Source organism: Microcebus murinus, chromosome 1 (assembly GCF_040939455.1).
Source record: "Microcebus murinus isolate Inina chromosome 1, M.murinus_Inina_mat1.0, whole genome shotgun sequence".
Lineage (NCBI taxonomy): Eukaryota > Metazoa > Chordata > Mammalia > Primates > Cheirogaleidae > Microcebus > Microcebus murinus.
The window spans coordinates 14,069,530-14,646,245 of record NC_134104.1 but is presented as its reverse complement, the minus strand read 5'-3'; the positions used below and the strand labels follow the sequence as shown (position 1 = coordinate 14,646,245).

At 37.7% G+C, this 576,716-nt stretch overlaps 1 protein-coding gene and 1 pseudogene across 6 annotated transcripts; both read right to left on the bottom strand.

Annotated features, from left to right (window-relative positions):
* Positions 1-33,257: 33,257 nt before the first annotated feature.
* On the bottom strand, positions 33,258-33,354 carry LOC142875509 (uncharacterized; annotated as a pseudogene).
* A 135,503-nt stretch (positions 33,355-168,857) lies between these two features.
* On the bottom strand, positions 168,858-552,774 carry GRIK1 (glutamate ionotropic receptor kainate type subunit 1). Of its 6 annotated transcripts, XM_020284806.2 has the most exons (18): positions 552,125-552,774; positions 317,331-317,498; positions 313,679-313,936; positions 296,577-296,758; positions 279,887-279,940; positions 276,303-276,476; positions 267,684-267,827; positions 225,394-225,501; positions 223,046-223,090; positions 217,945-218,058; positions 216,035-216,238; positions 215,046-215,269; positions 208,857-208,975; positions 204,615-204,832; positions 190,982-191,207; positions 185,900-186,150; positions 169,720-169,806; positions 168,858-169,304 (listed from the first exon to the last, which is right to left on the bottom strand). In XM_020284806.2, exons 1-18 carry the CDS (start codon positions 552,240-552,242, stop codon positions 169,149-169,151), a joined length of 2,850 nt encoding a protein of 949 aa, XP_020140395.1. In that variant the 5' UTR covers positions 552,243-552,774; the 3' UTR covers positions 168,858-169,148. The 6 variants fall into 6 exon arrangements, with proteins under 6 accessions (XP_020140395.1, XP_012636395.1, XP_012636400.1 ...); XM_012780941.3 differs by lacking the exon at positions 169,720-169,806; XM_012780946.2 differs by lacking the exon at positions 223,046-223,090.
* Positions 552,775-576,716: the final 23,942 nt, after the last annotated feature.

Here is a 576,716-nt window from a genome sequence, read left to right as displayed (position 1 = left end):
CATGCTTGAGAGGAAGATTTGGGCCAAAGTCTTTTTTTTTTTTTTTTTTTTTTTTTTTTTTTTTTTTTTGAGACACAGTCTCGCTTTGTTGCCCAGGCTAGAGTGAGTGCTATGGCGTCAGCCTAGCTCACAGCAACCTCAAACTCCTGGGCTCAAACAATCCTGCTGCCTCAGCTTCCAGAGTAGCTGGGGCTACAGGCATGCGCCACCATGCCCAGCTATTTTTTTCTATATATATTAGTTGGCCAATTAATTTCTTTCTATTTATAGTAGACATGGGGTCTCAGTCTTGCTCAGGCTGGTTTTGAACTCCTGACCTTGAGCGATTTGCCTGCCACGGCCTCCCAGAGTGCTAGGATTACAGGCGTGAGCCACCACGCCCAGCTGGGCCAAAGTTTTATGTACATGCCATTAACATATGGCCCACTTTGAAGCCATGTGAATGGAAGAGCTTGCTTAGGAAGAGTGTACGGTGAACAGAAAAGATAGCCCGGGACAGACCCCAAAGGAATACTGATGATTAGGGGAAACAAACCCAGGAAGGAGATAAAAAAAAAGCACCATTGGAAAAGGAAAATCAGAAAACAAAAGTAACATGGAAGAGCAGTGTCAGGAAGGAGTGTGTAAGGAGAAAGGCCACCGAGAGGGATTAAGCATCTGCATTGGTGATGAGGTGGTCCTCATTAGCTCACAGCGAGGTGGGATGACATGAGTTCATAAGTGAGAGGTAGAAGAGCAAAGACTGTGTGTAGAGGCACTTGGTCTGCTGTGGCCAATGAACATATGAAAAGACCTTCAAACTCAACTGATAACCAAGGAAATGGAAATAAAACTAGAGTTTTATAGGGAAAGATTTAAAAGATTGTGAAAACCTAACTTCAACAAATGTGTGAAGAAAGAAGACTATCAGTTGAGAAGTAAATTGTACAAACTTCCTGGTGGTGGTTTGACAATATCTAAAGATGATTATTCACAAGGTTGTTTAATATCTTATGGTCTCGTTAAAGGAATATGGCTAACACTGTATTTAATGGTGTTATTATGGTAGAATGATAAAAGGCTTATGTTAGGGGACTCCCTGTGTATTGCAATGGGGTTATTTAAATTTTTTTTATTGTGGAAAATATACATAACATAAAATTTCTCATTTTAACCAGTTTTTGGTGTGTAATTTATTGGCATAAAGTACATTTACAGTGTTGTGCAACCATTACAACTATCCATTTCCAGAACATGTTCATAATCTAAGCTGAAATTCTATATTCATTAAATAATAACTCTTCTTTCTTTCCTTCCCCAAGCCCTGGATAACCACTGATATACTTTTTGTTTCTATGAATTTGACTACTCAAGGTACCTCATATAAGTGGATTCATACAATATTTGTTCTTTTGTGTCCAGTGTATTTCATTTAGCATAATGTTTCCAAGTTTCATCTACGTTGTAACATGTGTCAGAACTTTCTTCCTTTATATGGCTCAGTAATATTCTATTATATGCATATGCCACATTTTGTCCATTCATCTGTTCCAATGTGGTTTTAAAATCATGATAGTTCAAGTATTCATTACTTTAAAAATTACAGGATAGTGTGTTGACTAACACAAGTATCAAGAACAAGCAAAAACAACAGTATGCTTTTAATGGAGAATTATGAATAAAATACAAATTAATTTGGTTTTAGTAGGGTGAATGTGGGATGCAGACAAGTAAATTTAATGAGTATATAAAATTAGTATTGAGTTAAAATAAGGAGAAAAAAATTATGCATGTTTCCCCATTGACTCCTGTATTGCTGTGTATTCTTTTTTAAAATTGACAAATAAAAATTGTATATATTTATGGTGTACATGATGTTTTGATATATACATACATCATGTAGTGGCTAAATCAGGCTAATTAACATAAGTATTATCTCACATAATTACATTATTTTGTGTGATGAGAACACTTAGACTCTATTTTCTTATCAATTTCAAGTGTACAATACATGGTTATTAACTATAGTCACCGTCATGTACAATAGATCTTGCTATGTATTTTTATCTGTTAGCTCCTGCATTCTTTCAGGAGAGGGATTTACATTCATTTTTAGGAACCACAACTGATGCAAATCTAGAGGAGTCTCTGAAGACTGCTGAGCCGATGTACTGCCCATCTCCATGGAAACATTCCTCATAATGAAATAGTGACATTGGAAGAAGGAAGGATGCCGCATGATTCCAGGAAATGAGCATGATGCATATAGGGTTGGGTTTTCCACTTTGGAGAAATGAGGGAGCATGGATATGATTTGGGGAAGTTAATAGAATGTTCACCATCTGCATCATCACAGAAGAAAGCAAATGAAATATGGACACATTGCTCTGATAAAGCAATTAGTTGAAATTTCTAGAAACGTCCCTCTCTAGAGGCTAAGTTGAATATTTGTGAGTTCAAGTAGCAGAGAAACCTGTTGTTGCAGAACAACTGTGTAATGTATGTGTCTAGCATGACTTCCTTTGGGGTTAAGAGTCTGAATCTCTCCCTTTTTGACAGGAACTCCAAGAAGACTAGAAACTTTGGAAACAGACTGCAATCTTTTTGTTTGAAGGGGTCAACATGTTTAAGTCATGGCCCGTTAAAGAATACAGTAGTCTCTTTGGTGAGGAATCTGTGTCCTCTTTAAGATGCTGTGTGAGAAAAATTGCTTTTCAGTAGTAGGAAAGACTTTAGGAAGAGTGAACAACTGCAGCAACTAGTTGTAGTAACTTTGAACTGATTATATTTCCTCCTTTGCTTTCTTTGCTTTGAATCACAGAGAAGGTTTGAGGCCCACTTCCACCTACATAGAACCTTATAGACCAATGGGCTTTAATATTATTTCTGGCTTTATTTTATTTTTCAATTCCTCCTTAGCTTTTGCATGAATTTATCACATATAATAGTTCAATAAAGTGGCTAGATTTAAGATATACAAAATGAGCAGTTTTTCTATTTATCAGCAATTTGTTAGAAAATATCCTGATAAAGATTTCTCATATATAACGATAAGAGCAAAACAGCCATTTCTGGAAATAAGGCTGGTGAGAAATGGCTGGAACTTAATTAAAATAAATTGAAAAACTATTTTTGAGAAATATAAAAGAAAACTTAAAAAAAACCCAGAGAACTCTATTGTATTCCTGAGTAGAAAGAGGGTTAATTAGTCTGTTCTGGCAGCCATAGCAAAATACCACAGACTAGGGGTGCTATGATCTGGATGTTTGTGGCCCTCTAAATTCATATGTTGAAATCCTCACCCACAAGGTCATGGTATTTTGAGGTGGGGCCTTTAGGAGTTGATTAGGTCATTAGTCCCTCAATGGGACTAGTGCTCATATAAAAGAGACTCAGGAGAGCTTTCTTCATCTTCCACCACATGAAGACTCAGTGAGAAGACACTACCTACAAGGAAGCAGCCCTCACCAGACACTAAATTTGTCAGTGCCTTGATCTTGGACTTCCCAGCTTCCAGAACTGTGAGAAATACATTTCTGTTGTTTAAGCAACCTTATCTTACTTTTTTAGTTTGCTATAACAAAATACCAGAGACTGGGTAGCTTATAAATAACAAACATTTATTTCTCACAGTCTGGAGGCTGGGAAGGCTAAGATGGAGGCACTGGTAGGTTTAGCATCTGGTGAGGACTCTCTTCCTGGCTTGCAGGTGGCTGCCTTCTTGCTGTGTCCTCACATGACCTTCCTTTTGTGCAGGTGCAGTGTGGGAGAGCTTTCTGGTATTTCTTCCTCTTCTTATAAGGACACCAGTGCAATGGGATTAGGGCCCCACTCTCTTGACCTCATTTAATCTTAATTATCTCCCTGAAAGGCCGTCTCTCACATTGGGAGTTAGGGCTTCAACATATATATTTGGGGGTCAGGCACAATTTAGTGTCCAACAAAGGGACATCATCAAGGTATTAGCTCTAACCAAATAAATGAATTTCCAATTAAAATTCTAATAAGATATTTTTGTAAGGGATAGGAGATAAAGGATTCATTCACATTACCATCAAAAAATTTTCAGATATGTTATAGTTAAGTGATAAAAAATCAAATTATAGAAAGATAAAATAAAGTAAATCATCACTAAACCTTTGAAGATGCCAGTCATTTTTAAATGTAGAAATAATGGGAATAAAATTATATGAAATATTTTAGTAGATAAAAATAAAAACATTTTGCCTATTTAAAAAGGAGAAATCAAAAATAATCAACCATGGTAGCATATGGGAAAACATGTTGGTTTATAGTTAGGGCTCCCTTTCTGTTGGCTTGATACCATATGTTTACTTCCTTTTTTTCTTTCTGAATTATGTAAGATATATACAGATAAAATTCAAGGGTGTATGTATAGATATGTCATATGTGTTTGTATGTGTAATGTCTGGTGTGCCTGTATGTGTGTTTGAGAGAGAGAGAGAGAGAGTTTGTGTAAGTAGGGTGTTGTGTATGAGTGTGGATGTGCAATTTGCTCTTTAAACAGTCTAACCACATATGTTGTTTTCTCCTGCAAAACTGTTTTGAGGATCTCCATGTCTCATGCAGATTGTGTAACATCGGGCTAGGGAGAGAGGAACCTGGGGTGGGGTGTGTTTTAATTCATTAGGGCTGCTATAACAAAATGCCATAAACTGAATGACTTATAAACAACAGAAATTTGTTTCTCACAATTCTGGAGGGTGGGAAGTCCAAGATCAAGGTGCCAGCAGATTTGGTGTCTGCTGAGGACATACTTTCTGATTCAGAAGACTGAGCCTTCTTCCTGTATCCCTCGTAGTGGAAGGGCCAAAGGGTCTCTCTGGAGCCTCTTTTATAAAGAATACTAATCCTATTCATGGGGGCTCCATCTTCATGACCTAATCACCTCCCAAAGGTCCCACCTCCAAATACCTTCACTTAGGTGAAGAAATACCTTCACTTAATTTTAACATATTAATTCTGGAGAGACATAAACATTCAGACCATAGCAGGGTGTGAGACTGGTTTCCAGAGACCAAGCCTGTTTCCTCTTTCTGGATCCAGTGGACTCGTTTTAATCCTTCTCCTCTCACTCCCATAGCCCCCAGTAGGCCCTTACAGCTTGTCCTGTGGCCCAGCTTTTGCTTTTTCCTGATGCTTCTCTGCTGGATTGACAGATCCAGGGAGATGGGTGGTGCTGTCAGGGGACAGGGAGGGCCTCTGGGGCCAAGTTTCTTCCTCTGCCCTTTCCTTGTTGGGTACAGACAGGAAGGGTGCTTTGGATGTTAGCAATTAAGGGTAAAAGTGAAAACTAATTTGGCCTCATGATTTAAAACAGTCACCCAAACAACAGCTAAAGGCCTAATATCTTTAATATTTAAACATCCGACAACACTCAAGAAGAAAAACAGCAAACTACAAAAGATGAAGGAATAACAGACATGGACTCACAGAATATAAAAGAAAAAACAAGAGTATTCAGCAAGCATAAACTCAAAGACTTTGGAGACAGGTTGTACACATTAAAAATGCTCCTCCACTTGTTACATGCATATCTTTGGGCAAGCTCATTAATCTCTTATAATAATGGGAATATTTCAGTTTTTTCACCTGTAAAATGGGTATAATAACAGCAATAATGATAGCATCTAACTTTCATGATTAAGTACCCAATGAGTTTATACATGTAAAGTTCTTAGACTATCCCTGACATTACACTATTTAAAAGATACATGAGTATTATTATTTTTTTCTCATTAGAAATATAAAAAGTATTAAGTACAAAAACAATTGGAAAATATATAAAATTAGAAAACATGTAAAAAATGAGGGGTAGTCAAATAGGCTTTCTCACACAAGAAAGGTAGTATTTAAAATAGTTTTCAAGCTTTGGGAAAGCAATTTGTTATTTTATTTAAAACTGTTAACTAGCCATAACCTTTAACCCAGTAATTGTACTCCTAGGAATCCATCCTGAAAGATAATCTTCTTTTGTATCAAGATGTTCATCACAGCCTTATTTATCATAGTAAATAGTTGCGAGTAAACTTTTAGAAACGGAACAAAAGCAAATCACTGTATTTCGCATCTACTCAAAGCCAAGATTTGTCGAGGGCTTATCACAGGATAAGCATGGCTTTTTTCATGAATTTTTCACTTAATCCTCACAATAACCTCAAAAGTTCACTACTATTTTTGTCCCCCTTAATGAGTTTTTTCAGCTAACAAAATGTTTATGACAAACACAGAATAATAAGCGAGACAGAGTCTCGCTTTTTTGCCCAGGCTAGAGTGAGTGCCATGGTGTCAGCCTAGCTCACAGCAACCTCAAACTCCTGGGCTCAAGCAATCCTCCTGCCTCAGCCTCCCAGGTAGCTGGGACTACAGGCATGCACCACCATGTCCAGCTAATTTTTTCTATATATGTTAGTTGGCCAATTAATTTCTTTCTATTTATAGTACAGATGGGGTCTCACTCTTGTTCAGGCTGGTTTTGAACTCCTGACATTGGGCGATCCACCCGCCTCGGCCTTCCAGAGTGCTAGGGTTACAGGCGTGAGCCACCGCGCCCAGACTACAGCTGATATCTTGACAGTGGCCTCTGAGGTCTTCTATGAACATCTCCCCTCTTTCTGCCCTCGTCTTCAGCCCCTGTCATCCCTTGGGTCCCCTATTTTCCAGGCCTGCTCCTTCTCAACACTCCAGGTACCATCACTCCATGGGGCCTTGGCCTGAGTGGCCCCTCTTCTCAAAATGCTATCTTTGCAGATACTCCTTGGCCCTGCCAGGTGACATTCGCCCAACTGACACTTTCCCAGTGAGGCTGTTGACTGCCCTAATTAAGGGTGAATTCTTCCTCCTTCTACAGTCCTACCTCGAACCCCCATATCCTGTCCTTTGTTTTCTCTCCCCATAACACCTGCCAACTTCCAACATACTGTAGAATGGGTCATTTATTTTGTCTAGTGTTTACTATCTGTCCCACTCCACTAGAATATAAGCATCTCAAGGGCAGGAGATTTGTTTGGTCCATGCTGCCTCTCTAGAACCTAGGACAATGCCTGGAATGTAGGAGAGTCTCCAAAAATGTTTGTTGAATGTTGCTGAACGTGGAGTCCCAGAGTAGAGAAAAAAGAAAAAAGACTGAAGAATGAAAACAAAATCCTGACATGAATTCTGGGCAAATAATAGCAGTAGCTGACTTGGCAAACAATTATAGTAGACCTTGTGCCATTTAAGTTATCAGTAGTGTGGACCTTTTTGCACCTGCTTCAGCAAGAATAATTGGGTTAAGGCTTTGCAGCTGGGATATTGCACAGCTTGCCTTATCTAGCTTTTATTTTGCTTGTAAATCAATCAATGTCTGACAATGATTTTAACATAGGGAAAAGTCACAGTTGTATACCTTGAAATGTAATTTTTTTTCCTAGCTTTTAAAAAAATGTCTATTTTTTGGCTGTAACTCCTTTCAATAGTTGTGGCTTTGTCAGAACTCCTGCTGCACGGAATCTTTTTTCCTTTCCAGCTATAGATGGCAGCACACCACTGTGTACGATCAGATAAACAGGCTGGGTTTATAAGTCAGAGCTGTTGGTCAGGGAAGAGCAGCTAATGAGTAATCAGTCCAAGCTGAACGGCAAATTAATGTCTTCATTAAGTGAACAAACCAGCATTCTCTATAAACAAGGTCAGTGTATTTATAACCCAGTGCATTGCATAAAGCAAAACCTATCTACACTTATGTAACCTGACTATGGAACTCATGATTTATCTGCCTGAAGCATATGCAAAATCTCACTTATAAACCATCTTTAATAAGGACCAGTGGCATTCTGATGTAATTATTAATAAAGTCACTCTTTATACAAAGCCTTGTTTTTTTTTCACACAAGGTAAATGAGAAGGTGATTACCTTAAACAAAAGCCACTTTTACAGGATGATATTGGGTGGCCTGCTCCGAATTGAGTTCTTTGTAATAAAAATGAAGGTTGACGCTTATTGATCAAGTATATCTGTCACTTAGGTTATAGGAGTCGACAGTTGAACAGTTAGGGTAGGCTGCACAGGTATATATTAATAGTTTAGGCTGGGCGTGGCGGCTCACGTCTGTAATCCTAGCACTCTGGGAGGCTGAGGTGGGTGGATTGCTCAAGGTCAGGAGTTCAAGACCAACCTGAGCAAGAGCGAGACCCCCATCTCTACCAAAAATAGAAAGAAATTAGCTAGACACCTAAGAATTTATATAGAAAAAATTAGCTGGGCATGGTGGCGCATGCCTGTAGTCCCAGCTACTCGGGAGGCTGAGGCAGAAGGATTGCTTGAGCCCAGGAGTTTGAGGTTGCTGTGAGCCAGGCTGACACCATAGCTTGGGCAACAGAGTGAGATTCTGTCTCAAAAAAAATAGTTTAATATTTACCATCTATTATAATATTACCGCATTTTAAGTGAATTGAATGCTTAACTTTTCCATCATTGTCAGAGAACAATGCAAAATGTTCAGAAACTCTTCTCATGAGGTGACCACATGTCAAGGATCTGGTTAATTTCTGGCTCTAGATCGATGTTGTCCAGTAGAAATATAAAGCAAGCCACAAATATGAGTTGCATATAACATTTAAAATTTTCTGGAAACCACATTTTAAAAAGTAAAAAAAAAAGAGCTGAAATTAATATGAATACTGTAATATATTTTATTTAACCTGATATATCCAAAATATTCTTTTAGCAGGTAATCTGTATAAAAATGGTTGAGATATTTTACATTCTTTGTTTTTGTGGAAATCGCGTGGGTATTTTACACTCATAGCACGTCTCAATTTGAATTAGCCACACTGTTAAGTGCTCAATAACCCTATAATGTCCAACTCGGCTCTAAAGACTGACCTGTTAGGAGGTGAATTGTGTCCTCCCAGATTCACATGATGAAATCCTAACCCCAATGCCCTAAAATGTGAGGTTTGAAAATAGGGTTATTACCAAGTAAAAGCAAGTTGATTTTGAGGGGACCCTAATCCAGTATGACTGATATCCTTATAAATCAGGGAAATTTGAAGACAGGCTCACATACAGGGAAAATGCCATGTGACAGTGAAGGCAGAAATTGGAGTGACAACTCCACAAACCAAGGTATGCTAACGATTGCCAGGGAACCCCCAGAAACCACAGGGGAGGCCTGAAACAGCTTCTCCTTCACAGCCTTGGAATCAACCCCGCTGACAACTGGATTTTGGACGTCCGCCTCCAGAATTGTGAGACAATAAATTTCTGTTGTTTAAGCCACCCATTGCGCATTGCTTTGTTACAGCAACCCTAGCAAGCTACTATAGAACGTTTGGTTGGTAGTTGCCGCTTTGTTCCATAAGTCCGGAGCTTTCCTTTCCTTGCTTGAATCTCCTATCCTCCTCCCTCTGTGCCTTCTCCTCTGGGCTCTCGGGTTTCTTGCCCCTTCTTGTAGCCTCTGCCTCTCACAGCGCGAATGAATGTAAGCAGAGTCTGTCCACGGAAGTGAGTGTGAGCTGGCTTCCACCCGAGCAGGGAGACCCCTGACTTGCTCCACGTCTCTGACGGGGATCATAGTGTGCCCCCAGCTGTCCCCCTGGAGCTGCTGTTGTGTAGGACAAGAGCTCACCAGGAAAGGGCTTTGAAACCATCAATAGTGACATAGGTGAGAATGCGTATTTTGTGTATTTTACTTACACATGATAAGCACTCAGAGGTGGATGGAGTATTTCCAAAATTGCTTTGGTTTCCTCTTTCTGTAATAATCTGGGGTCCCCACTTCACAGTAAGGAATGTGTGACAGGGGCTGGGGCCCTGTCATTTCTTGCTGTTTGGCAGTGGTGGGCTGCTATTTGCTGCCTCCTCAGCATGTTTTATACTGTCTCCAGCCAGTGCAGAAACTCCCCCTGCCCCATTCACAAATGTGTGTTATAGGTCAGTGGTCCCAAGACTTTTTGGCACCAGGGACTGGTTTCATGGAAGACAATTTTCCCACAGACCAGGGGTGAGGGGGCTGGTTTGGGGATGATTCAAGTGCATTACATTTTGGGATGATTCAAGTGCATTACATTTATTACATTTGCAGCTGCTCCCCAGCACTGGCATAACCATCTCAGCTCCACCTCAGATAGATATAGGGCATCAGATTCTCATAAGGTGGGGGCAAAAAAAAAAAAAAAAAAAGGCAATAGTGCAGCAGGAGTGTCCTGGGCCCATAGATTCTCCTGAGGAACGCACAACCTAGATCCCTTGAATGCACAGTTTACAGTAGGGTTCACGCTCCTATGAGAATCCAATGCCACCACTGATCTGACAGGAGGCAGAGCTCAGGCACTGATGTGAGTGATGGGGAGCGGCTATAAATACAAATGAAGCTTGGCTAGCTCGCCAGCTACTTACCTCTTTCTGTGCAGCTGGGATACCAACAGGCCACGGACTGGTACTGGTCCACTGCCCAAGGGTTGGGGATCTCAGTTATAAGTGATATAGGTCCCATCTCCCATCTCAAGACATGGGCCCCAAATAGGGCTGCTGTGTCAAATAGCTCCAAGGGGGTACTGCCTGCATTGTAGTAAATGTGAATAGTGAACTTGGAGTTGTGCAGGGTACAACCTGTATAGCTGTACATGATAGCTGCAGTCCTACACAATTAAATCATGTGGGCTACTCTATCTCTCTGGTCATGGTCATAAGTACAGAATGGGCATTTAAACCCCTGAGAGTTAGAGCTGTGGGGAGATATTTTCAAGGGTCCCTGAGATAGATATGTTCTCCCTTTTCCATGGGGCCTCCTGAGAGAGAGCATTCTGAGTGTGATATTAAGGATATAAAGTTTGCAGCTGTGTTCATGAGAGAAGCGCCAGGACCTTCTGAGAAATCACTAGGTGGAGCTTGAGGATAAAGAGAGCAGAGATCTGAGCTAGCAAGGGTTTGTGCTTTTATGCCACTGGATCAAGCCTTGCCTGAAGCACCTGTGTCCTCAGGTACATATACCAATACATTTCCCTTATAGAGATGGTTTGAGTTGGGTTTTCTATCCCTTACTACTTGAAGAATTTTAAATGCTACATTGGAAATGGGAGTAAAGGAAGGGGGAGATAGAAATGTGTTTCTGCTCTATAATGCAAAAACAAACAAGAGCAAACACAAAACTTTTTCAAGCTGCTATAGCAATCTCCACAGCAATTTGGATTTCATTTTCAAATGAAAAACAGGTCAAATGCTGGTTAGCTCTGTTGGCTAACCCACAACAATGTTCTTAAGTCCATAAGTGTAATGAAAATACTGTACATTTGTGATTGTCTGCTATAGACCAGGTGGCATTAAAAACCTAAATTATTTGTACCATTGTATGCCTTTTAATTAGAAGTTTGTGGTCTAGCCTGAAAGCTTAATTTACTATGCATATATTCATTTCTAAAATAGTATGCTTTTTTGAGTTCAACATACCTAAAACCATACTTTTGGTGTACTAGCTATTTGTAAATTGGAACTCGCTATATATAATACCCATTATTCTTATGGATTCATGGCAAGAGGAAACACAATTTTATAGATGTCATAAATGCTTAAAAAGGTGTAAGGCGAGGGAGGAGACCTTTGGCACTTAACCCAATTTCCTACTGCAAATATGAAAAGTTGGATCAACATATGCCCACAGTTATAAAGATGTAACATCGGCTTTAAAGTCTTTAGCGGCAGAATCCTAAAGGGCCCCCAAATTTCATTCTTCGCTTTGCTCTAGCCCCATCCCAGCTGTTCCTACTAAGTACTCAATCATCTGCAGGCTGTTTGCAGTTCATTCTGGGACCAAGGAAAGGCCACTGGGACAATATATCTATGGAACTGTTCTTGCCAAAGAATGAAGTTTGGAAATAGATGTCAGCTGCTTCCTAACGAAAGCGATCAATCCCCGGAATGCCCTTCCTAGGGAAGCCCTGCTATGTAGCTAGCCTCTTTTTGCCTGCCTCTCTTGGGCTTGGGCTTTGCTGTTGTGTGCTTTCCCAAGGCAGGAGATGCCAGCTCCTTCCCCCTGCACACTTCATTCTTGTGGATCCTGTTCTAGTTCTTCCTGCATTGAGCGGGGATAGATTCCCATGGAGCAAACGTCAGAAGCTGCCATCTGATGCTCCAGGATTCTCTGATCTGTTGTTTTCTTTCCTGCCCATCGAAGATCACATCCTGGGGTTGTTCCAAGACACACGGAACCAGAATGGGTGTGACACTCTCCTGTTTGTGCATTCTCTGGATCCTCGATCTGAGCCTACTGTTTTTTTTTTTTTTTCTCCTTTGCCTCACTTTTCTAGCTAGTTTCCTTCTACATCTTCTGCTAGTTCAGTTTGTCTGAGCCATCTGCATTTGGCACCAAATAGTTTATTCTAATCCCTCACCAGGGAGCTGATGCTGGTAACCAGATGGTAATAAGTAGATATTAAAGGCAGCATTTATACCTGTGAATTGAGAGACAATAGTCTTATACTTCCCTAGGAAAATAGTTGGTGTTTTTCCCTCAGCTGGGGTAAAATGATATTTTTAAACATTCTATTTCTTTCTTACTTGGACAGCTGTTAAAATCTGTTTATTAGCAAGTAGACTTTTAAATTTTGTTATCTAAAGAAATATTGCTGCCTCTCAAAGTTTGGGCAAATATTGCTTTTCATTTGTTCTTTTCCTATTTCTTCATTCTCTTTACTTTCTTGTCATACTGTAGATTTAAATTACATGTTGTTTTGTTATTTACTATGTTAACACAAAACTCACTTGTTATGCTAGTTCAAAAAGTTAGATGACTGGAGTATTTTACAGTTGTCTCTTAAAAAAATAAGGGTTTATCACGGAATAAAAAGCTACCATTTTTCTGTGATACCCAGCAACATTTCTCTGTCCTTAAGGTAGCTGGCTGGGGACAGATATAGGCGTTTGACACAACCTGGGCCAGAGTGTTCTTTTCTGAGACTTTTCAAACTAGAGCTGAAAGAGGGAAATCCCCTGTATTAGTCAGCTATGGCTACATAACAAAGAACCAGAAAAATCAAAGTCACTTAAAACAGTAAGCATTTATTTAGCTCATGCACCTGCAGGTCTGCTGGGTGGCTCAGTTGATCTCAGCAGCCTTGCTCATGTGTCTTCAGCCTGGCAATGGGTTCACTGATTTAGACTGTAGCATCCGGGATATCTGCAGTCCACACTGGGTGTTTACACATCTGTTGCACATGTCTCTGCTGTGGTTTGGATATTTGACTGCTCCAAATCTCATGTTGAAATTTGATCCCCAATGTTGGAGGTGGGGCCTGGTGGGAGGTGTTTGAGCTGTGGGAGTAGATCCCTCATGGATGGCCTGGTACCCATATATACTATTGTCCTAGAGCAGAGGCCCTTTACATCAAAGGATGCTTTCCCTGTCCCAGTGCAAAGTGTTTTAGGTTTATTTCTGAGGGGACAAAAATCTTTTCATATTAGAAAAAAAGAAATCACCTGTATTTCATAGGTTGTTAGTTTATTAAATTAAACTGGACCACATAAGTTTAAAATAAAAATGTTACCCAATTTGCAGTAAAAATTATATATAATCAGCATAAATTGGGAAAAACGTATAAAAACAGCACAACGCAACAACATTCATGCTTTTGACCTAGAAATTTGATCCCTGGGAATTTACCTCAATAAAATAATCTAATAGAAGCAAAGATCCGTATGCATGAAATGGTTTGTGACAACCTCATTCATAATATTCAATAAAGGCAAATGTCTAAATTAAGAGAATGCTTTTATAAATTATGTCACTTTTTCAGGAGGGATCATTATGTATTCTTCAACAATATTAATTAAGAAAATTATATATGGCCAGGCGCAGTGGCTCATGTCTGTAATCCTAGTACTCTGGGAGGCTGAGGCAGGTGGATCATTCAAGGTCAGGAGTTTGAAACCAGCCTGAGCAAGAGCGAGACCCCGTCTCTACTAAAAATGGAAACAAATTAATTGGCCAACTAAAAAATATATAGAAAAAAATTAGGTGGGCATGGTCACCCATGCCTGTAGTCCCAGCTACTGGGGAGGCTGAGGCAGAGGATTGCTTTAGCCCAGGAGTTTGAGGTTGCTGTGAGCTAGGCTGATGCCACGGCACTCTAGCCTGGACAACAGAGTGAGAGTTTGTCTCAAAAAAATAAAGTTATATAAAATGACATAGTAAGTGAAAAAGCCGAATACAAAATAGCCCTTACGTAAATATCCCAAGTATGTACATATGCTCACTTGCCATGGATATCCACTTTACACATACAAACGCATGCAACAAACACAAACATTTTCTTTTTGTGTGCACTAAAGAAAAAATAACATTTTAAATCTACCTGTAATTTTCTCTTGTTCAGACAGGAGACACTCTTCATCTTTGAGCAAAATGACTCTTCAAAGGACCCTTTATTTATGCAAAGCCAAAATCCTGTTCTAGAATTAAGAAGCTGGAACCACAGCTCTGAATAAAAGTGTCAGAAGCCACGCGGGTCTGAATAACATTATCAAAGTTGCAGGAATATGATGGTGCTGCCTGTGGGTGGGGACGTGGCGGATAATGTCCCTTTTTCAGTGAGGAAAAGGAGGGTTGAGGAGTGTGCCATGGGGATGGGAGGCTCATGGTAACAGGTGGACCATGGGAGGCCAAGTGGAGAGAAAGCCAGGGAGGGGCACGAGTGATGGAGGCAGCTCCAGGAGCAGAGACAGTTCATACCCAGTGCTCTATTTTTTTTCCCCTCCATTATAATTCTCCTTGCTATTCTCAAGCCTTCAGTAAATCGTCTTAAATGCTCATCCAGGTGTTTGCTGTACTTTTGGGAATTAAAGGAGGAGCCTGCAACTCTCCCTGGATAAAGCAAGAGCTGGCTTGTGTGGAAAAGTGACAAGAAGACGTGCAGTGGTGATCAGTGGTCCTGATGAGAGTTAAGTCGTGGACTCATAAGAATTCCATTGGTATGGTAGACTGTGTTTCTCTTTGACAAATATTTTGTTTGTCTTCCATCTTTTGCTATGGAAGGATTTTACTCTTCTAGTCTGCTAATCTCAAGAGAGACCATTTGACTTGCTATGACCAATAAAATATGGGCAGGAGGAATGTGTCATTGTTGGGAAGCAGTGTATTGCTCTCCATGTCTCTCTTCCCTCACTCTTGTCCTAATAATATTCCAGCTGGATGATCTTCGATCCCGGGCCCTGGAATGAAGGCTGGGTTTGGTAGGGGGCACATCCAAGCCATAGCCGACTTTCATTTGACATGTTATGTAGGTGTGGTGGTTAATTTTGTGTGTTAACTTGACTGGATTGTGGAGTGCCCTGGTATTTGGCTAAGCTTTACTTCTAAATGTGTCTGTGAGGGTGTTTCCCACTGACATGTGCCTTTGAATCAGCAAGCTCAGTAGATTAGATTGTCCTCCTAAATGGATGGCCACTATCCAGTTGATTGAGGGCCTGAGTAGAACAGATGGTGGGGGAAGTAGAATTCACCCCTCTGCCTGATTGTTTGAGCTGGGACATTGTTCTCATGCCCTTAGACTGAAACTTATATCATCAACTCTCCTGGTTCTGAGGCCTTTGGACTCAGACCAGGCTACACCACCTGCCTCTTCCAGGGTGGTTCATGGGATGACTCAGCCTCCATAATCAAGTGAGCTAATTCCTTATAATAAATCTCTCTTTCTGTCTCTCTCTTCTCCTCTTGGTTCTGTTTCTCTGGGAAACCCTGACTAATATAGTGGGAAAGAAGTAAGCCTGTGTGGTTGTAAGCCACTGAGACTTTGGGGTTATTTGTTACTGCAGCATAACCTGGCCTACACTGATTTAAACAATAGAGTTTGTCACAAGCACAAAGGAAGTAGAATATGGAAGACTGCATTTCATTTCGCCATCCAGTAGGAGGAACGTTTCTGTGGTCTGAAGACCTGTGAGCCTTGGGTTGCTGTTTGACTTGTACTTTCACGTGGGCTTTTATATCAATGCCAAACAGTATATCTATTCTCCTCTGAGAAGTCTTTTCCTCCATGGAAATGGTATATATTTTTACTCTCTTACCAGTTCCAATTTCAACTTTTGCTTCTAATTTTTCCCCATAATGTTCAGGGACCTTAGGGATAGCTATCTATGAGCAATGTACCCAGACTAATTCAGAGAGTGGGGTTGATGAACTTTGGTTTGATTCGTACATAATTGTTAAAAACTACATTTGAGAAAACAATTGCATCCTTGGCAAAACCTGAAAGTCTCTAATCTTAACTATTCCCCTAATATTTATAATAGGAGCCCAATAATCTAAGTATTAGGTTTTTAAATGAAAGGATTTGGCTTTAGGCTGATAATTTAATATCAAAAACAATCCCTCCAATTCCACAAGAGCAAGAACCCAGATTAATTAGAGAGGCCTCATTAGTTTCTGAGGGGGCGTTGGTAGGAACAGCCCCCTGACAGTGGAGGAGCCAGTGCAACAGGATGGGCAGCCTGGAGCTTTACTCAGCAGGAAGCCTCCACAGATTAATTTTAATTCTTCTTTAATTCTTCACTTTTCCGTCTAGGTGTCCCTTGGTAAAGGCAAGTAGAACAACCAAAGCAATTACCTAGATAATTAAGGAAAAACAAACCTGTATGTGGCAGGTAACCTGCGTAGTTGCTTCTAATTTTCTAGGCAACCACTTTCATTCTTTTCTTCTCCATTATTGGCAAGAATCTGATCTGGCTCCCGAGACCTACTTTAACAATGATCATACTCTTAGTTGGTAAACACTGCTTCGTAGGAACTCCCCTACTCATCAATCTAGAGTTTGAAATAGCTGTCAGATCTCAGGGCTGCGTCGTTTGCATTGATTCATGGCAAAATCCCAATATAACTGCCGGGATAATGTTTATCTATTTGTGAAACTTCAGAACACAGGTTCTAGCAACTCGTTCTTATCTTGTGATTCTGGGGTAAGATGAGAACTGCACCATCACAGGCTAGGCGAATGAGGGTCCAGCTGTGAGGGGGGCCAGGAAGAGGACTTACATGTGTCAGCCTCTGTATGAGGCATTGGCTGCACCTTCCTCCAGCACATTCCTCTAGGCAGGCCTCACTTCTTTCACTTTACAGGTGAGAAGATGGAATCTCAATGAGGCACACAGCTGGCAAGTGACAAAACTAGAATCCAAACCCAGATCCATTTGATTCCAATGTTCTTGCCACTATTCCAGTGGCTGTGGGGGAAGCCAGAGCACCCAGATTTTTAAAAAAGTTCCGTGGTTGCTTCTAGCATCAACTGGATTGGAAACTGCACCTTAGATGGTGGTTCTCAAACTTTAGCATGCACTAGAATCACCTGTAAGACTTGCAAAGACACAGATTGTGTTTTCAGTAGATCTGGGTTGGGGCCCAAGAATTTGCATTTCTAACAAGTTCCCAAGTGATGTCGATGCTGGGACCTCAGGAATACACCATGAGAACCACCACTGCATTGAGGGGAACTCTGGGAACTGAATTTGACATGAAAATCTACATTACAGGGAGAGAGATCAGGTATCTGCAGTCACCTAAGAGAATGATGGAGAATCAGTCCTGACTAATAATAAAACTGACACATCTAAAGAGAATATGTCCATTGTAGGTGGATGATCAGAACAGAAACCTTAAATAATGGGGCAGAAAAGGCTCTTGATGGAGCCGACATGCCCCATCAAGAAGGAAGAAGTAATGTAAGGGTCAGTTTCTACATTTCCTAAGAATTCCCTGGATACCAAGCAACCATATGAGCATTAGTTTGATTGATTTTTTTCTCAGGTATCTGATATTTCAGATGTATGGGATGGTCAAGTGTGTATTTCAGGACCAATGCTTTGGGTAGCAGTCCCTGCAGAGGCCACTGATACTGAATTCTGTGTGAATGGCGCCCCCTGGTGGACTAGGAAAGAATATCATTCCTTGTCAATGCATGACCCAGCATTGTTACTCACACGTGATTTCAGCGCCTCTTGAACTCAGTCAAAACTGGTAAACCTGAGGACCAGTCCCTGGGACCTATGAGAGCGTGATCTCTCAGAGCCCTGCCCTTGAGAGAGCTCTGATTTTGAGAAAGATTTTCTTCGGTAATACTCTAACTGATCCTAGACCTTAAATTCTTGAAACAAGTGAAAATGGTAGAAGGTGGTTAACAAATCCATATATTAATACTATCGCCCTGTGTATCTCTCCTCCCAGTTTTGTGGGATGAAGTGAGTTCAAAATTTGACTTACAAAGTAGGAATTGTGACTGAAACTTTTGGACAGGTATCGAGACACTTTAATAACTATCCCTCTTGCCTAGAGAACAGGACAGCCAGGAATGTCAGATGCTTTCCAGTCTGTCCGCAACTCTCATACTTAGAAGCAGGAGCCTCCCAAGGGTCTGTCATTCCTCAGGGTCCACGGGAAGCCCAGAGGCTCAACAGACAGATGTGTGTCTTTGTGAGAGAGCAAGAAGTGTCTTGGTTTGAACTCTTTGGTCTAGAGAGAGATTATTCTACCTGTGGCATGAAATTCTAAAGAGTCTTTGCAGAAGACCCACCAGTGCCCTGTATCTCATAACATTCCACGTGCCCACCGTTAGAAAGTCAAACTTATCCTTTGTATCCTTGCTTCTCTACGGTCTGCAAGTTTTCCAAGAACACCTGTGTTCAAAGCGCAGGACTACCACTTAGCAGCTATACAACTTTACTTAACCTTCGTGGGCCTCTGTGTTCTTATTTATCAGATCGTTGTAAGGATTACAGATAGAGAGATATAGATAGAGCTGACAGCAGTGACTGACACATCTTCATATTAGAGAAATGTTACTTGTTATTATTGAGACATGCTTGTTAATAAGGCCCTGGAGACAATTTGTACATGCTGGGTATAGAAGGGCTTGGAAAGTATTTAATTAACTGAGAGAGCACTGAGGAGTCCAATCCACATACAGTGAATAGAACTAGAAAAGTGTTGAGAGTGGGCAGATAAGAGAACCAGGAGAGAGGTAAGAACTCCAGAGGAATAATTCACCTGGGAAGTAGATAGTTGGGAATTAAGGATCCCAGGCTGATGGGAAAGAAGGAACTGTGGATGTGGGAGGCATGTCTCAGAGAGAAGAAACAGCACTGCCCATACCTGTGGAACCCACACTTTCCCCTGCCCCGTAAGGGCCACTTCTCTCTAATGAGAATTGTTTACACTGTTGTTTGTAAACTACTAGGGTCGGGAAATCAGTTTATATAGGTTGTGACCAGCATTAAAAAAAACAGAACAGAATATAAAATATCAGTGTGCATTATACATAATGAGTAAATATTTTATGAAACATTAATCAGTTATGCATGCACATGTGTATAAGGTCACCATGTAAAGTGCATTTTTCCAGTGAGTCTTAGGAGGAGACGGAAAACCGCTGCCCTGGTGCTGCGGTTCCCAACCACTGGGGGTCGCGGACTTGTACCAGTCCATGGCCTAGTAGGAACTGGGCTGTACAGCAGAAGGTGAGCAGTAGTAAACAAACTTCATTCATATTTATGGCCACACTCCATTGCTCACATCACCGCCTCCTGCCAGATCAGTAGGGGCATTAGATTCTCACAGGTGCACGAACCCTACTGTAAATTGCACATGTGAGGGATCTAGGTTGTACTCCTTATGAGAATCTAGTACCTGATGATCTGAGATGGAGCTGAGGTGGTGATACTAGCCCTGGGGAGCAGCTGCAAATATAGATTACCATTAGCAGAGAGGTGTGACTGCACAATAAATGTCATGCCCTTGAATTATCCTGAAACCATCCCCTTCCCCGCCATGCCACCTGCTTCCCCTCCCCTGTCCATGGAAAAATTTTCTTCCGTGAAACCAGTCCCTGGTGCCAAAAAGGTTGGGGACAGCTGTTCTAGTGCATTCACTGAGCCTGGTGGGGGCTCTTGTAAGGTCCTTTTGACCATTTTCCAGACCACCTTTTCCTCACCAGCCTTTCCTGAGTGTCTTAGTTTGGCCTGCTCTAGCAAAGTACCACAGATAGGGTGGCTCACAAACAACAGGAATGTACTTCTCACAGTCCTGGAAGCCTGGTATCAGGGTGCCAACATGGTTGGGTTCTGGTGAGGCTTCTCTTCCAGGTCGCAGGCTGCCGTCTTCTTGTATTCGCATTTAGAAAGAGGAAATGGAGCTCTCAGTTTTTTTTTTTTTTTTTAAATAAGGGCACTAATCCCTGGGAACCCTCATGACCCAGTTACCTCCCAATGCCCCACCTCCTCCAAACACCATCATATTGGGGGTCAGGATTTCAACTTATGATTTTAAGGGGATACAAACGTTCAGTCCACCCGATCGAAGCGGGTACCCAGACCACCCTCTGATACAATGCTGCAGCTCTGCAAAGTCCTGGAGGTGGGGACAGGGTGGGGTGGGGAGGGGAGTTGAACGCAGGTAAGCTTCCCTCTTTCTCTTTTGTGTCTCAGCCTCTCACTCATTTCAAACTTGAAATAAAGCTGTATCAACTTTTATTAAGGTGTTTTGGAAACTAGCAGAAAAAGAATTTAAACCTATCTGCTTAATTCTACTTTTCTTGAAGTCCAGGGAGAGGGAGTCTTGGAATTTAAACCCTTGCAAGGGTCACTTCTGGGTTTAGCAGAAGCATCTCAGGACCACATCCCTTGCTGCAGAAGGACACTTCTTCCAATTTTAGCCCTGCAAATATGTATTCATTTTGGGGGAGGAAATTCTATGTTGTACCCAGGCAGCTCCATAAAATTTTTTATCTACTTCTGAGTATTAAAGAAAGACCAGTCAAGTTTTAAAAAAGATCCATTTGAGATCTAGTATAATCCCCTCTACCTCCTCCTGCGTCTGCCGAGCCCCTGCCATGCTTCTCCATGGGGACTTAGAGTGGGGAAGAGGCTTGGTTGCTCTCTCACCCTTCGTATCCCCTCTCATGAGGTGCTTCCCTCCTGGAGTAGGGAGGAGAGATGGAAAGGGACCGAGCTCTCATTCCTGGTGTGCACCAGCTTTTTCTTGGCTGTTTTGCTTAGGCTCAGGTGGACCAAGTGAGGATGCCCACTGATGGTGGACATCCCAGGCTGGCTCCTTCTTGGGGTACATACATGGGTTCTACTTGGGCCATTCAGGGTCAGAGAAGGGCTCAAATTCTCTAACATGGGAGATCAACTCTAGCTCAATCTCTTTGAATCCCACCACAGCTTTTGCCACCAGTAACACTCTCTGTTGTTTCCTGTTGCTGGGGACTCCCAACACACAGGTGGCCCTCTTGTTTCAGGTATAAGACAGCTCAAGCCCAGCTGCCTTCTGCAGTGTCCACCCGGGCCACTGGAGACTCAGGCTTCCTTGCAACACCAAATGGCAGGAGGACTTGCTTCCTTCTCTCCCCTAAGTTTTTCATCTTCCCTTCCTGTAAGTGATGGTCCAGTGTGGATCCAGATGTCTCTTCTTCCTGACACCCCCAATGTCTGTGAGTGCTCCTCTTTCACTCTTCCTCCATGGACAATGCCAAAGCTCTCCACTGATGACTCATGACAACCAGTCTCTGCTCCCCCTGACTCCTAATCTGCTTGTATGGGGCAGAGGGAATGAGAGAGTGGTCTGTGGAGAGCTGGGAGTGACAGAGCTGGTTAAGTCCAGCCTGTTAAAAATGTCTTGGAGGAGTATATGGCCTCTGGCTGTTGGCTGCTCCCTTTAGAATGGGAGGGTCTTGATGTGTCTTTGGCTTTGGTTTTACTCCGGGTCTTGGTCACTAATTCTGGGATGCTAGAAACAGTACCATCAACACCCATTGCACATGGGACAAGAGATCCATATCATCTACCCTGTACATACTTTGAGGAAGTAAGAAGAACGCCTCTGGAACTGAAGTTTTGAAATGTCTATAAACAAGCCTGAGCACACAGCCAAGGGGTGGTGTGTTAAGGGAAGCCCGTCCAACTGGACAGAGGCCCGTGGCCTTGAGTGTGGACCTGGTCCACATTGCAGCCACAGCAGACATTTTGCAGAGTTAAAAGGAGGTGAAACTAAAAATGCACAAACATAGAATGAGTACTCCCCCTTTCCAGAGCCAGTGAAGATATTTCAGGTTTTAATGCATTTCCATTAAATAGAAGTAACTTGGAAAAAAAATTCATATTGTTTTTACTGTTAGTAAGAGTTTTATTTGTGGAAACTCCAGAATTTATTGGATTCCTAGCATTAGAAAAATATATTTTAAAACTGCCTTTATTTTATTAGGCTGTTTTAGTAAACAATTCATCATGCTTGTGTGACAAATGAACATTTTTTTTTCAAATAGAGTCTGTGAATTTACTATTATAGAAACAGACTTAACTATTGTGAAAAATTCAAATGGTAAAAAAGGTACATAAATGCTTCTTTCAGTTTTCTTTTTTCTTTTTTAACTAGAAGTAGATGTTACCCTGGAAGGGTGCAGGGGCAAGTTGCCATATGAAGTGTAAAGACAGTGCCTCTGTACTGAGCTCTGCCCAGAAATACCCTGAACCTCCCTCACAAGACTCTTTAAAGTTACTCTCGAGTAATCAGTTGGGGATGGCCAGTGTCTTGTTGAAATTACCAGAATTAATGTCCTTTCTTTTCCCCCTTCCTTCCTTCTTTCCTTCTTTCCTCTCTCTCTCTCTCTTTCTCTCTTTCTTGCTCTGTTGCCCAAGCTAGAGTGCTATGGTGTGATCATAGCTCACTGTAACTTTGAACTCCTGGGCTCAAGAGACCCTCCCACTTCAGCCTCCCAAGGCACTAGAATTACAGGCATGTACCACCATGCTTGCCTAATTTGAAAAATTTTTTTGGAGAGACAGGGTCTTACTATGTTGCCCAGGCTGTCTCCACCTTCTGGCCTCCAGCGATCCTCCTGCCTTGGCCCTGGGATTACAAGTGTGAGCCACTGCACCTGGCTGGTGCCCTTCATCTTCTCCATCCTCTGTTCTACATGCTCCCCCCCTTTCCTGAGGCCTCCGGAGCGACTCCAATGGTTGCATTGACGTAATCCCTTTCGTGGCTAAAGGCCCCAATGATTCTCCCTCCATTCTGCTGCAGTGACTAACATGAATGTGTGATTTTGAGATTTGTACCTCCTTTGTGGTTCTTTTTTATCAAGGGAAGAATGCCCCCTTCTCATCAGGGATAACTTCCTCTTTGATTCCTTCTTTGAAGTTCTCATAACTTCTCAACTCAGGGAAAGCTTGACACCAGTTGCTCAGTACATAGCCTGGAAGAAGACATCAGTGCACCTGTACAACTACATCCCAAATCATTTACTCTTAGTGACCACCAATTGGGGGGCACCCTTGTTAGGGGCAGAAAAACAAGTGAGAGGTAATGGAAATCAGAAAAACAGAAAGGAGAAAGCAGTTATAGAAAAACAATAAGGAGGAAACAGTTGCAGAAAAATAAGAAAAGGAACAGTTATTTCAGTCTTCAAGAATGGAGTAATTAGGACATGCAATGCTGACCACCAGGTTATGGAACTTTCCCCATGGTAGGTGTAACATAACCTTTAAGTCATGTCCAAACATAGAAAGGAATTCAGTTCTAATTATAACTAACCTTTACCTAAACATGAAGCATATATAAAGGGAAACATAGAAGTAGCCAGAGTCTTCTCCACTTGTGGAGACAGACCCATTTCCCCTTCAGAAATATACTTTTGCTTTGCATCCTTAAACTTTACTTGCAGTAAATTCTTCACACATACTTGCTGAGTGTCTGTCTCCATTGTACAGGCCAAGGCTTGTGATTCTTCCAAGCCCAAAGCCCAAGAACTGGGGCAACACTGCAAAGTTCAGCCGTGCACAGGACTGTGACACCCTGACTCTCTCTCTTCAGAGTGGGGTGATCCTCAAAATGCATATTTAATGATCAGGTGTCTTGGATAAGTGATCACATCAGTAACTGACCAATCAGTGTGGTCTAACCATTGCCTCCTGTGTGAATATCAGATTGGGCAGGGAGCTTGAACAGGCAGGACTCTGAGCCATATTGCCAGCAGATTAGTTTTGCTTGGTACACAGAATGATTTTGAAATACAGTGTTTGAATGCTTTTCGGCTAACCATGACTTTCTAATTCCCAGTAACCCCTCCTGTCTCTTGTCCTAGAGGTTGTTGTCTTTGTTCATTTATGCTACCCTGGGTTTCTGAAAAGCATCTGCTTGTGTCAGGCAGTTCTCAAACCTTTCTTTGTGGACTGGTCTATGTCCAGCAGCATTAGCTTCAATTTATTTCCTAACATATCCTCTAAGCTTGTCACCACATGTATAGATCTTCATACAAGTGGAATTATATGAAGCCTCCCCTTGTTGTTGGGCTTAACTTTCCGTAGAGGCAGCCTCCCTCTTCTGGGTCTGAATTATATCAACATTTCAGCTGCACATTAAATTACAATTGATTGGGAAATGGACTAAATATATGAACAGATGATGGCCAGACCCTATATAAAAATAGAAATCTGTACCTGTCACTTGCACCAATATGCTCAGAAAAACAACCTCTAATATTCAACAAACAGCCCAGGAACCGGCCTGCTGTGAGTGAGACTTGTAGAAAGTCAAACTGCTCTCTCTGGTGACAGTCGAGAAAGTAACAATATGTCCAGGACTCGATGAATAACTAAAAGCTTCCCTAATTTTTGTCAGTGTTTCCAATTTAGAACCAACCAGAGAAAGCCAACATGCAACAGGATGCCTAGCTTCTAGTTAGGCCACCGACAGCTTACCTCATTCCAGCCACCCACAGTCAGGGCATACCGGGAGCCTTCCCTTTTTCCACTGGAAAGTTTTCCCACGCTTCTGCCTGCCTTTCCCACACTTCTGCCCACCTTTCCCACACTTCTGCCCAGCCAAAATGCAAGTGATGGTAGCCGACTCTCTTGTCATAGCAATCTCTAAATAGACTTTGCTTTTCTCGTATGGTTTGTATTCATTTATTTCCATAGAAATAAATTCAATGATATTTAGATAATCAAAATTATAAGAAAGGCCTTTAGTAAAATGGCAAAACAGTGAGAAAAAAATAAGAATCTTTTGTATTCTGTAAAAGTTTAAGAAGGGGTATTCCCTTTGGGATGTTTTGAATCTCTCCCATGGATCACTTTGCAATTTTTCTTGCCTCTACAGGAATTTATAATAAAACAGCCCATTTTAAAATATTGAACTTTGCTACTTTCAAACTGAAAATTTTTTTGAAGCTTAAGGCAGTTATATCTGCAAAAGATGGCTTCTGGGTTTATTAATTAAAAAGAATGCAGGGAGTATTTGAAATATTATCATCTGGGTGAATTTATTCTAAATTTATAGTCTACATCTCACCATAATTAAAATAACATGAAAAGAGTTTGAAATATGGTGATAGCTTAAAGTGTGAAAATAATTCTTTTTAACATGAATAATTATCCCACCAGTTTTATAACCTAATAAAAATCAAAGTAAAAGATAAACATTGAGTATTTTAATTATAAGAAATCATATGTATTTTGGGAAATTAGAAATGTTACCCACACGTTCATGCTTCAGAATCCTAATTCTAGAAATTCTTTTCTTGGAGATGTTCCAAAGAAGTGGAGCCCATTGGTGCCCTTCTCAAGAGGACTTAGCAAACATGAAGCTCCAGGAGGCATACCTGGCTTTGAATCCAAATTCAGCAATAATTTGCTTTACATTTGAACTGAGATTCAGAACAGACTTTCATAGTCTTTGAGCATATTTTCTTTATTTGCTCCTTTAAAAATATAGACTTTTATTATTTTTTACTCTCAATAGAAAGGCAGAAGAGAAAATACTATAGAAACTGTTATATTTTCTAACCTTTTAGGAATCACTTTAGAGTTTACTATGATATCATTTATACATATGCACATTTCATTACTCATGTTATGATTTTAAAATTGTAAATCATTCAGAGAATTCCCGAAATACTGTCTTTCTAGGTGTCTCCATTGGTTGGTATGTTTTGAAGTAATGGGCATCAAAGGTGTTCGATGAATACTTGTTAGCAAATTGATTAAATGCAAACCAATTTTATATTTAGACACAATTTGGAAAATGAGTGTGCAGAAACAATAACACTTATTTTGTATTATCTGACCTGTTCTTCTCTACTGTTTTCTATGGTTAATTCACATTGACTATACATGTTTTGATTTCTTAATTATTCCTTTTCTCTCCCATGTATAATGAGAATCCATCCTAGGTTTTTATGGATTAAAAGGAGCTGCAATGTTCCCCCAAACCTAGCCTTCCTTTGTAGGCAAGAATCTCTTCTACTATTCACAAACTTTAACATGTATCAGAGTCACGCGGAAAGGTAGTTAAAACTCAGGGTGCTGGGCTCCACTGCCAGAGTTCTGATTCTGTAGATGTGGCAGGGAGCCCAAGAATTTGCATGAATAACAAGTTCCCAGGGTATGCCGATGCCATTGGTCTAAGAACCACACTTTCAGATCGGCCGCTACTGTACCATGTACAAGTCAGTGTGTGTGTGTATGTGTGCAGTGGCAGTGGTGTAGTAGGAGTAGGGGTAGGGTGTGACCAGGGCAGGGACTGGACTTAGAAAAGCTTGCAGGTATAGTTGTGAGAAAGCCACAGATGTCCTTGAATGAGCCCAGGTTCCCAAGGTGTCAGGGAGAGAGGAAAAGAGAAAGAGAAACACTGATGTGTTCCCAATAGCTGATGCTTCTACCATTGAGATTTCTCTGAAATGAAATTCCTAGATGGTTTAAGCACCCTGTGGGGGCTGCTAAATTACCACATCTCAGTCTCACATATAAAGCTTGTATCAGCATTTTATGCTTTCAGACTATATATGAAAACTCTGTGCATTCATAGAGTAAGCTAGGCAAATATTTGTACATTTGACTCTACACAGCTACTACTTGTGTTTCCTTGTTCTTCTGATTTACCTTAAGGAATCTGTGTGAGACAGCTAGTTAAAATGCTAGCTATGAGATAATTGACTAGGAATTTTAGCCCCTTCGTAGTCATCCACCTGCTTGAAGATTGGAGTGTGTGGGCACTTTAGCGGGTCTAGCAAACTGTTTCTTTCTCTGCTAAATTGCAAAGACAAGAAAGCTTTTCACGGGTTGCTGAATGGCGCGAATTACCATAAATTCTGGAATTGACACTGAAAACAGGCAAATGTCAGTCCCACAGAATATCAACACATACCTTGCTAGTTGTATCATTCCTGTGTAATATAAAATTGCAGGTGATTTAAAGATCTGAAAGGGCTTTATAAGCTTTTGGTCTCAAGACTCTTAGATTTTGACGGCATATTGTCTTTTTTCATTTCAATTTTGTTTTATATTTTTTATTAAGGATATTTTCAGAGAGAGTCAGATCTAGAGATAATATAATGAAACTTGATGTACTTCTATCCAGTGCCAATAATTATCAATATTTTGCCAAGTGTCTTTAATCAATCAATCCCCACTACTTGTATTTGTAAATACTTCCATGTGAATCTAACAGATAAGGGCTTTAAAACAATATGACCACAATACTATTATACACCTAAAATGATCATTTTAAATATCATTCCAGTCCATGCTAAAATTTCCTTATCTCAAAAATTGTGTTTAATAATACATTTGTTCAAATCAAGACCTAGGTAAGTTTCTTTGCTGAATTTGGTTGATCTATCTCTCTTAAGCCTCTATTACTGCTTAACGGTTTCTCCTCTCTCTTTTTTAGATTTTGACGGCACAGTTGTCTTTTTAATTTCAACTTTGCTTTACATTTTTTATTAAGGAAAAAAAGTTTTGTCCCTCTCTTTTCTCCAAGCCATTTGTTGAAAAAATGAGTCATTTTTCCTGTTGAATTTCCCATATCTTGGATTTATTTGATCACATCCTCTGGTATTGTTTACCTGGTCTCTCCATGCCCCATATTTCTTGTTAACTCGTAGTAAGTCCAGAAACATAATTAAATTTAGGTTTAGTTTTTGTGGGGGGCAAGAATAGTTCATAGGCAGGGTTGGGTACTAGTTATTGCATCACATTGACAGGCATATGATGTCTGTTGCTCCCACTTTGAGTGACGGTGTGATGGATCTGTGGGTTTAGATGTCATCAGCATGACCCACCCGTTATCAAATTTCCCATCAACCACCATTTATGATTATTACCTTGTCCACTGTTTCACCAGGGTTGCAAAATGACACTTTTCTAATTCAATCATTTTTTCTGAATTGGGTGCAGTTCTTCTATGGAGAAGAACCTTCCTTTACATCTACTTGGTTAACCTAATGCACAGTTCGTAAATGAGAGGGGCAAGATAAATGCTTGATTTTATACATTTATTTATCCAATTTCAGAATAATGAGCCCAGCAACATCCAAATGTGATCAATGTGGTTTCTGTTTTTCAAAATATCATTATGATTTTACAATTTTATATGTCTATATATTTTATATGTTAATATACTAAAATGGGTTTCAATCGAACAACCCATTGCAAAAGATGCTAAATTTGTCTCCGTGTCAATTTCAACAGGATTGCTCTGAAACTCAGTATATAACCATTCACATGCCATTCTGTTGTTTCTTAAAAATATAACTGTACTTAGAACTAAAATATATGTATTGTAGAAAATTTAAAGAATAAAGACTCAAATAAAGATGAAAATGAAAATTACTTATATTCTCCCTGCTCAGATGTATCTCCTTTTACAAATTTTGCTCATATGTATTACTATATCATTAACTACTCCCACGACCCATCATTATAATCACTTTCTCAGGAGTGCTCTCAACCACGCCTCATCCTTAGCCTCGTTACACGATGTGTGGCAAAACCATAACCCTCGTCTACTCTGCACCTGTGTCTGAGCACCTGTTACTAGAGACTAACTGAACTGTTTCCTGATGATTAAAGTCTCCACATGCGCTCACTGTGACCCAGAAACCCTCTTATGTTTCCCAGAACTATTTCATGTGTTCTCCTCAAACCATCCCAATCCTTCCCTCTTTCACCCTGACTCAGCTGTTGACCATGCTTCAGTGAAGTAAAAACCTTCAGACATAACTCTAGAATTCCTAATGCAAATTCTGCCCTCACCTGTAGCTATTGTCACCTCCTTCCCTCTTGGCACAATGTAAGGCATGCTCTTCCTCCTAGCAAATTCCAGTACCTCTCCTTCTTCTCTGCATCCAGTGTACTTTGAAAATTTAAAAGCACTTCACTCTGATTTTCCTCCCTCCCTCCTTTTATCAACTTTTCCTTGTCTTCTACTAGATCGTTTCTGTCACTATACTCTAATTTCCCAACCTCATTTTAAAAACAACAGCAACGACAAACATAATCACTTCCCTGGTTCCATGTCTCCCAGAAGGTACCACGCATTTCTCTAATCTCTGGCCTCACCAAACTTCTCAAGAGTTGTTAATACATTGTTTCTACTTCTTTAACTCTTTTTCTTCAATTTATTCCAGTATAGATTCTCTCTATTCCCATTACTATAGGAAATTTCTTGTCTCTGCCTCCAGAAATGCATGTGGCCACATGTGATGTATACTTCTCTGTCCTTATCTTCCCTTTTCAGCAGCATGTGGAGGAGTTGGCCATTCACTTCTTGAAACACTCTTCTCTTGGGTATCTTCAGGCCATTGTTTCTTTGCTTTCCAAACTCACTGGCTTCTCCCATCAGTTTCCTTTTCCAGCTGGCTCCTATTTCTCCCCTTAGGTGTTGGTATTTCCCTGGTATAAGTCCGGGGTCCTCTGCTTTTCTCCTTTTTCTGTGGGCTATTTTCATTGATTCCCAGCTTTTAAAATTATCATCGTGGCTCAAGATTTCAAAGTTTATACCTTCAACCAGATAATTTTTATGAACACCATATCCAGCTCTGTTTACCTGACAGCTCAACCCTGATGCCTTACAAACATCTCAAATTAGACATGTACAAGGTAGAACTTCTTGTTTTCTGTCCACAACTCAATCCCTCTTCTATTTGTCCTAGCCTGGTAAATGGCACCATTATGCACCAGTTGCTCAATCCAGAAATCTAAGAGTAAGTCCTGATTTTACCTTTGCCATCCATAGCCCCTGTATCTCAAGCATCAGCAACTCCATTTGATTCTACCCCCTAAAATATCTTGACACTGTCAACTTTTCCCTATCTTCATGGCCAACACCCTGGCCATGGCCTGTCCTTTACCTTGACTACGTCAACACCTCCTTGATGGGTCTCTTGATTTCACACTTACTCCTCCCCAATCCATTTCCCATGTTATAAGCAAGAGTGATCATCTTTTAGAACATAAATTAGACCTTACTTTAAAACCTTCAGTGGCTTTTAGTTACACCTGTAATAAATCCAAACTCCGTATAGGGGCAGGATGTCTCTACAAATCCTTATGGTTTGTCTCCTCATATCTCTCCAACCTCAGGCTATGCAACTCCCTCACTACACCAAAGTCATGCTTTTTCAAACACACTCAAATCTTCCTGCCTCTAGCTGTTCGTATATGCTATTTTCTCTACTTATAATGCTTTTCTTTCCACTATTGCCATGTGTGACTTTTATCTATCTATCAGAAATCAGCTTAAATACTGTCATGTTGATGCCTTTTGTGATCAGTGTAACTAAAGTAGGTTTCTTTCTCTTATTTTCTATTTCATCTTCTTGATGGATATGATCATAGCCATTTTCACACTATATAAATATTTATATACAGTCATTTGTAATTTAATGATGGGGATACTTCCTGAGAAATGCATCGTTAGGCTATTCTACCATTGTGCAAACATCATAGACTGTACTTTAGCAAATCTAGATGATATAGCCTACTACACACCTAGGCTATAGGTATCATTTATTGCTCCTAGGCTACAAACCTAAGTGAATAGTGTAGGCAATTGTAACATAATGGCAGTTATTTGTGTATCTAAACATGGAAAAGTTACAGTAAATATACGGTATTAAAATCTTATGGGACTACTGCTGTATATGTGGTCTGTTGTTGACCGGAATGTCATTATGTGGGACATGACTGTATTTGTTTGGGCTTTTTCTATCATCCACACTAAATGTGACCTTCATGAGAGTCAAGAATATCTTGTTCACTTTCGAACTCTAGTGCTTAGCTCAGTATTGGGCACATGGTTGGTACTCAGTGATTATTTGTTGTATGAACAAAAGAATTCCTGTACATCAGTGGTCCCTTTTGGCATCAGGGACTGGTTTTATAGAAGACAATTTTTCCATGGACAGGAGTCTGGGGGGATGAGTAGGTGGAGCTCAGGCAGTGATGTGAGTGATGGGGAGTAGCTGTAAATACAGATGAAGCTTTGCTCATTCACCACCGCTCACTTCCTGCTGTGTGCGCCCCCTTCTTAAGCTTCATGGAAGACAATTTTTTCCACAGATAACGGTGCGGGGTTGGGGGGTGGTGGCAGAGCTCTGACATGGTGCTGGTGTACTCCTGAGGTTGGGGACCGCAGCTCTACATTATTGTTTTTGGTGGGGCACACTACTTTTTGCAAACATTTTCTGAGTTCTTATTGTTTACAGAGCTAAGCAAGATTCTTGTTGTTGAACAAGACAACATGGCCCTGTTTTCAAAGTGCTTATATCTACAAATGTGGTACAAATGTGTATGTAGGCAAATACAAAATGAATAATGCCTTTGTACAATAAGATTCAAAATCATACAATACAATTCATCTTATAGAAGAAGGATAGGGTACTTTTGGATGAAATAAGAGGGATGCCTTTGGAGTCTAGTAAGTTATTTTAATAAACTTCTCTTATTTGACACTTAGGCTATTTCTAATTTTTCACTATTTATACATCTTTATAGGTATATGATATGTATAATCTATACTTATTCCCTATAATGGATTCTTAAGAGACTTGTTGGGTCAATGGTTATTAAATAATTTTGAAATTTTGAATTTTTTGCAGAATTATGTTTTTACCAGTGTTAAGTGGGGTTTGCCATTTCAAAGTATTTTTGCCATCATTGGTATTATGGTATTTGAAAATTTGACATTGATATGAGAAAAACAGTGTCTCATTATTTTGATTTTAACTGCAATGATGATTGGTAATGTAAAAACTTTCCTTGAACCTGAATTTGGCATTTAGTATCTGTTTCTCAGATTACTTCTTTATGCTCTTAACTTTATATTTTATAATCTTTATATTGAAGCATGCATATTTTTCTTTTTGATTTATAACACATTATATATTAAAGAAATAAAGTTATCATATATGGTCTATTTTCCCAGATTTTAATTATTATTATTATTTTTTGAGATAGAGTCTCACTTTGTTGCCCAGGCTAGAGTGAGTGCCATGGCATCAGCCTCGCTCACAGCAACCTCAAACTCCTGGGCTCAAGCAATCCTACTGCCTCGGCCTCCCGAGTAGCTGGGACTACAGGCATGCGCCACCAAGCCTGACTAATTTTTTCTATATTTATTGGTTGGCCAATTAATTTCTTTCTATTTGTAGTAGAGATGGGGTTTTGCTCTTGCTCAGGTTGGTTTCGAACTTCTGACCTCGAGCAATCCACCTGCTTCGGCCTCCCAGAGTGCTAGGATTACAGGTGTGAGTCACTGCACCTGGCCTTTAATTATTTTTGTTAACTTTATGTTTCTGATGTTGAAGGATGCTATGTTTAATTTAGAATTTCTTACAAAGACTCTTTGCCTAAGACTATAAAAGTATTTATTCATCATTTACATCTAGCACTGATCTGTTTTCATGTTTGCATAGCTAAAAATTGATTTTGGTATAAAAAGTGAGGTGGAAATCCAGGTTTTTCCAAATTGTTTTTCTAGTGCTGTTATTTACACACTTTACTCCTGGAATTTATGTACAAAAATCATTTGAATATAGAAATAGCACCCCAATTTTTAGCTGAGCAAAGGCCAGAATGCCCCTCTGAGTGGTCTTTATTTGGTTTCCATGCTCCTTTGTGGGATAAGTTTGGCTTGTGACTAAGTTATAGGTAAGGGAAAAAGGCTGACGTAGTAGGTATGACTTCTGGATAGCATCCTTGGAGGGGCAGGCATCATGCATCTCTTTCCTTTTCCCCTTCTGCTAGCTGGAATCCGGACATGATATTTGGAGCCGGGGCATCTGTATTGGACAAGGACCACACTAGGATAGCGGTGCATAAAACCGTACATATCCCAGGTGCTGGATGATTCTGTGGAACTACTAAGTCTGCCCAGATTTGCCTACGTCTGGATTTCTGGATTTTTTTCCCTTTTTCTTTCTTTTCCCTTTCTTCCCTTCTCCCTGTTTCTTTTTCACATCAGACAGGTAATATGATGTAGCAAGGTCTGAAGGGGGCACATCTCACACATGAGCGTGAAGACCCAATCATCACACTAATGAACCACAAAAGATCTACTTCTATATTTGTTAGATCAGAAAACAAAATCACATGTTTCAAAGCCATTATTAATTTAGTTTATCATAACTAATTCAACGTGTCATGTTATTTTATAATTTTTTATTCTTTACTTCATTTTGCAGTTTCCATTGTCTCATATCTTCTGATCTTTAACCATATTTTCTTTGTTTCAATTTTCTCACTGGTTGGAAGTTACATAATCCTCTTCAGAGTCTTCTAGTGATTGCCCTTGAATTTTAAAGAAATATTTTAAAACACATTTTTCTTTAGTTATCAAGGAGATTGGATCATTTGTCCTCATTTTAAGTAGCATGATAAATTTATTTCACTTTGATACCTGTCTCCTACCATACTTTGCTAATACAATGTATATAATTACCTTTAAATTATTCAGAAAAATTTTACAGTTCTTATTTTTAAGTTTACCTTGTATAATTTGTATTTGTGTTTGTAATAATACTTATTTAGACTAAATTCACCACAGATGATTTTGGTTCTTGATACTCCTTATTTTCTAAGACAACTTTCTCAGGTTTGTAATCTCAATTTTTCTTTTCTTTTGCTTTGTTTAAAGATATCTTTAGTTTAATTTTTTCCAAGAAAGGTATCATAAAACCTTACATAAGAACTTAGATATTAAAAATGTTTTTCCTGTTGCCTGAATTGAAAATTCTTAGGTTCCACATTTTTCTCCTTAAAATTCTGTAAACATTGTTGTGTGTGTGAAATTTAATGTGACATAGAAGTATAAGATCATCTTGACTTTGTTTCTTCATAGTGACCAGGTATTTTCCAGGTGAATGTTTACAAGATGTCTTTTTTTGTCTTTGTAGTTATAAAACAGTTTCAGAATGTTATTGAATTTATATTTTTCTCTATTCATTTTACAGATCACAGGGCGCATGCCCTTTTGTTTATATGCTTAGGGCTTCCTCGACTCAAAAACATATTCTTTGTTCATGATTTTGATAACTGCTTGGCTCCTAATTATCTTGGTATTCTCCTGAGAAAGACATTAAATTATTTAATTGGTTTTCCAAACTCTCCTTCAGAATCATTACCTTATTCATAACTTGCTTCTTTGTCTCTTTCCTTTGTTTAAAGTTTCTGAACATCAGACGTGTTTGATTTGTCATGGTGACATCTGCTTTTCACTTGCTCTTTTTCTCTGCTATTATTAACTTTTTAGTCTCCCTCCTCTAGCCCTTCTTTGTGTATACTGTCTGCCTCCTTGTAGTCATGTGTTATTATGATGACTGTTAAATCTCAGCTTTAGATTTAATTTAATTCATCTTTTCTTGAGCTCACTACTATCTATTTGCTCTCTGTGGCTTTTGGAAGAAGCAAGGTGGTCTTGTGGCTTGTTGAAGGGCCTCAGTTTCCTAGATCTTAATTCTGGTTCTTTCGGTACATAAGTTTCAGAGGTGAAAATTATTTCCGAGTCTATAGTTGTTGTTCCCCTTCCTCTTATTCTAATGTATTGTTTACGAGGTCCCAGGCTCTCGTTTTCTTTCCTCTTTAGCCATAAAGGAGAAACAATCTGGATTTGGCATCTGCTGTAGATAAGGGGAGTGGGTACTTTTTTCCTTCTCAGATGGACAGCTGAAGGCAGGTCTTTATGGGAGCCTTTATCCCAAGTGTCCAGAAAGTTCCCACTGACATGGTGCTGGAATATTGGAGGGGAATATTCTATTCCTTCTGCTTGATTCTCTGGTCTTCTGAGGGTGGGATCTGCTAAAAACTGTAATCTCCAGCATGTGCTGCCACTAGTACCTTAATTTTCTCTGCCCTGCCCTGCAGAGCTTAAAATATTGGAATAATACTGCCCAGTATAGAATCATTTCTACTATTCCCAATGACTCCCTGTTTCTTGGGGGAGTTGCAAGCATTGAAAAAATATAGAAAAATTACAATACAGTAGAAACATTCTGATCACTTCAAAACATAGTACCTGTTCAATAGAGAAGCAACTACTTTTTAAATTTCCTGGGTGTTAGGTAGGGCTGATATGGATATCCAGGTTGCCATATATTTTATTTGGACAAAACTGCACAGACTACAGATTGATTTTCACAATGCCACTCTGCAGAATTTATGGTTGGAAATTCTGACAGCCATTGCCTGTCAATTTTAGATATTGGTGGAAATGGTGTTTGCCTTTATAAAGCGTTTCAGCAATATTTGGGAGGGGGTGTTAATTCCCCATGTTGTCACCTTCTAGGTTAACAGATATGCATATGTAATTAATATGTCTTGAACATTCATGATTTTCCAGGTACTATGCTCACTGCTTGATAAATATTATCTTATTTAATCTTCAAAATGATCCTATGAAGCCAATGTTATATGATCTCCACTTACAGATGAGACACTAGGTTTGGAGACACGAGTAACCTGCCCAAGGTCACTGAACTAGGAGGCCGTGGGGTCTGAATTCTCATGGCTCTAAGCACATGCTCCTGTACAAAAGTTCTCCTCACACCCTGGTGCCTGGTAGATATGAAGAACTTTATAATAACTCTCAATTGCTTATAATTTTGGGGGAATGATGGGTCTTCCTCATTATCGTAATTTAAAAGTATTTGTTACCAGGCAACTTTCCTACTTATAACCTGTCTCTTTTAAGAGAAGCAAAGCGAACTTGCTTTAATTATCTTATTATGAGACAGCTCTTTTGTCTTAAAATTTGCTGCAGCCTGTGACTGGGAAAGAAACAATCCAAATATTAATGTTCACCTTCCTTTATTTCATTTCTGTTCCCTCCACCTGTGAGTGAAGTGATCCGACTCTCTTTCAAATGCCAATTGCTTCTTTTTAATCCTGTCTTTCTAGGAAAACATTTTCTTTCCTTATTAGTGATATAAATCCCAGTGATCCATTCTTGGAAAAAAGCCTATTCAGACATAAAAAAACTGACTTTGATCTGACAGCAGCTTCATAAGAATAGACGAGGATTCAAATTTCAGTCTCCTCTATTTCTTAATTAGCAGACTGATGAGGAATCAAAATGAATGAAATAAAGAGGAGATATGTACAGTTGCTGAATGATAGGACCGCTTAATGGTTATTTTTGAATTTGAGTCAGAGGAACTATGAAGGAGAAGGGCAAACATTCCTTAGATTTCGACTCTGTGTCAGCTGCTAGTCTAGACACTTGACTAGTTGGTCCAACTTCAGAGCGCTGCTAGGCCAGCACCAGGGGCTACTGACTCATAAAATTTTAGAGTTGGAAAGAATCTCGAAGGTCATTTAGTCTGACCCTTACCCATAATGTGATTCCTCCAGCAATATGTTGTCTACTGCTTTCCCAGTCTCCCTGGGAACTCTGTACCCTCCACTGCAGCTCATTCTGTGGTTAGTGATTCTAATTATCAGAAAGTTTTAGTTTTAGTGGTATTTAAATCTGTCTTCGTGTAATTTCCACCCATGATTCCTCTTTAAATCTTCTGTATCCAAACGGGAGTAAGATGAATCTGTCTTCCCCATGACCGTCTTCCAGGTATTGGAAATTGGCCACTAAGTGGCCCACAGGCCAAATGTTATCAAGATGACTTTAGACTTAGGGTCAGTGTCACTCGAGACCCACAGGCCCCATCCAGGCTTCCCATCTCATTTTTCCCTGTGGCTCTGGGCTGAGTGTACATAGTTGAGATTATTTCATGGCCCCTTCCCTCTAAATAAATACTTCTTTAGACATCAGAATGCTTCTATTATTATTGTCCATAAAATCACATTTAAGTGTCCACAAAGTATATATGCTTTATGTAACGATATTACCTTTAATCCTATCATACAAAATCCTTGTATGATAGATATCAGTCAGAACTCCATGAAATAGTCATCTTTTTAAATTTAATTTTATTTATTTTAATTTTAATTTTTTATTTTTTTGAGACAGAGTCTCACTGTGTTGCTCAGGCTAGAGTGTCGTGGTATCAGCCTAGCTCACAGCAACCTCAAGCTCCTGGGCTCAAGAAATCCTTCTGCCTCAGCCTCCCGAGAAGCTGGGACTACAGGCATGTGCCACCGTGCCTGGCTAAGGTTTTCCATATATTTTTAGTTGGCCAATTAATTTCTTTCTATTTTTTAGTAGAGATGGGGTCACACTCTTGCTCAGGCTGGTTTTGAACTCCTGACCTTGAGCGATCCTCCTGCCTCGGCCTCCCAGAGTGCTAGGATTACAGGCGTGAGCCACTGCGCCCGACCTGAAAGTCATCTTTCTAGGTCAAAAATGTTTCTATATTAGCAATTTCAAATGATCTAATTTTTATTAATCTGATTTTATAGATGAGAAAAATAGAGGCATGGGAATGTAATGAATCTCTTTCAACACCACAAAGCCAGCAAGAGCAGCCTGAGGTCTACACCTAGGTCTGTCTGGCTTTGCTACGTGTGCTGCAGATGGAAATCTGCGTCACCTTGCAGTTGCTCATGCCAGGATTCAAAGCAAAGACAAAGAGGTCACAGTCTTTTGTGATGCAACATGGCAGAGTGGAAAGGAAACAGGAATTTGAGACATTAATGTATTTGCTAAATGAATCTTTACCTCCCATTTACTATTTGTGTGACCTTGAGGAAGTTATTGAGTCTCTCTGAGACACAATTAGCTCATCTAAAATTGGGTTATTAATATTTAACTTGTAGTCCTTGTGTGAGGATGCAGTGGATTGATATTCTGTGAAGCTCCCGCCCAGCGCTTCCCTGCTGCTGAAGTACTGTGCTGTATAGCTTAGCCCATTCACTCGCTCACTCTGCTAGGTCAAGGGTTGGCCAACTTTTTATGTAAAGGGCCAGCAATAAATATTGTAGGCTCTGTAGGCCAAAAGGAAATGTCTTCAACTCTTTGAGTACCTGTTTTCTCTGAAAGGCTATAGTCCTTTCCAAATATTGCCTTTATAAATGTAAAAGCTATTCTTAGCACGCAGGCCGTACAGAACAGGTGGGCCAGCCCCTGCACTAGCTGACTGTTATGTAGTTTCTTCTTTCTTCTCAAGACTCCAACAGCTTCTCACTCATGCTCTCTCTCAATATTGCTTCTTCATTTATCAAGAAAATGGCAGTGATCAGCAGAGACTAGCTCCCTGTGCCATGCCACCTGTCAGTGCCCACATTCTCTTGCCTGTTTCTGGTCTCCAGACACAGCCAGCCCCTGTGTGTGTGCAGTCCAGCCCGCTGCCTTCCGCTCATGGGGGAACATCGCTCCCCCCATTTTCCCCATCTCCTTTAAAGCATCAACATTGTTTTTCTGGATCTTCTCTGTCAGGGTGAAAACATGCTGTGATTTCTCCCATCTCAAAATACTCTCCTTTAACCCTATCTTCTTCTCCACTTACCACTTATCCTCTGTTAATATTGTTCTCAGCAAAACTCCATGAATGAATTAATGACAGGGGTTAACTCCAATATCACTCTTTCCCTTCTTTCTTTGCTGTTACCCCATCAAGGTCAGTAGTGACCTCCAGGTGCTCCAACGAGCAGTTCTCAGCCCCTATCTGCTGAGCTATGAGCAGAATTTGCCACGGGGATTGTTCCTTCTTCTGGAAGCCCTTGCTTCTCTTGCCTTCTGGGATGCCAGGCTCTGTTGCTTTTCCTCCTTAATCACTGCTTCTCCTTCTCAGATTCTCTGCTGATTCCTCATCTTCACTACCTTTTAATGTTGGAGAGTTTCAGGAATTAGTCCTTGGATCTCTTCTGTTGTTTAGCTATAGTCACTCCTGTAATGATCTTGCACAGTGTCATGACTTTAAGTAACATCCACGTGTTTGTGATTCCCACATATTTATCTCCAGCATGGCCCATTTCCTAAACTCCAGATTTATATTCCTGAATGCTCACTCAACATTTTTAATTTGATGCCTAATAGACATCTCAAAATTATTAACAGCATGTCCAGAGTGGAGCTCCTGATATTTCACCACCAACAAAATTGGCTCCTCTCACAATCGTTCTCGTCTCTGATAATTACAACTCTATTCTTCCAGTCACTCAGGCTAAAAATCCTGGCTTTATCCTTTTTAAAATTTTAAAAATCAACTTTATGAAACATGATTTATGTTCAGTAAACTGTATCCATGTAAAGCGTACAATTCAATGAGTTTTGACAGATGTACATACCCATAAATCCACTGTCACAATTAATCTATAGAACATTTCTATCTCCCTTTGTCACCCATCCCTCCCTCTACATCTGTCCCCAGGAGACCACTGATTGGCTTTTTATCCCTATAGGACTAGTTTATATTTTCTAGAATTTTATGTGGATGGAATCATACAGTGTGTACTCTTTTGTGTGTATGCCTTTTATTTAGAATAAATATTTTGATATGCATTCATGTTGTGTGTAACAGTAGTTTACTTCTTTTTGTTGTAAATAATATTCCATTATATGGATGGAAATTGTGATTTGTTTATGCATTCACCATGTGATGGACATTTGTGTTGCTCCCAGTTTTTGGCTATTATGAAGAAAGCTACTATGAACATTCGGTAGAGATCTTTTTGGAGACATTTGATATCGTTTCTCTTGAGTAAATCATGGAGGGAATGGAATGTCTGGGTGGTATGGTAGGTGTATTGTGTAACTCTTAAAGAATCTTTCAGTTTTTCCAGGTGGCTGTACCATTTTGCATTTCCAGTGGCAGTGGGTTACAGTTCTAGTTCTTTCATATCTTCACTTGGCTGCATCTTTGTTCTCTTTTTCTTACATCCAATATCCCATGCATCAGCACATCTAATTGCCCAAACTTTCAAAATATACTTGGAATCTTACTCTTTCTTATCCTACTACTGCTATCATTTTTGTCCAAGATACACCCATCTCCCATTGGATTTTTGCAATATTTTCCTGCTCATGTCTTGTTTTGCTTCAATGTATTTTTGACACAGCAATTGAAATAAACCTGTTTAAATGTAAGCAGTTTCTATCCCTCCCCTGTTTAAAACCCTCAGTGGCTCACTATCTCAGAGCAAATGCCAGTGTCACCCAGTGGTACATCTGGCCCTCCCTGCTCTGGCCACCCCTTGCCCTCCTTGTCTTTCCACCCTCATACTTCTCTTCCCTTTCTTTCCTGCTGTCCATGTTGTTCCTTGAAGCCACCAAGTATGCTCCCACCTCAGGGCCTTTGCTCAGGCTGTTCTAAGGCATCCTTCTTCCCCAGGTATGTGTACATCCCATTTCCCTCAGGTCTGCACTCCAATGACAGCTTCTCTAGGAGGATTTCCATGATTCTTCCATTTAAGATTATACCACACTCCCTATTTAATTTTTCTACTTTATTATTATTATTATTATTTTGCCATTGTGTGCCATTACCTTCACTTGGTAATCAATATGTATTCGTTGACCCTCTACTATGTGCCAAGACCCATTATGGGCACTTGGGATGCAGCATTAAATGAAACAGCCAGAAATCTCCACCATCATGGAATTTATACGTATTTTATCAATTTATCTTGCTTCTCAATCATTTCCCATCTATTAGAATACATGCTCCATAATAATTGGGACCTTTTCTGTTTTATTTTGTGCCATATTGCTAGTGCTTAGAAGAATGCCTGGCAAAATAGTTGTCTTTCAAAAATATCAGATGTCTTCTTTTTCTTTTTTCCAAATAAAGAAGCAATCCTTGCTCTGAGTTTCATTAGCGTGGAATAGATTCCTGCAGTGTCATACTTTGGGCCTTGAGGGAAACGGCAGCCTGTGAAAACTAAAGACGCAATTGAATTGCTAATTAACAATTGGAACCAGTTCAATTCTATGATTCTCTAAGGAAGGGATTTTAAATGGTGAAGTAGTATTAATCGAACTTTCTAGAGTGCTTATCAAGTGGCTGAGCAGAGTTCTCTACAGATAGTCTCTTCCAAGACCGTTGGGTTGGGGGCAACCACCTGAGAGCTGAATGTAGAGGCAACCTGCTCCACCAGTTGCCCCGCCCCTGGGGGACACGTCTTTTAACACTTCTGCCCAGATTAGTGGTCCCCAAAGTGTGGTCTCTTGACCACCTGCATTAGCATCTATCCACCTGAATCACTGAGTGAGAATCTCTGGAGGTACAGTTCTGAAGTCTTCATTCTTCACGAACTCCTGAGGCGGTTGGTTAGAATTCTCAGTTTGCAATTATTTGTTTAAAAATCAGAGTTAGTACATCTGGATCCAAGAGGATTTCATTATTGTACTTGAAGATAGTATGGCAAGAATCTTCAGGGGGTGGATTGAGACGCCCAGAGAGGGTTAGATGCTTTGATTAAAGCCCAGGGTTAGTATTTTTGACTATGCCCTTGTTATAAGTTGAATTTTGACCTTCCTGGAAAATGAAGTTTCAACCCACAAGACCTCGGAATGTGACTAGAAATAGGCACATGGCATATGTAATGAGTTGAGATGATGTCATATTGGAGTAGGGTGGGCCCTAATCCAATGTGACTTGTACCCTTTTAAAAAGAACTCCAGGTGAAGAGAAGAGACAAGGGGAGAATGCCATGTGAAGATAAAGGATTGGAGTGATGCATCTACAAGCCAAGGAACACCAGAGGTGGCCAGTGAATTCCCAGAAGCAAGTAAGAGGCAAGGGAGTAGTCTTTGCAGATTTCAAAGGGAGCTCAGCCCTGCTGATACCTTGATTTTGCACCTCCAGCTTCCAGAACAGCAAGACAAGAAATTACTGTACTTTTATGTCACTTAATCTGTGAAACTTTGCTATGGCAGCCCTAGGAAACTAACAGGAAACCTTTCCCTTTAGGTTTCACAAACAACCAGAATGACATTGTGGATATGGGACTATAGTTGAAAGAAAAGGCAATAATGATAACTTGCAGAGATTTCTAGAATTCAGGAAATTTTAAGTGCAGGATTGAAATTTCCTTGGAGAATAGACCAATGGAAGAATAAGGAACCTAGAAAAATGTTTACACCTTCATGAAAGCTGATGTATGACCAACATGGCATTGTTAGGTCAGTGAGAAAGAGATGGACTAGGTAATACATAGGAGTGGGAAAATTGTCTATCGACATGCAAATATAAAATTAGATCCTGTATAATAATAGTAATAATCCTTTCCATTGCACTTGATCAGTGCTGTTCTAAAAGGTTTTACATATTCTAATTGCAACTTTACTCTTACCTATGAGTAGGTACTATTATTATTATTATGCCCATTTTCCAGATTAAGAAACTGAAGAACATAGAAGTTAAATGACAGGCTAAAAAGGGGAAGAGCTGAGAAATGAAGCCAGGTAGTCTGGTTCCAGATTCCATCCTCTAAGTCACTGTGCCACTCTGCTTCACACCTCACATGGGCGTGAGCTCAAGGTTGCTTCAACACTTGACTGTGGAAATAAAAACTCTAAAAATTTGGAAGAAAATAAAGGGGAATATATTCAAAACTTTAGGGTAGGAAATAAATAAAACAAAACCCCCACAAATCATAGAAGGAAATATTGATGGCCTATACTACATTAAAATTTTTTGTTTATCAAAGGATACCATAATAAGAGTAGAAAAGAGATAGATATTTGCAGCATGTGTAATCAACAGAGGATTAATATCCAGTCTATGTAAGAAATTCTGCACATCAATAAGGAAAGGACAAACAACATCATCAAAAATCAGGCAAAAAAGAGAACATGGAACTTCACAAATGAGAAATCATAAATTACTTATAATCATTTGAAAAGATGATTAAATTCACTAGTATTTGGGATAATGGAAAATGAAATCACAGTGAGATAAAATTTAACACTAAACATACTGGCAGAAATTAAAAAATCTGACAATATTGAATAGTGACAAGGACATAAAGCAATACCAAGTCTTATGCACAGCAGGGGGGAATGTAAATAAGTGTAGCCACTGTGGTGATCAAGTTTGCAATACTCAGTAAAGTTAAAGATTGACTTGCTCTGTGACTTCGCAGTTCACTCCTAGAAATATGTCCTGTGACATTTTGCCCATATACTCCAGGAGATAGAGCCAAATGGTTTATAGAAAAAAAAAAACAACCCAAAACCTAGAAACCACTTCAGTACCTTTTAACAGAAAAGTGGATTAACCCATGGTGATTTATTCATATAACGGAGTACTATATAGCACCCCAAATTAATGAACTAGAGCCAAACATATTCATGCAAGAACCTCATAGACATAATGTTGCTTGAAAAAGCAAGTTGCGGAAGAATATATAACAATTAAAAACATACAAAAGAAAACTATTTAAAGGTTAAAAAATAGAAGAACATATAAAGGGTAAAAACATACAACAATCATGCAATAATTAGTGCTACATATATATTGAGTAAAAGTACAAAGAAATGCTCGGGAAAGGCAAACCGTAAATTCAAGACAATGGTTGCCTTTGGGAGTGAAGCAGAGGATATAATTGGGAATGGGTAAACAGATATAATGGGTTAGGGATATTTTATTTCTTAAGTGGTGGATATATAGGTACTTGCATCATTCTCATTTCCTTTCCTTTTTTTTTTTCCTAACCCAAATAGATTCACAGCACTTATTTGCTTTTCTATGTCTCAGATATTGCAAAATAATTTTTTTTTAAAAGGAAAGAGATTGTCTGGCAGCCACTGAATTTGGTGGAGAAAGTGATTCTCTTGAACGTCAAATGTTGGGGCTACTGGTTAGAAGACAAGGCAGGAAGTGGCCATAGTGTTTGCCGCTTTTGACTTCCCTTCACGCCCCTTTTCCTATTCCAGAACAATGCTGGGAAAAGAGACGTGCTATAAGAATCTCTTCTTCTTTCTGTTCTATGATCTGGGATCTTTACATTTCTGTCCTATAGTTTACTCTTCCTCCCGGTTGCAATAGGCTACTGTGCGAGCAGTTGAGTTCTTTTTCAGAGTGAGTACTTGTTTTTGTAGAGTCACAGTGGTTTCCAACCTTTTATGTTTGCCACGCTATTTTTGATTCAATGTTTTCTAGTATCCTTTTTATTAACCTGTTCATAGTGCACAAATTCTCTCACAAATGAAGTATGACTGACGTACAGCTGATATTCCCCCTCCACATGACCAAACGGTCTTCTAGACAAGCAATAAAGAAGAATCAATGAGCTTGGTGTCTGGTGACTCCAGAGTGGCATGTAGGATATCTCTGGGAATCTGTCTGGTCTCAACCAGAAAGAACAGCTGAAAAGAGGGAGGTGTTTTCTGCCCAAGTTAATAAACAATCTTGCGATTGCTTATGCTCTTACACACAGAAAATATCATTTTGGTTGTGGATGTTGTCATTTAATACTTTGCTGCAGTGAGTGTTGCCCATAGTACAGTGTATGGAGTAAATCTGAGTGCAGAATGGTTATTCTTTTTGTGTTATTTCCATGATTCTGCCTTCTTACCAGCATCCTATGTGGCGGACTCATTAATTTGTAAAGAAGGACCACAGCAGGGAATGCAAAGAAACCTACCACTCCTTTGCTAATGAAAATGTAGAAGGATCCAACCTAGAAAACTCTCTCAAAAATGAAAAGCATACTTTTTTTCCCCTTGAAAATCTGCATTTTATAAAAATCATTATTTTGGTTATAGCGATGCATTTTCAGGAATTTAGTATTTTTTAATTGTTGTGGGTTTTTTTCAGTGTGTTTATATTTACAGATGTCTGTCCTTTAAATCTGGTTCCTCTAAAAAAAATTGAATTTGGATGCTGAAGAATTGAAATATTTTAATATTAATAATATTCTTAAAATAAAAAGCTTTTTAGAGTGGTAATAGGAAGGAGGTATGACCTGGATATGGTAGGATTTGGATCAAGGGAAAAAGTACAATATGAGTAACTGTTCTTGTTGTCCAGGGATATTTCAGTATAAAAGTCACATATAGGATGGGGCAAGGTGGGGGCGTGGGCGACTTGGCTCTGGAGTCCTGTTTATTGTGCATAAAAAGATTCATCAGGCATTATTCAAAGCCTTCATCTGGTCATTAAAATCCTGTGATGCTGGAATGATGCATTTTATCACCTGGTTATCAATCTCCTAACAGGATCCAAACATTTTACCAGCTGCATGAAGAATTTCTTCAGCAAACAATGTGCCCCTTTCAGTCATCTGAAACAGAAAAAATTTTCTATAGTGTTATTTACTCCTTACAAGCATATTTATGTTCCTGGATCACGTGCATTTGCTTACTTAGCAAGGGAAGGGTGAAAAAGTCCTTCTTAGTGGTGATATAGCACATCTTATATTTTCCTGGTTAGAGCTGGAACCCATACTACTAAGTGAAGTTTCCCAAGAATGGGAAAACAAGCACCAGATATATTCTCCAGCAAACTGGTATTAACTGAGCAGCACCTAAGTGGACACATAGGTGCTACAGTAATAGGGTATTGGGCAGGTGGGAGGGGGGAGGGAGGCGGGTATATACATACATAATGAGTGAGATGCGCACCATCTGGGGGATGGTCATGATGGAGACTCAGACTTTTGGGGGAGGGGGGAAATGGGCATTTATTGAAACCTTAAAATCTGTACCCCCATAATATGCCGAAAAAAAAAGAAAAAAGTCCTTCTTAGATTCTAAAATGCAGTCTGTGAAAATAGACATGTGGGTCTCGTTCATGCTCTGTATTAATATGTAAAACATTGCCAGCCACATAAGAGATGCCCATTAACCACTGACAGAAAGTATTAATGAATGAATAGATGCAAGATTGAACATCAACATTAACTGTTACGTTCTTCATTTTCATTCTCCTAAAAAATCAGGATGCCATCTTTCTGTAACTGGGATGACTGGGCGGTATGAATAACCTGGAAGATAGAAAAAAAGGAAACAGCTGGAAGCACAGGTAGGTCAGGGGCCTCTGATCATCTTTCATTTTATATACACGAGATTAAAGATTCCCTCTGAGTTTTGATTAAGGATGCGCCGTTATAAGATTAAATACTGGTGAGCGAAATTAGAAAAGGTTTAACTCCAATCTCAGGATTCATCAAAGCCCTTCCTGCCATCCCTCCCTCATATTAAGCTGTCTTTACAACATGGGATTAGAGAAAACTATCTAAGACTTCATGTCCCCAGGCTCTTTGTCACCTTTGCTATACTGCTGTCCTCATTCAGATCACAAGCAATTCTCTTGTCGAGAATCAAAGCTCATTTCCCCTTGAAGTTTCTGTTTATACTCATAACTGAATTCATTCCGGCACCTCTGCATATATTTATTTATTTTGGCGACCTGCAAGGTCCTGTATCAGATACAACATGCATTCTTGTCTTATGCGTTGTCATGAAACATATTAAAACTTAGTACACTTGTCTGTTTTAGAAAACGCCACCTTAATCATTCCCGTAATTATGCAAACACTCCTACAGGGCCAACTACAAACATGTCCTTCCTTTCCTGGGAAGCCTTCTCACTCTGTCTGCCTAGAAGCCACACCAAAAGGATGCAGGCAGAACATGTGCAATTAATAACCTGACTGAGGAGAGGTTAATATGGTCATCAGGCATCTGAGAAATAAAACTGTCATGGCTTTATTAAAGGCTGTAATTCAGGCACAAGCTTGCATGGTAATGATAAAACAATTTTAAAGAAATAAATGAAAGGACCAGGAAAAAAAAAAAAGTTCATCTTAACTATGGACTGGATTCTGGATTCTGCAAATGTGTTCTCTGATTGATAAAGGATGAGATCCACTGCCCTTTAAATATGTTATTTGTTGCAAGAATATGTAAAAGTCCAAGGAAACTCTTATAGAGACTTGGCTACTTGAGGTTTGATAACTTGCCTGAGTTTCCTAAGCACATTTAATTTTTCAGGGTTTCTATTTTACTTGGCCCCATCTCTTTAGCATTAAAAGGATCAAGTTTAATCATTTAGGCTTCCCTATCCCCTCTGTGGGATGGGGGCCAGGGGTTTGAGAAACTCAGGGTCATATAAAAAGGCCTACATTACCTTCTATTCTTGGCCTCATTTAGTACCAAAGAAGACTAAGAGAAATGCAAAGAGCTAGAATTTGGATTCCTACATAAGGTCCACATATATGACAGAAAATCATGATCAGGCCCTGAAGAAAAACCTCATAATATGGGAAACGTCAAATATAAAGGTGGTGGGACACTACTTAGTGGTAAGATGGACTCTTCAAGAAAGCTGGGACATAGGAGAGCCACAGAGTGCTCACACATGGCACTCAACGCTTCCTATTTATAGAAAAGTGAGAGGGTGGATGCCTTTGGGTTCTCTGATCTGTAATCTGTATTTCAAAACCTCCCAGGGCATGATGAAAGAATCCCTGGGAAACTAATGAGGTAGCCTTTCCAAACCCTAAGATTAAAATGTGGTTTTCCCCATCAGACTAACAGTAGACTTCTCAACAGAAATCTTACAAGCCAGAAAGGAATGGGGCCCTATCTTTAGTCTCCTTAAACAGAATAACTGCCAGCCAAGAATTTTGTCTCCTACAAAACTAAGTTTCATAAATGAAGGAGAAAGAAAATAAAATTAAATAGAGACTTTCCAAGACAAGCAAACACTAAGGGAATTCGTCACCACTAGACTTGCCCTATAAGAAATGCTTAAAAGTGTTCTATACATGGAGCAGAATAATTAATAGCTATCTGTGTAAAAACACCCAAAAGTTAAAACTCAGAGCTCTTAATAAAAGAGGAACATAAGGGAGAGAACAAAGCATCTAGGTAACAATGAAAATGATGACTAGAACAGTATGCCACATATCAATGCTAACAGTCCTAATGTCCCCCTTAAAAGATGTAGATTGACTGAATGGATTAAAAAACAGACCCAAATATATGATTTCTCCAAGAAACCCATTTAAGTTGCAAAGACTCAAGATAAAAGGGGTGGAAAAAATATTTCATGCCAATGGAAACCAAAAGTGAGCAGAAGTAGCTATTCTCACATCAGATAAAAAAGACTTTAAATCAATAATGATAAAAAAGGACAAAGATGTTATTATATAATGATAAAGGGATAAATTCAACAAGAAGACATAGCAATTTTAAATATATATGCATCTAACACAGGAGCTCCCACTAAATCTAAAGAAAGAAGTAAACGACAACATCATAATACCTAGGAACTTCAACACTCCAATGATCTAGACAGATCACTGAGGCAGAAGATCACCAAAGAAACACTAGACTTAAATGGGATTCTAGAATAAATGGACCTAACAGACATTTACAGAACAATCGACCTCCAAACTGCAGAATATACACTCTTCTCATCAGCACATGGGACATTTTCCAAGATAGATCATATGTTAGGCCACAAAACAAGTCTCAGAAAATTTAGAAAAGTTGAAATCATATCATGCATCTTCTCAGACCACAGTGACATAAAACTATAAATCAATTCCAAGAGGAACACTCAAAACTACACAAATACATAGAAATTAAACAACCTTCTGCTGAAGGATCCTTGAAATTGAGATAGAAAGAAATATTTTTTTTTTGAACTGAACAACAAAGGCAACACAAGCTTCCAAAATATATGGAATACAATAAAGCAGTACTAAAGGGAAAGTTCACAGCCTTAAATGCTTACATATAAAAGACAGAAAGATTATAAATTAGCAACCTAATTTCACACCTCAAAGAACTAGAAAAAGAACATACCAAGACCAAACCCAGCAGAAGGAAAGAAGTAAGAAAGCTCAGAGCAGAACTAAAAGTAATGGGGACCAAAAAACCATACAAAGCATCAACAAAATAAAACATTGGTTCTTTGAAAAGATAAACAAAATCTATATACCACTAGATAGATTAACCAGAAATAGAAGAGAAAGTACTCAAATGAGGTCAATTGGAAATGAAAAAGGAGACATTACAGCTGATACCACAGAAACACAAAATATTGTCAATGAGTACTATGAAAATCTCTATGTACACAAACTATTAAATAGAAAACCTAGAGGAAATGGATAAATTCTTGGAAACACACAGTCTCCCAACCCTGAATCAGAAAGAAATAGAAATTCTGAACAGATCAATAACAAGTAGCTAGATTGAAACAGTAATAAAAAATCTTCCAACAACAACAACAACAACACAAAAGCCCCATCACAAATAGATCCACAGCCAAATTCTACCAGACCTACAAAAAAGAACCAGCATCCATTCTACTGAAACTGTTTTATAACATTGAGGAAGGAGCCCTCCCTAACTCATTCTATGAAGCCAGTATCACCTTGATGCCAAAGCCAGGAAAGGACACAACAAAAAAGGAAAACTACAGACCAGTATCCCTTATGAACATAGATCTAAAAATCCTCTACAAAATACTAGCAAACTGAATTCAATAACACATCAAAAAGATCAATAATTTGTACCTGAGAACATGATGTGCTGTTGGTTTGTTGAGTGAGCACCTGCTGATATAGGGTGTTAGCTGATCAAACCAGGTAATATATGTAGAGCTTTTAGCCAAGTGTCTGATACATGAATAAAGGCCCATGAAATATTAGTAACCATGGGGATGATAATGCTAATGCAAAGGAATTTAGCTCTTTCTGTGTGGGTCCAGAAGGTGGAGACAGAACAGGTGTTTGGGGTGAGTACAGCTACCTGGGAATGAGATAGTTCCTACACAGTGGATCCTCAGAAGAGCTGGGTGATCACTTCTCTCTCTTAGCTAGAATAGTAGAAGGGATTCAAGAGAAGAGTGGTAAAAGAGGAAACTTATGGCCACCAGCCCCAGGGGCTACCACTGCACTCCAGGGATGGTGAGAGGTATTTGGTGAGGGGAGATAATGGATCAGCAATTTGAAAAATTCAGAACATTCAGGTGAGCTCTGACAGCAATGGTGCAGTACTGGCCTGAGTGGAACCAAGAACCTGGGTATTTCTAGGCTGGAACATAGCAGTGCTGACTTAAGAGAGGCTCCAAGGGGGGTAAGGGGCTGTAACCTGAAACCTAGAGAGTTCCTGGTCTGGCCCTGAACTTGATCATTGCTCAACTATGAGTTCTTGGGAAGCAGGATTTGAGTCTGTGCTTGTCTGTCTTTTTTCACTATACCACACTGCCTACATCTACGCGTATATTTGTTGTGTCCTTCCAACTAAGATACTTACATTTATGTCTGTTACTGTTTCTGATGCAACAACGGGCAGCATTTTCTTTAGAATGTCAACTGGATTAAGAGAATTTTTCTTGTTTTGGACTTATGTGTGTATTTTTTTCTCATTTGCATTCCTGTTATTCGAGCTTTTTAAAAAATGAGATGAAACATTTGATTTTCAACTCAGTGCTATATTCCTTTTGATTGGGAGCCTATCTTGAAATCACAATTTGGATGGCATTTGTCTTATGAGTTAAAATAATTCAGGATTATTTTAGGCAAAAAATATGAAATCAATGCCTTTTTTGATGAATAGAGGCTTTATATTTGAATAATAAGTAGGCTGTTCTTTGTTTTCCTAAATAGCCAGAGAAAAATCATAAACCCCAGTTATCTCCTGTCATTAAATTCATCCTGGAGATGTGTGGAGTCTCCTTTAGAAATACTTAAAAAAATAAGTTCACAAATGTAAATTATGCAAAGAGAAAACATTAAGTGTTAAATGTAGAGAGTATGAATAATTTATTTGTTTATGTATGAACACCAACAAAGCTCACAGAGGAAGCATGTAAAGGAGCACAGCTTCATGGTAATTACTCCATATAAAACACTTCAATAAAGACCTGAACATTAATGTTTACCTCGGGTTAATTTGTCAGATATATGGTTGATCTTGCTCTAGTGGTCATAATGGATGATTTATATTAAACATAATGAGTAGCACATGCTTTCTGATTGTTACCTTGTTGAAGTCAGAAAATATACCCCAAGTAAATCAACATCATTGCTTTAATAGCTATAAAATTAGTCTATGTGATTTAAATGGTATAGTCATGGTATTTGGTTAGTCTTATTAATTTGGGATCTATAATTAGCTAAAAAACAAATGACCTCACACAAGTAGAACCCTTATAATCAAAGTAAGATTTTGCTTGGTTTTTATATGGGGAACTAGTTGATCCTCTTGGGGAATTACTTTCATATCTGCAGTTTCTTTTCAGAAACAAGTTCTAGCTCACTAATTTTAGCAGAACATACACAACTTGCCTTTTTTTTTTTTAAAGGATTGCCTTCTGGTGGATCACACGGAAACAGAATTTTGGGATCTGATTATAAAATTAATATGTGCCCATAGTAGAAGCTATGTAAAGTACAGATAAGAAACAAAATTTAAATTCTGCTTCCTAGGCACAATCAGTACCATATCACTAGGGGTGTTTTTTTTCCTTTTCAGCCACTATTTGGTGATTGCATGTAAATATGAATAGTTTTCCTGCATGTATAGTCAGTACCCTGCTTATAACATGAGCATTTTCTAATGTTATTAAATATTTTGTTAAAACTTTTTTATATTTGAAAAAATTATTTATTCACAAATAGTAGAGAGAAGTTCCATGTTTCTGCCATTGGTAGTGTCTTATATAGCTATAGTACACTATCGCCCAGTTTCTCCCAATGGTAACATCTTATATAACTATAGTACATATCAAAGCTAGGAAATTGACATCAGTAAAATTGGTGTATTATTTCATTATGTATATAGATCTGTGTAACCATCATCATAGTTAGGATATAGAACTATTCCATCACAATAAAGGTCTCATATTATCGCATTATAACTATACTGTCACTCTGTCCCCTGCAATTTCTCACCCTTGGCAAATACTAATTTGTTCTCCATCTCTATAATATTATCTTGACAATGTTATATAAATACTGTTGTGCAATATGTGACATTTTGAGATTGGATTTTTCACTCAGCATAATATCCTGAGAGCTATCCAAGCTGCTGTGTGTCTATAGTTCAACCCCTTTTATTGCTGAGTAGTATTCCATTGTACACACCACAGTTTGATTAACCTTTCACTCATTGAAGGACATGTGAGTATTTCTGGATCTTTGCTATTACAAAAAAAAATTGTTATGAACATTGTGTACAGGTTTTTCTGTGGATTGAAGTTTTCATTTCTCTGGCATGAATTCACAGGAATGTGATTGTTGGATCATAGGTAAAATATGTTCAACCTTTTTTTTTTTTTTTAAGAAACTGCAAAGTTATTTTTAAGAAATTGACAAATCTAAGCAACTACCCTGTTACGTGGTATAAGAGTGGCTGTGCGATTTTGCGTTCTGCCAGCATGGTATGAGAAATCCAGTTTCTCTGCATCTTCACCAGCATTTGATATTGTCACTATTTTTTATTTTTGCTGTTCTGATGGGGAGTATTGAGGTCTCATATGGTCCTATAAATATTTTCTTTAAATATGATTTTTAAGAGCTGGTGCTATCTTCCACCAGAATCTGAGACCTACATAGGTGATTTTTTTCTTCTCTATCACCATAATCAATAACTCTTATTAGCTGTTGAATGACCTTTCTTCACCAATTCCATTTTCACTCTACTCATTTATTTGAGCTATTAACTGGCAAGGGAAATAGCCTATAGATAGTATCTTTCTTTATTTTAAACAAATCATTCATATTTTGTCTTTGTCTTATTCATTCTCTCATAGGCTTGCAGGGAGGAAGAAAGGGAGAGACAGAGACACACAGAGAGAGACAGAGCAGTTAGTTCTGATTTAAAATGAGCACATCTAATGCTGTTGCTTAGAGACCCAGGCTGTGAGTGAGGGGGCTGTGTTAATTTTTGCCCAGTATGCATCATCTGGAGGCATGTGAAAGCCCAGAAACTGTATCAACATAGGTGTTTTTCATTACTTTGCACAATGAATTCTCATAATCCTTCTTCAGAGGCTGAATGAGGAGCCCACCTGTGCCCTTCAAGAAGCCACAGCTCATTGTCTACACTTCCTTTCATTGCCAATGAAGGAGGGCTTCAGAGGGGAGGAACACAAGCTGAGTGATGTGTGAGGAGGTTGGTTTACGTGGGTGATTAATGCAGCCACATAAAAAGAGTTTCTCTAAGAGAACAAAGTGCTACTCCATTTGTGGGAAGACAAGATTGAAGAAGAAGAGCTCTCCTTTATGCACTAGGCAAGAGCAGGTCGATAGATATATTTGCAAAACTCCCTTCCTAGGAAGAAGCAAGGCCCCCCAAACCTAAAAGCTAATGGCATGGCAGTCAATTTAAAAATGGACATTAGGCCTGAAGAAAATGTGAAACCCATTAAACTGTAGGGGTTGCAAAAGAGGGGCACATAATTAGAGCATAAGTCTGCCGGCTGCGACAGCATGAGGTCTCGGGAAGATGGATTCACCAGTCTGCTGCTGAACTCTGCAGCTGGGCAGAGCAGGTTCACCTCCTGTTGCTGTCACCACAGGTAATCCTCCTGGGAGACGGGGGCTTAATGTATGCCTCCACCAAGACTACATCCAGGACTTAATAACCCCATAAATCCTTGGGAGACATTCTCTCTAATTGACTACTTAGTAACAGCATTTATTGATGATGAACTCAATTTTTGGAGATCAATCGCTAATCAGTGACACAGCCAAGATAATGATATCAACAATGCCCAGGTTGCCAGAAAAGCTACAAATAAAACTAAAAGCTCCCAGATTTAAAAACAAAACAAAACAAAACAAAACAAAACAAAAACAACACCCAAAACTAAACTAACAGGCAAATAAGGCCTGAATGAAAAGCAAATCAGCTATAGGAAAACTCCTTAGGAGGGAAAGTAGGAGGCCTAGAATCTAGTTTGAATGCCATTATGAGCTGTGTGAGCTAGCTGTCCTTACCTTTTCCATGTTAAAAGTTTCCTTAGACAAAACCAAGTGACCTAAGAGAGTCTGATGGGTGTGCATTCATTTTTAAACAATTAATAGACTTTACTTTTTAGAGCTGTTTTAGGTTTACAGAAAATTGAGCATATAGTATGGAGTTCCCATGTGCCCCCCTATCCCTGTCTCAGTTTCCCCTGTTATTAGCATCTTGCTTAGGTGTGCTACATTTGTTACAATTGATGAACCAATATTGACACAATGTTATTAACTAAAACCTATAATTTACATTAGGGTTCACTCATTCTTTGTGTTGTTGTTACCATTCCATGGGTTTTTGTCAAATGTATAATGATATGCATCTACCATACAGTATCATACAGAATAGTCTCATTGCACTAAAAATCCCCTATGTTCCACCTACACTTCCCTCCCTCCCTCTCCCCAAGTTCCTGGCAACCACTGATCTTTTTACTACCACCATAGTTTTGGAGGTATGTCATATAGTTGGAATCATACAGTATGTAGCCTTTTTGGACTGGGTTCTTTCACCTAGGAAAATGCATTTAAAGTTTCTTTGATGCCTTAATAGCTAAATTTTTATAATTAATTTATTCAATCCTTAGTTATTAAATGCATTGCATCAAGTCCTGGCCAGGCTGAGAGATACAAAGGCAAATAAGAAACAGCTTTGCTTGCATGAAGTTCACATGGGAAATAGCAGAGAGAGGGATGATGGAACAGTGCCCTGTGGGTAAGAAGAAAATGGGAGTAAGAGGTAAAGATAGCAAGTGGTGTTAGGTTATGTCTCAGGAAAGCAGACGGAAGGTTCTAGTAGTGTACAGGAAGAGGAAAACTTTGCACTAGACCAGTTTCCCATTTTGCAAGCTAGGAAGGAGAAAGTATGAAAAAAAAAAAAACCATTGCATCAGTGTAGAAATTAATACATTAGAGAAGAGTTGAGAAAATAAGACAGAAAAAAATAAGGAGAGAGGTAATTTTTAGTTGTGCTGGTTCTGAATGAACATCTGGTATGAGAGTTTTATATTATTTCCTCTCTGAAGACAGAAGAATCTTTCTTAGTGTCTGAAACAAAATTAATTTCTTTCCCCCAAATAACCTGAGTTTAGATATGGGTCTTTTTCTGCCGAGAATCAGAGCATTTTACAACTTGAAAGAACTTTAATGGAAATTTAGCCTAACTCATTTATTTTACAGATGAGGAGAATAATGACTAAAAATTAAATGTTTTTTTTCCAGTTATTTAGGAAACAAAATGTGGGGCTGGAAAGTAGGCCTCTTTACTCTGATTCCAGTGGTCCTACTCTTACAGACTTTTTAAAATGCGCAGAACAAAGGAGCAATGAAACTGCCCAACAGCAGGTTCTAAAGCATGAATACAAAGCAGAGAGAATGACAGCTGAAGCTGTTCTTACCCAAAATAAGGGGTAAGTCCAGACAGTTTGAATATCCAAAATATAGCTGACCCAAGGAACTGTGAATAAAAAGGGAAGATAAGAACAGTTGAGGTGAGGAGGGAAGAAAGGAATGGAACTAATATAAGAAAACAGCAGAGGGGAGGAGAGGAGAGAAAGATCTAAGGACACTCACAGTATTTGATCTTTCACTTTAAAGGCAATGTTGCCAAGTCTATGGGGTCAAAAAAAAAAAAAAATGAGTGCTGGACAACTTGGAAATTCCAGACAGCCTGAAGGTGTCTAGAAATAACATCGATTCAAGGAGGTCAATCAAATTTGTGTTGTCAGCTTCTGAGAAAAATCTCAAGTATGAGGTCAACACACTCTCACAAATTTTCCCAATTTGGTCCTTGTTTCTCCAGTTTTCCATGTTCCTCTTCCATGTTGTTCTAGGGTATTTAAATATTTTATTGAAGAGTTGCTGGCAAGCTCACCTGCTTTTGCTGGGCCTGTTCTGTATCCTGAGGATGGCTCTCCAGGAGGCTGAGTGTGACCCTAAACAAGGGCTGTAGTGGGGGTTGAGATCTGTCCCTTCACTTCTTTTCTCTCCCACTCCATTCCTGCCCTCCTCTGCTCTCTTTCTGTTTTTTTAACTGTGCAATATAATTGTCTGCACCCTTCCCAAATTGTCTCATATGATTAAAACTCGCTGTTTTGTGGAATAATAGTTTAAATTGCTTTGCATGTTTCTTCCTCCCTGCCGGATAGAGAATTTTTTCTGTGTCTACCGTATGGATGGGGAATGGTGGGGTGTGGGTGATGGTAACAGGGAAAATAAACTGTGTTTAAAATTAAAAGCTAAAATGAGACCCCATAGTTCTCTGTGTAGGTTGTGATGACACAAATGGAACACGGTTCATGGACTCTTGCTGCTCAGCAGCCAGAACGAGGAGCGGTATTAATATGATGGGGCAGGTGGATGGAGAATAACAACAATTCTTCACTATATCATCCCAATGTATATACATTATTCTTAATTTCTAAATAAAAGGGTAACTGCCTTCAGGGCTGAACTTCACACTATTTTCCAAATACCTTGCCGATTCTGATTTTTTCCAGAGGCTGGAAATTTATGTAAATAATTTTCTATTGAATTTACCATGTGCTCAAGTCTGTTAGTTTGAAAGTATTGAAATAATCTCCTTTTCTTGACCTTCAACTCTGTGTTCTAAATGGTTACCTTTGTTAGAAACTCTCGTGTAGTCTGGTGGAATGACATGGCACAAGACTGGAGGCAGAGGCAGAATTTGAAGGAAAGAGGAGCTGATGTGATCTCCCGATTGGTGTGATGAGAGTGAAAAGGGTCAGCTGCCGCAGACCTAAGGGTTATGGAGGGCTTCCTGGAGGAGATGACATTTAAAAGGAACTAGGCAAGATGAATAGAAGTGGCGTGATCTGGTGGCATGCTGAGGAAGGATAACTATATCTGTAGTCTGTGCAGCATGTGGGAATCAAGGCAATTTATGGATGGCTCTTAGTAGGTTTGGCTTAGGGTAGCTGACTGGCTTATGAGGTTTCTTCTTTCTCTGGAACAAAAGGCTTTGACCCATGGATGAAATGTTTTCATGCTTGCCTTCCCACTCTGTGACCCTGCCTGGCTAATGGGGTGAACCTCAGACTTAGGCTGAGCCTTTCTAGTCCAGAATACCTGGATTTTCTTAGTTTGAACTGAGATGTAGTAACTTTCAGGAGGTGGGAGCTGAGTTGCCAGAGACTGTGCTCTGGAAGGAAGTTTCACAAACACTGGGACTGGAACCAGGGCTGCCTATTCACCTACATCCAAAGGTGTTAAATTTGCTTAGTTGGTGGTAGATGTCAGTGCTCTCCCAATAAATCATTTTTGAAAGAGCAATTTCTAGTTGGTTTGTCTTAAACCTTAACTAATTAATTCCCCACAAATTTGCCATTCAAAAATAGTCCATGTGTTCCCAGGACTGTGTTCTCTTTTTCTTAGATTAAGGAAGTGACAGATGATATCAGACTGCCCTGGAAGTTTATTAAAACATAGATTACTGGGAACATTCTCCCTCCACCCCACCCCAGAGATTCTGATTCAGCAGGTCTGGAGAGGGTCCTAGAATTTAAATTTCTGTCTTGAACAAGTTTTCAAATGATGCTTACACAGCTGGTCAGGGAACCACAATGTCAGAAGCACTGATTTATGAAGCAATAACTTTGAAAGAGTTCTATAAAAATAAAAATACATCCTCAGATTCATGTCTGTATGGCATACATAGCCAATGTCTAGATATCTAACACGTTAGCATAAATGGGATAATGTTCATTTTTTAATGGGAAGATAAATTGGTTTGGATGCAGTTGTGGTGACCATACACCCTGAATTATCCTGGATATACCAATTTCAAGTCATTTTATTCCTTTCAATAAATGTGGGCCATCATGTGCATAATTAAACAGAATTTGATATTCATACTGTGATAAGATCATTCATTTAAACAAGTTCAGAGAAGAATAAAAAAAAATCTATTGTTAGACCACAGGTCCTGGATTTTTGTTCAAGAAACACCATCACTGTGGCATACAAGTAAAACCTGAGTCAAGGAGGAGAGAAAGGGAAGCCCAGAGCAGAGGCCACCAGAGCGACAGTCCCAGTGGGCACAGGTGTGGGACAGTATGTGGGCATATCACCTAGCACTCAACCAGAGAAGCAGGTGCAGAAGGAAGGGATGGTCTCCTCAGCAAAGGCCAAAATTGTCATCCACAGGTGGAACTCTGTGTTCTCCCAGGGAAGTCTCAGGTCTGCATTTTAAGGCTTTCCAACTGATTAAGCCAGGCTCACCCAGGTTATCCAGGATAATCTCAAAGGCAATTTAGGTAACCAAAGCATTTGCACCCTTGAAATTACTCTGAAATTAAAAAAAAAAGAGACCTTAAAAAAAAAGACTAGACCTCAGGAATTCTAGCTCCTAGTTCAGTGCTCTCTCCAGATAATATGTGGGTTAACCTACTAAGGTATCCAAAAGCTTTGAAATTGGCAAAGGCACCATTCTTTGTCATTATAACTGCTTTTATTTTATTGTGATTTCTTAAAGGAAAAAATAAAGCTTCTTCATCAAATACAAAAATAAATAAAGTCAACTGAGTAGAGACGTTAATTAAATATGAAAAAATCCTTTCATAGCAACACCTAGATTAGCATTTGATTGAATAACTGGGGACTATAGCTTAATAAAGTTGACACTAAAAAATCTATTACAGAGGGTATAGACTATACTGAGAAGAAAGGTGCCAGGAAGGGTTAAATGGTGGTTCTGAGGGCCTGGAGCACAAATCTTCCCCCATTTTCAGTTTTGGGTATGCTCTGACAATTTAGCAATTGTCTCTTACCAGACTTGGAGAGAGAGAGAGAAAAAAATTCCTAATAATGGTTTCTGCAAATGTGTGAAAGCTGAATGTGAAAAGAAAAAGTTGTTTTCAGGAACTAGGAGCTGGTTCACCTTTAAAAAGAAAATCAGCTGCCTCTAGCAAAGTGGAATTGCAGTATTGCCCTGGATGGTAATTTGCACTGGTAAATTTATCACCAACCTGACAGAGGAGATGCTGAAGACAAAAGCTTTTATCTCTCAGTGAGTCAGTAACGTGGCCTCAGTTGAGAAGCGTGAGCCTGGATGGCAAAGTCGCCTGCCCTTTGGTCTCCGAGCGGGTGATGAGAATTGGGCAGGTGGATCACAGTTTATTTTAGTATATCATAAAAACGACTCCAGGTCTGAGGGGGGTTAGGTGGGCTATTAATTAAAGATCCAGCCTTAATTTAAAATTCTATAATTGCCAGGAAATCAATCACTTGGCAACGTCAGGTAAACTCCTGAGAACTTAGAGCACAATTTAATTTTTATCTCAGCGAGTCAGAAATTAATGCAGCATTCATGGCAGCCAGAGTGGATAATTGTGTGTTCAGTGAGAGTCCACCTTAAGAGCCCACTATGCGCTGAGTGGTTAGCAGATAAATGCTATTATTGAAGGACAGGAGAAATGCTACTTATATCAAGTACACCTTTCAGAGGCAAACTACCTGAGAAGGGGTGGAGTCCACATGAAAACCTCAAATTAGAGCACACATGGAAGAAAATAATCCAGCAGGGCTAGAGTAACGGGAAGAGTTAAGCCCTGGCTCAGCTCCTCTTTCAAAGCCTTTGCCTCTTAGTCACTTATATTATAGCGTCTTAACACCATTTTGATGCCCTCTGGAGAACCAAAGGTCTCTCTCAGTCTTACCTCTCAGGTTTTTGGTCTGCTGTTGATCCTTTCCTTGCCCATTTTCTTCTTTTAAAACTTACCTCTCCTGAGACTAATCCTCTCCTGGGAAATCTATTTCCAATACTCTTGACTTCTGAGAGATGCTCTGATACCAATATCAGTACTGACTTCACTCACTAGTGGTAGATCATAGAGTATAGTATCAAGTTCCTCCAGGTTTGATATGGAAATTTAGCTGTCTCCTTCTCCCACCCCTCCCGCAGAGGAAGGTTGGAATACAGATACTTCTTTCCATTTCTTGGGAAAGAGAACTGATTTTCTGGCTGCTTGTGATACAGTTTGAGAATGGATGGATGCACAGTTGTTGATGGTTTTTTGGGTATGTGCATGTGTGTTTGTGCGTGTTTTCTTTTTTCATACCTGAGTTTCATTTCTATTATGCTTATAACTGGGAGGTAGCTTAAAGGTCTGCTTTCCAAAATTTGAAAAAATGTTGCTGAAACCAAGTCTCAAAAAAGTTATGTGAGTTCCCCAAGATCACATAACTTTGAGGGTTTTAATATATACTACTTAGAAGTATGAGAACTTAATCCATGGAAACAAATAGCTCTGTCTGTGCTTCCAGGCAGTGGGGTATGTGATTGGTGATTGTAACAGCTGGGGGCCTTTTCTGTTATACCTTAAATCACATAAACATGCAACCACCTATCTGTGCCTTAATTGACTTGCTCTTTTGGTCATTACAAACAGGCATTACACTAATGCAGGAATAGAAAAATAGAACGCATTTTCTCCAACGTGCAGTGCCTTTCAACTTTATTACCTTTTGAATTCACCAAGTGCTAAATGTTTAATTGCCTAGGTCAATGGAATTCTACTGAAGTGTATGATTTGGGATAAGTCATTTAATTTCTCTGAGTGCTGGGTTACTTATAAAATGGATTAGTTAAATTAGAATAGTTTTCAACACTAAGGTTCAATGATGATCTTCCAGTTCATCATGGTTCAAGATATTACATCTATGGGAAATAATATCTAAATTGTATGGTTTGTCTTTGCTGGGGAAATACTAAACCAACAATGATTCTGATGGAATATTAGCATTCTTGAAAGATCAACTATGTCAAGACTTATTTATGTGCAACCAAAGGACTGTTTAGTCACTCTGGACAAGTATGGTCGTTATCTTCAAGTGGTGTTATCACAGAAAGAACTGCATCAGCTTTTGGTCTTTTCTAAGATATTTAACTCATTTTAGTGGGGCTTATAATTCCACATCAGATCATGACTAATCGATAAAATTTAGACATTCAAAAATTACTGTAAGAGCAGAGAAAGGAATCTGTAGCAAATCCACAGGATAATGAGATGCCTGATGCCGTAGTGTGTCTAAGAAAAACTATTCCTGTGAATGAAGCTGATCCTGAGTTTCAGAGGAATGGTGAGGGTCTTGATGCTTTCCTGCTGGCTAATTGACCAGAGAACTAGTTTTTCCATCCCACGGATATTTGGTTCTACTTCTTTCTTTTCCAACTATGGTTGTTTACATTCAATTGCCCAGCTCTCTCCCTAGACTCCTCCTATGTGTATATTTTCCTTAACTTCTCCCTGCCCTGCTATAGTTGAGGCAAGTCTAACAACTCTCTTTCATTGTTATTTGTTTACATTGCTAAGAACTATGGGAAAACATGTGTGGATTGACAAAACAGATCTCAGAGAAGAATCTCAAAATATACTAAGGTGATTCTCCCTAGAATTCTCTAAACTGTAAACAGGGCTACATTTACACTCTGGTAGCCTCCTTCGCAGACTTCTTCCATGAATATTCCCTGCTTGTTTTGTTAGTGTTTTTTTTTTTTATTATTTATTACTTACTATTTATTTATTACTTACTATTTTTTTTAGTCCTGTCTATGTTGGGGACTAGCCCAGCATGCTCAGAAGTCGGTGTAAAGTCCAGTAGATCTGGCACTGCTGGTCTCGCCTTCCTGCTTTTATTTCTAGCATTTCTTTGCTAACCTTTAGGCTAACATTTTTAGTGACCTTTCGTCTAAATGGCATGCCCAAAGGTGAAGTGGACTTTATAATATTATATGCTTGGGTTAATCTTTAGTTGGTTATTATTTCTTCTCTTAGCCTTGATTCTTGGGGATGACAAGTTCTTTTATTTGCTGGTTCCTGGTCCCAACCCTTGGTTCAGGTTAAAACTTCTCTGCAGGTCATCTGAACTTTAGATAACAGTTTCTTTCCTGTTATGTGTTGGTAAATGTTTAGCAACCAGCTCATAGAAGAAGAAAAATCTGATTTGTAGCATTTGCCCATTTCCATAGTGTAAATACTACCACGATGACTGATTTCCAACCTGCAATATGATGCCACTGAACTTGGAATTGGAAAGAGATGCATATAACTTGGCGTCTCACTAGGTGGCTCTAGCACCCCATTAACCAGTTCTCTCTCTAAATCATTTATGGAATATACTAGTATGGCGTGCTACATTTGTCATTTTTTTCCTCTCCCTTCCCTAGAAGAAATCCCAGGCAGATCCTATGGCTTTTCTTATAATTTTTAGTATTAAAATATCCACTCAAGTCTAATACAATTGCTCATTCAAGTTATAACTTCTTTATTCCAGTTTGGGCTTGCCCAAGTCCTGTAAACCTACTGTGGAGAACACCATGCGCCAGTTACCAGTGCCAGGGGAGGACTCCAACTACTTGGAGGACAGCAAAGACCATCACGTTGGGTAGAAGGAATAGAAGTCCAAACACTTCTACCCCATGCATCTTGGTATTGGACTTGTCAAGGAAAACACAACTCAGTCCAACACTGGATGGAGCAATGCTTTTACTCACATGGAGAAGAGACAGCAAGATCAGCTCCAACAATGTGTGCAGGTCCCCCTTGTCTAGTGGGTCCCCCTGGCAGCTGACACAGGGCAAGTGGCCTTCACATATCCCTTTTGTTCTGCAGTAGAAGGACCCTGTCCCTGACCCTGTCCTTGCCCCTGTCCCTGTGGGGTCTGAAATACTGAAAGCTGGGAGCATGGCTGAGGGCCATCGACATACATGTTTAAGGCTAACAGAGGAGACTACACTGACCTTGGAACTTGGTGAGGAAGTGTTCAAGCCCAAGGCCCAGTCTTATGGGGCTGAGCACTGGGGCTGCCTTTCAGCACTATTTCCTTATCTTGCTCTTTCACTCCCCCCACGCCGCCAACCCCCCATGCTGTTCTGGTTTTTTCAGTGTCAAAGACTGTAGTGGTGGAGGGTGTGGTGAGTGGGAGAGAAGGTCTTATTTCCTGCTAGAGCTGGTGGGGATAGTGATGGCAGATGTCCCCAGCTGCCTCTTTCTCTTGTAGGACCCTTTCATGGCATCCTCAGACATCCTTCCCTTTATGGCATCCTCAGACATAGGACCCTTTCATGGCATCCTCAGACATCCATCTTCAGACATTGGACTGGATTTCCAGTCCAATTTTCTGGCGACGAGATTGCACTTGCAGCTGTCTGTTTCCCATTCTCCCTCAGATCCTAGATCTGGCTGTCCATGTCTGGCCTCTCTATTTACTTCTGTCTTGTTCAACTCTAGACATACATCTGCCTACCAGTAAGATGCTGCCTTCTGGCTCTGCCTCCTGGCAAGATAGCCTCTCTCCTTTGGATTTTCTGTGCACGAGGCTGGTAGCATGCCTGAGTTTAAGGGACACTTGTCCTCTGACTGGTCCCCTTAAAGCCATCTTCCCTGCACTCCAGGTGGGGACGGGAAGTTCTACAACACTGAACAGCTGAAGTAATCCTCGGATGCCAGTATCTTCAACCTCCTCATGAGGATGCCCTTTCAAATATTTCTTCCCTTTGACTAATGATTCCATTCCTGGGCATCATCCTAAGGAACTAAGCCCAGATAATGAAAAAAAGCTTTCTGCTCAAAGATATTCTTTTTCTTCTCCTTTCAGCTTTCACTAATGTACTCTGACGGCAGGGTTGACTGGCACAAGCAGTTAGAACTAGTTTTAGCCATGCCAAGGGACCTTGGGATGGAAAGTCCCCACTTAGGGTCTCCAGCGACGACGTGGGACAGGAAGAGTTACATTTTAATATCCTGCCACATATCCTTTCCTGGATCCCACCAAAGACCTCTTTATTAAGTCTGTACTCCCCACATTCTTCTCTCCGGCTAGATTAATTCCCTACGGTGACCTTTTGTATCTTTACAATTATTTTCTAGTGGCAGCTTTCTGCAGCACTTCAAATGTTTACCATGTATACCAGCTTTCTGGCTTATCTAAACTTGTTTTTCCTCCTGCCTCCCTTTTTTATTTTTTTTTCATTTTTTGCCCATTTCCTGGGTTTGCCAGAATATTTTCTTTTCTTTTTGTAAATAAATTAGATTTGATCTCAAGATTCATAAAATTAATTTTGACATAATGTTATCACCCTGTATGTTTTGTGTGTTATAATTCATCATAAAGTGGCAGTATTTTTTTCACAGGCTCCCACCTGCTGCAGATTTTCATAATCTAACACATAGTAAGGATGGCAACCAGTTAGAATCAGCTGAAGTGCTCAAAGAAGTCTTTAAAACTATACTTTTGAATGTAAAAAATTCATTTATGATTCCAGTAAATGGCATTTTACATGTACTATCACAAATGGGTTTCATGTTAAACACTGTATCTATGGGACTTGTGAATTACAAAAGCATCTCTTACTTCACACCAGGTTACTTCACATATTATGGAAAGTTATTATTGATTTTATTTGAAATAACTTGCTTTTTGAGAACACTAACAAGTTCAGTTCCCATTAAATTTATTATATTGTAAACTCAAGATTCTCTATCTACCAATCTAGAATGTCCAGTCAATACATAGGGTTTATAAATACATGAAGGGATACAGCAAGTGATAATATTGGAAACTTAAATATATTAGGATTATTATATTAATGTATTTTATGATATGTTTACTTATATATGGGGATTCTGTTGTAATGTATCATCTTATTAGAAACCATAAATATACTCAAATGGAAAACTATTAAATTTTAAAAAGAGTAAATAAAGATATTGAATATGAGTTAAACATGAAGATATTTGCTTGGGTTTTCTTGACAACTGTATAACTACTTAGGTTACAAAGTGTAATAAAATAGAAAGTCTATGAGCATGAACAACACAAATCTGATATTATTAGAAATAATTTGAATAACAAAGAAGCAGGACTCACATAAGGAAAAAACTATAAAAGATTACCAGATGACTTCAAATAAAATTTTAGCCAATGAAAGACATGCTATTTTATTGGTTAGTAGGGTTAAATATTATAAAATTCTTAACTTGCCTCAAATTAATTTGACATTTTAATATAATTATTCAATGTCCTGAGGGAATTTTTTTGAGAGAAACTTTGTAAAAAATAATAAAACTTTGTAAAAAGAATTTTAAAATTCTCATTATTTATGTTTTTTTAAAGAGACTAATGTAAAAGTCATATAATTTAAAAAATGTAAAAGAAAATGATCAAATTTCTGGATAGGGGAATACTTACTAAACTTAAAGGGCAAAGAAAGTGTTAATACTATAAAAATAAAAATGTATGCCTATGAAAAAATCAAAGGGCAAATACTTTGGAAATTTTTTTACATCAACTATGAATCAAGTTCATTTTATTTATTATAAAAAAGCCACAGAAATCAATAATAGAAACTTTAAAGCCATGATAGATAACATATAAAAATAATTACCAGAAAATCATAAAATATGAACAACTAAATGAACATATGGAAACATTTTCAATGCCTTAGTAATCAAAGGCTTGCAAATTAAGATGACAATAAAGTATTATTTCTTCCCAGAAAATTCACAAAGATGATTTGTTTTTAATGAGACTACTGACTGCTAGTAAGGTAAGGGCACAAGAGAATGGGCTTGTGCATACATTGCAAAGGAGAGTGCAAATTGTTGCAAGTCTTTTGGGAAAATATTTGGTAACATATATCAAAAACTTTCAAATATTTCTTCTCTTTAAAATAATAACTATTCCTGGGAATCAATCCTAAGAAACTAAGCCAAACTAATGAAAAAGCTTTCTGTTAGAGATATTCCTTTTTAGCTTAATGTAACAGTAAAAATTAGAAACCATTTTAACATGCCATCTAGTAAAATAGTTAAATAAGGTCAGGTAACACCACTCAGTGAGATGTGTTATGTAATTGTTTCAAAATGCTTTTGTAAAAATTTATAACAGGAGAAATGTTCACGCCATAAATTAAGAAAGCAAGATACTTTCATTATATATATAATGAGTTCCACATACAGAATGATCGCAATTATGTAAAAATAAAAAGTAAAAAAGAATAAAACAAAATCCTAAATTCCATTTAGAAAAATGAATAAAGAAAATTAATTCACTAAATGTTAACACTGACATTGTTTTGGTTAGTGGGGGTATGGTTGACTTTTTTTCTTTCTTTTTCTGTTATTTTCCATAATGAGCATATATTTTAGAATGGGTAAAACTAGAAAGTTTTGAAAAGTAGTATACCCTCACATAATGGTTTCCTTCTATTGATTTACATGAATGTGTGTTTTATTAAGCAGAAATCCATTAGCACAAAAATCCACTTCCTATTACAGTTTGTCACTTCAGGCAGTTATTAAGAATCCTTCCCACCTTAAAGAATATAAGCCTATTTCTTTAGTTCTGCAGCCTAAGTTAAAAGGTGCAGTAAGTGCTAACATTTTTTTTTAGAGAAAGAACATCAATTTCAGTGCCTACTCTCTACCTAGCACTGAAAATGTCACTGGGAAATTGTAGTCCTTAACCTAAAAGCTTAAAATCTCAATTATATGGATGAATCAGTTTAGACTCATGAATAATATGAAAAGGTCTTTTAATCGTAAAGAGGCCTGGACAATAAAATGAATCACTTTGAGGTTGGCTATTTCTGTAGAAGATGAGATTTTTTTTTCTCCCAGAAATATTTGAAAGAGTGAATATTGCAGCTGGAAATCATTCCAACAGTGTGGGGGAAAAAACATAGACCTATAAATAAAATGAAGAAACAAGTGAGCAATTAGGAAATGGAGGAACAAACTGGAGGCAACAATAGAAGCCGAAAAAACATCAGCAGTGGATTCAAAACTGGAATCTGTAAATGTTCTCTAAAGGCCTGGATAAGCAGAGAGAAAAGGGACAGTCGATATTGTATGGACCCAGATGATTTTCAGACATCTGGTTTCATGTACTATAAAAGAAGATTAAAAGTTAGGGCCTTTGGAAATAGATAATCTCTTGCTACCATTTCAAAAATCATAGCATGAATAATTATTGGCAGTAAGAATTATCAATCTTATAATTCTCAGATTCTAATTTTCACTCTGAAAAATATGATTTTCACAACTGGTACTGAATACTTATATATTGTTAGACGCTACATATTATTAGACATTAAAACTAGCAAAGGAGTGATACTTTTAAGGAGTTCACCAAAAAACATTGATAAGAGGAAAAACAAACCCAAACAGTCTAATAGTCTAATAAGAATACCTGGAATTGTCTTGTTCTTTAGTTTTTAAAAAGAACTTTTACATGCAACCTCTACACATTTTGACTCATTCTACAACTTTGACGTACAGAGGAAAATAATTATTTTTTCACTAATCCATCTTCTTCCTCTGGAGAATTTATCTTTTGGTTAGTGAGAGGAAACATGCAGGCCAGTTTAAAGCTTAAGCAAGCCTGATGAATTAGATAGCCCTTCTAAGCAGCATATAGACCTGTTATGTCATAATTTTTGGTGTTTTAAGAGAGACTTCTCTCCCTAGCTAGAGTGCAGGCATATGCAAGATTTACCTCTTTCTTTGGGTCCCTTTGGATTCTGTCTTCCTCAGATAGCTAAGTTTGTAGCTGGAGAAATCCCAATCCCTTTTGATGGTTAGTGTTATAGGAATGGCTTGTCATTTTCCCCTCTGTTCTCAATGGCATGAGGCTTTGGTTGATTAAATTATTTCCTTAAATAAGTTTTCATGTGTTTATGTATGTGTGTATATGTGTTCATGTTTGTGTGTGTGTGTTTTGTGGGGATAAGCAATATAGGAATAAAAAACATAGGTAGAATAATTTATTTAGTGTCTATAACATCGTAGGCATTTATAGGCATCATTATCATATTCAATCTTCACAGAAATCTTAGTGGGAGTTATTATTGTCACCTTTTAATCAATGAGGAAAGTGAAACAAATGTGATATCAGAATGCAGCCCATGTTTATTCGACCTCGAAGCTTATGCTAATTCCATTATCTCTTGGGAGTGATAAAACTGGAAAAATATAGTTTTTATGACCCTTGGTATTCATTTTGTAATATTGCTATCCATATCAGTTGTACCATTTGGCAGTGTTGCAAATCGTGCAGAAAATTTCCAGTGTGATAAAATTTTCATTAAATTTGTGTGCTATTACCAAAAATGTTTTCTAGTTTATAGGTGTATGCCAGTATATCCTATTTGCTTCAATGTGTAATCTTTGATATTTAGTGAGAATGTGAACATATTTTCATATGTTTAAATGAATTTATGTTCTTTCTTGTATAAATTGTTATCTATCTTCAATTTGAATGCTAGGGTATTATTGCCATTTTTGATAAATTTAAAAAAGACATTACATGTTATACAAACTAATATTTGGCATATTTGATATCAAAATTATTAATAATCTTTTGGTTCCCTTTTCAATTGAGTTTTAAAAATAAATGTTTAAAATTTTACTTAATATAAATTTATTAATTTTTGCTCTGTGATTTTACTTGGTACTTTAAGCTTGAGAAAGTTATCATTCCTCTATAGCTATAACAGATATTTTAACTATTCTAATTTTTATGAATTTGTTAAAAATAATTCTTTAATGGACCTTGAATTTATTTTAGTGGATGATATAAGGTAAAGATCTAAATAAATTTTTTAAAAATTGCTATTCTTTATCAACATAATTTATTGATAATCTTTCCTTTGACCACAGTTTTTCAAAATTTGCTTTATTGATAATGTTTCCATAGAAAGCTGATGCAATTTTTGATTTTTCTATTCTATTTTATTTATCCATTTAAATTGTTTTTTACAATAGAACTAAACTACTTTTACAGTTGTTTTATACTATGTTTTAATGCATAATGTGCTTTAATTATCCTCAAGTAATATATTGCTTTTCCTATATTTTAAAAACCTGTGATGATTTTTCAAAATTTCTATAATATTCCAATTATTCTAAATATTTTTCCAAATTTGGTTTTCAAAACATTTGATCTTTCCACCCTTCCCTATTGGGAATATGAATGAAATGCTATTACCTCTACATATTAACTTCAAGAAAATATTAATATCTTCATCAAGGTCTAAATTATAACTCTTCATGTATTAAAGTTTTCCTTTTATTTCCTATGTAATATTTTTCATTATAAAATTCTGTGTAGCTTTTCATTAAGCTGTTTCGTGAATATTTTCTAAATTTATTATTATTGAGAATATTCTCTTGTTATCATGCTTTAGCTATCTCTTATAGAATTTAAGACTTCTCTGAACTTTTTGGATGTTCCATCTTTTCATTTCACAATTATTTCATTATTTCTACTTGGTAATTTATCTCTAATAGCAGATTCATTTGGCTCTTTTAGTAATGTAGTTATCCTAATTGCACATAATGATTTCTCAATTTCCAATATTCTTTTTATCTTATAAGAATCTTAATATTTATTATTATATTAGAAAAACAACTTTAGATGAGACATCAATTAATTTGCCTGTTTAGTCTAACCTCCCTTCCTAACTGTTCTGCTTGCTAGCTAAGCACCATGTGAACATTGACCAGTCATGGTTGATTGGGTAAAAAATGGGCACGTAACTTAGGGAGAGCTAACGCACTGGCCAGCCAGTGATCAGCAAAGCCTGGGAGTCAGAAATTGTTAGACCAGAGCTATAAGGTCAGGTACTGTAGAGCTGCAGTCCCTAATCCCCGGGCTGGGGATTGGTACTAGTGAGTGGCCTGTTAGGAACCAGGCTGCACAGCAGGTGAGCAGCGGGCAAAGGAGGGAAGCATCATCTGTATTACCAGCGGCTCCCATCACTTATTATCACTTCCTGAGCTCCACCTCCTGTTAGATCAATAGCAGCATTAGATTCGATATTATGATGAGTTGCATAACTATTTCATTATATATTACAATGTAATAATAATAGAAATAAAGTGGACAATAAGTGGAATTTACTTGGATTTTCCTAAAACTATCCCTCCTGGTCTGCTAAAAAATCGTCTTTCATGAAACCAGTCCCTGACGCCAAAAAGGTTGGGGACCACTGCTGTACAGGCTGAGTTCACATACATACATACACGCACACACACAGGCTCTATCATCTTTGTCCTCCATATAATTTAGTACCACTCTAATTGTTTGAATGTCTTTTTTAAGAAAACATTGATACATAATATTAGTATATATTTATGGGGTACCTGTGATATTTTATTACATATATAGCCTGTGTAATGATCAAGTCAGGGTGTTTGGTGTGTCCATCCCCTTGAGTATTTATCATTTCTATGTGTTGGGAACATTTCAAGCCCTTTTTTTCTGGCCATTAGAAATATACAATACATTGTTTTTAACTTTAGTCACCCTACTCTGTTATCAAACACTAGAACTTATTCTTTCTATGTAACTGTGTCTGTACCCATTAACCAACCTCATTGCATTCCCCCACCTCCCACCCACACACCCTCCCCAGCCTTTGCTATCTGTCAATCTACTCTACCTCCATGAGATCAACCTTTTTCTGAGGTCTGAGAACATGCAATGTTTGTCTTTTTGTGCCTGGCTTATTTCACTTAACAGAATGACCTACAGTTCCATTTGTGTTGCTACAAATGACATGATTTCATTCTTTTTTGTGGCCAGGTACAGTTGGCCCGACATTAGGCCACCAAGGAGGAGTGCTCAGGTGCCACTGATAATTGAATTGGGGAATGGGAAACCTGCAGCCTCGAGGCCACATGTGGCCTTCTGGATCCTTCAGTGTGGCCTTTTAGTAAAGGGGTTTGTTCTGTGAAGTTTGGATTCAGTCCGAGGGCCACGCTTGAGCGTCTGGAGGTCCACATGTGGCCTTGAGGCTGCAGGTTCCTCACCTCCTTGAGGATGGAGCTAGACCAGGTGGATCTGTCCTGGTGGTGGGGGTGGGGCCCTCACTGGTGCGCAGGTGCAGGCTGCGGTAGGCAGGGGCAGGGTAATCTCCATGCCCAAGATGGAGTCCTTGCTGGTGGACCTGGCAGCTCTGCTACTGGGGAGGGCGGGGCTGTTTTCAGTACAGCAGCCAGATGCAGGCAGCTGGGAAGTGTGCACTTGGCGCTTGCTTTGGTCCTGGCTGCTGTGTGGGCTGGGGTGGCTGCCCTCAGGAAGTGTCCTTGGGGCGGGTAAAATGAGTGATGGCTTCATTGCTGGGGGCAGCAGGTTTGGCAGCAGCCTAGTAGCCAGCCGTGGCGTTGGCTGTGGGAGGGGAATGTGGATGGGGCTCCAGAGATGTGGAGATGCAGGGGCTGTTGAGACCCGAATCATGACACAGTTTGGTGGGGGCTGGGCTCTCAGTGAGGTGACTTGCTGTAGCTGTTTAGAAATGGGGATGGGACCCAGCGTGAGCTCCTTCTCTGGAGCAATCAGTGCCTTCTTGGTGGTCTCTAGGCAGCTCCCTATGTTAGTCTTTGGGCCTGCAAGAGTCTAGGGGCTTTCCCACAGCTAAGACACAGGACTCTAGCCCTGTGACCCACTGGGGGGAGTCACTCACTCGCCTGTTTCCTGCTTTGGGGAGCCCCTCCTGACTCCCAGGTGATCTGGTAAGTGCCCCATTTCCCTCATCTCTCTTGCTCTAGGCGTTTCCTGTTACTTCTCTGTTGAATTCCAGTGTTCTCTCTCCATGATGTATTTGAGGTGTGACCATCTCCTCACAATTTTGGCTCTTCTTTGCAGACATGCATCCCAGATGCCTCTTGAAGCCCCTCCCCTCAAATGTTTTTCTCATTTTTTATCTGTATCCACTGTCTTTTATTTTCAACTGTCCACGTGTCAATAGTTCACTCTTTAGCCATGTCTATTCAGTTCCTTGCTAGTTCTAATACATTTTTAAATTTAGAAATGATGTTGATTTGAGCATCTATTTATTGCCTCAGCCATGCAACCTCTCTTTTCATCTCATTCTATCCTTTTATCATCTCACTGTATCTATTTAATAATTAAGTTGTATAACATGACACAATTTTAGAGCAGTTTCCATCTGCTCATGGAATAATTTTTCCTTCTGGGTTTGTTGTATTTTTGATATTCAGCTCCTTTTACTGCTCCCACCTTTTCGCTGACTCATGTTCCAATAGTTGCCATGTTTTTTTCATCTTGCTCATGACTTGGCAGTTCCGTGCTGACATTCTGTTTGATCTGCCAGGTAACTTCTTAATCCTCTTCCTGTCATATATGAGAGGAGTTTGTTTTCCTCTCCAGGCTACAGTTTGAAAGCCAAGTTTTTTTTTTGTTTGTTTGTTTTTTTGTCTTCTACCCATTTTTAAGTGGTCTAAGGAGAAAGTAGAGAATAAGAAGAAAGATCAGCTGAGGATTCTTAAGATCTGCTGTGCCTTCAGGGTTTTATGTAACAAACGTGTTCAATACACCTGGTTAGGAATCGTGTATTTGCAGAGGGAAGTAGGGAGAGGCCTTGGGCTTCAGCTTGTTATTCAATACAGGATGTAGCTCTGGAACTTTAGTTTTCAACAGAGAGTTAATGTACATTGTCTGCTCTCTCCATTTAACCTGCTGCACCCCAGGAACCATTCCACCACTCTTCTGTTAAAAGAGGGAAAAAAGATATGACGTATGTATTCAGTTTGCTTCTGTTCAGGTTTGGGAGTGTTCATGAAGAACCCTAGGACTTTGCAAACTCAATGGCACTCCTTCTGGGATAGAGTGGGATCCAGTAGCAGGGGAATGATTAGGAATTAAACTGGGGTACAGCACTGTCTTCCACTCCAGAATGCCCCATCCCTTGTAACTTTCCTTCTATTATTTTAAAAAATGTGCATCCCTAGTTAATTACTTTTCCTTCTGTTGTTTGTTGTAGCTCTTTTTTGCTCACTTGCTAGACGTCAGGAGAGGAAACCTCTGTGATGCAGTTTAAATTTGTTATGTTAATCCAGAAACCTGCTAAATATGTTAATAACGACTCTGTGAGGAGGGCGTTTGCATACCCATGCTTGCGGAGGGACAGACAAGGCCCAAGGTGGTTAAGTAATATGCTTATGGACACAGGAATTAATACGTGGGAGGGCCATAAAGCAAGCCCATTTCTTTCCATTCCACACCACTGCTTTTTATATTAGAGAGCCCTAAACACAAGTTCATTAATTAAACAAATATACATATATGTATACGTAGTATATTATATATATAAACATTATATATACATATGTATTATATATTGTCTATATAGATATATGTGTGTGTTATTTTACTGTATTTAACATATTTTGAAAATTACAAGATGAAAGATCCTTTGAAAAGAACCACAAGCTTACCTCTGTTTGCTCAATAGACACATTCACAAACCAGTATGTGTAAAATTAAGTCTTCTAGATAAAATAATACTTAAAATGCACATTCGTGTTCACTATTAAAATAACCCTGTATAAGATACCCTAAAAATTAAATTTTAGTAATTTGATTTTTTAAAACAGATACTTTATTTGTTTGTTTATTTGTTTTTTAGAGTGAAACATATCCATGTTAGAAGTTATTAAGAGGTTTTGTAAAACCTCCCTTGGAGGGATTTAAACTGGAGTGAAATTTCACCTTACTAGAATGGTTTATGGGATGCTGAAGACCAGGGAAATGGACTTGATCATATTGATATGTTCTAGGTTTATAATTCCTTTAGAAAACACGTTTCTCAAGCTTTTGGATTTTCATTTCTCAAGGTGGCACTGCTTTTCTTTTCACGTTTATTCACTTACAAGGATTCTGGCTCAAAAGCTCTGCAAAGAAAAGCAGTCTTCCACATACAGGGCACTTGACCAGCAGAGGACTGTGCCTTGTGCTGATGGAGTACCTGCTGCTCACACAGTGGAACACCACACATGGTGCAGTTCTTTTACTGTTGACAGCCCCTGGTGATCATTCTGCATTATGGATTTATTCCTACTTCCCCAATGTCATTTTCTATAGACATTTATGTGTTTGTCTCCCACTTTTACTGGGCACTGGGTAATTTATTCACAGGAATGTGACAGGACTATTTGCATTTTTTGCCAAAGCTGGGAACCTTTGTTTGTTTCTTCTCTTGATCTGCATGCACTTGGCTGTTCCCGGTTGTGATAGGCAGAGGGTTCTGTGGTAGGGCCTGAATCTTATTTGTACGCTCATCACTTCAACACATTGACTGCCACACTAGAAAATAAATATTTCCCTGGGGTCATGGTGTTTTATTAAAACAAAACAACAATCCTTTCTAATTCATTATTTTTCATTCTTTTATATGTGAGTTATATGCAACACAATCCACGCTTTTAGAATTATATTGTCAATATTAATGGTAACAATAAGAACATCAACAAATAAGATTTTTCACAAACCACTGCAGGGTTTTGCTTCATGAGGCCCCCGGGGTGAAAACTGGTTTGAGTTAAATACAACTCACATGGTAGTCAATGTGTTAATCTTCTAATTTGGTGGTTCTTATATTATACTTTGCACAAATATTGCCTAGGATGCTTGTTAACATATAGCAGGGATCCAGTATTAGAAATTCTGGTTCAAAAGTACTGAGTTAAGGCTCAGGAATCTGCATTTTTACAAGCTCCCCAGCTAATTCTAGGGAAGGTAGTCCGTCGACCCCATATTTAGAAAAACAGCTTTAGATCTTGTAATAGTTGGGATTTGGTTGATCAAATGGCACTTCCCCAGTCTGGTTATCAGAGATGTAAGAATTTTTCATGTTTCATAATAACCCTAATGGATAGAGCTCCTGATATATTAATAAAACGATGCTCTAAGTCATATAAAAGTAGAATGTGGAGTTAAAGATAGTAACATTAGAGGTAGACATTTGAATGAATAATCTTATCTAATTAACTTTTAGTTTGGCTAGCTTGTGCTAGAAAATGTGCAAAGGCAAATATTAGAATCTCATGTCTATCTTATTGAAAAGAACAGCTTTTCATCATTTTTATCTATTCTATGTGGGCCCACCCACACTGATGAGGACAATCTTCTTTACTCAGTCTACTGATTCAAATGCTAATCTCTTCCAGAAACACCTTCATGGATACTCCCAGAAATAGGGTCTTACCAACTATTTGGGCATCCCTGAGCTCAGTCAAGTTGACACATAAAATGAATCATCACTCAGTAGGCCATTTAAAAGTTTTTGTGTGGCTCAGTTATGATAATTCATGAATAAACTTTTTGAAAAACATACATTATGACATATTTGAAGAGTTTAATCACCACTGATGCTCCCTGCCATGAATGAAGCGATATAAAATAATTTTGCTTTACCAAGCACTCAGTGATTGGTAATTTGGTGTTCCTTATGGTAGTTTTACTTGTAATCTTTAACCTTGTACCTACATCTCTTTTTTCCTCTCCTTTTTCTCTTAAATTCAGTAAACTTGAGGCTGCTTTGCATTTCTATGCCCTGACTTATTTATCAGCAAGGTCTGCAAAGAATAACTCACCTCTCTCTTCTCTTCGGGGAAATATCATCAGCCCTTATCCTCTGGAGCTTGCATTTGCTCATTTATTATTTCCATGTGTAGGTCCCACATAATGGGAACCACATCTTTTTCTGTAGTTTCAGCTAAAGGTAATTTGGCAATTTTCTAGAGAAATTTATCACTAGAAATTTATTCTAAAGGAAGCCTCCCCCCCCCCCCCTTTTTTTTCTTACTCTGTTGGTTGCTTTGACCTCTGTTTTAACTTCCAGAGCTTGACTTATTAATGCTACTTGGAAGAACTGAGAAGCATCATTCTGCATATTTATGAGACGATTCATACACACATCCCCACAATTCAGTGTATAGGGCTTCTCTGTTTTGGACTTAACCTGAATGATTTTAATGACTGGCCATATTGGCTTGGCTTCTGATTTATAGACAAATCATGCATCATTGTGTCTGTGCTACAGAGGGTTGGCCATCTTTTTACTTCTGCCTATCTTGAGTGGAAATGAATATTAAGGTGATCATAAAGAAGGAAGGAAAGTGTGTTAGCATTTTTTCCCTAAGTCTGTCACTAAAGCCCCTTTGGATTGGGATTTAGATTGTCAAGACATTTGAATAACCTATATTTATTAATCTATGGAGATAAATGGGAAACTAGGAAAGGAGGAACATATAATCAACTTAAGGCAATTTGGGGACCTAACAACATAGATGAAATTATGTTCATCAGGAGGGGGCTGCTATTTAATTCACAGGCCCAGATGCCCACATTCGTCTGTGACACTGAATCAGTTTTCTAATGAGTGCTGTCTTCCCTGAGGTTCCTTCCTGTTACTCTTTTCTGTTTGCTAAAATTTCAGAGTAATCATCCATAGTTCTGGGAAAGGTGATGTTTCACTTGCTTCACTCTATACAAGTAGAGTGAAGGCAGGTATTAGTTACGGTTCCAAATGTCTAGTGCTGGTATTATATCCTTTATCAAGTAAGCATGGAAGAAAGCGTAATGGTTTCGCTTTACTTCACAGCCATCGGATACATTAAATCCCCTGAGTCTTGGTAAATTATTAAGCAATTATTGATTTTCTTGTGGTGAACATCAAGATATATTGACTTTTACCCCAGTCAATAGTTTCCAAAGGCATAATAAATCTTGATGTTTACCGAAACATGCATGCTAATCTCAGTGTGTGGATGTGTGTGTGTATATATATATATATACACACATACACACATCTCAATTCTTAGATAGTTATTTTATACTCCTGAACATCTTTGTAAAAAACTATTTCCCCCCCCCCAAAGATCCTATTATTTTTTTGGCTCATTTACTCATCAGTTCTTCCTTTACTCTTAAAATTTTTAATCTCATTTGTTCTTCCCCTGCTTGATAATGAAAAGGAAAACTAAAGGCTTCCGGAAAAATCTATTTGCCTTTAATGAACCAGTTGGGGGTTAGTCTTCCTGATGAGCTTGTGATTAATTGCATAGTGAGTGTTACTTCTTGCCTCCATGTCTGTCAGCTTCAAGGGAACGATAAGAAAGTCTCAGACTTTTGTTGTACAAACCCATCCAAGAGTGCTTTAATTTTAGCATCTACCAGACCGACATTAAATTAGAGACTACATCTGATATGCCACTCCCTTTAGCGCCAGTATTTTTTACAATTATGTGATACAGATAGACAAACAGAATGTCAGACTTGCATTTAGACAAAGTTAAACTATCAACTACATGATGCAATTTAATGGGTACAGAAACAAAAAACCTCTTATTGTTTCCCATAATAGCTTAAATTCTACCAGTAGGAATTCATTATAAGTATCCTCTCAGAAAGTTCAAATCGCTCCTTGATAAATTATAATATCAATTAGCTAACCGGTAACTAGTTATGGAACATTTACTAGATGTCTGGTTCTTTGCTATCCTCTCGGGTTGACCCTTTACTTGGTTAATTTTGCAGTCCTTCATTGCTTACCTGTAGTCTGTGTTTATTCATGCTAGTTGATGTTCATCATATGTTAGTTGGCTCTTGTGACCAGTGGGACAAATGAGATAGTGTCCATTTCAACAGTAGGGTTTTCCCTTTCTGCTAGAAAAGTGCATTTCATCTAGGAAATGGGTGCTTTGATGGCATGTGAGGAAGATGAGAAGGATGGCATAAATTTAAAGTAGAGTAAATTGCCATCCTGTGTATGCATATGTTTGTGCCCTCTTGTCTATGTGTATCCGAGGCTAGGTGGAAAGTGATAATTTGTCATACAGCAGTTTGGTAGGGCTGAAGTTCCCAGGGGAATTTCCAGCCAGTTATAGACTCTGAATAACAGCTCAGCATTCTGATTCCTAGGGGAGAATGTGGTCATCAGAAAAGAGAAAGATACTGCAAACATGACAAAATCAAGCTTTCTCATTAAAACAATTGCCCTGATTGACCAGTGCTCCAGAGCGTTCCATATAGTGGAGTGGAAAAGGTGCAAGGCAGAAAAAATTGTTTCTTGCAAAAGAGAGAAAGATCTGATGTGACAGTGACAGGATGACAATAACCAAGACCACTTTTCAGGAATAGTGAGCCCCAAATACTTTGCACAGTGCTAAAGGCAGAAGTGGAGAAAATAACAGCTCCCACCCTGTTGATATATATTTAAAGCCAAGAACTTAAAAAAACATGAGATTTTGTGTTTAAATTGTTTCTGTTGCTCTACTTTGAGCCAGTGTGATTCCTTATAAAATGCGTCAACATGATTTTCAAACATTACATGAAAATAAAAGAAAAGCCATTCTGAACTTAAATATATAGATTTTCATGAAGCTTGTATAGTCAAGGTAGCCTTTATACTTTCAACTTCTAATATAAAAAGGAATTATGTTTAAAGCACTTCAGGTGGAAGCAAAGTATTGTTCCCACAGAATACAGGAATAAATGGAAAATTTGTAGATGGCTCCTTTTTTTCCTTTCTTTTTTGCTATGTAAAAATTTGGATTATAAAGCATATCTTTACAAGGACCATTTTTTTTTTTTCATTCTGAAAATCAACAGGGATTAGGAGGACATGTAACATCGAAATGTTTTGCTGTCTCTCCTGCAGGGGCCCCATGGGGACCATTTTCTTCTTGGCAATAGATCGAGCTTGACTTGGATCTGGAATGACATTGGTGTTTAGTGAAAGGAGCACAGCAGGTCATGCCTTTCACGTGTCCTGCTCATCATTCATCAAGCAGCTCATGGTGGAGCTGCACTCCGTTCCTAGCTGTGATGTCCCAGTAAGTGTTTCTGTCGGCTCTTGGCAAATTGTGAGGAAAGCCAAGTTTGATTTTGATACTCAAAGCACCTACTGTGTACCATTTCATTCCCTATCTTAACAACCTCTTCTTCTTCTTCTTCTTTTTTTTTTTTTGAGACAGAGTCTCACTTTGTTGCCCAGGCTAGAGTGAGTGCCGTGGCGTCAGCCTGGCTCACAGCAACCTCAAACTCCTGGGCTCAGCAATCCTACTGCCTCAGCCTCCCGAGTAGCTGGGACTACAGGCATGTGCCACCACCATGCCCGGCTAATTTTTTGTATATATATATTTTTAGTTGGCCAATTAATTTCTTTCTATTTTTGGTAGAGATGGGGTCTCGCTCAGGCTGGTTTCGAACTCCTGACCTTGAGCAATCCGCCCGTCTCGGCCTCCCAAAGTGCTAGGATTACAGGCGTGAGCCACCACCGCACCTGGCCAGCAACCTCTTCTTAAGGCTCATGCTCTTATGTTCCTATTTATTAAGCAAATATTATGATGAATGTACTTTACCTTATGTTCTCTTTTACTGAAAGTAAGGTTTTGATATGAGTAAGATAAATATAAGCCAGCACATGGTTTTAATAATTAAAACAATGTTACTTGTATGTTTTATTATGCAATGCAAAATTGTTCCTTATTTTTTTTTTCAAAATTGTTCCTTATATGAAAAGAATTTCAGGGATGGCAGCAGGCAGGGAGATATACTGGGACTTTGATAGCGACACTGAAGTAACTGGTTTCAGCAGCTGCTTTGGCCTGTACGACTTAGCCTTGAGACCTTTAGAAATGATAGAGGTGCCTATCTCTGGATTTTTTTTTCATATGTACCTGATAAGAACTTTATGCATCAGGAAGTGTAGTATGGAACAGTCCAAGCAGCATTGCATGGTGGATAGAACACAGAGCTGGTTGTCAAAAGATTTGGGTTCTGGCTCACTAGAGACATTGGTTGCCAGGTCGTCTCAGAAAGAAGACAAAGTTTTAGATGAAAAAAAACCAAAGTTCAAGTGTAATCCTGAGGGAAAAGTGCCAAAACTTACAGGAGATTCCACAGGAAGTTGTCGCGTAGAATAAGAAAGAGCAACGTTTTGGTGGAGATCAATTCCCAAGAAACATGGAGCCCTGTGGAAAGGGTAGGTTGGGGTTTTGTTTCTCCTCCCCTCACACTTCTGGCAGACCACAGGCTTCCAAGCTGCTGGAGAGATTCTCCACCCTCATGAGCCCAAAAGCTGTTGCTGCCAGTGAACTAGGAGCTTCTTGAGAATCAAACACCAGGCTGCCAGACCCCTTAGGGTTGGTCCCTGTCACCACAGACCTGAGCCAAGGCAGCAGGTACCCCATACTACTTCTCTACCCATTGTGTGCCTCTGTGCTCCCTAGGGAGCTTCAGCCCTTCAGTTTTTATGTCACTGGTCCCCATACAAAGATCTTCCAACTAATGCCCAGACTGCAGTGTGGCCACAGGGGGCCAGTGAGTCTCAGGGGAATGGTATGATCCCAGAATTTGGATGTTCTAGGTGGGTTGCCTTCCAAGGGGAGGGACAAAAGAGATCAGAATGATAGTTCTCTTCCACTAGACTTTTTTTTTTCTCTTCTCCTCCCCAATCTACTGCTGCCAATGCAGCCATGGTAGTTCCCATGTGAGTTGGCATGGGTGTCCCAAGGAATGATTAAGTTGGGCTCTCTGGAATGTCTGCTCCTCCTCTGTTGGTATGCCCACCACACCAAGATTTCCACAGAGAGTGAGGCTCATGCTTTTCCTCTCAAAGATCTGCAGTGGACCAAGGGAAGCTTGGACTGTGAGCTCCCTGCCTGCTGGTTCTCCCCAGTGCTGCTCATGGGGGTTCTCTGGCAGAGCAGGGCATACCCTGAAGTGTAGGGACATTAATCCTGCTTGAGCACTCCATGGGCAAATTAGGACCAGCACACTTCTCCCTGGCACAGTCATGGATTGAACTTGGGGGCCCAGAGGACAGGCTCTCAGGCCAGATCTTATATCTTCAGGACTCTCTTGTATTGCTTGGGGGCTTAGAGGAAAGAGTTGTGAACTAATTTTGGAAGGGAAGGGAGCCTGACTTGGCAAGAACTGAAAGGAGAGTGCAGTGTGGGGCTGAGCCACTGCATACTCCAGGAACACCCCTCCCCCCACAGCAAGGCTATACTCTCAGCCCAGGGTGGGATTCTGGACAGGGATGCTCCCATCTGCAATGCCATTGCTGAGGAGCTCAGATAATTTGGGTTGCTGCTTGCAGCAAGATGCCAGAAGGAGACTGCAGAACAGAAGAGTGAAATCCACTCCTGATAGCTTGTCTGTCAATCCCAAACAGCCCCTCCCCCACAAGCAGACCTTCTGACTTGGTGGGGCTGCTTCAGCCCCTCCCTGGTGTCTTTCCCCATCTGTCTGGGAGCAGACCCTTAAGCCCTGCCAAGATAGCTCTTATGCTCACCTTCGTGAAGCCTGAACAAAGGCTCACCTGACCCAGTCCCACTCAGCCCTGCCCAACCTAACTCACATACTTGCCTCTCTTGTGGTAGAGAATAAGAAGTTCCCTGGGAGCTCCAGGGCTCCACCCACTGTCTGAGTCATTCAAGTGCTTCTCCAGAGGGACTAGAGCTGGTCACAGGTCCTACAAAACACTGCAAGTGGTTATTTCTGGCAAGTGCCACCTACTGGCATCGAGGACAACTTGTACAGCCCTTTACAGCATTTACTGACTGAATCATACAGGGCATGGCTGACTCTTAGCCACAAGTACCACCTACTGTCTCAGAGATTAGATGGGGTGTGCCATTACAATTCATGCTGTTAAGAAGACCACAGGGCTGCGGAAAGAGAAAGTATTTAAAAGACCTCATCCTCCCTCATCAACAGGAGACAGAGAATCTGCCCACACATATAGTTCACCACCACTTCAGCCTACAAATAACTAGCAATTGAGAAAACCACCACACTAAGGATGTCTGTAACCAAGGTATCCATCCAGAGCCTAGATCCCCATCAAAGGACCCACAAGCCAAGCCAAAGGTCCTTACCCAACATATGCTACAGACCCTTAAGACTAAGTAGGAAAATAAACCTGTCTAAAGAAAAGAAAATCCCAGAATAAGAAGCAACAGCTGCTCCAGATGAGAAGGAATCAGTGCAAGAACTCTGGAAATTTGAAAAATCAGAGGGAAAGGACACCCTCAAAGGAGTGCACCAGCTCTCTAGCTATGGATCCCAACCAAAATGAGAATACTGAAATGATAGATAAAAAATATGGATTGTAAGGAAGCTCAATGAGATCCAAGAAAAAATGGAAAACCAACTCAAAGAAATCAGAAAAACAATTCAAGAAATGAATGAAAAGTGTACTAAAGACATAGATATATATTTTAAAAGAAACCAAATGACCTTCTAGAAATGAAAACGACCTTCTAGAAATTTTATTTAGGGAAATATAAAACACAGTGGAAAAATCTAAGAATACATTAGATCAAGCAGAAAAATAATTTCAGAGCTTGAAAGAAGCTCTTTAAAATTAATCTAGTCAGTCAAAAATAAAGAACAAAGAATCAAGAGGAATCAACAAAGTTTATGAGAAATATGGGATTATATAAAATGAACAAATAAAAAAAAATAAGCATCCATGAAGATGAAGGAGAAAAAGCAAAAGTCCTGGAAAACCTATCTGAGCTAATAATTGAGAAAAACTTACCTGGTCTTGCTAGAGATTTAGACATCTAGAAACAAGAAACTTAGTGAACACCTGGAAGATTCATTGCAAAAGGGCATCACCAAGGCTTTAAAAAATAAAACCTAAATATTTACTGTCTCCAAGAAACATATCTAAACCACAAGAACTCATACAAATTCAAGATAATGGAATGGAAAAAATATTCCACAAAAGTAGAAACTGAAAGCAAGTGTCTCTTCCTAGAGACAGTCTCATGTCAGATACATAGACTTTAAATCAACAGTAGTAAAAAACCCACAAAGATGGTCATTATATAATGGTAAAGAAAGCAATTCAACAAGAAGACATAATGATCCTCAATGTCTATTCACCTTACATAGGAGCTCCATTTTTCATAAATCAAATTGTTCTAGATCTAAGCAAAGAAATAAACACTAGCATATTAATTATTAGGGACTTTAATACTCCACTGACAGAACTGAACAGATCATCAAAGTACAAAATGAATAAAGAAACACTGGAGGACTTAAACGGGACTCTAGAACAAATGGACTTAGCAGACATTTACAGAACATTCTAACCAAAAACTACTGAATATATATTTTTCTCATCAGCACATGGGACATTGCACATTAAAACTACCATGAGATACAACATTACCCCTATCAGAATGGAAATTAATAACAAGTAAAGAAACAATAGATGCTGGCATGAATGCAGAGAGAAAATATTACTTATATACCATTAGTGGGACTGAAAATTAGTACAACTTTGATGGAAAAGAATATGGAGATTCCTCAAGAAACTAAAAGTAGACCTATCATTTGATCCAGCAATGCCACTACTGGGAATCTACCCAAAGTAAATAAAGCCATTTTATCTAAAAGACATATGCACTCAAATGTTTATTACAGCACAATTTATAATCACAAATATGTGGAATCAACCTTTGTGTCCATCAATTCATGAGTGTATAAAGAAAATGTGGCATATATAGACTATGGAGTACTACTTTGCCATAAAAAGGAATGAAATAGTGTCATTTGTGGCAATGTGGATGGAACAGGAGTCCATTATCCTATGTGAAATATCTCAGGAATGGAAAACCAAGCACCATATGTCCTCACTAATATGAGGGAGCTAACAGATGGGTACACATGGGCACAAAGTAATAGAAAGGACATAAGAAACCAAGGGGGGAGGGTGGAAGGAAATGTGTGATAAAAACTTACCTAATGGCTACAATGAACAGTATTCTGCTGGCAGGCACTCCAAAAGCCCTGACTTATGCATTATACAAGGTATCCGTGTAACAAAAACACTAGTACCCTCTTTGAAATTAAAAAAAAATCTTCTGTGTGCTTAATGCTAGTTGTATGAATTGAACAAATCACATCATTGCTTTCTACATCTGTAACATGATGATTAGGATTGCAATAATGACAACAATGATGATGATGGAAACTGACACTTATTGAGCACTTGTGTATGCCAGGTAGTGTTTTAAGTGCTTAGCAACAATGAACTCATTTAATCTTTATGACATCTTAATGAAATGGATACTGTTTTTCTCCTTTTGCAGATGAGAAAACTAAGGCATAAAAAAGTTAAATATATTTCTTAAGGTCACACAGAAAAGATAGGGTTAGAATCATACCTCCTGGCTCCAGGGCTGTTTCTCTTCCTCTCAGCAGTGGCTGAAGTTTCTTTAAAGTCTAGGATTCTATTTTAAAGGAAGCTTGAATCTGTGAAGAAATGTTTCAGGTAGGGTCGCAGGGAGAAATACAGTTCTGGAACAGCATATTACAGTGGATTTAAGGGTCATTTAATAGTTACCACCATAGCTTAACAGTTTGTATTTCAGAAATACATACCTCTATTTCTTGATCTATCTAGTAATCATCTCTTTTAAATGGAAACCCAGAAATCAATCTGTTCAAGCTGCTCTCAAAATTCTAATACTTATGTGATGGCTCTTAATAGAAATGAATAATTATAGCCTATTGCTAGCCACTACTGAGAGATATTCTATTTAACCATTTTCTCTCTAATGCCTATTGGTGTCACAAACAGAATTTTTATCTCAGGAGAGACAGAGTAAACAACAACAACAACATCAAAAGAATGACAGGGCAGTCAACTTATTAAAACATTGATTATATGTAATAATATCACAGTTTTGGAACTGTCTGTGAGAAACTCTAAGTGTTTTATAGATTTGACCTTGTTCAGGCTTATGTTATCATATTATTTATAGATTAGTTATAGACTTGATCTTGTTTGTTCTAATGTTACCTATGTTTTAGGGCTTATCATCGTGTAACCTGGTAATAAGTTGTATGGGATCTGTTCACTAAAAGTTTCAGCCTTCTTTTCATGCTTTGGGTATAGATATGGTAAAATCACCCATTGAAACAATTGATTTTCTGTTAGTGTTCCTAGAAGCATCTGTAGGAGTTCCTTGAAAAAGAGTGGGACTAGAGCTAAATGCCTTACATCAATTGTCACCCCATCCAGAAGTTGATAAGTTAGGAACTTGAAATTTGGCAATTTCACACTTACAATGATGTAAATGTATATGTTTCAATTACATAATAGAAATTAAATCCAGGGACTAAAGGAATCTTTGTTATTTTGTCTAGAAAGAGGGCCCAGGGGAAAAAAGGGGGTGAGTTTATCCAAAAATTTGCCAAGTGATCTAGCAGGCTAGCAGGGCATCCCATGGTTAGGAGCAATTCTTTGAAATTATACAGGCAGCATCTCTTGGTCCTGTTTCATAACATCTCAAACCAATACCAGAGAGAAAAACCCTTCTAACTTATTCCATTGAAATATAATTGATGGCTATAAGCCCACAGAAACTTGCTAGATCCTTTTTTGGGGGAACAAGGAGTAAGTATGGCAACAGGCCAAGACTAAGCTTGATACCAACAGAACTCGCATCTGTCCAGACAGGAAGATAGGCCAGGACCTGTGTCCAACAGTGTGTAGAGTTGTGCTGTTCAATATGGTAACCACAAGTCACATCTGGCTATTTAAAATTTCAATTAATCAAAATGATAAATAATTTTAAAATGAGTTTCTTCCTCAAAGCAGCCACAGTTCAATTGGTCAGTAGCCACATGTGACACCATAAGACACCTTATTTGAGAGTGTAGATGTGGAAAATTGCTATCATCACAGAAAGTTCTTTTGGATAGAACTGGCTTAGAGTCAGAGCTTTAACTGTTACAAAGTGAGCAATAGCTAACCGATTAAATAGTAAGGGGTCATCTGGGGCATTGGCTTGTTAGATTGAAGGATAATAAATGCAATTTGGCTAGGTGTTACAAGAAGTGCAACCAGAATATATTCTGGAGTATTGCTCTTTTCCTGCATAATTGCTAACCGAAAGCTGGCAGAAAGTGACCTTTTTGGAGGGAAAGAGGATGGGAGCTTTGACTGGCTTCTCTTTCACTTTCATATGGAACCCCCTCTTGACTCCAATGTGAAGTTTAAAGGTTTGATTCCTTCCTTGGTTTTCTGCATTCAGTTTTAACATGCTACCACTCATACTAGAAATTCCCGTAACTGGATTTTATGAAGATGGGTCAGGTGCCACACACCTCACCAGAAACCTTAATGCTCTATGCCTCAGGCTTTCTTGCCTGAAAAGTATCCTTTGTGGGACCTTCTGTCTGTCCATAGCTAAGTGTCATGCCTCAACTAAGTATCTCCCTGAAGATGGAAGTCTTCAGGGAGATGGCAGGGTGGAAGCCCTTCCAGATTAGGGGGCCCAGAATTATCCTTACAGTATAAAATGCCACACAGTGGTTATGATATGAACATAATAAAAGACCTAGAAGAGATAAAGGGGCTGAAAATATACACTGAGTTGCTTGAATAAAAACCAAGGTAAGAGAGGTGGGTTTAAAGTATAGAAAGGAAGATGTGAGGTAGAAAATGTAAATGGCTTGTAAGATTTTTCCCTTAGAAGTTTTTAATCAGAAAAGTTGCAAACTTGTTGAACATCCCTTACCTGGTCCATTGCAACCACCTTCCAAAGACTCCTTGTCTTTAGTGTTGCCTATGGCCCCCCAACCCTGAAAAAGTTATGTCCAAATCCCAATCCCTGGAACCTATGAATGTGGCCTTATTTAGAAAAAGAGTCTTTGCAGATATAAGTCAGTTAAGGATCTTGAGATGAGATCACCCTAAATTACTCAAGTGGAACTTAAATCCAATGACAAGTGTCCCTATGAGAAACGGAAGAGGAGAAGAAACACACAGGAGAAAAGGTGTTACAAAGATGAAGGCAGAAATTGGCTTGATATGGCATGGGCCAAGGAGGCTGGGGACCACCAGAAGCTGGAAGAGGCAAAGGATGGATTCTCCCCTAGAGACTCCAGAGGGGTGTGGCCCTGCAAACATCTGGACTTCAGACTTCTGGCTTCCATAATGGTGAGAAAAATAAATTTCTGTTGTTATAAGCCACCAAGTTTGTAACAATTTGCTATGGCAGCCAAAGGAAATTAACACAGACCCCCTCTGAAATATCCTCCATGACATTTTTAAAAGGATTAATTTAAGACATCAACATTATACAAAGTATAAAGTCCGAGTTCTTTAGAAGAACTTCCAAGGAGCCCTTGATCTGGTCTCTGCCTACCTTTTTCTCTGCAGAGCTCTCTGGTATCCCCATTACATTTAGTAAGACCAGACTCCTTTATCCCATAGATGTACTGTCTGCCTTATCCCACTGTGTCTTTGAACTTGCAGTTCTCACTATCTGTGATGTCCTTGTGAGGTTTGTCCATCCCTTGTGACTCTTGATCATGTTTCAAAATCCTGCCCATGTCCCTGTCCTATAAAGACAGGTTAGCTGACAGCACATTCTTACTTTCTTCCTCCCCATGTCACCTCTGTATCTTGAATATATGTTTGTTATGACAGTGCTTTCTTACATCCATCCATCTCACAATCTAAAAAAATTAAGTTAATTTTAATAGGTAATACATTTATATGTTTCAAACATACAAATGATAAAAAAGGCATTCATGGAGAAGTCTTTGTCCCTTTCTTATCTCTATCCATCTTGTTTCTCCCTTTTCCCTACAGCTGACCATTTAAAATTAGTTTTTTAAAAAAATTCCATTATTTCTTTATGTAAATACATAATTTTTTCTTAAAGGCAGCACACCACATATATTGTTTTGAACTTTAGTTGTTTTTACTTAGTAATATATTGTAGAGATTTTTTTCTGTATCGTTATGTACAGATCTTCATCATTCCTTAGTTTTATGAGTAGACAGTTCCTTCCACACTGAAGGGGAGAGGATTATAGAGTGTCTAACACTAGGGGATGGAGGTTATGGAGCATCATAAAATTCTGTCCATCTCTGTGAGAAATGTAGCCTTAATTTGCATTCTTTTATTATATTTCATTGCCATTTGTATCTTTTTCTTTGTGAGCTCTCTTTGCTTATATTTCTATTAAGCTTTTGCTATTTTACTTCTGAATTTCTAAGAGCTCTTTATATATTAGTACATGTGATTTTTTGTGACACGAGTTGCAGATATATTCCTCCAGTTTGTCCTTATGCTGTTTTTGAATGCAAAGTTCATGTATTTTATGTGGTTGAACTTATCAATCTTTTGACTTCTCATTTCTGAGTTATAGCTATAAAGATCCCTTTCCTTCTAAGTTTATAAAGACATTAAATCATGTTATGATTTTTTTTAACATTTAAACCCTAGATCCATTTAGAATATTTCTTTGAATATGGTATGATGTATGAATCCCATAGTATGGTTTTCCAGATGGCTATTTAGTTGACCCAGCATTATATAGAGAAGTTCATCTTTACCATCACAGATTTGAATGCCACCTTTATCATATACTAAGTTTCCATATAAATTGGAGTCTATTTCTGGAATTTATTTTCTCTCTTTTAATGTATTATATATTTCCAAATACAATACTGTTTTATCTATTGAAGTTTTGTAATGTGCTTATTGGCTTATAAGACTTTTCTATTTCAGAGATTTCCTGGTTATTATCAGTTTATTTTTCAATGTGAACTTTAGAATGAGCTTATCTAGTTCTAGGACAAAATTTCATTGTTGGTATTATTATTGCGACTGTTAAGCTTATGAATTAGCTTAGGGAGAATTGACAACTTGACCACCTTTAATTTTATCTACAAACTTGGTGTGCCTTTCCATTTATCCAGTTCTTCCTTGTCTTTCAGAAATATATCCATTTATTTCTCATGTTGTTTTTGCATATTCCTTGTTAGGTTTATTCCTAGATATTCTGTCCTTTTTTAGAATTATAATCATAGCCATTATAAATGGGTCTTTTCTGTTACATTTTTTAAGTGGTGGTGTTTGTATACATGAAAACTATTGCTTTCTACACATTCTATGTATGCATACATTACCATTTAGAGAATATTTATTGGGCGCCTATCATATGATGAGCTTCTGTTGTAGTAGCACTGAGCTTGCTTTGCACAAAACAGTCATGGTCCTTGCCCTACGTGAGCTAATGGCCCAGTAGAGGAGGCAGAAAATAAATATGTAAGCAAACAAATTAATGTATAATTACTATTTGTAAAAAAATGTTATGAAGACAATGAAGAATGTTTGGTCCGACAGAATAATTATTTAATTGTATCTTATCCTCTTACTTACAGAGTTATTGAGAGTTTGTTTCATACCTTATTCATCTCTAGGTTCCCAGAGCCTAGCACAATGCCCAGGAAACAAAGGCACCAAATATTTACTGAACAGAACAGAACTGAATTTGCTCCGAGCTTACGGCCAATGCTTTAAGTACTTTATCCACAATGACAACACAGTTCAAATTTTTAGCCAATTTCATATTGTAAATAATTTATTTCTATAAATATGTCATACCAGTATTGGCCTAAGAATTTGTTTGGAAAATGACCACCATAGTTATAACTTTCACCCAAAGTGCCCTTATGTGTCTCAGGTCAGTGAGCAGAGTGGGGCGTTCAGTCCTCAGCATGTGTGTTTTGAAGATAGGTTAGCCAAAAGGGATGCTCCATGAGTAAGCCTTTGATATAAGCGTGGAGTGTTGAGCCTAGTTGGAGCTTACATGTTCTTCCAGTCCAAGGTGTTAAGATTTACATCTTTAGTAACAGTAGGAAAGTGACAGAATACTATAATGGAGAAAATTCTATTTCTACGTATAGACTTTCATTGTTGTTTCATTTTCCCTCTCCAAATGTTAATAAAAATAATACATGAGTGGATTAATAAAATGTGGTATATGTATACCATGGAGTATTATTCAGCTCTAAGAAACGATGGTAATATAGCACCTCTTGCATTTTCCTGAATAGAGCCGGAACCCATTCTATTAAGTGAAGTATCCCAAGAATGGAAAAATAAGCACCACATATACTCAGCAGCAAATTGGTATTAACTGATCAACACCTAAGTGGACATATAGGAATAACATTTATTGGGTGTCGGGCAGGTGGGGGGGATGGGTATAAATGAGTGTGATGTGCACCAACTAGGGGATGCACATGCTTGAAGCTCTGACTCGACGGGGCAGGGCAAGGGCAATGTACATAACCCTAGCATTTGTACCCCCATAATATGCTGAAATAAATAAATACATAAATAAAATAATTAAAGGTTTAATCTGTTAATTTTTATTTTATTTAAAGCCTATGCAGCTCTGGGAATAATTTAGATCAGCTTACAGGAATGTGTAAAATGCAGCAAAGTTAAATAACATGTGAGAAGAGGATGAGAAGGGATTGGGCACAACACAAGGAGATGAAACATGGAGACATGGGATAGACTTGCTGTGAGTGGGCTCAAGTTTTGGCTCTTATCTGTTAGAAAACATGTTGAGCATTAACACAATTTACAGTTCAATTAAGATTTAAAAAAATTACGAATAATGACAAAAATGTATTTGGTGCTTACTCCATTCTAGGCATCACTTTAAGCTTTTTAAATGAATTCATTTAATCTTTGTAACAACCTGATGAGATGGGTACTAATATTATTTTATTTTACAAGAGAAAAATAACTATTGCTAATATGGAGATAAGTAGGCAAATTATTCAGAGGATTTTTATAAGGATTATATTATGCAATAGAATGAGCAGCAATCTCCACAGTATCTGTATGATGGATATTGCAGTAAACTTCCTGTGTCTATTTTTATATTATGTGACACAATCATGAAAGTGTCACCCCATCTTTTTTGCCACACACCATAACCTCATCAAGAGAATGACCTCTGTCACTGTTGCCATATTCTATTGGCGAGAAGCAAGTCGAAGTCCCAGCCACACTCAAGGAGAGGGGATTATATAGAACCTCACACCAGGGGGTGGCATCTCTTGATCTAATGGCCTCTTGCTGAGCTCAGAATGATTCTACACGGTGGCCAGTGCAGCAAACACAGCTTTGCTGGTGCAGCTTCATACAGGGGTAGATTCCAGAGTATCTAGAAGAGTGCACTGTTTGAATATCCTTTAGGCAATTCTTCTATTTAAGTGATAGGTAGCAATAAGAAGTGGTGACTTGGAGATCATTTCAAAATTTGAATTAGAAACTATGGATGAGATGCTAATATCTAAGTCAGGTGGCTCTTGACCTGTAAGCACAACTAGCAACCTTCCTTTTCCTTTTAATGACTGTTCCAGATGGGTGAATTAATTAAGTTATGCCATACTATGTTGTGGTAACAAATAAGTCTCTGAAGCACACTGAATTTGCATGAAAAAATTGCTCATTTCATCCTCATGTGAGGTCTGCTTTTTTTCTAATAGCTCACCTCCCTCTTGTAGTCATGCCACCTGGAGCAAATGGCCTCTAAAGTCAATGCGGCAAGGGAAAAGAACAGTCTTGGAGAAGGAACACGCACTCTCACCTTCCTCAGATGGGGACTGGCATTGTTTCTGCCCATGTTTCATTGACAATAAGTAGTCACATGACACCACTCCGATGCACAGGGCTGGGGAACCTGGAGATGCACATGGGTAGTTAGTGAGCACTGACCACCTGTGCCACGTGAGGACTAAGCTCTTTTTTCTTATTTCTACTGGAAATTTCTCTCTTCCTACCTTTTCTCTTGCTTTATACCTCTTCAGACCTCTTGTTTCATGAGACCATACCCTCATGATCACAGACTCCCCTTCTTCAAACAGCTCAGTCTTGGCTAGAGGAACTATCTCTGAGGGTAAAGAGACAAAAATGTAGGAAGGGGAGGGAAAAAGGAAGGAATGGCCCCTCAACTGTCTTCTCATTTCTCTATGCTTGTTCCTTCTCCATTCCTTACAGTCCAACTCGGGATGATGGCTGCAAAGGGGAAGAGATTAAGGAGCAGAGAGAATCCATCCTGCTGCCCCTAAGGGATGGACCTCTGCCATTTCTCCTCCTTTGATTTCCTTTCCTTGCCCTTTATTTAATAAACACTTATCCCATAAAGACATTTTAGCATGCTCTGTAAGCCAGTCATGAGTAGGCTTAAGGTATCCAGAAATGTACAATGTATGGCATCTGTGCTCCAGGGACACTTGGCTACTGGTGAACACCAAGAACTATAAAGTGATAGAGAAGAAAGGAATAGCTGAGCGACTTCTTGCTTGACTGGCTAGAATCCTCAGGGCTCCCACCTGTGTGAAGAGAGGTCCATGAGAGTGGAGGTTGCCTTCTCAGGGGCGTACTGAGTCGGAAGGCAAGGTGAGGCCAGAGACATGCAGAAGTTACAAGTCTCATTGCTCTCACATCATCTCCAGTCTCCCTCACCTCTTTACTAGCCCTTTGTCCGTTTCTCTCCTGCTCTACAACACAAACCCTGATCCTCACAACGCTTCCCTAGCTTCTTTCCTCAGCCCTCTGCTGCCCACACATAGGGTAGAGATGAGGAATGTTCCCACTTGGGCTTTGGAGCTGCAGAAGATGTGTCTATGTAGCCGTCACACCAAATTGCGACTATGATCTGATCTGATTTTTTTCATAGAAATATTATGATACAAAGTGGGAAAATGCTATAATACTTGTGTTCAGTACATGCTAGATACTTCGTAATGTAAACACAATTTTTTAATGTAACCTGGAGACTTAATTGCCTGTTATAACATTATTTTCCTGGCAGGGATGATGTAAGAGGTCATTAAATTCCAGAGCATTGGTTGACCTAAATGATCTTTGAGACACTTTCTAACCCATAGATTCTATAATTATGTGGGAATGTGTACTCTAAATTTTAAAGAAGTGGTTTCAAAATGAGCCTTTGGAACATAGGTTTATCACTAAGAGAAAGAGTGCCTGCAATATGGCAAATTCTAATTCCTTCGATCTCTCTTCATTCTTAAGTTTTAGCTATAATTTATTCCATATTTTTTTCTACCACCTCTGCATATTTACAGAGGATTATTCCTTAATCCCAAATTGCTGCTTTTTTGATTATAAGCAGCTCTGAATCTTTTTTGGATATTTCATTAGGTTAAATAAATACATCTCCAACAAAGTAGAATGTACTTCTTGACAGATGAGAAGGGAATATATTTGTTAATTTGCTTCTAAGTCATTGCAATCATATACGTTAAAATGTTTAACTGATTCTTTTCCTCTAATTAAATGAGAAATGATTGTTCATTTTTCATCACTCCCCTAAATAAACTGTACCATTCCTAATGAATGTACAACTGGAATTAATTTCAAACAGAAATCATTAGCGACACACAAAGAGGATTATGTGAGTTTCTCATAGCACTTTACCAAGAGGTATATTTTCATGAAGACAGTTTACATTTGCATTCAGTTGCTTTTGTGTTCTCTGCCACGCATTTTGATTCTTAAAACAAAGCAAAACGAAACTCCACAAACCCCACCAACTTGTATACCACTGGGGCATAATAGTATTGGATAGAATGAGGCTTACAGAGGTCATTAAAATCATCCCCTGCTTCCTTTCAGGCAATGAGAATTCATCTTGTAGTTTCATCCACTCAAGAGCATGGGCTCTATTGTCTCCTTAGGTAACTAATTTTAATATATAACAATACTTTCTGTCAGGAGTCTTTCCTCTCAAAAACTGTGGAACTGAAATGTCTCTCGTCATGTTTTTGCTTTTTCAAACCTTAAGGAAAAAGGTAAATAACTGGTTACAATTCTTCATAAAATCTTGAAATATTTGAGTCTGTTATTAAACTCTTCAAAATAAGGTTGCCTTTTGTTCATTTCTTGTCACTTTCTTTGAAATGATGCTTCATCATTTCTTCAAGTTTCTTAGGGCCAAGTTTATTGTTTCATACATTTAGGAAAGATGCTCTTCAAAGAGATGAATGTAGAACTTTGAGAGCAGGCGTTTTTAAAACAGAGTCTTGGTGAAGGGAATTTCTGTGGGACTAGGTTGAGGAAAGAGACCATTAATGGATAATATTTATGGCTGCTATTAAAAGAAGGAGGGTGAGTAATTGTTCCAGGGAAGAGATAAGTAAAGAGGTAAATGGACTGAAGGGGCTTAAGTGAAACAATCAAACATATTTCAAGTTCAAAGTCATTTAAAAGGGGAAGTGTATGGGACGTGGACTTTGTACAAAAATGAAAGCCATTCTGACCCTTGTGAGAAGAGAGGAGAGTGTGCAGGCAGAGGCAGAACTGCAGGCAGCCCACAGATAAATGGCCCGTCTCCGGGATGAGAAAAGGGGAAAGGCGGGTGAGAGTGGGTGCTAACAAGAACCCCCTAATGAGCTGAATTTATGGTGGTGTGCAAGGATGAGGACATTTATTAGTAAATAACACGGATAGTGTGGTAATGACCCGATCACTGGTTCATAATCAATCAGAGGTTGATCTCTGCGTGAAATTCTCTTGGGGGATTGTTAGAAGAACACTGCTAAGGCCAGACACTGACTCATTGGGGGCCCATTAGTTGCTTATGGGGGACAGATATCCTATTTCTGTACATGTAGAAGTTCTGTTTAATAGGGAAGCAGGGAGAAATGACTGAAAGACTCTGGGTCTTTCTCTTGTGGTCTGGTTTCTAACTATAGCACGTATCTGAGTGAAACCTAGTTTAACTGCAACAATTTGGGCGAGGCTAATGAGATGGTATATTATTCTTTTATCAACAGTTTTGATAAGCACAATGCATAATATAAGCATCTACTACTTAAGTACATAATGTATACATAAATATGTGTATGGAAATCAATGTATAGAGACAGAACAATAAATTTGCATGTTATGAGTGGCTGGATGGTGTAGCTTATTTGCCAGTGCATTAAAAATATAAAATCACGATTTTTTCCTAGCCCTTTAGCCTCAGTGTTCAATATATTTCTACAATAGTATATTGTAAATAATATTTCATTGTTTTATACGCAAAATTAAGAACACTATTAGCTGATCTGTCTCCAATAAGGGACAGATGGAGACTAAATATATGCTACCTTCTTCACATGAAGTGAGTCTTATCTTTGGTTCAGCAAACTTTGAATTGACTCAACCTGTGCTTTTTGTCTTTAGTGTTAGCCTTTTGCTTTATGTTTTCTATTAAATTAAATTAAATTAATTAATTAATTTATTTTGAGACAGAATCTCTCTCTGCCACCTGGGCTAGAGTGCTATGGCATCAGCCTAACTCACAGCAGCCTCTAACTCCTGGGCTCAAGTGATCCTCCTGCCTCAGCCTTTCAAGTAGCTGGGACTACAGGCACGTGCCACCATGCCCGGCTAGTTTTTCGATTTTTAGTAGAGATGGGGTCTCCCCCTTGCTGAGGTTGGTCTCGAATTCCTGACTTCAAGCTATTCTCTCGCCTTGGCCTCCCAGAGTGCCAGGATTACAGATGTGAGCCACCACGCCTGGCCATTTTCTATTTAATTTTAATGTAACACATGTAATAAAATAGTATTCAAGATATTTTGACAAACTAGGTAGTATTGATCAAGGTAGTATATTGGTAGAACTGCCTTGTTAGTGGACAGGCACGATGCCAGGTTATCCCTGATCAGCAGAGGTAGTAGAGTCCCTATTTGTCACTTAAAAGCTGCTTTAGGGGGATCAATACACAATGCATGAAAGTGAAGGTTAAGAAAAGGTACAATGCATAAAAGTCAGGAACTGCTAATATGTACGAATTCTCATATTTTTAGGAGTATGAAACTCCTACGTACTCTTTTTTTAAACCTTGGGGATTTTGCACCAAAGCTAGTAGTGTTTTCTTCATCATTATTATTAGTGTTATTATTTGGCATTTTTCTACACCTTTTTGTTCTTTCTTTCTCATATCTAAATACCAGCAGGTACGTTACGAGGTGCAAGTGATAACTTAGCACCTCTTTTCTGTCAGGTGGAAACATCTGTATTCAAGGTTATTTGAAGATGAAGTATCTATTAAGTTGTCTACTGTGTTTTTCCATCAGGAGTTGAGGTGGAATGGGGGAGGGCAACAAAAGTGACCACTTGTTCCACCAGACAGTGGTGCCTGTCTGTGCTTTCTCTGTTTAGCTTCCTGCAAGATGGGGCTTGGAGGTACTCAGTGGCTTATTTTTGTTGCATGTACAGCATTGCTAGTCCTTTCCAACGTGTACAAGAATATATTTCCCTGCATGTAACCAAAAATATTATTAATAAGGATCTGTTGTTATCTCCCATAACAATTAATCTAGACATAGCTGCTTCCAAGTGGAGGGCTGCAGCTCAGTGATATCAGTAAGGACAGAGACCGTTTTCATCCCTCTAGTTCACCATCCTTGGTCTATCGGCTTTTAGACTGACTGCTCATTTGTTGCAAGATGCCTACTGAACTCCTGTAGTATTCTAGGCATCAAGATGATACTTGAAGATAAGAAGGAGAAGAAGAAGAGAGAGAAATCCTCCAGTGGTTCTCTATTCTTCCATCAGGAAGAAACATCTCTCTGAAAGGACTTCCATGTGCATTTCAATGGCTAAAATGATGTGACTTGGCCATCACTTCTGAAAAACTACAAAAGAGACTGGAAAAAGGAGTATGTGAGCAAAGGCAGCAAGATAGCCATGGCCAGCCTAACCAATTGCCCTGGATTCTGCATATACCATGTCTCTACACCTGCCATGCTTCTGGCCAGACCATCTTGCATGCTCTTGCCCATGTGAACCTATGCTACTGCCAAGGGACTGGCCACATGGCTGCACCCATCCATTGTGTTGTCCCAGACACACCTGGACAGCATGTGTCTCAGGCCTTGGGACTTCCCTGATGCCATTGGGGTGAGAGGTTTTATAGGACCAACACTTGGGGTTCTGGATATATAACTTGGAAAGTGTGGGAGCAGAGGTTAACTCATGGGGTAGACTTTGCCTAATAGGAAATGAGAACTCAGGAAGAGCTTCTCCTTCCTTTCTATTTCGAGACTGCCCAGGGAGCAGTGATTTATCAGGCATCGCCAAAGACACCAGTGAGATCCAGCAACCAGCAATATTAGCTCCTACACAATAACCAGACTGAATGCATCCTCTGTATTTGCTGCATTTCTTCCCTTTCTTTACCTGCTTTGTTGGTTCCTTTATTCCTACTTTCTGGAACTGTACTCCTCAGTAAAACAGTAGCACATAAACCCTTGCCTCAGGTCATGTTAATAAAGAGTCTGATTCCATTTTTGATGTTTGACTACTGATATCCTTCGAGCCTTCCCATCCCTCTGTCTATGAGCAGAAGCCCTCATCCCAGCCCCAACCACATCTGCCATAAAAAACCCACACCAGTTCCCTTTTTGGGCTCTCGTAAGCCATTTTCAAACTGGCCTGGAGGCTTCCCTATTCTCCCCAGAAAGCCTCATTGTGTGAATAATAAACACTTTCATATCTTCTTGGTATGTGTCATGGTGTCAGCATTCTCCACATTAGGACCAAGTTTTGAGTGGTGTCCATTCTGCTTCTGCAGAGTGACTTTGACACTGTGACACCAGCCATCATTTATTCCATGGGACCATGCACATTGCCACCTGCATAACAAGCTGAGTCTACTAGGTGAGGAAGTGTTGGAGGAACAGACATTGCATAGGTGACAGACCACAATTTACAGAGTAGGTGGCCAAAATGCAGGAGATGACACTTAGACCTCTTACCCACCTGGAGGTTACAGAAGGGTCTGGAAGAATGTATGGGGGGAAATGCTTCTTTGGAGAGAGTTGGTTTTGAGTCCCACCTCAGCTGGGAGAAGTGGTGGGGGTGCTTTTTCCTCACCTAGAACCAATGAGAAGGGTCTCAAGAAGATTCCCAGAGAAGGGCTTTAGAAGAAGATTTTGGGGGACAGCTGTTGGTTCATGATAAGCTTGAGGGATGTTTCCTCTCTTATCCCCAAGTTGCCAGAGAGGGGGCCTTAGTCAGGCTTCTCCAGAGAAACAGAAACAATAGAATATAGACACACACACACACACACAAAAAAAAAAAAGATGGGAAGGGGGAAATTTATTTTAAGGAATTGGCTCACACAATTGTAGAGGTTGGCAAGTCCAAAATCTGCAGAGTAGAGAGTAGGCTGGAAATCCAGCTCAAATCCAAAGGCTGTTGGCAGAATTCTCTTTTCTCTCGAGGATGTCGCCCTTTTTCTATTAAGACCTTTGATTTATTAGATGTGGCCTAGCCACATTATGGAGGATTTATTTGCTTTCCTTAACAGCTACTGATTTAAATGTTAATCTCAACTAAAAATTGCCTTCACAGAACATCTAGACTAAGTTTTGACCAAATGTCTGGGTATTGTGGTGTAGCCAAGTTGACAGATGAAATTAACCGTCATATGGGGCTTTACTGGGAGGCCTTACTATGTGTCCCTGGAATTTTGGTGGGGTCACAGTAGATTATCTGGATTACATAGATTAAGTTAAAAAGGTGAAAGGCAGGTTGGCCAGTTACTCTTAGGGTAGAAGTAAAATGAAATTACAGTTGCTTTAGAGTTGGCCTCTAGACCTTTTTGTTAGGACAAAGAATGAAGGAGTGTTTCTCATACACCAGCTGTGGACTATGTCAGCAAAAGATGGCGTGAAATTCTCTTAGGGTCTCATCCAAGGAGGCTGCCTAGAGAGGTGAAAAGATCTCAGCAAAGAGAAGCTGCAAGCATCAATGCATTCCTGGGGCTGGAAAGGGAGTATGATACCCACAGCCAGAACAAAGACACACTCACCCAGTGTCTTAGTTTGCTTGGGCTACCATAATAAAATTTCACAGACTGGGTGGCTTTAACAACAGAAATTTATTTTCTCACAGTTCTGGAGCTGGAAGTCTGAGATCAGAGTGCCACTATGATCGGCTTCTGGTAGGGACTCTCCTCTTGACTCGTAGATGGTCACCTTCTCACTGCGTCCTCATATGGCCTTTCTTTGGTATGCGTACCTGTATGGAGAGGGAGACTAAGCAAGGTCTTTGGTATCTTCTTGTAAGGTACTAATCCTATCATGAACATCCACCCTCATGACCACATCTATCCCTAATTACTTCCCACAGGTCCCATCTCCAAATACACTGTGGGTCAGCGATTCTACATGGGAATTTTGGAAGGACACAATTCAGTCCATAGCCCTCAGTCTGAGAATATAGAAGGGAGAGGTTCTCTGGTGGCAAAATCTCTCAAGGTGCACAAAAATACCCAGGAGAGAGGCTAGTTATTAAGTTAAAAGTTTCCTATTCCCTCCTTCCTTTTGGAGCCTAAACCTTGGAGGAGCCAGAAACAGAAGCTAGCAGAATAGAAAAAGGACTAGAAATGTTAAGCTAGGGAAGAGAGAACACTTTCCTCCTTTCCCCTACAGCCAGTTCCCTCCTGGATTCTGGCCCAAGCTGGGGTCCACTCACCTTTTAACACCAACTTGAAGTTCTGCCCAGTACACAATACCAAGTGCTTTAGTAATTAATTTGTGACAATGTTTTACATAACCAGAATAGTATTGGGATGCCTGAATTTTCATCCTGGAGCAGGGGAACGACCAGCTCAACTGAATAAATTTTAAAGGACCACGAGGGAACAAAAATGAATTTACATTTTATGAGATACACCCATTCGATTTAACTATTAGCTCTAATTTGCTTTCTGATACAATTTTCAGAGGAGGGACTTTAATTTGTCAGAACGATTGTTTGAGAGGTAGAGTAATAAAAAATCCCAGGACATGACTTCCAGGTTTGAGAATTTTCATTCACCCTGGGGGAGCTATTGGAATTTAAACATTTGAAGTGAATGTAATACCTGCAGTGGTCGCTTGGTGGCAGCCGTCCACGAATCCTGCTTTCCTGCCGGCTGCCCTTCCGGACTGGGTGGTTAAGCGTGAGGAGCATTTTTTGTGCATCCTCCCAGAGCGGTGACTACTTACTTCTCTGCCTTTGGTGGCAGCCCTGTTTTCCCTGACAATGTTTGTTTTGCTGTGGAGCCCTCCTTGGCTCCATGAGGCCAACTTTTGTGACGCCTTCTGAATATTATATATTCTCGTTCTGTTTATGCCAAAGCAGTTTGGAATCTCTGTTGGTTTGGAGGGGTTTTTCTTTCTTTCTTTCTTTTTGTTTAATTCAAACACTGATTGACGTGTTGAGAATGAAGAGCTGTTGTTACTTTTCCTTGGGAAAGTTTTCTCAAATCCTGCAGACTCTCAAAATCCTTACACACCTCAGCAAGAGAACACTGTTTTTCTGCCACTCTTGAGTTCTCATTATTTATGTTTGCACATGTCATTAGCACAGTGAGTTTTCTCTTGATTTGTACCAGATGGTGTCATTTTTTTAAAAAAAATTTTTGGAGAGGGAGTAGAAATTTGCTTCTTTAAAATCCACCAAAATGTATCTTTTTAAAATAGGTTCATTATTTTAATAATAAAATTTCATTTAGGGGGACCCAGTAGCACCCAAATTTTGATTTTGCAAACCAATTACTTTTCTATGATTTTTTAAAGATGAAAGTCAACTATTGTTCGGGTGGGGGTGGTTTTGTGGGGACTTAAGAAAACCATGGGATTTGAGCTCCTTGGTTTCTAATGCTGGACCTGATATTTGTGGCTGCACTTGCTGTATGTCCTCAGGCACAACAACAATTAGGTTTGTTGTGAATTTTAGATGAAATCATTCGTTCAGGCAATAGATACTGCATATGGGGTAGGCTCTTTGCAGGGCTGGCTGGGTGACATGATCAGGGGAACCAGGCTTGGTTCCTGAACTCACGGCACATATGTCAGGTGGCTAGAACAAGCACGACTTCAAACACAACACCCAAAGAGTGTATGTGTAATCATAGACTGAGGGAAGGTCTCAGAAGGAAAAGGACATATTGTAGAAATGCAGCAAACAACTACAGATCACATCCAGCTAGATGGTAAAGCCAGGACTCCCTAAGAAGTTAGACTTAAGGCGAAATTTGAGAGATGAGTTGACAATAAATGAGGAAAGGGCAGTGGGGTGGGGAGAGATGGGAGAGTGTTGGTGTAAAAGAGTGAGCACATGCCTAGGAGTGGAGGTGGGAATGAGCATGCTGTGTCTGAGGAATGCAAAGAAGGTTCCGGAGGTTGTAGCACAGATGTTCAGTGGGAGAGAGATGTGCAGTGAGGCCAGAGAGGACAGGCTGATCCCCAAAGACCATGGCAGAGCTGGGGAGCTGTTGGTGATACAGGTGGCCGTGATGGGCGTAGATGTTGAAAATAACCATCTGGTTGCAACCATGGAGCACAGAGGTGAAGGACACAAGAGCAAAAGGACAGCAATTCTAATACTGGCACGAGAGAGGGAAGCTCAGATGAGAGGACAAGGACATAGAGACAAGGGGCTGGATTCAAGACACAGGTGGCACCTAAAATGGATGGAACTTTGAGGGAAATTGGGTGGGGTGGGGTGGTCAAGGGAAGAGAACATCGTGGGCCATTCTGGCTTGGGAAAACAATGTTTAGTGACCTCTTTACCAAGGGAGGGGACACAGGCTGAAGATAGATTTAAGGTTAACACGTGACCTGGCTGCCTAAATGCAGGACAAAGATTAAAGTCTCACCAAATAGATACAATGGAAAGAGAGAAAGATAAGGGTTTGGGATATAAGTAAATCATACAAATGAAATGTTCCTAAAATGATGCCTTGTACACAATTAAGAGTTTAATTATAGTTATTTCCCCTCTCTTCCCTGTTTTCTTTCTCAACTCTTCCTTTCTTCTTTCTTCTTCCTTTTTTCCTTCACAGAATTTTATATAAACTTGCTCAAGTTTAATCACAAAAAGTCTCAACTTTTTCTACCTTATGAATATCTATAATCTTTTCCAGAGTTTTTTCAAAGAGTTTATACTTTTATATTTTATGTATATATATTAATATTATATATTATAATATATTAATACACAGGTAAAATTGAGTAATTTTCCTGAAAGACACACTACCTGGACCAGGTAGTAATTTATCACCATTTCCCATTATTTTAGTGCATATTTCACTCTATGTTTTTGTATTTTGATACATCTTTCAACTGTACATAATTTATAGTGTGATTTTGGGTGATTTACTTAACCTCCCTTTGCTTTACTTTTCTAATTTGAAAAAAATTGTTCATAATCTGATAATATAATCATCATCATTTTCTAATGGGTTATTTTGTGGATAAAGTATGTGAAACATTTCCATTATAAGCCCTCAGATGTTAGTACTACTGGCTATTATTATGGGATGGGAAAGAATAATAGATTGTGAGACCCTCAGAGCTAGAACTTAAGCAACGGAGGTTACAACTAAGGTTAAGTTGCTCATGAAATGAAGCCAGTGTTTTTTGGAGTTTATCATGCAGTTTGCATCATACTCTTACACAGGAAGTTTTTCTGGAGTGGAGAGTAGGGACTGGGTATTCATGCTTGTATGGCAAGGTGGATGGATACACTTGGGTTGACACCCTCTGTTTCTGTTTGGATGAGCCTTCTTTGAGTGCAGCAAGGAATGCAGGCAGCTCGGTATCACAGTAATAAGAACTGATGTTGAGTAGGAGGAAGTTGGCACTTGCCAGTCCTTTGTACGCTTTGTCTTGTTGAAACCTATAAGAGTCCTATTGGGTCGAGTCTATTCTCCTGTTCATTTTAGCAATGCCCAAACTGAGATTACATAACTTGCTTAAGATCATGCTGGCCATTAAGTAGTGAATCTGAGATTGGAATCCAGACATTCTAACTTCAAAGAACAACCTTCACTAACAACTTCTATTTCCCTAGTCACATTTCCACTCCTAAATTTTCTCTAACTCCAAGTTTTTGCACTATTAAGAAGGAAGCAACACGCAGACTTCGTTTTCTTAACCTGCAAAGAGAAGAGTTTAGCCAGTGAAGGCTCGTATTGGTTGAAAGGACATTTAAGGACACACCTAATCCTAAGTTTTCATAATTTTATGAGTGAGGAGATGGATGGATTCAAAGAAGTTGACAACAATGGAGATGATAAAGATAGTTGTATAATCAAATCACTGTCTCCAATGGCTGGTTACCAGCAGTAGGAAAGACATCTAAGTGAAGGAAGACAGAACAGTCAGATTTTGAAATCTATTTATTTGTTCAATATAAACTTATTAAGCACCTACTATGGTCCAGGCACTGTGCTGTGTTGTCATACCAGAATCTCTGTGTTCAAGATGTTTACAGCTTCATGGAGGAGGAATGTAGGAAAAAAAATAACTTGCTACAGTACACTGATAACCGAGTGTTTTTATAGAAAAATATAAAAAGTGTTGTGAGAACAGAGAGAGTTCATGCTTGGTGAAGTCTGGTTAGTATCCAAATGAACGAGTCAACAGTGAGGGGAACATTAGAAGGCACCGGTGGATTTGGGGGCAAACAAAGGATAAACAGTAAGAATAGAAGAACCGGTCTCTGGCTGAGAAGAATGGAGAGAAGAAAAATTTTGAGGGAAGAGGAAGAGTGGAGCTTAGTGACAGCCCTCACTTCACTGGATTAGAGTTTGATGCTGCAATTTCCTCTCTCTCTTGGGTCTCTTAAGACACAGCAGATGTGGAATCATGGTGAAAACCCTGTAACCAAACCTAACACATAAGACCAAGGTACAATTACAGACAAGAGTAATCAGGGGATAGACACAAAGGATAGAAGGTCATGTATTTTTCACTCCCTCAGGCAGTGTTCTGTTGACAATTTCTAACTCTATTTTGATTCTGTGATGACAACTTCTTCCCCTTTTATTTGCCCTTTTTATAATTGCAGTGCTCCACGGGGAAGTGTTTCTATGGGGAAGAATATCCCAAAATGGGCAATTTCAGGGGAGGTTGTTAGGAACATAGCAGCCTCAGATTAGTCAAGAAGAAATAACTTACATACATTTCATTCTCAAATAAAAGAACAAAAATGTTGCCAAAGTCTACCACTGTTTTCTTCACTGAGTTGTTCTTTAATTTACTATGTTCCTTTGGCTGTATGGGCTGTATGTTTCACTGTTTTCTACATAAAACTCAAGACTTTGTCTTTCATCCATCAACATTTCTAAACATGGGTGTGTTGGTGAGCAATGTTTAGGTTTTCTTGCCCTGACCTGGTTTCAGAGATGAATCTTTGGAGTCAGTTCATGTGGGCTGTATATAAGGAACTTGCTTGATAATGAGACAACTGTCCTAATTAACTAAGCCTTAAGAAGTAATTATCTCAGCCCACAGAGTGGGCTACCTTTGCCCTCTTTCAAAAGACCCGGCAGATGGCGGGTTCTGGGAGGTTTGAGGATAATTTTCTTTAGAGTTTCAAACAGAAGGCTTGTTGAAGTAAAACGTTAGCTTTGGTGTGTTTATCCTTGCACTTACCAACTGGTGGCCTTCAGAGGTCATTCAGAGAAACGACGCAGCCCAAGGCAGAAGTGCTGTGTTTAAGGGGTAGACACACTCTTTGGTTACTTGGTTTATAGACTCACTTGACCATTTGATGTTGCTGAGGTTCATTCCCAGTTCCACTCCTTTGCCCTTGGAGGAAATGAGTATTTTCCTTAAGTGGATTGATGCTCACTGGTCTCTTCTGTGCTCCTGTCACTTCTGGGGCAATTTCTTCTACTCTCAGGTGGTCCTTGATCTATTCATTGTTGGATGCCATTGTTTTGTGATACTCAGAGAAAGATCCCGTGCAGAATGCAAGGTCTAGTACTCTAGATGGAATGGTATTTTCCAGACTCATGACCATTCCGGCAAAAGTTAAATTAAAAAAAAAAAAAAAAGCAAGCACTTTTGCTGATGATCCTTCTAATGTGATATCTGTTTAATACACCCTTATAGATTAGTACACAAACAGATAAAATAAGCTGACCTGCTTTTCAGGCAGGAGTTTGGGCAATTGTAAAATATATACAATCAAACAGCTTTAATAATCTTCTGGAATAAATTGATTTTCTTTCCCCTTGACAACTAGTTGTGTGTAGCTGCCTACGTACGGAATTGGTGGGTCATTGACTGAGAGGGCCAGTGTTTTCGTCTCTGAAAGCCCTTTTCTTGAACAGACATATAAGAAGGAAAATGTAATAGAAGCTTCAAAGCTAGTATAATGAGGGTGACCTAGTTGGGAAAAGTGCTAAAGTATCTCCAGTGTAAAAACCTTTTCAATTCTCACCAACGGTAAGACAAATCATTTGGAGTTCTGAGTATTTCCAATTAGCAAGTGAGAGATTCTGATTAAAAAATCAGGCACACTGCATAGCAGAGTGTGCTTTGGCTCTTTATTTTGATAAGTGGTTTTAAGTATTTATTATAATAATCCAGTCTTCGGACTAATGGCCTGTAGTACGTCTTTTAACTGCGATAAAGTCCTGAGAAAACGAAACCTCATTGTAAGCACTCGCAGTTAAATCTTGGTTGGGAAGTAAAATGAGGCCACTTTTTTGATCACAATGATCATGGTTTCTGATTAATGAAGTGAAAAATAGATCATTTTACTATATGGAAATTACAATACTCCGTACATACTACTACAAACAAAAGACATTAATTGCTATTAATGGTCTTGATGTCTATCCTGAAGCGGCACATATAATTGCTTTCTTCAGTTGCTTTATTCAATTATTTGGATTTTTCTTTCATTATGAAAGAACAACTCCCCTAATTTTATGGCTAGGTCTTCTAACGTCAGAAGCGGCAGTTCAATTTCCAATGCTGCTTCTGTCTTACATTGTAACGTTGGAATCTCGTCCACTACTTTCTCCTCTTCTGTGCTTTTCCTCAGAGATGCAAAGTGGCTGGATGTTGAGGCTGGTGGGATGACGTGCTAGTGTGTTCGTGGCTTTGGACCAATCGTTATCACCTCTACTCATTTTACTTAACCTATCACTTTGGCATTGACTCAGGATACCTTGTGGATGAAGGTGCCTCAGTGAAAGGCATTGAAGAACTCCTCAGCAGATGGTAACAATCTGTTAATGACCTTCTTAATTTGTAGATCCAACCTGAATAAACATGAAAGCAAATCTCTTGGCCGTGATGTGTTCACTCAGGCTGTACAGGAGCCTTTGTAATTAATGTTACTAATTCCTTGTTCAAGACATCAGTGCAGTTAAACTATATCTGCCTCTCAGAAGCTGACCTTTAGCAGTGTGAGGCCATTCGTGATGTATCAAGTTCCTAAATGACATTCTTCTATTTTCCTTAGCTATCAAGATCCTTACCAGAATTGTTTGTGTTTCCATAAATTACCATGGGCTCTGCAAGCACTGGAGGACTGTTTTTTTTTTTTTTAACAGACTTTAATGGAGTGTTTCTGGCAGTAGTGATGCTGTTTTTAGCAGCCTCCTTGGATTTAGGTCCCCAATATCCCCCAAGCTCTTTTTTTTTTATTTTAAAATATTAAGGGGGTACAAATGTTTTTGTTACATGGGTTGAGTCAGGGTTATAAACGTGGCCAACACCCGAATAGCGTTCATTGTACCCATTAGGTACGTTTTTGCCCCTCTCCTCCATTCCCCTCCCCCCTGCTTGACATCTAATGACTTATATCCCTCTGTGCTCTTGTATGACCACTAATTAGTTCCAGTTTTTTAGAGGTGCTTGTTTTTCCATTCTTGAGATACTTCATTTAGGATAATGGACTCTAATTCCTTCCAAATTGCTGAAAAAGGCCTTAATTCATCCTTTTTATGATTGAGTAGTACTCCATGGCATACATACACTACATTTTGTTAATCTGTTCATGAACTGATTATGTGTTCAGTTCCATGAAGTGTTGGGCACTTGGGTTAATTCCACATTTTTGCAATTGTGAATTGTGTTGCAATAAACACTCTAGTGCAGGTGTCTTTTTTTTTAATAAAATTACTTCTTTTCCTTTGGGTTTATACCCAGTAGTGAGATAGCTGGATTGAATGGTTTGAATGGTAGGTCTACTTTTAGTTCTTTGAGAAATCTCCATACTTGTTTACCATAGAGGTTTTATTAATTTGCAGTCACACTATCAGTATCCCTTCCTTTCTGCATCTGCTCCAGCATCTATTGTTTTTGGACTTTTTAATTAAAGCCATCCTAACAAGAATAAGCTGATATCTCATTGTAGTTTTAATTTTCATTTGACTGATGATTAGTGATGTTAAGCATTTTTTCATATGTTCTTTGGTCATTTGTCTGTCTTCTTTTGAAACACTTCTGCTCATGTCTTTTGCCTACTTTTTAATAGGGCCGTTTGCTTTTCCTTGTTGATTTATTTGAGCTCTTTTTAGATTCTGGATATTATCCATTTGTGGGACCCATTATTCTGTGGCTTTATTTGCTCTGCTGATTGTTTCCTTAGCTGTGAAGAAGGTTTTTAATTTAATCAAGTCCCATTTATTTTTGTTGTTGTTGCTGTAATTGCCATTGTGTTCTTGGTCATAAATCATTTGACAGATATCTAGAAAATTTTCCCCTACAATTTCTTCTAGAATTCTTATGGTTTCATGCCTTCTATGTAAGTCTTTTATCCATCTTAAATTAATTTTAGTGAATTGTGAGATTTCGGGTTCTTGTTTCATTCTTCTGCATGTGGCTGTACAATTTTTGCAGCACCATTTATTGAATAGGGCATCTGTTACCCAGCGTATGTTGCTGTCTCCTTTGTTAAAGATCAATTGGCTGTAGGTAGATAGTTTTATATCTGGGTTCTCTATTCTGTTCCATTGGTCAATGTCTCTATTTTTGTACCAATTCCATGTTGTTTTGGTTACAGTAGCCTTGTAGTATAGTTTGAAGTCTAGTAATGTGATGCCTTCAACTTTTTTCTTAGGAATGCTTTGGCTATTCAGACTCTTTTCTGGTTCAAAACGAAGTGTAGAATTATGTTTTATACATACGGTAAATACACCATTGGGGTTTTGATGGGGATTGCATTGAATCTGTAAATCACTTTGAGTAGTATGAGAATTTTCACAATGTTGATCCTACCAATCCGTGAACATGATATGATTTTCCATTTGTTTGTGTCCCCTGCAATTTCTTTTCTCAGTATTTCATAGTTCTCCTTGTAGAGATCTTTCAACTCCTTGGTTAAGTATATTCTTAGCTATTTTGTTTTCTTTGTAGCTACTGTGAATATTTTTGAGTCTTTGATTTGACACTCAGCTTGACTGTTATTGATTTATAGAGATGTTACTTATTTTTGTACATTGGTTTTGGAACCTGAGACTTTGCTGAATTTATTTATCAATTCCAGGAGTTTCTTGCTGGAGTCTTTGGAGTTTTCTAGATATAAGATGATATTGTCAGCCAAAATCAATAGTTTGGCCTCCTCTTTCCTGATTTGGGTATCCTTTATTTCTTTCTCTTGCCTGATTACTGTGGCTTGAACTTCCAACACTATGTTGAATAGATGTGGTGAAAATGGACACCCTTGTCTTGTTCCAGTTTTTAGTGAGAATGCTTTCAACTTTTCCCCATTCCGTATGATCTTGGCTGTGGTTTTGTCATATATGGCTGTTATAATTTTGATGCATGTTCCCTCTATGCCTAGTTTGTTGAGGGTTTTTATCATGAAAGGGTGCTAGATTTTGTCAAATGCTTTTTTTTGCATCTATTGAGACAATCATTTGGTCTTCTTTTGCTTCTGTTTATGTGGTGAATCACATTTATTGATTCACATATGTTGAACCATTCTTGCATCTCTGGAATGAGGCCTGTTTAGTCATGGTGGATTATTTTTTTGGATGTGATGTTGAATTCAGTTTGCTTTCATTTTATTGGAGATTTTTGCATCTATATTCATAAGGGATATTGGTCTATAGTTTTCTTTTTTTATTTGTCCCTTCCTGGCTTTTGTATCAAGGTGATACTGGCTTTGTAGAATGAGTTGTGGAGGATTCCCTTCTTCTCACTATTATGGAATAATTTCTGCAGTATGGGAATCAGTTCTTCTTTGTAGGTCTTGCAGAATTCAGGTATGAATCTGCCTAGTCCAAGGCTATTTTTTTGTTGTTGGAAGACTTTTTATTATTGTTTTAAACTTGCTACTCATTATTGGTCTATTCTGGAGTTTTATTTCTTCCTGTCAGTCTTGGAAAGCTGTGTGTTTCCAGGAATTTGTACATTTCATCTACTTTTTCTAGTTTATATGAGTAGAGATTTTTATAGTATTCACAAGTGATATTTTGTATTTCTGTGCTATCAGTTGTAATATCTCCTTTTTCATTTCTGATTGAGCTTATTTGGATCCTTTCCTCCTCTATTCATAGTTAATCTAGCAAGAGATCTATCAATTTTGTATATCTTTTTCAAGGAGCAAGTTTTTGTTTCTTTAATCTTTTGGATATTTTTTCCTTTTTATTTAGTTCTGCTTTGATGTTTATTTGTTTTCTTCTGCTGGCTTTGTATTTGGTTTGCTCTTCCTTTTCTAGTTGCTTCAGATATGATACTAGATTGTTAATTTGTGATCTTTCTGACTTTTTGATGTGGGCATTTAAGGCTATGAATTTTCCTGCTAGAAATGCTTTTTCTGAATCCCATAGTTTTGTTTTTTTTTCTGGAGACACAGTCTCACTGTGTTTCCCTGGGTAGAGTACAGTGGCATCATTGTAGGTCATTGAAACATCAAACTCCTGGGCTCAGGTGATCCTCCTGTCTCAGCATCCTGAATAGCTGGGATTACAGGTGCACATCATAACACCTGGCTAATTTTTCTATTTTTAGTAGAGATGGTGTTTTGCTCTTGCTCAGGTTGGTCTTGAACTCCTGAGCTCAAGCAATCCTCCCACCTAAGCCTCCCAGAATGCTAGGATTACAAATGTGAGCCACATGCCCAGCCTGAATCCCATAGATTTTTATAGCTTGTGTCTCCTTTCTCATTCAGTTCAAGGAATCTTTTGAATTCATCTTAATTTCATTATTGACCTAATAAACTGTTCAGCACCAGATTGTTTAATTTACATGACTCTGTGTAGATTTGAGTATTTCTTCTCTTGGAATTGATTTCTACTTTTATTACACTATAGTCTGAGAGGATACATGTTATGATTTCAAGTTTCTAAAATTTGTTGAGACATGTTTTATGGTCTAAGACATGATCAACCTTGGAGAATATTTCATATGCTGATGAGAAGAATGTATATTCACTAGTTTTGGGGTACAATATTCTGTAAATGTCTGTTAGGTCCCATTTAAGTCCAGTATTTATTTATTTTCTGCTTTGTTGATTTGTCCAGCTCTGACAGTTGAGTGTTAAAGTTCCAACAATTACAATGCTACTATTTATTCCCTTGCTTAGCTCTAGTAGAATTTATTTTAGTATCTGGGAGTACCTGTGTTAGTTGAATATCTATTTAGGATTGTTATGCCTTTTTGTTAAATTGCTCCAGTTACCATTATATAATCACCATCTTTGTCTTTCTTCACCATTGATGATTTAAAGTCAGTTTTATATGATATGAGAATGGCTATACTTATTCTCTTTAGGTTTTCATTTGTGTGGAATATTTTTTTCCATACTTTCACATTTAGCCTGTGTGCATCCCTGTGGTTTAGTTGTGTCTCCTGGAGACAACAGATAGTTGTGTTGTGTTTTTTTCATCCATTCAGCCAGCCTATATCTTTTGAGTGGCACATTTAAACTGTTAACGTTGAGAGATAGAATTTGTATGTGGGTTGTTGATGTGTTTATCATGTTAGGTAGTACCTCATTGCTTTGTTTTCTCTCCTGTGCCATTGTTTTATAAGAGTGGTGAGGTTTAGCTTTTTTGAGTGATTTTACACTGGTGGGTATTTATTGTGTTGATTTGTGTATAATGCAGTTCTGAGTATTTCCTGCAGGGCAGGTTTGGTCATGAAAAATTCTCTCAGTGTTGCTTGTCTGGAAAAACTTGATTTCTCCATCAGTTGTGAAACTTAGTTTTGAAGGAGATAAAATTCTAGGCTAGGATTGTTCTTTTTAATAAGATTGAAGATGGGGCTCCACTCTCTTCTGGTTGTAAGGTTGCTGCTGAGAAGCATGCTGTTAACCTGATGGGTTTTCCTTTGTAGGTCAGTTGTTGGTTTTGTCTTTCTCCTTGTAGAATTTTCTCTTTCATTTTGACTTTGGCCAGGTTGATTACCATGTGTCTTGGAGATGTCCTATTTGCTATGAATATTCTTGGTTTTTGATGACCATCTTGTATCTGGATGTCTGGATCTCTGGTGATACTGCGGAAGTTTCCCTCAATAATTACCTTGAATAGATTTTCTATACTTTTAGCTCTTTCTTCTTCACCCTTGGGAATACCTATAATTTGTATGTTAGTTCACTTCACATAGCCCATACCTCTCTAATTGATTCCTCTACCTTTTTTATTCTCTTCTCTCCCTCTTTAAATGACTGGCATAGCTCAAGAGCCTTGTCTTTGAGCTCTGAGATTCTTTCTTCTGCTTGGTTTAGTCTGTTGCTGAAGCCTTCTAGTGTGCTTTGAAATTTCCTAAATGACTCTTTCATTTCTTTAAGTCCTATTATATCCTTCCTATGTCGTCTAGCTCTTCAGTGACTTTTTCATTAATTTCCTGAAACATTTTTTTTTTACTTCTTTTCATTGGTTTTCAATTATCTCTTCAATTCCATTTATCTTATTTGCTATCAATATTCTGAATTCCATTTCTGTCATTTTGGCAATTTCCTTGTCTTTGGAGTTCACTACTGTAGCTCCACTGTGATCTGTTGGGGATGTCAACAGATGATTTGTTTTTTCATGTTGCCAGAATTCTTTTTCCTGGTTGCTTCTCATCTGAAACCTCTTTTGTTAACTCAGGGCTAATAAGTTTGCAGAGCACCTGTTCTTTGCTGGGAACTCTCCTGCTTAAGTAGTAAAATAGTTGTTTCATAGATGGTGATTTTTTACTACTCTGGAGTGTTGATGTGGCAGGGGAGAGGTGTGTACACTAGAAGCCTGTAATTCAGCTGTTCTGATTTGTCCTGTTCACCTGTGATTGCCACTGTTTAAGCCTGTGCTAGATGATTTTTGCACTGGGTGTTGGGTTGTTCCCCAGATAGTTGTAGGAAGTTCAAGTTAGGAGTTGGGCGAGACCCTCTCCATGGAGACTGTCTTTGTGTGGACTGCTCACCTGGGGCCTCCCTGCAGAGGTGACAGTGGTAGTTGAGTGAGGCTATCTAGACAGTCAGTGGTCATTGGTTCCCACAAATGCTGTGGGCATTTGCTAAAATCAGTTCCCGGTGTACTGGTGGTTTGAGGCTGGGGGCGGGCAGGGGGGTCTCTGGTGGGCCACTGGGCCTAGAAGCAGTTCTGCCAATGCTATGACAGTAGTGGAGGTTCAGTGGTGGAGTCTGGCTTCCAGGTGCAGTGTTGGAATCTGGGGGGTGGTGTACTGGGTCTGGTGGGAGCTCTTGAGCCATATAAGCAGAGCCTTGGGCTCTAGAGTAAAAGCCTCAGAGCCAGGACTGGCAAGGATCCAGAAGTAGGGCTTCCAAGCAGGGCCTCAGAGCCAGAAGCAGGGCTTTGCAGCCAGTGAGGCTAATCTGATCTGGAGGGCAGGGTCAGTACCCAGCTGGAGGCAGGCTATTAGGAGGCCTGGAGGCCTGAGCAGTTGGCAGGCTGTTCTGCAGTCTTGGGGACCACACGGATGACACATCACATGGGCAGAGGTCAGTTCCAATGGCTCAAGTACCACAGATTTCTCCCTGTACCCCTAGGACTTGCTCAAACAGTCACCCAAAGCCTCCCAAGTCACAGCCTGCAGGGTCCCAGTCAGCTCCTGTGTTCAGATCCCGTTGCACTGTAGGGGCACTTGGCTTCCAGTCTTAGGGTACAGCTAAGAGGAGCCCCCAGTTAATCTGCTCCCTCTCCAGTCTGGGGAGCACAATGGGAAGGCCACTGCTGCAAAGCTGAGTCTCATGCCAACCTGGTGCCGTGTACTTGAGAGCACAGGACAACTTCCAGCTGCAGAAACCTGGGATTGGCTATCACTCGATCCCCATCATACCTGTTTTCTGGTTCAATGACTCCATACAGACTCCAGGCAAGTCCCTGGTCCGTCCACACAGAGACCTGTGGTGGTGGAGGGAATCCTCTCCCAACTGGGCCACAGTGCCTATCGGGTAAATGTGGTGCCCCAGTTCTCTATCCAACCTATTCTTCCCTGATGTAGATGACTCCCCACAGATCACCTTGATCTGTCAAATGTATCAGTGTATTGTCCTGTCACTTTCTTTTTCACACTGAGTGCTCCGAGTTGCTTCTCTGTGATTTCACAGTGTTCCTTCTGGGAAGAGTTATCTATAGGTAGGCATCTGCCTGTAATTTATACTTCTTTTCTTGAGAGAGGCATGCTCATTTGTTGCTTCTATTCCAACTACCCTCACCCCCACCCACAACCTCTTTTTGATTTGGTGGATCTTTTGGAAAAATTTCTTTGGCATGCCATGCTCATCTCAGGTTCTCATAGCCCTTCATCTTTGAAGATCTCACTAGAGATAATGCAGTTGCCTATGGTCTCCAGACTTCCAGGGTGAGACTCATGTCCCTTGACACATCCGCAGGATGTTAGTGGCATCATACCAAACATAGCTCGCTTTCTCCTTGCTTCTTCTCTGCCGGCCTCCCATCTTGTCCTATAGATATTCTAGGGTTCTAGAGCCATTAGATCTAAGGGACAGTATTTGTTCCTGGCTGTGATTTCTTCCCCAGATCCCTCTCATGTTCCTCCCTAGTAAACTTGACCATGCACAAGCACAAACCATCTCCCTACGATCTGATCTTATACCTTGAAGCCCAGACTGAGTCCAGCCTGAGACTTTCTCCTCTTCCACCTGGGTCTCTTTGCTCCTCCTGAGCTGAGGACTTTATAATCTGAAAATCCAACCAACCTACATTCTAAAACTCCAGAGGGCAATGACTCAAGCAAGACTTTGAGAATGCCTTTTATTCTTCTTTTAGACCCAAATCCATGACATTTTCATCTGGTGGTTTTTTGTTGTTGTTGTTGTTGTTACCAAACCTGTAGTTTAGTTATTTAAGTTATACTTTACACATTGAATTAACATATTTGCAAAGGAAAAGTGTTACCCGCCCAAATATACTTTCTAACTTACTTTCAGTAGGTCTTGTAATTCGATCTTTTCTCTTTCCATCATGTGGAAGGTTTTTACTGTTTGATAGTTTCTTGCCTGCTCTGTCTTGGGACTCACTGTCTGCCTTTAGAACTTGGCTAATCAGAAATTAGAGTGCCATTCCTGGCCATGTAGCAGAGCTGGAGAAGTCCTGACCTTGGCCTCATTAGAACAGAACTCTAATCAGTTGAGCCCACCAGCTATAGGATAAATAAATAAATAAATCCATATATAGTCTATAGAATTATATACATGAATATATATATTCTATAGAAATATACACATGAATATATATATATATGATTTTAATAGTGTGTGTATACACTGAAGTTTGTAAGAAAGTAGAATAAAAAAGCAAATGCATATGCCAATTAGTGAAACCAGAATTTTAAGTGGCTCCTCATTATGTATTTGCTGAAGACACACATTATGTATTTGTGGAAGACACACAATTTTCCTTTCTGGAGTAGAGTGTGTAAAACTCTGGGAAGGAAAAAAAATTGTGAATTATTATTTTCCTTCTAATCTACATAAATAACAGATTCCAAAACTGTGCTTTTATCAGTTTATTATGCAAATGGTCACCAGGGAAAGAACTGTTATAGATCTAGAATATTTACTTAATAGCAGTTGCTGTAGGACCATGCTTTTTCAGTTCAAGGGACTAGACTTTCCTCACCCTTACCACCCCTTCCCTTTTAAGGTTTATTTCTTAGAGTAGCCTACCGTCTGCCTGGGAATCATGTAAAAGGATTTATAAGAAATTTCAAATCTCTTTCCTGCTCCTTTGAGGAGCTCCTTAGAAAGTTTAAAATACTCCATCTGGGCTAGTGATAATAGCTATAAATTTATGCATTGTAATCTGGACATCTTTTCATTTTTTTCCCATAGTAATATCAGCGGTTTAGAGCTACCTTTTTTTTTTTTTGATAAAAATGTATTTAGCAGGCCCTTATTTTGCTTTTGGTGGAGAATTTTAACTTTGTTATTATAGGACCTTATTTCCCAAATAAAGGCACAAATAAAGAGAAAAAAAGCTTTAATAGTTTTCCTTATCACTAGGCTCATCCCCCCTCCCACTAACAGCACCTAGCTGGAGCGCTGTCTATCTCATTCAATGACCTTTCCTTATGTTAGTTCTCTGATACAGGACAATGTGTTGACATGCTAATAGACAATTCACTTTTTGTTTACAAAAACAATTCAGTTGCCTAACACAGACCTGTGTTGTAGCTGTGGTGATTAGCAGGCAGGATGGATAAAGCTTAGAACATTATTCAGAGCCTAAATGAAGGTCACATTCCCTGGCTGGTTTTTAGTGTGCATGCAAATGATGGCAATCACGTTGTTCCTTCACTCTTACACAAAAAGGCTTTGTTAAATATGGTAATTAGTCAGCTAGCTGGGAAGGTAAAAGTTTCCTGCAAATAATATTGAAACATTTTAAATATGCATTGTTATGAAAAAAAGAGTCCAGTATCATTCAGTCAAGTAGTATTTAACTGGAGACAAAATAAAAATGATTGTAAAAACTGATGCAAATAGAAATTGAGTTGAAACTCTTGATTATTAATACTAATAATGAAGGACCCATTTATTGAACTATCTAATTTACCCAAAGAACAGCTTTGAGGTTTTCAATAGCAAAAGAAAAAAAGTTAAGAAATTAGATTTATGGCAATGTATTTATTTTTGTAAAAGAATGTTCTAATAGGAGGGAAATGTAAGGTGGGGAAGAAGTGGGAGAAGTGGTTGAAATTTTAACAACCGGCATTGTTGCTTTATTTAATCACAATAATGAATCTCTCCCTTTGTCAACATATGGCTAGTCATCCTCAAGTTATCTTAATGATATCAGGCAGAGTGTGCAGTTGTTGCATGCTTGAAAAGTAAAAACAGTTGAACAATCAAACTGATTTAATCCTGAATGTCATTAGTGACAAGAGGGAACAATTTTGTGACAGAAAACTGGGTGGTTTTTATATCATGCAAAATGCTGAAATAATGCTTTATGTTCATATTATCTCTCATATCAGTTACATTTTAAAAGTTTAATAAAGTGAGTTGTATTTAAGTTAATCCACTGGAGTGTGTTCCTATTAACTCTATTAAAAAGTGTAGGAACTTCTGGAAGAGAGTTATTTGTACTTTATTTATGCACTGACAAAAGTGAAGTAAATTCCTGCACAATATCTCACACATCTCCAGAGTAACGAACACACAAACACCTAAAGAACACCAACCAAAGTCCAGAGAACCAAAACCAACTCCAAAAATGTTGTATACATAACATATCTGAATTTTCAGGAGATATGTTTTAAAGATTTGTCAAGAGCCGAGCATGAGACTGTTTAGGAAGTTGTAGACAGAGAACTTTATTCTTCCCATCTCATATTTTCACAGCCTAGTAGAATACCTTTCTTAAGATAGGCATGTTAAAGGAATACATGAATGATTCTATGCATGTATGAGTGAAGCCACTTCAGGAAGATTCTAGGGTTGAAGACACATCTTTGCAGGAAATCTTGGCATTTTTATGTGGGTGGGATGTGATTTGAAGAAACATCAAATGCTTTCTCTACAGTGGAGCTAATAATAGCAGCTCTTTCACAGGGTTTTGTGAAGAATGTATATAAAGTGGGCATATACATTCCTGACACATAGTAAAAACTATGTTAAGTATTGGTTATTATTATTTTATTGTGTTGAAAGGGAAAAAATAACTCAATTGTAACTGGCAGCCTAAAGGGGCTTAGAAAGGGAGATCGTGCAGTTATCACTGAGTCAGGGAGACAGTATCTGCCAAATTCTGACTTTTCTGGGCTCCAAGTGGAGACTTTTGCCTTGGAGAGCTCCTTCTTCCATAAAAATAAATACATTAATGAGTATTATATTTCATGATTGTGTTGGTATAAAGATAAACAAAATTTAGGCTTGATTCATTATCATATATTTATTGTTACCATATTAATATTTTTCTTCTGACTCAAAATAAATAAAACATTTTCGTGGATCCCTAAAAGTTTTGTCTACTTACCTAATGAATAATTGGGCCTTGGGGTTTGGTTGGGGCTGGGAGTGAGGTTGCTAGAAAGACAGAGGTAGACCAGGAAGATAGTCCTGGTTACATGTAGTTAGTTGCTCAGAACTTAGGCTCTGGGTTCAATCCCAGGCTCTGCCACTTACTGACTTTGTGACCTTGGATAATCTATTTAACCTCTCTAAACTTTAATTTTCTCATCTATAAAATGGGGCAAAATAATAATATATACTCATAGGGCTATTTGTAAGGATTAAAGTGAGAATATTTATATTAAGCACTTAGCATAGTTGCTGGTATGCAGAAAACACACAATAACTGTGACCTTTATTATTTTTAGTTTCATGTGTTTCTGAGCTTTAAGCATCAGGGTCTCCTACCCACTCTATTCCCATTGCACCCTTTTTGGAATAACTTCCAGCCTTCAGTGGATTTGTGGTCACAGCCCAGGTTTTTCATACCTTTGCAATGATTCTTGCCATTCTCCCAGAGTTTGTGAAGGTTCAAAGAGACTGATGGTTTGATCACAGAGCTCAAAGTGTTTATACATCTTTCTGGGGCCTTGCCCTACCCTTCAAACTTTATATATCTTTATATTATCTGCAGAATCCTGCTGCCATCATCATTCCTTCTCTTTCATCCCACATCCAAACACCACTGGGCTGTTGGCTCTGTCTTCTTGACATCTCTGCCATTCATCCACTTGTCTTTGGCCCTACAGCCAGAATATGATTCCACGCTGCTAACTGTTTCTTTCTCAGATGACTTGCAATTGGACTCATGGTAAACGTTTTTGCACTTCACTTCTGTAAAGGATACCATGCAGAAGCAGAGTGATTATTTTTTTTTTTTCAAAACTCAATTCCAATCACATGCTCTCCTGCTCACATCACCTCCTTTTCCCATGTGTCCTGGCATGGTTGTCTTCTGCGGCAGTTGGCAGCATGGGACACCCAGTAGTCCTGCCTCTACCAAATTGTCTGCCTTCATCACATGTTCTTCTCTTCTTGGTTCACTTGATAGAGCCATCAAGTCATTGTTAGGTTTCCTGAACATGTTATGTTGTCTTGCAAGAAAACAGGAGTCCTCCCCGTTTGTCAACTGACATGTGAAGGTCATCCTTCACATCTCAACTTACAGGTGACTTTCCTGGTAGGACTTTTTGAACTCCCTTTGCTTACTCCCTGTAGCACCTTGTATTTTCCCACTTGGTGGAATTGTAATCGGGATTGTAATTATTTGTTTAATGTAGGGTCCATGAGGACAGGATGACTTTTATACCCTGAACTTAGAACCAGGTCAGGCATGTAGTAGTGGCTCAGTAAATTTGTGAAATGAAAGAATAAATAAATATATAAGGGGTGAGTTTTAGGAAAGGCAGTGGAGCATTCTGTATTTAGATATAAGGCCATGTATGTCTTTATATATTTCTTCAGTTGAATGGATGCCAAAATAACAGTTTCAATTGTATGACAAAATAATTATTGCAAGTCAGTAAGGTCTAGTGGAAAGTATCTAGTTGTTAGGAGACTTGGGTCCCACTGCCACTAACTAGCAGTGCTCTTGATTAAGTCACAGAACTATTTTGTATGCCTTGGTGCCCTAAATTTGAGAGGGAAATAAAATAGTTACCACTTTAGTATCTGAAATAAAATTATAGTTATAATAGTAATTTAGAAATATAAAGGCCCTATAATAATAAAATGATCCTGGGGAAAGTCTATCTCAACTCACAATGACTGTTTGCATTCTCTGTTGTACAGGAAAGTGAAAGCTGTCAGTCTTGCTCTTAGGCCAGGGTTTTGCAAAGTGTGGCTGTGGACCACCTCTCCCTTTGGGTGTGTTGGGGGTAACTTGTTAGAAATTCAGACTTCTAGAGCTCCCTGAAGACTTTCTGAATTAGAATCCCTGGCAGTAGATCCAAATGAAATCTATCTATCTATCTATACATCCATCAATCATCTATCTATCCATCTATCTTCTACATAAAAGCTCCCAAAGAAATACTTAGGCATATGAATATTTGAGAATTACTGTTTGCCTTCTGTCCTGCTGTTGTGGAAGTCCTACGTCTGTCCCCTGGGTACCCATAGGCTTCACCTTTTTCAAGATGCATCTTATGTTACCCACTTTGTCTTGAAGCTTTTCCAGATTACTCCAGAAGTTCTCACAGAACTTCCTTTTGGTGATATTTTAAGGCACTTAAAATTCACTAAATTTTGCACTTAACTCGCATGTTTTGAGAACTAATTGTTCCTGTGTTAGTCCTACTTCTTCAAATAGATTCTAAGTTCCCTGAAGTGCAGAAACCTGGCTCATCACATTTCCATATGCCCCCAGTTTCTGACACATGTCGAGTTCAAAGCAGTGCACAAAAATTGGGGGAGTGGTCTGGAAGGATCGGACTTTTCAGGAGATGGAGAATCTGCAAAACTCTCTTCTGCATTCTCCTCTCTGATGTTGTCCTTGTTTTCACTGGCATTTATTTCATTAGACATCCTCACTATATTTAAAACTCTCTGCTTAGCTCTTTTAAATCCAACAAAACACTGAAGAGCACATAAATTTAGCTCCTGGTGGAGGGTCTGCAAATGCAGATGTACAGCATGTAGGAAGATTTGCAGGAGCGTTAGCAGAAGGCACCACATGTTGGGCATGAAGTTTTGTAGGCTGATTATAAAAGTCATTTTCTGGTTGTGATTTTTGTCATCTTCCTTTCAGGTGAACCACAGTCATTGCTGACAGCCTGGTCCATGCACAACCGTCACATCATGGTGCCTTTCTTCATCCATCCTGATTTATTTTTTCTTGGCTTTGATTTTTTTTAAAAAAAACATTGAAAGAAAAGGTAAAATGGAATTTATACTAGCTTGAGAAATAGATAAAAGAATACTTTCAAAAATCTATTCAGAAGGGATTATAAGAAGACGACAAAAAGTCTTCCCTTTCCCTGTTGTAAAGATACTAAAATCCACTGAGGTATTCTGTTTAGGGCTGCTCTTGTAGGACAGAAAAATACCCAGGGACACCTGTAAAATGTGCAGGTGCGTGTCTGTGCATGTGTTTGTGCTGAAAGTGTTTTAGGGAAACAGGACCTGGAACAGGGAAGCCTGGGGATCAGTAGAATGCAGCTGCCATTGCCGTTTGTTATTTTGCTGTTGAGAAAACTCCTACCAGTAATAAGATGGTTATTAAAATTTTAATTATAAAATTTTTGTACACCTGAGGGCCAGGTGACAGAGTTTGCAGCCCAAGTATGTAGTTCCCATATAAATTACTTTAATTAAAAATTATAATGGCAGTGCTACTTTCAATTTCTGAGATCTTGATCAGAGTTTTGGTTTTTGGATCTCATTTTGATTTTAATCCTCATAGCAACCCCAGGAAGCAAGTAGGCAGGAACTACTTTCTTCAGGAACCATAATCCATTCTATCTTTCAAAATTTTTCCTAGGTGATTCATTCTGCAGTGTATCCTGAGTTCCATCTCCTCTTTTCTATGTCTTCCTAGAAGTATCAAGAATGTGTATAAAATTGCACATTTCTTTAATAGCATTGTTATATTTGAATGTTTGACTAATATAAAAAATGTATTTTGTACACATCAAGCACAGCTGGAGGTCTCTTTTGCCAGTCTGGGGGCAAGTTATGTGTTTTAGTGTTGCCTGACATCCATCTATGAAACGCAAAGGGCCTTCTTGAGATCTGACTCAAGATTACCTTCTGTTCCTGTTCCCATAAAGAGATGCTGAAACTGCTTTGCTAAAGAAGAAAAGATAATGTCATATAGGGCACCCAATTACACCAATGTCATAACTGTGGACTGTACGTGGACATTGTCCTAGATGCAGGAAGTAAGCAATCTCTGGGGACCTACTGTGTCTCTGGCACTGCTAATCAGAGTTCTGGGTAGTTGTGCTGTGATGTAAGAGGGATGTAGAAGCCACAGGTAGGGCCTGTATCAGTGGCTGCTCAGTCAGCTTCTGTTGACTCCTCAGCCTAGAGCTAGAAGTTCCTTCATGTGTTTCCTTTGACACCAAATTTTTCTCTCCTTACCCTTCTCCTGTGCTGTACAGACTCATTTCTAGTCCACTTTTGTCCTCTAAAGTCCTTTCTGCCCACTGAGCTCTCCAACCTCCTCATTTCATTATATTCTTGTACCATAACTCTGTGACTCTCCCTTCATCATTGAGGAAGAAGCAAGAGCTAGAGAGAGTAGCTGGTTCAATTATGCAGCTGGGGCTTCATGTGGGTCTGTCTAAAGCCAAAACTGATGCTTTTAACCACAGCTCCCCAAAGATTCTTTCTCTTTTAAGAAGATTGTCTCTTAAACATGGAGGAGAGAGTGACAGCCAGGGGAGGGACATGGTGAAGGGAAAGTATGTCACTATTGTTTGGTTTTCCAGGTTGGAAAGAATTCAAATATGTTTTTGCTGCAGAGAGGAGGCTGAGAATAGAGGGTTCGTGTCAATTACAATGCTGAGTGAGACAGTCGGGACAGACCTCATAATCCTTCCCTGGGACATTGAGATACAAACTATAAGAACTGTGGTTCTTGTACTTCTTAACTTATGGACAACTTGTTTTGCTTGGTGGGCAGGGGAGGGTGAGCTGAATTGCAAAATGAGGGGTAAAGTAAAAGTCTATTAATTATAACTATTAATATAATCGCATGTTGTTTAGTGCCTGGAAGATTAGCAGTCAGAACCCTAAGAAATATAGTGTTTAAATTTAACACACAGCCTGCCACACTAGAAAAAAAATTTTTTTCCTTTGGGCCACAGTGTTTTATTATGAAATAAAAAGTTGCTCTAAGTTTATCAGAATAAAAACTTCAAAAACAAAATGATACTTTCTAATTTATTGACCTCTATTCATTTAGTCTACATATTTAGAATTAATTTGTCAATGTTAATTGTAACAGTAAGAACATCAACAAGTAAGATTTTCATGAACCAACTGCAGGGTTTTGCCCATGTTTTGCTTCACGAGGCCCCGGGATGAAAAATAGTGTGGGTTAAACACAACTCACAGGGCAGTTAATGTGTGAAGGAATGTCAACAGATGGTCTTCAAGAAAAAGACATCAGGTGAACAGTGGAGTCTGCTCAGCTAGGGCTCAGCCATTTGTGGCTAGCGGGGTTAGAGGATATCTTTCCCCCCAGTTTCTATTTGCCTGAGCTTTTACTTTTTTGGATGAAATAAGTGGAAGGACAAATTGAGGATTCAGGAGTGAATGGGGACTATATCAGTTTCCAAGGGCTGCCACATATTACCGTAAACTTGATGGCTTAAAACATCAGACATGTATTCTCTCATGGCTCTGGAAGCCAGAATCTGTAAATCAAGATTCTTGAGGGCCACACTTGCTCTGAGAGCTTGAGGGAAGGATCCTTCCTTGCCTCTCCCAGCTTGTGATGCTCCTGGTGTCTCTTGCTTGTGGAAGCATCACTCTAATTCCTGTCTTCATCTTCCTGGGAACTTCTCTCTTGTGTCTAAAATCCTTTTCTCCTTTCTTTTGTAAGAACCCTGGTCATTGGGTTTAAGGTATGACCGAAACATAGGATGATCTCATTCTAAGATCCTTCACTAAATTCTATCTGTAAACACCCACAAAAGACCTGTTTCCAGATAAGGTCGCATTCATGAGTACTGGAGGTTAGGAGTTGGATATATCTTTTTAGGGGACATTTCATCTCATCCTGGGGGAAAAGGCATTTGGAGAGAAGGGAAATAAGAGAATAAATAGGAGTATGCAAGGGATGGGTGGCATATGTGTCCAGCCCCCTTTCTAGAGGGTGACAGAGCCCAATTTTGACCCTAACATGGGAATAGGTTAAGCCAGAAGCTTCAGGACGTTTTTGTGAATCTGAGCATGAGCCAAAGCAACTTCGGGGTCCAAGTGGGAAAGGTAACTGAGGCCATCATCCTGGTATCATGGAGGCAGCCTGGGAGGACTACCAGGTGAGAAGCGTGGTGCCCGGAGTTAGGGCGGGAAGGGCCATGACCACTGACAGCCATGGAGCAATCCTTCCTCCAGATGCATTTTTCAGTACAGGCCGTGGACAGCAGGTGAGGCTGAAATAGAAGCCCAGGAGCAGATTTTTCCTTGCTGTCACTCGAGGCGTTCCTAGAATGCCTGAAATAACTGAGGCGGCTTTGAGGGCTCCCTTTGGTGCTGCCATTATGCAGGTGGGAACTAAGAGCTATTGCAATTCAGGTATTAATTTTAATAAAACCATATTTGTTCTCCCACACTGTGCAAGCCTGGGAGGGCCTGCTTATAAAGATGTAAGAAAGATCCAAAGCACGTCTGTATAATGCGTGGAGAAGCATGCATCGAGTTGCTCCCGGTTGTGAGCTTAAAGCCTCCTTTTGTCTTGTTTGAATAATCAGGAGGAAACAGCCTCTGAAACCTGGGCTGAGAGGTGGACCCAAGCATAAAGGTCAGGAGCCCTGGAAGAATTTGGACGGTGAGAGAATTTGAGCCATGGATTAAGGGAAAAGGGGAAAATAGTGAAAGAATGAAAAGTAGAAAATAATTTTACAAATAGCAATATTCCATGGTCTAAAAGGACCACAAATTCTTGCAAAGCAATAGGCTAGTCAATTGACAAGGAATGCAGGAATTGGGGACTAATTCCCTACAGGTGCTCAGGGCTCTCTTTGAAGGCTGCCCTGTTCCAGCCCACAATACCCACCCTCCTGCTTGGATTGCTTATTCTTTTTGTTTCAAGCAGAAAATAGACAAAGATATCATTGGCTTGTTCAGTGGGAACCACTACCAATACAGCATTCTTTTTTAAAAAATTAAACCCCCACTATCACTTTTTAGAAGAGATAAACAAAAGAATTGTGGGCCTTAAGAGAAGATGCTAGGGGAGTCCAGAAAGATAACTTCCTGTGAGAACAGATGAACTCAGCTTGGTGGCTTGTCAATGATGCTCCGCTCATACCCCGGGCAGAAATCAGCATGCATGGCTGGTTCAGTGAGCCACGTGGGGTCCCGGCAGATCCTGTTTCAGGGTCACAGTCTCTGCTTCCCTTCTGTGGCAGTTGGTTGAGTTGAGGAATTACTTTTTTGGTGGTTGAGGATGAGGTGCTGTCAGGTCCAAGAAAAACTTGGAAAAACCTGTGGCTACAGGAAATGTGTAATTTAATCTATAAAATATATTTGTAAAGGCCCCCCCAAAAGAAATTTTTATTATATACAAGAATATTTGTGGCATTACTATTATTTATTTATTTATTTATTTTATTTATTTATTTTGAGACAGAGTCTCACTTTGTTGCCCAGGCTAGAGTGAGTGCCATGGCATCAGCCTAGCTCACAGCAACCTCAATCTCCTGGGCTCAAGCAATCTTCTTGTCTTAGCCTCTGGAGTAGCTGGGACTACAGGCATGCACCACCATGCCCGGCTAATTTCTTGTATATATATTTTTAGTTGGTCAATTAATTTCTTTCTATTTTTAGTAGACACGGGGTCTCGCTCAGGCTGGTTTCGAACTCCTGACCTCGAGCAATCCGCCTGCCTTAGCCTCCCAGAGTATAGGATTACAGGCGTGAGCCACCACACCCGGCCGTTTATTATTATTATTATTATTATTTCGGAGACTCTTGTCACCCTGGCATGAGTGCAGTGTTGTCATCATAGCTCACTGCAACCTCAAACTCCTGGGCTCAAGTGATCCTCCTGTCTCAGCCTTTCAAGTAGCTGGGACTATAGGCATGCACCACAATGCCCGGCTATTTTTTTCTATTTTTAGTAGAGATAGGGTCTTGCTTTTGCTTAGGTTGGTCTCAAACTCCTGACTTCGAGCGATCCTCCTTCCTCAGCCTCCCAGAGTGCTAGTGAGTGAGCAAGCACACTTAGCCATACAGCAGCATTTCCAATAGTAAAAAAAAAAAAAAAAATTTCCCTGGGAATAAATGATTCCATTTTCCACGTACCCTGCAGAGGGCAGCAGAGAGCAGGTAGCAGGCAGGGCTACCTGGGCTGAGGCCGGCCATTGCATTTCCCATCCTTCCTCCAGATGGAGGGAGCCTGGCCACCCTCCAAAAGAGGACAGCAGAGAGCAAAGCTGAGAGGTCCCTATGGCAGAGAGAAGAAGTTTGGATAAACCTCCGACCCCTCTGACTTTGCAAACGTTGTAGCTGCCTCTGCTGTTTTCTAGAGGCTCTGTAGGTGGTGCCTACAGCCCTCATCTCCACAAGCACCCCACACATTGTTGCTCAGTAAACTTGTCTCCTCCACCCAATGGTGAGCTACCCAAGGGCACTGCCTTATTCCTCAGCTTTATATCTCCAGCCCCAAACACAATTCCAGGCACAAAAGAAGTGCTCAATAAATATCTGTGGAATGAAAAAGGGATGGATGAATGTGTAGCCCATTTGAGGTTTCACAATATTTCTCCATCATTTGTGATCAGAAATTCTTTCAAATATCCAGGGTATGTCATGGTTAAGTTGGATAGAAGGATTAAAAATGACCAACCTAGATAGCTTGCCAAAGGGGTGAGTTAGATTGGAGTATTTTCATGCCTTTTTACAGATAGGCAACCAGGCAGTGGTATCATATTCTGGCTCTCGAGGTACTATTTTTTTTTTTTTTTTTTTTTGAGACAGAGTCTCGCTTTGTTGTCCAGGCTAGACTGAGTGCCATGGCGTCAGCCTAGCTCACAGCAACCTCAAACTCCTGGGCTTGAGTGATCCTTCTGCCTCAGCCTCCCGAGTAGCTGGGACTACAGGCATGCGCCACCATGCCCGGCTAATTTTTTATATATATATCAGTTGGCCAATTAATTTCTTTCTATTTATAGTAGAGACGGGGTCTCGCTCTTGCTCAGGCTGGTTTTGAACTCCTGACCTTGAGCAATCCGCCCGCCTCGGCCTCCCAAGAGCTAGGATTACAGGCGTGAGCCACAGCGCCCGGCCTCGAGGTACTATTGAACAGAGAAGACTCTGTGTGGTAAATGGGGAGAAGATATGATAGCAATAATTCATATAATTGGTCAAATTCTGCCCATATTACATGTAAGGCACCCAGTATATTCTATCTTAAAGGGGTGCCAATGGCATCTTTCCTCATGGAGAGGAATGGAAGATGTCATGGTGGATGGAATGATATTGATCCATTATAGATTTTAACATATGAGGAGAGATCATAGGAAAAGATGATAAAAGATTCTTTTGCAGGGAGGCTTGAAAGTGGATATAGCAAAGGCTTGCTTGGGGAAGAACAATAAGAAATTATCAACTGCACCACAGGCTGAAATTCGTGTTCTTTCCAGCAGCCATGAGCCTTCTATCAAGTGCACTTCTCACGTTACCCCATGCAGGATGGACACTAGCTGTGTATGTTGAAGAGAAAGTGGGAGAAGGTTGCTTGAAATATTATGTACATCCAGAATAACATTTATTTGGCATCCTATTTTTTGGCACTATTTTTATTTTATTATCAATATTTCTCTCATAAAAACAAGTTATTTAATTCTTCATTGTGCATAAAAAAGATGTGGCTCTTTGTTTTAAACTTTTCTTATTTTTCTTTCTTTCTCTGGAAAGATTCTGTTGACACAGAAATATTTTCTGTCACACTTGTCATTTGCAATCCTTCCCCCCTGTCCCCACACATATCTGCCTCATTAGCTCCACATTTCTTTCGAGGACTCAGCTTGAGATTATTTCTTCCCTTGCATAACACCAGTTCATTTTTCTGTGATCACTGTTATTATTTGTCTAACCTAGAGTCATATTTTTAGATGCATCTTGTAAGGAAGATACTGGACTGGATAAAAACATGTAAAACCATATTCAAAAATCACAGAGAAATAACTCTTTAGGTAATGAGTGAAAATGGAATGCTCCTGACTTAATGTGCTCAGAGTAGGAAAACAATGGGTATGTCATACAATGCATTTTTATTAAGCAAATGATGAAAGCAAAATTAGACATAATGCTCTTAATAGTCTTTCTAACAATGCCGAAGAGGAGAGACTTGGGCATTTCCCAAGCTGTTGACGTATCTTGCCTTTAGGCTTTCTTCATTAGTCATTTATAATGTCTATTTATACATATCTTTTATTTTATTTTTGCTTTGTAAGTCAACAACCAGAACCACCAAAGATTCTGTTCTTCAGAACACCAGCTGGGTTTCTTTTCTACTAAATGGGCATAGTGTTCTGGGAGATAAAGCCTCTAGCATGTAAATGTTCTTTCTTTCTTTGTGGAAACTGTCTAAATTTGAAAGTAACTTTTTTCAAGTAGCAATTTATCATAGCAGGGGCAAAGGCTCGCCCTCACTGATGGAGGGTTGGGAGCAGGAAAAATGTGGGGTGTTATTTTCTGAAGAAACCGGAAGACGGTAAACTTTCCCAAAGATGCTCTTTCTTGCTTTTTTTTTATTTTCAAGGGAAGAAGGCAATTTTGTTTAGTGGATAAAGAACCATAATGGTGTCCCTCTTGACACTAGGCATGTCCCACACTGCCTCTCTGAGACTTTTTAGTGATCATTTCTCACTTTCTGCTCCTCAGTGAAAAAACCTGAGGCATGCAGAGACTGAGAACTACTTTTCTCTGGACTTGGTAGGGCTATCCTCCTCAGAAGCAAATCCACACTGACAATATTCTACTGTGGCACAGAATTATGAAACCAGTGATAACACAATGAATACACAGCCCAATGGCATAACACCCCTTCTTCCATCCCAGGCAGAAACAACTGCATTGTACAGATTAAGAAAAAGTAAACACCACAGTGGTGTGTCCAAGAAGAAGGAATATCGTTTCTGAAAATTTAAATGGAGAACTGCCTTTTTAGGGTGGAAGTTGCTTGCAATTTTTGCTCCTGGAGATAATAACCTATAATTCCTTAGAGTTGAATGTCTTTTTTGGGGGAGCACCATAGGATGGGTCATTTAGTTCCGTAAATGGAAGGCTAGTAGTCATCTATAATTCTTGGAGAAAACCTTGATGTGTCTACTTGTTGCTATCCAGATTCTACTATTTGCTCATGTAAATTGAATATTTTTTACCTAGTCTATATTATAAAGGAGACTTTTAGTAGTAGTCTCCCCCCTCCCAATTAACTTAGTTATTTTCTCTCACATGGGAATATGGATGATTGAACAGCCTCCACACTTTTTTTTTTTTTGAGCAGCTCAAACAATTAAGTTGTAGTACTGAAAATAAAAAAGTATTATATATTTCGTGAAACGGTGAATCTAGGGGCCAACATTGAGCCATTCCTTATAAGGGAGGTAGTACACTGGAGATTCCTGAGTCTGTCTTTTTGGACCTTTTCCTGATCTTCTGAAGACCTAAGAGGGAGAACTATATCCAAGCTTGGAGTAAACTAGCATGGAAGATTTGGTTCTGGGCTCAATGTGTGGTGCAGCTCAAAGCTGGTGTGCCACAGCACCAGAGGGAAAAGGTATTGACTCTGAAATGCACAGAGTCTGGGTGAAATTTGAGGGCATGTGGGGGTGTGGTATGCACTTGCATATGTGTGTGTGTGTGTGTGTGTGTGTGTTTGGAAGGAAGAGTTATGGGTCAAAATTGGCAGGAGTGAACAGAGACTTGGGAAATTGACCAGACCTCCTCACAGTATTAATCCAAAAGGACCCGTTGGATTAGATCAGCCAATGTGAGTGCTCCTTGGAACTATCTGGGGAGGAGCAACTTTCCACATGCCACTGAATAGTAACCTGGGATCAAAACTCGCTGATAGCTAGGGCCATGGTTATAGCCATGCTATATCACTGTGTACATGCAAGAGTAAGAATTAAACCAATTATAGATGGTTTTGGCTACACAAGGAAACTGTGACGAGTTTGAAAATGACAGGCTCTCACAATCTGTGGCTCTAAATCCCTGGCAGGGAGAGTGTAGTTGGAAAAATATTTGGGGTGTGATAGCAAGTTTTGTTTGTTTATTTTTTTCTGCATTTATATTTCATTTTTTACTTTCCACTGCCTATAATTTAATCAGATCACTGGCTCTGGGCTTATTGCCTAAGGGGAGAGAAGAAGAGGTAAGTGTTTCAAAAGTCTAATGCCTTAGGGGAATTCAGAGAATTTGAGGTGAAGCAAAAATGTTATGAAAAACATTCTCAGTTAGCTTGTGCTGCATGACAGACTGCTCCAAAACTTAGTGACTAACACCAACACCATGTACTGTTGCCCTAGTTCTGCTGATCTGAGCCAGCCTCAGCTGATGGTAGCTGGGCTGGCTTGTGGGTCTGCAATCAACTCTCAGTGGATGGCCTCCCTCCCATGTCTAGTGATTGGCTTATAGTCCGCTGGGCTGATGGGAACAGTTGTCCCTGCATCTCCATCACCCAGCAGGCTACCCTTGGCTTCTTCATGTGGTGGCAGTAGGTTTCCAGCATAGAGGCTGATGTGTGCAACACTTCCTCAGGCCTGCATCAGAACTGGCATCAGTTATGCCACATTCTATTGGCCAAAGAAAGTTGCAAGGGCAGCCCAGATTCAAGGAGTGGAGACAAAGCCCCCACTCTTGATGAAAGGAGCCATGAAGTCACATTGTAAAGGTGCCGCCTTTAGAAAGGGGAGGAGAATTGCAGCCACCTTTGCAATTTTCCACACATCTCACGTAGGAATGAGGAACATGGAAACTGAGAACAAGACAGCACCTTCCTCTGCAGCTGCTCACATGTCACAATACTGGCCTTACCTTTCCCATTCTGGGAAGAGTAAGAAGCCAGAGGGTAAGTGATGATGGTCATGCTTAGACCAACGCTTTGGGGACAGAGTTCTAGGAAATCAGCAAAACCCCACATGGATTTGTGGGACCAGAGAAAGAGAGGTTCCCTGAGGAAGCAAAAGCTCCTGGAGAGGGGATGGCTGAAGTGTGAGGCCAGGCTGGTAGCACACAGGTAGGTAACAGAAATTCCTAGTTCCCAGCTAGCCACAGAAAGCAGTGGAGTGAGTCCTGCACCTGTAGATGTGGCAGGGAACCAGCGCTGGCAGCCTGAGTGATCAAGACCGAATGGGGCCATGTAGACAGGAGAGGAAGCCCTCTTGGAAGCTCTTGGATGGACTGACCGCTAAGAACAGAGAGACCTCCCCTGACCTTGTCACCCCAACACTTTGTCACCAAGTAGGTCATACCCCTCCCCCAACATAAACATATCCATAGGAGTGGGAGGTAAGGGAGAAGAGACAGTGTAAGATTATGCTTTTCCCATCCCAGAATAATAAGAGCTCACACAAGAAAAGTAAGATGAAATATAAAAAAAATTTTTTTTAAAAACTTATGTATCTTTTCAATGGGTGAATTTAGTGGCTCCAATTCAGCTCATTTCCTATAGAGGAGGTAAAGGAATGCATATGCAACTTGCTAAGAGTTTTTAATGACTCCATTACTCCCATTAAGACATTTAAAAAGGGCAAGATGTTGAAAGTCCCTTATGAGGGGCTCTAGAGCAATAGGAGTGGACAGTCTGACATGACCAAATTCCTTGGGCATAACACTAGCTTCCTGGCCCCAAGTCTGATAATCCTACTGTAGGTCAGTATACTGTGACCAGATTCATTCTAGGGTAGAAATAATGAAGTATCCAACACAGAGAGTTCTAGGCACTGTTGTTCCATCCTTGGAAAGAGGTCTTTGAACCACAGCCCAGGCTGACTGTGGGGAGCACCACAGGGAAGTGGAGAGGCTTGTGACCAAGTGTCTTAGAAGTGCCAGGTTGTATTATTGTCAAGGTGAACAATGCTCCTGACACTGCGGCCAAGTATTTATAGAATGTGGAGCTATCACTGGGAATGTCAGGGTTTTCTTGCTATTCCTCACTGAGGGAAAGCCAAAGAGTCTGTGTTTGTATTTAAGGCTAAAGTCACTGCTGCTGAATTTGGGAGAAAGTTGAGTGGTAGATCAAGGAAACATGGATTAGCCTCTGCTACAGCAAGTGATACGTGGGCATGTGCTGAGGGAAACACTCTGATGGCTCCTAAGTTTCCTACATCTTTCCAGTTATTAGTCTGACAAAGGGAGGTTTGAATTAATGAAAAAGGGTTACTGGAATGAAAACAAGGTATTTTAGCCTTAGTGTAAAATAAGAGTTTGGTGAAAAATTGAAGCCCTTTAACACAGCCCTGCAGGAATTGACAAAAAAAGCCAGACCCTCAGGCAAAAGGGCTGTTTGGGAAAAAGGCCAAAAGTAGCATTCTTATAGCTGGGTGGTGAATGAGCTCACGGGAAGGGGAGGTAGACACAGAGAAAAATCAGCTTTAATGTTTCCTTCTGTAGCTGTGAATTATTTAACCTCTTCACGTCTAGCTTTCATCATCTGTAAAATGGGGGTAATAATATTAACAGTACCAACCTCCAGAGTCTTGGTTTCATGTAAAGTACTTAATATTGCACTGAGCACTCAACATTGCACTAAGCACTCAATAAGTGTTATCTCTTGTTGCTATTACTTGCCACACTGAATAATATCAGAAATCATGAAAAAATGTTGAGGATTCAAGTTATCTTTCCTCTGTCCTCATCATGGCCTCAGTTGGAATGCCTATAACTAAGTTTAAGAATCCAGCCCCTAGGATAGGTGAGTCATGGTATAGAGAAAGTGAACAGAAGGGACTTGGCACTCCGTGGTGCTAGCCAAAGAATTAAGCTCTCCACTATAAAAATGGAATACACTGGGGTGGGCTTATTTGGTTAGAGAAGTTTGTTCTTATCTCTGTAATTGTAAGGCTGGATTTCTTGAACAGCCTGGTAGAAGTCTTGGCAAAAGTGGGCAGTAGTACTAAGAATAGCTAAAATTTGTTGAAGTACTTGTTGTGTGCCGGGTGCTGTTCTAAGGATGGTGTTCACTATGGGTTATGATAAGGTGAGTAATGCACAACATGAAAGGGGGTGCCCGAAATTCAGTCTTCAAGGTAAATATTATTCTGATGCAATATTTTTAAAAAACCAAAATTAATACAAGAAGTCCATGATGAACAAAATTGCAAAATTTTAGGAGAAGACAGGATCACTAAAAGTGGCCATGCTGAGCCCTGTTGGAGTCTGAGGATAAAAGAACAATCAGTAATTCTGATCCTGGTTTTATTTATAATTTTGATATTTTGTTCACTAGAATTTTTTTGCATTAATTGTGATTTAAAAAAAAAATATTTTACTCTATTATTTTTCTTGGTTCTTGAGTTTTCAGCATCTGCTTACATTTTATGCACAAGGAGAGTGCCTCCTTTGCCTTTCCCTAGTCCTCCTACTTCTATATATAAAAATTTATTTAATCTCTTTTCCATGTAGCATGTCCTAGTTTTTACATGTGAAATTTTTACATGTGAAGAAACCTGAGGCATAGGGAGAGTATGTATTAGTTTATTATGTCTGCTATAACAAAATTGCCAGGAATTTGTGGCTTAAAGCAACATACAGGCATGAGCACAGTGGCTCACGCCTGTAATCCTAGCTCTCTGGGAGGCCGAGGCTGGCGGATTGCTGGAGGTCAGGAATTCAAAACCAACCTGAGCAAGAGCAAGATCCCGTCTCTACTATAAATAGAAAGAAATTAATTGGCCAACTAATATATATAGAAAAAATTGGCTGGGCATGGTGGCGCGTGCCTGTAGTCCCAGCTACTTGGGAGGCTGAGGCAGGAGGATCGCTTGAGCCCAGGAGTTTGAGGTTGCTGTGAGCTAGGCTGATGCCACGGCACTCACTCTAGCCTGGGCAGCAAAGTGAGACTCTGTCTCAAAAAAAAAAAAAAAAAAAAGCAACATACACTTATTTTCTTACAGTTTTGGAGATCAGGTGGGGCAGGACAGTGTTCCCTCCCAAGCGAGCCTCTGGGTAGAAAGCCTCTTCTAGCTTCTAGAACTGCATTCTTTGCATTTCTTGGCTCTTGGCCCCTTCTTTTAGCTTCAAAGCCAGTGGTGAAGCATCTTGCCTTAGTTGTCAGGTTGCCTTCTTCTGGTTATAATCATATCTCCCTCCACCTCCCTTGTATGACACTTGTGATTACATGTAGAAACCACCCAGATAATGCAGGATAATCTTCTCCATCTCAGGGTATGTCTCCTTATTCATATCTGTAAGGTCCCTTTTGTCCTGTGTAACATTCACAGAGTCCTGGGGGCCATTAATCAGGCTTCCATCAGCTGGATAGTAAGTGGCAATAATGAGATCAGATAGAGTAAGACTGGATTCTGCCCCGTTTTGCTGAGGGCCACTGATGTGTACTCAGGCCCAGGAAGTGTGCAAGGAGGAGGCTGCATCAAGGAATATCAGCTTTAGTCTCCTTAAGGTGCCTGAGCAGTTCTTCAGTCAGCACCAGGGGCAAAATAGCAGGGTGCCCTCCTCAGTCTGGAGACAAACCAAAGTCTGAAAGAATGCACAGTCAGATGGCAAGGAAAATGCGAACATGCTTGGGCTGCTTCATACACTGGCAAATTAATAGCACCATTGTCTTCTGATTACAAAGCTCTACTTTCAAACAACTACTCTTGTTGATGAAAGATTCCCAGTCCACTGAAAAGGAAAAGTCTCAGAATCCTTAAAATAACTTTCCTATTATTTGGAAAATATTTTCCTGAGATACTGAGTCCTCTCATCAGCAAAGAAAGGATTTATTCAGCAGTGTGAAAGGATTTAGAATTTCTCGAGTGATCCCTTTCATTGTGTTTGAGATATATCTTTGAAGAATTGCTGTCTTGTAGGTTGTCGTGGGGGTGGTTAGCAGAATGTAAGAGCAGTTGCTACAGTATTGAGGGACTCAGAGGTCATCAAAATTTAGTTTGTATGAATGTGACAATAGGACATGTACACATAACATTGTACTGATGTTAGGCCAAAGATATCAATGAACAATTTAAAAATTCAGCTTCTGTGCTACGGGCAGTCACCCTGCTGTGTGAGCAGTAGTGCATGAGGGCCAGGAAATTAAAAAGCTTAACCACACGCCCAAAACCATCCAAGCTACTTTATTGTTCAAGTGAAGTGAAATACAAACACAAATAGCCAGGAGGGTGAAATTTAAATTAAACTTCAAAATCATTTTGTGTTTTAACCATCTACAGTGTTCTTAGCACTGTAGATAGGGCAGATTTCATTGGAAGCCTGGAAAAATAACTCTCTTGGCTCTACATTCTCCCTCTACATGTTCGCTCTGTGCATGTTCACTCTCAACAAAAGTTTGATCAGAATCCAAAGAAATGTGACGTAATTGCATAGGAGTTTCTAAGCCATCATGACCATTGCTAACGGCCTTCTTCAAAATGAGGATCCAGTTTGTGGCAGGATTTCAAGCCAAGATTGTTATGCCTTTCCCTGTCAGGTGGCTGCATTTAGAAATGCCTTTCAAAGGAGACACCTGCACGGGATTTCTAATAATGGATTAGGAATCCTCTTCACCACTTGCTGGCTTTGTGTGTTGGATAAGCATTTCTAGGCATAGTTGGCCTATTGTCCTCCAATCAGGAGATGGATCTGAATGAGCAGGCTATTTCTCTGAACAGCTGAGCTTTTATTTTTTGAGTCACAGACCACCTGAAAAAATTCCCCTTTACAGAGGTAGGTTGGGATCCACACTGGGGATTGGCAAGAGGCTCGATGGATTGGTAATTCCATGCTTTCTCTCTGAGGCCAAAAATCCTTCTAAGAGGTTTGGGGTCATTCCAAAAAGAAAGTTTAATTTCTAAAAGTCTGATATTAAGGCAGCAAGCTATATGTAAAATGCTGAATGGAACAAGTTAAAAATAAATTTCTCATAAGGGGAAATAGCAAAATGTCATAAATGTCATGGCCTGTCACGTGGAGAAACAAGTATTTTTTTGCAAAGACATTTATCAGGTTTGCTATGTAGATATTGTGTCTTTAAGGTTTAAAAAATGTGTTCATATAAAATTCTATGTGCAAGATAGGAAATAGTAGGAAAAAAAACAGAAAAAAGGCAATAAGGGAGTCTAGTCACTTTTAAGAACAGATGCAGTTCCTCTGGGCAAATTTGGAGAAAGGGACCAGGGTGGCTTCAGGCCCTCCTGGGAGCAGTGGGGTCTCCTGACTATTTCCCCCACAGCAGGCAGAAATACCAAGTTCTCAAATAAAGCTTCTCCTCAGGCCAAGAGAAGTTTCTGTGTTAGAGCCAGGACTTTGCATTTTTTGCCTTGATTAAAGAATTCTCTGTGTTTATTTCTTTTGACTTGAAAGTGCTTTTTCCTTAGGTTGAGGCAAAAGGAAAAAATTCTTATTAGTAGTCAAGAGAGACAGGGTGAACTTTTCCTGTTACTTTGTGGCTGAATATGGATCACTGTCTGTGAAGGCTTAGATGTGCCCCCTATCATGAAGTGGTATCTATGAACCAATCCTCTGAATGTGGGCAGCCAGCCTTCATGATTGGCTTGACAAATGGAATGGAAGAGAATTATGCTTGTGACCTCCTAAGCTTTGGTTAGATAATGTCATGTGGCTGCTTTGGTTTCTCTCGCGATACTTGTTCTGGGAGTCTTCAGCCACCATATTTGAAGTTTGGTTACCCTTAGACAAGGTGGAGAGACATTTTTCTATAAAGGATTAACTCTATGGGTCTAGGTTGTTCAAACTCTGTGCATTCCAAAAAAAGGTTTGGTGTTGTTTTCAGTTCTTGGAAGGTAACATTTAAGCCCTTGGAGTATCTTTTTTTTTTTTTTTTTGAGACAGATTCTCACTTTCTTTTTTATTTCAGAATATCATGGGGGTATAAATGTTTTTGTTACATGATTTGCTTTTGTGCAGTTTAAGTCAAAGTTCTATGTGTGCTCATCATCAAGATAGTGTGCATCGTATCAAATAGGTATGAATTTACCTGTCCTCCCCTCCCTCCTCCCACATAGTTCGTTTCCATTGAGTTTTACTACTGTATTTGCATATGGGTGTTGATAGATTAGTTCCAATTTAATAATGAGTACATGTGGTATTTGTTTTTCCATTCTTGTGAAGAATTCTCTTAGAAGAATGGCTTCCAGTTCCAGGCAGGTTGTTATAGCCTTTTTTTTCCCCTGTGGCTGAGTTGTAATCCACAGTACATATCTAACACATTTTATTAATCCACTCATGTATTGATGGGCACTTAGGTTGATTCCACATTTTTGCAATTGTGAATTGTGCTGCAATAAACATTTGAATGCATATGCCTCTTTGATAAAATGTTTTTTTCCCCTTTGGATAAATACCCAATAGAGGAATTGCTAGATCAAAAGGTGGATCTACTTTTAGTGCTTTGAGTTATCTCCATATGATTTTCCATGGAGGTTATACTAGCCTGCAGTCTCACCAACAGTATATAAGTGTTTGTTCTCTCTACATCCACTCCAGCATCTGTTGTTTTCAGACTTTTTGTTATAAACCATTCTCACTGGGGTTAGGTGATATATCATTGTGGTTTTGACTTGCATTTCCCTGATGATTAGAGACTTTGAGCATTTTTCACATTTATTAGCCATTAGTCTATCTTCTTTTGAAAAGCTTCTGTTCATGTCTTTTGCCTACTTTTTTATGGGGTTATTTTATTTTTTCTTTCTGATTTGTCTGAGTTCTTTGTAGATTCTGGTTATCAGCCTTTTATTGGATGTATAGCATGCAAATATTTTCTCCCATTCTGTAGTTTGTCTATTCACTGTATTGATTGTGTCTTTGGCTGTATAGAAACTTTTCAACTTGATCAAGTCCCATTTGCTGTTAAATGATTTTTATTGTTACTGTGATTGCCTTTGGGATCTTCTTCATACATTCTTTGCTTAGGCCAATATCTAAAAGAGTTTTTCCAATATTTTCTCCTAGAATTCTTATAGTTTCATGCCTTAGTTTTAAGTCTGTTATTCACCATGAGTTGATTTTTGTGAAAGGTGAGAGGTGCAGATCCTGTTTCAGTTTTCTACACATGGCTATTAAATTTTCCCAACTCCATTTATTGAATAGGGGATTCTTTTCTCCAGTGTATGTTTTTCTCTGCTTTGTCAAAGATCAGTTGACAATATGAAGATGTTTTTGTATGTGGGTTCTCTATTCTGATTCATAGGCCTATGTTTCTGTTTTTGTTCCAGTACCAAGCTATTTTGATTACTACATCCTTGTAGTATAACTTGAAGTCTGGTAAATTGATGCCTCCTGATTTGTTATTATTGCTTAAGGTTCTTTGGCTATTCAGGGTCATTTTTGGTTCCATATGAAGTGAAGAACTATTTTTCCTAGATTTGTGAAAAATGACATTGGTATTTTAATGGCAATTGCATTGAATCTGTAGATCACTTTGGGTAAAATAGACATTTTAACAATGTTGATTCTGTTGATTCATGCACATGATATGTTTTTCCATCTGTTAATGTCCTCTGCTATTTCCTTAGTGTTTCATAGTTCTCTCTGTAGAGGTCTTTCACCTCCTTAGTTAAATATATTCCTAGGTATTTGTTTTCTTTGTTGCTATTATGAAGGATATTGACTCTTTGATTTGATTCTCAGCATGACTGTTGTTGATACACATAAATGTTACTGATTTGTTTACTTTGATCTTATAACATGAAACTTTGCTGAATTTATTTATCAGTTCCAGGAGTCTCTTTACAGAATCTTTTCTAGATATAAGATCATGTTGTCCACAAAGAGTGATAGTTTGAACTTTTCTGTCCCCATCTGGGTACACTTGATTTCCTTCTCTTGTCTTGTTGCTCTGGCTAGGACTTCTAGTACTATGTTGAATAGAAGTGGTAATAGTGGGCAACCTTGTCTGGTTCCAGTTCTAAGCAGGAATGGTTTCAACTTTTCCCCATTCTATATGATGTTGGCTGTGGGTTTGTCATATATGGCTTTTATAATTTTGAAATAAGTATCATCTATGCCTATTTTTTAAAGATTTCTTATAATAAAAGGGTGCTGAGGTTTTGTCAAATGCCTTTTCTGTGTCAGTGAGAATATTGTGTGGTCTTTGTTTTGGCTTTTATTGATATGGTGAATCATATTTATAGACTTGCATATATTGAACAATCCTTGCATCTCTTTAAAAAGCCTACTTGGTCATGGTTCATTATTTTTTTGATGTGTAGCTAAATGCAGTTTGCTAGTATTTTATTAAGAATTTTTGTATCTATATTCATAAGGGATATTGGTCTGTAATTTTCTTTTTTTGTTGTGTCCTTTCCTGGCTTTGATATGAAGATAATATTAGCTTTATAAAATGAGTTGGGGAGATTCCTTCCTTCTAGATGTTATGAAATAATTTCTGCAGTATAGGTACCAATTATTTGAAGTTCTGGTAAAATTCAGCTGTGAAACCATCTGGTCAGAGACTTTTTCTGTTGGAAGATGTTTTCTTACTGCTTCAATTTTGATGCATGGTATTTTTCTCTTCATGAATTATACTTCTTCCTGATTGTGCCTAGGGAGACTGCGTGCTTCCAAGAATTTGTCCATTTCCTCCATATTTTCAATTTATGTACATAAAGATTTTTATAGTATTCTAAGATGATATTTTGTATTTCTGTGGTATGAATTGTGATTTATCCTTTTTCATTTCTGATTGAACTTATTAGAGTCCTTTCTTTTCTGCTCTGGTTAACTACCAAGAGGCCTGTCAATTTTGTTTATCTTTTTGAAGAACCAAGTTTATATTTCATTGATCTTCTGTATAATTCTTTTGTTACCGATTTCATTTAGCTCTGCTCTGATCTTGGTTATTTCTTTTCTTCTGCTGGATTTGGTATTGGTTTGCTCTTCCTTTTCCAGTTCCTTGAGAAGATTCATTAAATTGTTGATTTGTGATATTTTTGTCTTTGCATGTACGCATTTAGGGATGTGAATTTTCCTCTCAGGACTGCTTTAGCTGTGTCCCACAGATTTTGATAACTTATGTCCCTTTTATCATTTAGTTCTAAGAATCTTTTGATTTCCATCTTAATTTCCTCCTTGATCCAATCATCATTTAGCAGTTTAGTTTCTATGAATTTGTGTGTACATGAGTGTTTCTGTTGGAATTGATTTCTAATTTTATGGTCTAATTTCTAATTTTATGGTCTGAGAAGATACATGGTATAAATTCTATTTTTTAAAAAAAATTTGTTGAGACATGTTTTGTGGCCTAGGATGTGATCAATCTTGGAGAATATTCCATGAGTTCATGAGAAAAATGTATAGAGAAGAATGGTTTTAGGGTGGAATGTTCTATAGATATCTGTTAGGCTCCTTTGTCCTACAGTTCTGTTCAAGTCCATTGTTTCTTTGTTTATTTTTTGTTTGGAGGATTTGTCTTGTTCTATCAGTGGAGTGTTGAAGTCCCTGACTATTACAGTGCTGCTATTTATTATTTTGTTTAGATCAAGTAGGATTTGCTTTATGAATCTGGGAGCTCCTGTGTTAGGTGTGAATATTTGGAATTGTTATGTCTTCTTAATGAATGGTTTCCTTAACCATTCAATAATGACCATCTTTGTCTTTTATTACTTTTGTTGGTTTGAAATCTATGTTACCTGATATGCAGATGGACATACCAGCTTTCTATTGGTTTTCATTTGCATGGAACATTGCTTTCCATCCCTTCACTTTGAGTCTGAATGAGTCCTTGTGGGTGAGATGTGTTTCCTGGAAACAACAGATATTTGGCTTGTATTTTTTTTTATCCAATCAGCCAACCTATGTCTCTTGGTTGGTGATTCCAAGCCATTCAATTTATTGAAAGAATTGATAAATGGGGTGGATTTCTGTTCATCCTGTTGAATAGAACTTTATTGCTCTCTTTTACCTCTAAAGCCATTGTGGTATCTGAGCTCTGACGTTTATCTGTTGGGTGATTTTACACTGGGGGGTGTCTATTGTATTGATCCACGTAGTTCTTAGTTCTTCTTGCAGGGAAGATCTGGTATTAACAAATTCCCTCAGTGTTTGCTTGTCTGAGAAGGTTTTTATTCCCTCTAACACAAGAAACTTGTTTTATAGGCTATAAAATTCTAGGCTGGACATTATTCTGTTTGAGAAGAAACGAGAATGGGACCTTAATTCCTTCTGGCTCATAAGTTTTTAGTTGAGAAATCTGAAGCTAGTCTGATAGGTTTTCCTTTGTTAGTTGCCTGATGTTTTTTCCCTTACTGCTCATAGGAGTACCTCTTTTGTGTTTACTTCGGCAGGTCTAATGACTATATTTGTTGTGATGATTGACTCTTTGCCATGAATCTCCAAGGAGTCCTTTAAATTTCTTGCATATGGATATCTAGATTTCTAACAAAGCCAGGGAAATTTTCCCTGATTATTCTTTTAAATTGATTTTCCAACCTTTGTATATATATTTTTCACTCTTACGGATGCCTATAATTCTTATATTTGGTGTCTTTATGTAATCCTACATTTCTTGTAGGCTTTGTTTGCTCTTCTTATTTCTCTGTTCTTTCTCTTCAATTGACTTATTTTCCTCCTTGTTATCTTCAAGCTCTGAGATTTTTTTTCTTCTGCCTGATCTAGCCTATTCTTAAGGGTTTCCACTGTGTTTTGTAAACCCTTGAATTACTTTTTCATTTCCAGAAGTTCTGCTTGGGTTTTCTTTAAAAATCAATTTCTTTAGGAAATTTTTCATTCATTTCTTGCATTGTTTTTGTGACTTCTGTGGATTAAGATTCTATTTTATCTTGTATTTTATTGAGTTTTCTTATAATTCATATTTGAAATTCTTCATCTGTCATTTTAATCCTTTCATTTAGTTTGCCTTCCATTGGTAAGGAGTTACTTTATCTTGGGCATGTCCTTTTGTACTGACTTTGAATATTTCTGAGGTCTTTCACTGGTCCTTCTCATTAGGCCTCTCAATTGGGAGCTGAGGATGCTAGGGCTGGGTTATGGACTGTCTATGAGTCCCCAAAGATTGCTCTCACCATGATAGGAAGGTAGTGCTGCTCCTAAGTTGCCTTTGGGGTGCTTTAGCAGGTTTGATGAACCTCTTGGGTTATGCTGCTGTGGTAGTTCCACGTTCAGTGGCATGCTTGGCCAGGAATGCCCTGCCACCACAGAGAAATAGGTTTCTCAGCACACAGCACCCTTGTAGTTGCTGAGGGGAGGGGCTGTGGTCTCTCTGTACCACTTTCATGACCCAAAGGCACCAGGTCCTGCCCACCTATCTAAGCCACCAGCAGGAAATTCTGTGAAACACTTCTATGGCTGCTCTGCTGTCAGTGGCAAGCTCAGCTGGGAACACACCCCCTACACAGAGAAACAGCCTTCTCAGCACTGAGGACTCTCATGGTTGCTACTGGGGCAAGGGGCCACAACTATGGGCCAGCTTGAGCTAAAATTATTTTCTATAATGCCAGGAATGGAGGAGGAACAAAGGAGGAAATGTCTAGGTGTAAGAATGCTGGCTCTCTGGTCTCTCATGGCATTCTCCCTGGGGGTGAAAGTTTTGTGTGCCACTGCTCGTTTGAGTCACCCTTGTGGGGGAGGGATGCCCCCCTACCCTTTCACTGGGCTGCAGGCCTCTCTGTATTTGGTCTATGCTGCTGTCCTCTCTTCTTTCTCTCCCTCTTTCTTAGCTTTGCAGCCTGTCTTGGTGGGGTCCTGTGGTGGGGTCCTATGATGACTCCACTGCACATAGCTCAGGCAATGATAGCCTGAATTATTAGAACCAGGATGGCTGACTAGAGATATAGCTTGTTGGACTGTCATAGCTGAAGGGTAGAAGGTTGGACTGAGGAGAGCAAAGAACAATTGCAGTTCAGGGTGCTCTGTGCTGAGAAACCTATTTCTCTGTGGTGGCAGGGCATTCCTGGCCAAGCATGCCACTGAAGATGGAACTACCACAGCAGCATAACCCAAGAGGTTCATCAAACCTGCTAAAGCACCCCAAAGGCAACTTAGGAGCAGCACTACCTTCCTATCATGGTGAGAGCAATCTTTGGGGACTCATAGACAGTCCATAACCCAGCCCACCAAGAGACAGCTTCTGCTGTCTCTTCCTGTGATTCACACCTGAACTGCAATTGTTCTTTGCTCTCCTCAGTCCAACCTTCTACCCTTCAGCTGTGACAGTCCAACAAGCTATATCTCTAGTCAGCCATCCTGGTTCTAATAATTCAGGCTATCATTTTGTTGCCTGAGCTATGTGCAATGGAGTTATCATAGCTCCTGCAACCTCACACTCCTGAGCTCAGGTGATCCTTCTGCCTCGGCCTACTGAGTAGCTGGGACTACAGGTATGTGCCATCATGCCCAGCTAATTTTTAAACTTTTTGTAGAGATGGAGTCTCACTGTGTTGCTAAGGTTGGTCTAGAAATCTTGGCCTCAAAGGATACTTTTGCCTCAGCCTCTCAAAGTGCTAGGATAATAGGCGTCAACTACTGTGCCTGGCCCCTTGGAATATCTTGCCTGTTAAGAGTGTTTTTGTTTACCTGAAGTCTTGGACCATGCCAGATAATTAATGATAATAATGTGATTTATGGCAGAGGACCTGGAGCTATGGTATCAACTTAACCTCTGGAGAGTCTGGAGAGCTGAGGTCAGCTATGTGGATGGTCAACCCTTACTGTGTCATTGACCCTCAATAAAAACACTGGTCATCAATGTTTAAGTGAGCTTCCCTGGTTGGCAACACTTTGTGTATATTGGCACACATAATTGCTTGGAAAATTAAGTGATTTCCACATATCTCCATTGCAAGAGGACAACTAGAAGCTTTCACTGGGCTCTTTCCTATACATATTTTTCCACTGATGATTTTAATCTATATATTTTTTGTTGTACTATTCATAACTGTGTGTATAAAAGCTTTGCTGAATTTTGTGAGTCCTTCTAGGAGATCATTGCACCTGAGAATGGGTTTGGGGATCCTTGAACAAAAATAGAGAGTAAAGAAGAGAAAGAAAAGAGAGAGAGAGAGAGAGAGTTGGTTTTCTCTAAAGACCTCCAGCTGTTCCTGTCTGAGTCTTCCCAGTATTAGTTCCAGATATATGAGTCAAAAAACCTTGAAAATGAGTTCATCCCCAGCCACTGTATGATTTCAACCATATGAGAAGTCCTGAATGAGAACTCCATACCTGAACTTAGTCAATTCCCAGATTTGTGAGCAAAATAAATAATTGCTATTATTTTTAGCCACTGTTTTGGCATAATTTTTTACTTAGTAATAAATAACCAGAACAGGTTTTGGTACCAGAAGTAGGATGTTATAATAGCACCCAGGAAGAGACTATTAGCACAAGCTTGATGGCACTCAAGGAGGGTTTTGATGATGGCTTAAAATAGTGGTACCCAACCTTCTTGGCACCAGGGACTGGTTTCATGGAAGACAAATTTTCCATGAGGGTCAGAGGAGTAAGGGCAGTGATGTGAGTAATGGGGAGAGGAGCAGCTGTAAATACAGATGAAGCTTCACTCATTCACCTGACGCTCACCTCTTGCTGTGCATCCCCCTGTTCCTAAGTTTCACGGAAGACAATTTTTTCATGGATGGTGGACAGGGAGAAAGGGCTCAGGCGGTGATGTGTCACCATGGATCAGTACCAGGTCAAAACTGTGGGGGTTGGGGACCACAGGCTTAAAGATACTGAGAAAAATATTGTTGGAAGCTGGAGAAAAGGAGATCCTTATAGAATGGTGAAAAGTTTAGAAACACATTTTCCAGTGAAATGATAGATTTGGCTAAGTACATTTTAAGGTGGAATATTAAAAGTGACAACTTTGTTTCTTTTGGCTATGTGTAATAAAAGGAGGATAAAAGGAAATGAGTTAGAGATAGAGATGTTTAATTTTCAATCAAAGTTTAGAGGACAAATAAAAAGTTAGGATTTACAGATTTGAAAATAAAACCATTTCTTATCCTCTTCAAATTGCAAAGGATTCTAAAATTAAGACACAACTTGAGAGCAAAGATTATTTCTATGATGGAACTTTAAATTCCTTCTAAGGCAGTGCATCATTTCAGACAGACAAAAAGTTACTAAGGATCTTAAGGAAGTGCCTATTAGATATTCTCTACTAAGAAAGTAGAGTTTCTAAGAATCTTAAGGGCATTGTCTCACAATAGTCTTATAGGTGACCTGAGGTAGAAAAAGACCAATCTTGAAGAGATGTGTGTTTGTGACTTTTGCCGAATGGTGTGGATGGTAACAAGATCAAAGACTACCCATAGAGTTTTTAAAGAGAGCTTTAATGGTAGAAACATCAGCAACATGGACTAGAAGGAACATAAACAGTAAGAAATAGAGAGAGGCCTTTGCACACCCAAATTACAATGAACAGAAAGCAGACTGAGGAAACTCCTCAATTGGAAATCCCAGCAATTTCTTATGAAAGGGACAAATGAGCCAGCAGGAAGAACCAATAACAAAAAAGGCAGAGCAAAGAGCAGTGATAATGATTCTATGGCAACAGGATTGAATTCTACCAAGAAATTGCCAATGGGCATCCGACTGGATTTTACAATTGCTGTGGACCAGCATTTACTGTGTATGTTGCATTTTCCCTCTTTTGCATGTGTCTATTGGGATATCCTATGCACGTGTCACCCTTGTATGTTGAATATGGGGCAAGGGAGTGGAGGATTTGTCTCTTTAGTTCACAGATACCCATACTAAGAGAAACAGCCCTCAGTGTGGTGTTCCTGAGGAGACCTGGCTAAAAGGATGGGATCCTAAACCTTGAGCCTGGGCCTGATGCTGTAATAGGTGAGAATTTTGAGAATGTTTGAGGTTTTAGGCATGGGTGAGTGTATTTTTCACCTGGGAAGAATGTAAACCAACTTGTTTCTGTTAGCTGTGCATGATAAGATGAAGATAAAGAGAGATGAGTTGCAGGTGGAGATGTTTAATTTTAAGTCAAAATTTAGAGGACAAATAAAAGAATTAGGACTTATGGATTTGAATTTAAAATAAAACTCTTTAAGGAATAAAATAATTGTCTGCCTCTCCAGATGGCAAAGAATTCTAACATAAAGATACAACCTCAGAGCAAAGATGATTTGTAGAACCCCTGCTTCATGCTCACACACTAAAACTGGAAGTGTAGGGGAGTATTGCCTGGTCAAAGAGACCATTGACCTTTGGGAGGGAACTAGTAGATAACTTCTTCTCTTTTCCTTGACCATTACCAAGAACTACCCTGAGATGCAGATGCAGGGTTTAGAATGGCTTTCAGGTGCAACCCCAGCACAGTGTGCATCCAGTCACACTTAGTGACAGTTGTCTCAGTCAACATCTCCTGTTGACACTGCTCTATCGCTTCCTTCATTCTCCTTTCTTATGCCTTACTCCCTTTTCTGAGCTTCGATAACATTACAGCACATCTATTCTCTGCTTCAAGCTTTATTTCCTAATGACCCCAGCTAAGAAGGAGACCATTTGTAGAGAGTTTGGTTGACTGACAGTGGAGACAGTTCATTCCCTCCCACAGTACCACACTGTTCCTCATGTTCTGAACTATAGAAATTTGTGGGCATGCTCCATGGTTCTATCAGGACAGATATTGATTAGTTAGTTATTGCAGAAAAATTGCTTGTGTCTGTTGGTGTTTTGGAGGCATAGGCATCAATCTATAAATCTTTTGGGAGAAGTATAAAGATAAGAGGATTGTTAGAGCTACAGTGACACATACAGTGGAGAAAACTATCAAGTATTCAGGTTCCCTGAAAAACACACTATAAAATAAACAGTAGTGGGCAGTTTTTCAGGGAGCATTCTTGGGATCAACTCTTGTGGAGGGGAAGAGAAGAAAGCAGCATTGAGCAAAGAGAGAAGCTAGCTGTGATACAGTTTGAGCAAAGCCCTCAATAGATGTCCTCAGGAGCTCTGAAGCTAGGATGGCTCTTCAAAGTTGTCAGGAGTCAGGCAAGTGGGGTGGTATTTTGTACCCACTTTGATTGGTCATGGGATGCAGGCTGCCCAGGGGGACCACAGACAAAGCATCTATCTTCACTTAAGGTGATTCTTGAAGAATTCCTGAGAGCTGAAGGCCAGTAGAGCCTAAAGAGGAGTTATAGACAGTCAGCCAGAGAGATTATTTCCCAAATCAGGATACAAAAAAGTACAGGAAGTTCCTATAGAGGGAGGTCTAAAGAATTTATGAGATAATTGTGGGGATTATAATTAAGATGGCAGACGAGAAACACCACCAGACAGAGTGTCTCTGCAGAAAAGACAGATTCTAGCAGAAAATAGAAGAAAGAAGCAAGAAGATGAGCCTACATTGGACGAGTGTCAGAAGGAGGGGTACCTGAGACCATGGGAGACGCCACAGGAGGAGGTTGCAGAGGAGAACTGGAAGGAGAGACCTCTGGAGCAGCCTGGAGACCAGCGGCAAGGGTAGGTGAAGCGGATAACTTTCCCCTCCCTTGCATCTGGACTGCTGGTGGGCTCCCCAGTGGGTGGAGAGATCTGTGGACAACAGCCCAGAGATGGCCACCACCAGTGAGTGGTAAGCCTTTAGTGGATGCAGCACCAGGCTCCCAACTCCCACAGGGCACTCCCCTGTGCATAGACCCGAGCCGCGCGGCAGGCTCCATATTGTCTCATTCTCCCCTCCCCTGACCCTATCCAAGGCTGCTGAGAGAGACAGTATAGCCACCAGCCAGAGGCACCTCCAGGGAATGGGATCTTCCCTTTTGGGGCCCTACAGCTGACTGAGGGGAACTCAGACGGTGAGCTCCCTATCTGCCAGCCCTCCCAGGTGCTGCTGGCACGTTGATCCCAGGGGAATGGGGAAGATCCTGAGGCTAAGAAACATAGATCCAGCCTGGGCTCCCCATGGGTGAATTGGGACTAGAACTCCTCTCCCTGGTGGGGATATAGTTTGAACTCTGGGGCCCAGAGGTCAGACCTGCAGACCCAGGTTTCACATTGCCCAGGGCACAGAAGGGATATATGTGAACAGCCTACTGAGGTGTGTGTGCCTTAAGGGGCAGATCAGCATCCTAGGGAGGCCGTGCACCCAGCCCAGGTGGCATTCCTGTGCAGGGAAACTCCCTGCCGGCATCACAGTCAGGGGAGGCCCAGTGGTGTGAGGTCTGGCCTGCTGGCAGAGGCCCAGGAGTAGCTGTGGAGTTGGGGAGGGTGGAAAGAAGCAAGGCCTGCTTCAGACTGCAGGTCTCAGACAGCCCCACACCACACATAGACTTTCTGACTGGGTAGGGCCATTCCAGTCCCTCCCTGACAGCTTTTCCTGGAAGCAGTGAACAGAACTTTGACCCCTGCTAACGGCATTGGTGGTGCCTGAGGGGAGGCTTACCCAACCCAGCTCTGCCCAGACTGACTTCTAGACTAGCCCTCACTGAGAGAGAGAAAAAGACACACCTGGAAATCCCAGGGCCCCACCCACCACCTGAGGCACTAGAGTGCCTCTCTAGAGGAACAAGAACTGGTCACAGGTCACAAAAACAACAGCGTAGCCTGTCCAAGCAAGTGCCACATACTGACAGGGAGGACATCCTGCACACCCTTTTCATGGTACCTACTGACTCATCATACAGGGAGTGGTCGAATCTCACCCACAGACACCACCTACTGGCTCAGAAACTAAACAAGGTGTGTGAATACCCAAACAAAAACCTAAAGGAAAGAAGCAACAACTGATTGACATGAGAAGAAATCAGCGAAGAAACTCTGGAAATATGAAGAAACAAATGGAAACCACACCCCCAAAGAGGAGCACGAGCCCCTTAGAAATGGACACCAACTAAAATCAGACAACCAAAATGACAGAAGAGGAATTTCGAATGTGGATCATAAGAAAATTCAACGACCTGCAAGAACAACTAGATAACCAACACAAAGAAACCACAAAAAGCCTCCAGGACCTGGAACAAAAAATTCACTAAAGAAATCAATACAATGAAGAAAAGTTTAACTGAACTCCTGGGAAATGAAGAATCAATTCAGGGAACTACAAAATACAGTGGAAAGCCTCAAGAATAGGGTAGATCAAACAGAAGAAAGAATCTCAGAGATTGAAGAAAACACCTTCCAGTTAAATAAATCACTCACAGAGAGAGAGCAGAGAAACAAGAGAAAACAGCAAAGCCTACAAAGGATGTGGGATTATGTGAAAATACCTAATGTGAGGGTCATAGGGTTACCAGAAGGGGAAGAAGAAAACACTCCAGAGTTGGACAAGCTATTCGAGGATATAATAGAGGAAAATTTACAGGCCTTGCTAAAAATCTTGATATACAAGTTCAAAAAGCTCAGAGGACCCCTGGGAGATTCAATGCAAACAGGAAGATGTCATGACATGCAGTCATCAGACTGACCAAAATATCAACTAAAGAGGCATTTCTAAGAGCTATAAGATGAAAGAAGCAAGTAACATACAAGGGAAAGCCAATTCGAATAACAGCAGACTTCTCTAATGAGACTTTACAAGCAAGGAGAGACTGGGGCCCTATTCTCACTCTTCTGAAACAAAACAATGCCCAGCCTAGAATCTTATTCCCTGCAAAACTAAGTTTTGTATATGAAGGAGAAATCAAGACATTCTCAGATAAGCAAAGACTGAGAGAATTCACCAAGACAAGACCAGCCTTCAAGAAGTACTCAAAACAGCGTTACACATGGATCAGCACAATATACACTCACAAATGTTAATCTACTCAGAGCTAAAGATCAAAGCCCAGACACTACAATGGCTCAAGAGAGAAAACAAAGCAGCAAAGTTCAACCCAACATAATGAACAGAAATCTGCCCCACCTATCAGTTATCTCAATAAATGTGAATGGCTTGAACTCCCCACTCAAGAGACATAGGCTGGCTGAATGGATAAAAAAACACAAGCCGATTATATGCTGCCTTCAAGAAACACATCTGACCTGCAAGGATGCAATTAGGTAAGGGGTGGAGAACAATATTTCAAGCAAATGGAAGCCAAAAGAAAGCTGGCATGGCAGTGCTGATTACAGATAACTTAATTTTTAAATCAACAAAAGTAATAAAAGACAAAGAAGGTCATTATATAATAGTGAAGGGTACAGTTCAATAAGAAGACATAACAATTCTGATTATATATGTACCCAACCTAGGTGCACCCAGATTCATAAAACAAAGTCTACTGGATCTAAACAAATGGATAAACAACAACACCATAATAGTTGGAGACTTTAACACCCCACGGACAGCTCCTCCACATAGAAAATCAACAAAGAAATAATGGATTTAAACAGAACCCTAGAATAAATGGGCCTGACTGACACTTACAGGACATTCTACCCCTAAACCACTGCACATATGTTCTTTTCATCAGCTCATGGGTCATTCTCTAAGATTGACCATATCGTAGGACACAAAGCATGTCTCAAACAATTTTAAAAAATAGAAATTATACCATGTATCTTTTCAGACCACAATGGAATAAATGTAGAAATCAATCCTAACAGCAGTCTTCATTTCTACACAAAGTCATGGAAACTAAACAACCTTCTGCTGAATGATCACTTCATAAACAAGGAAATCCGGATGGAAATCAAAAGATTCTTTGAACTAAACGACAAAGGTGACACAAGTTACCAAAACTTGTGGGACACAGCTAAAGCAGTCCTGAGAGTAAAGTTTATTTCCATAAATGCCTATATCCAAAAGTTGAAAAGATCACAATTAGACAACCTAATGAATTGTCTCAAAGAGCTGGAAAATAACAGACCAACCCCAAACCCAGCAGAAGAAGTGAAATCATTAAGATCAAATCAGAACTAAACAAAATTGACAACAGGGAAACTATAAGGAAGATTAATAAAACAAAAAGTTGGTTCTTTGAAAAAATAAACCAAATTGACACACCATTGGCTAGACTAACAAAAAGCAGAAAAGAAAAATCTCTAATAAGCTCCATCAGGAAAATAAAGGAGAAATTACAACTGATGCCATGGAGATATAAGATATAATTTATGAACAGTACAAAAACCTCTATGCACACAAACTGGAAAACGTGGAGGAAATGGACAATTTCTTAGAAACACACAGCCTCCCTTGGCTCAACCAAGAAGAAATAGAATTCCTGAACAGACCAATATCAAGTACTGAAATTGAAACAGCAATAAAAAACCTTCCTAAAAAGATAAGTCCTGGATCAGATGGTCTCACACGTGAATTTTACCACACCTACAAAGAAGAACTGGTGTCCATCCTGCAGAAATTATTCCACAACATTGAGAAGGATTGAATTCTCCCCAACACATTTTATGAAGCAAACATAACCCTGATACCCAAACCAGAAAAGGATGCAACAAAAAAAGAAAACTACAGACCAATATCCCTTATGAATATAGATGCCAACATTCTCAACAAAATCCTAGCCAATCGAATCCAGGTGCTTGTCAAGAAAATAATTCATCACAACCAAGTGGGCTTCATCCCAGGGATGCAGGGATGGTTCAACATATTCAAATCTATAAATGTAATTCACCATATAAACAGAAGCAAAAACAAAGACCATATGATCCTCTCAATAGACGCAGAGAAAGCATTTGACAAAATTCAACACCCTTTTATGATAAGAACATTAAAAAAAATAGGCATAGATAGGGCTTACCTAAAAATAATACAAGCCATATATGACAAACCCACAGCCAATGTCATATTGAATGGGGAAAAATTGAAAGCATTGCCACTTAGAACTGGAATAAGACAAGGTTGCCCACTATCTCCATTTCTATTCAACATAGTGCTGGAAGTCCTCGCTACAGCAATCAGGCAGTGGAATCAGGAGAGTGGAATTAAGGGAATCCAAATGGGAGCAGAAGAGATCAAACTCTCACTCTTCGCTGATGACATGATATTACACCTAGAAAACCCCAAGGATTCAACCATGAGACTCCTTGATCTGATAAATGAATTTGGTAAAGTCTCAGGATACAAAATCAATACATAGAAATTAGAGGTATTCATACACATCAACAACAGTAAAAGTGAGGAGCAAATTAAATACTCAATTCCTTTCAAAATAGCAACAAAGAAAATAAAGTACCTTGGAATATATTTAACTAAGGAGGTAAAAGAACTCTACAGGGAGAACTATGAAACACTGAAGAAGGATGTAAACAGCAGAAGGACGTAAACAGATAGAAGAATATACGATGCTCATGTGTTGGCAGAATCAACATTGTTAAAATATTTATATTACCCAAAGTGATCTACAGAGTCAATGCAATCCCTATTAAAATACCATCATCATTTTTCACAGATATAGAGAAAATAACTTTATGCTTCGTATGGAACCAGAGAAGACCCTGTATAGCAAAATCAATCCTAGGCAATAAAAACAAAATAGAAGGTATCAATTTACCAGATTTCAAACTATACTACAAGGCTATGGTAATTAAAATAGCTTGGCACTGGCACAAGAAGAGGGCCATTGACCAGTGGAACAGAACAGAGAACCCAGATATAAAACCATCCTCATATAGCCAACTAATCTTCAACAAAGCAGACAAAAACATACACTGGGGAAAAGAATCCTTATTCAATAAATGATACTGGGAAAACTGGATAGCCACATGTAGAAGACTGAAACAAGACCCATACCTTTTAGCTCTCACAAAAATCAACTCATGCTGGGTAACAGACTTGAACCTTAGGTGTGAAACTATTAGAATTCTAGAGGAAAACATTGGAAATACTCTTCTAGACATTGGCCGAGGCAAAGAATTTATGAGGAAGACCCCAAAGGCAATCACAGCAGCAACAAAAATAAATAAATGGGACCTGATCAAATTAAAAACCTTCTGCACAGCCAAATAAACTGTCAAGAGAGCAAACAGACAACCCACAGAATGGGAGAAAATTTTTGCAAGCTACACAAAGGGCTGATAACTAGGATCTATTTAGAACTCAGGAAAATCAGGAAGAAAAAAAATCAAACAACCCTATCAAAAATGAGCAAAAGACATGAACAGAAGCTTCTCAAAAGAAGACAGAATAATGGCCAACGAACATATGAAAAAATGCTCAACATCTCTAATCATCAGGGAAATGCAAATCAAAACCACAATGAGATATCACTTAACTCCAGTGACAATGGCCTTTATCAAAAAGTCCCCAAACAACAAATGCTGACATGGATGCGGAGAGAGAGGAACACTCCTACACTGCTGGTGGGACTGCCAACTAGTTCAACCTCTGTGGAAAGCAATATGGAGATACCTCAAAGCAATACAAGTAGATCTCTACAATTTGATCCAGCAATTCCACTACTGTGCATCTACCCAAAAGATCAAAAGTCACTTTATGAAAAAGACACCTGCACTCGAATGTTTATAGCAGCACAATTCACAATTGCAAAGCTATGGAAACAACCCAAGTGCCCATCAATTCATGAGTGGATTAATAAAATGTGGTATATGTATACCATGGAATACTACTCAGCTTTAAGAAACAATGGTGATGTAGCGCCTCTTGTATATTCTTGGATACAGCTAGAACCCATTCTACTAAGTGAAGTAACTAAAGAATGGAAAAACCAGCACCACATGTACTCACCAGTAAATTGGTATTAACGGATCAACACCTAAGTGGACATATAGGAGTAACATTTATTGGGTGTCGGGAGGGTGGGAGGGGGGAGGAGGAGATGGGTATATACAACCACAACGAGTAAGATGTGCAACATTTGGGGGATGGACATGCTTGAAGCTCTTACTCGAGGTGGGAGAGGGGCATAGGCAATATATGTAACTTTAACATTTGTATCTCCATAATACGCCAAAAAAATGAAAAAAGGAAAAAAAAAACTTATGAAAATTTCCTCCTGGAAAAAGTCAGTCTTTGGGCATCTGTTTACAAGTGAACACCCGTGTCTTATAAGAGCAGCTCCTGTCAAGAAAGACTTTTGGCCCCTTATCTGTCTATTGCTGCCTCTCTCTTGTGTATTGCACTTGGGGTCTCCAGAAGCAGCATGGTGAATGGGGAAGAAATGAGACAGCACGGCAGTCACAGGATAGGACTGTCGCTGGGCAGAATCTGGAGCCCCAGCTGGGGAAGGGGTAAAGTTCTAATTGGATAAGAGACAAATGTTGCTTTAGATTGGGCTGCATGTGAAAATGAGTTGTTCTAATACCCATACATCACCTGAACAACTCTGGGACCTGCCTAAGTTATCATTCAGCGGTAGGAAACAGAACAAATAGCACTTTTTCATTTAGTGGTAAGAAAGAATAGAGTCAGTTTGTGCTTCTACTCTATTGAATACAGTATTATCGAAGTCAGTTCTACTTACATGACTGAACTGAATCTTCACAAAACTCTGTGGACTAGTTACAAATGTTCTTATCTGATAGATAACAGACAAATTTGGGGAGCCTCTGAAATGGGCCTTACTCTTTATGTGTGTTCCTTCACATAGTTGTCCCAGCCCTAAGAGCTGGTTTTTAAAAGGGAAAGGAGAACCGCAGTTCAAGTGACTTGTTTAGGTCCCATAACTAGTGAATGTGAGAGTGAACAATTCAACTCCCCAAGCTTTGTTCTTCCCTCTGTGGTTGGCTTCTCCCTCCAGGATGTGAAGGCTGGCCCTTACCTCTGAAATTATTTGTTCTGAACATCTCCCAGGGAACTGACTGAAGTCCCATAATACATTTTGCAGATAAGGGAGGTGAGACTTGAAGAGGTTAGGTGCCAGTTTCAAAGTCATACTAGTTACCATGTGCTCATAGGACTGTATGTAAACCTCTCCAGCAAGGTCTATATAACAGTTTTCTGAGGGAGCATTTATGAGGTTTACAATTTCATTTGACACTGTGCTCCAGTGATTTGGCCAGCAACAAAGTCAAATATGTTTTCATTTCAGGTTTTCAGTGCAGCTTTGGGGCATTTCCTCTCATTTTGTGGCTTTGTGATGTCAGTGAGTATAATGGTAATGTGCTTTAACTTTATATGTCCTGCCTTGATGGTCAGGCATGCTAATCATTCATTCATTCTTCATGCATTTATTTATTCAAGTTTGTTGCGAAGTACACTGTAAAATTTTTAAAAGTTACAAAAGACTATATGTGTCCCAACCTGGACAGTGTGGCCACTCTTTTCCTCTATGTTCCTCTGTCTGCTGATGACCAGTCAAAGGGTTTGTCCTACAAAGAGATGACTGTGATGTTCCATACAGTTCTTGCTATAATGGCAGTCATGGTTCCACAAGGAATAATTCACATTTTGCTTACGAGGTTTAGAACTACTTTGGCTACTGAGTGCCTCTGCTCATGAGAGATGGGGGAAGGTTTGTTGTTGGAGGGATAAATGCACAGGGAGACATTTTAGAAGCTGGCAATTTTCCCCAACAACTCCCTTTCCCTTTCTAGATAATACAAATTCTCCCATATAAATTAGAGATCTAATCAAAATGGTGTGCTCCACTCAACTGGGATGGACTTAATTGGGAAATTCGCTTAATCAGGACATCTCCCAGGGAACTGATTTCAGCCCTATGATACCTAATGGCTATGATCGCAGCTTTAAAGGGGGTGGTAATTCTCCTTAACTGAGACACTTTTAGGTAATCCAGTGTTGCTTGAGACTAGGTATGTGTGAGTGTGTATGTGCTTGTGGCTTCCCTGATTTCATTTTCTTCTATGGCAGGATCGATTCACACAACAGCATACATCAGCTCAGTGGTGCCCCTGGTACACAATCCCATTCGCAGGACAAGCGGCTTAGGCCCTTTGGGAAAGGACTGCCATGCTCCTTTCCAGTACCTAGGAACAGGTACTTCAGCTAATTTCAGAATGCAATTGAAGCTGAGTTAGCACTTCCTTTGTAATGGGTTTCAGAGGAGTTTATTCAGGCAGCAAAGGCATCTCCTTTCTGCTCTTTGCTCTTTGATTCTTGCTCCTTCCTGGCTCCTTCATGGCCTTCCTGCTGGGACCTTATACTAAATCCTTTAGGCTGACCTAAATTCTGCAGGGTTGAGCAGCATTTGAGAAGAATCAATTGCAGGGCAATGGTAAAAATATCAAATTCTTTTATTGAGACATACATCTAAATGAGAGATGGAAAATCAGAGTGTGGAAACTGGGGATGGTTGTTGTTATCAACATTGATTGTGCTTTTATTTAACCTTTTTTTATCCTTTTAGGAACTGGGCATGCAATCGATCACAGTCCTCATTTCATGTTATGCTATTACTATTGGTCTATGCATGCCACTATCTAAATTTATTCATTTAGTCACATATTTATCAATTTATCTTTATGCCATACCCACTGTTATTCTTCTCTTCTTTCTCCCCTTATTGGTTAACATTCTATCATGTTTTATGTGTAACCTTTTATTGTATGTCTTCCTGAAAAAAAATGTGTATTGTTTTATGTGCAGGTATTTTTAAGAAACAAGATAGTTTATTTTTCTCTTATATAAAAAAAGTCCAAATGTGGCCTGGTGACTCCATCATGTCATCATCAGGATGTGTGCTACCACCTCCAGCCCTTCAACTTCTTAAAGTTCAAGACAGCAGCTTAAACCCCAGGCTTCACATTTGCATTCCAAATAGCATGAAGGAGAAACAGGAAAGAACAGGCTGGTATGCATTTATTTTTAAATTAATATACACAATATTGTTTCTCACTTTTCTTGCTAAGCACTATGTATTTAAGATCCATCCATGATGCTAAATATATATGTAATTTGCTGGCTTTAATTGCTTTATAATACTCCATGTTCATCCACCACCTTTTACCTATTATTTTAGTTGAGGTAATAGTAGACATGTAGTTGGTAAAAATTTTTAAATTTCAGAGGCTTGTCAAACCATCAGATTAGTTAATTAATTTGAAACTAAATTAATAGTGCAGAACATGGAGTTCCCTTCCAAGCTGTAATTTAGGGACCCAGGCTCCTTCCATCTTGTGGTTCCACAGTCTGCATCACAGGGATTCCAAGGCTGTTCCAGGACTTATCTCCATTCCAGACAGCTGGCAGGAGGAAGGAGCAGGAGCAGGGAAATTCATTCATTCACACTGGGGAGTTTTTTTTTTTTTTTTTTTTTAGCCAGATCTGTGATCAACTGCATTCCAGCCAAATGTTCCCTTTCCTGGAATCCAGATTTACACCTAATCTCAAGGGAATGCTGAGAAATGTGCTTTTTTGTGTATTTTGAAGGAAGAGAAAAAAGGCTGGTGATGAACCAACAGTTTCTTGCACACATATGTCCTTTCTTAGGAACTGACAGCCAGATTGCCTCCAGTTCCCCCATCAACAATAATGCTGCAGTGAACATCCCCTTTCTTGTACTCTGTAGACCCACATGATGATGGCTTTAGTTTATAAGCCCAGGGATGGAATTGCTGGGTCATAAGATATGCACAGACTCATTTTGACCAAGTAGTGTTAGTTGCACTCTAGACTGACAGCAGCAGTCTGCTCTTACTGTCAACGCATGAGGATACCTCTATCCCTATGCTTCATGCTTCAGCTTTCCTTTTTGATAGACTAAAATGTAAAAAGAAATAATCTTTGTTGTTATATTTTTCCTAATAGCTATTGATTTGGAACATCTCTTCACAATCTTGTTAATACTTAGGTTTTCACTTCTTTAACCTGCCTAGCAATATTCTTTGCTCATTTTTTCACTGCGGTTCTTTTCCTTTCCTCGATTTGAAGAATATTGTTGAAATGGAATTTAACTATTTATGCTCTTTTAAACAATGCTTATTAAAATCTCTTCCTGATCCATGGGTCACACCTTTCCCATGGAGAGTTTATTCTTGAAGAGTTATTGGGTAGGGAGTCACTTTTATTTTCTCCATATAATAAATCACTTTTCACCACATCATCTATTTTTTTGTTGTTTTTTAATTTTTAAAAAAAACTGGCAGATAATATTGTATGTATTTATTGTGTACAACATGATGTTTTGAAATGACATACATTGTATATACAATGTATATAACATGTGGAATGCCTAAGTTTAGCTAATTAACATATGCATTACCTCACAAAATTACTAATATCATTTTTGTGGTGAGAACATTTATGACCATGCCATCTATTGAAAAATCTGTCCTTTTCTCATAAACTATGGTTCCAGCCTTATCATGTATTAACTTACTATATATATGTACCTTTGAGCTCTATTCTTCCCTATTGGTCAATTTCTCTGGGTTTTTTTCCTTTCTGTGGCTCTGAGGTATGTCAATAGCAGGTACATTAGTTTTCCTCTTTCTTTTCTTTTAAGGTTGGTGATATGGTTTGCGTGGTTTGCCCCCACCAAAACTCATGTTGAGGCTTGGTCCTCAATGTGGCAGTGTTGGGAGGTGGGGCCTAGTGGGCCGTATTTAAATCATGGGGGTGGATCACTCATGAATAGATTAATGCCATCTCTCAGGAGTGAGTTCTCCTTTTGGCTCTTGCAGGAATGGATTGGTTCTGAGAGAGCTGGTTAGTCATAGAGTGAGGCTGCTCCTTGTGTTGGGTCCCTTGCACATGCCTGCTTGCCTTTCCACTTGATGCAGCTCGTATCCCTCCCCAGAAGCCAATGCCAGATGCCAGCGCCATGCCCTTGGACATTCCAGCCACCAGAATTGTGAGCCGAATAAACCTCTTTTATTTACAAATTACTCAGTCTCAAATATTCTGTTATAGTAACACTGAATAGGTCAAGATGGTTGGTTTAACTTGGGCTTTTATGCTATAATTACTAGAGTATATTGATCCTGTTCTTCAAAGAAATCCCCCTATGATTTTGATTGGGTGGCTATCAGATTTGTAGATTAACTTGGAGGCCATTACATCATTTTGGTATTGTCAGTCCACCCTGGAGCCCAGACTGTTTATTTTGTCAACTCACTTTCTATGTCTTTAGTTAACATTTTAAAATGTAACTACTGTGTTTTTGTGAATTTTTGGTTAACTTGGTTTTAAGAGACTTTACAATTTTTACTGTTACTATAAATAAGATCCTGCTTATTATATAGTCTTAGTAGTTGTTGCTGGTATACAGCAATGCTATTGATTTTTGTAGTTTGATTGGCTACATATCTGGTAGCTATGACAAACTCTTATTAGTTTTAATAGTTAGGCTGCTGAGGCTGTTGGTTTTGCTAGGCAGATGATTATAAAATCTACAAATAATAACATTTATCTTTCTCCATGATCCTCATACTCACTTTCTTTTTTCCAAATAAATTTCTGCTCTCTAGTACTAGATTAAATAGTAGCTCTATTAGTGAACATCCTTGTTTTTTTCTGCTTACAGGAAATACAGCTAAAGTTTCTCATAAGCATAATGTTTAACCTTTACTATGTTAGAGTTTCTTTCTATTTTTATCACATAAGAGTCTTTCAGAATATCATAATAGAATTTTATTCAGTGCTTTTATTTTGCTTGAGATAACAGTAGATCTTTTTTCTTGAGTCTACATAGTGTTATACCTGTCTATTTTACATTTAAAAATCCCTTGCATTCCTAAGATAAGCAAAGCTTGTTCATGATATAATATAACCCTTGAGGTAACGCAAATGTTGCTACTGGATGCAAGGCCAGTGAAAATCAGGCCTATGAAAGAAGGCCCTTAGTTAATTTGCTTTATCCTCCATCTCTCTCCATAAAAAGTTACGTTTTTCTATCTAGGCACTTACATAAACTTCTTTTGCCATGTTTTTTGAAGCCCCAGGATTCCATTATTTTTACTTTATTTTTCCACTCTTAAATATTGGAAGTTTTGGAAATTTAGAGAAGTAGGAAGAGAAAATAAAATCACTTAATCTAATGTTATGGAAAGACAACCCTATTAACATTTTAACTCAGCTAGGTAAAGCAATGAGATGCTTTTCTAGAAGAACTACATTCACTTACAAGGGGGACTGAATAGGGAAAAAAAAGCCAGAGCCCAACACTGGCTACACTAATGGACCCTCTGCTGTCAGTGCTGCCCAAAAGGGACTGTTTGCTGAAGTGCTACAAAAGCCACGGATATTACTTTTGTATCTATTGCATGACAGAAGCATTGAATAGTACTTCCAGTTATGGTGCCAAGTGGCTAAAGAGGATTTGGGCTCATCTTCAAGTCATATATCTCTCAATTACATTAGTAGGGAATAAAAAAGACATGGACCAGCTGGTAAGGCTCTCAAATGGGCATTGAAGCCTGGCCCAGAATATTTTGAACTATCTGCTAAAGAGGCAGAACATTATAAAGTCCTTTCTGCTGTTTGGCAAAGTGGTTCAACCAGCTCTATTAAAACATGTTGGACATCTTTCATTCCTTGGTGTTCTGTTAAGAATGGGCAATAATTCCCTGGGTCGAAATGTGGCTTACATCATTTTATTATGGATAATTTTGCATGTGGTCTTAGTTTTAATTGGATTTCACAGAGATCGTGCTGGTTGTTCTCTATAACCCCTGCTGATCCATTCTGTGTACTTCCCTGCCTTGCTCTGGCTGACCTCTCAGACTATTGCACTCACTCAGGTTCCCTGGCCCTGTGGGGCACATTCATCCAGTGTGAAGCCTCGTTGCATAATACTCCACAGTAATCCCACTCCCCTTCTCACAGTGGTGTAAATAGAGGCTGTGTTCCCCGACTATAGCCACAACTCCTATTGAGTGGTTTCTATTCTACAGCTAAAGTCTTCACTGGTTTCTGGTAATATCATTTGTTGCAGCTGCTTCTTCTGGCTTATGGATATTAATGCCAGCCCTATTGGTTTTCCTCAACCTTACCTTCACCTCTGTAAGCAGTCTTTTCAATAACAGTCTTTCATTAATTCTTCAGTGTGTCTTTTGTTTCATGCCAGGACCCTGGCTGAGAAATTTGCCCAAACTATCAGCCATGTCCCACATACTGGTGTATTTTGGGGCTTTGGTTATGTTTTAAGTATAGGACATGATCTTCCTGCTCATTAGAGCCAGGTTACAGCTCACTTGGCTTTGATCTACCCCAGAAAGAAGTATTGCAATTTAAAGATGGCAATGAACATGAGAAGTGTCTGTGACAACTTGGAGGAGCACCAATTTGTGGTTCTGGAGGTGTGCATGTCCACTGGCCACCAAATGCTACAGTTTAAATGTGAACTACACATGTCAACCTCACAGATACCCACTGTGTTTCTCTATGATTTTATTCTGAAACCAGCTAGAGACTCCCTAGTGGGGTTTCTTTCCCTTCATCTTAACTTCAGACTTAATAATAATCATCATAATAATAATACTTGTGTCAGGCATGACATATGTACTATTAATAGTTTCATGGTGACATAGGAAACTGAGGTCCAGAGCAAAGTAAAGTGACTTACTCAAGCTCACATACATAGTAAGCTGCTAGCAGAAACACCCCAGTTTTACCTAACTGCAAGTTTTGAGCCTTGAGAATAGTTTCTTTTCTTTCTACTTCTAGAATTCCCTTTATTGATTTTGCTTCACTCTTTTTTCTCTCTCCCAAAACAAATTATAACATCAGGGACTCCACGTGAGTTAAAGTAGATTTCAGAAGACTTATTGTATTTCACTTTGATGATATTCTAGCTTCGGATGGTATTTATTACATTCGGATCCACATAAATCCTAAGATAGAAGAAAATATTATGTTAGATATTCTCTGTTTGCACCTCCACAAATATTTTCCAATTTGTTCCAGGAGAATGACCATTAGAGTCAGAATCACTGGACTCTCTTGGCCAGTAGTCAAACATGGGTTCTGGTTGGGTTGAGCCAACATGAGTCATGACAAGAGATCAGAGCTTTGAAAAAGAGTGAAATCCATGTTCTACTGACTCCATCCTCACCTGGACCTCATGTTCATCATGAGCACATTTCTCTACTTGAGGATGCGATTCCTGTTGGATGGCCCTCTCCTAAGGAAGCCTGAGGATTCTAGTATTTTCTCTTTCACTTCACTCCTTCAACCTTAGGGTTGGCAACAGTTCCCCATAGTTGCTACCCTTGGCATTACTTACTACTCAAGAAATAAGCCTTCATAAAGCTGCCTTCATTGCCCAAAGTGACTGTGACACTGGGTTCTTATGATGACCCTTAGGTGAGAAAATTTTATAATTTGCCTAAGGGTAAAAAAAATGAATAAATGAAAGAATAAAATCTAGATTCAAGAATCATTTTTGGCTCTTGAAAGGAAAGCTGGAGGGGGTCTAACAAACCTTCAAGAAAAAAATCTCATTGAGAGAAATAAAGCCAAAAATCCCACCCGAGAACGAACAACCTTTCTGTGGTGTCTCAGCCAGCTTCAGAAACACCTTCTGTCCAGATCATTAAAAGACTCAGAGAGCCACCAGATTAAGCTGAGCCAATGATGGATATCTTTTAGATAGTTACCTATAAAATTGACACAAAATCTTACCTGTAGGACAACAGAGTTTTAATGCTATTTTGATCATAAATTGATCTCCCCTGTTCTCACTAAACTCTCTAGTGTTCTAGTTATACTCTCAGTAAAAATAATCTAAATTTATCTAAATTTATCTTTGACTTAGCAAAATTACCACCATGTTGTGATTCATAGATGCATAAATAATTTTAACTATAAAAGTAATGTGATTTGTATTGAAGATTTTAGGGCATAGCTTGAGAGTGAAAACCCCATTGTCTTATGGCTGCACTCTTGTCCTTGGAACACATGTGAGGCAGAAAATGCCATTGTGGCTTCTACTGCTGCTGTGATTAAAAGTAATAATGTATCATTTGAAAGATCTGAAGTGAAGAATAATGCTGTCTTAAAAGTGATGGTTTGAGAGAAGATACTCAGATGAGCTCCAGCTGTTTCCAGCTGATTAAGCTGTTCATCCTGTGCACATAACAAAACTGCAGCCTCCCACTTCACCTGCTCAGATGGGCATGGTGTGACCTCAGCTAGCCTCCTGCATAAGTATCCAATGGAGGAATAAAAACGATAGTCCTTCCAGCCTGAAGGACTCCCATGCTCTCAGACAGATTTACGTGGAGCCCCTTTCATGTGATTGGTGATGGTGGTCTGGAGCACATCATTCCTGCCTACATAGGGAAGAGGCACCAGTATCCAGCAGGTGGATAATCTGGAAAGCCTCTCATGCTTTGCGCTTGGTAGACTTATGCTTTCATGGGTTGGGGAGTAGGAAAGGGTAGTGAACACATGGCTTCAAAGATGGTAGACCCGAAAAGGGTATCTGATTGTGTGTTTTGTGGCACTTTTTAGAAAGTAGGGTACTTGATACTACCTAGCAATAAAAATGGCTGGGTGTTTGGTATATCTCACAGCCCATCTTTCTACTTCAAAGAAGCACAATATCTAAACCATCTCAGACAAATTAGAACCCCTGGAATCCTTTCAAAGAGCTAGCATTGGTATCCTTTGATAATTGATGTTAGAATTTTATCATTGTTATCAGGAGTGTCCACCTCAATTATAATCTGTCTCCTTCAGGTTACAACATAAGCCTCTTCTCAGTGGAGGAATAAAACTACCCATCCCTACATCCCAGCCTGTCAATCGTATAAATGTGGAGCTAGCTGCTTTTGAACTGATTCTGGGAGCCCACCCTGCCTCCATTCCTCCAAAACCTTCCTTCCTTTAATCTTTTAGTTTATTAGTCCTAAATTTTTGAGTAAATGCATTTCATGAGTGTGTAGCTACTATCTTTGTTGTGCTAACATGTTCTATAATTTTAGGATCCGGGTTAGATTGTGTCTTTTATTTCATGAATGACTTCTGAGATTTCCAAAGTCAAATACAAACACTTTCACCTGAAAAGACTCTCCTCAGACATGGATCCTTGCTTGAAAGATCTAATGTGCTTTGTGAGTTTCTGGGAACTTGCAAGGGGTTGTTATTTATTTGTAGAGAAAAATAAGATTTGTAAATATAAAGAGGGAGGTAGAGAGGGAAAATACAAATCCAAGTTCTCTTCAGGAGAGTTTCAGAATAGAAGAGGAGATGGGGAAAATTTTATATTTTGGCGGAGGGGCAGGGGATGGTACTCTAATGACCTTGTTTGGATTCATTTACTTATTTAACAGGTATAACACCCTGCACTGTGTGAGCCTATCACTGGGAGTTGTGGTGGAGAGGCTGGTTTAGACGTGAAAGAAATTGCTCATACAAGTTACCAGCATGAGCCACATAACTTTAGGATCAAACTGTCTGTGGTCAAACAAGTTCATTGGAAAGAGATGGGAAGAAATAAAGAAAAGTTTCATATAATCAGTGGCATTTGACCTTAAATCTTTGAGTCAAGTTTGGATATGGAGAGATTGAGGTAAGACGAGAGAGTAGGAGAGAAAAAGGTCCTACATAAATGGAAAAATATGAGCCAGGAACATGTGTAGATACTGGTTGGCTCTGCTTTGATGAAATTAACCTGGTATGTGGCCTCTAAAAGCCTTATTTTCAGGAGGAAGTTAGAAAGAAATCATCCAGGAAATGTGTATGATGAGATCATTAAGCATTTCAGTGAAAGATACCCTTGCAATTAATTTCCTTTGCAACATGCATGCTTATGAATCGTTAGATTTGTTGGGATGTTGTGAAAAGGTCAAAACTAATTATATATTTGTTATGATTAGCTGAAAATTCTAGCTGTCATTTGTTCTCTTGGTTCCCTTGAGACAATGTAGACTCAATTCTGTCCGTACATTGAAGTTCTGAGTGTCATTTCCTTAAAGTTTTAATGAAAATGTTTCTTTCATCACTGTAATTTGGTTTATTATCCTTAAATGCTACCAAATTGCTTTTAAATCTTGGCATGGCTTTATTAAAAATGGTCTCATTTTAATTTGCTTTTCTGGGTACAAAATTTTTCATGAAGATAAGTAAAAGTAGCCTGTCTCTTTAGAGATGTTCTGGAAGCAGCTTAATGACAGATCCACAAGTACTGAAGACATTATGAATGCATTAAAATTTTTCTCTGATGTCAGATACTTGAAAATTTTTATCTTATGTGTGTGAGTGTGCTTTCTTTTCCCGAACTTGCTCTACTAGTTTCTTCCTGGAGAATTTACCAGTATGTGTTCCTGTTGGCAGATGGAGATGCAAATCTGAGGAAAATTCAGTGGCATTCACAGTTTTGGTCTATAAAACATCAAGTGTCTCAGCAGAATTTCACCTTTGAAATTCGACCTATTCAATTCTAATATTCTCAAAGGCAAAGTCTGTCTTTTCCTCAAAATCTGTGGCAGGTGTCTATGAGGCATGCACCCAAGACGTCTATTTATTTTTCAGTAAGTCTTTGTTTATTAAACCAACATAGGCATGCAGCTGAACAACTTATGTAGAGCGATTGGAATATAAACTTCTCCCTAGAAGTTTATAATGAGCTGGCAGCTTACAATGTAATGTCCTATAGTGTCCTATGAGACTGCTGGAAACACAATAAAGCCTGAGTCTCACAGGAAATAGCACATCATGGCATCCATATGTTTTAAGTATGACTTGCATGGCTTGCTTTAGGAATGAGAAGCATTCAAAGAGTAATTTCAAACCAGTGATATAACTAGTCTGCAGACTAGTTAGTGGAGAATTCATTTTATTAAATATTAAAGGTTAGAAACGATATTTTCCTATTTAAGTGCCTTGGCAATGCTTAACTATTGCATGCAGGAAACCTCAGTAGCCATCTCTTCATCTATTCTATTAAATGATGGTGGGAGATGACTATTTACCCCATGGATAGTTCTTTAAAAATCGAATCAAAATTTTGCATTAAAACAAAAAGATAAGGTTTTAAAGCACCTTGGTTAAGAGTCCATGTTCTGGACTCTGACAGATTGAAGTTAGAATCTCAATTCTTTAACCACTAGGCAGCCCGACGTCAGGATAGCTACTAAACTCTTTTCTTGTGGTTTCCTTTTCTTTAGTGCAGATGATAATGCAGAGTGCCAACCTCATAAGTTGAAGCTCAGAGGATGTTTGAGATATGTTTGCCCAGGATTGACCCTAGGTTTGGTCAATGGTACTTGATCTCTAAGAGTTAGGAGGGAGCAGGGTGTGGCTGTGATAACATGGGAGGGGTAGTGCTGCACCATTTGCCAATTTATAGGTAAGGGACCTTGGGTAAGCTATCTAACCTCTCTGGACCTCAGATTTAAAAAAAATAATATTTACCTTAGGGTTGCTATGGATATCATATAAGCAAATGTTGTCAAGTACACACGAAGCACCTGGATTTAGCACATTCTTGTTAAAGGGTAACTGAAATTATAATTGCTAATATTATCTGACGATGTGACCTGATGATTTAATGAGAGCAGAGCTCAGATGAGACACTAAGGGAATGAGATTATTTATGCATCTATCCATGTATCTATTTATCTATTTTTCTTTCTTTCAATATATAGAAGATATCTGTATCTATATGTAATCTATTTCTCATAATGTCCAAATGAAATGTCAAGGTCAGTCTAACTTTCCTGGGTCACTCTGGATCACTTTGATGGAGGGTGGGGATCCCTTGACTTCCACTGGCTCCTTTGGGTGGGGCTCCTATTTTATCATCAGTAGAGGTTTCAACTGTATTAGCAGAACTCTGTGGTTGCCAAATAGAGAAAGCTAGAGGACCAATGCGTAAAATATCCTGTGATTTATTGACCCAAACAGAACACTTTTGTGAGGGAAAGGGCGTGCTTCATCTATAGCACTTTATGATTTCAGGCTTAGTGAAGAACCGTTCAGGGCAAAGCAGGCTTGTCAGGTCACTCTGCCAATGAAGAGAAAGGGATGGGCAAAGAGGAAAAGGAGGGAAGAAGCATTTGATTGTAAACAAACAAACCAAACAAAAAAATACATGCTCGCAAGTCCATTTCGGAGTCTCTGCTAACTGAGTAGGCTGTCTAAAATTGAAGAAACTTTTCTAACTGGACATTTTGTGGGCAAAGCTTAAGAGCAGGTATCTCTGATGCACCCATGGCATGACCAGGAGCACAGCATACTCATTTGCAAAGCCCACCAGCCTGCATGCTTCTGGATTTCTAGACATTCATATGTCAGGATGGTTAAATGCTGGTCGTTGACTCCTAAGGCTTTTGGGACTTTGAGTTACTACTTGTAAACATAGGATGCATGTCTTCAGTCTGGTGGATTTACTGTTCTTATTTCCTCCTGTTTCTTCTCTCCACACTGCCACTGTTCTAGAAATACAGTATAACTGGAAAAACTTTCCCTTCCTATACAAGACCAGACCTGAACAAAGCTGAGAACTGAATGTACCTTTGAGGTCCCAGACTCCCCTTTTACGACCCCTTCCCCCCCCCCCACAGGCACCTCCCCCAATTACCTTGGTTGCTCTCGCCCCGTACTCTTTGGACACTCTTTTCCTCTGAACTTCCTCAACCAGTGAATGCCTGTCCTCCTCTCATTCCTCTATGTGGGACGTGTCAACTAATAAATGACTTGAGCAAGTAGACTGTCACTCGGGCATCTTTTAACCAATGCTCCAGTTTGTTACCCAAACATGACCCCTCTCAAGTTGAGGAGTGTATGGTGGGCCATACATTTTGGGACTGGTAGACTTAACACTTCTTTAAAAATCACACTGCATGGGTAGCTCCTAGAGATGCCTTTCCCTGAGCAGAAACTGTTATCACTTACATTATTTCTCCTTTGAGACAACAAGCACAGGAGCATCTCGATTAAGAGCCCATTTAGTCCTTTCAGGTAAGGCAAAGAGTTCAATTAAAACTGTAGCTGCTGAGACAGAGGGGAAAAAAATGCTGGCCAATATTTTATCTTCATCTAGTTTTCTTTAGCCTACTTACTTCCATATTTGTGTCTCCCCCAAGCTTCTCTTAGTCTAAGAACAAAAATCTCTAAGCCCCTACATGTGCCTCCAACTCAGTGGGGTCAATGTAAGTAGTGTATTGTATCCCTTCCATTTTTGTCTACAATAAAGATGAGGTCCAGATTTGAAACTTGAAAGGAAAATAAATCATCGTGAACGTCATGTTTCAATCAACACTGACGTCTGTCTCTTTTCCTGAACATCTCACCTGAGCAATCTTTTTCTTTTAGCATCAAGAAATTGCTGAGGAAAGAAATGTTAGATTTAGTTTTTAATTAACTTTTTCATTGATTTCTACATAACTTTATGTGAGTCACTGTTCTTTAGTGAATGGGATTAATCTCAAAGATTAATGATTGTTCCCAGGGATTTTTTTCTGGACTGGGTTCCAGATACTCTACACTTCATTCTTCTTGTTTCTGAACTCATTAGTTTACTCTGTTCTTCACCTTAAAGCACACAGACACAGAAACCCAAGCACATGCACATGTACCAAATGTACTTTCAGAAAGAAAATATCGAGGAGAAAGGAAGAAGATTATGCACTATATTTAGTAGTTGACATAAAAAAGTCCTGATCTGCAATTTTGCCTGGTTCAATACATTTTTTTTAACAAAAATTGTTCATAGCAAGCATTAAATGCCTTTGAATGAGAATTCAGTTATGTGTAAGGGAAAAGGAAAGAAGTCAGTGGACCTTAAAATATCTATAAACCAGATTGACACACAATATATTTTATAAGATATTAGAAGCTGATATACTCCTTTTCTCACAAATTACTGTAATAGTGTGTGAAAAGGTAGAATAATATTTTCGAAAATGAGAGAAAAATTTAAAAATGAAAGAAAAATATTGAAAAATGTAAAACAAAATGCCTTGGGTACAATTTTTATCAAAATGCCTAAACTTTGCATCTCCTCCCTCTAATACATTATCATTCTAAACTATCTTGAGCTAGTTGAATTCATCATATTTCTACCTGTCAGTTTTTAATGTAAGCATCTTAATGCAATTTTATGAGCCATTTTCTTCTATTTGTTGTCAATAAAAATTATGATTGTTCTGAAATCTGAATATTGATTACAATCAAGCAGAATATCTGTCCACTATGTTACTGCCATTTTAAAGATCATTCTTTTTTTTTTTTCATGTCTGAAAATATTTTTGTACTTAAACACTAGGGAGTAGGCTAAAAGTTTCTTGGAATGATAGAATAATCCTAAAGAAACCAGGGGGATTTAATTATATGAAATATTGATTGATGCCTATTTCTTTCATTTGTTTCTGAACACAATGAGTGGCATCTGAATTCCCCAGTTAAGCCATCCCCTTCCCCAAACCCTCGACTCTGCTCTTCCTTCGTGACCACTTTCTGAGTCCCTGGTGGTCTCTCTGCCTCTGCTCTGGGTCAGGCTACAATATCTGTGTATGTGACCTTCCTCTCTTTTTCCTCCTGGTCTTCTTTCCTTCAATTCTTTTTCTACCCTCAGCAAGAGCAACTGCTACCTGTCAGGCCCATCGCACCAAACTCCCTTTTCCTCTATATGGCTCTATCCTCTCTCATTTTGATGTCTTTGAATATGCTGCTTCCTCAGCCTGGGATGCTTTTCTTCCCCATCTTATGCACCTCCCCTTACCTGCTTATGTCTGAGTCGTCTTGCAGATCCCACCTTAGCTGCTCTTTCCTGAAGGGATCTTTTCTTGACTCAGTCCCAGGTTAAATACTTCTGTGTGTTTTTCAGCTTCTAATTTCCTCCCAGGACATTCTAATCATGCTTTGATTAATAGACTGTTTTTCTTCTTTCTTTTCCAATAAACTATGTGAGAACAGGGACCCTATCTGTTTTCCTCATCATGGGATCCCCAGAACCTAGAATGGTTCCCAGAAAGGGTGAAACTTACCTTTCAAATGGACTTTTGCTTTTCAGCATCCTTTTATGATATACCCCAATAATGTTCTGAGTACCATTTAAACTCTTTATAAAATTAGATTTTAGAACACAAAGATCAATGGTTTCACTCTGCTATAATAATTAGGTACTTGATATAAACTAAAAGTCATTTTTTTAAAAAAAACTCAGCCCCACATGACTCTGCCTGTCTAAACTAAACTAGTAAGAAGATTCTTCAAAGCAGTAAACACGCAACTGACAACATTTCACAACCCCACACCTAGTCAACAGGAGTAAGTCATGGGGAAGAAATCAAGACTCAAACTTGTTCTGGAAAAAAGAAAACCCTGTTGTTTTATTATTACTTAGAAAGCACACACAGCAATTTATTGGGGCAAAAGAGAAAATGCAAAATAAGTGAGCATACAAATTCATGTCAAAGGAACTGGTGTCACTTCCCGTGTAATATCTATGTGAGCTTTTTAAACTTTTGCATTTCTTATATCTGTATACATAATCAGAGTTATGGATATAGATATATGGAAACACATCACGCATTCATCAGCATTCCTTTCTCCAAAAATCTCTAGTGAGCATATCCTTTTTCTTTCTACAGGTGTTTTCTTGGATCACGCCACAGTCTCTTTTCTCTGAGTCCGTCTCTGATGACAAGTAAGGATACTTGTGAAAGAAGATTTCCCCTTAGTTCTTGACTTTTTCTTTATTTTTTTCTGATTCTTGAGTGAGATGCCCAATTCTTCCATGATGGCATTGAAAGAGAGACACTAGGGAACATGAAATAACAGAGCATCAGCTTAATCGAATCTTTCTCCATCTACCATTGACCTGCCTCTTGCCTAGATTTTTATGAACACAAGTTATAGGTCGGAAGTCAGCTCTGCTACAACTGGCCAGTTCCCCTCACCTCCTCCTCCACCCACTGGCCCACCCACCTTTTCTACTTAGGGAAACTGAGGCAGCAAGTTAGCTGAGAAAACTTTGGGGTTTCATTCACAAATGCAGTAGTATAAAACGACCCAGTTAGAGAAAACTCAAGGCTCTCAAAATAGACAACTTACCTTTGCTGAGACACCAAAATAGAGTTAAATTAAGTCATTTCCCCCATTGAGATGATCCAAACATTGATAGGTTTATCAAGGCATACGGACACTTCAGTAATGCTATAGAAAATGAACAAACCTTCTCTACACCAAGGCTTTGTTTTTTTCTCCCATGAAACCTTACTTTGTTCCTAAAATAAAATCTAATTCTTGATGACTTTCCTTTCTGATAAAAAAAAAGAAAAAAAACAATTTTAAATTGTATATTTTCTCCAAAAAACAGAGAGTCTGGCAGCAGCAATGATGCAGCTGTGGTTGAAATGAAAAATAATATGGCATTGAACTGCACAACAAAAATGATGGCATAATACAAAAGAAAATGGAATTATGATTATAAAACGTTATACATATACAGACAATATATATAATCTCCATTACGATTACATTATATCTATTCACATGCACAGTATATAAATGGTCAAATAAAACACAATTTACTGTCATTTTTCTAGCCAAGATAAGATCTTTGAGTGATAAATTCCTGCTTATAGAAATTTCTGTAAAGTAGTTTCTTTTCGATGAGGTGACTCCTAAACATCCTTTAATGAGATAAACCATCACAGAACAGGAAAGACTGCATGATTCCACTTACATGAGGTACCTAAAATAGTCAGTGTTATGAAAACAGAGCGTAGAATGGTGGTTGTCAGGGGTTGAGAGGAGAGAAAACGGGAGCAGTTGCTGTTCAAGGGGTACAAAGTTTCATTTATGAAAGATGCATACATTCTAGAGATCTGCTGTATAACATTGTGCCTATAGTTAACAATATCATATTGAGCACTTATACTTTTATAAGGTAGTAGATATCAAGCTAAATGTTCTTACCACAATAAAAAGAAATCCTCTGAAAAACAAAAGGCTTTTGTTAAGGTTGTGGATATACAAGCACACTCCTTTATCAGTAGCACACAAAATGGATATGGTTGAAAATCAAATGACAACATGCCACCAGATGATTTGTCTTGGTTGCAAGTGCCATATAGGAAGAAACTGGTGCCCTATGCTTAAAAAATACTAGATGGCTAGAATGGAACATGCATATCAATGTGCAACATGTATATTTGAAAGTTTATGCTCCTTTTTTTGTTCCAAAAAGGACTTGATGTAGTTTAGCTAAGCAGTAATTTTAAATTTTTTTCTACTTGATTTGAAAACCAGGTGTATAAATATAGGTTCTAGATGTAAAATATTGGCCTATTAGAAATTCACCTCCTAAAAAACTAGTTTTTTGCATAAGACTTTTTTGTCTCTTTTAAGCATAAGTGTTTGTAACATTTGAATTTCATTTCAATTTATGTTCTAAAAATATTCATTTCATATATGTTAATTTTCTTTCAAACAGTAAGTTGTGGCTTCAGTGAATTGAGAGAGATGTCAGGCCACACTAACAAAAAAATCAAAAATGTTTTTATGAATTATTCTTTAAAAAATATAGCAAGTACAGATGCTCCTTGACTTACAATGAGGTTATGTCTCAATAAACCCATTCTAAATTAAAAATATCATTAAGTCAAAAATGTATTTAATGCACCTAACTTACAAAACATCATAGCTTTAGCCTAGCCTACCTTAAACCTGCTCAGAACACTTACATTAGCCTGCAGTTGGTCAAAATCATCTAACAAAAAATGTATTTTAGAATAAGGTATTGAATATCTTATATAATTTATTTATTGACTACGAGACTGAAGAAAAACAGAATGGTTGCATGTGTACTTGAAGTGTAGTTTCTACTGAATGCATGTCACTTTCCAATTGGAATGCATGTCTATTCAAATGACACTAGAAAATATTCATTTAATCTTAGTAGCAACACATAAACTTCACATGGCATAATGTTAAAAATTATTATATTTCATTTGAATAGATATTATCATATTAAGGTTTGGAAAACTTTGCTGAGAAATTTATTTCAATGGAAGGTTTCTTGGCACAGGGCATTTATGGTTTAAGGAAGACCATGCAAGTGGAACCAAGGAAGGGAGGAAAGAAAAAGTATCAAGGAATTTATAAACATTATTACATATTATACCCATTATAGATGGGGAAATTTACAACTGGAGATATTAAGTAACTTACCTAAGAGGGAAAGCCTGCATTTGAACTCAGCCCATCTGGACTGTCTAAACCCAATTGCTTTCACTGGAAATCATCTAAACACTGATACTTAATTCTTTTTTTTAACACTATGGGTAGCTTTTGTGAATTCTCCCATAAAATATGTTAAGAAATCCCAATATTTCTGTATTATCTGAACTCTCACCATTTCATTTTGTTTTACATTGAAACAGCCAAAATGAGTCTCCAAGTGTGACTTACTTAAGGGACACAATGAAGAAAGGACTCATTGAAATCTCCCTTTCCTATTTTGGGTAGGAGGTGGTCACAGATCTTATCCTGATGATATGTTTCAATTAAGTTTTTTTTTTTTTAAAGAAATCCTCCCACAAATTTTAGACTACCTTAAAGTACAACAAACATCTTTATTCTTTTGATTAACTCCAAGTATTTATTTATTGCTGCTTGTGTGAGAATGAATATAAATACAGTTTTATCAGTGGTCTCGTTTCTGTCTTTGGTCACAATGATTTCTTTTTGATTCTCACTTAAGCCTCTGACTGTCAAAAAGAAAATGGCAAGATATTGGGGCTGACCTTTCTGCTTCCAAGTTTTTGCTGTAGTCACAAGGAAAGATGACCTTTAAGGCCCCTACCTGCCACTAGCTGAAGCTAACCATATCCATGGGAAATGAAACTGTGAAGGTCATCTCAGCACAGAGTGGCATGGGAGGGGCTCATATTCATTCATTAATTTGCCTTTTATAATCTCAGAATTAAAGATACATATAATATGACTATATAAAGATTGAGCTTCTGAATTGCTATCAATATGACAGTAGTTTTCTAAAGCATCTGTTTCTAGGCTTGGTTCTTTTGGTATTCATAGAGCCATGGAAACTTTATTTTAAAGCATGAAAATTTAAATTCCTAAACTATAATATCATCAGAAAGTATCAAAAATAATGCCATTCAGTTAGCTGTCTTACTCCAGAGGCAATGCAACTAGAGGCAGGATATCCCAGTAGTATCCTCTGGTGCTTTATAGACTGGAAATTTCCCTACTAGCTTGGATTCTAAGCCCTCTTATTTATAGCTGGTGGATGGAGTTCACATTTTTAAAGGAACTACATGAGGCCATTAATTATAGTTTGGAATTCATCCAAATTGAATTTGGATGAATTGACTCGGCATCAGAATGCTAGAGTTTTAATTTCAGGCATGTTGCTTAGTACCTGGGGTACAGTAGGCAAGGTGTTTATTTTCTCTTTGACTCAGTTTTCTTACCTAACAAATGGGACAATAATGGAATCCTTTTCATATTACTATTATGAGAATTCAATGAGCTGGTATATGTGAAACACTTAGTCTAATGCCTGGCACTTTGTCAGTATGCTCTTTCTTTAAAATAAAATTTTCTACACTGCAGTGAAAATAATTTAACTCTATGGCACTCACTGACTTTGTTGCTGTTGATGATGGGGGAGATAAAATGAAAAAGGTGATGCTTCTTTATTGTGAGCCATCGTATGTCCCTCTATGCAGCAATTCCTTTGAGTTGTTTATACTAGTGTCTTAATTAAAATAGATCCTATGCATGCTTAAAACAAATTTTCAGGGCTTTTTAGTATTTGTTTTGTCCAGTCCATAACATGTTTCCATGTTTATGTAGTAACAGGCAGTATGACAGTTTGTGTTGTGCTCTATGAAGGTTACCTGGTAGTCAAACATCAGAAGGAAATGAAAGCTAACAGCAGTCACTTGCCATTAAAAAAAAATAACATCTCTGCACTTATAAACTCCTTTATGATGAATCCCTGTGATGCTAAGTCTGAGAGGAAAATTCACTTACAGATAAATTTATAGTAATAAAGTATGTTATTGCCATTTATGCAGTTCCTGGCTCTATCCAAACATAACGTGGGGTGTGTTGGTGTGCACGTGTGGGTGTTTCCTCTTTTTTAGAGGAAAGGAAACTGAGAAACCGACATTAATCTTCAACTAGAACTGTAGCTTGCCTGGTTTTAGAAGGAGGATTTGCTTGTTTCGGTTTTGCAGAAAGTCATTCTGCTTCTCTGATTCTTGAGTGCCTGCGGTGTGTCCATCAGAAAGAAAAGTCCGCCACACTTTCCTTCCCTTCTCCTGTCTTCTTTTACTTTCCTTTTCTTTCCCCTTTGGTTTGTTTCTTGATTGTAAATTGCTGACCGCATAGTGCCTCCTTTGAATGAACCCCAAATATTTGATTTCTTGGTGCTAGTGTGAGTCTGAATAGAAATTATATCTTCTCTTTACACCTTTATCCTTCCTTTGTTGCAAATGTTGTCGTGGAAAGGGTGGGAGGGACTAATACAGTTCTTTTTGTTTTGTGTCTAAAATACACTGCCTCAGGAAAAATGGTCCAGGGGAAGAGAACAACATTTATTATTTTTTTTTAAGTTATAGGAAAAGCTCTATGCTAGAATTTTACTTGAGTTTACAGTATTAAAAAACCTAGGCTGTCTGGAATTGACTTTCATGCTGGTTGAAAAGTTGGCATCAGACTGTGAATGTCAGATTGATTTCTCCTTGCAGATTTAGCATTTATACATTCAAGTTTTTTTATTAATTGTTAGGTTTGGGTGAACATTTAAGAGACCCACTTTAGATGCTCATACCTTTAAGGAATTTTCTGACGAGCTATTTTTAAGAAGCTCTGGACTAGCCAATAATATAATACAAATTTTATATTTTGTATAGGTTTCTCCCTTTCAATAAGCCCCTTATTCAAAGATACTTGAAGAGCTCTGTGACATTGTCTAATAAATGTTTATATTACACATGGAAGAAAAGGATGTAGGTAATACTATTGTCATTTTATAGATGTAAAACCTTTCATTTTATGTAAAGACTTGCTATAACTTGAACACAAACTATGATTTGAAGTCTTTTTGTAAATATCATTTTCAATAAAATATAGAATATTAAGGGCATAGATTCCTGAGAAATAATGAAATTATTATTACTGTTATTATTTCTTTGGATTGATCAGACCCCTGTCATAGTTCCATGGAGTCACTGTCTCAACAAATTTTTTTTTTTAAAGAAGGACTAAGCACTCACATCCTTAACTTTTTTTGACTTTGAAGTCTAGCATAGGAGCAAACCTAGGATGTTTTGGGGATTAGAGTCAGGAAGCATTTTAAGGAATAGGGACAGGGTATACTATTCAGCGGTTTGCTACATAGAGACTTGGAAAGTCTGGTCATTTATCTGTCCACAGGTTTCAATTTTTCACAGGAGAATTGATGCCCTAAGAGCAGAGTCCAGACTTCAATCATTCCCCGTTAATAATGTGAAGATAGGTAGAGGGATATTCTTGGAGCAGCTGTGTGTGTACCATCTTTGGGGAAGTTCTTATATACCAGGAATGAGGATTTGGGTATCATTTCCTATGGTTTGATCTGTTTTTCTGGGCTCATTTGGAATCCCCAAGCCATCTCTCATGCACTCATCCTTGGAACTGTTAAAACACGGATCAGGGAGGTTGAGTGTCCGATCACTATATTAGCTTCCAGAATAGGAGTTATGTTGATTTGTGCCAGAGAACTAATGAGGAAGCTGAGTCTTTATCTCCTGGATCTGTGCCAAGAATATTGGGGTGAAGGAAATCTAGACATTAAAATAAAACTTCATCTAGGTTTAAAATTGAGTTCCAAGAAAAGGGAAAAATGAAATAAAAGTTCAAAGTGTGGTCACCCACCCTAATCCCCACCAGTGACCCAGCAGCCACTACTTGCCCAGCTAATTTCCCTGCACTTTAAATGCTTTTAACTGGCTCCCCATAGGTAATAACTCCCAAAAGCCCCTGTCTTCCCTTGCTTTGGCTATAGCAAGGAGACTCCACAAACTCACTTTTTCTAGCTCCTTTAGTGTCATGTTTTTGCTTCCTCTATGTCCTCTGTTCTCCCCTATTTCATCTTTGCTCCCATACCTGGGACCTGCTGCCAACATCTTTGCCTTCTCAGATCCTAGATTTAAGCTTCTCTGTTTGCAGGAATGCATGCCCTAGAATTCCTTATTCACCTATCTGAGCTCCTTAAACCATAAAAATATACTTATAAGGGACACAAGGTTATTGGAATCATGGGGATCTTCTTTCTGGTATTCTTCCTTATGTAAAGATTTCATTTAGAAAACTTATTTTCCCATTGAAGTAAATATAAATATATTGCAAAATGGCATACACAGCCATATGAATTTTTATTTATTTTTAAATGATTCTTAAAGAAATTTTGCACACGGGGTGGCTGCCCAGGGCTATGCAGTGCAAACTCCTGGAAGGTAGGGGTGTGACAGTTATGTCTCCTTTAACATTGGAGATAATTTCATGGAAAATTTTGAGAAGTGGTGTTAACACTGAGGCAATGTAATATGTTGATATTAATCCATGTGTTTTCTTTCAATTCACCTGAATCCCAATCCTTTTTCTCAGTTTTCAAGTTGTAGCAAGAGCTTTTTATATGCATTACCCTCACAGTAAGGATGATATAGGAAAAAAAAAAAAAAAAAAAAACAAGAGTCAAATTTGTAGCTTTGAGCTCTTAAATGGACTTCTGTGGCTGTGTAGAAGACACGGCAGTCTTTCAAGCTGCAAGAGACTTGCTCCCTGTTCTCTGTCTCAGGGTCTCAGAGAAGGCAGTCACTGGAGTGGAGAAATGTCAGCAGAAGCTACTTTCAAAACAGCCTGAGACCACCTTATGAATCTCCCATAGCCCCTAAGGGTGCTCAAGAACAGCTGAAACTTTTCCCTGCCCCAGAAAGGACACACAAATGGATGATGGTATAAAGAGAATGAAAATTGGTCCATTTAAGCCTTGTGACAGAGAGCAGAGAGATGTTTCTGCAGTGAGGATAACCGTCAGGTGGGTCTCCTATATCTTAAGTAAGCAGCTCTCCTTGCTGAAAGTGGCAGAAAGTGTGTTTGCATTCAATCCAAACCACACACGGTGACTTTTCTCCTTCCTGGAGTCACTGTCAGAGGCCGTGTGGCTTCGGTCCCTGGCGCTCTGCCTTCTCTCTGGCTTCCCATACTGAAGGCCTGAGATAATTCTGTAGAGATTGGCTTTCCTTCGCCTCATAAAGAAGGCTTGTTTCTTTTAACATGTCAGAGGCTGAGTTAGATCCATAAAAGTAAACTTCCAAGAAATTCTTTGTATGCTCCTTCTCCTACAGGGGATGGCCCTGCCCTTGAGCTAAATTGCCCCTGATGTAGGGTGGTTAGTTGTCCACAGTTCCTGTGTGCACTATATGTAGAGTCTTTGGGGTACGAGCTTATGTATACTGCAGTAAGTATGCATTTTTCTTAAGCTATGAACTTGGATGTGCAAAAAAATTTCTGACATTATTATTATTCCCTTTAAAACAACAGAACTCACCTCTTAGAGGTTCCCTATCAGCTAGTGGATCTAGTCAACTCAAGGTAATTCAGTTTTAGTTTAAAAATACTTCTTTTTGGTTAATGGCTCAGTTAATGCAGTCCTCTCCCCACCTCCATTCTCCTTCTCTTCTTTCTAAGGCCTGTACTTGAATCATATAGGATTGGGAGAGGTGTCTAGGGGCCAGGGAGCAGCTGGTCCATGGCCACCTTCTGTCATTTTGGCTTCCCTGAGGTGTGACATCCTACTAGGTCATGGATGCTGGTTTCTGTCTCCGCTGTGACTCCACCATGGTGTGTCAGGTCTGAATACTCTGTGCTTTTTCTGCTCCAACCTCAAGGCTTCTAGTCCACGGGTTCTCTCAGCCCAGGGCTCTTGGGTGGGAAGAGCCATGGATTTTGGGGTGTTTTCCCAGGCATTCTCTGGGATTGAGGAAGACTCTATAAAGCATTCCATGGTCTCACTGCCCAAGATGCTGCTATTCTGCCATTCAGGAGACAGTTAGCTGTAAAATATCTCTACATACATTTTACCACCTACTGGGCTATAACCAGAGAAGGTGACAATGGCATATTCTGTTCAGAATTCCCTTTGAACTTTTCTGGGGTTTCTATTTTCCTGTCCCCCCAAGTTTGGACTTGGCCCAGGGATGCTCACTGGCTGAGTGATGGCCTCCTGTCAGAGATTCTGGTAGTATCCAGGTCTTTGTGACATCCCTACAATTCTCCCTTTCCTAGTGATCAAAATCCAGTCTGGGGTAGGAAAATGAGGTAGGGAAACATAATCATCTGTGTGTCACCAACCTTAGCCTTCTGGGTTTGGCTCTTGCTAAATGTAGATAAACATTTTTTTAACTCAAACAACTAATTTATTCAATAAAACATCTGGATCTAACAATTGAAAGCTATGGTTTTCAAGATTTTTTTTTTCTGTGCTACAAATTTGCAAAGACTACTTACAACTCAAAAGCTAAAAGGTTGACTTATCTCTAGCTTGGGAGCAATTTGTATAAAAACCCTGATGCTTGATGGTGGGAAGAAGGGTAGGGATAAAAAACAATGAAAAACAAACACACGCTGTTATTTTCCTTTGTTTTTCTTGTCTCTCTTTAGAAGAAATACTAAGTTCCACTTACAGAATAGGAAGCATCCAACACTATTTATCTTCCCCTTTCTTGAATTATGAGTATGTAATCAATTCTACGGCTCTGAATAGCTTCCCAGGAACATACCTCATTTTATTTTTTTATTGCCTAGTCTGTAGGCTCATCAAAATCAAGAACAATTCTACTTCTGTAACCTTCACTGAGTTTGTAATGATTTGCTTATGAATGATTGGATGGGAACCTCTTGCTTCTTGATGCTGTGAAGGGAGTTGGGCCATTTTCTTTATATCCAGGGCAGACTTTTCTACCTTGAAGTACTGGCTGGGCAAAGTGATTCTTGCTGCAATAAGAATTTAATGCATTCAAGACAGATACAAAACCATATTAAAAAATATATCAACAACAAAAACATTTTATCACTGCTTCTGTATTTTTATTTTTCCTTCCCACTTTTCTAATAGATTTTTTAAAATATACCATGATTGGAAGAGAACTTCAGATTTTATCTCCTCTTTCCACAGATTAGGAAACTGAGGTTGGGGGAAGGAAATGACTTGCCCAAAGATACATAGCCATTTAGCAGCAGTATGGAGACCTGCATTCTTGGCTTGTGGTTTCCAAGTCACCTGTCTTTTGGGCCACATATCTCTTTCAGAGTTTGTTTGATTTATAAAACAACGTTAACTTGTGCACCAGAAAAGTTATTTCCAAATGGATGTTAATTGCTTCCTGGCTTCTCTGATAATTAATGAATGTTTAGTTTCTAGGCAAACGAAAGCCTCTTTGCACAATTACAAAAATAACTTGATTAAAGAGACTTCTGCAAATCACTTGCTAAATAAGGTGATGAGACTGTAGAAGAAATACAGCTGAAGATACTTGGAAGCATCTGAAAATGTGCCAAGAGACATCGAGGAAAGATGAATACCAAGTTTGAGTGGGTTATCTACGGAGAGTTGTTTCTTAGTCCTTACGGTTGGTAAAGACTAAGTGATCAGGGCAGACTTCTTGCTTGAAGTGGAAAAAAGAATATTTGAATATTTTAATTCTAAACATGCCATTCGGTTGAAAAATTGGGCAGAAAGACAATCCTGGTCAAGTTGAATTAAAAATTTTTAATTGCCAGGGAGAAATACAGTAACTTCGTGCCATCCTTTAGGTCTTTCTCATTATTTGTGTCTATCTGGATGTGTATATTGTGACATGAAGTCACCTTGCTGTGTAGTTTAGGCCATTGGCTAATGGCCTTTGATCTGAAAACACCAACACTTAAATTCTGCAGGGTGTGAAACCACATTTGCGATGTTGACTTTCTAGCACAAGAATGACCCTATCTTTGCAAATAGAAATTCTTCAAAAATTTAAAGACTCCCATTCTCCACAATATCAGTCTCTGTGGAGAGGATTTTGAAAGCAAAAATGATTTTAATATGCTTGTGCATCTGGACATAGAATTTCCTAACTGTGAGAAGCATAATGAGATGGTTCCTAAGCAGAAATTTTTCATTATCTGTAAGAGTTAATTAATAATGCCATTTGGCACAGTTAGATGTGCAGAAAATAGTACAATAAGTAAGAATGTTTCACTTTTCTTTTGCCTTTAAAGGCTGTTCGGACTACTTTTAAATTGCTTACTAGGAAATAGACCTTGCACGATAAGGGTCATGTGCTTGGAAACTAATTGGGATTCATTGTAGTCTTGCATTGCTGCAGATGGTTCAGATAGAACATAACATAATGCTAGTCAAATGCAGTGAGGTATTTGGAAATAATTTTCCTTGGGTAGGTTTATCATTACATGATCCAACTGATTTTCCTAATGGCAAGATCCCTACCCACCAAACATTCCTTAGGTAGTTCCCATTTTTCTGGAGAAACTCTAAAATGATTCAATTTATAATTTTAGCCTAAAGCAAAATAAAATAAGGCCTTTTTTCACCCTTATTGCATTAGGTTAGACAGACATATTAGGAGACAAATTAGACAATATTATGTGATGCACTTTAATCTTTTAATACCTCCCTGATTTCTCCTAATCTTAAACATTATTTCTCAAAGCATAATCCACAGATAACCTGCTATCATTTAATAGAAACTCATGTTCAACCAGCTGATTTGAAGTAAAACTAGCAAAACTGCTATATTCAAGCTTGTTTTAATGAAAACTCATGTTTACCAATTACTTTTAAGTGAAGCAACTATATTTAGGATTGTTGGAAAAAACCACATGTGAAAAAAGTTATTTAAAAAAAACCTCTCAGATTAGAAATATTAATACGTTTAAGGAAGATTCATATATATGACCTAGTTTTGGAGAAAACTCCTATATTCAAACTAATTTTTATGACAACTAATATGTATAACAAGTTTTAAGCATTCCCTTTCAAGCTTTATTAAAAATATAGATTCCTAGACTTTTCCTACTGAGGAACCATGTCTGGAAGTAGAGCCTGTAAACTGTAGTTTAAGTAAGTTTCCCAAGTGATTATGATTTACATCGATGTGTCTGAGAACTAGTGATGTAAACACAGTTTGAAAGTTTTTCTTTCAAGTTCACATTTTCATTTTGAATTTCACTTGAAATGCCTTTCTCCCTGGTGGGGTCATGGTGGCCTTAGTATTCATTTATGGCAAGAACTGGTTGTCTGAAAGCCAGTATAAACTGAGAAAGAGGAGCGTGTAAGGAACTTACGTTCCTGAAATGAATGGAGTTTCTCTAGGAAAAGGAACGGCAGAGAGAGAGAGCAATGAACTGTTGACGTGGTAATTCTGAGTAGTGCTAGTTCTATGTTTTACAACTAAACATGAAGATTATCAATTTAATACCATGAAATTTATGTCTCAAAGATGTGTGGTTTCTTTGTGAATTCTCAGTAGAAAGGGTCTATTGAATATTGAGTGCTAAATATGGGTTTTATATATTGCTTGGAACTAGTGCCTCTATCTCTGGAATCAATCAATTAATAAACAACAACAATTTATTGAATTCCATTTATATATGTAAATTTATGCTTTAGCTTATGGTTCTTAGCCCTTCCTGCACATTAGAATCAACTGAGCATCTGAATAAACTATTATTGTGATGCCCCAACTCCGTATTAATTAAATTAGAATTTCTAGAGATGAGATTCATGACTTTCACAATAGATGCTCATGTATTGCCAGTTTAGGGGGTCCTTCTCTCATGTGCATTGACCTTTGCTATTGATCTGTAATGCTTATGCAAGAAAAATTAGTCTTAGAGACAGAGTTTCAGCTTCTAAATTAGAAAATATGTTTTCTAAACCAGGCTCTGTTTAAGATGCTTGGCACTGTCCATGTGATCAGATAGTAATACTTAGTTTCTCAGATAGTAATTCAGAGTTGTAATTCAGAGTAATATCAGATAGTAATTCTTAGTTGGTTCTGAAGGAACCAACATTTGTTAACTGCTATTTATTAACAGGATCGTTACAAGTAATTTCATTTTCTATGCCATGATTTTATTTAATTATCAAAAATAAATGTATAAAGTCAATAATATTATCTTAATTTTACAAATGGGAAATTGAGGCTCATATATTTACTCTAACTCATAAGTAATTGTTTATTGAGTGGCCACTATTGCCAGATACAAGGAAAGATATTTTGCACATTATCTTGGAATGAGATACATATTGCTATACTAGTGTTCCCTAGAGTATGATCTATGAAAACTGATATGTCAAGATGCTTTGGGGAAAAAAAAAATCTGTGATTGAATAGGTTTGGGAAATGCTGAATACTTTTTCGCCTTGTTGAAAATTCTCAATGCAAGACAACATATTAAACTCACTGAAATATACTGTACTAAAGGAACTTGTAGGGTGACACTCCATGTGTTATTTAACCATGAAAATCTTATTTGAGGAACACTTGCCAATGGAACCCATTTTGAAAAACACTCCTTCAAAATTTTATGTTCTAGACATTTTGTCCCAGTATTACATATTAAGAAACTAAGACTCTTGGAAATTTGGTAACTTGCCTATAGTCATTCAGCATGTGGCTCTACTAGAAATTGAACCTAAGTTTAGTTGATTTAGAAAATTCTCTTTTAATTCTAAAATCTATGACTCCAGGCAACTGAATCTGATATCTACTTCTCTGATAGTAAGGATATATAGTAAAAGTGTTGAAAAGATCAAATGTAATGTGAAAACATTTTGCTGTAAGTGAAAACATTTTGAAAATTATAAAATAGTATATAAATATCAGATTTAGGGTAGTATACAGTCTAAAGTAGTATATGAATATTAATTTTAGAAGGGGATCATTTCTTTATCCAAATCTCTGAATTATACTTTGAAAGGATGATCTCTGTAGAAAGGCAAGTTTTGTTAGTTTCTGTTAACCCGGATTGTCTATATTTCATCAGTTACCCTTGAACTTTTTGGTAGCACTTTTGTTTTATTAAATAGTCTCTGGGAAAGTAAACTTATATAATTTGTAGTTTCTACATAGCAAATCAAGAAAATATGAAACTAAGAATAATGTGATATTTATCCTGACATCTGATATGTTACCTCTGACCTGGGACAAATAGCATGTTGCTTCTATCTTAATAACAGTAAAAGTTGTTAGTGCAATTTATAGATATTCTCTTAAGAGTACATTTATTTAAATAAGGAAGCAAGGCTGAGAAACAATCAGGGCAAGAGTCAACTTTCCTAAACACACTTTATTGGTGAAATATAGAGTTGATTGAAGAGACTTGTGATTAAAGACTGGGGCCCATTTAAAGCTAAGAAGAGAGAAGCCAGAGCACTACATGACTACACGGATGGCATATCTGTACTCCTGAGGAAATGTGTCTTAGGGGATCACTTGATATGTCAAAAGGTAATCTCCTTAAGGAGAACAAAGACTAACTGATCCCATATTGAGGGAAGATAAAATGCATCCTCAATTCCCCTATTCACTGTGAAGGGGAAACAGGCTCAGAGGAACCAGCAGATATTCTCTGGCACAACAAATTAAGTATGCCGATGGCTTTCTATGTCACCAAGTTGAGTTAGAGAGGGAATTATTTACAGCACTTTGAAAGCAGGTGGAAAATAAATCTACAGAGATCTGTAACTAGTAAGTATGGAAATTCTTTATTTTTTTTTTCCTTCTTGCTCTTCTCCCCAACATACTTAGAATGAAATTAATAATGGTGATGGGCCCGGAGAAATGAGTGTGAATGTGGCAATGTTCAGAAAAGATTGCTCTAAGACCAACCACTCTATCCTGGGTGAGTGGGGAGGAAATGCAATAACATCTCATGGAAAGATGTTCATCAACGCAATGACAGTGGGCGAATGAGTGCTACATAGAAAACGCTAAAAATTAATTCATAGGTTAGGACTTTGCCTGGATCTTCAAAGAAATATAGCTTGAAAAAAATCATAGCATTTAGAGACTCTAAACCTACAGAGGATTGTTAAATTCTCGAAGTAAATGTTACCTGGGAGTTTGATGTTAATGCATTTCTGCCCAAGAATCATTCTTGATTGTGTTCTGTGTCCATGAGTGATGTTCAACCTAGCTAATGCTTTCCTGTGACACCAGAGATTGCAAGTTTAATTTTCTTTCTCTGGATCATAGTTTTTGAATCTTTAAAATCTAGGGTACCTTTGAGTCTTTGTGCAAATAATACATTTTGTGTAGTAGAATCAATTTGAATTAAAATTAACATTGTTATGGAGTTATTATGTACTTACTGAAAACATAAGGGTTTCAGGTAGAATGAAAATGTCTAAACCTACACAACGTATGAGACAGGGAGAAAGAAAGAGGAGGGGGAAAAGTTCACCGGGATGAAAAGAAGCCTATGAAATTAGCATTTTGTTGTCATGCTTTTCACTGCTGGAAGTCTGAATCTCCTTTTTCAAGAGGAAAGAGTTACTTATTTTTAATGCATGAAGATATAACAAAGATGACTATTTGGGCCAGAGAAGATTTCTATAAATACACATATATGGAGTCTATATGCCCCTAAATGCCCTGCTTCAACAAACAGTGCACATCCTTTTCTAGATCATTGAAGTCAATGTCTTGAGTATGTAAATTTTGATATTCTAAAGGAATAGGGAATTATGGCAATTAATGCTTAGAGGATATAGATATCATCAACAATATCAATTAGCAGAAACAGTTTCTACTGGGCACACTTTTTTTTAAAAAAATCTGATTACACAGTATGAACTGAGGACTGTGTCCGAATCCCTCTCTCCTCGCGAATTAATTTGCCACATTCTAAATCCGTAGATAAAGTAGTTCCAGAAGTGGAGTTGGTTGGATGGGTTTGCTTACACTGCAGTCCATAAAAGAAACAAAATGCCTTGCATGCAAAAGAAATGAGAAAAAAATATAGAAAAATGAATAAATCAGAAGCAAGAATGAATGTTTAAATGAAAATTTAAATCACATGAAGGTGGCAACTATGAGAAGCACATTAAAGCATAACATATACAAGCTTTTATTTTTCAAATTGGTTGCATAAAACAAGACACCTCGAGGGCAAATTGAAAGTTAAAACAAAGCAGATCAGTCCATTCTCCCTTTTCATTAAAGACAGTTTTCTACAACAAAGTCTACGAAAGGGGTACTGCACTGGTCTAATAATGGCTTTGTGATTCTGGGGAAGATTTTCATGTAAAACCAGGTTATAATAAATCATCCCCAGTTTTGGGTACTTAAGGAGGACTTCCATTTAAAGGAAGTAGATCTAACATCAGATTATTAATCAGAACCAGCCACAAAATTTGCAGTGCACAGTGTAAAATGAAAATGTGGGATCCTTTATTTAAAAAAAAAAAATTCAAATTTCAAGATGACATCAGAGCATTAAATTGGCTCTGTTATTAATAGTCCAGAGTGTCAAAAATTCTAATATATTTAAATTGAATGGGTAGCCTAAGGTACTGCAATGGCCGTGAGCTTTGCACTTTGTTTATTCTAGTATAGTTATAAAGGGATCATCTTAAATAACAATCAGCTTTTTTGAAAGAGTGTAAGTTCTTGGTGTGATTTCTTTCAAAAATAAAAACAATAGACAAAAATAGTCAACTGTTGAAATTACCCTATAATTTTAAATATAGTTTTGAAAAATAAAGTCTCAAATATATTTTATTGTCATTTTGTATTGTTTATCATATTGCTAGTGAAAAATATTTGAAGTGAATTACACTTTTACAAATTATACTTTGGTAAAAGTAAATGCTCAATTTCATAATACTACTTTTATATCATTATAGAAATTGTTTTGCATTAGTATATGTGCTCAGAGTGTATACTTAAGGGCTGGTGACATTTCTCTCAAATACTTTTTTATACCTTTTCCAATTTTGGATTTATTTCCTCCTTGCTCCATTTAGGGTTTCTATCTTAAGAGCAAATAACTGTTCGAGAAATTAACTGAGTTTGGAATTTCTGCACTGTCATTCCAAATAGTGCTAATTGGATTTAGTGTATAGGCTCTTCCTTATCATTAATAAATGATGGAGCTGCAGTGCCCACAGCACCTGGCAGGGATTCAATAGCTCTTTGCTCTAACTCAAAAATGGCTCCTCTGGGCATCTAATTCAATAGACCGTTAAAAAAAAAAGTCCTTAAAACCTCCAAATTTAAAATAGATGATGCAAACTAAAAACTACCCAGTCCTAGAAAGAGATGACTCACCTGTTCAATATCATTGTTCTTCCGTGATTTGTATATAAATTCTCCAATAGCTACAAATACAGAAAGGACCAGTCCAGCAGCCAGAACAATGAAGATGCCCCCAATATTTTCTACTCCCAGAGCACTGGCCTCTTTGTTGTCTTCCTCAGGGCAGCCATTCCCACGCCACCACTTCTCTTTCATCATGTGCAACTTGCCTTCTTCTTGCAGTTGAAGAATAGCAATCGTAATTTTATCCCGGTAAGGAGAGCCTGAGAGTGAAGTCATTGGTCATGAAAACGTTAAAGAAGGCATCAGAAAGTATTTTTGTCTTAGCGGTAACCACTTTAGGGTTTTTATGAAACCCCAATCCACAAATCAAGTAGCAAAGGGCAGGAAAGTTCAATTGTATGTTTTGAAGGCTCTGAATAATTAGAAAAAGCATACTTTACATATTGAGATTAACCCAGACAGTTGGCTTCTTTTAAATAAGGAAAACTAAATCAGGAGTTCTGTGACATAGCTCTGTTTCTGCTGAATTTGTCAGGAGTCTTTTCCTACGTCAAAAAATTTGTTTATATTCTACTTTTTCTAGGACTTTGGTTGTCTCATAGTGTGACTGAGCATGGCTAGATGATCAACAGTGCCATCTCCTCTACTTCCTAGGGGATTAACTAGACATTTTCCGCTCCCCTTAGAGTTCAGTGTGGTCACATGATTGAATTCTAGCCAATGGGAGCTAAGGAGATTTTTGACATTTCCAGTCTTATGCCATAAATCTTCCCATCTTGATCTTCTGCTCTTTCTCTTTCTCTTTGCCAAAATACACAGCAAGAGAAAAATGATTTCAAGTCCCTAGGGTTGGTGGAACTACAAGATAGAAGAAACGAGAGACCCAAGATGACTGCATGAAGCAGAGACTCTCTTTAAATCCACACCGGACTATGACAAGATCAGCATTTACTATGTAAAATGACTGAAAATGTGTAGAACTTGGTTATAGCTATTAATCCACACTGATTCATGCATCTATTAAGATGAACTTAAGAGTAGGTTTTGAATAATTCAAAGGTCCTACAAAGTTCAGTTAGGTTTGGAAAATTTGCAAGGACTTTATTGATATTATGTATACTCTATCTTCTAGTAATGTTATTGAACTTTTAATTATGTAAGGGTTGGAGAGTGCCAAAATCTATTTGGAGGCATAGCTTCTCAATTCTGGATTCCTGTTAATCAATGCAAGGGAAGAGACAAAGTAAGATTCTTTTATTCAATTTCTCCGTACATGCTAAGAATTTTTGTTAGCACTTCTTATGCTTAGTAGGAAAGTAGTACACTCTGGCTCTTTGTATTTGCAAACTTTAAAGTCTTTTTTGGTGGAGGCAAATTGATAAATGAGATATTTTAGGACTAGACGAAATATTAGAAATGATATAGTCCAGTCCACTTGTTTTAGAATTGAAAAATTTAGGACCTGAAACTATGAGTGAAGCTAATAGTTACTGACAGAGATAAGAGTCAATCTCAATTCTCCTAATTTCTTAGTTCTCAGTGTTATTTTCATGAACATGTTTCCATACCACCTCTCCCATTCCCACATGTGCCTTTTGTCTCATGGCACAGTTTAAGTTAGAAAATCAAAGAGTTAACATTTATGACACCAGTCATTTATTTTCCTCCTAAAACTTTCTAAAATCATTGTCAGCACTTAAAATCAAGTTAACAGAGAAACATAACACTTCGGAGTGAGATCACAGCTTGTTAGTTAAGAGTATGGATTTTTGATGAAAAAAAAATGGGTCTTGAAAAACAAAATGGGTCTTGTAAGATAAATTAAAAGATATTGGCTATTTGCTTAAACATCCCCTGAATAATGGCTAGTGTCAAAATTAGCACTGTTAATATACCCATAGCAGGTGAGCAATTAAGTAAACCAGGAGCACTTTGCTTTAATGTACATGCAAGTGCTTTGAAGAGTATAGAATGATTCTTATGTTAGTGGTTGCAGTAGTAATCATAGCAGTATACACAGTGGGCACTCTATAAATGCTGACTGACACTCTCCCTCTGCCTTCAGGCTGCACAATACCTAAAACACTTCAGACAGATGGGACTCTGATCTCTGTTTAAAGTTGGTCTCTAGGAAAGGTAATTTCCAGCCTCCTGGTAACCTGTTTAAATCTTAATTGCTCTCATTCTCTTGGAGTTTTATTTTAAGTCCCTCAGGAGGTACATTTCCAGAACTTCTGTCCTGAGTGTCTCTAAGAAGGAATGTCTTTAACTTTGTGTTGTGACTGATCCAACTTTGCCAATCTTTGACCATGGAACAGAGTGTGAAGCCTTAAGGCATTCAGTCAGGGCAAGACTAGAACCGTGCAGAGAATTTGAAATATCTGGATGTATTTTAGCTTCAATTTTTGTTGTTGTTGCTTAAATGGACCGAATAACATCAGAAGTGATTTATTATGTCACTTGAAAAAATATACATGTATATCCACAGATCTTCCTAAATAGCAACTGATCTTTCTTAAAGAGTCAATTCATCATAGAGGAAACATCTCACAATTTTTTCCAACAGCTGTATTCCCAATGGATGTATTCTCTCTGAGGTCTGCCATCTGTTTCAATTATTCCTTCATTGTTTTTGGTATAAAAGCATGACAGGTTTATAACCACTATGAAAAATCCCTGAAATGTATTTCTTTTCATCTAGGAGGTGGGGGAAAGGCTCTTTAACTTTGGAACTTGGGTGAGGTTGGCAAAAAAGAATGAACACGAACATTCAGATATCTTTCTATCCTCTCTATAAAATGTAGTGACACTAGACAGTAGGTCAACCTCATTCACATGCAGCAGGCAGTGATTTTCAAAGTGCTGCGCTCATTTAGGAGAGTTGCAGAAAGAAGTCCATTGTCCTCCATTGTCCTCCATTGTCCTCTCCTGCGCTTCAACTCTAGGTTCCTCACCATGCTCTCAGAAATTTTAACTTTTGAGTTATATTCCATTCTGCAGAAGGAATGCCAATTCAAAGTCTCACGTTAAAGTGGGAATGTTTTCAGGAAAATTGGCATGCATTGTTATTTTCTATCATGATTACTAGACAAGAACTTTGGTGGTAAAAATTGTGTTGAAAAGTGGTGGGGGGTAGGGATGGTAGATGGAACAGTAAAAGGAGAGTTTTTTACTTTGTAATTTAGTTAAGAGATGGTTCTATTAAGAAAACAAGGCTGTTCCTCTAAGGAGATGCAGACTGTATTACAGTCATTCTTAGGGTCTTGATTCTGCAAAAATTTAGGCAAAGGGACCCACTCCTGGTGTTCTTGTCTGACTTAGGGTCCATTTCACTAAAATCAGCAGTGATGAGATATAAAACTATCATCTGTCTAACTTCCCCCTACTATATAATAATGAGGTGGCAAAACATGGTTAGGGAGATGGGACATTGTTTTTAAAGTAAAAAAGGGTCATGATGTTCTTTTAGTTAGTGCTTAACTGTCCCACTCGGCCCCCTGCAGAACACGTTGATTAAATTATAAGAGAGTTTACCACTTGGAGGAAAATGTGCACTTTATTAATAATATTAGTTTTTCCATTAGGAAAAGTTATTGGAAATAAAGGAGCAAAAGGTAGTTATAGCTCCCCTAGCCCAGTCATTCTACAGAAGATGTATTTAGATGTACATGATAACAATAATAATAAAGTTAATTTCCCTATAATGTGTATTTCTAACACCAGATAGATAGGGAATCAGATTGGTTGTGTATTCACAGTAAATGTTGAAGACAGTTGAACTTTACCCGATGAATTCAATTAGTATTAATCAAAAGTTGAATATAGGATATATAGTCTCTTTTTCTTAATTATTTTGCTGCCAAATAAAAGCATCAGGACAGTTTGCCAATAATCTGGATTTGTTTTTTTCATTTTCCTTGAAAATTGGAATATCTGACAATCTTGTGCTTCAAATTCCCACATGTCTGCAACTGTCTGACCTGAAATGCAGCTGCCTCTTTTAGATAAGTCATATGGTCTCTAGCTACCACCATTCCCTCCTGCCTCCTGGTGCAGACATGCTTTACTCACTTTTGATACCTGCTTTGCCTCTGTAAACATTTCATTTTATGATTCCTGCCTGATATTGATGGTCAAACTGGATAATCCCTTTTAAACAACAAAAATAATAATACAAAAAAGCAAATCCTATCTACCTTGAGCCCTTAATCTCATGGCTTTACTGTAATTATTTCTGGACTAGCCCAGTGACCTGGATGATCCCTGGCTCCTATCTATTGGAATGTTTATCAGGTTACCAACAACTCACTGGAGAAGAGCTGGTTGCCACTATACCAGAGTCTTATACACACAGTTTTCTGTAGAGAGGGAAATGGTAGAGAGGGAGTTTTCTATTGAGAAGGAATCAGTAATTGCCCTTGAACATAGAATATTCTATTCATGTCTATTACAAACATGCAAGAAGACATTGCTGTATGGGTGTGGATACCTACAAGGCAATCAGATACCTCGAGAGAGGAGTGGACAAGAATTAAGGAATATTTGGTGATTTTTAGCTAGTTGTAGTTGATTGAATCTAACATATTGCCTGAACAAATTATAATTATAATGTAATCTTTATCTTTTTTCTTTTGCCTTTTCATCTATTGATATGGAACATTAGTCCTTTAACTTTTGCACTTACCTTCAGAGTCAATTTTCTTCTATTCTAATATAATTCAATGCAGAAAAAATACATAAGCACATAGATATTGAAGAAAATGATGTAAAGAGGATTAATGAGAAAGATATTCCCTTTAAGATATTTCTTTGAGATAAAATGAAAAACATCTATATGCTCTTAAACAGTTATGTATTGGTAAAACTTGAAAGAAAGAAATACTGGCTAAAAGTACATTAAGTTAAATATCAGAAAACCTTCAAGTCAGACTATGCCTCTGATCTATATGGAATTATCTCTTATTTTTAGTCCACAAAAGGTATCACAGGCTACTAAGAATTTGGAATACAGAACTCTGACCCATTTCCCTTCCATGCTTGTAACTGACATCATTCACCGTCTCAGTCTTGGCTGATGTATGCCCCTCTTACCAATTGGCGTTCCCACTCCATAACCTTTGGAGTCAATGAGGCCCCCAATCTGAGTGAGGTTGCAGTTTCTCTGCGTCACATACTCAATGCTGGTGGACTCCATCAGCAGGGCATAGTCGGTGGTGAGCACCCGTTGGATGCCCTCGTCACTGTTTTTTATCAGTGCAGTCTGCTGCCTGCTACTCATGAAAGCCCACATCTTCTCGTAGGTGGATATCTTTGATTTCTGCAGGGAAAGAAAGCACAGCCACCAGCAGAAGAGTGCTGAAAAAAATATGGCCTAAAGCTGTCCTAAATCCCAGTGGTTCAAATAATATAGGGACATTTTTCCTCTGCAGGTAGAGAACTGAGATGGATGACCCCTGGGCTTCAGTTTAGTAGCTGAGAAGGGCCCAATTCACTACAGGAAAACACTTGGAGGTACTGAGGCAGCCACTGAGGAAAAGGAGACCTTGACTGATCCATGTAAGACATTAGCTCAAGGCCTTTTTGTTGCTTTCAGTGGAGGAAGAAAGAACATTGGTACCAATAATTGCACTTGCCTAACGAACTGTGGCCACTTAAGACCAAGCCATCATGGCCTACTGGGCCACCAGGTGACTAGCTCACTCCAGGACTCTATTCATTACTCCATTTCCTTCCAAGCATTGTTTACTGTTTGCAGGTATGTGGTTTTCAATCCTCGATCCAGCATTCCTTTGCTGGGAAAAGCCCTGGGTTAAATCACTGTCTTTCTCTGCTTTATTTGTAAACAAAAATTGCCATTTACTCTTTTCTAAATAACCTAGAATGTAAATGCTCTTTTAAAATTAAAATTCATACCAGAAAACTCCTCATACTTTATTTATATTTTTACATATACAATTTTAGTTGTGATCATATTAAAATACAGCAATGAGAACTGCATATCCCATTTCAAAGTGTTCTATAAGTTTGCCTTTTCCCATATTCTTCAGTTTTCTGATAGGTTAAATAATAAACTACATGTATGTTATGTAATATATGCATTCATACATACATCTACCCATCTATGCATAAATATACTACCTTATTATCTTACTTTTTGATTATTAGAATATACTGCCTATATGTTCATATTGCTTAGATATGAATTTTTTATTCTTTTAAATAGTGATTTATGATTAGACATTGTGCATTTTACTTGGCAATTTTCATATATTTCCAATTTTTTTCTGAATTTGTCTTCATTTGCATCAAACTCCTCTCCACTTATTTCAAAGATGAAAGACGTTATGGGAATTACTGATATTTTTAAGCTAACCCCAATTCTCATGCATGTACATTGTGCTCACATACGTTAGACAGATTCCTTGGCAGGCATAAGATGTATCATCTCATGAGTGCAAAGAAGCTTAAAACATGATTTTGGGCCATAAGCAATAAATGGAATACCTGTGGAGTCAACTCTATCATGGATATTCATGCTCAAGTGTTCCTGGGGGCTCACTCAATTCCTAACTCTATTTAAGATCTGGGTTAATACTGTATGGCTTTATGAGTTAGGGGAGGACAGATGGCTTTATCTTGGATTGTTAGGCATTTGAAAAGCCCCCTGAGAAAGGTCTTGTGAGACAAATAACAGCTCAATAAACAGTACCTTATAGATATTGGTATTTTATGGGACCCATTCTGTCATGATGAAGCCCCTGTGAGTTACTCCTCAACCCCAGAGACGTCTGCAAATTAGAGCTCATGTCTCCATGACAAAGGTATGTTTTGGGGGTCAGGGTTAGTGCCTCATTTGTTGTATGATTTCAGCCTTGCCAAGTCTGATAATGCGAAACTTATAACTTATAAAAAGCTACTCATACAAGGGCAGGAAGGTCAGTCTGTCTTCTGGCAGTAAATGCACCATTGGGGAAATTATTCCTCCATCAGGAAACTACCTTAAGGGAAAATAATTTTCTTTGAAGTATAAAATTTTAAAGTTGTTAGAGACTTTAGAGAGCAGCTGATTCACACTGCTGTTTTCACAGAGGAGAAGGTTTTGGTCTGGAAGTTTTGGTGACTTAAAAAAATCATGAAGCAAATTAATATCAGAGCTCATCCTAGACTCCAGAAACCCCCAATTTCTAATTCAATGCTCTTTCCACTGTCCTATGCTGATTTGGGGGGGGGGTGGATGTCTATGTTGCCTAAATTCTTTTGAGGATGATTTTAAACTTATTTGATCAACGATATAAAAATACAGCTTATATTCAAGGACTCATATTATTCTCTGAGGCAGTTTGCTATTAATAGTCTCATGTCAATACAAAATAGTAATCAGCCTCCATATAACAAAATTTCATGAAACATTTATTTTTTTCACCATATTTAAATTTTATTAAAATGAATGCTGTAAATAGAAGACTGGATTTTTGGTTTATGAAAATCATGAACCAACCAAAGTAATTGGCCAGTTTAACCTTGGCAAATGGACAAAGTACAGGGAGTCCTTTAAGGCAGGGCTCCCCAACCTTTTTGGCACCAGGGCCAGTTTTCATGGAAGTCAATTTTTCCATGAACCGGGGAGGGGTGGATGGTTTCAGGATGATTCAAGCACATTACATTTATTGTGCACTTTATTTCTATTATTATTACATTGTAATATATAATGTACACAACTCACCATAGGTTGGGGACCCCTGCTTTAAGGCATCCAGGGAATTGAAGGGCCTGGAAGGGGATAGAAAGATTCTACTCTAAATCTATGCAGCTGTTATGCAGTTCCTACCAGGTGTGGTTCTCAAATTATCTGAAATCTATGAAATGTTCAATCCATGGCCGACCTTGCCACAGTCCTACTGTGCATGACTAGAATGCAGGTCAGACCACACGTGACCCACCGTGTGAGCACTCAACAGTGCTCACAGGAGAAGAGAGATCAAGAGCTCAGTGCCACCATAATATTCAACAGCTGCAACATTTCTGAACTCTTACTCTCAGTTTTTTTCCTTATCTTGTCACAGCTTGGTAACAAAATGTTTCCTAAGCCAGCATGTTCTTTATACTACACTTTAAGGAATACTGCTCTATGGAGTGGAGGAGGTTATTTATTTAAATCCAATAAATTCCACTTCTTCCATCTTGGAGTAAAGGTTGCTCTAGGCCTTACCTCCCCAAGGAACTACATGAGAAATCTAGTTGGTATGGACACCTTTGAAACGGGGAGGCTAGAACCTTCTCTCTGTAAGAAAACTGTTACTCAGTTAGGGACTTGGTCAAATTGAAGGTCTAGGAACCATTGTAAAGTCTTTTGACCTCTTGCTCTGCTTGCCCCAGCCTAACAATGGTAAATGTAATGGGTCAAAGAAGAGCACCCCTCTGGCTTTCATTTTAAGTTCTTGTTCATCATTTATAATGTTTGCTGTAGTGGGGCTGTGTTTGTATTCCACATTTAGAGTTGTAGGTTACTTGGCATGCTAAGGACCTTAGATTTCACAGGAAGACCAAAAGTATGCTAAGGAATAATTTTTTTTTAATAGTTAGAAATATTTGTAGACAACTCGAGCACCTTAGAATACAGTGAGTTTTCCGCCACTGGACACTTAGAGAGAGAACTTCATGCTTAAAAGAGTTTCTTTTAAGGATCCTTCAACCCTCAAGTTCTACTCTCTAGACCAACCTCTTAGTGACACAGAGAAGGTCACAGTTGTTTAATGAAAGGACCAGTAAAGAATCGAGGGCTGTTTGCTCCTGTCTCCTGAGTTCCATCCACTGTCAGGCCATGCCCAGTAATGTTGATTTTTTTTTGGTGGATCAAAAAGTAGCATTTTGGGAGTAGTTAAATTACATGTATTCTTTTTCAACAGAATTTTTCACATTTATGACACACATTTTAATAATTCTTAAAAATAGGATTATACTTCATGGAAAATTATCATAAATTTTAAAAGACCGAGCAGACTATGTGAATGACAGTCTGAGTGTTTTTGCATTTCTAGATCATGCCATCTCAGCTAGCCTGCTAAATCACTCTAAATAATATATATTTTAAAGCAGAAATAGCAATTGCTTCTCATTTCACTGGATATGTCAAAAGTTAATTAGAATATTTGGAATGTCTCTGAGCTTCTTAGCAAAAGTTGCTAAAACTGAAAAAAACCTCATTATTAAATCTGAAAAATTTATTTAACTTTTTTTTTAAATTCTGAGAGGCATCTGGTTTAGATAAATTCGTTTTGTCGGTTTAAACTGGATTATGTGTCTCTCCTGATGCTGATGAGACATTGTTGGCAAAGAATAAGCATTTTTCATCTGAAATCTGTTACAGGGAGTATTATTGTATCAATTTTTGATTACCGTTATTTATTTCTCTCTCATTTTCCCCTATAATGCATGCAGCTCAAACACTCACTGGGAAATAGTTTATAATGTATTTGTCAGAAGTTAAAAATTGCTTATTGAAAATAGTAATAACAACCAGCACATGCATTGTCTACTGTGTACCAAGGACTATTTTTAAGCACTTTGTGTGTATTAATTAATTTATTTTTCACGATAATCACAGGACAGAGGTAGCATTATTATTTCTCTTTTACAGATGAGGAAATAGAAGAAGTCATGAAGATATGATGAAGCCAGGATTTGATTCCAGCAATCTGGTTCCAGGGCTTGTGTTCTTAACCAGTGAGGAATTAACTACTTGTTTTAATACACAGATCATCAGACTCATGGCTTGACCAATGTTTCAATGTGAATAACAACTTTTCTGAAGAAATAATTGAAGTAAGTAGCATGACAGCTTTCTATATCATAGCCAGAGCTGTTGCAACTCTGCTGCTCATCATATAACGTACACAAACTGTTTACATGACTTTTACCAGCTTACATGTGTTTAGACAAAAATGTAGACAGTGTTTTGGAAAGCGCAACAGTTGGAACCTGAACAAAATGTGGATATCATTGATAATATTTTCTTTCCTTTAACAGTATTTTGCCTTCCATATAGTTTCACTGTCTTTAGTTGCAGGCTTTCTGCTCTAGGATGTAAAGTGTGTGCAGATTCTAGGTTGTTGTATGTCCTCAAGACAGATAGAACACTCATTTTATTGAAATATCCATCTACTGTTTCATTTTTATTTATATAAACATAATTTATAACATTATTTTTTCAACCAAGTTATAAGGCTTCTACAGTGGGATGTATAATACTATTATCCAGTAGAATCAATAATCACACCATTCTACTTCACCTTAATATGTCTGAAGGTTTTATTTATAGATCTGGGTTTATGTATGTTTATTTTTACATCTGTCCATGACACCACACACTTATATACAAATTGGGAATAAATTATTGATATTTTATCTTTGTTACCTTATTAAAGGTGATCTTATAAATGTGGTGAATAAGTGCATACTAAACAGATGAAATGCTACAACAATTACATTTTAAAATCTCCAATTTCCTTTTACTTTATGTAAATCCTGATCTAAGAAAAACCTTAGAAATCAACCAAAGACATAGAAATCATGTATCTAAAAATTCACATTTGTGAAACAGGTACACCAGAGGTGAATAGTTGCTTTAAAAACAATAATTTCTTTTAACACATGATTAATATATTATTTCATTAATTAATAAATTCTCATGCTATTTTAAAATATGATTTAATTTACAAAGTCACTTGAAGGAAGACTATCAGAAGAAAATATTTACAGAGAAGTGAGGATCCTCTTTCAAATGTGTATAAAAGAATATTGCAGTCAATTATGCTCTTATCTGGAGTTAATAGAAAGCTATGGCACTTGATAATTCTCCCAGGTTTTAAAAATTCATGTATTCCTTTTAGAAAATCCCCTCAGTGGGATTTAAACACCTTTCCTAAAATATTTTTCATGTTTTTCTTCTGTCTGGTGTTAAAGATAGGTCCATTACAGGCAACACATCAGCCTTTGAAAAAGGTTAACTTAAATTGACCTCATGGATTTCTTCCCAAACAAATACATTTTTAACCTACAGAGATCTAACATTTCTGACGTTGATGATAAAATTAGCTGTATTTTTCAAACACAAGCTAGTAACTCCTATGTGAAGAGTGCCTTCCTATGCAGAGTACTTTGAGAAATGTCTTTCATCTTGTGCTTCCTGAAATGGTTATTTCTGTCTGAAATCTGCCTCCCCACAATGGCTCACTGCTTCAGTTCCACTGCTGCAGTGCTCAGTAACTTCCTTGAAATGTCTTTTGGGCTGATGACAGCACCTAACCACTCCCTGGAAGATTATAAAGGTCAGAGAGTCCCTTATTCCCACAGCTGGTCCAAAGTCCCTAGACCATGAAAGCCAGAAATGACAAGTCCGTTATGATGTTTTAAAACCTATTTTATCCAAGTCATTTTAGACTGAATCATGATATAATCTATGTAATCCTCTGGCTTGAGTCTTCGAGGATGGTGATTTGTTACAAGGCAAACGTCCACTGAGAAGTATTTCTTACATGAGTATTTCATAGCCAATTTGACTCACAAGGAATGCTTTTGAAGCCACCATGCCATCACTTCCTGCCTGCACAATGCATGATGCCTAGCTACATGTTGCATTGTATTTAACAGGTATTCATGCATCTTATCTCTCTGTTGGTGTTCAGATAGTCAAGCCTTGCACATGATTTTATAACTTGTCCCCTCCTATCTCTTAAAAGCGATGACCTCAGTGCTATCCAATTGGGATTCTGGGAAATATATAAATTAAGCTGTATTAAACTGAACTGCCTCACTCTGCTCCTTGGCTGAATTCTAAGGGCAGCCTCACCATCTGTTGCCTACCTACCTTCTGGGAAGTGGTTCTTCTGCAAATGCAGTATATGTGCTCATGAAGGGCTCCCAAAGCCCAGGGTCTTTGTCTGGCTAGGTCTCCAAAAGTCTATGAGATCTTGGGCACTAACACTTCCTCTGGACATTTCTGACTTTCAGCAGAAGACACACATTGCAGAGATTACAGACAGCAAGGAAGCTTAACAAAGATCAAACAATTTTTAAATATTAAAAAAATCAACAAGAAAAAAATCAAACAATCCCATCAATAAATGGCAAAGGAAATGAGCAGAAACTTTTCAAAAGAAGACAGAATAATGGCCAGCAAACATATAAAAAAATGCTCAACATCTCTAATCATTAGAGAAATGCAAATCAAAAACCACAATGAGATATCACCTAACACCCACCTGACCCCTATGTCAAAAAATCCCAAAACAACAAATGCTGGCAAGGATGTGGAGAGACAGATATACTCTTACACTGCTGATGGGAATGCAAATTGGTGCAACCTCTGTGGAAAAGAATTTGGGGATACCTCAAAGAGCTAAAAATAGAAATACCATTCAATCCAGCAATAGCACTATTAGGCATTTACCCCAAAGAGCAAAAGATATTCTGTAATAAAGACATCTGCACCCGAATGTTTATGGCAGCACAATTCACTATTGCAAGGATGTGGAAATAACCCAAGTGCCTGTCAATGCATGAGTGGATTAATAAAATATGGTATATGTATACAATTGAATACTACTTAATTATTAAAAACAATGGTGATCTAGTACCATTTATATTTTCCTGGATAGATCTTGAGCCCATTATCCGAAGTGAAGTATCACAAGAACAGAATAGGCTCCACATGTACTCACCATCAGATTGGCACTAACTGATCAGCACTATGGTGCTCACATAGTAGTAATATTCTCCAGGGATTAGGGGGTTGGTGTGGGTAAACTCACAACTAATGGACATGGTGAGCATTATAGAGGGGAAAGGCATGCCTCTAACCCCCTTGGGTGAGGTAAAGTCATAAAATGTAACCAAAATGTTCGTACCCTCATAATATCCTGAAATAAAAATAAATAATAAAATAAAATAAAAGAATTGAAAAATTGGACTAATAGCTAGAGACAAGGGTTACATGATAACGGTGATGATGTTGGTGAGAGTTATATATCTAACTTTTTATTGCTTACAATTTACCAAGTAGTAGTGTAAGCATATTACCTATATTAAGTCATTAAATTCTTAAAGAAATCTTATGAGTTAGAGATTTTCCTCAATTTATAGACTGGAAAATCAAGGTACAGAGAGTTTAGGTAACTTGCCAAGGTCTACACAGCTAATGAGCAGTAGAGTCATTACTTAAACCCAGGCTGTCTGGTTCCAGACCCTGCCATGTGAAGCACTTCACTGTAGGTTTTAATTTTTAATTTGTATGACAGCATTTGATGTTAGTCATATCTCCTGAAAAGTTTGGCTGGTATTCCTAATCTCTGAACCATGGGCTAAAATCACTATCTTCCTAGGTGTTGGCTCACAAGGGGCATTGAGAAATCCTTCCTTTCAGGCCTCAAATGGTTCTAAGACATTTTCATGATGATCTTTTCTTCATCTAGGAGAAAAATGTGACTGACTACACTGTCACTGTGAGACCAAAGTTTGGACTATCTCATAATTCCATAAAGTAATTAATAGAATTACAGCAAAGAGAAAGAACAGAGTTTTTGTACATTTTTTACTTTCTATGAGAGAGAGAGAAAAAAACAGTATGTTAGTACCCCGTTTATGAAAGGAAAAGTAATTGGGTGTCATGCTTTCAGTTTTCTTGGGTAGAAAAGAGGGAAATAGATGATCTAGGCCTTAGAGAAGCTGTATTTGAGTTGTATCCACAGAGCTTGGCCATGAACCAGCTGATCTCTTTTTTACCTCCTCAAATGCTGGAGATGGTCCCAGGGAGTTGGGAGGGCAGGGAAAGCCTTTACTGTTCAGACTTTTGAAATAATTGAAAGGACCAACTAATTCATCAACATAAAACAGAGAAACCCAATATAGTTAATATTGGATTATTAATTAGCATTATCCCAAGTAAAAACAAAAGGGATTTTGTTGAAAAATTCTCATAAATAGAGCCTTTTGCAGTTCTAAATTATTAATACATTGACTTATAAACACAGCCCATTAATTGATTAAAGGCCAAATCCCTGATATTCAGGGAAGAATTTCCTGAAATATCTCCAACAGGACCTGGGAAGTTGATGAAAAGTTCTGCTTCACTTTGACCTTGTCCAGCTAATTGGCCTGGTGGTGACTAACACACACACCCTTTGACCAACAGGCTATTATATTTTCCATAGTGTTTAAGGCTGTTAGGCTCAGATGACTGATGACCTTGTGAAAATGCAACATTTAATAAGCATCATTAGCTTAGAGACCTTGGCCACAAGACTTAGTGTTGTTCTTTTCTTTACGGACAAATTCAGCTAGAATCTCTGGATACCCACCTCAAGCTTCATTAAAGTATGTGGAATTACATTTATGATTCAATCCTATTCTCTTGTGTAAATATAGTCCTTGATCATCAATGTTGTTCCACACATACATGATGCAATGAAGGAAAGCTGTTACAGCCTCCCCCGTCTCAGACATGTATGACCTTAACCTAACACTTGCTTTAAAAATCTCAATTTATTCCTCCAGCCCTACCTGAATTCAGATGGTGAACCTGGAACCTCACCTGGGATATCTTAAAAAACATAAATTTTGTATTTTTCATATTGAGAATTGAATACCCCCAATCTGAAATCTAAGGTGTTAAGTTGACTGCAAGAATAGCAAGGGCTAGGAGAAAAAGTCAGTGAGTTTTGATTGAAATTTTAGCGAACAGCTTCTGGCTACATTTTTCAAGGGGAAATTTCACTAAGAACATCCCTTGCTTGTGGTCCAGAGACCAAATGTGAGGGATTAGTATATTTTGTTTGATCATGGATTTTGGTAATGTCTCTAGCCCTTTCCTCCTTGCCACTGGCCATTCTTTGTAAAATGTTCAAGTCGACTGGACTCAATTGAAAGTAAAAAGACAGGTTTCTACCATTTCAGTCCTGCCAGAGGGATAGTGTTTTTCTGGGAACAAAAACACTTTAAGTTACTCTGTGTGTGATGAGAAAACATTTCTCATTAGAAGTTTGTTTTTGATTGAGTGGACATGGGACCAATCTGAGCCAACAACAGATCAGAATGTGCTGGGTTAGATTCGGCGAATGGAGGTTTCCTTCTTCATCCTACAGCCCACGAGAAATGGTTATTGTCTTTCATTAAGAGAGAAAGGGAAGGAGAAGCGCATGGCACAGCAGAGGTGAAATATTAACATGAAGCCTGGTCAGGACTGAATCCTTGTGACCGTAACTGCTGTCACTTAGTGACTCGGGGTGGAACTACCCCGAGAGCTAAAAGGCTGAAGCTTTTTTTTTTTTTCCCCTTGTAGAATAATCCCCGCTTAAGAACCCTGAGTGTGCATATCCCTCTGAAGATTTCTGACAGCTTGCCTGCCTCGAGGGGAAGACAAAATCGGATTTAGTTCTTGTTCTCTTTTTGCAAATAAATTCCTTCTTGATAAATATGGTTGCCAGGCCACAAGCTAACGTGTAACGTGAAGATCAAATGTCTCTCCCATGTGGGTCTCTATGTATCCATCCACCTCTCTCTTCCTCCCTTGCTCCTGCCCTCCTTCCTTCCCTCCCTCCTTCACCCTCTCCCTTTCTCTCTGATAGAATTGCCTCTCTCAGATAGAATCCCCTCCTGCATTTGTTCACTCATTGACAACTTAGTTTTTTGAGTGCCTACTATGTGCCATGCACTGTTCTAGGTTCTGGTGATGTAATGGCAAACAAAACAAAACAGACCATATCTCTAACCTCAAGGAGCTTACATTCTAGAACTCTCTGAAGTTTGATTGAACCTTGGCTCTTCCTTTGCTAGCTTTGTAACTTTGGGGCAAGTTACTCACCCTCTCTGTTCCTCATTTTCCTCACCCACAGGGATAATATTAGTACTTGTCGCAATTTAATCCTTTTTAAGGATAAAATGAGGTCATATATGCAAAGTGTGGCTCAGGGTTAGTGCACAGTGCAGGGAGTGATTTTCACCGATGCTGTTTGTATTATCACATTCTTTCTTTCTGAGGTGCTTATTGCCTCATTGTTTGGTGACCTGAAAGAACGATTTCCTTGGTGCCTATTTTCGCGACCAGGGAGCAAGTAAGAGCCCTCTTAAAAAATGCCCAGGGAGCAGCGGTGGTGAGAGCAGCACACGCCTGCCTGGAAGCGCATCATCCAAGCATGTCTTAGTGCAGTCACCCCAGGTGCCTTCCAGGAAAAAATGAGAGTGAGTACTCTGTATGTTTAAAGAGGTGTATGAGCAAAAACAAATCAAAATGAGTTTGGGACACACTTTGTAAATACAGGTTGAGTATCCCTAATCTGAAAATCCCAAATCTGAAACCTTGTGAGCATTGACATGATGCCACATGTAGAAAGTTCCATACCTAACCTCATGGGATGGGTCACAGTCAAAATGCAGTGAAAACTTTGTTTCAGGCACAAAATTTTTAAAAAATTTGTATAAAATTACCTTCAGATTATGGGTATAAAGAGCATATGAAATATAAGTGAATTTTGTGTTTTGACTTGGGACCCCAAATATGTCAGTCATTATGTATATGCAAATATTTCAAAATCTGAGAAAGTCCAAAATCCCAAACATATCTGGTCCTAAGCATTTCAGATAAGAAATACTTAATCTGTACATAGACCCTTTGCATAGTAGCAAAATCAGATATACTGCTTTTTCAAAGGGAAGTCCAGCCTTTTTCTCTTCTACATTTATAATGTATATCTAGAAGGAAGTAGAATCTCCTCTGCTTTCTAGTAGCCTATTTCCCAGTACCTTAACTCTTTTTATTTTGAGACTGAGTCTTTCTCTGTTGCCAGGGCTAGAGTGCAATGGCATCATGTTAGCTCACTGCAGCCTCCAACTCCTGGGCTCATGAGATCCTCCTGCCTCAGCCTCCTGAGAAGCTGGGACTACAGATGCCATGATACCAAGGCTAACTTTTTAATGTTTTTGTAGAGATGGGGTCTTAGTGTTGCCCAGTCTGGTCTCAAACTCCTGGGCTCAAGCAATCCTCCTTCCTTGGCCTCCCAAAGTGCTAGGATTACAGGTGTGAGCCATGGCACTTGGCCTAAATCTTTGATATTAGCGAATGAGGTAAATCATTTCTGATATTTTTTTCAGATATACCAAATTCTACTTTTGGTAGTGTCCTTCTGCCCTATGTGCCTTGCAAATGGCTTTCCTGGTTTCTGCTAAGAACAATCGTGAATCACTAGCTTGGGGTAACTTGTGTCTCTTAACACTATTAATTTTAGGAAAATATTTTCAGAAGCTTGGAAAGCCATATATTTAATGTCGTTTGTCTTTAAAACATCACTGTCCAAGGAAGAAACAATCACCATGCTTTATACATTCATTAAATCAATGACATAGTTTCTAAAATGAAAAGAATGTTTTAAAACCTTTCTTTTTAGCCTAGAGGAAAAGTAAATTCAACCTTTTACATTACTCTGCTTTTTAATAAAACTCTAGGTATAGTTTATTCTTAATACAAGTAAGTCTTTTTATTTGTTATTATTAATTATTAAAATTTGCTGCATAATTAAGGTCTATTTTTTGAACCAGTAAATATTGTTGTACAAAGAAGTGTCCATTTTTTTCTTACCCTTAGTTTTTGCTTCTAAATTCGTATTCTTCATAAGTCAAAACAGTCCACTCAATCCTGGGGTGACAACTTCATTTTTGGTATTCTGAGTGTGAAACCTTGACAAAGGTGTTTTTAGATTTTATTTTGGTTACAACTCTTGTTTTCCTTTTATTCACATGCACTTTGACCTCCATCAGTATTTCTTTAAAAGAGGCTTTAGCCCCTTCACTGTTTACAGACCAGGTATGCGACTTTGAGCAGGTAATTTAGCTTCTGAAGGTCTTGTTCTCTTCACAAGCAAAGTAAAGGGCTGAACTTCATGATCTTTAAACCTATTGAATCTATTCAAATCCATTTCTTTTTCATGATAACTAGAGTATGTGAGACTTGGTAATAAAGGTACTAAGGCTTACTCTGTAACCAAAGTAGAAATAAGTTTCATTACTCTGAGTAATTAAAAAGACCTGAACAATGAAATGCCCTTGACACTGAGATTAAACCCACACCAGCCTAATTTTGCCTTTGGTATCTTGGAAGACATTCCAGGTTACTGGAAAACTTCAGGCATGGATGGGAACGTTGTCCTTCATTGGTACAGACCACAATATTAGACAAGAATCCTCTAGGCTTTTTTGTTTTTAATTCTCCAACCAAATTCCAATATCAACACATGTTCTTGTGATCTGTTTCTATCTCATCAAGTATAGAAAAAAAAGAATTAAATGATATTCAAGTGTTCTGGTTATCAGAGTTTCAGATTAAGAATCTTTATTTTGTGGATTCTATAAATGAATGATTAATTAATGGGTAGTTAAATCATATTCAGAAAGGAGCATTTTTTTTTCTCATGTAAAGGCAAGAGAGGATATTGCATATACTGATCCAAGTGTACTAAATTGAGGATAGAGGGAATGACTGCTGGTTGGGGACCAAAGAAATTGCTTTATGTTGACTGCAAAGAGCACAGGGGTCCTTTATAATAAGATTATGTCCTTATAAATTTTATATCATTTTTTTGGATTGGCTCTATTATTCTGTACCCCCAGTATAAGGTAACCTATTGTTCTGTACCCCCAGTATAAGTGAACTGCTGAGAATACTTTGTCAGGCTCTTACCTTGAAGAAGGTCATCGTTGATCCATCTCTGACTGCCCCATATTCTATCTTGGTTTGCTTTGCCAGATCATCTGCTGAATCTATGGGGGATTCCATTCTCTCTACTGTCAAGAAGGCAGCCAGATTGGCAGTGTAGGATGAAATGATGATTAGGGTGAAAAACCACCATATCCCTCCAACTATTCTGGTCGATAGAGCTTTGGGCATCAGCTCTGATCCTGTGATGGTATCATCAGAGTAAGGGTGTTAAACACAGTCAGAAGGAAAGGGAAGACTTATAGTTAAACACTATTGTAGGAAGATAAGCCCATTAAAGACTTACTATCCTGTATGTAGATAATATAAATGCATTTTCTAGGAAATGGAGAAAAATCTAAATGATCCTCTTTCAAATCACGAATGATTACTACTGGTTAAAATGTAATTTGTCAACAGTTGACAGTATTAAAATGGTTTTAATGCTGAGATATTCTACACCTAAAATTTAGTTTTTAGTTGCTGAAAATTGAAAAGTCAATTCCAAGGCTTTTGGCCCTTTATTATTGCCTAAATGCCTCTTGTAATATGAAGTAAATGTTCTACATCTTTGTATAACTATGAAAAGCTTTGAAATGCTAACATTTCTATTTAAGTTTAAGGAATGGGAGAAACTTTCAAAAGATTTACATATTATGCCATTTGTCACATGTGCTTTAATAAAACGTTGGAATCTTACAAGTAAAATGAAGATACAGCCATCCTTGACAATGGATGAATCGTTTTTTATAGTTTTATGTTACTTTTACAGTTATAATTATTTTTTCTAATGTAGATTCTTATTTGGCTAAAAGAATACATTCCCTGAAAAGCATAATTTTGTCCTTAAAGAAAATACTATTTCTTATTTATACTTGAAAGACTGGCTGTTTCTGGTGGGAAGAAGACCTTCCTGGTAAGATTATACATTTTAGATGTCATTCAGATGGTTACTAATTATTTCTTAAAAATAACATAGAGGCACTTAATGTATTTACCAATAAAAACCTTCCTCTCTAAAAGAAATGGCTCATGGGCTAAGTTTACTTACACAAAAGACAAACATCTTAAAATGACTTATCTCAATTTTGGTCAAACTGAGCTGTAGAAGTCTATAAATCCAGCAGCAGAATTAAAAGGGATGAGAAGTCCAATTAGAGTTCACTGCAATTGTACTGATCTGTGAATGGATTTTGGCTAGTCCACTTGCCTGAAATTCACAATCAGTCTGTACTTAGCATTTCCTCCACAAACCTGAAGTTATGACGGAGTTTATGTGACCAGTTAAAAAGTAGAAGAAAAACATTCTGAATTTGAAATCCCAAAGAGTGAAGTACAGCAGCTCAAATATCTGGTCTACAGTATCTTTTAGCTATACTGATAAGGTGTTTCAAAGTTTTACAGTTTATAATGGTTTAAGATGGAAAGGAAAATTGAAGTTCACCAATCTACCAATAAATGAGCTTATGCTCAGTTTTAATCTATAAACAGATGCACGTATGGCTCATGAATCAAAGCCAGCTCAAGGCTAGTGATAAGCAGATCAAGGTTAGTAGAGTTTCTGGGCTTTGAATTAACAGATCTATTCTCCTAATGCTGTTAGGTATCTTTGTGCTTTATTTCTTTTTAATGAAGTAAATGGTTTGAGTGCAGTTTGTATTTCCTTCTGTTGTTTGTTTGAATTTGGGTGTGTAATATTACACAGATTCATAATGGTTCCCATTAAATTGCCTCCAAGGATTTAGTGGAATAGTTTGCTGCTGTTGTTTTAATACTGTGGTTTAATGGGATTTATATGCCTGTGGGTGTGTGTTTAATGCCCAAGGTTGTTTCATATCTTTGTACTTAATTGATCTAGCAGCCTTGTGGCAATGTGATATTATTTTGGCTCTTTAGTTGGTTATCATTAAAATGACGTTTATTTCATAAAATAGCCATGGGAAATAAATAACACAGTTAATAGATATATTTTTCTCAGCTTGTAGGTACAGAATTTCTACTATAAATTTATTCTTATGTTATTTGGTTTCATTTATGAAAAGATAAGGTTTTAGCTTATTTATACATTTGCATAATTGCGTTTTAATAGTATATGACAGTAAAACTGGACAGGAAGATGAACAACCAACTGTTGATATGTAATAATATAAATTCCCATCTTTCATACTTTAAAATGCATGTTTATATTTTTGGATGAAGTTACCTAAAATGTAATAAAAATATTAATAGAAACCTACTGAGATTACATTTTAAACCCTTGGTAGATGGTAACAGTTATTAATAAATTTCTCAATGTTTCTTAATGTTTTCAATTTCCACACAATTGTGTGAATTTCATGACTCTCAGTGTTAACTGATTTACTTAGAAATGGCTTCATTCACGTAGAGATGATATGTGTAAGTTTGGTACTCTAGAGGATGAAGTTATGAAAGCAATAAAGGTAGAGTAAAACATCATTAGAAAATATTCAGGATGAGAGACAATACTTGCTGAAGTCTCTTTAGTGCCTTTTACGGCAGACATGACAGCCAATCCTGATCCAGACTTTGCTCACGCTCTGCAGAAAAGAGAAAGTCTGAGCATCACATTAAAAAAAATTAAACAAAATAGTTTCCAATTGAGCACAGTGACAAGCTTCTGCTAACAAGAGAGGATAGCATGTTCAAGGCCACATGCTAGAGACAGATGCACCAACAGTCACAAGCACCACAAGTTTGTTCATGGAAACATTTGTTGCACCTGACAAATATTTGTAAACTTCTTGGAAGACAAGCAGAGTCTGGTTGGGGCTGACTGTCATGTACCCAAGGTAGTGGTAACTAACAGACACTGCATCCCACAGTTTGCTGTGGGTGATGGTAAACTCCAAACAGGCAGAAGATGAAAGAGAAGTTTTGGGGGTGGGTGTCCTCACACGACAGAAGGCAGTCACAGTCATATACCTGCACAGACCTGCGGCAGGCTTTGTGAAACTTAAATGTATATATTTTTCCTATTCTAAAAACTGGAGATGGCAAGATATAGGGATGGGTGTCTCCTTTACTCTGAAAGTAATTTTTCTCAAGATAAATATTCTAAAATTTAAATGCACTGGTAAAATAGCATATGGCTTCTAATGGGGTTTATTGCAGGATTTATAACTCTGTGATATATTTTATGCAAGTGATTTCTAGTAAATCAGGTGATGTCTGTGCCTAGTTAGTAGTGCCCACACAAACTGTGTTTAATTGTATAACAGATGATTTGCTCACTTTCCTCAACTATCTGATATTTCCACACTAGAGACTCTCTCTCTAATCTGAAGACCCACAATATAAACATTTCAAGTAGTATGGTAACAACTCTCTAATGAGAAACCTCAGGGTCCACCCCCAAATAGCAAATGTGTTTAATGTATATCCCAGTTGAATTTTCCTTTGCCAATGTGTTTTGCAGCTTGCAGTCAAATGAGTAGATACTCTAAACACAACAGCATCTGTGACTTATGATTTTCTTAAATTAATGCATTTAATCTTAGAAGTTTTTCTATACCATATGCCTGGAATCAAAGCTGAAGAAAAATCCACAAAAGAGATGGATTTTTTCCAAAGTTTAAAACAATTTCTTTCTTCCCCCCAACCAGAGTAAAATCCCCCAAATCATAGAAAACATATAAAAGAGATCACATTTCTATGGTTGAATTTTAGTTTCCCAGCCCCTACAGTTTATTGTTGCTATGGTTACCCATTGAGGGAGAGTGTGAAATGGCACTGGGGGGGCTACGATGAATCTCAGTAGGGTTTGTCAGAGTGGTCATTAGGTGGAAGTTCTAGGTACTGTCAGTAATTGGAAGAATATAAGTGAACTTAATCTTCAAAGGATTTAAATTCCACTCCTTTTAAACCTCTGGCTTATGGAGTTATGGCCAAAAAGGAAAGGACTGACATCTCCATCTATGCAAGTTTGTAAACAATTTCTAAGGCACTTTATCCTTTGCTACCCAGGGGAAAATTTGTATTCATTGCTTGATAAAAGTGTTTTAGATATGCAGCAAGGGAGTTCCATTTAGGTTATATTTTTTGCTTTTTCTTTGTCTCCAGAACTGGCTAGAAAGTCAAGTTTCTATTTTTTTAAATTGCTGAGATGGTGTTTGAGCCTACCCTCTAGCTTCACGGTGGAGTTTACCAGCACGAAAGCCTGTCAGCAGACTGTGGGATGCGTGCGACAAACATGGGCAACCGGGGTACCTTGCTGCATGAGAGCTCCAACTCCAAACCAGAAACTGTTTAGTAAAGTAAAATTGTTTTCCACCACATCTGAGTCAGGGTTGCACGGGTGGGGGTTATACCACTCATAGGGTGTAAACCTGTGGTAGTTAACAGAAACAGTCTGTCAATATCAGATAAACGCATGGGGGCACCGACGAAACCTGCTGAGCAGAGCAGAAACCTCAACAGTTAATGATGAATGCTTCACACCAAAAGAGGAAAGGCCGTATTCATAAACTTACAGGTTTGGCAGACAAAATGCAAAAAAAGAGCCTTGAGGAACTGGTATTTACCAGACTTCTTATTTCTAGGCAAAGCCCATTGGTCAGCTGGAATTGTTCTCCTCAGATCTAGGTCTACGGAATTCTTCTGAGTTCTCATTCATTTCCAGTTTACTAACCAACTAGATGAGCTGTAAAGAAAGGTTCACTCATCCCAAGTATTCACCCCACCAAGTAGCTATAAGCATGACAGACACACACTTGTTGCATAGGAACTACAGTGTCAAGATACCGTGTTGCTAGGTCCTTGGGGAGACACAAAGAAGAGGGATGACTTGCCTTCAAGGGGTTTCTATGGATAGATGCTGAGCGGCAACCTAGGTGGTCTAGGAAATTTGAAGTGTATCAAAGGGACTGGCTGCAAGGCTACAAAATATTAGGGAACTAAAAGAAGAACTGGATTTGTGATGTATTGGATATTTTTAGGATAATATGTGGGAAAATATCATAATCCTTAAATGATAAAACGAAGTTTGAGTTTGGAAGTATTATGACCCAGGCCTACTGGTACCTTAGTATTAACTCCATAGCATGCCTCACTGGAGAATTTTAAGTTCATAATTTGCTATTGATTTGTCTTTAATATAATTATTTTCAGAACTATGGCCTGTGGTCACTTAATCACCAACACTGCTTCGGTAAGTAACATATTTTCTACAGCATTATCTTAGGTCTACCTACCAAGTGGTGAGCCACTGGCAGCAACATTTTCTGGAAAAACAACTGTAGTCTAGGAAGTTGACCTTGAGCAATTTACTCAACCTCTCTGGCCTCAATTTCCTTATTTGAAAAGAGAAGGGAATCCAGGTATCTTTGGGGGTGGGAGGCAGTGGTGGTACTTAAAATGAAAATCTGTGGAACTGAATACATTTTTGGTTCTTTTCCTATTTTCTAAACATCTATCTGACCTATGTAGCCCAAAGAATATCCCTGCTCTGTGGTTATTTTGGGGAGCTATCTTGCCAAGCAGTGCTTATTTTTCCAAAGAGGCGTTGGCATATACTCAGCAAAGTGATCTGGAAATGATTTCAAATGCAGTCATTCTTAGCACTGGAAGCTTTGCCATTTGCCATTGGGTTCTTTGAATGCAAGCAGGAGTGTTAGAGTAGCGTTAAAACACCGTAAAGCCAATGAGAACATATGGAACCCTTTCCAGCCATAAGGTTTCAGCAGTAAACAATAACAGGTTGCTGGTCCAATGGGGAGAACTGGGCTTGAGGTGAATACATTATCTAAAGCGATGAGCAGGGCACACTGTGAATTATGCAGAAGGAACTGGGCAGACAGTTCATCTTAATGAAAAACCATTCTCCAAACCCCTGGACACCTTCTGGAAAATGTACAGTGCCTCCTTATTGAGTCTTAGGGGAACTGGGAAAACAGCCTTGTGGTTTATTCCACTGTAATGGGATAAACCCGACTCATTACTGTGGCTTCTCCTCAGCTGCAGGGTGCACCGTGCAGGTTCCTACAAAGCTTATGAATAGAGCTTTAATTGACAATGCCATGCCAATGCATTTCAATTAATGTTTAAACAATATAATTAAGTTTTGAATTTATACACTCTTATAACCATAGTAGTTTGCTGAGCTGAAGAAATGAATACCAGTATTAATGAACCTACTAATTGAAACAGTATGCAGAGTAAAGATGCTGTTGCTTAAACAATATCATTGTCACTCATACAATAATTTAAAAATATTAATTACAACAAATTAGGAGGCTTATGCATTCGAGAGAAGGTTTTTTTTTTTTTTCCAAATAGACCATAAAACCTGGCAACCACCAGCCCCCTGATATTCTGGCATTTTCCCCCTAGATATGCTCCCATTAATGAGCTCACTACTTCCCTCCTTGGAATGCTACTTTTAACTTCATCTTGTTTCCATATTTCATACTTTGCACTTATAAGTGAGCAATTAATCTAATTTTTTTTTTGTGGCAAAAAGAAAAGCTGTCTAAATACCAATGTGATTCTGCCTGCTCTGCAGAGATATTTTAGGTTCTTTCTCTTCGGGATTCTGAGTGACTTGGGGAGCGTGAGGACTGGTGAATATTAAATGATGACATGATGTTGTGCTGTAAGACATTGGCTTTTTATAATGCAATAGACCTACCTGTGCCTGGATGTAGATATTTCAGCTTGGAATTCCTAACACCTGCTTAAATAGCCAGTGTGACAGCAATGTCAGCATCAGGCAGTCTGGGGAAAGATTAATATATTACCTACACATCTAATAATCTGAAACTGCTATCCCCAAATGACTCTCAAGAAATTGATACTGGTCTTTAGTAAAATGTTACAGAAAGGGACAAATGTGTTTAGAAACTATGTCATTTGGAGTTTATGTTTATATATGCCAGGTTTATAATGGAATGGAAGACATAAAATGATCCTCAAACTGAAGTTTTCTAATTAAACCTTTTATGGCTGAGAGTGGACATTGGGTTGAATTGAGGAGGGGGAAATCATTCAAAAGAAATGCTCTATCTGAACTTGTAATGCAGTGACTGGGTTTGTACCATAACCTTAGAATTTGCTTTCTAGAGTATCTTTGCTTGTTATTTATTTATTGTTTTGCCAAATGACAACTTAAAAAATGTCCATTTTAAGAAGATAAACATAAATCATAAAATGTAAGCAGGCATTCTATCAGGACATTTGGTCTATTTAAATTGTATTTATGATGGACATAATTCCTTAGTGCTAGATATTTTTCAAAAAGTAGGAAAAAATGTCAACTACAAAGCTAAAACCCAACATATACACTTATTAAAAGTCATAGTAATTAATTTTTTATATTATTTTCCTTAATATGACTCATTAATATCTATAACTTTATAAATTTAATTCACGTTAGTGAATGGTTTTTAAGCTTAGATGCAATGATGGAGCTTTATTTTTCCCCTTTAAGAGAACATAAAAGGATACTTCAAAACATAAATGCAAAAGCCTCTCTAGAGCTAAAGATGATTATGCAATTAACTGTTTTTTTATTTCTATGTCACTAGCTTTGACTACAGACTACTAAGATGCTAACCAAAAATCATTTTACATCTTAGCTTACAGGTGCAGAGAGATTGAGTTCAGGGTCTCAAACCGTCACAGTGGGAAGTAGAAATGAATTGGCACACCTATTCAGCTAGAATTTTGTTTTGGGGAATCACTTCTGAAATACACTTCATGGCTTTATAAAGTAGAAGCAGGGATGGATTCCAATGTGTAGAGAAAGTGAATGCAGTTGAGAGTACAGTCTCCGTGACAGTGCACCTGTGAACTCCAGAGTTATTGTCTATATTTTTATATTTTGTGTATTTTATCATCATGCTGTTTGCAAGTCTGCATTAATCACCTCCCAACCAAGACCCAGTGCAAGAAGACAATGGAAGGGGAGATGAGGAGAATGAGCTAAATAAGGAAGGGCTGGTTTATAGATGGTACTGTCAGTGAATAGGGAATACTGAGTGGACTGCATTGATGTGTGTGTATGTTGGAGGGTGCTGCTATTTTAGTGCAAATAGAATGTGTAAAGTCAGAAAGTGTAGAGGTCTGGGTCACCAAGAGCTTATGGTATAAGAGACAAACAAAGAGAGGAAAACCACTGAATGTTACACTATTCTGACATATTCTCATGACAAAATTAAAGTGATTTAAGGGTACCTTAAAAGGTCAAGTGTAAAAGGGCACTTTTACTTTGTAAAAGGGTACTCAGCCTATGTGCTGGTGAAACTTTCAGATGCTGCTGCTATGTTTCTTCTCCCACTTACTTTGGTCAAGTCACTATAATAAATAACGTATTTGCTCATCAACATTGTCTTTCCTGTTCTAATCATCAGCACCACTGCCTAGACAGAGCCACAGACTGGCATGTATGGAAACTCACGTCTCTGCTTGGATTGTTCTACTGGTCCTAATATCACCCAACAGGTGTTGGCCTCTAGGCAGAGCATACAACAACAAATTAACACAAGATTGCTTGTTAGAGGGTACTTCACCTTAGGGTAGTCATTCCAGGGCAACATTACCTTTACTTAGAAGCCAATAATGAGAAACATACCTCCAAAGGTGAATGATTTATTTTTTCTTAATTTGATTTCCAAAGCAATATTTTCTTTGATTGTTTCTAGCATAGTTTCTCAATCTTGGCACTATTGACATTTTGTAGTGGGTAATTCTTCATTGTGTGTGTGTGGGGGGGGCACTATCTTGAACATTTTTAGATGTTTAGCAGCATCCCTGTACTTTATCCACTTGATAACAATAGCACTCACCACTCCTAGTCGTGACAACCAAAGAAAAATGTTTGCAGACATTGCCACATGTTCCCCAGGGACAAAATCTCTCCCAGTTGAGAACCACTGATCTACAGCAGGCATACTCAAACTACGGCCCGTGGGCCACATGCGGCCCGCTGGGGACATTTATCTGGACTGCCGGGTATTTTTGCCTCTGCTACTTGTCCTGCTTAGCAGCTGACTTGTCCCGGGCCCACAGTGTGCATGTGTGGAATGTGCACCGCACTCTCCAAGGGCCCTCCAACAGTCTGAGGGACAGGGAACTGGCCACTGTTTAAAAAGTTTGAGGACCCCTGATCTAGAGTATTAAAGTATCAGAGGATAATATCACTATACATACTCTCAATATTTTATTTTCTGAAATAAGACATATGGCAAGACAGCTTTGGTCCCTATTTAAAGTATGAAATCTGGGATTTAGTAATGTTACATTTTATAAGGTGTAGAGAATTTCAAAACATTCCTTTCATGTTGAATATATAAATATCCACATGTGAGAGCACAATTTATTCAGGTTGGTTATGTCTGCCTTGTGAATCTTTAAGACCTTTCCAGCCTTGGTTATTTTTCCAAGCTTCTTTATAATTACACCAGGGAAAGAGTTACCTGGCATTAATCAAAACCAGACAGTGGACAATGACAAAGAGCTAGCATGAAGAAATATTTCTCTTAGAAATTCCTAGAGGGAAAACAAAAATTGATTAGGGAAAAAGTTCACTGAGTTTTGTTGAAAGGTGAAAAGATTGAAAACAAGTAGGAAACATACAGAAGCAATTATTTTTTTATGCGGTTTATCTAGGGATAGCAAATGTTTAAGCCAACAGAAAGATAAAATAGCTGTTTCAAATTCAACATAAAAGGTATTTAGAAAATATGATCTACTAAGAGGTATGAAAATCTCTTAAGGAATTGTATAGAGCAGAGTGGTTAAACATAGAGTTAAATCTCAAAAAATTAAACCTCAACTGAATCATCATAATGGTAGCATAAACATTTCATGCCTCCAGGCTATATCCATAAGCAGTCTTTCCTTTCAGCTTTATTTCTAGCATTGTTAACTCTGTAATGTTCATGAAAATAAATTTCATAGAATTTTCAAAGTATTTTACTTTATTCCTGAGGATTTCACAAACTTTTTATTCCAATGTCTTTTATTTGATATGACAATGCCTAGCTAACTTTTTTCTTGCTTTGCATATCCAAATGTTCCAGGGGTTAAATATCTTGAATATTTTATTATTCCTATTAAAACATTTTAGATGGCTTGTTAGGTAAGCCATGGCTTTCGTTGTAATAAAACTCAGAGAAAATGGATAAAGAACCATTTTATTTTGCTCGGAATATGGATAAAATTAAACTAATCCTAAATATTTTTTCCTTACTCTCTTTTAAAAGTAACTGTACAAATAATTATTAATAGAAGACATTCATTTACTGAGTGGCTTTTATGTGAAAACCTTGAGAGGATAAAACATTAGGCAAAACTAAAAGTGCACTTCAAAGTTCTTAATTTTTGTCTACTTCTAGAACATACAGAAATCTGAGGCCAACCTACACCTGTTGCTACGAATTCAGTAGTTCTTGAACTTACCTTGCGATCACAAAGAGTACACAACTGACTCCCAAGCAGGCTAAGAGCACATACATCCAAATATCTGGAGACAGGGGGTTGAGGAAGGAGAAGACGCCTGGGTTGGTTCCATTGGGTTTCCGGTAGAGAATGCTGATGCCCAGGGTCATAAACGGTTTGGAGAAGTCGATGACTTTCTCCCGCACGTAGGTGATGGTTAGAGGAGCCACTGCCAAGTCAGCTTTCTGCAACACAAGTCCAAAACACAAGTCAGGTTAGTTTAGCTTTTTAGCAAAAGTCTGGATTGTTCCTGAGCACCTCTGATTCCTATTCTCAACTCCAAATGCTTCTCACACAAGCAGCTTCTGTGGTGATTGGCTCTCATACAAAAACAGTCCATTTACACAGTTATGCTTATGAAATAGTATTTATCAGCAAAGAGAAACCAAAAGTATAAAACACACACACACAGGCATATATTCATCATTCTGGAACTAAATGAAGAAAAAAAATGCAGAAGGATGTCTTTATAAAAGGCATGTGAGAAAAAGAAGGAACAAACAACTCAGTCATAATAGTTGACAACATGAGATTTTTCTCTGAGCTGAAGACTTTAGTATTGTTAATTTAAGAATCACTCAGGTTTATTCTTCAGTATAAAGGATGGAACCATAAATTTTTATTGTCAATTTTTACCCTTACTTGCTTTTCTAAGTAAGCAAACTCCATTTTTAGGTTGTTTTCTAATTTTTTTTTGAATTTTTTTTTATTTCAGCATATTATGGGGGGTACAGATTTTAACGTTTCAATAAATGCCCTATACCCTCTCCCCCCACAAGTCTGAGTCTCCAGCATGACCATCTCCCAGATGGTGCACATCTCTAATTTTTTTTAAACCATTTTTATGATTCAAAAAAGAAAACATTTCTTCTGACACCATTTTTTTCTCTTTTCATTTACTTCCTCTTATTATGCAATTTAAAAGACACATTAAATGTTTTTCTGCTTACATGATCAATGAGTTCTTTAACCATCCCATTCCACTCTCCTTTGTCATTTTGGGCTCCATATTTGCCATCAGGGACTAGTTTAACATCATAAATAAAACCCAGGATGTTTGACAATTCTTTCAACAGATCCAGGCAATATCCTTCAAATCTGTCATTTCCATACAGGGGCTTATCCGATTTCCTATACATCACATAGGGCTCTTCCTAAATAAAACAAACCAAATATGAAAACCCTGTTATAATGAAAGGAAGAACTTACTCCATCGGCAGCCTGAAGGTATAAAATATTTTAAAACGATTTTGACAAGTTGAGAGTACTGAAGTCAGTCACCCACTTTCCTGCCTACATCCTCTACAAATACAGAACACTTCACATATTATTTTTTCTTTTCCTCCTGCTTCTTTGGATGAGAGCTTTTCCATCCCCTGCTGGGTGTGGAGCTGGGAGTGAACGGTGTGATAGAGACACAGCCACATTCAGACATGGGTCTGAGAAGAGAGCAAAGCTCAGGGGGCCATGGGGCCCAGATGCCTGGCCTCCCCGCTGTGCCTATACCCAAGCATCCTTCCCATGAACCTTCCTCCTTCCTGGCTGTTGTCTAAGAGCCTCACCTTAAAAAAGAGAAATCTAAATCACCAAATAATATCTCCTCTTATTCTTCAAACTTTCCTATCTACTGACTATTCTCATTTCCTCATCTAAATTCCATCTCATTTTCACTATTTGCTTACTGTCTATTTATTTTGGTTGACTTTCTTCAGGGTAACCTATTCCAAAGGTCATTTGTATATCTTTTATCATCAGTGGTTCCATTTCTTATATGAAATCACCTCAAATTTCACATGTGGACACTCTTTGCTTATGTGCTTACATAATAAATGCTCATCCTATAAATAATGGACTTCTACTATCATGGATCTATAACCTTACTAATTCTCATTTGATTGAATGAAAGTTCATTTTGTTTTATAAAATTATAATAGTTATTTTACTGTTGACATGTGCTGTATAGGTAGGTTTACCTTCAAACTGATAGTTGAGTCATGCCAATACAATAGAAAACTCTATATTTCCATAATACAGCTGCAAAGAAAGTAATTACCAGAAGAACAAGCGTTTTCATTTTAGATGAACAATTCCTTATAAGTTAATGATTTCAAAAATAAATTGATTGGACTTTATGAACTGAAATAAGGCAGACATATCTGCAAGTGAAGATTTCAGAGAGTTCTGCCCCTTTCCCACCACCCTTGGGAAAGGAAAAGGAGGAAGAAACAACCGACAGGTGTCCAGTGGCTGGATGGTGTATGATCAGTGTTCCAACAGGAGGCAGGGCTTTTGAAGAGCAGTTAATTAAAGGGCTATTTGCCAGAGGTGTTGGCAGAGCAAAGGGAGCCAAGGGAGGTGGGGTGAGATTTTGGGGCAAGGTATAAGCATAGAGGGAACAGCCTCATCAGGAAGCCCACACTGCCCAGGGCCGAGGTGAGAGTTCTCCAGAGCTTCTGGGCCCCAGAAGCGAGGCCATTGACAGAGCAGGGGCTACTGTGGAAGGCCAGAGGCTCTGACAAAACCACTGGGTGGCAGTTGGGAGGGGACTGGCATAGACTTCTTCTACTTCTCTTCTCGTATTCATCTGGTCTTTTTGTCAGAGTCTCCTTGTGGTTGAAGCCAAGCAGCAGCTAGAAAGCAAGGAAGACCAGCTGGGTGGGGACACAGACCAGGGTATGGCTTGAAGGTGGGTATCTCTGGACAATGTTGGAAGCTTGAAATTCAGTTCTATTATAAGTATAGGCTTTTAGTGCCCCATATAAAAATAGACAGAACTGTGGGTATGAAAAAGACAGTAGAAAAATCAATCAGAATCTAGGGTAAGAGATAAGACAGCCAGAATTCCACAAAGTCCACTTACCAGAATGGTGGTGACAATGAGTGTTCGGTTGGCCAGTGAATCGGTGATATTGTTGGACCTGTCTTTGTTGCCGTCTGTCATGTTAAGCCCACTGTTGGAATTCCAAATCCCAATCTACACAGAACACAGTACATCAGAGGCTGCTGGCTGCCAGTGATGGCATTTACACTACACCAGGAATGGGCACGAAAGCTCACAGTTTGGGATATGAGGGACTCACAGTAGAAGCTACTCAATGAGGGAAAATGAAACAATGGAGGAATAAATGTGTAGGTGAAATAGGAGAAATCTGTGCTATCAGGGGCATGGTGGAAGGGTCTCTTTGTGTTTTATTTATTAAGCTCATTATTCTTTTTTAAATTAAAAATGTTTAAGAATTCTTAAATGAATGTCAGATTTTTCTCCCAATATATATTTGTTGAGCATCTACATATGAATCAGGCACTATTCTAGGCATTGGAAGACATAGCAATGAATAAAACAGATGAGAATTCCTGCTTTTGTGGAGCTTGCATTCTACTGGTACAAACCTTCTGATGCCAAAGTGGGATCATCAGTATCTTTAAAATTTATGAATAACAGCATGGAAGGAGCAAGGTGGATGATAGAAAGATGGGGTATCAAAAAGAGAAAGATAAATGGAAGAAAACATGGATGAGAAGTAGACTACGTTCTAGGCCTCTCTTCATTGAGGAGCTGATGCTAGGCAGGGTATGCCTCTCCCAGACCCTAGTAGGGCTGTATTCATACCTCTGTCAGACCCTGCCTCTTCTGCTATTACCGTCTGTTTACCTGTCTTCTCTGTACACTTGGCCATGAACTTCTTCAGTGATAGTACTCACTTTTATTGTTCATTGTTCTTTCTATCGCAGAATGAACCATGGCTATTGGTATTCAATAAAGCCTATTACTCTTTTTGAAAGTAACAACCCACATTTTTCTCCAGTGGCTGAGTCACTCTTGGGTTATTAGGGCCCTGCAGAAGTATATTAATTTGTTTAGTATCTGGGGGATCCCAGGAGAAGAGCCTTAGGGAAATGAGCTATTTGAATCCTTCTGTAGGCATTTAGTGCCGGCCTCATGCAGAGCCATGCAAGGGTGATTCAGAGCTCTGTGTCCTTGAACAAGATGCTATCCTTTCTGAGCTTCGGTTCTCTAAGTATGAAGTATTTTATAGACATAATGAGAAGATCAAATGAGATGATGTATGTGGAAGTGTTGGTGTGTGTTAAGAGTTGCACATATGATATTAACAATAATAAAAGACATTCAAATGACTGCCCCAGTAATTTCTTCAAGCTTGCCCTGTTGTGAAAGAATTTGGTATCTTTTTTTAAATCCATAAGCTAATAAAGTAAAAGATTTATGAAAAAGAGGGGCAGTTTGGAAATGAACATTAACACTTGAACATACTTTGAGATGGACAGGGTGGATCTATGCTTGATTCCTAAATAGATTCCTCCAATGGGAAGGCAAGCAGGAATGTTAGGCTCTGTCCTTCTTTGATTTTCTATTTCTTTGCTTTGATTCACCGCCTAAATTCACCAAGTGGAAATTCATTTAGCTGGACAAGTGTTTTTTAGAGACATAAATGCTTTGAGGAAGTTTCAAGGACTATACCACATTCACACAATAGTGTAAACTACTTCAATTTCACTGTTTTTTTCTATACTCAGTTAGGGTTAGTTGACTGGAGAAATAAAGAGGTCTAGATAAATGGGGGTATGGAGGTAATTTTCGCACTTGAAAATATTATTATCTTGCCTGAAAAGAGATACTTATTGGGTTATTGGCTGGCACCTTTAATAACCATTCAGTATTTCCATATCTAATGTGATGACTGTCACCTAGAATGTGCATTATATATCTGTTGATTGAGGATGATTCAGTTTTCTTTGGCTGGCCTTAAATCTAGGAAAGGGGGCAACATTTTCTTCCCTTTCTTCTCAATTTCTACCCCTTCTTCCACTATTTTGAGGCAGGGGATTCTTGCTTCTAGGAAACATAATTCAGGCTAAATACATCTGACTATTGGTTTTCATCCAAAGCTGTGCTTTAGGTTGTGGCTCCTAACTCCATGAAGACTGTGTATAAGCTGGGCCCTGGCAATACTTCTAATTAAGCCTTGACTTAGGCACTGAGAAGAATGGAATCTAATTTTTAATTAGATAAGTATTGAAGGGTAGATAAAATAACTGTTTTTAGCCACTTTCTTAAGTAATAGAATGTGTTTTCTTTAACTTATTTTAATTAATGTCAAAGATATGTGTGTTTAAAGGAACTATACTAATATTTGAAAACGACAGTGTTGAATGGCCCAGAAACACCATTCTCTTCTAAAATAAAACTTGAACTTGTAGACAAATACACCCCACTGCTTGGTTTCTTTTTTCATCTCCACTGAAAGTGTAAAAGGTAAGAAATCATTGCTGCTGCTGATCCAATCAACTAAGTCTCCGAGTCCCATTCAGGGTGAACTTGCTTCCTTAAAATGAGAAAAAGGTGGCTATTTTTTTCCATTCGATCTGTATAATAGACCAGGGGTCCTCAAACTTTTTAAACAGGGGCCAGTTGACTGTCCCTCAGACCATTGGAGGGCTGGACTATAGTTTAAAAAAAACTATGAACAAATTCCTATGCACACTGCACATATCTTATTTTGAAGTAAAAAAAAACAAACAGGCAAAATCACCCACATGTGGCCCGTGGGCCATAGTTTGAGGACGCCTGTAATGGATGATCCTACAAATGTAAACTAGAAGACTGTAAAACTAATAAAGCTCAAGCTACTCCTGGGAAGTGGACCAGATGCATATGCAATTTGAATGACTTCAATCTTCTGTTTCCAAACGTGTAATCAGCAAAACAGAAAAAAAGCACATGTGTTTGTGTGTGTGTCTGCCTGTCTGTTTGTTTTCTAAACCTAAGTGGTCAAGTGGCTTTATCTGTTCATTGAAGTAAATGAATATATTGTAGCAAATGAGTGTCTCTCTCTGAAGAAGTCAGATCTCACGATTCATGTGTGCTGGGGGGAGGGATACAGTTAACCAGATGCCTGGACATTTGGCACTTCAGTTCTCTCCTGTGACTTTGGAGGAGTGCCTCCAGGAAGCAGAACCTCAATTTTCAAACTGTATAGTGAAAGCAGACAGCAGTAATTTACCAGTGAGAAGTAGTGGAGGGTGGATCAATTACTTGTGGGGAGGAACACTCAAAAGCTAAATTGTCTGGCCCTGACTTCTTTCACTTTGTAAGCTGACATGAGAGGGCAGCCATTTGTCATCTAGGACAACTGAGCAAAGCGTTTCAAAATGAGTGCCCAAATGACATTAAGCAAACTTTAAAAAAAAAAAAAAAAGGATGCAATGAAAGGGCATTCAGAGAGTGACCAGAATCTATCTTCAAACCTAGAGAGTAAATGATTCACATAATCAAATATGTACGGAGGAGAGATAAAGGTGTATCTGTTTCCCGTATTATGAGCCTTATTTTAGTGAGAGGTGTTGCAAAGATTGCTACATCCCTCTTTTGGGAAGAATTTCAAGTAAACTATTTGATACTCAAAAGAAGTCGAAGCGCTGAGGAGAGCTTTTGGAATTTAAATAAGATGAAGGTGAATCCTTCTCTTTTAAGATAGAGTCTTCTTGGGAAAGTTCAGTGTGTTTGTTGGGTCTGAATGGGCCCTCTGTGCTAGAACTCAGGTTACTGTGAGTTGTCGATGAACAGTCATAACACAAAGCAGTTCACCACGGCGGATGCAGCTTGCGGTGTGGGCCAGGAAGAAAGAAACATAAAGGCATGAAGGATCAAGGCCCAAGTGTTACTTCCCCGGGAAGTGGACATGAACAAATATTCAGCAACAAATAAAAGGCATTCTGCCTCCCTTGCATATAATTTCTGAGCTTGGATTTCATTCTCTAGAATATTTGATTGAATTAATTCAAAGTGCTCAGAATCCCAAACTGGATTGGTGCAATAGGTTTCTTTCGGGGTGACAATTAGGTTCAACTATTTACTAGCAGCAAAGAAAGCTGGATTGCCTTCTATGTGCCTTTAGTAGCCTGGTTCATTGAAAATTAAAACAAAGTTATTAAACCTGTGTTTTTTTTTTAAACTTTAAAGGAGGAAATTTTTAAGTTCATCAACCAAGTACCACTAAGAGGGAGACAAGCTTTTTGGCTACCGGGAGAAACTGTGTACACGTTCTGTGACTTAGCTGACAATTTGAAAGAGGAAAGTAAGTCTGACAAAACTGGTCAAGTTGAACAACCTGCAATAATTTAAGGACTATCCATCAACCCACACATCTTTTAGCAAGTAGTTTGAGAAATAAAGGGAAACAGAGAGAGCAGGAAAGACAATGTTTGCCTATCACTGGGATCTTTTCCAATCCAAATGTTTATAATGTCTAGCATTTGCTTATATAAATCCATGCATGTTTCATTGGCAACATGATACTGTAAAATAAACTATAAAATAGTGGGTGTTATAATTTACAGGATAATTTCATTTCTCTTCCAAGGTCTCTAATCTTTTTATTCTCTGGAAACAGTGGTTCCGAAACAAATTGCAAGGCAGTGTGCTCTGATGAAGATACCGTGCAAAACAAAGATAGCTCATAAGAAAAGGGAATTTCTGAAAGTGGCTCATATTTTGTGGTGGTGAAATTGAAGGAGGAGTCCTAGCCTTCTGAGGGAGAAGCCGATATGACTAGCCTAATAGATCATATGTATTGTTGTTTTCATGCCCTTTAGGGAGAATATTTAGTGATTTGAGAAGGAGCATAAATGGGCCAGTGTCTGCTTCTATTGCAGTTACCTGCTTTCAATCCTAACAGGGACTGACCCTGCCTGGGGGAAACAAAAATAATCTAGGGGGAAATATTTAATCTATCGCAAGCCTGTTTTCAATTCACAAGTAATGTTGAGAGAGAACATATTCAATCACCCTCCCCCCACCTCCCTTTACGTAGGATAGAATATCATCTCTAAACTGCAATTGGAGATCTATTGGTCTGGCAAAATTAGAAGAATGCAAGTTTTTCCAATGACATTCCCCACCACACCCCCAGGTTTCCTGCAGTTGTTGTCAGAGTACAAACCTTCTTCCACACTTTATACAAGTGTTTAGACACTTCGCCAGCAGCCTTGGTTTTCAGAGGGAAAAATAAAAATAGCACTTAATTAAAATGGAGCATGGAACTCAAAAGGTATCAGGGTGTGTGAGTGCTGAGAGTGTTTCATTCCCCACCCATTGTATGGAATTTTGCACCTTAATTCAATATAAAGCCTGCAAATACATACAGTAAAGAGCTGCATCAAGACTTGGGTATCACAGAAGTTACTTGGTGGTCAGACTTGATTTTTACTTTTCCTTTTACACACCAAAAAATGACTTAAAGTGCTCTTGAATATATATATATATATATGTATATGTATATGTATATATATATATATATATATATCAATGCTGAAGTGTTGGGGTCTTCCTCATTACTTAAGAAACCCTGGTTTAGGCATTTGTAACTAAAATCAATCAGCTAACCAGTCGATCCACACACACAGCCACATGCACGCATACACGCACATTAATACTGAGCAAAAATTGATGCATGCTTGATGACTTATTGTTTGATTATGGGCTTCCAGGAACTAGAAACCAGAGTGAAAGTGAGAAATGGGCTTTTTCTAATAGTTTCCCTGTTGACCCTGAGAGAGAGGCTGATGTGAAAAGATTGGGCATTTCCTCCCTTGGCTCCTGAGAGAGATCTGTTGGCTTCCCCTATTGCCTGAAGGCCCAATCAGCCTTCTCAGGAAGTGAGCCCAAGTCACCTGGAGAGAGAAAAGTTATTGCAAACAATAAAGAGAGAAGAAACAAACAGAAAACACTTTCATCTAATTCGATTTTGCCTTTGATGGAAAAACACCAATGGAGTGTGCATAATATTGCAGTGTATAAATAGCTGTGGAAGCATAACAATAGCTCCATCTATTTCATCATCCATCTGAGCCAAAAAGATGTTTCTTTAACAGCTTTTCTTCCCCCTTCAGTGCTATACATTAAGAGGAGAAGGGAGGGGGAGAAAGACGTTTGCTTCAAGGAGCAGACATTTTCTTTAAAAAAAAAAAATTATAAGCTTTTAGACCACAAGAAGTATTCCTTTCTTTTCTTCCCTCCAGCCCAAATTTCACATCCCATTATGGAGGCTGGGTGGATGCCTCGTGCTCTGTCAGAGCTGTCAGGTTGTTAAACCAACAGAGGAGCAAATCAGAGTGAAGAAGCAGCCAGAGAGAGAGAGAGGGAGAGAGGGGGGGGGGCATTTTCAAAATGGGAACCCTGCAGGTAGAATGTGTACTCTCAAAGCTGCAAAATAATTATTTCCCACAAACATTTCACACCAGTGGTCACCTTCTATTACATTCGGCCTAATTAATCTTTGTTTCAATTAATGCTTTTTGGGGGGAAGGGCAGTTAGGATCTACAAAAAATAATGTGTCCCAGTTAACAGAAGCAACAAAATAGAAATGAAAACCTTACCTCATTTTAAAAATCAGTCCTACTATTTCTAATTAAGTAAGCAATCGATTGTTCCCAAAGCCATTCTTACATTAGCACCCTGTCTTGTTCACTACAGTGGAAACAAATGTTGGATTATAGAATTTTGGTGCATAGCTGATTGTTTAGGGGGTTTCGAATTTTTTCTTCTTGAAGGTTCTAAAGGGCAAAATCTTCACACTGTAAGTATTAATTAATTCCAATGTATTGTCATGAATACTAAAATTGGTATAATAAAATATACCGAGAATCCAAATTCCTTTATCATTATTATTTAACTAAATAGTTTACATTTGTGTTACTCTGAATAGTAACTAAAATAGAATCTTAAACTTTGAGAGATTGAAAATTACAACTAAAATAATCCTGAAATGAGAATCCAACATTAAAGTATATTTTTTGGCATTTCTCCTAAAATTAAGAATGCAAAGTTAATTTACTCCAGTAAGCCTCCTCTATCCTACTTTAGTCTATCCCTCTGTCACCAATCTCAAAATGGAGTGCAATGTGCAATTACAATTAATTTCCGAGTAACCCTTGGATGCCATTCCATAGAGAAACTGTTGACAGCTTCTGATTTTCTAAGTCTAAACTCAATTTTTTAAAACCTTGATATATGGACTTAATGACATCCAATCATAAGGTTACATATGTAATAATTTATGCACATTTATTATAGAAACCAAGCACTATTTAAGCATTAGTTAGCATTGCTATTAATAACACAATTTAAGAATCTAGCATGTCAACATCTATCTGCAGATGAGGGAGACAGTCAGAAAACTGGATGCAAATGAATATACTGAAAGAATCACTTTATCATTCTCTCACTTGTCTGTTCAATTCACCAAAAATGTTTGAGCAATGCTATTTATTTGTCACTGAGGAGGTTACCTTTTCAGTTCCTTCTTCCTTGAGACTAATAATGTCCAGATCAAAATCCTTCCGCAAGCCATTGGTTTTATTGAAGGTGATACGCCCAGTCAAGCCATCCCACCGAGCCTGTGGACAAAAAGGAATGGGCTGTTGTTACTGTTGAACACTTACCATGATCCTAAAACCATCAAAATTGTAATACCTCGAATTCATCACAGTATCCAATTATTCGGTTTCGTCACGCTGTTATAAACCATTGCATTGGTTCAGTGATTCAACAGCAAAATACTCCTCCATTTTATTAGTACTCATTTATTTTGTCAGTTCTAAAATCTTAACACCAGTCAAACCTGTAATAGTGGCGACCTAAATGGACGATACAGAAAGAATTACTGGAAAATCGTCTGCACAGGGAGTAAACAAAGCCTGGGAAGCTCATCATGCTCTGTTTTTCAAGGTCAATCCACATTTTCTTCAAGGCATTGCTGAGGGGAATTGTACCCCTCCATTGTGTTTTTCCATGAAGAGGATATAGTCCAATGATGTGTTATCAAATATTTAGTGTGTTTATGATTTAGGCCTTCTAATGTCATTTGGGTGTTGTGATTTCCTAAGGCTGCTGTAGCAGGTAATCCACAAACTTGGTGGTTTATAACAACAGAAATCTATTCTCTCACAGTCCTGGAGGCCAGAATCCAAAATCAGGATCACTGGGTGAAATCAAAGTGGCTGCAGGGCCGCCATGCTCTCTCTGGAGGGTCTAGGAGAGACTCTGTTCTTTGTCACTTTCTGTGTCTGGTGGCCTTCAGCACTCCTGCTCCTTGTCTTGTGGTTGCATCACTCTAATCTCTGCCTCTGTGGTGACACTGCCTCTTCCTCTTCTGTCTGTATGAAATTGCCCTCTGTTTTTCTCTCATGAGGAACTTACGATTCCATTGAGAGCTCACCTGGCTAAACCAGGATAATCTCCCCATCACAAAAATCATTAATTTAATCAGACATCAAAGTCCTTTTTGCCATATAAGGTAACACTTAGAGCAGGCATCCTCAAACTACGGCCCAAGGGTCACATGCAGGCTGCCTAGCACATTTATCTGGCCCTCCGGGTGTTTTTGCCACCGCTGCCTGTCCTGCTTAGCAGCCGACTTGTCCGGGCCCACAGTGTGCACTCTCCAATGGTTTGAGGGACAGTGAACTGGCCCCCTGTTTAAAAAGTTTGAGGACCCCTGATTTAGAGGTTCCAGGGATTAGGACAGGGATCTCTTTTCAGGGGGTTATTGTTCTGCCTACCACATACATCAATATCATTTAAAAAAAAATAAAAATCACAGTAGTTAGCTCTTTGCAGAACTCATATTGGATATCTTTGGTGGATTTTATTAAATAAAAAATAATGTCCCTTGAGGGTGTTAAGCTTCAATCGTGAGGTGGTTTTTGGTAACCTTGTTTATTTGAGTTTCACTTACAAAGAAGATAAAGGAGAACTCAGATCTTTGCATATGCTCAGCGGTTTCTCTCCCTCCTGACTTTATCAAATTTGTCATACATCTATAAAATGTGAAGATTCTAAAGAATTATACTATATTTGCAGTTATTTGTACCACATGCATCCATTGAGTGGGTACATTTGGCCAGGAGGCAGAGAAATGCAGTGGCAAGAGCACCGAGTTTTCCATAGAGCTGAGTTTGATTGTCTGAAGTGTGACTTCAGGCAAGACACTTAACCTGAGCCTGGGCCATCTCAGATTTCAGTGTTTGCTCCATGCAGAATATTTCTGAGAATTAAATGGCACTTAATTCTTAACACATAGAAAGCATTTTAACTTTTAACAATCATTATTTTTACAAATCTTACTTTCTTTCTCCAGTTTTGTAAGTCTAGAGTTTGAATGTTAGTACCTTACACATCAGTACCCAGGTGTCTACTTCTTACTGGCCTATACTGCATTTCATTTTACAACTCACTGTCAGATTGATGGTCTCAAAATACAATTTTCACATTCATGCAATTTCTCCCAGCACATAAAGTACATAATGGATTCACGCAAATTAGTGTAAAAGTCTAGTTACACATTATTTTTGGGTGCATCTGTGAGGGTGTTTTCAGAAGAGGTTAGCATTTAAGTTGGCAGGATGAGTAAAGTGGATGGCCCTTTCCAATGTGGGTTAGCATCATCTAATCCATTGAGCTTGAACAGAATAAAAAGGCAGAGAAAGGACAAATTTGCTCTCTGCCCGACTGTTGGAGCTGAAACATCAGTCTCCTAGTCTCGACCTGAGATTTACATCATTGGTGCTCATGGCTTTCAGGCCTCTGAACTCAGACTAGAAGTACACCACCAGCTTGCAGATGGAAGATTGCAAGGTCTCCAGCTTGCGGATGGAAGATTGTGGGGACTTCTCAGCTTCCATGATTGTGAGCCAATTTCTCATAGTAAATCTCTTTGTATATATTTCCTACTGCTCTGTTTCTCTGGAGAATATCAAATAATGCAGAAGTCTTTCAAAATTTTGCCTAATCTACTTCTCCAGAATTATCCACTACTGCTTTTCTATGCACAGCCCCAACTGGAACATTCCTGGGCTCTCTAGCCTCTGTGCACTTGTTCATCACATCCTGCATCCTCCACACAGCCTTCCCATCCCCATCCATCCTTTAAGATTTGATTATTGTGCTATTTTGGTCCAGGGTCACAGTCCTCCCCTTTGATGCACAGGGCTCTCAGCCTATACGCTGCTCTGACCAGTATTGCTTTGTGTTTTCACGTGTAGTTTTATAATCATTACCAGTTATCTTTACACTTTTCAGTTTTGAATTGCTAATATCCTCAAATGGATTGGAAGCTTGACAATCAAACCCTATTCTCTTACTAAATTGTATTCTCTTTAGTACCTAACAAGATGACATAGCCCTTAGGCACTTTTAATTTTTTCTTGCTTTAATTTGTTCCAAAACAAAAATTCTATTAATTTATATATTTCATTTTTATGTGTTTTTTCAATGATCTCTCTCTCTCTCTTTTTTTTTTTTTTGAGACAGAGTCTCGCTTTGTTGCCCAGGCTAGAGTGAGTGCCGTGGCATCAGCCTAGCTCACAGCAACCTCAAACTCCTGGGCTCAGGCGATCCTCCTGCCTCAGCCTCCAAAGTAGCTGGGACTACAGGCATGCGTCACCATGCCCAGCTAATTTTTTCTATATATATTAGTTGGCCAATTAATTTGTTTCTATTTATAGTAGAGACAGGGTCTTGCTCTTGCTCAGGCTGGTTTGGAACTCCTGACTTCGAGCAATCCGCCCGCCTCAGCCTCCCAGAGTGCTAGGATTACAGGCGTGAGCCACCGCACCCGGCCTCTTTCTTTTTTTTAACTTGCAATTCTTCAACTCATAATCTCACGCATATGGTGAAAATATCCTTGATTGGGAGTCACGAAACTGAGTTTAGTCTTTAAGCTACTATCAAGTTGTGTGGCTTTTGTTGAGTAAGTTTGCTCTTTTTTCAGGCCAGAGAAGAGAGTATATTAAGTGAGAGTTTTGTATAAAATGAGTTTTAATTCTGGAATTCTGCTACCACAGGAGAGATACCAAAAAGGGGTTTCATGTTGATAGTCATTTGTTAAATACCTATGATCTGCAAGCGAGACTATATAAAGCATAAAACATAGTTGCCATCCTCAGGTTTTAAGGTAAAACATATTGCTATCTGGCTGGGGAGAAAAGACTACAGAGTTTTGTTCATTTATTTCTTTCACTATCAATTCACTTAGAAAAAAAAAATCACTTAATGAGTATCTTTCTGTGCAAGAAGCTATGCTGGAAATACCGCACCTAGCAGTTTGCAATTTAGTAGGAACAAACACATTGATGCATTTCAATAAAGTACTGTAGGGGTGAGGATGAAGATTTGCACAAAGTAATGAAGAAAGAATGGAGAAGAAGTTCCAGGGAAAGAAGGACTCATCAAAACATTTCTGAAGGCAAGAATGTGTAAACTCTCAAAGGATGAGAAGTTGGCCAGCAAAGATTCACAGCCTGGGTAAAAGCACAAAATAAAGAATAAATTGTCAGTTTGCCATGGGTTTGTAATACAAGGTAAGAGATAATGAGAAATGACCCTGGGAAGGAAAAGTTGATAGGTGCCTGTTTATAAAGGTGTCATGAATCATGCTAGTTTGCTTGCCCATTGCTCTGTAGATGTTTGGGAATCATAGAAGTGTTTTAAGCATAGGAATGTCATGGTCAGATGTACATTACAGGGAGGTCGTTTTAGCAGAATTGGGGAAGATGACTTGGAGAAAGTCAAGGTTGTAAGCAGGGCTTTGGTTAGCAGGTAGTTCACATAGAACAAAATGTATGGAATCATATTCATATGCCCACATATGAACATAGGGATGGCCCAATTCCTTCATCTCCCTGTCCTACCAACTTGCACACCTTTGAATATTAATGGAAATTGTGCAGTGACATCATCACTGCAATCTCAAACTCCTGGGCTCAAGCCGTCCTCCTGCCTCAGCCTCCTGAGTAGCTGGGGCTACAGGCGTGGGCCATCACACTCAGCTAATTTTTCTAATTTTTATAGAGATAGCATCTTGCTGTGTTCCTCAGGCTGGTCTCAAACTCCCGGCCTCAAGCAACTGCTGGCCTCAGCTTCCCAAAGTGCTAAGATTACAGGTATGAGCCACTGCATTTGGCCTAGAAGTACATTTTATCACTTGATAATGGCTAGTAGTAAAATTAATGTCAGGAAATGAAATGCAGACAGGAAAAGGCTCTAACTCTCTCTTCTAAGCATTCTACATGGCAAAGTAGATGGGAGTTGCTCAAGTACTATAGCACATAATAGAAAATGCTTCTTCAGATCCTTGGACCTAGTCTCCAGAGTTTATTGTCAAGGGAGATCATAGCACCAAACACTAGCACTAGCTTTAAAAATGAGACGGGATATAATTATGGTCAATAGTAACACTGATTTTACACTGGCTAAGATATAGGTAATCATGTCTCTGCAACAAGACAAAAATAATCAGCAAAGAACGAAAGCAGAGAGCGTCCTCTTGTGTATGCGCCTCCCAGCATTGCATTCTCCTTTTCCTCCCCATCACTTCTCAGTTCTACTTTTTGGACTCTGGTCACCCCTTCTCACTTTGCAAGCCAAAGGCTGACTGTGGATTGATGGGTTAAATGAGAGCCATGAAATAAGCTGCTGTGTTAGGGTTGTAGCCTCCGCCTGAAAGCTGAGAACAATTTGTCAAAGGCTTTGGTTCAGTGGAAATCACTACTGTGTTAGAGGTTTGGATTAAGTTAGTTTTCAGGCCCCTTCTTCATGCTTCCAAACAATGTGCAGTTCTAACCCTCCTCCAGATCTGTTTGGAACGAGGTAGTTATCTTCATTAAATTCTACAGGATTTTCAGAAAGCTTTTTTCTAAAGGCAACTTTTTCTTTATGGGGGTCATGTTGTGAGTCAATTAGGTACACTGTGCAGAGTTTATGGGACTCTCTGAAAATGTACAGAATTGGTAGCATTTATCTCTTAATGTAGCATGTAGCTCATAGCAGGGTCTTAAAACCCAGTTCAGAAATCCAATTTCATTTCCTAAGTGTGTCTATTGTGTCCCTTTGTTTGGATTTTGTTGCATTGGTTTTATTCTTGAACTTAGTGTTCCAATCACTGGTGCAGAGTAATTCCCACTTCTAAGCTTTTTTTCCTGCCTATCCAAGTGGCAAAAAAAGTTCCCTTTTCATGCTTTAACAATGCTTCCTTCCCTGCCTTGAATATCTACAAAGACTCCCTGCCTGGTTCTTCACTGAACTGAAATATCTTTTGACCTTCAAAGTCAAGTTTTCCTCACTGCCACAATTACCCATATCTTCCTGCCTCTCCTCCTTACATGTGTTGCATTTCTGTGTATGTTCTTTGTTTTTTTGCAGAATTATTGTTGATAAGCATTTATTAATCACCAACTGCACTATTAATTAAGGTGAATATACAATGACTAATTCCTGGATATTTTGAATAAGTTCCATAAGGAATCCATTTTCTGGGAGAAGGTTGAAGCATATACAATTTAGATAATGATATATAATTATATTATTCATAATTACAACGTGCTTGCCTTATGTAGAAACAGTTACAGAGGGAACAATTACAATATACTTAACTGAAAACAATACTTAAACTATTGTCCTTATTTTAAGATATAGCTTTAATTTCTACCCCGTATTAGATAGACTTTCTTGACAACAACTGCTTCATCACAGATAAATCATACGTTGTGACTTTTTTTCTTTCAGACACATTATCTTATGGTCACGAGACAGGATTCAACAGGTAGAAAGAGAAAACTAAAAGGGTTCATTAATGTTTTATTCGTATGTTCTTTCTCAAGATGAAATTTATTGTCCAAATAAAAGACATTCATTTTAGCATTGGGGAAGTAAGTGGCAGCTCTTGTAATAGTCAACTGTTAATGTTTGTTAGTTAAAATGATTGCTTTTATTCATTTTCTTTCCCAAAGGGAATTGAAGTATGTAAAAGAACATAGATCCTCATTTCCTAGATTTCCTTGACACAGCCAATCTCATTTGCCATAGGGAATAAATTGTTTTCTATTGCAAGACAGAGACTTCTATTCTGAGAGTGGAAAAAATGTGATTTTCTAGTAGACATGGTAGACATGATCTTTTAAGAGCAATCATTTCTAACATGTCTTCATTTATGTGTTAGAGACTATGCTTTCTTTTAAGAACATTGTGAGTAGAAGGCTCATGGCAAATCCAAATATTAGCTTCCCTTGTTAGATCAAGGTGAGGGAAAGAAATCCTTTTTAAATGACTATTATATGTGTTAATAAAGCTTTTAAAAACTTGAAAATAAAATGAAAAAAATATTGCATAGCTGTTCTTTGTCATGGAGGCCATTGTTCAACAGGCTCACTCAAGGGTGACTTGATTCTCTAAAGAAATGTATCTATTTTTTAAAATTTACTATTGTTTAGGGTCCAGATTCTGTATAATTACATGTTAATTCATAGGTTTTGTATATGGAAGAGAGGTGAATGATTTCTATCTAGAAGAAAAGGTAACCAACAAAGTTATGATTCTATTGTCCTATGACAATGGCCAGTTTTTCCTTCATGGTGGCTTCTAGAAATAGTTCCTCTGACCACCTTGCAATGAGCTTTATCATCCTGCTGGTTGATAATATCTGTTACATACATCTTCCATACTTGTTTTCTTTATATTTATTTGTATTAAAGTCACATATATAATAACCGTTTTAAAATTGTACTTTGTTTTGGAGATTGTCCTACCAAAGTGCGGAAATTATACTCATCTGCCAGAGCCAACTTTGTGAGTTAAGTGCAAAAACATCTTTTCTTTTCCTCTAGTCCCAGAGCAAACTCCAAAGAGTATTAAAATTTACTTTTTCTGTCTCTGTCTCTGTTGTTTCTTTCTTTTCTTTTCCCTTCTGATTATGCATTTTGATTCTGATTTTTAGCCAAGTCTGTCAGTCCAAAGTGTCTAGCCTAACTTGTGGTTCAACTCATGTCTTCTCCACAGCTGGGTGCAGGGACCTATGTGTGGTCTCAGATCCCACTGCCTAGTCAAGAGAGCACTTTATGTCTCCTGGTTTGGGCCACAACCAAGTAGGGAAACTAGTAGGTATTTGACTGCTAGGCGAGTCTCAAGAACATAGTCCTGGGGGCACCCGGTACATATGGAAATCTGATCTGCACATGGCTAATAAGTGACTCTCTGTTGGTGGCAACAATGACTAGGAATTCGGCATTTTGTTCTCTTTGTGTGGTGATCTATCATGTAGATGCTGGGAATTTAATTCTTTGTAGGGTGAGAGAGGACTGAAAATCTGGTTTGTGAGCTTTTTTTCTTTTGTCTGAGCAAGATCATATTTCAGGTTCCCGGGAAAGGAGAACCACTCTCTCTTTCCCCCTGAGTTTTTGTGTTCAATGTTTACTTTCACACCATGGCTAAGGCTGCAGAACTGAGCTGCAGCCCCCTCAGTGACTGTGCCTATGTGTGCAAATGCAAAATGTCTTTCACCTCATGGTATGAGTGTGAAATATGGTCCTACCTTCTGAAGGCATGCATGAATTAGATATGAAACCTTACAAAGTAAAGGTTCTTTGTTTTTATTTATACCTTTCATTGCTTAAATCCATATTCCCAGAATTCTCATGGGGAAAACTGAAGTTTTAATATTGTATTGCTACCCTTAAAAAAAAAAACAACTCAGAAATTACTGACTCAGAAGCATTTTCTATAATAATACCTGAGTTCATGCAATCTCAGTGCATTTTTGCCCACATTTAGTTGATTTAAAAAAATAGCTACAAAATTACATGTCTTTTCCATAATTGAAGTTCAAATGCACTTTAAAAAAATAAATTTGGTTTCTTGTTTCCTGATAAAGAGGCTGGTTAATCTATACTTCTTAACCTTCTTATATTGGTTTACTGATTGGATAAATATGTACTATCTGGGGAATGGGCATGCCTGTAGCTTTCACTTGGGTATTGCAAAGGTAATTTATGTGATCAAAGCATTTGTACCCCAATAATATTCTGGGGGGAAAAAGCCAGTTAGAAGCTACATCTTGCCAAAGGAAAAAAAATAGCATTTTCACATCATGTTTAAAATTAAGATGTAAAATTACATGTAATTATACTGAATTAGAATTCGGACAAAATTTTTATACCAACTGTGTTTATGCTTTGTGATGTATCAGTTCCAATATAATTGTCAAGTTTCTATTAAGACTTTGAGCTAATGTTAAAATAAGTTAATTTATGGAAAATCTTTAGATATCTGGATAGTTTCTTAATAAGAGATAATGCTGATATGTTGGTTACCATGTGTGTATGTATATCTATATATATCTACATGTACATTAATATTTCTATATGTTATAGAGAAACTATAACGTTGAGTCATGTTAATGAACATGTTTGTTTTTGTGACATTGAAGATGATATTTAAAGGATGTATGTGCTATAGGCGGTTGTACTGTGCATGCTCAGGTATATTAGGTAATGAACTATACTTCTGTTTACAAGGTGAAAAGAAAATATATTCCAAATTATAAAAAAGTATAATGAATAGAAAAGGATGAATACATATGGCATAGAAGGTTTGAGGATGCTGAGTTTTATTTGCCTTTGAATGTAAGATCTGCACAGGATAAATGTGAATAAAAACAGAAATGTGTTAGAATTTTGGCAAAGTTTGCCCAGTTTTAATGGATTTATTAATAGGATATATATTTTAAGTTTTATGAATCCTTTTATGCCAAATTCTACATTAATGTAAAACTAGAGTTTTGTTTTCGCTCTTTTAAAATGACAATTGGTCTTGGAGTATTTGCTCTTAACGAGAAGATATAGACGTTATCATTTACATTCTGTGTAATCTACTCAGACAGATTTTCATTCCTATCATCGACGAGTGGTTTCTGCTGTACCCTTCTGTTTGTCTGAAGGCTTTGCTGTAAGTTACTGTCTGGAAACTGACTGACTCTTGTCAAAACATGGCAATCTCAGAGCATCCCAGAAAGACAGTGCCAGATACTCTACTGGGACTTTAAACAGAGTCATTGGTACAGACTTGGAGATTAAAGTGACATCGCTCAGACAACTGTGACTGCACCAGAGGACTGAATCAGGGTGTCCAGTACTCTTTTTAATAGGACCAGAAGCAGAATACCTTGTGAAAGCATAGTGTTGACCCAACATCCACTTGTTATAAGTCATAAGCAGGATTAAATGAACTGCTAAGGGAAAACTCACTGTGGTTATTTGGCTTTAATATTGCTGATATGGTTTAAAATACTTTATTAAGAGAATGAAAAATACTTTCTCTTCTTAGTCTATCTTTACCCCTCAATTTAGTAACCTATAAATGACACATTCTTTCTAAGGCATCCTATTCTCTCTGATGCCTTAGAATTCAGAGATAACTTACTAGTTTGTATAGCAATGTGGTTATTTGCAAAAAATCAATAAAATCTGTCTTCTTTATAAGCAGCATACAGTTGGATAAAGTATTTGCATAAATAAGGTCACACCAGGTATAATGGTTAATTTTTTGTGTCAGTTTTACTGAGCCACAGGGGCCCAGATCAAACATTTTTTCTGGGTGTGCCTGCTTTCCAGATGAAATAAGAATTTAAATCAGTGGCCTCAGTAAAATAGATTGCCCTCTGCACTGTGGCTGGGCATCATCTAATCCAGCCTATCAAGGGCCTGAAGAGAACAAGAGGTGGAGGGAAAAAGGATTTGCTCCCCCACTTTCTGCCTTATTATTGAGCTAGGACATCTCATCTCATCTTCTACTACCCTCATATGGGGAGTTACATCATCAGTTCTCTTGGTTTTCAGGCCTTTGTACTCAGACTGAATCACACCACCTGCTTTCCTGGGGCAGTTTAGGAATGAACACTAGCATTTGGACATGAGCCAATTCCTCATAATAAATCATATACTCTATCTATCTCTCATTGGTTCTGTTTCTATGGAGAACCCTGACTAATATACCAGAATTGCATCTGGTGTATTACAAATGAACAAATCACATTTACTCAGGTATAGCAAACCCACCATTAAGGAAGAAGTGCTGTATTTCAAATGTGGAACCAACGAAGTGGAATGGAAAAAGTCCTCTTAGAAAACTAGTCCATTATTTGTTTTATGATTTACAGGATCTCAGACTTGTAGGTAAAAAGGAAGGTAATTTCCTGGCAGACCAGGAAATCTATCTGATGTTGGACACCTTAAAGAGAAATTCACCAAATGTGCAGTTAATATGGGACTAGTGCACAGATGTACTCCTTGAATTGAGTTTCTTATCCCTGTGTAATAGAGTGAATAATGTCACTCCTGCCCCAATGCCCATGTTCCAACACCTGGAACCTAGAATGTGGCAAAAAGGGACTATGTAGTTGAGATCAGGTTAAGAATCTTAAAATGGGAAGAACATCCTGGGTTATCTGGATGGGTCCAATATAATCACAAAGGTCCTTATAAAAGGGACTCAGGAGGGGTCAGACAGACAAGAGGCGATATGATAACAGAAGCAGAAGACAGAGAGAAAGAGACTGAAGGACTGAAAGATGCTACGTTGCTGGCTTTGAAGGTAGAGGAAAGGCTCCACAAGTCAAGGACTACAGGAGGCCTCTAGAAGGTGGGAAAGGCAAGGAAACTGTCCCCTAGAGCCTCCAGAAGAAATCAGCCTTGTGCACACCTTGTCTTTAGCCCAGTGAGACTGGTGTCAGATTTCTGACCTCCAGAACTGCAAGAGAATACATTCCTGTGGTTTTAAAGCACCATGTTTGTGGTAATTCATTTACACAGCAATGGGAAATTAATACACATTAGAATAAAATAGCCAATATAAGCAACAAAACCATTTTTGGAAAAAGGCTTTTGAAATGCAATCGAGATTCCTTTGGAAATTTCCTTATAGAAGTTAATTTGCTGGCCTTAGTAGCTGCTTGAAACGGTAGTTCTGAATTTGCCGTCCATACTCAGAGGATGATGAGCACAGTTTACTGTCCTCATGCAAACTAATCAGGTTCAAATACAATGACCCAGTTTCTTTGTAATATGAATAATCTTCAGAGATTATTTATGGTATAAGTGGGGACTATTGAGAAAATTATCTAAAACTTGGAAATAAAAGAATAACAGTATATTGTTTCAAAGGCACAATGGAATCATTGTCTAATAGCTCCACTCAAGGATGAGTAGTTCTCTAGAGGATTGTACTTTTATTCATTTTACTATTTTCTGTTGCTTAGGGTCAGAACTATGAAATTACTTGTTAATTTATAAAATTTGTCCAGTAAAGATGCAAATAATTCATGTCTAATACAAAAGATGACCTCAAAGGTTATGGTTTTATTGCATGTAGGAATAATAATCAGTTTTATGTCTAACTCAACCTACTTATTACAATTAGGTTCTCTTGACGGACTACATAACCACGGTTCCTTTAATAATTCTTTGAACTGGATTCACTTTTAGATGGTTCCTTTCATTAAGGAGTTAAATGTATTTTTGGCACATGCTTACTTTGTATTTGCACGAGAGTCATGTTGGTAACTTTATAAAAATTATGCATTGGCAAAAGCAAAGTGGTACACATGTATTATCTCATTTTTGTCCTTACAGCATCCAGATAAGGTAAGTACGGTTGTCCCCAGTTTAATTGAGAAAGAAAGAGATTATATAGTTAGTAAGATGCACCAGAGGGGTTCAGAACCAGATCTGTCTCATGTTCTTACTCCTTCAACACACTGCATTCTGTGGATAAAGTCATGAGAAAAAAATGAAGAGGTATGGGCTCATTTCTCCATTTTACATCCTAACTCTGGACTTTGCATGAGTCATTAGGGAAAAACATTCTCAAGCCAAAACTACAAGGAGAAATAAATGAAGATTTTTGAATTCTCACTAAAACCCCGACTTCCCACTAACTCAGGGGCATGTTTGAAGCCTGAGTTGCCCAAATTGACTCATCTTGGATCTGCTGGGTTCAATTAGAAAGACAAAAGGCTTCCATTCTGGCTTTTGGTATACTACGTCTCAGTTTTTCTGCTTCATCTAGCATAGAGCAGGCTCCCTTGAAAGTCAATGTCACAGGCTGGAAAGCCCTGTCTGTAGAAGTAGAAATGAGTCTTCAGCTTTTTTTGTATAGTCTTACCTGCACCCCATTAGGACAAATTCCAGGGACAACTGGAATTTACAAGCAGTATTTTAATGGCCACTAGGTTTCAGAGTAAAAGGAATTTCTAGAAAGTGTTTGAACTCTGGACTTTTTGCATGGGAGAAACACCTCTAATTTTCCTGCTAGCACTGCCTTTCACTCCATCACCCCATTCTGTTTGCTAACTGCTGGATTAAATGGGGTCCCAGGATGGTCTTACTCTCTAGAGTTTCTGTTTCGGATTATTTGTATATCACCACTCATAACCATTTTACCATAAATGTTAGTGACTTTTGCTGACTTAAAATTTGACTGCGAGCTGGGCATGATGGTGCATGCCTCTAGTCCCAGGTACTTGGAGGTTGAAGCCAGAGGATTCCTTGAGCCCAGGAGTTCAATTTCAGCCTGAACAATATAGTGAGACCTCATCTATATAAATAAATAAGTACATACATACATACATACATAAATACTTAAAAAATTAATTGTGAGACTGTAAAACATGTTTTAAAGTGCTTTATCTCCAGTCATGCATCTCCTCTCATTGAAACTCCCTGGATATACCCCAGATTTTTTTCCTTTCAATACATTGTCTTCCTCTCATTTTTCACAAAGTTCAAAATATCTCTTTTTCTGGTACTCTGAGATATCAATGATGCCTTGATTTTTACTAGGCATATCGCATGACAATATATGACAGAATCATGTTGTGGTTTAAAAAAACTATAGAAAATGGAAAGGTTTTAGGTAAAGCAGAAGGGTTTAATAAAACAGTAAATCGTGTGCTTTTATTAGTCTAACCTCCACAAAATTACTTTGCATTTGAAAGTTTAAAATACTGCTAACAGGCAATCCATTTTCACATATTGTTCACAAACAAATTTCAGTCATAAACCTGGCACAGTAAACAAGATGCCTTTCAACATAATGACAAGCAATTTTCATTGTCACCAAATTTTAAAAAGTCTGAGCATAATGTATTAAGAGAGTCTGACTTTGGAATCAGATGACCCAGGTTTGGATTTTGGCTCTATCTTTGATTAGCTGGCTGACTCTGGGAAAGTTACTTAACTTCTTCAAGCTCCATTTGCTAAAATTAATAGTCTTCACCTGGTCGTAGTAAAGATGAAATGAGATAATGCTTCAAAGCATCTAACACAGTACTGTCAAAGTGAAAACTCCATAAAAATCCAGTCCCTTATTATCTTCACCTGCTTAAGATTCCCTCAACTCTCCTTGCAGATACATGATTCCTCATAGACCAGTTTGCAGTGCACCTTGCTGTGTCTGAGAGCTTTCTTTTATGCGGTTTGTCGGTGAAAAACTACTGCCCTTGTATGTCATCAATTACATAATGCAGTGGTGCTCACATTTTAAATGAGCACAGAATCACTGGGACATTTGTTTGATGTGGGAGTCAAGATCTGCATTTTTAAAATAATCACTTAAGTTAGTTTTGAAGAAGTTACTACATTCTAAGAAATACTGAAAAAGGGCTCAAAGACTGTCAACTCCATAGACCCTGTGTTTATCACCTGCATTTTGCTGAACCATCCTAGCAAACAATTATCAGTCAGCTATTAAGCTTGGAGTCTGATTCCAGTTCTGAAGAAGTTCACACTCTGATGATTAAGGTATCTACCTATTTGTGTAAATAGTTAAGAAATAATAGTAGTAAATAGTAGCACTGGCAAAAGCATTAAAGAACCGCGAAAGTGAGCTGTGCCTGGTATGATCAGTGTAGTTTTTAGGAGAAGGTGGAGACAGAGCTAGCAATTGAAGACAAGCAGGATTTGACAATCTACATATTCTTAAGTCTCTCAGTATTAGGCCAGCGAAACAATGTCATCGTGTGGTTGGGCATATACTCATTGGATCCTATACTCCTGTGATCCAGGGAATTTTCAGAAATTAAACAGACCACTCTGGGAGAATGGTTTTTGGTATATTAACAGGCATGAGAAATCTACTGAGTCTTTTCAAAGGCTCTGCTTTCCCTGAAAAAATAGGTTTGCCTCCAAAGATCTTAATTGTTATACTTATTTTTGAGATCACCAAAACCTCATAGGTTCTCCTCTGGGAATCTAGGTAACAACCCCTAGCATGACCCCAAACCAAGCTTTTTTCTTCGAGTTCCTTCAACGACACACTAGTCTGGCGATAGATTCCATGGCATGACCATAGTAGTCCAAAGCTCAGACATAAGTATGGATCTGAAAGACTCCTGGAAGTATCGGGGCTATGCCCATGGCCTAGGGAAACCTCGCATCCTGCCAGTCCTAGAGGCATTTACCCTGATCTCCAGGTATTTCCCAGCACGGCTGCAAGACAACAATCATAGTGGTTCCACCACCCTCTAGTGCCACACTCTACCCCAGTAACTACTACACATGAGCTTTGTGTTCCAACTATGTGGATGCCTCCAGACTCTATGCACTTTTATTGTTCATGAATTTGTTTTTGCTACTCTTCTACCTGAAATCCCCTCCCCCAAACATGTTGTTAGAAATCTCGCTTGCTGGTAGAATGCAAGCCTCACAAGGGGAGATTTGGGTATCTGTTTGGTCCACAGATACATCCTATCCAATGAGGATAGTGCCTGGCACCTAGCAAGTAAGTACTCACTAAAGACTTATTGAATAATCCAAGGAATCAATCAAGGTCAATTCAAATGTCAGGTCTTCTCTGAGGATGTTTCAAGTCCTATTAGTCAGAATGTGTAATTATTTCTCTGGGCTTTAATAATATTTTGTTTCTACCCTGTTAGAGCCCACATCATAGCAGTCTTGTGTTACAGTTAGTGGTGTGAATTTCCCTCCAGATAGTGGCTTCTCTAAGGGCAGGGTGGTGTGTAGTCATCATTTACCTTCACAGTATCTATGTATATATTTATCATCATTCCTCTTGCACCTAACATTGCATAGATTATACTTAGTAAATGCTATTTAATTGGTTTTCTGAGTAAGAGCTTCTAAAAAGACATATTTACTACTTCTATAACTTCAGAAGATGCAAAAATGGCATACATTGATCAGAAATTATTTTGAAGCAACACGAGCCCTTCTCTGTGAAACCTTCCAACGTCAGAGACTTTTGTGTTTCTACTTGGATCAAAATATGACAGCATTTTGCTCAACCTCAGTCCCCTATAACTTTGAATTTTCTGCAAGTGGCAAGGCTTCTACGACCCTGGAAAAATCACTTTACTCCACTGGGTTTCCAAGTTTTCTTCTATAAGATGAAGGTGTCAAATAGAATAATTTTACTAAGAGTTCACCATTCTGTTCCTTCCTCTATCTGTTTTGGAAATTTGCCCAAATTTCCAGAAAGTGATTACACAAGTGTCCGCTGCTTGTGCCCAGTGCCCAGTAGTCTTAGAAACCCATCCTGGACCTTTTTGAAAGCTAACACTGCACTTTTTTTTTTTTCAGACAATGTTTTCTTCTGTTGCCCAGGCTAGAGTGCAATGGTACAATCACAGCTCACTGCAGCCTTGAACTCCTGGGCTCAGGAAATCCTCTTGCCTCAGGGTCTTGAGTAGCTGGGAATAAAGGCATGTGCCACCACACCCAGCTAATTTTTCTGTTGGTTTTTTTTGTTTTTTTTTTGTTTTTTGTTTTTTAAATAAAGATGGGTTTTGCTATGTTGCTCAGGTTGGTCTTGAACTCCTGAGCTCCAGCAATCCTCCCACCTCAGCTTCCCAAAGTGCTAGGATTATAAGCGTGAGCCATTGTGCCTGGCCTAACACTGAACTTTTGAAAGATAAACCAGAATAATGGCCAGTATAAAGAAGAATGTCCAGTTCTCCAATGAACCAATCAGATTATAATGCTTAGAGCCCCTTCTAACATGGAACTAAGTCCCCTCTTTCAAGCACAGGAGACTTGCTGAACTTGTTTCTGGAGGTACATAGCACTCCCTTGTCCACCAAGCAAATAAATTTAGTTTTTAAACATTATTTTTTTCTTTTAGCTCTAGGGATATTTTATTATTCTTTGGTGGGCACTTATGGCTTACATCCTAAGTGCTCAGTTATCTACAACTTCTTAACTAACCCATTAGCAGCTGTGTCCATTTGAGCACAAAGAGAAGATTGGGACTTGCCTAAGCAATATTGTGATATTTTGGCAGAACTCCTGAGCAAGCCCTTAAGTTTTGTTTTTCTAACATCACATTAAATAATACTATTTCAACCCAAATACTTTTCAGCATTTATTTCCTCAGGATGAGGAATCTGGAGTTTAAATTCATACAGCCTCTTAAAAACTTTTAGTCAAGTAAAGAGTCCAATAAATCCCATGGCATTTCATGAAATCACCTCAAATCTACAAAACACTTAATTAGATGATGGTTATTTGACTTAATGATGTTTTAAAACAATATTCACAAGTTGCGGTGAGGAAAAAATTCACTTAGTGCCATACTTCAAAGATGTCACTTTCAAAATTGCTTGAAGCGGGAAGCAACATACATTCCTCTGCCCATTGTAGAATAATTAAGTTGAAATGGTAAAAGTCAATTGTTTCAATACCATTACAATTCAATTGAATCATGTTAATTAGAATAGGTTGGGCTTGTCCTCATTTAGATCCAGCTTAGTTCCTCTCTCTCTCTCTCTCTCTCTCTCTCTCTGTCTCTTGCTCCCCCCATCTCAGTGTGGACAAAATTTACTATCAGCCAACATTGAATATAACCTTTTAAAATAAGTAAAAACCAATTATAAAAGATGGGCTTTGCAGATCTCTAATTAACAAACTACCTTGAAAGTATATTAATGAAAATACACATACTTTAATTCTGAATAGTGTTATTACTTAAAAAAATAAAAAATAAAACAGCCCCCAGAAAACGAAACACACATCCTAGGAGCAAGATAAGTGTCTCTGCCGCTCAGCATGGAGAATGCAGCGAGTGTGCTCGTTTTACAGTGGTAAGCCTCATCCTTCAATAATACAGTTGCAGAACACCCTTTTCTTTTTTCTTACGTTTTGATACCAATATCAGTGTCCTTTAAGATCTTGCCATGGATTGTATGCCTGCACGAGTTTAAGCAACTAGTACTGAATTTGAATGATTTTGGAAGTGGTGTGTAGTAAGAGCTACACAATTAAGAAATTAATAAAAAGACGCTCTTGAAAGATGCATGCCATGTACTGATGGTGTCACCTATAACAGGACTTCTACTCGACCACCAGATATCTCACAGTTACCCTGGGCCTGTGGCCTTGCAAATACTCTGGGACAGTGTTAGCTTTGCAAAAGGGTCAGACTCTAATTGTTAGGGCAGACTGCTTATTTCCATTTAATGGAACATTCATTGAGCATAGGGAATAAAGATCATCTGACATCTGTCATCAGTAATATTAGTTTTTTGAAAATTCCATATTGACAGGAGACTGGAAGATATTTACCTCTGCATCCTTAATGCATTTCAGGCCAAAGTGCATGCAGAGGAGCCTTCTGGGCTGGAACTGTATGGGCTAGTGTTTGAGAACTTGCAGCAACTTATGTGTTTTAGAATATGTTTATTCAAAGTCTGTTTATTCTTTATTGCTTCATGCTCATTTGCATTTGCATTTCCTTTTCATGGAATTCACTATGGCATTTGGCTTGATTCCACATGTACTCCTTAACCTCTCCATTCCCGTTTATCATATTTACCCTGACTAGAAGGTGTGGGATAACCTAGAGTCCCCTACTGTCATCTCAATAATCTCTAATTACCCTTCAGATTTCATCTTTGATGTTCCTTCATCTAAGAAGCCTTACCTAAACCTCAGAAATTGGGGGTCAGTATTCTTCCAAGGACTCCCATAGTTCCTGCAATTATCCCTATTACTGTGTGCATGACTCTGTATGGGACTGATTGCTTACTTGTCTGCCCTCCTACTTGACTATTGATTCATTGAGGGCAGGACACTAGTGCTTCATAAAACTTGTCCTCAGTGTTTGTATTGTGCCACTTGTTGGGCCTCTCGGTTAAACACACTGAATAGAAATTTCTTTAATGGATGCAGGGGGATAGAACAGAAGCAGCTTGGAAATTTGGTTTCTAAAGGATCCAGATTCAAATCTTCCCTGCATCTTTATCTTTGAACAGGTTGATCAAACTAACCAAGTTCCATTTTCATCAGTTGTCAAGTGGGAATATAAAAATCTATCTTGCAGGAGTGTTGTGAGGATAACAGCTAAAATATTCTTCTTATCTAAGCATCAAAGGGTGACCAAAGATGGTCACTGTTCTTTTTACTACTGAGAGATTTCCATTAAGTGCAGGGATTGGATTATATCTCTAGCCTTAAAGATGCTGTGTTATCTGTAAAGATTAGCTCCTTGGCATGATATGTGTGTATGAAGATAGTGCAATGGATGTGATTTTAAGAAGGTATTGGCCAACTAATTTAGGATGTGTTCATCTACATCCATTCTAGCTTGAATGTTGATAGGGACCCAGGCAATATGTAATAAGCTAGCAGGTAAGAGAAAGCATCAATTCTGTAGCTTTCAAATGTTGTATATTAACTGAAATGTAGCAGGTATTTCTGTTCTGAGTGGACTTTTTCTTGCAGCAAATCACTAGGTGATTTCATGCAAGGTTTATTGCAGTCTTAATGGGATGAGGACATTTCACGTGAAAGGGTTACACAGCAGGAATAAAATCAGAATTGGAAGCCAATCAAGCAATTTGTTGGAAGAAATGTCTTGTTTCCACCATGGCCTTTCTTTAAACTCCCTTTAAATAGAGGACATGCTCTACCCTTTGAGGACAAGCACTTTGTTACACTTGCATCCAAAGAAAGTGTCTATTTTCATTCTTTTGGGGATAATCTGTACTTTTCTGCAGTGAAATCTCACTCGTGCTTTATCTGAGTCTAAGATGACAGCAGTGGCTGCCTTGGACCAGAAAAAATTTGTGAAAGGTACCAGGTTGAGGCCAGAATTTGGCAATGTTCTGGGGAAAGACATCGAGATTGAAATAAAATCAGGAAGTGTTTTACCTCCATTTTAGTCTAAGTATAGTTGCTTAAATGGTATGAAAGAGAGAGTGTATGTATGTATGTGTGTGTGTGCTCTAGCAAACCATTTAAAATCCTAAGTAGTCTTTCTTGGCATTACATGACTGTAAGCTTTAGGGTACACTGACTAAATCCAATTATAAATTAATTTAGCCATCAATGTGCCTTCCTAAATTTTAAAAAGTAGAAAAGCAGCTTTCAAATCGAGAAAAGAAAAAATTCCCAGTCCCCTAATCACCAGAAACAGAAAGTAACAGTAATAAATTCAAAATCACTTCTGAAGCAAGGTAAATCTTTGCTTAGATACCTGCTGAGAGAAACCAGGGATGATGCATAGAAAATGGTAAGAAATTTCAGTCTCTTCCTAAGACCCATCAAGAATGGCACCTGGCAGAAATCCTGCCATGTAATTAGAAACTTTATGCAAAAAACTTTGCAAGGATTGGGTATGGGGTTGGGTGTGGGGTGGCAAAGAGGTTCTAAAAGCTAATACTCTTTGTTTCATTCTCAATTCAAAATGCATAAAGACAAATTATGTGTCTATATAATTCAAAATTAAAGAACCAAATTCGCTAATTTCTGAATTTATAGGTATAGTGAATATTTTTGCTAAAATTCCATGCATGAGGATCAGGTAGTTCTGATTTGCCCAGGACTGTCTGGGTTTTAAAACTGTAAGTCTCATATCCAGGGGAGACACTCCTAAGTCCAAGCAAAACAGGTCGGTTTATTACCCTAATTCCAGGACTATTTTAGCATCTAATGGTCCTTTTTCCCAGTAAGTAGCCTCAAGGTATCAGTCAATGTGTTCTAATTTTAGAATCAGTAAAATAGAGTGCCATGCAATATAGACACAACATTCCTTCTGCACTGGGTGGCTTCCCAGAACCATAATGTTGATGAAGATTCCAGTTCCTAAAATGTGTAGGCAAATCAAAAATTTGTGAATCAAATTCAGTGTGAGGTGTTCTAAGAATACTTCCCATTCAAAGAATCCTACAGTAAACCTTTCTTAACAGTATGTAATTGTTCTTGCATTTGGTTCTGAAAAACTGAATTGCTCTACTGGTCTTGTCTGAACTGGCAGCACCGTATGCTGGAGTACACACCTCAGAATAAAATCTGTGTGGTAGAAATCAGTCTTTCTCCTCCGACGTGTGGCAGTTACTGTTGGTTCCCCCCTCCCCGACCAGCTTGGCATAACTCGTGCCCCAGCTCAGGGAGTGTGGGCTGCCCTTGTCCTCCAGGAGCCTGCTGACTCTGAACGCCCAGAACTTTCAGGGTGGTTGGTAGCCAATAACCAATACTAGGGGTGTGTGAGGCTTCCAGGGGTACCATGCATGTTTGGGTGAAATTTTATGTTCTAAAGGTCCCCTGTGGAACAAGAGGACTAAAATGCTAAATTTATCCTAGTTTTTTCCTCTATCTAATTCATCTTCTCTCCCTCATTGCTGGTTTTTCCTGAGAGCACTCCCCCAGTAAAATCACTTATGCAAGATTCCCCATCTTAGGCTGTACTTCTAGGGAAACTGACCTCTATTATATATTATGATTATGAATCCATAATTTACTAAAATTTTATTTGAAATTTTACTGGTAGCAAACTGGCAAGTTTGCTACTATTTATTTGGCCACTCATATTAATAGTTATGATATCTTCAAGACAAGATGGAAACTTTCCACAAAGTCAGAAAGGAGAAGAAAGATGTGAGTAACATATTGACTGCCTATCATCTCAGTTATCCATGACCAGAACCCTGCAAGAAAGGTATTTTTTATCTCCTTTTTTCTTATCAGTAGGAAACTGAGCATCAGATAGGTCAAGACAGAGTCAAGAGTTAATGAGAAATCCAAGCTTGACTTAGGTTGTCTCATTGCAAAGACTTTATTTTTGGTGTAGGTTTGTTTTTATTTTATGGTTTTGTCTTCTTTCACTTCTTCTCCTTTTTATCTTCAATTCTTCAAGGCATCATACCAGTTTTAAAGTGACAAAAAAAAAATCCTTATTTAACCAATAAATTCATCAGTTGTCAAAATGAAAATTGTGGAACTTGAGTTTTTCATAAGCTGTAATTAATTTTAAAAATTCATATCTGAAATAATTAAAATAGGATGTATAAAAAACACATAATTTAGTCAGTAAGTTTGACCCTATGTTGGAGTCAATGTGTTAGGCACTGAAGTCTGAAGTGTGAATTGCACCAAGCTAAACGTTGGAGAGTAACTGCCCAAGGCTGCAGTCACCTATTACAGAAAGAATTTCACTCATTGTCTTTTTATTTTTGAAAAGTTTTGTTGGCAAATCCTGTGGATAAAATGCGAGGGCTGTGTGGGTAATTGCAATCCTTGGCTAGATGCGCTTTTTTGTGTAATGATGTTCTGATTTTATTTCTAATAATAGCATGATGAAAAGAAAAGGTGAAGCTTGTTGAATAGAGCAAACTTCGTAGAGGTTCAAAATTAGGTCAGCAGTTTGTCCCACTTTAAAATCTTTGTTATTTCTTTAAAGCTAGATCCCTTGCAATTGTTAAAATTGTCTTCTAAAATATTTGGCAGTGACTACACTCATAACATATATTGATTCAGAAAAGTGTTTGTTTTTCACTTCCTCAGTCAAAATAATTTAAACTGCAAATACCGTCATTCATTTATAAGATCCTTTTTTTGTGTTACAGTCATGACTAGATTACTTGAGTAGGTCTAGATTATTAGGGTAATTATTAATAGATAATGTGAGTACCAGCCTGTTTGCCACTGGTTCCGAATATTTATCTTTAAATTGCGTAGGATAATAAAAAGAAAGGGGAAAGAGACTCCCTTAAAAGGCATTGCCTTGGCCGGGCGCGGTGGCTCACGCCTGTAATCCTAGCACTCTGGGAGGCCGAGGCGGGCGGATTGCTCAAGGTCAGGAGTTCAAAACCAGCCTGAGCAAGAGCGAGACCCCGTCTCTACTATAAATAGAAAGAAATTAATTGGCCAACTGATATATATATATATATAAAATTAGCCGGGCATAGTGGCGCATGCCTGTAGTCCCAGCTACTCGGGAGGCTGAGGCAGAAGGATCACTCTAGCCCAGGAGTTTGAGGTTGCTGTGAGCTAGGCTGACGCCACGGCACTCACTCTAGCCTGGACAACAAAGCGAGACTCTGTCTCAAAAAAAAAAGGCATTGCCTTTACTCTTATTTATCAAGCTATGTCAACTTTAAAGCTGAATTTACCATGGAATCAATAAGAAAAGGAGGAGTAGAAAATATCAAACATTTATAGCCAAAAGGTTAGCTTAAATTGTTAGTATCAAAACCTGAATTTCCAAGGCAACTCTTAGAATTATCTATTCACGTAAAAGCTGATAATGAACGTTTTCATCTGCTTTTTTGCATGTTCCCCCTTATGCTGCACCTACAGGGAGTTGGTACTCAAATACTACTTTCAAGTTGTAATTAGCTTGAAGTTTAAATCGCTAGTTTGCAATTTCAATAACATAGATAACTAAAGCCCTGGCTGTGGGCTGAGCTGGTTGTGTTTGGCCCCTGGAGGGCCAAGAAGGAAAGATGCCAGGGTAGTGGCGAGAGCTTGCCCTCCTCCTCAGCAGTGCCTACTCCACTCTCCTGCTGATAGCCCAACTCTCCTGCTGTTCTGGAAATTAGGGAGAAAGAATTGTTGGATCCAGGCCATTCTTATTCCCTTCTGACTACTTCCTATTCCCCAGCATGAGTCTGTAGCTGCTCTGTGCCGCCATATTAGATCTTCATGTCACCTGACATCTTTAGGGTGTGAAGCCATGCCTGTTTTGGCTTAGCTCTATTGATGTCTCTTTTAGTATCTTCTGTATCGTGGATCCTTATGAAACTTTACTTGTGAATAGCAATGCAATAAAAAAAACATTGATGTCCCTCACATCATTGGTTATGAATGAATTATGCAGGGACTTAGAGGATGAGCAACATAATTTACATTAATCTTGATGCATAAAATACAATCTTCCTCAATCTGGAATAAGAATAATCTAAGACTCTAGGGATTGAATGTGAGAGGTAATTGGTTTTTAAGAGATTTTTTTCAGATGATATTAGAGCACACTAAATTGTAAGAAGCTCTGGCCTATAGAAGTGCTTCAGATCCTTGGTACAGTACAGAAGGCACTTTATAATCTGGCCTCTGCTGATCATATATCATTTTATCTCTTACCATCACTTATTCAGCCATCAACCAGGCCCAAGGTGTGGAGCACTCTTCCCTACCAATCTTCAACTCATGCTCCAAAGCTGAGGCCAACTCTCTCATGTCCTCTGAGATTTTTAAAGCAAGTCAGGCTCTCAGCAAGAAGAACACTATTTCCCTGATGACATTCTCCACACCTGCTACAAAGCAGCCAGAGTAAGGCACACATTTGCTCTCACGTCTCTCTTCATATTGGACTCTGCTCTCCTTGAAGTCAGGGAGCATGTGTCACTTGTCTTGTGAGTACGGCTCCTGCCAAAATCTCCAGCGCATAGTATACCTTGCTCAATATTGATTGCAGAATGGATGTTTCAGAGCCATCTTGGCAAATGATATGTGTGACTACTTGTCCCTTCATTAAATGGTCCTATTCTGGAAGAGTTTTTTGAATATGGATGAAGTTATGGACTGAATTGTGTTCCCCCAACTGCATGAGTTGAAATTCTAACCTCCTAGTACCTTAGAATATACTATATTGGAGGTAAGGCCTTTAAAGAGGTAATTAAGATTAAATGAAGTCATAATAGTATATCCCTAATCCTTTGTCTTAGTCCATTTATGTTGCTGAAACAGGATACCACAAACTGGGGAATTTATAAAGAAAAGAAATGTACTTTTCATAGTTCTGGAGGCTGGGAAGTCCATTATGAAGTTGCCACCATCTGGTGAGGCCCTTCTTGCTGCATCCCAAGGTGGAAGGGCAAGAGAGCATGAGAAAATGAATGCATGACAAAGAAAGTGACACAAAACTCATCCTTTTATCAAGAACCCACTCCTGAGATTATAGCCCTCACGACCTAATGATCTCTTAAAGGTCCCATTTCTCCATGCTGTTGCATTGAGGATTAAGTTTTCAACACATGAACTTTGGAAGACACATTCAAACCACAGCATCCAACATGACTGGTGTCTTTTTCTATAAGAAAAAGAGGAGATGCCAGGAGCACACACAGAGAGAAAAGGCCCTGTGAACACACAGCAATAAGGTAGCCATCTCAAGTCAAGGAGAGAGATCTCAGGAGAAACCAAATCTACCAGCACTTTGGTGCTGGATGTCTAATCCCCTAGAACTATGAGAAAATAAATTTTTGTTCTTTAAACTGCCCAGTCTATGATATTTTGTTATGGTAGCCCGAACAGACTAATATAGGTGATGTGACACCCATTCTCCTACTTTTTTCCTTCCTATAAGGAATCCTGACCGTGTTCATCTTAACTCCCAGCTAATGATCCTGCTTTCTATCTTACCGAGAAAGTAGAAGCAAAAAGTTTCCACTATAACATCCATTGACCTAATTAGCAGCATCCATGCTTGTATTCCCTGGCTTCTCCCCTGTTTCTAGGAATAAACTGTGCATGCTCCTGGCCCCGGGTGTGCCATGCTTCTGCTCTCCCACCTCCACAGGATGTTGCTCCAGCGATTTCTCTCTCTCTTGCATTATCAACTTGTCCCTCTCTGATTGGATCATTCCAACCAGCATACAGACATGATATATACAATACATGTCATCTTTGGAAAACATTCTCTCAATCCCATGTCAAATATACTGGGAATTTTAACAAAAGCAATTTCTTTTTATTTTCACAACTGTGTGAAGTAGGAATAATCAGCCTTGTCTTGTGAGATGAGAATGTGAGGTACACAGAGCTAACAAGGAACAAGGAATGAATTCGGACCCAGTATTTCCTTACTCTAGAGACAGTGCTCAACTGAGAATGTGACTGAGTGTATTAAAGTAATATGCAAAGAAGAACACACACCCTGTGCATGAGCATGCAAAAATTCTCTCTCATCTGTTTTTGGTGTCCCAGAAATTATTATGCCTACTTCTTGATCTCAGTTTCTCCAACTGCAACACAAGGAAATTGGAGAATTTGTCACCTTCTCATTAAACTTTAACTTTCCACCATTCTGTGATGCCATTTAGGGAGTAAACAGTAACTGCCAGATAGGAGAAGTTGCCGAATTAATGACCTTCAGAGAAGTCATGACTTACTATATTTTTAGTCTAAAGCGTTTACATTATTTTAATATTCCATAAGTGCAAATGAAAGTAATAGAAAGTATAGAAAACATAGTCATATTTTCCATTAAGGAAGTCTGAATGGTCACTGGCCAGAGAGACCCAGATGCAGTAAAAGCCTTGATTATTTCATTCTTTAGGGCAGAGCTTATCTCTGGGCCAAAGGCTCCTGTGCTCTTTCAGGCAGTCATGGGATAAGCAGCACAGCTGTGCTACAGAGAACTCAAGGGAAATTTGCTGAATATTTTGAATTTTGCTAGAATATTAGAAATATTTTTTAAATAAATAAAAACACATACATAAATAAAGAGGTACAGTCAAATGTTTTGGGGCATGCTAGTCATTAGGGTGGGCATCCAACATATCTGGTGTCCTTTAAAAAGTTAACGCGTGGAGATGGACACATGCACAGGGAGAATGCTGTATGAAAATGAAGATGGGGCTGTGCTTCTACAAGTCCAGGAATGCCAGAGACTGCTTGCAAACTACCAGGAGCTGGGGAGGAGACATGGAAAAGATTCTTCCTCACAGGCCTCCAGAAGAATCAGTCTTCCCAACATCTTGATCTCATATTTACGACCTCTAGAATTGTGAGGCTATAAATTTCTGTTGTTTATGACTACAAATTCCTGTGGCTCTTTGTTCCTGGAGCTCTAGGAAAGGAGCACAGTAGGATTCGTTTAAGCAGAACTTAAAACATTGCACATTCCTAATTATTCTTGTCCAGTAGTTACTATTTTCCTGTTAAGCTTCCTAATACTATCCAGTGCTTGTCTCTAATGACCCCATCTTAACTGAATTACCTCTATAAAAGACTGCACCTTCAAATACAGCCACCTTGTGATATCCTGGGAATTAGGGCTTTAACATATGCATTTGGGGAAGACACATTTCAGTTCATAACAAGGGCTTCATCTGCATCTGCCTACTTTATCCTTACAATAGCCTGTGAATGTTGTCTCCGTTTTACATGAGGATGCTGAGGCTTAGCGAGGCTGGGTAACTGGTCCAAGGTTACAAGCTAGAACATGATCCAGCAAGAACTCTTACGCTGCAAAGCCAGTGCTTTTACACTGATACAAGGATCCTACCCCCTCCTCTTTTTCAGATTTCCTTTCAACTGCATGTCTGTGATTTTTTTTTCTTCCTGAGAACTATAATTTAACACAGTTTTTGGGTGGACAGAGAGGTCCCAGTGTCATTGACTTCATATCCTTAAAGACATCCTTGCCTTGCCTGCATCCCAGACACCTGTGAAACATTCAAGGTGATCCTTTCATCCTGTGTTCTTGCTGGTGGCAGTCAGAGTTACTTTTGCAGGCCCCCCCCCAACAAGGCAAGCACATGAAACCATGCTGCTCATAGATCAGAGCAAATTTCTACCTTGTTCTCCGAAATGTGACCTGAACAAATAGGGCAAGTCTTGCAACTCTGTGGGTGAATTCTTGGAGGTAAATCTGACCATCAAGCTTATATAGACCTTATTTCAGGGGACCCCACATAGGTGTGAGAACTTATTTCTCTCTATTTTGTTTCTGGGTTGTCTGCCATGGGGTACAGAGGAAGGTCCCAGGGAATTGGTGAGATAATTAGGGTGGAAACCTGCTTCATCAGTCTCCCTTCCACTTGTTAGAACATTTACCATAAGGACACATCAGAGATAGGACCAAGATGAGATTGGATGGTTCCTTGACTCCCAAGACCCAGGTGGAGTATTGTGTATGTAAATGTGTGTGTGGGTACATGTGCATGTAGGAGAAGCACAGTGCCTTAACAAATCATGAGAAGTAATTTATTAGAAGTTGTTATCCATTTATACCAATGAACACAAGTAAGCTTTCCTTCTTTAAGTGGGTTGATCTTGCCCTAGGTCATGGAAGGCATTGAATTGCTGAGCCAGACACACGAATCTAACAAAGTAAAACAGCACTCATAGCTTCTGATTATGTGAAAATCTGGCTTTAAATTTTATTGTCAGAAACTTCTAGCTTCAAACCAGCTTTAGACTGGGTGTTGAGTTGGAGGTGTCAATACTCAACAGACCTGAACACCATTGGAAAGCTTCACCTCTCCTCCTGTTTGTATTTCAAATCGGATTTTTATTAGTAGGGCACTGTTTGACAATTCTCTCTCTAGTTTTTGCTAATTGATTAATATGCTCTGGTCATAATTTTATTGGTTGATATCAATGTTTAGCACCATTAATTTTTTATGTGTTGGTAGGCACACTATTTCTATTCTGAAAATTGAGAAGAATAATTAATTACAGTAAATGAATCACCCAGCACATTTTCAATATGAACCTTTGGCAGGGAGTCTCCGTTTTTGCCCTGAATGCCTGAAGAATGGGTTCCATTAGCAATGCAGTGTTTGAAAACAGATGCTGCATGTCTTTTCAACATGCTATCGAATCATATTTCAGGAATTTTGCACTTCTAAGAGGGCCTATTCCAAAACTTACTGCTCAAATTCAAGGGGTAAAAAATTGGAGTTATATGATGACAATATTTTAAGAGGGGAAAATATAGTTTAAAGGAACCCTCTATGTTCTTGTGGGGGGCTACTTGTTAACTCTCTAGCATACTTCACCATGTCTTGTATTATGTTAACTATAGTAGCTGTTATCTTAACTATTTATTGTGTATTATGTTAATTATTCATATGAGCAATCTCTTTCCCAATTGACCGTTAATTTTTTGATGGCAAGAAATATTTCACTTATCTTTAAATAATTTCATTACTTGCATTTGGTGGCTATCTAAAATATATTTGGAAGGTATAATTAAATAAAGTAGCACCTCCAAAAATTACACACTTAAGTCATGAGAGAAAAAGAGAAGGAAGATACCAAAACCTAGGAAATTAGACTCTGCTTCCTACTGGCCATCATACCTAGGAAAGGCTACAGAATGATGAGCAGAAGAAAAAAACTGCATTACCCATCCTATTACTCTGTCCCCTTTCCTCTCCTGGGAAGATTTGGACAGGAACACTACAACTTACAGGTCAAAGAGGTGAGATCATGTGACCCACTTAAGGTCATGGTACCTATATGGTGGTGGGATTGGAGGTGCAGTCAATTTGATTCACCTGCATCTCAAAATCAGTTCTTACACCTAAATCCAACTCTAAAGAGATTTTTCTTGGAATTGTGAAGGCTTTCCAAGTTTAGGAGTTCCCTATCGGCCTGTGAATGTACATGAGAGGCATGATACCTTTAAACATTTATTGACTCATTAATTAATATAGCCATTCATTCAATTAACAAACTTTCATTTTGCTAACACTTTAACATAGAATTGCTGAGAGTAAGATCAAGAGGCCAAGGTGACCTTGGACAATAGGATACAGTGGAAAGACAATAAGGAAAGATTTCTATGGATTTCAAAATTTGTTTACACTTGGTCCTGACTTCTGAATAGAAGACTTAACAGGTGCAATTCATTGTGGTGTTATTTCATTTATTTTTAATTAAAGGAGGCTCACCCTGTGTCTATTGTATAAACACAGCCCTGATGGACTAACTGCACAATTACTGTCTTACTCGGGTCCCCAGAGTACAATACAATGACAAATATCTGAAATTCACCCTCCGTCTAAGCAATGTAATCTATGTCCAGTCCCCCACAATTTTAAGCTAGTTCTCAGAAAAGCTATTTAAAAACAAATCAGAAGTATACATAATAATGGTGATGAAAATAAACATTAAGCAAAGGAAGAAATGATAAACATAACCTTTAGACCACATAACTTCCTAGGATGTCAGCTATTTCAGGAACTGAAGTGATGCATTTATCATATTCTCATCTGTTCAATATATAATTATTTTAACTATTATGTGTGCTGTTTATAACCCATTATCTTGCAATAACAGCTTGCATGGATCACTGCATAATTTAAAAATATAATGGCTTTTCTTGCCAATATTTGATTTCCAACTTTAAATCTGCTGACTTTAACTATATCTATGCCATGCACTCTTGGTAAACTGTTCTTTATTTTTTAAGGATTTATCTTAGAATATGCACCTGGATTTTCTTTAACATAAACTAGCTTCCTTTGGCTCTGGTTCATGTGGTGGCTTGTTTACTGAAATGAAGAAAATTGGCTTCTGTACCTATAAATCAACTAAATGTGCAGGCCCACAAACATGAGATATTCATGTATTAATAGATGAAGGGGATGGAAATACAGCATGTGTCTAATTATCTAGATAATGTGGTCAATAAAACCCAGAAATCAGCAGTCTTTAATTACTCAAATTACTTCAATCATATTAACCAGATAATTGTCTTTGTTGCATAGATGCTTATTACACTACCTAACCAATATGCTATTTATGGATGATTTATTTATGAATATAAACATATGGATCTCACATAGGTTAAATTCTTTTTTCATAAGCATTTTATTTTATTTGTTTTTTATTTCAGAATATTATGGGGGTACAGATGTTTAGTTACATGAATTAGTTCTGTACAGCTTCAGTCAAAATTATAAGTGTATCCATCACCCAGATAGTGTGCATTGTACTCTTTAGGTGTGAAGTTATCCCCTCCTCCCCCCTTCCACCTGCTTGCTTTCTGTTGAATTTTACTACTATCTGTATTCATGAGTGTTGAATTCTTATATTGCTCTAGTTATCCTGGTTGGGTGAGATATTGTATTTAAAGAAACATTTATTTATTTAATCACTAAGGTTTATTGAGCACCTATTGTATACAGGAAGAGAGCTAGACACTGGATTAATAAAATGAATTTGGCAGCTCTTATTTCCAAGAAATGCAGGTAGATACATAGGAATGTATTTATAGTACAGAGATATAAATGCAATGGTAAAGATACAGACAGAGAATTTTTGGAGAACTGAGGGAATAGAGGGAGTGGCAGAAAGGGCATTCCCAGTAGAGGGGATAAGATAGGCAGTAGCCCAGAGAAACACTGAGGAAAAGGCATAAGGCATCATCCTATGATTTTGCAGAAAGAGAATGAGTGTGGAAGGAGTTTTCTAATGGGTTGTTAGAAATTGAAGTTGGTCACACCTGCTAGATTAGATTTTCTCAAATAATCTGGAGGTGAGCTGAGAATGAGGGCAGTGGAGGCTGAATTGCAGCTTAGTGAAATGATCACTTGCAGAGGAGAATAGAAGAGATAAGCAGACACGGGTAAGTAAAAGGATCAAGAGGTGCCCTAAGAGCCTAGCTACGGCCTGACACCAGGGACTTGCCATGAGGTCGAAATGCAAGGATATATGATTTTCCTAGCTCCATCTTTGCCACCTGCGCATAGCGGACGAGAAGACAGATTATAGTATGGATCTAGCATTGGAATTTTCTTAGGTGTATATAGCACAAAAATGAGGTGAAAAGAAAAGAAAGAGCAGTAAGATGATGAACAATGAGGTCTAAATGGTTTTGAAAAGGAAGAGAAGCCAAGAGGAGGTGGACAGTCTGGAATAAAATAGAGGAACATGTGACTGGGGGTCTCCATGAAGCAACAGAAAAATATAGTGTGGGACAATTTGACCTACCCACTAATGTGGTAGGCACGATTTTAACATTCACCATAGTAACCTATACCCTTTATAATTTCCTCCCCTTGTGTGTGAGTGGGACCTGAGAATACGGTAGGTGTCATTCTATGGACTATGGCAAAAGTGAAGGGATTTTTGCAAATGAAGTTAAGAATCTCTGATCAGTTGACTTTGACTTAATAAAAAGTAACATCTTCCTTGGGAGGAGGGGTCGATGTAATCAAAAAAGCTTTTTAAACAATTTTTTTATTATTATTTTTTAGAGATGGTGTCTCTCTCTATTGCCCAGGATAGAGTGCAGTGGCATGATCACAGCTCCCTTTAAAAGGAAGTTTAGAAGTCAGAGATTTGTTCTCTTCTGGTCCTAAAGAATGAAGCTGCCATGAATTCTACAGCTGCGAGAAATGAATTCTTCCAACCATGTGAGCTTGGAAGAGGACCTTGAGCCTTGGATGAGACTGAAGCAGCCCTAGCAAACAGCTTTTTCAGTTTTGTGAGACCCCAAACAAAGGACACAGCTAAGGCTTGCCATGCATTCTGATCTACAGAAACTGAGATGATGAATGGATGTGGTTTTAAGCTCCCTAGTTTATGGTAAATTTTATGCAAGCATAGGAAGCTCTTACACTGGTAAAGCAGAAAACATGCATGAGCTAGCAATTCTACTTCTAGGTGTATAATAATGTAAAGCTGGGGTGTTAATGGACTAAATATTTGTGTCCCCCAGAATTGATATGTTGAAGCCATAGTACCCAATGTAATGGTATTAGGAGATGAGGCCTTTGAGAAGAAATCAGGCTTAGATGAGGCCATGAGGTGGATCCCCTATGATGGGATTAGTGTTCTTATAAGAAGAGGAAGAGACACTAGAGCTGCTTTTTTCTATCACGTGAAGATACAGTGAGAAGACAAACCATCTGCAAGCCAGGAAGAAGTCCCTCACCAGAACTCAAACAGAGTGGCACCTTGATCTTGGACTTCTAGCTTCTAGAATTATGAGAAATAAGTGCTTATTGTTTAAGCCACTCAATCTATAGTATTTTGTTATAGCCGCCCAAGTTAAGACAACTCTCCAATATGGTGTTGAGCACTTTAAATGTAGCTAGTCAGAACTGGGATGTGCTGTAACTTTAAAATACACACTTGAATTAAAAGACTCATGAAAAATAATAAAATAGCTCATGAATAATTTTTATATTGATTGTATGTTGAAATTCTAATATTTTGGTTATATTGGGTTAAGTAGAATATATTACTAAAATTTAACTACGTATTATTTTATATATTATTAAATCTACCTATTTTTACTTTTTAATATGGCTACTAAAAATCTAATATATGTGTGACTCATTATATTTTTATTTGGACAGTGTGGTAGTGCTGTTATAGTGCAAATCTTGCATTTGTGGCTAAGAGACTATTACTTAGATGCTTATACCAGCATTGTTTGGACATACAAATAAAAAGGGAGACAGCCAAAAATATCCACTCATAGGGGATTAGATAAGTACACTGAAGTAAATCCAATTCACTAGTTTTTCCCTCTATTTGGATCCTTTACCCTCTTAATATTTGCATGGCCTGCTTCCTCTTTTCTCTCAGGGATTTAGTCAAGTTGCATGTTTTTTTTTTTTTTTTGTAAGATGTTTTATAATGATCCTGTTTAATATAGCAATGTACATTTCTCTCTTCACAGGCTCCTGTATGCACTACTCTCTTCTGAGCTCTGCTTTTTCAATGATCCTTGTCATCATCTGAAATACTATATTTTCTTCTATATACATCTGATTATTATGGCTAGAGTATACATTTTATCAGAATGAGGACTTTGTTTTTCTCACTGTTGCATTCTCAGTGTCTAGAATAGGGTCTGCCACATATTAGATGTTCAGTAAATATTTATTGAACAAATTATTGAATTACAAAATACTAGATTTCAATGAAGATAAACTAGATTATAATATATAACAACTTAGATAAATTTCAAAGACTTGAGATTAATTGGAAAAGCAAATTGCTAAGTGGAATATGTAGCCACACAAATATATATATATATATATATATACACACAAACACACATAAATACATATAGACACAAATATATATACACACACACACCCTCACAAAACATACACACCTACACATCCCTCCATATACATGCATGTATATGTATATATGTAAAATTACATTCACCTAACAAATTGAATGTGTGTGCATGTGCATATATATAATACACACACACACCAGATTGTTACAGAAAGCAAATTCTTTAATTGGTATGGGGTAGCACCAGGACATGAGTGGCTGAAAGGAAGGATGAGGATAATTGACATGAGACCCTGGTGATATCTTATGAATACAAATGTTATTCAGAAAATCATATAAACTAAGAAAAGTTTGGTAGAACCTCCTATCCTAGGCCAAAACCCACTTTCAACATTTCTTACAGGTGATTGTTCACCTGACTATTGATTGAATATTTCAGGGACAGGAATTTTAATGCATTATTGTTAGGGTTTGAATGTTTGTGTCCCCTCCAAAGTTCCTGTTGAAACTCAATCTCCAATGTGATAGTATTAAGAGGGGAGATGATTAGGAGGTGATTAAGTCATAGGGTGGGGACTTCATCAACGGGATTAGGAACTTGTTAAAAGGGTCAGAGGCCCTTTTGCATGTCTGCCCTGTCAGGTCACGGCAAGAAAGCCCTCAGTAGACACTGAATTCTAGCACCTTGAACTTGGACTTCCCAGCCTCCAGAACTGAAAGAAATAAATTTCTGTCCTTTATAAATTACCCAGTCTCAGGTTATGTTGCTACAGCAATATAAACAAATTAAGACAGTTATATTTAAGACCATGTATATAATTGGTAAAAACAATAAGCTATGAAAGTTTAGAAACTAGTCTCTTCTCTCTGTTCAGAGTTGCATAGGAAATTAAAGGAAGGACCTGAAAAATCCACTCTTCTTTTAGGTCAAAATGTCCTACATTTGAGACTGTGCTAAGATATATGGTTTTCTTTTCCACAGTGCAGACTAGGTGGGGATGCTGAAGAATTAGGAGTCAGAATGCAGGTATTTTTCAAGAGATGCATAATGAGATATATAAATGGAAGTTTTTCCAAGGAGTAGAAATTTGACTGAGTTTGCTGCTGGATCCAATGTCATCTAATTAATTCAAGAAACAGCTTGTCCTGGCAATCAAAATCAAATGGCATACAATAATGGGAAGTATTGCTCTGTGGAGTCACAGTAGGATAAGAACATGTCAGAGCTTAGGTTTCTCTAGGGACTTTAATTTTTTTTAATACTGTAATTTTTCACCCAGATCTCATAACCAAACCAACCAACCAAACATACAAAGAAGCCCCACCCAATACTGACCTGCTAAGTAAAAATGCAAATAAGTATTAAGCATATATAGGCACCTTGGTAAAGAATTTTATCTTTTACTCTTTGACTTTTGAGCTTAAATATTAGGTTTATATATTCATATTTATACCCTTCATTTTATCAAAATAGAACCAATAAATTACATTTTAATAGCTAAGCAGTGGCAGAAAGCTGCCATATTTTATATAGCTCTCAGTGACATCCCATATACATTGGCATTTGGAAATAGTTTTTCATTCCTCCGCAGCAAATTTATTTTGGAAAAGATCAATTGAGAATTATTTAAATAGTTTAAAAAATTAAATATTAGTTCAGCAAAATTTATTAAGAGTTTGCTAGATTTTTGACTTCCTGGGTTCAGTTCAATAAGCAGCTTTTAAATCCCTGCCATGTATAGGCACATGGTTCTGTGCTCTGAGGGCACAAAGATAAACTGACTTTGTCCCTGGCCCAGGAAAAGATCTTGGTGTCTGAATGAAGCATGTTAAATTCTAACATAGAGAGGTACTGGAGCTATGGATTTATGGAGGACCCATCCTAATTAGAGGTTCAAGAGATGCTTGTTAGAGACAATGAATTCTGAGTGAGAGTTAGCCTGTGTGAAAAATGGAAGTCAGAGCTTTGTGGGCTGAAAGGAATATGATAGAATGGGTGTTATCATGCAGGTTTTAGTGAATAAAAATGAAACAGTTCTATTGCCACTGTATCTGGAACAGTATGGCGGATATATGAAGCTACATTGTCTTTGGAATGACCATTCCTAACCCCCTACCTGGTGAGCAGAGCTTCCGGGGGCCACTCAGAGAAATATGAAATAGGTTCGCTGCAGTGGAAGATGCAGAAGATCAATGGCTGATCGAAATGTGAGAGAGCCAAGGTGGACCATGAACTGTGGTGTGACTTCCAAGTGACAAAAGAGAGATGGATAAGAGTTGACCGATGGATCTGCTGGCTGACCGGGTGAAGTCTGTTGCATCATAATTAGAGGCAATCCTAGAATTGCCAGGGAAGGGATGAATGGGTGTTTCCTGTGAATGAGATTTGAATCCAGAGCATGTTGCTGGGATTGTCCTGGATGATAGTCGATGGGACTGCCTAGATGGGTCAGGGCTCAGGAAGCATCAGCAGAAAAAGCACAAGATTTACTGCTGATGTCAAGTGACAGAGGAAGCAGTGCAAGTGTCCACCGAAATAGGGATTCACTGGACTGGATCAAAGAAACTTTGGGACAGATGGCCCAACAGGAACTCAAAGAGTCAAAAGAAGTACTTCAAGAAAAAGATTGAACTTCAAAAATCTCCCAGGCCCACTCAAGTCATAGGTGCCAAGCCCAAGTGAGACCTGCTGTATTTCTTTCTGAGCCCAGTAGAAGGTACAACAGCCAAGGGAGTGGAAAGAAAGTCAGCAGGGAAAGGAGAGGATGAGCCACTCATCCTGGCCCCCAACATTGTCAATAGAATCTTCCAGCAGGCTTAAGCTCAGAGAGGGGAAAATTTTGATGCTAAATCAAGTTGGACTTTTGATTAATAAGACCTTAGACTAGATACTCTGATCATGAAGTTAAGGCTGTGCTTCAACATAAAATGACTCTAGGTAATGACTGTCATTACTTTAAGTCAACAAAAAGGTCATGGAATATGTCCAGATTATTTCACTGAATAATTTTAAATGGGAGGGAAGAGCAAACATGAATTGGTTTTGCTGTCTCAGTAGTTGTATGTGTATTGAAATAACTTGACAGTGGGCCTATTTTAGCAATAATAGATTTAATAAATAAAACAATATATTATGTTGGGGAATTTGTTGATAAGGAGGTGACGGTAGAACATCCCTAAGTGAACATTTCCAGGAGAGAGATGACCGGATTAATTTAAAACTAAGGGAGAAGGTAACGTTGTGCTCAAAGAAACACTTGCATATTCCCTTGAACAAATCCCCTTCCCTTTCAGGTCTTTAAGTGTGATGATCACTTGTAAACCAAGATGTCCACAATTCTTTCCTCAATAATCTGTGTGGCTTTATCTGTTTCAATCAAACCTATACTTAGCTACTAAGATAAACTATCTGAAACATCATTTTGTCTCTGCCTCAAGAATAGTGGTTTCCTATCAATGATCCATGAAACTTGAATTTCGGCAGAGAATTTCCAATTGCCTTTCCATATTTACTTAAGCATATTTCTCACCACTTCTACGTGGGGCCACTCTCCATCTGGGCCCAACAGGATTCCTTATGCTTCATTTGAACTTTTGCTGTTTATTCTACTGGAATGCTCTTTCAACCGAATTCTACCTTAAAACTCAATTTAGGCTCTTTTATTGTGGATTCTAGGGAACCTAAGGTTGTTTGTAAGGCCCCCAAGATTGCAGACACATTTGTATGGATTTCTGAGGATCTATGGTTTAAGTCAGTTTTAACAGAGGGTCTGTGACCCAGAAAATAACTACTCACTTAACCTAAAATCTCTGATTTCCTGCTCTGTATCCTGTTCACTGCTTTTCCCAGCATGTCTGATTAGAGACCCTCTTCTTCTGATGCCTCAGCGCTTGCTGCCACCACAGTTGCTTCTGCTGATTGCCCCATGGCAAGCTGGAACTTAATCTGGACCCAGAGTAACTGTCACCACCGCTAGGAAATATTTTGGCTTCCTCAGACCCCACATTCAGCTACCAATTCCCAGACTGACCCAAGAAGTACTTTTTCCAGGGTTTTCTGATAGCTTATGCTATGGTCTGAATGTTTATGTACCCCCAAAATTCATGTGTTGAAGTTTTAACCCCCAAGGTGATGGTATTAGGAGGTGGGGTCTTTGGGAGATGAATGAATGGCATTAGTGCCCTTCTCAAAAGGTCCTCAAGAGACACCTTCCCTCTTCCACCATGTGAGGACAAAGTGAAAAGACAGCCGTCTACGAACTAGGAAGTAGACACTCATCAGACACTGAATCTGCTGGTGCCTCAAACTTGGACCTCCCAGCCTGCAGAACTGTGAACGATAAATTTACCTGGGTAGTTTATATGCCACCGAGGTTATGGTATACTGTCACAGCAGCCTGAACAAACTAAGACTCTCAGCCTGGTTGATTTTATCACCTAATGCCCTTTCACCCTTCCTGTGCAATCATGTGTGTGGTCTATGATTGAAATTTCCCTTGTTCCCTGGCATCACTGAAGTTGGCCTCCTGTATCCTGTCTGTCTCCACAAAACTCCTGAGTTCCCACTGCTGGGTCCTGTCCTCCTTTTTGCAAACAACTGCTACTTCATCCTAGACTACAACAATAATGATGATGACACCAATAATAATTATAGCAAGCATGCAGTGATTAAAATATGCTTGCCAATATACTTAATGTTTTCCATACTTTGCCTCATTTCTCTTGACAACTGCCAAGATAGAATTGGGATTTTCAATAGAACCTTCCATCTGATAGTAAGTATCCTTCATTGAGCAACCACTATATGGCAAACATTTTGCTAAGCTGTACATGTAATATATGCTATCCCCACAAACATAGAGAGTGGGCATTTTTATCCCCATGTTATGAAAGAAAGGACTGAGAAACAAAGAAGCTAAACGACTTGCCTAAGTTCACACAAATAGTAAACTACGATAAAATCTTAGGATCTGTGTGCCAGAGTTAAATACACTGGTCTTTGGCCGGGCGTGGTGGCTCACTCCTATAATCCTAGCACTTCGGGAAGCCAAGGTGGGAGGATCGCTTGAGGCCAGGAGTTTGAGACCAACCTGAGCAAGAGCAAGGCCCTGTCTCTACAAAACATAGAAAAGTTACCTAGGCATGGTAGCATGCACCTGTAGTCCCAGCTACTCAGGAGGCTAAGGCAGGAGGATTGTTTGAGCCCAGGAGTTTGAGGTTGCAGTGAGCTATCATGATGCCACTGCACTCTTGCCTGGGCAGCTGAGTGAAATCTTGTTTTACAAAAAATAGGTTGGTCTTTTCCTAAAACCCTTGCCTCATTCTCCCATCAAAACCAATGGCCCTCTCTAGCCTGAGCAACAAAGCGAGAAACTCTGTCTCAAAAAACAAAAACAAAAACAAAACCAATGGCCCTGGTGGACAGGCCTAGTCCAGGCCCAGACTCTGTCTCACTGAGTTGTTTCTGGACATGATATTTATGTACTGAGTGTATTCTGTAGCACTTGTATCTGCTTGTAGGTTTTAAGTATGTGTTCTTCAGTTCCTTTCCTTGTTTATTTATTCATCCATTCATGCATGCATTTATTTGCTCATCATCTATCTATTAGATGCTTATTCTGTGCCCAGCATTCTGCAAAAATTAGGGAATTGAGACTGGGAAAGTGCAGCTTGGAGGCAGATGTGGTAGCAAATACAGCAGTGATGGAGGTGAGGAGCTGGCATTTGTGAGTCACAGCCAGCAGATGGGATCTAAAGCTGGAGTTGAGACATGAAGGGTCACCCAGAGGAGGACAGCATTTCAATCAGAGATGAAATAATTTGGTAGGAGCATGTGGCACGTTCAGGGAGCCACAGTGGGTTCGGCAAGTGCTGGGGATGGGGCAATTGATGGTGCAGGGGATCAGGAAGATCACTAGCCTCCCTGCATATCCTATCAAAGAGTGTAGGTTTTATACTGAGGCATAGGAAAGCTTCAAATTAAGCCTGTCATTCCTCTGCCACATAGAACTTGCATTAGTAGGGAGTAGAAACCACATTTTTTATTTTTTCAGAGGTTACCCCTTATGGTACTAGGTTTATATTACTTTTGTAAGTGGAGTTCCAGTAATGCTTGTTGAGTGGGAATTTATAATTTAATGTGCATTCGTTCAGCCAATGCCTAGAGAGCTAACACTATAACATACTCTATCATGTTTCGAATATTCTTTGGCTCTTTCCCTTTCTCTAGTCAGCCCTAAACACTGAAAGGTAGTCAGAGATATGTCTGAAAGGCTTACTAATTCTTACTAATATGTGGGGTTGTCAGAGATTAGTGCACTCACAACTACCTCTGCTTGGGAAGTTCACCTCCTGTGATAAATTTGGTCTTTACCCCATAAATTCAATCTGATGACTGGCTCCTTTACATTATTCCCAATTCTAGGTTTGGAGCTCCTTCAGAAAGTGAGAATTACTAAAAAGAATTACTAAAGAGGCAGGGAATATTTTAGGGCCATGTGACTTAATTCATGTTTCCTAGTAAAACTTGACACCTGTAAAATTTTGTTAAGTTATGAACTCATCCAAGGAAACATCTGCATCTTCTTTTTTACATGTTTTAGTCTGTCTCAGTGCCAATCCTCCAACAGGCTGGGGCATCGATCCTGGTTACCCCCAGCCCTTCTTCTCTGCAGGGACCTATCCCCTGCCAAATGTAGCATATGGCATCATGACTCAGAAGACAAAAGAGAGAATGAGCACAATAGTGACAAAAGTTTCTGATGAGTTTCCCCCTTCCTCGTTTCACCCCTAATTGTGGAGCCTAAGAAGGGGGAATTTGATTTTTGGAGTGAATGAATATAAAATGCTTTCTTGCTTTCAATGTGGTCCCTCATCTTGTAGCTCATTATTTCTTTAAACATGCCTAAGTGTGGCTTGGGAATTTCACCTTCTTATGCAACTTAAGTACAAGTAAAAAGGTGCTTTGGGTGCGCTGAGTGTTTGATCCAAAGCTTTCATGTGGCTTTCGCCTCTCCTTGCACTGGTGTGAGATAAAAGGAAACTGGCTGTTTTCTTGTTAAAGATCAAGGTAATCAGGAAGGCAATTCAGGACATAACCATGATCGCTGCAGGGAGAGGAGGCCCGAGTGATGTTTTTCTATTAGACCCAGTATGTCAGATTTATGTAGCTGTCAGAAAGTGTATTTCATTTCATGCCTATTTGTGATTTCTTTGTTGTTGTTGTTGTTGCTGCTGCTGCCAGTCTTAAATTCCTGGCTTCATCCTTAGTAAACTGATGAAGCTGTTGTTAGTGGTGCATTCCAATGGTAAGAGAAGACTGAATATTTTAGGTTCATACTATGTTCCCACACTATTCTTCACGAATATTAGCCTTACTCTTTACTCACAGTAGTGCTACAAGGTGGATGATATTATCCCCATTTTACAGATTAAAAATAAAACAACAAAAAAACAGACCCTGGGAGTTTAAGTAACTTGCTCAGGTTATATTGCTCGTGTTAGTGGAGCTGTGATTGAAACCCAAGCAATCACCACCAGGACTAGGATGAAGTAAGAGAGGTGCCCAGGGCACAAAATTTAAGGAACAACTCTCTCTCTATTTTGTGTAAGTTCAAGGTTTGCACCCCAGAGTCAGTGCTTTCTTAAATCCTTCCTAAGTCCCAGCCTTGCAAGCAGCCTTAATTTGGAATCTGGGTACTTAATTCTTGTACATCCTTCCAGTCTTGTCCTCATCCTTGTGGATCAGAGTCAGGCTTCAGTGGGGAAGTAGACTGAACAGCCTGAGAGAGTATATGCAGGTGCTGAAGAGATCAGCAGAGCTTAAAGCAGATATTTTTCTTTAGGAGGTCTCCCTTGCCCTTGGCTGGGCATTCTTCTCTTGTACTATGTTTCCTCCCAGTTTTGCTTATGGCTCTGTCTCACTCCCTCCTTCTCCAGTACAGAGAAGAAAAAAGACATTTTTAACTTGGGGAGTAAATCTCTGCATCCCATAGAGAAAATGTGAGAGCAGCATCACAGGATATGGGGCTTAGTCCAGGCTGGCTGCTTCCAAGAGCATCATTTCATAGCGTCAAGTCCAGACACACTCTGAGCCGCATGTTGGGCTCAACAATAATCCATGGCTACATATCTATAAGGAGTCTCGGGAACTCAGAAAAGAGTCTTGTGAAGGGAAGTCAAACTTCCTCAGAGAAAAGGAAAAGGTAGGAGATAGTCCAGTATCCCAGGACATCAGTGAAGAACTCCCCTCCCCTTAATATCTTTTACTCTTGAAAATCCTTAAAATAATCACTATATCATTAAGACAAAGAGGTCCTCCTGTTCAGTCCTGTACAGGTGAGCCTTAGGAAGCCACTTGGATTATAGGCTGACATTGCTAGAACAATCTCTGGTACACTTCAGTGATGGACCAACCCTCCGCTTGACTCACGGACCATGGAATAAGCAACCGTAGCACTCATGAGCGTGGGTGGAGAGCCAGCAGCAGCTGGTGCCATGGCTGAAATGAAAGAGGGTGAGTGTTATGATCTGGTAGCTTCTTTAAACTTCTCAGCATCACATTGGAAAACTCCTAGCTGTTCTTCCAGGCAAACTTTTGACCCTGGAATCTGAGCAGTCTGGTTGATGATGGCTCCTCCTCCCTTGCAGGCTCCATGCCAACAGAACCCTGTGAGGAGGACCATGCCAAATGGACACGTAGTGCCAACCTAAGGCACACTGAGCTGTGAGAGAAAATCACTTGCCTCTTTGATCAGGTTCATAAATCTGGGTCCAAGGCGCCATGGTTTGTGTCGATGGCACTGTAGGGAGCTGACGGTCAGTTGGGATGCCCGGTGGGAGGCGATGGCCACCATGTACACAGCATCGTACATCAAAGCTGCTTCAGTCTGTAGGGGAAAACATACCACACCTTCAGTTCCACCTTCCTTCACCTTCCTGCACCTGTGCAATCCCTCTCCCTGCTTCCACAGCTCCTGTCTGACCTCAAGTGTCATTTATTCTTCAGCTGAATAGTTTCCACTCTCCAATACCTATTTTTCTCCAAAATAATACCTCACAGTCCAGAGTAAATTGGAATCATAACTCTGCTTTGTTTTGAGTTCTTAAAAAAAAACCACACACACACACATGAAGAAAAGCAACTCAGGTCAGCCACAAAAGACTTGATTCAGGGAACAAATAATTTGTAGGGTGTCTTCTGTTAAACACAGTGTTACAATCCACTACATTGAGCTAGAAGCTTTCAAAGCTCACTATTTCAGCATCAGATTTTGCTTCCCAACATTTATCTAAATCTATTAATATATCTACTTACTGGTTTATATTTGGTAGAAAGAAACTGCTGCAAGTAAAACCAACAGATGATTTCCAGATAAGGATATGTATGTCGGTCACTTCCATTTACAAGAGTTGAAAAGGTTGTAGTCATGAAATAAAATTCTACAGCAAGTTTGGGGAGACCCTCTGAAGAATGGATGTGTGTAACTTGCTCAGAATGTACCTGCTCTTGCTAGCATGTGCTTTTCTGATGGAGACTGGAAGCAGTCATCCCTTTCTGGGGCTGGGCATCTCATTCTTCCCTTCCTCATGAAATTTTTCTCATTCGCAGAATTTTACACAATACTTACAGCATTTTATAAAATATACTTCCCTGTGGTTTTCTTAAGAGATAAAATCTTATAATACTCTCACATCTGACTTGAGGGTTTTCATTGCAATTTCGAATATATTAGCTCATTTGAAATTATCAAGTAGTCCCCCAAATAAGCAAAACAGATAGATAAAGCTATTTATTATGTGGGAAAACTGACCTCCAGGCAAAATGTTGATTTGTGGAGGGATGTCTATCTATCTATCTATCTATCTATCTATCTATCTATCTATCTATCTAAAATAATTGGTGAAGTTAAACTTAGAATCCAGGTCATAGAATGAAGGTTATAGTGTGGGTTTCCAAAATTAGTTGATTCATTCAACATTCACTATGCATTGATTGATCATGTCCTGATGGAGGTGGAAAGAGAGGATAGGGATTACTACATCTTGCATTCTATCAGTCTTTGAGGCCATGCCATACCTCTACTTTGAATCCTTATTATTCTGTGCAATCTCTATCATTGCATTTTCCATATATTTATTGTCATTTATATTTAGATCTGTGTCTTGGTAAGAATATGGGTTTCTTGAAGGAAGAAAGTGCTCGAATTCAACTTTTGGTGGCTATTCAACTTTTTCTGGCACATAAAAGTTGTTGAATAAATTGTTCTCTGAAGGAATTCATATTATTTTATGCCTTAAAATAAAAGGTATTTTTGTGAGAACTGTATGATTACAAGGATTTAAGATGTAATTTTAAGGTAAATAATTTCACTCATACCAATATACTTGACATACAGAAGTTAGACTGGTGGTGGTGGTGGTGGTGATTGCTAAAGCTTAAAAATGTTTCAATCATTCAGTTTAAGATTGATACAATTCCTTTTATAGATGAGAAAACTGAGAGTTATGGAAATTAAGTGACTGATACAAATCTACTTTGTAATCAGTTGCATGGCCCAGGTTTGAACACACATATGATTCTAGTGCCCATGTTCTTTACCATTCTGCTATACTGATTTGGTTTAATTGAAGGGAGAGTAAGCTGTTGACAGACTGAGACTTTTACAATGAAATCAACAATAATAGCTGATGTTTATTGAGCACTTAATAGGTCATGTGCTGTTCTAAATCCTTTGCAAACATTGAATTTTCATCACAACCTTTACTCCTTTATGGATAAAGAAATAAAGAGATTAAATTGTCTCCAAATTAGTGATGAGAAAGCCAATATCCAAACCTGTGAAGTTGCTGCTGTAGTTTATGCTCTTAATCATAAAGCTGCGCTACTTCTAAACCAAGTTACCAGTCTGATGATTTGATAGTCAGAGTAATAGCTCAGTAATGGTTAATATTCATTGACAATTTACTACATGCTAGGCACTACAAAGCATTTTACATATATTATCTCCTATAATTATTGAAATTAAACTTTTGAAATAGATCTTGTCCTCATTTTACAGATGCAGAAGTTGAGGCTTATAGAGTTAGAATAACTTGCCTAAAGTTATGCAGCCAGTAATGAAAGAATCAAGAATTCCAACTCAGAATGCGAACTCAGATTTCAGAGCTCAACATCCACAGCTACTATGTTATGGCAACTTGGAACTTTTTATCAGTAGAATATACTTTTTTGCAAATTTGTATGTATATTCATTAATTCAGTGAATGACTGATTTGATAGAAAGGTGTAAGGAATGAAATTCCAATGGTCTGACTTTCCATAAACTTAGTTTAGAAAGAATTTGACTTTCTTTCTCAAGGCAGACTCCGTATAGAGACGTGAAATAAATGATTCAAAACTATCAGTCTGGCCAGTGCTTTTAAAGTTCAAAGAAGCAAACTATTTTATTCCAAAAAATATGTTACCATATGCTTGCCATAAAATGTTTTCTTAGGTGGGGAGAACATTTACTTATAACTATTTTACAGTGCTAATAAATTACCACTGAATTTCTCCCCCTTTTCAGTTTTGTGCTGGAGAGCTGCTTACTAGAACAGCAATTCTCAAATCATTTTAGGTAATAGATAATGTAGTCGAATTGGCCTATGTTTCCAATTTTCTTCTTCCAAATGTGTTTATGCTCACATTTTATATATATCTAAAGGCTGGATGAAATCACATTGCTCAATGTCTCTAGGAAAACATTTTTTTTTTTTTTACCACAACCTGGATCATGAAATAAGCATATTGAAAGCAGGCTTCTCCTTAATACACAATGTTTTGGTTCTTACCACTATTTGCAGTAAAGGGTTAACTCAGTGGCCTTGGGGTGCTCAAACCCTGCACATTCTAAAGAAAGGGCTAGCCCTTGGCTGGATCCTGGGAAACAACCTTTAAGCCCTTGGCATATCCTGATAAGAGTGTCTTTGTTTTCCTTGGATCTCGGGAAATGTCAGATAGTTGATGTTAAAAATGTGACTTGTGGTCAATGCCTACTTTGTTGGCCTTGGGCTTTGGGCCATGCTGTACTGATTTGACTTCTGGAGGGGCTAGATACTGAGTAACTCAGGTCAGCTATCTGGGTGCTCTATGCCTATGTGATTGACCCCAGTAAAAACCGTGGACATGAAGTCTCAGGCGGGCGGCCCTGGTTGGCAATGCTTCATGCATGTTGTCACATATCATTGCTGAGAATTAAGGGTTGTTCGTGCAATTCCACTGGGAGAAGATATCTGGAAGCCCACACCTGATTTCTCCTAGACTCTTCATGTCTTTTTCCTTTGCCAATTTTACTGTCTCCTTTTGCTGTAATAAACTATTGCTGTGAGTACAATTGGTTTTCGGAGTTCTTTGAGTCCTAGCAAATCATCAAACCTGGGGATGGTCTTGGGAACTCCCAACACCAACCAACGAGATATTACCTCACCACAGGAACAAACACTAAACCACTATATGACCGTGTAGGGTCCACATACTTTGCCGCCTACCTGTTATGTAACTGTTGTAAAAAGCTGGAGGAGATCAGAGTGCTGAAGAGAGACCTATTTTTTGGAAAGCAAATGAACAAAAAGCATAGATTGCTCATTTTATCTCCAAATTTGGAAACATTTACTAACCTGGTATAGAGATACAAGTCAGTTTTCTAGGAGAGAAGCACTCCCTCAAAATACCACTTTGCCCTAATTTCCTGAACTACCTTTCTAGCATGGTGTTGATAAGTTGCTCAACTAAACTTCAAATGTCATATCCATGGCACAGAGATAACAGGAATTTGCCACTAAATATGAACTGGCTGGTTTTCCTCTTTTTTGAGACTTGTCTCATTGAAGTAGCGAGGATTTTGGTAAGGGTGGGAGGTCTAGTGCTTTGCCTGTTGGAGCCTCGCCAGAAAGCACAAGCTTGTGGGGGTGGTTGCTACTGAGGAAGCCGAAGAGGTAGAGGAGGAATCAGCATCTTGCACACCTGAGCACCTGGGAGGTAGAGAAGAACCACTTACAGTGAAATGGGATTTGGAAATGGGTTGGTGGAGGTAGCAAAGATATCACCACAATCTAGAAATTCACTAATTAGGGTAGCAACCCCAGCAGGTCCTGGTAGAGAGGCCTGGTAGAGAGGCTGGCAAATTGTCTCAATGAATCTTTACCACCTTTTGAGAAGTGCAATGAGGAATAGATAAAAAGGATTATATGTAGGAATGAAAAAAATACACCAGTATGATTTTACTGGTCATACAAGATCACAAAAGGCCCAGGTAAGAGCCCCCTTGGGCTACCTGTGCAAACCAAAGAATGTATTTCTTGCAAATAAATAGATTTCTGCCCTGGTATTTCAGAATGTCTTTTTTTTTCTTTTGTTAAATACAAATTGTCAAAACATCAGGTATCATCAAATAAATTCAATTCTATGTCCTAAAGCCTTCATGTGTGTTTCCTAACTTAATCCATAGAGTAACACTGCAAAATATTATTATACAGATTTACAGATGAGCAAATAGGCTCAGAGAAGCTAAATAACTTGCTTAGGTCACTTAGTTAGGAGACATAGCCAGGACTTAAATCTAGGTTTTCCTTATCTGGAAAGATCTTGCCAGCTGCATGTTATCTTTCAGCACAGGTATAGCAGTGGACACTCAAAGATGGCTTCCCTGTGGAGCAGAGTGTAGGAAATGTTCACATGTAAGAGATCAGGAGAAGGCTCCTGACTTAGCTTCGCATTGTGAATGCACTGGAAGAACTGGAAGGCAGGTGACAGATCAATGTTTTGTTGTTTTCATGACTCCTGAGCAGTATTGAGTTATATACAGTTTTGGTCCCCAGAAAAGAATCTTATCTAAGAATGGACCATTCTGTTATCCCAGTCTATACAAAAGCCAATAGACGGAATCATCCCAAATGCTGAGAAAAATTTAAATATTTTTAAAATATTTTAAAAATAAAATAAAAGGGAACTAAGTAAAAGGGAACTTTTACTTAGTAAAATAAGTAAAAGGGAACTAAGTACATTTTAGAAATACTCTTTTTTTTTTTTTCTATTCTTAAGATGTATTTTAATAATGAGTTTCACTGTTTTTGAACTTTATTGACTCAGTAACAGTTTTCTTAATAACTCAACTTTAACCCTATGTTTAAAGTTAATATTTTTTTCTGTAATTATACCTTCTCTTTATTGTTCTCATTATTCTTAAGTCTGTTTCCAAGATTTTTAAACTTGGGCATGACTGACTCCTCTATTTTCAGATTTGAATGTTTTGACATATATAATAATATCCTTTAAAGATTTTTTAGTGAATGAAATTCCAAGAAATTCTTAATAGTTAAAAATATTAAAGAGGAAAACAGATAATTAGGTAGGAAGTCAAAGCACATGAATTTTCAGGGAAATTTACTTTAAATAGTGGTATAATACATATCATTTCAGAGGATGCAATTCTATTATAGTAAAAACATTATTTAAATATTAATAATGGGTAGTCCATGGTTAATTTTTTAAAAATATTGTTCACTTTAAAATAGTCTCTAATTTTACTAATCACACATATTTCTTATTTATAGGAACTCTCTTTACACTTCCATAAGAATATTTCAGGGCTAACTGAACATTTTCATTTAACATCTTGAGTTTCAGTACAAGCTTATTCATACTTACTTAGTGTATTCATTCCTTTATTCAATACATATTTGTTGAGGGTGTACTTTGTGTCAGGCCTTTTCTAGTGCTAAGGATAAAGCATAATAAAAAAAGACAAAGTCTCTGTCCTCGTACAGTTTATATTCTTGTAGGAGTAGATTTATTTTTATTCTCCCCTTCCCCTGAGGAGTAGATATTGAACAAACAAATCAAAATGTAACATATCTGGTCAAAAGGTCTGTGAAGAAAAGGAAAGCAGGTGAGGAAAGAGAAAATAGGGAGGGGCTGCTGTATTCCTCGGTGCTTCACAGAAGCCCCCTCCAGTGAAGTGGCATTTGAACAGCCTGGATGGTGGATGGTTTTAGGCAGGGGGAGCAACAAGTGCTTGACATGCAAGAATTAGTGAAGTACAGGATCTGCAGTATAGACCCAGGGGAATTGAAACCAAAGGACTTTTTATCTTTTACCCTTAAGGTAGAGGAGAAAGAGTTTGGAAAGAGGCAACTTGAGAGCAAAGATGTGTTAGTATTGGGCCTGGACTTGGGTACATGGGATGTGTTCTCTTGACTCAGTGGTTTGTCCATTGGACATCCCTTGATATGCCCTTTCACCTCTTCATGACTCAGTCTCCACATCCCCAAATCAACCACATCCAGGAGAAACAGAAAGGAGACAGTGGAATGCAAAGCAAATGACCCGTTGGATAAATAAAGCTCAATATTGTGCTCCAGCTAATTAATATCAAAGCTATTATCTGCATGACTATTGGATCAAATTTCTAGTGGGTGCTGCACTCTACTACCCCCTTTTTTTGTTCTTTAACTAGTATTGGCATGACCTGGCATAGTTACTTCCCTCACTTTTACAGCACCCTGGTGAGCCAGCCTCTTCTTGTCTGGTAAATCCTCCCTTTCCTTTTGTTAGTTAATAATAACAGTAAGATCACAACCTAAAAAACCCTCTCTTAGTTGGAATGACAGTAAAAACTTTAGGGAGAACAGGTTCTCTTCCATCCACAGGGACTCAGCTGTGTCAGGCTTCCTGCCCATGGGACTGCCATCAGCCCAGGTCCCCCGGCAGCCCCCTGGGGTAGTACCATCGCCTCGTGCTCAGCCTGATTCTGCGTGAATTGTGAGGCTCTGTCACTGTTGTCAGTGATCTTCCTCATCTCAGTCAATATGTACAAACTGCTTTGTCAGCTCAGTATAATTGAACACACAGACACTTTTCTTTGGTCAATTAAGCCATACTTGTGATGAATATTCAATATTTGGCATGCATCCATAATCTGTGTTAACATAGCTTCAAACTGTAACTCTTTTAGCAGTACAAATTAAATTCAGGGAAAAAATTATTTGAGATCTCATCCTGTGATAGAAATCTCACTGGAAGGCAGGGAGGTGGGCAGCGGATTTTGAACTGTGTTTGAACTCACTGGAATTTGAAATCCAAGAGGAAGAAGAGAAAAACTGACATATTAGCATCTCTCTCTCTCTCTCTCTCTCTCTCTCTCTCTCTCTCTCTCTCTCTCTCTCTCTCTCAGAAGTCTAGCATTTCCCTGGGTATTCTCTACTTGTTCTTATTCAAAGCAATGTTTCCAATCACCCCAAAGCTCATTTGTACCAAGATGTTTTCCACCATTACTTTCCAGCTCACTTTGTATATTTTAAAAGTTATTTCAGGTTTGAAAAACAGGGAGACTGAACATGGACTCATCCAGAACCGCTTCATTCATTCGTTTCATTTTTTTTTCATGTGTTCCTCATAATAAAAGAAACAAAGAAATCCCAAGTTCATTTCTCTGAGAGATGATACCTTTCAGTTATCAGTAAATCGCATCTTAAAAGCAAGAGTGCTTCTCCTGATAATGGGAACAGGGAATAAAATACTATGCCAATTTAAAATGCTATTTCCTGTCCATATTCCCGATATCTTTTTCCTTAGATGCCACGGTTCCTACACAGAAAGCATTTTTTCTTATTATTTTCTGCTATTTTCTTCATCACCCAGGGAGCTTCATTAGAGAAATAAGGCGAAGGTAGGTGCATTTGACAACTAGAGAAAGATGGTGTTAGCAAGGAGCTCTGTGATGAGACAGTTCACGATTTATCTGCTCAGCAGAGAGCCTGCCTTGTCAGGAGGCGGACGTGGCATCTGCTTTAGGAGCAGCATATGGCTGGTGCTAAGCGCTGTCAGTGTCTGCAAAGGTGTGCCTGTACGCATCTAGGACAGGGAGACTGGGAATGCATGACTGTATGTAAATCCAGCAGTTTCCCACATCTCCTGAGCTGGCTGAGAAGGGCAGAAGGGGGTAAAATGCAAACTGGTTCTGCAAACACCATAGGCAGGTTGTTCCTCCTCCCTCTCCAAGGCCACAGTGCCAGAGGTAAAGCTCTCTTGGCTTGCCCTTGCTTTGCTTCCTGCTTTGTCTTCATTTGGTCGGTGGTGGTGGCTACTCTTGTCAACCTCTTTGTCTGAGGCAGGTACAGTTAGGAAGCTAAAAAGTAGCAGTTTTTATAGTAGCCAGTCACAGCCTTTCGAAATACCTAAAAAGCTCAATCCATCGTCTCTCGCACAAGTCAAGGCACACGTTATAACACATTCCCTGCACATTTTAAAGGCATATGAGATTCTTAACCTAACCCCTAAGGCAGTCAAGCATTCTCTCAATGTGTTATGTTTTAAGACTACTTACTGTCATCATGCCATCCAAGAGGCCAGTCTCGGGCCTGGGCGGGGCCTGCAGCCTCTCCATGGACCACTTCTCAATGATGGAGGACACGTGAGGGTTGTCGATGTTAAGCAGCCGGAACCCAGTCATGTTTACACCGCTGTACCTGTAGAGTTCCAGATCTAAAGCAAATAAGTCCTGTGCAGTATTAAAAAAAATGATAAAAGCAGAAAAGAATTAGCGCTTTCGATGTTCCTTAAGCAAAAGAGAATTAATGAGTGTAGAGGCAACAAATACAGTAGCTCCTCCCACCCCGTCTTTGGTTTTGTGATCCGTGGTTTGCGCCACCCGAGGTCAACCATGGTTGGAAAATATTAAATAAAAAATTCCAAAACTAAACGATTCAAAATGTTTAAATTGCCCACCCTTCTGAGTAATGTGAGGAAGGCTTGCACTGTCCCACTCCGTTCTGCCTGTGACATGAATCCTTCCTTTGTCCAGCATTTCCACGCCCTAGATGCCACCCACCCATTAGTCACGTAAGAGGTGTCTCAGATCAATTCTTGTGGTATGGCACTGCTTGGGTTCAAGGCACCCGTATTATATTTCATAATGGCTCCAAACCTCAAGAGTACTGTGCCGAATTTATAAAATAAACTTTATCCTAAGTATGCATGTATAGGAAAACATAACCTATAGAGAGTTTGGCATGATGCTAGGCTTCAGGCATCTTCTGGGGGCCTTGAAATGTATCCCTCTAGGACAAGAGGGACCGCAATAGATTAAAACAAAAATGCAGGCATATCATACCATTTCAATAAAATAACATATCCTGTGGTTTTTCATTCACATGCTGCCTAAGAAACTCTAAGGCAGTGAGCAGTTTTCATTTTCATCTATTTTTTGCAATATTGTTAGAGTTCGGATAAGCCAAGAAGAGGAGTTTGGCTGTTGATAATTAGTATGCCCTTGGGCACAGGATACGACTTTCTGAAAAGCTAAGAATTCTGTTCCTAGGATATAGTCTTTCTTTGGGGAGTTGGAAGCGATATTTATGTCCATTTGGTTCAATGCTTTTATTTTACAGATGAAGAAACTGAGGTTCTGGGTAGTGATGACCAGGCCAAGAATGAATCACTGCTCAGCGGCAGTACCACTCTGCTTCTTCACCTCTTGCTGCGTTAGGCTGTTCTGGGTCTTGCCACAGAGGTGCAATTTGAAAATTGCATTTGCATCTGACAGGAAGATCACTCCTGGTAGAAATAAAGCATCTCCTGGATAACTTGAAAAGAACTCGTATCTCATACAATGAGGACATGAAGGATGCTTGCTGGACATCTGCTCAGAATGAGAATCACAGAGTTCTCTTCAGAGAATACACTGGAGCATATGCTTGCACGGGTGTGAGAACATCTTAACAATAGAACTCATTCCCTTTCAGAAAATGTTTCAGGAAAAAAAAAATTCGTATTTTCTATTACAGATGAGGCCGTGTGTAAACCAGAAGTTTCTAAGTTGATTCATATTTAAAACAGACATGTGATAATTTCAACTTTTTTCTTATGTAAAAAGACTAAATGCAAAAAAGTATCACATTTAAGAAGAAACAAAACTTTCAAAATTACATTTAACAAAAAAACCCAAAAACCCTTCCATAAAAATTTCCTAACAATGTAACTGCTTTCTGAAAGTGCAATCAATACAAGACAGTACATTATCAGTGATGATAGTGGTTACTCAAGTGCAGCAGCTTCGGAAACACTGTCATTTGCATTTGCAGAAGATGCATACAAATTTATTCTTTTGACAAGCTCTTCTCTTTTCCAAAAGATCTTCAGACTAGGCAGTAGAACTGTGAGAGCACAGCGCTGTGCTCCTGAGTATCAGAAAAGGTGTCCAGTACTAATTTTTTTCTTTAACTTTTATTAATAGTCATGGACAAGAATAGTAAGAATATAAAATCCAAGCAGGGCAGAATGCAGAAAAAAAAATCAAAGGAAAAGAATAAAAGAAGCAAATTTAAAGAATAAAGCCCAAGAGAGAATGATTCCTTTAACATACTCAATGAATAGAGAAAAAGTTATTCTAGCTACAGGAGATCAGACAGAAACTTCCAGAATACATATTGAATCCGTCAGGGATCTAATAGTAAATAAATTCAATATGTTAAAATGAAATACATTAAACATATGCAAAATTAGGTTGAATTTGGAGTTTTCTATGCAATACAGAATTGGAAAGTCTAAGTTCTGATCCGTGATACCCCCTTGTGAGGGCAGGATGAGGACTGCAGAAATGTGAGGGGTGAACAAGAACAAGAAGTGCACAACTGGTGCATCCTCAAGGGTCTCCACTGAGGACCAGGCTTCTTAGTTTCCATTGTTCATACTCTTTTTCCAATTCCTCCAATGCCAGCTCTTTAGGGTGTGTACAGCTGGGGCTGGTAGAAAGTTCCAAGGCAGATGGCCATGTCACCTTGAGTAATCCCCGGGCGTTCACAGTGACAGGGGAAGAACCATGTTTGTGAGCAGAGCAGGATAGTTTGCAGTGTCCAAGGTTCTGAAAGAGGATGTGACCAGGATGCTGGAAGATTGGGTGGGGAGACCATGGAAACCTTAATTCAGGAACTCCGGCCATGCACCCCACGCTAAGTAGCAGTAATGATTTTGACAGCTATCCCAAAGCAGTTGTCTCATAATGTCCTCTCCACCCCTTTATTCTCTCAGAGACTCTTGAGTCACAAACAAAATTTGCTTCTTCTGTGAATGGTATAACAGCTCATTGGTTCATATTGCAAATTCTCTGAATCCCCTATTCTCTGGCTTGTCAGTTTTATTTGCTAAAATGGTAGTCAGTAATTACTGAGTCCCTCAGAACCTGGGTAGATTTTAGTTGACACATTCCTAAAAAATAGAAAAAAAGGTCAATTCTGTGTTTTCCTCTCATGTGAGCAAGTGAAATGTGTGAGGTGTGTGTGTGGGGGGGGGAGGTGGGACAGGCTGTCGCCGATTTCCGAAATTGGCTGAATGAAAGATATCATAATACTTTGAGGTGTCAAATGCCCCAAATTATTCTCTCTTGATCAGATGATCTATCCAAATTTAAGATGTCTTAGAGTTTCTTTTGGATTTCTAAAGTTTAAAACCATGATTTCCCTTAATAGTGCAGAACAATAAATGTGCAGAGCTTCTCCCAAATTCCTCTTCTTGAAGGTTTTCCAAACATGACAGGCGACCCCTTGCTAACTCAGTTATCTACTGGACACAGGCAGGGAAGCCACATCAAATCAAGGAATGCCAAGATACCCTTGGATCCACCTTCTAATGTACACAGAAATTGTAAATGATGCTTCTTATGAATAGTTTGTACTTTGGTAGTTTCTATTTAATGCAATTTTCATTTTAAGCCTTTTCTGAATGCATACACATTGATGCTAGTCAAAAAAAGAAAAGAAGAAAACTACATTACTGGATTTAGAGGATTCTTAGAAAAGTAAGGCAAATCTCCATGGCAATATCCTGCCTTTGACACCAGCGGTGCTAACTTCAAAATAGCTGTGTAAAGATGTTTTCCATCATGTGGAATACACTTCTGCCAGATGCACTTACCAGGGTTGTGAAAAAGTAGTGATAATACTCAGTCATCATGCCCATGAACAGAATCTGCAAAAGAGAAACAAGGAGAAGGAATCAGGAACAGAATTCTAATAAGAAATGGATAATTACTAGGGTGACTACGAAAGCTTGGGGACATAGAACAGGAAGAGGCTTTGGAAATGCACAGACTCAGCAGATCAGAAACCTGAGGCCAATTAGTGGCTGGTGTGGATTGAGGCCACTGACCTCCAGCCAATACCCGTTTTCATTACACACTGCTTTGACTCACATCAAAGTTATCGGTCTGATGTTCGAATTTAAAAATAGTTTATGCTGAACAAATTTTATCTGTGGAGTTGTCTGTAATGGCACAGGGCTTTGTTTTTCCTACTGCCTGGGCTTCTGAGTGATCTCATACTTAGAAATATATATTTTATTGACCTCCATAGTCTTAGTACTTAGCACAAGCCTTCACTCAGAGTGGAATTCATTAAATGTTGAATTATGGCAATGCTGTTATGTAGATACGTGTAAGTGAGGATTTATAAATGAGTATATCTCTGAAACCTTTCTCTCTATCTCTTTTCCATGTTATCCCACAGAACGAGTAGGGGAAGAGACAATTAGTTTATAGATGGAAGGATGGGGACTATTCTTATACAAATTTCACACTGTCTCTTAATTCTGACTCTCAATTACCTGTTTGGGATCTTCATAGTTCTAGACATTCTGTGAGTGTGCATATTGTTCTTACTTTGTGGGAGAGGTGAGAGAGAAGAGGTGAATAAAAAGGACAGGGGTTCTAGGTAAAGGTAGGTCATTAAACTGTGATCTTATTTTAGGATTCCCGGAAATGGTGTCAACTGAGAAGTCACAAATGGTTTGGAGATAAGCTCTTCTTTCTCAGTCTTCTTAATAAGGATGTCACCTTACATGGGGCATGTTAACAGAAAGGACTATTTGGGTGCTACTTTTTGGTCTTTGTATAGAAATAAATAGAGATGATTCAGAAATCACATTTCCAAGTTAGTTTTCCCCAACTCTGGTCAATTCAAGATGCAAGTGAGAATAACCTCTGGGAGTTTTAAAATCAGAGTCTTAGGCTCCATCGCAGAGACATCCTACATTAGAATTTCTGAGAGGGTAGCCTGGGTTTCTGTATTCCACATCTGTGATTGAGAATCACTCCTCTATGGAAAACATGTCCATTTGCATTAAAGAACAAAGACTTTCAGATGTTCGATTGAAGAGATGGATTGAAAAGGTCTGGAAAAAGGCAGCACAAGTTACCAGAGGTCCTAGAAGGTACCTAAGATATGTAAACTAGAATGATTTTACATGAAAGGGAATAAAGAATAAAGAGGGTATTTGGTGGCAGCACATAACATAGCGCGAACACCAATCTGACACTTCTTAACACTGTTTCCACTAATGTGGAAACCAGAGGAATATTTAGTGAAATTGTAATGTCATGAAGATAAGACAAATGACAGGAAACTCTCTCCATGAATCATGAGCCTACAGCATGTAAGTCACTCCTATGATGATAACAAGACCAGGCGCACAAAAGGATTTTTAAAAGGGTAGACTTGCTTTAAGGCCATCAATAACATTTAAAGCCATGCATGGTGAGGTCTTGTTAACTGGTCTCTTATATCATTCGAGCATAAAGAGCTGGCCTGCCAGGGTCAGTCAGGAATCCAATTTTTCACTTTGGTCATTAGATCGCGTAATTGCAGCCGAGACTACCTCTTGAAAGGGAACTGGACAAGTTTTATGTTTAGATATACAGCCAGATACAAAGGTTTTAAATATTGTTTCTGAAACTGAAAATAAAATACAAAGGCATCTGAATCTACCACTTTTCACTTAGGCAAAATTTTCTTTCTTTCTTTTTTATTTTGGCATATTATGGGGGTACAGATTTTAAGGTTTCAATAAATGCCCTTTCCCCCCTCCCCCCACAAGTCTGAGTCTCCAGCATGACCATCCCCCAGATGGTGCACATCTCACTCATTATGTATGTATTTACCCATCCCCCTCCCCCCTGCCCAATACCTTATTACTGTAGTACCTATGTTTTCTTTTTTAAACTGATTATGGAAGCTTTTGATCCCCTGTTGAGAGCATTTTTTAACAACCATTTAACTAATTATTTTTTTATTATTTTTAAAATAATTTCTGGAGGCAAAAATGTATTTGATATGGCTCTTATTCAGTGTTAGGAAAGGGATGAAAATGCAATGAATAAACAGCCAAAAGGTCCACTTTTATTGCAGAAGAACCCCTGGGTCCTCCAGGTATAATTTTTATTTGCTGTACTAGAAAAAATCTCTGTTTCCTTTCCTAGCTAGCTGTTTGGATCAGTGCCTCCTGGTTCTTCTCTTGAATTTACTAGAAATGGAAATTTAGAAAGCAGTATGGTCATTGATCATTGGCTTGTCAACTTTGTGAACACTCTAGGATTCAGGTGAATGAAAAACTTCTAGGTCAGAACACCCAAGGCAATGGTACCAAAGGTGGTGCTTTTAAAACAATTGCTATTATAATAGTCTGTAGACTGCTTGGAACCAGAATCCCTGTTGTCTCATAGTAGCATACTTCATAAATGTAACTATTGCATTCACATTGTGATTTTCTCTCTGGATGTTGGTATTTCAACTAGAAGTCATTAAGGGATTAAGGAAAGGTCACATCAAGATAAATGTCAGTTTTAAAAATAAAAACTATAATCATGATATGGGGAGTTTTCTAATAGTTCTTTGCAGAACTGATTTTTTCCTAAGAAAGACTACCTTCTTTGGATTTTGGTACTGTACCTGTCTGCTGAACTGACAAAGTGGTGCTGATCTTGGCAGTATATATACTATACCAAGGGAGTATTGCTAGAAACTAGTTCTGGGACTATTTAAATCATTTTTATTGACACAAAACACATTATATCATACATACTAATATGGAATAAATGTGGCTATCAATACTGATCATATTTATAGCATATTTTGCCTAATTGCGTCCACTAATATGTTCTAATAATGCTTGTTTCCTAATGGAATTAGGCTTATTAAATAACTTTTGACATCTTGTCATTCATTGTCTTTTGATGACACTATGTGTCTAAAATAGGCAGGGTGTTGAATATCTGTTACCCCTCTTGATTTTAGAAGATGCCTTGTGTGGACATCATCACCACTGTTTGCCAATTTTCCAATTCAAAGGGCACAAACTAGAGTTGCATTTCCTGGTCCCTGTGCTTCGGTAGGGCTATGTGCTGGTTCTGGCCACCCAGGTGGGAACAATACCGACATGTGTCACCCTCCAGAGATCTCACTCCTCCAACACATGACTAGCATTGTTATCAGTGCCAGAACAAGCTGTCTTTTTTGAATACATTTATCTATTTCATAAAAACCACGAGTCATGTAAATGATCTTGTTTACAACTTTGTTTTGATTGCTAGGAAGTTTAGGGTCAAAATTGTGAGTCCTTCATTAGCAACTGGTCAGGGCCATAGGGTAATATATTCTACGTGTGCTAATGTCATCCAGCTGTATGTTTTTCTTACCTAGTTTCCCCCGTTGTGCCAAATCTCTACTCCTTACAAAGATATTTATGACTTTGTTTCAAATTTTTTTTTCTGAGCTGCTCTAATTCTTTGTAGATTAAAGATATTAAAAATAAATAAAAAAATCATGATTGGGACAAGCACAAATAATTTTTTCCCATGAAAAGAGGTGAACTCTTCAGATCTGATGTGCTGGCTTAGGTTAGAGTAACAAAAAAGAAGGCCGCCCACAAAATAGTGTTTTCTTTCCTCCCCTTGCTCCAGGGCTCACCATTCATAGTTAATCATACTTGATACTGCTGCAGAATTAATTATAAGAACTTAAAAGAGACCAATACCAAAAGACTTAAAGGCTTGCAGACTTACGACATTCCATCTTATCTAGATAACATAATCCTTAAACCAGCAAGGGAAAGGGTGGCTTGTAAGTATTGTAATGTTTCCTCTGTATTATGCTACTAAGGATGAAAATACCACAAGACTATATCATTGTTTCAGTTGTTATAAAATAACTATTATTTTCTTTTCATTTGTAGTTAAACTTGTTCATCAGAAGGCAGAAACTCAATGCCAGTTGGCTCTTGAAAGGATAATTCGAATGGTCCCACTCTTATCAATACACCCTTGGACACAGTCATTGCTCATTAACAATAGTGATCCCACATTGGTCCAGCTGCTTTTTGGAAGTTTTTTTGATGGAACCTTCATGCCTTGTTCACAGTAGCATTGACCCTCCTTGCTCTAGCCTTGTTCTTGGCAAAGATGAGCTCTTAGATTTTGATGGGTGAAGTGTTCAAGTACAGACAGCCTGAGCAGCAGCAAGACCATAATTTAGTTTGTCTTGCAAGTCCTCACTGAAGTCTAGATGAAGATGTTGAAGAAATAGTTTGTAGGGGGTCTAATGCCTGTACTTGGTGACAGAGTCATCCTATGAGAAACCCAGAATGTCTTTGGATCAAACTTTTCCAACAAAAGTTTTGTGTATCCTATGAAGCTTGTACCATATTTCAATCTGATCATTTCCTAGATGGCAATGCAGTGCTGTGGAGACAGCAACAAAAGCAAAATCTCTTCCCCACAAATTCTCAGCATCCATCACTAAAGGCAATCCATATGTCACAAATAATTGGCATTATGCTGCTGTTGTAGCAGAAACTTAAAATGCAACCTGGAGTGATCCTAAGCAATTTTGAGGCATTCTTGTAATACTTATACTTTTTTTTTTCTTTTTACTGCTTTCTTCCATTGAAAAATAGGCATGTTGGAAGTTTATATTGACTAACCTGAAGTATATTTCTCCTTTTATAGCCTTCAGAATATCAGGATGAATTCTAAACCACCAGACATGGTTTGTAGTCAATAATTTCAAGTAAATAACTTGTGAACATGCAATGTGGCTAAAGTAATAGCTTTTCCTCAAGATAGAAATAAGTTTTTCAGCATTGACATCTTCAGGAAACCAGTTGAATAGTATCAAGTCTCAGAGCAGCAATTTTAAGATGAAAGTTTGTGCCCCAGGGGGTAGCTCTTTTTCATTTGCTAACGGCTATACTTTAGGCTATATCTATATTGTCTTCTGAGCTGGATGTTCTTTTGGCCACTCAATTTTTAATGTTGGTAATCCATAGAACAAGCTAGGTATAATTATGTCTTTACAAAATTAGTCTTTAATTGTTGCAAAAAAATACATTCATGCCACATTGAATGATTATAGCTCATATTTATAAAAGTAACAGTAGGATGTATAGAAAATAGCATTAGACCGACCCCAGAAAATCCTGACATACAAAAAAAATACCCATTTCCTTATGAAGCAGGCCAAATAATGGTTCCTTAAAGATGTCCACATCTTAATTCCAGAACCTTTTAATATGTGACTTTACACAGAGGAGGATTTTACAGACATGATTGAATGAAGGATTTTGAGATGAAGAGATTTCTCTGAATTTTCTGAGTGGGCCCAATGTAGTAACAAGGGCCCTTATAAGATGGAAGCAGAAGGGCCATGAGACAGAGAAGATGTAAATGGAAATGTGGAAATGGAAGCAGAAGGAGAGAGGTGATGTGAGGTGGAGCCACAAGCCAAGGAATGAGGACAGCATCTAGAAGATGGAAAAGGCAGGGAATTCTCCCCTGAAGCCTCCAGAAAGAGAGAAGCCCTTCTTGATTTTGAATTTCTGACCACCATAACTGTAAAAGAATAGATTTTTATTGTTTTAAGCCACTGAGTTTGTGATAATTTGTTACAGCAGCAATTGAAAACCAATACACCTCATTTTCCCATCTTTCTGTGATCACCGTGTGTGTTATTGACACCTTCGTTACATTAACAGCAGATGCATGTATCAAAAGGAAAAATGACTTTTTTTGTTTGAGATTTACAACTTTCTAAATTTCTCTACTTCCCCCATTCACATACACATGCTAACCACATGCATGTTACACAGATACATGCTAAGCACAGAGTCTAGAATGTTTTCTTCCATTTGAAGACACTGCTATACCATTTACAAATTTGGACAACTTTCCTCCTGCCACCAGGAGTTAGTGAATAGAATAACTGTACTATTTGGAAGTGTCTCTCAGTCTTAACTCCTTTATAAGCTTCTTTCTCCAGAGGTATGGTCTAGGGGAGAAAGGAAGCTGGCATTCCCATGGCAGAATTGTTAGGTAGGGATAAGGAGGAAGGGAGAGGAACAGATGTTTTGTCTATGATAAGAGGATGTAAGAACTGACCAACCAGAATGAAGTAGAGAAACTGCAAGTTGGAGATATGGCTAAGGCCACAAACCAGGTAAACTGGAGCATGTGTATTAGGAGGGTTTAATTGTCCCCAACTGATCATCTAATTGCCATCTAATTAGCATTGTGGTTTTGACAGCCCAGCCCCCTGCCATGGACTTTCTTGAGGGATTCTGGGAGTACGCAAGTGCACAGACTAAGGAATTTATGTAAGGAAATCTGTCAATCACCCGGGGCGGGGAAATGGAAACTCTACCTAAAGAGAGAAGGGGTAATACATTTATCATATAAAAATGTGTGTATTAGAAACTCAGGGTCATCTCCATTTGCTGAGATAGACCCACCCCCTCTCTAGAACATCCTGTGCTTGATAAATCTTGGTGCTGGGCTTGCTTGCATCTGTTTGGCCTGCTCATTTGTGCCATCGACTCAGTTTCAATACCGAGATAAGAACCAGGAAATGCACGAACCTGACCAGAATGAAATAGGCAATCTGGCAAATAGGAGAAAGCAGAGCTTTTGGAGGATTACATGAAGCTCAGAAATAAACTCTCTGAAACATCCATAAGAAAGTGGTAGAAAGATGGTGTGCAAGAAAAAAACATGCTGAAAGAAAAAGTTTTAACAGCAAAGTATTGAACAAATTCTAGCAGGTGGACAGTTAACAGAGAATTTATTGAATAATTCAGTGTAATATTTTTGCAATAAGCATCTTTTATTAATATAGTAGTGATAATAAAAACTATACCTCCAATTTTGTCTGAGGGTAACCTTTCAAAAGAGAGATAGGGATGAATTAAGTGGTAGTCTTGCTGGTCTCATGAGATATCTATATCCCAATATAGTTATCATGAGTCTGGGGTCTGATCCTCATTTCTTTGGGTGACTTTACTTTGCTAATTTATCTGAAATTATTAGGCTTAGAAAACAATTATTTATATCAGTGTTTCTCAGTGGATTAGAATCACTAAGAAACAAAAAAATCAATGCCTGAGCCCCATCCCTAAATATTCTGATTTATTTTGTCTAGAATATGTTTGAGGCATTGATATTTATTAAAAGCTCTCCAGGTGATACTTTATGTGAAGCCAGTGGAGAGAACCACTGATTTATATTAATCAAACTCATAGTTTTAGGTCATAACAATAATAAACACAGCTACTGCCTGCTGAGAGCTATGACATGACCACTATAATCTTTACATGCAATTGGAGAGAAAGTGTTATTCTCAATTTATAGGTTTGAGAGGTAAAGCATAGTTATAGTATTTGAACCAAGGTTTGATTTCAATCCTAGGCTCTTAGTACTACATTAATTTATCAATTGATTACAGGAGGCATAGGTGGTGGGAAAATCACTGATTTTCATAAAGTCCTTCGGGACTTTGAGAACCCAAATAAAAGCATATGGTTGTTGGGTGAGAGCAAAGTTAGAACCGCAGGACTTGTAGCTTTATCTTAAGTAGAATGTCTCCATCATGCCAAGAGCATGTGGAATGTTCTATAAATCAATACAAGGCTTAATACCTTATATTTAATCCATTGTCTCACTTAACTTTTCTCAAAATTATGTGACATATGTACAAATGCGTTCCCTTTTTACAGAAGTGGAAAATAATGAATCACCAGGTCTTCCACTCAACAATGATCTCATTGAATAATTTATTAATTGAAAACATTAGCGAGTTTTTATATTGTATTCCTCTTTTGTTCCAGAACAGTCTTTGGCATACAGAAAACACCCTCAAAATGTTGGCTGAGTAAATGGTGACAGTTACATCTCATAGGATTACCCTCAGGACAGAGAAGATTCGACTAACAGTCATGGGCAAAGTAAGGAAGGAAGGTCATTTTGGTTAAAACTTGCATTTATGAAGGGTTCAAGAAGTGGATGTAGTTAATCTAGAGAAGTGATTTTTAGCCTGCTTTAGTCCGCAGGCTTCTTTAGAGAATCTGATGAACACTATGAACACTTTTTCTCAAAAAAGGCACATTCAGGGGCATATACACCCCCACAATTTTGAATAAAGCTGGAGTTCACTGATCCTTAAGATGTACCCCAATATACACATCCCCAAATTCTTTTCATGATTTCTTCTAAAGCACCCCTACTTCCACTGCCAAGAAAATTTTTCTTATCTACTACTACAGTCAAATTTTGGTATAGTTGAAATTAGGCATTACATCATATTTGAGGCATATACACATATGGGTTTTGTTGCTTCCCAATTCAGGTTGAGGCAAATCTAATCCTTTCTAAATATACTTTTTAGAAGCTTTTGAGAATCCTCAAATGGATAACCTAGACAATAGAAATATGGACAAATAGCATACATGTACAGTAACTTTTAGGTTATCTATAGAGATCAATTAATCTATACACATACACACACACTAAATATATATATATATATACACACACATGAATATATATATATATATATTTAGTAACACACTCACATCTATGAACTGCTCCTTTCAACTAAAACTAACTATATGCTCAGAGAATGTAAATAGATTTTAACATCAGCCTAAGAGAAACATAATTAGGATGAGAATGTACTGCCCAAATAATTATATAATATACTGGAAATTGCCATCCAATTAGTACAAATTGAGGTTCACCATTATAACGTTGTCAGGATTTATCCAAAGTAATGAACTTATCAATTAGCTTTTTCAAAGGCTATCAAAGGACTTGAGGAACTTTAAAAAAGAATGAACTGCTTAATTAATTTCCCATTTCTTTGAGAGCCTACTAAGTACAAGGCAATGAGCAAGCTCTTTATCTCTAGACTCTAGGAAGAGGATCCTTGAGCACACATATGCAGAAGAGAATTGTAGCAAGACTGGAATCCAATAATCTTCTTTATAGAGGAGGTTACCCAGTTGAAGAAAAATCAACAGATTTGCTCAAAGTAGCATATTTAGAGGGTGTGAGCAACTGAGGTGATGTGTGCATCAAACCCTGATCTGGAATCCAGCCCTGCCATTGAGTATATAACTTGAAGACTCCTTTTTCTCATCTGTAACATGGAGTATTTTGAGAGGATAAAAGGAGATTATTCCAGTCAAACACATAGCATATTCTGGCATATAGTAAGTACCAAATAAACAGTAGTTATTTCATTCTATTAGGGAAAGAGCAGAATTTGTAACTGGGTCTCCCAACTTTGCAACTGAGATTCTAGTTTCAGTACCTTACTGCTTTAGAAAGTAACTTCCTGGCTCAAGCCAGTGTGCAGGCATTGGATGGCTATACTCTTGTTACATTCGTTTTTGAGGTCTCTTTTCACCTTAAGGGGCAGAGATTGGGGTTTTTTATTATTGTTATTGTTGCTTTCACTGTTGTATCTCGATCACCTTCAATCAGTGTCCAACAAATAAGTATTGAACGAAAGAAAAAACTTCTGTACTGTGTCCCTACCACACTCTCTTCTTAGCCATTAGACATTTGATACAATCAGCATTTCTTGGGGAATTGTATAAAGCTAGAAAGGGTTGGATGTTTGAGAAGAAATGATGAAACAAGTGCATTCAAGAAGTACAAGGCTTAACTAAAATGTGTTCCAGATTTCATCACTACGAGAATCAACTGACATCTTGTTGTACATAATGGTTGCAGGATAGGTTATTTTCTTTTCCTTTTAAATGCTGAGATAAGTTTCAAATCCCAGCCCCGCTACCTGCTGGCTTTGAGAGTTTGGGCAAATTATAAAATCTCTCTGACCTTTGTCAGTTTCTTGTATACAGAAGTTTTTCATAAAAATTAAATGAGTGATGCATTTAATCTGTTTAGCGCTGCACCTGGCATACAGTAAGTATTAAGTATAAAGTAGCCCCTAAGGTCTTTGGCCTATTCAATATGTTTATGATGAAAAATAATAGATTTGTAGATCTGACTTAGCAGGCGAAGGTTTATAACCTCTTAGCATGGTGTGAATCTGCTTGACTTGATGTTTTCTATTGTGGGAGTTGAAAGTGGATGGTTGTTTCTGTCTTATGTAAACAATGAATGGGACCCATATAATCCTGTGTTTGCCCTCATGATAGCCACTGGGTATGACATCGACACAAAATTATTTGATTAATCAGCATTGCCATTGTACTTCCTAGCCAGAGGAAGCCAGGCATTAAAAAAATACATTTCTATGTGGCCTTGTTTTTATGTTAATTGAAAGAGAAGAAAAGAAAAGAAAAAAAAAGCAAGAGCATGCACATGTTGACAGGAGAAAATGTTATATAGTTCTACAAAATATTTTGGTACTAAATGTTTTATGGAGACTAATGGCTCGATTATAGCTTCACACTCATTGCCACAAGGGTTGTGGAGAAAAATAAAAACCCTTCTCTGGCTTGTTCATATAAAGGAGTGAGCAGCTTTCCCGAGCTGGAAACAGTGTGTTCATGCTCATAAACTGGACACTCTCCAGCTCAGGAAATTGTCCCAGCCCTCACACAACTTCCCTTGGATAGAACATCTCAGTGCCCCCTCACTCTTCATCAGAGAACCATTAGGATTCAGGCTACTATTCTTGAAATAGTCACTTGCTTGCTCAATCTTACTACAGAATTTAAAAGTAACCATGTAGTTCTCCAAAGAGCCAAATTTATTTTCAGGAAGTGGAATCATGGGCTCAAATGAATTAAAATTTCTTAATAACATAGAATTTCAGAGTTGAAAGAAGCTTTCCTTTCAAGGAAACTGAGGCACAGGGAAGCAACTTGCCCAAATGTGGTTGGCAGAGTTGAGAGTACAGCATACTGAGTGGGGTAGAAGGAAGATGATTTTGGAGATTACTTATCGAAAGCATCTAGTAGAGTTCTTGGCTCATTCATTCATTCAGTTCATTTACTCATTCAAGAGTATGGTACTGAGCATTCATTATATGTCAAATAACATAATAGGTACTGGGAGTTTGGGTGAACAAGACAAAGAAGCACATGTGCAAATATCTTAATTAACTAGAGATTTCTATTGTGGTCACAGAGCAAATTATGTAGGGTGCAGGGATGTAAGGAATGAGAAATGAGCTCCTTCTATTTTATCTCTCAAGGAATCATCAAAAAGGCTTAGGTGAGGCCAACTTTAGGATGGAATTTTCCAGGCTTTGGCAACTGCAAATGCCAAGGCTATAACATGGGAAAAGAAGTCCTATCCTGTGACAAGGCAGTATTCCTCTGAAATGGATCATTGGATACCAGAGACCAGCAAGAAGGCTGGAGAGAGCAATATGGTCAAGTCATTCAGGCCACAGGGTTTTGTGTTAAGAGTATGCCCAGTACCTAGTAGATAAAACTATTTATCATCTCAGCTTCAATCTTCAATGCAAATGAGCAATATTATCAATTATATTGTGCCAATTAAAAGAGGTGATGGTCGCTTAACACCTGGCACCATGCCAGGCACCAGTTGGATGTTTCATGTGTAGAACCTTCTTACGCTTTTCTTCAGTTCTTTAAATTCACCTCCCATCAGTCACTCCCTCAAGTAAAATCATGCTCAGTATGAATGAGGGTACATGTGTGGTGGGCAGTGAAGAGTCAGCAGGAGAATATGGAACTTGGGGAAGTGGAAATGAGGAGGAGGTGAATTTACACACTGAAGGCAGGTTAAGGACAGAGCAGCACCTTAGCAAAGCATCAAGACCCCTGTTGGGAGGTGGTGGCTAGAGAAGGGAGAAGGAAGACACATGCGACCTGCTGGCTGATGAAGGAACTCTCCGACTTGTAGAAATTCATGGACAGAGTTTGTTCCTACGAAAGCCCTACTCTTCTGTAGCTTGATCAAGTCTCGACATTTGAATTTCAAACTAATTTTGGGAAAATAACTTTTTGGATTCTCATCATATAGTACTTGTTCACATGAATAGAAATAATTACTTTGCTGGAGTGATTAGCATGCCCAAGAATAACTATAGACTTTCCCCATTTTTTTACTTTCACATAAATGTCAAATATCTTCTTTAAAGTGCATTTGATTTCTTTTCTTCTGAAGTATCATTAAAAAGTGGAAAATATGATGAAACTGCAGGGAAGTGCAGGGCAATGATGGAAAATGCACATGAGGAGAAAGCCATGTTGACCTGGCAGAGAAAATGTTCTCAGCAGTGATGTTGGTCACAAAGAAACTAAAAGCATCAGACAGTATGGAATGTCTGATTTCCTTAAGTACTAAGTTTAACAGTTGACAAGGTCTCTGGCATTTCACTTTGACACTTCTTGTTTGTGTTTTGTTCTTTTTTTGGTGGTACATCCTCATTCTTTCAAATGCACATTTTGGCTTGTGATTATCTTTCAATTTCTTTTTAGAGCAATTTTTGTGAAACCATGGGTAAGTAAAAAATTCGTGTTATTTTTTAATATGAGTTCTGTCATAGAACCAATTCAGTGAAGACAGTTCAAAAATATCAACAAAGTGTTTGGGAAGGATGTGGCTAATGGACACACAGTAGATCGATCATTTGAGAAGTTCCATTCTGGTGATTCTAATATTGAAAATGAGCCATGTGGGTGACCTGAGACCAGGGTGGATAATGAGCTGAATGCTGTAGTGGAATTGAATCCGCCTCAACCTATTCATGAATTAACAGCAAGGTTTGACGTTACTATTTTAACAATATTGAACCATTTGAAGCAAATGGGCAAGGTAAAGAAGATTGATAAATGGGTAACACATGAATTAAATGAGCATCAGAAGAGAAATTGTCTGGAAGCTTGCCTTTCTTTGCTGTCACAACATAAAAGCGAACCATTTCTGCACCATATTGTTACATGTGATGAAAAATAGATTCTTTTTGACAATTGCAAGCATTAGGCACAATGGTTGGATAAAGATGAAGTGTCAAAACACAGTCCAAAAGCCAAATATGCATCCAAAAAAAGCTAATGGTGTCTATTTGGTTGTCCAGGGCTGGTATTATTATCTACTACATTGGATAATACCATGAAACCTGGTCAGTCAATTACAGTGGATGTCTACTGCAAGTAATTGGATGAAATGATGAGGATGTTTGCAATTAAGCAGCCGAGATTGGTCAATAGAGACAGGCCAATCCTCTTGCAAGACCGCATATTGTGAAAAACAACACTGCTTAAACTATAGAAGTTGGACATGGAGACTCTCTGTCCTCTACCATATTCACCAGATCTTGCACCAACTGACTACCATTTCTTCCAGGCTTTGGACCGCTTCTTGCAAGGAAAAACATTCAATTCTCAACAAGCTGTGGAAAATGCCTTTCATAATTTCACCACTACTCGCTCTCCAGGCTTCTTCACTGCTGGTATAAGCAAGCTAACGTTGAGATAGCACAACTGTGTGGATAGTTTAGGCTCATACTTTGATTAATTATACTGCTTCTTGTTTGAGATATAATAAACTACACTTTTCATTCAAAATCAGATATTTCGTATTTTATGACCTAATACTACTAGTCTCATCTAAAGGAGACCAGCAGCATGTGGTTGTGTTTTCCCCAGCATTTCTGAAAGCCTACTTCAGAATCATCATCCATTCTGATTGGGGGCCCTTCACAGTAAAGTGAACTCTGAGATCAGGCAGTCTGGAGACCTTATGGCAGTCCAGCTACTCAAAGAGTGACCCTACATGGGCCACCTAACCTATCTGCGCTTCAGTTTCCTCACCTGTGAAGTGAGGAAGGCCAGACTTACCTCAGGGGATTGTTTGAGATCGCATGCCCTGGTTAGGTAGGATGCTAGGCACCTTCATTGGCAGCACCTGATAGGACCCTCAGTGAAAGAGATAAGTCTCCTCACTTTCTTTCCTTTTCTCAGGTAGAAAGATTGATTGAATGGCAAGAATAAGGACACAGAACTTCTGAGTCAGCCTCCATAGGGAATCACTGACAGCTCTGCAGGCAAGGTCCCTGCTTTTGTTTCTACAGGTTATTGCCCCGGGCTAATGGAGCAAGTTAAGTTGATCACATAGAGTGCTTGGGTTTCATTTTGACCAGAGCAGAAAGTGCTGAGGTCATTTCAAGCACAACAGCCACTGGAGGTCCAAATGATCCCCATTAAGCTAACTTGGGTTCTCTGCTGTGATTCCAAAAAGAGCAATTATACTTTACCATGCAATATGGTAGGGATTTCATACTGGGACCTTTTAACAAGTGTTCTTCCCTCCAAAATCTTTGCAGATCATTAGTCTAGAACAAAACCTGGGTGAGCAATCTATTTTGTTCCTTGTTCCAAGCCTCCCAGCCAATATTACCACTAAAATAATTAGAAAAAGTAAACACAGGACAAAACATCATAAGACAGAGAATGAAAAGTGTCTGTGTACATGGCTGGCCCAAACCTGAACTAATCCCACTCCCCTTTTCTCCACCAGACATTTCTTGGGCATGCTGCTGTTAGATATTTTGTGTTTGCTTTTAATTGTCCTTTGAATGATGTAATCCCTAGGCTACCAGGAAAGAGCCACTTCTGTCAAAGAAAGTTTAGGTGCACATTTATTGAAATAGAGGAGAAAGTCTAGCAGCCCTTTCCCACGCCCACTATGCACTTCCCTTGCCTATTCCAGGCCTGCCTTTTGAGAAAGATGTGGCCAGTTATGTGAGCCAGTTGGGTTTCTAGCAAAGAGAAATCTCATCAACAAATCATGCTCTCAAATGTAACATAAGTGCTCAGCCTCTGTTACAACAGGCTCCTGGGAAGAGATGCTTCTTTGCATTTATCCTGCACATAAAATCTGGGTGTTTTTCTCAGTTCTAACCTACACTCCATTACACACTTTAATGAACTATATTAAAATTCTCAAGCAAAGCCTTAAGATAAAGGGCTCCTGATTGCATTTATTCACCTTTAAAATTCTTTAGTTGTTGACATCACTGAGACATGTTTGCTTCCTTTACTGAGGGATAATTTTAACATCTAAAGATTTGTTACTGCAACCACAGTCTAGAAGTAAGCAACAGACACTCTTCTGCCTAACTGGAGGGGCAGCATCTCATGGTGGGGAAAGCACTGAATGTGTGCCTCTGGCAAAGTCATTTCACCTCTTGCAAAGTGTGATGATTAGATATGGAGACGCCTGTGATTGCTTTCCACTGCAACTTTAAATACGTTTTATGATTCTAAATAGATTTTTTTTTTTTTTTAGTGCGATCATCCAGTGGATAATAGAGACATCTGGTTGACTTTTTTGATTGTCTACTTTCAGTGCAATTAAAAACTTAATTCTGAGCTCAATGGCTGCAGAGAGATGCTCTGCAAGTATGAGATAGAACTCTGGAGAGTCAAGTGAGATGACTATTTAAACGGAGCTCTTTCCAGGGATCCAAGAATCCACAGTTCTGTATCCTATTTATGAAATTACTGCCCATTATCAATCAACAAGATAGCCACCCCAGACCTTTTAAATGAAGGAGTGCAATAACAGCTTGTGTTATTTTAGATAAAAACATTGCTTTATCCACAATAACCACTTAGATAGAAAGAGATGCCTGGTAGGCCACACAAATATGATCTGGCTACTGTTTCTGACTATACCTCAAATTCAATCTGCTTGACCTTTTATTAATACTTCTATTTTAAACATCTGGTTAGTCTTCCCAGATGTTTAAAGTATCCCTGGCCACCACCCATTAGTTGCTCATGACTGCCCCTATCTCAAATATGATACCCCAAAATGTCTCCAGACATTGCCACATGTCCCTGCGGGCAAAATCACTGAGGATTGAGAGCCACTAGTCTATGCTTTATCTTTTCCTAATTCTAAATTTTCTTTCTTAAGCATAAGACCAAGTGCTCAGAAATTATTACTCTATTGTTGTTGTTATTCTTCTGAAGATTGCTAACATCTTTCATTTAGGTAGGATTTCACAATTTTCCAAGTGTTTCCACCCACATTATCTGTGGAGATTAATGCATAACAGCTCTTTGTCTATAATAAATTGGAAGAGAGAAGCATTTTTTTCCTGTGAAAAGTCCCCGTTCACCTTTTTGCTGTGTTTGGAGTCTTGCATGTTTGACAAAAGAGGTCTTGCCATGAGAAAGATGGATTTAGGACAAGTCAGGCATGATGTAAATGAAAACTGGCCCAGTCTTTTCAAGAGACATTAAAAAAAGACAGATTTAATCACCTTGAAATGATGTCCTTTTCCTCCCATATTCTGCTGGCAGGATCTATATACCACCCAATACACACATAGAAATACACATCTACAGATAAACACCGACAGAAGGCCTCAGTAAAGCCACATGAACTCCCTGAACCCTTGGCTCTTTAAAAGGTGTCTGAAAACTGTAATTGTTAGCCTAAACTGGACTGCTGCAGTTTTGTCGTGCTGCACAAAGTAAAAACTAGAAGGCATTTTTGAGAAAGAGAAAATAACATTTCCCCCACACTTCCACCTCCTCCCAGCCCTCTTACCTGCTTAAGGATTTCAGCGGCTGTTTCATGGGAACAATCAAATATCACATAGAACTCCTTGCCCTTCTTCATCTCCTTGAGTAAAGGCTTGGCATCTTTATTCCCAGAGGGCAGCTGGCGGATTTTGATTTTAATGTTATATCTGGAGGGAGCTTTGATGAGCTCTTGCAGACGAATTAGACCTAGAAAATGACATCCAATCATGCAACAGATACCGTTCTGTCGAAAGAGTATTGTTTATTGCCATTTACAGTCAAACTCATATTATCCCCAAAATGTATCAAGTGGCCACATTCTTAAAGGTTACAATATTGACTTCCCATTTGTCATTCCTCTTTCTGTGGTGGATTATACTATTTTCCCTCTGTGGGTATATGTGGATTGGAAGCACAATTTTCCCAAGAGAATGTTACGTTTATTTAGAATGCAATCATTCTCTCCAGCTTTCAGCCAGCACCTCCAATCTTTTACAAATCAAATCTGCAACTGTAAAACTTTTGTGAATAAAAAGTTCCTTGAAGTTTCCAAAAGTATCCAGTGAAATAGACAACAGTTGCTCACTTTAAAAGCTGATAGAATACAAAGTTTTCTTGGGGGCTATAAAATCTCTGTAAGCCTTTCATCAAATATTTATAAATAATATACTGTGTACTGGCTAATTAGTTGGGCTGCTTCATATAATCGTTCAGTTCCTGCCATCTAAACTATTTGTAAATGGCTCATTATGTTCTATTGCTAATATATTTGAATGTTGAATTGGAAAATCCTTATTTGATTAAAAGAATCGTAAAATTTTTAAAGATTAGAATAATAAAAGCAGAAACAAATTTCCTTAAAAATTCACCATTGGTAATTGTAGCAAAGCATATACAACTGACTAGCTTGGCAGAGAAAGTTTGATTTACCACAGGTATGGATCCACTGAGCTGTGCCATTCTCTAATAGAAGTATTTTACTAGATCAAAGTAGACAGCCATATAAAGTCTGCATCTTATTTCCTCTAACATTGACTGGTGCTTGCTACACTACATGACTCAAGGACTTCCATCACACCGAAAAACTGACTTTTTAAAAAGTATGTAGTTCTGTGCTTTCAAGATTTGTTAGCTTTAAGTAATCAGTAGAGAAATTAAGCTTTATGTGTATTCAAGCAGAAATCGTGGTATGCACTGTATAAGATATATAGCATGTGTTCCAGCTACCTGCAGACTTGAGGCATTTTTCTTTCTCCTGTTTTATTTATGTAGGGGTTTTTTTGTTTGTTTTGTTTTGGTTTTTTGTTTACTAGAAGTAACAATTATGTGCTCAAGTGAGGAAAATTGTCTCTACCACCATAGTTAGGCTTGACTCTGATATACAGTAAATTTATAATGGTACTGCTCTTCAGAGTCAAATGGGTGGGGCTGATGGGAGTGATTGCTGTAGAACCTTATCAAGATTTAGTGCTCATTATCCTTTTTGCTTTTTACACAAAAATTGAAATTGTTAGAATAATAGCCTTCTTGGACTCTTGTTCCTTTTCAAATCAACCAACGTGGTTGGCATGTCTCAAGTACTAATAATGAGCCTCTTCTCTTTTCAATTCAGAAGCAAGTGTTCTGAACCACTGAGGAGCATAAAAATGGAAGAAAATTGAGACTTGGACTCATGCATGTGTTATGTGTCATATTTCTTAATCCTTGCAATAATGCTGTGATGCAAGCATTATTATCATTATTATTTCAAATGAGGCAAAACCACAGCCCGGAGCAAAGAAGTAACTCACTCGGGGTTACAGAGATAGCTAAGAGGAGCCATTAATTAAAACTGTTGTTTGTGACTCCAACACACAATCTTTCCACTTCACCATCTTGCCTTATAAACACAAGTTGTTGGTCCTGAGGGAACAGATACAGCTGAGGATTTTTTTGATGAAATGAAGAAAATATAGAATCTAGGACCTATTCTCCTTTCTTCTTTTCTCCAGGGTGCCTGAGTCTTCTCTCCTGTTTTCCCCTAACACCCTTCTGCTTTGCAATCACATACATTTTTTTTTTTTTTACTTGAGCATGACCACAAGGGATAGCTCAGTGTGGTACAATGAGATGCAGTGAAATGCAAAAAAAATCTTACAAGTGCATTTCATTTGCTGCAATGAACTACTTTCTTGTCCTTTGCTGAATAGAATGTCAATCCAGAAGCACATCTTCCTATCGTGAAGACTTACACAGTCATTTATGGAATTTAAAGCTGACATACACATTCTCACTTCATTCATTCGTGTTTTTGGGAAAACATTTTCTGGACGCTCATTGGATGCCAAGCCCCGTGATAGCCCTGAGTGTGCACGACACACATCCTGCTTCAGGCTACTTCAGAGCCCGTGGGAGAATTTTATCTCATCTACTCTCTGGAGGCAGATGAGGCATCAATTACCAACTGCTTTTATAGAAGGTAAGCTGCGGCTGCTGAAGACTGGAGTGACTTGCACAAGATTACACAGCTAGTAAGTGGCAAATCCAGGGTTTAAAGCCAAGTCTACCTTCTGTACCAAATCGAAGGTTCTTTCCTCCAAATGTTGGCCCTTCCTGACTTGTGGCTTTCAGATCAACTAACTGAATGACTAACTAACTGACTGATTAACTATGTAAAAAAAAAAAAAACTGTATAAGTAAACAAAAAAAGAAACTTTAGACCAACATAGAGCATTATTTGGCACCTGAGGCCATTAATACACACGTCTCCCTAAAAAAAGTGACCATATTTTAATATCAATACAAGAAAAGGAGAACAACTCAACACAAAAAAGACCAGTTTCTAACTGGAGCAAATTTATCTTTACCAAAAATTAACTACTAAGCCTCAGGTTTTCTCATTTTGCCAATATACAGGTGAATTGGCTGCAGAAACTGGTGGAGCAGGGAGGGGGATGGGCAGATTTAAAGATTACAGACCCAAATTAGGGGAAGAATAATAAGCAAGGAATAGTGAGGTTTACATTTCTCTTCTCTTCTCAAAGCAGCAATTGTTTGCTTAAGAAAAGCCTTTTTGTCTTCATTAGCAAATGATGTAGAATTTACAATTCAAAAAGCACAGGAGACAAAATTTAGAGGAAGCTTTCCCTTATATTTGCATTTTGCAGCGATCCATCAATCATTTACATTTCATTGTAATGAATAGTTAAAAATTATTTGCTAAACAAATAATTACTTCAGGTAAAGGAAATTGATTTAGGCACAACACCTAGTTGTGCTCCTGTGTTCAGATGCTACCCCTGATGGAGTGACCCACCCTGCCAGGACTCCAGTTGCAGAGAATGGTGACAGTGCCTAAAAAGTTGCTTATGTTAGTATATTTTTCAGCCCACTAAGCCAGAGGGACTTTAAAAATAAAATGTAGACAAGAGACACTCAGACAAACCACTGGGGCTCAGAAAACAATACCCCAAAACAAAGGTCTCAGAAGTAGCCTCAAAAGCAAAATTTCTTCTCTGATCTCTTGCCCTCTTATTTCTCAGTCACATTCTCCCCTGAGGCTAGCCATAGAAACTAGAATCCCTCTTCCCCAAGACAGGTCATAGAAATCAGATCCCCTTTGTTCCTAAGTCAGCCATAAAACCTAAAACTACTGCTCTAACTTTCCCTCTGCCTTTTTGTATAAAAACTGGCCATAAAAATTTATCAAGCCTATCTTATTTGACTCTAGGTGGTAAGATCCCCATTCCAGAAAGCTTCCTGCCCCAGACCCAGAAGGAAGGAATGCATGTGCAGAGAGGCCAAGAAGAATCTAGACAGACAGGACTTGCTGGGTTTCCCCATTCAGTTCACAAGCAGTAGATCATACCTTTTTTGTTCAATCCTATGTCTACATGGCTATCTATACTTTGTTGAGCCTAAGCATAAAAATGGACAATTTCCCCTATATCTTTGGGTTTTCATTCTGAAGCCTCCTTTGTGTACCCATTAAATAAATTTAAATGCCTTTTACAAATCAATTTTTCAGGGAAATTTCAGAGGGAGGAGAACTTTTTCCCTTGGCTCCTGCAAAACCCAATTGAGGGATAGTCTACAGTAAAACTCACCTGGACTCTTCAAGAATGTCAATGTCATGAATGACAAAGGATGGCTGAACTGTTCTGAATCAAAGGAGGCCACAGGAATTTTCCAACTAAATATGATACAATGATCCTGGTACAATTAGCAAAACTGTAATAATATATATACGTTTCATATGTTTAGACAACAATAGTATATCACTGTTAAGTTTCCAGTACTTGATCGTTGTGTATGGTTATAACAAGGAAGGTCCTTATTCTTAGGAAATTCACACTAACATATTTATGGATAAAAAGGTCAAGATGTTTCCAACTTACCTTCAAACGGTTCAACAGTGCTACTACTTAGTACTATTATTATTGTTGTTGTAGTCGTTTTTATATTGAGAGAACGACAGAGCACGAAAGCAAATGTGGCCTCGTGATAACAACTGAGGACTCTAGATGAAGAATGTACAGGTGTTCCTAGCAACTTTTCTCTAAGTTCAAATCTTTCCAAATAAAAAGGCAAAGCCTGCAGATACAAAATAACATAATGAGAGCTTCCTTTCTTCTCCAACCCCAGGAATCCAATCGGGAATGTGCGTTTGGTTTGAAAAGTGTTTTAGTAAAAGAAGCCTGTTTATTTCATATGAGTTTGAACTGGACTCTGCACATGCAGACAGCATTCAAAAATGTCCAAATAGCCAATTCTAAACACTTGCTCTGGCTGCCTTTCTACTAATTGCACTCAGATATGACACAGAAAAATACTGATTTGCATGCACATAAAGTGACTCGTGCAACAGGTAAAGCATATGGAGGAGGAGAATAAAAAAAAAATCCTGCTCTTTCTAGTGAGTGTTTAAAATTTTCCATGACTTCTCCTTAAATAATAATAAACTTTGCTATTTAGATTGCCCCTGTTTATGAAGTATGCTACATGCCTTATAAATAGCTCGATAAACCTTAGAATATACCTCTGAGGTGAATGGGTGTCAATGCTATCTTACAGTGAGGAAAGTGAGGCACAGTGAGGTTAATTGTTTGGATCAGCCCTGAAAATGGGTCACAAATGCCAGAAATTGGAAGAGACCTTAAGGTCAAACCCCTACTTGATGCATGAATCTCTTCTACTCAGCCGCTCTTGAACACCTCTCAGTGTGAGAAATTCTTTACCTTACATTGCAGTCCAAATCCATTTCTGGATATATTTAATGAGTCTCAGTGCAAAAGAAAAGTACCTAGGCTTTTTGAGTCTTAATCCAATTTCCTGTTTGTTAAACCACATCAGTGGGTTTGATACCAGAAAAATGAATGTAATAATCTATTGGGACCCAAAGATCAGGTTGTACATTTTAAATGTTAATTTATTCTTCATTTGAAATTGGAAACATGTAGAATGGCATTTCACTGATGTGTTGGTATATTAATATACCTAAATCTAATAGGATTCTTAAAGGGATCTGTGCATAAAGCGTGCATCCTTCAGAGGAGAGGAAAAATCAGAAGTGAGAAATAGAAATCGGTGAGTAAATTTCCTGGGGGAATACAGTGCTTTTAAGTCATACCTTCATACATTTGATTTTTCAAAAGTGCAACAAAATGACTTGTTGGAATCTTCCCAAAAGAAAAACTGTGTCCCTTGATCTCAAAGGACTTCATAGAAGAATCTAGTCAAAATATTTGAGATCAACTGTGTTGCACTCAGCTCACCCAGTGTATTTTGGTCCTGAATTCTGGTTAATATCAATGGCAGTAAAGACGTCAAAATAACTAAAAGGGTGGAATTGGGATGCTCATAACACAAAGAAATGTTAAATGCCTGAGGTGATGGATATCCCAATTACCCTGATTTGATTAATTCACATTGTATGACTGTATCAAAACATCACATGTACCCTATAAAGATATACAACTATTATGTATCCATACTAATTAAAACTTTAAAAAGAAAAAAATAATAGACCTGTCATGCAATATCTGAAGAGTGGTTTCCAAAGGAGAATTCTGAAAATTTGTGTATGGTTCGGGTCAGGGGATTAGTGAGGGGGAGAATTTGAAAGGTAAAAATGTGTAAGAATAGAAGGGGGGGGAAGGAACTATAATTTATTGTTTTATTGGTGTAGAGAGCCAAGGACTTTCCATCCCTTGGCTTTTTCAGGTGGAACTGTGGGAAGGCATGCGGCAGAAGTGTTTCAGCTAGCACAGTGTTTGTAATAACATAGCCGGGTGAGTGGTGATTGGGGACAGTGAAAAGATTCACTTATTCTTTTATGCGGCACTGACTGTGTACAGAATATGTTTCATTTTGGCTTGGTTACCCATGCCAAAATGTCAATTTTCTCTAAGTTCAAATTCTTTGTTTCTGTCAAGATTTTTGGTTCTGGACAATATATTCTTTCTGTTTTCTTTGGGAAGATGGAAGGAAACACTGGATATTAAAAAAATTGTCAATATTACTATTTAAATATAACCACAAGAGCAACTACTTACTTAGTCATGGGATGGTTGAACATGTTAAGTAAGTTAACCATTTAAAGTATTTAGAACAGTGTAAGGCACACAGCACACAAGAATTTAGTTACTATTATTCTTGTGGTTTTCATTTCAAGTGTGTTTTCTCCCAGGGTTTGTTGTTTTTTTTTCAATGACAAACATTTTTAAGCATGTTAATCTCATTTCAAATTAATCTTCATCATAAAACTTTGAGACTATGTTTGGAGTGAATGCTAATAAATCTTTATTGTAGACTGAGTTTTGGAAATTTTGTGGATGTGATGTGTTTAGAAAAATGATTTAAGGTAAACATAGATAAACAAACAAATGAAGTTCCCAAGGGCCATGTGCTATAAATCCAGGGCTAGACACATCGATCTGTTACTCATTTCCTTGATGTAAGTATCCGATCCCATCAGTACTCTAAGACCCTCAAATTTGTACATTTAGCCTGGACCACTTCCCTGAACTCCAGACCCTTTTATCTTCATTTAGATGTCTAACATATATCTGAAACTCAAGCCAAACACATTCATGACTGAAATCCTGATATCATTCTCATTCTCCCAAACTAGTTCCACCTACAACCACCTTCATTCTAGGTGACACCAACTCCGTCCTTTGGCTCAAGACAAAAAGTTTAGAGTCATCTCTGACTCATCTCTTCTTTTCTTCTCTCCCAATCTCTACTCCCTTGAGATGTTATTCCTATTATTCTTATTATAATTATTTGGGGTTTATTTTTTATTCTTTAATCTGATGGTATAAATTAAACTATAACCTGCCTCACTTATGCCATGGCATCAATATTTTCTCAAACTGGAACATGGTCTTCCTGTTCTTATTCACCATTTAAAAACAAACTTAATATATAGCACTTGTCTTATGCCTAAGGAACATGATGTATTTTTCTTGATATATGACTTAATTGAAACAGTGGGCAGAACTTTGATATTTCAGAGGAGTTTGCAGTAGGAGGGAATATATTTGCTATCTTCCCTATTAAACAAGCTAATCTCTTGAGGCAAATTTCTAGACCATGAGAAGTTCTAAGTTTCTCAGATAATTGTGTTCCCTAAATCAAAATATTTGTCATACAGACCCAAGGGTAGTGCTGGTAATAAAACATGGTAAGAGAGTAGTCAAACTAATAAATAAAATGCATGCAGTTGAAATCATCCATGATGACATTTGTACAGTTTTCTCAAAGATGCTACAATGCTTGACTAATTATTCAAACCCACTCCAAGGTCACCATACAAATGGAGACAAAGGAGAGAGGACCATGGACACATAGTAACAGCTTGCAAGCAGGCGACAAGCTCAGGAAACTATGCAGCTCTACATTCAAATGTTTCCGGAACCTGACTATGTCTTACTTCTCTGCTGTATCACCTCTGTCTCTTACTGTGCCTAATTTATAAACTAAACTTTATCATAGGTATGAGTACATAGGAAAGAACCAAAGTATATATAAGGCTCCATGCTATCCTAGCTTTCCACTGGAGGTCTTGGATCATACCCACCTTGGATGAAGAGGGACTATTGCAGAACCCATATCTGATCCTGTCACCTCTCTGCTCCAAACTCTCTAATGTCTTCCCACTGCAGGCAGAGAAGAAGCCCTTCCAGTGGTCTACAAAGCCTTCCATGATCTACAAGGTCCTTCTCTGACTTCCTTTTCTGCCTCCCTTCCCCTCACACTCTGCTCCATACTGGCCTCCTTGCTGTTTCTCCGATGTACCAGGCGTACTCTTGTCTTAGATATTAGCTGTTGTCTCTGTCTAGAATCTTCTCCCAGGTGCCATGTGGCTCACTTCCTCAGCTCCTTCAAGTCTGAGCTCAAACCTCATCTGTGCAATGTGACATGACCTTTAACTCTGCAAACCACACGCATCTGCCTTCCAGATTCTCCTCATCCTGCTCTGTTTTTTCTTTTTACCATAGCACTTATCTCCTTCAAAAATATAATTTCTTTTCTACGGAATGAAAATATGGTTTATTATTTATTCCCATAGAACCTACCTTTTTTGAACTCAGAGGCTTCTGTCTGTTTTATTCATTAATGTATTTCAAGTGCTTAGAACAATGCCTGGTACATGGTGAGCACTCAGTAAATATTTGTAGAATGACAGAATCTGACAGCATTAGTGAAGGTCAAGAAACGTTTGGTCCATGAGGGTGGCATCAAAATGGAACAGTGAAAAGGTAGTTTGGGGTTTAGAAAACCAAGTTATGAGCAATATTGGACAAATGGGATCCACATCAAGCTAAAACGCTTCTGCACAGCAAAGGAAATAATCAACAAAGTGAAGAGACAACCTGAAGAATGGGAGAAAATATTCACAAACAACCTATCTGAAAAGGGATTAATACCTAGAATATATAAAAAGCTCAAACAACTCAACAGAAAAAAAATAATCCAAATAAAAAGTGGGCAAAGGATCTGAATAGATGTTTTTCAAAAGAAGACATACAAATGGTCAACAGGTATATGAAAAAATGCTCAACATCATTAGTCATTATAGAAATGCAAATCAAAACTGCGATGAGTTATCATCTCACCCCAGGTAAAATGGCTTTTATCAAAAGACAGGCAATAGCAAATGCTGACAAGGATATGGAAAAAGAATAACTCTCGTACACTGTTGGTGGCAATGTAAATTAGTGCAACCACTATAGAGTACAGTATGGAGGTTCCTCAAAATCTAAAAATATCATAGGTCTTTCCTAAGAATACTAGACAAATAAATAAATAAAAATGAAAATAGAACTACCATATAACCTAGCAATTTCACTGCTTAGGTATATATCCAAAAGAAGGAAATTCAGTATATCAAAAAGATATCTGCACTCCTGTGTTTCTTGCAGCTCTATTCACAACAGCCAAGATTTGGAATCATCCTAAGTTGTCCATAGATGGATCAATAGATAAAGAAATTGTGATACATACACACAATGGAATATTAGATAGCTGTAAAGAATGGAAATCCTGCCAACATGGATGGAATTAGAGAACATTATGTTGAGTTAAATAAACCATGCACAGAAAGACAAAACTTACATGCTCTCACTCATATGTTGGAGCTAAATATTAACAATAATGGATCTCGTGGAGATAGAGAATGGAATGATGGTTAACAGAGGCTGGGGAGGGTAGCAGGGAGAGGGCATAAAGCGAGGATGGTTAATGGGGGCAAAAATATAGTTAGATAGAATGGACAATATTTGATAGCACAACAAAGTGACTATAATCAGCAGTGAGTGAAGGTATACTTTAAATAACTAAAAGAGTGGACTTGGAAAGTTCCTAACACAAATAAATGATAAATACCTGGGGTGATGGGTAGATTAATTCACACTGTATGCCTGTATCAAAACATCACATGTACCCTATAAAGATATACAACTATTATGTAACTATAATAATTAAAAATTTAAAATTAAAAAATAAAAAATAACCCCACAATTTATCCTGAGAATTATAAACCACTTTAGGCGCCATCCAGGACAAACTCTTAGGCACTGCAGGCATCCTCATCAGTTCAATCCTGGGCTTGAACTCTTCCAGGGTCCGGAAGCTAAATCCTTTGGGAAGAAACACATCCCATCCCCTGAGTGCTCCAGCGGTTGGAAGTTCATCCTTTCAATGATGCAAAGCTGCTTCCCTCCATCCCCCTCCCGTTGTTGTCCATGAAGGCCCAGGGGACTTGGCCAAAGCTGCTTCCACTTTAGGGCCCTTCAGACATTTCGGTGACAGTAGCCATCTACCTTCAAAGTCTTTATTTTTTTTTCCTTTGCAGCCTGAACATTTTAGTTGTTTCAGGCTTACTCAGGTATTCTGTGTATGAATGTTCTCAGTGTCCACATATCTACAATGAAGTAAGGACAGTTGTGGTTGTGGATTTGGGGGAGGCAGGCCTGTCCACAGGGAAACTGTGGAATAGGAAAATTCTTATTTGTGGCACCCTCTTTCTTTTGTTTATATGTACATTTTTTGCCTAAATATTTAGCTTAAGGGGATCTATCATAATGATTCAAGAGACTGTCCTTTTAGCTATTTACACATAGAAATATTTCAAGATATGAAAGACTTTTCATGGTGGGGTTCAGCACAGTCCTCCAGGAGAGGGTTATTTTGCCTCAGGGCCTTTGCACTGGCTGTTCCCTCTGCCTGATGTCTGAAACGCTCTCCCCCAGGGATCTACGTGGTTTAATCTCTATGCTTTTTAAATTTCTACTCAACTGTCATTTTCTAGTGAGGGCTTCCCTGGTATAGTTACTTAAAATTGCAGATGCCATCCCCACCCCAGGTACTCAAATGCCATTTGCTGCTTTATTTTTCTTCATAACATGTATTACCATCTATTATACTAAATATTTACTTTTGTGTTTTGTTCATTAGATAATACATAGTGGGTTCCATGAGGTCAGAGATATTTTTGTGTGTGGTTTATCCACAGTGCTTAGAATAATGTCTGACAGTAAATGTTAATAAAATAAGGGAATCTATCTATCATCTATCAATCTATTGTCTATCTGATCTATCACCTATTACCCATCATCTGTCATTTATCTATCATCTATCTATCTATCTATCTATCCATCTATTTATCTATCTGTCTGTTTATTTAATTTCCAGAAGAATGAATATCCACCAAGATTTTAGTTGTGATTGTTTTCTTGGATGTTTTTATTTATGCTCTTACACTTTTCTTCATTTTAACATTTTCTAAAGAAAGCACTCTTCTTTTTATAACTATAGAGAAATGAAACGTTTAAAAAAACACATTCAGAAAAAAGCCATTTAGATAATGCAGACTATGTAAAGAGTACGAAGGTAAATTCTACTTTTAGCTCTTTGAGATACCTCCATATTACTTTCCACAGAGGTTGCACTAGTTTGCAGTCCCACCAGCAGTGTATGAGTGTTCCTATCTCTCTGCATCCATGCCAGCATTTGTTGTTTGGGGAGGGGATGAGGATATTCACACCTAATGGGTGCAGTGTGTACTGTCTGCAGAATGGACATGCTTGTAGCTCTGACTCGGGCCGGGCAAAGGCAATATATGTAACCTAAACATTTGTACCCCTGTAATATTCTGAAATTGAAACATATATATTTAAAAAAATAAAAAGAAAAAAAAGGGGGTATGCAGGTATGTGCTATCTTAGATCTTTTCACCAGTATCAAAAAATATCACATGAACCAACTGAATATGAACTTTGGGTGAATTTAATTAAGGACAAGTTAAATGGAGTGGAAAAGAGGGACAGGCAAAAGTATAAAGTGGATTTTTCTTAGTTATTCACAAAATAAGAGCTTGACAGAAGAGGTGTATATTTTTTCATGTTTTGCCAATGAAATTTGGATTAGCACTTGCTCATTTGGACCCGGCTCTCTCTGCTGACTGTGAAGGTAATTGCCTAACCGACTATAACCAAACACTGAAATCCCACTCTCCCTGGCATGCAATGTTCAATGCTTTCATCACCTTCTAAGAAAGTCAATCTTAAAATATGCTGTGATCAGTTTAGAGTAAGCAGCAACATTTTAAGTCATTGTTGCCTATTAACACTGTTGGGGGTCAGAACATGATACCCCAAAGTATTGAACACAGGCATGCTGAGTACTTTGAACCAAAGGAGATTGGAAGGCCTCAGAACCAAGGTCTTTCTGATCTTCTCCCCTTCTTCTAAATCCCCTGATTTGATTCATGGAAACTAGAACTCCCCTCCCCAGAAGCAAGCCATAAAACCTAGAAAGGTCACTCTCCCTCTTCTCTCTTCTCTCTTGAAGACCTTAATTCTGAGAGGTCCTGTCCCATACCTGTGAGAGAATAATGCCACACAGAGGGGCCAACAGTCTGAACAGACAGGCCTTGCTGGTTTCCCCCTCAGTGTGTTACCATTAGATTGTATACTTTTTGTCCAAATTTCTAAATGCCTGTTCTTTCTTCATCAAACCTAAGCATAAAAAATAGACAGTTTTCCCTGAGTCTTTGCATCTTCATTTCTGAAGACTCTAGTGTAATGCAAAACATTGATTAAATAAACTTGTTTTGTTTTTCTCGTACTGATCTGTCTTCTGTTATAGGAGTGTCAGCTGTGACCCTTATGATGGGTGAGGAAAGGCACTGCCCCTGTAGGGGACTGACATATATTTTCCTAGTTTAAGAATTAAAGTTAGTGAGTAATGTACATGTTCTGCCCAGAGTATTTGAAAGTAATCTGTTCCAGACAAGGTCCTTGTGATAAACAAGGCTGTTGCCTAGAGGCATAACAAAGAACCTGAGCTGCAAGTAAGCAAGCTGAGCTACCCTGTCCCATGGCATTGGGGGTCTGGAGGCCACACGATAAACACCCCATAAGATGGTTGGTTAGTCAATGATGGGTAAGACCCCTCAAGGGAGGGGCGACCTAAGCCAGGCACAGCCGCCGGGGTTCAGCTGAAGATCTTAGGGAATCACTCTAAGAAAAGCTGGGGATGAGAAATGCCCCCCCCCCCTTGGCTCACCTTGCCCATCCTTGCTAAACTCGGTCCTTTATCTATGCCTAGTGGCTAGAGCAACCACCTTGAAATTCTGAGTCAGGGGATATCTGCTTCCCTAAGGCTACACATTCCGGAATTTATGGCTAATGCTGCCAAGCCTGGGTGGTTATGTACAAGGAACTAACTTTAATCTTTTAGAGTATAAAAATAAAACTGACCCAGTGTATTAGTACTCGAGTCAACCGTTTGTATGTGTGTCTGCATTTTTCTTTGTGTTCTGTGTTTGTGTTTTATATTCTGTGTTCATCCTCCATCCTGTAAACAGGCCATGATACTGTCCCACAATGCCTCTGTGTCTCAGATGAGCCAGGATGTCACCTGGAAGAGCCCAGAGAGGATGGGACAAAGGACTAACATTATTTGATGAGGAAGCCAGGAAAGACAGGTGAGGTGAGGAGAAAAGCATGAGAACCCAGGTGCCCAAACAAAGGGGGAGTTATGAGTATGAACCAAATCTGCTTCACATGTGTGCAAAGTTATGATCTTAGCTCTTAGCTAAGTTTTCTTTTCTTTTCTTTTTAAGGCTTTATGCCAGAGCCAAATCTGGCCCGGCATATGTTTTTGTAAATGAAGTTTTATTGGAACACACCAGGCCCCTTCATTTACCTAACATCTGTGACTACTTTCTTGTTATTTCAGCAGAATGAAGTTTGTGACCAAGACCATGTGGCCTCAAAGCCTGAGCTGTATGCTGATTGGCTCTTTATAGAAAACAAGTTTGCTGGCCCTAGAAATGGCTGTGGCTACATTTTGCTGAGATTGGCCTTGAAAATGCAGACACTGCTGAATGTGCCCCACACTGCATCTGGCGTTCAGCTTCTTGACTCTCTTTGATGTGTGTAAAAATACAGAAGCTGGGCCTCCACCAAGGGTCTAATGAAGCAGAGGGAATGTCCCATGGGCAGCAATTTCTCACTGCCTAGGGTCACCTCCAAGTATGGGTATCAGAGACTAGTCGGTGACTAATGGAAAGAGAGAGAAAAGGGATGAGGCCAGATGAAACTTTACTCCTCCTAAGAGTTCTCTAGAGTCTTTCTACATTTGTACTTCTGGAGGACAGAATTCTGCCTGCCAGTATTTAGCGAATTGAATTTTGTCCTTAGAGAGGTGCACACTGCTCCCATTGACTTCTATGGGAGTAATGGGCCATTTGGTCCCACGACATCTGTGCTGGCTTCAGGCTATTTAACAAACTCCTAAACAAATCCCAATAAAGTGCTCTTTAATGGGTACTTAATTCTGATGTGGGGGTGGGTGCTGAGCACACCTAAGTCCTTTCTTTTCCTTCAGGTTTACTAAGTTTCCTTCTTTTTATGGTGTGATAATTACTGCAGCCAAGAGCCCTGAGTCAAGTAGTATTAAACCCATGCAAAGTCACAAGACGTCTCCTCTTATTGATCTCAGTTGACCTGTTTACTCTCTGGGTTCCAATTTAATGGCTCAATTGATTATTCATTTACATTTTTAATGTCTTTGTGGGCAAAATCATTTTAAGATGAATCGTCTCTAACTTAATGGGCGACACACACGATCATTTTGGATTTCCATTTTCAACAAGTACTCACTGAGCTCGGGTGAATTTAACAGGGATGAAAAGGACATTTGAGCTTCTGGTAAAGGGTGATAGAAATGATAGTTTGATTTGTCTGCTTTGTAAATGGCCATCACAGATGTGTGGCTCATCTGATGTCAGAGGGTGGTTAGGATATCAACTTTTCTGTTACCTACTTACTAATTATAATTTGTCTAAGTACAATTTGAAATCTATAAGGCCCACATCTTTAGTTGAACCATTTCTTAAATTAAATCCAGAAGTTTCAATACTATTCATTGATTTGTTTTTCTTTTATATGATCCTGCTTTACTGGCGATGGTAGAAACAGTGAGAGATTATAACATAGAGGAGCACAATATGATGAGAAATAGCGTGATTTTATTAGCTCACAAAAATTTCCATTTAACGAAGATAGGCAACATGCAAGATCTAACTACACATATATTTACAATACAATATTCTACCTCAAGGTTCTTTAAATGTGCTTGTGGAGTTCTATTGATAATGTTCTGTTCCTTCACAGCCAGCAGGCAAAGCCCTAAAAATATGACTGCCTATGGCTTATCCTTCCCAGTAAGACTGTTTTGAATATATTTATAAATTATGTACCCAATCACCTACCACCTTCACTTCTTTCTAAAATGAGATGTGGCATAAGAAAATATGTAAATGAGTATTTCCAACCACACTAGTCACTTTTATCTGACAGTATAAAATAGAACCAGAGAAGGTGCAGTATTAATCCTCCAGGGAATAGAAAGTGCTGGTGCTTCGTGAAAGGGACAGTGAGAAATGAAATAGTATCACAAAGTTTGAAAGTGCCTCACCTTACTAATTTTTACTGGTCATTTTCTTAGTCCTATTACCAAATGTGTAATTAAAGAAAGGAGCTAATTTCAATTCTTGGAGAAAAAATTTCAGACTGTCAATAGTGTTCTTCCTTCCACATAGTATTTACTAAGCACTTTCCTATATGCCATGCCTCTGATAGCAGATTATAAGCATAAATAAGACAATATTCCAATTCTTAGAAGTTCCCAGTGTCACAGACAAATGAACAGATAGGAGAAATAGAACATGTGATGGAATGTTTCTGTTTACAGCTAGTGAATCCTCTATGGATTTCAGGGAGCTTTAAGGAGGAGGCCAAGCTAGAGTGTGGTCGTGAAGAATGGAGGAGTTCACCACCACTATAAGGATTGTGGGGACGATCATTCAAAGTGAGGGGCCAGCCTCAAATAAGAGGAGTCAGGAAGAATTTGGGGTATTTAAGAAACAATGGACTCTTCATCGTAGCTCATGCCAGAGTGTAGGCAGTTTGGAGGGGAGCTAGTTCCTGGGTTAGTAAAGATGAAAATGGATGAAATGGATGGACGGTGAGGAGCTTTGAGTTAGAAGGATTTGAACTTTATTTTGTGAACAATGAAGAGTCACTGGCTGACTTTAAATCAAATGAAAAGGGGCCTGAACTCTAACAAATGCTGAAATGTTAAGTAGAAGGCAGAGGGGGAGGTGCCAGCTAAAAGAACTTCAAATGGGGAGGCCCAGACAAAGCACCAGGCAGGAAGCAGCCACATTTCCACCCTGTACCCTAAACCAGGCAGGCAGAGGAATGCAAGCTTTGTTAAGCACTCATCATCAGGGGTTCATAGTCCCATGCCCACAAAATGGTCCATTTTATTTTTACTGCCTTTGCTTGATTTCCTCTTTGTTAACCACTTTAGGAATTTTCTAGACATTTGCTTAGCTACTTATCAAGTTAGAATTGTATCCCACAGTCATTTTCAATTGTGGTCACACTCTTAATAGAATTGGAAAAAGTAAAGTTACATCTTCAATATTCTGATTGGATTACAACATATATCAATAACGTAATCTTTCTTTTAACAAATCCCCCTTAATTTGGATGATAAAAGAATCATTAAAAAAGGATCAACAAGGCCGGGCGCGGTGGCTCACGCCTGTAATCCTAGCACTCTGGGAGGCCGAGGCGGGCGGATTGCTCGAGGTTGGGAGTTCGGAACCATCCTGAGCGAGACCCCGTCTCTACTAAAAATAGAAAGAAATTAATTGACCAACTAAAAATCTATATACAAAAAATTAGCCGGGCATGGTGGCACATGCCTGTAGTCCCAGCTACTTGGGAGGCTGAGGCAGGAGGATCGCTTGAGCCCAGGAGTTTGAGGTTGCTGTGAGCTAGGCTGACGCCATGGCACTCACTCTAGCCTGGGCAACAAAAAGTGAGACTCTGTCTCAAAAAAAAAAAAAAAAAAAAAAAAAAAAAAAAAAAAAAAGGATCAACAAGCCAAAAGAAATGTGAATTAGATACACATGGCATTCCTAAATTACTTTAGAATGCTCAGCTTTATATAAGAGAGCATTTTTCCCACACTGCGTCTGACGAGTTTAATGCCTATTGAACACTTGAGTGCCCTTTGTTCAGAGCAGACATGACCAGGTGAGCTCTTGCGTGAGTCCCATACCTGTGCTGTCTTCATACACCACGGTCACTGTCTTCCAGTTGTAATAGAGGACCAGGTCCAGGATCGCCCTGCTGATAGCTGTGTAATCTGGATAGAGGTTGATGTAAAATAAGTCTTTGTTGTCCACCGAGGGGTGTTTCCAGCGGGTCTGTATGTGCGGAACTTCAAGAGCATTGCAGATGGACTGCACAGCACTGACGGAGGAGCTGTGGGACGGGCCGAAGAGAGCAGCCACACCTAGAGCCAGCTGGTCACATGCTGATGTCCAGAGCAAGGAGGGGATGGAGAGGGAGTCCAGGGGGAGAGAAAGAGAGAGTTCTATGAATTTAATTTTTTCTTTCTTGATTCATCTGTGTGATTTAACCATTGGAAAATCCCCTACACGCCCCATCTGTATCTGGAGGAAAGATGCTTGGTCCCACTTCCAATGTTCTTGAGATGCTAAGGTACTAATAGATGGAAATGTAGAGCTGATTATCAGTACATGACAGGGCAAACTCGTGCAAATAAAAATGAGTTGCTGGTCTCACTTCATTACCTTTAATCAGATGGAGCCTAAATGCCTTGCTTGGTGTGGCATTACCCGGGAGCATACCTAGCTAACCAAAAAGCCATTTGCCAAATGAATGTCATTTTATTTAAGTTCTGTCGCATGGCAGGGTGGCAATAAAGATATTAATGTGGTTACAGAATTCAGAAGAAAGATCCTCTGGGTGATTAAAAAGTACCATAGCTCCTGTCTTTCCAAAACTCAGAGAGGAGTTCCAGGTTATTAAAATACTGCAAAAGAATGTTCGTAAGCAGTGCTGATACATAATTAAATATGGAATAATTGACTGGCATAGCTTGAAGGGATCTTAGAAGACATTTGGTCCAACCCACTCATTTCATAGACAGTAAAGCAAGTCATAGCCACTTTGCAGTGGCAGGAGGTCAGTCACAGCTCAGGGGCCCCTGCTTAAAGTCAAGCCTCTGTCCACCTCAGTATTAGCCAACTGGTAGCCTAATGAAAGCAAGTCAATATGTATTTAAAAATGTATTTATAACATAAATTTATTTTTCTCATTTTAAGAGTAAATATACTTATAGAGAATTTATAATACTCAAAATATAAGGAAGAAGAAAAGGCCCTGTCATTAGTCCCATTGTCTTGGAATAATATCTATTAATATTTTGGAAAATCAGAATCAGTATATAACAACATTTTGATATGTTGCTTTCTTCACTTAACATTATAGCATGCCTTTTCCCCAAGTCATTACAAATTCTTCAAAAGTATATGTTTAGTGTCTGTAAAATAGCCATTCCATGGGTTTCTCATAATTTGTTTAACCATTCCTATAATATTAAACATGTAAACTGCTCCTAATTTGGGGCTATTATAAGTAATCTTATATTACTTATCTTAGTTCTCATATTTTTTTCTGCATCTTAGGTTAATTTCTTAGAATAGATTTCCGAAGGTTGGGTTAGCAGCTATAATTAAAGGGTATTAATATTTTTAAGTTATTTGATACATGATAATATTGACCAAATTCCCTTCCAGAAAGGTTGGGGCAGTTCATTCACATAAAATAGTGCCTATTAATCTTATGCTGATAGGCATTAAGTATTAATGTAAGTTTAAACACATTTTCATATTTATATTTTATTTCTATTTTAAAGGAATTTAGAACTTCCAAGAGAAAATAATTGAATTTCAGAAATAAACAATAGCTAAATGTATACATGAAATGGTGATTTTTATAATAATATCATTCTACAAATAAAAATAAGTAGAAAAACTATAATGGCTCTGTAAAATTATCTGACTTGATATAGAAAGAATAGCTGATAAAATTTCCATAGACATATTGCAGATATCTAAGGGCCAGCAACAGTTCATAGTCATTTACAAGGAAAACTTTCTGATACTGTGCTCCTTAGCACTGAATTACTACATCAACTATGAAGATGTATCATTTTCTGCATTAAGTGCTGCAAGTGCAAATTGTCATTGCCTTCTGCAGCTTGTTTTCTGGATATGTTTTTATTAGTTAGCCATATAAATAAGAACGTGAGAGTAGCTGAATTGTTCTGTCATGTGCATGAGCAATGGATTGAGATTCTTGCTAATATTTAGCTCTGGGATGCTAATATTACTTGACAGAAAATCAATCCTTTTGATATTTGTTTGCCAGAAAATTACCAGTTTTAAGTAGCTTTGGGGGTGTTTAATTTACAAGTATGGCAGGTACTTCAGATCACAAGAAAGCTTTCAATTTTTATGTGGGTTGGAGTTTCATAGCTAAATGTGGTTGGTTTTCTACAGTATTTACTCAACAATATGTATGTGTCTTTGTGTGTGTGCGTGTGTGTGCATGTGAGAGAGAAAGAGAGACAGAGAGAGAGACAGAGACAGAGAGAAAGAGAGAGAGAGAACTGATAGATTTATTTCTACATTATAGTAATAATTTATGTGAAGATGCCTTATAACTTTAAAATGCTGTATAAATATAAGATTTTATTATTTGTTCACAGATGACTTTAACCTATGTGGTATCTCTATCTCTAGCCATCTTGAAAAACAAAATATTCTTATGCTAAAGTTATGACATATATATATTATTTTAAAAGATAGTTATATCATTTTTTTATCTGTGCTCCTAAGGAAAGAAGTTTGATATCCTGTTTGTAAAGAACACTAGAATTCTTACAGAAGACTGTATTAGGCAGACACATCCTATGATCTAACTAGGTTGATTTTATGTGGAAGCAACCAGTATTTAGTTATACGGAAATCAGCATAAACATGGTGTTCATTGCATTCCATTTATTTGTGTATTTTTATTAATAATAAGGAATTTCTCTATGAGGAAAAGAATCCCTTCTACTCTGAGATGATGAGTAGCCTTTGTTTCCACACAAACACTTTTACGTAGTGACTAGATAGTTCCTTGTTAGGGGCCAACCGTCATGTATATGGAATGCGATCTTATCTCAATGAGTCATTCTAAAAGTGTCTGGGGATGTTCAAACAAGCCCCATGATTCCAAACGAATCTTTCTATGACAGAAACCTTGCAGCCTCCTTACAAATTAGATTGCTTTCTAGGCATTTGTCTTCTATTCAGAAGAAAAAGAGAATCAAAGGCTGACATTGTTCTCACAGGTTTAATCCTCATATATCTATGATTTTGTGGAAAGGGGTTTTAAAAAAAAAGTTGAGGAGATACTAGGTAAACCCAATAGTTTACAACCTGTTAAAATTCAGGGTGTGAGTTATGTGTGTCTTGGGCTTTTCCACATGCTCACTGGATGTGACCTTCCACAGTGTTTTATTTGACTGCACTGCACAATTTCATGGTGGTATCTCAGCTTCAGGAAGGAAAAACAGATCAAGCCTGACATTTTCCATTCGCAGCTGAACCGGTTAATCATAGAGTGGAGGGCACTGAAGGGTAAGCTAATCAGAAAGGCCCAGAAAACAGTGCTCGGCGGCATCTATTAGGTTAGTTCAGATTGCATTGATCGGTGACATCAAAGACCGAGATTTCCTACAACCCGTTTGCACAAAGATGTCCACTTTGAAAAAGGGCAGGTGGTGGAAAGAAGGTGACTTGTAGGGCAGAAATATCACCCAAAGGAGCTCTTAAAAGTGGGAAAATGCTTACCTCTCCGTGAGGCTTCAAAACTATCAAAAAGGTTAATTCTCTGGATGTCATAGGTTAATGTGGTGTTAGGCATCAGGGTTCGGTTTCTGTTAATGCTGGTGACTGCAAACTTGAACGCTAATTCTTCGACATTAACAGGTTCATTTTCCACAGTTTCAAAAATCCCTCCTGCAGAAGCAAAAGAGATGCATGAGAAGCGTTGGTCACATGATTCGCACGTAATTTTAAAAAAAGAGGAATGTAAACTATACAAACAAAAGACCCCAAATGGAGGTCTTAGATGGAGGCATATTTGGAACAAATCCCAAATGAGTGCTAAAAGTTAAGTTTATTAGCATGTGTCACATGCAAACAAAGAGGTATAACTGCATGTGTATGCTTAAGATTTTAAATCCAATGCTGTACTGTATATTATCTCTCTGATGGCATAGGTATTATACCAAATACTTAGTAGCAAGAAAGTATAACTGATAATATGGTAAAGAGTGATTTTCTGTGGGCTGGACAAGAATCACACTGTGCTTGACCTAAACATAATTTAAGCTGTATCTTGGTAGGATCATCCTTCTTCAGAACAAAGATCTTTCTATTCAGAAGCAGACATTCTGAACTCTGAATGGATCATGCAAGAGTAGAGTATGGTCAAAATGGGACATATGTACTCATAGATTTTTCAGAATAAAAACATCTTTTTAGTGCTTTGTGTGGCTCAGAATTCTAGGGTCATATTCTAATACTTTCTAAAGTGCATGGGAAGGTTCAAAGAACTCTTCTTTTCTTTTCTTTTCTTTTCTTTTCTTTTCTTTTCTTTTCTTTTCTTTTCTTTTCTTTTCTTTTCTTTTCTTTTCTTTTCTTTTTCTTTTTATAGAGAAACTGTTTGGGCCTACCCAAAAACAAACCTGCATCCCATTTCTGGAGACAAAATGTTTCTCCACTGAACAAGTATACATGTATGAGGCTCAGATATCTTAAACATGAGGATCTCACTACAAGCAACCATACAAAATATTAGTGCTTAAAGCCTCATCAGAGAATTCAGCTCTGATTTTTCTTGAGACATTGATCTTTGATACAGATAATGTACATATTGTTAACTATGCATTCTTAATGTTTTTTGGGAGACGTCCTGGAATTATCAGTAGACGTAGGGCATGTAGTACAAGCTCTCTTAACTCATGTCCACTTAATTTACTCCTTAATTGACCAATATTCCTCATTTCCCTTGGAACTACGTGTCACCTGATGGCCATAGAATGCAGAATGCTTGTAACTTGCAAGCTGCTATTTATCTACTTGCACCTGTGAGTGATTCCTTACCAAAAATCAGCTGTAGAGTTTTTTTTTTCCCTCCCCGAACTTGTCTATGCTAGATTGATTTGAAAGTGCTTTGAGTTCTCTCTCCGCTCAGGAAAGAAAAAAGAAGAATATAAAAGGAAAAATGAAAATCAAAGGAAGCATCATGGGTATCATTTACATACATTCTTTGTTAGAAGGGGGCAGACTTTAATTCAAAGAAATTACCTTGATCCTACTTTGAAAGAATAATAATCAAATTCATATCTATAATTTTCCTGCTAGCCTATCTCTATTAAATAACTAAATCCAGTGTCAGATTGTGAAAGCTAAGAAAGGTTAGATAGAACTATTTTGGCTCATTTTGCAAATATTTCTGCTTTTCCTAGACAGTTGATCTGAGGTATTCATGTATAGTTCATTTCCCTGTGTTCTGAGGAAACATAGCTGAAAACCATATGACATTGTTATGTGATCATGTTAACCCTGGCCTAAGGATCAATATTGGATATTTATTCTGAAATAAATGCTAGGAAAACTGTTGCTCTTCATATGAATGTGTGTTTTTCTTTTGGGGTGGATTTTTAATTTCTTTCAGAACTGTTAGTGGATACTCCACAGTGAGGTGGGAAGCTCGCACACTAGACACCTGGTCATGACAGAACAGATGTAGGGTAGGCTGACTGCCACGGTCTAGGTGACCCACACAGAAGGCTGTTCAGTGTTAGAGCTTCCACCATAATTATTAGCAATTATTTCATTTTTTGTCTATTTCCCCATCTCTACAGGGAAAGCCCTCATGTAGAGAGACTGTCTTGTTCAGAACCACCATTTACATGGAGACCACAACATCTTAAGACATTCAGGCTGCAACTGTTTAGGGAGAAAGTCATTTACTGTCTTGGATGTGAACATCGTCAATCTGTATAGTGTAGGCTGGTAGGAGGGAACAAACACCTAAATAAGAAGCAGATGTTCTGAATTTTGGACCTTGTTTGACCTACTTCATCTCTAACAAGGATTTTTAAGCATCGGAAGGAACGTTATTATGAAACAGCTCTTTTACATATATTTCATTTACACCTTGTAACATTCAAAGTAGGAGGCATTTTGCCTGTTTTTATAACTGAAAAAGTAGATGGGGAGATTACACATTTTACCCAGCTTATTCAAAGACACAAAGCCTTGCCTGTGACAAACTCAGATGTCGGATTTTCCAAACAATCTATATGTTTTCACTTTGTTATTTCTATTGTTCTTCATCTCTTCCTTGTTTACCTTGGAGGATTATTCTGTAAAGCCTATAATGCAAAGTGCCCTAGAAACTCAATCGTCCCCCAGAAATAGGTTGGTATTATTACACATGGAGAGAGGAAATAAAAAGAGAAATTGGCACCAACGGTAGAACTTCCCACTCTTCTCAAAATTGTTCCTTGGGTATAAAGCTGTCTCTTACATGAAGCTGAATGTACCTGGGTTTTAGAGAATTATAAGTGTTTTTATTATGCGCTTAGCTAGTGTGTAGGTGAAGTAATCTGTGTAGTCTGTGTTGTCATTTTGGGAGCAATTTTCCTTCATTCCTTCATGACACAGGCATTACAAATGACATCATTATCTCCACGCCCCACCACACTCTCCTTCTCTCTTAGAGAGGGTTGCTGATAAGTATCAAAAACCGACGGTGATGTGAGGTATATAGAGAGCTGAAGAAGTACCATGAAAGTGAGAACCAGTAGAAACAGGAGTCATTTATTGACAGAGGCCAGACCAATACTTTACATGTGGGCAGACTGTTTTAAGGATTGGCCACTTGCTCTCTCCTTCTCCTGCCCGTGGCTTCAGATTTGCTAGAACTGGGATGTGGACTCTTTGGTAAGAGGAGGAAAGAGACACATATCTAGGGACACTTGCATGCTTCATTCATACATTCATTCCTCTACTTCTTTCTTCCTCTTTTTTTTTCTCTCTTTGTTTCTTTCCTTTTTTTTCTCTTTCTTTTTTTGAGATTTGTGAGTATGGATTGTTAATGAAACATTTTAAACCTTTGGGTGTCTTCATGCAGTGGACTTCTGGCTTCAGCCATTTGGATGCCCAGGGACCCGCTGATTCAGGAGGAGGGATCCCTACCTTGTTCATCCTTCTGTCCTTCCTCCTGCTTGCTCTTGCACATCCTCTTTCTCCCCTTCTTTCCCTGCTTCTCCTGAGGTCAATGCACCTCTCTGTCTTTCTCCATCTCTCTCCCCTCTGATTTGAGCTGAGCTGAGCATGACTTCTACTCCTAAAAATGCAGTGGGCCATGGAAGTATTAAGAAATGCAAAACTGAAAAAACTAGTTTAGAATGAAAGGACAGAGGAAAAGCTTCTCCTCCCTTTATTTTTTTCTAAATTTCCTGGTCCAGGGCTGTGTGTGAAGGAAGAAGGCAAGACTTTGAGAGTTCAGGATGAAGAATAAGTTTTTTCTTTCTGCTGTAACTCTTGAGAAGGAGAACATGATGCATGCAACACAGGAGGGTGAGAAACCTCAAAATGTGCAGGCCTTGGGTTTCCATGTTCTCTTTGTCACTTAGAGTCACACCTCACATACACCTGAAGCATGAAAAGTATTGATAAACTATGTTTTATCTTTTCTACGCTGTGGATCAGGTTGAGTGAGTACAGATCATCCACCAGTCCTTTTAAGACTGGAAATGGTTGGGCTACCATCCTCTGCCTTGTCTCCATTAGGGAGCTTGAACGAGGGTCAAAGGGCATCCTTAATATACACCTCCCCTGCCTCCTCTTCTCCACCTCACCCACCATTGTCCAAGTAAATGGTCAGAAAGTGGAAGAAATTGTCGTGTTTTTTTTTTTTTTTGAATCACACTCTGACTTCCTATGTGAATATTTGTGCCATTTAAAATGATAAAAGTAAAACCATGTTTCCTGTAAACATGAAAATAAATATGAGTTCTGAAAAATAGATGCTTTTTTTTTTCCTTACTAAAAGTGCACATTTAAACCATTTAGGCTTTACTTTCGAGGGCCTGTGGGTTTCTTGTTTTGGTTTTACCCACTGTACTTTGCTGGGAAGGGCAGATGGTATAAATAAGGCTAATGCTAAAAGGATCTGTCCTTTATACTCTGTGTTCCTTCACCTGAGAAATGGCACCACACAGTCACTAAACAAAGGGTAAGACACAGTAAGGTGTGTGCCCTTACTATGGGGTAGTTTTGAAACTCAAAAGTAGCTTTGTTTTGTGAGTCATTGTTGTGGGCTGAGTTGTGTGCCCTCACACTTACATGTGGTAGGCCCGGTCCCTGATTCTATAGAATGTGACCATATTTGGAAATAGGGCCTTTAAAGCAGTATGACGTCAAAGGAGGCTGTTAGAGTGGGCCCTAATCCAATCTGACTGGTGCCCCTGTAAGAATAGGAAATTTGTACACAAAGGTACATGAGGAATATGCATCCACAGAGGAAAGATCATGTGAGACCATCTGCAAGCTGAGGAGAGAAGCCTCAGGAGAAACCAAACCTGCTGGTACCTTGATTTTGGACTTCCAGCCTCAAGAACTATGAGAAAACAAACCACCCAGTCTGTGGTATTTTATTATGGCAGCCCTAGTAGACTAACACATTCATCATTTCTTTTTCTTTTTTACTCCAATGGCTTTGAAATTGAAAATGGGACACTTTTAATGGAAATCACATCTAAGCAAGTAATATTCTCTTCTAACAAGATTCTGACTTTATGGCACAATAATTTTAGATAAGCAGAGAGGAACTCATTTGAAGTCTCAGTTTAGGCAGCGTTTCTTTCTCTCGGTTGAGTCCTGTACCAGTGAGGCCAAGCAAGGACACAGGTAGCTGGCACATGGACACAGATGGAAGCCATGGCTGGCAATATCCTGTATATGTAGGAGGTTATCTTCAAGTGGGGAGGGTGGGTGGGATGAGGATTGGTCATTAAGGGCTTTTGGTTTGCACCACATATTTCTGTCTAGACTCACAGAGGAATCATTTGTAATCACAAATCTTGCAACTCATGTTCAACAACATGATCATCATAGGCAAGAGGTAGCACTTAGAGGATGCTAATCCTAAATTCTGTGCTTTTTATGAGTATACCTAAAATAAACCCAAAGCAATGCTTTAAAAGCTTTTCTTAAGCCCAACACCACATGTACATGATTATAATCCATAATGTCCAGGCATGGGGCTAAGCAATCTGCATGTGAAAAGGACCCAGGCCCTAGGTTCCACTGATTTATTCATTTATGTTTTCAGATTCCAAGGATACTTGATTTCCTGCTTCCTGAGCTGCTTTCCAATCACTCTGTCTATGGAAGAGGGAGTTGTCTCAAAGTCAGTATTTCATGGTGGAAATTGAGGGCCAGGTTATGGGCATGCACCTTACAGAGAAGCAATTCTGTTGCCAACTGGTTCCATCTCAGCTCTGTCTAGATGGAGCCTGTGCTGGGAGGTGAGTGGAACTATGATAATTGCCCCCTTCCTTCCAAAAGGAAGTTAAGAAAAGCAATGTTTCATTGTGCCAGGGAATCCATCCCATTTAATGATGAAAACATACACATACACGCAAACGAAAATAATGGCATTTAACCTTCATCCTGGCAAAGGAATATATTGCTGACTTGACTTACCTTGTAATAGTGAATATATTCCAACAATAAGCATTTCAGAAATGCAATAGAATTACACCCCACCCACATTTCGTTTGGGTTCTTTTTCCAACTTCAACTCATGGTTACATATGTCATGTTCATGATTCTGTGGAAGAACTCATACATTCATTCAATGGTTCATTCACTCATAGTCACTTATTTATAAAATGTCCTGCTTGCTGTGAATTGGGTAATGTACAAGGCACTGGGGATGCACCAGTGACAGAGAGACAAAAAATCTGAAGTTTGGAACTTTTATTCTAGAAGGAGAAGTGATCACGAACAGGAAGAGGGGCATTGACATGTCAAGGCAAGAGGCTGGGTAGGTCCTCCCTGGGAGGACAACGTTTGAGCAAAAACCTGAAGCAAGAGAAGAAACTTCTCTGAAGATATTGGAAGAAGAGCATTGCAGCCAGAGGAAACAAATTGTCTAAGGATGGAACTGCCTAGTGTTATTCTTGAGAAACAATGAGGCTGAGGTTGGGTGAGCCAGGCTGGGGCTGGTAGAAGATGAGCTCAGGGAAGTGATGGGGATGGACTGGAGCTATTTGTATAGGACCTCTGGGGCCACAACAGGACTGTGGGTTTTATTTTGAGTGAGATGGGAAGCCACAGGTGGGCTTTGAGCAGAGTAGTGAAATGATATGACCTATTTCAAGAGAATCATGCTGTCTTCTGTATTAAGAATGGACTGAAAGGAGAAGAGGAGCAAGAACAAAATACAAGGAGCTCTACCCTTGAAGCTTTTGCAATAACAGGCCATTACAATAAGAGGCTATTTTATAATCCAATCCAGAGATGATGGTGGTTTGTGGTGCTGGTGTGTGAGGGAAAAGTGATTGAACTCTAGAAAAAAATCTGAATGCGAATCTGGAAGGATTTCCTGATGAACTACAAGGGATAGCAAAAGAGGAAAGGATAATATTAGGTTTGGGGCCTGAAACTGCCATTGATCAAGATGAGGAATGGTGCAGAAGGTGCTTGATTTGGGACATGATTATGTTGTGATGCCTAGTAGAAATTCAAGTGGAGGGGCCAACTGTGACATTAGATATGCTTATCTGAATTTTGTGGAAGAAGTTTGGGCCTAGACATAGAAATCTGGGAGTCCTCACCATAGAGGTAGGCATGTCCAGCCATGAGACTGGACATCACCCAGGAGTAAGTGTAGATTGCAAGAGGCAGAGATTAGAGTGATGCAGCTCCAAGTTTAAGAATTGTTAGAGCCCCCAGAAGCTGGAGGAAGCAAGGACCTGAATTTCCTCTGGAGCCCTAAGAGGATGCAGGACCTGCCAAACTTTTGATTTCAGACTTCTAGAACTGTGAGAGAATACATTTGTATTGTTTTATGCCACTGATTTTGTGGTAACTTGTGATGGTAGCCATAGAAAACTAGCACAGTATCCCAGTTGTCTCAAACTTTCAATATCGGCCACTTTTAATTACTGTCCTCTTAATTAATTTCTTTCCTCTTTGTAAAGTGTTACTTTATTCAGTACTTCAAATAGCAATTTTTACCTAATATGATTTTGCAAATACTGCATGAAGCTGTACTGTACAACACATTGGTTCTTTTGTTTATTACATTTTTCTATTTTATTCTGAAGATGATAGGGTCAAGATATTACTATATATATTCTAATTAACCCTGCTAATTTCCTTAATTAACTGTTGTGTGGCCATTGTGACAAATCGTGAGGTCACCCAGGAGGAAAGGGTAAAACCATTAGCTGACAATCAAGACACGGAGAGTTTTAGTAGTGCTGGCTCCTGTTTTGCATTCCTGTGGAATAAAAACCATTCCAGCAGCTATCAACAGAAAACAAGATGGCAATTTGATCTATTCCTTTGCTGATAGCTGCTCCTTAAATATACAATATTCTATTGCCTCTCTTTATTGCCGCATCCATAATTCTAGTTTATTACATCATAAGCAATTTACTATAGGCCTGTATTTACTGCACCTTTAATTTCAAGGCTACACATTTAAACTCTAGGATCCCCTTAGATAAATGTTCTCTTCCTCAATCAGCTTCCCTCTACTTATTTTACTTTTGGAAACCATCACAGCCTTTGTGAAGATCTCATGCTGGATGAATATGGATGGAAAGCAGGCATTGCCTGACCTGACAGAAAGTGAATGGACAGGAGGTGCCTGGAGTTTTGCCTTTCAAAAAGTCCTGGCCAAGGACAGAGCTGTGGGTAATGACAAAGACAGCCTCAGTAAGACAGTCGTGTAACCCAATCTGCTACAAGTGTCTTCTGATATCTCTCTTTGAAGAGGGAGAATGAGGTTTGATGTCACCCCTGAGACAGTAACCACATCCAAGCGTTCTCCTTGATGCCTCAAAGACATGTAAATGAATTCGGTAGGAATGGCCTTCAAAGAGAAACAAAACATGTCTATGGAGCAAGGAATTACTGATGTGCTTCAGAGGGTAGCCTGTAAGGGAAAGCGTATGGGTTATGGACAGTTTAGCAGACACTACCAGTAATTTTTCTTAATAAATTTGAGTTGCACATTTAAAAAAATCTAACGCCAGAGTTACATTTATTCCAGTGTTATTCAACACTCAATTTAATTCATGAAACATCATTGGCCCTCTATTAATGTCTAGAACCATGGTAGCAGCAGTAGAGTATACAAAGATAAAAAACACTCGGTTCTGTCCTCAGCAGAGCCACCAGTGCATTGGGGTAGGTTATGAAAAAGGATACTATGTACAGCAGTTAATTATTTCATCAATGAAGCAAGAAGCCCACTGTTGCTTCTCCTGTAGAGAATCTTTCCAAAGACCTCCAGCCATAGGAGAACTCTTCTTCTCTTTTGGTGACATAAAATCTACTGCATATTTGGGGGAATTTATTTTGTTGTAAAACTAGAAGCCTAGAGCCTGTCTATTCTTTGAGGATAGGGTCAGCGTTTATAGAACGGTGCCCCACTCCTTCAGAACTAAATGCAGTGATTTGGACGTGGTACATTGTCCCCAGTAAACAGTCCTTCAATGGAATTGATTCTCTTCCTTGTGCCTTTACGCTCCACAAAGTAGTTTGTTCTGTGAAAACAAAGAAGCCTGTGAGAGGTAGGAAAGAAGGAGAGCGGTTGTCAAGGTCTGTAAGTGAGACTGCCTGACTTTCTCCATTGCTGCCTTTCTAACAGCCATCGTTCACTTTCTCCCAACTATTACGGCCCATTGTCCCCAGGCACCATCAAAGCTCTGAGCGCTAGCTTTTCATCAGGTTGTCAGGACATCAAGATCACGGAGGAACGGCTCATCTCCTATTAAACTGAAGATTTCAGGCAAGTAAGAATAACGCCAAAGAATTCATGCCGAACTTTTATTCTTATAGAAGTCTGTGATTCACTTAACATCTCTTGAGAGAAGTTTCAGTTTTGGCTTCTAACATCTCATTTAAATGAGACATATTCATGCTGAGGGGCTCACAATTTCACGTATCTACTTATTAATTAAAGGAATGAAATATGGCAAGTTCACAACATGTAGTTTCAGGGAAGCCATGTTAGGTGTTTTGTCCCAACTTTCTAGTTTTCTTTCCCTCAATTTCTGCTATTTCTCAAGCTGATTTTTTTTTTCTCACTGAGAAGGAAATATTGCTGTTAAAGATGAGAACTATTCCTGAAGCCAGAACAAATGGAAACTCACAGCTCCAACAGAGCAGTATCTACCTGTGTGTGTGGATGGATGTTGCCCATGAGATGCTGTCTACACACAGTTTAGTGGTCAAATATATTTGGGAAGCACCACCTGGTATCATCCCTTTTGGAAATTTACATTACACAATAACTTATAAAAGTCTTTCAGAAGTCCTGCAGCAAAGAAAGCAATTTGACTCTGTTTAACTCAGTGTTCCTCAAATTCATTTGATTATAGGACACTTTTCCTTGTAACTGTGACATGCAGTAGGATTGCTGTCCTGAGAAGCACATTTTGAAAAATTGGGTGCAGAGAGCTGCTCTCTTTGGGACTGACTAAAGTAATTTGTATTCTTAAATATTGTTCTTGTGCTCATTTTAATGAAAAGTTAGACATTAAGTTCTTTTTTTCTTTTCTTTTCTTTTTTTTTTTTTTGAGACAGAGTCTCGCTTTGTTGCCCAGGCTAGAGTGAGTGCCATGGCATCAGCCTAGCTCACAGCAACCTCAAACTCCTGGGCTCAAGTGATCCTCCTGCCTCAGCCTCCTGAGTAGCTGGAACTATAGGCATGCGCCACCATGCCCAGCTAATTTTTTCTATATATATTAGTTGGTCAATTAATTTCTTTCTATTTATAGTAGAGATTGGATCTTGCTCTTGCTCAGGCTGGTTTCGAACTCCTGACCCCCAGCAATCCACCCACCTTGGCCTCCCAGAGTGCTAGGATTACAGCGTGAGCCACCGTGTCCAGCCAGACATTAGGTTCTTGATCAGAAATATAAACACTATAACTATGACATGACTTTTTGTCGATTTAATGAATATTAGATTTATACCATCAATTTTTACCTCCTTTTCTTGTTTACAAAAATAGCCTAAACATGAATGTGGTCTGTAGCTATATGAAAAAAAGCATCTTTTAATCAATTGTATCTCAAAGATATGTTGCAGGAAGGGTACACACCCTTGGCATTTAATGAAAAATATTGAAAAAAATAAAGTCCTTTGCTATATTATCTTTTAATTCTTCTTTCTTAATATTTTTCATTTGGCATTTTAAACATCTCTGTATAATTTCTAAGTATTCCAGTATTTGATAACTAAAAAAAATCTTTGAAATGCATTTTTTCATTCATTGATTTAAACAATTTTGCAAAATAATATACTAGGTAACAGTAGTGATTTAGAACATCTAAGAATGTTACAGAATCTCAGATGTAAACATTTACCATGACACCCTTTCTTTAAAGTCTCTTATTGAAACTCTGTGTTTATTACTGTTCAAGTTACCCCAGAGTCCAGAGGGTATTTCAGTTGAGGATACTCTCCTAAATTACTCACAGTTACATTCTAATATCCACCGCTAAAAATAAACTGGGAGTTTACATTGACATGAATAATGAATAAGTTCCATGGAAATTATTTCTCAGAGAAAATCTCTTTGTGAAATTGTTAGGTCCCAGATGAAAAGAGATAAGCTTGACTAATACACATATTCAGGAAAGCTACAAGTTGATCAAAAATAAAGCACAGTTAAACATCATGTCACAGAGGAATCTGTGTTCAGAATGCTGAAAATAGGAACTTTTGGAATATACACCATTTGTTTAAAAAAGTGCTGAAATCTGAAAGTCCAATTTACTGCTCATTCGCATATATTTTAAAATATGATGCACTTTATGAACTCCCATAATGGACACTACTCTCTTACGTGTGTGCAAATATTTTTTTATTCTAAATGATTTCATTTTAAAAACACACATACACATGTAAATTGAGTAAAAAGTTGAAAGAAAGGGGGGAAAACAACAAGATACAACCATACCACTATAAAACAATCACTATTAACAGTTGGTGAATTTCCTTCCATTCTTTTCCTACACATACCTGAATTTTCTTTGAAATAGTTACGATGATATATTCTGTTTTTTTCCTGTCATTTCTACATATCACTATCCCATAGGCATCTCTCCCTGAAAACAACCCATGTCTTTAAAGGTTGCCTGATGTTTCATTGTCTGGATATATCATGGTTTACTTAATCCATCCCACATTTTTGGGTAAGTTGTTTTCACTTCTTAAATGTTATAAATCCTATTATGATTGACATTAGGTGCTTTCTGTGATTTCAATTGGAGAAAGTAAAATGCCTTGAAATGTATTAAGTAATAAGATATAAACACTTTAGGCCTTTGTTATGTAATGCTAAATGGACCTGCAAAAACAAGGACTGAGCAGTTCATACTTGCATACATTGCGTAGAAATGCTCGATTGAATTGCAGACTCCCTCAGAATTTTTAATAGTTTTAGGCCAGTTTGTTACAGAAAGCATAGGTCTCCTTCTTTCATTCCTAATTTAAATTGAAATACCTCTACTATTTATATACATATAATTTGGAGATTGGATTGAAATAGTTGTTATATTATTAATTTAATATAATAAATTAAAATAAAAATAAATATTATTTATATTTATACCTCAAACAGTTAAGCATTAAATTTGAATTTGATTTGTTGATATTTGATGCTGCATTTTTTATTTTGACTAATAAATGAGATTGGTATATAAGTTTTCTTTTTGTGTGTATTAGTCTTGTCAGTTTTGTGATTAGAGTTATCTAAGCTTTATAAAATATAAAGGATAACTTTTTTTTTTTTGAGACAGAGTCCCTCTCTGTTGCCTGGGTTAGAGTGCCTTGGTGTCAGCCTAGCTCACAGCAATCTCAAACTCTTGGGTTTAAATGATCCCCCTGCCTCAGCCTCCTGAGTAGGTGGGACTACAGGCATGCACCATCACACCCAAATAATTTTTTTTTATTTTTAGTTATGTTGCTAATTACTTTCTATTTTTAGTAGAGATGGGGTCTCATTTTTGGAGAGGCTGGTCTTGATCTCCTGACCTCAAGCAATCCTCCCAACGTGGCCTCCCAGAGTGCTAGGATTACAGGCGTGAGCCACCACACCTGGCCAAGGATAACTTTCTAAAGATTTCTATGTCCTGGAAAAATTCATAACCAGGTGTGAAAGCTCATGCTTATAATCCTTGTATTGTGGGAGGCCGAGGTGGGAGGACCACTTTAGGCCAGAAGTTCAAGACTAGCCTGGGAAGCATAGCAAGATATGATTTCTAATATAAATTTAAAATATTAATTGGATTTGGTGGCGTGCACCTGTAGTTCTAACTACTTGGGAGGCTGAAGTTAAATTGTTGCTTGAGCCCAGGAGTTCAAGGTTGCAGCAAGCTATGATCTGGTCACTATACTCCAGCCTGTGTGACAAAGTGAAACATGGTCTCTAAAAAAATTAAATAAATATGGAAATTCCTTTAAGCTTAAAAGAACTCACCAGTAAAATGTAGTTCTGAATGCTTCTATAAATAGTTCTTTGATAAAATGTTAAACTTTTTCCTTAGTTATTGGTATTCTTGAGTAGTCTTCAATAATTTATTTTAGACTATCATTTATTTCAACAGGTTTTTTTTTTTTTTTTTTTTTCAGACAGAGTCTCACTTTGTTGCCCAGGCTAGAGTGAGTGCCGTGGCGTCAGCCTGGCTCACAGCAACCTCAATCTCCGGGGCTCAGTGATCCTACTGCCTCAGCCTCCCGAGTAGCTGGGACTACAGGCATGCGCCACCATGCCCGGCTAATTTTTTGTATATATATTTTTAGTTGGTCAATTAATTTATTTCTATTTTTGGTAGAGACGGGGTCTCACTCAGGCTGGTTTCGAACTCCTGACCTCGAGCAATGCGCCCGCCTCGGCCTCCCAAAGTGCTAGGATTACAGGCGTGAGGCACCGCGCCCGGCCTCAACAGGTTTTTAATTATTTTTCATTTGTTAAATTTTAAAGTTTAACCCATTCTTGGATCGATCCTCCTGATCCTACTTTTTAATTCATTTGTTTGGAATTTCTCCTTATTTACTCATATTTAGTACTTCTTGATTCATTTCTAACAACTTGAATTAAATGCTTAAGATATCATATAATTATTTCAGTGTTCTTTTGAGCTCAGAACTTGACTATGAGATAGACTATCAAGCATATTAATGTTCTTATTATAGTCACATACTTCATAATGACATTTCAGTCAATGAAGGACTGACTGTATATATGAAGGTGATCTCATAAGATTATAATATTGCATTTTTACTGTACATTTTTTATGTTTAGATACAGAAATACTTACCATTGTATTCCAACTGCCTACAGTATTCAGTACAGTAACATGTTGTACAGGTGTGTAGCCTAGGAGCAATCAGCCATCCCATACAGCCTAGGTGTGTAGGAAGCATTATCTAGGTTTGTATATATACGCTATACAGTGCTGGCACAGTAATGAAATTACTTACACAGTAATGAAAATACCTTAACAAGGCATTTCTCAGAACGCATCCCCATTGTTAAGCAATGCATGACTGTATTTTGTCAGGCAAAAACATGATAACTATCCCATGTAAGGAAGCAGTAACCCCTTCTTTCATAATAGATGCCAAAAAAATCTGTTTGTTTGTCTAGAAAACAGAATAGTGTGACTTTTTGGGTCTCTCCTTACACACAATCTATATTTCTTGTCATTTTAGATGTTGAGATTTATAAATGTTTCTACACTTTAAAAAATTTATCAAAGCATTGGGATTGCATATTTACTTCTTTATATAGCTTTGGTTATATAATTCATACATTTTGACATGGGTTTTTGCATTTTCTTTATTTTATGTTTTTAATTGTATATGTTATTTCCTCATTGACTCAAAAGTTAGAATAATTTTTCCGTTTCAAAGGTTTGAAGTTTCTTTAAATATTTTTCTAAATTACAAAGAAGCTCACGTACATTACTGAAAATAAAAAGAAAAAAATTTGTGAAATTTTCCTGTATTGAAAATAAAGAAAAAAAGGAGAAAAATAATTATTTAAAATTGTACAACCCAGAAAGTTAACTATATCAATATTTAGGTGTATTTTCTTCCAATCTTTTTTTTTGCTATATGTTGTAGACATGTACTGGAATCATAGCATCTGTAAAATGTAGTGTTGTTTTTTCTTAATGACATTTTCTATGTTACTTAATATTTACTTAAATGTGATATTAGTGTTGTATAATATTCTATCTCAAAAAACAAAAGTTTGTTTACATAACTCTATTGTTAGACTTATTTATTTATTTATTTTTGAGACAGGATATTGCTCGGTTGCCCCAGCTAGCGTGCAGTAATGTGATCATAGCTCACTGCACCCTCAAACTCCTGAGCTCAAGCAATCCTCCTGCCTCAGCCTCCCAAGTAGCTGGGACTACCGGTGCACAGGTGCACACCACCATGCCTGGCTGAGTTTTCTATTATCTTGTAGAGAGGAGCTCTTGCTGTTGCTCAAGCCAGACTTAAACTCCTAGCCTCAGGCAATCCTCCCAGAGTGCTAGGATGACAGGAGTGAGCCACTGTGCCCGGCCTGTTAGACATCTTTATTTCCAGTTCTTTGCTATAAAAACAATGCTTCAACACATATATCCTTTTGAATAAAATGGTATTGGTACATTTCTTTGTTCCCTTAATTCTTTTATACAAAATCAAGCTGAAGAACATGTTCATTTTTAAAGATCTTGATGTGTATTACTTAATTGCCTTCAAGAAAGATTACACCAACTTATATGCCTACCGTGAATATACAAAAATGGACATTTCTCTGAATTTCTAAGTATTGTAAATTAAAAAGAAATCAATTCCTGAGGCAAAGACTTTGCAATGGATAGCTATTTAAATTCACATTTCATTGATTATTAATTAAGCTGAACATGTCCCCACAATGTATTTTCCTATTGTGTTTCATTGTATTTCTTCCTTTGTTAGTTTTTAAGTCCTTGTCTTGCCCATTTTGAGTGGGGTATCCATTATCTCATGCATTTATGCATTAAAGAAAGTGAAGGAAACCAAAATATATCTCCCTCAAATATTGAGGATTGTTAAATTAAAGATACTGAAAAGGCAGGGGCACACTCTGCTTAAGCTTGTTTGCCTGATGGCAGGACAGAAATCCTTCCTTACTGGAGACAGCACTTGCTTAGCAGCCCAGAGAAGGCACCAGCAGGAGCCAAAGAAATCTGAGAACAGATGTTATGCTCTTCCTCCATTTTCCCGCCTTTTAAATGACTGGACCTGCTCTTTCCTTTGTCTTGTCACTATATAGGATTTATGTTTCTGTGTTAAAATACTATTTAAGCAAGGCCCCTAAACCACTGTAGTGAGAGAGAAATACTTTTGAACTGAGGCCTTTCCCATGTGATGGGTACAGCACCTATTGATAAACTTCTCCTTATTTTTTTTTCTGTTTATCTAACTTTTCTTTGTAGGAGAATGTCTCAATGAAGAACATAAAAAGGGAGAAAGAAAAAAGAGAAATTTTGTTTTCTCCCCTACAAGAGAAACAATCTTCCTGTAATAGTTTCGGATATTTTTCTAGTTTGTTATGCCTTTTAAATTTAATTTAACCTTTTTTTTTTTCCTGATCATGAAAGTTTTATGTTTTTATGTAATTTAATGTAGCTTTTTAGAGTGAAGGTATGTACTCCATCACTTTTTGGAAGCTGCTTTTCACGCATGCTTTCACACCACTGTTGAGGTTGAGGTGGGCGTGGCTGCGTTATGTTATGTTGACAGCTGAGTGTTGCAACATGTGCTAGAGTCTCTCTTACTGGACTTTTTTTTTTTTTTTTTTTTTTAACCAGGACCAAGAGAAAGCCCATCTCTCTTCAGGTACCTAAGTCATGAAATTGAAAGGTCAGCAGCTGCCAGCACCCTGCCTCTTATGGTATTGATTGGACAAATGGAGGAAGCTATATTCAGTGATGGGAAGGAAGGAAGGAGGTGCATAGAGAAGAACAGAGAGTTTTTTTAAAAAAAATGTCTTAATGGGATTCAGGTCTCTCCTTTCAGTTATTTCTGGGGTCTAGGCATATCCTTGTCTTTGTAACTTAATATCCATATAATAAATTTCCTTTTTAGCTTAAAGTAATTTTATTTGGATTTCTGTTAAATGTTACCATGTTTCTAACTGATATTTTAGTTTTATGATATTTTCCACTGCTAAAATGTTTATAAAATTCTTCTCCATTCTAAGATTGGAGAAATATTGCCTCATATTTTTTTCTGTTGATTTTTAAATATTTAGTGATGTAATACATTTAGAATTTATTTTGATATACGGTGTGAGTAACCATCTTTAGTTTTTAAAATAGGTAAGAAGTCATAAATACATTAATAAGCATGCTATAATAAAATAAATTCTAATCCTGGTGGAATTTTAGACAAATTGAATAGTAAATCTTGATTAAGGGTTAAAATATACTTCCTAAACTTTTTAAGCTTGACTTATGAAGGATGTGTGGAATTTTGAGATGGCAAAAACTGAGAAAGCACATTCTAAGCAAAGCATTAAAAACGACTTTGAAATTTGAAACAGACTGGCCAATTTGGGACAGATATTTCTGGAAATACAGCTGAACTTTTCCTTTACCTTTTTTTTGCTCCAGGTGTACAGCTGTCAGCATACCACCTCTTAATCTATATTGCACTTATACTAATTTATTTACATTAGTCTGCCTTTCCGAATTATTATCCTGAACTGTCTCAATAACTATACAGTGCATCGCATGTGAGAGGTGCTCAATTAATTTTTATAAAATGGATGAATAAATGAGCATAAGTTTTAACTGGTGAGAAGAAACTGGGAGATAGCCCACAAATTTGTATATAATATTAATGATCCAAGCTGTATTTTAAGCAGGTTGTTCTATGCTTATAATTCCATAATATATAGAGTATCTTTAAGTTTTTACTCTATTATTTTTTGTGGCTGTTTTCAGACAAATGAGGTACAATTTTCTTTTTATACACTTCTTCCCATGATTGTCTTTTGTATACCAAAGGTCTGTCTCTCATCCTAAGTCCAAAGTATTAACTAAGAGCAATGATGGATCTTAATTTCAAAATCTGAAATTAGACAAGTGTAACTTGTGTGAATCACTAAAGAAGTACATCAACCTAGAAGAACAACAAGATAAGAAAATCAGTGTGCATTTGCAATTCGGAGGACATTTCTGATGAACAACTAGGGTGATTTGCCTGGGACTGAGGGGCTTCCTGGAATGCAGGACTTTCAGTGCTGAAACCAGTACAGTAGGTCACACGATAGCCTGACCAACATGAACATCCTTGGCTTCACAGAGGGTAGGTGAGCAGTCCTGTGTGGGCAGGACTGGGTGGTGTCACTCAAGCCACACCAATGCATTGTGATACATTTTATTCTTCTTAAGATGCAAATCGGAGAGCACCTCAGGCAATGTCATTGCAAGGGCTCAGAAAAGGACTCAAAAACTCAGCTGTAAAATTACCTCTAGCTGTAAATACTTTTTATAGCTTTGATTCTAATTTCCCCTGGGATTCTTTATAAATAAATCAATCTCTCTGTCTCTCAATTTTTAAACTTATCAAATGGGGATGATAACACTAAATGATGGCAATCAGAGTTATGATAACACTAAATGATTGAAGCCATTTTCTAAGCATTGTGCCAGTTTTCTTCCAGTGCCTAATTCTCTTCAAGGATGGCATTTAGCTTGATAGTTTATTATTTTCATTAGAATTCAGGGTGGCTCCTCATAAGGCAAGGGACAGTAAATTGTCACTTGATATTGGATGAACTCTGAAATGGTCTGGGGAATTTAAAGATCACTGATCACCTTATTTCTCATGAATGTCCTGTAGGGCTGGGGAGGAGCCCCTTCTTATTGTTACATAATTCAGAGATGTTCAGGAATGTGTGCGTGGGTGAGCACCAAAATTTGAGCTAAAATTTCATTCAATTTCATAGCATAGAAGGCTTCACTAGTGACTGGTGATGGCAAATCTGATGAGTCAGTGATGTCCTCTGGGATTATCAGGATCAATTCTCGCAAGCCAGCTCAACGTGGGAAGGGGTTTACACCACTTTGAATGTACTAACCAGGGGATGGAGGGGACCATGATACTCAAAAGCCAGGGCTGGAACTAGAGTGAAGCAAGTGAAGCATTTACCCTGGACATATAATTGAACGGCATGCCAAAAAATCAGCATTTGAGATAAATAATATTTTAACGTGCTCTTTAAAAATCAAAACTAATGCAAAAATGTCTTATAAGACGTTTAAATTGTGAATAATGTCAGAATCCAGCTCTGCACTTGCATGACTCACATCACTTGTCTCCCCTAACCCTAACCCTGCCCAGAAACAGACTTAAGAGAGTTGTGGGTCACTGTCACATCACAGAGTAGCCTTCTCACCAACGTACGTTGAAGATTTGGTCATCTAGAATGTAGTGTTTCTATTTCCAGGGTGAAGTAGAAAAATTAAAACTGCCTCCCAATGTACCCCCTTTCTACTGAAGAGTAGCTTAGGCAGTAAAATTATTTTTTATAATATAAACTGAGTACTCTCCAAGTGCTGAACACAGTGTTAAGTTGTCTACATATATTACTATCTTATTATAATACTTCCAATTAATTACCTTATGAGATAGATGCTTTAATCCTAATTTTCTAGAAGAGCAAACTGAGCCTCAGGGATGTTAAGCAACTTTCCCTGTGTCACACAGCTGGTCAATGGAAGAGTCTGGATTGGAACCAAGTCAGTATGGTCATAAAACCTTTGCCATGAAAAAGAATGACATTATGTCTTTTGCTGCAACATGGATGTAACTGCAAGTAATTATCTTAAATGAAACAAGAAAAACACATATTGCATGATCTCAGCCATAAATTGGTACCAAAAAATCTATTCGCATGGATGTAGATAGTGGAATGACAGACAGTGGAGACCCAGAAGAATGAGGAGATATGGAGGAGAAGGATGAGAAATTGGTTAAGGGCACAATGTATGTTATTCAGGCTAGGGACACCTTAAAAGACCTAACTTAATCACTATGCAGCATGTAATGAAAATGTACATGTACCTCATAAATTTGTACTAATAAAAAATAAAACAAAAAAAAATAAAAAATACCACTCCTGGTTTCACTTATTATTTATACATCTGGCCCCCCAAAAAGTGTCAAATTAAGTTAAGTAACTAAAAGCCTAATAAATGCCCATATGTGTCTAAAACAGAAACACACACAAACATGGTTTCCTGGGAAAATGTATCCTGAGAATTTATCAAAAGGCAAGAATCAGATGTGCTGTTGCTTTATGCCATTGTTAATAAAGCAATGGTAAAAGACAGGATGAGTAAGGTTCTCAGCTTCATTTTTAGGTTTCAACAGTGATTTAAAGAGACGTTATAGGCCTTGTATCTTCCAAAAAAATTGACTTAAACAATACCTTTATTATGCACAGGACAGAGTTTGGAAAGCGGCAGGTGCTCAGGAGCACTTCATAATAGCAAAGCATAATCATGTGGGTTTATTGGTGGCTACAGAGAGCCAAAGCAGGTGAGTTGTCAGATTCTATTTTGAGAATAAGTAACAAAGCTCGTGTGGATGATCAGAAATGCCTCTGTTACTGGGCATTCTAGTGCTCAGTACCCTTATGCGTCTTAGCTCTTGTCATTCGAAGACACCCTTTAGATTTCTATAGGGAAAAGTTGTGAAGTCTGTTTCTCTAAAAATTATAATACACAAAACCATAGTGACAATTCTATTGCTTTTGCGCTTTGCTCCAACTTCTGTTCTGATCAAAATAGATTTGATTGTGGAGATACAGTCTGTCTATTTATATGGACAGAATTCATGTTCTTGAGTCAACAGTTACAGTAGATAGGTCTATAAAACTCCTACTTTATCTAGATGGAATGTTTTTTCCTAACAATAGTGTGCTTTACAAAGTCTTCCAGTTTTAGCTATATTCACTCGAGACTTGAGTAATCATTTGTGTCAACTGTAAGGGTCGATTGACAGGCAAGATCCTGAAACTTCTGGGATTGTCCACCAATAAAGTAACTTTTCAGCCTTAGAAAGAAGAGGTTGTACCTTTACCTCCATCAATTTTTACATTTCTTTGTGAGAAATATAACTTTGTAAAATTAGGGCCAAATTCATTCAGAGGAACTTAAATATGTGTTTCAAATATTCAACTAAGCCTCAAAGAAGAAAGATAAGAACCTGAGTTCATAGAGATATTTTTTTTTCCCAGCCAGCATGGTCATCATTCTTTGTCAGATATTTTAGCTTTAAAAGCTCTGTAGCCTGTCCATATCTCTTTTGACAACAGCTTCTATACAATATAAAAATCTCATTATGCATATTAAATAATGAGATTTGCTGTTTCCCAGGGGAACCAGTTTGATTTAAACTTTCTAACTGAGAGATATTTCCTGAAGGACCAATTGGCATAATTCATATTTCAAGACTTTTAAGCAATTTGCCCCTCTCCCCTTTTATAAAGGAAAAAAGATTATATTTATTTTGATTCACTTACATAATGTATTACAAAGACCATAGTACATTTTAGAATACAGGTTAAAAGCTAATCATTAAGAAATCATTGCTGAATTTTCTTCTCTTTCATTCAAAATTACTTTTAAGTAGAAAAGAATTACTTTTAAGTAGAAAAGAGAACCAAGCTGCTCACTACTTTATTAAAATTTGAACATTCTAATTTCTAATTAGATTTCTTCTGATCACACATCTACATTTTAAAAGAAGAAAATTATTTATCCAGATATCAAATATAGATCCCGCCACAGCTTCCCAATCCCCAAGCTAAATTAATCACTATTGTTATACCATTAAATATAAATATAGTTTGTGATTTTTGAAACAGTGTGTATGTATTTCCTGGATTATTATTTTACTTTGTTGTTTTACCTCCTGCATAAAATATGATTTCTTTTACTCTGACCTGTTTAGATTGTATGGACATACTTCCTTAATTACAAACTAGTATCAGTTATAGCAAACCAGCCTATCTCTGATTCCGAAAAATCCTATTACTGCTTGGTGCCTGTGCTACTTTATATGTGCTACTTTATATATAGTCAAAGGACTATATATAGAGGTATACACACACACACACACACACACACACACACACACACACACACACACACACACACACGGCAATGGCATACGGAGCTCATCCTACTGAAAATAGACTGAAACTCTCGAGCAGCCTTTGGAGCAGGTGACAGGCTCATGGAACTTCAGCTGAGTACTGTCTGAAGAGTAGACAATAGCTCTATCTACTCCCCCTGCTGGAACACTCCTACTTGGTTCAGCAGTGCTTCCATAAGAGACTGTTGAGTGCTTCCTAAACATATACACAAAACCCTTGAAACAGTGCTAGGATTCACACCCTAATAAAATTACAAGGTTTTATACAAATTGATGTAACTGAAGGAGTTCAGAAAGTGCCACCCCACGATATGCTACTTTGACAGACTCTCCAAAAGAAATGCAGTAGTCATGAATTACCTCCCCAGGAATTACATCAATCAGGGAAAATTAACTCATATCACAGGAGAGGAAGGTGGAGGTTAAACACAGGTAAATACACCTTGTCTCAGGTTATCCCCTGTTCTTCTGAAGGCTCTTTCATCTCCCCCACCTTCGAAATAATTTCTTCTCCTCTCTGTTGCTTACATCCCTCCTCTCCTCTATGAAGAGGGTATATAAGGTGCTACACCTCACTGAGTTGTTCAGTATTCATTTTTCTTTCATGTGATGCCCCTGTGAATGTCATAAATTTGTATAGAATTTTTAGTGTTAATCTGCCTGTTGTCAGTTTATTTCCTAGACTTAATTATTGACATTTACCAGACAGGCCACATGATAAAAGTCAAGGCTTTGGGGAACATTGTTGATGAAAAGGGTAGAGAAAGACCTGTCATTTTCTCTTAAAATGTGAACAGCAGGATGCACCCACACTGGTCCAGGGTGTAGGGGGAGGTCTTTAAGTCCTTCCCTAAGAAGGGTCTTCTGAAGCTGAGTTATCAATGGGCAAGAAGGAAAACAAGCAAGTGACCAAAAAGAAATCCATTCATGGTAGAAAGAATAAATGGGAGCAGCAGGAAAATACATATGAAACAAAAATAAAGGAAGAACAGGTAAAAATGATTCAGATATTATGTCCTTCAAGTTTAAAATATATAAGCAAACAAATAATCAAACAAAAAACTACACTCTGCCTTAGAAGCAGAGTGTCCCAGGCTCAACAACCTGTAAAATCTCTGACTGGAATAAAAAAGAAACTCTGTTTATTCAAGTCTAGAAAAACTGAAATGTTTAAGTCTTGGTTTGTCGCCTCTTCCATCTGCCCTTGAATAGTCCCACGTGCACCCCATTCCCTCCAAATGCTGGTACGTTCCTCCTGACCACCCTTGCTCTGTCCCAAGGAATACAACAGACAAACTCAGGGCTGCGTGACACTCGTGGGCAGAAGGCATTTGCAGCAACAGTTTTTTTCTGTGACAAAATTATTAAAGATATCTTTCCTCACATAAACTTCTCATATTCTAAGAAATTTGGGTTTCTCATAAGGCCCATTGACAATCAGGTTTTATTAAAATAAATATCTGACTTTAGAAGAGCTTGAATGAAGAGCTTAGAAGAAATGACCCCTGACACAAGGACATGCCATGGATGTGCTGCCCTCCTTGTAGTCCTCGTTGATAATGGATGCTCTAATTAAAAGAAAGATACTGATCAAGGCAGAGATGACCTGCAGCAACGTTGTGGCTGCTGCCTTCCTCGTAACCATCTCGTTGGAGCATATTATTGGAAACATAAATCCAGAAAACCAAGACTTTTCCTTTTATATCCATTTTTAGCCATTGTAAACTAAGATTAGGTGGTAAGTGAAACAAAGAGTTAAAGAATGAAAATAGATGTTCTTACATACATTGTATAAGAATTACATGGAGAGCCAGACAACAAAATTAATGTTACTTTCCTCTCTATTACCCACCAAACTATTGTGCTATTTGCTAACATGTTCTTTCCTATATTACAACCACATGAGAATAAAAAATAAAGTTGAATTGAGATTTGTTAAGAAACGAATTAAACAAAGATTCTATGACCAAAAGACATTTAGAAACATTTTCAAAGAAATGTTAACAGTAGTTGATTTTAGGAAATTGAGTTATAGGTGAATTTTGATTTACTCTATATGTCTATTTCAATTTTACATTTTCTTCAAGTTTCATCAAATTACTTGATGATAAGATATTTTTAAATATTTACTAGCTAAGATGCATAATTTGGAAATTTTCCCTTTTAAATGAAGAAATAAATAAATTCTATTCATTTCTTTAACTAGTTTTGGAATTTGGAAATGCTAAGGTATTCTCCAGTAAATAAGTTCAAGTATTGGCTTTAGGAATTTTATCCTTATTATAAAGGCATCTAGTATTGAATCTTAATCATTATACTAATTACAACTATGTTTAAAAACAAATTTTTATTGTTCAATATTTCATTTTGTTTTATAGATTTGGTAAACTATTGGACTTCCTTTACCTTGCCCGTACTTTTAGAGTAATTGTTTCCAAATTCTTTTGATGAGAAGAGTCATTGGGTATGAGAGAAAGGAGAGCTTTTTTAAAAAAAAAACCAAAAAACAGATTTCCACAACCTCCAAGCAAAGGACCTAGACATTTGCTTTTTTCTTTGTTGGTTTTAATGTGCCCCTTATTTTATTCTTATCAGAGAAGTTAGGAAACCCATTTTAGAGTGCTAGTTTCCTAGTATTAGATAATTCTGTAAGCATTATCTTTGTGTGTGTGTGTGTGTGTGTGTGTGTGTGTAGAACAATACAGATAGAATTAATGCGTATATAGCAATGGGCCAGCCTTTATAAATCTTCCTGGTGATGGATAGTGGAATTTTCTTACTGCTGCTATTTTTACTCTTTTCTTTTTTCTAACTCAATATTGTTTTTACTCTGTCCATACTTTCTAAAGCTAATGCAAGCAACTCTATGCAAAGAAATTACTCTTTCTTCCTTAGCATTAAACTCCTAATTTCACTGATGTGTAAATTCAAGTAAACATTTGAAAAAAACTGTCTGATTCATGGGCCTTATCCTGTACTTTCCACTCATGAACCAACATAATCAACAAGAATAACTACCCAGAAATACTTGTATGCCTAATTGGTTTGAAATGTTGTATCTTCTTTTAGAGATGTACATAAGTAATTTTCATAAGATTCAGTTGGGCTATATATGGCATAAGATAGCTTTAATATGAATATAACCTTAACTACAAAATCGATGCTCACAACCAAGCAATTAACTAGTTAACCCCTTTAGCATAAAATCACTCAAAATTGTTGTTTCAGTGTCCCAAATTTTGCAACTGATTCATTTTTACAATGTGGATGATTAGAATGTAGTAATTCTCCATGGGAAAAAAGGCTGCATCACTAATGCTTTCTATGTTGTAGGAGAGAGTTAGGTCAGGTGTCTGAGATTTGATTCTTGTTGGGCAATTATCAATCTGGCAGGATTCATTTCTTCATCCACTGAGGGCTGTTTATATATTTGGAATTCCTCATTCTCAGTCTTCATTAGTGAATTCTAAAGCATTGAGTGAAAACAGCCTGCCAACCCCCTATTTACTGCTTTATGGAAGCATTAAAATATGCAAGAACTGGGAGTCCTAAAGAGGGAAGCCAAAGGGATTCTATAACCAAATATGGGAGAGATGTTTTATGATATTGTTGACTTCTTTTTAAAGAATACATTATATATTTTTAAGAAGGCTTCATTTGCACAGTAATGATTTTTAAATACTTAGCTTACATTGATGAAATAAATACTTTCTCAGTGGTATAGAACAATTCAACAGAAGAGCATATGGGCTCTAATTCCTAGGCATAATCGGGGCTGAATTAAGGGGCTACAGGAGCCCTAAGTAAGTGCTTCTTCTCACGTTCTTGCTTTGTGGAAGCACATAATGTTTTCTTGGTGTATTTTTTTCTCAGTTGGATTTTCTTCCTATTCCATGTCAGTCCTTTAAAGTGGAAATTTGACCCATTAGTATTTAATTCCATTTTCACATTTTTATGTGATTCTTCACTCACTTTAATGGAATTGCTTTACTAAAATACTGAAACCTTGGTCACTTTGCCACCTATAACAAAACTCTTCTGCCACTTGGGATGTTTAAAATTACTAATTACACCTTTTCTGAGCGTCTACTCAATTAACACTCCAGTTGGAAAAACGTGTTCTCATTGAATGCTCAACTGCAGGAGATTTCAAATAGTGTCAGCATTTCCCATGGCCTTTAAATAAGAAAGAAGAAACCAAAAAACACAGTGAGTATCATAAATGCTGTGAAAAATGACCCTTGACACATGCTAACAGATCATTTCTAATATGTAAATACTGGAGAGAAAGCAACAACATACCAATGCTGATCTTTCACATACAGGGAAAGGACGAATGATTCACTTTGCTCTATGTTTTCAAACTTTCAGGTGTCTTACTTGGCAAAAAGAATATGAAATCACCAGGGTGATTTTTCTCATTGATGGTTTTGTGGCTCAGTGAGGCAAAAAGCATGTAAGTTATTTAAATACAAATGGATTGATAAATCCACATGCCGAGGCGAGGCTCAGTGTGAGGCAAGCAGCTGAGGTTTTAAATCCTACCCTCCTCTTCTCAAAGGTTTATAATAGAAAAACTGAGAGACTGCATACCGCCAGGTGTAGCCATAATGTAGTACTATTAGAACCATAGCTTCATTGTCAGAAACTTCATTTAAATGTCCATAAACCATCCTGATACAAAGAATGAACTGTAATAGCTTATAATTATGATAGTGCATAAAGTATGCCTCACAACCTATTACAAAGCCATAATTTTAGCATAAAAACCATAAACCAAGAGAACAAAACTTGAGAACTTCAAAATAAAATTACAGCTTTTGTAATGGCTCAATAGAGCATACCTTTTCTCTTCTCCACAATAAATGATTGTCTCGTCTGCCTCCCACATGCCAAACAAGGGTGGATTTCTGATTTTTCAGACTTTACACATCAGCAGTTTCCCAAAGGTATCTTACAATTGTAGCATTAATATATTTTTAAAAGAGATTTTAATCCCCATTAGAAGGAGATCTGGTTCAGATAGAAGGATGGCTATTATTCACTCTTGTCAAAATGGGGAAATTAGCAGGAAGGGCTTTTGTGCTTGGTCTGCTTAAAAAGCCCCCTCCTGTCACGAGGAAGAGGAAATGCCTGTTTTGATCATTAAACCAATGCAGTTATGACAGAATGAGATTTATCAGTCTTCATCTGACTAGAAGAAAAGTGAACGTTTAAGGACTGTGTTTTATGAAAATAAGCATAGTCTCAATGCTAGAATATCTAACTCTTTGTCAGCATTCTTGATCCATTTTTAACATTTCTTCAAAGTACTCTGATTTTTTCTCATAGATGATGTACAATTCACCCAACATTAATAAGTCAAAGTAACCTTTATACCTAATCATATATTAGGCACACACACGCACACAAGTACATCTTCTAAAATAGAAAGTTGAAATATGCATGCTTCAAAATGCACTTTTAAAATTTGTCATTTGTTATTAGGATTATTGAAATAATATCAAACATAAAAAACAAAACTAAATCCCCTATAATTCTATCACTAAGAGATAATCCTGCTTAATATTTTGGAGTATTTCTTTGGGGTATATGTTTTCAAAACATTGATAAATTATATATATGCTTTATTATTCAAACACAATATATAGCGTGATAATTTTCTTCTTATTAAAAATCTTCTGGCCAGTCACGGTGGCTTACGTCTGTAATCCGAGCATTCTGGGAGGCCGAGGTGGGAGGATTGCTTAAGCTCAGGAGTTCGAGACCAGCCGTGCAAGAGCGAGATCCAGTCTCTACTAAAAATAGAAAAATTAGCCAGACATAGTGGTGCGTGCCTGTAGTCCCAGCTACCCAGGAGGCTGAGGCAGGAGGATCACTTGAGCCCAGGAGTTTGAGGTTGCTGTAAGCTAGGCTGAAGCCATGGCACTCTAGCCCAGGCAAGAGAGTAAGACTCTGTCTCAAAAAAAAAAAAAATTGTAACATACTACTTAATAGTTGCATGAACACTCCATTGTATAAATTGATTATAATTTGTTTAACTCTTTTTATGGGCAAAGATATAGATTATTTATAATTTTCTGATATTAGAATCCATTCCTTTATATAAATACATATATTGAAAGAAAATAAAAATCTCAGGGCCACTCCCCCAAATCCTTATGTAAAAGAGAAGGTAAAGGCCTTGGACACTGATGATGGACCAGCTGCATAGATCCTTCACTGAGGAAATTTCTTTGTGTTATCCCATAAGCAAGCACATGCAAATTGTAACTCGAGGTGTGTGGGCTACATCTAGCTACTCAAACTCAATTCTGTTCAATTCCACACTAATAATGAATTACAAATTTATCTTTAGAGGTGCAGAACAGAGACAAGATCAGATCAGACATTCTTCCACCAACCCACGGACATCTACATAATTGATGCTTCCTGCTCTCTTCTAACATTCACCTTATATCGGGTACAATGTAGATTTTCTGGTTCTCACAAGAATGTAATCATTTTGTCTCACTACTCACCCAACACCTGTCTTATTTTTCCTTTCTATTTGCCCTATTTCCCTTTAAATACTGAAAATTCCAAATTCCCTCTTGGAAAAAGAGCCACAGATCTCTTTGTGGTTTGTGTTTTTCCCAGGTGTGCCCTCAACTTTAGCCTAATAAACCTCTGTTGATTGCTATCTTTGCCTCAGCCATTTATTTTGGGTTGGCATGGTGTACATATATATATACATATATATAAATAAAATATTTATATATGTTGACATATGTATGCATACATATAACCTGGATCTGTCTACAGCATTATTTTGGGATCGATTCTTAGAAATGGAGCAAAGGACAGAAGTTATATTTCTATGGATTCATATAAATTGCTAAACTAAAATGAGAAATTGGGATGGTTTTGTTTATCACATTGGTTTTTTTTTTATCGATGATGATTCAGACATGGGAAATATTATAATAGAATTTTCTCTGACTAAAAATCTTGGTACAATGGCACTAAATGCTGACAATTATTTAGAATCCTCTCCACTCTGTGCTGTCTGCAACAGAAACTACATCCTAATTCTAGTCCCGTGAGTCCCAAATCCAGTACCAGAGGAGAGAACCAGGCAACCCAAGGTGGGAATGAAAACAAGACATCATGGATATGGGGAGAGATAATTTTTTAAGCAAAGGCACATGAAATTTAAGGAAATTCATACTGGAAGTTTCAGTTTCCTCTTGGCCATATGAGATTAGGCTTCTCCTTAAGAAGAGTGAAGGGGGACCCAGGAAAGGCAGGAAGCTTAAAGTGTAAATGTGCCCATGTAGGGGAGGCAAAAACAGGACAAGGAACACATCAATGACAAACGGTATTAGTCAAGCTTCTCCAGAGAAACAGAATCAAAGGGACATAAATAGATATGTAGAAAGAGATTTATTATAAGAGATTGGTTCACACAGTTATGGAGGTTGAGAAGCCCCATGACCAGCCATCTGTAAGCTGGAGGCTCAGAAAAGCTAGTGATGTATTAATAGTTCTAGTTCTAGTCTGAGCCTAAAGATCCAAGAATCAGAAGCACTGATATCCAAAGGCAGGAAAAGATGAATTTCCCAACTCAAGCAGAGAGAAAATTGACCATTCTTCCACCTTTCTGTTTTGTTCAGACCTTCAATGGATTGGATGATGTGGGTGTGCAATCTTTACTCAGTCAACTGATTCTAATGCTAAAACCTTCCAGAGAAACCCTCACAGACAACACCCAGAAATAACAGTTTACCAGCTACCTGGGCATTCCTTAGCCCAGTCAAGTTGACACATGAAGTTAACTATTACATAAACTTTGCCAAGCAACATTGAGGCTGTAACATTGTAATAGCATTCACATCATATTTTCTCTGGTGGTGATTGGCTACTCATGTATAGGAGGGATTCAGTGAGGTGGGTTTGGGAAATTGTAAGGTAAATGTGATAGAAGATCAGGATCAGCAGGATTCAGTGAACTAGAGAGAGGAAATTTGACATGAAGGAGGGCAGGGGCTAGTTTGAATAAGGCAGAAGGTAAGAGCACAATGAACTGTTAACCTGGACATGAGAGAAGGGTCAAAGGATGTGGATAGTTGGACGAGATCCATGAACAAGTGCTGTAGGAGTGAGGAGGTGAGAGGCAGTCCTGTCAATCACATTTCACTGCTATAAATCATTACATCACAGTGTGGATGAAAAGTTGTATCATAGCAGCTCATAAATGGGGAATGTAGTAAGTCAATCAGATCATTCACTCAGTCTGTCAAAAATTATTAGTGAACATTCACCATGTGCCAGGCACTGTTCTAGACCCTGGAGATATGGAGGTGAACAGAACAGATAAATTCCTTGCCTCCATGGAGCTATAATCTAGCAGAACAAGGGGATCTAAACAATAAATAGAATAAATGCATAAAATCTGCATCTGGCATAAAGGATGCCAGATGGTAATAAGAAAGCAAGGAAAAACTAGAAAGCATTAAGTGAGAAGTAGTTTGCAATTTTAAGTAGCATGAACAGGGAAGAATAGGAATAATTGATGTGAAAGAAGAGATGATGTCATGTAAGCAGATGCCAACTTATACATAGATCGATCATTCAACTTTCCAAGTTGTCATCTGGATTTTTGTTTGTTTGTTTGTTTTCTGAGACAGAGTCTTTCTCTGTTGCCTGGGCTAGAGTATCATGTCACATGGTGTCAGCCTAGCTTATAGCAACCTCAAACTCCAGGGTTCAAGTGATCCTCCCGCCTCAGTCTTCCGAGTAGCTGGAACTACAGGCATGTGCCACCATGCCGAGCTAATTCCTCTCTATTTTTAGTAGAGATGGGGTCTTGCTCTTGCTGAGGCTGGTCTTTAATCCTGACCTCAAGTGATCCTCCCACCTCAGCCTCCAAGAGTGCTAGGATTACAGGTGTGAGCCACCATGCCTGGCTTGGATTTTGATTATTTGAAATCCAGAGTTTTTTTTTGTTTGTTTGTTTTTCCCTAGGAAGCAAGATGATTGTAATTGGGGATCTAGTTGATCCTCACCACCCCCTCCCCCAAAACTTCTTTGCCTCACAATGTCTTGGAAATACCACCCTCTACCACCCTGAGCTTCAAGTTCTTTCAAGTTTCTCTGACTCCCCTCCTCCCCCAAGTATAGAGGTTTCTTTCACTGCTGAGGAAAGAAGGGAGTTTCGTGAGTGATGAAGGTTGAACATTTCTCATTATATTACAGTTGGTTAGAAGAAAAGTCAAAAAAGAGAAGGCAAGAGGTGAAAATCTTAGCAGCAGTGGCTCCCTTTGGAAGTATGATATTGATAAGGAGGAATGCCTACCCCAGTTTTACCCCAAAGCCCATGGTTTCTCAGTAAGGAAGAACACAAGCCAGACCATCAATCATGCTGTACCATTCACTACATCCAGTATCATTTACGCAACAAATAATTATTGAATGCCTATAGGCACCTCTTAGGATAAACCGTCAACAGCAGATGAGATCCATGCGATGTGAGTTTACATTCTAGTAGGGAGATAAGGGAATGAATAAGCAACAGAATAAATAAATTATATAGGCTGTCCTGTGAGAACCACAGGTTAGGTAGCAATAACCTTTTAGTGAGAGCCCCAAAACTTCATCTTTGGAATACGGGACCTAGGTTTCTTTGGTGTTTACTACTTGGAGGTATTTTTCATGTTTGTATCTGTAGTAAAGAGAGAGATAAGGTTTCTGGAAGTGTTACCTATGTGTGAGAGGGTGGATCTGTGTATTTTGGGTTGAGTTATCATCACAAGCTTAGGAAATAATTTTGAGTCTAAGAATTCCAGAGAGCAGTTTTGGCTGTTTTTAAATGCTTGTGGATGTCTATGAAAAAAATTAACATGTTTTAATAACCATTTTCAGTCTTTAATCACCCCCCAAATTGAGGGTAAAAACATGAATGCCAAGATGTATGGCTTCAAAGTAATTATACTGAACGTGTATAATAATCACTACATTTTTCCAATAGTTTTATTACTTTGAGTGTGGTCTCCTTTTCAAGGAAAGCAGAATTTGTAAGAGCTATGACAGTATATCCAGTAATTTGTAAACATTGCCTAAATCCCTGGTTAGCCAGTCTATATATGAAGGAGCTGTTCAATTCTACAATGCACATAATTGGGATATAAATTTATTTTTCCACTTTTCACAGCCCAAACGAACCACTTATGATAATTATTGTATTTTTTTTTTTTACCATTGCTCTAAAGGAACTTTTATCATGTTGATTTCCTTTCAGAGAGGTAAGTGTTTTAAAATATGCATGAAGAACAAGATAAGCAGAAAGAATCTATTTTCAATACCACCCAAAATATCTTAGGAATGACACAGGGATTTTTAAAAACTAAAGTATTTGTGAATCTGAATATTGCAAAGAACATTTTTTAATGTAAATGAGATCTTCAAATTTAAAATTTCTTAGAAACTGCACCTAAGATTTCAAATAGCTGATTACATCCACTCAAGAGGAATTTTGTCTGCTCACAGATACATCTTTGAGTTTCTATTTGCAAGATAGAACTTATCTAAACTCTTTGTATATCACTCCCTGCCTGTCTTTTTGAAGAGTCCAGGCTTTGGGAGATGGACATGGAAGGTTGAGGGAAAAGTGCAAAACTCTTACAGCACTCCCAAATGTAGAGGCTGAAAGCAACACTGTTTTTAGTGTCAAATAGATATGACAGATTATCTGCCTTCCATTGCTGCTGTCGATGCTTTCCCCAACCTCTGGAATTAGAAACCTTAATTTGGGGTTCACAATAATGGATCATTAACTGTTGTTCCTCTTCAAGTGATGGGTCCTAAATGGGCAACTTAAGTGAGCGTTAACAATATTTTACTTTGCCAGTGAGTCAACTTTTGAATTGTATTAAGATAGAGAAGTTTTAATTTGTTAAATGTCAAATATCTAAAACATCACCTTTAGAGGGATATACCAGTTGACTTTATCCCATGAATATCAATAATATGTTTAAATAAGAAAAAAGTCCTCAGCAGATTGGGAGAAAATAGCTTCTATCTGTCAGAAAATTATTTATGGATGTGCTAGCAGTCAAATAGACATAGTACATTTTCCTCACTCGGTATTGGATAAAAACAAAATGTACTCTGATTTGCTATAGGATTAATATATTCCTTTGACTACATTCTAGTTCTGTGTGATTGCAAGTCACAGAATATCAAAATGACAACAATTTAATAGGCAATGTCTGTGATTAATTTTCTTTGTGAACAAGACAAGTGTGAAAAATGCCATGGATAATGGCATGATGTTTAATAGTTCCAATTAAGAAATATTTCCCTCTAAATAGCATGTAGCACTGAACTTAATTTATATGGAAAAGGTGAGTGAAACTTATGTTCTACCCCTATAGCAGGCTACATCTGACTGAGGAAGATGCTGTCTCAGTGCTGTTCCTTGGATGCTTGCTACCACTAAGTGAACATTTGCCCCACATTTTGAGATATTTTGGAATTTTGATTTATCATGTAATATTCATGTACTTGATTTTCAAACACTAAATACTAACATAGGAGAGCCTTATCGAGAGGTATATGGATATGTGCTTAACAATCAGCTCTCAAAAAATAGTATGCATGTTTATATGCAAAAGTTTATCATAAATTTTACTGACATTAGACTATATAGCAAAAAGTTTATAAATAATAACATTTATAATATTGTTTATTGGAAATTTTATATAGCCAATTGAATCTTGCTATATTCTAGCTATATGAACAGTTTTGTTGATTTTTGCTAAACTCTTATATCTGTACCCAACCTATAATTGAAATTTAAACATAATTTTATGAATGACTTTACATCCCAACCCATTAATTTGTTTCCAAAAAAATATTGTTGTAATTAAATTTGTGATCTACCATGAAACTATTTCCCACTCTTACACAAGTTATCATTAAACTGAAACCTCTTTTGGCTTTAGCACTTGACATGGTACACTTGTAAGTTAATTCTGAATTATTAACATTTTCTCCATCACTTTCTTAATTAAGTCTATGCAATCAATAAAACAATAAATATATCAACCTCTTTTAGTGTTTATAGATGTAGATTTCATGGGGTAAATATTCCCATCATAGCCAACTTGAGTCTACTCACATGATGCTGCTCAACACAGTTGAAAGAGATGCAGAGAAACACCCCATTGTAGGGTATTTTCACCTTATGGATATAACAGATGTAAGACCTCAAGGCATAGGTAATAGTACTAATAAAATACAATAAAATAATTAGAGTTTTCCTGTTTACTTTGCATTTTTAATATTTATTATTTTTGTTTTCAATATAATATATTTAATTGTAAGTTTGTAAAGTTTAATTTTTTTTCATAATGGCTATGTTTAACAGTAGGCTTGCAGTGTTCCTGAAAGTTTAACAATCTGCTCTTGTGAGCCAATATACACCAGCTCCAGCACATAATTGGCCTAAGATGAAGAGGCTTAACTAGATGAAAGAAAGTGAAATATTCACTTCCAAGCACCTCCATCGCTACCACTCCAGCCAAGCTATAGGCATTCCTTTCCAGGATCACTGGGTAGCCTCCACTCTGTCCTTCCTGCTTCTTTTTGTCACATCAGTCCATTTCCAATACTATAGCCAGAATGACCCTTCTAATGGCCATGTTAGATCAAAGTGCCTCAATGACTTCTCCTCTTACTCAGCATTCTTGCTACCACTGCCTCTGATTTAGCCCTACTGACCTCCATGTCTTGTTTCCTATCAACAACCCACTACTTTGCTCCTGTCTCACTGGCCTCCTTGCAGTTCTTCTTGCACAGCAGAGCTCCTATCTCAGGGCACTGTGCTCTTTGCTTCATTGGCCTGGCATGCAGAGACCTCCAACCTGCACACTTCCTAAATTGCCTGGCTTCCAACCCAGCGTTACCTTCCCAAAGAGACTTCCATGATTGTCTGAATCAGAACATACTCCAAAACCCTAGACTTATTTTCTCTCCCCCCTGCCCTACACTCCATTGCTCTTCATAGCATGGGTCAGAACCTACCCTAGTACATATTCACTTGTTTATTCTTTTATCTCCCCTACAAGAACATGCATTTCATGAAAGAAAGGACTTTGCTTTATTCACTATTGTATCCCAAGAGCCTTCAAAACTATCTGATGCATAATAAGAACTAAGTATTCATTGAATGCATAAGTGAATACTAATTGCAATTAATTTTGAAATGTGTCCACTTTGGGTGAAGTCCACTATTATTTCTGTTCACATAAGGGTTGTTCAATGGCAAGAAGGGGCCACGTTCCATTAGTAAAGTGACGCTGTGTCCATTCAGAGAGGTCCCTGTTTCTCATTCTCACAAATGTACCATATGGGCAGTTGACAGCCCTAATTTCATTCCTTAACAAATTATAATTTTTTTGTCCTTAATACATTTAAATTTTTTTTTCGTAATTAACAATGCTTTTTTTTTTTCTTATTGCACCAAAAACTTTCTTTTTTCTTTTTGAGACAAGAGTCTCGCATTGTTGCCCAGGCTAGAGTGAGTGCCATGGCGTCAGCCTACCTCACAGCAACCTCAAACTCCTGGGCTCAAGCAATCCTTCTGCCTCAGCCTCTTGAGTAGCTGGGACTACAGGCATGTGCCACCATGCCCGGCTAATTTTTTATATATATATTAGTTGGCCAATTAATTTCTTTCTATTTATAGTAGAGATGGGGTCTAGCTCTTGCTCAGGCTGGTTTCGAACTCCTGACCTCGAGCAATCCTCCTGCCTCGGCCTCCCAGAGTGCTAGAATTACAGGTGTGAGCCACCGCCCCCGGCCGCACTCAAAACTCTCTATTGGCTTAGGATGACTTATATTTATTATCTATTTCTCTGAGAAAGAGGAGGATATATGAATATGAGTAAATAACCAGAATATCACAATTTTATTGGGAGTGAGTCTGTGGATAATAAAATGTTGGAAACATCTTTGAAGAGACTGATACATTGTCACTGCCAAAGAAAAGGAAATAAGTGAAAGAAGTGAAAGAAGGTAAGAAATTTAAGGATTATTAATATAAATGAAAAGAAATCAACCCAGATATTTTTCCTTACTGTGATCCAAAAATGATGTTAAATCCAAGGACATAGAAAGCAATTAAAACCCACTGTGGTGATTGTGATCACAGAATATTTATAAGCAGCCTATTCAGATACTGAAAACTCATGCTTTTAGTTTTATCAAAACAAAATTACTGTCAACACGACCTCATGTTTTAACATGACTTTATTTTATCCGTGGGTAGAAAATCAAACAGAAAGAAAAGCGAGAGCAAGGAAAGAGCTATCTTCTTCCCAATTCATTTATACAATAGCAACATGGTTACAATGTCATGGGCTACTTTTATCCTAAGTTTAAACTGTAAATTACTGACTATATATATTTCCTTTAGACCTTCGTTCCTTTACCCATGAAGTGGTCCTTGTAGTCTTTGTCTCCTTAGAGAAAGTTATAAGAATTAGACACTATCTGAAAGCAGGTATTATTAGTCTTAAGGATATGTTTCAGGAATTAGTTAAATATTAATATTTATCAAATGGGCATTTTTATGAAAAGGGAAGTTTTCTTAAGCCTTTAACAATGTTTGTGTTGGTCTCAAAACATACGTTATTACTTAATGAATATTGCTTCATCATCACTTAAGGAAACCTGAGTTCTTCCAAAGAGATACCTCCAGAGGTACTATGCATTTATGTTTTATCCAAAACTATGTAAAAGTCACCTGTGCTTAACAATTTCAAAAGGCAGTTTGATCTTTCCAAGAAGTCCCCTTTTAAACATGGCCTGTAAGACCTCACCCAGGTGGCTTATCTGATGGTCTTGGCAAGACTGTGGCCTGGGCAGTAATTCTGGCTCCGACTTTTCTGCCTGAAGCACAAAGAAACTGAAGACTCATTTCCCTGAGGATGGGGGAAGTTGTAGCTCTAACTGTTTAAAATTGGATTTTATTGGGTAATGCTTCAAAGCGCTCACTTTGCATTTCTGCTAACAAAGCTGAACATTCAGCCAAAATATTGGAAAGGAAATACTCAGGCAGAATGAAACGACAGAGGAGGCTTGGAAAGTGGGGAACCGAGCCAAGAATGACAAAATAGAAGGGGCACATTCCAGAAGGAGACGTGAAAGAGAAAACTGTTTTTAGCACATCACTTAGAGCCTTCCTGTCCCACAGCCATATCCAAATCTTGGAAATAACTAATGCTTTAGTCGGGTTTTAGCTTTTTCTCACATATACTCGCTTCAAATCCTATGCTAATCCATTAAAGAAGACTTTGCTAGCCCTTCTGGGGCAGTCCAAGCCTTTAATACAAATTGGCTTTTAGCATTTCATGGCAGGTGCCGAGGATGGAGGTCACATGAAGGATTTTTACCCTCAACTCTGGAAACCTGAAATAAAATTAAGTTAGTATTCATGCAATGAACAAAGTAGGCGTTCTGAACAAATATTCCTGTCAGATATAATCATCCTCTGAAACACAGGTCTGGGAAGCATTTTAAGTTTCATAACATGACTTTGAGTGTGAGTACCTCTATCTGTTTATCTCCCACTAGGACAACTTTATTTGTACTATATTGATTTTGTTGTGAACTATTTTGCTCCTTGAAAAACTCAGTTTATTTGATTATGGGAAGCCAATCTCCCCCCAAAGAGCCTGAGTGGATTGATCAGAAATGTCCGAGGGCAATCCCAGGGACAGCCAGGAACTTGTCTACAAAGGCAAATCAGAAGACAGGACCGAACTGAACTGAAGTTGGTTGTACTGGACAGAAACAGAGGCTTGAATTAACTGATATCCATGAGATCTTCCACATTGGTGATTTTGTGAACAGTGACTCATTTGTGTTCCTAATTCCCCCACCCTGTGTACTTGTGGATATGTGTGTTCATGAACCCACATGTGTGTATATGCACACATTTCTCTTATGAGGCCATCTTTATTAATTATAACCATATTTCCTTTGAAGATTCCAAACTAAACATTCCAAAGAAGCAAACGTTTTTCTGAGGTGTTATCTCTATCAAACCAAGGCGATGGTGTCAAATCTTCCTGCAGCCACTTAGAGATAGTTTACTTCTTTTGCTAAATGACCCACAGAAATGAAACCTGAGTTGACAAAAAAGCAGAATGTGATGCTTTGTGCTTAGGAGACTAAAGAAAATAAGTTGTGTGGAAACAATGAATGGTAAATTTGAAAAAGAAAATCAATAATTTTTTCTTTTTCTTTGAGATGCGACAACATCTCCAAGTGGTTTCTGTGGAGAAACTATATTTTCAAAAAATAGGATGGTACAAGATAATTATTTTTAATGCATCTATATATCTGGAATATCATAAAGTCATAGAATTTAGACGAGATTGGGCGCGTTCAGGGTGGTGTGGTCGCAGACAAGTCATAGAATTTAAAGGGAACTTCATCACCTACTAAATTTCTTATTCTTTATTTTGCTCCTTTTAGAAACAAAACCATCTGTCATTTGCTAAAATATGTTAAGATAAAGAGACTAGATATTTCTCTTGAAAAAGATCACATGGCCTTTTGTAATGTTTTCAAGTATACATATATTGCAAAATTAAATGATGCTAGGGGTACAAAATCAAATAAGATACTTTCTTGTTCGTGTATACATTCATTGAAAATATTTCTTGAGTGTCTACAATGTGCCAGGGTGATTCTGAGGCATTGGGTACAACAGTGAAAAAGTTAGACCAAGTTGCTGCCTTCATGAAAATTATAGCCCTTTGGAGAAAAAGAGACATTTTTTTTTAAAAGGTAACGTATTGGCAGGCAGTGAAAAGTGCTACGATTACAAATAAAGTAGGATGAGGAGTTTAAGGATGATAGGGACAAAGGTGCTGTTTTAGACAGGAAGGTCCAAGTGGAACTCATTGAGCAGGTGACATTGAAACAGAGACCTGGATGTGTTGAGAATGAGGAATAAGGCATTCTAGGGAGAGGGAACCCAGTAGAAGGGGGTACGTTGAGGGTCGTTCCCAGGCCTGGTGGTTCTATGTTGACTGAGCTTGGAGCTATGAAATTTCAGAAGAGGAGACAGGAAAGGGATATGGAAAAACATTTAAAGGGATTATAAATTGTGCTCGAGTGTTTAAATTTTTCCTAAAGGCAGTATGAAATTAAAGAAGTTTAAGAGGAGGTAAGAAAAAAGCCAGTGCTTTTAGTCAGTTATTCTGGCAGTGTCATGGATATTAGAAAGAATGAAGGCATATGATGCATTCATTTTATATAGTGTAAGCCAGAGATCTTAAAACATTTTTATTACCCCCACCCACCAAAAAGAAGTAATTTTGCAAAATACTTAAGCATATTTTATAAGGAGTTTAAATACTTGCCAAAGGTATGATTTCCAGCATCCTCAAAATATTGGCATTTACAAATAATTATTTCACTCCATTAAAAGTATCCAATAGAACATAAACACCAAAATGACTTGATTCCTCCCATCATTAATTTAAAAATGTGCAATAAGTTGTGTTTCACAGTTTTTACATTATCATCTTTTATCCTTGAACTTTTTTCACAGAATTTGACACTAGAACAATATATCTGTAAGACTTGTAAATTTTTTATGGATAACCCTGTCATATTTTCTACCACCCATCCACCCACCCACACACACACATCAAGTTATTACAATATGTATTAATTTTAGTTTTCTGTGACCAAAATGTTTTAAGTGTTAAAAAATTTCTTCTGGATTAAACAACCAGCACACAATTCATAAACATAAACAAATTATAATATAAGAGCAATAATAGCAACAAGCCCTCATGTAGTACTTATTACATTTCCTTATATTCTTAATTAATTCAAATCTTCCCATCCACTCCATGAGGCAGCTCAGAACTTTTGTCCAGATAAATAAGGAGATGGGAGTGAAGAGACTTTTGTTGTGGCCATGTCTTTGAACCCCTTCAGTGCTACATGCTAAAATCAAATAATGAACTGTTATCAAAGGATGACTTTAACTATTTATTGGCTAACTCAATGAGTTTTTCATTTAATTTCTTGGTGGTAAAATATTTGAAAGCACCTGACCTGGTGAGAAATTTGTTACCTCATCATGAGAGAGAGCCATGGTTACTGGATGATGTGGTGCCTTGACAAGGCACCACAGAGACTGGCTGGTTGGTCAAGAGTTAGCCTTTCTCTTGCTAAGGGAGAGAAGGGCAACCCACCCATGAGATACCTGGACTCTGCTACTTTCTAGCAAAGATCAGTTTTAGGAAAGATCACCAGGGAAGCTGAAGATCTTAGAAACCAACTTCCTTAACACTTTTACGTCTTTTTTTCCCCCTAGGAAAGCCCATCTTACTCCTGGGGCCTCATGCACTCTAATCCTCAGACATGTGGTTAATCCTGGTCCCTCCTATTGCCACTTTGGCAGGGCCCTCTTGGATGGCACACTCGGCGCTCCTCTCAGCTGCCCCTCCAGTTGCTTCTCTTGTCCTTAAGAAACTTCTTGGCCTTTTAAAGCTTTGCTTTTCACAATTTAAGAAAACGACTTCCCTAGGTATTAAATGGCTATCTCTGGCCAGGACTTGAAATGGGAGACCAGATTTTTATTATGTTGATCTGATCTCTTTATGACGTTCAGTCCTTGACAGGTTGATTTATGTTTTATTGGAATATTGATCCATTTTTCGTCACCGTTAAACAGCAACAGTAACATTATAAAATTGTGCAAACTGTGAGTAAAAGTGGGTGATGGTGGGGTGGATTCTGAAATCATTGTGGGTGCAGCTACTATTAAGTATCATATCACCCAAGAAATATATTTTTTAAAAATTGCAATAAGACAAAAAGTCTTTCCTATTTCTATCGATGGAATTCTGGAATGATCTTAAAATCATATAGATAAAAAATAAGCTTTTAAAATTTAAACAGGCTATAGTTCTACGAACAGACACATATTCCTTAAAGGATACAGAAGCCATCTTGATATGTTAACTTTACCTCTAGAAGGTTTCAGAGCTTGCTGGTTGAATGATCTGTTGGAATATGACTGTTTTTGTTAAACAGTCTTATTTTAACTTATCCAACAGTTACTTTCTTAGTGTAGAATCTTGTCAGGGATTTTACATGTTTCCACAGGTAGAGTGGTGGAAAATTGATTGCTGTTGTATTATTATATTTGACAAATTCTTGGATTCTCATACAGTTTCTCACATTTGCCTATCACCAGGAAATGGACTATTATCACTTTCCAGGCCTTTGCTGTGGGAAGGAAGCAGAGTCCTTTTGAAAGCTGTGGGTGATGTTTGTGAATATTTAATCATGGAGGAGGTACAATGGCCTCATTTACGGAGATACATTGAAATTAATTTCATGGTATCATGTCAAGGAAAGAATCTTAACCATATGCCCTCAAATAAAAATAAATGAGTTAGGAAAACTCTGACAAGGAATTTCCCTAATTCTGCAGAATCTTTACATCCAAGGTTTCCTTAAATGAAAATAGAATTATTCATGCAAACATGATTGAGTTCAATTTATTTCTGTTGTTAAAAAGAAATTTTAAAAGTTTTTTTCCCCTTTTGATTGCTTCCAAACTCACACTGAATATCTTTATTTAGGAGTCCCATGTTTTTATCAGAAATACATAAAATACAAAATTAAGTATGAAAAGAGAGGAAGAGTGAAAACCAGTTGGACATACTTAGAAGGTTATTAAATACAGTGAGCAGATTCTCTGAGTAAAACATCCGTTCTTTGGGACCAGGACAAAATTATACATCAGTGAGTTACCCAACTCATGCTCAATGACAATCTCAGAGAAAAAACTTTAGCACTGTCTGGACACATGGCACTTTAGTGGCTACTGAGTAATAAACCTCATTGGTTGGTTCGGTAAACATATGGATTGAAAGTGGTTTTGTGGGTGAATTTTTTACACAAATTTTACTTTTTTGCCATGTGATGTTTTAAAATCTTTTATAGAAATTTATCAGTTTATAGAAATTATACCTGGATTTTCTTATCTTAGTTTATAAAGAAATTTATGCATCGTTTCTTCTAGTACTTACTTATGTGATTTCATATTTTGCACATTTGGAGTTTTTTGTGTATGCTGTGAATCTGCAGTTACCTTTTTCCAAATAGGTATGTGGTTTTCCCCGCACTATTTATTAAAAAGTACATATTACTCATAGCTCTGAGATGTCACCTTAATTGCTTCTACATTTCCATAAATAGATTAAGTCTGTTTCTAGGTATTCTACCCTGTTTCTCTGGTGTGTCTGTCAAGGCATGTTCTAGTACTATGTTGTTTTGATTATAGAGGCTTTATTGTATAATTTAATACCAGGTGGGGCTGGATCCTCCGCCTACCATTCTCTTCTTTTTTAAGGTGTTCTTGGATATTTTTGCATGTTTCCTTAGGAGGATTTAAAGGCAAAGTGTCGGAATTTCTGTAACTAACTCTCAAATGAATGTATGTATATGTGTATATATAGCAAGAAAGAGACAAAGCAAATGTGATAAAAGGCTATCAAGTGATGAATCTCAATGAAGGGCATGTGAGTGCCCATTATAAGATTCTTGCAACTTTTCTTATTGTTTGAAACATGTCAAAATGAAATGTTGGGAGGAAAATCAAAGAAGTAAGTTGGAGGGAAGTTAAAGTAGTTACCATTAATGCTCTGGGGAAGGATAGACAGACGTGGTGGTGGGAAAGTGACTCCTTACTATGTAATTTGAAATAAAATTTTTAAACAACTCTGAACCATCTAAATATATTAGTGACTCAAAACATAAATAAAATCAAAGTTAGCACAATTACCTCTACCTATGGGAGCTATGAATGGATTTCAGGCTAATGTCAACTATCATGAGTGTTAGCACTGGGAAATTCTGGAGGATAGACCAGCCAAGGGAGCCCTCCTGAAGTTCTGGCTTGCTCTGGTCCACCTGCCCATTGCTTGAGAGGAACTGGGAACATGGTGGCCTTTCACTCCCAGAGGAGACATTGCTGCAAACTCAGGTCTTTTAGACTCAGAAATGGGAATTCTAACTCCTCTTCCTAATCGCCTCCTCCTCCTTATTGCTCTCTAGAGGTTTCTGTATTTATTAAGAGCCACTTAACTTCCATTGGCTGGGGTCATTGCAAGGAATCTCCTTGTGTAGGAGTCGATAGTGCACACATACCACACCTTTGCACATTCCTGGGTTCCACCTTTCAAGTAGGAGCCCCGAGGATCAGAAAGAGCAAGAAGTCCTGCACAGTTCTCAAGCTAGCTGGCCCAATTGCTTGGCTGTAGGCCTTTTTGTTCTCCCTGGAATCCCATTGTCTTGTTTCTTATCCTTCATCTGGCTACAATGGTCCTTCATTCAGGCCACAGTATAAACTTCACTTGATCTGAAAAGGTTTTCTTTATTTTTCAATCTCTTGTTTGTTGTTCTTTCCATGTGCTTCCATAGTCCTTGGAACAACCAGAATATAAGATGCTTTGTGGAGGGTTACAACTGCCTAATGATGATTAACATTTATTGAGCACTCACTATATGCTCGGAGTTTAAGTGTACTATTTGATTTTCACATCGATCCCATGAGATAGGAGACATTTTGAGCTCTATTTTAAAGAAGAGGAAAGTAGAGAAATATCATCACTTGCTGAGACAGGTAGAAGTTAAGATTGCCCCCAATTCTCCTCGCCTCCCAGCATTCACAGTCTTGCCTCACCACTTCCCTTAAATGTGGGCCTAGTAACTTGCTTCCGAGAACCAGAATACATGTGGTTTGGTTATAAAAGACTGGGATGTCCATTTTGCTAGCAAATTCTCCCTTTTGCGTTTTCTGCTTGTACCCTTTGAGGAAACAAGATCGTATATTGGGAAGACCCACATACCAGGAAGCTAAGTGTTGGAAGGAAGATTGTATATTGGGAAGACCCACATACCAGGAAGCTGTTGGACTAAGGCCCTTAGTCCAACAACTGTCAAAGAGTTGAATCCCTTCAACAACTGGACGAGTAAACTCTGAAATAGATCCCTCCACTGTTGAAACTGCAGGCGAAACAACAGACTTGTGTACTATTGCAACCTTGTGAGAGATCTTGACAGAGAGGGCCCAGTTAAGGTATGCAAGGATTCTGGACTCACAGAAATTGTAAGATATTAAATTTGTGCTGTAATAAGCTGCTGAGTTTTGGGGTAAAGATGGATAAATTTGGGTAGTTAACTAATAAATAACTTAGCAATAGACAGCGATAGGCAAGTATTATAATATACTTGACTTATGTCCTAATAGGTAGAAAAAGTACAGGGTTAAAGTCCAGGAGTTCTGACTCTCTCTGATGAATTCTTGTGTCATCCTGCCTGGTTACTTACCAACTGTTTTTCTTCATTTAAACATATTTTGACTGTAATTCCTAGCATTTAGCCCTGAGTATGGTATTTTGTGTACCCTTAATAATCAGGGAATGAAGAGCAGGGTCCATGAAAAACAAAATATTGTATGGTAAATTAGCCAATCAAAGCAAAATTTTTCCAACTTTGTATTTCTTAAAATTGAGGAGATACACATAACATAATGCTTTGAACTATTTTTCAAGTCTGCATACTCACTGTTACATTAGAGTTATTTTAACTATACTAGAGTAGAATTGGATAGCTCATGTGAGCACTAATTTGAAATTAATTTCTTTATCAAACATTAAATGCCTTCTAAATTTCTGCCTCTGTGCCAAGCCCTTGGAACAGAAAGTTGAAACAGACAGTGTAGGGGGAAGACAAAATACAAATAATGAGATCATTGCATGGCCTGATAAGTGATTTAGTCAAGATTTGAACAAAGAACTGTGGAACAGAGGATAAATAAAGAGTACAATGGGACAGTCTTCCTTTGGTGGCCTCTGTTTCTTTTCCTCTTGCTCTCTGTTTATACACGAGTACATGTGAGTGGTACACACATATATTAATATAGCTCTGTCTAATCCAGAGCACCAGAAATGTTCACTCAGGAGAGTTAAGACCTTACTCAGTAATTTTAATTGTAAAGCAATTATGAGAAAAAGTTCAAGAGAAACAATTTGGCTGATCTGAAGTAGAGTGCTATTGATTTCAATGAAACATTGAGCAATAGAGGTTAGAGATTTGACATTAAAAGAGATGACACACAAATAAAAAACAGGGAATTGCCAATTGAAGGCGAACAACCAGAGAAGCCATTTAAAGTGTCGTTCTTTTGATGTTCAAAGTAACTTTCAGTGGTTTTTACATACATAGAAAAGAAATCTTTTCCTCTGCATCAAGGTTCTGCCACACAAAGCAAACAAAAAGAAAAAGCATCATTTGCAGTTAGTCATTTTCTACACCCCAATCAGATGATCAAAAATAAGTTCTTCATAGGTTTACTCATAGTGAATTTGCACTGCTGCATCTCAATAAGCTATTTTATAGCGTTACTTTTTGTCAGACTACGTGGGATACCATAAGATATCTCCCAAGAACTTAGAAATAATGAAAATAAAATTGCTCTCACACAGTTTAACTGTAAGCCAAACAAATGAAAAATAAAAATGGAGAATCACAGTTATCTTAAACAGACAAGAGTTCCCAGGACTGTAACACTTGATTGTAACCTGCCAGAATGTATTAGTGTACTAGGGAAGAATATATTTTCAACTGATGTCTGCACAGCCATGAAAGGATAAGGGAAAAGAAAATCCCAGAGCAATATGGGGCATGCCTTTTAAGCATTGTCCTAGCCAATGAGCAAGAACATCCTTTTGAGTAGGATGTATCTAAATCTCCCAAATTTGTGTTGTGTTTCCTTTTCATGATCAGTAAGGAAATCTCCAATTACGTTCTGGCTTCCTGTGTGGGTTAATGTTAGTGAGGCAGACACTGATAAGAGGTGAAGGAAGAAAGACAGTTAGTTATCAGTTAGTTAAAAAAGAATGGAGTGTATGAATAGTGATCACAAAAATAAATTTGAATATTTCAATAGCCCACTGAAACATAGTCCATGAATCAATGCCAGTCTTTTTAACTTCACACTTTTGACCAGTTCTTTTCTCCATTATAATTTGAACATGCTTAAACCTCTCTTATCTTAAAAAATAAGATAAAGTAGACATGCAACCTCCACTTTTCAACACTCCCTTCCTGAGCCCCAGCTAATACTATAAAACAAGCTAAATCTTCCTTAACTCTATTAATTTAATTTTTTTTTTGAGGCAGAGTCTCTATCACCTGGGGCTAGAGTGTAGTGTCCTTGTCAAAGCTCACAGCAACCTCAAACTTTAGGGCTTAAGTGATCCTCCTGCCTCAGCATCCCAAGTAGCTGCAACTACAGGTATGGTGCTACTGGGCCCAGCTCTATAATTAGTAGAGATGGTGTCTCTCTTTCACTCAGACTGGTCTATTCATTTAATTTCTTAAGTTTGTTTATCTATGGTTTCCCCTTGCATTGAGAAAAATATTGTTTGAATTTTCTAGCAGTATTTCGGTTATACTATGGGGATTCAAAAGAAGCATTGTTTGTCTAAGTTTGTCCAAGTCAGTTGCAAGAGGATCAGCCTCTAGACAGCTCATCAAGGAGGAGGCTGAGGTCATTGGTGAAACCTCACAGGAGGGAGAATCAAAGGGGTGGGATCAGCACCAAATATCAGGAAAGTTTCGTTTCTGGGCCACTTTGGCCAGTCAGCACCATTCTTCTCAGTTTTAGAGTTTGGAAAGCTTCCCGAGTAGCTTAAGAAAACATAAGATGCAAAATTCCCAAACTAGAACTAACCCAAGTAGACGGCTTTGTTTATTTCTAAAAATTTGGCCAGAGACATGACAACTTGGGGGATTCCTGTGCATCGTTTTACATTTAATGATTTTTATGACCCAGACTCTGCTAGGAAGAGTTGTATAAGCATTTGTGATCAAGACCAAAGGAATCCACCAGGTATAAAATCCAAATTTCAAAAATTGAGTAAGATTGTGTATTCTGGGTTTACCAAGATAGTTACACATATAAGAATTCAAAATGCTGAAGCAATTGGTAGAAACAATTGCTCTTTTCCTTGTTATGAACATGAAAGTGAGAAGGAGCAAAGAACAATCAACAAGTGAACACTGTTTTCATATTTTTTGTGACAGTTACCTAGAATGGGCAGGGAAGAAAAATGCAGATAAGAAAATTAAAACCACAGGCTCCTGGGGGCCAAAAAACAGCCTTCTGATCCTAATTTGATTTGGAGTTAAGAATGCAGGGAGGTTCTGTAACCGTTTATTCTGCAGAGCAGAGCTCCGACTTTTCTGGCAACAATGTCTCCCTGGAAGCTACACAAAGTCCTCTTTGATTGCCTGTGATCAAAGCCAGGAAAGCTCTTCTGCAACATCTTAGCTTCAGAAAGTCAGGAAAATCAGAATTCTGAGAGCATATTAATAATTCCTAAACACATTTTTAAGGTGAGCAGTACTTCTAACAGACATTCATTATTATTAAAAATGATTTGTTTCTGCCTTTCTTACTGGGGAAAAAGCCTTAACTCAACTTAGTAAGCTGCATGTCAGAGTGAATATTGAACCATATTGTTTTATTCTGAATTTATGCAGCTGATCACATAGAAATAGGATTGGGTAATGAAAAGCTCTATAGAATAGAAATCAGAAGATTTAGTTTTGTCATTGAATAGATATAACATAGTGGATACTTCTAATAGTCTTGGCCTTAGGATCCCTATCTGCGAAATGGGCTAAGGAGCTTGAGCTCTCTGTAACTTCTTTGCAATGTACTAGCTAACAAGGCTCCTATGAGATCCCACACATCCTTGTTTATAGCCATGGCCAACCCTTCACAAGATTGCTGGGTCCCAAGCTCTTTCCTTGGTCTTCTTTGCTTTCTCTTCTATGTCCTTTCTGCCTTGTTAGATGTTTTTATCAGCTAGAGAGGCGCATACATCTTAATATGAATTAGTGTGCAGCATGTGACCAAGAATTATTTGTATTTTTAAAAAATAAGCATGTCTTGGTAAGAAAATTCATGAAATTTGATGTGTGATGTGTGGGAGGAGTATATTTTAAAGTAAGAAAACATGCTTATGTATTTGAACTATGAAATTTATTATCTGTGTGAATTTCATCAGACGATTTAACTTCTCTGAGCCTCAATTCCTTATTTGTGTAATAAAGCCTAGTTTGTAAAGTTACAAGGAAGTAAAAAAGATGGAATGTTTAAGAAAAGTATAAATTTATATTTATTATCCAAAGTATATAATCTAAATGATGCAATCTTTATTATTTTTACAATTTGTTTAAATGTATTTACATATTCATGATTATTGGTAGTAGTTGTAGTAGAGGAGTATTAGTAATAGTAATTATAGTTATAAGAACTACCAAATTATTTTTTTAATGTGACATTTCATAAACAATATGGAATCAGAGTAGAAGAATTAGTTGGGGAAAAAGAAGAGCCTTTCTGGTGCAATTAAAATATGTATTTCCATGTTTAATATAATGTCTCAACTAGTCACCCTGAGTATTTTTTACTTTCTTCCCTTCTTTCTCTTTCCTCTGTCTTTCCTCCCTTCCTTTATTCCTTCCTTCTCCATCTTTCTGTCTTTCACTGTCTTTTTTTGTCTCCATCCTTCTTCCTTTCTTTTTTTCTTCTTTAATATGCACCCAGTCTACATTTGTAAACTACAACTCTTGATGCATTCCAAAGGAAAGGCAAGCCAACCACAGGTAGAAACATTACCCTGATCAATCTGGGTCAACAGTGACTACAGAAGGCATTTGATGAGGATGAAGGAAGTGGTTATTTCACCTGGAATTACAGACTTGAGACTTGGAACCACAGCTGTCATTTGGCAACCTAGCAGGAGTGTACAGGCAAAATGTGGCATCACCTTTGTCTTGAGCTACTGATTGCTGAGGCAGATTTTCTTCTAAAGATTAAGTATCCAGGCAATATGGTCCAAACTCTCCTTGATTTTCTGAACAATGGTCATTACTGAGAGAGCAGCGAGAGGGAGAAGAATGAGAGAAGCCAAAATTGGAGACTATGGGAGAGTCAAGCTCTCTTATAGATCTTCAGTAAGAAAAAGAAAACCTGTGAAACCAACGCAGATTTCAAATAAGATCCATTGGCAAGAAAGCCACCTCCCACCACCCCAGCCCAGCCTTTTGCACTTTCCTGTCCTTAGCCTACTTCCCTCTCATCTGCTAAGTGAACCAGGATGGTGGGACTGGACATTTTTTCCAGCTCATCTTCCTCTAGTTGCCTCTCTTGCTATCACCTTTCCCCGTCAAGGTTGTTCTTGATGCTAAAGGTTTACCGTGACTTTATTTTGACTGGAGTAAGGAGTGAGCATATGTTATTATAAAGCCATTTCTTAGCGACAGTCCCAGGCCCAGGGAAAGCTCTCAACTGCACACTCCATAAGTCCTTCTTTATTTCTTTCAGCCACATGGCAGCTCTGCTGATGCCTCTCAGCCTAACACACCCAGCCAATATGCTGCATGCAAGAGGGCTTTTACTACAATGGGAAGAAATTTGCATACATCCTTGTGGGTACTGGTGCACCTGATTTTTATGTAGGTTTTAAGCAATCTGACCAGTTTATTTAAAGACCTTTTAATGAGCATTTATATTATGATTGTTCCCATTATCTGCCTCTGCAATTCCACATCCAGGGGTTTTCTCTCCAGGAGCTAGCTGCCTTCCCTACCTGCCTGTAACACATTCACAAAGTTAACGAGGACATGTGCACATGGCAGTGGGTGTCACCATTTTATTTGCTTCCAAATATGGCTAGCATATGTTGTCTCAGTATAGAAAATCCAAATTAAAATGCTAAGTCTTTTTCGTACTGGAAAGAGACAATAGTCACTAGAGCTAGGACTGTTCTAAGAAATTCATGATGTCTCCGAGGTCTCCTTAGAGTTCAAGTTTCTCCATAATAGCATCTTGTTATGCAGCCCACATTTGCCCCAACTCAAATTAAGTTATGTTCATATGATATTTCATTCTATTCAAACAGTGATTCTTATTGCCTTTTCAGACCCCATTTCTGAATTTATTTTCCAAAAGAAGTTTTTGTTCTTAACTTTTCATCTTGTGGCTAGATGTCACAATTGGATTTTAATTATCCAGGATCCTGGCCCAGAAATGCTCAGTTATTTCCTAATAAATTAGATAATCTCATTGTAGCAGAACTGTTCTTGCAAGGACATTTAGCTCTATTATCCTCTTGATCTCTTTGAGCTTTTAATGTTTCAGTAAATAGTGATCTGGTAAGTTGCATGAGATAAGGTCTGGGCTAGAGTAGGTTATGACCTTGCTTTCATTAGCACGTGTCTGAACACTTGACCCAGGAACCGTACCCTTTATGGTAGCTTTTCCAGTTTAGTCACTTTCCCCACTAATTTACCTCTTTATAAGAAATGGAACTTAGTTTTGTTGAGGTACGTTATCAGAAAATTATACTTATTCTTTGATTATATGCTGTGAGCATGAAGAATGTGTGAAAATTTTCAAAAAAGAAAGTCTATTCCTTGTTTGCAAGAAGCTTACTATTTCTCAGATGAGATAAAATACCCAGAAAAAAATTTACTTAAAAATATTCTACATCCTGTTTATAATAGCTACAAATAAAATAAAATAAAATACCTAGGAATAAACTTAGTAAAGATCTCTGCAAGGAAAACGATAAAACATTGTTGAAGGATACTGAAGAGGACACTACAAAAATGAAAAGATACTCCATGCTCATGTATTTAAAGAATCAATATTGTTAAAACATCCATACTGTCCAAGATAACCTATAGATTCAATGCAATGCCTATCAAAACACCAATGATATTCTTCACAGACATAGCAAAAATAATCCTGAAATTTATATGGAGCTACAAAAAACCCAGAATAGCCAAAGCCATCTGAGTAAAAAGAACAGAACTAGAGTGATCCCATTGTCTGACTTCAAATTATACTATAGAGCTGTAGTAACCAAGACAGCATGAAACAGACATAAAAACAGACAATTAGACCAATGGAACAGAATAGAGCACTCAGAAATAAATCCATGCATCTGTAGTGAACTTATCTTCAACAAAGCCACCAAGAACATATAATGGGGAAAAGACAGTCTCTTCAATAAATGGTGCTGGGAAACTGGATAGCAGAAAAATGAAATTAGACCCTTATCTCTTGCCATATACAAAAATCAAATCAAGTGCCCATCAATACATGAATGGATTAATAAAATGTGGTGTATGTATACCATAGAGTTCTATTCAGCCACAAAAAACAATGGTGATCTAGCACCTCTTATATTATCCTAGATAGAGCTAGAGCCCATTCCACTGAATGAAGTATCACAAGAATGGAAAAACAAGCACCACATGTACTCACCAGCAAATTGATATTAACTGATCAATACTTAAGTGCACATATAGTAATGACATTCATTGGGTGTCAGGCAGATGGGAGTGGGGGGAAAGGGATTGTGTATATACACACCTAATGAGTGTGGTGCACACCGTCTGGGGGATGGACACGCTTGAAGTTTTGACTTGGGTGGGGTAAAGGCAATATATGTAACTTAAACATTTGTACCCCCATAATATGCTAAAATTAAAAAAAAAGCTACGATGAGACATCTCACCCCAGTTGAAATTGTTTTTATTAAAAAGACAGGCAATAATGAATGCTGGTGAGGATGTAGGGAAAGGGGAACCCTTATGTAACATTGGTGGGAATGTAAATTAGCACAACCACTATAGAGTACAGTATGGAGGTTCTTCAACATACTAAAAGTAGAACTACCATATGACCCAGAAATCCCACTGCTAGGCAAATATCCAAAAAAAGGAAATTCAGTATATCAAAAGGATATCTGCACTCCTGTGTTTATTGCAGCACTATTCACAATAGCCAAGATTTGTAATCAACCTAAGTGTCCAACAATGAATGAATGGACAAAGAAATTGTGGTTCATATGCACAATGGAATATTATATAAAAGAATGAAATCCTGTCATTTGCAACAACGTGCATGAAACTGGAGAACATTATGTTATGTGAGATAAGCCAGGCACAGAAAGACAAATCTCTCATGTTCTCACTCATAGCTGAATATTAAAACCAATTGATCTCAGGGAGACAGAGAGTAGAATAATAATTACCAGAGGTTGGGAAGGGTACCAGGGAGGGGTAATAAAGTGAGGAAGGTCAATGAGTACAAAAATATAGTTAGACAGTTAGATAGAATGAATAATATTTGATAACACAAGAAAGTGAGTATAATGAACAATGTCAGGGTATACTTTAAAATAACTAAAAGAGTGCAATTGGAATGTTCCTAATGCAAAGAAATGGTAAGTGTGTGAGGTGATGGATACCCCAATTATCTTAATTTGATCAATTCACTTTGTATGCCTGTATTGAAATATCACATGTACTCATAATAATTAAAAATTAAAAGCTAAAAAAGTATATTCTACAAAAAAAGGAAAAAGTATGTGTGTGTAATGCATGTGTTGAGCAGTACCAGGAAAGGAGATTACTTGAATAACTGGAGAAGGTGGGAGCAGAGGACTCTACATAGAAATGCCAGAGAAGTTCAGATTTGATATGACAGGCTGCTCTAGTTCCTATTTGGAGAACCTGAAAAATAATGTGCACAACACACTATGTTCTTGTCAGACGTTAAGACGCTGGAGGCAAGAGATCTTTCTCTGGTGAGTGCACATGTGCATGTATTTTATGAGTTTGCAAGCTATCTTATTTTATCTATTCTTACTGGAAAGGAATATTGGCTCAGTGTATGAGCTAATAACAATTTTATAAAACAAACTGTCTAGTGCAACATAAGAAAAGGATACCCTTTTCTTCCCAGATGATAAAATATATAATATTTTGATTAAGAATCAAACAAACCTTTCATCTGGGTTACACAAATAGGTATGAGGTAACTAATGGGAAAATCTTATTTTACTTCCTAGGAAAATAAATCATATACTTGGCTTGCTTGGCTACCTGTCAAGAAAACATCTTAATTCTCCAAGCACTGAAATATCTTAGAGGCAAACTGCATGCTCAGGACATGAAGCCTGCAATGGAATCAAAGTTGGACCCTCCACAGACAGTGGGCCAGCACAGCAAAGGCTTCTCGTATAGATAGATGGGCTTCTTATTACTGTTACTCACCATAAAATTGTCCCTGCAGAACTAGGGAGTATTTTACTAACTCCCCAATAGCTTCAGGGCAAGAAAGAGAAGTGGGAATAAAAAACAGCAAACAAATCACTCGCTCTGTTCTAAAGTATAAAAACATACATTGGCAGGATGATATATTTTAAAAAATGGGAACTTTTAAAAATCACTCCTTTGCTTTATTAAACAAAAATAATCCTCAATTTCACATACAGGTATATAGAATATGAACAGTGCGAAGATCTAGGGGAAAAGTCTATTTTCCTGAAGAAGGGGCAATAGTGTGTGTGATTGGATTATGGATGATCTATGTCCTCATGTATAGAAATGTAGATGTAGTATCATCTGTACTTTCAGCAAAATCTATCTGGATCTGGACATATGTAAATTTATGTGAACCAACAAGAGGTGTTGGGATTCTTCTTGAGGAAAAAAAAGTCCTTCAGAGTCGGGTACCCTTTGCGGAGTAGGCTGACTCATTCCTATAACTACAGTGTGCAGATTGGTCTTACGTGTTCAGGACCAGGCCTTGGCAGGGTGACCACGCCATGTATAAATATTCTACATAGTAAAATATTCTGATCTCTCCTGCACAGTAAACAACTAACCAGCTACACAGACAGATTACAGCTCAAACAAATGGACTTAGTTCATACTAATGAACCAAGGACTTTTTCCATACTAATGAAGTTAAACAGAGAAATACATGTACAAAACAGTGTGAAAGCCCAAAAATAACTGATGCGTGGCTTTGTTTTGTACCTGGAGAGAGACCTTCCAACATATGCATCATGCCTCCTTTTAGGAGTCTGAGGTCCCAGGCAGGCGATCTACAATATGGAAAACAAAGCTAAACTTCCTGTGGAAACTGTATGCAAAACAGGTTTTAGAGCCAAGTAAGCAGGGGTTCAAATCCTGCTTCCTACTATTATATTTAATTAAGTTACACAAAACTTTAAATCACAGAACCATTGTTTTATCATTTATAAAACAGGAGTAATCTCTGCCCTATGGGATTTCTGGGAGGAATAAATACAAGATCTCTTGTGTAATGCAGAGTAGTGTGATGGTCAATGTGATGTGCCAACTTAACTAGGTTATACTACCCAGTTATTCAGTTAAGCACTAACCTGGGTTTTGCTGGAAAGGTATTTTATAGACCTTGTTAGCATCCATAATTGGTTGACTCTTGGTAAAGCAGATATTCTTCTGTAATCTGGGAGGGCCTGATTCAACCAGTTGAAAAGATTTAAGCGTAGAACTGAGATTACCTGAGAAACAAGAAATTCCCCTGTGGACAGCAGCATGAGATTCAGTTTCCACTCCGCCCTTCCTGATAGCCAGCTGTACACATTTCAGACTTGCTTGGCCCCTAAAATCATGTAAGCCAATTCCTTACAATCCATCTATTATCTCTACATCTATCTATCAATCATCTGTTTATGTATCTCAGTGATGTTTTTCTTTTTATGAAACTGATTGACACACATAGGAACCCCAAAATTTACTTTCCTTTTAATCCAAATATGAGGGTACATATTTGCATACACAAACTCTATATTTCTATTACATTGTGGTTGATAAATATTTGTTTTCTGCTCACCTCCCTTGATTAAACTAGAGGAGAAGTGAACTATACCAGAGGTACCCCTCAAGTCTTTTCTTCCTACTGCATTAGGATGGATTCATTGAATTAAGGGGTAGCCATCATACATTTGATAGGATAACCTCAAGGGGATCAGGTGCAGGGCAGGTTGATTTCCCTGGCCCAAGAAGGGGAAGGAGGTTTTGGGAGTGAGAACATCAGCATCAGCATCAACATGGAACACCATTTACCATGTGCCAGATGCAGTTCTTAACAGTTAACTAATGGGCATTCACTTATCTCATCTTCATAGTAACCCTAAGAGGTACCACTATCATTCCCACATTCTAGGTGAGGAATCTGAAGTGTGGGTTTAGGTTGCTTGTCCCGGGATATGGTAGAGGCACCATGGCTGTGGCAAAAGTAGGGCTCCATAGAGCAATGTGGCTATAGAGTCGGAAGCCCTGCTGTGGGTGCCTCTTTACCTGGAAAGATGGAAGACAGGTGGGTCACTTAGGCAGAAGAGTACAAGCCCCTGGAACATGGAGCATCCACAGTAGGCTGCTGTTATGGAAGGAGAACCAGAAGGCAGAAAATGAAAGGATAAGGAGAGCTATGGGGAGGAACCCTAGAAACAGGAGTGTTAGAAATTGTGTCAATGTGTAAACAATGTCTTGGTCTGCCTGCCTCTAGAATGTAGCTCAGTGCCTGGAAAATAGAATATGCTCAAAATACCTGTCATGAATTGAGTAAAAAAGTTAGAATGACATTTTGTCATGAGCTGGCCTAGATGTTATGATTGGAACAGAAATGCAAAGTGTATCTTCATCAGCTGTCTGTCATTGAGGCCTTGGTTATCAAGGTTGTCTGATTTATAAAAAAACCCTTAAAGACTGCAAAGAACACGTTTGAGTTCTTTAAGTGTGTGCCTCAAAAAACATTTAAGGAAACTTTTATTATGAGGGTGAGATATTTAGAAGAAATGAGAAGAAGATTTGATCATATTTGTACCTTTCAGTTTGTCACTTGAAATACAAACCCATGACACAAATGTACATGTCTCATCCAGCGACAGTTCCCACGTACCTTTGAAAAGGGTCGGTGGTCTCAGCGCAATTTCCATCACATAAATTATCCTAAACCAGGAACCCAAAATTCAGGGTGGAAGCTTTCCTTTAACTTCTCATGTTAAGTACTTTGGTGAACAGCATAAATTCTTCTCACACAGTGCTAATGTTATGACGGTTAAAGTTAGGTTTTAAGTGTGCCAATTAACCAAATTACCTTACTTCTGTGAATAAGAGATGTTTGACTTTTCTAAATCTGCCAATTTACCATGTTTCCCCGAAAATAAGACCTACCCATAAAATAAGCCCTAGCAAAATTTCTAAGCATTTGTGCAATATAAGCCCTACCCCCAAAATAAGACCTAGAGATGGGCGTGGCTACGCAGCGCATCTGCACAACCCATGCAGTTTGCTGTGGAGCGGTAAAAAAGATGAGCAGCCATTCTCATCTGCCCCATGAGAGCTCTATTGCTTGATGTGAGAGATTGGGGCCAATGGTTCTAAAGGAAATAGAGTCACAAGAAATTCCAGTTGGAATTCAGGGTTTGGAAAGTTATGATGATGTTCCAGAAGATGACAACTTAACTATATTTGAATAAATGTAGATTGTTGTACCGTACTTAAAAAAAAAAAATAACACATCCCCTGAAAATAAGCCCTAAGGTGTCTTCTTCAGGAAAAATAAATATAAGACCCTGTCTTATTTTGGGGGAAACATGGTAGCATACATTTCTTAAATATAGAAAATTTGAAACATAAAGTGACCACTTCTATGATGCTGAATTTTTTCCCACAATAGATTCTTACTTAAAAGGTTGTGGAAATGCGTGTAGCATTATTATATTTTCTTAAGTTCTTTCCCAAAGGAGAAATTGTTAGTCAACAAGCTCTTATTGAGTATCTACCGGATAAGCTTATCTTTTTTTCCAGAGGATTTTAACCAGGGTTTTTCTTAATCTCAAAATTACTGACATTTTGGGCTGGAAAATTCTTTGTTGTGTGGGACAGTCCTATGTTTTTGGATGTTTAGTAGCATTTCTGGTCTCTACCTAGTAACACCAATACTACCCCCTCTCAGTTGTAACCATAAAAGTTGTAGACATTTTCAGATATTTTCACATATCCCTAAGAGGCCAAACTCTCTTCCAATTGAGAAATGCTGCTTTAAATTCATGAAATCTGTGACAAATATTTCTAATATCTCAGTTGCCTGAGATATTAAAAATTTACTTTCTGCTCATATCAGAGAACAATGAGGGCCGTTATGGTGGGAATTGTGAGCCTGTTCCATGTTAGGGACCCTTTTATCTTCCACCTGCTACAGCCACATTCCACTGCCTGGAATTCAAAAATGTAGGCTCACCTGAATGCAAAGAATGCTGGGAAATATAGTCTAGTTGCATCCCAAGGAGGAAAAGGAAAAAAAGTTTTGTTGAATAATAGCCAGTCTCTGCCACAAGGATAATAATGAAATAAGGGCAAATCATGATAAACGGATTAATTTGATGGCTTTTCAAGGGTCTCCAAAAGAGATTCTCACAAAACATCATTAGAGAGACTTAGTTCCAATCAAGGAAGCCAATACTTGCTTATGAGGTCCTCACGCACTACGTGAAAATATGAATGGGCAATAATCCCCTGCTCAGGTCACTAGGTGCATTTAGTGGGAAACTGGAGCCTCTTCCAATCGACATTCTCTGAGTCTTTTAAGCCTGTCTCAGATCTATTTGGGCTACAGCCCAAGTAGAGCCTCTGATCCACTATCTCTAGATTCAGATGAAGCTCATAAGAAGAACCTGGAAACAGAACAAAGCAAAACCTGTAGCTCTAACTTAGGGATGTAGCTAGGAGAGCAATTCAGCACCAGAATTGAGAAGGAGGTAGAGGATCTTGCTTCAATTTCTGGCTTCAGAAGCTCTTCTCATGAGACCTTTGGGACACTTCTTAACTTAAAAACAACTTCAGTTTCCTTATTTTAAAAGGAGGGTGCTAAGTTTCCACGGTTATTATTAAGATTAGTTAACCTAATATGTGTAAAGCACCTAGTGAGTATGGTGCCTGGCACATGAATATTTATTCATTTACATTTTAAGTCCCTGGAATCATAGAGTAGAGATACTATGCAGGCTGATTGACGGACGTGCAGACATGATCAGAAAGAGAGCAGAAAGAAGAGGTGGAGAGGAAGTCAGAAACTGGAACAAAAGAAGAGAATAGAGACAGACATCCAGAGTTCAGTGCAGTATTAGTAGAGAGTCACAGACTATCGGGTTTAATTTAAGCAGAGTGCATTCCATGAGCTCTGTCTGGTTTGTCTTTGGTTGTCCACTCTGTGATGCCAGCCCCTCTTCCCTCTGCTGTCTACCCCTATCTTTCCTGGAACACAGACAGTGACAGATGTTAAGACTGGTTTGTCCTAGACAATCTTACTAAGCATATTTTCTCTATAGAATGTCCTAATTCTAACCAGCCCCAAACTATAATTTTTAGCAGCTGCTCAAACCACTTCATAATGATAGTGATAAAGAGTACTATCATGTATTGGGTGTCCATAATAATCTTTATTGTGTGTCTGTTTCAGTTCTTATAGCTCCCTTTATGAGAGGAATTTGTTCTGCTGGTTACTGGTGAGGAATCTGAGACCTAAAAGGTTAAGTGATTGGCCTATGGCCAAGATCCTGAGATTTTAATCCAGGTTTTCTGATTCCAAAACCTGCCCTATTCGCTCTCTGACACGTTGTCTGGCTATTTCAGGCACTGGCAGTGTTGCTAATGTCTGACATTATTTAGTGCCTCATCTTCTGTTCACCTCCAACATGTTCTTATTTGTGGCCATGTTGTCAGATTATACTCCCCAGAAAACCATCATTGATGGAGACAACATGGCAGGTGAATAAAGGTGGCAATTGTCCGGGTGGCTTAATTGCACATCAGACATGAGGTGTGACCCAGGCATGTCCCCCAAAGTATAAGCCCAAAGAGAGCCAGGCTTTTAAATAACAAACACTGGGTGCTTTCTGCAACTTAAATACAAGTAAGCTTGGGGGACAGGGAGGGAAATTGTTTTATTTGAGACTAATAGTGTTTTGCAACTTTCTCATTTTACCATTAATGGTGGCATATAATCAAATTATCCTTTAAGAGCAATCAGCGGCTCCATGGGGTGGCACCGTGGTGTACTAAGATTTTAATTCTCTCTAACAGCCTTGCACAATAAAATAGTTACTGAATTTGAAAGTCATTGGGAGTAATTCTAGTAGGTCTTGTTTATACATCTCGCGAAGGCTTCTCAAGAGCTAGTGGCTTTAGATTGAGTCATTTTCTACATTTGAAGCTGTGGATATAAGCACAAACAGAAACGGTCAGTGATTTATGGTTCATACAACCTCAAGATTCACATTTTTCTTGAAAAGACTTTTAGTAATTCAGATGGAGAAACATTCCAGACAGATTCCAAGTGATTATGTTTGGAAACTGTGAAGGAGGAACCTCCACAATTCCATAGGCTTAATTTTTTTTTTTTTTTTTTTTTTTAGTTAAACAACACTCACCCTTCCTATATTGCTCCTTCGTGATATTTGGTGATTACAGGGGCAATGTCCTGTCTTGGGGGATCTCCTGTGGGCTACGTGTTGTGAGGAGCAGTCCCACAATGAGTTGTATGATTTGCTCAGCTTGTCAGAAACTCCCCACTTCCCTGATAAGCACTTTCCCAAGCTGGTGCATGTCCCTTGTGAACCAATGTGGACTTCCAACCCAGAACCCAGGTTCTTGGACTTGTGAGAGCACTCATTATTCCTTGTTATCACAGCTTGACAGAAGATCCAAGTGTGGCCCAAGTGCAGCCCAAGTGAGGCAAGGTTCCAGAAAGAGAAAGTGAATGTAGCAAAATACCCTTTCTCTCTATGGGGTACTAAAAACAGGCCTGCCTTTTAGCTGTACTCGAAATCCAATTAATATGTGGAAGAAATATATTAAAAATTATTGTGTTATATAACTTTAAACAAGAAAACCAATTCTGAAGTGAAAAAAGCAAATATACTATATATTAGGATAAATATACATTTCCAAAAACTCCTTATTTTTCAAGAGGATTCAATGTGTGACATTCAATTAGGTCTTTAAAATAGGATTCCATTTACGCTTTTACAATTATAATTAGAATTTTACAAAAGTTCCTATTATGCAGAAGAAAGTAAAAGTGTGCAGTCCAACATATTTCCACATGGAGATTTTTGAAACATGAAGATTTTTCAGTTGTTCACAGCTTCCTCCATAGGGTGCTCTATTCCAGTCCAGGAGATGTAGTTTCTCTAGTTAACAGATATTCTTTCTTTGGAAATGACTAGTGTAAATGTCAGTCTTGGTACCTTTTCAAGAAGGCATCATCATTGTAAGGTGCCATTGTGAATAACATTCTGAAATCACCTGAAAAGCTAATTAAAAAAAAAAGTCTGACATGTATTAGTGTTGATTTTTAAAGTCACAGCTTTTCTTTATTTTTAAATTATTAATTTATCATAAAAGAAACAATGCGTTCATTTTTCATTCTATAAATTGTTGGGAATTACTTTTGAAAGTAAGTAGTTCGTTTATAAGGTTATCCATCTGCGTCTTCAGTTATTACAGTTATTTAAGTGATAATTGCTATTCTAATTCCACTAGGATTCCAACCAAGATAGGAAAAGGGGTAAATAACTTTCCAGGGGCATGCATTTGTATTTCTTCAATTATATAGGAGAAAAATAAGACAGTGTATTCCGCTTACTTTTGGCAACTTTTGTCTGTGCATTAAGAATTCTATAGCAGTAGCACCAGGAGGACAGGACCACCCTGCATTCAAATCTGGAGCCTCTACAAAGTCACCTTTAGACCACAGAGTCAAGTTTTTCTCATCAAACCAGCCAGCCCTGATTTTCTTTCTGGATCATTTGTTTTCATTTCAAAATGAATAAGTTCCCGTCAACATGTTCAGTGTAGTAGTGAAGTGTAAGCACTTGATGTGTCACACAGAGAGCTGAGATGATCTTTTGAAGTACTAAGAGTCTGATTAATGGGAAAAAAAAATACGAAGCCACACTCTTCTCCCATTCCTCCAGGTTTCTAGCTTGAAAGTTCACTTTTGAAGATAAACCAACTTTCCTCCCCCAAAGTAGTGGAGGTTTCTGTCTGCCGAGGGGACTGAACGTCTTAAAAAGGCATCAAGCCTTCAGAGTATCAGTGCTGTCTGAGGGGCGGTCAGCTCATTTAGGGAGTGGGTGGGCTTGGGGTAAGTATTAGAGCTCACTTTGTGGTTCAGTCCTTGTCCTTAGAGTGTCAGAGCCAGGAGGGTGGGCTGAGTCTGATGATAGAACAAAAACCAAATATCCTCCTGCTGCTCCAGTTAGGAGTGGCCTTTGCATGATTGAGATTCCAAGTCCCCAAACCAAGGCCAGAATAAGAAAACGTGAACAGGAGGTCATGCTAAACTCAAGCCTCCCGTGACAGTTGAATATTGCGTTAGAGTGACTGTTGGTAATACAACTGAGTAAACAGAACTCAATCTTGTGATTACTGTATGCACAATTTGCTCTAATTTTAATTTCTGACAGTTGTTAGGTTTCGATTTGGGACAGTCCCTCATTGTGGAAGCTGCTGATTCAGAAAGAGATGCTCCAGAGCTTATGCATTTCCCAGACACATCGTAGGTACCAAACAAAATACTGGTTAATAAATAAATGAATTATCTTTCCAAGAAAGACACCAATTACTTTTAGATTCTTCTGCTTTCTTAAGCAGATGTGTGCACATTCAGGAGCATAATTGGAAGGAGGACAGAACGAGCCAAACATGGGACTGCTGGGGGCTCAGCCAGGGACTGAAGATGACGCAGAGGCTTGGTCGAGGGGACCATGCTGAGCATTTGGTAACTGGAAGAACAAGGCATTCAGACTTGTTCTTACCTTTTCATGAGTTGGCAGAATGAAGAAAGAAGCATGGATACTGAAAACAGTTTAGGATTAAATGCCACTTTCTAGTTTAATGGCACCACAAAAAACATTTTATTTTTCATGGAAGTTCGAGAACCTTTATTCATTTCCTCCATTCCCTGAGCAGCGTGGGAAGAGTGCAGGGATTTTGTAAGATGACAGCATCATACTAATTTCACACAGCTGCTGGGACTCTCTCTAGTCAGAGTTAATTAATGTTAGTTAACAGCATTAATGTACCCACGTCCATAAAAAAGTAATTTCCCTATTGCAAAGTCATCTAAAATTTTGTGTCAGCTCAGACTTTCCTATTTCCCCTGAATGTCATTCAAAGGGAACACCACCAACAAAGAGCTAATTAACTTCCATAGAAATAATTTTCAAATCCAAAGTTTGATGCCCAAATTCCCCAAGCAAGATCAAAAGGGAAGCCACCCAAACAAGGCTGGTAGCTGTACCCTCAAAAGTAAATAACTGAATCATAAGATCATAAACTTATTGGTTTCTTGATTTGTATCCAGTAGCATAAATGGGGAAAATACTTGCCTTCCACAAAAGCATCAGAATGAAAGACATCATGAACTGACTTTTGACAGCTTGAACATGAAACTCAAATTATTATAAACTTCATTTTATCTGTCTTCAATATGTTAAACATGGGAACCTAGAGATATTAAAATTGTGGATTCAGAAAATTTAGAGTTATCAGTGTTTGATTCTCAAACTATTTTATAAAGTGTGTTCCAAGCCCCTTTAGACATTTCATATATGACTATTGGCTTTAAAATATAAAATATTTTATATATAAATATAAAATATAGGTTGAACTAAGACATTATTTTCACATGAGGAAAGAAGTACTGAAATATAGTCCCCGCTAAAGACCATGATCTCTTTGCACTCCTATCTCCCTTTTAATGACCCCTTCCTCCAGCAAAGGGGTAGAGAAATATGCTGACACAGTGCACAGAAAGGGAAGATCTCCATTTTAAGTTATTTGAGCACCTTGCATGCACCGAACTTGAGTGTGCAGCATTTTTATTTTAAAACAAAATCTAATATGTATCTGTTTTTTGTTGGTTTTTTTTTATTTTTTTTTTATTTTTTTTTATTTTTTTTGCTTTTTGCTTTCTTTTGGGAGTAGAGATCAGACTTTCAGGTAATGAGAAAAATCTCACTTCTTCACTGTGCAATTCCCCCACTTTTATTTTATAATAAAATAGAATAGAATGTATCTTTTTTTTTTTTTTTTTTTTTCCTTGCATTTGGGAGTAGAGATTACACTTTCAGGTAATGGGAAAAATCTCCCCTCTTCACTGTGCAATTTCCTTCTAATCTTTATTTTCTTATTTTCCCACCTCAAGAGGTCTCTTTGCTATCTTACACCCTAATAGATTACTCAGTGCTCCATAGACATGGCTACAAATTTATTTAAGCTCTCCCATTCCTTCTCCCTTCTATCATTCAAATTACAAACTCTGTGAAATTCCTGTCTTTGTAGCCCCAAATTAGTTATTTAAGGTCACTTTTCCCAGGAATCATTGAGGGGCCCTTCAGGAAAAGAGATGCTCTTGGCTGTGCCCTGGACCACTGTCTGCCTGGGGACAGGTAATCCTGCCTGGAATGGGAAACAAAAGGGAGCAGGGGGCACAGAGTAAGAATCCCTCCTGCTTGCAAATTCAGCAAACTGGGTTATCTTGTCCATGTGGGTGAGCTGGGAGCAGAGATTCTCTGCTGTTCTTCAATATTCCTTTACTGCTGTTCTTGTCAGCTTTAAATTTTATCTAAGAAAATGATTCTTTAGACAACTCAGTAGGCTCATGGCATATCCTACACTCAGCCACAGGCCTTCAAACAAAATCCTTCCAAGAAGGAAGCTATTAATATAAAGCAGTAGTTCTGATTCAGGGGCGATTTTTGTCATCTTTCATGTCTACATTTTGGCAAGGTCTGGAGACAGTTTTCATTGTCACAATTGTGTGGGTGCTACTGGCGGCTAGTGGGTGGAGGCCCAGGGTGCTGCTAGACATCCTGCCATGCACAGGACAGCTCCCACCACAAAGAGTGATCTGGTCTTTGTGCTGAGGTTGCAAAAGCCTGACAGAGAGGTCTGACTCCCAGAAATGACATTAAGACGTGGTTGAAAAGCATGCGGCGTTTCCGATCACACCAAGTTTGGGGTTTTATTCCACAGGCAAAATCAAAACTAGTATTTCATCAAGGACTCACTAGCACACACTAGCATTGCTAGAGTCAATAGCTGCTTATTTCTAAACATGCTTTTTCATACACAGAGACAGCTGTCCGTGAACATGGCATGATGTGCTTCATCAGAGGGACTCTTCTGAAAACTTGTCCGTAAAGAGAAAGGAAGAAAATGAAGTTGCTTTTTTCCCCCAAGGGAGGCATGTGCTTCGAAAATAAGCTCTTTTAAAATAGCTCCCCCGTTTCTAAATCTTCGTGAAGCCACGGCACAGAGCATTTTCTTGGAAGTTGCTTCCAACTGTCTCTCTTTATGAATCCCACTCCTCAAATGCATGGAAACTCTATTACTACATCGTTTCCCAAAGACTGGGGATTCTGAAGTTTTAGCTCTTTTAACGGTAAAATACAAGGACATTTTACAAGATATCCCTTCTCATAGCACTCTCCTATGGGTTTACCTAAGTATAGAAATCTGTAAGGTAGCTAGATAGCAACTCTCTCTGCGGGGCTGTGTGACTCTCATACACTTCATCCATAGGGAGGGTAGAATGTGGCCCATGGACAAGGGAGACGTAAAGTTAGAGCATTATGAAGTGAGCCACAAAACCATTGAAGTATTAATGCATTGTTAAAATCAGGGGAAATGTCAAATAAAAGAGTGGGATAGTATGTATTTTTTAAATAGCTTGTAATTTCGAGTCTTTTTCTAAATATATCCCAGCTGTGTATGGATGTCAAGCATATGTGGTAAAACAGGATTATTATCTATACATTATAGTGTCTTAATGGCATCTGCAATGATAATGGAATTCTTTTGAACATTTTCTATAATTAATCTAGATGGCAATTTACTTGTATGTATGTGGCTTTTGGTGCCATTAAGGGGATACGGCCTCCCTGAATTATCCTTCACAGAAAAAAAAAAAAAAAGTTTGTTTAGGAGAAAGATGCAAAAAACAAAAAAACAAACAAAGAACCCAGAAGAACTGCAAGACAAAAATTTTCTATAACATAAAATCTTTTAAATACAGAGCTGTGGACATTGTGGGAGGAAGCACCTCATTAATATATTTATTTCTCTAAAGTAGAGAAGTCTCCAGCGACAATCAAAGAACAATTTTAGAGGTCTCAAAAGTCTCTCATGCTTCAACTTTTAATTGGGTAGTGACAGAAGCAATTCAAGCAGGCTTGCCTTTGAGCCAGATATCTCTACTCTTCTTCCCTTTCATTTTGGTTCAAGTTAATTTCTCCTAGTTGAAATTCTCTTGTGTGTGTGTGTGTGTGTGTGTGTGTGTGTGTGTTTTGTATAATGGAAAGACTCTCAGAGACAGAACATTTGCATTTTACTTCTATGACTTGGTTTTTTTTTTAGCTTCACTTCAGATAAAATTATTCTTAAGCTTTTCTTAGAGAAATTGTTCTGTTGGCCTGGCAGTGGGGTGCTGGCTACCACTCTACAGTATCAGAGGGGATGGTATAGAAGGAGTAGAAAATGTTCTCCCTCATGCAAGGTACTGTAAGGTGTTTATACAGGGAAAATTAATGAGGGTTTTTTGATTAGATGACCTCTTTTATGGGAAAGATATTCTTTAGGAAGCCAAGAGATGTAGGTGCTGATTATGGATATTTCTAAAGCTTCCTGGCTTTGAAAAAGTCACTTATGAATCAAGCGGTTTCATCTCTGGACTGGGATAATAAAATCTGATGCCAATTACCTTAGTCCCTTGAAAACTGAACCTGATGCCAAGGCTTTCATGCAAGTGTTTTATTTGAGATTGTGATTTGGGGGAGGAGGAGGATAGGACAGGAGACTAAAATAGAAGAGGAAAACACAATACAAGGATGTATCACTGAGCTGGCCACCACTATGAGTAACAGGCGCTTGATTCTGCAGGGACCTTCTGAGAACCTTCTGAATAGTATCTCAGAACTGTCCACTCAAGGCATGAAAGAACAAGTGTGGTTTATAGGTTTCCCCCCTCACTGGTTGGGAATGGCACCATGGGTGCTAACGTCTCTCCACCCTTGGGTTGCACAGGCAGGAGTGCAGGAGGGATAACACCTGAGTTCCATGCTGCAGACCTCTGCTTACCTCATAATTGTGCTAGGAGATTAAGTGGTAAAATGCTTGTAAAGCACTTATGACAGCTCAGTCTCGGGAATAGAGGTAGTAATCAATTATTGTTGCTCTTTTAAAATTATCTCATTGATTATTATATCTTTTAGAATAGTAAACGCAACGAGGGCAAAAACTGTGTCTTAACTATTTGAGAGTACCTCACACAGTGCTTGACAGCCCGTAAATGTTTGTTGTAGGTTGAATTGTGTCAACCACAAAAAGGCACGTTGCAGTACCCCCTCACTCCCCGCCCCTGAGAAGATGACCTTTCTGGGAGATAAGTTTTATCTTACTAGCTTTCTAGAGGTAATCAAACTAAAATGAGGTCATTAGGGTGGGCCATAATCCCATATGACAGGCGTTCTTATAAAAAGAGGACATTTTGACAGGGACAGACATAAAGAGAGAAGATGATAAGACAACCCAAGGAATGTCTGAACCTTCCAGAAGCTATGAGAGAGACCTGGAAAAGGCTCTCCTTAAAACAGCCCTCAGCAGTAACCAAGCCCGCCAACATCTTGATTCCAGACTTGTACGCTTCAGAGCTGTTAGATAATGAATTTCTGTTATTCTAAACCATATAGGTTATGGTACTTTGTCTTAACACTGTCTTAGGAAACTAACACAGCATTCAATGAATATTTGAGTTCATTTGAATGAATAGATGAATGACTAAGATGTGAAAATGATTTTGTTTTTATAGTGGTTCATCCTACATGTCTTTTAAGATCCTGGTAAATTCCAACAAGTTTATATTCTATAGTCTTTCCCTGACCTTTTGTACATGGAGAGATCTCTTCTATCAGTAAGTACATAGTCCTTTTTTTCTACTGATACAAACACTGCTTTGTAATTTTCTTGAATGACTAGATAACTTACCTTTTAAACAAATGGTGCAAATATAAATGTAAGTCTTCATCCTGAATTGGAAACATGTTATGTCACCCTTGGTACTTAGCTTTACCTAGCTAAATGTTCCAAATTCCCTGAATGTAAAAAAAAAAAAAAAAATGGTCAAATCTGCTTCTCTGATAGTTGCCTTGTCTAGGGCTGAGGCTCTGCTCCCTACCATGCACGGCCTTGGCCTTTCTAACACCAGTGGTAATAAAGTGACAGGGCCCCAGGGGTGGTAATGACTCTAACAATGACCATTGTGAGCACTTGTGGTATTGGGACAAATGACTGCTAACACTGATATATACTTGTACAAAACATGCACATGTAGCCACCACTGTCTCTAGGCAGGGAGGTAACCACAGGGTTACCTGCGTAGCAGAAAGAGACATGCATTTCTGGAATACCCAAATCCAAATACAACAGGATTTTTAAAAATATGTGACCCATATAAATCTAGTTCATTAGTGCTGTGCAAACAGATAAGTATCTTCATTACTGCCTCTTGTTCCAACTCTCCTCATTAAGAACAACTAATAGACACATCTTAGTTCAGTATTTGTTCATGGTTTATACAAACATTGTCTTTTGAATAGTGGTTTCAAAACGCTTCCATAAGAAATTCATGGAGGCAAAATATTTACGTGCCTAGATCCTCAGTAGTGGTTGATGCAAAACCGAACAATTAGCACCACTTTATTTCAGCATGAAACAAAACAGTGATTTTCTTTTTAATAAGTCTTCTAAATTAGTAAGTGGGATGGGTCAGAAGGGAATTACTGACACCAAAGGGTAAAAATAATGTAATGAGTATGGTTGTATTAGGAAATTTTAATTAAATACAGTTGTATATTATAATTTGTCTTGATATCTTATTAACATGCTTACACATGTAACTCTATCAAAATATGCATATAGTCATGCCAACAATTTTTTTATCATTTGAGGTTTAATAATCCCAATAACTTTGGTGACTCCAGTGCTTAAATTTAAAACAATCCCAACACTTTCTTTTATCTAAATTACTACAGCTACTGTAAAGTATTTTAAAAATCACTAACTCATACTATGTCATTCCCTAAAAAGAGAAATTTATTCAGTTTTCTGCCAAGAATTTTATACATCTATTGGTAGAGCAGGGACTCCTTATTATTCATAAATACAAGGATCCCAATGTTTAGTAGAGTGAAATAAATGAAATAAAAGCTTTGTGGGGAAAATGAATTATTAAGGAATTAATTATAGTCACTTTTTTGTCCATTTGATGATAATTGACTTTTGTTCCAAGATCAACGGGGTGAGTGGTCAACATATTCCTGTATTTAGGACCAGCAGAGGTCTTGGTTGAAGCAGAAGTCATGTTAGCCAGTGAAATGTCACTCCTGGGCTTCGAGATTTCCTTCTGTACTAGTCATGGTTGGTTCCTGGCTCATGGGAAGGGTGTTCATACACTTGATGCTGTACTGATGGGAGACTGTCAATCTGCTGGGCTACACAAACTCAAGCCAGTGTGAGCTGGACATCACTGATGAATCAATGACATCTCCCTGGTGAAAAATCACGTAAGGTTGACATCAACCAGTAAGCACCTTTTGGCTCTACCAGTAGTTAAAATATAGAAAATGATGCAGTAGCAGTGGGTAAAGAGCTGCTGCTTAAAGACCTCGGGAACTCTACCTACCTCCATCATTACTTGACCCCACAGTTCCTCCTGTGGGGTTACCTGTATTCCTCCAGTTCTAGCAAATAAAAGATTAACACTTGGAATGCGGCTCTGGGACAGCCAGACCCACTCTTTTTAGCTGATGTCAAGCCTCCCAGTTTTAAATACTTTGAGTATCACTCCTAGAGTTACGGCAGCAGCCTGATAGGTTATTCCTTGAAACTCGCCTGTCCTCAAAGGATCAGTGCATCTTTTAGAAAACAGAAAAAAAATAATAATAATTCACTTTGGAAGACCTGTTTTTTCTTAACAGGCATATTTCTTTCACTTCCTTGAACCTTTCTAAATGAGAATGTTTAAACCCACTTTGGATATTTTTTATTGAAATGTTTGCCTTGGTCCATAAAGTAAGAAAATCAATCAAAGATGATTTTTGTTCATTATTGAAAAAAGGCATGAGTCATATTTGAGAAGTGTTTGCTGCCCTTTTGCATTTATATTATGATGACTTCAGTTAAAACTAGTTTTTGAAAGTGTATCATTACTAGTCCACACCAGCATTAACACTCTTAGGAACACTCTTAGGAACAACCCTTTGCTGCCATCTTGGAGCTTATTTCTAATTTTCCAATAAGCTTGGGTAAATAACTTCTTACATACTATTTCAACAGAGCCCAAAATCAATGGTGAAATGTTTCAAGCTACAAAAACATAGTCTTCCATGTAACCAAGTATCTTTCATATTATTAATATTTCGTAAGTAACGACTTGTCATTCTCATTTTTTTTTTTTTAGCAAAAGCTAATTGCAGGCCTAAAATTTTCCCCATTAAAAAAGAGCACTACAAGAAAATCAGTGAAACAAAATGTTGGCTTTTTGAAAAGATAAACAAAATTGACACACCTTTAGCCAGACTAACTAAGGAAAAAAAGAGAGAAGACCCAAATAAATAAGATCAGAGATGGAAAAGGAGACATTGCAACTGATACTGCAAAAATCCAAAGGATCATTAGAGACTACTATGAGCAACTATATTCTAATATTGGGACAAATGACTGCTAACGCTGATATATACTTGTACAAAACATGCACATGTAACCACCACTGTCTCTAGGCAGGGAGGTAACCACAGGGTTACCTGCATAGCAGAAAGAGACATGCATTTCTGGAATACCCAAATCCAAATACAACAGGATTTTTAAAAATATGTGACCCATATAAATCTAGTTCATTAGTGCTGTGCAAACAGATAAGTATCTTCATTACTGCCTCTTGTTCCAACTCTCCTCATTAAGAACAACTAATAGACATATCTTATATATGTCTAATATATTCTAATAAATTGGAAAACCTAGGAGGAATGCATAAATTCCTAGATAAATACAACCTATGGAGATTGACCCAAGAAGAAATCCAACATCTCAATAAGCCAATAGCAAGTAACAAGATAACAATAATAGAAAGTCTCCCAACAAAGAAAAGCCCAGGACCCAATGGCTTCACTGCTGAATTCTACCAAGCATTCAAAAAAGAACTAATATAAATCCTACTTAAAATATTACTAAAAATTGAAGATGAGGGGATACTCCTAAACTTATTCTATGAGGCCTGTATCACCCTGATACCAAAGCCAGCCAAAGGATCAACAAAAAAGGAAACTATAGGCCAATATCTCTGATGAACACAGATGCAAAACTTCTTGACAAAATACTAGCAAAATGAACTCAAAAACTGATTCAGTAATCATTCAAAAGATTATTCATCTTGTGATCAAGTGGTATTCATCCAAGGGATGCAAAAATGATTTAACATATGCAAATCAATCAATGTGATACATCTTATCAATGGAACAAAGGACACTCATATGCGGGAACTAAATATTAAAAACAATTGATCTCATGGAGACAGAGAGTAGTATGACAGTTACCATCAGCTGGGAAGGGTAGCAGGGAAGGAGGGATAAAAAAGAGAGGGTTAATAGATAGAATGAACAATAAAGAGAGATGGTCAATAGATAGAGTGAACATTATTTGATAGTAAAACAAAGTGTCTATAATCAACAATAAGTTAGGGTATACTTAAAAAAAACCTAAAAGAGTAGAATTGGAATATTCCTAACACAAAGAAATGTTAAGTGCTTGAAGTAATGGACACCCCAATCACCCTGATTTGATTAATTCACATTGTCTGCCTGTATCAAAATATCATATATATGCTATAAATATGTACGACTACTATGTACCCATAATAATTAAAAATCTTTTAAAAAGCATCAATTAAAACCACGTTGTAAATTTGCATATTTGAAAACCAAGGAAAAGCTCCTTTAAAGGTTCAAGTACTAAAATTGTGCAAAGAGCCATAAACAAATTAGGCAGAAGGAGCTCGCACAGTAGGGGGGCCCATTTGCTTCACCACTGTACAGTTGCGTTGGCTCCGTTAGTTACACATATCATAAATATCATGTTTCAGAATTTTTTAAAGCTTACATTGATTTTGCTTCTATATATTTAATATATTCTGTATCAAGGTTTATGTCCTAGATTTCAATTTCTAATGATTGTATTTCTTGCTCTTTTGTAAAGCTGTGTTTCTCTAATACAGGGGCAATTAACACATGTTGTTACTGATGATGATGGTAGTGATGCTGAGGAGGAGACTGATAAGGAGTCTACATCAAGTATAGATGTGTGTGAGAATTTAAATTCCTCAACAGGAATTCTGGAGAGCAAATGCTTTATGAACTTTTATAAAAATACCTTTCTGCATTAGTTAAAACAGTGCAGTAAGGAATAGGATTGTCATCTGCTGAGCATCAGCTTAAGTTCTGCTTTTGAACATTCTGCATGCAAGAAGACTGGCAAAAGATCAATGCATAAGACACAGAGACCCCTGTTTCCTTTAGGTTTCCCCTCATTTTGGCCTGTGACAGTATAGTCTGGAAATATTTCAAAGTGAGCACTGGCAAATGTTCAGTGACAGAGCTGGCTTTGCTTCTTGACCCGTGTTAGGTTATCAGCATCCGCCCTTGGCATTCCCAAGTTTCCTCCTCGTCTACTGGAGCTGTGTAGGCAATTCTTTTTGACATATGGCTTCCTGTCTTTTGCTGAGGGAGAGTCATGAAATGTTTCCTTCTGCCTTCTTTATCACACTCTACAAAGAGCACAGCCTACTCCATCAAACATAGGCAGTAGCTAGATCACCCCACTCGGGTTCCTATATATCTGCACAAGTCATAGCACCAGTGTTTAACAACCTCTTACACATCGCGCCTCTTCTAGAAAATGATAAAATGTGTACAGTACACAGGGGCAATGAGATAGGGCATTCAAACCCAGCACGTTTGTATTTAGCGGGGCAGGCTTGCACTTGGTGGGGAGTTCTGTCCTAAATTAAAGTCTTTGCACTGCATTCATTCTGCCTGAAAGAAAAGCAACACACCTCCTCGAGTCTAGTCCCATCCCTTTTCTATCTGAAAAAAAATCCTTCATTCTTTCAGTCACTCAATCCAACTTTCATTGTTAGGCTACATACAGCTAGACTATGCCTCTGTGCTAGATTAAGCATACGAAGGTAAGGGTGCAGTATTTTCTGCTACTCAGTGGATTTATGTATTTCTGAATATAAGCTCTACCAGCCAGACATCTATGTTTCTTTCCTACTTTCCCCTCCAATACTTTATTCTTCTGCAGGGAATCATAATATCCTTATATCCACTGGTTTCTTGGCTTATCAATAGAAAGGACTTTTTTCCCCTTGGCATACTAACCTAGCAGGCTGATTTTTTCCCTCAGTATATTATTAATAACACAACCTTAAAATATTATTCAACAACTTAAGCAACTCATACTGTTAGAAAAACGTAACTTTATAAATTCTAGATGCAAATTTGGGATGCAGAACTGGAACAGAAGTTAAAAAAACCAGACACACATTGAGTGCCAGGGTAGAGAATCATGTGCTGTTTCTTGACTTCCCCATTTTTCTAAGCCAGGGGTCCTCAAACTTTTTAAATAGGGGGCCAGTTCACTGTCCCTCAGAACATTGGAGGACCGTTGGAGCACATTCACACATGCGCACTGTGGGCCGGGGACGAGTCATCTGCTAAGCAGGACAGGCAGCAATGGCAAAAACATCTGGCGGGCTGGATAAATGTGCTCGGCCGTGGGCCGTAGTTTGAGGACCCCTTTAAGCTGTAGCCCCTCCTTAGAAATCAGGGCTGGCTTCATGGATGTGAGACCTGTGCAGTCACACAGAGATCACATGCAGAAGGACACTGTGCTTAGTTTTGTGCACCGCTGTTACTGTCTTGAGTTTCTTCATGATTTTTGAACGATGGATCCACGTTTTCACTTTGCACTGGACCTGCGAATTATGTAGCATGTTGTGCCCCTGATATACTGCTATGGGATTATTTCATTTGTTGCCTGTACTGCTGAACAATCCCCTGAAACCCATAGTTGCTTTGACGATAGACAGCCTTAAACCTTTGAGGGACCAAAGAGTTGGGAATTCTGATACTGCAGGACATGTGGACTTGTGGACTTGCAATACTCAAGTACTGAGAGGCAACTGTGCCTGCCTTCTCCCTCCAGTCATCACCTAACTCAGCAGCAGAGAAGGTTAGAACAGCAGCCAGCCTGTTTATCAGCGACTGCCTTCTGTATTCCTGGAGAGGTCCAGCGAGACTCACCTTGCTGGTGGTATTTTCCTGCCAGCTCTCATCTCTTGAACTTCCTTCCTTCCAAATCAGAATAGAAAACAAAAAATGGACAATAGAAAAGGCCAGGTCTTTTGTCTCTCTTCTCTGTGATGAGTCCTGTCCAACTATGGTATTTTACTTCTTAACAGGCCATGAGTTTACTGCTGTTACCATGGTGATCAGTTACTCTCTGCTAAGTCATTTTTTACCTTTCTCTTTCTTCAACAGGAAATTTACATTTTATAACTTCTCCCCAAAGCCTGTTCTTCTTAGCATCCTATCCCTCCAGTATGAACAAAATGTCCTTTTTAGATTTAAAGGAGCTAAACATCCCTTTTTAAACAGTTTTACTCTTAATTTGTATGTAATTAAACTTTTCTCTTTACTTTGTCATACACCTGGATAAGAAACTGTAGCTTAATTTTGATATATTGTAGTTAAATATTCGGGTTCCAGAAGGTGAATATTAACAGAGTTTGTCTCAACAAAACACTGCCCAAGTCATTGGCATATAATTTGAATTGCTATGAAGTTAGGATATACAATGAAAAAAATTATAGGAAATAGTGTTCAAGAATGGGGCTATTTCTCAAATTTTATTCATGCGGTTTAAATTTAAACCTACCCAGCTATGTAACACCCCAATTAAAACAAGAGGGTTGAAAATGGAGAGATAAGAAGAACATTTATTTCCTAGTGTGGAACAGGTGGATGGTATTTTATTAATAGTGACAAAGAGGAGGCTATTTTTAATCTTTTCTCCCCTGTTGATAAAAACAAATGAGTCCAAAGTTTAGAAGAGGTTGTTAGAGATTACTTAAACAAGCAAATGTAGATTTTTTCCAATGAAATACTTTTTTGCAAGAGTGGTCAAGGTGACTTTAGCCACTTTAGTGATCATGAGCCAGGGGTCTTAGGTTAACATCTATTCAACATTCATTTTTTTCAGTGCATTTGAACTGAACAGCTACTGTGTCTGATTCATTGTTCTGGGGCTCTGTCCGAACTGCTCAGACAGTGCCTACCCTTGTAAACTTTGTCTACCATGGATGTCAGACAAGAAAAGAAGAAAATAAAGAGGTTAGATGTGAAGAAAAGGAAGAACAAGACTGGTCCTAGATTAGCCTAAGAAAGAAGATCTCATCCCTGGCTGTACATTAAAATCATGTTGGGGTACTTAAAAACAAAAATAACAGCACAGTCAAATGCTCAGGCCCCACCAAGTAAGTCAGACTCTTTGGAGATGTGCTTGAGGCCTCAGTACTTTCTTAAGTTTTCTTTTAACAATTCAGAAGGATCATTTTTTAAGTGTATTATGGGGATTCGAGTTCACCTACAGGGAAATTGTGTCAAACTTCAACCAGCATCAAAACAGAAGTACTTGTTAAAACACACATTTTGGGCATCACCCCCAGGGATTCTGACTCTATGGAGGTTTGGGGCCCCTAGAGTTCATGCCATTAATAAATTCCCAGGTGTTGCTGACACTATTAGTCAAGGGACTGCATTTTTACAACTACTGCTACATGAAAACTTCCCAAGAATGTAATTTTTTTTCTTCTGTGTTTTCATTTTTTTTAAATTTTAATTTTTTATTATTATGGGTACATAATAGTTGTATGTATTTATAGAGTATATGTGATGTTTTAATATGACATACAGTGTGCATTAATCAAATCAGGGTAATTGGGTTATCCATCACCTCAAACGCTTTATCGTTACTTTGTGTTATTTTGTCCAGGACCAGAAAGATGCGTGGACAAAGAGAACAGATAATTGGGGAGGGTTTTGGGCAGGGAGAGTGGCATTGAACAGGTCCAGATCAAGAAAGAGCATTTGAAAAATTGAAAAGGGTCTAATTATGTTTGGAGCACAGAAATTGATGCTAAGAGTGTGTGGAAATATAGTTGAGGTGGCAAACAGGGAACAGATCTCCAGTGATATTGTAAATCATATTGAGGAGTTGTACCTCATCCTACGATTAATGGCAACCCATTGAAAGACTGTAAGGAGCGTGATAACACAATCTGATCCTCATTTGGGAAAGTTAATGCAGGTGATGGTCAGACCACAGGCTGTTGCAGTAGTCTCGGTGGCAGCGTGAATGGAAAGAAGAAAACACAATAAAATATGGATCCACAGAGCTTTAAGACTATTTGAATGGTAGTGAGTAAAGGTGAGGAAGAAGTCAAGGATGATTCCTCCAGTTTGGATTCGAAGAGCTGGATAGAGGAAGAAGCCATTTACTACGGAGGCAGAGCAAAGAAATTGGGTCAGTGATAACACCAGTTGGGTGAATTTTAGCAGATGATCTTAATTGCACTGAACTTCAAGGTTCCTCGTCAGTAAAAGAGGAATAAACATATCTAAACTGCACAGCAATCATGAGGATTAAAGGAGGTCATGGGTAAAATATTTACTATGGGACCTAGTAAGTAATTCTCCTACCTCCTGTATTCCCAATTTAGTGTCTATTCTTTGTCTCAGCTGAGGAAAAGCATAGATCTCCAATCACATAACTTTGTGTTTTTAATAATGGTCTATAGTAGTGATATTTTCCTCTCTTTAACCCCAAAATATTATATATATATATATATATATATACTCTTAATCTCAGTAAGATGACAGAGAAAACTAAGGGGGTATAACCACCACCCTAGAATCAAAACACAGTGTCAAACCAAATTTGTTGTTTTCTCATTTTGCCAATTTTTGCTAAGTAAAATTTTAAAAGTGGCTTCCAGGAAATATTTGAATCAATGCTCTTGTCCAGTTCTTTGAAGTGACTCATTGCTTCCTAAGAGCAGTTTATTGTTTTGTGTGTACACTGGGACTCTGTTATGAAAGGTATTTGATGGACAGGACTAATGTCTGCTTCATATGCTGACTCTTATCAGAACTTTTCTGTGTGTACTTAAGCTTCAGAGGAAATTATTTGATTTAGGATAGAACGAATCCATCCAATAATCAGCCATGATCTAATAGGGCTTTTCCCTACATATGCTCTAGCAAGAATGCAATTTGTTAACCATTGCTCTGTTTTTTGTTCCTCCCCTCACCCCATACAATAGTGACACACAAGTGTGACAAAAATGGAACTTTAGTTTTCCAGGTCAGTTACTGGAGGGTGAATAAGTTGTTCTGAAACAGATGGAAACGCTTGACTTAGAGTAGCAACTTCAACGAAGCACTTATTGATGTGACCGCTTCTGAGAGCTCCTTGTGTCCTGGCACTTCCTAACGGGATCCTCTAACACCCCTACTTCTTATATCACTAAGCTGCAGGGCTTTTGAAAAATAAAGGAGGGAGGGGAGGATTATACTAAATCAAAATTATTTGGGAAAATATTTTAAAGTGCTCTTCCTTGAGATATTCCATTTCAAATTAGGAGATAATGCCCCCAAGGACATAAGTCTTTCTATTTGGTCTGAGTGTGTGGTGGTCTCACACACAGGCCACCCGACTGAGTGCAGGGCAAGCTAGACTTAAGGATAAGTGTCTGAAAAGAAGAGGAAATGCTCTATTTTCCCAATTCATTGAGAATTACTTTTACAAAGGTGACATATTTGCTTCCAGTCCCCAAAGCAACAATCATTTTTATGACTTATCCTCAGAAAAATATGTCAAATTTTTTTTTGATTCTGCACGAAATGATTGTGATAAATCAGACAGAAAAACCATTTCTTCTTTGCCATGAATAAAATATTTTGGGGGTCAGTGAGTGTGTGTATGTACGTGTGTGTTTTGGAGGCTTGTGTACCTAAGGAAGCTTACGATTTTCAGTGACATCAAGTTTATTTCTGTTATAATTAAGACTATAAGAGTAGCTTCATGTTTTTCCCTTTCATGGTGTGTGTGTCTGTGTTTATTTGTGTGCTTGTGATCCCAAATAAAATGTGTCACTTTTACATAATTATTTCTACCACCCACATGAAGTGGAGTTTAGTCCAATTTAAGAGGTAAGCAAGAAATTATGGAAGAGGAGACTTGATGGCCATAAATATAAAACTTGGGCCCTAATGAATATTCTCTGCTCAATATCTTTCCTTCCAAACAACTTAAGGGCTCAATGGCTGAGCAAAATTAACTGGACTCTGAAAGTTCCACTAATTTACTATGATAATATCTTTTTAAAGATGTGACCTCATAAAAAGCTACATCTTCACAGAATAAGTTTTGCTGGAGGTATCGAGCTGACAAAGTGTCCGTACGGCGATTGGTGAAGGTTAATTACTTATATGGCTGTGACCTGCAAGATGCAAGTGCAAAGAGAAAGGAAAGCTCATGCTTGAGCTTTCTCCTTGGAACACTAAATACCGCACAATAATTGAATTTGAACTTCAGCTTTGGCACTCATTAGCTTTGTGGTCTTGGTCAAGTTATCTAACTTCTATGACCTCAAATTTACTCATCTGTAAAACTAGGCTTAATTATACCTATCTCATAAATAGATATTACCTCCTAATTAGGAGGATTCAATGAGATAGAATATGTAGATACTGCAGTTAATTGGGCACTATCTAGTATCTATTTACTTTGAAATTAGTACAGTATTAGTGGGAATTTCCTGACATTTATTTGTGGGGGACTAGCATTTTGAACCACATCTTTCTTTTCAACCATGTCCATGAGATTATGAGGGACCTCCAAGATTTATGCATTTTGGATTTGAGTTAAATTCACCCATCTTACACATACTCATCCGTTACTTTATAATAACATTATTGGCATATTTACAAACATGGTGACAGAAAATGTCAGAGCATTCGATAATTCGGGAAAACACATGTATTTTGAAAAGAAAGCAGGTGCTATGACTTGAATTATTCATGCTGTCAACTACCCCAGAATTTGCCTAAAACTTCATCCCACTTTGTGAAGGTAAACCACCCCCCTCTGAAGAAATAGAGACTTTGCTTGGGGAGCCCGGCCTGCGACAGTAGGAACAGCAGCCGTTCGATCAAAGCAGGCAGGAGAACAAGCAGCTTTAGGGGAACCAGAGCAAGAGTCCCTTGTGGGCTGGGCAGCATTTTGTCACTTGGCGTCGAGCCAGGAAACTTGTTCCTGATGATTAGATATTGTTTTTAATTACAGAAGAAGCATCCTATGGATTTCCTATCCATCCTAATGGTGTATTTCAATATTTTGTAACTAAATCACTATTGCTTCTGTCACACCTGCCTCACATTTGACACACAGGAGGGTGAGGGAAAATGATTAGAGACCATGTTTATATGACAGTCATGCCAGGAGAGCAGGAGAGAGGATTTGCTGTGCCTAGAAATATTATTTCTTCCTGCAACCCCAAATTATGCCACCCCCTCACCTTGGATTATAGGTATAACACATTCCCATTTGGAATAGCTAAGCAATACAAAAGAAATATTAAAAAAAAATTTAAAAAAAAACATCTAAAATCTCACTCCCAGGGTGATATTGAGGAATATTTTTTGTTGCGAATTTCTTCTGACATTCTTTGTATGTGTAGACATGCACACACAGAGAGACACACAAACACACATGCATACCCTATCACACACATATATACACAAAATTTTATATAAATGGGATCATACTATTTGGTCTTCTTTGTAACATGCCCCTCCTTTTCCATTCTTCCCATCTGCTGTGCATTTCTCCTCTCCTATATCCTATGTGCTCTCCATTCTATTTTATTTTTTATCCAGGAACCGAGAGTTGAGTTAATTATATATCCCTGCCAATGGCATAGTATCATCACTAGGCCATGCAATATCCTTCTTTATAAGTGTGTATGTTTTTGCCATGTTATCCTTATTCCCCACTCCATGACTCTCCAGAGAATCCCCTTGTATTTCTTTTTACTTTGCTTCATTTCATCAATCCTCTAGTGGCATACACTGAGGCTTGGTTTTGGTTTTCTACTCTTGCAAACAACACTGCAATGAATATCCTTATTCGTATAGTAATACCTTTGTATGCCTTTGATCATTTTTCTCCTTGGTATATTAATAAAATCCTATATGTGAAATTGCTTCAGCAAAAGTCATATGCATTTTACTTTTTGATGTGAATTATATTAAATATAATAATATTTCCCTACAAAAAGACTGAACCGTTATACAGCCCCCACACAATATGTGAACATACCCATTTCCTTTCATTCTTAATTAGTGCTGAATTTGTCAATCGCCAAAAATTTGATATTTGATTGTGTTTATATTTATTCTTTGATTTTAGTGAAAATGAATACTTTAAATACACAGTGTTTATTGACCTTCTTCCTGTAAATTTTCTGTTTGTATGCTTTGCAAATATTTTTCTATGAGTGTATTTGTATTATTGTTATTCATAAGATCTCCATGTGGGCAAAGGAGGTTTGTGCTAGTATTGTGGACCTCTATTTCCAATTTTTTAGCTCTTCTTAGCTACTCAATAAATGTTTATTGAATAAATATTAATATTTTGTCTGCCATATATCTTGCAGTTTTCATTGTTTGCTTTTAAATTTTATTATATATATAATATATGTAATATATATAATATGTATATTATATATATATATAATAGCAAATTCAGGAAACTCAGGAACTCAGGAAAATCAGCAAGAAAAAAAATCAAACAACCCCATCAAAAAGTGGGCAAAGAGAATGAATAGAAACTTTTCAAAAGAAGACAAATGGCCAAAAAACATATGAAAAAAATCTCAATATCTCTAATCTAATGAAACACAAATGAAAACCACAATGAGATATCACTTAACTCTGGTGAGAATGGATTTTATCAAAAAATCCCAAAGCAATAAATGTTGGCATTTATTGATAGGAACACTCAAACACTGCTGGTGGGACAGAAAACTAGTACAACCTCTGTGGAAAGTAATATGGAGATGCCTCAAAGAACTAAAAGTAGAACTACCATTTGATCCAGCAATCCCATTACTAGGCATCTACCCAAAGGGAAACAAGATATTCTATAAAAAAGACATCGGCACTAGAATGTTTATAGCAGCAAAATTCACAGTTGAAAAGATGTGTAAACAACCCAAGTGACCATCAATTCATGAGTGGATTAATAAAATATGGTATATGTATACCATGGAGTACTACTCAGCTTTAAGAAACAATGGTGATATAGCACCTCTTGTATTATCCTGGATAGAGCTGAGCCCATTCTACTAAGTGACGTATCACAAGAATGAAAAAACAAGGACCACATGTACTCACCATCAAATTGGTATTAACTGATCAACCCTTATGTGCACATATAGTAGTAACATTCATTGGCTGTTGGGCAGGTGGGGGGGGAAGAGGGAATATTCATAACTAATGGGTATAGTTTGCATGCTTGAAGCTCTGACTCAGGTGAGGCAAAGGCAATATAGGTAACCAAAACATTTGTATCCCCGTAATATGCTGAAATATATATATATATGTATATGTATATATATATATATAATATATATGTATATATATATTGATGTAGTCCCTCTGTCAGACTTTTCTTTATGATTTTTGGTTGTCACATATTTTTAGTCCTATTTACTTCCCAGATCATAAGTATATTTGGCATCTATTTTATTATAGTACTTTTATGGTTTTTTTTTTAGCATTAAATTTTTCCAATCTATGTAGAATGAACTGAGATCAGCAAAATAAAGATTCTGATTTACATTTTACCAACCACTTTTATTGACTGGTCTGTCTTGTACACATAATGTCACATTTATCTTATACTATTTAATAAATTCTTATGTATACTTGGGTCCATTTAAAGAAAAAGAATTCTCTATTCACTTCCACTAATTTATTATTTAGGCTCTCTTTATTTTAATTTTAATTTTATTTACTTTGAATACGTACTATAGGCACATAGTTCAAAATTCAAAAGATTCCAAGGATATATAGGAAAATGTTTTTCTCACTGCTACCCTACCAGTCAACCCTGTGAACAAACTGGCTTCTTGATTGTGCTTTTTAAAACCAGCATAGTACAAGAGTTGTTATGCATCTTGCCTTTTTTAAAGCTTAACAATAAATCATACTATGTCAGTACAAAAGAAGGTTCTTCAGTTGATCCATTGCATAAATGGAAAAATATATTTGAACAGTCTCATATTGATGGATGTTTAGGTTTTTCCCAAACTTCTGCTGCTACAAAAATACTAGGATCAATAACCTTGTACGAACTTCTTTTTGCACATTGAGTATATGTGCAGAATATTTCCTAAAAGTGTGATTACTGGGTCAAAGGGTAAACACATTTATATTTCTTTCAGATACAGGTCTTGACAAATCACCCTCTGTAAAGGTTGTACTAATTTTTATTTCTGCCAAGAATGGATGAGAATATCAACCTCTGTCCCCCATACACATATAGTGTGTGTTATTTGGTGGTATTCAATCTTTTCCTAAGCTATTTTTTAATCCCGTTAAATAGTACTTGCTTCTCCTTCTTTTTGAAAATTTGGAAATTTATGATCTCTGAGACACTTCTATTTAATGAAACATGACAGATACAAGAAATCTCTTTATTTTTTCTTTTAATTTAAATATGTGCTTATTCAAGTATGTGTATTTTGCCTATTTTTAATATTCCATTTTAGTAAATTAAAGTGTAATGCAAATAAATAAATAAATAATGTCATAAATCAAGAAGCTGCCCAGATTGATTTAGAAATGGCTTCCTCCATCCTCCCACCAGTTTTTCTGGTGCATTTTAAAATGTGTGATTATATTTTTAAAAGTTCTTCCGAACAAAATATTGGGAGGATAACTATTTTGTGAAAAGAGGCTTGCCTAAATACTCACTGCTAAGAGATTATTATCAGTCTACTAACAAGATAAATTTTGAGGATTTGTTTTATCTTTTTAAAATCATCTTATTTTTATGTTGTTATATTCTGGTATCCAGAGGATATCATACTCCTGGCAAAGTGCATAAATTGCACTCATGTTCAGTTATGGCTCTGTGTACCCTATGTATAGAGTCCTGTGGCTGCTGTAACAAACAACCACAACCTTAAAATAAGTGGCTTAAAATAACAGAAATTTATTCTCACACAGTTCTGGATGACAGAGTCTAAAATTGAGGCATCACTTCACAGTGCTGTACTCACTCCAAAGGCTCCAGGGGAGAATCCTTCCTTGCCTCTTTCAGTGTGGAGTGGCTCCAGGCATTCCTTGGCTTGTGGCTGCTTCACTCCAATCTCTGCCTCTGACTTCATATGCCCATCTTCCGTTCCCCTCTGTCTCTCTCTTCTGCATTTCTCTTATATGGACACTTGTCACTGCATTTAAAGCCCATTTGGATAATGCTATATGAATCTCATCTCAAGATATTTAATTTAATTATATCTGAAAAGACCTGTTTTCCAAAAAAGGTCATACTCTCGGGTTCTGGGGTGAGGATGTAGACATATCTTTTTGGACCACCTTCAACCCACTATACCCTTATTAAAAAAAAAAATTCTTTTTCTTTTTCTTTTTCTTTTTCTTTTTCTTTTCTTTTCTTTTTTCTTTTCTTTTCTTTTCTTTTCTTTTCTTTTCTTTTCTTTTCTTTTTTTTTTTTTTTGAGACAGGGTCTTGCTCTGTCTCCCGGGCTAGAGTGCAGTGGCATCACCATAGCTCACTGTGACCTCAAACTACTGGGCTTGAGTGACCCTCCCAAGTAGCTGGAACTACATGTGTGTGCCATCACACCCAGCTAATTTTTCTATTTTTTGTAGAGACAATGCCTCACTCTTGCTCAGACTGGTCTCAAACTCCTGGCCTCAAGTGATCTTCCCACTCGGGCCTCCCAAAGTGCTAGAATTATAGGTGTGAGCCACCACACCCCCCCCCCCCGCATTCTAAATTCTATCACCATAGTTATATTGTGCTTGTTCTTGAACTTCAAATAAGTGAAATCATACCTATGTCCTTCTCAGTATCCAGCTTCTTTCATTGTTTTGATTTTTGAAAAGAAATCTTCTCAGAAAACTCTCTGTAGCATTTCCACAGTTAATAAAGTTCCCTGTGAAGCCACAAGGACCTGAGCAAGGCATTGATGACTGCCATACATAAATGATAAAATCAGGCAGCTCCTGCAAAGCACTTGTCAGCCCAGCCTTCCCATATAGGGCACCCTACAGCAAAATCCTACATTTGATTGGGAATTTTAACTTGAGATTCCTCAGGTCTAAGAGACTCTGTGTATAGACATCGAACCCACACCCGCTAAGCCTCAAGATAAGAGTGCCTCTGAAAGAATCCGCTGATGTATAGCCTTTCTTTGAATAACAATATCCTCACACTTCTCACATATATAAGTGTCACTAGACTGTTTCATAGCTCTAGATTTAGTCCTCTTTATTTTACTTGAGATTCATTGGAAATGCATTTGTTTCTTTCTCTTTAATGAACAGATATTGCTTCCCTAAAATTTAAATTTAGTTTCAAATACATATTTATGTTATCATTGTGCTCAAGCAGGAGATTTTAAAATGATCTGTAAGTATAACTAGGCAAATTCACTGCTCAAATGAGTTCTGCCAAGATATTTCTCATTAATCTTGGGAACATTACAGGTGCATTTAGTAATACAGAGGACTTAGTGTTAGAATGCCATGATCCTTTTTGACATATTAAGCCATTTTTAATTTGCTCTTATCATTGAAATCCTCTCCTTTTCAAAGATATTAGATTAACTCTAGGGTGTTAAGAAACAGAATGATTTGGGAGCTTAAGAGAGAGCAAGGAGTTATTAATAAATGCCTACTTAATGCCTTCAAAGGATCCAGGCACCACCCAAAATGGTAAGATCCATGTACCATCTGGGGGAGGGAGAAGAAAGTTAATTTTCTGTTCATTTAATTGATCATCTGTAACTTTCCATTGGCAGGTATAGCTCATTAATGGAATTTTTGCAGAGCAATCATTATTAGAAATGTCACTGTGACATTTGATTAATCTAGTCTATTTAGATTTGGAACACAAGTCATATATTTATTCTAACAACATAATTAATTAATATTTCCTTCTTTTGATTTTTCCAACCTATGGTATTTAGAGACTCCCTCAACGTTTTCATCTTTAGACCATAGATGCCTTATACTTCTCTGCAGGCTAGGTCCATTCCAATGTGATGCTACAGACTGACTGTGTGGGAAAGCACCAGGAATGTGCAGCAATCGTGTTAGTGGTTAAATTTTAATTTTAATAAATTATGCATTTCTTTGGCAAAATTTCTAGTGGTAGAAATAGACAACAGGGTTTTATACCTCTCTATTTTAGTGACCTTCATTTTGGTCCTATTTTCCCCTGGTTTCCTAAAAGAAATCACTTCATAAAGTGATGAAACTTTATGCTAAGTTTCTCAGTCTGAAACAATATAATTAGTTCCATCCATTCCTTTAATCATTTATTTGCTTGTTCAATTATATAACACACAATTGTAGGTCCTAAAGATAAAGATACAGTAATGAATAAAAGAGACAAAATCTGTATCTTTCTAGAGCTTCCATTTTTGGCAAAGAGAGAGAGATCACAAAACAAACCCAAACCTATACAATATGTCAGATTGTCATAAGTGTCACAAAGTGAAATGAAGTAGAATCAAGAGCTTAGAGGGGTGATTCATTATGAGGAAGAGCTGTTGTCTTATTATAGAATGTGGTCACAGTAGGCTTTGTGAAAAGATGATGTTTGGGGAGACACCCAAGGACAATGAGGAAGGAAGTCATGTGGATATCTGGGAGAAGACCATTCCAGGCAAGAGCCCAAGCAAGGCCAGAAGCTGTGGAATGGGAACACACCTAGAGTGGAGCTCAAAGTGTCTAGTAAGCCCAGGTGAGGTGGGATGGAGATGACTCACAGAGTGGGTGGAAGTCAGACTATGTAGTGCCTCACAGACCACTGAACAATAACGGGTCTTACTTGAGTGAACTGAAAAGCCACTGGAAATAACCATGTTAAACTTTTCCTGAGCCTTGTGCTCCTAGAAACCAGCAATGGTGAATGAAATCCCACCACTCTGTGTTCCTGAAAATGGCTTAAGGCCATGAATCACCACCTTCCCCACATGACTTAGGTAAGAGTTGGAGATGACCTCCTTGTTTTCCTAGGGCAAGGCAAGTGCAGACACTCCAAATCCCCATTCTTTGTTTCATAAATAATTAGCTGAACTGTTTGTCTTCACTGGGTAATCAGTACAAAATGTCTGTTAATTTGACTTAACTTTAGTTAAGTTTCACTCTTCACCACAGAATCCTCAACTTGACTCGCCTCTAAGGTTAAGCAAGACTTGGAATCATAATAATCCCTTCTGAAAATTATCTGCAAAGAAAGATGTCTCCTGTCAACTGTCTGATCAAGCCATTTGCTCTTCCCACTCCTCCACACCTGGCTCTAATAGCCTGGCTCGCTCCTCTCTATAAAAGAGATGTCCTGTTCTGCTTCAACTGTGATTTGCTTACTTACTTAAGTCCAGATTTGTTTTTTATTTGTTAGAGGTTTTGAATGGAGCAGGGACATGGACAATGGAGATTTATGAATGGAAGGTTCAGTCCTGGAGTGGAGAAGAGCACGTAGAAACATGTAGAGAAACAAAGGAGCTAGTGGGGAGACTAGTGTTTATTTATGTGTTGGGAACTTTGAAAGGTTATTTGTAAAACAGCTGCAGAGTTTGGTTAAGAGTGGGTCCTGCCCATAGGCTGTGTTTGATCTTTACAAATCACATCTTTGTGAAGCTCAGGATGGATGAAAATTGCTGGATGGGAAATCAAGCCGAGTGACAGGCTCACCTAAATTACCTTTTACCATAATTGAGATATATTTTACCAGCGAGAAGGTCCAATAAAATGTTGATCATGAGAAATGCTCATTTTGGGAGATTCATCTTATTCGCCAATTTATTTACTCAATGAGAGCTTAGCAGGTGCCTCTTTTACAAACACTATTCCAGATTCTAGGATACTACAATGTTTGAAGACCAATGTCTCAAAGGGATTTACAATACAGTTGAGGAATATGGATTCTAAATAACTAATCAATTTAAAAGAGGTGTGTGGTGGGAAGAAAATGGCTTATGGCCCCTGAGCTTGGGGAAGAGAGGGGCCAACTTTGCATTGGATGGTCTGAGGAGCTGACACTCATACTGAGAAGCAGTCAGAACAGAAGTGCAAACGTCTTCAGAAACCAAGACTGGGCACAATCTAGAAGAAGGAAACAGATCACTGTGGCTGTATTTGGAGGAGAGTGTAGTGTGAGGTTTGGTCAAAGAGAGATGCTGGGCCAGAGCCCATAATTCTTTGTAGGACATGGTGAGGAGTTGGAATTTTATCCTCAGTGCAATGCAAAGCCAGAAAAATCTGTGAGATATTGATGCTGGAGACCTGTCTCTCTATGAGAATTTTCCCTTCTTCTACTGCCAAGAGCAGAGGGGGTAAAAGAGGGGAAGAATTTATTGGTACTGAAGCTTGGAGAAAGAACAGTGCTCTATATGCATGCAGTAGTTCCTGTGGTCTAGGACTATGAGTCTATTGAGTTCCAACATAGGCTGACCAGATTCAGCTACACACACACATGAAGGAGAGTGGGAGGGAGAGGGAGCAACTTAAATAGTATAGTTTAGGTAATTCAATGAGCCTAAAACAGCCAATCCATGAAGTTGAACTATATGAAAAACAATTCTCAAGGATTTTAATGGATTCTCAGTTTGGCAAAGAAGGAAAATTCATTCTTCAGATGGGTAGGCAACTGGTTGGTTATGGCTTTGTAATAACCTAGTAAAAGCAGCTGAAAGCCCTGGAGAAATATTGACTAATGGAGAGTTGGAAGGCCTTATAATATGCAGGGGAAAATGAAGATCACTGTAAATCGAAAGAGACGACCTATTGGAATTTTAATATATTTGCTGAAATATTTTAAGCAGAAAATCTAAGTAAATTAATTTCTGAATATGAATATCTCCATAGAACTATATATTCATAATATTATAAATATGATAAATGTTTACGTACATATTAATGGAATGGACTGTATGCAAATAAAAACATGTATGTATTCTGGACTTTCAGGTCATTTTCAGGATTTTCTATTGACTGTAAACAACTTTTGCTTTATAGTCTGATTTAAGAACATAATTTCTGTAAGTTGGAATTGTGAGTTACATAACATTGTTGATAGAAAAAATGGGTTTCATTTAACTAAATAAATAAATAAAATAATTTATATATAAATTTTGGAATTTAACCCATTTGCAAATTGGAAACCAACTATCACGTGTGTGTGTGTGTGTGTGTGTGTATATATAGTATATAAATAGTATATATATGCGCTTATCTGTGAATATATAGGGTGTGTGTTTATATATATACACGCACATACACATATATATATATATATGTCTTGAAATACAACCTTTAAATTTATTGGAATAAGAGTCATTTTCCCTTTGTTCCATCCGTAAAAGGGAAGGATCCCTATGGTTGTCATGATTATACGAAACATGGTAAAATTATAAATTTGGTGTTAGAAAAGTACTCATGACCACCATTATTTGAAATTTCCTGTGGGTGAGGTGAAAACATCACTTCCTGAAGATGCATTTACTCTTTCAGGGCACTGGCTTGCCATTCCCCATCATTATGAAGTAATTTCCTAAAAGGCACAGCCCTTTTAACATGTGAAACCGTAGAGTATCACTAAAAGCAAGTTTTGTCCTAAGTACGCAGTAGGCACTCCATAAATGTATGCTGAATGGATACAATTTGAGCAGCTGGTGGTGATAATTATGATTTAACTACAACCAAAACGTCCATTAAGGTTAATTAAATAGGTCCTCTCTGAAACGTTTCCTTCACTTTGCTCCAGTGCGATGTGATCCATGGACTTCCAAAGGCACCATGCAGGCTGTCTGCTAGGTTATGCTGCAAACTGCAAAGCACACCTATTCCTATTCATGATGTGCTTTCGTATGAAAGTGACAGTACAAATGTAAACAACCTCATTAGCAGCACTTACTAAATTCAAATTTATAGCATAAGGAGTAATTGTTTTACTGGGGAAAGAGAGAACGTGTGCTTTTTTACTTTTAATCAGTTTAATAAGAATATGGAAAGAATAATTTCCACTTTTGTCTCAGTAGCATTTAGTGCAATCAAACCTATATAGATAGTGTCACTGTTTCCTAATACTCTATATAAATTAATGCACCTTTATTGCCTATTAAAATATCTGTTTGTCTCCCTCACACTAAGGGTATAAATGAAAGCTGGGCCATGTAAACAGCTCAGAAAAATGTTACTGAGAAGCAGGGTGGAGGGTAATTCTCCCTGACCCACTGTACTTGGGCCTAGCATGCAACCCAACATAGTGGTCAATGGAATTTAGCCAGAAGGCATGAGTGCACAAGGCTATTGCTTGTGGATATTCCTGATAGGGACTTTTTATGTGTAATGTTTAGGGCCATAGCCTTGGATAACTCCAGGGGCCAACCTCTCACAGTATGGTCCGTAATGAATGGTGTTCCCTAAAGTTCCATAGTATATACCTGCAGCCATAGATGATAGCCCTGCTATGGGTTACAGCTGGTAAGTATATTAAAGAGTATATTCTCTTTCTCTCCCTCTTCCCTTCTCTCCCTCTCCTTCCCTCCCCTCCCCTTCCTTCTTCTTATTCCTTGTTTTTTCCTCTCTTTGTTGGTTAAAGAGAGAAAGACAATTGACAGAGAAATATCCTAATAATGTAGCCCTCATTGGGTGGATAAATAATTCAGGTTAATCAGAAAGGCCTACTGGAAGACCAGAAAATTAGCTGGTCATAAAGTAAGTATTTAAACTATTGTTTTCAAATAAGTACATTGGATAGAGTCAGAAAATTCTGTCTGCAGCTGTCCTAAACAGATTTGTTCTAAAGATTTATTTATAATTCACTTATAATTGTTTGCCTGTAAACCTGGTGCTTTCTCTTCTTCTTCTTCTTTTTTTTTTTTTTTAAGGAAATTGAAGCATTCCAGACACCTTTTTTTAAAACTTCCTCACAGACCTGTTGTCCTCATGGAAGACAAAATGGTCCGTTGAAGCATGGCTTTATTCAAATCATGACAATTACTTGAAATGTAAGTTTATATATAAAACACGAAAAAAGACCTAATGAGAATAGAAGCATAGTGTTTTGTAGTGTGAAAACAAAACAAAAACCTGATTTTACTTCCAAAGAGACCCTCCTTAGTCATTTAATTTTTCCAAACATTAATCTTTTGTTTGGTAAAATGGTGATAACTGCTTTTTCTATAAACATTGCAGAGATTTCATAAGGCTCAAATAAAATGATGTATATGAAAGAGATTTCTTTTTAAAAAGCTTATAAATCTCTAACAGAATTTACTGAAAAGAAATCAGCATTATTAAATTACTAGCACAACACTTATATGTTTCTAAATGTTAATTTAAAAAACCTGACTCAATATCACATTACATTAAAATTCAGATCTGTAAATGTTACTGTGTTGGAGAAGCACTATCTAACTTTTAAAAACCAGCAAATATTTTCACAAACTTGAAATGCTATCTAAGGAAGTTATATTTGGTTTAGTCTCAGCTAATATTATAGTTCCATAATTGTCAAGCTATGAAACATCATCATCACAGTTGAAAGTAAATGGAAGCAAAATGTACCTAGTTCGATGAATTCACTGAGCCTTCTTTCTGAACAGTACCTGGGCAGCTGAATAAAATATATTATACATTAGGCACTGGTTGTTTGCTGTTGTGATTTTTTCAGATATAGGATAATGTGGCTGGGTTTATTGGGCTTTTGGGTTATTATACAATTTGTTTTTCATGGCAAGTAGAAATCTGGAACAAAAGGAAATATGCTTCTAAGTAACCGACTGGTTATTGGTAATAATTCCATCTGAGATTCTGTCCACAGATTATTAGTGAAAGAAGGTTTCCTCTGCATTCACTCTCAAGGAAGGATGACCATATAATTTATCATTCCAAACCACAGCACCTTTGAGTTATTAGTCAAGCAGATGTAAATCTGGGCTGTCTTGGGCAAACCGAATATAAGCATGCTCAACTGTTGCTTAGGAAGCTCCTGAGGTTCCCGATACTTTGTTCCCTTAAACCTGGTTGATTGCCTATGATCTCTGTTTTCCCCTGATCTCTCACCATCAACTCACATCAGTCTCTCTACCCACTTCCCCAATTTCCCAGCAGCTGAAGTTCCTGTTGGCCCACGCCTTCAAGTCTCTCTGTGTAACCTTTGATACATTTGCCAAAGAGGCTCATCTGCTACAAACATTGGGCCAATACTATTATTCCTTTCTTATCTTATTGTCCCAAACCTGAATTGATGTAAATCTTTTTTGTAATTATCTCTCAAATGCTAATAATTTCAACGAAGTCTTCAAAACTCCAGCTAGTAAATTTCACAAACACTCTTCATCCACGCTACTTGACATCTTCCACACAGAAATAACTTTTGGTCATCCTGTGGGCAGGTAGAGTCTCATTACTTTTTAAATTTCTCAAAAATTTATTTCTTATTTTTTTTAAATGTACTAGCAAGATTCTTTGCTTATAAATCTTCTCTTCTGATGGCTAGGTGTCAATGTTTTCCTTCTTTTGCCTCCAATTCTGCCTAAATTTTCTCATATTTAGAGAATAAGCTCCTAATTTTGACCAGAGTCAACAAAATCATCCCTCCTTCAATTAGTCTGCCTATTCCATGTGTATTGGAAATGGCCCTGTTTGTATATTGTCACCCTGAAGGTGGATGTAATTTGCATATGTTTGTAATTCTCAGGTATGTCTCTTGAAATAAGGGACACGATTCAGTTTTTAACTATTCTAATTTTTGTTTCCATTTTGTAATTTCAGTTCTTATATATTAAGGAACTTTATGTAAATGTGTATCCATACATCTATAAGTTTCAGAAATTTGAATTGTATCTGATTCTCTGTGGGCTAAATAGTGTGGAGGAAAACAATAAATGTTGGCATGGATGTGGAGAGATAGGAACACTCCTACATTGCTGGTAGGACTGAAAACTAGTTCAACCTCTGTGGAAAGCAATATGGAGATACCTTAAAGCGATACAAGCAGATCTACCATTTGATTCAGCAATTCCACTACTGGGCATCTACCCAAAAGATCAAAAGCCTCTTTATGAAAAAGACACCTGCACTCTAATGTTTATAGCAGCACAATTCACAATTGCAAAGTTGTGGAAACAAGTGTCCATCAATTCATGAGTGGATTAATAAAATGTGGTATATGTATATACCATGGAGTACTATTCAGCTTTAAGAAACAATGGTGATATAGCACCTCTTGTATTTTCCTGGATAGAGCTGGAACCCATTCTACTCAAGAATGGAAAAACAAGCACCACATGTACTCACCAGCAAATTGGTATTAACAGATCAACACCTCAGTGGACATATAGGAATAACATTTATTGGGTGTCAGGCAAGTGGGAGGGGAGAAGAAGGAATGGGTATATACAAACACAATGAGTGAGATGTGCAATGTTTGGGGGATGGTCACGCTTGAAGTTCTGACTCGAGGGGGAGGGGGACATGGGCAATATATGTAACCTTAACACAAATACCCCCATAATATGCTAAAATAAAAAAATAAATAAATAAATAGTGTGGAGGACTTTAACTCTGAGGTAAGTCACCATTTCTCATTTTTTAGTATTCATTATATCCCCAAGGCTGAGTGTGGTTCTTGGATCTTTGAATCCCCTAGACTATCTAATGAATGGAGACCAAAGTAAAATTTGGAAAAATATTTAGCCTGCTCCAATTAATTGAATGACAATCAATACAGATCAATTACCTTCTTTTAATATTTTATATTTTTAATTTTCATATTTGAGATTATATAATTAAATAACTATTAAATATTTATTCTATTATATATAATACAAACAATTATATAAGCCATTTCATAATTTTAGTCACTCAGCAATTGACCTGATCCCTACTATAATGAGTGCAGCTGTTCTGTTTTTTTGGTTTGCTTTTTTACATACAGTTAAAAAAAGACTACATCCAAGCCAGTATTAAAACAGAACTTAGTTCCTAATGCACTGGTAAACACTTTGATTAGTCAGGGTGGAAGGTGAAACTTTCCTATTCTCGGGAGGTCAGGTAATGACCATCAAGCTGCCAGCAAGACAGTGTCCCTAACTATGAAGAAAGAGGATCGAATGAAGCTCAGAAATATACTGACCTTTTGTGCTGTGTGGGGGAAGACAACAATCATTTTCTTAGGCCTGTGTGAGAAATGTTTCTGGTACACTTTTATGTCTTTGTCCGAGGGAGGAGGGCCTGAGGAAGCCACACCGAAGGCATCAGTGGCCAGAGAGTAATTGCTGGCAATCAAGCCTCTCCCAGCCAGGAATCGGAAACGGAGGGCTTGTCATATGTATAAATGAATTCTGGATGTGACAGACTGCTGTGAGCAGTGACATTTCACCTCTGCCTGACGTTAATTATATTATGAATCTACTCCTGGAGTATAGAGAAGTTGTGACATTGAAGCCATCCATGTACATAAGAAAGCTGTGCACTGTATATACACACTTTCATTTTCTACTCATTGATAAATTTTTACCTGGACAAAATGATTCCTTCATACAGTCTCAGAACTTATTTTTACTTAATCTGTAATATACATGTACCTAGTTGCATTTGTCAATATAATAAGTAGATGGTTGAATTTGCAAGGTGAATAGGCTAAGCTAGTCACTGATTTTTGATCAGTTTGAAAAGGACCATTCCTTTAGATGTTGTGAAATTATAAAAAAAAGAAAAGAAAAGAAAACACTATGCCTAAGCTTGTCCTTTTTCTTTAACAATGCCCTGCCTAGATCTCTATTAGCAAAGAGAGAGAGAGAGAGAGAGAGAGAGAGAGAGAGAGAGAGAGAAACTACAAGGTTTTCTCCCAGCAGATAAAGTTTCCTTTTGCAATGCCCAACCATCCCTTAATTATCATCTCCTCTGAGTAGATATAACATCCTATATTCTTCATGAAATCCAGCTTTCTTCAGTGATGACTTAAAGTCTCTTTTTCAGTTTTTTCTTTTTAGTTCCAATGACTAAAATCTTGTCTTCTTTTGCATCTGTACTCTTGACTCCCCAAAATACGTTTAAAACAAATTAGAGGGGTAGATGGCATCTATTCAACATGATGAGTCCTGAATACAGACTGGAAAAAATGGACTGCATTTATTAAAGATCCTTTCTATCTACTGTCTTTTATAATATACTTGGCTGTCTGTCTTGCATTGATTCAACCTGATAATAAGCTTTATTAGGTCTCTTCTCGAACATGCAGGGATACTGTTAAATGTTCTTAGAAGAATGGGAAAAAAAATGACCCACTAGATTCTCAATTTAGGTTTTCCTGGTGTCTTCACTGAAAATGCTAACAATAGCATTGATAAAATTTAACTCTATTATTTGTGCCAAGGTTATCTTTCATTACTTTAAGTGATATTAAGCAGTTTAGTGTAACTTTAAACAGACTGGTTCTTTTTCTTACAACTGTATAGCTTACAGCCATAAGATGATTTAGATGTTTGGAATTTTTGCTCCTAAAATGATGCAACTTGGATAAATATGAGGACTCCAAGTGAATTCATGTCTGAATATTGTATCACATTAAAATGAAAAAAAAAAGAAAAGAAAAGCAGGACAATAACCACAATACATTTAAAAATCCTCCATTCATTGCTTATGTTCCTGGAAGAACTTTAGAGTGACTTCGATTAATAATTCACAGAAACACTTTCTAAGGCCCACTTTCCTCTCAATTCCAATCCCCTAATACACCCTAAGCATGTCCAAAATCTCTTTGCATGGTTTAAAACAGTACCGATCTTCTCGCAGGTTCTGGAGATTCTATGCATTTATTTGTCTTGGACATTGATAAGTCAAAGATACCTTTGTGTAGTCCAAAGCCATCACCTGACTGTGATTTGCTTTATCTGATGGTTGATTTAGTTAGATGCTGTGTTTGGTAGAGGCAGGAATGAGAATTGGAGAGAAGCTGAGAGAGACTGATGTTAAATCAATTCCATTTCTCTCTACTGATAATCAACAAAAGATTACCTCCAGAGAATACAATCTCAGGGAATTCCTGAGTACCGTGAACCTTGCCTGGAATTGCCATGTTCTAAGAATGCCAGCAATTCCAGCATAAACCTTACCACCTACAATAAAAATTAGCAACCCTTTCCCTGCATCAGTTATATTACATGGAAATAATCCTATTTTCTTCTGTCTTGTCTTGTACATTTCAACTTCTAATTTGCTATCAAAGCATAAGATTTAAAAAATCTTTGTTATATAATTTTATAATTAGAAGAACTTGAAAAAATAGCAAGTGTTTAAAGATATTGAATCGAAAATGGTCACTTACCATATGCAGTACCACATGGCACTATTTTGTGCTATATCTGGAATATCTCATTTAGGGTAGAAAGCAGAATATCTCCCAATTAACAGGTAAAATGAAGAAATGTTTATACACATAGGTGACTTGTCCAGGGTCACAGAGCTAGTAAGGGCCAGTCCCAGATTTGAACCCGACCTTTTTAAAACATAGTTAGTGTTTATAGTCGAGTAGAAATTCCATTTACGAGATTAATAAATGGGTCATTTTAAAGTTAAACAATTATTTGCTCTACAATAGTGTGAATGAGCTTTGTTAAGTGGAAAATAATAAAATTCATTTAATCATAAAAGAGCTCTCCGAACTTCTTCAAATGAGGTCGTTTTGCTAGACAGTCTCCTAGGATCTTATCAGCTTGAAGAGTACATCACTCTCTTATGCCACGGCATGAGAATTCAGACAATTCCTTTTTATGTAGGTACGTGAAACCAAATCCCTTATAAGTTATCTGGGTCACAAAAGTGAAAAACATGATCTGGCTTTTTAAAAATCCTACATAGCCCAAAGCACTGGCTCTTTAGCTGCTCCCTCTAGACTTCCAATAATTCAATACTACCAGTCGCTTTCTTTCTTATGTGTCAGGGTTTATCTCTGAGAACAGTAGAAAGTGATTTTACAAACAGATAGAAAAACAACTTTTTTTCCAGCATGTGGGTACATGCATACACAATCGTCCTCACCCGACCCCCATCTTCCTCACTCTAATTTGAGAGCTTTTAAAAAGAAGGCACCTTTATTAGGCAAGCATTACAAGTCAGTGCTGTTGTGTTCTCACACATACGACAGAATGGGCTGCCTCAAGAGTATGGACTCAGGTCTCGCAACTTGTTCTTGCGAGGGAATGTGTTCTTAACATTTCCCAGTCATCAACTGTTCCTAGATTGTATCTGATGAACTCTTGTTGGAATTTTGGTTGGCTCATTAGACCAAAAGCTCTTTGAATGAAAATAAAGCATCTGTTAATGAAAGGAACCAACTTGTTCATCCATTAGGCTTTTGATGAATACCTGCTGAATGCCTAACACTACAGCGGATTGAGTGCAGAACACAAGAAAATGTAAGATGTTGCCGTCTATGCCACAAAGCTCACGTAGTATATTGGAAGATGAAAACTATCACAAAAATAGTGAAAAAAGATAGATAAGGCACCATATGCAAAGAAGTCAAAGGAGGGGGACAGTACCCGTGGTCTATGCTAAGTGCCTGCTGATGGGTCAGGCAGCTGATGGGAGAGGCCAAAGGACAGAGGTATCCTTTGGTTTTCCCACATCACTACTCTGATGTCAACAACTGGTTTACAAAATGAGGCCGTGATCTCGCTGAAAATAAATATTACAAGAGATCTGGCCATGGAGATCATCACTTTTAACTCTCTCATTTCACAAGTGAAGAAACAGGGACAGGCCAGTGTCAAGGGCCTTACCGAAGATCACATGGCTGACCAGGGACAGAAATGGACTTGGAACCCATGAGTATCGAATCTTTGTGGAATCCTTTTAAGATGACCATTTTCTCCACACTACAATCCCATCTGCTCACGTTATTTTTTAACTTACTCTTCTAAGTGTTACTTATCTCTTTTTTAAATTTAGCTGACACTGTCTGAAGAGTGGAAAAGTCACAGTCGATTCTTTTTATTCAGGCTATTGATCAGGGGCTTCAATCAAGTACCCAAATTGAATTCAGACTTCACTAATTTGCTGAAGCTTGAAATGGGAATAAAAACAAAAACAAAACTTCATGTTTTGTTGGTGACACCTGGATTGTCATTTTGGTTGACTGTTGGTGTGTACTAATTGGCAGTATCTTCAATAACATTGTGATTAAGCATTTTTTATAAGAAGACAGCATGAAGATATAGGAATGCAGAGTTCTGCAATTCTGTGGACATAGTTTTAATTGATTTTCATTTATGCTGATATTTACAACTATACATGTACAAGGACATGAACACATTCAAAAACAGTTCTGAATTCAGAATTTATTGCTTCAAGTAAAGGAATGTTGTTCTTCTACAGATACAAACTGGTGACAATTATAACCTAGGATTCTATTAGACTTTATTTCACAAAGCCATTCTACCACTTGTCTTTTATTTTATTTTTTTAGAGGTAAGCATTCTTCAAGTCTGACAGCAATAAAAAGAGGCCAGGAGATAGAAATTCAAAGGTGCAAGGAATTTCTCATGAATATCTTGGCTTTCATTTCTCCCTGAGGGAAAAATGGATGGAGCCATTGCAGAAGCTGAGTTTTTCTCGGTCACACTGATAATGAGAGGAAACAGCTCCTCTCAGCTGCTAGATGCATGGAAGGAACTAATGGGGAGGTGCCCCAACAGGACCAGAAAGATCTGAAGTTTCAATTGCCTCTCAATCTAAAAATTGCAGAATTAGAACTCTCCCCTTTTCTTCACATCAAAATGTCAAGCTCTGCTGTTAATCTTTTTAGAAAATATCTCTATGACTTTCCTTACTCATTATTTCTCTAACCACCTTAAGGCTTTTTTACCACATGACTTCAATAAGCATCAAGCTTGTTACTTTTGTATGTTGACAATTTACTTGACTTTCTCTCTCTCTCACACACACACACACAGTGGAATGACTTATTTTCATATATATATATATATATATATATATATATATATATATATATATATATTGCTTTTGTTATTTTCCTTCTCAGCAAACTATTGTACCAGTGAAAATCTTTCTGTCCAGCTTTCATCACCCTCCACTCTACCCTCCAACGTGATTTACTGTGTGTCACGCTCTCCAAGCTCCACACAGGCTTCTAAGATCACCTTTGTGGTTTGGTTCCTGCTATTCACACTGCCTGAAATGCAATTTCAACCCTCCATGTCTTTACCAATCACAGAAACAGAGACGACGAAGAATCCCCACTTGCCCATCCATCATCTGAGACCTATTTGAAGCCTTATATCTTCCAAGAAATGTTCCTTGACCAATCTCACCCACATAAACTATATACTGACTTATTTTCTCAATTACAACCTGGAAGTTGATCCCTAATCTTTCTTTAATATTTTTATATGACTCACAATAAGTTGCATGTTCCTCATAGGAGAAATTCTGGGATGCTGAACACACAGCTACAATGTGCTGGACATTCATGGTGTCTGGCACAGTCCTATAGCCATTAAGGTTGCTTATTAATTGATTACTATCAGAGACCTCAAGCAAATAGTACAATTTCCTTATGGAAAATGATAGTTTTATTTAGACTCTAAGGTTAGGTGAGATGTGGATGTTTGTGATCAGGATCCAATGGGTGGATAACCACTCTTAACACAACCTGGTGGTCAGATGGAAAGTAACCACATCTCCATCCTCCCTACTACTCCACAGTCTTCTGGGTGAGATTTGGCCCAGAACTTCAACTTTATTTATTTTTTTTTAAATAATTTTGTGAAATGCAAAAAGGGCATTTTGACAAGTCAGAAAATGCCATAGTTATAGTTTCTGCAGGACTAATTTATTCTTCTTTCACAAGCTAAATGTTAAGGCATACATCTAAGTGCCAAAGTAATCAGCAATTATATGCACCTCCTAAGCACATGAATATCTCACCACCACCATCTTTATATTTCCTGGCTCCTGTCCTCAGGGCAGGATTCAAAAAAGCATCAACAACTGCAAAAGATGCCTTGCGTTGCGTTGAGGGTTTTTTCTGGTGCTGGGCTGCTCTCTGAACCCCAAAGATAATGCTGGGTGTGGGATTGTGCAAAGGAATCTCCCCATTCAGGTGGACATGCCCTCTGCAGAGTTGCAGAGGGTGTGCTAGCTATATTCCCACCCCTGTGAAGATGTGGTTCAGCTTTGCTCAAATCCAGTTAGCTCACTGCTTTGCAGAATTGGTAAGTTGGGAAAAAAACCCTCTTTTATAATATGTTCCACTAACAAGTTTCCGGCAATGATGGCTCTTATTTTTCTTATTTCAACATCTCATCCCCTTCATCCCTTTATCCAAGCAAGAGAGCCCATTCCTGGTCCTAAGGATGTGCACATGACTAAGGCTGGCCCCATAGACTAATTTCTTGGAATTATTCCTGCCTGGAGTTGGTAATGAAGACATCGTTTTCTCTTCCATCAGAAAATATAAGAAGGCAAAGGGCTGATTACAGCCAGGTGTCCAGCATTAGGCAGATAAAGCTGGTCTGAGAAAACAAAGCTGGTGCATGAAGACAAAAGGTTGAAAGATGGACAGAGGCCTATGAAGACATTAGAGTGCGTGGCTCCATCACTTCCATCTTTCCAGAGCCTGCCAGTTCAGCTCTTCTCCTGCATGTGGGATCTACCTCTGTACCTTGATAATAACTCCCACACACATCCATTTTTCCCCAAACCTACTTCTCACTTGTAATCAAAGAAACATCAGCCAAGACCAGGGAGGAATTTTTAAACAAAGTTTTCATCAGAGAAAAGGAGATTCTAAATATTTGCTACTATCCTCCATCAGCTTCTGTAGTTTCCATGCCTGACTTGAAAATTCTTGCACCAAAGTGCATTCTGAGAAAAAAAAATTGGGAGCTCAAAAGAAATATCTTTAATTAGACAATAGAGCATGGTTCATTTTCAGTTCTAATTAGTGAAAATTAAAGACAAGACACAAACTTTTCCTCACTAAGTGTAATATTATTTGAATGGAATGAATATAGAAGCTGAATCTAATTATAAAGTCAGTAAATGATAATATCAGGATGTTAAGGTTAATGTGTTTACTACTATGTGATAGTAGGGTAAATTACTGTCAGTTTACTTGTGAGGCTTTCTCTAAAGAAAGAAATGATACATTCTATGTTATCTGTTGTTACTTATGATAAATTATAAGAATATGAACTGCTAGTAGTTTGGGAACTTTCCCATGTTGTTATGCTAGCATGCAAATTGCAATTTGTATGTGTAAAAATAAATGTATTTGAGGGATATTAATTATATACTAAGGCCATCAAAATAATAATAACATAGAATTGTATAGTATTCATCATATACTATACCAGGTACTATTCTAAACTTTCTATACATATATATATAATTTCATTTTTTTCTCAGAATAGTCTTATGGACTATTATTACCTGCATTTTACAGATTAGAAGATTGAGGTACTGAGATAGAGCAAGCTTAACTTTGCCAAAATTATGCTAATAGTAAGAGAAAGAGACCATGTTCAGATGCAGGGATGCTACCTACAGATGCTGTGCTCCTGACTGCCATGTGATTTTACCTCTCGAAGGCAGGCTCTTATATGATGGCGTAGACACATTTAGTTGCTTACCCACCTCTATTTTCCTCCTTTTTCTTTATCACAAGTTCCCAGATTTTTGTGGAGGTATGCATCCTGTGAACTTCATGGGAAGCTGAGCCTTCTCCAAGCCTGAATGGGAAAATTCAGCTGGCACATACCTTCCCCTGAGCCCCCACCCAGCAACAGCTATCAGTTCAAAAGTGATACTAGGACCCAAGACAGTCATGATGGGCAAAGCTTAGTCTTGTTAGAATGCTAGAGCAGACCCTGCTCTCTCACTCACAAATGGTGTAGTATGTGGCTGTGAAGTGGGTACTGCAGCAGCCACTTTGCCACCATGAGGAAACAGGTTTAGCATGAAGCTGACAGCGTGAAAGGCAGAGAAGAGTGACAGAAGTTACCAAGTCCTCCTGACATCATTGGGCCACTGATCAAACTAGCCCTGAAGTCAGACCTGCTGTGAACTCCCTAAGTGTTGTGAACCAAGGCATCCTCTTTAGGTGTTAATTTATCAGATCAAATGCAGTCTAATTCACCTGCCTTTAATATTTTGAAGACTAAGAAGAAATTAGTCATTTTTTTTCCTAGTGGATTATTCCACTAGAGTGAGCAGAATAAGAATTAGGTACTTTATAAAGCTAAATTGATTCCAGGCAATAGAGCAGTTACTAACATACACTTTTGCTTTTTATGTGTTTGTTAAAGCAGGCAAGAGATGGTAAAAGCACAGGGTGCCAATCTTCCCTGGTCACCTGAAATTCATAGCAGACATCACTAATCAGCCATGACAATGTTCCTACTGAGCCAGCATTTCTTCTCATCATAGTGTTTGAGGTAACCACAGTCAAGAGATCACAGTTTACAAAAGGAACTTGTGATCACTGATGCAGTTACCGATTGTTACTAAAATACAAGCTTGAAAATTTTGTGAAAGCTCTTTATTGTAAATCAAAATTTCGCCACAGAGACACTATTATCCCTAGGCATCGCATTGCCATCTAAGAAATAAAACATACTATGAATCATAAAATAATTAAAAATATGACATGAAAACACAAGTCAACTAGAATTTTACAATAATTTAAATTAAACAATAAAATTGTGTTATGAAACTTATAGAAATGGCCTATATTTACTGTTTTCATTTATTTTATGAGGCATCCCACTATACTATATGTGGTACTTACAGTTTATAAAATTACAATTGTGTTGCATCAAAATTTTACATGAAATGAATCTATAATCTGATATAAATATTAATTGAACCTGTAATTGACATTGATGTTGTAATTTAAATAGGCTTTCTTTGTTTGATTGACTGACCCCTCCAGGTCATTTAAAAACCAACTAATCAGTTGACCAATAACAAACCAATTATCCAATTAAGTTAGAAAGTTTTTTTTTTCTCTATAAAAAGACCCTATTAAAAGTAGACAAATCTAGAATTATTCCTTTACTACTACAAAAATACTTACATTAGTGGGTTTATGATAATGCTTGTGGCATTTTTTCCCATTGAAAATGAAATTAAAATATAATTTTATTTGACCCTCTCCTGTCTCATCAGCTATAGATGTAACTCTTCCATGTCATTCAAATACCAATAATAAGGGGTATCATCCATATTGATCAATCACTAGTTAGGGGCCTTTTAAACCACTTATTTAAGCAATCATCCCATAGTATTCCATTAAATTCTTATGGGAGTCCAGCATTAATTAATTTGTATGTTGAGTACTTACCTTGAGCTGGGCACTGTTTTAGGCATTGGAGACATGTGACAATTCACATAACACACAAGATGTCTGCCCATGGAGGGCTTATCTTTGTGTTTCTTCAAGGGAGCAAAAGTTAACAACAACAACCATTTGTAATTATGCCTATATGTAGTCCAAAGGTTTTTAAAAAAATACTTTGGTAAGTGTTATTGGACATGATCCAAGAAAGGAAGTGTGTATTTTAATATGCTGGACCATGTATCTAGTCCTTGTCTTTTCTCATTACGCATTCCCCCCAGTCCCTTTTCTATACTACTTGGTTAAGATCCAGATCTCCTTCCTCCCAGCCTTCCTGTTCTTAAGGCATTTCAACTTGGCTCGAACACAGCAGAACAACAGCATGTTCACAGTCAGTATGATGTCTTAAGTCTGTCTCAGCAGTTCTTCAGGACATGAATTGAAGCTTCTTTTAAAAGCTGTTGTTCATGACCTGATAATTAACTGTATTTATGGAGAGCCAGTGATGTATGAAGTAGCCTGCCAACAGAGTGTCACTTCCCTGGGGCAACTGTAGAGGGTGAAAAAAGAGGCATGTGAGTGCATGTAGGCATTCCTGGTGGTGCCACAAGTTTGATCTGAGTCTCATGTTCTTCTTAGACAGAGTCTCACTCTGTTGCCTGGGCTAGAGTGCCATGGCGTCAGCCTAGCTCACAGCAACCTCAAAGTCCTGGGCTCAAGCGATCCTTTTGCCTCAGACTCCCGAGTAGCAGGGACTACAGGCATGCGCCACCATGTCCGGCTAATTTTTTCTGTAGATTTTTAGTTGGCCAATTAATTTCTTTCTATTTTTTAGTAGAGATGGGGTCTCGCTCTTGCTCAGGTGGTCTCGAACTCCTGACCTTGAGCGATCCACCCGCCTCGGCCTCCCAGAGTGCTAGGATTACAGACGTGAGCCACCGCGCCCGGCCTCTCATGTTCTTCTAAGCAGCTGTAATTTTGACCATGATGATACCAGGAAAATAAATGAGGAAGGTAATTCTAGAGAAAGCCCTGGAGCTTAAATGCTACATTCTTCCTCTTGCAAATGTTTTTGTAGGGTCAGGTTGTTGTTATCTCTCTGTCTTGATCATGTAATACTCCCTCCCTTCACATAACCAACAGTTTGGTGCAGACAAGCATGGCAACAGTAGGAGCCACACATTGAATGTGACCTGGGTCTTAAAAATTGGCCTTTGGAGGAGAGGCAGATCTCAATGAATATCACCTGCTTTGAACCTCATGCAGCTAGGAAGGAAAAGACTGCATTTGAGCCTTTAAACATTTTGAGATTTGTTTGTTGTAGCAGCTGGCATTATCTGAACTAACACAGTACCTATGCTTATGATCAAAATCAAAAGAATAAAATAGACTGACTTTCATATTGAGAGGTTCCCACTTAAAATTGTTCTTTTAAAAATAGTTTTAAAAATATGTAATTACAAAAATCATAGCAACAAAGCAGGGACTTTGGGAACCAATTTGTTGATATATATTTTTACACAAAATAAGTACTTCTTTTTTAAGCTTTTCAGATGCTTCCTAGAACCAGATCCATCCAATATTTTTCTTCATGAGTTTAGAATAGGGAATTACACTAACAGTTATTTTAATTAATTTCTCAAGCTGAGTCTGGAGTATTAGCACAAATAGTGAATGTCCAGGTTGAGTTTTGGGTTCCCGAGAGCCTTATCTGTGGAATTGGGCTTCCTCCCTCTGAAGGCTCAGCTTCCACAGTGACATGCCCTGGGCACACCTTGGGTCTCCTCACTGAGCGGCTTGGCGAGGTGCAGGCTGATTTTACAAAAAGAATATGCTAAAATGGATGAAGAAAATAATAGGTCCCTGAGCACTCAGATTTGGCCTCTTCTCCAATGGATTTGATGATGGATGGAAAAGGGAAGTCAGAAGAGCCCAGATTATCATTTTCATAGAAATTTCCCGAATATGGAAGGGACGTTTTGTTTTCAAGTCAGGGCTAAAGTGACCGACGAGAATTTGTGTGGCCCCGAAGAAAGCCACAGATGGGTTAATAGCATTCTCCAGCCCTTTCGGTTTTGGCTCTCAGGCAGAGGAGCAGAGCTCATTGGTAAATTCCAATGATCTGCTCCAAAACTGAATGGCTAGAAACAAATCAGAAGCTGGCAAGAGCTTAACTGAGCAGGCTTGCCTCTGGCTCACAAGCCTAATGTGCAGTTTCTGAACACACACTGACTGGCGGCATCAAGAATGGAAACTGTCACTGCGGACCAGCCTTTGTCGGAGATTATTCTACCACCAATCTGATATGCTACCTGTATTAGAGTAATCACTGGGACATTCAAAGAAAGGACCTGTTAACAGAAGATAGGTTGTTTTTATTTTAGCAGATAAATAAGAGGCACATAAAGCAAGGCCCTTTTTTTTTTTGAAGTTCCAGCAGCATTTTTTTTTTTTAATTTTAGTGTATTATGTGGGTACAAGTGTTAAGGTTACATATATTGCCCATGCCCCCTCCCCCCTCAAGTAAGAGCTTCAAACATGTCCATCCCCCAAACGCTGCACATCTTACTCATTGTGGTTGTATACACCCATCCCTTCCTCCCCCCTCTCGCCCTCCCAACACCCGACAAATGTTACTCCTGTATGTCCACTTAGGTGTTGATCCGTTAATACCAATTTGCTGGTGAGTAATGCCAGTGTTCCTCCTTCATGCTTTGGTTCCTTCTGGAGGTGCCAAAGGGAATCATGTGCTTGTAATACAGGCCACTTATCCATAATTCCTTTTGAAAATGTGTCTTTCTGATTTTCAGCTTTCGGAGTTAGCCAGACCCTCTAACGCCCCCTGCCCTTCAAGGTGCAGTTTATAATTTTCCTTAAACCCCTATTCTCTTGCCACTGCAATGTGTTGGGTAAGATCAAGAAATGTGAAAAAGCAATATACTTGAAACATACAAAGAGAGTCAGGGTTCCTTTAAGTTCAAGCAGGCCGATACACCTTTTGGATCTCAAAAGATTGGCTAAAGATTACATTCTCAGTTGTGTTTCCATTTAATAATTGGCATCCTTTTTCTCCCTGTCAGACCATCTTTTCCCTCAACACAAACTTTTCTTACTTATCCTAATTTATCAAAGGTGTGTTTTTTTTTTCTTCATTAAGTATTTCCCTTTCAGTGCACTTTGTATTAACAGAAGTATAATGAAAAGCAGGAAGAAATATGATGAAAGCATTGTAATTTCATCTAATGTTTAAAAGCAATGACTCTGTTACAGGTTAAGACTGTAATCAGGCATAATTAGCTAATATATGCATGCCTCGGAGATATTGTGGGTTCAGTTCCAGACTGCTGCAATAAAGTGAATATTGCAATAAAGCAAATCACATAAGTTTCTTGGTTCCCCATGGCATAGAAAAGTTATATTTACACTATATCATAATCTATTAAGAATGTAGTAGAATTATTTTTTTAAAAAACAATGTACATATTTTAATTAAAAATATTGCTTAAAATGCTAAATATCATCTGAGTTTTCAGCAAGTTGTAATCCTTTTGCAGGTGAGGAGTCTTACCTCAATGCTGAGGTCCTTTCTTGGGATTAGGCTTTGGCTTAAGGGAATGTTGTGGCTGGTTTGAGTTTCACTTTCTTATCACCAGTGTGTTCACTGGAGTAGCACTTTTCATTTCCTCCGATAACTTTTCCTTTGCATTCACAACTTAGCTAACTGTCTGGTGCAAGAGGTCTAGCTTTCAGCCTATCTTGGCTTTTGACATGCCTTCATCACTGTGCTTAATCGTGTCTAGCTTTTGATTTTAAGTGAGAGACATGCGAGTCTTCCTTTCACTTGCCATTGTGGGGTTATTAATTGGCCTAATTTCAATATTGTTGTGTCTCAGGGAATAGGGAGGCCTAAGGAAAAAGAGAGAGATATGAAAACAGCCGGTATCAATGGTGCAGTCAGAACACACAAAACATTTATTGATTAAGTTTTCCAGCTTATATGGGTGACCCAAAATAATTATAATAGTAATATCAAAGATCACTGATCATAGATTATAGATCACTGATCAAAGATCGCCATAACAGACATAATAATAAAAAAGTTCTAAATAGTGTAAGTAAGAATTACCAAGATGTAACACAGAGACATGCAGTGAGCACGAGTTGTTGGGAAAATGGTGCCAAAAAACTTACCAGGTGCAGGGTTGCCACAAACCTTCATTTGTGAAAAATGCAATATCTGTGAAGCCAGATAAAGCAAGCAAATCTCAATAAATAAGTGAAATATGCCTATAAAGTTCCCATTTTCCTTCCTTAAAGTCATGTGATCTTATTTAGCGAGGCATGTCATTCTTTGGGACCACAGTTACCTTATTCTTTTTTTTATTCATAATTTCCCCTTGCATTTATTAAATCCAAGAGAGAGAAGTGCATGAAGTCAGTAATCTCAGCAATTTAACACAGTATCTCTGTACTAGCAAGAGAGTTTAGAGAGAGAATGAAAAGGACAGAGAGGTATTAACCGCTGATTCAAAATTCTGCCACGATGTTGGTTTCAGCCGCACCATCTTGAAGTGTTCATCAAGCATCTATTATCGTTCCTGTGTGCGAGGACAGCCCATATCACCAGAGCTACAGGCTCAGATAACAACAAAGGTGATGTGGCAGCTGGCTTACTCTGGGAGTGGGAACACAACATGCCGCCAAAGTAATAAAATTTCTTATTAAAAGGGAAGATATCTTTAACCAACCCTTCATGTGCCTCCTGAGACTGACAGGCAATTTCAACTGTTTATTTTTACTTAGCTCCAATGAATGCCTCTATTTCATTCAGCTTCATAATAATCTGGTGGTGCACGCTGCTGCTGGCACCAAGTGGAAGTGTAAGTGAAGGGCGTCATTAGAGGCATTCCACAGCATTCTTGGAGAAATTAGATTCTTTGGAAACTAAATCAAGCCTTAGTTTCATGGAGGGGAAGTTGTACAAGAAGGGTGTGATGTGCAATTGGTTGAATTATGCCTTGCTTTCAAGGCATTATACAAGGTCAGAAAACCAAAGTTTAAATTATATTTTTGCTCATGTGTGCACCCCATCCATAATAACTAGTTAATGAACATATTGATATTTATACTATGCCTATTTCCTTTTAGAGATCACATTATCATTAAATTGTACAATTGTGGGGATATACAGATAGTGTGCTATTTGTTGAATTGCTTTATCCTCTTGAACTGTAAGTAGATTTTAAGTACAGCAAATACTAAATGGGGCTAAAGAAAAAATTTATTTCTGTCTATCATGTCCTCCCTTCTATATTTATGTTCCGTGAGGTTTCCTAAAGCAGTGGTTCTCAACCTGTCTCCTCCTTTAGAGCACACATGCTGGAGTCAATTCATAAGTGTGATGCCTTTTTATTATTCCAGCACTAAAATTGTTCATATTGGAACACAGGTATCTTGTGAATCCTCACTCAAAATCCTCCGGTGACTTCCCGTTCTCAGTCAAAATAAAATCAAAAGCTTTAACCTGCATTTTTTATCTTCCACCTTCATCATATTCTAGATGCTTCCTGCTGCTTTCTGTGGAAGCCACACCGGTGTCTGCATGTTTCTCTGGGGTGTCAAGCAAGTTCCTACATCTGGGATTTCCTATTTAAATTTGCCCCTACCTGGAAACCTCTTTTTCTCTATCCTCAGATGGCTTTTTTCTTACTACATCATTTCATCTCTGTTGAAATGTCACCTGCCAGGAGAAGCTTCCTAAACTGCCCCATTTAAAATGGTTCATCAATCCCAAGTCATTCTTTACTTCTCATCTGATTTACTTTCTACAGGTTAGTTATCTTCATGTGAAAACTACATATATATATATATATATATATATATATATATATATACACACACACACACATATATATATATCTAATTTCAATTACTTTTTTATTTTCTAAACTCTATGGGCTTTGCCTGTCTTATTTACTTCAGTAACCTCAGCCCCTGGAATAGCACCAGACATATAGTAGGGTTCTTCATGCATTTGGCAAATCAATGAATGAGTAAGGGAAAAAGAGGCATGGTGCCTCGTGGTGGTAGGAAAGTTAAAATGATGCTTATCAGATTCATAGCCAAATACCTCTAACTCTATCCTTCACCCTCTTATGTGAGAAAGCATTTCAGAACATAAATGAACATCAGTGATAGCAATTGAAGTATACCCTTGAACCTTTTGCCTTTTAGTTAAACGAAAAAAAAAATAAAACATGATCTCAAACTTTATTTTTTAAGTTTCACTGGTAATGATTCACTTCCAATAGTGACAACAGTGTGTTCTAACATCTTTCTTAAAGGCCCCACAGTGTGAATGCAATTGTGCCTGGATCAGGGTGAGAAACATGCTGTCTTCCTCTGTGAACACTTTGGATTTTCCTCTGTGAACCTTTGGATTTTCACAAATAAAATACCAATGTCTAGTATCCCACACTGGCTCGTTTGTGAAGCCGCTAGGAAATACACAGATGAGTGAATATGCTACTGTGATTCCAAAACATGCAGCCAGACTAGGTCAGCTTGGAGGGGATGTTGTCAGTCAGTTCCCCTTGTGTCTCATTAAAGGGTCTGCCCAGATCAGTGTGCTGAAGTTCCCAAAGCCAAGAAACCTGGGGTGATACTTTGGTTGATGGATTTGACATCTCCTTTAAGCATTTCATTCTTTGTGACTGAGTACATGGACATAATGAATAGGGTTTCTAAATTCTACGAGAAAAAAATGTACACAGGGAGGCAAGATATTCTGGGTATAGGAGACATCACAGACTTTTCTGTGCATCTGTGTCAGTGCAGTGAATACAGCAGTGTGGTCATCTGGGACAACCTGGTGTGTAGAGTTTCTCTGGACAGCTTGCTCAGAGCATGCAATGCTTTTTCTTTCCCATGCCTGGCAAATGCACGTAAAAGTTTGCATTATTGAAGGATATACTGCCAAGATTTGGTGACAATAGGTGTTGTGCAATCGCTGATATCACATACCTGAAACATTATAAGTAATGACTTAATCATAATGTGGACCGAGGTGCTACAAAAGAGTAAGTAATGACCCCAAGAATTAATTCTTGTCAAAAGAGGGGGCATTTTGTACTTTATTCAAACTAAAGTGCTAGGTCAGACATATATTTGCACCATCAGAATGTAATTTAAATCACTGCCTAAATAGATGAGCTTTTCTGCTAGCTGTGGAGCAAAAGAGAAAATAGACATTGAGAAATGTCTAGAAAAATCCAGTCATTATTACAGCCTGTGACAATATACTTTGTGCATTTGTCGAGGAACCAAGTTTCATACATATTTTTGTGTCAACATAGGAAATTCAATTTTTAAATCTGGTGTTGCTGAGTATCATGGACATATTATGGGCATCGAGATAAACACGAGTGTGTGTCATTAAACAATATGGAGTATGTCTTAAGCCACTGTGTCTAAATAATGAGACATTCAGTACACTTTATATATTATATTAATATTTTCATGTATATAGCAAGGTAATAATTCCTTCCTTGAGCCCCAGACACATGATTTATATTTTGGTTTTCCTTATAGTGTTTGATTTGATCTCCTCGCGTAATACTATAATGCAAACTAGATTCATGATCACCTTTGATTCCAACAACTGAAGAAACTGAGACCCAGAGAAGTGAAGTGGCTTGTTTTTCCATCACACAACAAACACTCAGGCCACAGGGTAGACCCTAAGAAGCATTCTATTTTCCCATTTGCTTGCAGCTGTTTGTGGGCTCTTTGTGATAAAGGAGAGATGTGCAGATACTTCCCACATTTCCTCCTATTTACTCTGTATAATTTTGTTGTGTAACTTAGAAGCTCCTCCCCTTCTGATTTTGGGATCTTGGGTGCTGGAGGAGCACACGTATGGATGAGAGATGTCCCACTGTGTTCCCATGAGCCGGGAGTGAACAGAGGCAGCTGCACCGTTTACAGCCTAATTGGCAGCCTCGTAGATCACAGGATGCCCAAAGTTCACTAGGAGGAGATAAAGATGTCAGAGAGGACCCCTGCAGAGATACATCAAAAGTGTTTCCCTTCTGCCTCTCTCGATAACGATTCCGACTGTGTATTGCAGGTTGTGAGTTGTTATGGTGACAGGAGGGAAATAACTTTGGAGGCAAAGAGAGAAAATAAGTTGAAATAGGAACTCATCTTTAAAGTCTCTGGATGTGAGATAGGTTGAAATGATAGTAAGTCTGGTGGGCTGTAGGATATAGGGTGATTGTGGGCATTTTGAGATTAAATTTTCCAATTTTTTTTTTGTAAAGGCAAGAATGCATAGAGCCTAGGAGCGCAAACTCTGGCAGCAGAAAGCCTTGCTTCAAAGCTAGCTTCTAACACTTACCCAGCTGTACAATCTTGACCTAGTTACTCAACCTCTCTGGACCTGTAAAATTAGGGATAATGATCACAACCATTTTAGGAGCTTGTTTTGATGATTAAATGAATTAATGCATGGAAATAATAACTCACCCATAATAAGTGGTCAATGCATTTTGGATATCAGGGTTATTTCACATCTCCACAGGAGGTACTAGAGTATGGGCAGCTCTGGAGTCACCTGCCTTGTCCTGCCCTTTCCTAGCAGTATGACTTTGGGCATGTCACTTAACCTCTCCAAGCTTCAACTTTCTCATCTGTATATTGCAATATTTGTGTTGGGTATCTCATAAAGAATTTTTCAAATGAGAAAAATCTCCCTTTAAAATGCTTAGCACAGTGTCTATTACATGGTGTTAAGTGCTCAGTTGATGTGAGCCGTTATAATTATTCAAGGAAATTATGACTGAAGAGGCGATAGGATACTGCAAATGGGGGTGGGTTAGCCCCATAATATGATTCATTGTTCTTCTTGCAGTACTATTTTTCTTCTAGAATTAGAGTTACCACTGATTAAAGAAGAGTAATCTATGAATTTTCTCTTCTCCACTCTTAAAAACTATTATAAAAAGAGTACATGTAAAAAGTATATCTATAAAAAGAATGGTTTTATTATTCTATCAAAGGCAATGTTGAATTATTATGATAAATATTGCTATAAGCACAATTTAAAATGTCCAACAGCTATCACTGGTCAATAAAGAGTGAACATGAGAGATTTAATAGTACAACAAAATGACTATAATCAACAATAAGTTAGGGTATACTCTAAAGTAATTAAAAGAGTAGAATTGGAATGTTTCTAACACAAAGAAATGATAAATGCTTGAGATGATGGATATCTCAATTGCCCTGATTTGATTAATTCACATTGTATGCCTATATCAAAATATCACCTATAGCTCATAAAGATGTATGCCTGCATCAAAATATCACCTGTACCTTATAAAGATATATAACTAGTATATACCTATGATTATTAAAATAATAATAAATAAAATAAAAATAATTATTATAGTGTGAAAATTATGCCATATGTAAAAATCAACCCAGAATGGATTAAAGACTTAAACATAAGATCAGAAACCATAAAGCTACTGGAATAAAACATAGGAGAAACACTCCAGGACATTAGTTTAGGCAAATATTTTATGGCTAAGACTCCAAAAGCACAGGCAACAGAAACAGAAATAGACAAATGACACTATTAAACTGAAAAGCTTCAGCACATCAAAGAAAACAATCAACAGAGCGAAGAGACAACCTGTAGAATTGGAGAAAATATTTCCAAGCTATTCATTTGACAGGGGACTAATATGTGGAATATATAAGGCACTCAACTCAAAAGGAAAAAAAAAAAGGTAAAGGATCTGAATAGACATTTCTCAAAAGAAGACACACAAATGGCCAAGAGGTATATGAAAAAATGTTGAACATCACTAATCACCAGAAAAGTACAAATCAAAACCACAATGAGCTAGCTGCCATTGTTAGAATGGCTATTATCTAAAAGACAAAAAATAGCAAATGTTGGGGAGGATGCAAAGAAAAGGGGAACTCTTATACAGTGTTAGTGGGGTTATAAATGAGCACAGCCACTACGGAAAACAGTTTGGAGGTTTCTCAAAAACTGAAAATAGAGCTACCATGTGATCAAGGAATTCCACTACTAGGTATTTATCCAAAGTAAAGGAAATCTGTATATCAAAGGAATATCTGGACCCCATATTTATTGAAACACTATTCACAATAGCCAAGGTTTGGAATCCACCTAAGTGTCCATCAACAGGTGAATAAATAAAGAAAATGTGAGATATATATATATGTATATATACACACACACACACACACACACGCGCAATGGAATGCTCTTCAGCCATAAAAATAGAATGAAATCCTGTCATTTACAGCAATGGGAATGGAAGTGGAGATCATTATGTTAGTGAGATAAACCAGGCACAGAAAGACAAATATCACATGTTCTTGCTCATATGTGGGAGCTAAGAAAGTCGATCTCTTGGAAGTAGAGAGTAGCACGATGCGTACCAGAGGCTGGGAAGGGTGTGGGAAGGTGATGAAGAGAGGTTTGTTGATGGGTATAAACACACAGTTAGATAAGAGGATTAAGTTCTAGTGTTTGATAACATAGTAGTAGGGTGGCTATAGTTAATGACAGTGTATTTCAAAATAGCTATCAGGGAAGATTCTACAAAGAAACTATAAATGTTCAAGGTGATTTGAATACATTGATTTGATTATTATACATTGTGTGCATGTATCAAAATATTACATTTAACCGATAAATTAATTGTGTATTCCGACACAATTATTGTGTATCCATTAACAAATATATATATATATACACACATATATATATATATATATATATATATATATATATATATATCAGAAATATCTTATGCCAGACTAAAGAAGTGCTCAAAGAAAGGTGGAATTGCATCTAAAAGACACAGGGGCTAACAGGGGCTAACTTAATGAAACTTTATCTGGTCAAATTTGGTACAATTTGTACATCAAGAAGAGTAATGACTGTATTGCAACACATCACATAAATAAAGTCCACAAGTACATAAGGATACTCATAAAAGAAAAAATAATAATTATAGAGTGAAAATTATAGATACTGAAATTGATTAAAGTACACTGTCTCTTAATGCCCAATTACCACCAAAATTTACATTTTATAACTCCATAGTTATCCCTTAATAATAGTAAATTATTAGTATGTATGTTAGGTTATTGTTCCTAGCTATTCATTTCCTGCCAAGAGGCAGAACATGCTTTCTTATTTTGATGAAGCTGGGACTGGCCACGTGACTTTTTAATCAACGACAGGTAGGTGGAAGTGGTGAAATACTGGTTCTGAGTAGACACTTGGGTCATCTTGGGTTTTATCCCTCCCTTGAGTTTCTGCTCTCCACTGTGCCAATAGCATGCTCTAGAGGATGTGCATTCAAAGTAGTCACAGAGAACCCAACTGAGCCAAACCCAACCTGGCAAAAATCACTGTTGACCTGCAGCCATCATGAAATGTGAACAACAAATTAAATGTTTGCTTTTGCAAAAGCCAATGGGATTTAAGTGTTGATTATTGCTGCAGCAAAAGCTGACTGATCAATATAGAATCATTTATACAGGACTTGCTATGTGCCCAATGCTTGGTTGGGTAAGCATTACTCATATTCTCTCATTTTATCTTCTACTTATCCCTGCGGCTTAGGCATTATTATTTCTATTTGGCAGATGAGGAACAGAGTCAAAAATGTTGAATAATTTCATACATAATTCATTAGGGACCAAGTTAGGATTCTACTCAGGACAAAAATCACACTGAATCATATGCAAATGATTTAATTTCTCATGAAGAAAAGACACCAGATTTTTAGGATTCAACTCAGGACCATTTAACTTCCAAGTATAGAGTCTTAAACAACATGGTGACTGCATTCGGAGGATAGAAACTGTTAGGGAAAACCCCATAATTGATGTTAAAGGTGAAACATGGCTGAATTGCAGCCATTCCATACAGTTCAACAACCTGAGAATTCTTAATATGTATTTTAGAAAAAACATGTAAAAGAATGCACATAACATTTTCTGGCCAGATCCAATAGCCAGGAACAACAAAAAATTTCTAAGACCAAATAATTTATGAAACTGAATTTACTTAGTTGACCCAGACACAACAAAAATCACACTGAATAATGCCCAAATGATTTAATTTCTCGTGAAGAAAAGAACCCAGCTTTTTAGTCTAATTCTTCTAGATTTTTAGCATTGTCTCCATGGCCTTTTCTATATAAATTCTGGGATGGGTATAAACATACCTAATGGGTATGGTGTGTACTGTCTGGGGAATGTACATGCTTGAAGCTCTGACTCAGGTGGGGAAAAGGCAATATAGGTAACCTAAACATTTGTACCCCAGTAATATGTCAAAATAAAAAAAAAATTTTAACAAGACAAAAAAAATTTTTTTGGCCTTAAGAAAGGCCCTTGGGCCTTCTTGACTTTCTCTCCCTGGCCCAGCTTTGAGAATTTCTCTCTCATTGGAGAAATGAATAATTCAGAATTAGAAACTATACATGAGTCCCACCACTCTTCTGCCTCCCAACTTGGTCATATCCTCGTTATGGGAAAAGCCATTCCAAAAGGCAAACAGCTTTTCGTAATTGTTATTTAATGGATATTGCCTGCTCCTGGGATTTCTTTCTCAGTATCTGTTTGTAATGCAAAGGTCAGCATAATACCACTGGCATACACAAGGATTCTGAGAGATTTGTTCCTCCTGATTGAAATTCAGATACAGTGATACAGTAGATTCGTTTAGGAGCCTCTTATGTAGCGTGGGTCACAGTTTGGATGAATCTGACCTCATTTTAATTCTGGGTCTTCACCAGTCACTAAGAGAACTGACCCATGAATAGGGAAAATGGTCAGGAGCATTTGTTCACTGCTCTGGTATAAAAGGGAAGTCACCAAGTGCAAAGACTTCGTGCTCTGCTTTGGTCATTATTCCTCTAACTGGCCCTAATATCACCTAAATGGGTTTCTCCTTAAGGTAATTTAAACAGGAAAAGGTGGCTCCAGAGTATAATTTAGGTCTCATGTATGTACATATTTGCAGGATTTATATGGCAAGCTACACTTAAATTAGTAATGGCAGTCTCATTTCAAGATATTATATATTGAAATATTATTCAACAAGGAAGCTATTTTCCAAGTAGGCATGGGTGATGATTATTTATTAGTTTAAAATGCATCCCTTCTTCCCATCTCACCAAACACCACTTCCATTTCAAATGAGCTTGAAGCTCTTGCACACTGCAGTTTATGCATAAAGATTGGCTGCTTAGAAGCACTTGCGTCTTGAGATACAGGGGAGAAAAATACTACCATAAAGTTCACAATATTTATGGTTAGAAGATTGTTTACTTCAAAAACAGAACCAAATTAAAAATCAGAAAGGACAAAATTCTAGGGCTACCAGCTATGGTATGCATGCGTGTGTGTGTGTGTGTGTGTGAGAGAGAGAGAGAGAGAGTTTTCATTTTCTTCTGTTTCTATTTTATAGCATGATATTTGGAGTTCACTATTGAAGTTATTTCCAATCAAATTGCAATTCAACTCTGGAACAATGTATAGCCTGTCCGCATGGCTGCTGGTGGGTTATGGGCCACACATCCTCTAGGTTTAAATGGAGGATATAAAACTAACTTTTATAAGGTCAACATAATTCCTCCTCCACCAGAGAAAATATGACAGCAATTTGAGGATAGAGGTTTAACGGGAGCAGCCAAGAGTACTTGAAATAAAAGCTAAGAGAAGAGTTCAAACTTTCAAATAGGGCGAACAAGGTCAAGGGGTCAAGTTTACATATGAGATCCTGACCCAGATGACAAGGACCACCCTCCAATGCACCCTCCCACCCCTCACTGCACTGTCACCCCATCAAGTTCTCATACTGGTTTGCTGGTCTTTGTTCACATAGTAGCTCACAGATCAAGGCCAGAATGACTCTAAAGCAGAGGCTAGGAGTTTTGTTTCTTAACATTAAATATAAAGACTTTGAACAAAGATATGGTGGAAGAAAGTTGTCTTCTAGAACTTTTAAGAAAGATTAATGTCAACTGCAAACTGCCATACAGCATGCTCACCATAAGGCAGATGCTTATGCGGGACTTTACATATGTCTTCCCAGATAGAGAGAAGAACATTTGGCTATGCAGTAATCAATCCATTGCACACATGTGCAGGTCACTGTAGGACACTTAACATTTATTATTCAATTAATCTTTGGAAAAGTATCTAAAGTCACTGTTTTAAATTATTTTTCCTCCTCTCACTTCCAATCCAGTTATATTTTCACTCCCATCATTTCACTATAACTGCTTTTTTCAAGATCACTAGTGGTATCTATTGTAGTAAATTCATTGGTCATTTCTCAGTATTTATGTTTCTTGACCTATCAGCAGCATTTGATCTACTATTTTTTTTTTTAATGATAATGAAGAATGAAATGGGAACCTGAGAAGTTTCTTGAGAAATTCTAATTAGAATTCCTTTTCTGAGGAAAATGGTAAGATATACTGGGAAATAAAATGGTGGAATGAGAAGAAAAAAAGACATGACCAGAAATTATGAGTATGAGATATCATACGTCTGATTAGGGCTGCAGGAAAATCACTGCAAGTCAGCAATGAACATCATTGTTATTAATACATTACTGTATCCCATTTGCTTGTTGAAAAATTCTGGATTATATGTGCTGTACTTCTCCCTCTGGTGCTAATTAAATTAAAGCCATAAACATTTTTTAGTAGGGAAGAATAATAATTGATATGGTTATTGAATTTTATTATGTGCCAGGCACTGATCTAAGTGAATTGCATCCAATAATTGACTTATTCATAGGCAATGATGATTTGTATCCCAATTTTACAGATGGCAAACTGAGGTCCAGGGAGGTCAAAAACCTTGCCCAAGGTTACCCACGTAGTAAGGGAACGTGCCATGATTTGAACACTAGGAGAATTTTTAAGTCCACAGCATTTGAAATCACCAACTCAGTCACTTAATTGAAACCTCTGAGAAATATCCCATAAAGTCGGGACTCATATCAATATTAGGGGCACAGATCATCTGTGGAGTCAAAAACCCACATATAACTTTTGACTCCTCCAAAACTTAACCACTAATAGCCTCCTGTTGACCAAGAAGCCTCACCCATCCCATAAATAGTTGATTAATACATATTTTGTATATGTATTACATATTGAATTCTTACTATAAAATAAGCCAGAGAAAATAAAATGTTATTAGGAAAATCATAAGGAAAAAAAATACATTTAAAATACTGTAGTATATTTATTGATACTGTAAGTTTGTATGATACATTTACAAGATGGACAGTCTGTTTGATACAGTGGGACAATCACAGCTGTAGACTTCAATCTATGGTATATATCAAGTCATTCAACTTTTTCTTGTAATGTTATGACTTTTCTCTCCTTGGGCACGCTTCCAGTATCACCAGTGGCACTTCATATGGGTTCCATGGTGTTATTCAATGTTTAAGGTATTGCACGAAACAAGATGAAATATATGGGAGAACCATAAGAGATCACATTTTACTGTGATACCCAATTTATTAGACAGATGAACTGCTCATGGAGAGATGATTGGCCTCACATGGTGTTTTAAGTGGATACTTGCAATACTTGAGCTCACCACAATAGCAATAGGAGGTAGCTACACAATTATTACAGTAATATAGGATGCATTATAGTGAATTGTATTCAGTCATGATTTAATGCTGCATCTTTATTTACATTTTTCTTGACTGCAAATAGCATCATGTATGGTCTGTAGCTGTTTGTATAAATTTTGAATTATTTTATCTTTTTATAATAGTTCTGTGTATATTTCATGATAGCAAATTATAAAATAAACAAAGTATCTACATATTTTATGCATTCATAGCATGTGTAACTTTTTCTTAATTTTTCAGTATTTATAGGCCACAGTTCATCTGCAAGTTTTTTCATATTGTCTAATATCTTCCCCAAAGTTTCCAATATATTCATTTAAAAAAAAAAATCTATGTATAAGTAGACTTGCACAATTCAAACTTATGTTTTCCAAGGGTTAACTGTACATGGAATGGGATTCTATTATTTGTTGGGAGGTAAGTTTTTAAATATTGTGCTTATTTAAAAAATTTGAGCACACTGATCTAGACAAGGTATTAGGAAACTTTTTCTGTAAATGGTAATATAATAAATATTCCAGAGTTTGTGGGCCATACATTCTCTAATCCAACTACTCAACTCTGCTGCTGAAGTGCTAAGATGGCCATAGACAATATGTAAACAAATAGACATGACTGTATTTCAATAAAACTTTATTCACAAAAACTGGTGGTAGAATTGATTTGGCCCATAGGCTGTACTTTCCTGTCCCCTGAATATTGTAATGGCATGGATACCATTATGCTAAGTAATATTATGTTTAATGAGAATAGTCCAAACTGTCTCATGATTTTAGCAGAGAATTTTACTTGATTCCAATATACAAATTCTTATTTTCTGTTTTTGCAAATAGAATCCAGATTTTTTTAACTTGACATATGATGGCCCAGAATAGTCATTCCCCTCACTCCCAACCCCTTGTAACAAGCTGTGACTATATGAAAAGTTCTGGCCAAAGGGAAACAAACAAATGCATACACATCTTCTAGGAATTATCTGAAAATGAAGAGATTCTACTCTTCATTGGGAGATAGTACACCGATAGACCATCTAGAATTGTAGCAGCTATCTTGGGGCAGGTTACCTTTGGAATAAAAATCACACACAATACAGCACAAAGATAAAAGAAACCTAAGTTCTTCAAACTGTGAGGCACCAAAGCATCCTATAACTAGACTTCTTTTATATGTGGTATGATGCTAAAATGAAATAAAATATGTGAAAGTGACAGGGTAATATTTACTTAATATTTGGATATATAAATATGTATATAAATATGTCTGTATAATTTTTATGAACATGGAGATATATACACACACAAAGTATACATACACACATACATATATACACACCTATAGAAAGACAAAAACAGCACTAATATATTTGTTACCTTATTTGTTACTTCAGTATGGTGAGAGTGAAGATAGTACCAGAAAGATTTAAAATTTTTCAAAATTTTATCTTTATACACCTATGCACTTATTATGGTAAATTTATTTACAAATTTTAATTGTATATATATATGTATATTATACATAGAATATATAATATAAATCTATGTAAAATAGCTTAGCATAACACTGCACAAGGTGTTGAAACTGAAATTGAAAAGCCACAAGGACCATCAGTTGTAAAGGTAATTTTTCTTTTGGTTCACCAATGGAAGAAAGAACATACAAGAAAGGAAATTTTAGGGAACTTGACCAGGGTTATTCTTCCACGTGAGGCTAATATGAATGTATCCCAACCATGATGTCTGACTTATGATTTCCTGAAGGTGCTAGATGTCTTCAAGTTCTGTGTACATTGCCCTATCCACTTTCTTTAATATGTATGCCATTTCCCACCTCATGAACTTTGGCTTATCTGTAAACTCTTTGCTTTTTGAAGCCTTTTCCAGCTCTTCCAAGAATATGTTCCTTCTTGCAATTCTTCTATACACCATAAACGTATTTATCATACCATCTAATTCCAAACAGAGGCTCCTTAGAAGGGAGCCTCTAAGACATCTTCTATTTATCATTCATTCATTCAAAACATTTTTATGAGTGCTTCCCACACCTCAGGCACTGTTTCACATTCAGGGTTTATCACAGTGTACAAATGGATAAGCATCCTCTTCTTATGAAGCTTACATTTCACTGAGGGAGACAAAAAACAAACAAATAAAGCCGGGTGTGGTGGCTCACGCCTGTAATCCTAGCACTCTGGGAGGCTGAAGCAGAAGGATCGCTCAAGGGCAGGAGTTTGAAACCAGCCTGAGCAAGAGCGAGACCTCGTCTCTTCTAAAAATAGAAAGAAATTAATTGGCCAACTAAAAATATATACAGAAAAAAATTTGCTGGGCATGGTGGTGCATGCCTGTAGTCCCAGCTACTCAGGAGGCTGAGGCAGAAGGATAACTTGAGCCCAGGCGTTTGAGGTTGCTGTGAGCTAGGCTGACACCATGGCACTCTAGCCCAGGCAACAGAGTGAGACCCTGTCTAAAAAACACAAAAGAAATAAAAAGTTAAATATGTAAAATGTCAGATGGTGATAAGGACAGAAAGAAAGATCAGTGTATGGGACATGAACAAGGAGATGATTTTTTACATGGAATGTTCAGAAAAGGCATCTCTGGTCAGATGTCACTTGCATGGAGAACTCACTAAACAAAGGCAGGTGCATGCTGGTCATGCTAAATGAACTTCAAGTAAGCCTAAGAGACTAAAGTGAAAGTGGAGAGAAGTCATTGCATATAAATTCAGAGGGAGAGGGTCAAGATCATGCAGGGACTCCTAGGTCATGGTAAAAATTTGGCCTTTATTTTTAGTATTGGGAAGACTGGAGGGCCATGAGAAAACAAATGACAACGAATCTTCTTTGACCATATCCCACTGACATCTCTTTGGAGAATAAATACACAGAATAAAGGGGGCAAGTTCAGAGGCATAGAATCAGGGAAGACAGTACAGTCACCCTGGTGATGACGATGGTGAGATGTGGTCTGATGTGGGATGTATTTTAGCGACAACTTATATTAGTATCTCCAATTATAAAATAAATATTTAAGATAGGATTGTGGAAAGAATGCGTTATTTTAATAAATGGTTAAAGGTTAGAGCTAGAGAGTCTTATCATTTAAGTGATTATTAAAGAATACTTCAGTTCCTATATGGAGAGTCATCAAAGAACCAAAAAAGATGCTGTGTGTTTCTTGAATCCTTGGTTAAAAAGTTACACATTTTTTACAAAACTCTGAAGTTTGTAGTTATAAGAGCAAAGGATTTATAAAGCAGGGAAGGAAGACTTTGTGCTATATATATAATTTTTAAAACAATAATAAGTTATGATATTGAGAATATAACTAGGGTGATTTAGAAGTTGGTGATAATGTTAAGAAAGCAAAAGTATTTTCCCTTCACACAACCCAAAATATAGCTTCTATAAATAAGAAACAACACATCCAAAATATTTACATGATCTTGATAAGTGTGGTTTTGGAGAGAAAAATATTTTGGGAATTTGCATACTTTTTTAGATGATATAGTATATCTTTGAATAGCATATGAGTAAGTTAATATTACATAAAATGATGACAAATGATGTTTTACTAGCTTTCTGGTTAAAAAGGGTAATGTAGCTAAATTTGATCATGATGGGCTATTTTGCTAGTGGGACTTTTAAATTTCTGTGAATCATTCTAAGAGATCACATAAAAGAAAAATATGACCTATAAGAATGATCAAAATCTCACATTATTTTTAGAGAAAAGGAGTGTTGGTCTAAATAGAAAACTTTATGAAATATGTTTGGGTTTTCTTCCAAGCAACACCCTTTACACAATTTTTAAATCTGTAATGCACATGCAGTCAGAATCTGGATTATGATTGTTTGGATCTGAAAACAGAATTGTTCTGAAATATTTTATTTGAATTCTAGTGAGTGATCCTCTCCCTCCCCACACAAACCTGCTTGATCTTATTTAATAGGAATTTCTGCGCCTTTTAGAACAATTTCAACGAGTAACTTGCAGCCTCCTCTATGACTTCACTTCTCTAGAAGGTGGTAAAATGGGATAGTAAGACTGAGACAGTGTGAGGCATATAGCCTGGGCTTTCCCACACTCTGTGTAGTCTTCTCTCATCCTCATAACAAGATTCTTGGGTGAAGATTTGTACACTGGTCATTAAAGTGGGAATGTTGAGTAATAGGAAGTCCATTTGGTTATTTGTCTAAGCCATGGCCTCTGCTCAAACACCATTACTGCTAGTCTTCATTTGTTTGGTACCTGAGACTATCTCATAGTTGGTTCATGTCTCAGTATGAGTGTGATGGTCAGTTTTATGTATTAACTTGGCTGGGCCTCAATGCCCAGATATGTGGGCAAACATTATACTAAAGTTTCCATGAGGGTGGTTTGGGATGAGATTAGCATTTAAATCAGTAGACCCTGAGTAAAGCAGATTGCTGTCTATAATGTGCATAATGTGGGTGAGCCTCATCCAATCTGTTGAAGGCCTGAATAGAATAAAGACTGACTTCTCCCGAGCAAGAAGGAATTCAGAAGCAAGATGCCCTTCAGACTCGAACTTAAACATTGGCTCTTCCCTGTGTCTCCAACCTGCCAGTCCATCCTGCAGATTTTCAACTTGCCAGCCTCCATAATTGCTGAGCCAATTTCATATATATATGAAATGTATGTATATGTGTGTGTGTGTATATATATGTGTATATATATATATATATATATATATATATATATATATATATGAGAGAGACAGAGAGAGAAAGAGAGAGCGTGAGATTGGTCTGTTTCTCCAGAGACCCCTAACACAGTGGGATAGATGGACTTGACTACTTCTCAATCCTCAAGTCCCAGCAGATAATATTTTCAAAGCGTCAATAGAAGGATCAATTGCTTATATTGTAATATATGCTTAAGAAATAAATCTGAAGTCTTCTACATAGTCCAACATGTTTGAAATTAGGGATATTCTCATAGGAACTCATGACTTCATTTCAAGAACAAATTAAGTAGCCTTTGCCCAAACCATGTTGTTGTGCTAGAGTTGATTCAGCTAGATCAGGAGGCTAAACAATCACTCCTTTTGATAAGCTTTTCAATTTGTTCAAACTCATCTTCAATAAAAATTAACTATATTTACAATTGCCTAACTGGTTAATTAGAATCAGAAAGGCCTGATTTAATAAAGAGATATAGTGAGAATAAAGTGGAAGAGATACACTAAAATTCAACATTTAAAATTCTTACATTTAGGTCTTAACAGTTGCTATTTTAATTCTGAAAACACCACACATTTTAAAGAAGATTGTACTTTGGAATCGAGCTCTAGATGAAAATTATCCTTGGAACTTTAAAGAATACCACAATCTAACAGGATAAGAGATTAATAGATAATGAGGCTTTTCTGAATACAAATATATATCATAACATTTTAAAATGCCCAAACCATGATGAGTCAACAATGAGTCATATAAGCTGAAAACTCATGACAAGTTTTAGACGTTTGCATGTTTATGAAGCTGTAGGATTCTCATAAGCCCATATTTGATATAATGTTCAGCCACTGCAGTAAGTGGGTTGGACATCTCAGGTTTCCTTGAATCCTATTATCTTTTAATTAACATGTATCATAAATGCTGTAAATGACTCAAGAATTGGATTTTAGATCAGCTCATGAAGGATTTTATGGTCTACCAAATGATGATCAGGGAAAGCAGGGCGTATGAGAGGAAATCTAAAAAATGCGTGTGATAAAAGTAGGGAATGAATGGAAGAGAAATAGCCCTGCTTCAGTTATCCATTACTGTTCAAGTAAACACTCCAAAACGTAGTGTCTTTAAACCAACAAATAATAAATTATTTTAATTTGGTCACTATTCCCAACTTGGGTTGGGCTCACCTGGATGGTTCTTCTGCTGGTCTTGCCAGTGATTACTTGCCTCATTGTATTCAGCTGGTGGGTCACCTGGGGGCTTTAATCCGCTGGACCACTGAGTTGTTTGACCTTGTCTCCCTCTGTAATATAGCCTCATGATCTCTCTCTCTCTCTCTCTCTCTCTCTCTCTCTCTCTCTCTCTCTCTCTCTTTCTCTTCCCTCCCCACCCCCAACTTTGGCGAGACACAGGGTGCCTCTAGTGAGATAACTGGATTTCTTACACGGTGGAATGTGGCTTTCAAGACAGCAAAAGCAAAAGCTGCCAAGCCTCTTTAAAGCTTAGTCCTAAAATAGGCACAGTGTCTTTTCTGCCTCCTTTTGTTGATTAGGTAATCTGGGCAGATTCAAGAAGAGGGCACAACACAAGGGCAGGAGGCATGGTTCATTAGAGATCACCAATATAACAGACTGCCACAAGCCCCAAATCATTTATGCCTGGAAACCTTGGTAAGTGATTTGGGTAGAGGTGAGCCCATGGATTAAGTGGACTTAAATACTGCTAAATTAAATTTAGTATTATAAATCAGTACTTTCCTAGGAAACTTGGCATTATTTAACACTTTATAAAAGGCAGGGATGGTGCCAAGTATTTTATGTCATTTATTCTCTTTAGTTCTTATGCCACCTAATGATAGTTTTTAAATATTAACTCCATTTTACAGAGGAGCAATGGTTTTTTTTTTTTATTATTTTGGCATATTATGGGGGTACAGATTTTAAGGTTTCAATAAATGCCCATTTCCCCCCTCCCCCCAAAAGTCTGAGTCTCCATCATGACCATCCCCCAGATGGTGCACATCTCACTCATTATGTATGTATATACCCACCCCCCTCCCCCCTCCCCCCTCCCACCTGCCCAATACCCTATTACTGTAGTACCTATGTGTCCACTTAGGTGCTACTCAGTTAATACCAGTTTGCTGGAGAATATATCTGGTGCTTGTTTTTCCATTCTTGGGATACTTCACTTAGTAGTATGGGTTCCAGCTCTAACCAGGAAAATATAAGATGTGCTATATCACCATTGTTTCTTAGAGCTGAATAGTACTCCATGGTATACATATACCACATTTTATTAATCCATTCTTGGATTGATGGGCACTTGGGCTGTTTCCACAGCCTTGCAATTATGAATTGTGCTGCTATAAACATTCGAGTGCAGGTGTCTTTTTTGTAGAGTGTCACTGGATCATTTGGGTAGATGCCCAGCAATGGGATTGCTGGATCAAATGGTAGATTCAGTTGTATCGCTTTAAGGTATCTCCATATTGCTTTCCACAGAGGTTGAACTAGTTTGCAGTCCCACCAGCAGTGTAGGAGTGTTCCTCTCTCTCCGCAACCACGCCAGCATTTATTGTTTGGAGATTTTTTGATAAAGGCCATTCTCACTGGGGTTAAGTGATATCTCATTGTGGTTTTGATTTGCATTTCCCTGATGATTAGAGATGTTGAGCATTTCTTCATATGTTTGTTGGCCATTCTTCTGTCTTCTTTAGAAAAATTTCTGTTCAAGTCTTTTGCCTACTTTTTAATGGGGTTATTTGATTTTTTCTTCCTAATTTTCGTGAGTTCTAAGTATATTCTAGTTATCAGTCCCTTATCGGATGCATAGGATGCAAAAATTTTCTCTCATTCTGTAGGTTGTCTGTTTGCTTTCATGACTATTTCTTTGGCTGTGCAGAAGCTTTGTAGCTTGATCATGTCCCATTTATTTATTTTTGTTGCTGCTGTGATTGCCTTTGGGGACTTCTTCATAAACTCTTTGCCCAGGCCGATGTCTAGGAGAGTGTTTCCAACTTTTTCCTCTAGAGTTCTAATAGTTTCATATCTTAGGTTTAAGTCTGTTATCCAGCGTGAGTTGGTTTTTGTGAGAGGTGAAAGGTGTGGGTCCTGTTTTAGCCTTCTACAGGTGGCTATCCAGTTTTCCCAGCACCATTTATTGAAGAGAGATTCTTTTCCCCAGCGTATGTTTTTGTCTGCTTTGTCAAAGATGAGATGGCTATATGAGGATGGTTTTATATCAGGATTCTCACATCTGTTCCACTGGTCAATATTCCTGTTTTTGTGCCAATACCATATTGTTTTAATTACTACAGCTTTGTAGTATAGTTTGATATCTGGCATATTAATGCCTCCCATTTTGTTTTTGTTGCCTAGAATTGCTCTTGATATTCGGGGTCTTCTTTGGTTCCATACGAAGCGTAAGATTATTTTTTCTATATCTGTGAAGAATGCTGATGGGATTTTAATAGGTATTGCATTGAATCTGTAGATCAGTTTGGGTAGTAGAGACATTTTGATGATATTGAGTCTGCCGATCCACGAGCATGGTATGGATTTCCATCTGTTTACATCCTCTGCTATTTCCTTCCTCAGTGTTTCATAGTTCTCCCTGTAGAGGTCTTTTACCTCTTTGGTTAAATATATTCCTAGGTACTTTAATTTCTTTGTTGCTATTGTGAAGGGAATTGAGTCTTTGATTTGGTTCTCAATGAGATTGTTGTTGGCGTATATGAATGCCTCTGATTTCTGTGTATTGATTTTGTATCCTGAGACTTTACTAAATTCATTGATCAGTTCCAGGAGTTTCTTGGTTGAATCCTTGGGGTTTTCTACATACAATATCATATCATCAGCAAACAGTGAAAGTTTGATCTCTTCTGCCCCTATTTGGATACCTTTGATTCCATTTTCCTGTCTGATTGCTGTAGCCAAGACTTCCAGCTGGTGTTAAAAATCATGCAAGTTCATACAGCAGAGCCAATATTCAAACCTAACCAGTTTTATTCTAGAGAAAATCCTTTAAACCAGTTCACTTGAATATAAGTTAGTTTTAAAAATCTGGTTTCCAAAATTCTGGGAGTCTATCATCATGAAGTCAATTGATTCACCTTTCTAGGGCTGATTTGAACTAATTTCCAATGTAGCTTAATACAAGAAAGATGAAGAGCCTAAATTAAACTGCACAGCTGTGTTTAAATTTCATAGAAAGTTGTTCCTTAGGTAAAAATAAATGCACATGTTTGTAAATATCTTACCACATGTTGCAATGAACTCACTGAGACTCTGATAAGAGAGAAGTCCTGCTGTTCTATTTATTAATTTTAAGAGGAGCCTGTTTCTCGACCATTATGTGCTGATATATTATCCATATATCATGCTACTCAGGTTCATTGTCTTTTTATGTTTCTTTTTCAAGGCCTTCTTGAAGCAAAGGCAACATATCTCAGCCAACTTGGGGCCTCTTTATAACACGCATCATAGTAGGATGCATTTTATGTGTCTTTACTGATGAAGTCAAGCTCTATGGATCCAGAGACTGGGTTATACTCTATTGGAACCTCCCACAGTGAACACCTCATGGGAACCAAATAGGAGCTCAATGAACATTTGTGAATGAATGCTTGGTAGTGACAGATAGCTACATATTTTTTCTATCTGTGTTAGCAAGCAGTGCCACTGAGTATCATTTCACTCATTTTACATGATCAATTCTGCCACCCAAGCAAAAACACAATGAGTTGATGCAGATGAATGTAAGAAGCCTTTGAGAACTTCTCTGCCATGAAATGTTGCCTGATAGAACTCAATACTGCATGCTGTCAGATATGAATTATTCATTGACACTTCACTCCTACATCATTATACCTTTCATTCTGCTGTGTCTGCACAGATAGGATTGATTCACACATCACACCCAGGAACATTTATAATCAGAAAGACTGGAAACATTTTCACAGAGAAGAAAAACCTGTAAGAATGTACTTAGTATAACCACACTAGTAATTGGTTCTCCAGTTTCCAACTAAGCAAAAGATATGCTGGAAGAGAGAAAAAAAAAAGTGCTGCCTTTTGTCAAAATATTCATTGTTTAAGCAGTAATTCCCAAACAGAAACACCTACTTTCACACAAGGCCTAGGAAATATGAATCATTTTGTGAAATCTGACACTGTATGTTCTAAAATAGGGTATTTTTCTGGCAACGATTGCAAAGCACTGGCTTGGAAAATCTACATATAGAATCATTTCAACCATGGAAATGTATGAATCAAGAACACTGTTCTGAATTAATTATCATTGTGTCTGTGTATGTGTGTGTGTGTGTGTGTGTGTGTGTGTGAGTTTCTGTGTATGTGTGTGTATTTTATTTAGTCTTTCCCATGGTAAATAAAACCCATGACTAGAGCATTAAACACACACACACACACACACACACACACACACACACACACTTTCTTACATTAAACAAAGAACAAATCAAATAAGAAACAAGCCTGGATTTAAAGAAAATTTAGTAGACTCATTCCATCTCTTTTTTAAATTTCTTTCTGTTTATTCAAATAACTCTTTAAGAACAACTATGTGTCATACATATTGTGAGGTACTGAGGATAGAGTGGCGAGCAAGACAGTTACAAGCTCGCTCCATAAAGTTCAGTCTTTGTGGTCACAGACTGTATTTAACCTAGTATATCTCTTCGTAGTCTATTTCCATTGAGTTCTGGGAAGTGCTACAACCTTTACCATAAGTGCAAAGTAAACATCAAATAAATAAAAGAAAATTCAGAGAACTTACTGCTGTAGAAATAGTTTCAGTTCATAAACTTCAGATGTTACAAGCCTATAGAAGAACATGATTATTTATGCTACTGTAGGACATGTCTTATGGTCACATAAATTCCAATAAGGATAGAAATGTAAGAACTCAAGATGGTGAAGTAATGCAACTGAGAAGCAAAGGATTGATGATATTAATTTGAAGCTAAATCACAAAAAAGTTCATCATATTCATTTGGTTGGGAGGGGATATTTTAAACACAAGCAGAAAAGCAGCCTCCCATGGGTCTGTCTATAGGGGGAGTTTTAAAAAATGCTTATGGGGAAAATCTGCTTCTTTAAAGTGTGTACTATAATATTCCATTACCACCATTGATCACAAATGATAAATACATTAGAAAAATGAAGTGGTTACAGATGTCATTGAAACACACAGAATTTACTAGACACAAAAGTTTTGTGTCTAACCCATGCAAATGACGAGTGAGATAAAGGCAGAAATGTTTGACCAGCCTACCTGGTGCTGCCTGGTTGGGCCATACTTTCCTTCTGCAGCTTCCTCACCCACCATCCCTGCCCTTCTGTCCCATTGGCTTCTTTCAGTCCCCTGAATACTCTGTACTCCTGCCCACTGAAGGGCTTTTGCAAATGCTGTGTCTCCAGGCAGAAATATCCCATCTTCCCTCCTACTTTCCACCTAGGTAACTCCCAGATAGCCTTCAGATTTCACATCACACACTTCTGCCCTTGGAAGCCATCCCTTAACTGCTGTGATTGTGGAAAAATCTCCATTATACACTTTCAAAGCATCATGAACTTCTCCATGACATTTATGGCAGTCCTTATTTTATATACATAAGAATTTTATGTATAACATTAATTTATGTAAAATGTTTTGTATGATTTTATACACATACTCATATAGGTCTCTTCCATTACACAGGATTTTCTGCAGAGCTGTCAGAGTAGATTCTCAACATATGTTTACTGAAAAAATAAATGAATGAATCAGAATGAAGAAATGTTAGAGGGATAGAATAGTATTATAAATTTTGATGACCAAGTATTTTTGCATTTTTAATATTTTTTAGAACAACCATTTGACTATTTTTTACTACTCTGGGTTGGGCAACTACATTAATTTCTCCCGAAATCTAATTAGGTACTTGGAAGGAAATTTGTTGTTTTTTTTGAAAATTATTTACCAGAAGTGACAATATTTTAAAGTATATGTGTATAGATAGATAGGTAGGAAGTCATATGGTTATTGAGATAATGGAAGAAGTTATTCTTAGGTAGCATAATCCATTATCACTACTAATGATAAATGAAAATAAGCAACTGGAGAAATTTGTGGTGGATCTGCTTTCCTCACCCCCATTTTGTTCTTCACTCCTTGGCTATTCTGTCTATACTTGGCCCCTCACCTCCTACTTGGGTTTATAAGAGTGGCTACAGTTATTGCTTGGGACTCTGACAGACCAGAGCCTGCATCATGGCTCTATTACATAACTTCTTCACCTCTTCACTACTTAATATATGAAATACGAATAAAAATCCTACTTCATGGATCTTGTGAATATTTAATGAGGATTGTGCATAAATTGCTTAGTGTACTTCTGGCACTAGTTAATATTCAATAAATAGTAGTGGGTTGTTTTTTTTGTTGTTGTTTTTCCCCCAGTATCATTATCATTCTTAGCCTTGTCTTTATTTCCCTTCCTCTGGTCTTGAACACAGGCTTGGCTTTTCTGATTTTCACACTCAGTCTTCCTGTGGGCATAATGTTTCTATGCTCTTTCTAACCACCAATGCTCCAGGTAGCATGCCATGCATGCTGGCATGCTCTGTTTAGGCTACTTTTAGTCCTTGTTTAGTATTGTTACCCTTTCTTCACTTGCCTTGCTTCTAGCTCACTCTACTGTTGCTGTATTTTGTGTGCTTTTGTAGGCCTCCTACAAACCCTTCTGAAATTGGGTGGATACTCACCCAACCTGCCAATCCTCAGCACCTAGAAGCTTCTCACAGTGTTTATTTGCTCATTGATCACACACTGGTGGCTGGATCCCCATCCCAGGACAGGTCAGAGAGGAGGGAAATCACAGAAGTCTTTTAAGAAGAATGGCCCCAAGATGGCTAGCTCTAGGGTAAAATCATGACATAACAGGTTTTGTTGCTTTGTCTCTGCTTGTTTTTCTTTGTTTCTCACATGTATTCATATTGCTCTGAGACTGTCCATCAGATTCACTCATCAAAACCTTGTTGAGAACACAATTATGTTTTGAGAGTTCACTAGAGATTCTGAATCCCACAATCAGAAGATAAGATGAGGATAACACACATCTCCAAACAATTGATCATTTGATGAGGGCATTCTAGGGCATAAAAACAGCCAGTGCATAGAGGAGTTTGGGAGTTTAGGGCCTCTTAGGATCTTTGAATGTACATTTTATATTCCATAAATACATCTGGTCCCAGACATTAAACACAGGTAATATTCCTTTGTCCTGGTGTTCGCTTAGTAAGTCATATTTCAGAATAACTCAATGTGCAAGAATGGTCATTTCCTCTTTCTTTTTATTTCTTGTTTTGTCGTTGTGTTTAAAAAGCTAAATCCAGAGCTCACAATTTTCTGGTGGTTTTGGTCCAGTCTAGTTTTAGATAATTATGACTCAAAGTAACCTGTTCCTCAACAGCAGATTTGTTTTCCCAAACCTCATGAATGTTCATTCCTGTCCACCTTCATGGCAACAGGCACACTTTGGTGAATGAGAGCTGTGGGAGAAACTGTTCCTGTTGAAAGCAATAGCAGGTTGCTCCCTGAACCAAACCTGGCAGGCTACTGCCCACTGGTCTATTACCAGCACACTCATTTCAGTCATTCAGTGTGCGGCCCTTTGTAAAGTAGAAAGTATAAGTTCTTAGAAATAAAAGTGGAAAGAAGAAATCAACCAGCAGGAAATTGAACTGAAGTACTGGGAAATTTAAGAGAAAATGGTGTTATTTCTTCATTTTTTAATACAATAAAAAAACCAATCATGAGAAATAAAAGTTTTGGAGGGCCACGTAGGAAAAGAATAGCTATGTAAAAGTACAATATCATATTCTCAATCGCTAGAAATGCTTATGACATGTGGAGACAGATACACATCCCATGGTTTATTTGCAGATGTTGATTTTAGGTTGTGTCTATGCAGTATAGTTTCTTTTTTTCCTAGCCAATTTATTCAGCTCTCTGAAAAGTCTGCATGTACAGAGGGAATACTATTATGTTACTCATAGTAAAATGTATATTAAATAAAGTTCCTGCTAGATTCAGATTAAAAGTGAAATCAGCTCTGATTTGCCATCATTGCATGAATCATGCTTATAAACATGAAAATTTGATAAGCATATATAAGTAGCTAAACAATGCATATATATGTGTATAATAATGGACAAATATATATCTTTACACAAACACTGTCATAAAGTCACAAATCCCATGATATAAGAAATCAGATAAATGTTATGTTAAACCCTGAATCATGTGTTCATACCTTTTTTATATATTAAAAGACAACAATTTTATTGCTAATGCTGAAGATAAGAAGCTTATTGTCTTGTTCTGAAATTTTCCTAGACAGAGGTGGGGACTAAGGAGAGGAAAGAAGAGGCAACTTATGTTTTTGTCTCAAGGAGCCAAGAAAATTATACTTTCCCAATTGCCCATAGTTTTAGAGATAAAACACAAGCTCTTCCCTTAGCATAGAGTACTTCATGATCCATCACCTTCTTCCTCTCTAGCCACTTGGGCACATGGGATCCTTTGCTGTAGGAATATAGCAAAAGCAATCTTAAGCAAAAAGGACAAATTGGGAGGCATCAATTTACCAGATTTCAAGCTATACTATGAGGCTATAGTAACTAGAACAGCATTGTACAGGAACAGTGACAGACCAATGGAATAGAATTGAGAACCCAGATATAAAACCATCCACATTTAGCCCTCTAATCATTGACAAAGCAGACAAAAATATAGATTGGGAAAAAGAATTCTTATTATTCTTATTCAATAAATGGTGCTGGGAAAATTGGATAGTCACCTTTAGAAGACTGAAACAGGATCTGCACCTCTAACAAAAATCAACTCATGGCAGACAACAGCCTTAACCTAAGGTATGAAACTATAAAAATTCTGGAATAAAATGTTGGAAAAAACTCTTACAGATATTGGCCTAGGTAAAGAATTTATGAAGAAGACTCCAAAGGCAATAACAGCAACAACAAAAAATAAATAAATGGGACCTGATTAAATTAAAAAGCTTCTTCAAAGCTAAGGAAACTATCAAAAGAGCAAACAGATAACCTACAGAATGGGAGAAAATATTCGCATGCTACACATCCAATAAAGGGCTGATAACTATAATCTATATAGAACTCAGGAAAATAAGCAAGAAAAAATCAATCAGCACCATTAAAAAGTAGACAAAGGACATGAACAGAAACTTTTTAAAAGAAGACAGACTAATGGCCAACAAAGATATGAAAAAATGCTCAGTATCTCTCATAATCGGGGAAATGGAAATCAAACATACAATGAGGTATCACTTAACTCCAGTGAGAAAGGCTTTTATCAAAAAGTCCCAGAACAATAAATCTTGGCATGGATGCAGAGAGATAAGAACACTCATACACTGCTGGTGGGACTGAAAACTAGTACAACCTCTGTGGAAAGCAATATGGAGATAACTCAAAAAGCTAAAAGTGGAACTACCATTGTATACAGCAATTCCATTACTGGGCATCTACCCAAAGGAAGAAAAGACATTCTATAAAAAAGACATCTGCACTAGAATGTTTATAGCAGCACAATTTATAATTACAAAGATGTGGAAACAACCCAAGTGCCCATCAATACATGAGTGGATTAATAAAATGTGGTATATGTATACCATGGAGTTCTACTTAGCCACAGAAAACAATGGCCATCCAGCACCTCTTCTATTATCCTGGATAGAGCTGAAGCCCACTCTTCTAAGTGAAGTATCACAAGAATGGAAAAACAAGCACCACATATAATCACTATCAAATTGGTGTTAACTGATCAACACTAATCTGAACATTTAGTAGTAACATTCATCAGTGTCAGGCAGGTGGGAAGGGGAGGATGGGCTGGGTATATTCATACCTAATGGGTGCGGTGCGCATCATCTGGGGGTGAATGCACTTGAAGCTCGGACTTGGGTGGGGCAAAGGTAATATATGTAACCTAAACATTTGTACCTCTGTAATATGTTAAAATAAAAAGAAAGTAAAAAACAAAGACAAAAACAAAATCTGAAATGTTATTTTGTATCTTTTTAACACGTTTTTCTGGAAGGAATAATCTTTCTCCAGTTTATTTTTTTTATGGTTAAACTAGAATTGTAATTCCAAATTAATCTTTCTGATTTTAATATCCCTCATGTGTTCATCTCTGTTATATTTTCTGGTATCTCTCTCTTCCTTACAAGAAGAGAATTCCTAGAGTTCAGGGGTTTGGTGTGCAATGACCTTGTGTTTCCCTTATGTGGCACAGGCTTGGCACCTAGAAAAGGCTCAATAAGTGTTTGTTGAGTGAAGGGATAAATAAGTGATTGACATTGAACTTCTTCACTTCCTTCCCAAAGGCTTTAAACAACATCTGTTGCTTCTTTACATAGATATATCCAAGGAGCAACAACTTCTAAATACATATAACTAGTTGTGAATATAACAATAAATATATGATTATATTCAGTTAAGAGTCACAGGAGGTAGGACTATGAGATCACTCTGAAGCTGAAGAACAAGATGACCAGGCTACCATCAAAGTAAGGGGTGGGGGAGCTGCAGCGAGAAGAGGTCTGGGAAAACAGAGACCTTTCCCATATATGACTTGTCTTTTCTGAAGCCAGCCTTACTTATGAACCTGTATTTCATAGTTAAATCTAAATATTTCAGAATCTATAAGGAAAAAGCAAAAAAGAAATAAATTTGTTTATAATTATGTTAAAGTTAGCACAAAGTATTTTGTGGACAAGATGGAGAAAAAGGCATTTAGGCAAATTATTAGGCAGGTTTAGGCACTATACTTGAAAAGTAAAAACTAATGGTCAACATCACACAATAGGGAGTTTTCTAGTTGTGTTTTGATTCAAAGCTTTGCCCATGCAGTTTCTTAAAATATTGGTAAAACTTGCAGATAACCTGAGATGATAGAAGTAGGATCTAAAATTTTTGGTAGACTATTTTGATGGGCTAGATATAAATGTAATTTCAGTGGTAATTGTGAGATCTTATCCTTGAATTCAAAATGAAGAAGACAGTTACAGAAGGGAAAATGGGAGATTTGTTGGCGGATGTAAGACTTAGGTATTTGAGTTGACAGTAAATTTAGTTTGAATCACTGGTCATGGGGACAAATGCAAAGATCCTACTCCATTATCCAGAAAGCTACTTACTTGTATTTGCTCAGAACATATCTGGAGCAAAGTAATACTAAGTGGGTCCTGCATTTCAAGAAAAAAAATTTTTTATTTCAGCATATTATCGGGGTACAAATTTTAAGATTTTAAATAATGCCCTTGCCCCCCCTTCTCCCCACAAGTCTGAGCTTCAAGCGTGACCATCCCCCAGATGGTGCACATTTCACTCATTATGTATGTATATAAACATGCCCTCTTCCCCCTCCCACCTGCCCAATACCCAATTAACGTAGTTCCTATGTGTCAACTTAGGTGCTAATCAGTTAATACTAATTTGCTGGTGAGTATATGTGGTGCTTGTTTTTCCATTCTTGGGATACTTCACTTAGTAGTATGGGTTCCAGCTCTATTCAGGAAAATACAAGATGTGCTAATCACCATTGTTTCTTAGAGCTGAATAGTACTCCATGGTATACATATACCACATTTTATTAATCCACTCATGAATTGATGGGCACTTGGGTTGTTTCCACAGCTTTGCAATTATGAATTGTGCTGCTATAAACATTCGAGTGCAGGTGTCTTTTTTGTAAAGTGTCATTTGATCTTTTGGGAAGATGCCTAGTAATGGAATTGCTGGATCAAATGGTAGATCTACTTGTATCGCTTTAAGGTATCTCCATATTGCTTTCCATAGAGGTTGAACTAGTTTACAGTCCCACCAGCAGAGTAGGAGTGTTGCTATCTCTCCACATCCATGACAACATCTATTGTTTTGGGACTTTTTGATAAAGGCCATTCTTACTGGAAATAAGTTATAACTCATTGTGGTTTTGCATTTCCCTGATGATTAGAGATGTTGAACATATTTTCATATTTTTGTTAGCCATTATTCTCTCTTCTTTAGAAAAGTTTCTGTTCATGTCCTTTGCCCACTTTTTGATAGGGTTGTTTGATTTTTTCTTGCTGATGTTCGTGAGTTCTATGTATATTCTAGTTGTCAGTCCCTTATCAGATGTGTAAGATGCAAAAATTTTCTCCCATTCTGTAGGTTGTCTGTTTACTTTCATGACTATTTCTTTGGCTGTGCAGAAGCTTTGTAGTTTGATCATGTCCCATTTATTTATTTTTGTTGCTGCTGTGATTGCCTTTGGGGTCTTCTTCATAAATTCTTTGCCTAGGCCAATGTCTAGGAGAGTGTTTCCAACATTTTCCTCTAGAATTCTAATAGTTTCATATCTTAGGTTTAAGTCTCTTATTCAGCGTGAGTTGATTTTTGTGAGAGGTGAAACGTGTGGATCCTGCTTCTGCCTTCTACAAGTGGCTATCCAGTTTTCCCAGCACCATTTATCGAAAAGGGATTCTTTTCCCCAATGTATGTTTTTGTCTGCTTTTTCAAAGATTAGATGGCTATATGAGTATGGTTTTATACTCAGGATTCTCAGATCTGTTCCACTGGTCAATATTCCTATTTTGTGCCAATACCAAATTATTTTAATTACTACAGCTTTGTAGTATAGTTTGATATCTGGCATATTAATACCTCCCATTTTGTTTTTATTGCCTAGAATTGCTTTTGATATGCAGGGTCTTCTCTGGTTCCAAATGAAGAGTAAAATTATTTTTTCTATATCTGTGAAGAATGATGTTGCAATTTTAATAGGTATTGCATTAAATCTATAGATCAGTTTGGGTAGTATAGACATTTTAACAATGTTGAGTCTACCGACCCACAAGCATGGTATGGATTTCCATCTGTTTACATCAGGCATCCTCAAACTATGGCCAGTGGGCCACATGGGGGTGTTTTTGCCCATTGTTCTTTTACTTCAAAATAAGATATGTGTACTATGCATAGGAATTTGTTCATAGTTTTTTTAAACTATAGTCCGGCCCTCCAACGGTCTGAGGAACAGTGAACTTCCCCCTGTTTAAAAAGTTCGAGGACCCCTGGCATCCTCTGTTATTTCATTCCTCAGTGTTTCATAGTTCTCCCTGTAGAGGTCTTTTACCTCCTTAGTTAAGTATATTCCTAGTTACTTTATTTTCTTTGTTGCTATTGTGAAGGGTATTGAGTATTTGATTTGGTTCTCAATTTGATTGTTGTTGGCATATATGAATGCCTCTGATTTTTGTGTATTGATTTTGTATCCTGAGACTTTACTAAATTCATTTATCAATTCCAGGAGTCTCTTGGTTGAATCCTTGGGATTTTCTAAATAGAATATCATATCATCAGCAAACAGTGAAAGTTTCATCTCTTCTGTCCCCATTTGGATACTTTTTATTCTACTTTCATGTCTGATTACTATAGCTGGGACTTCCAGCACTACGTTAAATAGAAGTGGAGATAGTAGGCAACCTTGCCTGGTTCCAGTTCTAAGTGGTAATGCTTTCGATTTTTACCCATTTAGTATGATTTTGGCTATGGATCTGTCATATATGGCTTATATCATTTTTAGGTATGTCCCTTCTATGCCTATTTTATTAAATGTTCTTATCATGAAAGAGTGTGAAATTTTGTCAAAAGCTTTTTCTGCATCTATTGAAAGAATCATATGGTTTTTGTTTTTGCTTCTGTTTATGTGGTGAATTACATTTCTAAATTTACGTATGTTGAACCATCCTTGTGTCTATCCCTAGGATGAAGCCCATTTGGTCGTGATGGATTATTTTCTTGATAAGCATCTAGATTTGGTTAGGTAGGATTTTATTGAAAATTTTTGCATCTATATTCATAAGGGATATTGGTCTGTAGTTTTCTTTTTTTGTTGCATCCTTTCCTGGTTTTGGTATCATGGTTATGTTCACTTCATAAAAGGTGTTGGGGATGATTTCATTCTTCTCAAGGTTGTGGAATCATTTCTGCAAGATAGGCACCAGTTCTTCTTTGTAAGTGTGGTAAAATTCAGGTGTGAAACCATTTGGTCTGGGACTTTTCTTTTCAGGAAGATTTTTAGTTGCTGTTTCTATTTTGGCTCTTGATATTGGTCTTTTCAGGAATTCTATTTCTTCCTAGTTCAGCCTAGGGAGGCTGTGTATTTCTAGAAATTTGTCCATTTCCTCCTCATTTTCCAGTTTGTGTGCATAAAGGTTTTTGTAGTATTTGTAAATTATATCTTGTATTTCCTTGGGATAGGTTGTGATATCTCCCTTTTTTGCTCCTGATGGAGCTTATTAGAGATTTCTCTTTTCTGCTTTTCATTAGCCTATCCAAAGGTGTGTTAATTTTGTTTATGTTTTCTAAGAACCAACTTTTTGTTTTATTAATCTTCTGTATAGCTTCCCTGTTGTCAATTCCATTCAGTTCTGATTTGATCTTGTTAATTTAACTTCTTCTGCTGGGTTTGGGGTTGGTCTGTTCTTTTTCCTGCTCTTTGAGTCGATTCATTAGATTGTCTATTTGTGATCTTTTTGACTTTTGGTTATAGGCATTTATGGAAAGAAACTTTCCTCTCAGTACTACTTTAGCTGTGTCCCAGAGAATTTGAAAACTTGTCTCTCCATTGTCATTAAGTTATAAGAATTTTTTAATTTCTATCTTGATTTCTTCATTTATGAAGTAATCATTTAGTAGTAATTTCCACATTTTTGTGTAGAAATGTGAGTTTCTGTTAGGGTTGATTTCTACTTTTATTCCACTGTGATCTGAGAAGATACATGGTATGATTTCTATGTTTTAAAATTTTTTGAGACTTGCTTTGTGTCCTAGGATATAGTCAATCTTACAGAATGTCCTGTGAGCTGATGAGAAGAACGTATATTCAGTGGATTTTCGGTAGAATGTCCTGTAAATGTCAGTCAGACCCAATTGTTCTACAGTTTTGTTTAAGCCCATTATTTCTTTATTAATTTTCTGTTTTGAGGATCTGTCCTGTGCAGTCGGTGGGGTGTTGAAATCTCCGGTTATTATGGAGTTGTTGTTAATCCATTTGCTTATATCCAGTAAGGTTTGCTTTATGAATCTGGGTGCACCTAAGTTGGGTGCATATATATTTAAAATTGTTATATCGTCTTGTTGAACTGTACCCTTCACCATTATATAATGACCATCTTTGTCTTTCACTACTTTTGCTGGTTTAAAAACTAAATTATCTGAGATCAGAACTGCCACACCAGCCTTCTTTTGGCTTCTATTTGCTTGAAATACTGATCTCCACCCCTTTACTTTTAGTCTATATGCATCCTTGTAGGTTAGATGTGTTTCCTGAAGACAGCAGATACTTGGCTTGTATTTTTTTATCCATTCAGCCAGCCTATGTCTCTTGAGGTGGAGATTTTAAGTTGTTCACATTTATTGAGAGAACTAATAGGTGAGGCAGATTACTGTTCATTCTGTTGGGTTAGACATCGTTGCTTTGTTTTCTCTCTTGAGCCACTGTGATATCTGCCTTTAGTCTTCAGGTTTGGGGTGTTTTTACATTCATGAGTATTTATTGTGCTGTTCCGTGTGTAATATTGTTTTGAGTACTTCTTATAGGGCTGGTCATATCTTGGTGAATTCCCTCAGTCTTTGCTTATCTGAGAATGTCTTAATTTCTCTTTCATATATAAAGCTTAGTTTTGCAGGGTACAACATTTTAGGCTGTGCATTATTTTGTTTCAAAAGAGTGAGAATGGGGCCCCAGTCTCTCCTTGCTTGTAATGTTTCAGTTGAGAAGTCTGGTGTTATTCAGATCGGTTTTCTTTTGTATGTAACTTGCTTATTTCACCTTACATTTTGTAGGAGGGTCTCTTTTGTTGGTATTTTGGTCAGTCTGATGACTACATGTCATGATTTTTCCTGTTTGTATTGTATCTCCCAGGGGTCCTTTGTGCCTCCTGGATTTCTAGTTTAAGTTATTGACCAGACCTGGGAAATTTTCCTCACTTATATCTTCAAATAGCTTATCCAACCCTTGTGTTTTTTCTTCCTTCTTCTCTGGAATCCAGAGGAGATGCATGTTATTTTTCTTTGTATAATCTCATAATTCTTGTAAGCTTTGCTCATGTCTCTTATTTTTCTGCTCTATCTCTGTGATTAACTTATTTGATTTGAAGGTTTTATCTTCAATCTCTGAGATTCTTTCTTCTGTTTGGTCCACCCTATTTTTGAGGCTCTCAACTGTGTTTTGTATTTCCCTGGATAAATTCTTCATTTTCAGGAGATCAGGTTGATTTTTCTTTAAGATCTCTATTTCCTTAGTGAATTTTTCTTCCAAGTCCTGAATTTTCTTTGTGTTGGTTGTCCATTTTTTCTTGCATATTGTTGAGCTTTTTTACAATCCAATTTTGGAATTCTTCTTCTGTCATTTTAGTGTTTTGGGTTTAGTTAGTATCCATTTATTGAGAGCTGGCATATCTCTTTGGGGGAATGTTTTCAGTTTGATTCTTCATAGTTCTAGAATTCTTTCACTGAACCCTCCCCATCAGGGTCAGCAGTGGTTTTTTGTATGGTACACAGGGGTCCTCTCTTCTATGTTTGGTTGATCTGCCACTGGGAGGAGCTCTTCCACCACACTTGGAAGGCTACCCCTGATGGGAGGGGTTACTTGTGGAGCTTATTGTGGCCACTTGTGGGGGATTTGTTCCTTGACTGTGGCCCTGACTGTTGGCCACTGACCAGGGGAGGAGATCCAGCCCCAGCATTTTGATCAACTAGGTGAGCTAAACTATTCTGGGAAGCAAAGTCATTTGACTGCTCTCTTTCGATCTGTGCCCAGGTCCAGAAGATTCACCCTAGATCAGGGGGATAGTGGCTTTTCTTGTCTCACCCCACCTCCAGGGATGGATCATACCACTTTCGGCATGAGAGATGCAGGCTAGGGGGAGGAGGTAGCTCCCCAGTCTTCCCTTCACCCTATGCACCAGTGGCTGTAACTCCCCTTGGTGTTAGTCTTCTCAGTAGCCAGACCTGTCCATTTGATCGCAGATTGTGTAGGGGTGGAATTCGTCAGGAGAATCTCTAGGCTGGGGGAGGGGATCTGCCTGCTGTACCACATCACACCACGGCAGCTGGTCTGTGGACCCCGTCAATGGTGATCATTTGCCCACTCACAGGGTCCCAGCACTGGGGGTGACTATTTAGGAGGTGTCAGATGCCGGGTCGGGGGTCTGGGTCATCAGGACGCCCCCTTGCCTCCTCTATGCCACCCTCCCAGTGACTCCCAGCTGCTCAGCCATAGTTTTTCTTCTTACTGACCTACCCTGTGCAGGCTTATTCACCCAAGGCAGTTCCAGCTTAGAGTCCTCAATTTAGTGAACAGCTCTGTAGGACTGGCCCTGCTTGTTAACAGAGGCAAGATATCTAACTGCCTCCCTTATCATCTCAGTCCGGTCTCCTCCCCTCTTGGTGCCGTCCTAGCACAGGGCTCCGGGAGAGTTCATGGTGCTTTCCACTAATGACCACACTCTCCAGCACCCTCTTCTCCTGCCACAATGTCACATCAACTTCAGACAGGTCCCTGGCTGGGTGGCTGTGGAGGTCAATGGTGAAGCAAAAAATTCTCCTGTGGATCTGATCCCACTTCACCCCCTGGCCCAGCAGGCTGGTGCCTTCCCACGCTCTATGCCCTATTGTTTGTTTTGCACTCTCCAGAGAACTCAATCTTATCTCCTGATCACCTTGTTTTTTCCATTTTTGAGAGTCCCGCTGAACATCTGCTGATTTGCGATGCTGTTCTTGTGGTGGGGAGATCCACTCATGTGTAGGAGACCAAGATCTATATCTCTTTCTCTGGGAGCAGGAATCTGGAGGGTTACCTTTACTCCACCATTTTTCCTCCTCTCAAGAAAAATTTAGAGTAAATTTGTAGAAAGAGCAACCAATATAGAATTCATCATCATATCTTAAAAGGAATGGTTGAAGAAACTGGGAATATTTAGTCAAAAGAAAACTAGTCTTTCTGGCAAGGGAGCAGGTTCTAGTTGGCCATACTTATATGAAATATTATCATGTGGAAAGAAATTATATTGTTCTATACACTCCAAAGGGTTTGAATTAGGACAAATTGTGTAAACTTAAATAAGACAGATTCTGATCTTATTAAGAAATATTTTAATAGTCAGTGATGCTCAAAGGTGGACTTGCCTTCCTTTGAGGTATGGGGTAGACTTCCAGATAGTGTGGAGTGGGGATTGAAGAATAAAAATATAATGTTGGATTTCAAAAGGTTTCTTTTCAACCTTAAAATTAGATGATTCTGTGATTTAGGTGAAAATATTTTCATCCTTGTCCTATTGTTTACTCTAACTTACAGCTTAAGAAAGAAAATAAATTTTAAAAAGATGAGATTGGAAGACATACCTCACCAGCAATTGAAATATTACTTTTAGGAAAGTGGATTTTAAGTCTCAAGTGTTTGGGAATATTAAAACTTTTGTCAGTCAGAGCTTTCTAAAACAAAGTCACCCTTTGCCATTTTACATTCTAACAATGCATCAGAAGGGACAATTTGAGTTTCATGGTCTATAAATAGCCTTGTCATTCATATATGTCACTTTTAATATTACATCATCTTTGAGAATCTTTGGAATTGAGAGGAGGATAAAGCATAACCATAGCCATTTATCCAACTGGAATCCCTGAAATTCGCTTTCTAAGAAGGTCCCCATAGTTGAGTTGAGGAATCACTACCTAATCTATAAAAACTATCATTTCAAAACTCAGGAGATGGTTCAAGTTTGACATAAGCTAACAGCAGTGAGACAATGGTTTCCTTGCAATATAAATTGAGTAATTGTTTTGGTTCATAATACATTTTTTACACTGTGTGTGAACACTTAATGACATTTTTTTCTAGTATTCTCTTGCTGACATATCAAGATAACTCTCAGTGTAGAACAAGAAAGCTTAAGGCTGAATCCAAAAATAATGCACTATAGAAAATAGCTCTCAAACACACAGCCACCTGATAGCAACAATTTTATAAAATACATACAACAGGTGGGGAAAAAAAAACATAGATAGAGATTTAGCTTGGCAAATAAATGGGAATAGAATGTGGTTTAGTAAGTGGGTGATTATAATGGTTGACTGAACTGAACTTTACATCTGGATGGTTTGGCATTGTTTAGCTATGTAGCAAAATCTCATACAACATTTAGCTTTTCTTATTTTTTTTTATTTAGCTGCATAAGAAAATAAGAAAGTTATGTTGACTACATTTTAATTTTTATGACATTGTATAGTAGACATACTACTACAAATTGGACAGTGAGTAATATTTAGCTAGATGATGATAGCATAATAACTTTCCACTATCAATTGAAAATCAATATGTCTTTATTGAATTCAGCAAAAATAAGCCAAGTTAACCAATTGAATACTTCCAAATTTGTAAAATGTGCATCAAAATTATACAAGCTTGTCTATCACTTCTTTCTGTTTGATAAACACTGCAAATTTAGATTTCATGGCAGAGATTTTTGAACACTTGATCATTATTTTAATCTCTGTCTGAGGATGGCAGACTGCTTCTAATTTGAAAATAATGCTTCTGATGTATTCTAAGGAGTAAAGTAGTTTTTCTTCCAGTGGTGATAGTGTGAGCTTCCCTGTTCACTCTTTTGCCCCATCTCCTATGAAATTAGAATCATGATTCTGTCCGTGGCCATAATAGAGCTAACAGGTCCACCTATAGTCAGGACCCACAATGAAATATAAATCATTTACAAATTAAACAAAATAAGTTATTAGTGGATATTTCTGACCTCTGACAAATCAGGCCTCTCTACATGCCGCTCTCAATATGAGAGTCCTGCTATCATTATTACAAAAAGATGGGCAAGGTATACACTGATTGAGATTTTTTAGCAAACTTCCTATTTTTTCTTCAATTGCTTTAATTCATAGCCCTTTTCTCTTGGAAGCTTTTTCTAGAAATAAAGATCAGTGTTTTCTTGGATTGGTTACCTCATCTCAAATGCCTACCTTCACCCCAGTTACAAAATAAGCAATACTCAAGTCTGTATAAATATATTTGACTAATTCTTAGGCTCAACTCTACCTTGATGTAATTGTTGACTGTGTCTTGTATGATCAAGTTTCTATCATTTCTAGGTGAAAAATAATAGGATGTTGTAAACCTCTAGCTGATCTATTTTTCTATATGCTTTGCAAATGCACCAGTCTGATCTGCCAAAAACATGTAATGCATTACAGAGGCAATTACAAATAATCTTGATAAATTCACTCAGGCCATTGTTTGCTTTCCAAAGTGAATATTCAGAAGATTATATATTTTTTGGTTTCGGTTGATAGTCCAAAGAGAACACAACCAGAAATGTAATATGGTTCATTTCCCTATTTCTGTTTATTTTTATGGTGATTTGAAAGTGTGCTGAGAATGGAAAATAAAATATTTGTTGCAAGAGGATACTTAAATATTTCTTCTTAGGAATAGAGAGTGAAGTTAGAAAGGGGGAAACAAAGCAAAGGGAAGACAGAATCAAGAAATGATCATTCTACTAGATGTGGGCCAATGCATTTCAGATTCTGATAGCTTACTAGAAATTTTCAAAAGTTTTTGTCCACATATTTGAGGGTCAATTTAAGATTGTTAACTTCAGAAGAAAGATTTTGTATTCAATACTTATCAGGGCAATCTGTTCTTTTTTTATTTCAGAATATTATGGGGGTACAAACATTTTGGTTACATATATTGCCTTTGCACTGCCCTAGCCAGAGCTACCAGCGTACCCATCCCCTAGAGTCTAGATAGTGTGTTCTGCATCCATTAATTGTGAATTGATCCATTCCCTCCACCCACCTCCCACCTGCCTGGCACCTGATGAATATTACTTCCAGGTGTGCACATAAGTGTTGATCAGTAAGTACCAATTTGATGGTGAGTGCATGTGTTTTTGGTACTTAGAATTGAACATTTGTATTTTCGATCATGATAGAAGAGTCAATTCCAAAGGTAAAAATTAACGTCCTGTCATTCTAATCAAGAGGAGAAGAGCAAAAATCAGGCAGTGATATCTAAAAACCATCAACATTAACTTCTTATATCATTACTCTATTGAAAACTTTAACTTTACAGTTTACTACCTGGAAGGAATCTTAATATTTTTGCATTCATTACAGCTGGAATTCTAACGATTTTTCACACTCTATGAAGAACACTATTCCAATATCATTCACAGTTTAAGATCCATATAGACTTCCTGGATGATTTCAGAGCAGTAGTGCAGGGATAAGGTATAGATAGCAAAGAATATTTAAGAGTATGTTTCCTAGTGTCTATTTCTGACACTGCAATCCAATTATTTGTTTCCCTCTTTTTTCATCTGTATTCTCAGTTCTGGTCTCCTTAGCTTCATCATGAAAGGCACTTGTGGAGCAGGACTCAATAAATACCCACAGAATGTAAGATTGAATACAACTGATTCTTGTAAGTATGCTCACATTGTCAAAATATTATTTTTAAAGCATTTATTGGATTGGTGAATGACTAATACTAACACCCTCAAGAGATCTCGAGTAACGATTGTTGCAACTCAAGCTAGCAACACACAGTCAAAATTTGAATTAGGACGCTTGAGTTCAATCTAATTCTGCTCACATTGTAACTTGATCATCTGAGGATTTAGGATGTTGTTTACTTTGGTTTTTTTGTGTGTGTTTAATTTTATAACCTCAAAAAGTAGAGCTGGCATCTGATCTATAGTGAAGATTAAATGGATGTTTAGAAAAATATGAAACATCATAAAGGTATGACACTTACATAACTTTATTGTGTCAATATTTTGAAATTTGTTGAAAATAAGATTTTTTAAATGTAAATGACATTAAATATTTTTCTTATATGTAGGAGACATGGATCTGATGTTTTAAAAGATTTCTTATTTTAAAATTCTTGTTCCTGTTGAAAGCTTCAGCAAATAGCTAGGAAAAAAAAAATACAAAAAACAACTGCATTTCCATAGGGGAAGAAAATCCCAAGAGAAGATAGATAGATTTTAATTTAGCAAGAATAGACCTACAAATTAATTCATTTGTCAGGGTTGGGGAGGGTGACTAACTAAGGGAGATAATTTGGAACCAGCTCTCTTTTCCTCAGTAATGGAGCTCTGCTTTGCTGCTGATTTAAATTTATACACTTTCTCCTTCTAGAGTGATGATTCTTCCTTTTGACTGGTTCAGTCCCCACAGACTCCTATTTGTAGGGCAGGAAGTGGATTTTGTCACGTCTAAGTTTTCACTCTATGATAGTCAGTGCACTGGGAGTAGAACTGATACAGGAAACTGTCATTTTTTGACAGGAGAGTGACAATGGGAGTTGTATTCATACTCTCATTATGCCATTTTGAAAGGCATGGTGTCTCCAGAGTAAACACTCAATGGTTTAATGGTCTTAATTTGATGTTTGCTCCAATAGATATCTCTGTCATTCCATTTTTTTTCTTTTGTTTTAATTTCGTTTTATTTCCTTATAAATATGGATTTTTTTTTCGTTTTACTTTAAGGATTTAGAACCCTAATTTGTTTGACCTTCGAATGAAATACATACCTTCCCCGCAGTTCTCAGACTATTAGGCCAATGCCACCAAATATCTGACATCAGCAAATACTGTAGCACTAACACCTGAATGTCAAAATTAAGCTCTCATCTGGGGTCTGCATACACTAGTAAGGAAATTCCTCAAGCCTCAAGTTTTGGCTGCTAATTTGGCACATACTCCTCTTCTTCTTCTTTGATAATCTATTAAATTTAGGTGAACTTAAGGAAAGAGATACTGAAGTGAAACTAAAGAAATTATTGTAATGTAAGTATTTCAAGACAAATTAATTAATTATTGTAAATTCCTTTAGATTACAGGAAAATATAACAAAAACATAAGTGTTAGACACTATGGATTTTTATCTATAGATTTTAACTTTAGGCAGTATCTTTTGAATCCTCACTATATGAAAGTGTTCAATGCCCTTATATATCTTCCCACCCCATTTATTTTGCAGCCTTCTTGTTTTGATGAGTTGTGTTACATCATTATTTTTACTTTGTTTACGTTTATAGCATTTATTTAGATATTTTTCATGGTTGATTGATGTTGGCTCTATTATTAAAAGATTCAATGTTCAAAACTAGTCTTTTTAATTTTTTTTTATTTCAGCGTATTATGGGGGTACAATGTTTAGATTTAGGTTACACATATTGCCTTTGCTCCACCCAAGTCAGAGCTTCAAGTGTGTCTGTCCCATGGAAGGTGCACACCTCACTCATTAGGTGTGTATGTACCCATCCCTTCTTCCCCCGCCCATCTGCCAGACACCCAATGAATGTTATTACCGTGTTTCTCCTGAAAATAAGACAGGGCCTTATATTTATTTTTCCTCAAGAAGACACCCTAGGGCTTATTTTCAGGGGATGTGTTATTTTTCCCTCAAAGCCTCAACTTGCAGCACACACAGGATGGCCGGGACCTGACAAGGGGAGCCGACCTTGTTGGTGGGGCTGCCCACACCTTTCCGGTCACCTCTGGAATAATAGCTGTCAAGATGGGGCAGATAAGAAGGGCTGCTCATCTTTACTGCTTCTCCATGAAATGCATGGGTTGTGCAGATACGCTGCGTAACCACGCCCATCACTAGGTCTTATTTACCGGGTAGGGCTTATATTGTGCAAATCCTTAGAAATCCTGCTAGGGCTTATTTTATGAGTAGGTCTTATTTTTTGAGAAAAAACGGTAGTATATGTGCCCTTAAGTGTTGATCAGTTAAAACCAATTTGATGGTGAGTACATGTGGTGCTTGTTTTCCATTCTTGTGATACTTCAATCAGGATAATATAAGAGGTGCTAGATCACCATTATTTTTGTGGCTGAGTAGAACTCCACAGTATACATATACCACATTTTATTAATCCACTCATGTATTGATGGGCACTTGGGTTGTTTCCACATCTTTGCGATTGTGAATTGTGCCGCTGTAAACATTCAAGTGCAGATGTCTTTTTTATAGAATGTCTTTTTTTCCTTTGGGTAGATGCCCAGTAGTGGGATTGCTGGATCAAATGGTAGTTCTACTTGTAGCTCTTTGAGGTATCTCCATATTGCTTTCCACAGAGTTTGTAAGTCTACAGTCCCACCAGCAGTGTATGAGTGCTCCTATCTCTCCACATCCATGCCAATATTCACTGTTTTGGGAACTTTTCATAAAGGCCATTCTCACTGGTCTTTTTACTACAACTTCTTCATTCCCCAGTTCTTTATTTTGACTTGTCTGTTCTTTTTCTGAATATTCTTATCAAGGAATTTTTCCAGGAAGATCTTCTATGTTCCAGAACACCTGCCTATACCTGAAGAGCAATTCAGAAGGCTACAGCATTCTTTCTCTTGCTTTTAAAACTTCCAAGACTGTCCACCATATTCAGACATGAGAGATTAATAGAGAAATCAAAGGACACATGTTATTCCTTCTTGTATGTCCATGTAAAGTATTTTCTTTATCTTTAAATTTGACTACCTTCACTGGAATATGTTTATGCTGATAGGAATGTCACAAATTCTCCAGGGACATAGGGTGTCGATCTGGAATGACTGTTGCTTTATATCAGGAAATACTTTTTTTTTCCTTATATTTTTGGATTTTTTTTTTTCTCGTTCATTCATTCAAGATCTCTTTTTGGGAGTAACAATTAAACAAAAAATATGCTGAGTATCCTTTTCTGTGTCACGTATCCAGCACCATTTTTAGGATCATTTAAAAATCCTCATTGTTTCTAATTTTGTTTTATGAGATTTTTCAAGCCTGTTCCGCCATATTTCTATGACCTTCATTTCTTTTAATTCTGGTTTGGTTACTCAAATTGGCTTTTTTCTCTCAAATATTCATGTTACTCTTTCATTTCTTTGTTAGTCATGTTAGCTCCCTTCCTTGCTTTTTTTCTTATCTCTTATTTGCATGCCTTTATCTCTTTACATCATCTCTGTTTCTTCTCTTAGGAAATTGGCTTTTCTACAGTTTATTTGAGAAACTAAAGGGTTATTTTTCTAAAATCTTTGTTTTTTCTTCTTGGAGTATTTGTTTTTATTTGTCTCTTTCTTATTTTTTATTTTGTCCTGGTTATTTTGTTTGCAGTATCTACACCCATGTTACATGTTGGATCCTTTCTGATTATTTTTCTTTTTCCCATGGGGTTGGTAGTTGGTTGAAGAGTTGGGTGAAAAGGAGCAGCAAAGCAGGGAGTGGTGACAAAGTGCAGTCTTGATTCCAGTTATAGGCTGAACACCTTCTCTTTAAGTCTGTTCTATGCTCTGTGTCAAGGGAACGTCTTGCCTTTGCCTTCTATAATGGTGCATCTCAGAACAAGACCCTTGATTCATAGGCCCTTTAGTTGTACATTTTATGGCCACTACTTTCCTTTTCCTTCTGCAGTCTCCTCATCCCCACTGGCTGAAATACCAAATGGAAGACATGCTTCTTTCTCATGCAGTTGTCCTCTGTTATTCTGCAGAGTTGTACTGAGATTCACTAAGAACATTGCTATTTTGTCTTTCTGCACCTATTTATATATTATTGCTTTCCTCAAACCAACAAATCAAGACTTTCCAGTACTGTGACACACTTTTTAGCCAGGAAATCTGTACCCTGCTTACAGAATAAGTAGACATGTTTTTCTTCTTGTTAGCCTCCTGCATTTGGGCTCAGATTTGACAATATTTGGCAATATTTGGCAAAGAATATTTGGCAAATATTCTTTATATGTTCTGGTTAGGGCTATAATTATTTACTTGTATTTCTTTATTTCCTTCATAATGAAATGTGTTCTCCACCTAGTTTCTGTGTGTGTGTTTGTCTGTTACATCCTTATATATAAATATATATATAACTTATAAGTTATATATATTTTATATATATATGTATCTTGATATGTATATACATTTGAGTAATGATGTGGTATAAAATTGTGACCTTGACCTTGTTTAATCTAAGTCCTACTCTCTCTTTAAATCTTCTTTTTAATTTTACTGGCTTTTCTTCATTCTCCCTTTTTGATACTTTATCTTCTTGATTTCTCTGTTCTTTAATGAATAATTTTCCTCTTCTTTATAATTTTAGGGATTTTTAAAGGTATGATTCTTGGCCTTCTTCTCTTCTCTTAATTCTCATCTTTTTCATTCTTCTTCCCATTGTTTTTATTTTTATTTTTTTCAATTGCTGTCCCTTCTCTCTCCTGCCATCTTCTAGTTCTTTCTGTAAGTTCTCTCTCAGCAGGGTCTTTGTTTCTGCAGCTTCGGCTATTCCTTCCCTGTGTAATACTCTCAAAATTTTTTTCTGGGCTTGATTCCTCTGAAGTTCTATGTCTGCATTGCTGGGGCTCATGGCTGTCTATCATCCCAAGTCAAACATTTTCAAAAACAACTCATCGTCATCTACATTTGTTCTTTAGCTGCACTTGACTTTTCCCACAGTTGCATTGGGATGCTGGATAATGCTTTTAGAGCACATATGATCGTTGCTCAACAGTATTGTCATGCTTGAGCTCTGATTAAGGTGGTGCAAAGGCAATATATGTAACCTAAATATTTATAACACTGTAACATTTTTTAAACCCTGTAATTTTTTTTAAAAATTCTGAAATTGTTTTAAAAAAATAGAAAAAAAATCTTGCCATGATTCTTCCCAATTACTTAGTTTTGTTTATTCAGTTTTTAATATTAATATGTTAGCTCTCTCTGTCTCTCTCTCAGAACTCACCATCTCCCTGCTTAGCCATAATTAACTAGTAGGATCCTTAATATTTTCTCTGTTACCTAGGATTAAACTTGTTTCCTTTGACTTTTTGTTCCATCTCAATCCTCACAACCAATTTGATTTGGAGATTCAAAAACTTTGCCTCTGCAATGTCTTTCTCATCTGTCCCCTGCTTCTCATTCTGCTTCTACCACCCTAAGGCCCTAATGCCTCATTCACAGGCTATCATTGTAGATTTCTAGGCAATCCAGATTCTCCTTCTGCCGTTAGCAAGGTACAACACACACCACTGCCAAATTAGACTTCCTAAACTCGAGTGCCAGTGATACTCCTGCCCAGCAGTAATAATGTCTTTGAGTTCCCTTTATGCCCTTAATGAACCATTAATTTCTCCCTATTCTCCATAACATGTTCCAACCTGTGCTTCTGGCCCAAGAACACACTACTCAACTGCTAATGCACTATTCTCCACTCATACTCCAGTGCTTGTTAGAGTCCGAGTCATTAACAAACTGTGACTTCTGTGCCTAAGCTCATAACAATGATTTTATCCAGAAATGCTGCTTTCTACTATCATGCTTGTCAAAATCTTATTCATCCTTCTCAAAGGGAGACCTTCTTTATGAAGGCTTTTGACTCACTGTGGCTAGATGTGTTCTCTTTCTTTCAGTTCCCAATATTAGCTCCACAGCTCCACATGATCGGGCCTTCGCATACCATTTCTTATATATATTCCAGCTTCCTGGTCTCCTTTGGAGTCCTTAAATAGGCCAAGCAATTTCCTCTTTCATGATCTTCACATTAGCTACTTGGTATACTTAGAATACTCCTTCCCTTATCCTTAGACTATGTTGCTCCTTTTTGAATGTCAGCTCCTGTGAAAGTTCATTTTTCCTACCCTGTTTAAATAGATTTTCAGAACTTCCTCCATGCCAAAGGGTTCTTTCTCATAGCACTCTGTCATTTTTTTCCAAACTGCCTATGAAGGCAAAACAGAACCCAAATCTGTTTTGTTAACCAAAGTCTACCCAACACACATAGCACAGTTCTTGGCTTATAGTAGGTGCCAAATATTTTATTGATAAGTGAATAAATGAGTGATTAGGCACATTGTTCATATCTTTTCTTATCAAGTCCCAGCATTATACTTTGCAATATATCGTCTTACCATTTTTATAAGGTTTTAAGGCCTTTGAAGAAAAAAAGAAAACCTTGTATTGTTCATCTTGAGATTAATAAATGTTTGATGAATTAAATCAATTTGAATTAAACCTTCAGAGCAATATTAAGTTATTGCCAGGACATGACAGATGGTAAATGGCAGTCTCCTCTGCTAATAGCTTCCAACGTTGATGATGAGATAAAATCAGTCAAGCATCCATCAAAATGGGAAAAGCTCCTAAATACTAAATCCTCTGTTTTAAAGTCACTGTGGTGCTGCCTCCTTGGTCATATTAAAGTGCTTTGTTTCATGTGCCCATCCTTCTTCAGAGTATAAGACACTGTTCTTAGGTTCCACCTTGGAAAAGATAGGTATGGGATGATGGTGGGAAGGAAGAAAAGCCATTAAAAGATAAACCATTTGTCTTTGGCAACATTCTTCTTAACCACCAAAGACAATACATTTGTGTGGCATTTGTTCCCTTCTCCCTGCTTACCTCCCTGACTCCACTTTCTCAACCTACCTCTGATGATAATGTGCATTAGATTCAAGATGAGTACCAACAAATGTTCTTTAAAGCCTGTGCATTTCAAGTGCCTACTGAGAAAGCCACCCCTGAATTCTGCAGGTGTTAGTTCTGGTAGAAGCTATCATAAAGATGAAAAGTGTAGAAAGCTTCATGCTCTGGTCTCCATGTATTCTCATACCTTTGGGTGGCTCTAGAGAACTGCTGAACCAAGCAGTGGTTTGCCCCTGTTATTGGACATGTTCTCTCTTACTGTATATTGTGGTGGATTGAGAGAAAAAATGGCCCCAATGAAAACTCGCACTTTTTAGTGTGAAAAAAGTCTCTGTGCATCTTAAAATGGCATATGCCAATGAAGTTTTTGTCTGCCCTTTTTTGGTTCTCATGCACTGACTTTCAGAAGAACCACAATATTTTCCTCACTTCATTAACTTTTGCTGACAGAAAATGCTCAAAATCTGTCTCAAATATTTAAATGATCTATTTCTCCCAATCAAAATAATCTTCTCTTTGTCATAAAGCTGAATATTTATGTGGATCTTGAGCAAGATTTCTTAAACCCCACAGATATGAATATAATTCAATGGATGCAATTTTTTTCTTTAGGGATACAAATTAAGTAGCTTATAGGTTGCTTTCTAAATCTCTATTTTTATTTTTATTTTTAGATGTGTGGCTGTGAGTGCTCTCATTTTGAAAGTATTCAAGGTTAAATATACTGCTGCTATGGCCTTAATGTTCCAATCACACACACACAACCTGCACCCAATCTCAGGAGTCTTCTCCCTGGCCCTTCCATTTCAAAACAACAATGACAACAACATATGAGCAAACAAAATTCAGGAATGGATAAGGTGGTCATAGACACTAGGAGGTTATTGATGAAAGTAATTTGTGAGTTTCTCCTTTTACAGCTTATGTTCTTGCCCCCCATTTATACTCTCCCAGATCTTTGATCTTACCAATGTACCAGACACAAATCCTCTTTATTAAAAATCAGAATTATATACAACTTTATATTTATATAAACTCATGAGTCACATCCTCGGCTCATTTTGAAGTGGGAATCATCAATCTAAAGGGGGGAGTGGTATATATTTCAAGGTAACTAATAAGCAATGATGTTTGTGTAAATGCCAGAGAGTTTCCCAACATGAAATTGACTATTTTAATAGAGCACATTTTTAGAGCCAACTTGTACTTAAGATATCAACACAAACTAATTCAGAAGATGCCAATCATATCATTCGAGACTTTTATAACTGTCAGTCTGTACAAACCCTTAGCTTATTTTAGGATCAATAGAAAGATCCGTCTACATAAAGGAATCAATTACAAATGATTTTCTGAGACATGAGAGCAGCAGGCCTCGAGCCACAGAGCTTGATTACAAAGGTAGTAAGAGATCAACAGGGAACAAATTAACACACACAAACAACATCCTCTTCCCATAAATTGGTGTCGTCATAGATTTTATGGTAGGATTCCACCTTCAGCCTGGTCTTTGTCTTTGCTTTCTCCTTTGACCAAATGATACAATAGAAATGCCAAAGTCACACTGAGCCCTGGTTCAGCCTTCTACCAGCTGTATGAATGTTAATCAACATCCCTAGCACACATTCCCTCTTCTGCAAAACAGGATCTAATAACTAACTTCATGAGCTACCAGGAGACTGTATGTATAGCGCCTCATCTAGAGGTGGCTTCAATTCTCCTAGCTTCTTGAACATACCCCAAAAGAGCATCTTTAGCACTTGGGCAGGGTGTGGTGGCTCACAACTGTAATCCTAGCACTTTGGAAGGCTGAGGAGGGAAGATGGCTTGAGTCCAGGAGTTCAAGGTCACAGTGAGCTATAATCATGCCACTGCACTCCAGCCTGGACAATATATCGAAACCTTGTCTCTACAATTTTTTTTTTTTAATTAGGCAGGCATGATGGCATGTGCCTATGGTCCTAGCTACTTCAGAGGCTGAGCCAGGAGGATCCTTCCAGCCAGGGATTTGGAGGTTGCAATGAGCTGTGATCATGCCACTGTGCTTCAGCCTGGGCCACAAAGTGAGATCCTGTCTCAAAAACAAAACAAAACAAAACAAACAAACAAACAAACAAACAACAACATCAAAAAACAAAGAAGAAGAATATCTTTATCCCTAACCTTTCTTTTGAACTACAGATCTATCTCTAATTGTAACATCAATTTTGATATCTTCACTTGGATGAAATATCCTGTCTTCAATATAGTGTGTTAAAAATCAAACGTACTGTCTGTTTCCCTAAATCTGCACGAATGCCTAATATCCTGGTTTCTCTTAAAGGCACCACCCACCACTTCACTTATTTAGAGGTGGCATATCAGAGCCATGTTTGACTCTTCTCCCTAATTTCCTACTTATATTGAAGAATTTTCAAATTTGGCTATTCCTCTATCCACGAAGTTTTCCGTATCTCTTCTCACCTATTCCCATTGTCAGCATCTAAGTTCAGACTGGGTCACCTCTTTCCTGAGTTCTTTCAAAGGGCGCCCAACTGTTGTCTCTGAATTCAGCCTCTGCTCACATCATCTCACCTATATGTTTCTTTTTAAAGGATTTTCCTTAGTTTGTTTTATGCCACTACTTTTCTTCTTTCTACCTTGATGTCAACAGCTTGACATTCAAATTCTCCAGAAATCTGGCCCTATTTAAAAAGCTAATTCTCCCCGGCAGAGCACTTTTTCACTTATGATGCACTAAAATGCAAATGTGCATTGTTACTAAATTATTCCCATAACTTGGGTACTTCTGTCCATTGAAGCTTTGATCATTCTGTTCTTCCTACAGAAAGGCCCTTTACCAATGAACATTCTATACATTCCTCAAAACTCAGATTGAAATCTATGTACTCTGTGCAGACTTCCTTTATCCTGCCACCCCTAGTCAAACTTCTTTGGCCATTTATCACATCTACTTTGAATGTTAGTTCTCTGTACATATATTTTATCTCTCTTACTAGATTTTAGGATACTTGAGAGCACAACTTATTTTTTTTATAGTAGGCACATGGTAGGCACTAAATTAAATGTGTGGTCTGAAAGTCGAAGTGAATAAAGGAATAACAACATAAATATGCAAGTCACTTAGGAAACTTTACGTGTGTCAAAATGTTTTTCAGCTGATGAATGCTTTATACAAAGTAAAGTGTTATGTCATTTCATTATGATATAGGAGAATATTTTCTTATGTCAGTTTGGGAACTATTTTTTTTCCAATTTTGGCACTTGTGTCAAATTACTATATTTCAACCTTAGATTCAAGATTACAGTAGGGATATATTTTTATTTTAGTGCTTCTTTAACTTATAAAGCTTCTCTGATTAATATACCACATTTATCAATAAACTATGTAGAGTGTCTAGATAAAAACCTTTTGGTAACATAATTCATGCCGATTGTATATCCTAAAACTGCAAGATTTGCATAAAATCAGCATATCTTCCCACTCTTAAAATATTATTTTGTGTCATTCTAAAAGTAGTGAAAATATTTTTTTAATATAAAAGGAATTGTAGCCTCATTGAACAGTTTAGCTAAAGCATTTTAACCCATCCTCTAAAATGCAAAATAGTTTAGATTATTTTTTAAATCCTCATAATTTAAGAAAAATAACTATGAAATTTGTGCCATAATGAATCTTATTCTCAAGTAACTAAAGGCTCAATACATACAAGGAAAGGCTTAACATTTATACAGCAGTACAGGGTTTCTCTACCTCAGCACTATTGATATTTTGGTCTGGATGATTTTTTGTTTTAGGAGATTGTTCAGTGCATTGTAGGATATTTAGCAGCACACCTGGCCTCCACTTCTTAGGTACCAGTAGCACCTCACTCTGTGGCAACCAGAATTACTCCTGATGCTGTCAGATATCTTTTGGGGGCAAAATTGCCTCCAGTTGAGAACCATGGGAGCAATAGAAGTAGTTCCCATTTCTACTTGCTGTATTTCTATAAATTAATCTGCTCAACCCAGCCTTCTAGAGAAAAAAAACAAACAAACCATTTTTTCCCTAGTCAACTATATATGATTCACAGAAATGTCTGATTTTCCACATCTGTTAGCAGGTGGTAGTAAGTATTCAATGAGCGTTTACTCAATAAATATGTACTGAGTATCCACTTTGTACTGTGCTCTTTTCTAGGTGCTGGGAAAATAGACGTAAGAAAATCAGGCAAAAATCTCTGCTGTCATGAAGCTTACATAATAGTGGAAAATGCAAGATAATAAACAAAATATGTAGCATATTTGGGGGAGATAATGTTGAGGCAAAAATTGCAGGAGCAGTTCAAGGAGTAGGCAGTGGGTACCTGGGGGTGGGTTATCATTTTATTTTTACTTGTTTGCTTTTTTAAAAGACCGTGTGTCAGTGGTAGATGAACACTTTAAACAGGGTGCTCAGAATTGGCCTCAGTATGAAGTGACACGTGAGCAAAACCTGGAGGAGGTGAGGGAGTGAGGCTTAGGACGACACCTGGCAGAAGAGCTATCCAGGCAGAGGGAACAGTGAGTGCGGGGCCCTGAAGAGACAGCATGCCAGAAATGACGAGAAGAGTGAACCGGAAGTTCAGTGTGCTTCAGATGGACTGGACGGCAAAGGGATAGGAAATATTCCCAGACAATGGGAAGACACATGAAGAGCACATGAGGCCTTGCAGGTCACTGTGAAGGATGAATAAATGACTGTCAGAAAACGTCATATGTAAAATAGTGGGGAAAATGTTTTCTTTTCTCTTTCTCTTCAGTTGTACTCAGTACCCTGGTCACAATGGTTGAAGGACCCTTGGAGTGATCTCTCTCTGGCTGGCTTTGCCCAGCAAGGCCCACCCACCTGGTCATTCCCTTCACTCTTCTTTGATCAAAATCAAACCATCCAGGGGCTCAATCCTTTAAGATTTTGCCCAGAAACTGGGTTACTGAACTGACGTAGAAGACCAAATGACGATGTTCATTGTCTAGTAATGCTTCAGCCAGGGATATTTGCATCTTAGAGGAAAGCCTCCTAAAAAATGGACTTCTAGAACTGGCATTTGAATCATAAAAGTAAATAATTAGCTGGAGAAGTGAAGTCGTTTCGACAAGCCAAGGGTTGAGCTATTTAGGGCACCGTGGGCCTTTTCAAGACCTGCACTTGGGCTCTGGATCTGACGTCATACACAGCCATCTGGTATTGTCAATTAAACCAACATGTACCGGAATCCCGTGATGTTGTGCCACTCACTGTCCTCGGGGCTGGGGAGGGAGTGGTAAAGAAAAGAAGCTAAACCCCAGCCATCAATGGGCTGTTTTCTTATAGAGCAAAAAAGAAACAAAGTAGTAAAATAAAAACTATTAGTTACGGAAAAACTAAATTGACTATGGAGTCAATTAAAATACAGAATGTACTAGACCAGTGGTCCCCAATCTTTTAGGCAGCAGGGAGCAGTTTCATGGAAGACAATTTTTCCATGGACTGGGGGCGGGGAGGGGATAGGTTCAGGATGATTCAAGTGCATTACATTTATTGTGCAGTGAAACCTCTCTGCTCATGATAATCTGTATTTGCAGCTGTTCCCCAGCACTGGCATCACCACCTCAGCTCCACCTCAGATCCTCAGGCATTAGATTCTCATAAAGACCGTGCAACCTAGATTCCTCACATGTGCAGTTTACAGTAGGGTTTGGGCTCTTGTGAGAATCTAATGCCCCCGCTGATCTGACAGGAGGCAGAGCTTATACAGTGATGCGAGCACTCAGGCACAGCTGTAAATACAGGTGAAGCTTCTCTGACTCACCTGTCACTCACCACCTGCTGTGTAGCTGGGTTCGTAACAGGTGAAGGACAGGTACTGATCTGCAGCCCAAGGGTTGGGAATACAGTACTAGACAGTCTGCCTGCAACTTCCTTCGGATAGCCAACCAAGAAAAGCCTCTCTAAAGAAGTGATGTTTAAGCTGAGATCTGAATGTCAAGAAGGAGCACGAAGAAGTGATTTTCAGCAGAGGGAACCAGAGTAAGACATTAGCTAAAGACATGAGAAAAGCCAATGTTTTAGGCCAGGTAAATCATATGGTCAATGAAGTAGGCAGAGGCCAGGAGTGCCTTGTAGCCCATGATAGGTATTTGAGTTTTATTCCTCTGTGATGAGTAGTCAAAAGAGGATTTTAAGCAGGTAAATGAGATGTTCTAATTTGTGTTCATAAAAGATTAGGGGTGGGGGTTGATGACAGATAGCGTGGGGGAGAAGGATAATGAAGACTTGAAACCCAAGACCAGTTGGGAGGTTATCAAAACAAACAATCCAGATGAGTGTTGATGGTGGTTCTGAAAGTGAAGAAAAGTGAATCGTTGGGTGATAATATTTGGAGACAGAATCAAAAGAATTTTCTGATGGATGAGATGGGAGGGATTAAGAACAGAAAAGAATTAACAGCAGCTCTGAAAGTTTTGGCTTGAGCAATTGGCAGGTCTGAGGTAAATTTAGTGAAGTGTGGAAGACTGGAACTAAAGGCCACACATTTGGAGAGAAAAGCAAAAGTTTAATCTTGGAACGGTTAAGTTTTAGATTCACATGTAAACATCTGAGTAGAGATGCCAAGTTGACCATTAGATAGACGATTCTGGATTTCTTGGGACAAGTTGTGTTCAAATTAGTTGTTGATTGAAAGTCATCCAAGTAGTTGATGTCTAATATCACAGGACTGGGAGAGTCACTCACAGAGACTTTACAGCAGTAGAGAAGAAGACATACCCATGCTCATGCTTGGTTTGGCTTCAGAGATTGCATAGAGGATGATGAGATAGTAAAGAAGACTACAGATAGTGATTTAAGAGGAAAATTATTAGTGTACAGTGTCACAGAAGACACTGAGGAAAGAGAGCTAGGAGGGGAACAGATGATGTAGATCCATGGGAAGGACATTCGATTTTATTAAAGTAAAATTGGAAGTCATTGCATGGGTTTAAGCCTGAAGGCCTAGGTAAGCAAGCTTGTTTCAGTTTCAGAAAGACAACACTAGTGCTGGCATAGATAATGGGTGAGCACCAACTTGGAAGCAGAAAGATCAATACAATGTTGTATTGAGATCAATGCTATTGTAGTGACCCCAGCAAGAAAAGATAGTGGCATGAAATACTGTGCTAGAAATCAGCAAAGTGGCAAATGGCAGAGCTGCGGCTCCCACAGTGGACCTGTCTGACTTTAAATCCTTGTTCTTTCCCACTATTTCATGTGCCTTGCAAGGCCAATGATCCATCACAGATTGGCGATAATTCAGGAGTCAGTTACCAAGAAATTTTTCTTACATGCCAAGTCATCAGGAAATTTTTCTTGTAGTAATATGCAAATGTGACAAACTTGGCTCTGTATAAGGCATTTACATTATTAGCTCTATCTGGGAAATAATAATGAAAACAATGAGTTAAAAGCACAATATGAACAACATAAAGAATTAGGTAGGTATTTAAGAGACCTTTTGGTAGATGTCGGCTATTTCCAGAAACTTCTATCCTGGCAATAACCTGTTTTCGTTATTAATAAAAGGGTAACTTTTACATTGAAAACTTAACAAACAACAAATGTGAATAGTATTAAAATGATAATAAGATATCTCACTCCTAAACTAACACTGAAAATAATCCTACAGTTATTTATTGCAACATATTTTTTTTCCTTTGGATCTAACCTGGCCACTTATGGATTTAAGATCTGAGTTATCGTGTAAAGACTTCACCACCTTCAGTCGCAACCTCAAGTTGTTATAGTCCATCACCCACTAGTGTCCTGCGAAGACAATAATTTTTACATTTTTAGAGAAAACAAAGGTAACAGAATAACAGACCTTCTGCTTTCTCTCAGAGGGAAACAATGGAGAATGGTTCCCTCTCCATCCAGAGAAGCTTACACTCTTCAACATCTTTTGGCCGTGATACTCTACACACTTCCTTCTCTGCCGCATCTCTTCTGCAGTACCGTGTCCCATGTCAGGGGCTCCTAGTATCTCCTTGGAGCCTCTTTATGGTAGCAGCTAGCAGTTGTCCCTTCACCTCTGGTTCCTGCAGAAAGTGACTTCCCAGGAGTTGTTCCTGTAGGAGCCCAGGTATTTCTTATTTCCTCTCAATGCCAGGAAAACACCCCTGCCTCCCAGTGGTAGCTACACTACTCAGTTCTGAAAGACCACAGAAGTTCACAGCATTTGCCTTTTGGAGCAGTTGCTTGAAGGTCTTTAGAGGAATTTGTTTCCGGAGCCCCTGGGCTGTGTGAGAGAAGCAGTCGGCTTCATGATATGCCACCCCCTGCCAAGTCACACCTGCAGCTCTGCTCAGAGGCAGAGTCTGGCCCTTCATTGGTGCAAAGTTTCGTTCTCCTAGGGAGAGATTTCTTAATACTCCTCTACTCCATACTGGCAATACTAGAATTCATGTAATCAAGGGACCAAACCCACACCTGCTTTGCATACCTCCCCACAAGATCAAAGGATCCTAGCCCGGCTTTGACAATTCCAGAGTTCCTCAACAGAGGGATACAAAATAAATTTTAAAAGGGTTCAAGAATCAGTATTGGTTGGAGGAATGCATTTCAAATCTCTGACAGCTCCACTACTCTCTTCTAGCCTCAAGGGATACTAGTATATAGATACGAGAGGTTCATGAAGTGCTTGAATGCCGGGGGTACTCCTGTCCCCTCACACTGGGAAGGTGGGATAGAAGGCCTCCTTCAAGCCCAGCAGGAATATGCTTGGCCAGGTGACATGAAAAGTGAGGCCTCAGACTGTGAAGGGTGGTCTTGGTTTGTCAGCGCTGTGAGAGCACCACCTGAGCTCTGATAAGATCTCTTCTCTGATAAAGCACTGCATTGATTACCTTGCCAGGCCAGACAGTGCTGTTTTGTGATGTTTTGGAATTTGTAGTCAGACAGATCAGAGTTTGAATTCTACCTCTGCTCTTTCCCAACTGGAAGAGCTCAGGTGGGTATTGTAACTTCTGAGGATCTCAGTTCTGTTTTATGTAATGTGGAAATAATGATACCTAGCCCATAGGGTTATCGTGAGAAGTAAGTGAGAGACCATTTATAAAGTTTCCAAGACTCGTCTTGGCACATAGTGGTTATTCAATAAATAGCAGTGATTGTTATGTATTTCATATGTTCCTTCATTCACAAAGGAAGAAAATGAGGGGCGTAGAGAGACCCCACTAGATGTCTTATTAAGGCATGTTGTGGATGGAAGAGTAAGAATCAAGGACTTTCAACATTCACACTCAGCCAGGGTTTGATAAGAGACCAGTAGCATACAAGTGAGATGCTCTGGTGGCTAAATGATACTCCCAGGGGCTGCTGAAAAAATAAGAGGCTGTATCCTCCAGCAGTTCATTGACTGCTGGAGACCTCCCAGCTGCAGCTTGAGAGCAGTGGGCAGAGTTACAGGCTGCTGCTTTTACTGCCAACCTGGGGAAGCAATGGCACAGTTGTACCCCTCTCTTGCTGTCTTTTGACTCAAGGCAAGGGTAGGAAGAATGCCCACCTGCAGGGAAGAATCACAGTCAAGGGACAGAGAGTCCAGCTTTTAGGGAACTCATATGCCCCTCCCATCAGCTCTGCTCCCATATTTGATCCACGAGCCTTTCACCTGAGCTCCACTCCTGAATGACTCAAACCACAAAGGGTAAATTATGCCCACAAATGGGTCAAAGATACTGTGTGTAATACCCGGAGGATACATGATATTTGTGGCCTTTGAATTGCAATTACTTCTTGACAAAACTTTTGATAATTTAATTGCTTTAAATGCAAAGCATGTGGCTGAGACACGAGTGTGATTAAGAGGGGAGGTAGGTAATCGCATCCCTTAAATATTTATATATTTTTAAAAATTAAATTATAAAGTAAGGAAAGTAGTCCAAGAGATCATCTAGATCTATACTCTCTAGTATAGCCATTAGCCTCATGGCTCTCAAATGTTTGAAAGAGCCAGTGGCTGAGCCAGACAGATTGTGGTATATGTGGAATATAGGAATTTTGAAGACAGTATAGACATAGGAAAATACTAATTTTTAACATCATCACACATTGGAAATGACAATATTTTGGATATATGAAGTTAATATATTATAAACTTCATTTCATCTGTTTCTTTTTACTTTTAAGGAGGCTACTAGAAAATTTAAAATTATGTATACGAATCACTTTTGTGGCAGAGTCCTTGGAATCTTCCACAAAGACAATCATGTCATCTGCAAAGAGATGGTTTTATTTCTTCCTTTCTAATATCAATGTCTTCTATTTCTTTTCTTTGCCTTACTGCAGTGGCAAGGACTTCCAGCCACATGTCAAATGATAGTGATGGGAGTGAACATCTTTTCCTTGTTCTCCATCTTAAGGGAAAAGCACCCAGTCTTTCATCATTAGCATGATAGTTATGGGCTTTCTATACTTGCTCTGAATCAAGGTTATTCTTTTCTTTTCCCAACTTGCTGAGAGCTTTTGTGATGAATGAGTATTGGATTTTGTCAAATGCTTTTTCTGCACAAATTTATTGGATTACATGCTTTTTCTTATTTAGTCTGTTGATATGGTGGTTGCATTGATTTCTTTGTGAATATTGAACCAGCCTTGAATACATAGAATATGTCCCACTTAGTCGTTTATATCATTTTTTATATACCTGTTGGATTCAGCTTGCTAATATTTTGTGGAGGATTTTTGCATCAAAATCTTTGAGAGATACTATTCTGTAGTTCTTGTCACTGTTTTTAATTTTCTATTTTGTATTGTCTTTATCTGGTTTTCCTGTCTGGGTAGTATTGGCTCCATAATTATTATCTTTTTTAGTTTTTGTTTTTTGTTTGTTTGTTATTTGAGACAGAGTCTTGCTTTGTTGCCCAGGCTAGAGTGAGTGCCGTGGCGTCAGCCTAGCTCACAGCAACCTCAATCTCCTGGGCTAAGGCGATCCTCCTGCCTCAGCCTCCCAAGTAGCTGGGACTACAGGCATGTACCACCATACCCGGCTAATTTTTTCTATATATATTAGTTGGCTGATTAATTTTCTATTTATAGTAGAGATGGGGTCTCACTCTTTCTCAGGCTGGTTTCGAACTCCTGACCTCGAGTAATCCGTCCGCCTCGGCCTCCCAGAGTGCTAGGATTACAGGTGTGAGCCACTGCGCCCGGCCTAGTCACTGTTTTTAATTTTCTATTTTGTATTGTCTTTATCTGGTTTTCCTGTCTGGGTAATATTGGCTCCATAATTATTATTTTTTTTATATGGAAATATTTCTTCAGCTTTTTTCCCCTACTAAGTTCTTGTTTTAGGTATTTTGTACCCCACATTTTATCATAAAATCTTTTATTTTTAATTTTGGGCTTTTATTTATTTATTTTTGATACAGAATTTCACTGTGTCACCAGGGCTACAGTGCAGTGGTATGATTATAGCTCACTCATTGCAACTTCAAACTCCCGTGTTCAAGTGATCCTCCTTCCTCAGCCTCCCGAGTAGCTAGGACCACAGGCTTACACCACTATGCCAGGTTAATTTATTTTTTAATTTTTTTGTAAAGATGGGGTCTTGCTGTATTGCTCAATCTTGTCTCAAACTCCTGGCCTCAAATGATCTTCCCACCTTGGCCTCCCAAAGTGCTAGGATTAGAGGTGTGAGCCACCGTGTCTGGCCAATTTTAGGCTTTTAAAAGAGATTTAGGCCGGGCGCTGTGGCTCACGCCTGTAATCCTAGCTCTTGGGAGGCCGAGGCGGGCGGATTGCTCAAGGTCAGGAGTTCAAAACCAGCCTGAGCAAGAGCGAGACCCCGTCTCTACTATAAATCGAAAGAAATTAATTGGCCAACTGATATATATATAAAAAATTAGCCGGGCATGGTGGCGCATGCCTGTAGTCCCAGCTACTCGGGAGGCTGAGGCAGAAGGATCACTCGAGCCCAGGAGTTTGAGGTTGCTGTGAGCTAGGCTGACGCCACGGCACTCACTCTGGCCTGGACAATAAAGCGAGATTCTGTCTCAAAAAAAAAAAAAAAAAAAAAAAGAGATTTAAATTTACAAAACATGCTAGCAGTGTTCAGTTTATTATCTAATTTATTGTTCATCATTGAACAGGAAAATAGGATTTATTAGCTCCCTATGCCTCTTTCTCATTTGAAGATCAAAATCCAAGGTATTTAAGGGTTTGCCTCAGCTCCCCAAAGTATAGGTGCCACAGCTAATCCTTCTACAAACTTTCTCTTTTGCCATGACATCCACTGGACTCCAAATCACTGCTTTGTGCAGGTGTAACTCATGTTCTTTTATTTACTGTAAGGAGCAAAAATCACTACAGGAGAAAATGCAATAAGAAATATTCAGTGAACCTAAGTCTTATGCTTTTAATGAACCCCTTGGCTATAAAGACAGATCAGTCAACTGCCCCCTAAGCAGGGTATTTATATTTATGATACAACTATCCGGGGTCTAGGATTGAAGATTTATGTGCTATACTAAACACAGAACGAAAGTAAGTACCCAGCAGGTGAATTTTTTATGACAGCATAGACCTTAACATTTGGTCGCTGGCAGTATTCCAATGATGACGGACAACTATATAAAGAGTTATAAAGATTCTGCTTTCTCTGAGTTTAATGGTTTCACTCCTGACAGTACCTGTATATTTATGCCTGTGTCTGTGTGTGTATGTGTGTGTATGAATCCATATACTGAAATATTCAATAAATTTTGGACCATAAAATTATTTTGATGTTGATCCTGAGACTTTAATAACTGAATGCCATATATAGTGATTTCCACACATAAATTTGGTAAGTATCAATTGGGGAGCTTTTATAAAAATGCTGATTCGTGAGACCCATTGCTAGAAATTCTGATTCAGTAAGTCTAGAGTCAGGCGCTCAAAACCACATATCACATGTGTCGCTAGCACCCTGAAGACTTTTTGTGTGTGGTTGTTCAGAATAGCTTTAATTTGTAATTCAACTTGTGCTCTGTAGAGTTAAAAAAGTAAACATATACTATAAGCTTACTGTACAAAAAAGAAGTTTTTTATTCTACCCTCTAGGCTCCTAGATTCTAATCCCCAGTTTATCTGCTTTTAACTCTTTCAGCTCTTTCATTTGGCCTTTACAGACATTTCTAAAAATTATGTTTAAACTAGTATGTCTTGATTATTTTTCTTTTGAAATTGTCTATTGTAAAAAAGGAGGATTTAGCCGACTTATAAATCACTGACCTATTTTTTCCTATACCCGTGACATTCTGCTGTTGTTGTTTCATCACAATTTTTAAAGAGTCATCAATCAGTATTTTTTTATTATTACAACTATTTAAATATTGCTCACAGCCAAAGCATGCAATGAAGTATTTCATTTCCCGCACAGATCTTTGTTTTTTAAATGCTGGTAATAATTGTTTTCATTTGTTTAGTTTTGTACAGATAGCTACCCCACTTTCTTCTTCTTTCTCTCACAGAATTGCACTCTCTTTCCCAATAAAGCCAAGAACATGAAATAATCTATTAGTTCTACTTTTTCCCTTAGAGTCATCATGTTTATATCTCTTCATCCTCTTCTTCCAGTACGAATTAATTATTCCCTAGGTTTGCTATATCATACTCTCTTAACCATTACTTTGGGGATTATCTGGCTACTTTCTTTTATTTGGATCCTCCCTTATTTTGGTAAAGTTTATTCAACGGATGTTTTCAAAGAGAGGATGCACTGGAGGCACTTATTGAGGTTGCGTATTTGTGATGATGTCTTTCTTTTGCCTTCACATTTGATCGATAACTAGGCTTAATAGAAATGTCTAGTTAAATATCATTTTCTGTCAAAATTTTGAAGATAGGATTCCATTATTTTCTACTTTACTTAGCCATGAAATTATTTCACTTTTCAAGTGTTACATGTAGGAAATTTTTCCTATATTATTTTTTTTGATGATTACCCTACTTTCTCTGAATTTTAACCTCTTAATCAATGCCCAAATCTTACTCTTTTTACTCCATTTTCTCTATTTTCTGTTTACTTGCCTTTTTGTTGCACTTTCTGAGGGAATTCTCGATTTTACATTTTAACCTTTCTATTTTGTTTTATTTCAAACATTATAATTTAATAACCAATTCTTTCTTATTCTCTTATTTTTAATAAGAACCTGTTATTATTTCATTGATGCTATATCTAATCTCTCTGAAGCTATTAATAATAGCATAGTATGAACATAGCTTCTCCTGCTTCTTACATTGCTTCTGTTTTATCTGTTTTCTTTTTCTTTTTTTAAATTTCAGCATATTATGGGAGTACAAATGTTTAGGCATGTATATTGACCTTGCCCCACCTGAGTCAGAGCCTCAAGTGTGTCCTTTACCTGTGAATATACCTGTCCCCTCCTCCCCCCTCCCATCTGCCCAACACCTGATGAATGTTACTATATGTGCACTTAGGTGTTGATCCGTTAATACCAATTTGCTGGGGAGTACATGTGGTGCTTGTTTTTCCATTCTTGGGATACTTCGCTTACTAGAATGGGCTCCAGCTCTATCCAGGATAAATATAAGAGGCGCTTCTTTTGCTCATTTTGCTCTTTGTCTTTAGCATGGAATTTCCATAACTGTCTGTTGATATTTTGTTGTCTATGGCTTCTTTAATATGTAGAACCACAGAACTGAAGCTCTGAGAGCCTGAGAGGGACTCGGCAGACTTTATGGTAGGTCAGCTCTTCTCAACCCAAGGAAATTAGGCCCACAGGGGACATCTAGAAGTGTCTGGAGACATTTTTGATTGTCATGGTTGGGTTGGGGATACTACTGGCCTCTAATGGACAGAGGCCAGGGATGCTGCTAAGCATCCTACAATGTTCAGGACAGTCCTCACAACAAAGAATTTTCCAGCTCTAAATTTCACTGCTGCCACTATTGATAAATCCTAATGTAATGTGATCTGGAGGCAAAGCCTTGTTGCATTCTCCTATGTTGCATTCTCACAACATTCTCCTATGTTAGCACATAGAGAGCTAGTGAATTGTGCTAGTGAATTTTTGCAAAGAAGAATGTTCCAAATGTCTTCCTAACTTAGATGAGTCAAATGATACTTTAGACATGCTATTGTAGTTGTCCAACATTAAAAAGTATGTTATATTCAATTTAAAATTTTATGTACTATAATTTATTTTGACTAAAACTATGATTGTTTAGTGTCGATTTCTCTGCCACTCTCTTCCCCACCATCATCACTCCAAATAACAACAACCTCTCCGGGCCTCTATTCATTTACCATTGTATATTTCCTAAAAAGATATTCATCGATTTATTAAATCTGACTTTTTAAAAATAAAAGCACTTTAATACCACTTTCTTAAATAAACATGTCAAATTCTGGGCTTCAGCTTGAGAGATAATAATAATCAGCCCTGTTATTTCTACCATAGTAAACACAATAAAATGTATAAACACAATAAAATGTGTAAACACAACAAAGAGAAGCAGATTTCAGCAAGGACACTTACTTCTCAAACACTGGGAACCTCAGAAATTGCTTGAAGGAGGGTATGGTTGCATTTGGAACAGATATGTAAGAAAATGTCATTCAGTCATTAACGATAGAGAGCTTTTAATTAATGGCATAAGAAATGTGTCCCAATATTAAGTGAGAAAGATGGAGTAATTCTGAAACAAACCTTGGCAATATTTTTCAAAATAAAATATACATACATCCTTTGACCCAGTTATTCCATTTTTCACAAGTGTGTAGTATGGTATGCCCCCGATATACAAAAATGTTTGTACAAAGATAATATCCTGAATAAATAAAAAATGAAACAATAAACAAAGATTTTCGTCATTGTTTGTGATGATGGCAAAAGCTATAACCATCCTTAATGTGTGTTGGTAAAATGGCTAGATAAACTTCACAAACCATACTTATATGCAGTGCCACACACTGTGGTCATTGGAAAGAACAAGGGAGACTGACATGAACTGAAAAGGGAACAGATCCCACATTTATCATAAGTGCCAGAAAAGTTTTCACATTTTCAATTGCTTTTAATTGCATAGAAATTTCTTGAAAGGATGCACATAAAACTGTACCTGCTGTTATCTCTAAGATGAGGGAATGGGAGAGTTACAGACAAAATTTCTAACTTCAGTTTAGCCCCTTAGGTACTGTTTGACATTTCCACAATGAACATTCTTTTTATTATTAGCAAGAAAAATCACAGTCTGGAAACTTGGCCAAAGCAGTGGTGAGAAAAAGATGGGGGACTTTCGGATCTAAAATTGGGGAGTGAGAACAAAAGAAGTGGGCAAGATACTTCTGATGGACGGAACATTTACAAAGGAATGAAGACATCAAAGATTGTGGCATGTCATTAAAAAGAATGCTAAAATATCAATATGGCACACATAGTTCAAATGGTGTTTTGAAGTATGATGCTTAAGAAAGGAAACAAATTTGAGCTCGGTATTCAAAATCAGTTCTGACATTTCTTATCATAAAAAGTCAAGGTGTATACAGAGTAGAGAAAAACAAATTTCTTCAAACAAAACCCACTTGAATAATGATGTGGACTTTCAAGTCCTACACTCACTTTGGCTCTTTCAAATGTCTAATTCATTCAATACATCAGCCTCGTGTAGTTGTTTGAATCCAGTGGATAGTCAATAGATTTGTATTTTGCCTTTTATGTCATCATTAATAAATTACAAAGCATTTGAGAGCAGAAATCGTAACTGCATTTTTAGCATATGCTCGATAACCTTTTATAAAATACTTCGATTCTCTTGTTTCTGGGTGTAAGAAGTGACTTTTAAATCTGTTAGAATTTAGAAGCATTGGGGACCACTTAGCTTGCCTCTTAGTGTGGAGCTGCTTTAATGAATTAGAATAAAAGATCCTTGGGGACAAAAGCTATAAAGCTGTGTCTCACAGTGAAAGCAAAAGAAGCAATGCATTAAAGATGAATAAGTGAAACATAAACTAAACTTAAAAAATAGGATAAAGTGAGGAAAACTAAAGAAAGGAGAGGGAAGATGAGGAGAGCCAGACTGAAGAGGGACGGGGATGCCAAAGAGAGGAGGAAGGGATGGAAACTACTGGTATACATCTAATTTGTTCTAAAAAGGTGATCCTGTGGCTTCATTCAATCATTACAAAAAGCTAGGTGATGAAGTAGGTGATGAAGGGGAGAGGAAAAAAACCTTCCAGAAAGGAAGAGTGGGGAAAGGAATGCATCAGAAACCTCATTCATATCACATCACATTTTAATAGGCTTCTAGAATTTTACTTAAAACGAGGCCTGAAAAGACAAGAGTTTGTTTGTTTGTTTTTCAGTGCTCATTTCTATGGGCATGAAAAAATAAATTTAAAATATAGTGGCATGGAAAGTAAACCTGTTTTAAGCAAGACAGTCTGGTTTGCAGTTTTCGTCTATGTGGGTAGCAAGTTCTCACAGAAATCACCTTTCAAGGGAAAACTTAGAAACCCACTCGGGGAAAAATTCTGGAAGCTATAAGATACTGTGGAATCTTTGCTTCCAGTTTTGCTGTTTGCAGAGATCTTTTCAGACTCCTGAGTTTATTAAAGTTTCTCTACAAACATATCTTTTTAGTAGTTTTTATTTTTCTTTATCTCTGTTTTTATGGAGCATATATTTCTACTCTGGTATTTGCCAAACCAATCCTGGGAGGTCATTCAGTTATGCAACTGGCACCTAAATATATACCAGGTTAAGCCTGGTGAGAAATGCTATCTAATATTTCTGATTCCATTCTCTCTTTTATTTACTCTTTCTTTTAATAAATACATACTGAAGCTCTACTAAGTGGTGTGAAGAAAAACAGTTTGCTCTAGAATAATGAAATGAGAAGGTGCTGGTATTGATTGTGTAGTGGGAAGAATTGAGATAGAGTAGATGGAGAAGTCCTATCTAATGGGATGATATTTAAACTGAAAACTGAATCATAGTCCTGGTTTTATTCCATAGGAGCTAGGGGTTACTTGAGAAACCTTTGTGTCCGATAGTAAATTGAGAAGCAGTATGTATCCTAGCTTATAGTGCTCCTAAATATGAGCTCTGCCAATGTTAAAAGCAGCATAGAATTATATATGGGCATATAAATATGTCTATACACATTTTTTGCTTATAAAAATAACTCATGCTTGTTACAGAAAACTTAAAAAAAACACTAAAAAATAACCAAACTCCTCTACAACTAATAATCACTGATTTAATTTTGTTGTGTTTTCTTGCAGTCTCTTCTTAAGGCATGATTTTTCCTCCCATAACTGAGTGTACTTTATATATTTTTATCTTACATTTCTAAATAGTGTAAACTGTATTTTTGCAGATTCTTTAAAACTAGGGCTGCCAGACTTAGCAAATGAAAATACAGAACACCCAGATCCATTTGAATTTCAGATACTAAAAAGTAAGTTATTCATGGTTTATCTGAAATTCAAATGCAACCAAGCACCCTGTGTTTTACCTGGCGGGCCTGTTTAAAACACCTGCTAATGTGTTAAATGTCTTAATAGTATTAGATTACATTGATATATCATATTTGTGTACATATCCATTCCCTCACTCAGAAATACATATTTCCAATTTTTTATTCTGATAGATATTGCTGCATTTTACATTGTTTTCCCAAGAGAGATGATTAGAAATGAAATTATTAAACCCAAGGGCAAAGAACAAGGTTTTCAATGAATGATATCTTTTGCCAAATTATATAGCCTCATCTTTTCTTAGCCAACATTATAATTACTTTTTACTATCCTATCCAATTTAGAATGCGAACAATAGCAGTTATTTTACAGTAAATAAAATATGTTTTAATGTAATAATTTTATGTTAAAATATACTATTTCATTATTTACATTTTTAAGGCAATGAACAGATTTCTATTTAGCCACTCAGAACTGTTGGATCTTTTCCAGTCTATGACTTTGTGTTTAACAGACTGCAATTGACCCATTCAGAGCCTCTTCATATCTCACTTAGTTTTTCCCTAAGTCCAGTCTTGCATTCTATCAATTTCCATAATATAACCAGAATTATATTTTCAATACCAATATGGTCATATTTATCTAGGCTTTAAATGCTTTGCTGACCTACTTCCTTCTACCTCACCATCAATGGGCTCATGTTTAAGTGATTTCGATACATATAAAATTTTTGATATCTGGCACATCTAGTTTCCTAGCTCACTTCCTACCCCTCACTTATCAAGTTTCAGCTACATGAACTAACTTGCAGTTCCTTGAGGTCTCCAGGCCATGGCACAGACCCAGGTGCCCTGTAAATATTTCTACCTCTGGTCCATCTTGCAGGGCTTGGCAGGATCTTTGCCTTCCTGTAATCTGTGATCTCTCTCCTGTGTTCTCTCTCCTTGATTAGTGCTGGCCACATGTACCCACCCAGATTACATGAGTTCTCTTCTGCAGCTAACCTTACCAGACACAAGCTTCCAGAGGACAGAGACTTCATCATAGTCATTTGATTTCATAATCTAGTAAAATTCATGGACCATGGTAGGTGACCAATCTATAATAACAATAATAAAACCGGTATTTATAGAGCACTTAAAATCGTGAAATACTCTGCAAAGCCCCCTTTATCTGTGTTAATTAATTTCATTATTACACAAATCCAATGTATCAGGTAGTATTACTTCCACTCACTTTATAGGTGATGAAATTGAGTACAAAACAGACTAATCATCTTATTTGCGAAGTTATTTACTTGTCACTCAAAAGTGGAAGAGCCAGAAACTGATTGTGTTTTGAAGTACAATTTTCACTCTTACGTGGATCAGGAACAGAAAGAAGTCTGGTCTCTGCCAAAAAGGAGCTTTCAGTGAAGATGAGGGAAGAGACATACAGAAGAAGATATCACCAGTGGTCCAAGGCAATGCATGTTGTTGTGAAGGAGAAAAAATAAAATAAAATAAAAGACCCCAGAAATCAGAATTTTGAATTATAGCTCTTGGGGTTTACTCAAGAAAGAACCTTAGAAATGACAGCTTGTTTCTTTTAAAAGACTATTTGGAAACCTAGTTTCATGGAGATGTTAAAAGGTTTTTCATGAGATGCATTTTCTATAGGGAAGTAAGTTGACTGGTTTAAACAAGTCTGTACTTTTGCTTTTCAGAACTTCTGAGGGATTTTACTATGCTAAAATCTCCTGTGACCCCACAGAAAAGGAATAGAGCATCCCTGTCTGGGGTCTTTTTTTCCTTTCTTTCACAACAGCATACGTGTCCTTGGACCACCAGTTGTTTCTCTTGAAGCACTTGGGTTGCAGAGTCTGACATAACAGGTCTCAAATCCCTGCCCTGCTACTTACTAGGGATGTAAACTTGGATATATTCCTTACCTTTGCAAAGTTTTAATTGGTTTTCTTGTCTATACATCAACATGTGGAGCTGTGAGGATTAAATATTTTAAGGTGTATAGTGTTTTTGGTTTCCAGCACAAAGAAAATTCCTAACAAATTTTAGCTATATTGTTCTTAATTTTCTAATTTGATTGATCAAAAGGACTTTTTTTATTGTGAAGCATCTAACAGGACAAAGTTTCTCAGAATATAGATTGGAAAATATTGACCTAGTTTCTTACTGCCTTTGAGAAATGTTGAGTCCAGTTTTGAAGAGACTTGAATGTCAGAATAAGGAGTTCAGATTTTATCCTATAAAAATGGAAATTTCCAATTGACCTGGAGTATAGTATGTTGATATCTGTGTTTTTGGAGCATGTATAGGATGGATTGGATGGGAGAGAATGGAGTGTAGACAACCAATTGGAAGATTATTGCAGTCATTCTCTACATGAAGATCGGACCCAGAACTGGGGTGTGAGAGACTGAACTTGAGAGACAGAATAAAACTACAAATGGGAAGAACATAGTGACTGATTATCCAAGGTTCATAAACCACAACAGGCATGTTGACTTATGATTACATTTTAAAAGCCTGCTATCTGAAAGTTTCAGATGAGATTTCTAAAACTACTGCTTGTTCAGAACAGTTATGGTATGGATTTTGGTATTTTTCTTATCAGAATCCATGTATAATAGCTCCAGTTTTTAAAAGTATGTGTGTGTATAAACATCATTTATTTTGCCAATTTATTCTTCTCATTTCCTTCAAAATAATTAAGCTTGCAAAGACTGGATTTATTTTTATCTCAGTACCACTTTATCAATACTCCTTTCTAATTATAGCCTGTTTGCCTTACACATCTGAGGACAGGGACTGCTGTTTAGTGCCTCTGTAATTGGCCCAAGAAAATGCTTTGAGACTCTGGGGCATCATTTCCACCAGGTTTCCTGGTAGAAATGATTACTGTCTTTCCTTATTCAGTAATGCATTGGCATCAATAATCTCTACACATTTCCTAAATGTCAAATGAGTCTCACCCTAGGAGGTGAGGGAGAGCTGGATTTTGCTCCAAAGTGGTCTCAAATCGAATTTCTTTCTGATGCTCACAAAGGCCCATTTTCTATTAGTTGTCACCACTCTTGGTAAAGCCCAAATACCTTTGCGCTCAGCTGCAATGTCATCTCCCGTGGGCTGCTGCAACCTCAGTGATTTTCACCAGGTCTCATTGGGGGATACTTTCAGATTGGCATCTGGAAGCAATGCCTCTCAGCCATTCCTCCTCCTTTTCCTCTTGTTTTCTTTCTCTTCTTTGTAAAGAACTCATTTTTATTTAGAGCCCATCATGACCCAATTGATTATATTGGAGCCTTCATATAGTTATCTTTGTTTAATCTGCTTCAAACTTTTTGAAGTAGCAAAAATGATGTCCTTTTTGCAGGCAAGAAAACTAAAATCTCAGCAATCTCCATGGGGAATTTGGAGCCTGGCTGACTCTAAAGCTCATACTCTGACTCCTAAAAACAGTGGCGGCAACTCCTCGTAGTGGAGGTTCCCTGTGGTGGCTTGGAAAGCCTTCTTCATGAGGATTTTTGATAGCACCTGCTGGAAAAGCTGGAACATCTGTCTGGTCTACCAGACAGAAATACATATGCATTTCCTGGCTGTTGTTAACTGATAGGTACATGGGCTTTGGACAAACACTTGGACTTAGCTTTTTTATTAATATAAAAATATTGTTAATAATACCTACCTCATAGGATCATTGGGCCATTTCATAACACAGTTTATTGACAGTGCTTAGTGTGAAATCTGGCATGCACTGAGTAATCAGTGTCATGTAATAATCTCTTTCCTTTCCCTTTTTTCTTTACATGAAATACATTATTTCCCAAGAAATTATTGCAATATATTTGTGTCTCATTGTTCCAAGTTCTGAATGCTGTAATTATCTTGTTTCCACAGATGCTTTGGCGATATCAGAATCTACTCCCTACCCATGAACATTTTTCATCAATTTCTTCTTTTTTTTTCATTTTTGCAAATTATTTGCATATTCCACATGCATGCTTTTTATGCTGCTTTTTCTGTACACTTTGCTAGTACTCACATTCATTGCACTGACCATAGAAGGGTTATCTGTTGGGATTACATCAATATTATCCCACTGCTATTAAACCATGTAGTTGTGCTTTTCTGCAGTTTCATCTAATATCTTCTTTGGAATTCATTTTGGATTCAGAGTTAGAAACTCATGTAAGCATGCTTTATTTTTTTTTTTTTAAAGAATCTATAACCTTTTGGAAAATTCTTCACTTTTACCACATACATGAACTGAATAACTAAAATTTGACCATTCCTTTTGCTTTTGGAAGATAATTATGGTTCATAAGCTATGCTTCCTAGTGGAATCACTGAACCCAGAATATGCTGTACATGATAAATTACAATCTATTTAATAGCCTGAAAATTAAGAAGAGTTGGCTTAAAGGAATATAAATAAAACAGGCTTTAAAAAATAGAGCTTTTACACAAAATGAGACCTTCTTAAAAGATACATGGTAAAAGGTATACTTTCAATTATACTTAGAACAAAAATTTGCTAAAATATTCCTGAGGTTTATCTTTTGGAAATCCATATCATCACATATGGAGACAAAGATCAATATTTATTTATACTTTTACAATAAAAGCAGTATTATCTTTCTCTTCTGGAGCCTGTAGTAATAAAATATTTTATAGCTTCTTTATATTTTATAACTTTAAAATTTCACTGATGCTAGCCAAGGAATAGTGCAGAAATGTGTTCTTCTTTGTGAAGGACTTTTAATCCTTAATTAATCATTTATACAAATCTATTGCAGAATGGTCTGTTGAGGATTAATGAGGAAATGTTTCAAAGCATTTTCTCATTAATGTTCAAAATCTTGGATAACAGGCTTTAGAAAAATGAGAAAGATTATACCACTATTGTTCACAAAAAGAAGGCTAGAGTATCAAGTAATTCCTTAACTAAATCTTATTGGATGAAATATATAAATCACTAAGAATTGGATTATTAAGATTAAATGACACCCAGACCACAAAATATTTCATGCTATATTATAGATTGTGAATCAGAATTTTTCATAACTTCACAATGAATCATATTGGAAATATTAATAATTGGTGGTAGGTAAATCTTCCATTATCATTTTATGTGGTCAGTATTATTTAATATGTCAAGATTTTGTTCTTAACATGATTATTAGAGTAAACAGGGTCTAATCCAAGTTAAAGCTTGTTATTTCATGGTTGTGTATAAGTTGAGAATAATTAAATCAAGCTTAAAGTAGTTTAGTTGAACATATAGAACTTTGTACCTAGTATGTATATGGGAGACACTAGAGATGAGAAGAGTACTTTCCGTACCTTCCCCAATCAAGTAAGAACATCAAGCCTGGCAAGAGAATTGAATACAAGACTAACTAAAGACAAAATAAAAGAAGTGGGAATGAATGCTTCTGAATATAGGTGGAATGTAGGAAGACTAATTTTGCCTAGGTTGTATCTGGGAAGGAATTTTGGAAAAACATTTGAATGAGGTCCTTCAGCACAGATAACAGTTCTGAGGAAAGATGTGGAAATAAAGACATTTATCCTTGGAATTAGTAAGAGCAGAGGGGTTGGAAAGTACAATTTAGAGAATGGAGTCAGTAGGAGAATAGGGAAAGCTATCTGACTAGTGATTAAATGACTGTTTGCTTGGATTGTAAGTAAAGAACAACAAGCAAAAGGATCACCTATAGATTCAGCAAGAGCTAATAAGGAAGTGAACTTGAGAAGTGACTGAGAAGGTTAGCTTAGCAAGCATTTATTGAGCACCTCTTGTATGCTAGGAGGTGGGGACAAGAAGGTAAAAAAGGTTACAATGTAATGTGGATAGGGCTATGATGGAAGTAAACCTGTGGTACCACAGGAACCTCCAGGAGGTGAACCTCACCTGAATAGGGATAGAAGGAGCTATCAAAGTAAAATGAAGGAAATCAGAGTAGGGAATGGAGTTAACAGACTTCAAAGGTGAAGCAACTGCTATAGATTGAATGGTTGCTTCACCTTCCACCCCCAAACTCACATGTTGAAATCCAAACTTGCAATGTGATGATATTGAGATATGGGGCCTCTGGGGGGTGATTAGGTCACAGAGGAGGAGCCTTTATGAATGGGATTACTGTTTTTGTAAAAGAGACCCTAAAGAGAGCTCCCTCACCCATTCCATCATGTGAGAACCAGCAAGAAGATGGGGCCAATGAACCATGAAGTGGGCCCTCACCAGACACCAAATCTGCCAGCACCTTGACCTTTGGACTTAACAGCCTCTAGATCTATGAGAAACAAATTTCTGTTGTTTATAAGCCACCCATTTTTTACAGTACTTTGTTATATCAGCTCAAACTAACTCAGAAGGCCACTAAATGGTTGAAAGAGGGTCAGGAAAGAGAAGAGTTAAAGAGAAGAGTTTAAGAGTTAAAGAGAAGAGTTAAAGTTCAGATGTTCTGAACTTCCTGATCAGATACAGGAGGATCTAAGATTGCTAATACCATTAACAGAATTAGGCAGCATAGAGGAAGACGGAGGGCTCAGCTGTTGAACATATTAGGTTTAAAACAATTGAGGGGAACCTATTTTAAAGTTCTCAAAATGCAGTTGGAACTGGTGGTCTGGAGTTCATGGTGAAGTCTGGTATAGAGGTATCTATGTACAAGTAATCAACATAGAGAAAGGGCTGAAATTATGGTAAGCAGGAGAAGCCTAAGAGTAAACCGAGGGCTGCCAAAGAAGAAGAAGAGTTAGTGAAAGCAAATAAAAAGGCATATGCATTACATTAGCTGCCAGATTGTTTAGATACACAAGATACATCATGGGAAATGACTAGATAGCTGGGTATTTGTTTGGATGTACCTAAGTGTACCTGACAACTTTAAGAGAAAGCATTTTTTTTTCTATTTTTCTTTTAATTGGTTGCACTTAAAGTTGGCTTCAAAGTTTTATTCATCTTCTTAAAAGCTGATGATTGTAATGTTGATTCATGGTTTCTCTCCTGTTGCTGTTTTTCCCCCCCCTAAAGTTAAAACTAGTAGAACAATTAGCAGTCCCAATCTTCTATCTAAAGACATTTTAGGAAAAACAGTAGCTCATTAAAGAGTCAGTTTATTAAAAAGAAACAGGATAATAAAGCCAAGCAATTTTCCAATGTCTTCTGCTTATTTCTCTTTCATCTAGAAAGGTAATAACAACTTCTTCACACAGCCTTAGTTCTTTGAATTTTTTTTTTTTAACAAATGCCTAACATCAAACGGGAGATGAAGAAAACCTCAAGCAAACCATCTCAAAGTCCTATTAGCATTGAACCTCTTAATATTTTGTGGAGAAAAGAGTTTACATGTACAATTGTTACAATAATAATTCTCTGACGCCTTTGGGGGCATTCATATTTCAGTGGTGTTACAGATTTTTTAAATATAATTTTTATAATAACCCTAATTAAAAAACAAAATTACTCATGCTTCGCTGTATTTTAAACGTACCACTAACTTACCTCTAATATGATCAAATATTGAGATGTTAAACAAACAAAAAAAAACCTCCCAGTCTATATTATTCACTGTAGCATTAATATCCTTAATTAATCCCTTTCTTATCACTTACAAAAAAGAAATATTTACCTTTTATTTGTCTGCAACCCCCCCACACACACCATTGTTAGAAAAATCTTTACCAAGTCATTTCATATTACTTTGAATCAGAATGATTTTATTTCTCTGCCAAGGAAATGTAACCAACCTCAGATGTGCATTAAGAATAATGGTCTAGCAAGATAGCAAATTCCAATTTCCTATGATCAGAGCATCTTATTACCTTTATCCTCTCCCTTCCTTCCTGTTCACACGGGAAGTTAAAAGATGTTTTTCGTTTTGAATTTGCTTAGCTCTACATTCTCATAAGTGGAAGGTGATGTTCTGGGGACTGGCCAAGCACTAGCTACATCTAAGAAATGCAATTCTAAAGCTCAAGTTTATTTCTGGTTGCTGTTGAATTTTCCCATTTGTGGTTAAATGTGCAGACTGCAAAGTAGCATATTGTTCGTGACAACTTTGCACAATGGTGGCGATCTGCAGATGGTGTGTCTTTTCAAATATGATAAATGCCTAATTTAATGCTGATTTGTGGCAATCAGGACAACGCTGCAGGCTCTTCGGCTCAGGGATGTCTTGATGGTAGATTCAGGGGCAGGGAAGTGGCTCAGGTCTAAGTATGGGCTTATGATGCAACAGCTCTGTCGCCCACGGCAACACTGAAAGCTGGAAGAGACTGTCATCTTATCAAGGAACAGACCAAGTTCCAAGAAGATTAGGTGATAAATAAGGTCAAGACCTTTGGGGCTTGTAGTGTCCCAGGGTGGGACCCACTGAACAAGACCAATGTGACTTGTTTTGAGAAACCCCCAGATGGACAACAATCTCAAAACTGTTAAATAATTTTGCATGGAAACAAATGTGTATGGAAATAAATTTATATGGAAACAAATCTAACCCTGATTTGTCATAACCCAGCATAGATCCTAGCACACCGTGAATGATCAATAAATGTTCAGAGAATGGAAATTAATTAAAATGATTGAAAGTACTCTGAACTACCTGTACCTTTTGCTACTGTTCTTCCCTTTATGCCAGTTTTGCCTCATTCCTCCTCTAATTCAGGTCCAATTTGTTTGCCTTGTCCGAGTGCCGACTATAATAAGAATACTTTTTTACTGGTTGTAAAATGCTATTGAGTGTATGTTTAATTATGCTTATTGAGGATTAATTTAACTAGATTATAAAAATGACTTTTTTTTTTCATAGAAATTCAATCACAAAGTAGAGTGGATGAAAAAAAATGGGCTCCTGAGTTTGGAGATACGCAGATTTTGAGAGGCTGAGTGGTTTGCTCTAGACTGCACTGTATATGGGCATCTCGTTCCGCATGAGAGTTAGATTCATCTAACACGTGTCCGGAACTATGTTGGAAAGGTCTACATACAAAAATCTTGCTTAATCCTTACTAGGCCCCACATTTTATAGATTAGGAAACCAATGTCCAAGAAGGGTTAAGGCACAAGCAGAAGGTTGCCTGGTGATTCCCTGTTCCTTTTCTTTCTACTGCACCATGACTCCTTAGGCTAGAGTGGGAACTCAATCCCCTTATACTAGTTGTAATCATCCCTCGATATAAAAGACTTTAGATATTTGCAATTTTTGGTAGTTCAGTGTTTTTCAACATGGCATTCAAAATATGATATAACTTTCAATTTGGAAAAAAATTTACACTCTTTTATAGGAGGCATATTTCATATTTTCTTCCCATTCATTGATTTACTTTTTCCATTCATTTATTGAGCCACTGCTATAAGCCTCATATACCATGCCAGAAGGCAGAAATTCAAAAATTAATAAGACATAGTTCTTGGCATCATGATTTTCATAGAACAGAAAGGAGAACAGATGGTCATGGTCGAGGTATTTGGGAGAAAGCCTTGAGAGATAAGAACAGAGACAAATTTTGCAAAATAACAACAGTAACAATAAATAGTGAAATCAAAGAGAAGCTGCTACGGGCATATATTATATTGTTAGTTTTAGGAAGAGATGGGGCATTCAGGTGGTCTTACTGTTTTGCAAATGACAAAGTTGTCTTATGTACAATAGATCCTTGGAAGATATTTTGTAAAATATATACAAGAAGGTGGGTTGACTGTCATACAAATTAGGCATAAGTTTCAGCTTTTTGGTTTCATCCCTATCCTCCTCATTGAATTAATTGCATAGCTCCCTGATGACTACTGCATTATTCCCAGGTACCTTTGTGGCTTTTTTAAAAAAAAGTCTGGCCCACTCTTAATGTATGTCTCAACATTCACTAACATAAAACATTTTATTACCTACTTCCTTCTCTGTTTACACCCTCCCCCTCTGTTATTGAGGAAATGGCTCTAGTGATAGAAATATAAATAAGAATTGCTCATTTTGTCTCTCTCCCAATCCTGTTCTCTCACAATGACATGCTAATTTATGGTTTGGGCTCTGAAAGGAGAAGCTCATGATGGGGAAGACTATAAGGAATGCCTTTACCATCCCACTCATAAACTCTCTTTATAAATTAATTCCTAAGCAACTTGTTTACCCACCCCAGAAAGCAATTTTCTACAATCCTCCCTCTCCCTTGCTTAAGTTGTTTGCACGTGTGAAATGCCCTCTGACCATCAAAGTCTTGCACAAGCCTTGAAGGCCCAGGTGAAGTGCCACTCTCTCTAAAAAAGGCTTCCTCTCATTGCTTGTTCTGAGTCAATTATCTTTCACTTTTATCCACAGAATGTGACAAGAATGTATAATTAGTATTCATAATGATATTTCCCAAACTGAAGTGGACTTTAAAGTTCTATTCAAGATATAGAAGAGTTGGCCTGTTCTTATCGATGTCTCTCTCTCTTTTTTTTTTTTTTTTTTTTTTTTTGAGACAGAGTCTCACTTTGTTGCCCAGGCTAGAGTGAGTGCCATGGCGTCAGCCTTGCTCACAGCAACCTCAAACTCCTGGGCTCAAGCGATCCTGCTGCCTCAGCCTCCCGAGTAGCTGGGACTACAGGCATGCGCCACCATGCCCGGCTAATTTTTTCTATATATATTAGTTGGCCAATTAATTTCTTCCTATTTATAGTAGAGATGGGGTCTTGCTCTTGCTCAGGTTAGTTTCAAACTCCTGAACTCAAACGATCCGCCCGCCTCGGCCTCCCAGAGAGCTAGAATTACAGGCGTGGGCCACCCTACCTGGCCCATGTCGCTTAACATATTAATCAAACAAGTATTTAACAAGTACCTATTGTGTGCCAAGGGTTATTCTTAACTCTAATGATAAAGTGATCAAGGATACAGACAAAATTCCTACTATACACAACTTAAGAAAAGTTAAACAAGAACAAACACAATAACAACACATTATAATGTGCTATGAGCAATGCACCAAATAAACAGAAGAATATAATAGAGAGAACACATTTGGTGATGTTGGGGAGAGGATGATTATACACAATGGAGAGGTGAGACTTTTTGAGAGAGAGAGCATTTATAAAATGAAGGTCCCAGCTATGAAAAGAACCAGCTAAAAAGCACTTTAGGCAGTATGGTGCATTACAGATGGCAACAAATTCTTTGTCACTCTTTCCCTTAAAGCTCAGCTTGGCCTGTGATTTGTTTTGAGCCATACAATATGTGAGATGACTCCGTGTAACTTCTAAGGCTAAACTGTGCGAGATCTGCAGCTTCCTTCTTCACATGCTTAGAATACTCGCTCTTGGAACCCAACCCTTATGCTGTGAGAGGTCCAACCCACACAGAGTTGCCACTGTGGGGAGGACTGAGGCAGGCTGCCTGACAGCCTCAGGTGAGTCCAATTGACTGCCAGCCTCTCCACGAGCCTTCTTGCAGACTCCAGCGAATTTTGAGCTGTCAGATGACTACAGTTGCACCTAAACACCACATGAAACAGAAGAGCTACCTAGCTGAGCCCAGCTGACACACGGAATCAAGAGAGGAATGCATGATTGTTGTTTCTTTTAAGCCACTGAGTTATGCATCGGTTTCTTATACAGTAATAAGAGGTAATTGAAAACAGGTAGTTGGAACAGCATGCGAATAGAACTCACAAAGGGGAAGAGACTGTCATGTTCACAGAACAAAAATGAGGCTCCTTGAGGACAGAATTATCTCATAGGCACGTTCCCTGGCCTAGGTCAGTCAATAAGTGCTGGGTAAGTGTGCTCAAGTAGTTGAGTAAACTGGGAAGTTTTTTTTTTTCCATTTTTCCCCCTAAGAAATTCTTATTAATCCTTTAGGTCTTAACTAAGGTTTGGCCTCCTCCACGAAGCATTCTCTATTTGCCGCAATTTATATAGAATTATCCTTTTCTTGTCTATTTTTATACTAACAACCAATGACCCAAATTGCTATGCTTTCTCAATGTCTATTTTTTTCCTTCCCAATCAGCTCCCAAGGTCCTTGAAAAGAGAGGCCCATATTGAACCTCAGTCCTTATCCCTTTTGGCTCTAAAATAGAGCTGGGCTCATGGAATCATGGCTTGTCTGTTGCTAATACCTAAGGGACTCAATTCAAGATTAAGTCTACAATTTCATGCTCACATGGAAGCAATATTCAATATATTTGGTAGATAACAATCCATTTAGTGGTTTTCCAATATTCAAGAGGGTAGAAAAAATTGTATTTGTGTATTCTGGAAGTGTTTCCAGTTATTTAACTTTCAGCAACCATTTACGTTTTCCTCATAAACGCTTGAGGTTCTATGAAAGAGTATGAGAACCTTTAATAAGTGCAATAAAGGCTGGCGAGCCAAATAAAAATAATGACTTCACATTTGACCTTTAGCAAGTAAAGAATTCTCAAGTATATAAATTTGCAATGGTTCTACTTCATTAGGTTACTCAGTGACATATTGACTAATGGTTGTTTCAGGAAAGAAAATCATAACTAACAAGCAGAGAATTCTTAATCCTGGCCTCTGAGAGACCCACAAAGGCAAGTGGTGCACATCTTCCTTTCTAATGGAAAAAAATAAAACATAAAAAGCCCCTTTGACCATCCAAATCAAGATCTTGTTTAGACGCACCCAGGACATGCCAGGAAAGTACTAGCATTAGTACTGGTGTTAGTACAGAGAAATCAGGGTATAATTCTGCAAAAGTCTAAAATAGAATGAGAAAAGTTGGCTCACAATGATTTAAAATGTTTAAAAGTATTTGTGTGTTTCTTCTCAAAGTTCACTTTATCTTTTTCCTCACTGCAAGACACATTTCAAAGGCTCTCGGATTAGGATAGCTGTACTCTGCAGTGAATACTAGGGAAACCACAAAATAATTAGAAAGAAAATACCTAAACCAAATCAAATCAAAATATCCCCTGCAGGGTTCAATAGGTTTCCTTCAGGCCTGGGATATTAAAGTTCTTTTCTTCTCTGATTCTCCCTAAAAAGGAGGGGGGCTTTATACAATCTATTTTTTTTTCTTAGTCACCCAAACAAGTTGGCAATATATGCAATCTATTAATAAGAAATGACATAGACAAAAATCCTAACTACTGTGTACTGCTCCATTTTAGACAGAGAAGCACATTGTCTATTATTAAATAAGATTTTTCCTTTGTAGGATATTTCTATTATCTGTCAATATCACTGCTTTTTAAGCTGATATTAAAAACACATTAAATATAATAAAAGCTGGAAGAACAGACAGATAAAAGAGGTTTTCAACAGGCATGTTCCACAAAGCCATATTCCAACACATGATGCCATCTTTTAAATATATGGGTTTGCCCATTATAAACACTTTCTTTCCTGGGAGATTTTTAAAACAAATATCATTTTACTATCCTATCAAAAAATATTTTGGATTAATCGGAGTCTATGCATCATTTCTCTTAGTAGGGTAGAAAAGGAGGACAGCTTGGGCATTAACTATTTTCCATATGAGAACTCAATTGTGATCCCCTCCCCTACTCTTACTATTGTGGTCAGGGAAGCAGGAGGGGAAGTACTGACAGAGGAAGAGAGAGAGTTACTTGATGGCCATGTTCTCCTCTCAGTCTGTCATTTGATGACATAACAGGTATGAAAACATGAGAGTGAGGGCCAATTTTTCTAACCTAACAGAGAAATTTTCAGACTCCTGAGCCAATCATTAAGAATCTCTGAGCTATGTTGCACTAGTAATAACTGTAAACATAGTATATTGGGTATCAGCTATTGTACTTACATGCTTTACTTAAGTAGTCATTATCCCCAGCTTAAAGATAAGACAACTGAGATTGAGGGATTAAGTAATTTAGCTAGCTAAGACTGACACTAAACACTTAATTTTAACCACTACCCATTGCTATAGGCATAAAATTATGATTACCTATTGCTAGAAGGAAATCTCAAACGCCCAGTTTTCATCCACAGAGCTATGCAGAGAAAGCCTCCAAATCACAGAAAGACCTTGGTTCACTTGGTGACAATATTCCTCAAAACTGTTCCAGAGAAGATGGTAATCCCAACTGCAGAATTTCAATATTATTTACATTTTAGGAAAAGTTTCCATATTCTTGGTCACATTGAGTGAGAATGAGTTGCATTTTCTAAAACAATATTATTTTTTAATTGACATGTCATAATTGTATAGTATGTATGGGGTACAATTTGATGTTTCAATACATATATGCTGTATAATGATCAAATCAAGGTCAAGGTCAAATGTTGTTGACCATGATATGCTTTCATGGATCCCAGCATTTATGTCAGAACTCCATGCCATGGCAAGGTGGCATTGTGTGGTTTAAACAGGTTTCCACTTCTCATTCTAAGCCTGATAGATGGTTTTCTAAACACAGGCATATTTCAAGTTCTTTATAGCACAACCCTGACCAAGCCATAGTTTCTATCTATGGAACAGAACTCAGATGGATTATTTTTTCTCACATAAGAAAGATAACTCCCTTCCTAGAGAACTGTGAAAAATCTTGTGATATAGAATGGATGGCTGGGGGATGGATGGATAGAATTTAACCCTTGATTAAATGCAGCGCTTGTTTTCTATTTATAATTTTAGTAGATAAACATTGTTCTTGGAAAACTTGCTTCAAAGGAATTATTAATGAAAAGATAGAATGAATGACAAATACTGCCAAAATTTCTATCTTGACATCAATGAATACATGAACTGGTGTATTGATGGTGGCCTGCTTTAAATGTCCTGTCACTGTCAGCATCCTCTGTGATGCTGGGAGGGCCACTGTGCTATCTTGTGTCAAGCAATAAAACTTAGGAGGTGAATGACCTGCCGTAACCCATCAAAGCACTCAAAGCTGTTCTCAGTTTGAATGCAGCCAATTATCGAAATTTATAACTGATATAAACAGAGAAACCTGAATTAAACCTTTAAATTGCTGTCTCTCCACCATTTGGTCGTCTTTATCTTTCCCATTAGAACCATTGTTAGTCTAGCCGTCTTAACTAATTCGGACGAAAAGTCAGTGGAAGATCAATGTATGAATCCCTCCTGGCCTAGTTGATGTCAATTGTTCCTTTTATGAAACACTCTTCCTATAGATTTAGAATGTGCTACTGCCACTGTCTCAGACTGACCTGCAAAATGCTCAATAAACAATGCAATTTCCTCCCTGTCCACTCTGCAAATGACAGAAGAGTCAAATGCATACTGGACACTATTTTTTTTTTCTAAACGTTAATTACAACATGAGATTAGCTGAACAGAGGTTGAGTTCAAACAGAAAATGCTTGTGAACTCTAAGAGGTCATAATTAATATCAATGCATTTTGCTTTTATCCAGGGGGGAAAATAATGAACTCTGTGCTCTCTTTTGCTTTACCCCTTTCACCTCTTTCTCAGGTTGACTTTGTTCTGTGTCTTTGCACATATTTTCCATGGATACAAATGCTGGAACAGTTTTGAGGATGGAGAACTGGGCTGACACCCCAGTGTCTTCATTGTGTAGGCTAACCCTGGAAGGCCAATCTGCACACTTCAATCAGGAAGGGAGGCAGTCTGACCTACCTAGTATAAGGACAGAGGAGAGGCCAGGCAATTGTTTTCTTTTGAATGTCTACGACTGTATGTACAAGACACTGTAGGGAACTACAACATAGTATTAAAAATACATCTTTTTGTGTGTATACAAAAACTTTGAGGGTAGGTTCAAAAGAATAAAAACATATGCCTCCCCCCTCCCCTTTTCCTACTTACAATGGATTCTTTCAACCTTGGCTTATCACACCCTCTCTTCAAGTTAACAGAAGTTTAGACAAAGGTTGACAGCCAGATATATAGGAGTATGTTCACCAAATAAATCTCTGGATGTGCACATATACTTAGAAAGAAAGGAAGAATTGTAAGTTATGAGATAAATGATGAGAAATCCTGTTTCAAAGGTAAGTGTATATATCCTCACATAGGTGTAGCTGGGGCAGTTATTGAAGGGAAGAAAAACACCAAATGAAAGTTAAAGAGAGCTACTTTATTAGATTTATTTGGGGGGGATGATTAAGGCAGAGATCATTAAAATTCCTTTGGTCTTTCTCCTCAATTTACTTTTTTCACCATAGGCATGTGAACTTACGTTAATTGTATGGTGGTTTTATAATTATTGGGCAAGATTTTCTGGCTAAACAGCTGAAGTTACTTTGATTCTCAATTGGAGAACTTTGAAGGTTACGTTAACTCTTTCATGACATTAAAAGAGCTGGAGGATTATGATTGCTCAGACTATGAAGTCATTGCTTGCACTCCATTTTTTTGTTGCTTCCAAAAAACTTCAGGCATTTTTTTAATTACTTCACAGGAAATAAATTTCACTAATTTTCTTCTTGGGAAGAATTTTAACTCAATAATCTAGGTCAATTCACATAACTATGACTCCCGTATTCTACTTCATTTTGAGTTATCTAGAACAGACATTGAGCTTCCCTGAGGGACCCATCTAAGTCTTCACTGTCATTAAGTAGTCACCTGGGGACTTTAGATATTGGCAGATCAAGATATTAAACAATCAAATTAACATGGCTTTTTCTACTGTGCCAAGGGTATCAGTCAAGACTGTGCTAGGCTTCTCATAACAAAATGCATAACCAATAGATTAAGCACTGGTGGTAATTTTTTCTCATATAACAAGGAAGTCAGAGGCAAGGGGCTGTTTGCATGGGTTCAACTGCTCTATAATGTCAGCCTGGACCCAAGTTATTAGTTATTATCACAATTTCCTTCTTACTTCCTCAGTGTGTTGACATTTTTCCTTAGATTTGTTATCTCGTGTTACATGATAGCTGCAGTAGTTCCAGACATCACATCTATGGCAGGAGGAGGAAGATGGGGTAGAAATCTCCAGTCTGCTTGCATCTCATTGTCCAGAACATGCAATATGGCTAATTCAAGGAAGACTGGGAAAACGAGTATCTCCCTAGGGGTATGGATAGTGCTTTCCCAAACAAAATCAGGGATCTGTCTGCAGAAAGAAGGAAAGAACAAATATTGGGTTACCAAATAGGAGTGTCAGATGAGCTATGGTTAAAACCAACTTCCCGTGGGCTAGAAGTGAGGGGCTTCCTTGCCCCAACAGCCTCGAAGGATTAGGGCACACATCAATGAAGAACCTTTCCTCCTTGTCTCCGTCCTATAGCTCCTCCCTTTCTAAGGTTTTGTTACAGACTCATCTTCCATTTCTGAAAAGCTGTGGCTCAATCGCTAACAAACACCACAAATATTCCTAAATCAACTAATGGTCAATTATTCAATAATGGACAACTGATGTGTAGCAGTGGAACAGCCTGAAGTATTTATACACACATTTGCAAGCACAACGAAACAGGTTTCAAAGGCCAGGAATCTGCACTCATCAAAGAAATCCACCATCTGGTCACCACTTTGGTGGTGCTTTAGATTAAAGGAATTTTATTTTACCCCAATATCATTTGGAGAACAGGTGGTTGTTCTGACCTTCCATCATAGATAGGTTTCACTTTTTATAAATGGCAAATCAAATTATTCCATCCTATTTTTTGTAACTTTCTCCTGAAGTATTTGTAAAAATGCATCAAATCTGTTCAAGTTTCTGCTTCTCAAAATAGCTGTGAAGAAGTTGACTTCTCAGGGACAGAAATCTTTGCAAGCACCTCTTAGAATTAGGAAACTGGACTTCTGAAATCTTCTCATTTCAAGCTAAAGTAGACAAACTCTTTAAAAAATATAGTAGAAATGTTTGACTACAGAATCCAAAATAAACTTCAGGTAATGATTAAACTGAATAAATATGCATGGATTAGGCAATGAAAATGGAAATGTCAGGATACAATGAGTGTGATATTTTTTCTTTTAAATATTTTTTTCTTAAAGGATGTGTTTATGTGCATTTTTGACATTTTAAAACACTTTTTAAAAGGTGGAGGAAATATTTACCCTTTTTTCCCATTCTTAAAAATCTTTTAAAAGATATAGGAAACCTTTCATTTTAAGTCAAGTATAAATACTTACTCTTACTGTGGTTCAGTTTATCTAAGATAAACCCAGAATCACAACCAAAGTCTAGATCTTTCCAAAGAATTTTCCTTCTTCCTGAACCTTTTGATTTTCCTGTTTCTTCCTCTCTTACTCCTTTTCCTCCCCTTCTTCCTCTTCTTTTTCCTTCTATTCCAATCACTATCCTACTATATAATAGGTATTTCACAGTCATATGGCAAATGACATTGACCCTATAAATCTTTTATTCACGCAACAAAGATTTTGTAACATACAGTGCAGAATCTAAATTAATATCCATAAGGAAAATCACTTCAAATGTTAGAAATCTTCTTCTCCAATTTTCTATGGCTTGTGTTACTCTCCTTCCCCGATTATAATAAATAGTTTGTTATAATTTTATAATAATTATTATAAATAGTTTGTTTCAGCAAAGAACAAATAAGTGACTTAAAGATTAATTTACTTTATATTTTGGTGTCCTGTGTTTTAGGTAATTTCTTGATTCATTTCAGTAAAATTATCACCAAAGAGAAAAGATAAAAGCTCAGTATAAGTTCATAATAAATGCAAGTCTTAATTATAAAAATTAAAAATGCATATTTTGAATAACTGTCCTTTGTAGAGTTTTTTTGAAATATCAACACAAGCCTTATGTCACCTGTGAAAATTCCTATACTCTTAGGGTGATTGAATCCACCCTAAGTTCAATATTTGTTTTTCATTTGACAACTGACCATGTGATATCTTTTGTCTGAATTATGCTTTAATTTTTAATATCATAAATATTTTTATGCATTCTTTATGTCTCCAATTATACTTTGAAATTCACAAAATATTCTGATTTTCCTCAGTGCTCTATACACAGTAGGCTCTACATTGATTACAAAGTATTTTTCTCAGGTGTGGACTTCTTCCTTAAAAATCACAATCCTCTTTAAGTTCATATGGAAATGACCTAATACAGAAAATCCATATGCAAAGTAAATCAATATTTGATTTACTTGGAAATTTCTTAGAGGATTTTCACCATAAACTTCCTTTAAATTCTTGAGTGTTACTTTCTGCTGAGATTTCAAGTTTTTTAATTTTCTGCCTAGAGCTCATTGTGCATTCTCTTCATCAATACTCAAAGAATCAAGGAGCCAGCCAATAATTACTACCCAAACCAGCAGAAATCAGGCCCACATTTCTTGATGTCTGTGTTATTCTAAGTACAGCTGTAGATCTGCATTTCATCTGAAAATATAATAATACTTATTATATGATACCAGTGTAGTTAAAGAACACAATGAAATGTTTCTGAAATGCTCCAGAGTTAAGACTTCCATATTTTAACAGGAAGTTGCCTTGTTTTTGCCAATCTGGTCTTAGTCATCAGGTTCTTCAGAAATTTACAGGTAAGACTGTAATTGTCAAGAACACAATATAAATGACACATACAAAGACACACAGACACACACATGTACACACTTATAAACATGTAAAACTATAAAAAAGATACCCTTGATACACAAAGTTGCAGGAAGAAGTTGGAAATAAACAGACCCCATTTATATAAACAAGTGTCAGGAAAAAAAATAACACAAAAGGAACCGGTTGATCTGTTTCTTTGTGTCATGCACCATCTTCTGTAAAGTACCTATCTGTATCAAGAAGCTATTCACTAATATTGGGGAGACTAGAATTTCTTTAACTGATCTACAGAATTTCTGCTATAACATCTTTCTTGACATTTAATTCAAAAATTAACTACAAGTTCATGCCTCAATGCACTGTGTGATACATTAATAAGTTGTCAGAATGAAACCGATCAGTTTTAGATTAGATCAGTTTTAGATAAGAATCGTCCTTCATACATTCTCTTTGATCACCTCTTTTGTGAAAAAGCCAAAGAAAATGCCAAGCACTTAAATCAGTCATTAAAAAGTGAATTATCTCTAGTAGGAATCAGATCATTCGGTATCATCATTCGGTCTCACACAAATATGGTACATAAAATATTTTCATTTTATGAGTCAAACGTAGAGAAGGGAATGAATCTATACTCTGGGTAGGAAAGTAGCCAAGCACTCTATCGACATCCTTTTAAATTTGGATTTCATTCCATTATAATCACAATGATAGCCTGTGTAGTGTGCACAATGAATCCCACATCTAGAAAATGGTAATGTCTGAAAATTCCATCTCCTCCCCTTTCTGTGATAAAGATTTGTTTTCAACATCATCAATAGCTGAAGCGATGCTCATCTGTGACCATCTGTTCTTATTATAAAACAGTAAATTTTGGCAGAAGTTTCAAGCACTGAGCTTGTCAAAACGTTAGAACACCTGTTTGATCTTTTCCAAATCAGGCCCTTCAGAAGGCTGAGTGTGGGCGGGAGGCTGGGCATAGGGAAAGATGGGTTTCATAATTTCTTTCGAATTGGGAAATATAAAAAAATTTAATTTTTTTCAGTTGATTATTCATCTTCTGCTGTTACTGTACTAAGTGTTAGACAAACTATAATTAATATTGAAACAGCTAGAGTTAAACAGGGAAAGTACACTCTGATTGCCCATGCACACACAAAATTGTTATTATCATCTACTGAATGCACATGTCATTCCTAGAGCAGGGCCCACACATAGTAGGTACTCAATCTGTGTATGTTTAATAAATAAGTTAAAGTTGTTTAATTATCATAATGAATGAAATTTGCATTAACATTCCCATTGTATTGGTGAATGACAGTGAGACTAAAATAATTTGCAGAGCTGCAACTCAGAGTGATTCCTTCTGATTCCTAGTCACATGATTTTCCTTTAGACAACCTGAGTAACGTGATCTCAAATGTATGTCTTCTATTAGTAACCTCTCACTAGAAACTAAGGAGGCTAGAAATACCAAATCCAGGGGTTGTTGGTTTGGAAAAGCTAGCCATAGGAAGTGACTTTCGAATAGTTTTGAAAGCAGAGAGCAACATGTTTGAGAAGCTAAGGGGTAGGGGAAGGAGGTGACATGTGAATTCTTGGAACAAGCATGTTCACTATAACAGCGAGTCAAAAGCAGGCAGTGGGAAGAGATGTTTCTATTTATGCGGAGGGAGGAATAATTGGAGGAGAGATTTGAAACCTATAATTAGGAGCTTGGATTTGATACAAACCAGAATCGGGAAAGTGATTGATGTGATTAAAACAACAGCGGCGATGAATGCTGCTGGGTGAAGAATGGATTGGCAGGCGTGGGGCAGCTGGCTGCCTGGGAGGCTGGCACAGTGGCACCCACCCCAAATCAGTTGCCCATGGCAATAGACCAAGCCAACATGAAAAACATGCTACTGAGACGGGATCCTTAAGCTTGAGCACTGGTCTCTGGGCTCCTCATGGCCTTCAGAGAACCATGATGAATAGCAGGATGACAGAAACTCTTCCTTTTGTCTTTTTCCTTAAAACATCATCTTTTTCATGCCATTCAGTATATTGTATTTTGATATGAACTAAAAGAAAGTATTTTTTTGTTTTCTTTTGTCATTGAAACACCTCCAAAGCAAACAGAACAAAATTCTGAATTTATAAAGTAATGAATTACTTTATCGTAATGTAATTTATAAATAAATTGTTAATAAAATAATACAGTTGTTGGAATCCGATGGAAAATTTAAAAATTTAAATTTAAAGGGGACTTAGAGAGATGAAGTGTTTCCATTCATTCATTCATTCATTTAGCACAAGCTCTGGAATCAGATTTATAAGTTTGAATTCTGGCTTTCTGTTTATTATCTGGGTAACTTTAGAAAGGCCATATGATTTTCTCAGTTTCTTCATCTACAAAATAGAGATAAATATGGTACAGTAGTTATTATAATATGAATAAAACATTCTTTTTCAAGGCACTGCAGTGGTGGTTAATAGTATATTCTCTGGAGCCAGGCTGCTTGGGTTTAATTCTCAACTCCACCACTAAGAAGCAATGAAACTTGGACAAGCTACCTAATCTCTCTGTGGCTCAGTTCCGTCCTTTGTGAAATGAGGTATACATATCTATATTTACATAGCATTAAGTGAGAAAATATTAATATATGTGCATGTATCACCAGACTATACCTTAGGCAAATAGCACTGGATAAATGCTAGCTATAGCTAAGGTTGTTATGTGATCATTCTCATTGCTTTTCGTTAGTCCCGCCCCCCCTGCCCCCCATGTGTTGGGTACTGCAATAGATATGCTGAGAGGAAAGACATAGCTCCTTCTCTCAAGAGCTCAGAGTCTGGGTAAATGACATACAATAAATAGCAACTACAATTCAGTGTGATAAGTACTATGTGAAAGTTTCTCCACCATTCCTAGAGCTCAGAGAGGTCTGGGTGAATTAGGATCAAGTCATAGGGCAAGTCATTTGAGGTGAGACTTGAGGGGCTAGCTAGTAGGCAAAGTAGTTAGCAGATTGCAGAGTAGGGTGGAGGGAGAGTTTGTGTGTGTTGGGAGCTTGTAGAATGGAGAAAAATCAGCGAGACATAAAACAACTGCTTAGGGTTAGAGAAATCCAAGGGCTGGTGGCAGTTTTGTGTGGCTGGAGAGTGAGAAGTGGACCTACATAGTCACAAGGTAGCTTGATGAAGAGGGGTCTTATTAAATACACTGCTAAGTCATGTGCACTCTATCCTAAGGGCAATGAGGTACACTTGAAGGATTCTTGTCAGAGGGATAGCCTGAAGGTTCTCCTTGCCAAAAATTAATGAGTGCCTCCTAGGTCCACTTCTGTCTGTGTATATGGACAATGCCAACACCATCACCTGGTTGACGTGTCTATTTTCCTATCTCCTACCAGATGGTAAACTTTTAGAAGGCAGTCTTTCTATTCCCTGCCTTTTTATTCCCAACATCACTCATGGTGTTCAGAAGTAGGAGCTCAGTAAGTTTAGAGTGAATGAATGAATGGAGATGACTGAAGCAAAAATTCCGTTAAGATGCTTAATCCATGTGCATTCATAAAGATCTAATAATGGTGATGGCAAGGGACACAGAGAAGAGACTGGTTCAAGAGAAATTTAAGCAAGAAAATTGACAAATGTTGGACTTAGAGACTGACATAGAGGCAAGAAGAACTAATCTGGAAAGACCTTGAGATTTCAAGTTTGGTCAACTCAGTGGATAATGGTAATTAACATCCACGGATAGTGAATACCCAGGGATAGGTTCACAGCTGAAAATAACCACTTTACTTCTGGATGTGTCTAGTGTAAGGAAGATCAAATGAAGGGATGTCTAAGGGGCAGGCGGATAGAGAGCTCTTGCCCAAATTATTGAGCATGATGTCTTTTAACTTGCAACCCATTGCAATTTTCCTTATGTAATGCTTTTTCTTAAAAAAAAAAAGGCAAATAAAGAAACAACTATAATAACGTTAAAGCAATTTGTACATGATTTTTTTTAATTGTTACAGAATCAAAGAGGACATTTTTCTTGTCCATCTGTGTGGAATGCCCTTAAACCCATCTGGGTCTCTGGAAAAGGTCCAAGTGGAATACTAACTCCTTCAAGAAGCCTTGCCACACCCTTCCAGATATTAAGAACATGCACAGAGCAGTTGGTTTTACTTTGACTATGGCACTTGTCCCAGCGTATTCAGGTATTCTCGTGTTCATCTTCCTCTAATATATCCAAAACAATATCATCATTAATATCATGAATTTTGGAATCAGACAGATAAGATTTTGAAATCTCAATGTTGTCATTTAGCTGAACGATCTGGGAAAGCAATTTGTCATCTCTCAGCCTCAGTTGTTCTCCTATGTGAAATTCAAAGGGCAGTAGCTACTCCAGAGGCCTGAAACCCACCACTGGCTTTTCATCATACTCAGCATTGCACTCTCATCTCTTCTCATTTCCTTTGCTCCCGCCATACTGACCTCCGGCTGTCCCTGGTATAACCAAAGCATGTTCTTTCTACCTAGAATGCTCTTCTCTCAGCTATCTGCATGGCTAGCTCCATCACTTTTAAAAAATATTTTCATAATGTGATCCTGTCATATGGTTATAATAGAGAGGAAAATGCTGCTAAGTCTAATCTGGAACACCTGCATGCATACTGACAAAGGCTGGAAGGAAATACACTCCAAAGGAAAGTTGTATCAGTGAGGATAATTATGTTTAAACTGTTCCCCTAGTACGTTATTGCTTCTGATGTAGTTTTGATATTTGAAATGCAATTAGAAATTCAGTTTCTCAGTTACGTCTTCTCCAGGTACCCTAGGTACAATTTCAGTTTCACTCTGCAATATTTCCCTTCTCAGCTTCGTTTTCTTTCCTCCTTAGCATTTATCACGATCTAATATGCTACATATTTTATTTATTTTTGTTGTGTACCAAAAGGACAGTAAGCAAAGATGGAGAATTTGGTCTGTCTTATTTATTGCCATATCCCTAGTGCCGAGAACAATGCCTAGAACATAGTAGATGCTCAAAAGTGTATTTTTAATGAATTAATTACATATATAAATTGCTTAGCATGTTATCTGACACATTCCAAGTACCCACAAGGTAGTAGCTTTAATATTGTAAATTTTGCAGATATTTCCCAAGATCACTAGAAGTCATGAAATACACTGTATTTACTATCTCATCACTTCTACTACAGTAGATGGTTACAATATAAATGAATGAATGAACTGGCCAATTAAATGTAAAGGTTAGCTACATTTGGTGATAGCTATTGGTCACTATTGGTGATGTGGTTGCTGCTTCTAAATCAGCACTACAGAGCTGGAGAAAGTCTGGGAAGTATAGTGGACTCAGGAGATGGGCTCTTGAAACTTGAATAACCTCTATCTCACCCCATCCAAACTCCCCTTATTCTAATAAAGAGGTTATTGTCCAGGGCATGTTGCGGCTCTCATAGCCTCTGAATCTGTGGGTTCCAAAAGCTGAGTCAAAAGGTGAAATCTTTCATCTCTTTAACTTTTTTAAAAAATCAACTTTCCTTCACAGTTAATAAAAAATGGATTTAAAAGAATTAGATTGTACAATATTTTTTTTGTTGATATAGACCTGTGTGCACAAACACACACAACATACGTACAATCTTGACCTGATACTTTCTAACCTTGCTTCATTCTTTTGTCTGAGTGATGTGTAGCAAGTATGAAAATATTTCCAAAGTGTTACTAATGACTTAGAAAGTGGGAACTGTGTCTGTCAAAACCAAGCTCAGCTAGTCTGGTGGCAGGTGGTACCAAGAGGCAAAGTGAACTCCAAGTTTAAATTACGAAGAACTATTGATCCTGACAGTATAGCAGGCCTGAAAATGAAATTGACATGGAATGAACCTGACATTGAAACATTATCTTAAAATCTTGAAAAGCATGATAGAAAATTCAATTATGTAACCAAAGGGAATTGGAGAAAATGAAGAAATTGGTAGTGCTCTTTCCTTCAAACTTGTATTTTCCTGTGTAGGTCATACTTATTTTGCACATAATTAGTGACCCTGGTTTCTCACTTCATCACTTAATCATTTTCAACAATGATTTAGCTTTATTATTAGAGAGTTTTACATTCAATTCAAACCTGAAACAAATCAAAAAAGCTGCAGAAGTAATTTGAGTCCAGTTTACAAAAAGCTTTATTCCAGGACTTGGAGGGAATTATTAATGATATGGCATCTTAACAGCTAAGGTTTAGAATCCAGGCCCCGCAATAGGCAGCTGTGAACCATGGGCAAATTATTTAATCTCTGCTTTTTAGGTTCTTTAGGTATAAAACATGAGCATAATGATTCCCACTCCATTATAGTTGTTCTGAAGCATAAGTAAGATTATGTGATTGGGTCAAATACATAAAAGAAGATAGATAAATTCATTTTGACAAATATTTGAATAAAACTGTAATATATCTTATAGAATTGAACAATTATATAAATCCAGGAAGAGAAATGTTTGCACTTATAATTTGTAACTGAGAAGGGTTTTAGTAACTTGCTCCAGTCACCAAGCAACGTTAAAATTCACACCTTCTGATCCTTGGCCTGCTGTTCCTCCAAATTCAACCACACGTGGAAATTCCATTAGTCTATACTTGGGTGAATATCGTAAGGATCCTGGTAGGATTTTTTTCTCTCTTTTCCTAAGACCTAATTATGCTTTAAATTACCTATTTATTCAGCAGATATCTTAGCAGCCACCTCTATGTGCTAGGCACTATTCTACCAGCAGCAAACAGCAGAACAAAAGTCTCTCTGGCCAGGAAGCTAATAAGGTAGTAGAACTCACTAAGCCAATGTTCATAAGTGCTATTATGCCCCAACATGATCTAGGAACTAAACCTATAACAAGTCCTCTCCTGACATTGAGGGTGTGTAAATACACCTGGAATGGTGAATGGAGAGATGGCAGATTAAGAGTTCTGCAAGCACAGGCATGGTAAAGGGCAAGGGGTTAGTTCAACCCTAACTTGCCCAGCAAGTCTTCCCAGAGATGCTGACAATGAGCTTGCACTTAGAGTGTGAGAAAACAATCTAGATACTGAAATCAATGTAGAAGATTCTACCTGGAAAAAGACCTCACTGTTGCTTTAAAAATTAGTAGTTTTATTTTAAAATCTAAAATAAAAAAAAATAGCATAACCTCCTTGGTGATTAAACCATATGAGTTTCCTGCAATAATTGGGCTTCTTAATGAAAAGAAAATTACCTGTACTTTAACACATAGTGTGTTTTTAGTGTATTCAGAAATCATGTTGATAGATTTGTGTGTGGCATACTTTTGTTACTGGATTCTATAAGGAAAAATGCATGTGAAATTGCACATTAACAAGCAAAGGTGTTTTGAATACACAAAGAAGTATTAAAAAGTAGATTTTTATATATTTGAATTAATATAATAGTTTGCAATGAGAAAAATCATTTTTGTAAATAGTAAACATTTATTTTATAACATTTATTCATATAATCTAATGATTTTTACATATTTTTACTGTAATATAACATACCTGGGCTCTAAGTCATTTTATAGCTGATTTTTTAAAAAAATGATTTGCTGAATTACATTTGAAGTCAGCTAAATATATAGAATATTGCTCAAAATGTCCTGAAATTACTCTGAAGGACTGAGCGTTAAAAATATCTAAATTTTTTATTAAGTCTGAGGTAAATCATGGCCTTGTGGGGTTTTTTTTATTATTTTTTAAGACCTACTAAAGTTTAGCTTCGACTAAGTATGTAGTCCTGGAGTGCCTAGGATTTCCTGATACATTTTTGTTCAATAATCCGTTCTAAACCAGATTATTACAGCTGCTTTCTAAACTTGTGCAGGTTTGTCTGACTGACCTAATTTGTGTTTTAAATATAGCCTTCAAAGTTTTCCATGCATCTTTTCATTCTTCACATGCTGTTTTAATATTCAGTCACTTGGAGAAGTTATTTGAGAAAGTATAGTATTCCACAGAGTGATGGGGTACATTGTTTTATGTCTTTTTTTTTTGGTTTGTACATTTTACTTTTATTTAATCAACATGTTTGTATACTATTTCCTGAGCAGCTAAGCCCAGTCCAGTTTTTAATCTCTTAGAACAAAATTTGGAGGACAACTCCAAGGGGACTGATTACAAATATGTGATTCTCAGGTAACCAGGAGGAGGAGGATTTGGGGACATTTTGGCATATGCCACATGTTTCTTGTGCCAGGGCTGTTCCAGTCTGAAGCAGAAGGGGATGACACAGACGGACTTACTCAATTGGGCTGAGGCAGGACAGAAAAGGGCAGGGTATATTAAGAAAGAATTTCCTTCTCTCATGTCTTGGACACATGCCTAATTAAATGCTTATTTTAATAAGCATTGTGCTCAATACAAAAGCACTCAAATTAGTTTACCAAGAAAATATCCCTTAACTACCTACTATGTATTAAGCACTCTGCTGGGTGCAGGGAATACACAATTATTATAATCACACATTTCCTACCTAAGAGAACTGAAAGCATTGTTGACACACCCATTGCAAAAAGAAAAAAGATACAAAGATACAAACAAAAACTTAAGTTTTCTTTTTTTTTTTTTTTACTGAAATTAGAACTATTTTGAGTACATAGTATATGAATGAATACTGTTTGTAAAGTCAGCAAGAGCAGGGACTATCTCTTGCTTACTTTTGTGTTCCTAGTTCAACACAGTCCGACACAAAGTAATGAATGAGTCTTCAATGTTTGTGGAACAAATTGATAGATTGATCGATCCAGGGTGTTCTCTGACTGTTCAGCTCTCATTGATCCACCCTTCTCAGAATTACTACAATCACTTACATGAGGTTGGCATTGTTTTACATGTGCTGTTCTCCTTTTATCAATTAGCTACACCAATTGACTCATATACTTCTTGTGCCAGAACCAGGAAATGCTGACCTGAGCTAGGACACTGATGTATGTAGCTCTGTTGTAACAGACTAACACTTCTTACTGGGGTCTTTTGTGTTAGGACTCCTCCTCTTCACGGTACTTCTCTGGGGAGGGTATCTAAAGATTCCTCCTCCACTTACTCCCATCCACATAGTATTCATGCAGCTACATCCTGGGTCAACTGACATGGAGAGACTCCAGAGTTCCAAAGGGTCACACTGGAACAAGTCCGTTACAATTATCTGGCTGTGCAAGGTCCTTCCTAGCATCCAACAAGTCTCATGATCCCGGGCAGTAAGAAAGATACTGGAAATTTAGAATAAGAGGGTCAGAGTGCCATCGTTTAAACCAACTCATTTCGGACCTGGATCAAAGCCAATGGCTCAGAGCAATTTAGAAACATGATTATTTGCTAACTAAGTGGGGCCAAATTTTGACTAATTTCTTACTTGATCATGACAAAGTATTTGGGATTTCAAACCTGAAATCATCTGTTATCCCACACCTAGCACTCTCACTTGTGGATTAAAGAGCGAGTTAAATTAAGTTATGCTGTTCTCACTCAGGTTCACCAAGGATGAGAAGGACTGGGTACTCACAGGGCTGTAAAAATGGACAGCTAACAAAATGGCTCAAGCAAAGGGGCTTTCATAACTTATTTTTAAGAAACATATCTGTTCTTATGTAGTGGAGTGTGTGTATATGCATTTTCAGGGGATTTTTTGGAACCAAATTCTCTAAGACAGGGGTCCCCAACCCATGGTGAGTTGTCTAATTAATAATAGAAATAAAGTGCACAATAAATGTGATGTGCTTGAATCATCCCCAAACCATCCCCCACCCCTGTCCTGTGGAAAAACTGTCTTCCATGAAAACAGTCCCTAGTGCCAAAAAGATTGGGGGCCACTGCTCTAAGAAACAAATTTAAAGGACTAAAATATGAAAAAAAAAATACTAGATAGGAAATAAAGAAAAATTTTCAAATTCCTTTTCATCAATGTTATAAAGTAACAATATTGGGAAGTTGTTAGAAAGGGGAAATAATTTCAGCTCATTCTGTATATTTTAGTTTCATTGTGTGCTACAATTTATTGCTGAATGTTACAGAATCAGGCTTTGTTCTAATGAAATATAATCCTCAGATGGCTATAAGAAACAGCTGAGAAGGCTATATATTTTATATCGAATACCTGTACAGATCCAATTAAATGTTAGGAAACAACTTTCTAAATTATTTTTAAGGTACAATCTATGAAACTTAGGGTTTCAGAAAAATGCAACATAAGTGATAAAATATTTTATTTCAAAACTATTAAGTTGTTTTGTTTTCTGTCATGTACAGTATTTAATTGTTTTTAAAGTAGATTAACATTTGTTTTTTATCTGTTGACCAGTTATATTCAATTCTTTGTTTACCTTTATTTCATGTTGAATTTAAATTTTACATCCATTCACATAAGCTTTAGTTTACAGGCTGAAGACATTTAAAGAAATGGTTGTAGGTAACAGAAAAAGAAGATGACGAAGATAATTTAAGAGAGTACATAAAATTAAGACTAAATGGTTAAAATAATATTTAGAGATAGTTATATTTTACAAATTGATTTTGGATGTTATATTTGTTAGATTCATGTTCTTCAATTATTTTGAAGACATTCTTTGGTTTTCTCCCAGTTACCCCATTTTAGTAGCTCATATTTCTGATGAAAAAAAATTCTTTAAGGCCATCCAACCACATGTAGGTGTAAAGCTTGATTGCAACATATTCAGTATTACATGTTGCTTGCTGCAGCTAAAATTGAGCAGCAAATGAGATTTTGTGGATTCCTGAAAAGGAACTTACTGCACACCTGAAAATTTTTGCTTCTTCCTTAGAGATGAATCAAGAATAAAAAAGAAAAACCAAAGCAAAACACACAGTAACTAGAGTTTCTGCAAAGCACACAGCATGCATCCTCCAATTCACTTCCTCTAAATTTGCATCAATGAAATACGTAATTTCTGTGATTTTTTTACTACTTTTACATAAAAAAGATTCAATATAATTCATTTGAATGGAAGAATAAGTGTCAAAAATAAAATTCAGTGTTCTCTAAAAGTCACAATGCTTTTGCCTGATATTTTTTATTTTTTTGCTTAATTATGTAAATCTTGAAAACTCAAGTATGTGTCATGCTGAGAAAAAGTCAAGAAAAATTTCTGGATTTCATAACATAAATTATGTTCTAGATTATACAAAAGTACTTGATTCATTGAATAATAATTTATATGCTTAACATACACAAAGTGGTAACAAACAAGCTCCCCAAATCATAGTCTAAGACTATTTCAATGTATTTTATAATGATCATTTTCATTAGTTATGAAAATAAATGAAATATATTGAAAGGGGAAACAATTGAGGAGAATCTCACTTTAGCTCATGCCTTTAAAATCAATTAAGTAGTTATCACAACATTCTAAGTTGTTAAAATTTATTAGTATAGAAAAAAATAGTCCAAATGCATGCTATATGGATGAAAATGATAGCTAAACCTGACAAAGGCAGAAATCTGAAAGAGAAGATACATTTCATATGTAACACAACATGCCAAAGACTCCCATTCTGTCCATAACCTGTTACTAAATTTTAAAATACAGATACAAAAAAGAAGAGCAATTTAGGGTCTAATAGTGGTAACTTTTAAATTCTCACTTTAGTATTAGAAATTCTACCAGTCCATTCTGTGTTAAAAATAAACAACACCAATAAAATATAAATATAACTTATATGGATCTAAAATTATATTTAGGTTTTGTATTTGTTTTAGTGAAAACTGACTTTATTTTTAATTTTTTTTAATTTCAGCATATTACAGGGGTACAAATGTTCAGGTTAGGTTATATTGCCTTTTCCTCACTCAAGTCAGAGCTTCAAGTGTGTCCATCCCCCAGATGCTCACCGCACTCATTAGGTGTGTGTATACCCATCCCCCACTCCCCTCTCCCATCTGCCCAACACCCAATGAATGTTATTACTATATGTGCACTTAAGTGTTGATCAGTTAACGCCAATTTGATGGTGAGTACATGTGGTACTTGTTTTTCATTCTTGTGATACTTCACTGAATAGAATGGGTTCCAGCTCTATCCAGGATAATACAAGAGGTGCTATATCACCATTGATTTTTGTGGCTGAAAAGAACTCCATGGTATACATATGCCACATTTTATTAATCCGCTTATGTATTAATGGGCACTTGGGCTGTTTCCACATCTTGGCAATTGTGAATTGTGCTGCTATCAACATTCTAGTGCAGATGTCTTTTTTATAGAATATTTTTTGTTCTTTTGTGTAGATGCCCAGTAATGGGATTGCTGGATCAAATGGTAGGTCTACATGTACCTCTTAAAGGTATCTCCACATTGCTTTCCACAGAGGTTGAACTAGTTTGCAGTTCCACCAGCAACATGTTAATGTTTCTATCTCTCCACATCCATGCCAACATTTATTGTTCTGGAACTTTTTGATAAAGGCCATTCTCACTGGAGATACGTGATAACTCATTGTGGTTTTGATTTGCATTTCCCTGATGATTAGAGATGTTGAGCATTTTTTCACGTTTGTTGGCTAGTAGTCTGTCCTTGTTTGAAAAGTTTCTGTTTATGTCCTTTGCCCACTGGTCAGTGGGGTTGGTTAATATTTTCTTGCTGATTTTCCTGAGTTCTATATAGATTCTAGTTATCAGCCCTTTATTGGATATGTAACATGTTAATATTCTCTTTCATTCTGTAGGTTGTCTGCTCTTGTGGTAGTTTCCTTGGTTGTGCAGCTTTTCAATTTGATCAGGTCCCACATATTTATTTTTGTTGTTGTTGTGATTGCCTTTGAGGTCTTCATAAATTTTTTGCCTATGCCAATGTCTATAAGAGTTTTTCCAACATTTTCTTCTAGAATTCTTACAGTTGCACACCTTAGGTGTAAGTCTTACGCACCATGAGTTGATTTTTGTGAGAGGTGAAAGGTGGGGATCCTGTTTCAGTCTTTCACATGTGGCTATCCAGTTTTCTCAAAACCACCTATTAAATAAGGATTCAATTTTTAAAAATATCTCTCGGGGATGTCGAATCTTCATCTATAAATTAAACAAGTTTAAGCAAATGATCCCTTTGGCATTGTTAAATATATCAATAGTTAACATTTATTGGACACTTACTGTACATCAGACACCCTTCTGAGGGTTTTTATGTATATTATAAAAGCATTAACGTTTATTCATCAAATTTATATAGCCAGGAATAATGGAGGGAAATAGAACTACTTCTGTTTCATGGGTTCACACAAATTTTACCCTTTTATAATTTTATTTAAATAGAAATGTGTAATCAAAATAATCACTTTTATAATTTCCCTGATTTTCAAATAACTACATTTTGAAGATACCAACCTACTTTTCCACCATCTTCCATTTTCTATTATGACCTATTTTTCCCGCATTCCTCTTCCTCAATTACTATTTTCTTTCTATCTCATTCTGTGTCGTGTTGGCTAACTCTATCTTGGTCCAGTTTCCTGCTTGTGTTCTTCTTAGAGCTCGCCAAGTCTGCAATACTAAGGGAAGGAGACTGAACAGCAGAGGGCAACTTCAGGAATTTTCTCTTTTCTCTTTCTACAGAGGCAAACCCAAAACCAACCATGTATGTTTTTCAAAATAGCCCTCCTAAATGTGTTTTTAAAAATCTCTTGTTACCTCCCTGGTTGAGTAAAGTTGTATCTCCAGCATCTCCATTTTGTGATGGCTGGTCATTGTGATATAAAATTAAACTATAACTTCTAGTATGTCACAAGTAAACAAGTAACTAGTATTATTTACCCATTTATTTAATGGATCCCCATTAAATCATAACTAAAATTCTATTTTTCCATTACTCGAATGATTGTAGAAACTTCAGCAATGAATAAGATCTTTCTCTTAAGGGTGACATTTCTTCTCATTTGACTAATGCAGATGTGGTCCATTTATAAATTATTCAATGAAGTGCTAAAAGCTTTTTCTCTAGAATTTCCTCTATAAAATGACTTTGGTAAATGAATTTTTTCTATATGAATTAACTATATAACTTTCAATTTTGAGTACAGAAAATCTTTATAAGAATATTTTAAAATATCAACTTCTTAAATACACTCCCCTGAATTTGTTACATATTGTATGCCCATATTCAAGGAGCTTTTTCTTTAACAAATAATCCAGCTTTAAAAAGAATTGTTTCTACTCTGTTTAATAAACCAAGCCACCAATTTTTTAAATCACACAATCTCCAAATTGAAAATATAATATTTAGCAGTGACCTTTAAAGACCCTAAAGATAGATATTTAAAGACTTTAAAATAAAAAGAAATCATATTATTGGCTGCTTCATCTCATTTTTTCTTTATCACTCTATAAAATGTTTAATCAAATTATTGGCTCTTCTGTGAGGTTTTATAATGGTTATTGCAAGGGAAACATAAGTAAAATTTCTGACAGGTCTTTATTGTCATTAATATATGGTTATGTTACTAAAATGTGACTTCAAATAAGGCAAAATTATACTCATGAGATTGACATCTTTTTATGTAGTTACCTAAAGTCAACACATTTTAACACATTTAAACTAAAATGGCTTTCATTTAGTTTGTTGAAATCTAAGCTAAGCAGTAATAATTAGGAAAAAAATAAGCTACAGATTACTTTGTTAAAATAGTTGTGGTTTAGTTCTTTAAGCCTGAAAATCCTGAGCAGTTGGTAAAGTGCTGAAGAAATTGCTTTCTGAAAAATCTCACAGGCATTCATTATTTTGTCAAGGGGTCCATAGAGAAGTGGAAATATCCTAAGGGAATGGGAACCAGCAATAAGGAGCCATTCTTTAAAAATCTTTATTGAAAATAATTGGAGATCACAGACCTATTAGCATAACTTTTATCCCTCGAAAGATTCAAGGATGAATCATTAAAAGACATTTAATTTGCAGGCACTTGGAGAAAATAATACTGTCAAGTAGCAGGCTGAACACCTGTCCAAAAACACCCCAAAGAAATATGATGACTTTGAACAGACCTTTTCAATAAAAATGACTTTTCAGACCCACTGCTTAAAAGATTTCCAGATAGATTCCTCAGAATTACAATAAACTTCTGTGACATGTAATAAATTTGGTTTTTACATCTAGTTTTGCCTGAGTAAGTGGGGATCCTTCGTATCTAGCCTTGTTCACACTTACATCTGAGGAAGTCCATCTCCCTAAAGCAAAAATAATCTTAAATTGACTTCTGTCATTTGAGAGGGCAGAAATTATCAATGTGCAAGAGTTTTGCTAACCTGAGAAAGTGTGATGGGCTGATATTTACCCCTCATCAAAGTCACGGCAGCTTTTTCCTTGATCTTATGATACTGTATAATACAGAAAATTGAATTGGGATTATGAGAAATTTATGTCTAAAATATCTAGAAAAGCCATTGATTCAATACTGATAAATATTTAATTTAATATAAATTAACCTTTTTCGTGGCTATTATGTGTAAATGTCTGACATAAAGTAGGTTCTTCGCAACAAATTTTATAAGAAATGTTGTAGTATATCTTATACTGATTTTCACATGACATTTTTCACCTGGTTGTAGTACTTTTACATAGGTCTACTTATACTGAAAGGGCATGGTGATAGTCTGATGCAGAATGCTGCTTTTCTCTTGCCTACTGAGAAAGCATGATTTAAAAAGCCAACTGATTTTCTTTAGAAAAGAGTGACTTCACTGGTTTGAAACAGTGTATCTGAAGTCTACATTGGCAGAACACTATGTGTTCAATACCCTTAATGTAAATGGCTTTTACATTATTCTGATTATCATTTAAAAACTCTACATCAAGTACACTCACCATCAATAACAATAATAATAATATAATAAGCCCATATAGGACTTTCTATGTATTAAGTACTGTGCTTGACATATCCTAACTCACTGAATCCCTCCAAAATCCTGGGTGGTAGTTACTTTTATTATTACAGCTATTTTATGTATGCAAAAAAAACTAAAATATAGACAGATTGAGTAACTTGCCCAAGTTCACAAAGCTAGGGAGTACCGAAGCCAGACAATAGGACAATAGGACTACAGAATCTGTGTCATTAACGACTATTTACTTGTTAATATGGGGTCAAAGTATTTATTACATCTAAATAGAAGAGTAAGCTTCATAAAATATGATTTATACTGTTTGAAATGTTACTGTTATGAAAAATGAAGGTTTAGGAATGGTTTCAGATTGAGGAAGACTAAGAGGCATGGTGACCCTATGCAGTGATGGGTCTTCAATGAGATCCTGGACCATGAAAAACATTGCTATAAAGGATATCATTGGGATATTTGGGATAATAAACATATCTACTTGTTTAAATTCAATTAGCTCATTTAGGTCATGGCTCAACTTGGAAAATTTGAGTAAAGTCTATAAATATGATAATATAATCTCAATATTAAATTATTTGATTGCTATAGACTGAATGTGTCCCTTCAGTTTTTATATGTTGAAATCCTAATCCACAGTGGACAGTATTGGGAAATGGGACCTTTGGGATGTAATATGATTTAGATGAAGTCATGAGGGTAGTAGCTGCATAATGGGATTAGTGCCCTTATAAAAGAGACCCCAGAGAACCCCCTCACCCTTCTACCAAATGAGAACACAACAGAAAGAGGACTGTCTATGAACCAGAAAGCAGGCCCTTATTTGACACCAAATCTACCTAGGCTTCGATTTTGGACTTTCCAGCCTCCAGAACCAAGAGACATAAATTTCTGCTGTTTCTAAGCCTATGGCAATTTGCCATAGCAGCCCAAATAGACTAAGACACTGATTTTTTGTGATTGTATTGTGAATACTTAGATGAATGTCCTTGCTCTTTAATAACACTAAAGTATTTTGGTTAAATATTTGATGTTTTCAGCTTGGACATATACATACTCATACACAAGTACATATACACATACACTGAGAGAGAGAAAAAAAATGATAAAGTGAATGTGGCAAAAGGTTAACAATTGGTGAATTTGAGTGGAAGGTATATGGAAGTTCATAGCACTATTCTTGTGAATTTTTTATAAATTAAGTTATATAGTAGTTATTCTACAGCCCTAGATACAGACAGTGTGATGAATACATTTCAACACATTTTTTACATTACAGACTCATAAGGTAGAGCTGTGCCATGGGTTAGAAACTGGTTGAGAAACTATTAACAAAAAGGAGAGATGTTGATTATGCTTTGTCCTTAAAATAGGATATGTAGAAAGGTCTTCCTCAAAGGTTTTATTTTAGGAAATATCAAGTATTAGACACTAGTCTATACATTTAAAATAGAGCATTTAAAACATATTTAGTTATTTAAGTTCACTTAGCTCATGGCTCAAGTACTAAGAAATAACATTATTCACTTGCATATATTTACAGACATAAATGTTTAATAAGATATTTTTATGCCAGACAGCCACCATGTATGGAGGTTACCTTATGAAAGTGAATTTTTCTATCTTTTCAACTTTGAATTCAAGTCCAAAGCACCTGCGTTGCTCTAGCAGCTTGGCAAGAACATAGATTTGAAGGAAGGACTGGGTGCAAGCCCCAGCTCTGTCAGTGACTAGCTATGTGACTACAGAAGGTGACTTTGAGTTTCTATGACCTCTTCTATGAATTAAAGTAATGCACATCTACTTTGTTTTGGAATTGTGAAAATAAAATGGATAATTCTATAAAGTACTTGGCATATATTAAAAGCACAATATATTTCTGTTCTTAAATTTTTACTTACATGTATTTTAATGGATGTTGGAAGAAAGAAGGGTTTTGATAGAGTATATGGTAGAAAAACTATCCACTGCTTCATGCTTTTGCTAGTTCTATCCCCCTGGGTCTACTAATCATTAATATTTAAATTAAAATAAATTCTCTAAGCTTATGCATGATAGAAGACTATTTTTAAAAGACCTAGAATAGGACACGTGTCCTTACAGCAATGTAGAAAATGTGAGACATGTAGAATGCACAATATCATAAGAAAATAGTAGATTTATATTTAAAAAAACACTCAAATGCTTTTCTTTGGATATTTGGTAGGTCTAATTTCCCTGACTTCTAACCAGGGTATCACTGGATATGATTAAATCTTTAGGCAGTCTGAATATCAGTTATGGTTTTTCCATCATTTTGTTCTTCTTTATTTCTCTATTTTCTTTTTCAAGTTACACATATACATAAAACTTATGATTGATAGCTGTCATTCAAATGAAAATACATATTCAATACTTGAAGCAGACATTATTGATTATACCTCTAGTAGTCATTCCTTCTTTTACTTTTACTAAAAGAACACAAATTTTGTTCTGGCACAGTGTGTCTAGACTCAAGGGATGAATATTATTTGGTTTAAGGCAGGATTATTTTCAACCTTGGTTATTGATACTTTTGGCCAGAAAATTCTTTATTATGGGGGGTTGTTGCCTTGTGTGTTACAGGACACATAACAGCATACCTGGCCTCTACTCATCAGATGCCAATAGCACCTGTCCCTGAGTTGTGGCAACCAAAAATGTCTCCACACATTGCTGAATGTCCCCTGGGAAGTCATGGGTAGTACAAAATCATTCCTAATGGGGAACCACTATTTAAGCCAATTGTGGTAGCTCCGTACCTACATAAGAGGAATTATTATAGAGGGCACTATATGATAAGAGCTGGCCAACAAGACACAAGGAGACATTCTTCTGGGGCTTTTGAGAAAGCTCTAAAAGCAAAACACATGAAGAGAAATTCTTTCTTCCTCACTCTCCATTTCCTTCCTGTAGGGGGCATTGCCATGTGAAAACTTGAGGCTTGGGGCAATGGAAGTCATCATGAAGATATAAAAGAAAGGCCTAGATACTCTCAGAAATGCCAGCTTCATGCCCTGATTTTACTGGGTGCTATTCCAACTTTGGGCTACCAAGCCAGTATTCATTGACCTGTGTCACAGACAGTCCAGGTCTCTTCTTTCTGGGAATAAGAGAGCATTGCATTTTTCTGCTCCATCTCCCTGGAAGTTAGGTATGCTCATGTGAATTGTTTGTTCAGTGCAATGGGTGTTTCAGCCAGAACCTTTCTCTGGCATGTTGAAATAGAGTCTACATCTGTTTGGGTCCTTCAGTCTCCATCCCTGCTAATCTGCATTGAGTGTAGTGTGCGTGCAAAAACTAAACCATTGAGATCTGAGGGTTGTTTGTTACAACAGCATAACTAAACCAGACTGATATAGCTACTTCTAAATTACTTGTCAAATAAATAAAAATCTGCATTTTTAAGTCACTTTTATTTGATTTCTTGTTTGATTTTTTGTTTTAGGGTTCTAAGAGAACCTGAAATGATGCAATATGTTGTTGATTTTTTTTAATTTCTAAAGAAATATAAGTTGAGGACCCCAAAGTGATATCAAAAGATGACTACCAATTAAGTAATGAAGACTTTAGAGCAATACAAAAATTTACATGCATATGTGCTCATTTTCAATCCATCTATTCTGTAAACTTTTTTCTATGCTCTATATATGAATTAAGAAACACACACATACACACAAACATACACCTTTCTCCATGCTGGAAAGGTAGGATAACCATGTGCAACTGTTTCTGTCTAGTGTATATGTAGTTGACAGAATACACTAGGACTTTATTTGTTATATTAAACCAGAGCTCTCTTATGTCAATTCAAATTGGTACTTCAGCTTAGTCTTTGCTTGTAAGCAAATAAGATTCACAGTTATTGTAAATGCATATGAACAAACTAATAATTAAATTTAAACTTTATATAATGAAATCAGTTGTTATTCATTTAATATTTCACCAATTATTTATTGAGTGCCTGCTATGTACTATGCACTGTACTATGCACTTTAGTATATGTTCACATACACTGTCCTTCTAATCTAGGTTTCAATCATCAACTCTTCCCACAAGAAGTGAACATTTTTTCTAGAGTTCATGATGGCTAGTTCAGTGTCAGTATGGCTGTCCTATGACAGTGTTTACTGCTGGAACATCTTGTGATGTAAAATTAGTAACAATAAAAACAAGTGGTACCACCATAGTCTTTGGAGTTCTGTCTGAGTGTAAATTATGGTGCTGTTCCTTATAAGCTTATAAGCAAGTTATTTAACCTTTCTGAATTGCAGTATCATTATCTGTATGAGGTCTGTGACAATTAAATTTGTCATGTTTACAAAGTGCTCAGCCCAAAAACCTAGCACAAAATTAAAGTTCAATCAAGATTCCTTCATCGTTTCTCTGTGAATCCTGAAAGCCATCTTTCAACATCCTAGCATGTCTTACTCTACTCTGGGAGAAAGCACATTGTCATTAAAAGGTCATGATATATTTCATGACCATACCTTGATAGTCTAAACTGTAAAATAATTTTTATAAAGTTGAAAACTATTCTGCAAAAGGCCAATGTGAGATATAAATTGAGTCAATGAAGGCATCCTTAAATCTCATATGTTTATCATTGCCATTGTCTTACAATCAGTTATCCAGTTTCTTCTCCTTGAAATATTAATATGAATGCAGTACATAGGAAACCATACAAAGCATAAAAGCTTGAAAGGGAAATTTACACAGAAAAGGAATGTCCAGGATAGGGAAAAATGTTTCAGAATATTAGTATTCATATTATTGTTATAAGAATTAAGTGAGATTATGCATAGAATGTAGTGTTAAATAATATATTCCCAGGCACATAATGCATTCTAAATCAATAGTAGCTTATTTTTGTTATTTTTGGCATTGCCAACTCAAAGAGAGCGCCAAAGAACAGCCATTTTCTTTAAAAAAAATAAGGGGGGGGTGTGGAGGGAATTAATAAACTAAATTAATGCATCAGGAAACATATGTAACAAGTCTATTAATATCCTTAACTTCTTTTTAAAAATAGAGGTTAAGACCCCCTAGACTTCTATCCATAAACATTTAGCTCTAAGAGAGAGAGGGTGGAGGGAGAAAGAGAAAGAGAATCTAATCTATAAGAAAAGAGTCTATTTAATGAAAAATAATGGAATATCTGCAGCAATCATGTAGGAACACAGCAACAAACAGTTCTTTTGATAGTAATTTATCTCATTGTGACTAAATCTCTTGTAAGAACCCTGTTTGCACGTCATAATAAGAAAGCCAATGTGGACTAAGATTTCAAGCCTTAAATATTACTGAGTTCAATACATGTAAACTCAATGCTCCTGGTTTACAGCCATGTAAAATAACTAGACATAATTGCAGGCACTGGCATAATAAAAGGTGGGTAACAATTTCATATTCACAGAGACTGGTTTACTGATAACATAAAACATATATATGTGTGTGTGTTTTATATAACACTGCAGACATACACCCAAATTTTACAAACTGAGCTGGTATTATACATCACAATTTCAATCTTTCCAGAAAAATTAATGATATTTGTGTGTTTCCTCCAAACCAACATGCTTCTGAGGTTTTCTCATTATGTTCAACCTAATTAAGATTTAAGACATTTTGTTTTCAGTATATTATTTAGGATGCTTTTGTTTGCACACCCAAATACTTTAAAAATGAGGATTGAATTTTAACTTAAGATAGGAAAAGATGTTTTGTTTAATGATTTTGATATTTATTTTTCACAAAAACCAGGCACTCCAAAACAGACACATGAAAACATGTTTTTACCCCAATTTGATGAGGTACTAAGCCTTGTGATTGAGATTGATATAAATGAATGATTAAATACGTTTAACTTATTGGTCAAGTTTGCACATTGATATTTACTGTAATATTTCTGCTGCCATTTTATTATGACATTAGGGAGAAAGAGATGTCAATCTCTGCATCAATGACATTTAAAAAATAGTAATTTATGCTGTGCTTTTATTCTACTCAGCTGTTAGAAGAGTGAGCATGGGAAACAACACAATCCAATCCCATAGTGATTTTCTGTAATCCTACTACGTGTAAAGCATTTACATTGAAACATTGTCTTCATCTACCTAAAACTCTTCAACTGCTTCCCACTGAACTGAGTACAAAAATCCATCTCTCTGTCATTACTAAGGACAGTGTGGTCTTCAAACATTTTTTTCTGACTTAAAAATTTTGAAAGACTAGGCCCTGTCCTCACATATTTTAAGCCAGTATTTAAATTTTTCACTATAAGTTAAAATGGTTTCAAAACACATAACTTAATGATATAGGGTATTTTGTTTATGTGCTTTATATATTTTCATCAAATCATTGGAGGTGAAGAAGTCACCCTTTTTTACTTTTTTTAAAACATATCTTCAATACTACTAATTTTTTAACAACAGTCTTCCCTGTCAAATCATTTAGCAAAAAGAGATTTAATTTTATTTTTAAGAATATGACTTATTTAAAACACACACACACTTTAATATGCCTCCTTAACTAAGAGATAATTTTTGAATACTAACTCTAAAATACATAGAGAATGATGATCCAATAGATGAGTAGATAAATAAATGGATGGATAAATAGGTGATGGATGGATGGATGGATGGATGGACACTTTGTCATAAATGTTTCACTAGATAAAAGAAAACAAAACTGCTTTGGTCTTTGCTTGGGTGTTCCAGGATTCTTCATCAGGGGCACTGCACTGACTTATGCCCTGGGGCACTGCACCAAGGTAAGATTCAGTATGGGCGGCAGGTGGGCTTTCTTTCACTAAATGGGAAACGGACAATTATGGAAGAGTTGGGAAAGGCAAACCAGCAGAGCACAGATGTGTTCTCAGTGGGACTGACTTCAGAAAAGAGTAAATATAGAAGTAGAGATTCTGGAAACAGATTCTCTTGCAAGTATTGGTGCTGACTCACACCCTGGAATGTCTGTGTGGTCCTCCAGACCCACAAGCCCATCAGAAGCCCCTGACCGAGGGGGCTGGTATGAGCCTGCTCCAGCCCATGTCATGCCTCTCCCCTGCCACACTGGCCTTCTTTCAGTTGTTTCAGACATCTCTTTGGCCACATTGTATCAGATCAATTTCTTCCTCTCCCTTTGTAATTAGCTTATCCAGTCTCTGAATTTCATTTGTTTTCTGCATAACATTTAACTCTACTTATATTTATGTGTTTTTCTACTTTGTTTGATCTTGTCTATCAGTAGCATCCTTGCAGGCCATAAGCTCATCTGCCTTTCTACCAGGTAGTCCTCCATGCCTGTTTCAGTGTCTGGACACTGTAAGCTAAATAGATCAATGAAAAGCCCTCAAACCATGCACACACACACACACACATACACACACGCACTCACACACACAAGCAAAAACAGATGGAATTAAGTATTTGTTGTTTTAGAATATGATGCTATCCTGGTCCTGCCATATTTTCATTGCATTGGACAAAAATTTTATACTGTATACTGGGTGTGAAATCATATGAAATAACATAGCCCAGAAATTTAAATATATAACAAACCACATGAGGTTACACATAATCAGCCTTTAACTGTTACCCAGAGCTTACTATGCATAAATATTCACATCCCATCTATTCAAGATATGAGAATGATGCAGTATTGAAAGACTAAGAACTTGATTACCAGGAAAGGAAAAAAAATAAGTAAATGCAGAAGGAACTAAAATGGTCAGATAAGAGAAAACAAAATTAAAAGCAAACAAAAAATAAAACCTCGTCAGGAGGCAACTAAAAATAACCAGATGTTTAAAATCCACATACAGAAATGTTAAAAATATTTTAGTATTTTTAATGTTTCACATGGACATATGAATAGTATACAACTCAGTGAAAATAATCATCAAAAATGGAAAATTAGGAAAAAAGAGGAAGGCAAAAGCCAAGAATAACAAATATGCTCATACGATTTTCAAAGAAATCCTTACTAATATGATGGAATAAATGCCTGAAGTACTAACAATTAGAAAAAGTTATTGAAGTTAGAAACTAATTAATAATGAGAACATTTGTCTGTGGACTTAATTATATTATGCCAGTTATAACAACCTTATAATGTAGGAATTTTTACTATTTCTTGTAAATATGGAAAGTGAGACAAAGTAGTTAATAATTCAAACTAGGATCTTTTATCTATTTCAGATTTCTCATGCTGATCTATGAATGAAACTGCTATATATATTTTAAATTTATAATAATATACTCTCTTATTCTCTTGAAATAGTTTTAGGGATTGATTAGTATCTCCCTAATTTTCTTTAGCTGACTTTAGTCAACATCCCTTTCTGAGAATCTATAGCAGCTGATGTCCTCTGCAGAATATAGGTACAACGTGTATTTCCTGAACATATGAGTGAGGCAGGGCATAAAATAAGAACATAATTCACAATACAAAACTTTCTTTAATGATTAAATAAGTAGTATTTATCCCTGGGCTGGTATTTATTATCCTAATACATCATGTCAGTAGGACTTCCAAATAGCTAGGATTAGACCTTCTTATCCAATGTTATTTTTTTACAAATGGCTTCACAACTACTTTTTCCCTAAATTAGCTTTTGTGAAAATGAAATACCTTATAAAATGGAATTCAAATTTCTGAGCTTTGGAGAACCTCTTTAGGTTATTGAAAGCATAAAGAATGAACTTACAGTACCTAACTTAACCAATGGAATATCTCTGCTATGAATTTAAGACCAATTTCAAATGAAGCGTATCTTTCTTGATGTACATTCACATTTTTAGGCATGACTTTATTGTGTAAAGCAAGGATTTTCTCAAACAGGTTGATTTAATGGAGACGAGTCTGTGTTTTTATATATACATTTTTTATCATAAATTTAGTTATTTCAACACTATAAATAATTTTCTGAGAACTTATAGAATCTATAATATGTACTTTGTAACCTTTTTTTGAGGAATGTAGTATGTTTTAAGACAATATCACCAAAAATGTCTGTGATCTTTGCTTACCACTAACTTGCTATGTGAAACTAGTTATATAATTTCTTGTCTCTCCTCAGTTCTTTCATCTCAAAAATGGGCATAATGCTGACAGTAGCTACTACTTAGAATTGCTAAGATAAAAAGATACAAATTTCTTTATGAACAACACATAATTATGTGCAAATGAAGTAACGGTAACATTAATACTGGCCATTAACATTTTTTAAGTATTAACCATGTCTCCAACACTGTGCTAAACACTTTTCATATATGAACTTGGCTAATCTTTTCATAAGCTCGGGGAAGTAGATACAACCAATCCAATTTTACAGACAATAAAATTCAAGCCAAGAGAAACCATACAATTTTCCCAGTTCCCACACACAGTGAGACATAGAGCTGAGATGTAATTGTACAGAATATTGAATCAGACTTTTGAATCCTTCAGTATTCACCATTATATATTTCTTCTATTTAAGTTAAAAACCTTTGAATGAAAGGACCAAGTTTCATATTTTTCTGGCATCTTTCATAACACATAATAATGTGGAATGTGTGTATCAATATTTATTTATCAAATTTAGTCACCAAAGTGTATATGCCCTTATAACTAACTGAAAAGTAAGCACAAAAATAAATAAATGTCAAGAAACTACATATATTGCATTATTAAAATTGTATATTACAGAAAATCTAGCTGAAATCATTGTGTAGGTGGGAAATGTCTGATATACATATTAGGTTGCACACTTGTGTTATTTTTATGATTTCATTGTTCTGTCAAAAGATGTTTCAGCCCAGTTGCATCAAACTTCTGCCCAGGTTAGTGTCCTGGTGGAAAACAGATGGCATGCACATAGGAGGTGACTGAAAGAGTGTTTAGTGAAGGTGCTCTTTATAATTGCCTGACGAGTGACAGGGAAGGCAAGGGATAGTAAGGTAACTCTTAGGGTTAGCAAGATCTGTAAGCCACCTTCCAGGTATCTATCCAAGGACTAAAGGGGCAAGGGAGGAAAGCACTGAGATACCAAGAGCTTTAGAAAAGCGGCACTCAAAATAAGCTAAGATTTCTGGAGGAAGGGCTCAGCCACCTACAACTCACAAAATATCAGCAGCGAGGGAGTCAAAGAACTCGATTACGAAGCCACATTCTGTTCCTGTCTTCCAATCTGATGGTGCTTTCCATTGGCCAAAAGCAACACAAAGCCAGAAGGCAAGAGAGCTTTTTGATACAGCTCCTAAAGGCCAAAGGAGGTTAGAGGACGGTGGAAAGTGTGTCTGGAGGAGCCAACAGAGAATATCCGCCACAACCACTGGAGAAAAGGGTCTCTTGTTAAAGGAAACATGGTCTCAATGATCTCAGATTAGTATCTATTGCATACAGCGGATATATTCCATGTCTTCTGCAATAAGTATTGCAGCAATCTATAATAGGGTAAATCCAGTGTGGTCCAAAAGTACACACTCAGACAACTTGTTCAGGATGGATTATACTTTCCTGAGCTTGGGAATATGAGGGACATATTCTGGGCCATCTTTTTCTTAATTCTTCATTGAGCAAAGGCAGTACTCCATGAGCAGCTTATAGGAGAGCCAAGAGTTTGCGAGAGCCCAGTGCTTGCTGTCTACCTAGTTACACTGACTAGATTGAATTTTAAAAACTCTCATTTGATTCATTCTTAAACCATATTTATAAGTGGCTTCTGCATTTTTGCAAAGCATGAGTTCAAATAAACCTACATGGTGTTTTGAAAATGTTCAGTGTGCTAAAAACAGTCACCCTTAAACAGGCCCAACATGCTTCAAGATAGTACTTGGTTTGAAAACATATTAAATAGTGAGGACCTCTCTGTGCCTTAGTTTCCCTAATTTTCCTTAAAAAATAATTTTGTGACTCTTTCCTGTATCTGACATTCTTTGATACCCTGTGTACTTTGACCAGGGTTTGGGGGCCATTGGGACTTTACAGACACAAGAGGACTCTCCTAGAAGCAGAATAGGATAAGAAATAACAAAGATTTAGGGAAACAGAAATATTTAAAAAAATCTTTTCCCTGGAAATTCCCTACTCTGCTCTTTTGTTTATAGTTCTTCATGGGATGAAAAGGATGTTCTGTTACATTTCTCTATTTCTGCAAAGAGAAGATTTAAATTTGGGGGAGATAGCTATTGGTTAAATAACTGGTTATAAATTGCAAATTTAACCTATGAAATAGTTTTATTTTTCCCATTACTTAGAAAGGGTTTCTAGAAAGGATATGGCACACACAAGTGCACACACAAACAAAAGGTATTGATCAACGAGCTAAACTGTCAATGAAGACACATACCTTTCCAGGTTTGGATTTCTCCATGTGCTGTTCCTCTACTTGGAATAATCTTCCTTTCAAAAAAATCACCTTCTAGAAAGCACTTCTCATACAGATCTACACTCAAAAATTTCTAACTCTGGGGATGTTTCTTTGACTTTCTTTAACTTTGTAAGACTTTCCCATTAAAGGAACTCATAGCACCATGACCTTCTCAGTAATGATATTTTTCATAGCTTACAATTAAATATTTATTTGTGTGATCATATAACTCATGCCATTATGCCTTTCCTAGAGTGTAAGCTCCATGAAGACAAACTGTTTTCTCTGTCCATTAGAGTGTACCCAGTGTCCTTCATATAGTAGACAGTCAAAAAGATTGGAGAGTCATCAAATGAGGTGCATTTTTCATGCAAGATTTGGTAACCTACCGCCCTATCTGTTTTGTGTTTGAGATGGACATGTTCTCCAAATACGTACCATAGACACTGGACAAGAGAAGTATTATCAAAAACTAAGAGTCTGATTCATGAAAAAACAATACCATGGTAAGTGACCTCTGTCCATATCATCTGAGAATAAGTGCTTGATCATTTTATTTTATTTGTTTTTCTCTGCAGGAATACTTCCAAAGCATCTACACTAAACCTACACTAGGTTTGTGTTCATAATCTGTATGTTAAAGTTCAAGCTCAGTACTGTTGACTTTCTGGACTGGTTAGTTCTCTGTCCACCCTGTGCATTGCCAGATGTTGAGCAGCATTCCTGCCCGCGACCCACCAGATGCTGGTAGCAGCTTCCCCTAACCCTGCAAGTAGAAATGAACAGAAATGTCTCTAGACATTGCCAAATGTCCTCTGGAGGATAAAAATTGCTCCTGGTTGATTATTATTATTCTAGAGGAATAACTCGACAGATTCACATTAATATATAAGTGTAATGGAAAGGTGCTGTTGAAATACTAGTGCAAAGTTTTTCCAATATACTTCACATTAAAAAGGAATAGTTCAGCATGTTAGTCCTCATTGCATGGCCAACAAAGAACATTATTAATTCAAATTGTTGCCATTCTTAATGGTTTTATTTTACAGTTTTGAAAATATCTTAATCTGTAATCATTCCCCTAGGGGTTTTCAAGTAAAAGTTGAGTCTGTATAAATCAAATAAATCAAGAAATAATAAGCTAGCATAGGTCAGACTTCTAATGTCTAAAATTTCACTTATGTTCCCTACGCTTTTAATTAAGTCTTTTGAATCTGATTTTGCATCTCAGGCACATAAGCGCACTTTAATATGGCTATGCAAATGAATGTACACTGAAAGCTTGAAAAATAGAATTAAGCAGAGTTTTAAAAGAAATTTAGTTGTGGTAAGTTGAGAATTTTAATTTAAACTCTACTACTCACAAAACACTTCTTGTGTTTCTTCAGGTACCAGATGGCTCGTTACCTTAAGGTAGACCAAAAAGAATTCTGAAGGTAAATGGATTTACCTTTCCTTTTTTGATGGCACACTAAAATAGTCCTGCTGGGTGACACTATTGTGCTGTAAATAAAACTAGATGAAGGGAAAGGTTGGCAATTATCCGAATCTAGATTAAGCAGGCAATTAAATTGAACAAGGTAGTCACAAAATGCATTTTTTTTGCTTCCAGGTTAAATACAAGATTGCTCCCCATTGATTTTATTTTGTGCATAAAATCCAGCCTCAATGTCCACATCAATGAAGTGGTTCTGTTAGGAATAACTACCTTCTACTTCAGAGTAGCAATGAAGATATGGTATACAAACAGGTGTATCAAATGATCTATGTCCAACAAAAAATATTTGAATTTTAAGGTGAATTGATAAAACCACTAAGATTTTATTTTTGAAATAAGTTTCCTATATATTGTTTACTTCTTCAAAAAATGCCTGTGGAAAAAATAATTTCTGTGGGTGGAATAAAACCGATTCTATAATTACCTTACAATAATTCATATCTTTCTACTTTTCTTCATATCCTTTAATAATTTAACATACAGACAGTTTTTCATTATAGAGAAGTGGTTATGTCTTTAACACTATTGCACGACAGCCTGGGGCAGTGGCTCATGCCTGTAATCCTAACACTCTGGGAGGCCGAGGTGGGAGGAAGGCTCAAGGTCAGGAGTTTGAAACCAGCCTAAGAAAGAGCGAGACCCCATCTCTACTAAAATAGAATGAAATTAATTGGCCAGCTAAAAATAATAGAAAAAAATTAGCCAAGCATGGTGGCACATGCCTATAGTCCCAGCTACTTGGGAGGCTGAGGCAGTAGGATTGCTTGAGCCCAGGAGTTTGAAGTTGCTGTGAGCTAGGCTGATGCCAGGGCACTCTAGCCCAGGCAACAAAGTGAGACCCCGTCTCAAAAAAACAAAACAAACAAACAAACAAAAAAACATTGTTGCATGAATACTATGAATCTCAGAAAAAGCAACCCTAGAAAAAAATCACGATGTATATCAGGAGCAACCCAAATACACTTGTTTTTATTTTCCTTTCCTTTTAACAAATTTTCTTCATGCTTACATGTTAACAATTATATTTACTTAAATTATGCTTTAAAAAATAAATGAAAACAGGTACTTGGTTTAAAAATATGACTAAAGTTCAAACTCATTACCTCTGCTGTTGTGTTTCTCAGTGTTTTTACTTCATTGTCATAATTGGGTCTTGCATTTATATGCCCCTGACAAATCACTTTTATGAGCAGCTTTCCAGGATACTACATAGAGGGGATTGTGCAACTTTTATTTTGGGGGCCTAAAAGGACTTGCACATTTATTGACACAATTCTGGGTGACATGGGTGTGTTCATGTGAATGTGTAAATGGGTCTTTCCACAGGGAATTTCACTGTATTTCTCTTTGACTGAGTATGAATTATGCTATTGATAGATTTATGAAATGTAATCCTCACTTTGATGGTCACAAATTGATTTACAACGTGACATATTCCTTCTTTCAAAAAACCTGAAGTTTTTTTTTTTTTTTTTCCTATTCTGCACATTACTTTTCAGTGGAAATGTCAGTTTCAAGCTTTTCTCAGGGAGTTATAATGGAGAAGTTCTGCTTCTGCATAATTTCTTATGTATTATATTCATAATAATGTTTGAGAGAGGAAACTAGATAAAGATTGTAAAAAATTGCAATGATAATCATATGAAATAGAAGGAATCTATCATTAACACAATTTGTAGCTCACCTTAGTATTTTACAGATATGACAGGAATCTTTAGCTTTATCTAATTATTTTTTAGCTCAAAGTAGAGAGATGTGTTTTTGAAAATGAAATATATCATGAAGTTTTAATGACTGTTTCCTTTCTTTCAGAGAAAAAGCAAGAAATTTTATAAAACTTAAAGCTGTTTTTTTCAGGATCCACAGAGAAAGATCAAAACCTTGAACCAAAACACGCCAATGTTTCAGATTTTGTTCACTTGTTTTAAAATCATAAACCCATTGGGCAAATTTGATGTTCAGGACAGGGACTGACAAACAAAATTTAGTTATTTCCCTTCAGCCTTGTATGATTAATAGTCCTGTTCGATAAAATAGGCTTTTCTTAGAGGAGATAATTGGGATTACAGAGGAGTATCTGAAAGGTTCAGAGAGAATAGGAAAGGTTTAAGCTTTCTTGCTGACCAAGACATGCAAAGTATATTCTAATAAAAAAACAAAAAACAACAAAAAACACAGTTAAGTAAAAAAATACGAAATCTAAGAAAAAAGTATAAAAATAGGAAATTATTATCTGAACTGTAGATATATGATATATGTACAAAATATATAAAAAATATATTTTATATATATATATACACATATATATATATAGTCATGAAGCATTGCCATCATGACATGCATGACAAGTTGTATTTTGTATTTACCGTAAGAAAGAAAGTCTAAGATCAACTGCTGTAAAACCCAATCACCATGGTGGGTAGACTATACTGAACATGTATTGATTTATAGATGATCCTATAGGAGGTCAGTGTACAGTTCTCAATTTACCTCTCTTAGAATTTACTTGGAAGACATGCTATTTAACTTTGATGTCTTAAAGAACTTTTATTTATTCCCTCTCCATTTTTTTTCCTTTTAATGGCTCTGGTCAATATTTGCAGCCTTGTTCTCCAGAGTAGACAAATGACTGTCACCTACTTGAGCATTTAATGTGAGGAATCCACAGGATTTTCTGAGTAAAATCTTGCTTTTAGAAGATACCTGCTTCCAGGTATCTTATCCACTCATATGTGAGGTGGTCTTCTATTCAAGCTTCTCATTTAGGTTTCTTAACTTCACAGGAGAACCTCATCCCTACATTCTGATGTTTACGGATCTTCCCCTAAGCAGAAATGCACCCTCCATCACAAAACCCCCATCCCTCTTTCTGATGCTGTCCTTCCACAAAAGCTCAAACTCAAGGATCAACAATTATGAATGATGATGAAGCAATATGCCTGCCATCCATTCCCCTAGATATTACAAATTTTATTCTTAAGTCAAACAAAACTTGAGAGTTCCATACGACAATGTTTTGTAGAAGTGTTGTTACTGTGTTGTGTCTCACCATAGAGTTTTGCTGAGCACTTTATAAGAAAAAAATTCATGAAACACACTACTGATTTTATCATAGGGATGTTATCTATAACATCACATTATTCCCCCTTATCAAGATCATAGGATATAGTTTTCTTATGCTTTTTAACCTGAAATATCTGTAATTTGTCTTAGCAAGCAGATCCTCTGAAGTCTGGGATTTGTCCTATTTTCCTTCTTTAGCGGCTAGGAAGTGCAGATACAATTTTTTGTCCTCTTTTGCTTCTCTTCAGGGAAGAAGCTCTGCCATAATCTTGTCTCACCTTTGCCACCATTTTCATGGTGGCATTTTATCAGGTTATCATTTATGTATTTCTGTAAGCCTTTAAAATATTTTTGGAATAAGACAAGCTATAAATATAAGAATGAATAAATGAATAAGTAAATGACAGAGAGTGTGTGAATACATAAATTAAAACTTCATCCTCTGAACAGAGAAGAAAAGGTCAAATGTTACTTAGCAAAACTCAGAAGCCAATTTGAAAGATTATTTCACATGAAACAAAAGGCGGTATAAGACTTTAGGAATAGTATAGCAAATTTATTTTAGCATGCTCTCTAGGAATTGTTCACAGATTTAGTTTTTTATAAGTGGCATGTTAATCATATATTCTATCTCACTTTCCTTACATCTGATATAAAATTGGGACTATGAATATCAAAATTCTACACAGGGGGCTGCCTTTCTGGGTTTTTATGACATTCTCCCAAAGTGAGTGATAGATACTACCCTTTAGGCTTCTTCATTTGTATGTACATGTATTTAGCCCTAACTAAAGGATAACACATATTTAAATCTTTCCAATTAAATTAGGGTAATACTAAATATAATGACAATACACTCTAATTATTCTAAGTTGCTGTGCTATATCCTACTCATTTGTAATTGCTCATCTTAATTTTTTTCTAAGAGTTCATTCAGCTATGAAGACATTTCTGCTCACTTAAGTAACTGTAAATTGACCAGAAATACCTAGATGATACAAAGTTCAAACAAAATCCCAAGATGTGTATAGTTTAACATATTTCTGTTAAGATTTCTTGGCTGATACTTTCGCTGGGTGTTAGAATTTCCCTGGATTTGAATCTTTACAATAATGATCCCTCACACCTCACCACCATCTCCCTTGTGCATGCTCTCCTTTAAGACACACCTCAAAACTTTTTAAAAAAAATTTTATTTATTTATTTTTACTTCAGGGTATTATGAAGGTACAAACATTTTGGTTACGTTTTATATCTTTGCCTCTCCCTCAGAACTTAACGTCTGCACAGAAAGCATTCTGATTTAAAGAAACCACACAGGTTGGTCCTGTGCTCTTTGTACTTTGAAATGTTTACATATTTTTATTGGTTGATTCCTATTTCTCATTCATTCAAACATAGATTTTTAATCCTTCTCGAGTCAATCGTATGAGAAAAATGAAGTTGCAAGAAAATAGCATTGAGAAAAAAGTTAAGAATTGTGGCTTGGTTACTGAATATTTCCAGCAGTTTAGTTTTGGGGGCCTTAGTTTTCTCACTTACAAATGAGACAGTTGGATTTTAAGATCTGTGAAGGTTCTGCCTGGCCTTAAGCACTATTATTTTTAATTTATTTTTACATACTTACACTTTTGTATATATGCTATTTTAAAAATTTTTTTATGCCTTCTATAACTTGTTGAATGGGATTTCCGGGTTTGATTTCTCTTTCTTTACCATTTAGTCATAATTATGACTCCGAGAAGAGTATACTGCTTATGTTAAACTAATAATGGACAATTATTTATAACAACTTTGTTGTATTTTCCAGTAAATTATTATTTTTTGTAACGTATTTTATCAGTGATAAAATACGCTCTATTTTCTGACAAATTCCCCACAGATATAGCAAAATATCAACAATCCTTCTCTGTTAATTGGGCTCTGGGTGACGGCATGTGTTCCCTGCTCTTCAGTCTGACCTACAGGGGTATTCTAATGGGCCACAGAACATATATTTCAAAGCAGCTGTAGCCTGAGAACATTTTGGAGACATGAGAAGTCAGCATGGCCTGGGTAGTCCCTATGTCTCCCCATTCTACCTTTCTCTCTGTCTTCATCATCAGCAGTCACCAGAAAGGTGTTTATTCCATTAACTTTGCCTAGTTATTCAAATGCAATAATGGCCTTATGTATGATTACCCCAGGTAGAATAGGTAAAGCAGAGAGAGAAATGCAAATTGGAATCTTAATATATGTGTATGATTTGTATAAGAATATATGTATGTTTTATATTATATGCAGTATTATATAATATGTATAAAAATATAGAAAAATACTTGTATATAATACATATATAGTAAAGAAATACTATGTAAAAAATACACATCTATATATGTATAAACATGTATTTATATGTGAATATATGTGTGTTATATCATATATTATGTATTTGGTATATATTTGGTATTTGGTATTATATATTATATGTTATTATATAATATATATTATATAATAATATATGTAATCAATATACCTAATATGTATATACAATGCTTACAATATATTTACTAATCAAAATAGTGTCTACTAAATACACATATGTATGTTATTTATTATATATTATTACTTTTTATATATATATATATATATATATAGTATATATATATATAGAGAGAGAGAGAGAGAGGGAGAGAAAGTGACAGAGATGCTATTCCTAAAAGCCTAGGCTCTGTGTTATAAAAACCAGAAAAATGAAACTTTAAAAGTTTATTTTTATTGTTGCTTCTTTCATTGTTGCTTTGATTTTAAAAGCTTTGTTTTAAATATCACCCAAGTGTTTACAGCCTGAACCTCAGAGTTGAGAAAAATGTGTGATAATATAAGAATTCAGCTCCACATTTGCCCCCTTACAGGCAGGGGAAACATGTAGTGCAGGTAGCACATCAGAATGCCGCAGACTTGGGAAGAGCCTGTGCACACGTCGGTTGGGTCTCTGGGAATGGAGAACCAGGGTGTCTAATTTGCCACTCAAGGTGCGTCCAGGGGAGCAGAGATGAAGGCAGAGCATACGTGGACAGAAAGGGCCTGAGAGAACAAGTGGGGCTTGAAAGTCATTTGGGGCTGGGTGCTGCTGTGTGGGGCATGGATCCCAGCGTGAGGAGGTGTTGGGTAAACAGCCCAAGTGAGACACCAGATGGAGGATGTGCTGAGCCTCGAGGTGCCAGCCGCAGCAAGTGAGCTCCATGGGGCTCCCCTGACAGGGATGTGAGCAGTGGATGCAACAGTATTAGAGTCCAAGACCCAGAATCAGATTGGACAAACTACATCCCAGTGGATGTCCTGGAGGAATGACAGCCAATACTTCTCCCTTAAAGTCTTTTTATCTTTGCAGGGAGATGGGAGCACAGAGATTCATAAAATTTGCATTTTAAATTGAAAGCGAGGACCTTGATGTGGCCCCAGTGGGAATAGGGGCTTGTGTGCCAAGTTAAGATTAATTACAGGGAAATGAACAAAGTTCCACATACTTGATACTGTGGCTATAAATGTCAAATATAACACAGTTGCACATCTTCATGCAGCATCTCAGTTCATCACAATGAAAATAAAATAAAGCAGACACTGTAGAAAGAATTGCAGATCTGGAGATTAGCTGAAACACCCTTGTTCATCACTAGCTACAGACAAGGGGATAGATTTACTAAAAGGCAATGCAAAATGGCCAAGCTAAGAACCACCAGAGCTGGGAGTACTTTCATTCCAGTGTGTTTTTCACTATGACAATCTGCAGGCTAATGATTGCCTCAGTGATCTAGAATCGACAGAATGGCAACCTTAACTAACCATTTTTAAATCGGAAAAAGATCCTTAATAGGAATTTCACAGAAAATTCCAACACCTTAACAAAACAAATGGATCTCCCCTTTCCACATTCACTAACTAAAAATTCTCATCTATAAGCAAGAATAAATTGTATAAATTCTCAATCCAAAGTACATAAAACCATATACTATAGTCCCTATTATTGTATATACATTTTCCATTTATTTAATCATAGGGATCATATTTAGTGGATGCTTCATTTCTCATGTCAACTCACCAAAGTTAGAATGGCTATTAGCAAAAAGACAAAGAAATAACAAATATTGGCAAGGATTCGGAGAAAAGGGAATTCCTATATACTATTGGTGGGAATGCAAATTCATGCAACCATTATAAAAAACAGTATTGGGGGAGGGTCCTCAAAAACCTAAAAATGGAACTGTCATATGAGATAGAAATCCTATGTCTGTGTATACATCAAATGGAATTGAAGTCAGTAGGTCAAAGAGAGATCTGCACTCATGTTCATTATAACATTTTTCCCAATAGCCAAGATATGGAATTAGCCTAAGTGTCCATCAATGGATGAATGGATAAAGAAAATATAGTGTGTGTGTATATATATATATATATATATATATGTGTGTGTGTGTGTGTGTGTGTGTGTGTACATACACACAGTAGAATTTCATTCAGTCATAAAACAGAATGAAATTCTGTCATTTGCATCAGCATCAACTGTTCATAACTATTTCCTCCTGTTGAACATTTAGATGATTCAGAATCTTCTCTAAAAGTTTCTGCCAATTCGGTGGACATGTATGGAAACAGCCTGAGGGTTCAAACATACCCTGAGAACAAAAGGAACAAAAACTGCCCAGAATTCAAAAGGCAAATATTGCTTTTAGACTTGAAGAATGGCTCTATCTGACTAATCCATTTTTAGGAGATGAAGTACAGTAACATGTTATTCAATATAACAAACATAGCAGCCAGGTCATCAGAATGCAACTTCTATTTATGGATTGCCAAAGTATGTGATCCAACATTTTAGAAGTTTAAAATTTAGAAAAAAAAGAAAAATCCTTAAAATTTGTAAATGAGTCTTCATAAAAAAAGAAAAAACAACGTGATTTTTACCATCCTTTCCCCAATTTGAATTATGAAGTGCTTTATTGGTCCTGGAAATTAAGTATTGATTTTTAAAGTCATACTTAGACAATTTTGCTAAGGAAAGGAATCTGTGAAAATAGTTTGCTATTAGTATTCATTTAAAGACATCAGTACTTTATGCTTCTAACAGTATATTGCAATGCTTGAATCAATAGTCAAAGGTAAATTATATTTAATTAAGTACAAAAAAGCATATAATAGTTGAAAACCAAGATGCTAATGGATAGAAACAGCTAATTCTGATTTTCTATAAACTCATTGCAGAATTCTAAAGAAGATATATAACCAACATATTTTGTCGATAGCAATTTTTACATAAAGTTTATTTCTTTAATGATTTTTTTCAACATTAAAGGTTGTTATCTTTATTTTAATGATACTTTTAGAAAATCTTAGCATAATGTATGGAATAGACAATAGATTTTCATTTTATTTCCATTGATATAATTAGTTACAGATCTTTGTGTACTCCAGAATAGATAGGAACAATAACAGAAGAAACCTTGATATGGCATGAATCTTTTCTTTTAATAAATTTAGAACAGATTTAGAATTATAGAAAAATTGAGAAGATAGTATAGTTTCCATATACTGCACATTTAGTTTCTAATGTATGTACCATAACATTAGTATGGTACATTTGTTAAAATTAATGGACCAATATTAATAAATTATTATTAAGTAAAGTTAATCTTTATTCAAAGTCCTTAGATGTTTTTCTAAGGTCATTTTTTATTTCCAGGATCCTACTCAGGATAACACATCACATTTCATCATCGTGCCGAAATGTCACGTGCTATCAAAATGCAATGCGTAGGCTCCTCTTGGCTGCAACAGTTGTCAGAGTTTGCTTGCTTTTTATGACTTTGACTGTTTTGATGAGTATTGCTCAGCTATTTTGTAAAATGCCCTATTTTATTGGAATTTGTCTGATTTATTTTTCATGATTAGAATGGGGTTGTGGGCCTTGGGGAGGAAGACCAGATAGGTAAAGTCCCATTTGTACTCCATATTATCAAGTGTGAATACTATCAACACAACTTACTGTTGGTAATGGTGACTTTGATCACCTGGCTCTTCTGCTTGAGAGATTTACCTGCTATCCTTATTTATTTACTTAGTCATTTATCTATATCAGTATGGACTCAAGGGAGCACTTCCTACTACTACAAGATACTCCAGAAGCAACTTGTATATCTCTCTCCGGAGTCCTAGGCTCATCTATTTCTCCAAGGAGCCCTGGGTAGCAGAAGCATTCCTTGCTACAGGGATGTCATTGTTTCTAGGACCTTTCAGCGACAAGGCTAGAGATGTGGGTATACTAGTCTGTGTATGGCCTGAGTTTTAATCAATCATCAAGCAAAATAGATGCTTTGCCTTAACATTGTCTGTACTCTTGGACTTGTTCAGTGTAACAAATAATGTAATAAATAATAAAACAATAAATAAATAAAATAAATAAATAATAAAACAAATAATGTTTTAATATTTTCTTTGCAATTTTAAAGGGATATAGTAAGGTGTAATGAATTACTAGTCTCCAAATTGATAACTAATGGCAATAATAATTAATCTTTGGTTTTCTATTAAATAAAAACAAACATACATAATTATGTTATAAAAATCTGCATTGTTTAACTACTCCTGAAACATTACTAAGTAGAAATTTTAAAGACTATTGATAGTCTGGTGTATGTTGTTTTATGTTGTATTTTTGTATTTTTGGTTTTGTATTTTTGGTTTACCCGATCAGGATAACAGTAAACTAATAATTCATCAAAAGATGTAGCATGGGCTAATCTTTCAAATTCAACTAATCTAGTCAACTAATGCACCAATTATATATCAAATAATTTAAAGAGTTAAAGGAAAGTGTTTTCAAGCTGTTGGATGGTGATTCTATGAGATTAATTTGTTGTCAATAGGAGTGTATTTATCTTTTAGGTAATACCATTGCTTCTTAATTTTAATTTGTAACTAATCTCACCTAGGAGTTCATAAATATATTAATATAGCATTATACAAAATTATGTATTTTAAAAATCTCTAAATTTTTAATAAGAACATAAAATCAAATATTGTCCAAATGACCTAGGAAAGTTTTTCTAAAGATGTTTATTGTTTCAGTAGTTCACAAATAACTAAGATTACAAAATCAAATATTTTACCTTTTTACTTTTTAAAAATTTTCATTTCTGAGATTAACCATTTTCCAATTCATTTATTATTATAAATATGATAGTGTTGATGTAATAGGATTGCAACAGTTTTCCAATTCGGTATAATAATTTGATCTCAGTAGTAAATCAAGACAAGAAATTAATTAAGTTGATTTAGTTGGAATGCATCCCTTTTTTTAATTTGAATGTTTTCATTTCTCCATGAAAATTCATCACTGAAATAATCAGATAAGCATTTAAAAATAAATGAATAGATTCAACTTTAAATATAGACTTTTAATTTACCAAAAACTATATTACTGAAAAATATATTATGTCTAATATAAATTTTCATTTTAAAGAAATATCAAAAAGCAAATCTATTTAAAAAAAAAAGAAGAGAGAAACTAGGAAAATGCCCCCAGATCATATTTTAAGCTAATAAAATGATACACCATTAGAATATATAATGGGATTTTAAGAATACTTTCTAAATGAAAGATGAGAAATAGTATGAAACATTTAAATGTACTTTTGAAATTTATTTAAAAGTTCTGAGAAAAAGTGATAGGCTCTGGGTTAAACTGAAGCAGCCACAGGATGTGTGGCCATGTGGGTTTGGATGCATGTATTGAAATTTCAATGGATTTGTTGGCGATGTTTCCTCAAGTATATTCTGTGGCACATGAGTGCAATGAGACATTAATAGTTGTGATTCAAAATAAGGGTCTTCTGATAAATAAAATGTGGGAGATATGCATTAAACAAAATAAATAGGTTTTTTTTTGTTTGTTTGTTTGTTTGGGAGGTTTTTGCTGCAAAATTTGAAAGAGCCTTTGCTATACAAGTGTGCTTCATGAATCTCCAAGCAAGAACATTTTCCCAATTTCACTTGATCAGACAGACAAATTGATGACTTCAGAACACAAAAGTTCTACCCTGTTCATTAACAGAGGTATCTTCATCAAAGTCTACAATATGCCATGCATTTCATACATAATATCACATTTCATCTTTGTAACAAACTATGAATTTGTTATTATCAATTTCTCTTCTATAGATAACAAAACTGAGGATTAAAAAAACAAATAACCTTCTCAGGCTCAGTCAATTTAAAATAAGCAGTTAGAAATATGAATCCCTTTCTACCTAGAGTCCTCCATCACTCTTTCTCCTATCTACATAGCTTTAGAAAAATTTTAGGATATAGATGATATTTTCTATGTTACATGGATAATTATCGGTGAAACAACAAAAGAGTATTAAAAGGCTATGGGAACTTACCACCTTCATTAACTCCATCAATCCTTCCTTTAAACCATCCCAGTTAACTGTACACACTAACTAAAAACAATGTGTTTGCTAGGCATAGGTGGCAAAGTTTTCACTCCAATTTGATAGCATTCCTTGAACCCTTCTATAAGAGAAATTCTGGAGAGTCCACTGACAATAACTTTTCTTTTTGCTAATCATCTCAAATATAAATCACACTCACTTTAAGTTCTTTAGTTACCCAGAATAACTAAGAGCGACAGTTTATTTCTCTTATATTTAACTTCAGTTTAGTATACATAGTTATACAAGTGCATACACAAGTCCATACACAATAGGACATAATTTAATGGCAGGAGCTCAAAACCTGAGGTCAGAATAGCTAGTTTCTGAATGAAAACCGGGTATCACAAACCTTACAGAAAAAGTAACTACAGTTGAGGTCCATGTAGTATTAACGTTAGTCCTGTAATGTCAATCTTAAATAAGGAGGTGAATGATGCAGGTAAAATCATAAGGCAAAAGATCTGTTCATTTGCACAAATTTGTTAACATTAACCAGGCATTCCCTTTTTATCATACTATCAGATGACCTCTCTCTTATTTTTCAAGGGCCAGTTGAAGTTTTCAAGTTCACATTAGGAACAACATGCTTTTCAAAGCACAAGTATTTCTCTTAGGGTGACTCTACTGTGGGCCAAACAGATCTTCCTATAAACAAAGGCAACTCTCCTCTGAGTTTCTCTCCCAGGTTTGGTAGCATGAACCCACTCTGCCCGTACGCTATGCATTTGGAAGCCTGAACGTATTCCAAGTTGACTATGCAATTGATATACTAAACCCACGGCAGAACATTAATTAAAAACTCTCAAAGAATAATACTTAAAAATGTTTAAAAGCATCTATGTTGGAGGTCTAATGAAAAAGTTTAGTGGTAACATAGATTATAAAATCACCAAAATGTAAGCTTCAAGGAGGTAGATGTGTTTGACCTCTTTGTTCACTCTTATATGTGGTGCACCTAAAATTGTGTCTGGCTCTTGGTAGGAGAGTAAAAACTCAATATCTGCTGAATGAAGAATGAACATTAAAATGATAAAAGAATTAAGTGCTTAAAAAATAAAAATCATGAGTTTTTTACACTTGAGCAAAAAGATAAACAAATATAGTCCTTATTGTAACTTTGGTGATCTTTGGGTTAAAATATTCAAAAATGATGCTACAGCCAATGTACTGACATAAAGTAATTTGGGACCTCTCCTAAGGAAATAAAAGCATTGGAATAATTATGTTGTTACTATAACTTTCAAAACCATTCATATACATTTTCACAATATGGTACACTTAATTGCATAATAGTAATATATTTATTTATTGGTTTGTTGGCACATTAAAAAAATCAGTGTATTTGATTCTCCCTTATAAAATAGGAAAGGTAAATATCATTACTACTAGTTCACAGATGAAGAGATTCAGGCTCAAAAATATTAAATGTCTTATAAAGATATACCCCATCAAGTCTTAAGTTCTTGTTCAGGTAGAAAATATTAATAATACTAAAAAAATAACAATAGCAATAATAATGCAACTAATGTATCCAAATATTGTTCAAAGTCCTTTCATATTCTACTCTTAGCAATGACACCGGGAGGTTTGCAGTTATTTTAATTCAATTTCTGAGAAGCAAAAGCAATGACCTGGTAAGACCATATAACTCCCACTAAGAGATACATATATCGAGTAAATCACGGAAGTGGGACTCTAACCTATGCTTTCTGACACCAAAACATGTGTCAGAAAGCCTGGCTACCCACTTACTCACATCTTAATCCTATGGTTTTACCATGACTTCTATGATTGCACATGTTGAAATGATGCACACAAATAGACTACATGAATATATCTTTCTGTTATTATAAATGTGACCTATTTACCCCAGAAATTGCATATTCACATGGAATTGGTTTTGTTTTCCCATTAACGGTGGTAGCCCACCATCTACTAAATTACCTAAGTCCCACTCTAAACTATTAGTTATAAATTGGCTACCCATTTGATTAAGGAGGGTAGTTGTGATTGTGAAGCTCACACTAATTGTGTGTGATAATTCACTTCTCGTTGACATACACTGGTATATACAGAGACGCAGAAATGACCCAGGCAACCCCACAGAATTCCCAGTTGTCTTTCTCTTCTGTGCAAGCTGCTAGGAAACTTCTCAAATGCAGTAGTAATGTTTCGGGCACTGTATCCTACAGATCTCTTTTATGTCTCTTAACCATTCCATAAGGTTGCAAACTTTCCAACAGACATTCACAGTATGTGCTCAAACCCTGTGTATATGCATAATCAGTGACCTCTCACATATTTGATATGCATGAATTTTATTTTAAATTTTATACCTTTTCTCAATAGCTGAGGTTTAAGCAGACAGTCTGGTAAGAAAAGTAGACCAGTAATGAATTCATTCAAGCATTTGAGTGCCTTCTCTCTATAAAGACAGAGTACTAAATGCCTGGTGTTTATGCTGTACTTTACTTCAGGATATTCTAAGTCACTGAAAAACCTGAAAAAGCTAACAATCAAGCACCTCTTTTTTTGGTTGCTTGATTGGTTGGATGGTTGGTGGTTTGTTGGAAAGGCAAAGAAGAGATAAGAGATGATTTTCTCATTTCTTCTCTCTCTCTCTCTCTCTCTCTCTCTCTCTCTCTCTCTCACACACACACACACACACACACACACACACACACACATACACTTTTGCTTAGTCCCCAACCCCTTTGATGTTTTGTATGCAATGTTGGACTGACACAAGAAACTCCCTGTAGAAAGGCAGGTTTCCTCTGAGCTAAAGCTGGTTTCCATGGTGCTGAATTGTCCATTTAAAAGTATGCGTGGGTCCGTAGGTGCATACAGGGCACCAGTGCCCGTGCCAACCACAGGTCATTCAAGGCCAGAAAGAATAAGACATTTGTACTGCACATAAACAGCACAAGGCCATGCAATTTTATTTTATGCATTTTGGCTCCAATTTAGAAAAAGGAAATCTCATTATCTCGTGGCTTATATTTTAAGGTCAGTTAATCATGTAGGTTGTTTTCACTTTGAAAACTACTTTTAAAGGGATGATTTTGTGATTGCTTGGTGCTTGGATAAATACTCAGATCTGTAAACAAATGTATCTCAAAGCATCCTTTTCCATCCCTCTACCTTGGTTTCCTTTAGATTTGGGGACTGTAGGAAAGGAAAATGCTACCCTAAGTTGGTTGTACAGGCAGGAGGATATGTTGGCTGGGATAGCCATTTCTAGTATCCTTAGATTTGTCTCTTTCAAAGAATATACTATGCAAGCAGAACACCAATGAAGTTACGAAGCACTGGAAATTTTAACACACACTCATTTCTTATTTTGTATTGTTCACAGTATTTTTTACCAGGGTGAGTAGAGTTGATTGCATCCCAAAAGCAGGATATTAAGCCTGGAGCACATCTCAGATGAAGGATATTTTAGTTATGAGTAGTATTGACTTTTTTAAGAAGAAATACTTGGAAATGTTTTAGTAGAGTCTAAACTACCTAATAACATGTACATTATCTATAGTCTAGCAAAACATAAGTCTACAGTAAAAGTTAGTATTGGTGATCTTTTCCTTCCCTGAAACCTAGATCCCACATGCCTAGAGAAAATGCAAACGAAAGTAGTAAATTTCTATTTTTTTTTAAAGAAAATGAGTATGTTCAGTGACAAAAACAAAACGAAACAAAACACTAGTTTCTTAAATTTGTAAATGGGCTGGCTAATTGCAGGTGAGACCTAGCATAGTAATTGAGAAATTTCAGCTGCTCAAGAGCATCACTATGGGAGTGCCTTGCAGTGGTCCCTCACATGGTCTGTCAGTTCCTGGAAAGGGTGTGAGTTAAAAGTCCTCAGAGCTCAGGGCTTCACTCTTGCTGCTTTTAAGTGGGAGATGGGAGATGGGAGAAGCTGGGAACCCCATGTAGTGTAGGGACTTCACTTGTGGCTGTGGCTTTCAGAGGTTGGGGAAGATGGGGGCAAGTGAGACTAAGAGAACAGAAGCTGGGTTAAGTTTGAAAGGAAATGAGGTGAAGAGCTTTGTCAACCTCCAAAGCTCAGAAATTCCTCTATGCTCCACAGATCAAATCTTGGTGGTGTGTGCTGGGCATTTAGGTCCAGGAGTTCATGGCCCTTCCTTGCCTTTTGCACTCTTCAGGCTGCCGCACCTAGGATCCCCACATTTAGCCTTGAGTCTCTTTCTATCTCAGCTGAGATCAGGGCTCAGGCTCAGAGTCTCCCAGGGAGTCCCCTGGCCTGGGGATAGATAGGATCATACTGGGTGGCAGGCAGGCGGTCCAAATTTGGGAGCAAGTGGGAAACTTAAGTGCCTGTTGGTGTTGCTAACTGATCCTCCTCCTCACTCCTTGAACTTTCAGCCAGAAGTCAGGTCCGGACTCTGCCCTACTGGAGTGGAAACCTCCAGACTTTGCAGACTCTCCGTGGAAGAACCCAACTTAGGGATGAAAACTTGGAGGCTTTGGGCTAGCAGGCTCTAGGATATCCCCACGTCCCTGGTGGTCCCGGTATTCTACTCGGTATCCCGGCATGCTTGCGAGTACCCAGAGCCCAGGTTGCGAGGCACCGGGGCTGCGGATCTGGACCGCAAGACACCCACCCATGCGTTTTGGAGAGCTTACCTGCGCGCCCAACTCAAGTGGCTGCAGCAGCGCGCGACTCCTCACCCAGAGTAGAGTGCCAGCCCCTATGAACCTGATTCCCTGCACTTTTGCCCGCGTTCCCAGAGCACCAATTGAAAAACCCGCCATCTGTACCTCCCGGGGAAGTCAGAGACCCGCCAAGAGGGGAGCAATGATCTCTCTCTCTCTCTCTCTCTCTCTCTCTCTCTCTCTCTCTCTCTCTCTCTCTCTCTCTCTCTCTCTCTCTCTTTTGTAGAGCCTCCTGTGCGCTCTGACCTCCACTATCCCCCAGCTCCTGCCCTCTCCCCAGCGCGCGCTTCGCCCGCGACCCGCAGCGTTCGCGCCGCCCGCGGGAGCGACCAAGTCCCCGGAGCCCGCAGCCTGGGGCGCTCCTCTGGGCTCACTCACCGATCCTAAGTACTTGCGGGGCGCTCTGGGGGAGGACGTAGCAGAGGAAATAGAGGAGTGTCCAGCTGGTGTCCCTGGTCCAGAGCCCAGGCTGGGCGACGAGTGTGCCGCGCTCCATCTTCCTAGCTTCTTAATTCATGCCGAGACACAGCCGCTGCCGCACGCCCGCAAGTTGCACCCCCCTTGGGCCAGGTCCCCACCTCATCCTCCCTGGATGCTCCGGGTCCGCACTCCGCACGCTGTCCCCAGAGCGAGATCGAGGAAACCCGCGTGGGAACGCGGAGCTGGCTGGCAAGGCTGAGCTCGCTCGGGGCTCCTCGCTTCTGTCGCTAGCCCATCACCGCTCCTCCTCCTCCTCCTCCATCGGCCGCGGACCGCGGAGGATCAGCGCGCTCCTCTTCCCGGAGCCCAGAGACCAGCCGAGGAAAGTTGCTGCCCCAATTTGCGGGAACGTCTCCCGCATTCGTCCTCTGGTCGGATGCAAAAGTCAGGGGCAGGTGGAGGATGCAGACAGAGGAGGCGAAAAGGGGAAAGAAGGCGAACGGAGGAGAGAGGGTACCGGGTGAGTTGGTGCAGGGCTGTGATGAGCTCTAGCAGGTTAACTGGGATCCTGGGATCGGAGCCACGCTCTTGCTTCTCTCAATCCTCGCTTTCCTCCTCCCCTCTCTGGCCCCACCCTTTATTTACTGCCCGCCCCAACCCCACTGATCGAGATACACACACACACACACACGCACGCACGCACGCACACACACACACACACACACACACACGCACGCGCGCGCACACAAACACACGCACCCAGAGGCACGCTCATTCTCTCTCTCCCTCAACTTTGCGCTCTGCTGCCGGAAAGTCAATTGAGTGTTGCATCCTCCAGGCAGATCAAATCTAAACTATTGGTCCGAACAGAGGCAGCCTCTGCTATCTGCTCTGAGTGGCCAGAGGGACCTCCTAGGTAATGTCCCTGTGCTCCTATTAGGGGGTCTTAGAGACGTCCAACTATGGCTGGTCCTATCATTTAATGGAAAATTGTGTTTTTGAGCACCAGTATTTCAGAGACCATCGGTGCTCCCGTTTTAACTCTGACAAGGATGAAGAAGAGAAGGAGGAGGAAAGGAAAGAGAAACCTTCAGTACTCTAAGATTATATAGTGGCTTCTTGGCTATTTGGATTCGAGATAATTTCTTGTAAATTGCTTCTATTTACACGTGCAGAACTGGGAAAGAAGCAGTCTCCAGAGCCGCTGCTTTTCTTGATTTCTTTAGACTGCCACGTTTGAACACTGGAAGATAGGCTATTTTAACAATGTAGGTTTGGAGACCATTTCTTTACAGAAGGACAAGGACACTTCTCTGGGGAAATCAGTATCTGATCATGTTGGTTTAATTTCCTTAGCGTTTTGTAGGGAATGTTCTATACAAATGTTTGCTAGTTCTATGTGAATGCATCATACAGATTTTTTTTTCTAAGTATTGATTTTGGAACACTAATTGAAACTGAGTCAATTCTTATGAAAAACAGGTCCACAGTTACGTGGGCCTAGAATGGGAAACAATTGCAAACGAAATCTAATATATCTTAAAATGAATTTATTCATTTATTCAACAAATAACTACTGAGTATTTTGTATGTGGTGCCAAATACTAAATTTTTCGCTGAAGGCCCAAGGGAGGCTAGAACTTCACTGCCGGAAGGTGGTCATTTCACACATTCAGTAGTATGCCTCATTCTGGGCACTTTGAAATGGCAATTGACAAAATAGAACATAGCTGCAAATAAGAAGAGAGACTGATATGGATTTAGGAATGTCTGTTATACATGGGAAGACTGAGGACACCAAGAAGAATTAGGGGTATATACTGGCTATCTTCAGAAATTTGAAGAGATCTCATGTTAAAAGAAAGTAGTCCCAGTCAGTGTTAGTTAAATGAGAAGAAATTAGAAAAATAAGAATGATGGATGGAAATTGCAGAAGAGTTTATAAATTCCACCTCATTTGGGGGGAGCAATTTCTAAAACCAGAGAGTGTCTAACAATGAATGGCATGACCTGCTTCAGAAGAGTCAAACTCTCCATTCATTCATTTGCTCACTTATTATATTTCATGCACATTTACTGGGAAACTATGATGTGTGAGGCAGTGTGCCAAGCCCTGGAGAAATAGCAAGGATACGGATATTGCCATCCTGAAACTCATAGGCTTTAAATAAGTATGGCCATGAACATGGCCATAGCAAAAAGCAAAAAAGGAATCTAACCTCGTTTGGGAGTTTGGGAAGGACTTGTTGAAGGAGTGATGTTTCAAAACTCAAAGAATGGGTAGTTTATAAGTGATTGGTAAGTATTTCTTAAAGCAAGAATAAATGCAAAAACTGTTAGATGGCTTATTTTTAAACCTAAAGATTTGTGATGAGCCCATTAAGTAGTCATTTTTTTCTTGACACGTCCAAGGCCAATCTATAGTAGATATTGTATGGCTAGAATTTGAGAATCCAAGATCTAGAATGAAGTCAGCTTTTGAACAAACTATGTTTAAATTCTGGTTTTACCAATTTCTAGTTTTTTAGCCTTGGTTAAATTGCTTTTTCTCTCTGTAGTAGGTGACTTGTACTTACCCACATCTAGTTCTCTCCCTCTCTAACATATGAAAGCCTGTACCTTTTTAGTTAGGTGGAATCATGTGACTATTTGCCAATGAAATGTGAGTGGAAGCTCACCACTTCCAACTGAAAAGGAAGGCAATGGATAGATTCTACATGGTCCTGCAGGACTATCTTTCCTTGCCAAAGTACTTCCAAAAGCCACAAGTTCTAGAGGTCAAGAAGAAAGAATCCTGGATCCCTGAGTTACATTTTGCAAGGGGGTTGATCGGAATAGTTGTCAGGCCAGCAACATACTTGTGACAAATCAGTCACAATTCAATGCTATGTTTTAATCCACTAACATGTTGAGTTGTTTGTTACTGCAGCATCACCTACTATTAACTGATAAACTCTCTATGATTTATTATCCTCATTTGTAGGATTAGAATAATAATAGCACTCTAGGGCCATTGGAGGATTATATGAGCTATTGCATATCAAGTGTTTCCCAAAACCCTTGTTACTCAGTATACATTAATTCGTTTGTGGTGATTACTTTTTCTGGTTAAAATCCTTGCATACATTTGTGGTTGTAATATGCCCCAGATTACAGATATTAAAATATTTTGTTTGATGGGAAAGAAGTCAACAATATTGGTCCAACTAATAGTATACTAATCATAATTAGTCCAATACAATTTAAGGAAATTTTGTTACTTTTTAACTGTGTTACCTTTGGACTGTGAGTAAACAGTTCATTTTGGTAGTTAGAGATATTAGAGAGATTGCCATATTCTAGAGCATGTTTCTTAAAGAATAAATGACACACTTAAGTTTCTTTTCTGTATCATCTGTAAAATTCTATAAAGCTTAAAATGGAAATATATTTCCTTGTTAAAATGCTTCCCTCTACTGCTCATGTATACAGGCTCATGGTGTTGAGTTACTCATGAGTGATCTGCAGCTGCTGTTAATTTGTGTTGTGCTTTTTAGAAGGACTGTATTTTGTGCATGTATGCATCCAGTTTTTTGTGGGTTTTTTTGACCAAAATGATTCTGGTAATCACTCTTGATTCACAATTTTTCATTGTGCCCTCTTAAGAATAAAAATGTTCAACTGAATGCATGCTATCTTTTTCCCCTTCCCCAAATCTTAAGCTTAAGTTGATACACTGTGGTTAATAATAAATCAGTACAATAGTGTGCAGCATTGTGCTTTCTATGAGAGCTGGTGGCATTACTTAGATACTAATCCATTGAAAATTACTTAATATTTAGAAGATAACTGGATACAAAGAAAAATTGCTTAAAGTAAGCTAAGGAATACAGATGTTATACTATGTTTTCAAAATGTGGTAAGTATACTTGAGTATACTTATAATGTTACCCAGGTCACTGAAATCAAAAGATCAAGTGGCTTTTAGAGCCTGCTGAGAACTTGTAGCCGATTTAGGATCAAAATCCTGAATTCTGGGCTTCTTTTTTATATTCTTTCTTGCTCGGTGATGCCACATATTTCTATGACATTAAATACTACCTTTAAAGCAAAGATCCCCAAATTTGTCTTTTGCTCAGATCTCGCCTCTGAACTCTGGATTCATGCAGCCAACTCTACCACTTCTAACTGACTCAACATCTCAATGTCTTTTTTCTTAGCTTTAATTTGCATTTCTTTTTCTAATTTCACAATATTATGGGGGTACAAATGTTTAGGTTACATATATTGCCTTTGCCCTGCCTGAGTCAGAGCTTCAAGCATGTCCATTCCCCAGACAGTGCTCACCACACCCATTAGGTGTGAGTATACCTACTCCCTCCCCCACACCTGCCTGACACCTGATGAAAGTTATTACTATATATGCACTTATGTGTTGATCAGTTAATACCAATTTGATGGTGAGTACATGTGGTGCTTGTTTTTCCATTCTTGTGATACCTCATTTAGTAGAATGTGCTCCAGCTCTATACAGGATAATACAAGAGGTGCTAGATCACCATTGTTTTTTGTGGCTGAGTAGAAAACTCCATGGCATACATATATCACATTTTATTAAGCCACTCATGTATTGATGGGTACTTGGATTATTTCCACACCTTTGCAAACTCTTGATTCCATACCATGTCATTGCCCCTATGCCAAGTCCTCTCTCAAATTTTCCCATTTCCATCTGAGCACCACTTTCCATCCCACTATTAAAACTGGAAACTCAGGAAGTCACCTTTGACTTCTTTCTTACTTCTGCTCCTCAATTAATACCCAGTTTATTTTCATACACTAATGGTTTTATCTTCAAAACATGCCTTTAATCTGCTTCTTTGAAGTTCCACCGACATCATACAAGCCTGGGGTTTTTCAACCTCAAGACTTTTGATATGTTGGCATAGAAATTATTTTTTATGCAGGCTGTCCTTTTCATTGTAGAATGTTTAGCAACTTCCTGGGAGTCTGTCCACTAGATGTCAGTAGTACCTTCCTCCCAAGGTGTGACAACCAAAAATGTCTGCAGACATTGTCAAATGTCCTTTGAAGTACAAAAGTACCCCTGGTTGAGAAGCACTGCATGAGCCCAAGTCACCAGGATCTTCCATCTGGTCTATTACGATAGGCCTTCAACAGTCCCTCTCCTTTCATTTGCCTCTTTGTGTCCATTTTGTCTGATCTAAATTAGCTCCTCCCAGTAGCTTCCTTCATGGCACACTGCTTCATTTCCTCGTGTTCATTACCAACTCTGTAATTATTTTATTTTAAATTAAAATAGACTCTTTGCTTTGTTTATGTCAAATCCCAGTGCCTACCACTATGCTGGAGCTTTGGGGGAGCTTGATTACTACTCACTGAATGAGTAAATGGATGAATGAATGACACTCTCATTAGACACACAATCACCTACAATTCATAGCTGCAAATTTGCAAGATTGAGCTGAATTATAAGCCGATTCCTTTTGTGATTTCATTCAAAGGTCCTACATTGATTAGCTTAATATTTATCGTCATACTGAGTACATATCTGGCAAAACCAGAGTACCATCTTGCATGTGCTTCCTCAGATTTCAGCAAAGTGTTATAAGGAGTAGGGGTTTCTCTTAAAATTTCATTTTCAGCAACATGATTATCGTTGTACACACCTTCCCAATTTTACTGTAATTTCCATACTAACACTGGTATATTTGCTAAAGCACCATGGAAAGCAGCTGTAGTAAAATCTTTGAGAAGGAAAAAAAAGTGTCTTATGCATTCATCCCTTTACATCCTATTATAACAACCTGAGTCTGTAAAGAAATTCAGTCATGTAGAAGATCTGAACATAGCAGGTATTTTGCTAGTTCCATACAAGTGGGCTTACCCAAGGGTAAAAAAGAGAGGAACCAGACTGGGCACTTAGGATATTAGGGTACCTGGGCCCCCACCATGGGCTGGCCACTAACTGACTCACTGCTATTAGACCAGTCCCCTCACCTCCTTAGGCTTCAATTGCTTTAACCACAGCATGAAATGGTTGGACTAATATTCTCCATCTCCCCTCCCAGACGTAAGAGTCAATATAAATTATAGAAATTTTATAAAGGAAGAGCTAACATCTCTGTTGTCTTTTGTTTATAAATAGGATAAGCTTTTCCTTAAGATAATGAATATTTATTGTGTGCTTATTATATATGCCAGGCACACTGTTCTTCATGTTTTTACATGTATGAACTTAATACTTACAGCAACCTTGGGAGGTTAGTACCACTATTATGCAAATATCCCAGATGAGGAAACTGAGGCATAGAGAGGTGAAGTAATATGTCAGAAATGACACAGCTAAGTGACAGAGGCAGAATTTGAACTAATTCACTCTGGCTCTAGAGACCCCTTTATTCTTTTTTTTAAAAATTAATTAATTTATTTATTTTTTCAATGTGACCATTTATTTTCTTTTTAATTGAAGTGCAATTCACAAAACAACAATTAATCACTTATAAACATTTTATTTGCATTTTTTACATTTACAGTGTAGCACAACCACAAACTCTAATTGTTTCTAGTGTGGCTGGAAAGTCACGAGTAAGACAGGAGTAGTGATGGTGAAATCAGAGAGAGGCAGTGGGTGTTTAGATCAGCCAAGGACCTGTGGGCTGCTGTCAGGACAGATCTTTCTTCTGGATGAAATGGGGGTGGGGAGAGTCACTGGAGGTTTTGAGTAGAAGAATGACATAATTAGGCTTGTGTTTTGTTTTGTTATGGTTTGTTTCTGGGACTATATTAGGTATTACAGGCCCAGGGAATAGATACCTTTCTTCCCTTCATGAAGCCACAAGTCAAGTAAATAGTTCTGCAAACAAATATGTAATTACAAATTGTGTCAGTGATCCTAATAGCCGAATTTTTTAAACTTTTTCAAGTGTGAAGGTACAAATCCTAAGTGTAGGACTCAAGGGTAAGTTATCACAAAGTGAACACCTTCACGTAATTAATGACCCAGATAGGAACTAGAACACCACCAGTACCTTTGTGGTTCTTCCCAGACACTACCCACACCCCCATCCCATATGTAACCACTATTTTGGCTTTAAATAGCAGAAGTTAGTTTTGCCTGTTTATGAGATTCAGTATAAATATAATGTGTATTCTTTTGTGCATGGCTTCTTTCAAATGATAGCTAATGTTTATCGAGCCCTTAACTATATGTCTGGCACTACTTTTACCGGTTTACATTTCAGAGTCACCACGACCGCTTCTACAGGAGAGGACACTGAGGCACAGAGACAGATATGCAGGTTCCATGAAGGAAAGCTATAGGTGGTGTTAAGAGATTTTTGAAAAGCAGATTTTGGTTTGGATTAGGAGCTTAAGCAAGACTACTCTGAGGATATAGCCTTTATACCTTGCCTCAATGGGTAGTTGGTAGTTATTGCAAGGGGAAGGCAAACACCATTGCAGGCGGAGAGAATGTTGTTGGGAGCTCCCAAACATATAAGTGGCCTCAAATAAGGCCTGTTTTGCTGCTATAAGCTGGAGAGATGGTGGCACCAGATGAAATGAGAGATGTGAGCAGACTCTAGATCCTTAGGGATCCTTACAGACCTTCGTGAGAGTTGGAGAATTAATTATAAAGCCAATGCAAAACCTTGGAATCTGGCCTCATCTTTACTCTGTCTCATCTGTAGTTATTCACCCATCCAGTTATGTGCTTCTTAAGGCAAAGCACCTCCCTAGCCTGGGCCACAACAAATATCAGCTTCTCCTTGCGTTTGTTTCTGGTGTTCCTCCCCACGCGGCCACTTGACCCCAGTGACACTGGTCCTTTTCTGGTCCCCACTCCTGTCGGACTCCTCATGTCCCAGGACAGTTCCTTAAGCTGCTCTCAGCACCTAGTATTCCTTTTCTCACACGTTACCTGGTTAAGGCTTATTCATGCCTCATATCTCATTATTCAGACAGGCTTTCTTGGGGTACACAGTGAAAAATATGTCCACTCATTCTACTCCTCCTTCTGCACCCTATACTTTTCTTCTTCGGCACTTACCCCCAAGTTTAGCTCTTTGTTAATTTGTTTGGTGTTTTTCTCTTTCCTTCTAGATGGTAAGCATCAGGAGAGCAGGGTTTGTTCATATGTTTTGTGGCTCTCTGCACATGCCCAATTCCTGATAAGTAGTAGGAATTCAACTCATGTTGGTAAACTGATAGATTTGAACGTTTGTAATGTGAAGAGGTCCTTAAGGTCTGACAAAGAAATCTCAGTCCAGGAAGGGAGGTGCAAAATGGCGTATCTTGTGCACTTAACAACTATATTCAATGTTTGGATAAAGTTTGCTTTTTTGTGTGCTCGTTTTGGCAGAACCTACACTAAAGTTTGCTTTTGCTCAGTGTTTTAATAATTACTATTTTCAGCAATCTGATATGCTCAAACTATTTCAGTTTTGGACTGATTAAATAAGTGCACAGAAATCTTAAAGAACCTGTATTAGAGAGCTACTAATGGACTTTAAAAAGCTAAAATTGAAGCTCACAACCATTATAAACATTCTAATTTTTATTCAACTCCCACACTCCTATCAGATTTCCAATTTAAGTCTCCTGACAACAAAACACATTAAGCTTCTTCATATTTAAATCATATAAATTAAACCAAATTTCTAATTAACAGATCTTGGCTTACTTTCTTTCCTCGTACAGGAAATGTCATCTGTTTTTAAATTATTATTTTTTATTTATCAAAGCAATACATATATATAATTTTAAAAGTTAAATAATACCAAATAAAAACCTAACAAAACAGCAGCAATTCTCCCTGTTCCCTAGAACTCTTTCAGCTATTTTTCCAGCATTTATACATTTCATATTTTCTCTATAGTAGACTTAAGTAGTGTCTGTCAGCTCCATCACTGTGAGGTATTATCTATTGACTTTGGCATGGTATATGAGATTTTACTCTTTAACATCTTCACCTGTTGGTCTCCCTTTCTCATCTTCCTAATATACTCCAATTTTAGGTTCAATAAACTGTTCAGGGTTTATATTCTACTCTGCTGGTATGATGGACAACTGAGCACTATATTGTGCAATGATTACATTTTCTTTTTCTTACTCTTTGTTTTTCCAGAAGTTAATTTTTGCCTTGTTTTTTTTATTGGCTTGATCTCTTTGTATCTAACAATAATCTTCTTCATAGCTTTCCATGGCCTCCCAGTCTAATGTTTACAAATTTACTCACATCATCTTCCCGCATTGGAGACATCCTCCATGGGTACCGACGTTTCCCTGATCTCTGTACTGAGCTCTCTTGGCCTTAAATATAGCTGTCATTTGGGCAATTTTATTCTCTGTTGATCTAGAATATCCCTGTCTTTTCTTCCCTTGGGATAAATTCTCTGGTTTCTGGATCTCCTGTACCCAGAGTTAGCCACCCTATAAGTTTGAGGGCATAGTCCCTAACACTTTCCTCCAAACCAACAAAAACTACCCATGGACTCAATTATTTACTATAAGCACTCAAAAAACTCACTAAAAACTATTATTCTAATGGTTATGGTTTATTACAGAAAAATGATACAGATTAAAAGCAGCCAAAGTAAGAGAGAAATAGGGTTTTGGAGCCTAAAAAGTCTCCAAAATGTGAAGTTTCCATTCTCCTCTCCCTATGGAATTAGGATATGTTACCCTCTGAGCATCAACATGTGGCAATATGCATGGATATTGCCAACCGTGGATGCTCCCATGAGCTTCGGTGTCCAGAGATTTTACTGAGACTTCATTACGTGGGTGTAACTGATTGATGAATTCATTGCCCACTTATGTGACCCAAAGTCCCCACACCAAGACTACTGGGTGTGGCCAGCTACTACCTTAAATAAAGATACTTGTACAAGGTATGACATAAACTACTTCCCCAAAGGCCAGACTTCTTTGAGTAAGGCAAAATTCTTTACTAAGCACACACAGTCTTTGATTTACTCCTTAGTTTTAGCTGAGCAAGTGCTCAAGAAGCTCACTTATATTAAAAAAGAGAAAAAAAGAACAACAGAGCATCAGCAGTGGCAGTAGTGACAGCCAGCTCTTGTGATAACGTGGGCTCATTCAGAACTGGTAGCCCTCAACACCACACACAGGTCAGAATTTTCTTTCTAGAATCTACTTTCACTATCACCTTAAGGATTCTATTTTCCTTGTTCCTATATTTCGTCTCGGGTGCTTTTGTTTTTACCTTGAATCCTATCTCCTCCCTCTTCTCATTCTTATTTTCTTTCTCTTTCTTTTTCTCCTCCTTTTCTTCTCTCTCCTCTTCTTCGTCTATGTCTCCCTGTCTTTGTTTCTATCTGTGTCCATCTCTCTCTTTCTCTCAACAAATACTTGAGTAATTTTCTGAGTTAAAGTGCTCATGCTATCTCTCTTTCTGAAATTCAATAGGTTCAAATATTGTACCTTTTGTATTTGTCCCTGTCTTTGTCAACTTGTATAGCTTCCTAGGAAGCTATACAAGCTATTTTCTCAACTTTATTGTTCAATTCTTTTATGATTTTTTAAATGTATGCAATTGTGTTTTTAATTTATGAGTTAGTTTTCCTCTGTTTTTAAATATCTCTTTTTTCTTGTATAGCTGCAATATCTTCAATTTTTATTTTCATTTTTTACCTCTCTGAAGATATTATTGGAAGATCTGTCCTCCCTCACCAAACAGGCTCTTATTTTAAGATGCGTTTTTCTGTGTATTTTAGTCTTCTGCCTTTCATGGTAGAAAACTTCCTCAAATATCCTTTAACCCTTTATTACCTGCTCAAGAAAAGGTGACTAGAATGAGAATTGTAAAATCTGAGGTCAATAGGCAGGGCTTGGGGTTCTAAGTTTTGCTAAAGAGTGACCTGGAGTGACATTGGGGAAATTCTCATATCAATATATTTAAGAGTTTGAGAGTAAGTTTAAGAGTTTTCTCTTGGGCTGATTACATTCCCAAGAGAAGAATCTTCTGGTGCCCCTCCTTAGGAGAGAAGTTCTGATTGTCAGTGACATGCGAGGCTCGTGAAAGAAGAGAGCTGGCAAACTTCAACTTCTGGAGAATATCACCCCAGTTTCATGTGATAGTCATGGGCAGAGAAAGTTGTCCAGTGGTGTGGATTTAATTGTTTCTTAAAGAGCTTTCCAGCAATCTTTTTTACCCTGGCTATTTCCTCCAGGTTCTTAGAATGGCTACCAGCTTTGAGCCATCTGAGTTTTCCACCCTGAAGATCAGGTTGACTCTTGCCTTTGTGCTTTAAGTTTTAGCTTTCTCTAGTTGGCCCAGTGAGTTTCCACTCTTCTGATTACCTGTTCCCCCAGTTCTTGTATTCTAATAGTTGTTGTGGTGGGGTTCATTCAATCCTCCACCTTTATCAAGTGGCATTTTTTGTAACTTTTAATATAAATTGCCATAGCCAATGCTCTTGATGCCCCACCTGTATGTTCTCAGCAGTCGTTTCTGTATGTCAATGTGGCTTCCTGAAAACAGCTGGAACTTTCTGCCTAAGAGTTCTTCTCTCCTTCCTTCCTCCATTGCTTCCTTTCCTTCCTCCTTCCCTCCTTTCTTTTTGATCGTGGAAGTCTGGCCTGTGTTTGGTGCCAGAGAGTCAACACTCTTGGAAGCAGCACCTCAGTGGTGAGCACTCTGAGATGTGTTCTGTACTTTCTCCCACAGTTTTCCAAAGAGATTTCATTCCAATTTCCTGCAGTGATAACATACTTATCAGTGCATAGTTTATCAGCTTCCCCTCCTTCCCTGTCTCATATCCCTGCTTCTCTACTGGTCTTTTCTGGAATCACCTCTAAAATTATTTAATAACACTCAAATCCTTATATTTTTTTTACCTACCCTTATTTTTTAGTTGGCTCATAATTATTACATAATTATAATTTTTGAGGTTTGGGCTATTAATTGTATCCTTAATGTCCTGGTCACGGCAACAGAAGTCAAGGTTATAAGAATCATATGTGATAACCTATTTCCTTATGGCAACCTATTTCCTACTTTAGGAAGCTAATATATCTTCTTATTTAGGAAGTAATGCATATTATAAAATATAGCATGATTAAAGTGTCCTGAGTTTGCCCATGGCCAGCCAATTTTAGAAGCATCTCCACATTTGTGTACTAGTTGCTTTTGAATCATCTGTAGCATAATAGCAAGGTGAGAGCAGAATGACCTCAGTCATAAAAAGCCACTAAACTCCAAGTGGGTAAAAACAGAAATGTATACTTCTGTGAAACTCAGATATTTGAGGCATTTGAAGTGATCTCTAAAGCATGCTACATAATGAGGAGAAAACAGATAAGAGCTCAGATGTATGTTTATCCTAGGGCAAGGTAAACAAATTGCCTCCCACCACAGTACAAATCATTGAGCTGAAAATTCACAGAGGAAGCCATACCAGTTTATCAACTAACTCTCTGTTTATCTTTTAAAATACTCAAAAAGACAGCCTTTTGTAAAATACTATTGCAAAGTACCTACATTCTGTAAAATTACTTAGAAAAGCAACTGGAAATCTTAGAGTAATATTGATTTTTGTCATTGAATGGTTCTACAATAATCAATGAGAACATTTTTCCCCTTGCAGCAGTTGACATTATCAATGTTTTAACTCTCTATGTATGATTTTATTCCCTAACAACCATAATAGGTAATTTGAAGTATTGAAGGTGTCTTCTCTCCAGTAGTCAATTGACTGCATTCTTTCTCCTTCTTTTTTATATTTTTAGCATAAAACAACTGTTTCTGTTGTGTCTTCCACACAACTACCACAGAAAGTTTGAAACCATATGTTCCTATTTGGTGCACGTCGTGGAAAGGGGAAGAATGTCAAAGTGTGGCTTACAGGCTCTCTGGCAATGCCGCAGAAAATCCTTTAGGACATGTTGCCACACCCCAGACAGCAGTAAGGATGGGATTTTACCCAGGATTTAGGAAAAGCAGCATACCCAGTACACACCCTGTGGCACCTTTGTCTTTGGGAGTCTCCTTAATAATGTTACTTACATCTGTGTGTGCTGCTGCAGAATCAAACAAGTTCCTCTTGATAGCCTTACATAGCTATGTCAATGTGGTGAATAAAAAAATGAAATGAAATGTAGATCCAGATACTTATAGCTTTACTCTCCTGCCCAGCCCTACCTCAAATGATATAAAATCTGAGATATGAAATCTGTGCTGTATCACCACAAGCCTTACCTATCATCTAAGAGAATTTTAAAATTAGATTACATTCTTGCTAATTGGTGAAAAGGAAACTGAGTCACTAAGAGGCTTCCATATTTATGTTCTAAACCACGAAGCAGATTTACTCTGTCCATGCATCACTTCCCCAACTGTACCGTGCTGGGTCTCAACTTGGAGTTTTATTTATCCATATGTTCATTAACCAAATGTTTCTTTTATTCTGAACAAGATATGATGGCTCATGCTTCTGGAGAATTAAGATATATGTGAGTCTACAAACAAACCAAAAATTTAAGGTTAGAAACTACTTATTTAAATCACACATACACTATTTATAGAAAAAGTAGGATATAAAATAACATTTAGTCTTTGTTCATGGCAGTACAATCTTGGCTTTCTGTTTCTTTCTCTGTGGAACTCCTGAAACCATGTCCTGTCTTACAATTTCAGATACTCCTGCCTGTCTTAGTCCTATTTGATTTTCAAGTCACACTCATTCTACACATATGGCATTGGAAAGGTATAGCATCAAAATCTTAAAGAATAAATTGCTGTTATTTGCTTATTATTAAGGAGGGAAGGATTGAGGGATGGAGGGAGGAGGAAGGAGAAATAGTCCAAATATTCAGTAGAACTTACCTATTAAATACAACAATGTGTTGAATTTAGGCTATACAAGTATAAAATGGAGGTTTCTTATTTAGTAGCAGCAATCTGTGAGCACAGGAGTTGGCAATGATAAAAATGTCCAAAGTCACAAATACAGTATATAGTTAGTCATGGGTGATGTTATTTGGCTCAAAAATAGACTTATTATGCCTTTCTTTCCCCTAACCACATTCAGAATTAGTGAGAAGAGTGAGGAGAACCAGCAGGAAGATAGAACAAAAAGCTGGCGGAATCAAAGAAGTGTTCAAACAGCCAGCTGAATTCATTGCATTTCTCAACCACAGAAATATTTTCAGGTGATTCTGTTTTTGACAAAACGTGGGAACAACAGGATCTACAACACTTAAAAGCAAAACTCAACAACTCTAATAATAGTTACAGAAGTGAAAGCCAATTTGGATAAAATAAGACATTGACTCAAGTCCTCTGAGAGAAGATTTTTAAAAACAAACTTTACAAAAATCTCATTTTGCCTTTTGGGAAATCACTTTCCTCTTTGCACGTTGACCCTTTTTCTGGACGTCTTTATTTGTGGGAGAAATTTCCTGCAGTGATTCTTTCCCATTTGACACCATGGAATGTCTTTCCTTTCCTTTCCTTTCATTCCCCTTCCCCTTCCCCTTCCCTTTCCCCTTCCTTTCTCTCCTCTTCCTTTCCCTCCCCTCCCCTTCCCCTTCCCTTCTCTTCTCACCCCTTCCTTTCCTTTCCTTTTTGTTCCGTTTTACCACAAAGTGACTAAAAGGCCATTCCATGCTCTGGTCCTTGGCTGAGCATGTATCTGTGGTTCACCTTCCCTGAGAAGGATGCACATTAGTGATGGGGCACAAGTGAATTCCATTTCATGGGGTTTAGTGTCTTAGTGCCTATAAGTTTCTACTGATATACCCAAAAGGTAGCAGATAAAAAATATTACCTTCGTGTTCATTAGCTCATTCTCTAGGAAAGGTAAAGCTAGCTTGGTTTATAATGGAATTCATATAAACTCTTCTCTGTTACTGCCTCTTGTGTCTATATTATGGTTAACGTCCATCAGCTGGTTCACGTCCACATGCGATCAGAAACTTGGTAGATTATTTCTGTATTGACAATATTTTTCAGTGTATGTAAAATGATTCTCCTCCCTGGATACCTCATTTGGGGGGCCTAATCTTTAAATCACTCTTATGCATGTCATTTTTTTCAAACCAATTTATTGTGACTTTTAATTTGAAAATAATAAAGACACATTTTTTTTTTCAGGTGTGAGAAGAGAAGAGTGACTGCACAGCTCTGGACACAAAGAGTGAACAGCACACCTGTTATTAAGGGAAAGAAATCTTGAACATGGGATCAGAAGTCTTTTTTTTTTTTTTTCTAGGCCTTTGTATCTCTTTTGGCAAATCTGTGTCATTGACCCATTGGAACTTAAGCTTTTTCTCTGTTAAATGAAGGAGCTGAGATCAATGTTCTCTAAGATTCTTTGTTTCTAACTTTCTATCCATTGTCTCCAAGTTTTTCTACCTTGCCAGTTTGCTATAATCCTCACCAGCTCTTCAACACCTAACATGACCAGATTTGTGCTTTGATAAAGTCACTTGGTTGCAATATGGAAAACAGACTGGAGGGTGAGAGAAGTCAGAGGCTGATGCTATGATTCTTGAGTAAACTGAGGGTGCTGTGATCTCATGGTGTGGGGCTAGACAGAGGGGATGGAGCCAGAAGAGAGCTGGTGTCAAGCTGTGTGAAGCAGCTTCACTGAGTGGGATTTGGTGAGTGAGGAGAAAGGGGGTGGCAAGGGTGATGCTCAGGCTCTGGCTTGGGCCATCTGCCAGCATTAGTGTCCCTCCCTGGAACAGAGCAGGACAATCGGCTTTAGGGAATACAGATACAAGTGTGATTTTGGACTTGGTGACTTGAAGTCTCTTTGGGACATTGACATCTGAAAGTTTCTGGACGCCTGAGGAATTCTGACTTTCCCCCAGGACATATCACTCAGCCTATCTCCCCACATGTCATGGCATCTGGAAAATAATTCAAATCCAACAATAATTTTGAAAAGCTATGTAGATTTTTCTGGAAGTCTCCTTGGAAAGACAGAGGAAGAGAGTTACATTGCATATTATACATTAAAATTTCTTTAAAGTCACCCTTACATATAGCTCTTTCCCTGAATCTTGGCTCTGCATAACAATTTCTAATCATTTCCTTTCCTTCTTGAAATTATAACCAACAACTGCTTTTCTCTAACCACCATGCTCCAAAATGCCAAAACACTTTGCTTTTTTTATTCACTTAGACATGAAATTGAGGGGCCAGGCTTGGTCTTAAGGCATTTCCATTGCTTCCTGTCACACCTACATATCAATTTTATTATGAAGCACATCATGTCCTTATTAATTATACATATATTAGTCTCCTCTATTCCTCTATTTGATGCTGAACCCCTCATGGACAGGGATGTTGCTTTTTCTTGTTTGTTTATTTGTTTTCTTAATGTAATGTCAGAACTTAGGTTAGACTTAGGTGGGAAACTCATGTTTATTCATTAAAAAAAGAAGAATTATATTTATGCATTAGTTAATTATTTTTCAAATCATACTTATTTTTGTGAAACTTTCCTGGACTTTTGAGGTTGAAATAATCTCTCTTTTATAAGCTCCCAAAACAAATTGATTGTACCTTTGGCTTTAGCTTCCACTTATCACAGGCTACATCATGTTGAGTTAATTCCATACAATATTCCATAAGTATCATATCTCTACTATGCTAATCAAAGTTTATTAGTCTTTGTATTCCCAACACCCAGCCTACAGTTGGACTATGTCGGATGCTTTAAAAGTGTTTTTTAAATAAAACTGTGAGGGTGTAAATAAATGGATACTTGTTCTCGTGTTTAGGTTTGTATCTATTAACTGTTGATGATCTCTGTATTCTCTCACTCTTGTAAAACACTTTTGCTTCTGATTGTTTATCTTGTGCTAACCCAGCTTTATTCTGCTTGAGTGTAGAGAGCATTTTTTTCTAGTTTGTATCCTTTTATTATATTTCTTGTTTCTACATTTTGCTAATGCTAATTTCTGAAAACATTAATTGAATGAAGCCATGCATTCAAAGTTCCATGGAATATCTAGTCTACCATCCTCAAAATGTCATCCTCAAGTTTGAAAAATGGGCATCGATAAGTAATTGAACAAAATTTGCAATATCTTAGCAAGAAAGAAGATATAAATCTATTGGCAAGGCCACTGATAGTGTCTACCTCCATATGATGTTGCATGATCTCAAGAACATGTTTGAGATTTTGTATCTGTTCACAGGAATTTTAAAAACATTAATACTTGGTTGCACTAGCTTATGATTTTCTCTTTTAGCAATATGTAAATCTGAGGGTTTCCTCGATTGGATTAAGTGCTACAATAAGTATATATGTCTTATCTTATATACCACCTGCAATGCATTTTAAGTATTTTATTAATCTTTCAATAAAGAATAACTTCACCTACTTCAAAGTGCAAAAAAAACCTCTGAAAGCTTATATGGAGATATTTTTAAGTGTACCAAAATAGAACTGGTGCATAGAAAATGAGAAATTTCCCTTTAATTAGAATGACAGCAGGAATTTAGGAAGGCAGAATTTAATGTAATTAAAATTGGAAAATCATTATTTAACAAGAGTCATGCTACATTTCTTGAAGAAAACACAATGAGGTTTTTTAATTTCAGATGAATCAATAATTTTATTTTTATGTCTCTCCTGGGCCTGTTTTAATTAAAAGAGTATGGAAGATAAATTTGAGGAGGCATTCTTAACTTTCCTTGTCTCAATTGCAATCTTTTGCTTGAGAAATATGTTGAAACATTAAGTCAAATTTCAAAAAAATGATACTCCAAAAACTAATATGAATGTAGGGAACCAAGAATATTGAATAATTCCAGGAATAAGAGATAATATTTAAAGATTGAATATAGCTGTGCTAGTTTATTCTGTGTTCCTTACTGCTTGCCTGCTTATTGATATTTTAAAAATTTTAAATATATCTTAAAAATTATAAAAATTAATATATGAGTCATACAGAAAATTTGGAAATACAGAAAGCAACAGAAGGAAATTACTCCAAAGCTCGCCACCAAAGAATAACCACTGTTAACATTTTCTTTTAGTCTTTATCCAGGTAAGACATTTTTTAAAAGGATGGTCACCCTTTTTGAGATATTTTTTAATATACTTTTACCACTTAGCAATTTATCCAGAACATTTTTAATGTCAAGTATTATTCCACTGTATGAATTAATGACCATATGGCATTATCTCATATGAATGTATCTGTGTTTATTAAACAATCTCCTGCCACTTAACATTTAGCTATTTCTAATTTTTCATTATTTTCATCAATATTTTAAGTTGACAAATCATAATTATATACATTTAGAGGGTACAGTGTGATGTTTTAATATATGTATAGAATGTTAAATGATTAAATCAAGCTAATTAATATATGCATCATTTCATTTACCTATCATATTTATAGTAAGACTTTTGAAATTTACTTTCTCAGTTATTTTGAAATATACAATACGATATTATTGACTATAGTCACACTGCTGTGCAATAGATCTCAAAACTTATTCTTCCTGTCTATCTGAAACTTTGTACCTTCTGACCAACAATGCTTATTGACATATTTTGTTAAAGAAGAAAAGTTTTGCCATGATCACATCCTGAGCCTACATTGTGAATTTAAATTGTAAATTGTGCATTGCAATTGCATGTCAGGTTTTTCAGCTTTGACTCTCCTAATTGAACATAAATTTGAGATTAAGGTGCTCAGTTTATTAAGCAGAGAAAACACACATAAAACAATTGTTCTGCCCTGTCTCAGAAAGGAAAAAATACTATAAAATAAATTATACCATATCACATATTAAATGAGAAAAACCATGCTCGAAGAGAACTCATTTGTTAGAGTACTAATGACAAGAAGGGAATTTTTAATTTATTGGGATAATTGACTTTGGATATGAATTTAAATGTTCGTTACTACCACTACTGATGATGTGTGATGTAGATATTCTCTCAAGATGGAGAACATGGTAGGATGGGAGAGTGTTGGCCTGGAATTTACTCTGTCATTACCACTTTGCCAATAAGAACAGAAAGTCAATGTTTATTGAGTTTAGTATGTAACTATTACTTTATATGTATTATTTCCTTTAATCCTCATAAAACTCCTGTGAACCAGGTACTAATATTATTCCCATTTTTTCAGGTGACTAGTTGGAGGCTAAGAAACTTCCCCAAATCACTAGCCAACGAAAAGTAAAGACGAGTCAAGTCAAGTAATCTAATGCATGAGCCTTTGCTCCTCAGAATTTAATGCTGTAGTGTTTAAGTTTATTTTTGTGTACCATTGTCAATGATCACTATATTTTCTCTCTAAATATAAAACACTTGTCTTACTATTGTTGTTCATCTTGCGCTTTAGGTCAAAGAACATCTCTTACTTTGTATATTAATGTTTTAATTACATTTATTTCCCCACGTGTCTGATGCTAATTAAGCATGCTAATAAATGTTAATAAATAGTTGCAGCCGAGCTTGGAACCAAGAAATGGAAATCACTTGATGCTTGTTCTGTGCCACTCGGCCCCACCACCCCAAGAGGGATAAGTTATCTCTCTGTTTCCTTATCTATAAAATGTGCAGAGGAAGTTAGACGGTCTTTAAGATCCTTGTCTTCTCAATAGTTTAATCATCGTGTGTGGTTTTTCTGGACCAATGCAGAGCTAAGGAAAACAGACTTCTGTATGGAACAGAACAATAAACATTCTCAGCGGTTGGGGCTGGTGCTAGTTTCCATTGCACATGATCCTACCCTGAGCCAAGGATTAGAATATGAGTAGTTTGGAATGTGATCCAAGGAAATAAGGAGAGTGGACTGGTATGATATGTGTGTTATCAAGCAAGTCACCACTATGGACAAAATAGGCTTAATCTCTCAGGAGGAACTCTGAGAAAAGCACAGAACACAACTTGGGAGTTATATTACCTGAGACGGAGCCTGCTGGGATACTTATTAATGAGGGCTGCTCCCAGGATGGTGTTGGGCACTTCCCATGTGCCGAGCCTGCAGGCTGAACAGGCTCAAGAGACCCGAGGAAAAACCCAGACAAAGAAATGCAGGTGCTGGCCATTGGAAGTCACACCTGCCCACACTGAAGGAGTTGGGGCAAGAGGACGTGGCTGGGGAATTTTCCACAGTGTGTGCTGACAAACATCTTTTAGGTTGAGAGTTATCCTACAACATGTTTGTTTAATGGTGTGTTTGTTTGCCTGTTCTTTGTCATAGACGTAATTGTATTTTCTAGAAGAGTACAGTCTCCTTCCTTATTCTAGTAAATCAAGTGTAAAGAACATAATTGAATCTCTTTGATGATTAGGTTTCTTGCAGTCACTCAGTTGCCACTATTATGACCGAGTTTTGGTGTTTTTATCTTACCTGAGGAAATGGTTGCACATACTATGATGCCTCAGAGAAACACTTCATGTGAGATCTCTGTAAACACAGTGGAAGAATTTAGAAGCCAAAATGATGGCTATTATCTTTTTTTCTGCCTGGCCTTAGAGGAATACACCTACTACAACTGCAATTCTAATCCTTTTAGAGCCATGATTCCCAGCTCTACTTTTGTAACATCTCATAGCACCGTTCATAAAATTCTCAAGGAACACACACACATACAAATAAAAACAACAGCTAAAAAAGCCCTGAATCAGTACAATTTCATTTTATTTTCAAAATGTAGATATAGCATGAAACACTTTTTAGGAAGTAGTTCATCTAATGAAATAAACTCAAAATAATAGGAGCTATAATTCATGAAGGTTACTACTAACTGCTTTATTGAGTTAAGAGAGAATAAAAAACATGAACAAGGCAAGGACCGTGAAAATAATATATGTCTTGACCCCAAAAATGGTTCTAATTTCTAGAACTGAAAGTAAATTCACTGAGTAAAGGTGAGGAATAGAGACATTATCACACCGAAAATTGGACTTTTGTACAGCCTTCAAATTCCTTCTCTTGCATATCAGATTTGTTGTTGCTCTCGTACCTCTCCACTTTTTAACCAACTTATTTTATTGTGTGAAATTATCTCTCTCTTTCTTTCCTTTCTCCCTTCCTTTCTTCTTTCCTTCTTCCCTCCCTCCCTCTCTCTCTTTTTTTCTCTCTCTGTCTCTCGTTCTTTCTTTCTTTCTCCCTGATCCTTTCTCTGTTTCAGCCAGTGTGGGGCAAGAAGACAACTATTACTATTGTATAACTATTGTTATTACAGAAGCTTCTTTCTCCTGTAATCCTAAACATTCTCTATTGATTTCAGAAGAGAGATTCTGGGAAAATAAACAGATATTGCTTCGCATTTCCTGCTTTAGTCCTTTCAAGAAATTTGTAAAATGATATCTAATTTCTTTGCCATACTATTTTTCAGCATCCATTCAATTGAAAATTAATTTACTCTTAAAGTTGGATATAAAATTTTGTTTTGAAAATGCTTAAAGAGGCTAGGCGCAGTGGCTCACACCTGTAATCCTAGCAATCCGGGAGGCCAAGGCAGGAGGATTCCTCAAGGTCAGGAGTTCGAAACCAGCCTGACCAAAAGCGAGACCCCCGTCTCTACTATAAATCAAAAGAAATTAACTGGCCAACTAATATATATAGAGAAAATTAGCCGGGCATGGTGGCGCATGCCTGTAGTCCCAGCTACTCGGGAGGCTGAGGCAGAAGGATCGCTTGAACCCAGGAGTTTGAGTTTTAGGTTGCTGTGAGCTAGGCTGATTCCACGGCACTCACTCTACCCTGGGCAACAAAGCGAGACTCTGTCTCAAAAAAAAAAAAAGAAAGAAAGAAAGAAAGAAAGAAAGAAAGAAAGAAAGAAAGAAAGAAAGAAAGAAAGAAAGAAAGAAAGAAAGAAAGAAAGAAAGAAAAAAAAGAAAATAAAATGCTTAAACAATACCCAAATACATCCACAAGGGATATAGCATGCTAACTTCAAATGCAAATGTTGAGAACTAGAAATTGTTTACATGAATTTTTCAAAGACTTTAGGAGAGACTTCTACTATCCACTGACTTACTTTCCCACTTTACTCTGTAGTAAGAGTTGTAACTAGAAATCTATCTGCCCAGAGAAAGACTGTATTTCTTAGTCCTGCTTGAAGCTATGTTTGGCCATATAACTAAATTCTTGCCAGTAGAGTATGAGCAAAAATGATGAGTTCTAATTATGGTTCTGAGTCTTAGAAAATTGAACATATGTTACTCTATGTTCTTTCCTCAGCCTCTTGTATGGAACAGAGCTTTGAATATTCAGATAAGGACAGTGCCTTAGGAGGTGGAAAAGCAAAACTATGGGAAAAACCTGAGCCCTAAGTGACTGCATAGACCAGAGGAGTCTTCTGCCAGTCTACTTTGCTTACTGAAAAATTGTTGAGTAGAGTTAGAAATAAAAATATGTTTTCTCTCAACCCTGTATTTTAGGGTGTCTTCAACTAATACATTCTCAACAGGCAGGGATGTTTTATCCCCTGGAACCACAGCAATTATCTCAAAGAAACTTTACTCTCTTCATCTGGCAAAGGAGATTTGGGAGCACAGAGTGGATTCACACATGCTTCTAGTTTAGGTGGAATGGTGAAACTCATTAAATACAATGTGAACTGTTGTTAACAAACAGTCAAGAAAACAGCATAACGGGTTTCTCTGCCCTACCAAATGGAAAATATTATTGACTTGAAAGTAATTTAAGATGAGCTTTAAAATCTCAAAAGTGAAATAATTATGTTTACTTAATTTCCATGCTTACTCATAAATACTCTGGCGATGAGGGTAGGAAATTAACATCCTACTATCTGCCATGAATCTCATCTAATATGATGGCCATGTGGTTTTGGAATTATCAGTCTACTGTATGGATGACAAAAATCAGGCTCAAGTTATGTGACAATGGAGATGATAATGATAATGGTGGAATAGGGAGAAAAATATAGAGATAGGCAAAAAGAAAAAATAGAAAATATGTGTATGATTGCTTTTAAAGCAAAAGGCAATCAAAGAGAGTAAAGATGTGCATTGCTGATTTGATAAAGGCAGATCTCAGCCACACAGTTGCTTGGGGGTGATCAAGAAAAACATATCTGGTGGCTTTGCGTGCTTGGGCTGTTATGTCAGATCTCCAAGAAATACCTCCCTGAATAGTTGTATTAATACAATTTGGAAGTTTGTCCTAGTTGCTGTGTTAGTTTCCTAGGGCTGCTATAATTTATCTCAAACTGGGTGACTTAAAATAACAGGAAGGTATTGTCTTGTAGTTACAGAGGCCAGAAATCTGAAATGGAGGTGTCAGCAGAGCCATGCTCATTTTTTTTTTTTTTTTTTTTTTGCCTCTTCAAGCTTCTGGTAGCCCCAGGCAATCCTTGGCTTGTGGTAGCCTAATTCTGATGTCTGTCTCCATCTTCGCATGGCCATCTGCCTTCTATCTGTGTGTCTGATCTTCACGTGAATGTCTCTACTCTTCTCACAAGGACATCAGTCATATTGGATAAGGGCCTGCCCTACTGCAGTATGACCCGATTTTAACATAATTAATTGCATCTCCAATGATCCTATTTCCAAATAAGGTCACAGTATGAGGTACTGGGGGTTAAGACTTTAACATTTTTTTCTTATTGGAGACAAAATTCAACCTATAACATTCATTACAGCAGCTTAATTTTTCAAAATGAAATATAATACTCTACTAAGGTCGGTCTATTTTTAGTCCTTCTTTTTCACATAATAAAGAAAAGTTGAAAAAAAACCTGGCTTTATAACACAATAAAAAAAACAATGATTAAAATATGTACCTGAGACTTAAACTAGTCTTATTTCTATCTTAAGATAAAGGTAAAAATGTGTCACACTTCTAAAAGACTGTCTTCATTGTCCATTCAGTGAACTCTGTACCTACAAGCTCTCTTCCTTTTCCAGAAATGGCACTGAAGACTGAATGAGACCAAAAAAAAATTTTTTTTGGATGCTCTACAATCAAATCCTAGTTGGCAAATGAAAGAACTTCAATATGCTTTTTAAAAAAAGATTGTGCATGTTGAATCATACCCATAATGTACAGACATGAAAGCTGCCAAAGCCACAAATAAAAATCCAATTGTAATAGGTTAAAAAGCTTAAATATCTTAAAGAACTCTTAAATTGATTTCTTTCTTTTTTTTTTCTTTTTTTCTTTTTCTTTTTTTTTTTTTTTTTTTGAGACAGAGTCTCACTCTGTTCCCCGGGCTAGAGTGCCGTGGCATCAGCCTAGCTCATAGCAACTTCCAACTCTTGGGATGAAGCAATCCTTCTGCCTCAGCCTCCTGAGTAGCTGGGACTACAGGCATGCGCCACCATGCCCGGCTAATTTTTTTTATATATTTTTAGTTGGTCAATTAATTTCTTTCTATTTTCAGTAGAGACGGGGTCTCGCTCTTTCTTGCTCAGGCTGGTTTCGAACTCCTGACATTGAGCAATCCACCTGCCTGGCCAGAGTGCTAGGATTACAGGCGTGAGCCACCGCAACCGGCCTTAAATTGATTTCTAACTAAAGCAATCCAAAATATCTCACAAAAAATCTTGCAGCATTTAGAAATATTAAAGGCTAA

Excerpts from the sequence above, each read along its gene's own strand:
- GRIK1 (XM_020284806.2), bottom strand. The coding sequence starts at position 552,242 with ATGGAGCGCGGCACACTCGTCGCCCAGCCTGGGCTCTGGACCAGGGAC. Across the intron at positions 313,937-317,330 it reads TTTTGAAGCCTCACGGAGAG|CATGTGACCAGCTGGCTCTA; the intron begins GTAAGCATTTTC and ends TCTGGACATCAG. Across the intron at positions 267,828-276,302 it reads TCTTGGATGGCATGATGACA|ACTGAAGCAGCTTTGATGTA; the intron begins GTAAGTAGTCTT and ends TTTCCCCTACAG.